Raw genomic sequence first — 448,683 nt, forward strand, 5'->3', positions numbered from 1 at the left:
AAAATGTATACTGTGGGCCAGTGATTAGTGTTGCTTTTAGAAGCGAGATCTCAGTTCACTGCTGGTTAAAGAAATCATAAGCAAAATTAAGGAGAGTAGTTCTAGTCCTCCATAACTTGATGATTCCTCCATGTAATGTAAAAGACAAAATGCTGTTAAGAGATCAAACTTACCAGATTTCCGAGCTGAGGCCAGGAACTACAAATCCCAGCATGCCCCAGGAGTTTCCGTACATGCGTGGATCAGGAGCAGGTGGTGCATGTGCAATCAGGTGTGCGGAGTTATAGATATCATAAATTGTTTTATCTTTCTGCCCTTGTAAAGAGTATTTTGATTGGTCAGAAACCATGGAATCTGTGGCTTTATTCTATTAGTAAGGGCTGGGGAACTCAAACTTTGTCTACTTTAAACAAAAAAGTTACTGGTCCCTAACTGAATCGTACCAAAAACTCGGGAGCCTGGCCCAGGAACATAACATAAATTGGGGGCTCTTGTGGGATTTCGAATCCACAGACAGATACGAGGGCTTGGACTTGCTGAGGTTAGGGTGATGGAAGATTTCCACATTGAATTTGAATTTTACTATGGTGACTGAAAAGCAGAATGGCTTTGTCAATCACGACAATTTTTCTGGAGAGGGAAGATTTATCCCTGAGTGATTTGCAACACTTAACCAATGTTAAGTTAATCACATTAGCAGAAGAGTTAAAGTTAGATTTAAAAGGAGAGGCTAAGAAAGCAGACATAATTGAAGCAATAGTACAGCATCTGGGATTGGAAGAAGGAAAAGTTAATTCAGATAGCAATTCGGTTGAGTTGACTAGAGTTCAGTTACACATGAAGCAGCTTGAGACAGAAAAAGCAATGAGAATATTGGAAAAACAAAAAGAAATGAGAAAGCTCACATTTGAAAAAAAGAGGGAAAAGAAAGAGAGGTGCAACAGCTTGAAAACTTGAAATCCAGAGAGAGAAGTTAGCAAGGGAGGAAAGAGACAGAAACCTTTAAAGAGAGAAAGAAATTACACAGTATGAACTGGCTAGAGAAAAGCTTAGGTTACAAGGTGAAAGAGAGTCTATAGTAGTTCGGGTGATGAGTCAGGTCTCAGTCCGAGCTTTCATATAACAAAGAGTCTTCGCCTAGTGCCTAAATTTACTGAGGACAGAGTTGAGAGATATTTTATCTCATTTGAAAAAGTGGCTATAAAGCTAAAGTGGCCAAAGGACATGTGGACTCTCATTTTGCAGAGTGTTTTGGTCGGGTTTTGTTTTGGATGTGTATTGAAGGCTTGCACAAGAACAATCCTCATTATGAAGTAGTTAAAACTGTGATACTTAATACATACGAGCTTGTCCCTGAAGCATAGCAGTTGAAATTTTGGACTTTAAGAAAAGACCGAATGAAACGTTTGTAGAATTTGCTAGGAAGAAAGGATTGTTGTGGAATCGGTGGTTTCTGGCTCTACAACTTGAGCGTAATTTTGAGAATGTGTAAGAGCTAATGATAGTGGAAGAATTTCAAAATAGCATCCCAAAACTGCAGCAATTCAAGAAGGCAACTCACCACCACCTTCTCAAGGCCAACTAGGGGTGGGAAATAAATGCTGGCCCAGCCATGAAGCCCACATCCTGTGAATGAATTTTTTTAAAATAACTATTAGGTCACAACTGGGAGACCATAAGGTTTCTATGGTACAGGAAGTGGCAGTTCTGGCAGATGGGTATGATATATCATATAAGCAGCTAAGGGAAAGTAGATCTCCATTTGTAAACCCACAGGGAAGCTGGAGAAAGAGAAAAGAGCCTAGCTTTAGGGAGAAGGCAGAAGCCATTCCAGTTAATGAAAATAATAGTTTGGAGGGAGAAAATGATGTAAAGAAACCAGTATGTTTTTATTTCCATAAGACAGGGCATATAAAAGCAAATTGTTGGAAGCTGAACAGTAAATCAATGGTAGTAATAGGAACGCTTAAGGAGTCTTCAGGAAAGATTGTACTGGTAAAGGAAACTGATTTTAAAACAGTGGCTGTGCTGCAAGTGGCAGGAATTTCTGGAGAGAAAGGTGCACCAGAAAGTGAAACTTGTGAGAAAATTGTTTCTAATGTTTTTTTTAAGTAGGAATAGATAGAACTGAAGAGGATTATAAGGAGTTTATTTTGGAAGGGGAGGTCATGCAATTTTTGTCCAAGAAAGAGCCTAGAAAGATTGTTATCCTGAGAGATACTGGTTTGGCTCAGAGCTTAGTGTTAGCAAAGGATTTAGACCTTTCTTGAAAATGTTCACTGAATAAAAATGTATTAATACAGGGTATTGATGGAAAGTGTGTGTCTTTCCCATTGCATAAAGTAAATTTATATTGTGCTCTGATGAATGGGCCTTTTGTGGTTGGAATTGCTTCTGAATTACCCATTAAAGATGTTGACTTTATATTGGGCAATAGTTTAGCAAGCAGTGTAGCTTTTCCACACCTGGGATAGGGTGTCAGAATTCCAAAGTTATTCCTGTGAGCAACAACAAGGAGTCTATTTGCAATCTAGTTGAGCCAAAAATTGACTCGAGAAAATATTGATGCATCCACCTCAGTAATTCATGGTACAGAGGCCATACAAGAGCCTGCAGAATTGCCAAGTGAGGTTTCTCAACAGGAAAGATGAGCTCCAAAGTGACCCCAAAGGGTTAATGATACCTGACACCAAACCAAAAGTGCTGGCCAATGGTGAGACATTGGATACAGCATCAGGAATCCAGGCAAGTGGACAGTTAACACATGGGGCTGAATTTTCCCCCGTTAGGGGGGTTGTGCGGGGGAATTGTGCATGTGCGCGAAGGAATGCAGGAATCTCCCTGAGGCACAGAGGTACCTCAGGGAGATTTGTTTAAGGTTCAAACATTTAAATAAAGAATTTTAAATATTTTAAGACATGTCCCCTCATGTGACAGTGTCACATGAGCTGGGACATGTCAAGGAACATTAATTTAAAAATTTATTTAATTTATCAACACTTCATGAAACCTCATCCTGCCTGTGGATGAGGTTCCATGAAAAATGTGAAGGCCACCTGGGCTCTTCGCCTGCCCGCCAACCTTAAGGCTGGGCAGGCAGCTCATTTAATTGATTTCATTAGTTTTAAATAGGCCTTAATAGGCCTTTGACAGTTCAACAGGCGCGCAGCTGAGTCAGCTGTGCGCCCGCCGAACTGAAAATCTAAATGATGCGCGGTGACATCGGGACGCCTGCTAGGCATCACTGTGCGTCATTTTACGCGTCGGCGAGTGGGCCCCGCACCAGCTCGCCGACCGGAAAATTCTCCCCAGGGTCTTTTAAAACCCCAAACTGATTGGAATGATGTTTTGTAACTTGCGTAGAAGACTGGCAGCATTGGAAAGAAAAATAAAAGTCCAGAATGGGAAGTGGTTGATCTCATTTGGGAAAAATTAAGTAATCCCCATTTGGAATAGGCCCAGGAGAAACTGTAAGATCTTAAAATGTTCAAAGGTCAAACCATGCAGGAATATTAAACCCTTTTGTGGGAACATAAAAAGTATCTCAATAACATCCTTGAAACAGCTAAAAGAGGTTTTAATCAGAGGAGAAACGAGTTGTTGGCACACAAAGAAGCCATTTTGACTTTACTGTCTCAGTGGGAATTTACCATGTTTGAGTTTAGGAAAATAATTTAAAAATAGAATTACGACCACAGCTAATAAAAAGGGTGACAATTGCGCTGTGGACTTAACTGAAACATTCTTTGCAGAGTTAAAGGATGCACGTAAGAAAAAATGCAGGCTTTGAGTTATGAGGGTTCTAGGATGTTTAAATCCTGATAGTCCTGCTTGTCACATGTACTTGCTTTTGTTTAGGTTAGGCCTTTATAACTTTATAATACGATATGTGTAATTGTGGAACAAAATGAAAATGTTACCTGTACAGTATCTAATAAGTTATTTGTTAGAAGTTTATGATGTTAAGCACCTCTTGTAACTGCATTTTTAACATTTTTCCCACTCAACATTATGACACCCATGACCAAACATAATGTACTACTGTCCTTTGGGCAGGATGCCCAGGATTGCTACTCAGAGCAAGTCTCCTCACATCTACCTTATACACCAAAAAAAATGTTATTTCTCCAAGTAGCAAGTAGAATTAGGATTTTGCTCATGAACCCAATTTCAACATTGGAAGTTCCTTCTTTTTCGCCTGCCACTTCTCCCACCTCCCTGCAACCTTTAGAGAGACTAACAAATATTTGATAAAACAAGCTCAGTCTTTACAAGGACTGGAGGAATGCCCCTTCCTGCCCCCACAAACCCACCTCTATAATCCAATCCGTAGCCAAATATTGCATTCATTCTGAGCAGCAATTTTTTAAGAGCTGCAAGCTCCTGAATCTGTTTCCCCCCACACCCCGCCCAAGGAATCTCAAGCCATGCAAGAAACATGTTGAGATTAAATCGACCAATCTTATTAAATCCAGGCCCCGCCACTAATGGGGGAGTGCTGCAAGCAGGAACCAACCCTAGTGTGTCGTGACAACATTTCAATTAGGCTTAGGTGGTTTCCTAAACAATCAAACCAAACCATGGCCACATTTTAAGATTAAACTTTCTGAAATCTTCAGAGGGTTTCTCCATCTTGAGGTGCCCTCTTGCTCACCTACCTACATTGGCAATGCTCAGCTGTCTCAATGGGGCTGCTGGCCACCCAGAGGGGGAGCTCCACCACAGGATGGTCCGCCACTGCAGTGGTGCCCCCTGGCAATTGTGGCTATGGGGCGATGGAAACTAAGTCAAGCATTGCTGGCTTCCCAGCCTGACAGCAGGAGGCTGCCTCCATCCATTGACTGGGCTTCAATCTCAGCAGGGACCCGTCTGCTGGCTGGAAAATTTAGGTGGCATCTGATGAGTGCCCTCAATGGCACTTTAATTGCCCTATTTAACTATCGCCCTCTGGCAGACAGGTAGCCATCATTCCCCTGAAGCAGCCTCAATATAAATACAGCAGCGGCAGGGACATGCTGGCTGGTAGCGCAAAATTGATGGTATGCCTGCCTCTGGTCCTGCCTCCTCAGCTCAATGAAAAGTCAGTGGTGACTCAGGTAGCAAGTTGCCATTTTTGCAAAGCTAGCAGCAGAGCACTGACCAGGGATAGCAACTTATGGATTTCCAAGTCTAACCTTGAACTTGCTACATTTTGTTATTTTGACAGTAAATTATGGGCCAATCAAATCAAAGTATCCACATTGTATTTCTCAGTCACAGAAGACCCTGCTATTTAAGTCATCTCAACCCTCTTCAAAACAAACTGAGCAAACCAATCAGCTGTAGGATCAAAGAATATAATCTGAACTTTGTCTCAAAATGTGAATTACCTGTCTGTTTTACTTTATCAACCATTCACTGAAAGCGAATGTGAAGCAAATTGTCAATGTGACTAATCACATACTGGAGTGTATTTCTAAGGCATTTGATTTTAAGTCAAAATACATTATAGTAACTGTGCAACATATTTAGAAATTGTGTGACTTCAAAAGGGCATTGATGCATTAAAGACAAGAGCATCGAGGATGACTCAAGGACTTAAAACTATCTGTTATGACTAGACACCTGCAGAACTAAAATTATTTGCATTGGAATAAAGATTGAGATAAATGTTTATTCTATTTCCCAAAAAGATTATTTAATGTACACTATAAATGAAGTCCTTGGGGATAGGAGCATAAAAGTGATAATGCTTAAGCTACACCACAGGGAGTTCAGCGGTTACTGGAAGAGTTTCAAAACAGCATCCCAAAACTGCAGCGGTTCAAGAAGTCAGCTCATCACCACCTTCTCAAGGGCAACTAGGGATGGGCAATAAATGCTGGCCCAGCCAGCGAAGCCCACATCCCATGAATGAATAAAAAAAATGAGACCTTGAGAAATTTATCCTCCTCCAATTAACAGATAAATTGGAACAAAGGCCAAACAGAAAAACTTAATGCTATTTCAATTTTAAAAAAGAGTTTGATCAATAGATGGTTAAGAATGGAATCGAAAATTACAGCCTGAATTTTTCGGGGGCGGGAGCAGCAGCGTTAATTGGCTGCAAGCAGGACCTATGCCCCTCACTTGGGAGGAAGTCCCGCCTTAGAGAGCTGCCAGCCAATCAGATTGGCTGGCAGCTGTACAGTCCCAACAGGGCTCCAGCAGACAGAAGAGGAAGTTCAAGAAGACATTGAAGACTAAGGCCTGAATTTTCCCGTCGGTGATTTGGGGGTGGGGCCCGCTCGGGAGGAAACCCCAAAATCATCCTGGTCCATTTAAATATTGAGGAAGGCGGGCGGATAGTGCAATCAGCTGTCCGCCCGCCAACCTGTCAATGGCCAATTGAGGCCATTAACAGGATAATTAAGGTAGTTAAATGCCCTGCCCGTCCAACCTTAAAGTTGGCGGGCAGGCCAGGAGACCCAGCGGGCTTCTGAAAAAATATGAAACCACAACCACTGGCGGGATGATGTTTCATGTCCATTTTTAAAAACTTTAATAAAGTTTATGTGCTTCTTATTAACATGTCCCATCTTGTGTGACATTGTCACATGAGGGGGACATGTTAATAATTTTTATATGTTCTATTTTTAAAGTTTTTTAGAATGTAATCTCCCTGAAACAGCACTTCGTCTCAAGGAGCAGTGCGCTCTTTCACGCACATGCATGAAAGAGCACACTTTGACAGTTGGGGAATCCTTCCCCCCCTGCACAGGAAGCGCATAGCACTTCCCATCGGGCAGGCCGCAGGGCGGTCCTTCATTGGCCCGCCCACTCAAAGTGTAGGCGGGCCCCGTTTCGGAGGCGGAGTCCGAACCTGCCAACCAAGGGCAAAATTCTGCCCTAACTCCGGGAACCAGAGGCCCAGGTAAGTTCAAGGGGTCCTAGGGTGGGGAGGGTAGGGAAGGCTTGAGGGAGCACGACATGGGGGCCGATCTCAAGGGAGGCCGGTGGGGGGAGGGAGGTCCAGAGGCCACCGGACCTTAAAGGGTGTGGGGGGCGGTGCCCAACTTCAGAAGGGGACAATTTGATGGAGACGCACCCCACCCCTTTCCATCCAAGATGTAACTTTGTTATATTTTGGGCTTCCCCCATGGACGTTCTATCTTCCCACCAGCTTAAAAATTGTGGCTGGGCAGGAAACGGCCCTTATGTGCATTAATTGGCCACTTAAGGGCCTGAATTGGGGCAAGGGCAGGCTTCCCATCCAAGGCCCTGCCCACCCCAGCATAAAATTGCTGTGTGGTCGGGACGGGTGGGAACCCAGACGTTCCTTTCCTTGTGCAGAAATTACTATCTGTGCACCCAATAATAGGATACCATCTTGATTGCTCATCTCATGTCTTCAGTTGAAAAATGGCTTCAGTTTGTCAGAAACTCGTTCCTGGGACCAACCATGGAACACTTGGTCTCTCATTCGAGACAGGACTGGATCATGATTCGTCCAGTATCTTATCTGCCTGGCATAGACTGGTGCGAAATCTAGGAAATTCATTGCTAACAAGGGTTCTTGGGGAATTGGGATGTGGTCATTGTTCTCTTGCAAAGGAAGGCGACTTAGTGCATCAGCATTGGCTATATGAATCCCTGGTCTATGTACAAAGGTGTATTCATATTCTGCCAAAATTATGGCCCATCTTAGTATTCGTGCAGAAGCTATGGGAGGAATATCCTTTTCCTCGCTAAACAGATCCAGGAGTGTTTGTGGTCTGATACTATCGTGAAATGTCACCCATGCACGTATTGGTGAATATTTTTACACCAAAAATAATCGATATCCCTTCCTTTTCGACCTGAGAATATGCCCTGGATACATAGCCTATCGGCCTCTCTGAGCCGTTGTCCATTTTGTGAGATAGTACCACTCCCACTCCATAGGGGGACACATCACAGATTAGCACCAGTTCCTTCATGTGCTTATAATGCACCAACAAATTTGAAGACGGAATCATGTCCTTTCAATTTCATACCCCCACCGCCCCTCCGCCACAGTCCACCTAAAAACCCGCCTGAGGGGGAGCGTAAAATTCTACCTTATGGATTTATTTATAGTCAACGATATTAAAAAATGTTGGGCAGAATTTTCCCCCCAAGAGGAGAGAAATTCAGGAATGGGCGCGTGCAGGTGCAATCGGCACCCCCGGTTGGGAGCGCGCTGCCATTTTACGTGGGCGGGCCAATTAAGACCCGCCCAGCCTGACATCCGCCAAGAAGCACAATGCGCTCCCTGTTGGGGTGGGGGGGGTGGATTCCCTAAGCCAAGAGTGTGCACTCATCTCCCTGAGGCTAAGTGCTGCCTCAGGGAGATTAGCTCCAAATTAAAATATGTTAAAAATAGAAAAATAAAATTTGCCTGACATGTCCCCTCATGTGACACTGTCACATGAGTTGGGACATGTCCATCACTTTTAGTTAAACTTTAATTATATTTTTTAAAACCCTCTTGAAACCCCATCCCACCCGTGGATGAGGTTTCACGCTTTCTCTGAAGCCCACCAGGGCTCCCGGCCTGCCCCCCCCCCAACCTTAAGGTTGGACAGGCAGGTCCATTAATGATGTAAATGACTTTTTCAATGGCCTCAATTGGCTGTTGACAGGTCAGCGGGCGCACAGCTGATTTGGCTGCGGCCCCACCAACCTGAAAATTGAAATGACGCAGGGTGAAGTCGGGAGTTCCACCCGACGTCATCCCTCATCATTTTACATGTCAGTGTGCGGGTCCCACTCCCCGCAAGCTGACCGGGAAATCCTGCCCATTATGAAACATAAAGTGTGTCTTGCTGAAACCTTGGAAATGCCATTTTTGGAAGAGGACAAGCTTAATGAATGTGGATTGTAAAGAAAAGGCTTGCATTCATATGGCTCTGTTCACATCATAAAGCATTTCATACCTTAAGAATTAATGTAGAGCTGCAGCCACTGTTAGTTAAGCAAACAAAAGTAGACAATTTTTATGCAGCAAAGCCTCACAAACAGCAAGTGAGAACTAATTCAGTTTGGTGGTGTTGACTAAGGATGAATATCGGCCAGGATTTGTGAGCCCTGCTCTTCTTCAGATAGTGCCATGTGATCCTAAATGCTAACCTCATAACAAAAGGATACGGTAAAGCAGGAGGCCATTGGCCCATTGTCCCTGAGCCATGAGTTGAACCTGAACCTCTATATTGTGACTGAGGGCTTGGGTTGAAAATGTCCCTTATTGAGGTCTACTAATTCACTGAAAGTCTGTGAATCTGTGGCACTCGGGGCATTCAAGCTTCAAATTAAACTGTAGGATACTCAGGAGGATCGCTCTCTTTTCCTCCCCTGTGATTTAATTGGCTTGAAAGAAGAACACAAGACATTCTATATATTGAGACCAGTCATCTGTGGCTGGCTCAATGGGATCGATTCTGCCGAACTGTGGCATCTTGGATGAGTATATCCTTTCTTTTTAACTATCCTAGCTGGGCGAGGTACAGCACCGTATCTGATTTATCCTTGTCGCCAGTTTGTTATAGAGTTGATCTTCCAGACAACATTTTTAGTGGACACATTTAACTTTAATTACAAGACAGCAGCAGTAACTACACATTTTTTTATATATTCATTCATGGGATGTAGGTGTCGCTGGCTGGGCCAGCATTTATTGCCTATCCCTAATCGCCCTTGTTCAGAGGGCATTTGAGAGCCAACCACATTGCTGTGGGTCTAGAATCACATGTAAGCCAGACCAGGTAGGACGGTAGGGACATTCGTGAATCAGATGAGTTTTTACAACAATCGGCAATGGTTTCATGGTCATCGTCAGAATTTGAATTCCAAATTTTTGTTGAAAAAAGATTTCACCACCTGCCATGGTGGGATTTGAACCCAGGTCCCCAGAGCATTACCCTGGTTCTCTGGATTAGCAGTCCCGTGACTATGCCACCACCTCCCCTTGAGTGCTGCCTCCCCTCGAGTGCATCAAACTCCATAACTAAAGAAGAACTCTGCACTGGACTGCTAACACATTGGTTTGCACAAATCATGTGATCTCACAACACAGGATTATTCTTACAGCACAGTCCTACGTTTATCCAAACTATAGTTACAGCTGTAGTGCAGATGGCTTCTGCTTCAGAATTTGCCATGCCTCTGGCTAGCTTTTCCAGTACAGCTACAATACTGGCATCTCCCTGAAGGTGAAAAATTGCAGAGGTATGCCCTGTCCATAAAAAGCTGGAAGAATCCAATGCAGCTGATTACCCATCAGTCCACTATTATTTATCAACAAAGTGTTGTCAACAGTGCAATCAAGCTGCACTTACCAATAACCTGCTCACCAATGCTCAGTTTGGGTTTCTTCAGGGCTATTTGGCTCCAGGCCTCATTGAAGTCTTGGTTCAAAATGAACAAAACAGCTGAACTCCAGAGGTGAGGTGAGAGTAATTGCCCTTGATATCAAGGCAGCATTTGATTAAGGGTGGCACCAAGGAGGCCGAGTAAAATCAAAGTCAATGGAAAAACTCTCCAGTCATTCACAGGACAAAAGGTGGTTGTGAGCTATTTCATCCATGACCTTCCCTCTATCATAAGGTCAGAAGTGGGAATGTTCACTGAAAATTGTCGAGTGTTCAGTAAATTTGTAACCACTCAGACTTTGGAGCAGTCCGTGCCCACATGCAGCAAGACATTCAGGCTTGGATGGCAACTAATACTCGTACCACACAAGTGCCAGAAAATAACTATCTCCAGCAAAAAAAAATCTAACCATCTTCCCTTCAATTGCATTAACGATTAACATCCCAGGGATCACCATTGATCAAAACTTAACTGGACCAGTCATATAAATAGTGTCCACAAGCACAAATCAGAAGCTGGGTTTCCTGTGGCAAATGACTCACTTCCTATCTCCCCAGATCCTCTCCATCATCTACAGGGCACAAGTCAGGAGTGTGCTGGAAAACTCTCCACTTACCTGGATGAGTGCAGCTCCAACAGCACTCAAGAAGCCAAACATCATCCGGGACAAAGCAAGCCAATTAATTGGCATCTCATACACCACCTTAGACATTCACTCCCTCTATCAGCAGCGCATTTTGGCTGCACTGTGTACCACCTACAAGATGCACAGCAGCTACTCACCAAGGCTTCTTCACCAGCACCTTCTAAACCTGGGACCTCTACCAATTAGAAGCAGGACAGCAAGTGCATGGGAACACCAGTACCTGTAAGTTGCCCTTGAAGTCAAGCACCATCCTGAGTTTGACCTAGTGATAGTGAAGGAACAGTGGTTTCCAAATCCTGGACCTCCCTATCCAACAGTCCTATGGTGTGCCAACAACACACAGACTGCAGCAGCTCCACAAGATGGTTCACCATTGCCTTTGCAAGGTCAATTCGAAATGAATGATAAATGCTGGCCTTGCCAGCAACATTCACATCCCATGAACAACTAAAAACATGCACAGAATAATGTGGAAATCCAGAAGTTGCTATCAGTGAGTCTCCCTTCCTCCACAGAATGAGGTGTTGAGGACCCCCCCCCCAAAAAAAACACCCTCACCAACCCCCACCACAGTCTGCAAATTGGAAATTATTGAACTGGTGAGAGCTTCCACTCATACTCTTAGTTGCACAATAAAAACTTTTGAAAAAGTTACACCTTGCTGAAGTGTAACTAGATTTTTAACAGTGCAAGTTCATAATTACTGTTAAACACCCTCATAGGCCCTGAAAAGCTAATCTTATTGTTTGCAATGCCAAATTTCTCCATTACGATACAAAAGTTCTAGTTTTTTTTAAAAATTGTTTACATGTTAGCTTCTATCTTAATTACTCCTGCTCCTAATTCTTCTGTTCTTGTTTAATCATAACCATTTATTTCATTACCTAAGGTATTTAAATTAAAACCGAAGGATAAAGTGCTTTTAGCTTCCTGGTTTGATTGTGTTGAGAATGCTTCAATGTGATTGGCTGCTTGTCCAGCTTGCTGATAGCAGTGCTGCTGATGACATGCAATCTCTTGACTTGGCCCCAGTTTTAAAGTGACATTGGGAAAGTGAAAAACTGCACCACAGAGATTGTGGGCAGCTTTCTTCGAGGTCAGCAGTGAAGATTGTTGCTTCGTCCCTGACTACAAAATCCAGCCCATTGACTCAAAACTTAGTGGTTTCCTCTTGAGTTTGCTTTTCCTGAAATATTAAACAATTAGAATCACAAGTGCATATTCTTTATTCAAAATAGGCTTCTGTTATCATTCAGAAAGTGATACATCAGTTTTGTCAGGAATCATCACAGCAAAGAGCTAACATGGACAACAAAATTCAATCCAACTTCAGCAATTAAGTTCATCACAAATCAAAGATGGAAGAGCTATTTACACTTGACTAACATTACACTTTGAAACTCATTCTTACACATGCATGTTTTCAGACATTAACAAATTGAAATGTTTAACATTGATGACAAATGTTTAATTTCCTCAGTGGTTAGGTTTATCCCAGGTCAAATGCACCATGGATGTTGCCACTCAAATGATAGTTTTGAGTAAAACAGTTAAGTAAATATTGCAATGTTGGCTGAGAACAAACATTTTATCATTATAAATGATCTGATGTGTTGCAAATGTAACTTTAACAAACTTGATGCTTTACAAGAGGCACACTTGGTTTTGTGAAACATATTTTCATAAAAGTTTAACTGGAACAAAGTGAATAGCATTGCATAAAACTGCTAACAATAGCGAATATTTCAGCGGATTCATAGTTGTACTAAAAGCATAGGCCTAGAAATTTGGGCAGCCCCCATTTATGCGTTCCCTGCACCTGAATGGTGAGGTCCAAGATTGCCCTGATATTGGGCCTCAGACCTAATTTTAATGGAGCCAAGAGGTGATGAATACCCACAGGGGAAGAGGAATCAATGGTTGTTCCACTGCTGGTACTGCATCATCCCTCAGTTAAGTGGACTGGGACCAGGGTTCAAGTCAGAGAGTGGTGGCGATTAGGGAGGGGGTTGCAGGAAGAGTGGAGCCAAATGATTCCTTTAACATATTGTCAAAGGAGCACTTTTTCTCCTCCCAACTCCACACTCAGGTAGGTAAGTTACTTACAGAGGAAGAGATGCTCTACAGAACTATTTCTGGACTGCTGTATTGCACAATAACTTTCTAAATGTACAAGTCATTTTTTGATCAAAAAGGCAGAGAGAAAAGTAGAATAATGCTTTGGTATTTTACTAACATAAAAATATAACTAGAAACTGTCATCCTTATTCCTGAAAGGCACTGGTGTGCTATCCAGTTAGTCGTCTTCATTTATTTCAACCACAAAAGGTTCTTGAACATCTATCTTGCCGCTATTTACTATCACACAGTGTTGGTAAGGTTGATTTTCATTGTTCGTTTCCTGGAGTTCTATCATGTGTACCACAGACTAGAAATATAATAAGAAAAACTGTTAGTAATATTCCAGGAATTTATTAAATGTACATGTTCCACAGTCCCAAACAGTTCCCATATTATCAGGACTAATGTTTCACTTGATTATAGTCCTCTATGTCTCAATCTTTATCTTTATCATAGCAGGTACTGTAATTGGAATTTTGCAAGGGGACGTTACACCCCAAATTATGCTAATTTGTATGCCCATTTTGTTGATCTCTGTTCAAGCACAAATTTCCTGACAATCTCATGAGCATAGGCCAAAATGTAAAATCAGGCACAAGTGGAAATCAGTGCAAACAATTGAGGACCAAAGAAAGTGCCAAATTCACATCTCATCATCCTTCTTTAAGTATTAAAAATAAAGATTAAAGACACCGAATAATCATTCATGCACATTAAGTACAGCAGGGGAATAGTACCATTTTTGGGACATTATAAGTGTCACTTGGGTTCCAAAATGGCATCTGGGGCGTGTCTGGCTTCTGAGGCAAAGTGCACATCAGTTAGCCCTGTCAGAAGTACTCAGGGTAGGCAGATCATGACATTAATCAACATATAACGCTGATTTGATGCCAACACTGCCATTTTGCACCTCAGTGTTCCTTAATCTTGCACAGTTGAACACGTGTTCAGCAGTGCTATTTAAAAGGAATATCAACTACTTACAGGTTCATTGCTGGTTGATTTCTTCTGGCTGTTGCTATGATTCTACACCTTATTAGTATTTCTATGGTTGTTCCAAGTTTGTAAAGTCAACAGGGAGAAGGGTGACAAGTGCTGAAGTATTTTTTTTCTGACTTCAAGGCTTCTGTGCAAATCAGTTGCTCACAGGCATGGGTGCACTAGTATGCTTTCCTCTGTATGACTGGGAGATTTAGGAGACACCACATAGAGCAGGACAAGCTGCAGGAAGAGGGAGGAGTAAGGGGAAAAGGGCTTTCAGCAGGAGGCCACATCTGCCCAGGGGTTTCAGGAAACAATTTGCTGACATGAACCTCAGCAAGGAAGAGCTATGTGAGACATCTGCACTTCACTAAGGAGGTTGTCACTAAAATCTACCAACTTCTGCAGTGACTATTGTAACCTTAGAGCAGGGGCTACAGTGCCAGTGGCTGTGAAAGTGATAGTGGCAACGAACTTCAATGCGTCTGGCTCCTTCCGGGCAGGAGTTGGAGATTTTAGAAACATCTTTCAATGTGCTCTCCTACAAGGGTTATCCCTGAGGACCTCAATTAAAAGAGAACTAACTTAATTTCATTCTCTCTTGATTAAGACAAGCAGACAGAGCGAGGATAAGGGTTTGCTAAGCTTGCAGGTTTCCCCATGGTGCAGGGTGCCATTAATTGTGTGTGCATTGCCTTACGGGCACCACATGTTAACAGTACCATGTACTGGAACCAAAAAGGATTCCACCGCCTCAAGGTCTGGCTGATGTGTAACCATAGACAGAGCATCATTCAGGTCAATATCCTGGCAACAGTCATGATGTGTTAAATCTGTGGCAGTCTGCTGTGCCAGCAGCACTTGAGACACCATGTCAAACCCAAGTGTGGCTACTGGGTCACAAGGGCTATCCACTGACCATATGGCTCATGAATCCAGTTCATAATCCACACCCATACACACACACATGTGCAGCAAGAGTGCAATGAAAGCTACGCAGCCACATGAAATGTGGTACAGCAGACCATTGGGGTGCTGAAAAAACCATTCTGTTGCCTGGACCGCTCTGGACAAACTCCACAGTACTCGCCTGAGCCAGCCTAAAAACTCATTGCAGTCCTGCTGCATGCTGCATAACATTGCCAGCATGAGGAGACAGCATATTGCCACCAGCTATCATGCAAGGAGCAGGAGCTCGAGCAAGAGAAGGAGGAAGAAGAAGGGAGGAGGCAACCCAGGGAGCCACTTTCTGCCCAGGCTGTAAGTGAAGAAACTCATTCAAGTGCAATACCAAAGACTGTAACCCCAATTCCCCATCCACCAACAATCCCATTCTCCTTACCTTCCTTCTGTCACTATCACATTGGCCTCTTGACCACAATGCACAAGTAAAAGCCATCACAAAATAAACTTTCCAAACAGAATTTCTAAATGAAATCAGGTCACATTGCGTACAATCTTATACTAATCATTTTCTCATATGGTTTGGAGAAGGAGTCGACAATGATCTGGAGCTCAGATTTTGAGTGAGCGCGCACACAAGTGTCATCTGCATACTGAAGGTCAATGACTGAGATTGTCGTGGATATGATTTTTGATTGAAGGAGGCGTAGGTTGAACAGTTTCCTGTCTCGTATGTAGATTATCTCCACACCTGTGGGTAATTTGCTGGAGGTGAGGCGCATTATCGCAGCAAGGAAAATGGAGAAGAGAGTTGGAGCAATGGCGCAGCCTTGTTTGACCCCAGTTTTCACAGAAAGGGTTTGTGGTGGTTCTGTTGGTGAGGATCATGGCTTGCTTCTCATAGTAGGCAGAGGATGATGACATTTCTGAGGGCAACCAAAATTGAGGAGGATACTCCATAAGTCTTCGCAGCTGACAGAGTCAAAAGCTTTTGTGAGGTTGAAAAAGGCCAAGTACAGAGGTTGGTGCTGGTCTTTGCACTTTCTTGAATTTTCTGTGCAGTAAGGGTCATGTCTCAGTGCACATTGTGATACTTAACACATGGAAAACTAAGGTTGTCTTCCAACCAGCTTCCACAGTAAAATACCTCCTCCTTCAATTAAGGTCAATGGCGAGATCCTGGAAAATGTGAACAAAGTTTCTGTATCGTGGGAGTCTCCTCTCAATGAAGGCAGATATAGACAACAAAATTCATCATTGCCTCCAATGTGCCAGCTCAGCCTACAGCTAACTGAGGAAAAGAGGATTTGAGGACCAGGATCTCAATCCTGAGACTAAAGTTATGGTTTACCGAGCAGCAGTGATCCTTGTGCTCCTGCTTCAGAGGCTTGAACAACCTACAGCATCACCTCAAAGCACTGGAGAAGTACCACCAGTGGTACCTTCACAAGAGCCTCCACATCCAGCAACATCGTCCTCTCCCAAGCCAACTTGCCCAGCATCGAGGTGCTAATCATTCAAAACCAGCTCTGCTGGGCAAGACATGTAGTTTGTATGCCTGACACCGAATTCCAAAGCAACTGCTCTACTTGGAACTCAGTCGTGCCAGGAGACTCCCAGAAGGACAGCAGAAATGCTTTGGGCATGCTCTCAAAACATCCCTGAAGAGGTCAAACATGCCTGGTGACTCATGGGAAACCCTGGCTTGTAAGAGGCTTGGAGAAGGCTCATTTGTGAAGGCACCAAACACATCAACAGACTTTGTCGGAACATGCAGAGGTTAAGTGAGAGAGAGCGCACAAACTTCCAAATAAATCATCTACCCAACCTTTCAAGCATCGCCTGCTCCACATGACAGAGTCTGCTGATCATGTATTGGACTTATCAGCCATCTCAGAACTCAACAAACAGTAAAGGACTCAAGTCATCCTCAATCCCGAGATCTCCCTAAGAAGAAGGAGAAGATACTAATCATCCTTGTGGATTCCTTTAGTGCCCATCTTTCATGTGCCTTTGCCTGTTCTAGATGCAGTGCTATCCCAGTGTCTGCAGCATGGCTGGTGGAAGGCTTCTGACTATCAGTGGGGGAGACTGCAGGTGGTCCTGGAGAATAACCTCAAGCAGCTCTGAGTCTAGGAGGCCCAGCTTCAAACTGCACCACCTTGATAGGGGCAGCAGCATCTGGGCTGATTGGCGAACAGGCGGAAATGCAGGAGTTGGAGGATGAATGCTGTCAACCTGAGAGAGGATGAAGCTCCTGCTCCATGGAGCCACTGCTACTCTCCCAGGACAATGCCTGAGCAATCCTAGTAATCCATTGAAGGACAGATTGCTAGACTGCTGTGACACCCTAAAAGCCCCTTTGAGCATTGGTATCTGAAGCCACAATGGCAACAGTCTGAGCCGGCATGGCAATAAGCTGAGCTAGCATGACTCTAGTCTGAAATTCTACTGGAGCACTCAGACTTTTGATGGAGGCTGCTCATTCTGCAATGGAAGCTGAGACACCAGTTATCAGATGCTGCATGAAGATTGTGTCCACAAATGTGTTTAATGGAGTTGGACATTTCCATGCTGGAAAGAATGGGCTTCAAGCTCTGCTCAAAGCCCTGTGTCAAATTGGTGTCGGACTCCTTCATGCTCCTTGGCAGTGAACACAGACTTTCTAGCAGGCTTCCCAATGCACCAAGCATTTTTTTTTTGTTTAGCCATCAGCTTATAAAAGTATTTTGTTTTGCTTTTGTTTCGCCATCAGCCTATTTCTGGCTCATCAAACTCCTCATTTGCATTCTCTGCAGAACTTGTGTGTGGCCTTGCCCTCTGGCAAGCTGGTACCTGTACAATCTTTGCCACCTGCCCTGGTTGCAGCTCACTGTCTAACATGTGCAGATCCTGCCTCTGAAACATCCTCTGAGATATGTTCAGTGTCGGTGTCTGAACTGGTGACTGTGAGTATGAAATCAAATGATGGTGCATCTTCACCAGTACTCACTACTTGCTTTTCCCACCACTTGCTTGGCCAGGCTGCACTTCTTAGGCATATGAAAGGAAAAAAGCACAAGAGTAAGGCTGTGGTGGTGGAGGTGGGGACGAGGGGAAAGTAAGAACCGTATACTTACACCATCTGCAAATTGTAAGTCAGAAGAACATAAGAAATAGGAACAGGAGTAGACCATTCGGCCCCTTGAGCCTGCTCCGCCATTCAATAAGATCATGGCTGATCTGCTTGTGTTTCGAATTCCACATTCCCATCTAACCCCAATAACTTTTGATTCCCTGGCCTAACAAGAATCTATCTACCTGTCTTAAAAATGTCCAATGACCCCGCCTCCACCACCTTCTGAGGCAGAGAGTTCCAAAGTCGCACAACCCTCTGAGAGAAAAAAATTCTCCTCATCTCTGTCCTAAAAGGGCGACCCCTAATTTTAGAACAGTGCCCCCTAGTTCAGGACTCACCCACAAGAGGAAACATCCTTTCGACGTCCACCTTGTCAAGGCCATTCAGGATCTTGTATACTTCAATCAAATCACCCCTCAGTCATCTAAACTCTGGTGGAAACAAGCCCAGTCTGTCCAACCTTTCCTCATAAGACAACCCACTCATTCCAAGAGATTGCAGGATAAGGAAGATATGGGACAAAAGAAGGAGAATAAGGATACCATCATTATCAGCACTTTCCCCACCACTGCCCAAGGCCTCAGCAATATTCAAAAAATAGGCAGCACTGTCTCATCCATGGGAGTCAAGATATGCAACCATGGCTCTCCCTCTGCAATAATTCCTGCTATTGTGTGCCACCTCTTCCTGCAAAAGAGAGGGTTAGTCATTGTTGTGCAATATGTTTAGGTGGTATGGCTGTCACTGATGAATACCAGCAGTGGTATTGGGAGATGTGGGCGAGAGTATTTTTTAACTTGTTCAAGGAGATGTGGCCGTCGCTGGCTAGGCCAGCATTTATTGCCTATCCCTAATTGCCCTTGAGAAGGTAGTGGTGAGCCAGCTTCTTGAGCCGCTGCAGCCCATGTGGCCATTAGGGAGGGAGTGCCAGGATTTTGATCGAGTGAAGGAACAGCGATATAGTTCCAGGTCAAGATGGTGTGTCAGTTAGAGGTGAACTTGCAGGTGATGGTGTTTCTATGCATTTGCTGCCTTTCTTCTTCTAGGCAGTAGAAGTCGTGGGTTTGGAAGGTGCTGTCAAAGGAGCCTTGGCAAGTTGATGCAGTGTATCTTGTAAATGGTATACAATGCAGCTGTGGTGCATTGGTGTTGGTGGAAGTGAATGCTTAAGGTGGGGAATGGGGTGCTAATTAAGCAGGTAGCTTTGTCCTTGGTGGTATCAAGTTTCTTGAGTGTTACTGGGGCTGCACTCATCCAGGCAGGTGGAGAATATCCCATCACACTCCAAATTTGTGCCTTGAAACAGTGCCAAGTTACTGAGTGTGAGGTGAAACATATGCATGATAAAAATGAGTCTTCATCGACAGAGATTTTTGGTAGGTGAGTGATGTGAGGGTGGTGAATTGAGCAGTGACTGAGCTGGTTGTACAGTTCATAGGATATGGCATTTGAAGATGCATTCAATGACCTTCACTAATCACATAAGGTCATTGAACTCCTTGCAGCACTGCAACCAGGTACTTGGGGGCGTGACTCCTGAAGCTGACCTCTTCAGCTATCTGCTCCCACTGGTACCTCACTGTGCATCTGGAGGGCCTCCCAGTGACCTGTGGATACAGGACATACCTGCATCTTTTCACCTCCTCCACAAAGACATGTAGTGCAGCACTGGAAAACCTTGGTGCCCTTGTTCAGCCATTTCCAAGTCAGGTTCAACTCCCAAAGGTCTCCAGCCACAATGCACCTCTGCTTTAAATAGGTGCAGGCTTGGTTAAGCAGTACAAGCAAGTTTCTATTTTGGGCCAACATAAAAGCAAAATACTGTGGATGTTGGAAATCTGAAATTTAAACAGAAAATGCTAGAAATACTCAGCAGGCCAGAGAACCTGTGGGCAGAGAAACAAAGTTAATGGGTGGAGTTTAGTGCCCCTGAGGTGAATTTGGAGGTGGAGGGGGTGCTGTTAGATTGGGCAGGAGGGTTCAAGATGGGGACCCGGTCGCCTCCCTGGCTCCCCTGGATCAAACTGAGGATGGGAAGGGTGGAGAAGGGACTTTCTGCCTGGGAACCAATTGAGACTCTTAATTAGCTACTTATGGCCTTATCCGCTACCAGTGGTGGCAGGGAACTCACAATCTAGGGAGGCTGTTGGTTTGCAAGCGGCCTATCAGGAATGGACCCTTGTTCAAAGGTACTCTGTGCCTGATTGCGGAACCTGGTATTGGGAAGGGGGCCCCTGCTGAAAGCCACCCCTCTGCCCTTAATTCCAACACCCCAACCCACTTCCTGTAACCCCCATTCTGCCCACATTCACTTCTATCTAGGGATCCATCGTCAATTCCTCCCGCAGGATTGAATGTAGTACTCGCAGTCGCCACTGCTCCCAGTGACACTGCCGATACTGGAGAGCTGCGGCCTGTGATTGGACGGCAGTTCTCAGAGTGGGATTTCTACCCTACTGGGGGTTTAATCGAGTAGGAGGCCCACGCTGTCCTGGCAAGTGCCTGATTATCTGGCAATTGTGTCAGGTCTACCAGAGAGAAGTAACACGGGTCTCCCACCTGTTCTCCACCGGCGCGCAAGAACCCCATCGCACTCAGTAAATTCTGCCCAAACATCAATCTGTTACTCTCTCCAAAGATACTGTCTGCTGAATATATCCAGTATTTTCTGCTTTTACTATCTATTTTGGGCCCCTGCTGATTTGTGTAGCCCATAAATAGCACGTTTAGTGCATGCAGTATTCATGTAAATGAGCAGGCAGCATGAAGATGGCATCCTGCCTGTATTGTATCCAATGGTTTATTCATGCTGCATAGTCCCCACACCCATTTTCAGGGCCTATCCATTTTAGCCACCAGCACATTTAAGAACATATAGATAATCCTCCATTTCATGTTCACGTGCAGGCCAACAAAAAGCCTCCTGGATGTAACTTTAATATGAAAACAAAAAATACCTGAGTATGTGTGTACACAGTGTCCTTATTTTTCAACAAAAGATAGTTAAACTTCATTCAAGATAACTTGATTTAATTATTGGGTCACTGTAAAAATAATGCACTTTATCTATTTAAAAGTAAAATGGAATTAAAAGATCTCAAACCTCTGACTGGGGAATAGTAATTGGCAGTGGCTCTGTTCGTCCCCATACTGAAGATGGCAAGAAAGTTTGTGAACTTCACCCTTTGTCTTGCTGCTTAGATGGCTAGCCTATCCTCAGTTTAGTGGGATAGTTTCTACTAATACATGTAGCCACTGTTACTGAAGGAAAAGGTTTCAGGAAACGATTATATGGAATATAATAATTGGTCACTCAGAGAAGAAAGCAGTTATTTACCATTCCAGATATGACTTTGCCAAACACCACATGTTTTCCATCTAGCCATTTTGGTTTTGTCAATGAAATAAAAAACTGGGAGTTGTTAGAATCTGGTCCTGCATTGGCCATGCTGACCCATCCAATTCCATAGTGTTTCAGCTTGAAGTTTTCATCAGGAAAATTCTCTCCATAGATGCTTATTCCTAGAACATCAAAAAGCAGAGTATAGTACAATACATATGTACATTAATCTGATAGTTCAATACCAAGGATTTACAGAATATTAACCATATAGAAATATCTATCTAGAGGTCTCTAGTTTCTTGCTCTACCTGTGAGTCTTTTATTCTTAGAATGTCACTATGTAAGACAAAATAAATGATTAGTACCTCTAGTAATTGGAAAGGATGAGAATAGTTAAAATAGCAGCAAATTAAACATGGTACTTGATTTGATTTTAAGAACATTTAGAACACTGCAAACCAAACAAAATCACAAGCCCTACAATTGTTTTTCTGTTAAAGTAAAACCAGCTTCTAATGCAAAACATTACTGTAAACATTTAAAAAATTATAAAAGAAACCAAAGGAAAGTATTTTATAAAGAAAATAAAATTCAAAGGAAATCCTTACCTCTATTTCCATCTCCTGAAGTAATATCTCCACCCTGTATCAAGAAATCCTTGATAACACGATGAAATGTGCTGCCTTTGTAGCCATACCCTCTCTGGAAAAAAAATAAAATATTACGGAACATTTTAATCAGTTAATTTGTGTGCTTGCGTAGAAAACTTAATGAAAACTCTGATCAATATATGAAATTTACACATCAATGAAAATAATGAGTATTAATTTTATAAAACACTACCATACATATTTTCTCTTTAGGAGTAAAGACTCCATGGAAAATCAAAGCACTAAATATAGTCAGTCAGTCATTAACTGTAGGATACAGTTGCCCACATACAAAATTACAAGCTCGATTTCTTTCTAGCAGAATGTGGTTCAGAACCTTAGGCTAGGCATTCCATTTTAGAAAAAAAAGCCATGAAAATATCGCTTTAAAAAAAATTGGATTATGATATCCTATAAGATGCCAGAGATACCATCAGCCCTCTCAAGTGTACGTAAAAGATCTCATGGCACAATCTGAAGATGATCGGAGTTGTTCTCACAGAGCCCGGCTAACATTTTTAACTCACTAACATCAGTAAGAACAGATCATCTGGGCATTTGTTTCATTGCCATTAGCAGAAACTTGCTGCGTGCAAATTATTCCCATATATTACAAAAGTGTTGCTTTTCGGAAGCACTTCAATGACTGAAGAGTACGTTGGGATAGGGGAGGGGTAAGACTGTGCAACAACCTGCTCCAAATATCTTAGGAATCCTTTATAAATATGATAATTTTTAACAGGTACAAGTAACCAATTGTACAACATCAGTCCTGTACTAAGCTTTATTTTTATATCGAAAAATTGTCCAGGTTAGAATCATGCATGTGCATGCATGGTTAGATCTACAAGAAGTGTTAAATTACTGCAAAAAAGTAAATTAAATTGAAAGTTATAAATATCAAAAAAAAACTGGATATATAAAACAAGATATAAAATTAGGAGCCCAAACCAGAAGGGCTGATGGGGGAGAGGTGGGCTATCAAAGGATGCTTGTTTGTTTTTTTCAGTTTAGAAAGACTGATGGGATGTTTCATAATGTATATTTATGGTAAAATTCTTCAGATGTTGAGATTTCAATTGTTACTAAACTTTCTAAGGAGTCCTGCTGTAACCACATAAAACTAAATTACACTAGAAGAGAAAACAAAAATAGGCCTGTCTATGTGCTTTAATAGGTAGAATGTGCATATTTCCTGTTCATCAATCTCCTGTCATCTTTATATATTAAATACCTTTATTAAATGTTCACAATTCTTTTTCAAATACAATACCAACATTGGCAATTTGCACTGAACTAAGCGTCTCATCAAGATTAGTCAGGGATTTGATTTGTGGCATATACATTAAGGCCTGAATAAATATGTAACTGATCCAAACATAACAATTTCTTGGCAATTTGCATTAGTTTATCTGGACTCAATTCTACAAGCTAAACAGTTAAAGAAACTATTTTATTGTGCATTCCTGAGAATGAGAGCAGATACGCCTCTCCATAGAGAATTTCCAGTTTTCCCTCTAACTGGAGGGAGCTGAAGCAATGAGAGAAAATAATAAATCAGGGAGATCTACCCACCACATCAGTGGATATCATCTGGCAATCAGTTCCTGAGCATCACTCAGAGACCAGGGAAAAGGATGCTTGCTCATTCTGGAAGCAATGAGCTAGTATGTTGTGAAGGTAGATTTAAAGGAAGGAAAGGATTAAAAAGTAAAGGAAATTAATCTGGCATAAAGTCAGAGTGATAGGGTACAAGTTTTCTCAATTTCTTACACTGTTTCCTCGTCAGTCTCAGTTGTGTCATTATGGGAAAGCAAAGAAACAGCCAGAAATGTCATCGCAAGGTGAGAGGGAGGAACAACAGGAGGGCCAAACATCCCAGTGACTCTGGTGTCTTTTCTATTGCTTTGTTAGAAGAATGGGAGCAGTCTATTCCCGGGGGTGGAATTATACGTTCTATGAGAAATACATGAAAATTCAGTACATTCAAATAGTGAAAAAAATTACAGAAGCTTAAGGTAACAATTTACTCCAATCTGTTTTTTTGCATGTGCATCGAGTGCAGCCCATATATCTGAAGTACAGCCCATTATTGTGTGTGGGCAGATAAAATTTTAAGTTGCGGTTTGACAACAAGGGCAGAATTTTATGTTACCTCGCCAGCAGGTTTGTAGGTGGGGGTTGGCTGTAAAATTCTTTGGATGGCCTTCCCACTGGGCTCTTGCCCGCCCAACCTCTCGACAATTTTGCGGTGGAATGGGATTGCAAGGCCCAGGTTGGCTTGCCTGCCCTTGGCCCTTAAGTGGTCATTGATTGGCCACTTAAGGGCCTCAAATGGGGCATTTCCCAGCCAGCCGCAATTTTCAGGCTGGTAGGAGGAGTTCAGGGGCAGTGAGGGGAAAGCCCCGAAAAGTGACATTGCTCAGATCTCGGGTGGGAAGGGTGAGTGCCTCTATGAACAGCCTCCTTTCAACATCGTCTGTTGCTCCTAGAAAGGTCTGGCCCCTGTGGATGGTCCCTCACACCCCGCCCCGTCCTGAGAACCCCACACTTACCTAGTCTTGGACTTCCAGGACTTAGACTGTGGGGACTGGTTGCAGTCCCAGTCCTGTCCACTACTGCAGCTTCTGGCGATGCTGGGACTTGAGGGCTGCCGGCCAGTCAGATTGTCTGGCAGCTCTCTGAGGCGGGACTTCCTCTCAAGTGAGGGGCGGAAGTCCTATCTGCAATCAATTAACACTCGTTGGAGTATTAAATGGCTGGCGGGGCAGCCAGTATCAGCGCCAATGTGTTTAATACCAACTCCTCGGATGGCTGGAAGGGAAACCCCGTCATCCTAAAAATCCTGGTCCAAGTGTGACATTAATCACTCTTTTCTAACATTAGATGCTTGAGGCTGTGCATGTGATTACCTGGATGCTGTTTAAATATTAATTATACTTAGCTTGCATGAAGCAGAAACAGAGTAAGAATATCTGCTGAAGATAGTCTTGTGTCAGTGAATTAACTCTTGGTTCATATTAACTACAGTGATACTACGGATTCAGCAAAATTAAAATTGCTTCAAATTGACGCAAAGATTGCATGGGATATAAAGGTGAATGTATTTAAAAATCATCACAATGCATACACCATTACCAATCTTTGGACAAAATAGGGAGGTGAAATATCAGACTGGCTCAGGAATATGTGTATATAAGAGTGGGAAAGGTGATGAGTATGTAATAAAATAAATTGGATTTCTAATTTGTGCCATAACTAGTTGGATCTTCATGATTTAACATAAGATTATCTTACCTCACCTGTCGCAAGGATGATAAAGTTTTCTACTGTCAACGGAACAACTTTACCAAATAAACCAATGACAATCCTTCCAGCATCTTTACCACCAATTTGAATATCGAAGAATACCTAAAGTTGTAGAAAACCTTCATTAGAGTTTTACAATATAAACTAATGTGATGAGTTTGGTCTGAATTACAATATTTCCATCTGCTTGAAATATCCTTCAAAAATACTGGGCAGGCAAATACATCTATTAATTTGAACTTATATTTGCTCAAATTATCCAGTAGTATGAATTAAACAATTGTAATAAAAGAGCACAGATGGCTTTTTTGCATAATTAACAGATAATTCAAATAAAGCAACTTTGAATTAAGAGGAGTCAAGTATATTAATAGGGCATTTTCTTTTTTTAACAACTTATAGGTAAAAATCCATAAAAACTGAAAACAAAGAATTTTATATGGAGAGGCATATCAAAATTGATGATTTGTGGTTTCCTCTTTCTATCACAGTTAAGGCAAGCTGGGAAGTACACCTCCTAAATGTCAATGGTTCCACCTAGAAATAAGGCCTGTATCAGTGTAACTGGTTCTTAACTGCCCTTGGAAATGGCCTAGGAAGCCACTCAGTTGTATCAAACTACTAAGGAAAAGTCAAATAAGAATAAAGCAGAACCAACTACCTAGCATCAAACTAGGCATCAGATATAACAAACACACATTCAACTCGTTGATTCTGTAAAGTTCTTCTCACTAATATCTGGGGACTTGTTTCAAAATTAGGAGAGCTGTCTCACAGACTAGTCAAACAACAGCCTGACATAGTCATCCTCACCAAATCATACCTTATAGCCAATATCCCAGAATCCTCCCTTACCACAGCTGGGTACTACCTGTCCCACCAGCAGGACAGACCTACCAGAGTTGCAGCGCAGTGGAATACAGTCAGGAGTATGCCCATAGGAGCCCTCAACATTGGACTCCGGACCCCATGAAATCTTATGACATCCAAAAATTGGGCAAGTAAACCTCAAGCAGATTACCACCTAATGCTCTCCCTCAACAGATAAAATAGTAATCCACTATGCTGAACGCCACTTGGAAAAGCACCAAGGGTGGCCAGGGGACAGAATGTACTCTAGGTGGGAACGTCAACGTCCATCACTAAGGGTGGCACAGAAGTACCACTACTGAGCAAGCTGGCTGAGTCCTGAAGGATATAGCTGCCAGACTGGGCCAGCAGCAGGTGGCGAGAGAACCAACACGACGGAGGAACCAACTTGACTTTGTCCTCACCAATCTACCTGTTGCAGATGCATTTGACCATGACAGTATTAGTAGGAGTGACCACCGCACAGTCCTAGTGGAGATGAAGTCCCATCTTCACACTGAGGACACCCTTCATCATGTTGTGTAGAACTACTGCCATGCTAAACGGGACGGATCCAGCTCAGACTAGCAACTCAAAAAGTGCATCCATGAGACACTATGGACCATCAGTTGCAGAATTATACTCTGTTATATAATCTGTAGCTTCATGACCTAGCATATCCCTCACTCTACCAGCATCATCAATACAAAAGCAAAATACTGCAGATGCTGGAAACCTGGAATAAAAACAGAAAATGCTGGAAATACTCAGCAGGTTAGGCAGCATTGTGGAAATTAACAAAGTTAACGTTTCGAGTCGTGATGCCCTTCATCATTACCATTAAGCCAGTGGAACAAACCTAGTTCAATGAGGAGCGTAGGAGAGTATGCCAGGAGTAGCACCAGGCATACCTCAAAATGAGGTATCAATGCAGTGAAACTGCAACACAGACTACAAACATGCTGAACTGCGGAAGCAGCAGTTACAGATAGAGAATAGCGATCCCACAACCAACGGATTAGATAAGAGCTCTGCAGTCCTGCCACATCTAGTCAAATATGGTGGTGGGAAATAAAACGACTAACGAGAGGAGAGTGCTCAACAAGCACCCCCATCCTGAATGATGACCGAGCCCAGCATGTCAGGCAAGCTGAAGCATTTTCAATCATTATTCGCCAGAAGTGCTCAGTAGATGATCCATGTCAGCCTCCTCCTCATGTCCCTATCATTATAGATGCCAGTCTTCAGCTAATTCAATTCACTCCAAGCAATATCAAGAAATGGCTGATGGCACGTATACAGCTTAGGTTATCGGCCCCAAAGACTAATGCTCCTAGCAAAGCTGTTCAAGTACAGCCTCAACACTTGACAATGTGAAAAATTGCCCAGGTATGTCCTGTCCAGAAATGGTAGGACAAATCCAATCCAGTCAATTACCCAACCTCATAAGCCTACTTCCAATCATCAGCAAAGTGATAGAAGGGGTCATCGACAGTGCTATCAAGAGGATCTTACACAGCATTAACCTGTTCATTGATGTGCAGTTTGGGTTCTGCCAGGATCACTTGGCTTCAGACCTCATGACAGGCTTGGTCGAAACATGGACAAAAGAGCTGAATTCCAGAGTGAAGTGACAATGACTGCCCTTAACATCAAGACAGCATTTGACCAAGTGTGGTATTAAAGGGCCCTAGTCAAATTGAGGTCACTGGGATCAGGGGTAAGACTCATCACTGGTCTGAGTCATACCTCGCACAGAGGTAGATGGTTGTGTTTGTTGTAAGTCAATCATCTCAGTCCCAGGATATCACTGCAGGAGTCCCTCCCAGTAGTGTCCCAACCCCAACCATCTTGAGCTGCTTCAATGATCTTCCCTCCATTATAAGATCAGAAATGGGGATCTTTGTTGATGACTATACAATGTTCAACCCCATTCGTAGCTCCATGGCTAATGAAGCAGTCCATGCCCACATGCAGCAAGACATTTTCCACAGCAGGGACTCCCTGCAGTGGAAGGAGTACCAGAACAAGGTCCAACATGCCATTGCAAATGAGAAAGCAAACTTCTATCGTGACTGAGTAATGCAACTGAAGAAGGATAATCCGTCATCTTGTGTTATCAACATTAACTTGATGATGTCATCCTCCCAATTCTCTCATATCATTGCAGTTCCTGATGGAGGTCACTCCTAGCAACTCTCCATCACTAATCTCATTAATAAATGACAAACTTTGCTGGTGAAATGACATCACTGGACTTTTCACAGCTATCAGCATTTTTGCTGGCAAGGAAACTTTCTGTGGTCCAACCATGGGAAATCTTCTGAGAATTCTTGAGTTGAACTTGGAAAGTCTAGAGTTCCAAGAGCCAAGCTTATCTCAGTCTTTACCTATGTGTTTAGTGCTCCATTATGCAATGTCTTAAAAGCTTCATTCGCAGAGGGAGTAGTTCCCCGTAAATGGAAGCAAACAATCAGTGTTCCAGCGCCGAAGAAACAACAAGAAACACTGGACAAATTATGCGCCATAGCCTTGACAGGTCATTTCTCTAAGATTGCAGAGCAGTTCATGACTAAATGGTTACTATTAGATATTGATCCTCTACTTGACTGTCATCAGTTTGGGAGCCGGGCTGGAAGATCAAAAACTCACTATCTGGTTGACATTGAACTTCCTTTGTAAAAGGGCTAATAAGTTGGGAACAACCTCAACCATTATTACAACAGATTTTTCAAAGGCGTTTAACAGGGTTGATCATCCAGTTGTGGCTAATAAATTGTTAAAGTTAAGTGTAAATGATATTCTTGTCCACTGGATTGCTGACTTCTTCACTGACTGCACTCGATGTGTCAGATGCCATGGTTGCCTATTTGGAAGTGTTCAATTAACAACAGATGTGCCTTGGCACTTGACTAGGGGCCAATTTTACTAATCTGCAATCATGATGCTCTATCTTCTTCAGGCCTCAAATACTGGAAATATATGGATAATATGGCAGTTGTGAAGCCTAGATCTTGGGGTGCAGTTAGAGGGGTTCAGGAAACTCAAAGCTCTCAATGAATTGTCTGAGGAAAACAACAGGCAGTTAAATGCTACTAATTGTAAGGCCATGTGAGCAGACTAGTAAAGAAGAGCACATGCCCCTTGACATAAAGTTCACAGAATCACAGAACTGTTACAGCACAGAAGGAGGCCATTTGGCCCCATCGTGTCTTCATTGACTCTCCAAATGAGCAATTCACTTAGTACCATTCCCCTGTCTTCTTCCACATAACCCTGATACTCTTCCTTTTCAGATAACAGTCTAATTCCCTTTTGAATGCTTCAATGGAACCTGCTTCCACCACACTCTCAGGCAGTGCATTCCAAACCCTGACTTCTCACTGCATAAAAAAGTTTCTCTTCCTATCACTTTTGCTTCTTTTACTAATTACTTTAAATCTGTCCCCTCTCCTTCTCAATCCTTTCATGAGTAGGAATAATTTTTCCCTATCTACTCTGTCTAGACCCCTCATGATTTTGCATACCTCTATCAAATTTCCTCTCAACCATCTTTTCTCGAAGGAAAACAGTCCTAACTTCTCCAACCTATCTTCATAACTGAAGTTCCTCATGCCTGGAACCATTCTCGTGAATCATTTCTGCACCCTCTCAAAGGCTTCACATCCTTCCTAAAGTGCAGCACCCAGAGGTAATTACACCCTCGCAGAGGTGAAAGCCTTGAAAATCTTGGATGTGCACATTCAAGCCAACTTGGAAGTGGGATGGTCAAGTGGACAGTATGCTGAATAAAAGAAACAAGTAAATGGATCTTTACTCTCAGATCCCTCATCCCTTTCAGACTCCCTGGCCTCACACACGCGTAAACCATTCATATGAAAAGGATACAGAAGCATTCACTGATATTGATCTTAGGCCCTCAGTACCTGTCATATGACAATGCCCTTCATGTCACAAAGCTCAAAACCCTACAAACAAGAAGAGTTAATATTTATACTAAATTCAGAAAATCCATTATGCAATCCACCCAATTTCAGAACTGGTTACTACCACCATGTCCAGAGCAATCAAGGCAACTCAGAGGTTTGACTAAACTCAACTGCAAAAGATGTAGGATGGAAAAGTACTGATGTAGTCCTATTTCTTACATGGTTCTGATCCTCAATGAGGTACTTATGAAATCTATATGTGCTTCAGTGCTTGTAATGTAGGGAATGTTTATTGTTTTGTAATGTTAATATAATTTTAATTTGATATTCCTTCCCTTAACATCCAGTCCACCATTTCTCTGTTACTTGTTGAATTTGTTTGTCTATTTTTTACTATATGATTGTCACATGTTTCCAGGTTTTTAATTTGAACACCTAGTTTATATATGAATTTTCCAATGCAATTCAAACTTTGACCTGTGAATATATTTAATGAAAAAAACACCATTATTATTATGATAAATGCCAAGTAACAGTCCTGCCATACAAGTGCCAGGCAATGACCATTTCCAACAGGAGAGAATCCAACCATCTCCCCTTTATATTCAGTGGCATTAGCATCATTAAATCCCCCACCATCAATGTCCTGGGGGTTACCATAGACCAGAAAATTAACTGCACCAGCCACATAAATACTCTGGCTACAAGAACAGGTCAGATACTGTGGCTGCAAGAGCAGGTCAGAGGCTGGGAATTATGCAGTGGGTAACTCATCTCTTGACTCCCCAAAGCCTGTCCATCATCCACTAGGCACAAGCCAGGAGTGTGATGGAATACTCTCACTTGCCTGGATGAGTGCAGCTCCAACAACTCTTAGGAAGCTCAACATTATCCAGGACAAAGCAGGCCATACACCAACCAACATCTGAAACATTCACTCCCTGCACTATTGGCGCACAGTAGCAGACTGATAGAGTGGATGGAGAAAATGAAAAGCAGGGAAAGAGGTAGCAAGCTGGCAGATGGAGTCCAACTGGTGCTGGAGCAATTTGCAGAGATGGGGGGAGTGCCTGAGATTGTATTTAAAGTGAAGCCAGCTGAATGCATGAAGGGAAGAGTATGTGCCACAAGAAGGAGTGAGAGAGTTTTCTAAATAGCAGAGAAAACAGGGAGCATAGCCAGAATAATAATAATAAATAATATGTGAAGGAGAGATGTACAGGGACATAACAAGGCAGAAGGCAGAGTTCAGGTTGGAACTGGGACAATTGACTGGGATAATATTTTTGGGATGGGACACAGTTATGACTTTAATCTTATGAAGAAACATCTTCACATTGAGGATACCCTCCAGTGTTGTGTGGCACCAACACTGTGCTAAATGGGATAGACTTCGAACAGATCTAGCAACTCAAGACTGGGCAACCATGAGGTGCTGTGGGCCATCAGCAGCAGCAGAATTGTGCTCAAACAGCAATCTGTAACTTCATGGTCCAGCATATCCCCCACTCTACCAATTACCACCAAGCCAGGGATCAACCCTGGTTTAAAGAAAAGTGCCGGAGGGCATGCCAGGAGTATGCATACATAAAAATGATGTGTCAACCTCGTGAAGCAAAATACAGGGTTACTTGCGTGCCAAACAGCATAAGCAGCAAGTGATAGAGCACAACGAATGTATCAGATCTAGCGAGTCCCCCACTATCAACATCCTAGGGGTTACCATTGACCAGAAACTGAACTGGACTAGCCATATAAATACTGTGGCTACAAGAGCAGGTCAGAGGCTGGGAATTCTGTGGAGAGTAACTCACCTCCAGATTCCCCAAAGCTTGTCCACCATCTACAAGGCACAAGTCAGGAGTGTGATGGAATAATTCCCACTTGTCTGGATGAGTGCAGCTCCAACAACACTCAAGAAGCTTGACACCAACCAGGACAAAGCAGCCTGTTTGATTGTTTGTGAATGGGGTGCCATTCAGCTCCCCCACCACCGAAGCACAGTAGCAGCAGTGTGTACCACCTACAAGATACACTGCAGCAAATCAGCAAGGTTCCTAAGACAGCACCTTCCAAACCCACGACCATTACCATTTAGAAGGACAAGGGCAGCAGACACATTGGAGGGGAACTTCCAGTTGGTGATGTTCCCCTCCAAGCCACTCACCATCCTGACTTGGAAATATATCGCCGTTCCTTCACTGTCATTGGGTCAAATCCTGGAACTCCTTCCCTAACAGCACTGTGGGTGTACCTACACCACATGGGCTGCAGTGGTTCAAGAAGGCAGCTCACCACCACCTTCTGAAGGGCAATTAGGGATGGGCAATAAATACTGGCTTAGCCAGCGATGCCCACATCCTGTGAATGAATAAAAAATAGAGGCATAACTTATATTAGAAATGTTATAGGCAGTACTCGGGCTAGAGCGCAGGTTTGGAATGTTCCTTGAGGTAAAGACCAGGTAGTTGGATGGAAGCAGGCAGGTAGGTGAGTGATGGAGAGATGAACCAGTGGCTGAGAAGAGGACAGTAAGTTAAAAAAATAAGAAATAATGTTTTAAGTTACAGTTAAGAAAAACTTTACACAATGTAGCTGGAAGTGGAAAAACAAGACAGCAAATTGGTTAGGAAACAAACTTTAGAAATGTACAGCAAAGAGGTACACAATGGCCAAAGATTGCAATTGCAACAAATCAAAGTTGATTGAACAAACTGAGGTTATATTTGGGATGGGGCTAAACAAGTCACTGCTGTTCCAGCAACTCATTACTCAGCTTCAGGACCTTGAAGAATTAAAGCCAGTGACTGTTACTGAAAAGGATCATTTTGGCTTATGCACCCTTTATGTCAGGGAGGTGGCTGTAGTGTTAACAACATGCTTTGGAACTGCAGAGGAGCTGAAGAAGTCTGAATATTGTCTGTGTATTTTTGGAAGTTGACTTAATGCTTCCAGCTATTTCCTATTGGCAGCATGTAAGTTACGAATATGATCATGGATGGACCACCAGGATACACCAGAGAGGCTGCCTGGTCAGAGACAAGCTGGTGGAGACATTGCAATGCCTGCATTGTAACAAGAATGAACTGAAGCATGAAGCAGTCACACCATGAACAAATACTGCTGAAAAGAGTCATTGGAGGAGGCTGGAGTGGTTAACAAAAAATTAAGTCCAAGAGGCCAAATTAAGGCTGTGGTGGATAAGGAATGATAGTGAGCTACAGACACAGCTAAAGTCAAACAGAATATCATCTGTGATCCATTAGCTGCTCCATAACATTGCCCAAGCCTATATTTAGATTTTGTAGAAACTCACGCAATTAACTGTTCAGTTGGAATATTGCTATTCCAGTCTCAGACCTTACAAAAGTAGATAAAATGCTCACTCAATTCTCCAGCTTCTAAAAGATGATTCAGAGTACACTCACCAGACAGGGAGACGCTGGTATAGTGGTAATGTCACTGAGCTTGTAATCCAGAAGCCCGGGCTCATGCTTTACATACGAAACATACAAACATTCGAAATAGGAGCAGAAGTAGGCCATTAGGCCCCTTGGGCCTGCTCCGCCATTCAATAAGATCCTGGCTGATCTGTTTGTGTTTCAAGTTCTATATTCCCACCGACCACCAGTAACGTTTGATTCCCATGCTGAACAAGAATCTATCCACCTCTGCCTCAAAAATATTCAGTGACCCCGCCTTCTGAGGCAGAGTTCCAAAGTTGCACAACCCTCAGAGAAAAAAATTCTCCTCATTTCTGTCCCCTAATTTTAAAACAGTGCCCCCTAGTTCTGGACTCACCCACATGAGGAAACATCCATTCCACGTCCACCTTGTCAAGACTGTTCAGGATCTTATATACTTCAATCAAGTCACCCCCTCACTCTTCTAAGCTCCAGTGGAAACAAGCCCAGCCTGTCCAACCTTTCCTCATAAGTCAACCCACTCATTCCAGGTATCAATCTAGTAAACCTTCTCTAAGCTGCCTCCAATGCATTTACACCCTTCCTTAAATAAGGAGACCAAAGCTGCACACAGAATTCGAGGTGCAGTCTCATCAGTGCCCTGTATAAATGATGCATAACATCCTTACTTTTATGTTCAATTCCTCACGTAATAAAGGATAGCATTCCATTAGCTTTCTTGTTTACATGTTGTACCTTTTTTTTATTCATTCATGGGATGTGGGCTTCGCTGGCTAGGCCAGCATTTATTGCCCATCTCTAATTGCCCTTGAGAAGGTGGTGGTGAGCTGCCTTCTTGATCCGGTGCGGTCCATGTGGTGTAGGTACATCCACAGTGCTATTAGGGAGGGAGCTCCAGGATTTTCACCCAGCGACAGTGAAGGAAACGCAATATATTTCTAAGTCAGGATGGTGAGTGACTGGGACGGAAACTTCCAGTTGGTGGTGTTTCCATCTATCTGCTGCCCTTCTCCTTATAGATAGTAGTGGTCGTGGGTTTGGAAGTTGCTGTCGAAGGAGCCTTGGTGAATTCCTGCAGTGCATCTTGTAGATGGTACACAATGCTGCTACTGTGTGTCGGTGGCGGGGGAGTGAATGTTGTGGAAATGGTGCCAATCACGTGGGCTGCTTTGTCCTGGACGGTGTCAAGCTTCTTGAGTGTTGAAAGAACTGCACTCATCCAGGCAAGTGGGGAGTATTCCATCACACTCCTGACTTGTGCATTGTAGATGGTGGACAGGCTTTGGAGAGGCAGGAGCTGAGTTACTTGTTGCACGATTCCTAGCCTCTGACCTGCTCTTGTAGCCACAGTATTTATATGGCTGGTCCAGTTCAGTTTCTGGTCAATGATAACCCCCAGGATGTTGATAGTGGGGAATTCAGTGATAGTAATGCCATTGAAAATCAGGGGGCGATGGTTAGATTCTCTCTTGTTGGAGTTGGTCATTGCCTGACACTAGTTGTCAGCCCAAGCTTGGATATTGTCTAGGTCATTCTGCATTTGGACATAGACTGCTACAGCATCTGAGGAGTCGTGAATGGTGCTGAACATTGTGCAATCATCAATGAACATCCCCACTTCTGACCTTATGATGGAAGGAAGGTCATTGATGAAGCAGCTGAAGATGGTTTGGCCTAGGACACTACCCTGAGGAACTCCTGCAGTGAGATGACTGACCTCCAACAACCACAACCATCTTCCTTTGTGCTAGGTATGACTCCAACCAGCGGTGAGTTTTCCCCCTGATTCCCATTTACTCCAGTTTTGCTCGGGCTCCTTAATGCCACACTTGGTCAAATGCTGCCTTGATGTCAAGGGCAGTCATTCTCACCTCACCTCGGGAGTTCAGCTCTTTTGTCTATGTTTGAACCAAGGCTGTAATGAGGTTAGGAGCTGAGTGGCCCTGGCGGTACCCAAACTGGGTGTCAGTGAGAAGGTTATTGCCAAGCAAGTGCTAACTGATAGCACTGCTGATGACCCCTTCCATTACTTTACTAATGATTGAGAGTAGACTGATGGGCGGTAATTGGCCAGGTTGGATTTGTCCTGCTTTTTGTGTACGGGACATACCTGGGAAACTTTCCACATAGCCGGGTAGATGCCAGTGTTGCAGCTGTACTGGAACAGCTTGGCTAGGGGCACGTCAAGTTCTGGAGCACAAGTCTTCAATGCTATTGTCGGAATATTGTCAGGGTCCATAGCCTTTGCAGTATCCAGTGCCTTCAGCCATTTCTTGATATCATGTGGAGTGAGTCGAATTGGCTGAAGACTGGCATCTGTGATGCTGGGGACCTCAAGAGGAGGCTGAGATGGATCATCCACTCAGCACTTCTGGCTGAAGATTGTAGCAAATGCTTCAGCCTAATCTTTTGCACTGATGTGCTGGGCTCCTCCATCATTGAAGATGGGGATATTTGTGGAGCCTCCTCCTCCAGTGAGTTGTTTAGTTGTCCACCATCATTCAGGACTGGATGTGGCAGGACTGCAGAGCTTTGATATAATTTGTTGGTTGTGGGATCACTTAGCTGTCTATCACTTTCTGCTTATGCTGTTTGGCACGCAAGTAGTCCTGTATTATAGCTTCACCAGGTTGACACCTCATTTTTAAGTATGCCTGGTGCTGCTCCTGGCACTCCTGCACTCTTCATTGAAGTAGGATTGATCCCCTGGCTTGATGGTAATGGTAGAGTGGGGGATATGCCAGGCCATGAGGTTCCAGATTGTGTTCGAGTACAATTCTGCTGCTGCTGATGGTCCACAGTGCCTGATGTATGCCCAGTCTTGAGTTGCTAGATCCGATCGAAATCTATCCCATTTAGCACGGTGGTAGTGCCACACAACACGATGGAGGGTACCATCAACGTGAAGGTGGGACTTTGTCTCCACAATGACTGTGCGGTGGTCACTCGTGCCGATACTATCATGGACAGATGCATCTACAGCAGGAAGGTTCGTGAGGATGAGGTCAAGTATGTTTTTCTCTCTTGTTGGTCCCCTCACCACTTGCCGCAGGCCCAGTCTACCAGCTATGTTGTTTAGGACTTGGCCAGCCCGGCCAGCAGTGGTGCTACTGAGCCACTCTTGGTGATCGACATTGAAGTTCCCCACCCAGAGTACATTCTTGTCACCCTCAGTGCTTCCTCCAAGTGGTGTTCAACATGGAGAAGCACTCATTCATCAGCTGAGGGAGGGCGGTACATGGTAATCAGCAGGAGGTTTCCTTGCCCATGTTTGACCTGATGCCATGAGACATCCTGGGGTCCAGAATCAACGTTGAGGACTCCCACCTGACTGCAGACCACTGTACTGCCACCACTGCTGATGGGACAGGACATACCCAGGAATGGTGATGGTGGTGTTTGGGACATTATTTGTAAGGTATTATTCCGTGAGATTGACTATGTCAGGCTGTTGCTTGACTCGTCTGTGAGATAGCTCTCCCAATTTCAGCACTAGCTCCCAGATGTTAGTAAGGAGGACTTTGCAGGCTTGACAAGGCTGAGATTGTCATTGTCGTTTCTGGTGCCTAGGTCGATGCCGGGTGGTCCGTCCAGTTTCATTCCTTTTTTTGTGACTCTGTAGCGGTTTGTTACAATTTATTGGCTTGCTAGGCCATTTCAGAGGGCATTTAAGAGTCAACCACATTGCTGTGGGTCTGCGGTCACTTTTAGGTCAGACCAGGTAAGGACGGCAGATTTCCTTCCCTAAAGGATTGTTGGTTTTACAACAATCGACAATGGTTCCATGGTCATCATTAGACTTTTACTTCCAGATTTTTCAGATTCATTTAATTCAAATTCCACCATCTGCTGTGGCAGGATTTGAACCCGGGTCCCCAGAGCATTACCCTGGGTCTCTGGATTACTAGTCCAGTGACAATACCACTATGCCATCGCCTCCCCTAAATTTAGTGCCTAGCTCCTCATACTCTCTATGCAGAACCTCTTTCCTAGTTCTACCTATGTCATTGGCACCTACATGGACCATGACAACTGAATCTTCCCCCTCTCACTGCAAGTTCCTCTCGATCTCTGTGCAGATATCCCAATCCTGGCACTGGGCAGGCAACATAGCCATCTGAACTCTCGCTATTTGCTACAGAGAACAGTGTCAATCCTCCTCACTATACTTCCCCTACTACCACTATGTTCCTTTTTGCTCCCTCCACTACCTGTACCACAGTGCCATGGTCAGTTTGCTCATCCATCCTGCAGCCCCCACTGTCATCCAAACAAGCTGAGAGAACCTCAAACCTAGTGGACAATTGCAGAGGCTGACACTCGTACACTCCTGCCCTCTGGGTCCCCTTACCTGCCTCACTCACAATGACCCTCTTGTCCCTGAGCGCTGGCCAAACCAGAAGACCCTATCCTAAGTGATGTGACTGCCTCCTGGTACAAAGCATCCAGGTAACTGCCCCCTCCCTGATATGTCGCAGAGTCTGCAGCTCAGCGTCAAGTTAATGACTCTGAGCTGAAGTTCCTCAAGCTGCAAACACTTACTCCTGGATCACAATGTTGCCAGCAGCTCCCACATGCTGCAGCTTTGGCACATCTCCTGTCCTGCCATCCTTAATGTGTTTTAAATAATGACTTAATTATATTAATCACTTACTTATGTTGCTTTTTTATATATTTTATTAACTTTACCGCCAATTTATGTACTATTTTAAACCTTAGGACATAAGAACATAAGAACTAGGAGCAGGAGTAGGCAATTCAGCCCCTCAAGCCTGCCTGCCATTCATTACGATCATGGCTGATCTCATTTCAGCCTCAACTCCAATTTCCTGCCCTCTCCCCATAATCTTTCAGCCCGTTACTAATTAAAAATCTGTCTATCTCCTCCTTAAACTTATTCAGCGTCCTGGCATCCACTGCACTCTGAGGTAGTGAATTCCACAGATTCACGACCCTTTGAGAAAAGTAATTCCTCCTCATCTCTGATTTAAATCTACCACCCCGTAGCCTAAAACTATGGCCTCTCATTCTAGAAGGGCAAACATCCATTCCACATCTACTTTGTCTATCCCCTTTAACATCATATACACCTCAATTAGATCTCCTCTCATCCTTCTGAACTCTAGCAAGTATAAGCCTAAACTGCTCAATCTCTCCTCATAAGACAAGCCCCGCATCTCTGGAATCAATCTAATGAACCTCCTCTGAACCGCCTCCAATGCAACATCCTTCCTCAAGTAAGGGGACCAAAACTGTACACAGTACTCCAGGTGCAGTCTCACCAATGCCTTGTACAGTTGCAACAACATTTCCCTATTTTTATATTCTATTCCTTTAATAATAAATGCCAAAATTCCATTTGCCTTCCTTATTACCTGCTGTACCTGCATCCTAGCTTTCAGCGATTCATGCACAAGGACACCCAGATCCCTCTGCACTGAAACATTCTGAAGTTTCTCTCCAATTAAATAATAAGTCGCCTTTTTATTCTTACGACCAAAGTGGATAACCTCACACTTATCCACGTTAAACTCCATCTGCCAAATTTTGGCCCATTCACCTAACCTGTCCATATCCATTTGTAAATTTCTTATTTCTTCATTGCAACTTACTTTCCCAGCTACTTTGGTGTCATCTGCAAATTTAGCTATAGTACCTTCCATCCCTGAATCCAAGTCATTAATATAGATTGTAAATAATTGGGGCCCAAGGACCGAACCCTGTGGCACCCCATTAGTTACAGCTTGCCATCCAGAAAAAGACCCATTTATTCCAACTCTCTGCTTTCTGTTGGTTAGCCAATCCTCTATCCAAGCTAATATATTACCCCTAACTCCATGTGATCTTATCTTGTATATTAATCTTTTGTGCGGCATCTTATCAAAGGCCTTTTGGAAGTCCAGATATACTACATCTACAGGATCCCCATTATTCACTTTGCTTGTCACATCTTCAAAGAACTCCAGCAAATTAGTCAAACACGATTTACTCTTCATAAAACCATGCTGACTCTGATGGATTGCATTTTGACTTTCCAAATGCCCCATTACTACTTTCTTAATAATGGATTCCAACAATTTCCCAACGACAGACTAACTGGTCTATAGTTTCCTACTTTCTGCCTCCCTCCCTTTTTGAATAAGGGCGTTATATTAGCATTTTTCCAGAATCCAGGGAATTTTGGAATATTATAGCCAATGCATCCACTATCTCCGCTGTCACTTCCTTTAAGATCCTGGGATGTAGGCCATCAGGTCTTGGTGACTTGTCACCCTTTAATCCCAATAGTTTGCTCAGTACTTTTTCTCTAATGATGGTGATTGTTCTAAGCTCCTCCTTCTCTACACCCTCTACACTACCTGTTACTATTGGGGTAGTACTCCACTGTCCTCCACTGTGAAAACTGAGGCAAAATATTGATTAAGCGTGTCTGCCATTTCTGCGTTCCCCATTATTAACTCCCCTGTCTCATCCTCCAAGGGACCAACATTCACTTTAGCTACTATCTTTCCTTTTATATACTTATAGAAGCTTTTGCTATCAGTTTTTATATTTTGTGCTAGTTTTCTTTCATAATTTACCTTTGCTCTTTTTATTATTTTTTTTAGTGACCCTTTGTTGATCTTTAAAAGTTTCCCAATCTTCCAGCCTGCCACTGACCTTTGCAATTTGGTATGCCTTAGCTTTTGCCTTTATGTTATCTTTAACTTCCTTGCTTGGCCATGGATGCTTTTTCCCCCTCTAACCATCTTTCTTCCTCTTTAGAATATATTTTACTTGGGAGAAATTGAATATCTCCTTAAATATCTGCCACTGTTCATCAACTGTCCTACCTTGTAGTCTTCCTGCCCAGTCCACTAGAGCCAAATCTGCCCTCATGCCAATGTAGTTACCTTTGTTTAACTCCAGAACACTAATGTGGGACTCAAGTTTCTCGCTCTCAAACTGAACTTGAAATTCTAGCATGCTATGATCACTCTTCCCTGGAGGATCCTTTACTATGAGATAATTAATTAATCCCATCTCATTACACAAAACCAAATCCAGAATAGCCTGCTCCCTGGTTGGTTCCACAACATATTGCTCCAAGAAACAATCTCTAGTACACTCTATGAATTCTCCCTCGAGGCTACCCTTGCCAATTTGATTAGTCCAGTCTATATGCATATAAAAATCACCCATGATTATTGCAGTGCCTTTCTTACATGCTCCCAGTATTTCCTGGTTTATACTGTGCCTTACTGCTTACCTACAGTTTGGGGACCTATAGATTACTCCCACCAGGGACTTCTTTCCCTTGCTACTTCTTATTTCTAAAATAAAATAGAACTTACCCACTTACTAGATACCCACCAAACAGCTAGCTTCTTTCCCTGTGGTAGAGCAAGAACTAATTCCTACATGGTGAGAATGATAGAGAAAGGGAACGAGCACCTTCTTCCCTCCTTCACGGAACTCCCCCTCTCACCAAACTCCGAGGCTTCATTCAATTTCCGCAGCTGCACTCCATTTGGGGAGATGGGTTCAAATCCCACTATGACAACTGGCGGAATTTAATTCAAGTAATAAAATCTAGAATATATAGCTAGTCTCAGTAATGGTGGCCATAAAACTATAATGCCTTTGTGACTATTGCCCTGGATTGCTCACAGCAGCACCCTGAAGACCAAGAATTGCTAATGTGAGAAGTTGCCTAATAACAACTTGTATTTAAATAACACCTTAAAAATATTAAAACATCATAAAGTGGCTCACAGAGGCATAGCAAAACAAAATTTGACACCAAGCACAAAAGGAGATATTAACATAGAATCTTAAAATGGTTACATCATAGAAGGACTCCATTCAGCCAGTTGTTTCTGTGCGGGCTCTCTGCAAGAGGAACTCAGCTAATCCCACTCCCCTACCCTTAGCCCTGCATCCTTTCTCTCTTCAGGCAATTGTGAAAGCTTTTGAAAGCTCTGATTGTCCCTGCCTCTACCACCCTCTCAGGCAGTGCATTCCAGCTCCTACCCACTTGCTTCATAAAAAAGGCTTTCCTGATGTGACCAATGATTTTTTGTTTTGCCAGTCATCTTAACCCTGTGTCCTCTGGTTCTCGACACTTCCACCAATGGGAACAATTCTTCTCTATGTACTCTATTTAGAACCCTCATGATTTTAAACACCTCTATCAAATCTCCTCTCAGCTTCCTCTTCTCTAAGGAGAACAACCCCAGCTCCTTTAGTGAAGATGACCAAAAGCTTAGTCAAAGAGGTAGGTTGTAAGATGTGTCATAAAGAAGGAAAATGAGGTATAGAGGTGGAAAGGTTCAGTGCTGAAGACCTATGGTGCTAAAAACATTGGTGGAATGATTAGAATCAGAGATGCTTAAAAGGTCAAAATTTGAGGGGCGCAGATATCTCAGAAAGTTGTTGTGAGGAGGAGATTTGAGAAAAAGGGAGGAGCAAAGCCATGGGAGAATTTGTAAACAAGGATAAGAATTTTAAAATTGAGTCATTGCTTAATCAGGAACTAGAGTTGGTTATTGAGCACAGGGGTGATAGGTGAATGGGACTGGGTGTGAGTTAGGGTACAGGCCACAGAGTTTTGGATTATTTCAAGTTTACAGTGGGTAAAATATGGGAGACCAGGCATGAGTGCGTTGGAATAGTCAAGATTAAAAGTAACAAAGGCATGGATGAGGCTATTCAGATAAACTGAACTCAGATAAACTCGTTGACAGGGCCCTCAACTGTGTCCGGCCCATATCCCGCGCATCCGCCCTCACGCCTTCTCCTCCCTCCCAGAAACATGATAGGGTCCCCTTTGTCCTCACTTATCACCCCACCAGCCTCCGCATTCAAAGGATCATCCTCCGCCATTTCCGCCAACTCCAGCATGATGCCACCACCAAACACATCTTCCCTTCACCCCCCTGGCGGCATTCCGTAGGGATCGTTCACTCCGGGACACCCTGGTCCACTCCTCCATCACCCCCTACTCCTCAACCCCCACCTATGGCACCTCCCCATGCCCACGCAGAAGATGCAACACCTGCCCCTTCACTTCCTCTCTCCTCACCGTCCAAGGGCCCAAACACTCCTTTCAAGTGAAGCAGCATTTCACTTGCATTTCCCCTAACTTAGTCTACTGCATTCGTTGCTCCCAATGCGGTCTCCTCTACATTGGAGAGACCAAACGCAAACTGGGCGACCGCTTTGCAGAACACCTGCGGTCTGTCCGCAAGAAAGACCCAAACCTCCCTGTCGCTTGCCATTTTAACACTCTACCCTGTTCTCTTGCCCACATGTCTGCCCTTGGCTTGCTGCATTGTTCCAGTGAAGCCCAACGCAAACTGGAGGAACAGCACCTCATCTTCCGACTAGGCACTTTACAGCCTTCCGGGCTGAATATTGAATTCAACAACTTTAGATCTTAAACTTCCCCTCCCCCCATCCCCACCCCGTTTCTTCCCCCCCTGCCCCCCCCCCCCCCACTTTTTTTCAATAATTTATATAGATTCTTCTTTTCCCACCTATTTCCATTATTTTTAAATCTAAAACTAATACTTTGTTAGTCTTTCCACCCCACCCCCACTAGAGCTGTACCTTGAGTGTCCTGCCATCCATTCTTAATTAGCACTTTTCTTAAGATAATATCACCACCTTCAACACCTCTTTGATCCTTTTGTCTGTGACACCTTTTGATTATCTGCTCCTATCACTGCTTGCTTATCCCTACAACCACCCCACCCTCAACTTCTCTCTCCCCCCATCCCCCACCTTAAACCAGCTTATATTTCACCTCTCTCCTAACTATACTTCAGTTCTGCCGAAGGGTCATGAGGACTCGAAACGTCAACTGTTTTCTTCTCCACCGATGCTGCCAGACCTGCTGAGTTTTTCCAGGTAATTCTGTTTTTGTTTCAGATAAACTGAGGCAGTCAAGCAATGTTATGGAAGTGAAAATAGGCTTTCCTAGTGATGTTGCTAGTATGTGGCTGGAAGCTCGCACTGGAGTCAAATAAGACATTAATAAGTGCAGACTTGGTCTATGTTTGAAAAGGAAAACTCAAGGTTGCAGTATTTATCACACACTTGATGCAATGGTATGTTTGAATATGATTTGATTAGCCAAATGCTGAAGGGGCCGAATGGCCTATTCCTGCTCCTATTTCTCGTGCCTGTTTCTTTTTTTAAAAGTAAAGTGGTATTGTTTTGAAAACAGCCCAAACCAGTCAATTTCACGTTTACAGATTACAGGAGCTGGGGTTTCAAAGCAACAGCCATCTCAGCATAGCGGCGAACTCCTTAACCAAATTAATCCTAGTTTGATTTAACCACAATGTTTTAAACAGCAGTTTAAAAAAAGTCGCAGGGTGTTTGGTCTGACGCCAGTGTTACGTGGCAAGTGTCTATGTTATCCACCGCTTCTGTTTAGGCACTTTCCATTTCCAAGTTTCCCCTCTTCCAAATGCCTCATTCCCCAAGTTCCAAGCGTTTAACTTCAATTATTGTATTCAAAACCTGGGAGGGACAGAATCTGCACTACTTTCGCCATCATTCCTTGATAACTAAACTCGTGTCTCAGTGTAAAAATGTAATGTCGAATCAACAGGCTGACACCTGAGGAGCCGCCTTCTGTCCATGCTGATTGGATCTTTGAACGGTTGTCCCTTCAGCGAGCTCCGCTATTGGGCAGAACAGGAGTCAATGCAGCCAGTGTCAGTTTCGGCTGAGTGGAACTGCATGTGTTTGCTTGCTGTCTCCCCTTCCTGTCCGCCAGCAAACCTACCTTAGCTGTTACCTTCGGGCCTCGCTTTTTCTCAGCCACACAGGTGCTTTCATCCAGAAGAAACACAACGAGCAGAAACAGAAGCAATTGTGAATTCATCCTGTGAAAATTAACTTTCTCTTACGTGGCTCTCATTATCGTCACCGACGAAGACCCGAAGAGAACGAGGCTCCGCCTCTTACTGGAAGCTAATCGCAGCAGAGTGTGTGTGTGTGTGTGTGTGTGAAAAGCAGACACACCCGCCCTTTCCGGAATCCCGAGACAGATCCTGAGGCTGTGGCAAAGCACGCTTACGCCTAACCCGTAAATCTCGCATTTTCATTGCGTGATCTTTTTGATGCAGCACAAATAGAGGGCAGTTTGACACATTTCCCTGCGAACCGAATGATCTTATGTGAAAAAAATTAAGTAATCTCGCAAACAACTTAAAATAAAAACAAGAAATGCTGGAAAAACTCAGCAGATCTGACAGCGTCTGCGGAGAGAGAAACAGTTAACGTTTCGAGTCTGTATGACTCTTCAAACAATTTAACCCTGATATCATTATACGCAGTCCTTTAAAATCAGAACAGAATCTTTAATCCCGACAGCATTAGAAATACGGACTGAACTGGACAACTTCACTGGATCATCTTGACTATGCTTTTATTTAGCATTACCATTGCGTTGGAAAGTGTGTGATATATAAAAACTTTACATAACTCGCTCATTAAATGAAAAACGGCATTAATCTGTCAGCAAAATCTACTATTAACAAAGCACCGTCGTCATTGTAGACTGCAATACGTTTAGACAGCGGTTTCCTAAATGTGCATTCTGCTTCAATGTATTTTTGAGTATACTATTTTTCAGAGATGACTAATGAAATGGCAGAAATCAAAAATGTACTGATAGATTTCAACAGAAGCACGTAAAAGTCCAAGGCAAAAATATAACCGAAGAGTAATATTAAAGTTAACTGACAAATCTTCTGGTTGTCCAGGGTTATACTTGCCGGCAAGTAACAAAGTTGTAGGAAACAGTTGCTGTGAACTACAACATTTACATTTAATTTGCCATGTTATGTGTATTGACGATTGAATTGAGAAGAAAATTGCTTTGGCAGTTTTTTTTGGTGGTCCCGGTCCCCTTGCCCATTGGGGTTCTAAATGTTAATTTGGAGCAATGATAACAAAAATGATATCGCACTTTTAACAATACAACGCCCTATCAAGAACACCAGTTAATTCTAAACTAAAACTACACTGAATAAAGCCTTATAAAATATCAAGTCATACAAATAGAACCACAGTAAGAGCTAATATAACGTGAAATAATCATGCAAGCAGAAAGTGTTATGACACTGTAACTGAAGTATTAATACATTGGCCATAATACACTGACTGCACCAAGTACCCGAAGATTGGCTCTCTACAATCTGAGTCTGAATTTTCATACTTTTTGACCATTCTTCCATTACCTGGAGGTGGATGTTGGCTGGCTGTTACTTGAAAGACAATACTAATACCCAGGTAGATGCACGCTCTGTAGAAAAAATAGTGTTAGTTAAGATTGTCAGATAAGTGTAAGCATGCTACTCAAAATGATAGCTATATATGTACCATTTATCTACCCATCGGACAATCTTTAGTACACGTTTATTTAGTTTTAAGGTCACCTTTTTTCGCGTGTGGACAACTGGTGCAGTTTTTATTAATGCATAATTGGCAGTAGTTCGAATTCCTAAACTAAAGCCATAGGTTTTATTGGCAATATACAGTTGCTACTCCCATTTCTGCTCTGGGTAGAATAACGGTATTTACCTGATTCGGGATCCATGGTGTAATCGCTGTAATGGCCCACTGAAAATACTGGAAGCAGCGTCAATTTGACAATTGCAATGTAGCCGTGCATTAAAGGATTCTAAACATTTGACCAATAGAATTTCCGTGGGGATTCCCTGATCTCATGCCGTAACTTTGCTTTAAACAAACCTCCAGGATTTGCGTCGATCATCCGCCGAAGATGCTACGGGATTTGAAGAGGACTTTCCTGGACATTCTGCCGCCCCTGCCTTTTTTAAATAAACACTGAGTAACGTGTCAGAGTTTAAATGTGTTTATTAGGACTAATAAGTTGGAAATTCCGTCAAAGCAAGCACATATTATTAAGCACATATGAGATAAAAGAAGGGACTTATTAAATGGTCTATCAGTGAATAATTTCTACAGAAAATACAACACTGTTTATATGCATCATTAGCCATTAATTGTTGTAATATGTTATAAAGAACAGGAGCATTTTACTTTTTTATACCAATTTAAGTAATGCGTGCTCAATTTGGTCTACGGCGAATACAAGTGCCATTATAGACCATTTCCTTTAGCACTTACAACTGTTTTAGGAGATAACTGCTCATTGGCAAACATACAAAACATAAGGGTTAACTTTTGTTCAGTAACAAAAATTGTATTACATAATACTTTCAGATTTCAGGCTTCAGTTCGAACTAAGGGCTGAAACGCTAAAAGATTAACCTTTCTATTAAAAGGGTGCTTGTGCCTTTTAGCTTTTTTCTGTTTGATTTGAAATCAGATATGATTGATGTGGTGAAATGTTTTATTTTCCTAGTATAATCACTGACAGTGAATGAGAAGGAATACAGCAAAGCCCTAAATTAACAAAGGACTTGAGCAGATTTCTGTTTTGCATAAATCAACCAGTAAGACATGCTTAGCTATGTCTTTAAACTACTAAAGCATTTGAAAGACTGTAGTGACAGGCTTGCAGGATAATTGCAGATAAGCATGGCCATTGGGCCCATCTTACTTCACAGCGATTCTCAAACTTTTTTGGTTGAAGGACCCTTTTTCGAATGGATTGGTAATCAAGGAAACCCCAGCTAAATTGCAACAATACAATGTTTATAATATGCAAGTGTTTTAATAATGCTGTTAATATAATGGGTATTTACCTACAGATATCTGTTAGATGGGAGTGCCTCCTTGCACTGCAGAGACCATATATCGTTGGCAGGAACAGGGAGAGAGCAGGAATCTGGGAGAATGGAAACCCAGTGAAAGCAGAACAAGGACAAACTACTAGGAAAGCAGGGTGGGAGCAGGAGCAATGGAGAAGCCCAAACTGCTGAGAACAGAAGCATGCAAAGAGCAGAGAATGGAGAAAGCAGATACGCACATACAGATCAAGATTGGATTCACCGGGAAACCAGAGACAGTAGCAGCATAGGGAAAGTAGGAATCCAGAGAGAACATTAATCTAGAGATAGCAGGAGTAAAGAGAGAACAGGATCACAGAGATAACAGGAACATAGAGAGAACGGGAACAAAGGGAGAAGAGTTAGACAGAGAGAAGAGGAGCACAGAGAAAGCAGGAGCTGTGAGAACAGGAGCACTGAGAGAACAGGAACACACAGAGAAGAGGAACACAGAGAGAGCAGGAGCACAGACAGAACAGGAACACAGAGAAAATTTGAACCCTGAGCGAACAGGAGAACAGAGAGAACAGGAGCACAGAGATAACAGGAACCCAAAGAGGGCAGGGGCACAGTGACAGCAGTAGCACAGAGAGAGCAGGAACACTGAGAGAGAGCAACACAGAGAAAAAAAGGAACCTAAGAGAACAGGAGCACAGAGATAACAGGAGCCACAGAGGACGTTCACAGGGAGAACAGGAGCACAGAGAGAAAAGGAACACAGAGAAAACAGGAACCCTGAGAACAGGAGCACAGAGAGATCAGGAACACAGAGTTCAGGTGCACATTGAGAACAAGGACAAAGAGAGAACCGGAACCCAGGTAAAACAAGAAAACAGAGACAACAAGGGCACAGAGAGAAGAGGAACCCAGAGAGATCAAGGCCACAGAGGGAACAGTAGCACAGAGAGAACAGGAGCACAGAGAGAACAGGAACACAGAGAAAATTTGAACCCTGAGAGAACATGAGCACAGAGGGAACAAGAGCACAGAGATCACAGGAACCCAGAGAGAGCAGGGGCACAGTGACAGCAGTAGCACAGAGAGAGAAGGAACACTGAGAGAGGGCAACACAAAGAAAGAAAAGGAACCCCCAGAGAACAAGAGCACAGAGACAACAGTAGCACAGAGAATTGTTCACAGGGAGAACAGGAGCACAGAGAGAAAAGGAACACAGAGAAAACAGGAATCCTAAGAACTGGAGCACAGAGAGAACAGGAACACAGAGAACACAGGAACACAGAGATCAGGCGCATAGTGAGAACAAGGACAAAGAGAGAACCGGAACCCAAGTAAAACAAGAAAACAGAGACAACAAGGGCACAAAGCGAAGAGGTACCCAGAGAGATCAAGGCCACAGAGAGAACAGGAGCACAGAGAGAACAGGAACACAGAGAAAAGTTGAACCCTGAGAGAACAGGAGCACAGAGGGAACAGGAGCACAGAGATCACAGGAACCCAGAGAGAACAGGGGCACAGTGACAGCAGTAGCACAGAGAGAGCAGGAACACTGAGAGAGGGCAACACAGAGTAAAAAAAGGAATGCTGTGAGAACAGGAGCACGGTGACAACAGGAGCACAGAGAATTGTTCACAGGAGAACAGGAGCACAGAGAGAACAGGAAGCCAGAGAGAACAAGGTCACAGAGGGAACAGGAGCACAAAGAGAACAGGGACACAGAGAATACAGGAACCATGAGAACAGGAGTACAGAGAGAACAGCGGAACACAGAGAGATCAGGCACACAGTGAGAACAGGAACACAGAGTGAACAGGAAGCCAGAGAAAACAAGGTCACAGAGAGAAAAGGAACACAGAGACAACAGGAACCCGGAGTACAGAAGCACAGATAAAAACTGGAACAGAGAGAACACAGGAAAACAGAGAGATCAAGTGCACAGTGAGAACAGGAATGCAGAGAGAATAGGAAGCCAGAGAGAACAAGGTCACAGAGAGAACAGGAGCACAGAGATAATAGGAAAACAGAGAGAACGGGAGCACAGGAAGAAGAGGTTCACTGAGACAACCGGAACACAGAGAACACAAAAACAGCGAGATCAGGCGCACAGTAAGAACAGGGGCACAGAGAGAACCGGAACCCAGGTAAAACAAGAACACAGAGACAACAAGGGCATGGAGAGAAGAGGAACCCAGAGAGATCAAGGACACAGAGACAACAGGAGCACAGAGAGAACAGGAACACACAGAGAAGAGGAACACAGAGAGAACAGGAGCACAAAGAGAACAGGAACACAGAGAAAATTTGAACCCTGAGAGAACAGGAGCACAGAGAGAACAGGAGCACAGAGATCACAGGAACCCAGAGAGAGCAGGGGCACAGTGATAGCAGTAGCACAGAGAGAGCAGGAACACTGAGAGGGGGCAACACAGAAAAAAAAAGGAAACCTGAGAGAACAGGAGCACAGCGACAACAGGAGCACAGAGAATTGTTCACAGGGAGAACAGGAGCACAGAGAGAAAAGGAACACAGAGAAAACAAGAACCCTGAGAACAGAGAAAACAGGAATCATGAGAACGGGAGCACAGAGAGAACAGGAACACAGAAGGATCAGGTGCACAGTGAGAACAGGAACACAGAGAGAACAGGAAGCGAGATAGAACCATGTCACAGAGAGAACAGGAGAACAGAGAGAACAGGAACACAGAGAAAACAGGAAGACAGAGAGATCAGGCGTACAGTGAGAACAAGAACACATAGAGAATAGGAAGCCAGAGAGTACAAGGTCACAGAGAGAACAGGATCACAGAGACAACAGGAACATAGAGATAACGGGAACACAGGGAGAAGAGTTAGACAGAGACAACAGGAGCACAGAGACAACAGGAGCACACCGAGGATGTTCACAGGGAGAACAGGAGCACAGAGAGAAAAGGAACACAGGGAAAACAAGAACACTGAGAACAGGAGCACAGTGAACTCAGGAACACAGAGAAAAAGAACACAAAAAGAACAGGTGCACGGTGAGAACAGGAAGAGAGAGAAAGCAGGAACCCCGAGAACAGGAACACACGGAGAAGAGGAACACAGAGAACACAGGAACACAGAGAGATCAGGCATACAGTGAGAACAAGAACACTTAGAGAATAGGAAGCCAGAGAGAACAAGGTCACAGAGAGAACAGGATCACAGAGAGAACAGTAACACACAGAGAACAGGAAAACAGAGAAAATTTGAACCCTGAATGAACAGGAGAACAGAGAGAACAGGAGCACAGAGATAACAGGAACCCAGAGAGAGCAGGGGCACAGTGACAGCAGTAGCACAGAGAGAACAGGAACACTGAGAGAGGGCAACACAGAGAAAAAAATGAACCTGAGAGAACAGGAGCACAGAGACAACAGGAGCACACAGAGGATGTTCGCATGGAGAACAGGAGCACAGAGAGAACAGGAGCACAGAGAACACAGGAACACAGAGAGGATGTACACAGCGAGAACAGGAGCATAGAGCGAAAAGGAATACAGAGAAAACAGGAACCCTGAGAACAGGAGCACAGAGAGAACAGGAATACAGAGAACATAGGAATACAGAGAACAGGAACACAGAAAGATCAGGTGCACAGTGAGAACAGGAAGAGAGAGAAACCATGAACGCTGAGAACAGGAGCACAGAGAGAACAGGAACTCAGAGAACACAGGAACACAGAGAGATCAGGCACAAAGTGAGAACAGGGACACAGAGAGAACCAGAACCCAGGCAGAACAAGAACACAGAGAGAAGAGGAACCCAGAGAGATCAAGGCCACAGAGAGACCAGGAACACAGAGAGAACAGGAGCACAGAGAGAACAGGAACACAGAGAAAATGTGAACCCTGAGAAAACAGAAGCACAGAGGGTACAGGTTCACAGAGATCACAGGAACACAGAGAGAACGGGAACACAGGGAGAAGAGGTTCACAGAGAGAACAGGAGCACAGAGAGAACAGGAGCACAGAGAAAACAGGAACCCAGAGAACAGAAGCACAGATAAAAACAGGAACACAGAGAACACAGGAACACAGTGAAAGCAGGAACTGTGAGAACAGGAGCACAGAGAGAACAGGAACACAGAAAACACAGGAACACAGAGAGACCAGGTGCACAGTGTGAACAGGGACACAGAGAGAACCGGAACCATGGCAGAACAAGAACACAGAGACAACAAGGGCACAGAGAGAAGAAGGAACCCAGAGAGCAAGGACACAGAGAGAACAGGCGCACAGAGGGAACAGGAACACACAGAGAACAGGAACACAGAGAAAATTTGAACCCTGAACGAACAGGAGAACAGAGAGAACAGGAGCACAGAGCTAACAGGAACCCAGAGAGAGCAGGGGCACAGTGACAGCAGTAGCACAGAGAGAACAGGAACACTGAGAGAGAGCAACACAGAGAAAAAAATGAACCTGAGAGAACAGGAGCACAGAGGGAACAGGTTCACAGAGATCACAGGTACTCAGAGAGAACGGTAACACAGGGAGAAGAGGTTCACAGAGAGAACAGGAGCACAGAGAGAACAGGAGCACAGAGAAAACAGGAACCCGGAGAACAGAAGCACAGATAAATACAGGAACACAGAGAACACAGGAAAACAGAGAGATCAAGTGCACAGTGAAACAGGAATGCAGAGAGAATACGAAGCCAGAGAGAACAAGGTCACAGAGAGAACAGGAGCACAGAGACAACAGGAAAACAGAGAGAACGGGAGCACAGGGAGAAGAGGTACACTGAGACAACTGGAACACAGAGAACACAAAAACAGCGAGATCAGGCGCATAGTGAGAACAGGGACACAGAGAGAACCGGAACCCAGGTAGAACAAGAATAGAGAGACAACAAGGGCACAGAGAGAAGAGGAACCCAGAGAGATCAAGGACACAGAGAGACCAGGAGCACAGAGAGAACAGGAACACACAGAGAGGAGGAACACAGAGAGAACAGGAGCACAGAGAGAACAGGAACACAGGGAAAATTTGAACCCTGAGAAAACAGGAGCACAGAGGGAACAGGAGCACAGAGATCACAGAAACCCTGAGAGAGCAGGGGCACAGTGACAGCAGTAGCACAGAGAGAGCAGGAACACTGAGAGAGGGAAACTCAGAGATAAAAAAAGGAAACCTGAGAGAACAGCAGCACAGAGACAACAGGAGCACAGAGAATTGTTCACAGGGAGAACAGGAGCACAGAGAGAAAAGGAACACAGAAATATCAGGTGCACAGTGAGAACAGGAACACAGAGAGGACAGGAAGCCAGATAGAACCATGTCACAGAGAGAACAGGAGAACAGAGAAAACAGGAACACAGAGAAAACAGGAACCCTGACAACAAGAGCACAGAGAGAACAGGAACACAGAGAACACAGGAAGACAGAGAGATCAGGCGTACAGTGAGAACAAGAACACATAGAGAATAGGAAGCCAGAGAGAACAAGGTCACAGAGAGAACAGGATCACAGAGACAACTGGAACATAGAGAGAACGGGAACACAGGGAGAAGAGTTAGACAGAGAGAACAGGAGCACAGAGACAACAGGAGCACACAGAGGACGTTCACAGGGAGAACAGGAGCACAGAGAGAAAAGTATCACAGGGAAAACAAGAACACTGAGAACAGGAGCACAGATAACTCAGGAACACAGAGAAAAAGAACACAAAAAGATCAGATGCACGGTGAGAACAGGAAGAGAGAGAAAACAGGAACCCTGAGAACAGGAGCACAGGGAGAACAGGAACACAGAGAACACAGGAACACAGAGAGATCAGGTGCACAGTGAGAACAGGAGCACAGAGGGTACAGGAACACACAGAGAAGAGGAACACAGAGAAAAGAGGAGCACAGAGAGAACAGGAACACAGAGAACAGAGGAATACAGAGAGATCAGGTGCACAGTGAGAACAGGTACACAGAGACAACAGGAACACAGAGAGAATGGGAACACAGGGAGAAGAGGTTGACAGAGAGAACAGGAACACAGGCAAACCAGGAACCCTGAGAACAGGAGAACAGAGAGAACAGGGACACAGAGAACATAGGAACACAGAGATATCAGGTGTACACTGAGAACAAGAACACATAGAGAATAGGAAGCCAGAGAGAACAAGGTCACAGAGATGACAGGAACATAGAGAGAACGGGATCAAAGGGAAAAGAGTTAGACAGAGAGCACAGGAGCACAGAGAAAAGAGGAACACAGAGAAAGCAGGAACTGTGAGAACAGGAGCACAGAGAGAACAGGAACACAGAGAACACAGGAACGCAGAGAGATCCGGTGCACAGTGAGAACAGGGACACAGAGAGAACCGGAACCATGGCAGAACAAGAACACAGAGACAACAAGGGCACAGAGAGAGGAAGGAACCCAGAGAGCAAGGACACAAAGAGAACAGGAGCACAGAGAGAACAGGAGCACAGAGAGAACAGGAGCACACAGAGGACGTTCACACGGAGAACAGGAGCACAGAGAGAACAGGAGCACAGAGAACACAGGAACACAGAGAAAAACAACACAGGAAGATCAGGTGCACAGTGAGAACAGGAAGAGCGAGAAAACAAGAACCCTGAGAACAAGAGCACAGAGAGAACAGGAACACAGAAAGATCAGGTGCACACTGAGAACAGGAGCACAGAGAGAACAGGAAGCCAGGGAGAACCAGTTCACAGAGAGAACAGGAGCACAGAGAGAACAGGAACACACAGAGAAGAAGAACACAGAGAAAACAAGAACACAGACAGAACAAGAACACAGAGAGAACAGGAAGCCAGAGAAAACAAGGCCACAGAGAGAACAGGAACACAGAGACAACAGGAACACAGAGAGAATGGGAACACAGGGAGAAGAGGTTGACAGGGAGAACAGGAGCACAGTGAGAACAGGAACACAGAGAAAGCAGGAACCCTGAGAACAAGAGCACAGAGAAAACAAGAACACAGAAAGAACAGATGAACAGTGAGAATAGGAGCACAGAGAGAAGAGGAACACAGAGAGAAGAGGTTTGTGGAGAGAATAGGAGCACAGAGAAAATAGGAGCACAGAGAAGACAGGAAGCCTCAGAAAAGGAGCACAGAGAGAACAGGAAGCCAGAGCGAACAAGAAGCCAGAGAAAACATGGTCACAGAGACAACAGGAGCACAGAGACAACAGGAGCACAGAGAGAACAGGAGCACAGAGAGAACAGGAGCACAGAGAAAACAGGAACACAGACAAAACAGGAACACAGACAGTATAAGAACACAGTGAGAACATGAAGCCAGAGAGAACAAGGTCACAGTGAGAACAGGAGCGCAGGGAGAAAAGGAACACAGAGAAAACAGAAACACTGAGTACAGGAGCACCGGAAGAACAGGAATACAGAGACAACAGGACCATGGAGAGAAGGGGAACACAGGGATAAGAGGTTCACAGGGAGAATAGGAGCACAGTAATAAAAGGAACACAGAGAAAACAGGAACCCAGAGATTAGGAGCACAGAGAGAACAGGAACACAGAGAGAAGAGGAAGCCAGAGAGAACAAAATCACAGAGAGAACAGGAGCACAGAGAGAACAGGAGCACCGAGATAACAGGAACACACAGAGAAGAGGAGCACAGAAAAGAGGGACACAGAGAGAATAGGAACACAGAGAGAATGGATGCACAGTGAGAAGAGGAACACGGAGAGAATAGGAACACAGATAGATCAGGCGCATAGTGAGAACAGTAACAAAGAGAGAATAGGAAGCCAGAGAGAACAAGATCACAGAGAAAACAGGAGCACAGAGACAACAGGAACACAGAGAGAATTGGAACATAGAGAGAAGTGGTTCACAGAGAGAACAGGGGCACAGAGAGAACAGGAACACAGAGAAACCAGGAACCCAGAGAACAGGAGCACAGATAGAACAGGAACACAGAGAACACAGGAGCACAGAGAGATCAGGCGCACAGTGAGAACAGGGACACAGAGAGAACCAGAACCCAGGTAGAACAAGAACACAGGGACAACAAGGGCACAGAGAGAAGAGGAACCCAGAGAGATCAAGGCCAAAGAGAGAACAGGAGCACAGAGAGAACAGGAACACACAGAGAGGAGGATCATAGAGAAAACAGGAATACAGAGAAAATCTGAACCCTGAGTGAACAGGAAAACAGAGGGAACAGGAGCACAGAGATAACAGGAACCCAGAGACAGCAGGGGCACAGTGTCAGCAGTAGCACAGAGACAGCAGGAACACTGAGAGAAGGCAACACAGAGCGATAAGGGAACCCTGAGAGAACAGGAGCAGAGAGACAACAGGAGCACACAGAGGACGTTCACAGGAAGAACAGAAGCACAGAGAGTAAAGGAAAACAGAGAAAACAAGAACCCTGAGAACAGGAGCACAGAGTGAACAGGAACACAGAGAACGCAGGAACAGAGAGAGATCAGGACCACAGTGAGAACAGGAACACAGAGAGAATAGGAAGCCAGAGTGAATAAGTTCACAAAAAGAACAGGAGCACAGAGACAACACGAACACAGAGAGAATGGAACACAGGGAGAAGAGGTTCACAGGGAGAACAGGAGCACAGGGAGAACAGGAACACAGTAAAAACAGGAATCCTGAGCACAGGAACACAGAGGGAACAGGAGCACAGAGATAACAGAATCTAGAGAGTGCAGGGGCACCGTGACAGCAGTAGCACAGAGAGAGCAGGAACACTGAGAGAGGGCAACACAGAGACAAAAAGGAACCCTGCGAGAACAGGAGAAAGAGACAAGAGGAGCCCAGAGAGGATGTTCACGGGGAGAACAGGAGCACAGAGAGAAAAGGAACACAGAAAGATAAGGTGCACACTGATAACAGGAACACAGGGAGAACAGAAAGCCAGAGAAAACAAGTTCACAGAGAGAACAGGAGCACAGAGAGAACAGGAGCACAGAGAGAACAGGAGCACAGAGAGAACAGGAGCACAGAGAGAACAGGAACCCTGAGAACAGGAGCACAGAGAAAACAGGATTACAGAGAACACTGGAACACGGAGGGATCAGGCGCAAAGTGAGAACAGGGACACAGAGATAAATGTAACCCAGGTAGAACAAGTACACAGAGACAACAAGGGTACAGAGAGAAGAGGAACCCAGAGAGATCAAGTTCACAGAGAGAACAAGAGCACAGGGAGAACAAGAATACACAGAGAAGAGGTTCACAGAAAGAACAGGAGCACAGAGAGAACAGAAAGCCCGACAGAACAAGAACGCAGAGAGAACAGATGAACACTGAGAACAGGAACACAGAGGGAAGAAGAACACCAGAGAAAACAGGGACACAGGGAAAACAGGAGCACAGAGAGAAGGGGAACACAGAGAAAACAGAAATAAAGAGAGAACAGGTACACAGAGATCAGGTGCACATTGAGAACAGGAAAACAGAGGGAACAGGAATACTGAGAGAACAGGAACACAGAGAAAAGAAGAACACTGAGAACAGGAGCACAGAGAGAGCAGGAGCACAGAGAGAACAGGAACACAGAGAGAACAGGAAAACAGGAAACAGGGACAGAGGGAGAACAGGAACACAGAGGGAACTGATGCACAGTGAGAAGAGGAACATGGAGAGAACAGGAACACAGAGAGATCAGGCGCACAGTGTGAACAGGAACACAGGGAGAATAGCAAGTCAGGGAGAACAAGATCAAAGAGAAAACAGGAGCACGGAGACAACAAGAACACAGATGCAACGGTAACATAGGGAGAAGAGGTTCACAGAGAGAACACGGGCACAGAGAGAAAAGGAACACAGAGAAACAAGGAACCCTGAGAACAGGAGAACAGAGAGAACAGGAACACAGAGAAAACAGAAACCCTGAGAACAGCAGCGCAGAGAGATCAGGAAAACAGAGAACACAGGAACACAGAGAGATTAGGCGCAAAGTGAGAACAGGAACAAAGAGAGAGCCAAAACCCAGGTAGAACAAGAACGCAGAGACAACAAGGGCGCAGAAAAAGAGTAATCCAGAGAGATCAAGGACACGGAGAGAACAGGAGCACAGAGAGAACAGGAACACAGAGAAAATTTGAACCCTGAGTGAACAGGAGAACAGAGGGAACAGGAACACAGAGATAACAGGAACCCAGAGAGAGGAGGGACACAGTGACAGCAGTAGCACAGAGGGAGCACGAACACTGAGAAAAGGCAACACAGAGTAAAAAAGGAACCCTGAGAGAACAGGAGTACAGGGAGAGCAGGAACACACAGATCAGAGGTTCACAGAGAGAACAGGAGAACAGAGAGAACTGGAACACAGAGAAAACAGGACCACAGAGAGATCAGGCGCACAGTGAGAACAAGAACACATAGAGAATAGGGAGCCAGAGAGAACAAGGTCACAGACAGAACAGGAACACAGAGACAACAGGAACACAGAGAGAACGGGAACACAGGGAGAAGAGGTTGACAGAGAGAACAGGAGCACAGAGAGAACAGGAACACAGAGAAAGCAGGAACCCTGAGAACAGGAGCACTGAGAGAACAGGAACGCAGAGAGATCAGGTGCACAGTGAGAAGAGGCACACAGAGAGAACCGGAAACAAGGTAGAACAAGAACACAGAGACAACAAGGGCACAGAGAGAAGAAGGAACCCAGAGAGATCAAGGACACAGAAAGAACAGGAGCACAGAGAGAACAGGAACACACAGAGATGAGGAACACAGAGCGAGAAGGGGCACCGAGAGAACAGGAACAGAGAGAAAACAGGAACCCTGAGAACAGGAGCACAGAGATAACAGGAACACAGAGAACCCAGGAACACAGAGAGATCAGGTGCACAGTGAGAACATGAACACAGAGAGAATGGAACACAGGGTAAAGAGGTTCACAGGGAGAACAGGAGCACAGGGAGAACAGGAACACAGAGAAAACAGGAACCCTGAGAACAGGAACACAGAGGGAACAGGAGCACAGAGATAACAGGAATCCAGAGAGTGAAGGGGCACTGTGACATCAGTAGCACAGAGAGAGCAGGAACACTGAGAGAGGGCAACACAGAGAAAAAAAGGAACCCTGCGAGAATAGGAGCACAGAGACAAGGGCCCAGACGGAATGTTCACAGGGAGAACAGGAGCACAGAGCGAAAAGGAACACAGAGAAAACAGGAACCCTGTGAACAGGAGCACAGAGAGAACAGGAACACAGAGAAAACAGGAACGCAAAGAGAACAGGAACACAGAGAGATCAGGTGCAGATTGAGAACAGGAAAACAGACGGAACAGGAAAACAGAGAGAACAAGGTCAGCGAGAGAACAGGAGCACAGAGAGAACAGGAATACGGAGAGAACAGGAACAGAGAGAAAAGAAGAACAGGAAAACAGGAGCACAGAGAGAAACAGGAACACAGAGAGAACAGGAAGCCAGAAAGAACAAGATCAGAGACAACAGCAACACAGAAAGAACTGGAAGCCAGAGAGAACAAGGTCACAGAGACAACAGGAGCACAGAGAGAGCAGGTTATCAGAAAACAGGAACACAGAGAGAACAGGAACACAGAGGGAACTGATGCACAGTGAGAAGAGGAACATGGACAGAACAGGAACTCAGAGAGATCAGGCGCACAGTGCGAACAGGAACACAGAGAGAAGAAGAACACTAGAGAAAACATGGACACAGGGAGAATAGCAAGCCAGGGAGAACAAAATCAAAGAGAAAACAGGAGCATGGAGACAACAAGAACACAGAGAGAACGGGAACATTGAGAGAAGAGCTTCACAGAGAGAACAGGGGCACAGAGAGAACAGGAACACAGAGAAACAAGCAACTCTGAGAACAGGAGCACAGAGAGAACAGGAACACATAGAAAACAGGAACCCTGAGAACAGGAGCGCAGAGAGATCAGGAAAACAGAGAGATCAGGCGCACAGTGAGAACAAGAACACATAGAGAATAGGAAGCCAGAGAGAACAAGTTCAGAGAGAGAACAGGAGCATAGATACAACACGAACACAGAGAGAATGGAACACAGGAAGAAGAGGTTCACAGGGAGAACAGGAGCACAGGGAGAACAGGAACACAGAGAAAACAGGAACCTTGAGAACAAGAACACAGAGGGAACAGGAGCACAGAGAAAACAGGAATCCAGAGAGTGCAGAGGCACCATGACAGCAGTAGCACAGAGAGAGCAGGAACACTGAGAGAGGGCAACACAGAGAAAAAAAGGAACCCTCCGAGAACAGGAGCACAGAGACAACAGGAGCCCAGAGACAATGTTCAGAGGGAGAACAGGAGCACAGAGAGAAAAGGAGCACAGAGAAAACAGGAACCCTGAGAACATGAGCACAAAGAGAACAGGAACACAGAAAGATCAGGTGCACAGTGGGAACAGGAACACAGAGAGAACAGAAAGGCAGAGAGAACAAGGTCACAGAGAGAACAGGAGCACAGAGAGAACAGGCACACACAGGGACAAGGAATACAGAGAAAACAGGAACACAGACAGAACAAGAACACACAGAGAACAGATGAACAGTGAGAACTGGAACACAGAGAGAAGAAGAACACTAGAGAAAACATGGACACAGGGAGAACAGGAACACAGAGAGATTAGGCGCACAGTGAGAACAGGAACACAGAGAGAACCGGAACCCAGGTAGAACAAGAACACAGAGACAACAAGAGCACAGAGAAAGAGGAAACCAGAGAGATCAAGGGCACAGAGAGAACTGGAGCACAGAGAGAACAGGTACACACAGAGAAGAGGAACACAGAGAGAACTGGAGCACAGAGAGAACAGGAACACAGAGAAAATTTGAACCGTGTGCGAACAGGAGAACAGCGAGAACAGGAACACAGAGAAAACAGGAACACAGAGAACACAGGAAGACAGAGAGATCAGGCGCACAGTGAGGACAGAAACAGATAGAGAATAGGAAGCCAGAGAGAACAAGGTCAGAGAGAGAACAGGAACACAGAGACAACAGGAACACAGAGAGAATGGGAAAACAGGGAGAAGAGGTTGACAGAGAGAACAGGAGCACAGAGATAACAGGAACACAGAGAAAGCAGGAACCCTGAGAACAGGAGCACAGAGAGAACAGGAACACAGAGAGATCAGGTGCACAGTGAGAACAGGGACACAGAGAGAACCAAAACCCAGGTAGAAAAAGAACGCAGAGACAACAAGGGCACAGAAAAAGAGTAACCCAGCGAGTTCAAGGACACAGAGAGAACAGGAGCACAGAGAGACCAGGAACACAGAGAGAATAGGAACCCAGAGAGAGCAGGGGCACAGTGACAGCAGTAGCACAGAGGGAGCTGGAACACTGAGAGAAGGCAACACAGAGAGTAACAGGATCCCTGAGAGTGCAGGAGCACAGGGAGAACAGGAACACACAGATAAGAGGTTCACAGAGAGAACAGGAGAACAAAGAGAACAGAAACACATAGAAAACAGGAACCCTGAGAACTGAAGCAAAGAGAGAAAAGGACCACAGAGAACACAGGAACACAGAGAGATCAGGTGCACAGTGAGAACAAGAACACCTAGAGAACAGGAAGCCAGAGAGAACAAGGTCACAGAGAGAACAGGAGCACAGAGAGAACATGGACACAGAGAAACCAGGAACCCTGAGAACAGGATCACAGAGAGAACAGGAACACAGAGAGATCAGGTGCACAGTGAGAACAGGGACACAGAGAGAACCGGAACCAAGGTAGAACAAGAACACAGAGACAACAAGGGCACAGAGAGAAGAAGGAACCCAGAGAGATCAAGGACACAGAGAGAACAGGAGCACAGAGAGAACAGGAACACAGAGAGAAGAGGAACACAAAGAGAACAGGAGCACAGAGAGAACAGGAACACAGAGAAAATTTGAACCCTGAGAACAGGAGCACAGAGAGAACAGGAGCACAGAAAAGACAAGAACACAGAGAAAAAGAACACAGAAATATCAGGTGCACAGTGAGAACAGGAGCACAGAGAGAACAGGAGCACAAAGAACACAGGAACACAGAGAGATCAGGCGCACAGTGATAACAGGGAGATAGAGAGAACTGGAACCCAGGTAGAACAAGAAAACAGAGACTACAGGGGCACAGAGAAAAGAGGAACCCAGAGAGGTCAAGGACACAGAGAAAACAGGAGCACAGAGAGAACAGGAACACAGAGAAAATTTGAACCCTGAGAGAAAAGGAGCACAGAGGGATCAGGAGGACAGAAATAACAGAAACCCAGAGAGAGCAGGGGCACAGTGACAGCAGTAGCACAGAGAGATCAGGAACTCTGAGAGAGGGCTACACAGAGATAAAAAGTAACCCTGAGAGAACAGGAGCACAGAGACAACTGGAACACAGAGAGATCAGGCGCACAGCGAGAACAAGAACACATAGAGAATAGGAAGCCAGAGAGAACAATGTCACAGAGAGAACAGGAGCACAGAGGAAAGGGGAACACAGAGAAAAGAGGCTCAAAGGGAGAACAAGAGCACAGAGAGAACAGGAATACAGAGAAAACAGGAACACGGAGAGAACTGAAACACAGAGAGATCAGGTGCACATTGAGAACAGGAAAACAGAGGGAACAGGAACACAGAGAGAACAAGGTTAGAGGGAGAACAGGAGCCCAGAGAGAACAGGAATACTGAGAGATCAGGAACACAGAGAAAACAAGAACCCTTAGAACAGGAGCACAGTGAGAACAGGAACACAGAGAAAAGAGGAAGCCAGAGAGAACAAGGTCACAGAGACAACAGTCGCACAGAGAGAGCAGGAAATCAGAAAACAGGAACACAGGGAGAACAGGAACACAGAGAGATCAGGCGCACAGTGTGAACAGCAACACAGGGAGAATAGCAAGCCAGGGAGAACAAGCTCAAAGAGAAAATAGGAGCACGGAGACAACAAGAACACAGAGAGAACGGGAACATAGAGAGAAGAGGTTTACAGAGAGAACAGGGGCACAGAGAGAACAGGAACCCTGAGAACAGGAACACAGAGAGATTAGGCGCACAGTGAGAACAGGAACACCGAGAGAACCGGAACCTAGGTAGAACAACAGCACAGAGACAACAAGGGCACAGAGAAAGAGGAACCCAGAGAGATCAAGGACACAGAGAGAACAGGAGCACAGAGAGAACAGGAGCACAGAGAGAACAGGAGCACAGAGAAAATTTGAACCGTGAGTGAACAGGAGAACAGAGGGAACAGGAACACAGAGATAACAGGAACCCAGAGAGAGCAGTGGCATAGTAACAACAGTAGCACAGAGAAAACAGGAACCCTGAGACCAGAAGCACAGAGAGAACAGGAACACAGAGAACACAGGAACACAGAGAGATAAGGAACACAGTGACAACAGGAAGCCAGAGAGAACAAGATCACAGAGACAACAGGAACACAGAGAGAACAGGAAGCCTGAAAGAACAAGGTTCCTGAGACAACAGTCGCACACAGTGAGCAGGAAAGCATAAAACAGGAACACAGGGAGAACAGGAACACAGAGAAAAGTGATGCACAGTGAGAAGAGGAACACGGAGAGAACAGGAACACAGAGAGATCAGGCACATAGTGGGAACAGGGACCCAGAGAGAACCAGAACCCAGTTAGAACAAGAAAACAGAGACTACAGGGGCACAGAGAGAAGAGGAACCCAGAGAGATCAAGGACACAGAGAGAACAGGAGCCGAGAGAAATCAGGAACACACAAAGAAGAGGAACACAGAGAAAGCAGGAGCACAGAGAGAACAGGAACACAGAGAAAATTTGAACCCTGAGAGAACAGGAGCACAGAGAGATCAGGAGGACAGAGATAACAAAAACCCAGAGAGAGCAGGGGCACAGTGACAGCAGTAGCACAGAGAGATCAGGAACTCTGAGAGAGGGCTACACAGAGATAAAAAGTAACCCTGAGAGAACAGGAGCACAGCGACAACACGAGCAAAGAGAGGATGTACAGAGGGAGAACCGGAGCAGAGAGCGAAAAGCAACACAGAGAAAACAAGAAACTTGAGAACAGGAGCACAGAGAAAACAGGAACACCGAGAACACAGGAACACAGAGAGATCAGGCGCACAGTGACAACAAGAACACAGAGAATAGGAAGCCATGGAGAACAAGATCACAGAGACAACAGGAACACAGGGAGAACAGGAAGCCAGAGGGAACAAGGTCACAGAGACAACATTAGCACAGAGAGAGCAGGAAATCAGAAAACAGGAACACAGGGGGAACAGGAACACAGAGAGAACTGATGCACAGTGAGAAGAGAAACATGGAGAGAACCGGAACACAGAGAGATCACGCGCACAGTGCGAACAGCAACACAGGCAGAATAGCAAGCCAGGGAGAACAAGATCAAAGAGAAAACAGGAGCACGGAGACAACAAGAACACAGAGAGAATAGCAACATAGAGAGAAGAGGTTCACAGAGAGAACAGGAACACAGAGAAACAAGGAAACCTGAGAACAGGAGAACAGAGAGAACAGGAACACAGAGAAAACAGGAACCCTGAGAACAGAAGCACGGAGAGAACAGGAACAGAGAGAACACAGGAACACAGAGAGATCAGGCGCCCAGTGAGAACAAGAACACATAGAGAAGTGGAAGCCAGAGTGAACAAGGTCACAGAGAGAACAGGAGCACAGAGAGAACAGGAACACAGAGATAACAGGAGCACAGAGAGAGTAGGGGCACAGTGACAGCAGTGGCACAGAGGGAGCTGGAACACAGAGAGAAAAAGGATCCCTGAGAGAACAGGAGCACAGGGAGAACAGGAACACACAGATAACAGGATCCCTGAGAGAACAGGAGAACAGAGAGAACAGGAACAATGAGAAAACAGGAACAATGAGAACAGAAGCACAGAGAGAACAGGAACACAGAGAACACAGGAAAACAGAGAGTTCAGGCGCACAGTGAGCACAAGTACACATAGAGTATAGGAAGCCAGAGAGAACAAGGTCACAGAGAGAACAGGAGCAGAGAGAGAACAGGAACACAGAGAGATCAGGTGCACAGTGAGAACAGGGACACAGAGAGAACTGGAACCAAGGTAGAACAAGACCACAGAGACAACAAGGGGACAGAGAGAAGAAGGAACCCAGAGACATCAAGGACACAGAGAGAACAGGAGCACAGAGAGAACAGGAACACAGAGAAAATGTGAACCGTGAGTGAACAGGAGAACAGAGGGAACAGGAGGACAGAGATAACAGGAACCCAGAGAGAGCACGGGCACAGTGACAGCAGTAGCACAGAGGGAGCAGGAACACTGAGAGAAGGCAACACACAGGAAAAAAGGAACCTGAAAGAACAGGAGCACAGCGACAACAGGAGCACACAGAGGACGTTCACAAGGAGACCAGGAGCACAGAGAGAACAGGAGCACAGAGAACACAGGAACACAGAGAAAAAGAACACAGAAAGATCAGGTGCACAGTGAGAACAGGAACACAGAGAAAACAAGAACCCTGAGAACAGGAGCACAGAGAGAACAGGAGCACAGAGAACACAGGAACACAATGAGAACAGGGACACAGAGAGAACCTGACCGCAGGTTGAACAAGAAAACAGAGACTACAGGGGCACCGAGAGAACAGGAACCTAGAGAGATCAAGGACACAGAGAGAACAGGAGCAGAGAGAGAAGAAGAACACCCAAAGAAGAGGAACACAGAGAAAACAGGAGCACAGAGAGAACAGGAACACAGGTAGAACAGGAAGCCAGAGAGAACAAGGTCACAGAGACAACAGGAACACAGAGAGGACAGGAAGCCTGAAAGAACAAGGTTCCAGAGACAACAGTCGCACAGAGTGAGCAGGAAATCAGAATACAGGAACACAGGGAGAACAGGAACACAGAGAGAAGTGATGCACAGTGAGAAGAGGAACATGGAGAGAACAGGAATACAGAGAGATCAGGCGCACAGTGTGAACAGGAACACAGGGAGAATAGCAAGCCAGGGAGAACAAGATCAAAGAGAAAACAAGAGCCTTGGAGACAACAAGAACACAGAGAGAATGGAAACATAGAGAGAAGTGGTTCACAGAGAGAACAGGGCACAGAGAGAACAGGAACACAGAGAAAACAGGAACCCGGAGAACAGGAACACAGAGAGATCAGGCGCACAGTGAGAACAAGAATACATAGAGAATAGGAAGCCAGAGAGAACAAGGTCACATAGAGAACAGGAGCCCAGAGAGAACAGGAACACAGAGATCAGAGGAGCACAGAGAGAGCAGGGGCACAGAGAGAACAGGAACACAGAGAAAACAGGAAGCCTGAGAACAGAAGCACAGAAAGAAAAGAAACACAGAGAACACAGGAACACAGAGAGATCAGGCGCACAGTGAGATTAGGTGCACAGTGAGAACAGCAACACCGAGGGAACCGGAACCCAGGTAGAACAACAACACAGAGACAACAAGGGCACAGAGAAAGAGGAACCCAGAGAGATCAAGGACACAGAGAGAACAGGAGCACAGAGAGAACAGGTACACACAGAGAAGAGGAACAGAGAGAACAGGAGCACAGAGAGAACAGGAACAGAGCGAAAATGTGAACCGTGAGTGAACAGGAGAACAGAGGGAACAGGAACACAGAGGTAACAGGAACCCAGAGAGAGCAGAGGCACGGTGACAGCAGTAGCACAGAGGGATCAGGAACACTGAGAGAAGGCAACACAGAGGAAAAAAGGATCCCTGAGAGAACAGGAGCACAGGGAGAACAGAAACACACAGATTAGAGGTTCACAGAGAGAACAGGAGAACAGAGAGAACAGGAACACAGAGAAAACAGGAGCCCTGAGAACAGAAGCACAGAGAGAAAAGAAACACAGTGAACACAGGAACACAGAGAGATCAGGCGCACAGTGAGAACAGCAACACAGGGAGAATAGCAAGCCACGGAGAACAAGATGAAAGAGAAAACAGGAGCACAGAGAGAACAGGAACACAAAGAGAACGGCAACATAGAGAGAAGAGGTTCACAGAGAGAACAGGGGCACAGAGAGAACAGGAACACATGGAAACAAGGAAACCACAGAACAGGAGCACAGAGAGAACAGGCACACAGAGAGAACAGGAACCCTGAGAACAGGAACACAGTGAGATTAGGTGCACAGTGAGAACAGGAACACCGAGGGAACCGGAACCCAGGTAGAAGGGGCACAGTGACAGCAGTAGCACAGAGGGAGCAGGAACACTGAGAGAAGGCAACACAAAGAGAAAAAGGATCCCTAAGAGAACAGGAGCACAGGGAGGAAAGGAACACACAGATAAGAGGTTCACAGAGAGAACATGAAAACAGAGAGAACAGGAACACAGAGAGAACAGGAAGCCAGAGAGAAGAAGATCACAGAGACAACAGGAACACAGAGAGAACAGGAAGCCTGAAAGAACAAGGTTCCAGAGACAACAGTCGCACAGAGTGAGCAGGAAAGCAGAAAACAGGAACACAGGGAGAACAGGAACACAGAGAGAAGTGATGCACAGTGAGAAGAGGAACATGGAGAGAACAGGAACACAGAGAGATCAGGCGCACCGTGCGAACAGCAACACAAGGAGAATAGCAAGCCAGGGAGAGCAAGATGAAAGAGAAAACATGAGCATGGAGACAACAAGAACACAAAGAGTACGGGAACGGAGAGAGAAGAGGTTCACAGAGAGAACAGGGGCACAGAGAGAACAGGAACACAGAGAAAACAGGAAGCCTGAGAACAGAAGCACAGAGAGAAAAGAAACACAGAGAACACGGGAACACAGAGATATCAGGCGCACAGTGAGATTAGGTGCACAGTGAGAACAGCAACACCGAGGGAACCGGAACCCAGGTAGAACAACAACACAGAGACAACAAGGGCACAGAGAAAGAGGAACCCAGAGAGATCAAGGACACAGAGAGAACAGGAGCACAGAGAGAACAGGTACATACAGAGAAGAGGAACAGAGAGAACAGGAGCACAGAGAGAACAGGAACAGAGAGAAAATGTGAACCGTGAGTGAACAGGAGAACAGAGGGAACAGGAACACAGAGGTAACAGGAACCCAGAGAGAGCAGAGGCACAGTGACAGCAGTAGCACAGAGGGAGCGGGAACACTTAGAGAAGGCAACACAGAGAAAAAAAGGATCCCTGAGAGAACAGGAGCACAGGGAGAACAGAAACACACAGATTAGAGGTTCACAGAGAGAACAGGAGAACAGAGAGAACAGGAACACTGAGAAAACAGGAGCCCTGAGAACAGAAGCACAGAGAGAAAAGAAACACAGTGAACACAGGAACACAGAGAGATCAGGTGCACAGTGAGAACAACAACACATAGAGAATAGGAAGCCAGAGAGAACAAGGTCAAATAGAGAACAGGAGCACAGAGAGAACAGGAACACAGAGAACACAGGAACTCAGAGAGATCAGGCGCACAGTGAGAACAAGAACACATAGAGAATAGGAAGCCAGAGAGAACAAGGTCACATAGAGAACAGGAGCACAGACAGAACAGGAACATAGAGATAACAGGAGCACAGAGAGATCAGGGGCACAGTGACAGCAGTAGCACAGAGGGAGCAGGAACACTGAGAGAAGGCAACACAGAGAGAAAAAGGATCCCTAAGAGAACAGGAGCACAGGGAGGACAGGAACACACAGATAAGAGGTTCACAGAGAGAACAGGAGATCAGAGAGAACAGGAACACAGAAAAAACAGGAACGCTGAGACCAGAAGCACAGAGAGAGCAGGAACACAGAGAACACAGGAATGCTGAGACCAGAAGCACAGAGAGAGCAGGAACACAGAGAACACAGGAACACAGAGAGATAAGGAGCACAGTGACAACAGGAAGGCAGAGAGAACAAGATCACAGAGACAACAGGAACACAGAGAGAACAGGAAGCCTGAAAGAACAAGGTTCCAGAGACAACAGCCGCACACAGTGAGCAGGAAAGCAGAAAACAGGAACACAGGGAGAACAGGAACACAGAGAGAAGTGATGCACAGTGAGAACAGGAACACCGAGCGAACCGGAACCCAGGTAGAACAACAACACAGAGACAACAGGGGCACAGAGAAAGAGGAACCCAGAGAGATCAAGGCACAGAGAGAACAGGAGCACAGAGGGAACAGGAACACACAGTGAAGAGGAACAGAGAGAACAGGAGCACAGAGAGAACAGGAACAGAGAGAAACTGTGAACCGTGAGTGAACAGGAGAACAGAGGGAACAGGAACACAGAGATAACAAGAACCCAGAGAGAGCAGGGGCACAGTGACAGCAGTAGCATAGAGGGAGCAGGAACACTGAGAGAAGGCAACACATAGAGAAAAAGGATCCCTGAGAGAACAGGAGCACAGGGAGAACAGGAACACACAGATAAGAGGTTCACAGAGAGAACAGGAGAACAGAGAGAACAGGAACACATAGAAAACAGGAATCCTGAGACCAGAAGCACAGAGAGAAGAGGAACACAGAGAACACAGGAACACAGAGAGATCAGGCGCACAGTGAGAACAAGAATACATAGAGAATAGGATGCCAGAGAGAACAAGGTCACAGAGAGAACAGGAGCACAGAGGGAACAGGAACACAGAGAAAGCAGGTGCACAGTGAGAACAGGGACACAGAGAGAACCGGAACCCAGGTAGAACAAGAACAAAGAGACAACAAGGAGACAGAGAGAAGAAGAAACCCATAGAGATCAAGGACACAGAGAGAACAGGAACACACAGAGAAGAGGAACACAGATAGAAGAGGAGCACAGAGAGAACAGGAACGCAGAGAAAATGTGAACCGTGAGTGAACAGGAGAACAGAGCGAATAGGAAAAAAGAGATAACAGGAACGCAGAGGCAGCAGCGGCACAGTGACAGCAGTAGCACAGAGGGATCAGGAACTCTGAGAGAAGGCAACACACAGGAAAAAAGGAACCTGAGAGAATAGGAGCACAGCGACAACAGGAGCACACAGAGGACGTTCACAGGGAGAACAGGAGCACAGGGAGAAAAGGAACACAGATAAAACAAGAACCTTGAGAACAGGAGCACAGAGAGAACAGGAGCACAGTGAACACAGGAACACAATGAGATCAGGGACATAGAGAGAACCTGAACCCAGTTAGAACAAGAAAACAGAGACTACAGGGGCACAGAGAGAAGAGGAACCCAGAGAGATCAAGGACAAAGAGAGAACAAGAGCAGAGAGAGAACAGGAACACCCAAAGAAGAGGAACACAGAGAAAACAGGAGCACAGAGAGAACAGGAACAGAGAGAACAGGAAGCCAGAGAGAACAAGATCACAGAGACAACAGGAACACAGAGAGAACAGGAAGCCTGAAAGAACAAGGTTCCAGAGACAACAGTCGCACAGAGTGAGCAGGAAAGCAGAAAACAGGAACACAGGGAGAACAGGATCACAGATAGAAGTGATGCGCAGTGAGAAGAGGAACATGGAGAGAACAGGAACACAGAGAGATCAGGCGCACCGTGCGAACAGCAACACAGGGAGAATAGCAAGCCAGGGAGAACAAGATCAAAGAGAAGACAGGAGCACGGAGACAAAAAGAACACAAAGAGAACGGCAACATAGAGAGAAGAGGTTCACAGAGAGAACAGGGGCACAGAGAGAACAGGAACACATAGAAACAAGGAAACCTGAGAACAGGAGCACAAAGAGAACAGGAAAACAGAGACAACAGGAACCCTGAGAACAGGAACACAGTGAAGCCAGAGAGAACAAGGTCACATAGAGAACAGGAGAACAGAGAGAACAGGAACACAGAGAAAACTGGAACCCTGAGAACAGAAGCACAGAGAGAAAAGAAACACAGAGAACACAGGTACACAGAGAGATCAGGCGCACAGTGAGAACAAGAACACATAGAGAATAGGAAGCCAGAGAGAGCAAGGTCACATTGAGAACAGGAGCACAGTGAGAACAGGAACACAGAGATAACAGGAGCACAGAGAGAGCAGGGGTACAGTGACAGCAGTAGCACAGAGGGAGCAGGAATACTGAGAGAAGGCAACACAGAGAGCAAAAGGATCCCTGAGAGAACAGGAGCACAGGGAGAACAGGAACACACAGATAAGAGGTTCACAGAAAAAACAGGAGAACAGAGAGAACAGGAACACAGAGAAAACAGGAACCCTGAGACCAGAAGCACAGAGAGAACAGAACACAGAGAACACAGGAACACAGAGAGATCAGGCGCACAGTGAGAACAAGAATACATAGAGAATAGGAAGCCAGAGAGAACAAGGTCACAGAGAGAACAGGAGCACAGAGAGAACAGGAACACAGAGAAAGCAGGAACCCTGAGAACAGGATCACAGAGACAACAGGAACACAGAGAGTTCAGGTGCACAGTGAGAACAGGGACACAGAGAGAACCGGAACCAAGGTAGAACAAGAACACAGAGACAACAAGGGGACAGAGAGAAGAAGGAACCCAGAACAGGAACACAGTGAAGCCAGAGAGAACAAGGTCACATAGAGAACAGGAGAACAGAGAGAACAGGAACACAGAGAAAACTGGAACCCTGAGAACAGAAGCACAGAGAGAAAAGAAACACAGAGAACACAGGTACACAGAGAGATCAGGCGCACAGTGAGAACAAGAACACATAGAGAACAGGAAGCCAGAGAGAGCAAGGTCACATAGAGAACAGGAGCACAGTGAGAACAGGAACACAGAGATAACAGGAGCACAGAGAGAGCAGGGGTACAGTGACAGCAGTAGCACAGAGGGAGCAGGAATACTGAGAGAAGGCAACACAGAGAGAAAAAGGATCCCTGAGAGAACAGGAGCACAGGGAGAACAGGAACACACAGATAAGAGGTTCACAGAAAAAACAGGAGAACAGAGAAAACAGGAACCCTGAGACCTAAGCACAGAGAGAACAGAACACAGAGAACACAGGAACACAGAGAGATCAGGCGCACAGTGAGAACAAGAATACATAGAGAATAGGAAGCCAGAGAGAACAAGGTCACAGAGAGAACAGGAGCACAGAGAGAACAGGAACACAGAGAAAGCAGGAACCCTGAGAACAGGATCACAGAGACAACAGGAACACAGAGAGTTCAGGTGCACAGTGAGAACATGGACACAGAGAGAACCGGAACCAAGGTAGAACAAGAACACAGAGACAACAAGGGGACAGAGAGAAGAAGGAACCCAGAGAGATCAATGACACAGGGAGAACTGGAGCACAGAGAGAACAGGAAGACACAGAGAAGAGGAAGACACAGAGAAGAGGAACACAGAGACAACAGGAGCACAGAGAGTACAGGAAGACACAGAGAAGAGGAACACAGAGAGAACAGGAGCACAGAGAGAACAGGAACACAGAGAAATGTGAACCGTGAGTGAACAGGAGAACAGAGGGAACAGGAGGACAGAGATAACAGGAACCCAGAGAGAGCACAGGCACAGAGGGAGCAGGAACACTGAGAGAAGGCAACACAAAGGAAAAAAGGAACCTGAGAGAACAGGAGCACAGCGACAACAGGAGCACACAGAGGACGTTCACAGGGAGAACAGGAACACAGAGAAAACAAGAACCCTGAGAACAGGAGCACAGAGAGAACAGGAGCACAGAGAACACAGGAACACAGAGAAGAAGAACACAGAAAGATGAGGTGCACAGTGAGAACAGGAACACAGAGAAAACAGGAACCCTGAGAACAGGAGCACAGAGAGAACAGGAGCACAGAGAACACAGGAACACAATGAGAACAGGGACACAGCGAGAACCGGAACCCAGGTAGAACAAGAAAACACACACTACAGGGGCACAGAGAGAAGAGGAACCCAGAGAGATCAAGGACACAGAGAGAACAGGAGCAGAGAGAGAACAGGAAAATACAAAGAAGAGGAACACAGAGAAAACAGGAGCACAGAGAGAACAGGAACACAGAGAAAATTTGGTGCACTTTGAGAACAGGAAAACAGAGGGAACAGGCACACAGAGGGAACAAGGTCAGAGAGACACGGGAGCACAGCGAAAAGAAGGATCCTGAGAACAGAAGCACAGAGAGAACAGGAACACAGAGAGAACAGAAAGCCAGAGAGAACAAGATCACAGAGACGACAGGAACACAGAGAGAACAGGAAGCCAGAAAGAACAATTTTCCAGAGACAACAGTAACACAGAGAGAGCAAGAAATCAGAAAACAGGAACACAGAGAGAACAGGAACACAGAGGGAACTGATGCACAGTGAGAAGAGGAACATGGAGAGAACAGGAACACAGAGAGATCAGGCGCACAGTGTGAACAGGAACACAGGGAGAATAGCAAGCCAGGGAGAACAAGATCAAAGAGAAAACAGGAGCATGGAGACAACAAGAACACAAAGAGAACGGCAACATAGAGAGAAGAGGTTCACAGAGAGAACTGGGGCACAGAGAGAACAGGAACACATAGAAACAAGGAAACCTGAGAACAGGAACACAGAGAGAACAGGGACACAGAGAAAACAGGAACCTTGAGAACAGGAACACAGAGAGATTAGGTGCACAGTGAGAACAGTAACACCGAGAGAACCAGAACCCAGGTAGAACAACAACACAGAGAAAACAAGGGCACAGAGAAAGAGGAACCGAGAGACATCAAGGACACAGAGAGAACAGGAGCACAGAGATAACAGATACACACAGAGAAGAAGAACAGAGAGAACAGGAACACAGAGAAAATTTGAACCGTGAGTGAACAGGAGAACAGAGGGAACAGGAACACAGAGATAACAGGAACCCAGAGAGAGCAGGGGCACAGTGACAGCAGTAGCACAGAGGGAGCAGGAATACTGAGAGAAGGCAACACAGAGAGAAAAAGGATCCCTGAGAGAACAGGAGCAAAGGGCGAACAGGGACACACAGATAAGAGGTTCACTGAGAGAACAGGAGAACAGAGAGAACAGGAACACAGAGAAAACAAGAACCCTGAGAACAGAAGCACAGAGAGAAGAGGAACACAGAGAACACAGGAACACAGAGAGATCAGGCGCACAGTGAGAACAAGAACACATAGAGAATAGGAAGCCAGAGAGAACAAGGTCACATAGAGAACAGGAGCACAGAGAGAACAGGAACACAGAGATAACAGAAGCACAGAGAGAGCAGGGGCACAGTGACAGCAGTAGCACAGAGGGAGCAGGAACACTGAGAGAAGGCAACACAGAGAGAAAAAGGATCCCTGAGAGAACAGGAGCACAGGGATAACAGGAACACACAGATAAGAGGTTCACAGAGAGAACAGGAGAACAGAGAGAACAGGAACACAGAGAAAACAGGAACCCTGAGAACAGAAGCACAGAGAGAAAAGAAACAGAGAGAACACAGGAACACAGAGAGATCAGGCGCACAGTGAGAACAGGAACACATAGAGAATAGGAAGCCAGAGAGAACAAGGTCACAGAGCGAACAGGAGCACAGAGAGAACAGGAACACAGAGAAACCAGGAACCCTGAGAACAGGATCACAGAGAGAACAGGAACACAGAGAGATCAGGTGCACAGTGAGAACCGGGGCACAGAGAGAACTGGAACCAAGGTAGAACAAAAACATGGAGACAACAAGGGGACAGAGAGAAGAAGGAATCCAAAGAGATCAAGGACACACAGAGAACAGCATCACAGAGACAACAGGAACACACAGAGAAATGGAACACAGAGAGAACAGGAGCACAGAGAGAACAGGACCACAGAGAAAATTTGAACCCTGAGCAAACACGCGAACAGAGGGAACAGGAGGACAGAGATATCAGGAACCCAGAGAGAGGAGGGGCAAAGTGACAGCAGTAGCACAGAGAGAGCAGGAACACTGAGAGAGGGGGACCCAAAGGAAAAAAAGAACCTGAGAGAACAGGAGCACAGCGACAACAGGAGCACACAGAGGACGTGCACAGGGAGAACAGGAGCACAGGGAGAAAAGGAACAGAGAGAAAACAAGAACCCTGAGAACAGGAGCACAGAGAGAACAGGAGCACAGAGAACACATGGACACCGAGGAAAAGAACACAGAAAGATCAGGTGCACAGTGAGAACAGGAACACAGAGAAAACAGGAACCCTGCGAACAGGAGCACAGAGAGAACAGGAGCACAGAGAACACAGGAACACAGTGAGAACAGGGACACAGAGACAACCAGAACCCCGGTAGAACAACAAAACAGAGACTACAGGGGCACAGAGAGAAGAGGAACCCAGAGAGATCAAGGACACAGAAAGAACAGGAGCAGAGAGAGAACAGGAACACACAAAAAAGAGGAACACAGAGAAAACAGGAGCACACAGAGAACAGGAACACAGAGAAAATTTGAACCCTGAGAGAACAGGAGCACAGAGGGATCAGGAGGACAGAGATAACAGAAACCCAGAGAGAGCAGGGGCACAGTGACAGCAGTAGCACAGAGAGATCAGGAACTCTGAGAGAGGGCTACACAGAGATAAAAAGTAACCCTGAGAGAACAGGAGCACAGAGACAACAGGAGCACAGAGAGGATGTACACAGGGAGAACCGGAGCAAGAGCGAAAAGGAACACAGAGAAAACAAGAAACCTGAGAACAGGAGCACAGAGAGAACAGGAACACAGAGAACACCGGAACACAGAGAGTTCAGGCTTACAGTGAGAGCAAGAACACATAGAGAATAGGAAGCCAGAGAGAACAAGGTCACAGAGAGAACAGGAAGACAGAGGGAAGGGGAACACAGAGAAAAGAGGATCAAAGGGATAACAAGAGCACAGCGAGAACAAGAACACAGAGAAAACAGGAACACAGAGAGAATTGGAACACAGAGAGATCAGGTGCACATTGAGAACAGGAAAACAGAGGGAACAGGCACTCAGAGAGAACAAGGTCAGCGAGAGAACAGGAGCACAGAAAGAACAGGAATACTGAGAGAACAGGAACACAGAGAAAACAAGAACCCTGAGAACAGGAGCACAGAGAGAGCAGGAACACAGGGAGAACAGGAAGCCAGAGAGAACAAGATCACAAAGACAACAGGAGCACAGAGAGAGCAGGAAATCAGAAAACAGGAACACAGGGAGAACAGGATCACAGAGAGAACTGATGCACAGTGAGAAGAGGAACATGGAGAGAACAGGAACTCAGAGAGATCAGGCGCACAGTGAGAACAGCAACACAGGGAGAATAGCAAGCCAGGGAGAACAAGATCAAAGAGAAAACAGGAGGACGGAGACAACAAGAACACAGAGAGAACGGGAACATAGACAGAAGTGGTTCACACAGAGAACAAGATCACAGAGAAAACAGGAGCACAGAGACAACAGGAACACAGAGAGAATGGGAACATAGGGAGAAATGGCTCACAGAGAGAACAGGGGCACAGAGAGAACCGGAACCCGAGTAGCACAAGAACACAGGGATAGCAAGGGCACAGACAGAAGAGGAACCCAGAGAGATCAAGGACACAGAGAGAACAGGAGAACAGAGAGAACAGGAACACACAGAGAAGAGGAACACAGAGACTTCAGGAGCACAGAGAAAACAGGAACACAGAGAAAATTTGAACCCTGAGTGGACAGGAGAACAGAGGAAACAGGAGGACAGAGATAACAGAAACCCAGAGAGAACAGGAGCACAGAGACAACAGGAGCATGCAGAGAACGTTCACAGGATGAACAGAAGCACAGAGAGTAAAGGAACACGGAGAAAACAAGAACACTTAGAACAGGAGCACAGAGAAAACAGGAAAACAGAGAGAACAGGAAGCCAGAGAGAAGAAGGTCACAGTGACAACAGGAACACAGAGAGAACAGGAACACAGAAAATAGGGACACAAAGAGAACAGGAACACAGAGAGAACAGATGCATAGTGAGAGGAGGAACACAGAGAGCATAGGAACACAGAGAGATCAGGCACACAGTGAGAACAGGAACACAGACAGCATAGAAAGCCAGAGAGAACAAGATCACAGAGACAACAGGAGCACAGAGGAGAACAAGAGCACAGAGAGAAATGGAACAGAGATAAAACAGGAACCCTGAGGACAGGAGCACAGAGGGAGCAGGAGCACGGAGAGAACAAGGTCAAAGAGAGAACAGGAGCACAGAGGGAACAGGAACACTGAGAGGACAGGAACACATGGAAAGCAAGAACCCTGAGAACAGGAGCACAGAGAGAACAGGAACACAGAAAGAACAGGTGCACCGTGAGAACAGCAACACAGAGAGAACAGTAAGCCAGAGAGAAGAAGGTCATAGAGAGAACAGGAGCACAGAGAGAACAGATGAACAGTGAGAACAGAAACACAGAGAGAAGAAGAACACCAGAGAAAACAGGGACACAGAGAGAAAAGGAACACAGTGAGATCAGATGCAATATGAGGAAAGGGACGCAGAGAGAATAGGAAGCCAGAGAGAACAAGGTCACAGAGAGAACAGGAGCACAGAGAGAAGGGGAACACAGAGAGAAGAGGTTCATGGGGAGCACAAGAGCACAGAGAGTAAAGGGAGACAAAGAGATCGGGCGCACAGTGAGAACAAGAACACACAGAGAATGGGAAGCCAGAGAGAACAAGATCACAGAGAGAACAGGAGCACAGAGACAACAGGAACACATAGAGAATGGGAACATAGAAAGAAGAGGTTCACAGAGAGAACAGAGGCACAGAGAGAACAGGAACCCAAGGAAACCAGGAACCCTGATAACAGGAGCACAGAGAGAACATGAACACAGAAAACATTGGAACACAGAGAGATCAGGTGCATAGTGAGAACAGGAACACAGAGACAACTGTAACCCAGGTAGAACAAGTACAAAGAGACATCAAGGGCACAGAAAGAAGAGGAACCCAGAGAAATCAAGGACACAGAGAGAACAGGAGCACAGGGAGAACAGGAACACACAGAGAAGAGGTTCACAGCGAGAACCGGAGCACAGAGAGAACAGTAACACAGAAAACACAGGAACACAGAGAGATCAGGTGCACAGTGAGAACAGGAGCACAGAGTCAACAGGAGCACAGAGAGGATGTTCACAGCGAGAACAGGAGCACAGACAGAAAAGAAACACAGGGAAAACAGGAACCCTGAAAACGGGAGCACAGGCAGAACAGGAACACAGAAAGATCAGTTGCACAGTGAGAACAGGAACACAGAGAGAACAGGAAGCCAGAGCGGGCAAGGTCACAGAGAGAACAGGTGCACAGAGAGAACAGAAACACTCAGAGAAGAGGAATACAGAGAAAACAGGAAGACAGAGAGAACAAGAACACAGAGAGAACAGGTGAACAGTGAGAACAGGAACACAGAGAGAAGAACACCAGAGAAAACAGGGACACCGGGAGAACAGGGACACAGAGAGAACAGGAAGCCAGAGAGAACAAGGTCACAGTGAGAACAGGAGCACAGAGAGAAGGAGAACACAGAGAGATCAGGTGCACAGTGAGAACAGGGACACAGAGAGAACCAGACCCCAGGTAGAACAAGAACACAGAGACAACAAGGGAACAGAGAGAAGAGGAACCGAGAGAGATCAAGGACACAGAGAGAACAGGAGCACAGAGAGAACAGGAGCACACAGTGAAGAGGAACACAGAGAAAACAGGAGCACAGAGAGAACAGGAACACAGAGAATACAGGAACCGTGAGAACAGGAGCACAGAGAGAAAAGGAACACAGAGAACACAGTAACAGAGAGAGAGCAGGCGCAAAGTGAGAACAGGAACACAGAGAAAATAGGAAGCCAGAGAGAACAAGGTCACAGAGAGAACAGGAGCACAGAGACAACAGGAACACAGAGGGAACAGAACACAGGGAGAAGAGGTTCACAAGCAGAACAGGAGCACAGGGAGATCTTGAACAAAGAGAAAACAGGAACCCTGACAACAGGAGCACAGGGGGAACAGAGCACAGAGATAACTGGAACCCAGAGAGTACTGGGACACAGTGACTGCAGTAGCAGAGAGAGAGCAGGAACACAGAGAGGGAAACACAGAGAAAAAAGGAACCCTTCAACAACAAGAGCACAGATGCAACAGGAGTACACAGAGAAAAGGAACACAGAGAAAACAAGAACCCACAGAACAGGACCACAGAGAGAACAGGAACACAGAGCACACATGAAATCTGAGAACAGAAACACAGAAAGATCAGGTGCTCAGTGAGAACAGGAACACAGATAAAACAGGAACCCTGAGAACAGGAGCACAGAGAGAATAGGAACACAGAGAAAACAGGAACCCTGATTAGATGAGCACAGAGAGAACAGGTGCACTGTGAGAACAGCAACACAGAGAGAACAGTAAGCCAGAGAGAAGGAGGTCATAGAGAGAACAGGAGCACAGAGAGAACAGACGGACAGTGAGAACAGGAACACAGAGAGAAGAAGAACAGCAGACAAAACAGGGACACAGAGAGAAAAGGAACACAGTGAGATCAGATGCAAAATGAGGAAAGGGACACAGAGGGAATAGGAAGCCAGAGAGAACAAGGTCACAGAAAGAACAGGGGCACAGAGAGAAGGGGAACACAGAGAGAAGAGGTTCACGGGGTGCACAAGAGAACTGAGTGTAAAGGAACACACAGAGATCGGGCGCACAGTGAGAACAGGAACACACAGAGAATGGGAAGCCAGAAAGAACAAGATCACAGAGAGAACAGGAGCACAGAGAGAACAGGAACACGGAGAGAATGGGAAGATAGAGAGAAGAGGTTCACAGAGTGATCAGAGGCACAGAGATAACAGGAACCCAGAGAAACCAGAAACCCTGATAACAGGAGCACAGAGAGAACATGAACACAGAGAACACTGGAACACAGAGAGATCAGGCACATAGTGAGAGCAGGAACACAGAGACAACTGTAACCGAGGTAGAACAAGTACACAGAGACATCAAGGGCACAGAGAGAAGAGGAACCCAGAGAAATCAAGGACACAGAGAGAACAGGAGCACAGAGAGAAAAGGAACACAGAGAAGACAGTAACACAGAGAGACCAGGCGCAAAGTGAGAACAGGAACACAGAGAAAATAGGTAGCCAGAGAGAACAAGGTCACAGAGAGAACAGGAGCACAGAGACAACAGGAACACAGAGAGAATGGGAACATAGAGAGAAGAGGTTCAGAGAGAGAACAGAGGCACAGAGTGAACAGGAACCCAGAGAAACCAGGAACACTGATAACAGGAGCACAGAGAGAACATGAACACAGAGAACACTGGAACACAGAGAGATCAGGCACATAGTGAGAGCAGGAACACAGAGACAACTGTAACCGAGGTAGAACAAGTACACAGAGACATCAAGGGCACAGAGAGAAGAGGAACCCAGAGAAATCAAGGACACAGAGAGAACAGGAGCACAGAGAGAAAAGGAACACAGAGAAGACAGTAACACAGAGAGACCAGGCGCAAAGTGAGAACAGGAACACAGAGAAAATAGGTAGCCAGAGAGAACAAGGTCACAGAGAGAACAGGAGCACAGAGACAACAGGAACACAGAGAGAATGGGAACATAGAGAGAAGAGGTTCAGAGAGAGAACAGAGGCACAGAGTGAACAGGAACCCAGAGAAACCAGGAACACTGATAACAGGAGCACAGAGAGAACATGAACACAGAGAACACTGGAACACAGAGAGATCAGGTGCATAGTCAGAACAGGAACACAGAGACAACTGTAACCCAGGTAGAACAAGTACACAGAGATATCAAGGGCACAGAGAGAAGAGGAACCCAGAGAGATCAATGACACAGAGAGAACAGGAGCACAGGTAGAACAGGAACACACAGAGAAGAGGTTCACAGAGAGAACAGAGGCACAGAGAGAACAGGAACACAGAGAACACAGGAACACAGAGAGATCTGGTGCACAGTGAGAACAGGAGCACAGAGAGAACAGGAGCACAGAGAGGATGTTCACAGCGAGAACAGGAGCACAGACAGAAAAGAAACACAGAGAAAACAGGAATCCTGAAAACGGGAGCACAGGCAGAACAGGAACACAGAAAGATCAGTTGCACAGTGAGAACAGGAACACAGAGAGAACAGGAAGCCAGAGCGGGCAAGGTCACAGAGAGAACAGGAGCACAGAGAGAACAGAAACACTCAGAGAAGAGGAATACAGAGAAAACAGGAAGACAGAGAGAACAAGAACACAGAGAGAACAGATGAACAGTGAGAACAGGAACACAGAGAGAAGAACACCAGAGAAAACAGGGACACCGGGAGAACAGGGACACAGAGAGAACAGGAAGCCAGAGAGAACAAGGTCACAGTGAGAACAGGAGCACAGAGAGAAGGAGAACACAGAGAGATCAGGTGCACAGTGAGAACAGGGACACAGAGAGAACCAGACCCCAGGTAGAACAAGAACACAGAGACAACAAGGGAACAGAGAGAAGAGGAACCGAGAGAGATCAAGGACACAGAGAGAACAGGAGCACAGAGAGAACAGGAGCACACAGTGAAGAGGAACACAGAGAAAACAGGAGCACAGAGAGAACAGGGACACAGAGAATACAGGAACCGTGAGAACAGGAGCACAGAGAGAAAAGGAACACAGAGAACACAGTAACAGAGAGAGAGCAGGCGCAAAGTGAGAACAGGAACACAGAGAAAATAGGAAGCCAGAGAGAACAAGGTCACAGAGAGAACAGGAACACAGAGAAAATTTGAACCCTGAGCGAACAGGAGAACAGAAGGAACAGGAGCACAGAGATAACAGGAACCCAGGGAGAGCAGTGGCACAGTGACAGCAGTAGCACAGAGGGAGGAGGAACACTGAGAGAAGGCAACACAGAGCAAAAAAGGAACCCTGAGAGAAGAGGAGCACAGAGGCAACAGGAGCACAGAGAGGATGTTCACAGGGAGAACAGGAGCACAGAGAGAAAAGGAACACAGAGAAAACAAGAACCCACAGAACAGCAGCACAGAGAGAACAGGGACACAGAGAACACAGCGAGGTCAGGCGCACAGTGAGAACAGGGACACAGAGTGGACCAGAACCCAAGTAGAACAAGAACACAGAGACGACAGGGGCACAGAGAGAAGAGGAACTCAGAGAGATCAAGGACACAGAGACAACAGGAGCACAGAGAGTACAGGAACACACAGAGCAGAGGAACACAGAGAGAAGAGGTTCACGGGGAACACAAGAGCACAGAGAGTAAAGGAACACAGAGAGATCGGGCGCACAGTGAGAACAGGAACACACAGAGAATGGGAAGCCAGAGACAACAAGGTCACAGAGAGAACAGAGGCACAGTTGGAACAGGAACGCAGAGAAACCAGGAACCCTGATAACAGGAGCACAGAGAGAACAGGAACACAGAGAACACTGGAACACAGAGAGATCAGGCGCACAGTGAGAACAGGAACACAGGGAGAATAGGAAGCCAGAGACAACAGGAACAATGAGCGAATGGAACAGAGGGAGATCAGGTTCACAGGGAGAACAGGAGCACAGGGAGAACAGTAACACAGAGAAAACAGGAACCCTGATTAGATGAGCACAGAGAGAACAGGTGCACTGTGAGAACAGCAACACAGAGAGAACAGTAAGCCAGAGAGAAGGAGGTCATAGAGAGAACAGGAGCACAGAGAGAACAGACGGACAGTGAGAACAGGAACACAGAGAGAAGAAGAACAGCAGACAAAACAGGGACACAGAGAGAAAAGGAACACAGTGAGATCAGATGCAAAATGAGGAAAGGGACACAGAGGGAATAGGAAGCCAGAGAGAACAAGGTCACAGAAAGAACAGGGGCACAGAGAGAAGGGGAACACAGAGAGAAGAGGTTCACGGGGTGCACAAGAGAATTGAGTGTAAAGGAACACACAGAGATCGGGCACACAGTGAGAACAGGAACACACAGAGAATGGGAAGCCAGAGAGAACAACATCGCAGAGAGAACAGGAGCGCAGAGACAACAGGAACACGGAGAGAATGGGAAGATAGAGAGAAGAGGTTCACAGAGTGATCAGAGGCACAGAGATAACAGGAACCCAGAGAAACCAGGAACCCTGATAACAGGAGCACAGAGAGAACATGAACACAGAGAACACTGGAACACAGAGAGATCAGGCACATAGTGAGAGCAGGAACACAGAGACAACTGTAACTGAGGTAGAACAAGTACACAGAGACATCAAGGGCGCAGAGAGAAGAGGAACCCAGAGAAATCAAGGACACAGAGAGAACAGGAGCACAGAGAGAACAGGGACACAGAGAATACAGGAACCGTGAGAACAGGAGCACAGAGAGAAAAGGAACACAGAGAACAAAGTAACACAGAGAGACCAGGCGCAAAGTGAGAACAGGAACACAGAGAAAATAGGTAGCCAGAGAGAACAAGGTCACAGAGAGAACAGGAGCACAGAGACAACAGGAACACAGAGAGAATGGGAACATAGAGAGAAGAAGTTCAGAGAGAGAACAGAGGCACAGAGTGAACAGGAACACAGAGAAACCAGGAACCCTAATAACAGGAGCACAGAGAGAACATGAACACAGAGTACACTGGAACACAGAGAGATCTGGTGCATAGTCAGAACAGGAACACAGAGACAACTGTAACCCAGGTAGAACAAGTACACAGAGATATCAAGGGCACAGAAAGAAGAGGAACCCAGAGAGATCAATGACACAGAGAGAAGAGGAGCACAGGTAGAACAGGAACACACAGAGAAGAGGTTCACAGTGAGAACAGGAGCACAGAGAGAACAGGAACACAGAGAGATCAGGTGCACAGTGAGAACAGGAGCACAGAGAGAACAGGAGCACAGAGAGGATGTTCACAGTGAGAACAGGAGCACAGACAGAAAAGGAACACAGAGAAAACAGGAACCCTGAAAACAGGAGCAAAGGCAGAACAGGAAGACAGAAAGATCAGTTGCACAGTGAGAACAGGAACACAGAGAGAACAGGAAGCCAGAGCGGGCAAGGTCACAGGGAGAACAGGAGCACAGAGAGAACAGAAACCCTCAGAGAAGAGGAACACAGAGAAAACAGAAACACAGAGAGAACAAGAACACAGAGAGAACAGACGAACAGTGAGAACAGGAACACAGAGAGAAGAACACCAGAGAAAACAGGGACACAGGGAGAACAGGAACACAGAGAGAACAGACGCACAGTGAGAAAAGGAACACAGAGAGAACAGGAAGCCAGAGAGAACAAGGTCACAGTGAGAACAGGAGCACATAGAGAAGGAGAACACAGAGAGATCAGGCGCACAGTGTGTACACGGACACAGAGAGAAGCAGAACCCAGGTAGAACAAGAACACAGAGACAACAAGGGCACAGAGAGAAGAGGAACTGAGAGAGATCAAGGACACAGAGAGAACAGGAGCACAGAGAGAACAGGTGCACACAGAGAAGTGGAACACAGAGAAAACAGGAGCACAGAGAGAACAGGGACACAGAGAATACAGGAACCGTGAGAACCGGAGCACAGAGAGAAAAGGAACACAGTGAGATCAGATGCAAAATGAGGAAAGGGACACAGAGGGAATAGGAAGCCAGAGAGCACAAGGTCACAGAAAGAACAGGGGCACAGAGAGAAGGGGAACACAGAGAGAAGAGGTTCACGGGGTGCACAAGAGAACTCAGTGTAAAGGAATACACAGAAATCGGGCGCACAGTGAGAACAGGAACACACAGAGAATGGGAAGCCAGAGAGAACAAGATCGCAGAGAGAACAGGAGCACAGAGACAACAGGAACACGGAGAGAATGGGAACATAGAGGGAAGAGGTTCAGAGAGAGAACAGACGCACAGACTGAACAGGAACCCAGAGAAACCAGAAACCCTAATAACAGGAGCACAGAGAGAACATGAACACAGAGAACACTGGAACACAGAGAGATCAGGCACATAGTGAGAGCAGGAATACAGAGACAACTGTAACCGAGGTAGAACAAGTACACAGAGACATCACGGGCACAGAGAGAAGAGGAACCCAGAGAAATCAAGGACACAGAGAGAACAGGAGCACAGAGAGAACAGGAGCACACAGAGAAGAGGAGCACAGAGAGAACAGGAGGCAGAGAGAACAGGGACATAGAGAATACAGGAACCGTGAGAACAGGAGCGCAGAGAGAAAAGGAACAAAGAGAACACAGTAACACAGAGAGACCAGGCGCAAAGTGAGAACAGGAACACAGAGAAAATAGGTAGCCAGAGAGAACAAGGTCACAGAGAGAACAGGAGCACAGAGACAACAGGAACACAGAGAGAATGGGAACATAGAGGGAAGAGGTTCAGAGAGAGAACAGACGCACAGAGTGGACAGGAACCCAGAGAAACCAGGAACCCTGATGACAGGAGCACAGAGAGAACATGAACACAGAGAACACTGGAACACAGAGAGATCAGGTGCTAGTCAGAACAGGAACACAGAGACAACTGTAACCCAGGTAGAACAAGTACGCAGAGATATCAAGGGCACAGAGAGAACAGGAGCACAGGGAGAACAGGAACACACAGAGAAGAGGTTCACAGAGAGAACAGGAGCACAGAGAGAACAGGAACACAGAGAACACAGGAACACAGAGAGATCAGGAGCACAGAGAGAACAGGAACACAGAGAGAATAGGAAGCCAGAGACAACAAGGGCACAGAGACAACAGGGGCACAGAGACATCAGGAACACAGAGAGAATGGGAACATAGAAAGAAGCGGTTCGCAGAGAGAACAGGGGCAAAGAGAGAACGGGAACACAGAGAAAACAGGAACCCTGATTAGATGAGCACAGAGAGAACAGGGACACAGAAAGAACAGGTGCACCGTGAGAACAGCAACACAGAGAGAAATGTAAGCCAGAGAGAAGAAGGTCATAGAGAGAACAGGAGCACAGAGAGAAGGGTAACACAGAGAGAAGAGGTTCACGGGGAGCACAAGAGTGTAAAGGAACACAGAGAGATCGGGCGCACAGTGAGAACAAGAACACACAGAGAATGGGAAGCCAGAGAGAACAAGATCACAGAGAGAACAGGAGCACAGAGAAAACAGGAACACAGAGAGAATGGGAACATAGAGAGAAGAGGTTCACAGAGAGAACAGAGGCACAGAGAGAACAGCAACACAGAGAACACAGGAACACAGAGAGATCTGGTGCACAGTGAGAACAGGAGCACAGAGAGAACAGGAGCACAGAGAGGATGTTCACAGCGAGAACAGGAGCACAGACAGAAAAGGAACACAGAGAAAACAGGAATGCTGAAAACAGGAGCACAGGCAGAACAGGAACACAGAAAGATCAGTTACACAGTGAGAACAGGAACACAGAGAGAACAGGAAGCCAGACTGGGCAAGGTCACAGAGAGAACAGGAGCACAGAGAGAACAGAAACCCTCAGAGAAGAGGAATACAGAGAAAACAGGAAGACAGAGAGAACAAGAACACAGAGAGAACAGATGAACAGTGAGAACAGGAACACCGAGAGAAGAACACCAGAGAAATCAGGGACACAGGGAGAACAGGAACACAGAGAGAACAGACGCACAGTGAGAAAAGGAACACAGAGAGATCAGTTGCACAGTGAGAACAGGAACACAGAGAGAACAGGAAGCCAGAACAGGCAAGGTCACAGAGAGAACCGGAGCATAGAGAGACCAGAAACCCTCAGAGAAGAGGAATATAGAGAGAACAGGAACACAGAGAGAACAAGGGCATAGAGAGAAGAGGAACTGAGAGCGATCAAGGACACAGAGAGAACAGGAGCACAGAGAGAACAGGAGCACAGAGAGAACAGGAGCACAGAGAGAACAGGAACACAGAGAACACATGAACACAGAGAGATCAGGCGCACACTGAGAACAGGAACACTGAGAGAATAGGAAGCCAGAGACAACAAGGGCACAGAGACAACAGGGGCACAGAGACATCACGAACACAGAGAGAATGGGAACATAGAAAGAAGAGGTACACAGAGAGAACAGGGGCACAGAGAGAACTGGGACACAGAGAAAACAGGAACCCTGATTAGATGAGCACAGAGAGAACGTGGACACAGAAAGAACAGGTGCACGGTGAGAACATCTACACAGAGAGAAAAGTAAGCCAGAGAGAAGAAGGTCATACAGAGAACAGGAGCACAGAGAGAAGGGGAACACAGAGAGAGGAGGTTCACGGGGAGCACAAGAGCACAGAGTGTAAAGGAACACAGAGAGAACAAGGGCATAGAGAGAAGAGGAACTGAGAGCGATCAAGGACACAGAGAGAACAGGAGCACAGAGAGAACAGGAGCACAGAGAGAACAGGAGCACAGAGAGAACAGGGACACAAAGAATACAGGAACCATGAGAACAGGAGCACAGAGAGAAAAGCAACACAGCGAACACAGGAACACAGAGAGACCAGGTGCAAAGTGAGAACAGGATCACAGAGAAAATAGGAAGCCAGAGAGAACAAGTTCACAGAGAGAACAGGAGCACAGAGACAACAGGAACACAGAGGGAACAGACCACAGGGAGAAGAGGTTCACAAGGAGAACAGGAGCACAGGGAGATGTGGAACAAAGAGAAAACAGGAACCCTGACAACAGGAGCACAGAGGGAACAGGAGCACAGAGATAACAGGAACCCAAAGAGTGCTGGCGCGCAGTGACACAAGAAGCACAGAGAGAGCAGGAACACTGAGAGAGGGAAACACAGAGAAAAAAGGAACCCTTCGAGAACAGGAGCACAGAGGCAACAGGAGCACAGAAAGGATGTTCACAGGCAGAACAGGATCACAGAGAGAAAAAGAACACAGAGAAAACAAGAACCCACAGAACAGGACCACAGAGAGAACAGGAACACAGAGAACACATGAAATCTGAGAACAGGAACACAGAAAGATCAGGTGCTCAGTGAGAACAGGAACACAGATAAAACAGGAACCCTGAGAACAGGAGCACAGAGAGAACAGGGACACAGAGAACACAGTAACACAGAGAGATCAGGTGCACAGTGAGAACAGGGACACAGAAAGGACCAGAAGCAAGGGAGAACAAGAACACAGAGAAAACAGCAACACAGAGAGAACAGGAACACACAGAGAAGAGGAACACAGAGAGAACAGGAGCACTGAGAGAACAGGAACACAAAGAAAATTTGAACCCTGAGCAAACAGGAGCACAGAGGGAACAGCAGCACAGAGATAACAGGAATCCAGAGAGTGCAGGGGCACAGAGTCAGCAGTAGCACAGAGAAAGCAGGGACACTGAGTGAGGACAACACAGAGCAAAAAAGGAACCCAGAGAGAACAGGAGCACAGAGAGAACAGGAGCACAGAGAGGATGTTCACAGCGAGAACAGGAGCACAGACAGAAAAGGAACACAGAGAAAACAGCAACCCTGAAATAAGGAGCACAGGCAGAACAGGAACACAGAAAGATCAGTGGCACAGTGAGAACAGGAACACAGAGAGAACAGGAAGCCAGAGCAGGAAAGGTCACAGAGAGAACAGGAGCACAGAGAGAACAGAAACCCTCAGAGAAGAGGAATGCAGAGAAAACAGGAACACAGAGAGAACAAGAAAAAAGAGAGAACAAATGAACAGTGAGAACAGGAACACAGAGAGAGACGAAGAACACCAGAGAAAACAGGGTCACAGGGAGAACAGGAACACAGAGAGAACAGATGCACAGTGATAAAAGGAACACAGAGAGAACAGGAAGCCAGAGAGAACAAGATCACAGAGAGAACAGGAGCACAGAGACAACAGGAGCACAGAGAGAATGGGAACATAGAGAGAAGAGGTTCACAGAGCGAACAGGGCCAAACAGAGAACAGGATCCCAGAGAAACCAGGAACCTTGATAACAGGAGCACAGCGAGAATAGGACCACTGAGAACACTGGAACAGAGAGAGATCAGGCGCATAGTGAGAACAGGGACACAGAGACAACTGGAACCTAGGTAGAACAAGTACACAGAGACAACAAGTGCACAGAGAGAAGAGGAACCCAGAGGGATCAAGGACACAGAGAGAACAGGAGCACAGGGAGAACAGGAACACACATAGAAGAGGTTCACAGAGAGAACAGGAGCTCAGAGAGAACAGGAACACAGAGAACACGTGAACACAGAGAGATCAGGGGCACAGTTAGAACAGGAACACAGAGAGAATAGGAAGCCAGAGACAACAAGGTCACAGAGACAACAGGAGCACAGAGACATCAGGAACACAGAGAGAATGGGAACATTGAAAGAAGAGGTTCACAGAGAGAACAGGGGCACAGAGAGAACAGGAAGACAGAGAAAACAGGAACCCTGATTAGATGAGCACAGAGAGAACATGAACACAGAGAACACTGGAACACAGAGGGATCAGGCGCATAGTGAGAACAGGAACACAGAGACAACTGTAACCCAGGTAAAACAAGTACACAGAGACATCAAGGGCACAGAGAGAAGAGGAACCCAGAGAGATCAACGACACAGAGAGAACAGGAGCTTAGGCAGAACAGGAACACACAGAGAAGAGGTTCACAGAGAGAAAAGGAGCACAGAGAGAACAGACGAACAGTGAGAACAGGAACACAGAGAGAAGAAGAACACCAGAGAAAACAGGGATACAGAGAGAAAAGGAACACAGAGAGATCAGATGCAAAATGAGAAAAGGGACACAGAGAGAATAAGAAGCCAGAGAGAACAAGTTCACAGAGAGAACAGGAGCAGAGAGAGAAGTGGCACACAGAGAGAAGAGGTTCACGGGGAGCACAAGAGCACAGAGAGTAAAGGAATACAGAGAGATCGGGCGCACAGTGATAACAGGAACACAGAGAATGGGAAGCCAGAGGGAACAAGATCACAGAGAGAACAGGAGAACAGAGACAACAGGAACACGGAGAGAATGGTAACATAGAGAGAAGAGGTTCACAGAGAGAACAGGAGCACAGAGAGAACAGGAACACAGAGAACACAGGAACACAGAGAGATCAGGTGCACAGTGAGAACAGGAGCACAGAGGCAACAGGAGCACAGAGAGGATGTTCACAGCGAGAACAGGAGCACAGACAGAAAGGGAACACAGAGAAAACAGAAACCCTGAAAACAGGAGCACAGGCAGAACAGGAACACAGAAAGTTCAGTTGCACAGTGAGAACAGGAACACAGAGAGAATGGGAAGCCAGAGAGAACAAGATCACAGAGAGAACAGGAGCACAGAGACAACAGGAGCACAGAGAGAATGGGAACATAGAGAGACGAGGTTCACAGAGCGAACAGAGCCAAAGAGAGAACAGGATCCCAGAGAAACCAGGAACCCTGATAACAGGAGCACAGAGAGAATAGGACCACTGAGAACACTGGAACACAGAGAGATCAGGCGCAAAGTGAGAACAGGGACACAGAGACAACTGTAACCGAGGAAGAACAAGTACACAGAGACAACAAGGGCACAGAGAGAAGAGGAAGGCAGAGGGATCAAGGACACAGAGAGAACAGGAGCACAGGGAGAACAGGAACACACAGAGAAGAGGTTCACAGAGAGAACAGGAGCTCAGAGAGAATAGGAACACAGAGAACACATGAAGACAGAGAGATCAGGTGCACAGTGAGAACAGGAGCACTGAGGCAACAGGAGCACAGAGAGGATGTTCACAGGCAGAACAGGAGCACAGAGAGAAAAGGTAAACAGAGAAAACAAGAACCCAGAGAACAGGAGCACAGAGAGAAGAGGAAGAGAGAGAAAATTTGAACCTTGAGCGAACAGGAGCACAGAGGGAACAGAAACACAGAGAGAACAGTAACACAGAGAAAATTTGAACCCTGAGAGAACAGGAGCACAGAGGGAACAGGAGCACAGAGATAACAGGAACCCAGAGCGTGCAGGGGCACAATGTCAGCAGTAGCACAGAGAGAGCAGGAACACTGATTGAGGACAACACAGAGAAAAAAAAGGAACCTTGAGAGAACAGGAGCAGAGATAGAACAGGAGCACAGAGATGATGTTCACAGCGAGAACAGGAGCACAGACTGAAAAGGAACTCAGAGAAAACAGGAACCCTGAAAAATGGAGCACAGGCAGAACAGGAACACAGAAAGATCAGTTGCACAGTGAGAACAGGAACACAGAGAGAACAGGAAGCCAGAGCGGGCAAGGTCACAGAGAGTACAGGAGCACAGAGAGAACAGAAACCCTCAGAGAAGAGGAATACAGCGAAAACAGGAACACAGAGAGAACAAGAAAAAAGAGAGAACAGACGAACACTGAGAACAGGAACACAGAGAGAAGAAGAACACCAAAGAAAACAGGGTCACAGGGAGCACAGGAACACAGAGAGATCAGATGCACAGTGAGAAAAGGAACACAGAGAGAACAGGAAGCCAGAGAGAACAAGGTTACAGTGAGAACAGGAGCACAAAGAGAAGAACACAAAGAGATCAGGCGTACAGTGAGAACAGGAACACAGAGAGAATGGGAAGCCAGAGAGAACAAGATCACAGAGAGAACAGGAGCACAGAGACAACAGGAACACAGAGAGAATGTGAACATAGAGAGAAGAGGTTCACAGAGCTAACAGAGCCAAAGAGAGATCAGGATCCCAGAGAAACCAGGAACCCTGATAACAGGAGCACAGAGAGAATAGGACCACAGAGAACATGGGAACATAGAGAGATCAGGCGCATAGTGAGAACAGGGACACAGAGACAACTGGAACCCAGGAAGAACAAGTACACAGAGACAACAAGGGCCCAGATAGAAGAAGAAACCAGAGAGATCAAGGACACAGAGAGAACAGGAGCACAGGGAGAACAGGAACACACAGAGAAGAGGTTCACAGAGAGAACAGGAGCACAGAGAGAACAGGAACACAGAAAACACATGAACACAGAGAGATCAGGCACACAGTGAGAACAGGAACACCGAGAGAATAGGAAGCCAGAGACAACAAGGTCACAGAGACAACAGGAGCACAGGGACATCAGGAACACAGAGAGAATGGGAACATAGAAAGAAGAGGTTCACAGAGAGAACAGGGGCACAGTGAGAACAAGAACACAGAGAAAACAGGAACCCTGATTAGATGAGCACAGAGAGAACAGGGACACAGAAAGAACAGGTGCACCGTGAGAACAGAAACATAGAGAGAACAGTAAGCCAGAGAGAAGAAGGTCATAGAGAGAAAAGGAACACAGAGAGAACAGACGAACAGTGAGAACAGGAACACAGAGAGAAGCAGAACACCAGAGAAAACAGGGACACAGAGAGTAAAGAACACAGAGAGATCAGATGCAAAATGAGAAAAGGGACACAGAGAGAATAGGAAGCCAGAGAGAACAAGTTCACAAAGAGAACAGGAGCACAGAGAGAAGGGGGACACAGAGAGAAGAGGTTCACGGGGAGCACAAGAGCACAGAGAGTAAAGGAACACAGAGAGAACAGGAGCACAGAGACAACAGGAACACAGAGAGAATGGGAACATAGAGAGAAGAGGTTCACAGAGAGAACAGGAACCCAGAGAAACCAGGAACCCTGATAACAGGAGCACAGAGAGAACATGAACACAGAGAATACTGGAACACAGAGAGATCAGGCGCATAGTGATAACAGGAACACAGAGACAACTGTAACCCAGGTAGAAGAAGTACACAGAGACATCAAGGGAGAGATCAACGACACAGAGAGAACAGGAGCACAGGCAGAACAGGAACACACAGAGAAAAGGTTCACAGAGAGAACAGGAGCACAGAGATAAAAGGAACACAGAGAACACAGGATCACAGAGAGATCAGGTGCACAGTGAGAACAAGAGCACAGAGAGAACAGGAGCACAGAGAGGATGTTCACAGCGAGAACAGGAGCACAGACAGAAAACGAACACAGAGAAAACAGGAACCCTGAAAACAGGAGCACAGGCAGAACAGGAACACAGAGAAAACAGGAACCTTGAAAACTGGAGCACAGGCAGAACAGGAACACAGAAAGATCTGTTGCACAGTGAGAACAGGAGCACAGAGAGAACAGAAACCCTCAGAGAAGAGGAATGCAGAGAAAACAGGAACACAGGGAGAACAGGAACACAGAGAGAACAGACGCACAGTGAGAAAAGGAACACAGAGAGAACAGGAAGCCAGCGAGAACAAGGTCACAGTGAGAACAGGAGCACAAAGAGATTAGGTGCACAGTGAGAGCAGGGACACAGAGAGATTAGGTGCACAGTGAGAACAGGGACAGAGAGAGAAGCAGAACCCAGGTAGAACAAGAACACAGAGACAACAAGGGCACAGAGAGAAGAGGAACTGAGAGAGATCAAGGACACAGAGAGAACAGGAGCACAGAGACAACAGGAGCACACAGAGAAGAGGAACACCGAGAGAACAGGACCACAGAGAGAACAGGGACACAGAGAATACAGGAACCGTGAGAACAGGAGCACAGAGAGAAAAGCAACACAGCGAACACAGGAACACAGAGATACCAGGTGCAAAGTGAGAACAGGAACACAGAGAAAATAGGAAGCCAGAGAGAACAAGGTCACAGAGAGAACAGGAGCACAGCGACAACAGGAACACAGAGGTAACAGAACACAGGGAGAAGAGGTTCACAAGGAGAACAGGAGCACAAGGAGATCTGGAACAAAGAGAAAACAGAACCCTGACAACAGGAGCACAGAGGGATCAGGAGCACAGAGAGAAAAGGAACACAGAGAAAACAGGAACCCTGATTAGATGAGCACAGAGAAGAGGAACACAGTAAGAACAGGTGCACCATGATAACAGAAACACAGAGAGAACAGTAAGCCAGAGAGAAGAAGTTCATAGAGAGAAAAGGAGCACAGAGAGAACAGATGAACAGTGAGAACAGGAACACAGAGAGAAGCAGAACACCAGAGAAAACAGGGACACAGAGAGTAAAGGAACACAGAGAGATCAGATGCAAAATGAGAAAAGGGACACAGAGAGAATAGGAAGCCAGAGAGAACAAGGTCACAGAGAGAACAGGAGCACAGAAAGAAGGGGAACACAGAGAGTAGAGGTTCACAGGGAGCACAAGAGCACAGAGAGTAAAGGAACACAGAGGGATCAGGCGCACAGTGAGAACAGGAGCACAGAGAGAACAGGAACACAGAGAGAACAAGAACACAGGGAGAACAGTAGCACAGAGAGAACAAGTGCACAGAGAGATGGGGAGCACAGAGGGAACGGGTGCCCAGACAGAACAGGAACACAGTGCAAACAGGAACACAGACAGCACAGGAGCACAGAGGTGGCAGGGGCACAGTGACTGGAGGAACATGGACAGAACAGGAGCACAGAAAGAACAGGAAAGCAAAGAATACAGGAACCCTGAAAACCTGGAGCAAATTGGAAACAGGAACCCAGAGAGAACAGGAACACAGAAAGAACAGGAACCCAGAGGGAACAAGGGCACAGAGAGAACAGGAGCACAGAGAGAGAGCTGAAACACAGAGAAAACAGGATCCCAGAATGAAGAGAAGCTCAGAGAGAGCAGGAACACAGTGTGAACAGGAGCTCAGACAGAAGATGAACCCAGCATGGACAAGATTACAGAGAGAACAGGGACCAATAGGGTACAGGAGCACAGAGAGAACAGGAATACAGAGAAAACATGGAGAGAGAGAACAGTAGCAGAGAGAGAACACGAACAGAGAGAGAACAAGAACCTAGAGAGTACAGAGGCACAAAGATAACAGGGGCACAGAGAGAACAAGAGCACAGAGAAAGCAGGAACTGAAGATGAACATGAACACAAAAAGAACAGGGGCACACTGACATAATGAACACAGTGCGAATAGATGCACATTGAGAACAGGAGAACAGAGAGAATAGTAGGATAGACAGAATAGGGGCATGGTGACAGCAGGAGCACAGAAAGAACAGATGCACAGAGAGAACAGGAATTCAGAGAAGACAGCAGCCCTGAGAGAACAGGTGCAGAGTGAGAACAGGAATCCAGAGAGAACAGGAACACAGAAAGAACAGGAAACCTGAGAGACAAGGAACACAGAGGGAACAAGGGCACAGAGTGAACAGAAATTGAGAGAGAACGCGGCACAGAGAGAAGAGGATCTGATAGAGCAGACACCCAGAGAGAACAGGAGCACAGAGAAAACAGCAACCGTGAGAGAACAGGAGCACAGTGAGATCAGGAAAACAGAGAGGTTCTGATAGAACAGGAGTCCAGAGAGAATGGGGGCACTGAGACAGCAGGAAAACAGAGAGAACAGAGGCACATAGCGAACAGGAAAACAGGGAAAACAACAATCCTGAGAGAACAGGAGCACACTGAGAACGGGAGAAGAGAGAGGACAGGAGCTCAGAGAGAACAGGAACACAGAGAAAACAGCAATCTTTAGAGAACAGGAGCACAGTGAAAAAAGAAAGACAGAGAGAAAATATAGAGAGAGAGAGAGCGAACAGCAGCCAAGAGAGAACAGGAACTGAGAGAGTACAGAGGCACAGAGGTAACAGGAGCACTGAGAGAACAGGAGCACGGAGAGAACAGGAACCAAGAATGAACAAGAATCCAAAGAGAACAGGGGCAAAGTGACAGAAGGAACACAGTGAGAATAGAAGCACATTGAGAACAGGAGCACAGAGAGAATAGGAACACAGAGTACAGGAGGACAGAGAGAACAGGGGCACAGTGACAACAGGAACACAGAGAAAACATGATCAATGGCTGAAGAGGAGCTCAGACAGAACAGGAACAAAGTTTGAACAAGAACCCAGAAAGAACAAGAACCCAGAAAGAACAAGAGCACAGAGAGTGCAAGGAACAAGAGGGTACAGGGGCACAAAGAGAACAGGAAGGCAGAGAGAACAGGAACACAGAGAGACTAGGAACATACAGAAAACAGGAACACAGAGAGAATATGAACACAGAGAGAACAGGAACCCAGACAGAACAGGAATACAGAGAGAACAGGAACCCAGAGAGAACAGGAGCACAGTGACAGCAGAGACACAGAGAGAACAGGAATGCAGAGAGAACAGAACACAGATAAAACAGGAACACATAGAGAACAGGGACCCAGAGAAAACAGGAGCACAGTGACAGCAGAGACACAGAGAGAACAGGAACACAAATTGAACAGGAACACAGAGAGAACAGGAACCCAGAGAGAACAGGGGCACAGTGATAGCAGGAACACAGAACAGATGCAGAGAGAACAGGAGCACAGAGAAAACAGCCATCCTGAGAGAACAGGAGCACAGTGAGAAAAAGAATACAGAGACAACAGGAACACAGAGAGAACAAGAAGACAGATAGAACAAGGGTACAGAGATAACAGAAGCACAGAGCGAACAGGAGCCGCAAAAGAGGACAGCAACGCAGAGAGAACAGGAACACAGAGAGAATGGGAGCATAGAGAGAACAGAAGGACAGATAGAACAGGAGCACAGCAAGGCAAGGATCACAGATAAAATGGGAACGTGGAGAGAACAGGGACCCAGAGAGAACAGGAACACAGAGAGAACAGGAACGCAGAGAGAACAGGAACACAGAGAAAACATGATCACAGAATGAAGCGGAGCTCAGAGGGAAGAGGAAATGTTGTGAGCAGGAACCCAGACAGAAGAGCAACCCAGACAGAAAAGAACACATAGAACAGGGATCAAGATAGTACAGGAGCACAGATAGAACAGGAACGTAGAGAAAACAGGAACACAGGGAGAACAGGAGCACAGTGAGAAAAGGAATACAGAGACAACAGGAACGCAGAGAAAAGCAGAAAACAGAGAGATCAGGAACACAGAGCGAACAGGAAGGCAGGGAGAACAAGGCCACAGAGAGAACAGGAGCACAGAAGGAACAGGAGCCCAGAGAGAACAGGAACACAGAGAGTACAGGAGCACAGAGATCAGGAACACAGAGAATAGGAATACAAATTGAACAGGAACACAGAGAGAACAGGGGCATAGTGATAGCAGGAACACAGAACAGATGCACAGAGAGAACAGGAGCACAGAGAAAACAGCTATCCTGAGAGAACAGGAGCACAGTGAGAAAAGGAATACAGAGACAACAGTAACACAGAAAGAACAGGAAGACAGATAGAACAAGGGTACAGAGATAACAGGAGCACAGATCGAACAGGAGCCACAAAAGAGGACAGCAATGCAGAGAGAACAGGAACACAGAGAGTACAGGAGCACAGAGAGATCAAGAGCACAGAGAGAACTGGAACAAAGAGAACAGGAACCCAGGGAGAACTAGATCACAGGGAGAACAGCAGCAAAATGAGCACAAGTGCAAGGAGAGAACGGGAGCACAGTGGGAACAGGAGCCCAGAGGGAACAGGAACACAGCAAACAGGAACCCAGACAGGACAGGAACCCAGAGGGGACAGGGGCACAGTGAAAACAGGAACCCAGAAAAAACAGGAACACAGAGAGAACAGGAACCCAGAGAGAACAGGAACATCAGAGAGAACCGGGACCCAGAGAGAAGAGGAGCACAGTGACAGCAGACACAGAGAGAGCCGGAACTCAGAGAGAACAGGAGCACAGACAGAACCGTTACCCAGAAAAAACATGGTCCGAGGGGGGAACAGAAACTTTGAGAGAACATGAGCACAGTGATAGCAGACATACAGGGAGAACAGGAACACAGAGAGAATGGGAGCCCAGGGAGAACAAGAGCATGAGAGAGAACATGAACACAGAGAGAGCAGGAGCACAGAGAGAGCAGGAACACAGAGAGAACAGGAGAACAGACAGGATGGTAACCCAGAGGGAACAAAGTCTGAGGGAGAACAGAAACCCAGAGAGAACAGGAGCTCAGTGACAGCAGGGACATAGGGAGAACAAGAACCCAGAGGAAACAGGAACCCAGAGAAAACAAAGGCATAGAGAGATCAAGAGAACAGCGAGACCAGGGTCACAGATAAAAAAGGAACACAGAGATAACAGGAACCCAGAGAACACAAGGGCACAGAGAGAACATGAGCACAGAGAGAGAGAGCTGAAACACAGAGGGAACATGATCACAGGCAGAAGAGGAGATTAGAAAGAACAGAAACAAAGTTCGAACAGGACCCCAGATGGAAGAGGAACCCAGAAAGAACAAGAACACAGAGAGAGCAGGGACCCAGTGAGAATATGAGCACAGAGAGAATACAAGGGCCCAGAAAGAAGAGGAGCTCAGAGGGAAGAGAAGCCGAATGACAACAGGAACACAGAGAGAACAAGAACACAAAGAGAACAGGAACACAGAGGGAACAGTGGCACAGACAGAACAAGAACACAGAGGAAATATGAAGAGAGAGGGAACAGCAGCTGAAAGAGAACAGGAACTATGAGAGAACAGGGGCAAAGAGGGAACAGGAGAACAGAGAGAACAGGAACCCAGAGAGAGCAGGATCCAGTAGAACAGGAACCCAGAGACTACAGGTGCACAGTGACAGTGACAGCAGAAACACAGTGAGAAGGGGAGCACAAAGAGAACAGGAGAACAGAGAGAACAGGAAAACAGAGAGAAGAGGAACAGTAAGAGAATAGGAACCCGGAGGGAACAGGAATCAAGTGAGAGCAGGAACGCAGGGAGAACAGGAACTGATGGAGGACAGGAACCCAGAGAAAACAGGGCAGAGTAACAGCATGAATGCAGAATGAACAGAAACACAAAGAAAATAGGAACCCAGAGAACACGTGAATGCGGAGAGAAGAGAAGCACAGAGAGAACAGGAAGCCAGAGAGAACAGGAACACGGGGAGAATAAGAATGCAGAGAGAATAGGAGCACAGGGAGAAAAAGGGCACAGTGGCAGCAGGAACACTGATGGAACAGGAAAACAGAGTTGACAGGAGCCCAGAGAGAACAGGAACACACAAAGAACAGGAACCCAGAGAGAACAGGATCCAATAGAACAGGAACCCAGAGGTGACAGGGCACAGTGACAGCAGGAATGCAGTGAGAAAGGGAGCACAGGGAGAATAGGAGCACAGGGAAAACAGGAACTCAGAGAGACTAGGAACCATGAGAGCAGAGGAACACAGAGACAATAGGAACCCAGAGAAAACAGGAACACAGAGAGAACAAGAGAACAGAAAGAACAGGAGCCCAGAGAGAACAGGTTCTGACAGAACAGGAACCCAGAGAGAACAGGGGCACAGTGACAGCAGGAACAGAGAGCGAACAGGTTACAGAGAGAGAAGGAACCCAGAGATCACAGGGACACAGAGAGAACAGGTGCACAGACAGAATAGGAACACAGAGAGAACAGGATCCAATAGAACAGGAAGCCGGAGACAACAGGGGTGCAGTGACAGCAGAAACACAGTGAGAAAGGGAGCACAGAGAGAACAGGAGCACAGGGAGCAGAGGAACACAGATAGAAGGGGAACACAGGGAGAATGGGAACTCAGGAAGGACTGCAATACAGAGGGGACAGGAACCAAAGAGAGAACAGGAGCACAGAGAGAACAGGAGCATAGAGAGAGCAGGAACCCAGCGAGAACAAGAATGCAGAGTTAACAGGAAGCAAAGGATAACAGGACCCAGAGAAAAAGGGGCTTAGTGACAGCATGAACACAGAAAGAATAGAAACACAGAAGGCACAGGAGCCCCAGAGAAAAGGAACAGAGAGAACAGAGGGACAGTGAGAACAGGAGCACAGAGAGAACAGACACACAGATATAACAGGACCTACAAGAAATTGAACATAACGAGAACAGCAGTACACGGGGAACAGGTACAGGAATACAGTGAAAACAGGGACACAGAGACAACAGGAGCCTAGGGAGAACAGGAACACAGAGAGAACAGAAACACAGTGAGAATAGGAACACAAAGAGAATGGGAACACTGAGAAAACAGGATCCCAGAATGAACTGGAACCAAGGGGGAAGAGCAACACAGACAGAACACAAACCCAGAGAGAACAGGAGCACAGAGAGAACAGGAACCCAGTGAGAATAGGAATACAAAGAGAACGGGAACGCTGAGAAAACAGGATCCCAGAATGAACAAGAACACAGAGAGAACAGAAACCCAGGCAGACCCGAAATACAGACAGAACACAAACCCAGGGAGAACAGAAGCACAAAAAGAACAGGAACCCAGCGAGATCAGAAATGCAGACAGGACAGGAACCGATGGATAAGGGGAACCCAGAGAAAACAGTGCACAGTGACAGCAGAAACATAGAGTAAACAGGAGTACAGGGGGAACTGAAGCACAGTGAGAGCAGGGGCACAGAGAGAACAGAAACACAGATATAACAGGAATCGAAAGGGATGGAATATAGTAAGAACAGCAGTATAGAGGGAACAGGTGCAGAGAGGGTACAGGAATACAGTGAAAACATGGACACAGAGACAGCAAGAACCCAGGGAGAACAGGAACAGAGAGAACAGGAAGCTTCAGAGTACGGGAGCAAAGTGCATACAGGAACCCACAGAGAATAGGAACACAGAGAGAACCAGAAAACCAGAGAGATTAGGAGCACAGAGAGAACAGGAACCCATGAAGATCAGCAATGCAGAGAGAACAGGAGCCGAGTGATAACAGGAACCCAGAGAAAACAGGGCAGAGTGACAGAATGAACACAGCAGCAGGAACACAGAAAATATAGGAGCTCAGAAAGCACATGAATGCAAAAAGAAGAGGTACACAGAGAAAACAAGAACCCAGGGAAAACAGGAATACATAGAGGTTACATGCACAGATTGAACAGGAAACCAGCATGAACAGGAACACAGAGAGAATAGGAATACAAAGAGAACAGGAGCTCAGAGAGAACAGGAAGACAGAGAGAGCTGCAACCCAGGGAGCATAGGGACACAGAGAGATCAGCAGCACAGAGAGAACAGAAACCCAGAGAGACCAGGATCTGATAGAACAGGAACCCAGAGACAACAGCAGCACAGTGACAGCAGGAACACAGTGAGAAAGGGAGAAGAGAGATTACAGGGTCACAGAGAGAAGAGGATCCCAGAGAGAACAGGAACACAGTGAGAACTGGAGCAGAGAGATAACAGGAGCACAGATAGAATGGAAACCCAGAGAGAACAGGAACCTTTAGAGAACCGGAACACTGAGAGGGCAGGTGGACATAGCGAACAGGCAGACAGTGAGAACAGAAAACCAGACAGATTAGGAAACCAGAGAGAACAGGGCTACAGTGGCAGCAGGAACACAGAGAAAACAGGAACACAGGGCGAACAGAAATACAGAGAGAACAGGAGCAACAAAAAAAAACGGAACCCAGAGAGAACAGGATCCGATAGAACAGGAACTCAGAGAGAACAGGGGTACAGTAGCAGCAGGAACACAAAGGGAACAGGAAAACAGAGCTAATAGAAGCACAGAGGGAACAGGAATGCAGAGAGAACAGGAACCCAGAGAGAAGGGAGCACAGAAAGAATAGGAGCCCAGATATAACAGGAACTCAGCATGAACAGGAACACAGAGAGAACAGAAATATAGAGAGGGCAGGAGCTCAGAGAGAATAGGAACACAAAGTGAACAGGAGCACAGAGGGGACCAAAGCACTGAGCATACAGGGACCCAACAAGAACAGCGATGCAGAGAGAATAGGAATCAATGGATAACAGGAGCCCAGAGAAAAAGGGGCACAGTGACAGCATGAATAGGAACACAGAGACAACAGAACCATAGGCAGATCAGGGCCAGACAGAGAACAGGAGACCAGAGAGAATGTAAACCCAGAGAGAAAAGGAACCCAGAAAGCACAGGAATGCCGAGAGAAGATGAAAACAGAGAGAACAGGAACACCGGGAGGACAGGCAGAAAGAGTGAACAGGCAGGCAGAGAGAACAGGAACACAGGGAGAACCAGAAATCCAGACAGATTAGGAGCACAGTGAGAAAAGGAGCACAGACAGTATAGGAGCACTGAGAGAACAGGAACCCAGTGAGATCAGCGATGCAGAGAGAACAGGCACCAAGTGATAACAGGAACCCAGAGAAAACAGGGCAGAGTGACAGCATGAACAGAAACACAGACAGAACAGGAACCCAGAGAGCATGTGAACTTGGAGAGAAGAGGAACACAGAGAGAACAGGAACACAGGGAGAATAGGAATACAAAGAGAACAGGAACCCAGAGAGAACAGGAACCGATAGAACAGGAACCTAGAGAGATCAGGGGCACAGTGGCAGCAGGAACACAGAGGGAACAGGAAAACAGAGCTAACAAGAGCCCAGAGAGAACAGGAATACAGAGAGAGCAGGAACCCAGAGAGAACAGGAGCCCAGAGGCAACAGGGGCACAGTGACAGTAGGAACACAATGAGAAAGGGTGCAGAAAGAGAACAGGAGCACAGAGGACACAGGAACACAGAGAGACAAGGAACCCTGAGGGCAGAGGAACACAGAGAAGAAGAGGAACACGGAGAATAGGAATCCAGAGAGGACAGCAACACAGAGAGAACAGGAGCGTGGAGAGAAAAGGGCCACAGAGAGAACAGGAACCCAGCGAGATCAGCAATGCAGAGAGAACAGGAACCAAGTGAAAACAGGAACCCAGAGAAAATGGGGCAGAGTGACAGCATGAACACAGTGAGAACAGGAGCATAGAGAGAATAGGAACACAGGGAGCATGTGAATGCGGAGAGAAAGGCAACACTGAGAGAATCGGAAGCCAGAGAGAACAGGGACGCAGGGAGAAAAGGAACACAGAGAGAACAGGGGTGCAAAGAGAACGGGAACCCAGAGAGAGCAGGATCCGATAGCGCAGGAACCCAGGGAGGACAGCAACACAGAGAGAACAGGAGCGTGGAGAGAAAAAGGCCACAGAGCGAACAGGAACCCAGCAAGAACAGGAACGTAGAGAGAACAGGAACCGAAGGATGACAGGAATCGAGAGAAAAGGGGCACAGTGACAGCAAGAACACAGAGAGGACAGGAACACAGAGAAAATAGGAACCCAGAGAGCACATAAATGAGAGAGAAGAGGAACACAGAGAGAACAGGAACCCAGAATGAACAGGGGCACAGTGACAGCAGGAACAAAGTGAGAACGGGAGCACAGAGAGAACAGGAACACAGAGAGAAGAAGAACACAGAGAGACTATGAACCCAGAGAGAGCAGGAACCCAGCAAGCACAGGAACGCAAAGAGCAGGAACAGAACGATGACAGGAACCCAGAAAAAAAGGGGCACAGTGGGAGCATGAACCCAGAGAGAACAGGAACCCAGAGAGAACAGGAACACAGAGAGAAGAAGAACACAGAGAGACTATGAACCCAGAGAGAGCAGGAACCCAGCGAGCACAAGAACACAAAGAGCAGGAACAGAAGGATGACAGGAACCCAGAGAAAAAGGGGCACAGTGGGAGCATGAACCCAGAAAGAACAGGAACCCAGAGAGAACAGGAACACAGAGGTGACAGAAGCACAGTGAGAACAGGAGCACAGATATAACGGGAACTGAGAGAAATGGAATATTGTGAGAACAGCAGTACAGAGGGAACAGGTGCAGAGAGAGCACAGGAATACAGTGCAAACATAGACACAGAGACAGCAGGAGCCCAGGGAGAACAGGAACACAGACAGAACAGGAAGCCTCAGAGTATAGGAACACAATGAGTACAGGAACCCAGAGGGAACAGGAACCCAGAGAGAACGGGAACGTGGAGAGAGAACAGAAGCACAATGAGAACAGGAACAGAAAGAGAAAGAACACTGAGAAAACAGCCCAGAAAGTACTGGAAGCCAGAGAGAACCAGAACACAGTGAGAACTGGAACAGAGAGGAAACATGAATACAGAGAGAACACCAAGCTACAGAGAACAGGAGCCCAGAGGGAGTAGGAACACAGAGAGAACAGGAGCTCAGGGAGACGAGGATCCAATAGAACAGGAACCCAGATGTAAGATCAGCACAAAGTCCGCAGGAACACAGTGTGAACAGGAGAACAGAGAGTATAGGAACACAGAGAGAAGAGGATCCCAGAGACAACAGGAACACAGAGAGAACTGGAGCAGAGAGATAACTGGAGCACAGATAGAATGGGAACCCAGAGAGAACAGGAACCTAGAGAGAACTGGAACACAGTGAGGGCAGGTGGACACAGAGAACAGGTGGACAGAGAGGTATATTGAGGTATATAAGATGCTAAAGGGGAAAGACAAAGTAGACGTGGAGCAGATGTTTCCCCTTGTGGGGCATTGTAGAACGAGTGCCCATAGTTTTAAGCTAAGGGGTGGTAGATTTAAATCAGAGATGAGGAGGAATTGCTTTTCTCAAAGGATTGTGAATCTGTGGAATTCACTACCTCGGAGTGCAGTAGATGCCGAGACGCTGAATAAATTTAAGGAGGAGATAGGCAGATTTTTAATTAGTAATGGGTTGAAAGGTTATGGGGAGAGGGCGGGAAATTGGAGTTGAGGCCGAAATGAGATCAGCCATGATTGTATTGAATGGCGGGGCAGGCTCGAGGGGCTGAATTGCCTACTCCTGCCCCTTGTTCTTATGTCCTTACGAGAGAACAAGAACACAGTGAGAACAGAAAACCAGACATATTAAGAACACAGAGAGAACAGGGCCACAGTGGCAGCAGGAACACAGAGAAAACAGGAGCACAGAGAGAACAGGAATACAGAGAGAACAGGAACACAGAGAGAACAGGATCTGATAGAACATGAACTCAGAGAGAACAGGGGCACAGTGGCAGCAGTAACACAGAGGGAACAGGAAAACAGAGCGAACAGGAACACAGAGGGAGCAGGAATGCCGAGAGAACTGGAACCCAGAGAGAAGAGGAGCACAGAGGGAATAGGAACCCAGAGATAACAGGAACCCAGCATGAACAAGAACACAGGGAGAACAGAAATACAGAGAGAGCTGGGGATCTGAGAGAACAGAACACAGAGTGAACAGGAGCACAGAGGGAACAGGAGGACTGAGAGAACAGGAACCCAGCAAGAACAGCGATGCAGAGAGAACAGGAACCAAAGGAAAACAGGAGCCCAGAGAAAAAGGGGCACAGTGACAGCATGAACAGGAACACAGAGAGAACAGAACCCCAGACAGATCAAGACCAGTAGAATAGGAGCCCAGAGAGAATGTAAACCCAGAGAAAATAGGAACCCAGAAAGCACAGGAGCGCAGAGAGAAGAGGAACACAGAGAGAACAGGAACACCGAGAGGACGGGCGGACAGAGTGAACAGGCAGACAGAGAGAACACGAACACAGAAAGAACCAGAAATCCAGACAGATTAGGATTCAGAGAGAAAAGAAATGGAGACAGAACAGGAGCACGGAGAGAACAGGAACCAATGAAGTTCAGCAACGCAGAGAGAACAGGAACCGAGTGATAACAGGAACCCACAGAAAATTGGGCAGAGAGACAGCATGAACACAGAATGAACAGGAAAACAGAGAATATAGGAGCTCAGAGAGGGCATGAATGCAAAGAGAAGAGGTACACAGAGAGAACAGGAACCCAGAGATAACAGGATGAAATAGAACAGGAACCCAGGGAAAACAGGAATAGAGAGAGAATACGTGCATAGATTAAACAGGAACCCAGCACGAACAAGAGCACAGAAAGAATAGGAATACAGAGAGAACAGGAACACAGAGAGAACTGGAACCCAGAGAGAACAAGGCCACAGTGGTATCAGGAGCACAGGCAGACAGGAGCACAGAGAGACACAATGACAGCAGGAACACAGGAGCACAGGAAAAACAGGAACACAGATATAACAGAAACCAAAAGAAATGGAATATAACAATAACAGCAGTACATAGGCAATAGGTGCAGAGAGAGTACAGGAGTACAATGAAAACATGGACACAGAGTCAGCAGGAACCCAGGGAGAACAGGAACACAAAGAGAACAGGACGCCTCAGAGTACGGAGCACAGTGAGCACAGGAACGGAGACAGAACAGGAGCCAGAGAGACCAGGATCCAATAGAACAGGAACCCAGAGACAACAACGGCACTGTGACCACAGGAACACAGTGAGAACACCAGCACAGAGAGTATGGGAGCACAAAGAGAAGGGGGTCCCAGAGAGAACAGGGATATAGAGAGAACTGGAGCAGAGAGATAACCGGAGCATAGAGAGAATGGCAACCCAGGGAGAATAGGAACCTAGAGAGAACAGGAACACAGAGAGGACTGGTGGACAGAGCGAACAGGCAGACAGAGAGAAAAGGGACACAGGCAGAAATAAAACCCAGACAGATTTTAACCCAGAGAGAACAGGAAAACGGAGAGAAAAGGAACACACGGAGAACAGGAACACAGAGAGAACAGGAACACAGGGATAACAGGAACCCAGAGAGTACAGGAACACAGAGAAGACATGGGGACAGAGTGAACAGGTGGACAGAAAGAACAGGAATGCAAAGAGAACAGAGACTCTGACAGATTAGGAACCCAAAGAGAGCAGGGACTCAAAGAGATGAGGAGCACAGAGTGAACAGGAACCCAGAGAGCACAAGAGCACAGAGCGAACAGGAGCACAGACAGCAGAAATGCAGAGGGAACAGGATAGAACAGGAACCCCAAGAAAACAGCGGCACAGTAAAAGAAGGAACACAGTGAGAATAGGAACACAGAGAGAACTGGAGCAGAGAGATGACTGGGGCACAGACAGAAAGGAAACCCAGAAAGAATGTGAACCCAGAGGGCAAAGGAACACAGAGGAAAGAGGAACACAGAGAGAACAGGAAACTATAGAGAATAGGAACACAGAGAGTACAAGTGAACTGAGCAGGCAGGCAGGAAAACAGAGAGAATAAGAACACAGAGAGAACAGAAAACCAGACAGATTAGGAACCCAGCGAGAACAGGAACCCAGAGAGAGCAGAAAATAGAGAGAACAGGGGCACAGAGAACACAGGAACACAGAGAGCACAGAAACCCAGTGAGAACAGGAACCCAGAGAGAGCAGGAACACAGAGAGAACAGGAGCACAGTGAGAACAGGAAATCAGAGAGAACAGGAACACAGAGAGGACCAGGGGGACAGAGCGAACAGGCAGACAAAGAGAACAGGAACATGAAGAGAACAGAAACCCCTACAGATTATGAACCCAAACAGAGCAGGGACTCAAAGAGAACAGGAACACAGAGAGAACAGGAACCCAGAGGGTACAGGGGCACAGAGAGAACAGGAGCACAGAAAGAAGCTGAAAACAGAGTGAGGGCAGACAGGGAGAACAGGAACACGGAGAGAACAGAAAGCCAGACAGATCAGGAACACAGAGAGAACCAGAACCCAGAGAAACCAGGAACACACTGAGAACAGGAGCACAGAGAGAAAAGGAGCACAGAGAGAATGGAAACCCAGCGAAGTCACTAATGCAGAGAACAGGGACTGAGGGATAACAGGAACCCAGAGAAAAATGGATAGAATGACAGCATGAACACAGAGAGCACAGGAACCCAGAGAGAACAGGATCCCAGAGAGAAGAGGAACACAGAGTGATCAGGAACCCAGACAGAATAAGAGCACAGAGACAACAGGAGCACAGAGAGAACTGGAACCCAGAGAGAACAGGACTACAAAGAGAACAGGAGCACAGAGAGAAGAGGAGCATAGAGAGAACAGGAACACAGCAAGAATAGAAAAACAGAGTGAACAGGAGCACAGAGAGTACAGGAGCCCAGATAGAACAGTATCCAATAGAACAGGAACCCAGAGACAACAGGGGCACAGTGACAGCAGGAACACAATGAGAGCGGGAGCACAGGTAGAACAGGAGCTCAGATAGAACATGAATGCAGAGAGAATAGGAACCCAGAGAGTAGAGGAACATGGGGATAAGAGGAACACAGAGAGAACAGGAACCCAGAGAGGACGGCAACACAGAGGGGACAGGTGGTCAGTGCAATCTGGCAGACAGAGAAAACAGGAGCATAGGTAGAACTGAAACCCAGACAGATTAGGAACACAGAGAGAACAAGAGCAGGGGAAAAGCAGGAGCACAGGGATAACAGGAACCCAGAGAGATCAGTAACACAGAGAGAATGGGAGCTCAGACAGGACAGGAACACAGAGAAAACAAGGGCACAGAGAGAACAAGAGTACAAAGAAAACAGGAGCACAGTTACAACAGGAACCCAAAGAGAACACGAGCAGAGGGAGAACAGGAGCAGAGAGAGAACAGGAGTACAGCAAGGATTGGAAGCCAGCGAGATTAGTAACGTAGAGAAGAGGAACCAGGAACCCAGATAAAAAGGGGCAGAGCAACAGCATGAGCACGGAGAGAACAGGAACAAAGAGAGAAGAGAAATCCAGAAAGCACAGGAACCCAGGAAGAACAGGAACACAGAGAGAACACGTGCACAGAGAGAACAAGAACACAGCACGAGCAGACATACAGGGAGAACAGGAGCTCAGAAAGAACAGGAACACAGAATGAACAGGAGCACAGAAAGAACTGGAATTCAGGGAGAACAGGGCCACAGTGGTAGCAGGAACACAGAGAAAACAGGAGAACAGTGAGAACAGGAACTCAGAAAGTACAGGGACACAGAGAGAACAAGAGCACTGAGAGAACAGGAGCACGGAGAGAAGAGGAACCCAGAGAGAACAAGATCTGATAGAACAGGAAACCAGAGAGAACAGGGACACAGTGACAGCAGGAACACAAAGGGAACAGGAGCAAAGAGAGAACAGGAGCACAGAGTGAAAAGCAGAACAGAGTGAACAGGAACCCAGAGAGAACAAGAACAGAGGGAAAACAGGAACAGAGGAAGAGCAGGAACCCAGAGAGAACAGTAACACAGAGAGAACAGGAGCACAGAGAGAACAGGAACCAACAGAAAACAGGAACACAGAGAGATCAAGAATGCAGAGAGAGCAGGAACATGGAGAGAGCCTGAGCACAGAGTACAGGAACACAGAGAGAACAGGAGCATAGACGGAACAGGAGCATGGAGGGAACAGGAACCCTAAGACAACAGGAACTGAGGGAGAACAAAAATGCAGAGAGAACAGGAGCCCAGAGAGAACAGGTGCACAGTGACAGCAGGCACACAGTGAGAATGGGAGCACAGAGAGAACAAGAGCTCAGAGAGGACAGCAGCACAGAGGGGACAGCAGACAGAGCGAACTGGCAGACAGAGGGAACAGGAACACAGGGACAACTGAAACCCAGGCAGAATAGGAACCCAGAGAGAACAGAAACCCAGAGAGAACATGAGCACCGAGGGAACAGGAGCACAGAGAGAACAGGAACCCAGCAAGAATAGGAATGCAGAGAGAACAGGTGCTGAAGGATAACAGGAACCCAGAGAAAAGGGGGCACAGTGACAGCATGAATGCAGAGAGGACAGGGACACAGAGAAAACAGGAGCCCAGACTGATCAGGACCACAGAGAGAACAGGAGTCCAGAGAGAATGGAAATCCAGAGGGAATCGGAACCCAGAGAGGAGAGGAACACAGGGAGAACAGGAAACTGGAGGGAAGAGGTACACAGAAAGGAGAGGCAGACAGGGCAAACAATCAGACAGAGAGCCCAGAACACAGAGAGAATAGAAAACCAGACAGATTAGGAACACAGAGAGAACAGGAGCACAGAGTGAACGGGAGTGCAGCAAGAACAGGAAAACAAAAAGAAAAGGAGCACAGAGAGAACAGGAACCCATTGAGAACAATAACACAGAGAAAGTGGGAGCACAGAAAGAACAGGAGCACAGGGAAAACAGAAACCAACAGAAAACAGGAGTAGAGAGAGAACAAGAATGCAGAAAGAACAGGAACACAGAGAGTACAGGGGCACGGAGATAGCAGGAATCCGGAGTGAACAGGAGCAAAGGGACAACAGGAGCTCAGGGAGAACAGGAACACAGAGAGAATGGGAAGACAAAGGAAACAGGTGCTCAGCAAGTACAGGAACCCAGACAGAACAGGAGCACAGAGAGGACAGGAACCCAGAGTGAACAGGAACCAAGAGAAATGGAACACAGAAAGAACAGGAATACAGATAGAACAAGAGATCAGTCAGAACAGCAACAGAGAGGGAATAGAAGCACAGAGAGAACAGGAAAACATAGAACAGGAGCGTAGAGAGAAAAGGAGCCCAAAGAGAACCAGAGCAAGAGGAGAACAGGAGCATAGGGAGAACAGGAAACCAGAGAAAACAGTAGCACAGGGAGAACAGAAGCCCAGAGTGAACAGGAATGCATAGACAACTGGAACACAGGGAGAACAGGGGCACAGAGAGAACCAGAGCCCAGGGAGATCATGAGCATCAAGAGAATAGGGACGGAGAGAAAACAGGATCACAGAGTGAACTGCAGCACAGAAAAAACAGGAAATCAGGGAGAAGAGGAGAACAGAGAGAATGAGAGCACAGAGAGAACAGGAACCAAACTAGAACACGGATGCAGAACGAACAGGGGCACAGTGATAGTAGGAACACAGAGAGAAGAGGAGCACATAAAGAACAGGAACACAGAGAGTACAGGGGCACGGAGATAACAGCTGCACAGAGAGAACCGGAACCCAGAGAAAGCATGAGCATTTAGAGAACAGGACACAAGGAGAACAGGAGCACAGAGGGAACTGGAGCACAGTGAGAACAGGAACACATAAACAGGATCATAGGGAGAACAGGAACCCATAGAGAACAGTAGGAAGGGGAGAACAGGAAATCAGAGAGAACAGGAATGCATAGACAACTGGAACACAGAGAGAACAGGGGCACAGAGAGAACCGGAGCCCAGGTAGATCATGAGCATCAAGAGAACAGGGGCAGAGAGAGAACAGGAGCACAGAGTGAACTGAAGCACAGAGCAAACAGGAAATCAGGAAGAACAGAGAGAATGAAAGCACAGAGAGAACAGGAACCAAACTAGAACACAGACGCAGTACGAACAGGGGCACAGTGATAGTAGGAACACAGAGAGAACAGGAGCACATAAAGAACAGGAACACAGAGAGTACAGGGGCACGGAGATAACAGCAGCACAAAGAGAACCAGAACCCAGAGAGAACATGAGCATTTAGAGAACAGGGACGCAGAGAGAACAGGAGCACAGAGTGAACTGGAGCACAGTGAGAACAGGAAAACGGAGAGAACAGGAGCACAGAGAAAACAAGAACACATAGAACAGGATCATAGGGAGAACAGGAACCCATAGAGAACAGTAGTAAGGGGAGAACAGGAACTCAGGGAGAACAGGAATGCATAGACAACTGGAACACAGGGAGAACAGGGGCACAGAGAGAACCGGAGCCCAGGGAGATCATGAGCATCAAGAGAACAGGGGCGGAGAGAGAACAGGAGCACAAAGTGAACTGAAGCACAGAGCAAACAGGAAATCAGGGAGAACAGGAGAACAGAGAGAATGAAAGCACAGAGAGAACAGGAACCAAACTAGAACAGGGATGCAGAACGAACAGGGGCACAGTGATAATAGGAACACAGAGAGAATAGGAGCACATAAAGAACAGGAACACAGAGAGTACAGGGACACGGAGATAACAGCAGCACAGAGAGAACCAGAACCCAGAGAGAGCATTTAGAGAACAGGGATGCAGAGAGAACAGGAGTGCAGAGAGAACAGGAGCACAGAGTGAACAGGAGCACAGAGAAAGCAGGAACACATAGAACAGGATCATAGGGAGAACAGGAACCCATAGAGAACAGTAGCAAGGGGAGAACAGGAACCCAGAGAGAGCAGGAATGCATAGACAACTGGAACACAGGGAGAACAGGGGCACAGAGAGAACCGGAGCCCAGGTAGATCGTGAGTATCAAGAGAGCAGGGATGGAGAGAGAACAGGAGCACAGAGTGAACTGCAGCACAGAGAAAACAGGAAAACAGGGAGAACAAGAGAACAGAGAGAACGAGAGCACAGAGAGAACAGGAACCAAGCTAGAACCGGGAAGCAGAACAAACAGGGGCACCGTGACAGTAGGAACACAGAGAGAACAGGAACACATGAAGAACAGGAACACAGAGAGTACAGGGGCACAGAGATAACAGAGGCAGAGAGAGAACCGGAACCCAGAGAGAGCATTTAGAGAACAGGGACGCAGAGAGAACAGGAGCACAGAATGAACTGGAGCACAATGAGAACAGGAAAACAGAGAGAACAGGAACCAAGCTAGAACCTGGACCCAGAGAGAACAAGGGCACATTGGCAGCAGGAACACATAGAGAACATAAGCACAGAGAGAACAGGAGCACAGAAAGAACAGGAGCAAAGAAAGTATTGGAGCACAGAGAGAACAGGAACACAGAGAGTACAGAGCACGGAGATAACAGGAACAAGCAGAGCGACAACAGGAGCACAGGGATAAGAGGAAACCAGAGTGAACAGGAACACAAGGGGAACAGGAACACAGAGAGAACAGGAAGACAGAGGAAACGCGTGCACAGGGAGAACAGGAACCCAGACAGAACAGGAGCACAGGGAGAACAGGAGCGCAGAGAGGACAGGAACCCAGAATGAACACGAACCAAGAGAAATGGAACACAGAGAGAACAGGAATACAGAAAGAACAGGAGATCAAAGAGAACAGGAGCAGAGAGGCAAGAGGAGCACAGAAAGAACAGGAACCCAGAGTGAACAGGAAGCAAGAGAAATGGAACACAGAGAGAACAGGAATACAGAAAGAACAGGAGATCAGAGAGAACAGGAACAGAGAGGCAAGAGGAGCACAAAGAAAACCAGAGCCCAGGGTAGCATAAGCATTGAGAAAACAAGGACGCAGAGAGAACAGGAACACAGAGTAAACTGGAGCACCGTAATACAGGAAAACAGAGAGAACAGGAACACAGAAAGTACAGGGGCACGGAGATAACAGCAGTACAGAGAGAACCGGAACCCAGAGTGAACAGGGACCAAGAGGAATGGAACACAGAGAGAACAAGAATGCAGATAGACCAGGAGATCAGAGAGAACAGGGATTCAGACAGAACTGGAATGCAGAGAGAACAGGAGCAGGGCTGTAGGGAGGATGAGCCAGCTGACCACGGCACCGTGGCACAGGAAGCCATTCAAGAGGGCGGAGCAAAAAGACAAGTGGTAGTTGTAGGGGATTCTATAATTAGGGGAATTGATAGCATCCTTTGTGAGCAGGATCAAGAGTCCTGCATGGTATGTTGCCTGCCCGGTGCCAGGGTGAGGGACATCTCTAACCAGCTTGAAAGGAAATTGGAGAGGGAGGGGGAGGATCCAGTTGTTGTGGTCCACGTCAGGACAAATAACATAGGTAAGACTAGGAAAGAGGACCTGTTTGGGGATTATCAGGAACTAGGAACTAAATTAAAGAAAAGGTCCTCAAGGGTTATAATCTCCGGATTACTACCCGAGCCACATGCAAATTGGCATAGGGACGCGAGAATAAGGGAAGTAAACACGTGGCTAAAGGAGTGGTGCGGGAAAGAGGGGTTCCATTTCGTGGGGCACTGGCATCAGTATTGGAACAGGAGGGATCTGGACCGTTGGGATGGTCTCCACCTGAACCGATCTGGGACCAATATTCTAGCGAAAAGGGTAAATAGGGTGGTCAACAGGACTTTAAACTAGAAAGTGGGGGGAAGGGAAGGGTAAAACTCCAAGAAGTATGACTAATGGGAAACAAAGCATCAGGTTAGCGTGTGGGGGTGTGGATTCAACTTCATGGAAAATTATGAAAAAACTGAAAAGAAAGGAGAGCCCAGGAGAGGCTATTAAATTCTCCAGAACACAAAATAGGACAGAGTGTTTGGAAAGGGCTAGGAATCTAACTTCAAGCACATCAGATAAAGGGATGACAATGAGAAAGGGGACGGGAAAAACAGGACTGAAGGTATTGTATCTGAATGCACACAGTATATGAAATAAGGTAAATGAGCTTGTGGCGCAGATTGAAATTGGCAGATATGATGTGGTGGGCATCACAGAGACATGGCTGCAAGAGGATCAGGACTGGGAGCTAAATATCCAAGGATATACATCCCATCGAAAAGGTAGGCAGGTTGGCAGAGGGGGTGGGGTTGCTTTGTTATTAAGAAATGAAATTAAATCGATAGCAAGGAACAATGTAGGGTCAGATGATGTAGAATCTGTGTGGGTAGAGTTGAGGAATCGCAAAGGTAAAAAAACCATAATGGGAGTGATGTACAGGCCTCCGAACAGTAGTCAGGATGTGGGGCACAAGATACACCAGAAGATAGAAAAGGCCTGTAAGAAAGGCAAGGTTACAGTGATCATGGTGAATTTCAATATGCAGGTAGACTGGGAAAATCAGGTTGGTAGTGGATCCCAAGAAAAGGAATTTGTGGAATGTCTACGAGATGGCTTTTTGGAGCAGCTTGTGGTGGAGCCCACTAGGGAACAGGCAATTCTAGATTTAGTGATGTGTAATGAGGCAGATTTGATAAGGGAGCTTAAGGTGAAGGAACCCTTAGGAGGAAGTGACCATGATATGATAGAATTTACCCTGCAATTTGAGAGGAAAAAGCTGGAATCAGATGTAACTGTATTACAGTTGAACAACTACAGAGGCATGAGGGAGGAGCTGGCCAGAATTGACTGGGAGATGAGCCTAGCAGGAAAGACAGTGGAACAGCAATGGCAGGAGTTTTGGGAGTAATTTGGGAGACACAGCAAAAATTCATCCCTAGGAAGAAGAAGCATACTAAAGGGAGGACGAGGCAACCATGGCTGACAAGGGAAGTCAGGGACAGCATAAAAGTTAAAGAGAAAGCATACAATGCGGCGAAGAGCAGTGGGAAACCAGGGGATTGGGAAGCCTACAAAGACCAACAGAGGACAACTAAAAAAGAAATAAGGAGGGAGAAGATTAAATATGAGGGTAAACTAGCCAGTAATATAAAAGAAGATTGCAAGAGTTTTTTTTAGATATATAAAGGGTAAGAGAGAGGCAAAAGTGGACATTGGGCCGCAGGAAAATGACACTGGAGAAGTAGTAGTGGGGAACAAAGAAATGGCGGAGGACCTGAATAGGTACTTTGCGTCAGTCTTCACGGTGGAAGACACGAGTAACATCCCCAAAGTTCAAGAAAGTCAGGGGGCAGAGGTGAGTATGGTAGCCATTACCAAGGAGAAGGTGCTAGGAAAACTGAAAGGTCTGAAGATGGATAAATCACCTGGACCAGATGGATTACACCCCAGAGTTCTGAAGGAGATAGCTGAAGAGATAGTGGAGGCGTTAGTGGTGATCTTTCAGGAATCACCGGAGTCAGGGAGGGTCCCAGACAACTGGAAAATCGCTAATGTACCCCCCCTGTTTAAGAAGGGAGTGAAGCAAAAGACAGGAAATTACAGGCCGATTAGCCTGACCTCGGTTGTTGGTAAGATTTTAGAGTCCATTATTAAGGATGAGATTTCAGAATACTTGGAAGTGCATGGTAAAATAGGGCAAAGTCAGCATGGTTTCATCAAGGGGAGGTCATGCCTGACAAATCTGTTAGAATTCTTTGAGGAGGTAACGGGTAGGTTAGACAAAGGAGAGCCAATGGATGTTATCTACTTGGACTTCCAGAAGGCCTTTGACAAGGTGCCGCACAGGAGGCTGCTCAACAAGATAAGTGCCCATGGTGTTAGAGGCAAGGTACTAGCATGGATTGAAGATTGGCTGTCTGGCAGGAGGCAGAGAGTGGGGATAAGGGGGTCATTCTCAGGATGGCGGCCGGTGACTAGTGTAGTTCCGCAGGGGTCAGTTTTGGGACCACAACTTTTCACTTTATACATTAATGATCTAGATGAAGGAACTGAGGGCATTCTGGCTAGGTTTACAGATGATACAAAGATAGGTGGAGGGACAGGTAGTATTGAGGAGGCGGGGAGGCTGCAGAAGGATTTGGACAGGTTAGGAGAATGGGCAAAGAAGTGGCAGATGGAATACAACTTGGGGAAGTGTGAGGTCATGCACTTTGGTAGGAAGAACAGAGGCATAGACTATTTTCTAAATGGGGAGAGAATTCAGAAATCTGGAGTGCAAAGGGACATGGGATTCCTAGTCCAGAATTCTCTTAAGGTTAACTTGCAGGTTGAGTCAGTAGTTAGGAAGGCAAATGCAATGTTGGCATTTATTTCGAGAGGACTCGAATATAAAAGCAGGGATGTGCTGCTGAGGCTTTATAAGGCTCTGGTCAGACCATATTTAGAATATTGTGAGCAATTTTGGGCCCCGTACCTCAGGAAGGATGTTCTGGCCCTGGAGAGGGTCCAGGGGAGGTTCACGAGAATGATGCCAGGAATGAAAGGCTTAACATTTGAGGAACGTTTGAGGGCTCTGGGTCTATACTCGATGGAGTTTAGAAGGATAAGGGGGGATCTGATTGAAACTTACGGAATACTGAAAGGCCTGGATAGAGTGGATGTGGGGAAGGTGTTTCCATTAGTAGGAGAGACTAGGACCCGAGGGCACATCCTCAGAGTAAAGGGAAGACCTTTTAGAACAGAGATGAGGAGAAACTGCTTTAGCCAGAGAGTGGTGAATCTACGGAATTCATTGCCACAGAAGGCTGTGGAGGCCAGGTCATTGAGTGTATTTAAGACCGAGATAGATAGGTTCTTGATTGGTAAGGGGATCAAAGGTTACGGGGAGAAGGCAGGAGAATGGGGTTGAGAAACTTATCAGCCATGATTGAATGGTGGAGCAGACTTGATGGGCCGAATGGCCTAATTTCTGCTCCTATGTCTTATGGCCTTATGGGCTTATGGAGTACTGACAGATCAGGAGCACAGACAGATTAGGAGCACAGAGAGAACAGGAGAACAGAGAGAACAGAAACACAGAGACAACAGGAGCACAGAGAGGAAAGAAGCACAGAGTGAACAGGAGCACAGAAAGAACCAGAGCTGAGGGAATTGGGACAAGGGAGAACAGGAGCACAGAGAAAACAGGAACACAGAAAGAAGAGGAGCAGAGGGACAACAGGAGCACAAGGATAACAGGAACCCAGAGTGAACCGGAGCACAGGGATAACATGAACCCAGAGTGAACAGGAACACAGGGAGAACAGGAACACAGAGAGAGGGAGCAGGAACCCAGATTGAACAGGATCCAAGAGAAGTGGAACACAGAGGGAACAAGAATACAGATAGTCCAGGAGATCAGAGAGAACAGGGACAAAGAGGGAACAAGAGCACAGAGAAGAAAGGAACCCAGAGAGTACATTAACACAGAGAATGGGAGCATAGAAAGAACAGGAATGCAGAGAGAACAAGGGCACAGAGAGAACAGGGGCAGAGAGAGAACAGGTGTGCAGAGAGAACAGGAACCCAGAGAGAAAAGGAGCACAGAGTGAAGAGGAGCGAACACATAACTAGAGCTGAGGGAAATGGAACACAAGGAGGACAGAAACCCAGAGAGAGCAGAAACACAGGGAGAACAGGAACCCAGAGAGAACAGGAACAAAAGAAATGGAACACAGAGAGAATAGGAGCTCAGGGAAAACATCAACACAGAGAGAACAGGAGCAGAGAGAGAACAGGGACACAGACAGAACAGGAACCAAGATAGAACAGGGGCCAGAGAGAACAGGGGCACAAGTGGCAGTTCGAACACAGACAATGGGAGCATATAAAGAACAGTAACACAGAGAATATAGGAACATGGAGATACCAGGGACCCAGAGAGAACAGGAGCGGGAGGACAACAGGAGCACAGGGATAACAGGAACCCGGAGTGAATAGGAAGGAAGGAGAGCAGGAACACAGAGAAAAGTGAAAGGCAGAGGACACAGGTGCACAGGGAGCAGAGGAACCCAGACAGATCAGGGGCACAGGAAGAACAGGAGCACAGAGAGGACAGGAACCCAGAGCGAACAGGAACCAAGAGAAATGGAACACAGAGAGAACAGGAACATAGAGAGAACAGGAGAACAGAAAGAACAGGGATGCAGATAAAACTGGAATGCAGAGCGAAAGGAGCACAGACAGATCAGGAGCACAGATTAAACATGAGCACAAAGAGAACAGGAATATAGAGAGAACAGGAACACAGAGATAACAGGAGCACAGGAAGAAAAGGAACACAGAAATAAAAGGGACACAGAGAGAACAGGAGCAGGGAGACCAGGAGCACAGACCGATCAGGAGCACAGAGAAAACATGAGCACAGAGAGAACAGGAACACAGAGACAACAGGAGCACAGAGAGGAAAGGAGCACAGAGTGAACAGGAGCACAGAAAGAACTAGAGCTGAGGGAAATGGAACACAGGGAGAACAGGAGCACAGAGAGAACAGCAGAAAAAAGAGAATAGGAACCCGGCGTGGACAGGAACACAAAGAGAACAGGAACACAGAGAGAGCAGGAACCGGAGAGAATAGGAGCACAGGGACAGCAGGAACCCAGGGAGAACAGGAGCACAGAGAGAAAAGGAGCACAGAGAGAACAGCAGTGGTGAGAAATGGAACATGAGGAATAGGAGCACAGATAAACAGAAAACAAGAGCACAGAGAGAATAGGAGCCCAGTGAGAACGGGAGCAGAGGGAGAACAGGAGCACAGAGAGAACAGGGACCCAGAGAGAACAGTAACAGAGAGAGAATAGGAGCTCAGAAAGGGCAGGAACCTAGAGAGAACCAGGACACAGAGAAAACAGGAGCAGAGAGTGAACAGGAATACAGAGATAACCAGAGCTGAGGGAAATGGAACACAAGGAGAACAGGAGCACAGAGAGAACAGGAGCACAGAAAGAACAGGAACACAGCGAGAACAGGAACATAGAGAGTACAGGTCATGGAGATAACAGGAACACAGAGAGAACAGGAACCTAGAGAGAACAGGAACCGAGAGAAATGGAACATAGAGAGAACAGGAATGCAAATAGAACTGGAATGCAGAGAGAACAGGAGCACAGACAGGTCTGGAGCACAGAGAGAACATGAGCACAGAGAACATGAGCACAGACAATGGGAGCACAGAGAGGAAAGGAGCACAGAGTGAACAAGAGCACAGAGAGAAACAGAGCTGAGGGAAATGGAACACAGGGAGAACAGGAATACAGATAGAACAGGAGATCAGAGGGAACAGGAATAGAGAGGGAACAGGAGCACAGCGAGAACAGGAACCCAAAGAGAACAGGAACCAAGAGAAAGGGAACACAGAGAGAACAAGAGTACAGAGAGAGCATAAGCACAGAGAGAACAGGAGCAGAGAGAGAACAGGAACACAGAGAGAACTGGAGCACAGAGACAACTGGAACCCAGAGAGAACAGGAAAACAGAGGGAGCAGTAACACTGAGAGAAAAGGAGCACAAAGAGAACAGGAACAGTGAGAAATAGAACACAGGGAGAATAGGAGCACAGATAGAACAGAAAAACAGAGAACAGGAGCACAGAGAGATCAGGAGCACAGAGAGAACAGGAGCAGAGGGAGAACAGGAGCATAGGGACAACAAGAACAGACAGAATAAGAGCACAGAGAGAACAGGAGCAGACAGAGAACAAGGGCACAGAGAGAACAGAAACCCACAGGGCAGGAGCACAGAGAAAACAAGAATGCATAACTACCAGCAACACAGAAGAAACAGGAGCACAGAGAGAAGAGGAACCCAGAGAGAGCAAGAGCACAGGCAGAACAGGAGTACAGGCACAGCAGAGACACAGAGGGAACAGGAGCACAGAGAGGACAGGAGCACAGAGAGAATAGGAGCACAGAGAGAACAGGAACCAAGCTAGAACAGGGACGCAGCGAGTACAGGGGCACAATGACAACAGGAACACAGAGAGAACAGGGGCATATAGAGAAGCAGAGCCCAGAGAGAGCATGAGCATCAAGAGAACAGGGGCACAGAGTGAACTGGAGCACAGTGAGAACAGGAAGTCAGGGAGAACAAGAGAACAGAGAGAATGAAAGCACAGAGAGAACAGGAACCAAGCTAGAATAGGGACCCAGAGTGAACAGGTGCACAGTGACAGTAGGAACATAGAGAGAATACACACACAGAGAGAACATGAATACAGAGGCAACAGGAACAGAGAGAGAACAGGAGAACAGAAGGAGCACGAGCACGGAGAGAACTGGAAAACAGAGCGAACAGGAACAGAGAGAGCAGGAGCACAGAGAGCACACAAGCACATGGAGAACAGGAACCCAGCAAGAACAGGAACATAGAGAGAACACAGCACAGAGAGAACAGGAATGCAGAGACAACAGGAACTCAGAGGGAACAGGGGCACAGGGAGAGCAGGAACCCATGGAGAGCAGGGACTCAGAGAGAACAGGAATCCAGAGGGAACAGGAACTAAGAGAAATGGAATACAGAGAAAACAGGAGTTCAGAGAGATCAGCAACACAGAGAGAACAGGAGCAGAGAGAGAACATGAGCAGATAGACAACGGTTGCACAGAGAGAACAGGAACCCAGAGCGAACATGAATGCATGGTGAACAGGAAAACAGAGCGAACAGGCCACAGAGAGAACAGGAGCACAGAGAGAATAGGCCCACAGAGAGAACAGGAACGCACTTTGTACAGGAACAAGAGATCCACCAGGAACCCAGAGAGAACTGGAGCAGAGGGAGAACAGGAGCAAAGAGAGAACATGAGTATAGAGCGAACATGAGCTCAGAGAGAATAGGAGCACAGAGAGAGCAAAAATCTAGAGAGAATAGAACCTCAGAGAGGATAGGAGGACAGAGAGAACATGACCACAGACATAACAGGAACCCAGAGAGAGCAGGAACTGAGAAAGAAAAGGATCCCAGAGAGAGCAGGAGCACAGAGACAAGGGGATCACAGACAGAATAGGAACCCACTGTGAACAGGAGTATGGGGAGTGCAGGAGCACAAGGAGAATGGAGGCACAAAGAGAACAGTAGCACAGAAAGGGGTGCAGAAGGAACAGGAGCCAAGAATGAACAGGAGCACAGAGAAAAAGGGAGCACAAAGTGAACTGGAGCACAGTGAGAAAAGGAAAAGAGAGAGAACAGGAGCACAGAGAGAACGGGAGCACAGAGAGAACAGGAACCAAGCTAGAACAGGGACCCAGTGAGAACAGGGGCACATTGACAGCAGGAACACAGAGAGATCAGGAGCCAAGAGAAATGGAACACAGGGAGTATAGAACACAGGGAGAACAGAAACACAGAGAACAGGAACACAGAGAGAACAGGAGCCCAGAGAGAACAGCAACAGAGGGAAAACAGGAGCATCAGGAAAACAGGAGCACAGAGAGAAGAGGGGCACGGAGGGAACCGGAGCCCAGAGAGAGCATGAGCATTGAGAGAACAGGGACACAGAGAACAGGAGCACAGAGTGAAATGGAGCACAGTGAGAACAGGAAAACAGGGAGAACTGGAGAACAGAGACGACAAGAGCAAAGAGGCAACAGGGACCCAGGGCGAACAGGGGCACAGTGACAACAGGAACACAGAGAGAACAGGAACCAAGAGAAATCGAACACACGGGGAACAGGAATACAGATAGAAGAGGTGATCAAAGAGAAAAGGAACCCAGAGAGAACAGGAGAAGAGGGAGAACATGAACTCAGAGAGAACAGTAACACAGAGAGATTGGGAGCTCAGTAAGAGCAGGAACCCAGAGATAACAAATGCACAGAGAGAATAGGAGCACAGAAAAAGTAGCAGCACTGAGAGAACAGAAACCCGGAGAGAACAGGAATCCATAGAGAAGAGGAACACAGTGAGGACAGCAGCACTGAGAATACATGGGCACAGAGAGAGCCAGAGCCCAGAGAGAGCATGAGCATCGGGAGAACAGGGATGCAGGGAACAGGAGCACGGAGTGAGTTCCAGCACAATGAGAACAGAAAACGTGGAGAACAAGAGCACAGAGAGAACAGGCACCAAGCCAGAACAGCGACCCAGAAAGAATAAGGGCACAGTGACAGTAGGAACACAGAGACAACAGGAGGACATAAAGGACAGGAACACAGAGACTGCAGGGGCACGGAGTTAACAGGAACCCAGAGCGAACAGGAGCAGAGGGACAACAGGAGCACAAAGATAACAGGAACTCAGAGTGAACAGGAACACAGGGAGAACAGGAACACAGAGAGAACAGGAAAGCAGAGGAAATGGGTGCACAGGGAGTACAAGAATCCAGGTCGAACAGGAGCACAGGGAGAACAGGAGCACAGAGAGGACCGGGATCCAAAGTGAACAGGACAAAGAGAAATGGAACACAGAAAGAACAGGAATACAGATAGAACAGGAGATCAGAGGGAACAGGAACAGAGAGGGAACAGGAGCACAGCGAGAACAGGAATCCAAAGAGAACAGGAACCAAGAGAAATGGAACACAGAGAGAACAGGAACACAGAGAACACGGGAACACATAGACAACAGGAGCACAGAGAGGAAAGGAGCATAGAGTGAACAGAAGCACAGAGAGAACAAGAACACAGAGATAACAGGAACCTAGAGAGCAAAGGAGCACAGGGGAACAGGAAGTCAGACAGAACAGGAACACAGAGAGAACAGGAACACAGTGGTAACAGGAGCACAGAGAGAACAAGAGCACAGAGAGTACAGGAACCGATTGAGAACAGAGATGCAGAGACAACAAGGGCACAGACAGAACATGAGCACAGGGATAACAGGAGCACAGAGAAAACAGGAACACAGAGAGAACAGGAACCCAGATAGAACAGGAGCAGAGAGGGAACAGGATCACAAAGTGAACATGAACCCAGAGTGTAGAGGAACACAGAGAGAACAGGAACGAAGGGAGGACAGAAAGCCAGAAAGAAAAGGGGCACAGAAAGATCAGGAACACAGAGAGAACAGGAACACAGAGAGAACAAGAACCCATATGGAGCAGAGAGGCAACAGGATAACAGAGAGAACAGGGGCACAGAGAGAACAGGATCTCCCAAAGGCAACTAGGAATGGGCAATAAATGATGGCCCAGCCAGCGAACCCCACAACCCATGAATAAATAATTTTAAAAAACAGGAACCCAGAGAGAACAGGAGCGCAGAGTCAGCAGGAGTTGTGGGGGGAGTATGGGTATTGGGGGAGCAGATTGTTTACTCTTGACTACATTGCCCTGGAATGCTGCACAGGTCAATCATCCACAGGATGGTTCCGCATCGTGTACCCCCTGGAAGGTCTCTGCAGACTGGCAGGGCCCCAGGTGCGCAGTTTGGGAACCAACAATTTAGACGAACAACGCAGCCTTTTTTACCTTCTCACACACTCAATTTGCAGCATCTATTTCTTCTATGTCTTGACCACTCTATGTGAAAGGAACTTTCTGATATTAGGCCTAATTTCCTTTTCCCCATTTGAACTGCATCTTCTTGTCCTTTTCTAATAACTTAATGTAAAATAATATTCCTAATATATCTTTTTATTCGCTTAACTATCTCATATAACGTTATAGATCTCTCAGATACAGTACCTATCTTCGAGGCTCAAAATCCTTAGGGAATTGCCTACTGATCTGCCATAACTGCAGCAAAGGAACCATAGAAATCCCAGACAAGTGACATAAGCACCACATTTTCTGGGGCTTCCACAGTTCTTCCAGCAAAGTAGTGATGGACAAGGGGGAAAATCCTGCCAGAACTTTTCTCCCAGAGTTTTCCTGATTTTTTTTTAGCACAGGTCCTTAATCTAAATAATCAGTTTTGCAGATCTCCTTTTCCTCCAGCACCTGATTTTCTTTTTCTTTTGCAGGGGATGGGGCTGGGGTTGGGCAGGGGGAAGTTGGCAGGAAAAACAGAACATGATGTTCAAGATGTAGTCTGACTGGTTTGCGACATAGCTACATCACAGGTTTCTCTGACTTTTCTTAGTATATAATTGAAAATTATCTTGACTTAGTTCATTGCTGTTTCGTTTTGGGTGGACATTTTACATTCATGTTTCTGCATTCTTCCAAGTTTCTTTCACTTCATTCTTAGATATCTCAATGCCATTGAGGAGAAGGTATGACATCCATTTTTCTTCCTATGTGGGAATTCTTTACACTCATCCATCTTAAATTTCATCTGCCATTGTTCTGCCCGCTCATATATTTTGTCCAAATCATTGTAGAAATTCTGAGCTTCTTCCATCAAACTCATTAGCCTTCCTAGTTTGGTATCATTTGCAAATCTCCTGAACCCAAGTCACAGTGCTGGTGTCAACACCAAACCTAGACAAGTTACAATCAGTACTCCCCTCCCCCCGCCCACTTCTCCTTCCCCCTCCGTCATCTTGGCACATATCTCTAACAAATGCACTTTGTTTTCCAAATGTCAGTCAATTTCTTACCTATTTCCAAGATTTACACTGAATTCTCACAACTTTTGGTGTAACTAATTGTTTTTTGTGGAATGTTCTCAAAACCCTTTTGAATTTTAAAAAATTATTATTCATTCATGAGATGTGGGCATTGCTAGCTAGGCCAGCATTTATTGCCCTTCCCTAATTGCCCTTGAGAAGGTGTTGGTGAGCTGCCTTCTTGAACCTGCAGTCTGTGCATTAAAGTACCTGAAGTCTTAGGGTTTTTTCCAATGTCGTTTTGGGGCTGTCATTCCCTCAAGTAAGTCCAAAAGGTTAGCTGGCTGAGCTCTCCTCCTACTGAATCCATGCTAACCACTGTTTTCTGCATGACGGTATTATTGAACAGGAAAGCCTCAGGCTTGCTCCAGGTTGCATTCTTTTAAATGGAATAGAAGTGAGACTGGCAGCATCAGTGGAGAAGAAAAGAGTTGACGTTTTGAGTCCTCACGACCCTTCAACAGAACTGAGTATAGTTAGGAGAAGGGTGAAATATAAGCTGGTTTAAGGTGGGAGGGGGGAGAGAGAAGTTGAGTGGGGGGTGGTTGTAGGGACAAGCAAGCAGTGATAGGAGCAGATAATCAAAAGATGTCACAGACAAAAGGATCAAAGAGGTGTTGAAGGTGGTGATATTATCTAAGAAAATGTGCTAATTAAGAATGGATGGCAGGACACTCAAGGTACAGCTCTAGTGGGGTGGGGTGGAAAGACTGACAAGGTATTAGTTGTAGATTTTAAAATAATGGAAATAGGTGGGAAAAGAAAAAGCTATATAAATTATTGAAAAAAACAAAAGGGAGGGGGAAGAAATGGGGTGGGGAGGGAGTTTAAGATCTAAAGTTGTTGAATTCAATATTCAGCCCGGAAGGCTGTAAGATGAGGTGCTGTTCCTCCAGTTTGCGTTGGGCTTCACTGGAACAATGCAGCAAGCCAAGGACAGACATGTGGGCAAGAGAGCAGGGTGGAGTGTTAAAATGGCAAGCGACAGGGAGGTTTGGGTTGTTCTTGCAGACAGATCGCAGGTGTTCTGCAAAGCGGTCGCCCAGTTTGCGTTTGGTCTCTCCAATGTAGAGGAGACCGCATTGGGAGCAATGAATGCAGTAGACTAAGTTAGGGGAAATGCAAGTGAAATGCTGCTTCACTTGAAAGGAGTGTTTGGGCCCTTGGACGGTGAGGAGAGAGGAAGTGAAGGGGCAGGTGTTGCATCTTCTGCGTGGGCATGGGGAGGTGCCATAGGTGGGGGTTGAGGAGTAGGGGGTGATGGAGGAGTGGACCAGGGTGTCCTGGAGGGAACGATCCCTACGGAATGCCACCAGGGGGGGTGAAGGGAAGATGTGTTTGGTGGTGGCATCATGCTGGAGTTGGCGGAAATGGCGGAGGATGATCCTTTGAATGCGAAGGCTGGTGGGGTGATAAGTGAGGACAAGGGGGACCCTATCATGTTTCTGGGAGGGAGGAGAAGGCATGAGGGCGGATGCGCGGGAGATGGGCCGGACACGGTTGAGGGCCCTGTCAACGACCGTGGGTGGAAAACCTCAGTTAAGGAAGAAGGAGGACATGTCCGAGGAATCGTTTTTGAAGGTAGCGTCATTAGAACAGATGCGACGGAGGCGAAGGAACTGAGAGAATGGGATGGAGTCCTTACAGGAAGCGGGGTGTGAGGAGCTGTAGTCGAGGTAGCTGTGGAAGTCGGTAGGCTTGTAATGGATATTGGTGGACAGTCTATCATCAGAAATTGAGACAGAGAGGTCAAGGAAGGGAAGGGAAGTGTCAGAGATGGACCATGTGAAAATGATGGAGGGGTGGAGATTGGAAGCAAATATGGCACCTCCCTATGGCACCTCCTCATGCCCACGCAGAAGATGCAACACCTGCCCCTTCACTTCCTCTCTCCTCACTGTCCAAGGGCCCAAACACTTCTTTCAAGTGAAGCAGCATTTCACTTGCATTTCCCCTAACTTAGTCTACTGCATTCGTTGCTCCCAATGCGGTCTCCTCTACATTGGAGAGACCAAACGCAAACTGGGCGACCGCTTTGCAGAACACCTGCGGTCTGTCCGCAAGAAAGACCCAAACCCCCCTGTCGCTTGCCATTCTAACACTCCACCCTGCTCTCTTGCCCACATGTCTGTCCTTGGCTTGCTGCATTGTTCCAGTGAAGCCCAACGCAAACTGGAGGAACAGCACCTCATCTTCCGACTAGGCACTTTACAGCCTTCCGGGCTGAATATTGAATTCAACAACTTTAGATCTTAAACTCCCTCCCCCCATTCCCACCCCGTTTCTTCCCCCTCCCTTTTGTTTTTTTTCAATAATTTATATAGATTTTTCTTTTCCCACCTATTTCCATTATTTTAAAATCTACAACTAATACCTTGTCAGTCTTTCCATCCCACCCCCACTAGAGCTGTACCTTGAGTGTCCTGCCATCCATTCTTAATTAGCACTTTTCTTAGATAATATCACCACCTTCAACACCTCTTTGATCCTTTTGTCTGTGACATCTTTTGATTATCTGCTCCTATCACTGCTTGCTTGTCCCTACAACACCCCCCCCCCTCTCAACTTCTCTCTCCCCCCGCCCACCTTAAACCAGCTTATATTTCACCCCTCTCCTAACTATACTCAGTTCTGTTGAAGGGTCATGAGGACTCAAAACGTCGACTCCTTTCTTCTCCACCGATGCTGCCAGACCTGCTGAGTTTTTCCAGGTAATTCAGTTTTTGTTTTGGATTTCCAGCATCTGCAGTAGTTTTTTGTTTCTATATAGAAGTGAGACTAATGGGTTTGTGGCTGATTTGTTAACCTTTCTTGATGTGGGCACATTATGACACACTTGGCAATGGGAGTTTGGGTTTATGCGGCACACCCAGTAGCCTGTTAACAGAAAGCAGGCCCACAGCTTTCTGCACCTTTCTCTTCAATTTAACCTAAACCCTCAAAACCCGACCCTGGTCGCTGTTCTTCCTCTCTATATCCAATATTTTGAAAGCCAGCTGGGCGCCGATCACCTGCTCCAACTCTTTCCAAGGCCATGAAACTGTAGAACGCGTTTCTCCCTCTTCCAGCCTTAAAATCCAAGCAAGCCTATTGTCTGATATATCACACCACTTTGTCCTTTCATTTTAATTGTAGTTTCTCAATAAAAATAAATGAATCCTATATTTCTAATGAATTAAAATACGAATAGTATTTAACCCACAAATGTTGTTTTAAATCTAATCTAGCTGGCATTGCGGAACGAAAACTTGTTTCGAAGAAAGCGCCCAAGACTGGCGCAATGCCAGGATCGAAATGATAGGATGCAATGATCACAATGGTGCCTTAAATTTGTGGGACAGATCTTGTCTGAAAATTGAGTTTACAACCATTCTACTCTTGTGATAAAGGACTTTAATTCGATACTTTCACACAGAGTCTATTCAGGTTGTCATTTCAGGAATTTGAGCGGGACAGATTATCTGCCAGGACACGACTATACTTACCATGCATTCATTTCTCAAAGGATCGTTTTGATACCGTAAATTCTCACTTGGGTTAAGTCAATTCTCTTTGATTTGATATAGCAGTCGTTCAGTCTGAGCACCAACTTGCGATAGCGTGGACCTTCCTGGATTTGTAAGTGTACAATTCTCCTCATTACTGATGTTGCTAGCTATTTTCATAATCGTAAATTACACTGATCCCTATTGTAAAACAGACCGCCATTGCACCATGTTAATCTCACTTTTTAATCGCATAACGTGCCGTGTTTCACTTTGCACGTTGGATTTATGGTTTGGCTGTGAGAGATGAAAACTTTCAGTGCCGTATTGAATGCATTGACTTTCACAGAGGGGCATGGCTGAACTGCAGTACAGAAAAGAGAGTGAGGGGGATCGGGATGAACACGTTTCCTCATAGTTACAGAAGATATATATCAGACCGCCCCTCTCGCACCGCCCTCTAGAAAGCACCATTTTAAGGCAAAGGACTGTTTATTAGTATACATCTGATATTTTTAGATGGCTGTTTGTCCAGGTCTAGAAAAAAACGAGTGAAGTAAGTCGGTCGATCTATACCAATTATCTAATACCCAATCGCATTTTAAATTGTATTTAGGTCGGCCAAAACCAATATAAGAACAACCTGTGCTGATAGGGTAGATATTCGAGAAGTCCTGAATGATAACTGCACTCTTGCTGGAATCTGACAACTCAAATCGCAACCGTAAATATCCTACACCTTTATATATCCTTTCCCGACTGCCAACGCAGCCCGTTTCCTGCTTTGTGATGTTGAGTTCCGCCAAATCGGTGATGTAGTACCATCATGTTAGAGTGACGTGTTTAATATCAAATATCCTGACACGCTGCCTCCCTTTAAAACTCCAGGTGTCACCGCCTGGCACAGCAGTGACCAGTTTATTCACTATAAATTCCCGCGCTCTGTGTCTGTGACCAGGCTCACACCAATAATATGGCTAGATTTCTTAAAACCTATTATTAACACGTCCATATCAACCCCCATCCTGATGTCAGTGACCACGTCTCAGAATACTCCTGAATGTAGAGCCATCAGATTTCCTGATGTTCGGGTTATTTGGAGAAATTATAATTAAGGAATTATAATTTATGGAGAAAAAGCAACATATTTGTGTTGAGTTTAACAAGTCTATTCTTAACATGCACTACAAGAGAATTTACTGATAGACTCGCGTTACATTTGCCAAATATATCCCAATGGAAACAGGAACATCTCATTTTTTAAGGATTATAAGCACTGGCCAAATGGCAGGATATTGTTTATCGTTGTAATTGTGGAGAGGGTGTAAGATTTCCCAGCAACTGCTCCGGTCAGATACTGCTAGCCAGTGTGTTTCGAATATATCGCTATCCAGCGGTTATCTAGTTCCACAGCCTCTTTAATGGGCTTACGGACTTTTATTCAGAACCGTTAGCAGATGTAACCCATTCCACTTCTCTGTTTTGTGTTTATTTAAAGTGCGTGAAAAGACTTGATCCAAAGAGTTCCAAGAATTTATCTGAATTTGTAAATTTGCTTGTGGCATTCCAAATGTTTGCCAGATTAATTTATTTAAATGCAATTTTAACACATCGAGAGGGGTAAACAAGAAGGACCTGGACAGCTAAAGAATCAAATTTACCTGAACCAAGAATGGGCCCTTTAGGTTGTGAGAGACGATGCTATTAATGGATGGAGAAACCAGATGCACTAAGGACAAAACCAGCTTCAATGTTCACTTAATATCTGTTTACTGCTGATATTACACGTGAGAATCTAGGCGAAAGGATTTAATAGACAATTAAACCTGGCCTGGGTGAAGGCCACACTGTAGCTTCCAGCAGAGTGTGCCTGGTGCAGATTAACGTTTCTACTGACCCTAACGAGAAGGATGATATCGAAGCAGCAGCTGTTTCAATACCCACCTCAGTTAAAATAACAAACTTCATATATGAATACTTTAGTTTACAAAACCCAGTCGGTACCATCAAACTAAATTACTCTAGAAACACCCAGTTAGCTACAGGTACTTGCTAACCAGATTAGCATTCAAACGGATTTATGTATACAACCGATTATTTGCCAGGCAAGTCGATCAGGACGGGTCGTGGTAAGATGTTCTTGTGGCTTGAAGTATGAAGCGGACAAGTGGAGAGAGAGAGAGAGAGAGCCTGCTACTGTTCCTTTAAGTTGTCCAGTGGGTTAGGATATGAAAATGTGAGGAGCTGCGCCCCCTTGGGTTTGCTCAGTTACTACTAGTGAAAATCCCAGAGTTTAGGAGCTGGACACTTCACTGCTTTCGAAAGAACCACTTCCAACAGTTTATGAAGGAGAAGGTTCGGCAGCAATTTTGCTAAATAATTCGATTTTCTTGGTGCACTGTGTAATGTACTAAATGTATTTACGGCCCCTGTGTTATTTTTACATATTTATCACGTTAGATCATGTTTTCCAAGATTTGTAATAAATGGCGTGAAAATGAAAGTCAAAGCAAACACCGAGGGAGTCATACCCGATAATTATGATTCCATCTATAGTTGATATTGTTGTACGTGAAAGGCTGATAAGTTCGATAGTGACGAATTACTCCAATGTCGTTATTGATCGTGCTCCTACTGTAACACATCATTCAGTGACACTGGAGTTTTGCAGTATTTTCACATTAATTTTGAATGCAACTGCACTGATCTGCATGATGGAGAAGTTGCAAATTTCATATTTTGATACCAAGTACGGGGGAGTCACAACTCTATTGTTTTGGAACATCATTGATTGTGAAACCTCAAATCATATAGTAAACACGTTAATTATGAACCTAGATTGAAGCATTGTTCTTTCTGATCATTTTCACACAGTGCAACCAATTATACAGGGATTACCTTGTCTTTATAACAGTGTTACATTTTCATTGTTTTACTGTCAATACAGCATCCTGAATATTCGCCTGGATATTACTCTATAATACGTTGACTGAAAGATTTCTACATTGGTTTAACTGGCCTTGAGTGGAAAGCGATCATTTTTGGTATTTAATTTTTCCACCCTACATTTCTCTCACAAATTTTGATCGCTTATCGCACAGTTAATTCTTCCGGGTGTTTCCAACCGGCATTGCATTTCCCATTAGCAGGAGAGAACAAAAGTTTAAAATATCTCGCATGATGAATGCACAAATGTTTCAGAATTATGTGAAGCTCACTTTTACAAAGGAAAGCTGGAGCGGATAGACGGCGGCACCAGTACCCGCCCCGACATTATTTCAAATCAACTGCTGTCAATAATCCTACTAAAACAACTTTATGTTCATTAAAGTGGTAACACATAAACTGTTGGAGAATTTATTTTTGAAGGCCTGCCTGGCTGAATGCCGAACACGATTGATGCAAGGTAATGGCACGATGTAATGCCCGCCCCCCACCCCGATTCTGTTTTCTGGATGGGAAAGTTAGTGGAAAGTGTCGATTCAAACCGTGAATTTAAATGTCAAATATCCGTATGTTATTTTATAAAGCTCAGTGTTACTGATATGAAGAGCAGAATGCTTATATTGTTTAATTGTTTACAAATCCGCCGTCTTTTAGAGTGGGTCGTTACAATATGTTCATTAGATTTATAAACGGACAGTAATTATGGTCCCGAACCATTGACTGGCAAGTTTACAATCTGTTATACTTTCTCTTTCCTTTCTGCACCCAAAATAAGTGCAGATGATGCAAGGGAGTGTGATCTTCATTAATCCCTCCTGAATAAATGTCTGTGTTAATGAATTATAAACCCATGAAGCCGTGACCTTAAAACTATAATCAGGAGACACCCCGGCTAAGAAAAGCTGTTGAATTCTTTATCGGACTCCTGTCAAAATGAACCGTCTATTTGTCTTGCCCGATCAAGAGAATTAATTAACAAGAAATGCAAACTTTTAATTGGGTGTCAAATGGAATCAGATTTCCTAATAACCAGCAATCCAGATCGAACCCTGCCTCTCTTCTACCTTGTGGGACACATCAAAAATTGTGACTTGCTTTGGATATTTTACGCGAGAAAATGATGAATTTCGGTAGTTAATTTATCGATCGCAGTTCCCATTCCCGCATGTTTTATTTTAGAAGTCATTAATCAATGAAGAAAAACATGAGTGTGCTCTCTGCATTTAATACACTGAGCCTTATTTCAGTCCAACAAATTTGCTTGGAATATCCACATCGATTGCTCGTCCAGCTTTGTATATATACGCACACGCATACATAAGCGTTTGCACACATATTGTCGCTTTATAGGAAATACGAGGGGTGTGATTATTTTGAAAATCCAGAATGCCTTTTATTCGACTTATCACTTTGCCGAAATCATAATGTAGACAATGATTGCAAAACGGTGGATTTCCATTCCTTTTTTTTTGCATGATGACTCGGAGAAAACAACCAGGCACAATAAACGAAATATAATGTGAATATTAATTTCACGTTAATTTATCAGATTGGTTAAATCATCAATCAAGTAAATGTCAGCGCGTTGCTAAATGCGAGGAATACGATGCATTGCAGCAATTAATCGTTGCTTAAATAAATTTACATTTTTCTTGCTATAATCGACAGAATGCATTAGCAAACTGACCTGGCTGGTGTTGGACACTTTGACAAACAGACGGACATGTAAGACTTTGCAATTTCTCCCCAGAGGGCTCCTCTTAATCAGACTGCTAGTGAGCTTCTTTATTGCTCTTTGCCTCCCAAGTTCAAAAAGTCCCTGGTGAAAACAGCTTTTATTTTCCCTCACGATATTGTTCTTTTATTTTCTTTAATTGAAATCGGATTTGTAAAGGTGACAAAACTTAACGTTATGGGCAGCAGATTGACAGAGATATTACAGAGTAACACAGATAGATCTTGAGTATTTGGTGAACGCTCTTTTCCTATCTGTGAATAGCTGGAATATTTATTGTGTGATTAATGTGTGCCAAGTGAATAAAAATCTCGACACGCTAGATCTATACCATATACACTGCAAAATGCTATCACACATATTACAGGTCATTGTCTATGTGTCACTACATAGTATCGCAGTCGATATCCAAATCAATCGCAAATAATATAAATAGTGGTAGACACCAAATAAATATTGCAAAGCAACCTTACTGTTTTCTTTGGGTTCCGTCTATTCCGTTTATTCCACTAATTTAGACAATCATATACATGTTGCAATGAGCATGACAATGTCATGTTACAGAGTCCTGGTTAGGAATGTGTATACCATGCCTCACTTTGTTTCAATATCAACAATGGTATTTTCTGAATTGTGTCTGGTTGCCGCACTTTTATTCTATAGTATAAAAGGAGTGCGAAATAAAGCGCATGGACTCGAAAAGATCTCTTTACAATGAACTGCCAATACATCACCAGCTATTTGACTGTTACATAAATAACGGTCACTAGGGCAGAACTCAATACTCATGGTGTCTAGCACAGTGTAATAATACAGTACGCACCATTAGTCGTTGTTTTAATAATCTGAAGTTCAGAGTTCAGAGTATTTTGGAATCACGTTGGCATAATACATTCTTTTAAGTGAAGCAAATTTTTCAAAGTCAATTTTACTTCACACCAAAATTCCTTTCCGCGTGATTGTGTTTGTCTTTTCGCTGTGTGTTATCAATCTATGGACTAGATGACGGACGACCCTGTCAAAATGACGCCAGTCAAAACATTTCCAGCGCTGCCCCACTGGAGTTAGTAGAATATGCACCACATTAGATAGAGACATAACCCAAACACACCAGCTACTTTCTCAGAATCTAGTCCGATTGTTGGGGAATTACCAACCAATGAAAGTCAAACCTGAATATTCCCATTACCTGCACAACAACCGCGTGTTGACAGAACTCAATGGCGCTTTGGAAAACATTGCGGTGTGTGGGGAAAAGGACAATAGTCAACAAAGTAACAATGAAACGTGGACCAAGGAGAGAAAAGTTAAGTTAAAGATGAGGAAAACACGCAGAGACAGACATTCGTGATAGCAAAGGATAGTGAGATAGAGGCAAAACACGCAAACGATGGTGAAAGTACAGGCTAATGACTGGAATACACTAAAACAAAACTTTACCTGATATATCACAGCTATCGAAACCAGCTGTACCATTTACTTACCTTTCATGTCGCACTTCTCCACTGCTGTCCCAACCCAAGTGAATTCTTCGCACTTTCCTGTGAATTATAATTAAAGCAGCAAGCACATGGGACATGTTTACTTGGTCCCCAGTAATTCAGGAAATAGATTATGTATACATATTGTTCAATATTATGCTGGCTCTTAGTATGAAAAACAGGCAATTTGCCACAAGTTATGTAAATGAAGAAACTCCCAGTAGTGATTGCTATGCTATTAGGTTTTAGTATTATCTTTCGGGGAATGTGCTAACGCATGGTTGACATGGATGGGGATTGTATGCAATGGGGTGTGGTTGCTTTCTAGTTTTTCCACGTTACAATCAGTTCCCCTCCCCCGTCCACTGTCTAATCTGTGCTGCCGTAAAAACCACGTGTCCTGCTCCAACTCAGCCTGTAAACGTTATAGGAACCTCATAGATGAACAGAATCCTGTGGCTCGAATCTAACGTACGGCGACTTCCCACACAAGAACCATGCTTCTTGGATACATGAGTAAACACACTTGAAGAAAGCAAGGAGCTCCTGTTCCTACAATCGGAACTCTGACTGGAATAACATCGTAGGTAAGTCGTGTCAAAGCCGTATCCCACGGCGTTGTTCTGTAATTGTACAGAAGGACGTCAGCTCCAAGTTGGGCAGTTGATCCACGAGTCCTGCAAGTTTCTTGCAAGTTATTACGTTATGAATTTACTTCTAAAAAAGATCTGTGAGAAAAGATAGTTGGTGTCATATCACGATATTTACGCGGCATCTAAAGCAAAGCTACATACATATATTTTCAATATATTCCTTTGTCGTATGTAAAGGGCGCACATTCTTGAAATGTTATATTCCGATTGTTTTTTTGTGCGCTGTGTTACAGAATTGTAAAATGACTTTGAATTTCTGGATCTGTTATTTGAATTGTGGGCACGGAAACTCAGCGCAGATGTACCAGGTTCAGTACCTGTGTGTAAGACAACTTTCAAATCGTCGCTTAAACTAAAATCTGCTTTTGCAATGAGATAAGATCTCATTGTTAAATAAAATGTTTATCATAAACGTTTCATTTTATATATTGCATACGAAGTCCAAGGAATGCCTACATATGTCTAAATACAAATTTGAATGACCAATAAAAAATATATACTTAGTATTGGTTTTTTTTTTAATTATTTGAAGTTGGAAGTCTTTTGAGATGATGAAACCCAGCGAGCCCACTGGATCTGCATTCCTAAAGGTCGATCCTGCCTATATGCAACATTGGAAGCAGCTTTTCCCTCAGCCCCAGCTGAAAGTCGGCTCCCTGACAGTGATTCCCAACCAGCTACAGCCACTCGATAGAGCTGGCCCGGCCAGCGATAGCCTCCGCCAGCACTCGGGACCTCTCACCTCGTCGTCGTCCTCATCCGCCTCCTCGTCCTCTTCTTCGGCGTGTTCCCTGTCTTTCTCCGGCTTGACCCCGGCGTCCGTGTCCCAGATCTCGGTGTTGGGGCAGCGCCCGGGTTCTGATCCGTCCTTAACGCTCAACGGCAACCAAAGCAAAGAGCTGTGTTCATCCGGGCCCGAGAGGACGCCGAGATTCTCCTTCACAACAGAGGATCTGGACTATTACCTGTACGGACAGCAGAGAATGGAGATCATCCCTATCAACAACCACACTGCGGACCCCAATAACCGTGAGTAAATCATTTCTCTATTCTCCAGCAGTTTGCATATATATTGTCTGTCATTTTTCCCTCCTTTTAACTTCAATAAAGAAAATAGATTTCAAATTGCAGGTTAGGTCAAATGTCTTGGTAAATAAGGTGTAACATTTGATTATCCCAAACGCAAAGTTCATCACGACATAGTCCAACATAGCTTCCCCCTCTTAGATAATATTAGTCACAAAACAATTTATTGCACCAACACAACACGTCTCTTTGGATTATCCTGGCAGCAGCCGCAGATGTATAAAGTTTTGTTTGATTTTCAAAATGTCTGTATGAACTTTTCACCAGCCCTTCCGCCCGATATCAAAGACGATCGGTTTGAAGCAAAGTGTCCCCTCACTTCACATGTACAGCGCAAATCCATAATTTTAAAGTACGAACGCCAATAATGCTTGACACTGGTAAGATGTGTTAGTTTTGTTTCGGTTTGAAACTCCACCGAATCAAGCACTTCCTTTCTTAGAATCAGTAACAAGGATTACCAAGCGACATTAAGTTGTTCCCTAGAACTGGTTCCCCGTGTAACTATCCTTCCTTTGCTGCTGTGCAAACTGCTCACACATTTCCCTGTAACCAGTGAGGAGGACAACGGAACTATAACATCCCCAGTCAACGTTCCTATGGGAGGTAGTTTCAGCCAAAATGTTTTTTTTTTCGACAGTCGAGGTCAACTCGTGAAAACATCAAAATAATGGCAGTTTATTCATATCAAGATAAATGTGCAAACAGCAAACTTAAAAAATGTTTAGAGTACTTCAAAATGCTGATGGTGCAATGCACAACTTCACGTGGAGTATGACTATACGGTAGACAGGACAAGCAGTGAAAAAGAAGGTGAAGGAGCTGAGAACATCCTTTTTAGCTGCCACTAATTAGCATCATAATTACAGTGTATACATATACTTTTCAGCCCTACATAGTGTAAAACTAAACGTGATTTTAGTTCAGTCCCGAGCGACATAAAGGTAAAGGCATGGATTTAAGGAAGCTCTCACCGTGAAAGGCACCCATTGATCGTGCTGTAACTTTTTACTTAAAAACAGTTAAAGATTTAAACTAGTTGACAGGGACGTGGATGCAGGAGTATAATTCTATCATCGACAGACTCAGGCAAAACATTTGTTTTCTGGAATCCATAGATACTTTTTTGTTTGATCGATATTTTTTCAACAGCTAAGCTGAGATAACTCATTTCATATATCCAGCAGCTTGGATGAATGAGCAAGGTCTTCACAGATGCTGAGGTAAACAGAAAGCAGTGAAAGATTTTACTGTAAGACTGAGATGGATCCTGGAGTTATAGAATTAACTGATAAACGTCACCCAGCTTCCCGATGGTGCGTCCTTTCAACATCTCCAAATAAAGTAACCCAAATGATCAAATATGTCAAATTAGCACCTATCCCCCATAAACTAAACGGTCATTTCAAGAATGACTACCACCTCTAACTATAGTTTTATTATCCATATTTCCTTTGGTTGCGAGGTGGTGAATGTTTATTTAACGCGATAAAATGGTCCATCAGCACTAATCTCCATCGATAACTGCCACACAAAGATGAGCGATGAGCGGACAAGACACAATTAATTGCCACTAGTTTTCTGGAGAAAGCTGGCCGAATCGACTGTATCAGGGCACCGATCGATCGCCTCAGAGATGCTATTCATCATCTCGGTATTGTTTGGGTCTCTTAGGGACCAGCCGTAGTTTTATCTAAAAATCCTATCTGTCTTCCCCCCAAACTCCGTCAGCCTGGTAAAATCCAATCAGCTGCTCAACGGCATCGTACACCCCCAGTCTTCATCTTTGTAACAAGAGTACACCAAGCATTGGCAGGAAAACACAGCTAGACACAGCCGAGTGAGGGAGAAGTACTCACATGACAACTAGTTTATTTAGCTGTATTACAATTCTAGACGATAGAATTCATATATCTGTGTAAATCATTCATGATTCTGGTGTGGCATTTACTTAAGTGATACAACATCTTGCAAATTTAGTACATACATATATATATAATGCACATAATATGAGAGGAACTTATCAAGTGACGTACACTTTAGAGCCTATGCTTTGGAGTATACCAGTGACTCAAGTGCCCATATGTGCGTTGCCAGGTTGCAAGTACGCTATTCTGCCATTTTAATGCAATATTATATTGATAGCAAAACAAAACCCTTATATAGTTGAATGACTTTCTAATTTTAGGTAAATGGAAAAATATTTATCTTATATTATTGTCAAAGGCTATTTTATGTTATCTGCATTTTGTTTTGGGCAATTTACCTGGTGCTTCACATTAGCCATAAAGCGTGTGTGATATATGTAGTTGCCAATTTAAAATAGGTAAGAATATTCGACATTGATGTTCAAAAATGTCACTTAAAACGTAGTCTGAAGGATGTGGAAAATTGTGACTAATGATTAAACGTAAAGTATAAAAATAACTTGGCTTAGTGTTATTTTATTCACTTCAGATTTGTCCTGGGAGTACTTCAGTAAACAACCTTGTTCGTAAGCAAACTAACGGGAAGCAATAAAACATTTTTTTTTCAAAGTAAAGGACACGGTCTTCGGCTTTAGGGCAATTTTATGAGTGGCTCAGATAATCCCTATCTCACTGTAATGTTACAATGAAGCGCCCGTGTAATGCTTGACAAAATGCAGAACTCTTTTAAAAAGTTTAACAAGAGGCGTATAGAGGAACCTGCAATCATGGAATTTAATTCAATTAAAACATATAATTGATTTCCTGAGCAGCAGATCTGACCAAGGAGCGGTATCTCCAGGTGAAAATGTATTGTAACGTTTAAACCATTTTGACCGCAATAACTAAGTGCGCAGGATGGTGGCCGCCCAGTTTTAAGCTTGTGGTTCCGCCGGGCTGAACGCCTGGACTTTTCGGACGATTGTCGCTCGGGGCGCGATTCAAGGATTGCTTTAAAACAGGCAGAATGCAGTCTGGGGCTGTTTAACTTAGACATCAAAGCTGGGATTTGTTGATGTTTCTTGTGTGTGGTTTCAGACGGAGGAGTGTTAGGACAGTACAGGGGGACAGGGGTAACGGTTTCAATATGCATACACATATTAGTAACTTGAGTGTTCACCTCTTGATTTGTAACAAAACCAGCGGAATCTTTTAAAATATTTCACAATGTATTTAGCGCTAAAAATCGTTTTTAGTGCTTGTACGGAAACATTACAATATCTAGCCTTGCATCAATGAAAGTCAAAAAGGGAAATTGTATTTGCATTTATAATAACCCCGCAGCAAGTTCATGATGCAGTGGATCTGAAAGTGGCCGGGTCGATGTAAACTTTGCCTGAGTTGAGAAGGAAGAGTCGGGCGGGCGCTGTTTGATGTTGAACGGAACGAGGCCCTTGTCCTGTGAAAAAGCTGCAAAGCGACGAGGGAAGGGGGTAGCCGCAAATTTCGATTTGTTCCAGTCCTGTTCTCTCTCCCTCTCTCTACCATTCATAAAAAAACAGCCTCGATAGCTTCACACGACCACAACAATGAGTTTCCATCCATCAGACATGCAGCAGACAGACCAACAAACCTTCAGAGACGAAATTGAACGGCAAGTTTTGCTGCAGAGCGCGTTACATTGTCAGTTCACTGACTGTATAACAGCGCACATCTTGCACGCCACTGTCCTTGCCACAGGGTCTTTTGAGTCAACCTGAACTCCCACAGTGTTAAGGTGTGTTTATATATCATATAAAAAACACTATTTATATACCCCAAGGTCTCCACTATTCGCGTCTGAAGAATATTTTTTGCGAGGCAGCTTGTTACAAACATTCTCATCGAGAGTCTTGAGTCATCGGGATTATAATAGTTAAAATGTCGGATAGATGATATTTCTAAAGTAAAACGAACTGTCCGATTTGGAAGAATACCATCAGTTGTTCATTGTTTTCTATTTTTGGAAATTAATTTAATTGAGCGACAAGCCATATTATTTATTTAAAATCCATTTGCTAAGTTACTTAATACTGGGCAATGGGGCATTCCTGACTGATTTCTCATTCTTTGTGTCCGATTCTCTTGCAGAATTCACTGTTTTACCATAGCAAATACATTTATTGCGATAACGCAAATTTCTCGCCACTTTAAAGATTGGTTGCAGATGCCTCCCCGCCACATTGCAGTGGACCCTGCTATTTACTTATAGTTCTGTGCATTTCCCGAGTTTCCAAACCAAGCAAAAAAGCGCAACAGTAACAATAACAGTAACAACAATAATAAATGGCCCCTGAAACCGAGTTAGATCAATACATTGATATCTGCCAGCATCCTTTTTTAAAGACTCAAGTGTGACACTTAAAGTGTTCTAAAATATAATAAATATGAAAGTTTTAAACAGAGGTTGAACGCATGATGCAGATAACTTGGAGAGAGTGGCAATATGACATTGAGAACACCTTTGAGCGGACCCTATAGGTTGGTTAGCACACTGACTGCAACTATGGACGGTACAAGTACTTGGGTTTCACCGCACAATGAAACAGGAACACAAGCAAACGGAAACATTTAAGAATAGAAATATGCATTTTTAAATTTACTGCGTAACTTATTGTTTAGCGAAAGGCAGAGAGCAGTTGCTGAAAAAAACCTTCAAATCCAAATTTAAACGCTAAAGAAGTACAGCTCCCCATTCAATTTTACCCTTCTCTTTGCACTAGTGAACTATATAAGTGAATATGATTTTGTAAAAATATAAAAGAAAATTCCTTTAAGAAAGCGAAACAAAAATGCGCAATAGCCATTTTTTGCCTTTTGAAGAATAATCTTTTCCCCCGATGCACTGGTGAAGTCTGTATAATAAATAGAGTCTTTAACCCTTGTTGTAAATTGTAATAAGCTGACTAAGGGATAGGTTGACATTTGCTGTTTCCTGCCGTCTCCTTCCACTAATCGACTGTCTCCGTCTCTCCCCTTACAACCCTTTCCAATTAGCCCTTTTTGTTGGCATGCATTCTCACTCATATCTTCCTCACTACTCAGTCAAGCCAGTCTCCTTCCCGGACCAGTCATTCTAATCTGCCTTTCCTCCTTGCTGTCAAGTTTAACCTGTCCCTCTGTATTAGCACTAAGTACTGAATGAAGCATCTTCACTCCCTTGGCGCTCAGGTTCCTTGTCCACTCCCTTACCTCCAAACTGCTCAAATGTGGCTCCCTTTCTCATGATCTACTTTTTTACCCAAAATTTACTACACTGTAAAAAGTAATTAATTGTATAGAATACTTTGAGATGAAAGAAATTGCATAAATCCAAGTACAATTACTAGTACTGTGATAGTCCAGTGGTCTGTGCCTTTCCTTTGCCAGTTCTTTTTTCTTGCTGCCTAGACTAACCTGTCTCCCATCAATTCTCCTTTTTTTGCCATTTAATGAAATATGTCTGCTCTCTTGCCACTCAGTCAAACTTTCAATTGCACTTATGATTTAATTTAACCTATTCCCTTCCCTTTCCCTGCAGTCTAACCTTCTTCCTTTGCTGCCAGATTAACCTATGACCTTGTCCTGGTCAGCCAGTCTAATCGGTGCTTGCTCTGCTGTCACATAGCCTAAGTTGTTCTTCCTTCACCAACTAATCTAAATTGTCCTTCTCTCTTCAGGCTGTGACATGTGTGCTGACAATCGGAATGGTGAGTGCCCAATGCATGGGCCACTCCACTCACTGCGTCGCCTCGTGGGGACAAGCAGCAGTGCAGCCACAGCCCCACCTGATGTGCCATGTGGACTGCGTGAGCTGCCGCGGGAGGTGTGCTTGTGTACAAGCACTGTGCCAGGCCTGGGCTATGGCATCTGTGCAGCACAACGCATCCCACAGGGGACCTGGCTTGGACCTTACCAGGGAGTTGCCATCTCCAGGGAAAAGGTGCAGGTTGGAGCTCTCAGGAACAGTCGTCACCTCTGGGAGGTAAGAAGCAACTGACCTTAAATCACTTGAACATCAATATGTTCTGTTCCACTCATGACATTGATTTGTGATGAAAATGTTACATAAAGGCGACAACATGGCCAGTGATGCTATAGGATAAGATGTTATTTTATGTGATAAAAGCTGTTTGCATGAAATATTTTCATTTTTCATGAACTTGACATCACATTCTTTTTGTTATCTAAAACAAAGAATGTGCAGGGTTACGGGGGAGAAGGTGGGAGAATGGCACTAAGTGAATTGGTCATTCAGAGAGCAGATGCAGATGTGATGGACCAAATGGCCTCCTTCTGTGCTGTAACACTTATGTGATTCTGTGATACTAGAACAATTTTTCATTACAGCCTATTTTGAAGAGAATGTTCAAGTCACATCACACAACAGTCAAACAAATGGATGTCATACTGTCCCCAGCTATATTGGAACCAAATTACAAAATAGTACAGTATACAGTTAAACTCATCTTTTGCAGCCTCTTTAACTCCTTCAAGATTTAACACATCAGTCTACTTGTGAAAAGGGCCTTCACAATACAAGTTTTGTATCTCTACGTGAGACTGAGCAATTAGCTCGCCAGAAATGAGTTCTGGTCATTTAGGAGCAATTCATCATATACTGTGATTGGCCGTGCCGTTTTCCACTTTCTATGATTGCTGTATATTTTGTACTTAAAAAGAGTAATGTGCATTTTTGTAGCTGAAAGAATTTTTGATGTTACTTTATCACTTGCAGTCATAACTGTTGAAATATAATTTTTCTTTTCATTATTATTGTCCATACATAAATGGGGCACTGCAAGAAATGTTGATATCTTCACATATGTGGTTGCTGTGATTGGCACTGGTTCTGACATATAAACCTGTAACATTAGCATAAGGTCTTAGAACTATAGAATCATACGGCAAGTTAAATCTGCAATAAATAGTAGCCCAGGTTTGCTTTACAAAAAGGATGATTGAATGAAGGACGATGTTATTAACCCTCAAATCGGCTAGCAGCTTGTAGTGAAGAAAAAATGCTCCATGAATTGTGAATCACCAAAGTTTCCAGCTGATTTGTGCTGCTCGCTGTTTGCCTTGTGAAAATGAGATTTCACCCTTAACCTCCTCATGATTTTCATGAAGTGGCAGTATTTGCACATTAAATGCCCAGAAAGTTAAATCTGACAATTATCAGTATAAGCAACCTTTTAATGATATGATAAGTATTAATGACTGGCAATCAACCCTCTTGGCCAGAAAGTAAACAATCACTAGTGGAGTCTAACTCCTTCAAGTTATGAAATAGCTTAGGAGATTTTAAAAACATCAAATTTTAAATTAACTTTTATTTATTTTCATTTCGTTTTTTCTCTCTCTCAATTCAATTTTTCCTTCCCTCTCTTTATTTCTTTCTCTGCCTGATTTGACATTGAATTAACCACTCTAATACACCTTTCTTCTCAGCCCTTGCTTTCTTTATTTCTCAATCCTTTAATCTCATTCGGTAACGTGATAGCTTGTCTGTTCTGTTCTTCATCAAGGTACCAGTTACCCTGTTGCCCTTGCTGCATTCTTATCAGCTTGCACTTCCAGCAACTTGTGGGCAAAAAAATTTAAAAGCTTCATGTGTAATTGTAAGTCTAACCAATGGGATATGTCATAGTATACTCCACTCCATCAAAATCTGGCTCATTGTGCTTCCTGGAAATATAGTTGTTACCCTTTGCTATAATGACAGAGGCTCAACTTATTCCTTACTAGGAAGTGGTGCTACCCCAATAGCTCTCCTATTGATATTATATTTGGAACAATACTCAGCAAAATATTACTTGTATTATAGGTGAAAAATCAACAAGTCAAACTTTATTTTGATTCTTGACAAGGACTGTTATGAATTAAGTTTATTGGGTTAATAGATTAAATAAAAGGGTGTTCGTTCAATAACTGTTATTTTGCTGAAAAAAGTAGATTTTTTGTTGAAGCTTTTTGCCTTGCACTAATCAGGACAATTCGTATGAAAATACCAATGTCAGGGAAAACAATGTATTTATACTGCATCAGAATGGCGCTGATTGATTGGCAAGTGGACTCTGATTGGTGGAGGTGTTGCCATGGGGAATGAACCAGTTGATTGGTCCATCTGCCAATCAGGGTCCACTTGCCAACCAATCAGCACTCTCTTCTCATACAGTATAAATATATTGTTTCTCCTGACATTAGCATTTTCTTGCAAATTGTCCTGATGAGTGCAAGACAAAAAGGTTTGACAAAAAATCTTTTTTTATCAGCAATACTCAAGTTCTGTACTACCAAACAACTAACTGTTATTTTCTGAGTATAGCTTTGATTCCAAAGAAGAAAACCTTTAATCTTCACTGGAAATGTTTTATGATCCAGGTATTTAAAATACTTGGATGATATAGATATAAGCAACGTATTTAACCTAGACTGTTATTGAAGAACTGGGGCCATAGGACACATAGTTTCAAAGTTATTAGCTTCAAACAAGACTAGAGATGTTGGAAGAGCTTTTTTTCTCAGACAGTAAGTGTAATTTTTTTAAAGTGTCTTTATCTGAGTCATTTGCCAGGATCAATTTACAATTATATCCATTTTCTTCAGAACTTCAAGTATGCCATCTTGAAATCTCTGCAAAATTGACCAGGGCGGTTTCATTAATGCTTCCTCATAATTTTCTCCAAAGTGAGATAGAACTTATGATATTATACATATGAAACACTTTATACGGTCTGTCGAAGTACTGGGTGTAGCAGGTTGAATGCTTCTTTTTTTGCTCCATGCTCTGTCATGCCCTTAATGCTCAACTATGCTTAATGCTGTGATTATATAGTTGTAAAGCCAGAAATGTTTTCTTATCGCTGTTCAGTTTTCAGGGCGGTTCTTTATTTGCTACTTTAAAGTTTGCACTTCTAGCATTTTTAAACTAATTACAATTCATAATAATCAAGTTGTAGAGTAGAATACTTCTTCAATTTTTATAATTTTCTTTGTTCTTTCATGGGACATGGGCTTCACTGGCAAGGCCAGCATTTGTTGCCCATACCTAATTATTGAGAAGATGATGGTAAGTCACATTCTTGAACTACAGTGGTCCATCTGGTGCAGACACACCCACACAGCTGCTGGGAAGGGAGTTGCAGGATTTTGATCTCGCAACAGTGAAAGAATGGCGATATTGCTACAAGTCAGGATGGTGCATGACTTGGAGGAGAACTTGCAAGTGGTAGTGTTCCCATGCCTCTGCAGCCCTTGTCCTTCTAGGTGGTAAAGGTCATAGGTTTCGAAGATATTGTCAAAGGAGCCTTGGTGAATTTCTGTAGCGCATCTTGCAGATGGTACATACTGCTGCCACTGCGCTTCAGTGGTGGAGGGAGTGAATGTTTTAAGGTGGTGTCAATCAAGCCGGTTGCTTTGTCCTGGGTGGTGTTGAGCCTCTTGAGTGTTGTTGGAGCACACTCATCCAGGCAAAAGGAGAGTATTCCATCACACTCCTGAATTGTGCCTTGTAGATGATGGACAGGCTTTGGGGAGTCAGGAGATGAGTTACACATCTCAGAGCTCCCAGCCTCTGACCTGTTCTTGAGGCCACAGTACTTATGCCACTGGACCAATTCAGTTTCTAATCAATGGTAACCCCGCATGATGTTGATAGTGGGGGATTAATGACGGTAATGACATTGAATGTCAAGGGGCGATGATTAGACTCTCTGTTGTTGGAATGTTCATTTCTGGCACTTACGTGGCATGAGTATTACTTGCTACTTCTCAGCCCAAGTATGAATGTTGTCTGGGTCTTGCTGCATATTGGCATAGACTGCTTCAGTAACTGAGGAATTGCGAATGGTGCTGAACATTGTGCAATCATCAACAAACATCTTCACTGCTGAACTGATGATGGAAGGAAGGTCATTGATGAAATAGCTGAAGATGGCCGAGTCTAGGACACCACCCTGAGGAACTCCTGAAGTGATGTCCTGGGGCTGAGATGACTGACCTCCAACAACCACAACCATCTTCCTTTGTGCTAGGTATGACTCCAACCAGAGGAGCGCTTTCCCCTTGATTCCCATTGACTTCAATTTTGCTAGGGCTCCTTGATACCGCACACAGTCAAATGCTGCCTTGATGTCAAGGGCAATCACTCTCACCTCACCTCTGGAGTTCAGCTCTTTTGTCTACGTTTAGGCCAAGGCTGTAATGAGGCCAGGACCTGAATTGCCCAGGCTGAGCCCAAACTGAGTGTCAGTGAGCAAGTTAGTGCTGTGTAAGTGCTGCTTGATAGCATTGTCGACGACACCTTGCATCATTTTGCAGATGATCGAGAGAAGGCTGATGCATTGGTAATTGGCCAGGTTAAATTTGACTTGCTTTATGTGAAAGGGTCATTCCTTGGCCATTTTCTACATTTTCGGGTAGATGCCAGTGTTGTAACTGTACTGAAACACTTTGGCTACAGGCGAGGTTGGTTCTGGAGCACATGTCTTCAACATTATTGTCGGAATGCTGTCAAGGCCCAGAGCCTTTGCAGAATCTAATGTCAATATAAGTCAGTTCTGGAGCATTTGTAGCAAGATGCAATATAAAGCTTCTTTGCTTTACCGCAATGATGGGGAAGATTGCTTATAGATTCTATTTCAACAAAGTTGTAAACATTCTAGAATGCATTAATACTTTTACTAAAAAGTATCAGAGAAAATTCCCCAGCTAAGTTCACAGTCTGAGCACAAAATAACCAGAGGAGATATTTTTCCAATGTTCTTAACCCCTCAGAGAGTGCATCGATATATTTCATTCCATTTTCTATACCGATCATTCCTGCAGGAGTCTCTCTCTGAGTCGGACTGACAAACTTAATATCAACTTGTGGCAAATTAAATGCAATTGGTTCTGTCCACTTGTGTCCATTGCAAATTAGTTTGAGACTGCTCAGTCATTTTACTTACAGCTGTACACAGCTTACAGTTAAGAGACGGTCAGTTTTCCTGTCTGAGCTTTGTGGTGCCTAGTCTTCATACTTACTGCTTACATTTCTCACAGCTAATAGTATGGTCTTTAATAAAATTCCTTAACAAAAAGAGAAACTAATTAACATTTATAACATTTTAGGATATGAATCCCAAGTACAACCATAATTCTACAAATAGGCACACTCTTGGGGGACTCACAAAATTGCAGTTGTGTTATCTGTTATAATACTGTTTTCTATTTTCAGACATTTGCAAAGCATAAATCAAAGGTTGTTACAGGGGAAAAAAAAATCAAAAAAACTTGCAGGTCCAAAGCCCACAGACTTGTGAGAATTTCTTTGTGGCAACAATTCACTGCTTTAGCAAATGTCATAACACTTCAAACATATTTGAGGTTTTTTTTCAATACTTGAATAATATTTCATTTGGTTCTCAGTGACTTATCTCAGTTTGGTGATAAGTGACAGCATGTACAACCTGCTGGACATTTTGTTCGTCTCTATTGAAAGCTGAAAATGCACTATACAAATGCAAGCTTGTTTTTATCATGTTTCTTAGAAACGTCATAATGAATTATTTTGAAATATAGTTGCTGTTGCTCTGCAAGCAAACACGGCATTCAATATACGCTCTGCAGTTTCACAAAGAGCAATGAGATAGATTACCAATTTATCTGTTTTGGTCATGTTGGTTGAGATATAGTGCTGTCCAGAAAACCAAGAGACCTCACTGTTGTTTTTTAAATAGTGCAATGGAATCTTTCACACCAGAAGTAGGCAGACAGGATAATGTCTCATTCAGTGCAAAAACATTTCTGATAATGCCACTCACTTAGAACTGCACTGAAGTGTTAGTCTAGAGTCGGGCTTGATCCTATAGATGAACTTAAAGGCAAAATTGCAGCTGGTAAAAAAACTGAAGAAGTCAGAGAGGAAATAGTGGAGGTTTTGACTATAATTTTTCAACCCTCAGAAAAGCAAATTCTGCTGGAGCGTTTCCGATATAACACTTCTGTTCAAGAAGAGAGAGAAGGATGAACTTGCTAATTATAAACTAGTTAGTCTACAGTCAGTTGTGAGCAATTTTTTTAGAGTTGATTTTAACTCCTGGTGGGAATCTTGGGAGTTTCATTTGGAGACGTGACAGATTTAAACTCTGGGCCTCATTTGCACTTTGCTGGTCAACCTGTTTTGGCAGGAAGTGGTAGAAACATAAAAAATAGGAGCAGGAGTAGGCCATTTGGCCCTTCAAGCCTGCTCTGCATCATGATCATGGCTGATCATCCAACTCAATAACCTGCTCCCGCTTTCTCCCCAAATCCTTTGATCCCTTCCGACCCAAGAGCTATATCAAACTCCTTCTTGAAAACATACAATATTTTGGCCTCAACTACTTTCTGTGGTAGCGAATTCCACAGGCTCACCACTCTCTGGGTGAAGAAATTTCTCCTCATCTCAGTCGTAAATTGTCTACCCCATATCCTCAGACTGTGACCCCTGGTTCTGGACTCCCTGACCATCGGGAACATCCTTCCTGCATCTACCCTGTCTAGTCCTGTTAGAATTTTATATGTATCTATGAGATTCCCCCTCATTCTTCAGAACTCCAGCGAGTATAATCCTAACCGACTCTATCTCTCCTCATATGTTAGTCCCACCATCTCAGGAATCAGTCGGGTAAACCTTCGCTGCGCTCCCTCTATAGCATGAACATCCTTCCTCAGATAAGGAGACCAAAACTGCACACAATATTCCAGATGTGGTCTCACCAAGGCCATGTATAAATGCAACAAGACATCCCTGTTCCTGTGCTCGAATCCTCTGGCTATCAAGGTCAACATACCATTTGCCTTCTTTACCGCCTGTTGCACCTGCATGCTTACCTTCAGCGACTGGGGTACGAGGACACCCAGGTCTTGTTGCACGTTCCCCTCTCTCAATTTATAGCCATTCAGATAATAATCTGCCTTCCTGTTTTTGCTACCAAAGTGGATAACCTCACATTTATCCACATTATACTGCATCCGCCATTTACCTACTCACTCAGCTTATCCAAATCACATTGAAGCATCTCTGCATCCTCCTCACAGCTCACTCTCCCACCCAGCTTTGTGTCATCTGCAAATCTGGAGATGTTACATTTAGTTTCCCCATCTAAATTATTAATATATATTGTGAATAGCTGGGGTCCCAGCACTGATCCCTGCGGTACCCCACTAGTCACTGCCTGCCATTTGGAGAAAGACCCGTTTATTCCTATTCTTTGTTTCCTGTCTGCCAACCAGCTTTCTATCCATCTCAATAAACTACCTCCAATCCCATGTGCTTTAATTTTACAAGCTAATCTCTTATGTGGGACTTTGTCAAAAGCCTTCTGAAAGTCCAAATAAAGCACATCCACTGGCCTCGCCTCATCAACTCTATTGGTTACATCCTCGAAAAATTCCAGTAGATTTGTCAAGCATGATTTCACTTTCGTAAATCCATGCTGACTCTGTTCGATTCTGCCACTGTTTTCCAAGTGCTCAGCTATTAAATCTTTTACAATGGACTCTAGAATGTTCCCCACTACCGACGTCAGTCTGACTGCTCTAAAATTCCCTGTTTTCTCTCTTCCTCCCTTTTTAAATAGTGGGGTTACATTAGCTACCCTCCAATTTGTAGGAACTGTTCCAGAGTCTATAGAATCTCGGAAGATGACCACCAATGCAAACGCTATTTCCAGGGCCACTTCCTTAAATACTCTGGGACGTAGATTATCAGGCCCTGGGGATTTATCAGCCTTCAATCCCATCAATTTCCCCAACACCATTTCCCTACTAATACTGATTTATTTTAGTTCCTCCCTTTCACTAAATCCTGTGTTCCCCAGCATTTCTGGTACGTTATTAGTGTCCTCCTTTGTGAAGACAGAACCAAAGTATGTATTTAGTTGGTCAGACATTTCTTTGTTCCGCATTATAAATTCCCCTTTTTCTGCCTGTAAGGCAACTACTTCACCAATCTTTTTCTTTTCACATACCTATAGAAATTTTTACAGTCAGTTTTTATGTTCCCCGCAAGCTTCTCTCAAACGCTATTTTCCCCTTCTTAATCAATCCCTTGGTCCTCCTTTGCTGAATTCTAAACTGCTCCCAATCCTCAGGTCTGTTGTTTTTTTTTAGCCAATTTGTATGCCTCTTCCTTGGATCCAATACAACCTCTAATTTCCCTTGTAAGCCATGGTTTGGCCACCTTTCCTGTTTTACTTTTGCGCCAGACAGGAATAAACAATTGTTGCAGTTCACCCATGCGCTCTTTGAATGTTTGCCATTGCCTATCCAATGTCATCCCTTTAAGTAATGTTTCCCAATCCATCATAGCCACTCACGCCTCATACCATCGTAATTTCCTTTATTAAGATTCAGGACTCTAGTCTCAGAATCAACTACGTCACTCTCCATCTTGATGAAGAATTCTATCATATTATGGTCTCTCATCCCCAAGGGGCCTTGCACAACTAGATTGCCAAATATTCCTTTCTTCTTACACAGTACCCAGTCCAGGATGGCCTGTTCTCAAGTTAGTTCCTCAACGTATTGGTCCAGAAAAACATCCTGTATATACTCCAGGAATTCCTCCTCTATGGTATTGTTACTAATTTGATTTGCCCAATCTATATGCAGATTAAAGTCACCCATTATTACAGACGTTCCTTTATTGCATGCGTCTCTAATTTCCTGTTTAATGCCATTCCCAACATCACAACTACAGTTTGGGGTTCTGTATATAACCCCCACTAACGTTTTTTACCCCTTAATGTTTCTCAGCTCTACCCACACAGATTCCACATCGTCGGAGCTAATATCTTTCCTCACCATTGAGTTAATTTCCTCTTTAACCAGAAATGCAACTCCACCACTTTTTCCTTTTTGTCTGTCCTTCCTAAATGCTGAATACCCCTGGATGTTCAGTTCCCATCCCTGGTCACCCTGAAGCCATGTCTCTGTAATCCCGACTATATCATACCTGTTTACATCTATTTGCACATTTAATTCATCCACTTTTTTACGAGTGCTCCTTGCGTTAAGGCACAAAGCCTTAAGGCTTGTCTTTTTAACATTACTTGTCCCGTTCCCACTATTTTTCACTAAGGCCCTGTTTGATTCTTGCCCTTGATTTCTCTGCCTATCACTTTTCTTATTCCCCTTTCTGTCTTTTGTTCTTGTCCTTGATTCACCCTCCTCTGACTCCTTGCATAGGTTCCCATCCCCCTGCCATTTTAGTTTAAAACCTCCCCAACCACTCTAGCAAATATTCGCCCTAGGGCATCAGTTCCGGTCCTGCCCAGGTGTACCCCATCCAGTTTGTACTGGTCCCACCTCCCCCAGAACCAGTCCCAATGTCCCAGGAATCCGAAACCCTCCCCCTCACACCATCTCTTCAGCCACGTATTCATCTGAAATATCCTGCGATTTCTACTCTGACTAGCACGTGGCACTGGTAGTAATCCTGAGATCATTACCTTTGAGGTCCTACTTTTCAACTTACTTCCTAACTCCCTATATTCTGCTTTTAGGACCTCATCCCTTTTTTTACCTATGTCGTTTGTACCAATGTGTACCACGACCACTGGCTGTTCACCCTCCCTCTTCATAATGTAGGTATCCAGCAGAGGGAGATTAGGTGGACCAAGGTCCACCCTGGCATCAAGTTGATAGCAACAGTGTAAGTCACAGGAGGGCGAGTGTTTGAGGCCTTGGAGATGGAATTAGTTGAGAACCTGGCACAGCAGAGACCTGTACATGTGTTCTTCCTGGTCTCACTAAAGAAGATTTTTTTCACTTACTTTCCATGACTTTGCTGGTTTCTCAACAGTTTTACCTGGTGGGACATTCTCCCACTCAGGAGCAGGTTAAGGTGCCATTAAGATTCCATGTATACCATGGGATCCTGATTTTTGTATATTAGCACTTAGCAAGACATGAGATAACTAAGGAAACCAACATGGATATGATAAAGACAAGGCAAATTTGACAAACCTAATAGAATTATTTTTAATGAATTGACTGATTCCGTACATAAAGGATTTGCTATAGCTGTACTATATGTGCATTTTCAAATGGCATTCAGTAAGTTACCTCATGGAAGAGTTGATGCAAACAAAAAAATCAGGCTTATTCCATAAAGAAAAGGTAATAATGGATAGGAAACAAAGTGTTAGCATAAACGGGTGATAGGTAAGACAAGTAGAAATGTTATATTCCAGGCATAAGTTTTAGATATTGGGTTCAGGCATAGGACAAAATCGTTTGTCCAAAAATGTCCAAACAACACAAAAGTAGAACATTTGTCAAACAATGAAGAGGAATATAAAAAACTTTTAGGAGAACGTCGACAGGTCAGCAGTATGGGCAGAGAAGTGGCAGATACAATTTACAATGCACAAAGATACTACAGGGTATGTCTTGGGAGGACAAACAAAGAATGAGAGAAAACACTTAATTCAGGTAATTTGATGGGTGTGATTGAACAGAAAAATCTAGGCTGTGAATACATAATTCCTTAAAAGTGTGAATGCAGGTAATATATTTTCAGGTTTAAACATAGGAGATAAGAGCACAAGAACAAAGATGTAATGACACATTTGTACACTAATGTTTTAGCCCACAATTAGAGTAGTGTATGCAATTTTGGGCATTTCATTATAGATAAGACATCTTGTGAAAGGGAAAGGGATGTGTTGTAATTGCAGTGTACAGCATCTTTACATAAACATAATGGTCAAATGCCACTCTGTAGCATTATTTGCATTGTCCAATGTATTCCTCAAAGCAAAAATGAAACGTAGGAAACCAAGTATTTGTGTGTCACATGCTGTTATTGTTTGTATATGATTTAAAAAATATTATATCCTGGATATTCTTTCTACATTTTGGCCTGATCACTTAACTGCTGACGGCCTCTCTTTACATCACAACCTTTTCATCTCTGGCTGAAATACATTGTACTATGTGCTCTTGTACTTCCCTATATATTAACTGTGTTGAACTGGAAACTCATGGTAAATTTTCTTGCTCTAACTCATTCTCTGTTCAAACCTCAAAACTCCTTACCATCTTAAGTCCTTCCCTCCTACAATCTTCAGTCTTTTGAGCTCCAATCTCAGTGTTATTTAATCACTGTTTCATGACTTATTTTGCTTTTGCTCTTATATTCTTTTCAACCTTGTTGAAGCCTGGACTATGGACCCTTCAGTTTGGTTTCTCAATGAAAAAATGTGAGATTAAAATCATGCTGGCAAACATCATGCCCCAATGTTCCTGAGACTAAAGTCATGTTTTAAAATTTATTTCTATGTATTATTTGTTCAAATTGCATTTTATACATGTAAGAGAGATCCTTATAAGTATAAGTATTATTATTGTAGCCTGCTATTGTATTTCTGACTTATTGTGATTAAGATTGAAACATTTATGATCAGTAGAGGAGCGATGAAGGAATTTTTTGGTTCCTACAGGATTGCAGTAATAAGTAATAATGTACATGATTGTGCTGATAAAAGGTGTGAAAAGAATAAGGTCAGTAGGAGGGCACCTCTTTTGCACAGGGCAGATAGATATAAGCAGGAACTGGACACATCACTGATAATCCACTTATCCCTGAAGGCTAGACATTCTAGTGACTGCCACTTTTAGAGAGGGCAATTTACCCAACCCTAGCTTTGACCTTTCCAGCCCCTTAAAAGGTGGGAAATCATTAAAACATTAAAAGGGAACCCCTTTTCTTGAGGGGATATCCAGACCAATACCCTCTATTGGACACCAGAGTGGGAGGCCATACGTGCTCATCTGGAGGCTGGTATTCCTCAGCTTGTTCCGTGTGCAAATCTCCACAGATAAAGTGGGTCAAGACAAATTGGAAATAGTGCCAACACAGCCCAATTGGTCCTATGTTTCTGAGGGTTATGATGAGAGACCGGCAGAGATTCTAAGGAATTTGGGCTCCAAGTCACCCTATTAAGATGACAAACATAGCTCACAGTCAGTGCTACATTTTTATATACCATCCTAGCAGCTATGGAATGAGCCTTTGGCTTAGTTATACCATTCCCAGCACTGAGTCAGGAGGTGATGGGTTTGAAACCCACTTAGAGCAGCACCAATTAGTGGAGACTAAAATATGTTCTCGAGATACTGGTTGACATCTAGTGGGGTACGCATATCCAAATGGAGATAGACCACATGGTTAATGGTAGTAATCCCACCTCTGAGGCAGAAGAGTTGGATTTGAGGCCCTACTCCAGCCAGCTCCTACAAATAGAGACCAGAGCACTGACTCTGAATTTGGATTGACATCCAACTTGCGTCTCATTGGTGCAGGTGAGCCTCCCCTTGTAAAGGGTAGGTGGGGTTCTTTAGCCTTGCTTTAAACTCACTTAAGAGAAGGCAGTCCAAAAATGAAAACTGTGAGGAAGACAACAAGAAAGCACTTAAGCTGCCCTTCTCTAGTAATTGACTCAAAAATCTTGTGAGATGAGTTAGAACCTGATGTAGGGCAGAAATCAATGGATGAACAATATTTACTTTTAGTGCATTTTCTGTTTTCTAAATTTCTGAATATATGTTGGAATTTCCTAATTTTGATAATATTTATTACTGTTAAAAGTTGTATTTGTAAATAATATTGAGTTCAGTATATTTAAATATATTCATTATTCACATGAAAAGAGTACTACCGCATAGGTTCCATAATTTACCATGCCTTAGAATAATTTGCCATTACATTATTGTTCCTGATGTTTTTTATTAATACCTACAAAATAACCGTGTATTTTTAACTGGTACACAAAGTTCAAAAGCATCAGGATTTATAGACAATCTAGGAGACTCCGTCAAAAGTTTGTATCTAACAGCTTTTTTTTGCAGCACACAAAATGCTTTAGTTTTCATCCATCGACTTTGAATAGACAGAAAATCTCTAGAAGCTATGCTTCTCTGAGGCTATCTCAAGGTATCACAAAGCTGCTTTATTGATTGAATTAAGATGCGGAGCTGATTGGAAGGAGGGGAGATCAGGGCTAGCCATTTAGTCTCAGTAACAGTTAACGCCAGCTAAATTTTTAATATGTTTTTAACTCAAAAATAAGGACGAGAATGCAAGAGAAAAATAATATAGTGTGTAATTCCAGAATATTGCATGGTATGACAGGTTCATTGGCTCATTCTATCCTCTCAATTGAAAGATAATGAAGGCAAAAACCTTCAAATGATTCATAAGTGAATTGTATGTTGTTATGAACTGATTGTAGATGCTTTCCTTTGAGATGGCTGAACTAAGCTTAGCTCAGTGACCCGCTTGTCTGTATTTATCTTTTGATGTTTAGATGTATCTGAGTTTATCAAAGATTTTAGAAAAAAAATCTATTTTGATAATACAGAAATGTCGGCTCCATTCATTTATTTATTGATTCTGTCTTTCCAGTTTTTGACAAGTTGGGATCTTGCCTTGCTAAAATCTATCATATTTCCCATTTCATTTCAGCCGCAAATTTCTGATTACCATTTCCAAAGCCTCTATTTAAAATATTTCTTTATCTTTATTTCGGTTCCTTCTACCATTTGATTATGCAATCGCGAGTTACTATTGCTGCATCCACTTGTACACATTTATCGACTGCTGCTGGCTGAAGTTGTTCTCTGCAGCCACTTCCTCCCTTCACTCCACGTCTATTGCTTTAACGTCAGGCTCAAATTCCTCGGTTATTCACGGACCAGGATTTTACGGCGTCGCTGTTGGGTGTTTCCCCCACAGTGGATGCGGCGAGCCATGTAAATCTCCATTCAGTTCAGCGGGACCATAATATCTCGCCGGGCGGGAGGGGCCGTAAAGTCCTGGCCACTGTTGCATGCTGTAACATGTTCTGCTGCCCCCACCACAGCACCAATTGCTATCTCTCTCAGTGTAGCAGCCCCAACTGCCTCATCCCCTTCCCATAGAGAATATCTTATCAAACTCAGGTAGAATTTCTCTGGGTTTTGTTGCTCCCCTTTCTCTTCCTTTCCTACTTCTGCATGCCCCTTGCTGTTTTGTACAGCAATTTTCCAGTGACTCCCTATAGAATCATAGCCCTACCTGTGCCAACCTCCAGAACATTCATCTGCTTCCAAACAAAGCCCTGTCCGTCCATCACGTTATGGTGGCTGCATCATAGAAACTTCGGAACATGAGTAGGAATCCAATCCACCAAGCTTGTTTTTGGGATATGGACTCTATACTAAACCCCAGAGTAAGAAAATTCATGTTGAGGATTAACCTTATTGGCAAAAAAGACAATCACTAACTTAGAATGCAAACTAACAAGTTTATTGAACAAAAAAGATTGAAACTTAACATTTCACTGATCGAGGTATGGCAAGATACACAAGATCAACATGTGTCAGTCTGTCTTTCCGGGGACCTCAGGACTTATGGGGTCTTTTCTTCTTGGTTCCTTTAACTTGGTTTCTTGACTCACGACGTCCTTCAATATTTTAACTTGGTCAACTTAACTTTAAAATATACACAAATTCCTTGCAGCCTTAAGACTTCAACTCTAGTTTCCCAGTTTACCTTAACTGCTAAAGCTTCTAATCCATCATAAGTGCTGGAGCTGCGCACTGTACAGCTGCCTGCCACTGAGTATCCATCTCTCTTGAAAACAGCTTCCTAGCAAAAACTGGCTTTCTCAAAATAACTAAGACTGTACTTTACTGATCCCTACAACTGGATTCTTAAGGCAACCCTAAACCTGTGGCAATTACTTTAAGTGCTACTGGGTTTTTACAGCAACCCCTCAACCTTTAACAATTACCCACCAACTGGCAATGTCCTGTGCAAATACTAACCCCATAGCAAGTGCCTTACTCCTAATTTTTACTCTCCTGATAAATGCCCATAGCAAGTGTCCCATGACAAATGCTATCCCCTGGCAAATGCAAAGTGCTCAGTGGTGCACTCCTATTTTTATACCCTGTTTGCAGATAGTTTTGCAACAGTTATCTATATGCATTTGTGTCAACACAACAAACAACTTCTAACCAAAATTTGCAACTTTTACCTACAGGAAGAGTTTTCCTAGCTTGCCCACAACAAATTAAGCCAATCAGCTTCACAGCCTGGCATCACTTCTAACTGCTCACTATAACTTGTATCCAAATAGGAGCCCCTGGAGCGCTCAGTACTCTGACCACCTTCCTGACCAATCAGTTCTTTCTTGAAGCTACATCAGGCTATTCAGCACTTAAAGAGACATACAGATTAAGGCTTTTCATCATTGAATTTATGTACAATTTGATAATTTTAAGCCTTATTAATTACACAAATGTATCAACGAGGTGAAGTCTAACATTGTTCTGCCATTCAGTTAGATCATGGCTGTCTGTATCTGAACCCCATTTGTCTGCTTTTGTTCCACGTCCCTTGGCAATCTTGCCTAACAAAAATGTTTCAAATCCTGAAAGTCTGCTGATGGTCTGGGCCAGACTGAAATCTGATTCATGGGAAGCAGCTGCTTCCCAAGAACCAGATTATTCATTTCATCTTATGTTCAAACTATTCTAGTGTCATTGTGGCTTTCATTGCTTGTTCCCATTTGACCTCTTCCCTATTACCCTGGCATCTTTTCCTTGTGCCATTTTTAATCCTTCTACTTCTCTTTTAATATCCCGCTTGCCTACCATCCTTTTAAATTGTAGAAGATCTCATTTCTTTTCTCCTCCCTTAGTTTTTACAGTGAGCAGTTACTCAACCTCCACCTCAATTCTCCCTGCCACCACTCCTTAGTATTTTGTCCTTTTGTCATTATTTTACCTTACCCTGTACAGAAACGTTCCCATATTTATCCATCATGTTGATGTCACCAACATGCAAAGTGACTTCACCTCAGAGATTTCAATAATTGACAAGATAACCACTGCTGAGTTCCTCATTGCCATCATCTCCTACCCACCTCCACCCTTACTATTATCATTCTCCAGCCTTGGAAAAATAGAAAATCACTAACTTAGAATGCATGCTAACAAGGTTTTTTGATCAAAAACGATTGATACTTAACATTTCACTAGTTGAGGTATGGCACGATACATAAGTTCAACATGTGTCAGTCTGTCTTTCTGGGGATCTCAGGACTTCTGGGGTCTTTTCTTCTTGGTTCCTTTAACTTGGTCTCTTGACTCAAGACGTCCTTCGATATTTTAACTTGGTCAACTTAACCTTAACATATACACAAATTCCTTGCAGCTTTACGACTTCAGCTCTAGTTTCCTTGTCCACCTTAACTGCTAAAGCTTCTAATCCATCATAACTGCTGGGGCTGCGCACTGTACAGCTGCCTGCCTCCCCAAAGCAAAGATTACAATAATCAGGCCCTTTAAACCGAGGCAGGTCTGGCGAGTCGGGAAATTTCCCAATATAAGCTACCCACCTCAGCAGTGAAAATACAGCTGTGGCTGTGTAAATGCCATATGCTTCTTCTCTGGTCCCTTGTTCATAGGAATAATGGAACACAGGAGCAGGAGTAGGTCGTTTAGCCCCTCCAACCTGTTCCACCATTCAATGCAATCATGCCTGATTCATCATAGTTACATCTGTGCATCTGTCCAACAGCTTTCTTCCTTTGATTTAATGCCTTTTGCCCCCATCTAGTCACTCACAGTCTCCTATCCTGGCTGTTCACCTGATAAAATTCATTCCTCTGTACCCTAAGGTCTAGGGGTCAAGGTGACCTAAGGGCACCTGACCCACAATTGGCAGGCCTGGATTGACCATCTTACAATTTACCACTTCACCCCCTCCACTGTCAATTCATCCTACTACTCCAGTATCTCCCTGATAGGTAAAGATGACCAACTGTCCCCCAGCTCTTCTCCCCCATTCCTTCCATTTGCACCTCTGATGCCAAGAGGAGAAAGATTATGGGTCTTTTTATCCCAAAGATCAAGGTTATTTGCATGGAAATCTAAACCATTACAGCCTCCTCAGCATCCTTCCATGTTTCTAGCCCATACTTATAATTCCAAGCCCCCTGTGGACTCATTTACTATATAAGGACCAATTTCTCCTGTATCAATCCTTTACTCAGGCTTTTTCAGATCATTTCTTGCCCAACACCAACACTGAAAGTTGCAATGACACTGTTTCCCTCCCTTCCAAAACCGTTGTATTCACCTTAACTTAAAAAATAATGCCACCCTTCAAATACTGCTCTATTTCCAATTTCTCTTTTGCACCTAAGATTTTTGAGTGAGGTATCATGACCTAGTTCTATATTTACTCTCTCATAATTCCTGATTTAAATGCTCTGGTTTCTTTCCCATGGAAAGTACTGATGCATTTCAATGTCACCAATGACAGCGCTTGTTCCTGTAATCATGGCGTATTATTATCTTAAAACTTGTCCAGACTCTCCAATGCTTTCATCGTGGCTGATCCTATCATACATCACTGTCTTTTCTTGTGATCCACAATGCCATCTTCATATGATTTCTCTCCTACTTGCCCCTGTGCAGCTTGCAGGCCTCTTTAGAAATTATCAGCTGCTCTTGCTGTTCCATGCTGTTCTTTGGAATACCCTAAGGTTCCATATTTGTCATCCTTCTTTTCTGCAATTGCATGTTGCCTCTCAGCAGCAGCATCTATAGGCACAGGGCCATTTTTTGTGTATATGGTGACAACACCTAATTGCACTTTCCTAGCACGTGCTGATAAGTGCAAAGTAAATGGGACAATTGTTTCTTCTGCTGTACCTGGAAATATTAGATTGCTTGGATGAAGCACACGCAGGAAAATTGGTTGAACAGCTAGCTCAATTGTCTCTCCATTTAAATTAATGGGCAAAAAGAATCATGTGGGGTTCCCTGCAGGCTTGCATTCCGACCTGCTCAGTGTTACTCTATCTGTTGCGCCAAGGCGCAGCAACAGTGAAAATGTCTCATTACACTGCAATTAATAATGATTCAGTATAGAAGTTGTCAAGTACTAAGTGCACGGAATGCTCTTTTCTGTTGATCTTGTTATGACAACTGCCAGGAGCAAAAAAGAGAAACTGGATATAAAGCAGATTAGCCCCATGAACCATATTAGAAAAGCAAAATTCTATAATAGAAAGAGAACACAACAGATTCCTGGCAAGTGTTATAATGCAGTAAACTCACAATGGGGTTAAGGTACTTTAATGTTATGATCGTTTGCTGCATAACTTAGTGACTTTCAATGAAGATGGAAAGCACGGGAATCAACAGGCTGGATCTCCCGATTGGGAAATTCTGGGTCAGGAACCCAGAGCAGGCGATGATGGGACAACAGTCACAATCTTCCCAGAGGTGGTCAATTAAGAAGCTTCCTCTGGGACTAAGGTCCAATTAAGGATGGCGGGTGCACCAGGGAAGCAGAAGGCCCAATCAGAGGGCCCGTAGTGTTGTCAGGCTAACAGTCCTACCAGAAGAGGTGGGGGCTACCCAGGCAGGCATCAGGAGCAAGGGTGCCTCAACATGGTGGCATCCTTGGTTTCCTGTAGAGAAGTCACAAAATAAAGAGGCCTAAAGCCGATAGGGCCATCAAGGTGGAAGAGTAGTGACAGACAAGGTTCTGGCCTTTGTGGCCCCGTCACTGGGGTGTGTAACCTGCGGCTCAGATGGCAACTTGGCCTCCCAGCCTCCAATGTGCTGATGGCCTCCACACTCCGGGGTGCGAGATGCTCTGACAGCAGGAAACTAACAGCACAAAATAACAGATACCTAGGTCAGTCCTTGATTGCCCTAATTACCTGTGCACTTCAGTGGAGTGGGAAAATGCCCCGAAGGTAGAAAGGCATTGGGGAGCCACACCCCTTTCCTGGCTTCTGTCACCTTCAATCCCATTTCCAGAGGGGATGGGAAAACTCAGCCCAGCATGTTTGGAATAGGTGCCAGCACTTTTTTTTACAGACTCAGTATTCAGTGAGTATTCAGTGAGTATTCATCAGTTTGGTTCCTGAATGGCATAGAGTTTGATCAATCAACTTGAACATGCAAACCACTACTGATAGCATTGATTGACATGCCACCTAAATTACTATAGGAAAATACAGACACATCAATCAGTATTGCTCTGTACTTCCAGCACTACTCTAGAAGTAGAATATCTCAGTACTGACAGACACTACTAGCTATTGATGCTGTTCTGGGCAAATAAAAACTCAAACAACTTAAATTTGGCAAGGTTCAGGTTCATATTTTGTGTAAAATAGCAATTTTCTGAAACTACGAATGAATTGGAAACTCATATTTGTAAGAAAAGCTTAACCAAATCAATTTTTTATTGGAGTATTGACTTAAGCAATACATTTTGTCTATTTGGGGTTTAATTCAGCGAGGATGGAAAAGCATCTATGCCTAATCTAAATTGGTTTTTGTTCAGAGACTGGTTGACTTTTCCTAACATTATCTGCTCATCATGCATATTTGGCATATTTTCCTGTTGTGTGAAACAGTTATATTAACATATCAAAAATATCAGAGTTGAATTTAGAATTCTTGAGTCTCTCTCCATCGGAAACATTTGGTGGGGGGGGTGGGGACCTCAGTACTCCCCATACAATGCCCCCAGCCCCCACCCCTGTATGACCCATCCCCCAGCTAACGCATTAAAACCCACCCTTATTGAGAAGGCTGGTCAATAGGTGCTTCTTATTCCAATTGTATTGGGGGCAGACAGCCTGAGCTTCTCAGGTTGTAAGAGGAGAGTTACTTATTAGACATGGCAGTCCCCATATTTAGTTCCAGTCTCTGGTATGAGCACTGTAGGTCCATATGTTGATGCGCCCCTGAGTAAGATGCTCTTAAGTGCTGACAAGAGTAGTCACACTGTTTTTATTTAAATCACACTGAACTCTTTGGTGTGTATTTTGTGACCAGCATCAGCCATGATCATATTGAATGGTGGAGCAGGCTGGAAGGGCCAAATGGCCTACTCCTGCTCCTAGTTTCTATGGCCAGGATTTCTGGGTTGGCAAGCGGGGGGTGGGGGGGGCGCCTGCTCGCCGACATGTAAAATGTCGTGGGGTGACGTTGGGCGGAACTCCCGACTTCACCCTGCCTCATTTCAATTTTCAGGTCGGCGGGGGGTCAGCAGAATCAGCTGTGCAGCTGCCAACCTGTCAACGGCCAATTGAGGCCATTGAAAAAGTAGTTAAAGTAATTAATGGACCTGCCCGTCCAACATTAAGGTTGGCGGGCAGGCCGGGAGCCCTGACGGGCTTAAGAAAAAGCATGAGACCTCATCCATGGGCGGGATGAGGTTTCATGTAAGCTTTAACATTTTTAATAAAATTGTTAATGAAAATGATGGACATGTCCCATCTCATGTGACAGTGTCACGTGAGGGGACATGTCAGGGAAATTTATTTCTTCTCTTTTAAAAATTTTTTCAGAAAGGAGCCGATCTCCTGTTGGCAGCACTTAGCCTCAGGGAGATGAGTGCGCTCTTTCGTGCACATGCGTGAAAGACCGCACTCTCGGCCCAGGGAATCCCCCCCCCCTGCCCGCACAGGGAGCGCATAGTGCTTCCTTGTGGATGTCACACTGGGCAGACCTTAATTGGCCCGCCCACGTAAAATGGTGGCGCGCCCCTGATTGTGGGCGCCGATCGGAGGTGCGCCTCCACGCGCCCGCTCCTAAACTTTCCCCCCAACAGGGGGAAAATTCTACCCTATGTTTCTATGTAAAATGTTGGTGCTTTATGAATGTGCTAAATAAGAAATTGACAGAACCAAGATAAATTGTTAAAAGTAATAAAATATATTTTGGGAATTTCCTTAGGGCTTTTTGAAATGACTACCATAACTTTGATGTGATGTTGACAGAAACCCTATTTACATAATTTGACATGAAAAATAGAGCAGGGTGTGAATTCTTTCCAATGAGAGATTAAACTGTGGCCCTTCTAGCCCTCTCAGATGGCTCAGGATTTTAACAGACTAATGGATTCTAGGCCCACAGCCAAGACTCATTATGCATTCTTGACTAAGAGCCCAGAAATTCATTAGAGTACTATAACACCTGAGCACTAGAGAAAGCATTGCTTGATTGACAACTCTGGCTCTCTAATTTTTGCTGCCAATTGCACAATCTTTACACAAGATTAAGAGGTTTCAAGTGTTTGCTGTTTAAGCTGTGGCAGCTTGAGAGGGCCTGTATGATTGGCACTTTTATTGCCTTGTAATAAAAGGATTTTTTTTAACATAGTGGGAAGTTATGAATGAATGACTGTTTTGTTAAAGCTTTTTTACACATCCTATTGTCACTAGAGAGTTCAATGATTCTATACAATGTATAATAAATCAGTGGTCATGGAAGTGCCACAGCTTAGCATAGGGGACATGAGGGGTCATTCAGGTGGGTGGAAGGGCATAACTTGACATAGGTGGCATGCAGAGACATGACAGTGGGTGGAGGGGCATAACTTGATATAGGGGACAAGCGGGACCATGGGGGATGGGTGGATGGACATTGCTTGACATAGGGGGCAGCAGGAACCATGCAGGGTGGGTGGAGGGGCATAGCCTGGCATGAGGCATGAGGGTCATAAGGATTGTTTTGGCGAGGCATACCTTGGCATGGGTGGCATGAGGAGGACCTTTTGAATTTACATTTTAAAACGTTCCCTCATGCAGATTATGGTTCACAACACCTCTGACATGCCATGAAACGTGACTTATTGAAAACCTGGCCCGACTCCACCATCACGCACCCTTAAAAGTCACCCCTGAAAATTAGAAAGTCCAAGAATGGGGTCGGGAATCCCGGAATTGGGTCCCGGCTGTCATTTTCAAAAGGCTCCTGAGTCATTCCAGCCCAAAATATCCTATGGCTCCATTTGGAGAAGAGCAGGGAAGTTTTCTTTAGTGTCGCATTATTTATCCCTCAACAAACATTACTAAAACAGGGTGTATCTGGTCACTATCGCATTGCTATTTGTAGACCTTGCTCTGTGCAGCTTGACTTCAAGAGTACAACATGGACTACACTTCAAAAGTATTTCATTGGCTGTAAAACAATTTGGGCTGACCTGAGGTTGTGACAGATACTATATAAATGCAAGTCTTTGGTCCTTTTATCACTTCTGTAATAATATAAAAACATGTATAGGCCATTTAATTCTCAGAGCTAGTTTCATCAATCAATTAGATTATCGTTAGCCAATGAACCAATTCCATTCACCTGGCTTTGTTCCATATCCTTGGATACCCTTACCCAACACAAATCTATTAATCACAATCTTGAAAATTCAAATCAAGGCTTTTGGCACAGCGAGTTCCAGATTTCCACTACCCTTTATATCTAAAACTACTTCTTGGGCAGAATTTTCAGGTCGTCTGGTGGAGGCATCAGGCAGGCCTGGGAGCGGCTGGGAAATGCTGGCCAACTAATGGCCAGCCAGCATGAAATGAGCATTGAGAACCTCAGCACTGCCGAGGTGGGGGCTGGAGGAGTGTCTCTTTTGATTGGCCAAGGGGTTTAAACCAGGAGACGTTGTTACAGCTGAAGAGTACAGTTAAGAAATGCACTTTTAAAATATTTAACATCCAAATTAATTAATTAAATAGAATTGAGATGGATGGGCAGGTGATGTGTTGCAGCTGTGGCATGTAGGAGCTGGTGTGATCCACAGTGACCACATCTGCAGCAAGTGTTGGCTACTCGAGGAATTTTGGCTCAGATTTGATGAGCTGGAATCCGAGTTGCGGACACTGCGACACATCAGACAGGAGAAGAGCTACCTGGGGCAGGATTTTCCCCCCGTTGGGGGCAAAGTTGAAGTGCGGGCGCACACAGGCGCGCCTCCGATCAGCGCCCCCAATCGGGGGCATGGCGCTATTTTACATGGGTGGGCCAATTAAGGTCCGCCCAGAGTGACGTCCGCACAGAAGCGCTATGCGCTCCCTGTGCGGGCTGGGGGAATCCCTAAGCCTGAGAGCGCGCTCTTCCGCGATCTCCTCAGGGAGATCGGCTCCACTGTCAAAAGTATTAAAAGCAGAAAAAAAAAATTCCCTGACATGCCCCCTCATATGACACTGTCACATGAGTTGGGACATGTCCATAATTTTTAAAAAACTTTAGTTAAATTTTTAAAAGCCTACATGAAACCTCATCCCGCCCATGGGATTTTCTAATTTACGCCGGGGCTCCTGGTTGGACGGGCAGGTCCATCAATTAGTTTAATTTCTCTGCCAATGGCCCCAATTGGCCATTGACAGGTCAGTGGGTGCACAGCTTACTTTGCTGCGCCCCACCTACCTGAAAATTTAAATGGAGCACGGTGATGCTTCCCCCCCGCACCCCCCGCTCGCCGACGGGAAAATCCTGGCCCTGGACACTATGTTTCAGGAGGCAGTCGCACCCCTTAGATTAATTACATCAAATTTGATCCATGGTCAGGGACAGGAGGGTGTGTCTGTGGGTGAGGCAGGTATGGGGATCCAGAATTTAGCTTCAGAGGAGGTTCAGTCAGTGCCCTTGTCTAATTCATACGATGTTCTTGCTCCCAGTGTGGACAAAGGCACAGACTGCAGTGGGGGATGAGCAAACAGACCACAGCACCGTGGTACAGAGTGCCATTCAAGTGGAGGGAGAAAAGAGAAATGTAGTAGTAATAGGAGATAGCATAGTTGGGGAATAGATACTGTTCTCTGCAGTGAAGACAGAGAGTCTCAAAGGCTGTGTTGCCTATCTGTGCCACGGTTAAGGACATCTCTTCTGGGCTGGAGAGGAACTTGGAATGGGAGGGGAAGGATCCAGCTATCATGGTCCACATAGGTACCAACAACACAGGTAGGACTAGGAAAGGAGTTCTGCTGAGGGACAGTGAGCAGCTTGGGGCTAAATTAAAAAGCAGTACCACAAAGACGATAATCTCTGGATTACTACCTGAGCCACGTGCAAATTGGTGTCGGGTAAATAAGATTAGAGAGGTAAATGCGTGGCTCAAAGATTGGCATGGGAGAAATGGATCCTGATTCATTGGGCATTGGCACCAGCACTGGGGAAGGAGAGAGCTGTTCCATTGGGACAGGCTTCATTTGAACCATGCTGGGACCAGTGTCCTGGCGAATCGCATAACTAGGGATGTAGATATGGTTTTAAACTAATTAGTGGGGAGGAGGGTCAATTGAAGGGAAGTTTAAAAAAATCAAAAAGAAATGAGAGAGCAGAGGTGCAGGGTAGTGAAGAGGTGAATGATAATCAAAGTGTGACAGGAAGGGGCAGAAAATATAAGCAGAAGAGTGCAGCAGAAATTAGAACCACAATGAGTAATAATGGTAAAAAGTTAAAGCTTAAGGCTCTTTATCTGAATGCACACAGCATTTGAAACAAGAAAGATGAGTTGACGGTACAAATAGAAATATTTGGATATGACTTGATAGCTATTACAGAGACATGGTTGCAGGGTGACCAAGACTGGGAACTCAATATTCAAGGGTATTCGAAGTTCTGGAAAGATAAGCAAAAAGGGAAAGGAGGTGGGGTAGCTTTGTTAATAAAGGAAGGTATCAGTGCGGTGGTGATATAGGTGGCATAGATCATGATGTGGAATTAGTTTGGATAGAAATAAGGAACAGCAAGGGGAAGCGGTCATGGGTGGGAGTTGTCTATAGGCCCCTGAAGAGTTGCCTCACTGTAGGACAAAGTATAAATCAGAAAATAATGGAGGTGTGTAAAAAGGGCGCTACAATTGTCATGGGTGATTTTAATCTGCATATTGATGGAACAAATCAGATTGGCAGGGGAAGACAAACCTGTAGAGTGCACCAGGGATTGTTTCTTAGAGCAATGCATTGCAGAACCTACCCAGGAACAGGCTATTTTAGATCTAGTAATGTGTAATGAGGTAGGTTTAATAAGAGATCTCGTAGTTAAGGATACCCTAGGGGGTAACGATCACAACACGGTAGAATTTCAAATTCAGTTTGAGGGCGAGCAACTCGGGTCTCAAACCAGTGTCCTCAGCTTAAATAAGGGCAATTGCAAAGGTATGAAGAAAGAGTTGTCTAAAGCGGGCTGGGAAAATAGACTAAGGGGAAGGTCAGTGGATGAACAGTGGCAGACATTTAAGCAGATTTTTCATAACGCTCAGCAAAAACTTATCCCAGTCAAAAAGAAAGACTCGATGAGAAGGATGAACCACCCGTGGTTAACAAAGGTGGCCAAGGAGAGTATCCAATGCAAAACTAAGGCATATAAGGCGGTGAAAACTCATGGTAGGCCAGAGGATTGGGAATTTTTTAGGAACCAGCAGAGGATGACTAAAAACCTAATAAAGAGGGAGAAATTTGATTATGAATGTAAATTGGAAAGAAATATAGGGCAGCATTTTCCCCCAGTTGGGGGGGATTGTGTGGGTGCGGGCGCAGGTGGGCGGATTCCCAATCGGTGCCCTCAGTTGGGGGCGCACCACCACTTTACGTGGGCGGGCTAGTTAAGGCCCGCCCAGCATGACACCTGCCCGGAAGCACTGTGTGGGGGTTGGGCGGGGTGGGGGGGGGTGCGGTGGAGGATTCCCTGAACCAGGAGTACGCTTTTCCACGCATGCGCGCGAAAGAGCGCACAGATCTCTCTGAGGCAAAGTGCTGCCTCAGGGAGCTCGGCTCAAGTTTGAAAATTTTATTAAAGGGAGAAAAAAATATTCCTGACATGTCCCCTCATGTGACACTGTCACATGAGCAGGGACATGTCAATTACTTTTATTTTTTAATTTTATGCATATTTCAAATCCCTCATGAAACCTCATCCCACCCCTGGATGAGGTTTCATGTTTTTTCCGAAGACCGCCTGGGCTTTTCACCTGCCCGCCAACCTTAAGGTTGTACTGGCAGGTCCATTAATTGGATTAATTACTTTTTTAAAGGCCTTAAGTGGGCGTTGACAGTTCAGCAGGTGCGCAGCCAACTCGACTTCGCACCCGCTGAACTGAAAATCTAAATGCCATGGGGTGACGTCGCGATGCACACATCATTTTAAGCGTCAGCGAGCGGGCCCCACCCCTGCTCACCGACCGGAAAATGCAGCCCATAAAAACAAACAGCAAGAGCTTCTACAGGTATATAAAAGGAAAGAGAGTAGCTAAAGTGAGCATGGAACCCTTGAAGGATGCAACTGGAGAATTGATAATGGGGAACAGGGAAATGGCACATAATTTAAACCAATATTTTGCATCAGTCTTCACTGTTGAGGACATTATAAACATTCCAAAGGTATCAGATAAGCAAGGAGCTAATTGGAGGAAAGATCTTGTAACAGTCTCTACCACAAGGGACAAAGCATTTGACAAACTAATGGGAGTAAAGGCAGACAAGTCACCAGGACCTGATGGCCTACATCCAAGGGTTTAAAGAAAGTGGCTACAGGAATAGTGGAGGCATTGGTCGAAACATTCCCAAACTCACTGGATTCTGGGAGTGTCCCAGCAGATTAGAAAACTGCTAATGTGATGCGCCTGTTCAAAATGGGAGAGAGATAAAAAGCAGGAAACTATAGGCCAGTCAGCCTAACATCTGTCATTGGGAAAATGCTAGAGTCAATTATTAAGTAAGGAATAGCAGGACATTTAGAAAAGCTTAACACAATCAAACAGAATCAACATGGCTTTGTGAAAAGGAAATCATGTTTGACAAATTTGCTAGAGTTCTTTGAGAATAAAACAAGCAGAATTGATAAAGGGGAAGCTGTAGATGTAGTGTATTTGAATTTCCAGAAGACATTCGAAAAGGTCCCACATAAAAGGTTATTGCACAAGATAGGAGCTCAGGGTATTGGGGGTAATGTATTAGTATGGATTGAGGATTGGTTAACACATAGAAGACATAGAGTCAGGATTAATGGGTCTTTTTCAGGTTGGAAAGACATAACTAGTGGAGTGCCACAAGGATTAGTCCAAGCGCCACAATTATTTACTATCTATATTAGTGACTTGGAGAAGGGGCAAAGTGTAATGTATCCAAATTTACTTACGATACAAAAATAGGTGGGAGGGCATGTTGTGATGAGGACATAAGGAATCTGCAAGGGGATGTAGACAGGTTGGGTGAGTGGGCAAAAACTTGGCAGATGGAGTTTAATGTAGGAAAGTGTGAGGTCATGCACTTTTGTAGGAAGAATCATTTAAATGGAGAGAAGCTCCAAAAAAAGTGCAGCACAGAGGGATCTGGGTGTTATTGTGCATGAAGCACAAAAAGTTAGCATGCAGGTACAAGTAATTAAGAAGGCAAATGGAATTTTGGCCTGTATTGCTAGGAAGTTGGAATTTCAAAATAGGGAAGTCTTGTTACAACTGTACAGGGTGTTGATGAGGCTGCACCTGGTAGAGAATTTTTCCTATGGCGGGCGGGTGGGGGTGGGCGCAGAACCGATCGCCACCCGTGATCGGCTACGCACCGCTATTTTACACGGGCAGGCCAATTAAGGCCCGCCCAGCATAACGTGCGGCCAGTAGTGCTCAGTGCTACGTATGCGGGCGGGGGGGAGGTGGAAGAGTCGGGGCCTGCGCTCTTTCACGCATATGCATGAAAGAGCGCAGCAATATCCCTGAGGCATGGAGCTGCTGGGACGCTGGGATGCTGGGATGCTGTTGTCATCGCGCACCATTTTAAGACCGATTGGGTCGGGCACATGCCACCCGCAGTACATAAAATCCTGTGCCAGGGGTTTCACTCCTAAATGACCAACCCTATTATATGTAGCAGTATCCATATAAACATACGAATTAAGAGCAAGAGCAGGAGCACTTGGACCCTCGAGCCTGCTCCGCTAATCAATAAGATCATGGCTGATCTGATTGTAACCTCAATTCCATGTTCCCGGCTACCCCTGATAAACTTTCACTCCCTTGTTATCAAGAATCTATCTAGCTCTGCCTTAAAAATATTCAAAGACTCTCCTCCAGGAACTCTTCCAGCACCATTTTGAACATTTGCAGTGAATTTGCACCCATTGCCTGATTTAGAAACCATTTTCAAAGGTCAATGATCCCCTGGGAAATTAAAAGCCTCCTGAAATCTAACCTAGTTTTATGCTTATGTAATATATACATATCCTCACCAAGACATTGTTCTTAGAAAGTATTGTCATTTTGATTTTATATTGAAACATCCTGGTGATGCAGCCTAATATTCTATTTATTTTTGCTTAGCCTCTCAACACTGGTTGTGGATCTCTAAAGACTCATGCACTATAACAGCCTTTCTCTCTCAACAAACTTTAGTTCAGACCCCAGCCTGGTATACTCATGCTTGGAACTAGCTGCACCCACATGCATTATATTGTACTTATCTACCTTACATGTCATCTGAAATGGCCAACCATGCTATCTTCTATCACCTCCAAGCAATTGCCCTTGTATGGATTTTTTTTTCAGTAGCATTGGTGACTAGATATAATTTATCTTCAACAAATGCATGAAATTTGACAAATTATTATTGTAGCTAACTTCTTTGCATAAATAGTTATAATTACGGAAAGGAAATTGAATTAATAAATGCCAAACTCATACTTATAATCAGAGCTAATGGATTAAAAGCAAATATAATCAAAAATAAAACACCTGCCTAGACTGTGCGCACTGACAGTGCAGTAATGTGAATATGGATTGCTTCCAGTATACGATTAGTTTGATGTACACATTTGAATTCCAGTGGGAGTTATTGCTTGGAGTGCTTGTGCGGTTGCAATCATAAGAGATTCTCTCCTTTATATCTGATTCTGGAAGCCTAGAACTAACTGATGTGTACAACATTCAAATTGTAATCCTAGAATGCTGCTGAAATGATTTTTTGAACCCAATAGTTTCACGTAAAAATAAAGACTAGAATATCATTTTATAATGATGCATTTATGAAATGTAAAACCACGGCATCAGAGACAGTAGAAACAACTTGTTAAATCTGACTATCAGCTCTTGCAAGGCATTTCCTTTTGCTATTTGTAATTTCATTCTGATTATACTATTTTTCAAAAACCATGCCACTGCTTAGTCCAGTATGTTCTGCTTTTAAATTCAGACTATATTCCCCAAAGGCTCATTGACAACTATACTGGCCTTTATGAAGCTAAACATTTCAAGCCCAGAAGCTCCCAGATTCAATCTTCGATCTGTGCTAATTTCAGCTAGTCTAGCAATGGAAATGTTACTATAGGCCTAAGTACCCCTGGTTAGCAAGGGGGTAATTCAACAGAGTTCCTGTTGCTTTTTGTCATCCAGTGATTCCCTGCTCCAAATGAGGCATCTAGGGATCTATGGTGAGAATGGCATTGCCCTACAGTTGAATAGGTCTCCAAATCACTGAGGCACATTTTAACTTTCACTGTTTGGTGGTAAATTCAGAGTTCCAAATTGGCCGTCTGTTCGACATCCTGCCTAATTGCATTGACTTCAATGGAAATGAAAATGGGACAGGGTGTATTGCGAGCAGCTAATCCAAATTGACAGGTTCACCATCCGGCGGTGCAAGTTAAAACCAGCCCACCCTGTTGAGGCAAACACATAGAGGAGGATTTTCCCCTCATGGGTGGGCGTGGCGGGCAGGCCCGTGAGCGGCCGCACAATAGTTAGCTGCCCGCAATTGGGCCTCGACCGCAATTTCACACTGGCTGGTCAATTAACGGTCAGCCAGCATGAGTCGCACATTGAAACGCTCAGTGCTGCCTGGGTGGGGGGAGGGGGGAGTGGCAAGGCAAGTGTGGAAGTCAGTGCATGTGCGAGGGTGCGCTCAGTGAAAGCTCCCTGGAGGCACAGAGCTGCCTCAGTGAGCTGAAGATTTTTCACATTAAAAGTAAAGTTTTTTGAAAAAAGGAAAATGTGTCCCCTCATGTGACTCTGTCACGCAAGCAGGGACAACTCATGTTGAAAATGAGTTCTAAAAACTTTTATTTTATTTTTAATTAACACCGCCCATGGTTGAGGTTTCCTCAAAAATCCAAAGGCCGCTTGGCCTTCTCGCCTGCCCGCTAACCGTAAGGTTGGACGGGCAGGAAAAATTTCTATTTAATTAGTTGATTAATGGGCTTAACAGCCCTCTTAATTGTCGGTGGGCGTGCTGCCAACTCCTGTGCGTGCCCACCAACCGAAATATTGCGCGAGTGCACGATGACGTCAGGATGCTCGCCTGACGTCATTGCACACTATTTCATGCTCGTGTGTGTTGGGCATGCATCCACACACCGGGTGGACAATTCTGCCCATAAAGATTGAACACTTGGGTGAGGTGGAAGGGGACAACTGGGACCCATGAAATTGCACACTAGCAGGGGTCACTTCTTTCAGGGGAGGAGGCAGAAGAGGAGGGACAATAAAAGTTTAAATGTGAAATTTGAACAGTTAACTAACATATTGTTGCCTCCTTATACAATATTTATTGTGCTATAAATGATGTGTTTGTGTTTGCTTTGCTATGATTGATCTGTATATTTGATTGTAATCATAATTTTTCTCTTTATGGGTACATGTGGTTATAAACTTGATGTGAGCATCACACATCAAGAACTAAAAATCTAATCGTAAAAAACAAGAAACTGCAAATGCTGTTCTCAAGGATGTTTGGGTTTTGTAATAAGTGAACCATTATAATATATTTGTTGTCTTTGTCCAGTTAGTTCAAAAGGTATTATAATCTTCAAAGCATTAGGAACTCATTGAGATCTGTTCACTTATGCTGTTGCTGGCTTTTAATTATTGCAAGAAATGCGATCCTATGCTTTGCCGTGAGTGGTATATGCAATAAAGATGCAATTTATAGGAATATCCCAGCTCCTGTTTTTGTTGGCCTAAGTCTCTACCATGTAAAACTGAGAGAAAGTCATGATTTATTTCACCGATTTGTAGCCACCATTGTACAGAGTAATGGGTAATTTATAGACCTTTAGGGAATGATGTTCCTGAAGCCAGTTATTTCACTATAAAATACTTCCCATATTAAAACAAATGCATTACAACTAAAACATATTGTGTTATACTGATAATTTGTAAGAGCCTCTTTGATCAGTTGTCAACAATTATATTGTCCATTATGACATAATGATCACTCAAAGAGATCAAGAAGCAGGAACCAGTAAAGACATTAAAGACTTCACTGTATCAATCATTATATAATACGTGCTGTGTTCAACAAAGGATGGTTTTTGGTATTTATGAGCCACATATTAAAATAAATATGGGAGTTATGGTATCAATGAAAGAGGAAATGGACCTCCAGAAAGAATTAAACGGGATATGGCTGGGACTTTGCATTTTTTTACGTGTTTTGTGTTTTACTTTGTGTTTAACAAGGTGATGCATGTTAGTTTTGAGGAACGGAACAAAAGGATATATTTTACAAATTTGTGATCCTGGCCACAGAGCTTCACGGGCCTGAAGTGTACATCAGAAAGTCATGTGCCGTTGTTCACAGGCCATACAAGATCTTCACTCGATTACTTTCCAGATAGTAGCTGTTCTGTGCTATAAGATTATGGTCACCTGGAGCTGGGCTAATGTGTTGTTGTACCTCAAAACCTTAATGCTGATGTAGAGATGATATTTTCATTCCATCAACCATTCAATTTGTGATGGATACGATCCTCGGTTTTAGATATGAAAAAGGCTTGTGATAACCCACTGAATTCATTTGTTATATTTTAAGCTAGAAAGATATCAGGAAGAATCATCCCAGGTTTGCACCAAGTGCAGGAGCGGGTGTGGAAAACAATATTTTACCTGCCAGCCGGATGGCGGGTTTTCACGCCATATCGTCTGCTTCCCATTAAACACAGAAAACACGCCATCTCAATGGCAGTGGCTTCTGAATCTCCCGCCATGCTGTTGCCTACTGTTTCCTCACTCCAGGTGCAATATCAAAACTGCAGCCATAAGACCATAAGACATAGGAGCAGAAGAAGGCCATTCGGCCCATCGAGTCTGCTCCGCCATTCAATGAGATCATGGCTGATCTGATAATCCTCAACTCCACTTTCCTGCCTTTTCCCCATAACCCTTGACCCCCTTACTGATTAAAAATCTGTTGATCTCAGCCTTGAATATACTTAATGGCCCAGCCGTTATAGCCCTCTGGGGTAAAGAATTCTACAGATTCACTACCGTCTGAGAGAAGAAATTCCTCCTCGCCTCTGTTTTAAATGGGCGATACCTTACTCTGAGATTATGTCCTCAGGTCCTAGACTCTCCCACAAAGGGAAACAATCCCTCAGCATCTACCCTGTTGAGCCCCCTAAGAATTTATATGTTTTAATAAGGTTGCCTCTCATTCTTCTAAACTCCAATGAGTACAGGCCCAACCTACTCAACCTCTCCTCATAAGAAAATCCCTCCATACCCGGGATCAACCTAATGAACCTTCTCTGGACTGCCTCCAATGCCAGTATATCTTTCCTTATATAAGGGGACCAAAACTGTTCACAGTATTCTAGGCGTGGCCTAACTAGTGCCTTGTATAATTTTAGCAAGACTTCCCTATTTTTATACTCCATTCCCTTTGAAATAAAGGCCAACGTTCCATTTGCCTTACCTATTACCTGCTGAAGTTGTATGTTAGCTTTTTGGGATTCATGCACGAGGACTCCCAAATCCCCTGCGCTGCAGCCTTCTGCAGTCTTTCTCCATTTAAATAATATTCAGCTCCTCTATTCTTCCTGCCAAAGTGCATAACCTCACATTTTCCCACATTATATTCCATCTGCCAAGTTTTTGCCCATTCACTTAACCTGTCTATAATCCTCTAGACTCTCTGTGTCATCCTCACCATTTGCCTTTCCACTTATTTTTTGTGCCATCTGTAAACCTGGCGATAGTACATTCACTTCCCTTATCTAAGTCATTAATATATATTGTAAATACTGCCCACACAGTTCTAAATGCTTGCAGCTCAGGACTGCTCCAGTGAAGACATGGCCCTGAAAGCCAAGGAGAGTTCAGTGACCCATCACTGGAATGCCTTTTGGAGTCCTGCCGTGATGTCCTCCACCACGCTCTGGCCGCAGGAGGTCCAGTAATCTCACCACTCCAGCACGGGAGGTGGTAGCTGTGGTGGCCAATGACAATGCTGCACAGAAGAGGTTGGCCATCCAGTGCAGAAAGAGGATGAATGACCTCATCCATGCCATCAGGGTAAGGCAGCCATCTCATCATTCTAAACTCACACACTCATAAGGCCATCACACATTCAGTGGCATCTCACTCACTGCCAGCTCAAGGGATATCACACTCAATCTCTCACATGCACCCTCACATCTCCACCTGGCCTCATCTCCTCTGGAGACTGTCTCCTCAGCCCTCACCATCTTGAGACTACTTGCACAGATTAACATGTGCCCCCCCTCCCACATACATCCTGGGATACCGCCCCCCTCACCCTGCAGCCTTTTCCCTTGTCTGAGGCCACGTCCCCCACCTTCCCGAAGCAAGCCCAGCCCTGCAGCCGTTGAATAACCACCCCCACCTTTTGGCAAGTAGAGGCCTGCCTGTAAGTCTCCCTGAAAGCGATGTGGTGCTGCCTGCAAAGCCTGGCACTGATGACCATGAGAGCTGCCCAAAGAAGGGTAGGCAAACAAACCTCAAAGTCCTGAGCTAAGTGCAGCCATCTGCACGTCGCTTATGTACAGATATGAAACACGACAGCATGTGCCCAGATGATCCAGCGTGGGGGGATGATTCCGGGGAGCAGGGCTTATAATGAAATGCTAAAGTATTGAAATTAGGCTTCCAACATGAGGCGGCAGGAAATGTGGCCCGCCATTGACAAGTGGAGCAGATGATCGCAAACTGGTTCCACGACGGCATAAAACCAATTTTTGGCCTTCTTGCCATATTCTCCGCTCATGCCGCCAAACATGGCCACCGCCAACAGGAGCAGAAAATCCTGCCCATAAAAATAAAACCAGAAAGTGACAGCAGGTCTGGCAGCATCAGTGGAAAGAGAAACAGCTAATGTTTCAAGTTAAATATGACTTCTTTAGAACATAAAAAATAGTTTATTTGCTTTGCGTATGTTCACGCTCTTTCTTCTCTTGGAGAATGGTGTGGAGCTTTACAGGCTGATTAACAACCTGTTTTGAGCAATACAAATGCTCCTTCCATGGTCATCTAGTCCTGGGGTGGGACTTGAACCTAGGTCTCCCAGTTCAGAGGCATAAGTACTAACAATTGAGTCGCTCAGGTTCCATCCAAATGGTAAAACACGTATCCAAAACAGTATTACAAACACATCATAGAGATTTTAAAAATATAATCTGGTTTTATGGCGTATGTTATGGCCACAGAAAACAGAACCAATTCTCCTCATGTGCTTGTTCCATATATTATAAATATAAAAACATATTTTATAAAGGAATCACAACAGAAAATATTGAAAATTTAGCAGATTGGGCAGCATTAGTGGAGAGAGGTACAGAGTGAATGGGCAAGATCTTCCATTTGGAGTTGGGACCCCAATGTCAGGATCAAACCTAGGTATCGACCCCTCACCACGTTGGGAGGAATGGCCAATTAGTGGCCAGAGGGTGTGCTCAGCATCCAATTAAGGACAGCAGGTAGGCTTCCAATGCCGGAGGGCCTCCTAGTAGCACTTGTAAAGAGTGAGAGCCTGCTGTTGCAGGTAAGGAAGAGAGAAAACACCTAAAGTTGGAGACACCCTCTCAGCACTTTCAATATTTTGTAAAAATAAAAATGGCCACAGCTGACAGACCACCCTTGTGCAGGAAGAATCTCTCCAGAGGGCGACTTATGGCTGCAGCGGTAGCCAGCTTCCTGCACCAGCTGCAGGGATGGTACTTAAATCTTTACAGACCGCTGGACTCCTGGTAGGAGGGTGCCTCCTTTCTTTGGACGTGTTTCGGCCACCTTGGTGTAAACTTCCAATTGGCATGGGAAAGTGGCCTTAAAAGGTTACTTAATTGAACCCATTGGCTAAGTGCACTTATGGGTGAGTAGCTGTTTCACACCTGACCTGGGATCCTCTAAAAAGGCTGGGAATCAGGGCTGTGCTGGGGAACTAGCATGCAGGGCACATCAGGGTCCACCTACCTCTGTTTCTGCCCTCATCTCAAGACTAAAATCTTGCTCAATGTTTCAGGTTGATGACTTTTCATCAGAACTCTCCCCACAAATGTAGCCTGACCTGCTGAGTAATTCTAGCATTTTCTTTTTTTTATTTCAGATTTGTAGCATTCAATTTTGTATTTTTTAAAGGAATTGGATGGCATGACTGTTAATCAGGTTTGCTTTTAATATAGTCCAGACTCCTCTTTCTAATCCTCTGCCAGTTCCAAGGTTCTGATGTAAATTGAGTTTATACGGTCTCAAACTAGCTCTCAGTTGCCATGGTCACAGTACAAAATTGCACCAAGTTTGTTGCATATTGGTACTAAATTGATACACTCACTCCGAAAGACCATAAACACAATTGGTGTGCGAAGAAGAAAAATTTATATTTCTCTGGGGATGGAGGAGGCTTTAATGAGGTTGGGATTAAGGCACATTGTTGGGGCAGAGTACAGGGAGGTCAAATCAGTAATTAATTAAAAGGCAGTAATCCATCCTCAGGCTCTTAATGGTGACATACGTAAACCTGTTGAGTGTCACTTTTGTGGATTATGTCAGAAGATCTCAATTGGATTACTGTTTTATAATTGACTGAGAAGTATACAGTATTCTTTGTCATTACCTCTTACCAATCAAATAGAGTATTGCAAACACCAAGGGGATGAAATTCCCGCTGTCAATAATGTAGCAAATGCAAAATGCCATTTCCCATTTTGTGCTTAGTAAGATCAACAACAGGAACCTCATTCCAAAGACTTTAAAGCGAAAATGCCACAAATCCACCTGATAGAGACAGTCACATCACTGAGTTATTATAACCAGCTTTGGTCAATCAGTCTTGATAAGGTGTTATTAATTATTTTTGTTCCCATTTCTCTTGAACATTGACAGCAGCCAACTCCCAGATCTTGCAATGCTACCTTGTAATCAGATAATAAGGGTACCTGGGATGGTTTGTGGGGGATGGGGAGGGGGAGAGGGTGTGGCATTATTTAAGGAGGAAAGGTTGGACAGGCTGGGCCTGTATCGGTTGGAGTTTAGAAAAATGAGGGTGATCTTATTGAAACATATAAAATCTTGAGGGGTTTGGTGTATGCTGAGAGGATGTTTCCCTTGTGGGAGAGACTAGAACTAAAGGGTTGTTATGACCCAGCAGTTGGTAAAGCTGAGTTATTTAAAAATCCCAGAGGGAAACTTTAAACAACTGTCATAGCCTATAGTTTTATTTTTGTATGTTTGAGATGCAGCTCTAAATTCAGGAATCAGACCACCAGTTCTTGAGAGGTTTTATATCAAAATACATGAGATATTTATTAATTTACACATTAATTTAAGTATATACACATGGCTACAAATTACTACTATCATAACTTTTAACAAATTCCCAAACTAATCTCTATTAAGGCAACAGCATCCATAGACTTAACCAAACACCAGGCAATTCACCTTACAAATTGAAAATGAGGTTCTTTTCACTTTGGTTCCTATGGAGACAGTTTAGGCTTACAGCTGATTTGAACTTACATTGCCTCTGCCCTGCACATACAAAACTGCTGCCTGTTATACCTAGCGTAGCTCATTGAATGTAAATTCTCATTGTATCACCAGCCTCTTTGAACTCCACCTCTTCTAACAATAAAACCCCTTTCATAGTACCAATTTTATTAGTAATATAAACATATTGCTTGCTCTGCTAGCTAGGTGCCAGGCTTCACCCCCCTTCTTGAATGCTCTATTCAAAAAATGCAAATGTACTCTACCTCGCTTACATCTCAAAACTAGTACACATCAAAGCACCCAGACCAGCTGGTTTTAATCCAATTAAGACACACCCACAGACTAACCTCTATTTTAAAAGAAAAATATTTTCCAATAATATACACATTAATTGCTTCATGACAGGGGCACAATTTAAAGATAAGGGTTCGCCCATTTAAAACAGAGATGAGGAAAAAAATTTTCTCTCAGAGGTTCATGAGTCTTTGGAACTCTCTTCCCCATAGAGCGATGGAGGCAGGATCATTGAATATTTTTAAGGCAGAGGTGGACTAACAAGGGGGCCAAAGGTTATCAGGGATAGACGGAATGTGGAGTTGAGGCCACAATCAGATGTCACAATCTTATTGAATGGTGGAGCAGGCTCAAGGGTTGAATTGCCTACTCCTATGTTTTTATGTTCGTATGATTGTGCATGAATGAGACAAATTCATTCTTCCCTCAAATTGTTTCTCCTCCATTCAGAGGAACACCTCATATTTTCTCAGTACATATTTAAACAGCATTAGCTAAGGTTGCTATTTCCTTGTCTGAATCCTGGGTTTAAATCTGTGTCCTACTAGGTTGCGCCAGCACATAATCAGTTGAACTGATAATACCACTGGGCTTATAAGTTTTATTTTGGCTTATAAAATGTACTAATTGTTGCAAGAATGACAATTCATATTTTAATAGCACTGTTGATGTAATAAAATATTCCAAGGTGCTTCAGAGGAGCATTATGAATAAAATTTGGCACCAAGCCACATAAGGCTATAATAGGATAGATGGCCAAAAGCTTGGTTGAAGAGATGGATTTTAAGGAGTGTCTTAAAGGAGAAAAGAAAGGTGGAGAAGCAGAGAGGTTTAGGGAGGGAATTCAAGAGCTTAGTGGCTAGGCAGCTAAAGGCATTGCCACGAATAGTGAAGCAGTTAAAATTGGAGTGCTCAAGAGGCTAGAATTAGATAAGCGCAGACAGCGCTGAGGATTGTGGGGCTGGAGAAGATTATAGAGATGGAGAGCGGTGAGGCTGTGGAGGAATTTGAAAGCAAGGATGAGAGTTTTAAAATAGGGCCATGGCTTAACTGGGAACCAGTGTAGGTCAGTAAGCACAGGGGTGATAGGTGAACAGGACTTAGGGCAGGATTTTCAGCTCAGTATGTGGTCGCGCCCGACACGCCCGAGCACGAAATAATGCGCAATGACATCGGGCGAGTGTCCTGATCTCATCACGCACTCGCGCGATAGTTCAGTCAGCGGGCGTGTGCAAGAGTTGGCAGTGAGCCCACCGACAATTAAGAGGCCTATTAAGCCCCTTAAGCTGGTAATTAAGTTGAATTTTTCACTGCCCGTCCAACCTTACGGTGAATAGGCCTGGCGGCCTTTGCATTTTTTGTGAAACCTCATCCATGGGCAGGATGAAGTTTCCAACAGCGAATAAAAAAACAGTAAAAAATTTTTAAACTAATTTTTAACATGTCCCTGTTCATGTGACAGAATCACATGTGGGGACATGTTTCCCTTATTTTTCAAATCTTTATTTTCAATTTTTAAATCCTTCAGCTCCCTGAGGCAGCCCTGTGCCTTCAGGGAATTTTCAATGAGCGCGCCCATGTGCATGCGCTGACTTCTGCGCTTGTGCCCCTCCCGCCCTCACCCCGGCAGCGCTGAGGCTCTCAGCGCTCATTTCACACTGGCTGGCCATTAATTGGCCAGCCAGTGTGAAATCATGTCAGGGTCCGATCGCAGGCGGCGGACTGCTTCTCAGCCGCTCATGGACCCACGCACCACGCCCGCCGATGAGGGGAAAATTGAAGGAAATTTCAGATTAGCAGTCTGATAATTTGGCAACAGTGGAGGAGTAAAGAGAGGCAATGGTGAAACCTATTTTCAGATGCTGCCACCAGCAGGTAATGAGGAATAGGAGGGGGCCAAGGATTGATCCTTGGGAGACACCAGAGGGAATTGTTCTGGTAGCAGGAGAAGAAGCCATTACAGGTGATAATCTGTCTGCTTTTAGATAGATAAGAATGGAACGAGATGAGTGCAGCCCCACCCAGCTGGATGATGATGTGGTCAACAGTTTCAAAGGCTGCAGATGGGTGGAGAAGGACAGGAGAGCAAGTTTGCCTTTGTCGCTGTCACATTGGGTTACGATTAAAACATTCTAACTGTGAGTGTAGTTGAATGGGGTATTTCTGCCATGAAGAGATTGAAAAATTTGTATCATTTTCATTGAGCAATGTGTAATCTAAAAATGCCAACAGTGCCCGTATGCACAGGAAATGCAGTGGGTTAGAATTTCCAGCCACCTTCCTGCCCTCACCACGACCCCAACCCAAATACCACAGATAGGGTAATTTACATATTAGAGTTTGCCAGTACCTGTGTTACTGAGATGCCCACCTCACAGAGCTGTGGGATTTTGGAGTGGTGACTTCCTTATCTTTAAGTGAGGAACAAATCAATTCGCTCAAAGGCTTCAAACTTTTAGTTCTTCATAGCTTCTACTTTCTCCCTGCTGGGCCCCATATTCAAAAGGAAATTAATTTCTTTTGGATTAATTGGCCTTTAAATATGGCATTGTAGATCCACACAGGGAACTGTGCAACAAGTATGCCTGCTTCATGCAATGTACTTACCATAAGCATATACATGGCATAACTAGCAGAATTTGTGGAGGAATTGTTACAGATGGGGAGAGATGATGGGATAACTTCCCCCTTTTTCCTCACCTCCTCGCTAACCGCAACGAGATGTATTTTTGAGAAGAAATGTCTTAACCCTTTCGAGTGCCGTGGTGTTAAAGAACAGACATGAATTGACTTTTTTGTAAGTTTAAATCAAAAGAAAGGATAAAAATTTATTTTCACAATGCCCAAAATGTAAATGCAAAAACACCCACTCCCTAAGCACACATACACACACACAAGAAAAGATCATTTCAAGAGATGTAACGTGCACTTAGAGTATCATCAGTGTAACATGAAACAAGTCACTTATTTTTAATCAGCACTTTAAGATGGAGGTTGAAAAGCATTGCGGGCCTGAAGGATTCTGTCTTTTGTTTTTTTGAAAACGAATGGATGTTGGAAGCTTCTGGCTTTTTCAGATGAAATTATGGCAGAGATCCTGTAGGGAAGAGATATAATCTTGCAGATGAAATGAAATATCCCCTTTCCACTGCCTCAGATGACTGACTTTTCAAGGCAGAGTTCTTGCCTTCAGCTGACTGTGATCTCTCCTTCTGAGGTGATGGTCCCAGACATCCTTGCTGGCTCCCTTGTGGATTAATAAAGTATTGACCACCTGTCCATCCTGTTTTGGTCATGTGATGGCAGTATCAAGGCATTCCATTGTCCACACAATGGGTTGGAGCTGATGTGATTGATACACAATAGAGGGATGGGTGATGATTGGTATCCCATCAACATTGCAGCTATGATTAGCTCACTGGTGATTTTATTTAGTATCCCACCTTCTTGGGGTTGACAGGTCAGTAGACATTGTCCTTTAAACCTCTTCCATTGAAATGGTGTGGGGTAGTGAATCTGCACCTGGGCAACCAATTTGCATTTAAGTAACTTCCCAGACATATTGACCAGAATTTTCCAGCCCCCCGCAAGGAGGGTTTCCCTGCGGCGAGGCCAGCAAGCCATTGAAATCTCCGTTCACATTGGCGGGACCAGAAGAACCTTCCGGCATGAGGGGATTCAAAATTCCAGCCATTGTCTCTGTCCAGAAGCCATAGCAAAAAGTTACGTGACTTTCTGGAATCCATTTTGTGAGGATGCCGTCCCATTATTCCATGTTGTTTTTTTTTAAAGTACAGTGTCCACTGCCCAATTATCTTTATGGTCATGACATGACCACCAGCCAAGGATTCTGCAATACACAACCCTCAAAGTATAGTTGGGACAGAGGGGTGCAGGTGAAAGAAGTATCTCCCCCAGCCATTGAAAGTTCTCTGGAGCCTGCATTTGGGGGATGCTAATAATTCCAGGGGAAGCTGGCTGCTCAGAGACCATGGAAATGGTGCTCCTTAGAAGGTAGCATGGAAGGAGCAGAGACACCAATCTTTAGGCCTTCTCACTCCCAAATATACAACATTTCACATTTCCATAAGGAATAGATGTTCTTTTATATTTCAGTACTAGTTTTTTCAATGCCAATTGTTTCTACCCTATTGTACATATGTATATATTTGTCCAATTTGTTGGATCAGATCTCCATGAAGGAAGTTTAATGTGAGTGACTTTCAGAATATCAATATGGCTCACCACTTTTATGTGTCTTTTCTTAGATCCCAAATTAACTCTCTAACCCTAATTTATGCATATTGTTCAAAGGCATTCATGGGAAGGTTACATTGCTGTGACATAGGCCAGAATTTTATTGGCACGGTGAGGGGCTTGACATTAGGCCCGAAAGCCAGGTGCAACACCGCCTTGGCCATTTGTGGGACGCCTGGCCACATGTTTTGCCCAATTAACAACTAATTAGTTGCCTTCAGGGTTCCTGTCCCTTTAAATGACATCCACGTTTTTCAGCCTTGGAAAACGGTGAGAGTGACGGTTCCTCTGTGGAGGCCAACCAGAGCCAAGGCCATTGCACTGTGGGTGGTCCAGCTGCTCGGGGAGTGGGGTGGGGGGAGGAAGAAGTGTGGAAGGGCAATAGTGGTAGGGGATTCGTTAGTGAGGGGAGTCGACAGGCGCTTCTGCGGCCATAGACGTGACTCCAGGATGGTATGTTGCCTCCCAGGTGCCAGGGTCAGGGATGTCATGGAATTCTGAAGGGGAAGGGTGAACAGCTACAGATCATGATCCATGTTGGGACCGATAACATAGGAAGAAAGAGAAATGAGGTCCTGCAAGCAGACTTTAGGGAGTTAGGTCGGAAATTGAAAAGCAGGACTTCAAAGGTAGTAATCTCCGGATTACTCCCGATGCCATGCAGTAGTGAGTATAGGAACAGAAGGAGACAGCAGGTGAATGCGTGGCTGGAGAGATGGTTGCAGGACAGAAGGCTTTAGGTTCCTGGGGCATTTGGACTATTTCTGGGGGAGGTGGGACCTGTACAAGTTGGACGGGTTACATCTGAACAGGAACAGGAACAACATCCTCTACATAATCTGTGGTTTGCTAATGCTGTTGGGGTGGATTTAAGCTAAATTGGCAGGGGTGTGGGATCCTGAAAAATAGTTCAGAGGGGAGAGAAGCTGAGATGGAATTAGAAGTTAAAATGCTAGTAAGTCTGGAAGGCAGAGGAAACATTGGCTAGATAAGAAAGAAGTGAGGTTAGCAAGGCTAAATTGAATATATTTTAATGCAAGGAACCTGAGGAATAAGACAGATGAGCCAAGGGCACAGATAGGCACATGGGAGTATGATATCATAGCTATGACTGAGACTTGGCTAAAAGAAGGGCAGGATTGGCAGCTCAACATTCCTGGTTATAAGGTATTCAGGCAAGATAGAGAGGGGGAATAGAAGAGGAGGGGTGGTCGCAATATTGATCAAGGAATCAGTTATAGCAGTGAGGAGGGATGATATCTTGGAAGGATATCAAATGAGGCTTTATGGGTAGAATTAAAAAAACACATGCCGTTGGGTGTGTATTATAGGCCCCCAAACAGTCAGGGAGAGATAGAGGATCAAATATGCAAACAAATTTCAGAGAAGTGTAAGAATAATAAGGTGGTAATATTAGGGGATTTTAACAACCCAAATATTAACTGGGATAGCTTTAGTGTGAAAGGTAGGGAGGGAGCAAAATTCTTAAGTTGCATCCAGGAGAAACTTTTTAGCCAGTATGTGGAAAGGCCAACAAGGGAAGGGGCAGTTCTGGACCTAATATTCGAAAATGAGTCCAGGCAGGTGGAAGGCGTATCAGTAGGGGAGCATTTTGGAGATAGTGACCATAACTCAGTTAGATTTAGGAGAGTTATGGAAAAAGATAAAGTTTGACCTGGAATAAAAGTTCTAAACTGGGGAAAGGCTAATTTTACTAAGACAAGATATGATTTGGCCCAAGTGGGCTGGTTGCAGCTATTTGCAGATAAAACTGTGTCAGAGCAGAGGGAGGCTTTTGAGAGGAAATAATGAGAGTACAGGGCAACTATGTTCCCGTGAAGACAAAGTGGGGGACCAAGTCTGGAGAATCCTGGATGTCAAAAGCCATAAAGGTTAGGATTAAGAAAGAAAGAGAAGCTTATGGCACATGCTGAGGGCTCAATATGGCAGAGGGGGAACTTAAAAAGGAAATTTAGAAAGCTAAGAGAGTGCATGAGAAAGCATTGGTGGGTCGAATAAAGGAAAACCCAAAGGTTTTTTTTTAACTATATAAAGAGCAAGAGAATAACTAGGGAAAAAGTAGAGCCAATTAGGGACCATAGAAGTAATCTGTGTGTGGACCCAGAAGACGTGGGTACAGTCCTCAATGACTACTTTGCGTCGGTCTTCACAATGGAAAAGGACAACGCAGGTATAGACATCAGGGTGGAGAACTGTGAAATATTAGAGTAAATTAACATAGAGAGAGAGAGGAGGTACTAGCGGGTTTAGCGGCCTTAAAAGTGGATAAATCCGCAGGCCCGAATGAGAGGTATCCCAGGCTGTTGAGGGAGGCAAGGGAAGATATATTATGGGCCCTGGCAGTAATTTTCAATGAATTTTCAATTCATCACAAGTGAGGTGCCAGAGGATTGGAGGACTGCTAACGTTGTCCCATTATTAAAAAGAGGAAGGGATAGACCAGGAAATTACAGGCCAGTCGGTCTAACCTCGGTGGTGGGGATGTTACTCAAAAGAATTCTGAGGGACAGAATATATCTGCATTTGGAGAGACACTGATTAATCAAGGATGGTCAGCATGGATTTGTTATGGGGAGGTCATGTTTGATAAATTTGATCGACTTTTTTGAGGAGGTAACCAGGAGTATTGATGAGGGTCATGCATTTGATGTGGTCTACATGGATTTTAGCAAGGCTTTTGATAATGTCCCTCATGGCAGACTGGTCAAGAAAGTAAGAGCCCATGTGATCTAAGGCAAAGTGGCACATTGGATCCAAAATTAGATGAGAGGCAGGAAGCAGAGAGTGATGGTAGAGGGATGTTTCTGTGACTGGAAGTCTGGTTCCAGTGGGGTTCTGCAGGGCCTGGTGCTAAGGCCCTTGCTGTTTGTGGTGTGCATAAATGATTTGGACTTAAATGTAGGGGGTATGATCAAGAAGTTCGTGGATGACACGAAAATTAGTAGGGTGGTAAATATTGAGGAGGATAGCCATAAACTGCAGGAGGATATCAATGGACTGGTCAGGTGGGCAAAGCAGTGGCAAATGGAATTCAACCCGGAAAAGTGTGAGGTAATGCAGCTGGAGAAGGCTAACAAGGCAAGGAATTACACTACGAATGGTGGGACTCTGGAAAGTACTGAAGATCAGAGGGACCTGGGTGTGCATCTCCACAGATCCCTGAAGGTAGCAGGGCATAAAGTGGTTAAGAAGGCATGTGGGATACTTGCCTTTATAAGCTGAGGCATAGAATACAAGAGCAGGGAGGTTATGCTGGAACTGTATAAAACGCTGGTTAGGCCACAACTGGAGTACTGCAGTTCTGGTCACATTATAGGAAGGATGTGATTGCACTGGAGAGGGTGCAGAGGAGGTTTACCAGGATGCTGCCTTGGCTGGAGGGTCTGAGCTATGAGGAAAGATTGGATAGGCTGGGGTTGTTTTCCTTGGAGCAGCAAAGGTTGAGAGGGTACCTGATAGAGGTGTATAAGATTATGGGGGGCACAGATAGGGTGGATAGGAAGGCACTTTTTTCCATTAGTAGAGGGGTCAATAACCAGGGAGCATAGATTTAATTTAAGAGGTAAAAGGCTAAGAGGGGAGTTGAAGAGAAACTTTTTCACCCAGAAGGTGGAGGGAGTCTGGAACTCACTGCCTAAAAGTGTGGTTGAGTCAGGAACTTTCGTAACATTTAAGAAGTATTTATTCACTTGCATTGCCATAGCCTCCAAGGCTATGAGCCAAGCGCTGTAAAATGGGATTAGTGTAGTCAGATCTTTGCTGACTGGCGTGGACACGATGGGCCGAAAGGCCTCCTTCTGTGCTGTAAAAATCTATGAGTCAATGAGTCTACCTGCCCCCCCAGGAGCGTCAAGCCAAATGGAGGGCCAGCAGCTCAGCAATGCCAGATTGGAACAGTGGGCACTGCTGGGACTCTGCCTGGAAGAGAAGATGCCATTGGGGCAGGACGGACTTCCAACCAGGTAAGTAGGCCACTCAAAAGGCCCGAATGGATGCGGGGGAGGGTTGGTTGATGACGGCAGTGGTAGTGGGGTGTCATTGCCACCGGGCACCCCATCTGTAAACCACAGGGTGCCCAAATAGGTTCCCTTGAACCCACAGGGTGGCCACCTGGGGTGATCTCCTCACACGGTGGAGGGCCCACCCATTACTGGGATCATGCCAACAGCGGTAGGAAGAGACCCTTAATTGGCCACTTAGGTGGTTCAATTGCCGCTGGGTGGGAGGGCCATCCTCCACCTTTACTGCTGCTAGCAAAATTGCATGACAGCAGGAGGACACCATGTACCCTACCTTCCCTTGTCGTGCTTCCCAGTCCGTCCACAGAGGGCTGGTAAAAACCCAGGCTGTAGTGTGTGAATGGTATTAGGATGTACAGGTCAGGAAGATTCCAAGTTTAATTCTTGGTTTATTTTGAGTTAGCTGATCTCATCAGAGTTTCTTATTCCTGATTCATGTCACGTTCTGATGGCCTGCACAGTTGAATAACCTGCCAACACTCATTGTCTGGGCTCACACATGAAGAACGATAACTGGGATGAAATACTTCAGAAGCAGTTTCCACCATCAGATGAAGAGGGGTAACAGGAAAAGTAAAATGATGTTTCTAAGCCATCATTTCATTGATGCTGTGTCAGCAGCAGCAGATACCCTTATGTGATCAGCTGACCAGGGCGAGCGTTTCAAAACTGATGACATTGTTTGATTGTTCACTGCAGCTAATATGATTCCCAAAAGTCTATGGGACTTTGATCCCAGCATCTGTGAGGAGCCTCCTCTTCTGAACCTCTTGATATTTCCAGAGCCGGGAGAGGTTTGCTCATTATAATAATTTTGAAGGGGACAGGCATCAGTACAACACATCTCTGACACCTGCTAACTGGGGAATGTTGGTAATTCCAATGGATTTTCCAGGGGCCCATGGAAAAATGATGCATGTATCCAATCGGTGCTTTTGATAAGGAAGTTGCAAGAGCCTTGACTAATTTTTAAATGCAGTGAGGGTCTCCAGATTCACATACAGGCCTGGAGCCCAAGAGTGGTTTTACACATATTGGCTGGCAGGATCTTTTCCCACTCGGCATATCGACCTGATAATGGAATCCCAGGCTGGGGCTAAAGAGATTACTGCCCTGGAAGTTTCTCCCATTGTTTGGGACTCAGAAGTTCTTCCCCAAACAAGATCCAATCAAAACTGATGGGAAAGGCTAGGACCTGACATATCCAGATCCCTGCCTAACATTTGGCCCTCTGCCACCAGATTTTTGCCCCATACTCTATCCGGAAGTCCATTTAATGTATTGGTCACTTTTTGAGTAAAGAGTTTACTGATATCAGTCTTAAATTGTGTGAACTTATACCCCTCGTCTTACTCTCACAATTTCGTTCACATTTTGCAGATTTACTTTTACCATTAATGACCCTACTTACCTCAGGCACCTTCTTTCAAAGCTGAAAAGCCCAAGGGCCTGAAATTGTTGGGATTAGAGAGGATGCAAATTTGGAAAATCTTCTGCAGGGAGTTCGGAATTTGGAGCAGATCTGAAAGACTTTTTCCCAGCTTGGGCTCCCTCAAAAATTCCAATTGAGCTCAGACCTTTAAAGTCAGGACCAGCCTTGTTGCTGCTCTGTACTGCCTCCAGCACTTGAGCCCAATATTTCTAAACCTGAACCTTTGATCAAATTACATGTCACACAATGTGCAGAATCTCATTCCCCTACTGGATATTGATGTGCAGTATTGTGTAACATGGGCATTATACAAACAGCATAAACGCTGAGCAGAGCTGGCTAAGATCGAGATTACAATAATGGCCAGAGACAATCGGGGGCAGTTTGCTGTTTCCACATAATGGGCAGAATTTTCCCAGAATTGCACTAAGTGCGGTAGCAAGTGGGTTAAATGGAGTCCTACCTGCTGATGAAAATGGTGGGTTTTCACGTCATATCTTCCCGAGCCCGCCTCATTATATATTTACTCCCGCAAAATACGCCGTTTCCATAGCAGGCGAGTTCTCATTCACCCGCTCGCCATCACCCCGCTGTTGCATCACACCGGCCGCCATCTTTAAAAGGCAGCCACCAGCAAAGCGCTCATCACCACCAGCTCACCACCACTGTCCGGGAGACATGGTCAGCAAAGGCATAAATACTGCAGCCCCCCACTTCAACGGTGGGACACTAAAGCGACTGCTGAATGCCACGGAGGCCCGCTGGGATGTGCTCTACTGCCGCACTGGCTGCAAGATGGGTAGCAATGTCACCAACCCAGCTTGGGGGGTGGTGGCAGTGGTGGTCAGCGCGTACACCCTGTAGAGGAGGACAGCCACCCAGTGCCGCAAAAGGATGAATAATCCCCGTTCTGCCAGGGTAAGTCACTCTTTTCATCACTCCCAACGCACACACTCACAAACCCATCACAAATCCACAGGGTCCTCACTCACTGCCAGTGAAAGGGACATCACCATTCACTGTTTCACACACAGCTTCATTGTCCTCATCCCGTCCATGGGACCACTCACCACCCACACAGACCAGGCATATTTATCATCTGGCCCGGCTGGCATCCTGATACACTATCTCCATCTCTATCCATGCAGGACAAACTGGCACACAACAGGAGGGAAAGGTCGCAGACAGGTGGAGGGATGCCGGAGATCAAAGTTCTGATAGAATTCGAAAACAGAGCCATCCAGCTGGCCGGCGATGACTGGGACCAGTCCTGAGATAAGGGTGAGGTCGGTGCTGCTGTACCAAGTGAGGATCCAGCTTTGCAACATCCATCAGATAACCATGCCATGAGTGATGTGTCCTGTTTAACAGGCCACTGCCAGGCACTAATTCTCTCCCCTTGCTGGGGCCCTCCAAGTATCGGACCTCCAGAGGACGCCCACCAAAGTCATCACAGACAGGGCTTCACAGTCAGCAGGCTGCCTCCACCTCTGCTGTGGATGTCCAGGGAACACCAAGAAGTAGCAACAGGGTTAGGAAAGTTAGGTAAAAGTAGTTGCACAGCCTGGCCACGGATGTTGATCACTTGTTCACTTTTGTCAATAAACTCCTAAGAATGTCTCCCTGCCTGTGGCTCCTTGCTCTGATGAGCAGTGTTCTTGTCACTGAGATGTGAAACCTTTCTGCACAAGATAAAAGGCAGGTGTCTCAGTCCAGGGCCTCTTCCCTGTGCTCTGTGCGGCCTTCAGACCACAGTGATGGTCCTGCCTCACACTCCCTGGAAACATTACTGATGCCTGCACCTTGCCGATGCTGGTCATTGCTGCCAGAATATAGAGGGCAGGCGCCACAGAATTCTCTCATACTCTCTGTGTGCTCTTAGCACCTTTAAGGTGGGGCTGGCTTCCTTCACACCAGCATCTGCGACTAGTGATGCTGTGCACCAGCTCCTGAAGGGCTGAGGTGCTGAAGGCGGACAAAGCATCAGATGCATCCAAAGTTTCATGGCTGCGTCTCTGAGATTACCCTGATCACGGAGTGCAAGCGAGCTGCCTTCAGCCAGACAGGAGTCAGACATTCTCAGAGGCAATGTGAAGATCTATGGAGTGTCCTAACTGCATGTTGTCATCATCCTGTGATCAAGCGACTATGAGGGCCTCCACTGCATCTCCATGACAGGAGCATTCTCACAGAGGGTATTGGCGCTGCCATAAGCCAGACTGGAGTGAAACGTTCACAACTGCGATGTGAGGATCTACGGGGACACCTCACTGCATTTTGTTATCATCCTCCACAAATCTGACAGCTATGAGGGCCTCCCGAGTGCCTCTGCCTTGTCTAGCCAGTGCGAGAGCCTCATCCCCGTCATCATCACCACCCAGGACCCCCTCACCCTCTTCCCCATCGGCGTCCTCCTCATCGGAGGAGGTGTGCAGCTCCTCCATCTCCTCCTCAGCCAGCTCCTCACCCTGTTGCAGCGCCAGGTTGTAAAGGATGCAGCAGACGATGATGATGTGTGACACCCTCTGTGGACTGTATTGCAGAGCTTCACCAGACTGGTCCAGGCATTGGAACCGCATCTTCAGCATCCCGATGGTCTGCTCCATCAAGTTGCGAGCTGCAGCATGAGCCTCATTATAGCGTCGCTCTGCTGCAGTCTGAGGCCGCCGCACGGGTGTCATCAGCCACGGCCTCTGCGGGTAGCCCTTGTCCCCGAGGAGCCATCCCTGCAGCCTCTGTGGAACATGGAAGACTCCAGACTCAGGATGTAGGCGCTGTGCACACTCCCTGGAAACCGTATGCATACCTGCAGGATGTGTTTCTGGTGGCCGCATACCAACTGCCCGTTCAGTGGGTGGAATCCCTTGTGTTTGATGAAGTCCACCGAGTGTAGCAATGGAGACCTGAGCACCTCATGGGTGCAGTCAATTGCACCCTGCACCTGTGAGAATCCCGAGATCAGGGCGAATCCAATTACCCTTGCATCCTGGCTGTCCCAGTCCTGGGCAAAATGCACAAATATTTGTGCCATGGAGAAGATGGCATCTGTGACCTCATGGATGCATTTGTGGGTGGCGGATTGTGAAATCCCACAGAGGTCACCTGTGGAGCCCTGAAAGGAGCCACTGGCATAGAAATTGAGCGATGCAGTCACTTTCACAGCCACTGGCAGCGGATGCCCTCCATGTCCCTTTGGCGCCAAGTTCTGCAGTAAGTGGCAGATGTGAGCCATCAGGTCCCTAGATATGCGCAGTCATCGGCGACACTGGCTCTCAGTCATCTGCAGGAATGGCAGGCGGTGTCTATAGATCCTGGGTGTCGCTAGGCGCCCACCAGCCATGGCTCACTGTTGCTCTTGGGCAGCATGTGCGGGAGTCCCTGCTGCCCATTCTTCATGAGGTTGCTGCTCCTGCCTTTGCGCAGCCCAGAGCCTCAGTCACTCTCTCCTCCATCTTCTACTGTCTCTGTAGGTCATCAGCATACAGCTAGGTCACCAGGATCCTGCAGCATGAAAGAGAGAGAGACATGATTATCATGGCTATAGTTAGCACCTTTCCTGGCCCTGTGTGACCGCCCCTTAACACTTCCCGGAGAGTGCTGGTCACCCTTCGGATGGCCAGGGATGAGTGCGCTGCATGGCTGACCTGTCAACCTGCAACATAGGGACACTGCTCCTAACTGGGATGCTGAGATTGCAAGGGGCTGTGGGCGCCTCCAGCAGTGACTGCTACATGGCCAGCGCTGGCAAGGAGATTGTACAACGTGTGCAGTCCAACTGCTCCGCGGTCCAATGAAGTGGTGGCGGACTCGAATTCTGTGCTGGGGGTGTGGCAGGGGGGTGGTAAGGTATGGAGCGCTTGGTGGCGGCTTTGGTGCCTCCACGTTGCTTGCATGGGTGGGCAGGCCAGGAGCCTGACCCCAATCATATCGCTGTGGCTGTGTCTGATCTGTCTTAGTTGCAGAGGTTTGATCAGTCTATACAGGTGTCCCTAATGCTTGACCACTTCCCTCATTTACCCTGCCCCCCACCTCGATTGCCTGGGCACGGGATGGACAATGTGGTGAGGTTCCAAGAGCCTGGCGAGATGGCCTTTTAATTATATGCCAATGTGTTACAATTAGCTCCCCACCGACTGATGGCGGGAAACGCAGCCTGCCATTGGCGGTCTGAGCAGAAGATTGCAACCTGCCTTCACGCTATTGTGAAGTGGGTTCCGCCACATTTTCCGCGCACACCACCTATCACGCCCACTGCCAGCGGGCTCGGAAAATTCCACCCAATGAGTGGAATTTTATCTGCCAAGAGTGGGAGGTGAGTTGCAGGCTGGGCTTTAGCGCACTGGAAATGACAGCATGTGCGGAATCTGACATGTTCCCTGTTCTTTACCGCATTTAACGGGGATGCGTTCGGAAGCGAGCGGGAAACACCTTTGAAAGTGTTGGATCAGATAGTCTTCTTCTTATCGTGTCCACGGACAGTCTATACATGGCCCAGCCAGAGCTGGACACATTTTTGCGACTTCTTGTTGAATTCGGCAAGATCTGCAACAGTGCAGGGTTCCTCTAGCGATAGGCATTGCAGGAGATGTTGCATAGTCTGTGGCTCAGTTCCACATTCACAAGTTGTCAGGCTGGTTGTATATCCCCATTTGCTTAGTGACACATTTGAACGACCTACACCAGTCCTAAGTCTGTTAAGGCACTTCCAGGTTGCCCAGTTGCAATTAGCTCCTGGGGGAAGGCTTTCATCTGGTAGAATTTCCATTGCTGGGGGTTGTTCGAGACTGGCGAGCCGGTCTTTCCACAAGGCGATGCGGGCTTCAGATAGGGTTGATTGTAATGGAACAACACTATTCATGAAGCTCTTCCTTGACTTTAGGCGGCTGGGTTTAGGTGTATGACCATGTAGAGGGTGCCTCTCATCTGATGTTTGATGGAGTCGCTCTTTCTTGCTGGCTACTGTTCTTCTTATATCAGGGGGAGTGATACCCGCCAGGATACATAGGCTGTTGATGTTTGTTGGTTTTAAACAACCTGTGATAAGTCGGCAGCTTGCATTCAGAACAGCATCCATCTTCTTAGCATGAGTAGATCTTTCCCATGCAGGGCAGGCGTATTCGGCAGTGGAATAGCAAAGAGCAAAAATCAGATAGTCAAATATGTTAAACAGCAATTAAGTGACAACTTAACCTTCTGTTCTGGCTTTAACAGCCAATGGACGGTTTTCCTGAGCAAGGTGAGAACCCAGCGGGAAGTCATTGAGTAAGAAACAGACATGCTCGAAAGCTTTTAGATAGAGAAATAGAACAGTGGCAGCCATGCTTATGGGAAAGGTTTGGACTCTCATCACTTGTTTTGAGAGCACAGTTTCCATGATTTACAGGACAGGAACAATTTTTGGAAGTCATTTGACTTATCTTGAACCTTGCTGTAAACTTATTTTTATTTTATGTGACGTGGGTGTCACCGGCAAGAGCAGCATTTGTTGCCCATCCCTATTTGCCCTTGAACTGAGTGGCTTGCTGGACCATTTCAGAGGGCAGTTGAGTCAACCATGTTGCTGTGAGTCTGGAGTCACTTGTCAGCTAGACCAAGTAAGGATGATAGGTTTCCTTCCCTAAAGGACATTAATGAACCAGATTTTTTTACAACAATTGATGATAGTTGTGATGGTCACCATTACTGACACTAGCTTTATATTACAGATTTATTAATTCAATTTAAATCCCACTGGCTGCCATGGTGAGATTTGAACCTGTATCCCCAGAGCATTAGGCTGGGCCTCTGGATTACTAGTCCAGTAACATTACCACTATGCTGCTGCCACCACCACCTCCCCACTCAAACTTATCTGCTCTCAGCCTTTGCTGCAGAATGGGAGAAGCTTATGTGGCTATTTCTTTCGACCTCTGAAGAGGGAAAGGAGGGCGAGCAGCAGCAGCAGGAGCAACAGCTGCTTTGTTTGCAGCCACATGGACAGAGGAGAAGGACACAGAGCTGCAGCTTGAAGGAGGCAACACCCCACAAACAGGGTATCGGCAGAGGATTAACTTCCCCAACATAATTGAGCAACAGTGCCTCAGGAGGCTCAGGCAGTCGTGGCTTCTCTTTGCTGACATGTGCAGCACCTTAGAAAAAGATCTCCTTCCAAGAGGGCCAGGTGGGCATGCTATGCCATTGGCTATCAAGGTCACCATAGCCCTGAATTTCTTTGCCTCTGACTCTGCTAGGGACTTCTGTAGGATCTCACAACCTACTGCTCACTAGTCTGTCTCCCAGTTCACAGATACTATGAAACAAAAGCAGAAAATGCTGGAAAAACTCAGCAGGTCGAACAGCATCTGTGGAGAGAGAACAGAGTTAATGTTTCGAGTCCATATGACTCTTCAGAACTAAAGAAAAGTAGAAATGTGATGAAATGTATACTGTTTAAGGGGGGTGGAGCGGTGAAGCTGGGTAGAAGGCCAGTGATAGCTGGGGGAAAGGAGAGATTGACAAAGATGTCATGAACAAAAGGACAAAGGGAGTGTTAATGGTAGCGGTAAGGGCTAAAAGAGGTGCTGATAGTGACATGTAGGTAAGAAAGCAGAACGTGATAATAGCAGGTTCTGCTAGACTTGCTGAGTTTTTCCAGCATTTTCTGTTTTTGTTTCAGAGTTCCAGCATCCGCAGTATTTTGCTTTTATCACAGATACCATGTATGTCAAGGTTGTTCCATATGTGTACTTTGACTGAGACAAGCTGGACACAGGAAGCTTTTGCCTTTTCTGCAGTGGCTGCTTTCTACAGATCCAGGGGGTGTTATGTCAGGGGATCATCGACTGCAAACATGAGGTAATCAAGGCACCATCAGATAATTCATCAACTGAAAGGGATCATTCCCTCGATGTGCAGATCATTGGTGGTCACCATAAGTTTATTATGCATGCACCAGACTTCCTGGAAGCTGCCAAGACTCCCTACATCCTGTTCCAGAACGTCTACCACAGCTGATTGCACCTCTGAGCAGATTGAACGGGTGGCTCCTTGGAGACAAGCGCTGCCCTCTGAGACCCTGTCAGGAGCCCTCCCAATGATGCTGAGGTGAGGCACAACAGGGGCCACATCACCACAAGGGTGATCATTGAGCAAACCTCTGGCTAGCTGAAAATTCAGATGCCTTGACGGCTCTGGAGACGCCATTCAGTTTGCAGCAGCAAAGGTCTCCAGAATGGTGATGGTCTGCTGTGCCTTGGACAACATGGTGCTGCAGAGAAGAATGGCACAGTAACCCCACACCCCCAAGCACACGACATTCTCACAGTCATAAATCTGTCATAAGCACACATTCTGCAAAGGCCTCAACAGAGCTGGGAACAGCAGCAGCTACACGGTGAATGGGAGGAGCACTGTGATAGGAGCTGTCAATAAAGAGGTGAGTGAATCCTGGGATTGAACATTGCAACATTGCTCCCATTGGTGGCTGAATGGTGAGCAAGGGAATGGATACCTGAAGGAACCAAGGGGGTGGGATGGGCTTCCCAGTTTAGAGTTGTTACCATCACATGAAACCGAAGTGCAAGGAGACCAGGTGAGATGGGGCCTATTAAAGGTGGGGTGTCTGAACACATTGTATGCAGTGCTGGGGATTTCTGGCTATGGTTTCAAGGTGAAAATCTGTGGGTTTTAAGGTTACTACTAGTTACAGGTAGGATATAAGTGTTAATCTATTATGTATTACATATTACCAGTTACATATTGGCCATTGGTGAGTTATTGTTTTACTGTTGGTTATGAGGGGAGCTTGAGGGGAACCTGAATGCCGGTGAGTAACAGTGACAGCTGGTGAAAGCTGACTCAAAACCAAGGTTGAAATCTCCTGTTGGCCCAGTGGGTAATTGATTTGTTACTCACTGTAAAGACCACAAGGTGTCCGGTTCAGTCTCAGCTTCTGCTTGAGTTATCTGATCTAAGCTCTAAGAACACTTGAGCTTTAAAGAGCGATATAGACTACAAGAGCAAAGAGATAATGATAATTAGCCTGAATTTGTACCCGTTTAAAAGGCACATCCACTTCACAGGACCCGAGGTACAACGCAAAAGTCCCAGGAAATTTGGTGTAAGTAAATTCAATCCTTACTTAATAATTTCTCTGTAATTTCAGACTTTTGTGTTACTTCATCATTTCCATTGTCGAAACAATTGAACAGCTAAGTATCAGAGCTCCACCCCATTAAAAGCAATGGTGCAGTTATTGCTAAATAGCATTTATGGCTGAGTATGCAGGAACTATAACAATTAGAACAGATTTTAAAGAGGCAATGTTACTTCTGGGCATGATAATAGTTTCTCTCTGAATTCTAGATTTTCTGGATCAGATTGATTAAAGCAGAATCAATTTTTATAAAGGTTTCATGTAATGCATATATGAATGTTATATATATTTATTTTTGCAGTGCTAGTACTGGAATTAAAAAGGGACTAAGGGAATCCTCGAAGCTGTGTGGAATTGCTTCTTGGGGCGACTGCTGCATTGCTTCTAAAATTGCTTTCTGATGTTAATCAGGGGGTAAAGTACAACACTGAAACTCCTCAGCTCCCATCCATAGGGTGGAATTTTCTATGCCGGCTGGCGTTAGATGTCATGACAGGCGTACGATGACAATATGGCGGGAAGGCGAAAAATCGGTTTGCAGTCCAGTTTGCAGTCGTCCGCTCTGCCCATCAATGACAGGCCGCGTTTCCCACCTCCGCACATTGGGAACTTCATCTGTAATACATCTGCACATCATTATAAGTCCAGCTCACCGGAATCAACCCCACATGTCAAATTTACCACCCATATTAGCAGGAAAACATGCCGGTGCAGAACACGTCTTGACAAGTGTGACATGCAGAAGTTGGGACTTACCATCAGGGCCTTGCTCACATCATGGACATCTGAGGAGCAGAAGATGCTGGAGCCCAACGGCAATGGGACCCTGGAGGAACACGTGCATTGCATGCTGGGTGGATTCTCACGGACATGGCTCCACCACGAAGCTGCTCATGAAAGGTGGAAGGTCACTGTTGAGAGTCTGATTCGGGACTTCAGTGTCGTGGCCATGGTCTGCAACAGATGATCGTTGAAGGGTTGGAGAGGAAGGTGTACTGGGCGGAGTGGGAGAGGAAGATCTAGGTTTGACTGGGAGAGGAACTTGTGTCGGGGGGTGAGCTTGAGAGGGGAGGAACAAAGGTGTTGGGGGCTGAGGTTGGGAGGGGTCAACGATGGTGTTGGGGGGGGTGAGGTTGGGAGGGGAGAGGGAGTACGGGGGAAGGTGAGTGTAACGGGGAGAATACAGCAACTGGAGAGGTGGGTGTAAAGGGGGAGGAAGGTGCAAGGGAAGAAGTTCAGATGGGGGGAGGAGTTCAGAGTGGGGAAGGAGTTTAAAGGGGGTAAGGACTTTGGATGGAGGAAGGAGTTCGGGGAGGAAGAAGTCTGGGGGGAGGAAGGAGTCCGGAGGTGGGAAGGAGTCCAGGGGGAGGATGGAGTCTGGGGGGAGGGAGGCATAAGGACGGGGGAAGACTTAATGGTGGAGGAAGGAGTAAGTGTGGAGGAAGGAATAAGGGGGAGGAAGGAGTAAGGGTGGCGGAGGAGTCTAGAGGAGGGAAGGAGTCCGGAGTGGGGATGGAGTCCGGGGGGAGGAAGGAGTCCAGTGGGAGGAAGGAGTAAGGCAGGGGGATGCCTAGGCAAACGTGCAAAGGCAGGGTTTGTGGAGCTGATGACTGCCTCCTGGGGAGCGAAATAAGGGTGGGCATGATAGGAGGGAATGGCGAGAATGAGAGAGGGCAGAGAGAGTTGGGAGGGTGAGGGTGCAACAATACCAGTAGAAGGGATGGTGAGTGTGGTTGGAGGGGCTTTGGAAGCAGCTACAGATTCTGGTTGTGGGAAGGCGGAGGTCAGGGAGGTCAATGTGCATGGGAGTGGAATTTTCAGGGAGGTAGGGAATGTGAACGTTCACCTGGACATCCTGGAAAGAAAAGGGTTCTGGCTGGTATGTGATGGTAGGGAGGTGGAAGGTGATGCCAGCGGGATCGGCAGTGATGGGAGAAAGGACATAGGTGACTGGGGGAGGGGAAAGGATAGGAGAGCTAAATACAAATGTTACACACACCATACTTCTAAAACCAAAAGTGAAAGGAGGCTCATGTTGGGCGGGAACAGGTGCTGCATGGGAGTGTGATCAGTGGGTGGGTGGAGATGCAGGTCAGCTCAGATGGACAATTGAAAGAGAACCCCAGCAGGCAGCATTGAAAATGCTCAGGACATTGAGATGAATGTGATGTGGAAAGGATCCCCGTGCGTGGGAGAGGGTTGCACAAGGCTCCGAAAGGCCCTGCCACACACACACCTCTCCCTCCAGAATGACTTGTGGGCCGGCTGCGTGCAGCTGAACTACCAGTTGGGGGGCATGGGGATGTAGTGGGAGGACTCGTGAAGCCTGTCAATGAAGCTGAAAGACACCATTATATGTTAGTCAATGAAAGAGAATATATTTTCAGATTATGAAGTGACAAAATGTGTTCAACTGTGCAACCTATTGTGATCAGGATTTGTTAACTTTTCTAGGCCTAACACCTCTAGGTGCTGCCCTGACTTCCGCAATAGGGGCGGAGACAGCCTGTGCAATGGTTGGCCCTGTTGCCTCTGATGACTTTGGCGTGGGCTTTTGGGGTCCCAGCTTGTTTTGTGGGCCGACTGCTCCCTCTGCGGTGACAGGGGACAAGGTTGAGGGGGTCACAGGCAAAAGGAACTTGGAGGGAGAGGACAGCCTCTGAGATTTCTGAATGAATGGCCCAGGGGTGTCCAGCTGCTGCTCCTCCTCCCTTTGGGTGCCCGAGAGGTAGGAGCACCTAGAGGGACGTTGAGGTGCCCTGTTTCCCTCTCGCATTGCCACTGCAGGAACTTACCCATGGCTCCCGCAATGGAGTGCAGGCCTAAGTGCATCTCCGCGTTCTGCTGGACTGGGGTCTCCATGGAGTCCGCCATCCTCCCTATGGAGACCTCCATACTTGCACATGTGGGCACCACTTCATCAGAGAGCAGGGGGACGCACTCCTCCAACTCACGCGCCGCTCTTTTGAGAGCTTCTGGCAGCTCTGCATCATTTTCCTCCACCATCTGCTGACTCTCCACGATGAATTGGGAGAACGAATCCAGAGGCTCGTCACCTGACTCGGACCTCACAGTTGCCTCTTCCCCAGCAGTCCTCCAAGTGCCGGGGAGCTCAGCTAAACCTGCCTCTTCCTGCTGCGGGCATGTGTTCATGCGGTGATCGCCAGACTGTGAGCCCAAGCCTAGGTATGTGAGCCCACCGAGGTGTGTGTCTTTGTGCTGCTGTGCTGGTGGATGGTGTGGGTAAGCACTATCTTCCAGGCTGTCTATTTCCACCTCTTCAATGGAGGAGGAGTCCTCTTGGCTGAAGGTGAGGACCTGGATGGAGCTGAGGGACTGGCTGGCTGAGGGTGTCGGTTGCTTGGCAGAGCTCACTGCGAACCAAAGTAGAGATAATGAGTGCATGACAGCAGAGTCAAAAGCAGGAGAGAGGGCATTCACATTTGCATTGTGAGAGGGATGATGCTGTGCAGGATTCTCATGTGGGTGTTCACTGCCGACCTCACCATCACTGCAGGCATGGTCCATGTCCTCGCCAGTCAACGCGATGGCACACTCCTCAAAGTGAGTGAGGGGCCTAAGGTGGGCCATTCCACCCCCTGTCTGGCGCCTCTCCCTGCTTTTTTCAGCCACGCTCTCCTTGCCTTGCCTGAAACAAAGTGCTGTTATCAGTATCCAGCTAAGAAACTTAATCTCAGTGGAACTCATCTATATTTGGAAACCCAAGAGGTTGCAACAAGAAGAATTGACCCGGCTCTATTCTCCTCCATGTTGAAGCTCTGTTGGTGAGAACCTCCAAGCACCTACTGGGACAAGTGGCCTGCCTTCACACGAGGGAGCACCATATCGACAACATCAGAACATTGTGAACTTTATCCTTTTTATAAAGTTTTTTTCTTCAGCCGTCCATCTCTGTGGGGACCTTATTTTTTTGTCCTTTGTTTGTATATATGTGTGTGTGTGTGCGTGCTGGGGAATTTCAAAAGGAATAGTTAGTTAGATTGTTACACTTCCAGATTACACATTGTGTGTTAACTGGTTCTTGCAACTTGTTTTAAAAAGAAGTTTCATTTTATGATAAATCAATCATTCTGAGTTTATTGAAAGAAGCCTGGTTAAAGTCTCTTTTATTCAAGATCTAACAGTAGCAAAGGTAAATAATTGGCCATTTTGGTGAGTGAATTACACATTTTCACTAATGGTGCGACCTTTGGAGTAGTGGGGCTAGATAAACTGCGCACTCCTCCCATCCCGGTCATAACATCATCTCTTTAGATTCATCACTATAAACTCAAAACTGGCCAACTGCCCCAGACTATAAATGGGGCTAAGGACTCAGGTACATAGAGCTACCTTTGATAGTACCTGTCTTATAAATCAGAAAGGAAGTTTAACCTTAATGTGGCAGTTTAACAGCTTTGTGGGGAATAATTTAAAGCAAAAATTCAGCTGACAAAACATATTTTCAATGCCTTCAGAACTTGATAGATTTCCATTTACTATTTAATCAAAAGTTACTGATTTGTTTCAGTTTTGTTTTTTCTAAAATTCTTTTCTTCCCTCATGTATTGCCTGAAATGGAGGTTAGATAAGAGTCCTGATCCTAGACCAGTGTTGTTTTTGAGCTGGATATTGGGGGAATATGCAACACTAGTGCACAGTGACCTGCCTGCCTCTTTCCATGGAGAAGTAGCCAGCTTCCACTCATGCCCTTGTTTAATGGCATGGTTAAAACCAGAAACATACTGTGGTTAGCTGCAGGTGCAACTCTGTACACTTGTCTTTTCATAACACTGCACATGCATCAGTAATGTAGTCTGTCAATGTGCTGACAGTCACTTTACAGTATAACCTTCCAATTCAGTCTGACAACAAAACTTATGGTACATGCTGTCTTTAAAATAGTAGGTGGCAGGAAATAATGGTGCTTGTTATGTAATTTTTCTCTCTGATTTTTTAAATTTAATTAACTGTTTTGTTTCCGGTTTGCAAAGGAAAAAATGTAAACATATCTATAAATAGTTTTCAATCACTTTGATACAATATGAGGACAGAGTATGTGACTATGTCTAATAAGTATCCATTGTAGTACTTCTTTGAACTTTTCACAAAGTATGTCATGTGTGCTCTGCCCAAAGGCAGGTTCCTGACTCATTGTCAGCTGACGCTTCATCCTGAGCTGTTTCCTTGACAGATTTTGCCACTGATGGTTTGCCATTGCCTTTCACTCTCAGGGGCAAGGTGAGGAGGCAGGTGCCAAGTCTACCTCAGCTGGACTGGGAATCAAAACTCTATTGTTGGCATTATTCTGAACCACACACTAGCCATCTAATTAACTGAACTAACCAGCCCCCCATTATGAAGTACATTCCTCCATAACTGTGCATCAGTGCTTGGGATCAGAGTGAGTTTTAGGATTTTAGAGACCTCTAGCAAAACTACTAATGGCAGGTCCTGAGCCAGCCTACCTCTTCCCCTTCTGTAGTTCTATTGTTTTGCTCTACATGACATAGCCATCAAACAGCATTTATTTACTGTTTCTATCTTTTAAACAGATTTGCATTACTAATATTACATTTTACTTATGATCCATGGTGGAGTATTTGAATGTCACAAGTAAGAAATTTTCAGCTTGGGCAGTGGGAAGTAAAATAGGTGATATTACACTCCCAGTTTGATCTCCGACTTTAATAGAGAGGAAAAAAGAGAAGTTGGAGCAGGGAGTATAAGGGGTAACCAATCCACTATTAGCCTTTTTATATTCACGTCAAAGAGCTTCATGGGTTAAATTATGAGGAGTGATTACATAAATTAGGCTTGTATTCCCTGGAATATAGAAGTTATTTGATTGAGGAGGTTAGAATTTTGAAAGAAGGTGGATAGGATGGAGAGAGGAAAACATTCTCCATTTCTGGAGAGTCTAGGATTAGGGAACCTAATGTTAAAATCAGACCCAGGGAGACAAGTCCGGAGACACTTCTTCATGCCATCAGTGGTAGAATTGTAGAACTTCCTTCCACAAAAAGTAGTAGATACTTGTGTGTGTTATTCATGTAATTACAATCCACTGAATTTTCTCACTCATTTACGCTCGTCTGTCAATCCCAGCATCTTGACTCATGCTAATGGCTTTGCTGCCATTTTGAAGAGTCAGGCACATGAAATTCCTGCATTTATGTTGGTTCAAATGAGTGTAAATTTAAACTCAGAAATTTAGGCACAGCAGGAAATAAAGTCAATTTTGTAGTGTCATCTTTTTAGGGTTTGATTTCTGTTTCTTTACACTTATATTTAAGTTTTGGTAGGAAGTTTGTCTGTAAATTGACATCAATAAAATGAAGCACAAAGGGGCATAATTTCAGGTCCATCTTCCCGATTATGTCCCAACATGAAATTCCATCCCAATGTTAATCCAACTGCAGGATGTTCAAATTGGAGTGCTGAAAAAGGGAAAAAGTACTGAAAAACATGTTACTGATGATTATTGTGGTAGCATGAGTGAACAGAGAACTTCCCTCAATGAGTGGGAAGGACAGTCTAACTAGAAAGAGAGGGTCCATTAAGCATCAGCCAATTAAGTGAGAGGTCAACAACCCTTTGGCTAGATGGCTGAAAGACGGAATCTAATTTGAAGAACAGTATCCAGGTAAGCAATAACAATTCATCCCTAATAACAGCGCAATATGTGGGTACTGACTTTCAATTATTTTGCATTGCTGTGTGAGTAACAAGTATTTTAAATTGGTGCAAATGCCTATCCAAGGAGGTTGCAGATGTCAGCCATATTTGTCTAAGTAATTTCAAACAAGAGTATTGTTATCCCAAAATTACTTGATAACATTCTGGAATTGAAGCATAAACAAGAGGTAATGAGGATACTTCCGAACTATTGCAAAAATGTCAGAAAAACTGTCCTATTTACTAGCAGCCAACCTTATACACAGATAGAACTGACAAAAGTATTCACTTTGCTTTTCTATTGTCTGCTAATATTTTACATTTCATATTACTAGGTGTATTGTGCAATCTTTGCATCTCTCTACAAATTTACATCTCAAGCAGTACATGTGGTTCTTTTCCTTCAACTGTTGACACTTTGCCAGAAATGGCATTGCCATGATTTGCTACAAGCAAGCTATTCTACTAGTCACATGTTATACCACTCACAGGGCCTGGGGATATGCTGACATTTGTGCAGACAGTAATGTGTTTGGTTTGTACAAGGATAATCAGATACACTCATGAGGACAATAATTTTCACTTTGTCAGAATTAAGTCAACACTCAAGCTTCTAGCCAAAACATAGCATGCATCATCATTGTAACATGTGCATAAAATGCCCATACGCTCATCCTTTGTCACCCTTTCTTCACAGAAAGGCAATAAGGCTAGGAGAAGCAAGCTACTATCACAGGGACATCACAAACGCCTCATTATCTCTACATTATTTACATTACTTGAACAATTGTCAGGCCAGGCAGAAATTTCCAACTGAATTACTAAGGTTGAGGGATCCACATAGGGTGAGTGGCGATCATGAAGCATATCTAGCAGATGAAGGGGGGCTGTGCAGAGGTGCAACATTACCACAAGCCCCATTCAGTCACTTCATGATTTTTATGGGATCGTTAAAGGAAAGGAACGTACTTCACAATCATGAACTGCTGAACAAGTCACTCACTCGTTGCATTAAATGATGCAAGGTAATTTGAATAGAGTTGTGGGTTATACTATGCAGTTGGACAATGTTATGCATTAAGAGTTGTCTGTTCTACAGACAGCCATTGAGTAGCAGGGAAGACCTCAGTCACATAAACAAAGGGCAAAGATGGACTAGCATCCTGAATGTTGCTTTTGATGACATTGAGATCATAAGGTTCATGTTACAATAAAAGCTGATTTTGACATGGCTGAAACATTAGGGCAGTTTTAAGTTGGGAGTCAGAGACCTGTACTCTAGAGATCAGCGACTGTTGTCAGGACTTGATGTCCGGTCGATGACTTGTGTGTAGGAGCACAGGGACAGGTAAAATAGTGTTTAAATTCATGCTGATATCTTAACAGCAATTATGCTCTAGGCTAGTGATTGGACAACCAACCTTAAACAAGCAGACCCCACTGGCAAGATTGTCTAGGTCTACACTGCATAAGAGGTAGGTAGTCAATAAAATCACATGCTGGCCCTCAGGAAACATGACAAGATTTCCCCACACCTACTATTTTCAATGGAGCATCACTTAGAGGTAATATAAAAGTAAGAAAACAGTGCAGGATAACACATATCACATATAATTTTAAAGTTTTCAGGCTCTCAATTACATCTCCATTTTCACAGAGATGTCCACCGAGGAGTTGAGCTCAGAGGAGAGGGCAACCGACAAGACAGCCAGCATTTTTGGAGGGGGCACCGTGGTTCCTTCTGGAGGAATTTAAGCTCAGTGGGGGAGAACCAGCGAGCCTGTAAAAGTTACTGGGGGCTTGCCTTCTTCCTCCACAGGGAACTCTTCATATTGGAAAAAGTCAGATGCTGTCTGGCTGAATGTCAGCATATAATTCCTCTGAGTTGACATTGTAATGATCTCCAGTGGATGACTGGAAAGATCCAGAGACACAAAAGTTGAGGGCTGTGGTAATGCTTATCTCCCCTAATAGGCCTTCTGGAATGTAGACCATAGCTTTAGTTCTTATGAATGTAGGAACAGGAACCATTAAACCTCTCAACCCTATCCCACCATTCTATTTGATCATGGCTGATCTGAACCCGAGCTCCATCTGAGCCTTTGATTGGTGATACTCTTAGCTAATAAAAATATGTCGATCTCAATCTTGAAAATTTCAACTGAACCAACATCCACAGCTTTTTGGAAGGGAGATTCCAAATTTCCACTAACCTTCGTGTGAAAATATGTTTCCTGAATTCACTCTGAATGACCCAGTTCTAAGTTTTACATTGTGCCACCTTGTTCTGGATTCCTTCACCAAAATAAATATTTTTCTGTATCTACCCTGTCAAACCCCTTTATCATTTTGAACACTTTGATTAGATTACCCCATAAACTTCTAAACTCAAGGGAATACAAATCAAGTTTACGCAACATGTCCTCATGTCCTTCAAGGCCAATGATCGTCCCCAAAATATGGTACCCAAACTGAACACAGTACTCCACATGGGCTCTACCCAAAACTCTTTACAACTAAAGAATCACTTCCTCACTTTTGTATTCTAATCTCAACATTCCATTAGCTGTTTTGATTACTTTTCATACATGTACGATGTGTGTTCCTGAATACCCAAAAAATAACTGTTCCTCCACAGTTCTTGATTATTTCCCCATTAATAAAATATTCTGATTTGTCTCCTTTGAATAGGATGACCTCCTATTTCCCCATATTAAACTTCATCCACTATTGTTTTACCCACTTGGACCTGAAAATTGAAGATGGGGTTCTACAATTGGCATAGACCTTGATTTGCATATGTAAGCTGCCTCTAGCCCTAAATAGGTGATTATGATGCTCACTCTATAATATTGTTGGTCTCGTTGTGCTAACATAGAATATTCACAGAGTCTGCTGAGGTAAGGAAAATGTTAACTTTAATGGAACACGTCTTACAGTGGCTTTATCTTTCCAGAGGTCTACAAGAGAGAGCAAGATCATGAGACATTGCATTACCTCCCGTGATTATGTATACTGTGTCTCATTAGCATATCACCCCATTTAAATTAACCCCTTATACTACATCTTCCCCAAGTCTCTGAATCTCCCAATTATACTATATCCTTCCCCAAGTCTCTGACTTCCATTTCTTATTTATAGACACCCACTGTGGCTGTTTCACTAGTCTACCCAAATGGCTCATCAACTCTTTTGGAAGAGATTGGGGATTTGAGTCCTGTGGGTGGCTTCTCGGACTCTGCTGGACAGAAGGAGAACCAGTCATCAGGTTTACCAGTCTGGTTGCCATCTAGGCCTTTTAATGAATGCATCATCTCTGGTGCTGTTCAATTGTTTAGAAGAATGATTTGACTGTGTAGGAGGTTGCTTATGGGTGGAAACTAGTGCATGTCTGTTTTGGCGCACCGTACCATTATCTGTTTGAATGGGGTAGTACCTTTTCAACCTTGTCTTTTCAACCCATTGTCCATTGCGAGTCCAAACTGACTCTCCTGGTTGGAGGTCTGGCAGGTTATGTGCTTTGTGACATTTGTCATAGTTCCACATTTGACTGGAACAATACTCATACTCTTTCTCCCTCACCTTGTCCAAATCACCAGATTGTACACATGGCATGAGTATGTGTGTGAGAGTGGGGAGTTGAGTTCTCAGTCTTCTCCTCATTAGGAGTTCAGATAGTGTTAAACCATTTTGGAATGGTGTTGAATGATAGCTCAGAAATGCAACTTGGATGTCATCATTTTTCCTCAGCAATGCTTTCACAGTATGCACTCCTCTTTCAGCTTTACCTTTGGCTGAGGGTATCTTAGTGAGCTGGTAGTATGGGCAAATCCATATGATCCCGTGAACTCTTTTAAGTATTCATTGGCAAACTGCGGTCCATTGTCTGAGATTACAAGGTCTGGGATTCCATATGTTGCAAAAATCTCCTTCAGTGGTGTAACTACTGTTTCAAAAATGTGACCCTGCAGTTGCTTGACTTCTATCTTTCTTGAGTAGTAGTCTACCATAATTCTGCATCTCAGGACTCTTTAGAATGACCAATTTCTCGTCATAGATGAGTAAATCATTAACTACACTGAGGTGTCCTCTCAGTTCATAGCATTGTGTATGAATGGGATTTGTGTCATGCATGCTGGCCATCCTTTGACACAGTACTCTCTGACCTGAGCACGTTCTTCATCAGATTTCTGTGCAGCTCTGATTTCATTTAGTTGCTGGTAGTTGTGGTTGTTGTCAATGCAAACCTTTCTACTTCTTTGACAAGGGTGACATCACCTTGTTGTGCCAAGTGTTTGTGGTCTGTCTCTGTCTTGAAGTGGAGACCAAGAACATAATCTGCAAATTTTTCACAAGCCCATGTAGCAGTCAATGCTTCTTTCACTATCATTGCATATCTCTGTTCAGTCTCTGTCAGTGAATGGAATGTGTAGTAAACTGGTCTATGCTTTGCATCTGCCTGATTCTGAAAGAGTACAGCTCCCAATCCTGTAGAAAATGAATCTCCAGCAATGATAGTGGGTTGCTCTGGGTCATAGTGAGCTAAAATATCAGGTGATATCAGCATCTCTTTGATTTTCTCAAAAGACCTCTGTTGTGCTTGCTCCCAGGACCATGTATTGCCTTGCTGTAACAGTTGACATAGTGACTCAATGATGACAGCTAGGTTGGGCAAGAAGTTTCCAGCATGGTTTACCATACCCATGAATCTTTGGAGCTCTGTCACGTTGCAAGGAGATGGAAACTCCTTGATTGCTCTTGTCTTCTGTGGATCAACTCTGACATCGGATGCATCCACAATATGCCCAAGGCACTAGACAGGTGGCTGCGAGAAGTTGCATTTGTTGTTGAGTGTAAGACCTGCTTCCTCCAGGCACTTTAGCACAGCTTGCATTCTAATGTCATGTTCTGTCTGAGTGGATCCATGGATCAGGACATCATCCATGTGATATACAACTCCATCCAGTTTTTCTAGGATACTTGACGTCCTCTGGAAAATTTCTGGTGTTACTATGATGCCGAAGGGTAATCTGTTGAAACAACATCTTCATTGAGCAGTAGTTGCAAAAAAACACTATTTCCATGTAGCTTCAAGAAGAATGAACTCTTTCCCAATTTTGCTAAACTCTCATCAACAGATGACAAGAGTGAACTTCACATTCAACTGCTTTGTTCAGCTGTGTAAGATCTATGCAAATTCTGATAGTTTTGTTGGGTTTTGGCATTGGGACCATCCCCGAGCACCAGCTTGTTGGTTCTATTACAGGTGAAATCACCCCTTGCTTCAACATGGAGTCAATTTCCTTCTTTACCTTTGACAAGAATGGATGAGGAACTTTTCTGGGCATAAACAGACACACAGGCTTTGTTTCAGGACCTAGAGTGATGTGGTATGCTGTCTTCAGCTTTCCTAGCCCTGTGAACTGCTGTGGGAATTCAGCTCTGAAGTTTTTAGGCTGATCTTCTTGGCTTTCCAGTTCCTCTACTCGGCAAATCAGATGTAAGTCAGTACAGGCTTTGCTGCTTAAGAGTGAGCAGCTCTGGTTCAGGATCACATATAAGGTTTCAGTGATTTTTCTCTGTCTATATTGAAGGATTGCATTCAGTTGTTTTATGGCCTTGAGTTCTATACCTCCTGGGCCTGTGTGGATTTTTGCATGATGGCTGAAGAGAACTTTTCTCCAGCCATGGTTCAGCATCAGAAAGAACTGAAACTGCTGCACCTGTGTCTAACTTAAAGTGTGTCTCCCTCTACTAGGATGTCAGCACTCCAGTAGCTTTCATTTGGTTCCTGGATCTCTCCAAGGAAAGGCATCTCAAAATCATTGATATCTTCTAATTCATGGATCTTGCCACCTTTCAAAGGCTTCTCTTTTTACTTATTCTGTACAAGCTTCTTGCTGCAACACAGAGCCTGAAAGTGACCATTCTTTCTGAAAAAAATGGCATTTGGCCTCTTTGGAGGGACAATTTTTGCACCTGTGTTTTTTTCTGCCAAACTGATTACAGTCCTTTCACTCGCTGCCGCCATATTCTTAGTCTCATTCTGCTAACATAGAATAGTAACAAAGACTGCTGAGGTAAAGAAAATATTAACTTTAATGGAACAGATCATACAGTGGCTTTACCTTTCCATGAGGTCTACAAGAAAGAACTGGGTCATGAGACATTGCTCCACTTCCTGTGCTGATGTATACTGTAGGTGGAATCGTCCCAGATTTGCACTAAATGTGGTAGTGGCTGGGTAAAATGACATTTTACACACCGGCCACAATGGCAGCTTTTCACACCGTATCATGCCAGACCCACCCCATTAATTATGCATTCACAGAATCACAGTACAGAAGGGGCCCTTTGGCCCATCGAGTCTGCACCGACACATGAGAAACACCTGACCTACCTACCTAATCCCATTTACCAGCAGTTGGCCCATAGCCTTGAATGTTATGATGTGCCAGGAAACACACTGTTTCCATGGCAGGTGGGCTCACATTCGCCTGCCATAGCATTATCTCGCTGCTTCATCATGCCGGGCGCCAAAATTAAGCCTGCGCACACCTCTCAGTTCTTCCAGCCCATAACTGTCCCATGGACAACAGGATGGTCCCAAAATGCAAAAAGACTGCAGAACTCGCTTCAGTGATGCATCCCTTGAGCACCTTTTGAACGCCGTGGAGGCCCGCTATAATGTACTCTAACCCCGTTCTGGCTGCAGAATGGGCACTCACCACACAAACATTCCACGCAGTGTCATGTGTGCTGCTCACACTCTCTCCATCTGCTTTCATGCAGGAGAAGCCTGCTCATGTAAGCAGGAAGAGGTCCCAGACCAGGGATGGGGTGGCCCATATTAGGCCCTCACTCTTGAGGAGTGTGTCATCGCACTGACCAGTGAGGACGTGGACCGTGCCTGCGGTGATGGTGAGGCTGGTGGAGAACACCGACCTAAGGATCCTGCACCACATCATCCCTCTCAACACAACTGTGAGTGCTCTCTCTCGTGCTTCTGACCCTGCTGCCATGCACTAATTATCTCTACTGTTATTTACAGTGAGCTCTGCCAAGCGACCAACATCCGCAGCCAGCCACTTCTTTAGCTCCATCCAGGACCTCACCTCCAGTCAAAAGGACACCTCCTCCATTGAAGATCTGGAAATAAGCAGCTTGGAAGACCCATCACAGCGCTTAGCCACACCCTCCACCAGCGCAGAGATGCACAACTTGGTGGGACCTAGATCTAGAGCAGGTTCGGGTTCACAATCTGGTGGTCAACGCACTGACACATGTCCGCAGTAGGAGGAGGCAGGTTTGTGCGAGCTCCCCGGCACTCGGAGGACTGCTGAGGAAGAGGCATCTGTGAGGCCCGAGTCAGACGATGAGCCTGTAGATTTGGCCTTCCAACCCATCCTTGAGGGTCAGCAGAAGGCTTGGGAACATCACGCAGAGCTGTTGGAAGCCCTCAACAGAGTGGCACGTGAGTCGGAGGAGTGTGCCCATCTGCTCTCTGATGAAGTGGTTCCCACATGTGCATGTATGGAGGTCTCCATGGGGAAGATGACAGACACCATGAAGACCCTGATCCAGCAGAACGCAGAGATGTGTGTAGACCTGCCCTCCATCGCGGGAACCACGGGTGTGTTTCTACAGTGGCAACGTGAGAGGGAAACGGGGCACCTCAATGTCCCTCCAAGTGATCCTTCCCCTCAAGGAGTCTGGCCAGGGGCCTTGGGCACCAGAAGGGAGGAGGGCGGCAGCTGGATACCCCTGGGCCATCCACTCAGGAATCTCAGAGGCTGTCCTCTCCCTCTGAGTCCTTTTTGACTGTGAACCATTTAACCTCGTCCTCTGTCACGGCAGAGGGAACAGCGAGACACGGAGCGATTCAGGAGGGAGAAGTGTATGTGTGGCAGGGCCTTTCGGAGCCTCGTGCACGCACTCTCCCACGCATGCGGATGCTTCACGCATCATACTTACCTCAATGTCCTGAGCATTTGGAATGCTGCCTGCTGGGGTTCGCTTTCAGTTGTCCATCTGAGCTGACCTGCATCTCCGCCTACCCACTGATCACACTCCCATGCAGCACCTGAACTCGCCCACCTCGATTGTCGTTTCACTTTTGATTTGGATAGCATGGTCTTGATTCGCTTTTTCGTAAGCTCCCCCATCTTTTCCACTCCCCCAGTAACCCATTTCCTTTCTCCCATCACTATTGACACCCCTGCCATCACCCTCCATCTCCCCTCCTTGACCTACCATCCACAACCCAACCTCTTTCCACAACACAACCCCTTTCAGGATGTCCAGGTGAATGTGCACATTCACTTCCTTCCCGAGAATCCCAGCCCCATCCACATTCACCTCCCTGACCTCCTCCTTCCTACCCCCAGGGTCTGTGTCTGCCTCTAAGTCCCCACTAACCACTCTTGCTGTTCCTTCTACCGCTACCGTCAAGCCCTCACCCTCCCATCTTACCGGCTCACTCTGCCCTCAGTCATTCTCACCATTCCCTTGTTCCATGCCCACCCTCAGTTCGCTCCCCAGGAGGCAATCATGGATTCATCAGAGCATGTTCACCTGGACATGCCCCCTCCAAATCCCTTACCCCCTTGAAACCCCTTCCCCCCCCTTGGAATTCCCCCCCCCAACTTGGTCCTCCCCACCTCAGACTCCACCCCTGCTTAGTCCTTCTCCCTTCCTGACTCCTTCAGACACCCTTACATTTTCCGCCACCCTTAGTCCTTCCCTCCAACCGACTCTATCCTCCACCCTTACTTCTTCCTCCAGCCTTACTCCCTCCCCTCTCCACACTCCTTCCTCCCCCTGGACTCCCGCCCCTCTCTGCACTCCTTCCTCCCCGCACTACTGCCCCTCTCCGCATTCCTTCCTCCCCCCAGACTCCCTCCTCTCTGTACTCCTTCCCTCCTCTGAACTCCTTCCCTTACACCTTTCACCCCTACCTCCCCAGTTGCCGTCTTCTCCCCTGTTACCCCCTCCTCCCCCTGTACTCCCTTCCCCAGCACAACCTCCCCACAACACCTTCATTCCCACCTCCAAATCTCATCCCATCCTTACACCTTCATTTCCCCCCTCCTTACCTCACCCTATCCTGACACCTCTTCCAGTCGATCTTAGGCCTTCCTCTCCCACCCCCCGGTATATCTTCCTCTCCTAAACACAGCTGAACTTTCCTCTCCACCCCCTCGACTATCATACATTGTGAGCAGACCCTCAATGATGACTTTCCAACTTCCGTGGGCTGCTTCACAGCACAGACACCATGTTCGTGAGAATCCACCCAGCATGCCATGGACAATCCTCCAGTGTTCTGTTGCTGTTGGGCTTCAGCATCTTCTGCTCTTCAGATGTCCACGATGTGAGCAAGGCCCTGGCAGTAATTCCCGACTTCTGCGCGTCACACTTGTCAAGACATGTTCAGCACCAGCGTGCAATCACGGCAACGTGGACAGACCATCTAGTGTGGGGGGATGATTCCGGCGGGCTGACCTTATAATGATATGCAAATCTATTACAATGAGGTTCCCGACGTCCGATGGCAGGGAACGCAGCCCGCTAATGACAGGCTGGGCAGACGATCGCAAACTGGTTTCATGATGTCGTGAAAGTGATTTTTGGCCTTGTTGCTATACAAGATACGACATCATAAAACCAGTTTGCTTATGCCACCGAGCACGCCTGACGCCACCGAGCACACCCGACACCAGCGGGCACAGACGATTCCACCCTGTGTCTCATTACACAGTTAGAACTAATCCCTTATGCTACAACTCACTTACAGCCCTACCTGAAAATCGCTTCAGGCAGAGCCTTGGGAATCAATTGGACAGCCAAACTGCTTCCCCAATCTTCAGCTACCAGCTGCCAGATTTTCAGGCAAGACATAAGTAGCCAGCTTTTCAATGAAACACAGCAGCTATTAAAGTGGGGCTCAATAAGTGTGATAAATTTTGCAGAATAAAATGTGGTCTGAAAGCACCCAATCATTCTTTCCTACTTGTTTAATCAAAAAGTGCAAAATGTATTTGTGTGGCTTTGGTCTTTATAAGGGTGCTTGTTGTCTGCCATAAGAAGACAGTGCTAAATTCCTGTCAGGATTTTACATTACACTTTCACTGTTTCATAACAGGATATTGTAATCATTCAGTAATGACTCTGCAGTTTTTTTTTATCTAGCTATGGGTCTAATTTCGAAATAACATATGGTTATCCTTTGAAGACATGTCAATTCATTGAGATTTAATTTAAAGTATGATTAATTTCATATTTAGAATGTTAATTTGGTAAGCCCAAAGAGTACCAAAATAAAGACTGACTCAATTAAATTTTAAACAAATATCAGTATAATAAATAATGGGTAGTGTTAAATGAAAGCTGCTTTAATTCACTGGTTACTTTATCTTCTATTATTAATTTATATTTATCTCCAGTTACTTTCCCCATCTGTATTATTCCATATATGCTGTATCCAAATATAACATTCCGAGCACCACCAGATCTTTTATTTGTAAATGATTTTTATCATTTGTGTTAAATCATTATTTTTTCTGGACAATGACAGAGGCTGTTTAACTTTTAGCGCGGCATTACTACACAAATAATCACAGGTCTGTCCTCGACTGCCTTTGCATACTGTTTGTCTTGTACTTGATCCATGTGCTCCACTGTACTACAGTTCAGACTGGATCAGATATCATTCCATTACCTCACACCATGTCTTGTCACCTGTGAGTATTCATGGGAAATGATAAACTGTCTGAACCACAGACCACGTTAATTCTTCCTGTGACATGAATCAGACGAAAGGTGACAAGTTTAGCGCTGGTTCACTGAGTTAGAAAGCCACATAATTAGTCATTTCAGTTATTTCATGGCCCATTTCATTTTGGATCCCAGGCTCTTTTGTGTGTACAGCAGTTGCCCAATTTGTTTTTGAAAAAGATTCTGGTATTCTTTAGCAAAACATTCCATTTGGCTAAAGTTTTATTTTCCAATAAAAGTGAAAAGCACGATTATAAATAAATCTGCTAATTTCGGCAGACTAAAGTTCTAAAAACAATCTTTTCCAACTGTTTTTGTAAGGAAAACAGAACACTTTCTGAATAATTAATCCATGTTATGTCAGCAAGCTAATTTTCTTTCTTAATGTAGTTGAGATTAGAACATAAATGAGAAATTACCTAGCACATTATTGTATCTATTCTCTGGGGACAGATTATCTGGCCACAAAATGGTTCTCATTCCTGTTTCATGTCAAAATGTAATAAGCTTAGACTGGAGGAATCCAAATCAGAAATGTAATGAAAATACAGTAGAAGTCTGGGAAAATTTTAAAGCAGAGGGTTAAAATAATTAGTGTCTTTGGTCAAACATCAGAAGGATTTTTAAGTAAGAAGTACAGAGACTCTGAACTGCCTCAGGGTGGAATCCCAGCACTTACACCAGGAATGGGCTTGCTTCTGCCCTCCAGTGCCAACGCAGCTAAGATTTTCAGGGTCAGTGTATCACATTTGCATGGGGCAGGTCGGTGCAAGTACCTTTCTTTCCATTGCCTGCCCACCCCATAAATCTTAAGCATAAATAGCACTGGCCCACCATTTGGTGTGTGGAGGGGAGGGTTAGTGGGTAGGGTGTATATGTTTGCCTCAGCCATTTCCTCCTTGATGTCATGTGTAAGGAAACTGATCACAAATATTGTTTAAAATTGACCCCTTTTTGACCACTCACTTGGCGCACCAGTCTCGTGTGAAACTGACTGAATCTATAAAGTAGGAACTCCAATCGCAGGAAGTCCCCACGCCTGGTGAAACTGGGTCTCCCATCGTTTCCTGGAGGATTTCACCAGTCTCCCTCCAGATTGATGATCGAGGCCTGATGGAATACATGAGGAGTTTCAGTCCTAAGATTTACACCAGCGTTACTGTGGAGTCTGTGGGTTGAATCTTATCAGGACAGCAGACGCAGTTTTGGAAGCTGGGGGACGGGAGTTTTTGAAAGTGGCTCCCGAGCACATTCTTGTCTCCGTGCCCTCTTGCTGGAGGCGAGCTGTCAGTGGAACCAGCAATCTGCTCAACAGGGTGGGAAGCAATGTGAGCAATTAAGGTCCCATTTAGGTGCGTTTTTTCCAGAGCCTGCTGAGGGACTACCTTCCCAATGTACCCTGAGGCCGGAGTCCGGCAGCTACCTGGAGGCGGCAGGCCACAGGGCCAATGGAGCCTCCTCTCAAATGCACATTCACTGAGCCGCCGGGATGAGAAAGCCACATCCGCGACCACACGGAAGTTATCCCCATCCTTGAAATTTATCAAAGGGCATAGATTTTGCCCAGTATTCCATCCATTGGCTAAAAATAAATCTATGGCAAATACATTGCCCCCATCTCTTTAAATTTCTGTAACGATCATGTTTTAACCTTGATGACTTTTTAAATTCCCATCACTTCACGCCCAATCCCACACCCACTCCAATATATCTTACCCTTTCAAATTTTCCAGTTTAGCATCTGATGCCAGGTTCTTGCTATTGACGTTTCTATGGTCACTGAATAAGTGCCGTATTCCTCTATTAAGCGGGTGTGGTCCTGTCAGTATATGTTCACCCTCTCCCTGATAGACCGTGCCTTGATGTACTGGGGTTTGACAAAACTCACTCCTAGCCAATAGGCAAATTCAAATGACCGTCAAAGCAGTGACACTCACAGCAGACCTGTAGCTCTGTGTTGCAATGGTGTTGAGTTTCAAGTCTTCGCATCACAAAAAAGATGTTTTGAACTTGCCCTGCTAATATAGAATTGCTTTTCCCTCAGTTCTGTATTCACCAGCAATAAAATGATTTCACCCACCAACTGCAACATACAGATCTGGTTGTGATAATGTTCCAAAAGTGGGTTTCTGTTATTGTTTCAGCCCTGATGTCTTAAGTGTAAATGATGATAAATGATGCTGTTACATATTATCCTGAAAGAAACAATCCAAACATATTTTCCCATTTTTAAAAAACATTTGAAAGCATTCATTCTGCCAACTATAATCCTTACAATCATATCAAACATTTTAACCAGTAACTTCAGTTCAAATTAGAACTAATATAGCAAAGCACAAGGGGAAACAAATATGTAGATGGCACAGTCCCATTAAATGAAAAATTATGTTTCTCAAATAATTCATCTTTTTAAGACATTTTGTCAGTTTTGAATTGTAAAAATATGTACATAATATTTAAGCAATTGAATTTCGCCCTAAAGTGACTGTATTTTCTAATTGTATTATCACTAATTGAGATTTAACCTGACAACCTTTGTTAGTAGTCAACTGATTGTTTTTATGCATTGTTTAGTTTCTGTATTTAACAACAACAAAAACAACAACTTTTACTTATATAGTATCTTGAATGTAATAAAATGTTCCAAGGCCCTTCATAAAGGCTTTATAAAACAAATTTTGACACTGAGGCACATGAGGAGATATTATGGAAGGTGACGAAAAGCTTGGTCAAAAAGTTATGTTTTAAGGAGTGTCTTGAAGGAGAAATGAATGGTAGAGAGGTGAAGAGGTTTAGGGAAGGGGTTCTAGAGCTTAGTGTTAGTATCTAATAGATTCCGTTGATAGACGTTAAATACCTAGTAGTTCAAGGTAATAAGGTGAACAGGCATTGGGTATTGATTAGTTAATTATACTCAGATGTGTATATAAAGAAATGTCAGTCAGCACTGTGGGGTTGGTGTTAGAGTGGAGAAGTAAGCTCTGTGGTGAACAATAAACAGTCTCTACCAAAGCAACTTTGTGTCTCAGTGTCTTCTTCACAACCAGGCTTTGGAATTCGTTGACACTTAGTGCCTAGGTAGCTGAAGGCACACTACCAATGGTGGAGTGATTAAAATTAGGGTTTGCTCAAGAGGCCAAGAATTAGGTCAGCAAATACAGGGGTGATGGGTGAATGGCAATTGGTGTGAGTTTTAGATGACCTCAAGTTTACAGAGGGTAAAATATGGGAGGCCAGCCAGGAGTGAATTGGAATAGTCAAGTCAGGATGTAACAAAGGCATGGACAAGGATTTCAGCAGCAGAAGAGCTGAGGTAGAGATGGAGATGGGCAATGTTACTGGGGGCGGAAATACCTGGTCTTAGTGACAGTGCGGATATTTGGTTGAAAGTTTTTCCTACAGTCAAGTATGACACTAGGATGGTTCGGCTTCAGGTCATTGCCAGGGAGAGGGATGGAATCTGTGGCGAGGGAGAGGAATTTGTTGCTGGGACAGAAGACAATGGCCTCAGTCTTCCCAATATTTAATTGGAAGGAAATTTCTGCACCTCCTGTGCTGGATGTCAGATGAACAGTGTGATAATTTAGACACAGCGGAGGGATTGAGAGTGGTGCTGGTGAGATAGAGCTGGGTGTCATCAGTGTATATGTGGAAACTAACATGTTTTCAGGTGATGTCGCTAAGGCACAGCACATGGATAAGAAATATGAGGGTTCCAAGGATAAATCCTTGGGGACAGCAGAGGTTGTGATGCAGGAGTGGGAAGAGAAGCTATTAATAGTGATTCTCTGGCTATGATTAGATAGAGCTGTTTGAGGGGGGTGGTGCAATCAACTGTGTCAAAGTCTGAAGACAGGTTGAAAATTTAATTCATGAAAATGTTCAATAAAAAAGTTGATTCATATAAGTGTTCCAGCAGGTTATCATGTGAGCTAGAAATCTATGTTCCAAAGGAATGAATCCAAATTTCTTGGCCATGGAATTTGTCTCCATAACTCTGCTGTGTGAGCGCCACAGTAGCCCAAAACTCATACCAATGTTGGCTGGGATGCTACCAGTCATGTTCAGTGTTGCTCACGCAGTGTGCCCTAACTGACAGGGATATAGGACAGGCAAAGTGGGCAGATTTGTGACCTCAAACAGCCTCCATCGCTGATGCACAATCTGCCATTTTGGTACACGCAAGTTCTGTTAATGCTCTCTCTTAATCACTTCCACTAAGTGACACATAGTGGTTCAGCTGCACTAGCACCCCCCACCTCCGCCTCCACCTATTAATGCTATTTAAAGGGTTAACCGTAAAACCTTCAGATGAGATGCTTTTGGCTGGTGCAGTTAGTGGAAGCACTGTTTTAATTGCCATTGACGGAATATTGCAAACTTTTTGGATTTACAAGAGAATGATGCTGGATTTTGACTAAGAGGTCAGAGGAGTTGGAAAACCTGTCAGGAGAAAGCATGCTTCAATACTGGGGCTATAGTTGGAGGCCATCTTGGGCTGCAGAATGGCTTGGAAACGGAGCAAAGAGGAGAGGCTGTGCATAAAGAGAGGAGGGGATGGCTTTCATTAGTGGGTCCTACCCACCAAGCGTCTTTAGGGAGCACTAGTACCTCCACTTCAGTAGGAGTAATGCAACGGCACCTGCTTTATATTATTGTGGTGGCAACTGAATTTCTTGCAAACCAGCCTATAGCTGCACAGTAGGTCGTGCTGCCAGTAGCCATAAATTTTTACACCAGTGGATCCGTTCAGGCATGAGCAGCTGACATTAGCAACATCCCACAGTTTGCATGTCATTGCTACATCAGAGAGGTAAACAGAGGCCCTCTATAGAAGGAGAGGGGCCTTCATAGTCTTCTCACTAATCAAAAACAAGCAGGAGGAGAGAACATGTGGCTTTGCCAAGCTAGTGGGATTCTCAGTGAAGCAGGGTGCATTCAATTGCAAGCATGTGGCACTGAGGTCACATATGTTATGCAACTGCAAGGGCTACCACTCCATTGATGTCAAGTTGGTGTATGACCATGCCCAGAAAATTCTGTTGACGAATACCTGCTATCCTGGCAGCAGCCATGACGCATTCATTCTGTGCCAGTCAGCTGTACCCATCACAAAGGACCAGAGGTTGCCTGCTGGGTGACAAGGGTTACCCACTTTATAACTGGCTCATGAATCCTCTCTGCTGCCCAAACACGTGAGGACAGTATGCTTACAATGAGAGCCATACAGCAACCAGGAACACTGTGGAGAAAATCACTGGCATCTTGAAACAACTGTTCTGCTGCCTGGACCACTGTGGGAGAGGGAGCTCTGCAGTACTCACGAGAGCATGTGTCCGAGTTTGTTGTGGTCCGCTGCATCATCCACAGCCTTTGCTATCATGAGGGAACAGTCTTTGCTGCAAGGCCTTATATGGTCACCTGGTGAGGAGTAGGAGGAGGAAGGGGAAAAGGAGAAAGGGAGGAGCTATCCAGAACACCTTCATGCCTGATAGACTATATATGAGCAGATATAGTTCCTTGGAGATCTCATAACCACATCAACGCTGCTCACAATTCCTCGCCTTTCAGTCCACCTGCTGGAGACCATCACAGTGTCTGCTTTGCAAGAATCCTGAAATAAAAGCCACCAACCAAAAAATATTCCACAACAACTTTATCCAACAACACTTCCAACAATACCTACAAAACTGAACGATTCCCCCAAGTGCATCCCCCTTGTGCCTGTCTTGTAGGTATCATTGCTTCTCCTACTGCTCATATCAGTGCTCCCCAGTGGCTGGAGCTTGGTTGGTGAAAGGCTGCTGAATTCCACTGGGAGAGACTGCAAATGGCCTTGGAGGGTGACCTGGAGAAGCTCTGGGCCTTGTGGGCTCTGCTTTGGGCTGTACCCCCTCTGCATGGGTGGCAGACGCCTGGGTTGGCTCTCTGAGCCAACAGCAAGGGCATTGGCAAAGTAGTGGGAACACGAATGCTGTTATCCAGAGAAAAAACAGCAGGTTCCTTCACCATGGAGCACTGTCACTCCCTCAGGGCAGTGCCTATGCACTTTCAGTAATCTGCTGGAGGACAAATGGCTAGATTGTTCTGAGAGCCTGCAAGTCCCTTTAAGTACCTGTATCTGCAGCTCTGATGGCAGTAGTCTGAGCTTGCATGGCACCAAACTGGCATTGCGTGACAATAAGCATGGATTTCATGACCTCAGTCTGAGCTTCCACTGCAGCACGGAGATCTTGGGTGGCTTTTGCCTGAGATGCAATGGAAGCTGAGATACTGGTCACCAGGTGTTGCATCATGATTGGATCCGCAAGTCCTGTCATGGGGTTAGCCACCATTTCTGTGCTGAACTCCAAGCTCTGGATGAAGCACTGTGCCAAGTTGGAGTTGGACTCCTCCATGCTCTTGACAGTGACAAGAGGCTGTGGGGCAGACATGTCAATGCACCAAGCATGTAAACATGCTCCTCACTGTTCTCTTGTACACCTCTCTATCGAAGTCCTCATCTGAGTCTTCAGCTGCCAAAACCATCTCCAACCTCACCTTCTAGTGAGCTGGCACGTGAACTATTCTTTCCCCCAAGCTTGACTGCATTCCATTATGACTTTCCATGTGCAGATCCTGACTCTATGCTGCCCTCTAAGCTAAGTGCTATTCTAGTATCTGAGCTGGTGGCTGTGATTGTTAGATCAAGTGACAGTGCTTCATCATCAGTGATCTGGTAGAGCTGTCACTCTTCCTCCTCAGGCTGCAGTGGCTGGCCAGCTGGCAAATCTTGGATGTCTGAAAGCAGAAAATCAGAAAGGGAGGAATTTTTGAGGGAAGGTGGATGGCTCGGAAACATGACATTCATGGTCACATTATCTGCAACATTCGGTTCATACCAGATATCAAGATGAGCGTCAGCTGGGATTTCAGAAGTGGCATACACCAGTAACATATCCTCATCCTGAATGTTGACTGGATGCAATGGCCTCAGCCACAGCTGGCTCCATGATGCGAAGCACTGTCTCCTGCAGAGGGTCAGTCGATGCAGGTATGTATATCCGTGTCAGTTCAGTGCTGCTTCCTGAGGTTATGGGCCACTTTGCCCTGCAAGAGATGAGGAAGAATGTCACTGAGTGTGTTGGAATGTGTTTGGCTGATGTACCTGCCACAGTTGAACAGCTGGGGAGATGGTGGCAAAGTTGTAATGCCACTGGACTAGTAATCTAGAGGCCCAGGCTAGTACTCTGGGGACATGGGTTTGAATCCCACCATGGCAGCTGGTGGAATTTAAATTCAGTTAGTAAATCTGAAATTAAAAAGCTAGTCTCGGTAATAGTGACCATGAGACCATTGTCGATTGTCATAAAAACCCAACTGGTTAACTCATGCCCTTTAGGGAAATCTGCCGTCCTTACCTGGTCTGGCCTACATGTGACTCCAGTCCCCCAGCAATGTTATTGACTCTTAAATGCCCTCTGAAGTAGCCTAGCAAGCCATTCATTTGTATCAAACTGCTATGAAGCCTACAAGAGGAATGAAACCAGACAGGTCACTGGAAACGACAATGGCACCCTCAGCCCTGTCCACCCTGCAAAGTCCTCCTTACTAACATCTGGGGGCTTGTGCCAAAATTAGAGAAGCTGTCCCACAGACTAGTTAAGCAACAGCCTGATAGTCATACTCATGGAACCATATCTTACAATGTCCCAGACACCTCCATCACCATCTCTCGGTATGTCTTGTCCCACTGGCCCTTCAGAGTTGGCAGCACAGTGGTATAGTCGGGAGGGAGTAGCTCTGAGAGTCCTCAACATCTGAACCCCATGAAATTTCATGGCATCAGGTCAGACATGGGCATGGAAACCTCCTGCTGGTTACCACCTTCCGCCCTCCACCTCACCGCCTCCCCCCCGCCCCTCCCCACCCCAGCCCCTCAGCTGATGAATCAGTACTCTTCCATGTTGAACATCACTTGAAAGAAGCACTGAGGGTGGCAAAGGCACAGAATGCTCTCTGGGTGGCAGATTTCAATGTCCATCATCAAGAGTGGCTCAGTAGTATCACAACTGACCAAGCTGGCTGAGTCCTAAAGGACATAGCTGCTTGACTGGGTCTGGGGCAAGCAGTGAGGGAGCCAACGGGAGGGAAAAACCTATTTGACCTCATACTCACAAATCTACCTGTCGCAGATACATCTGTCCATGAAAGCATTGGTAGAAGTCACCGGTCAGCCCTTATGGGGACAGAGTCCTGGCTCCACATTGAGGATAGCCTCTATCGTGTTGTGTGGCAATACTAATATGCTAAATGGGATAGGTTTCCAACAGATCAAGCAATGCAAAACTGGGCATCCATGAGGACCTGTGGGCCATCAGGAGCAACAGAATTATATACAGTCACAATCTGTAACCTCGTGGCCCAGCATATCCCCACTGTGCCATTACCATCTAACTGGTAAAGTGAAGAGTTTAGGAGGGCATGCCAGGAACAGCATCAGGCATACTTAAAAATGAGGTGTCAGCCCTGTGAAGCTACAACACAGGATTACTTCCATGCCAAACAACAGAAGCAGCATGCGGAAGACAGAGCTAAGTGACCCCACAACTAACGGATCAGATCTAAGCTCTGCAGTCATGCCACATCCAGTCGTGACTGGTGGTGGACAATTAAACAACTCACTGGAGGAGGAGGCTTCACAAATATCCCCATCCTCAATGATGGGAGAGCCCAGAACATCAGTGCAAAAGATAAGGCATTTGCAACAATCTTTAGAGTGGATGATCTATCTCGGTCTCCTCCTGGTTTCCCAATCATCACAGATACCAGTCTTCAGCCAATTTGATTCACTCTACGTGATATCAAGAATTGAAGGCACTGGATACTACTAAGGCTATGGGCACTGACTAAAGTCCAGCAATAGTACTGAAGACCTGTGCTCCAGAACTAGCTGTGCCCCTAGCCAAGTTGTTCCAGTGCAGCTACAAGACTGGCATCTACCCAGCTATGTGGAAAATTGCCCAGATATGTCCTGTAAACAAAAAGCAGGACAAATCTGACCTGACCAATTACTGCCCAAACAGTGTACTCTTGATCATCAGCAAAGTGATGGAAGGTGTTGTCAACAGTGCTATCAAGTGGCTTTTTCTCAGAAATAACCTGCTCACTGATGCTCAGTTCGGATTCCACCAGGGCCACTCAGCTCTTGACCTCATTACAGCCTTGGTTCAAACATGGACTAAAGAGCTGAACTCAAGTGGTGAAATGAGAGTGACTGCCCTGGACACCAATGCTGCGTTTGATGGAGTGTCAAGGAGCCCTAGCAAAACTAGAGCCAATGGGAATCAGAGAAAACTCTTCGCTGATTGGAGTCATACCCAGCACAAAGGGAGATGGTTGTGTTTGTTGGAGGTCAGTCGTCTCAGTCCCAGGACATCACTGCAGGAGTTCCTCAGGGTAGTGTCCTAGGCCCAACCATCTTCAGCTGCTTCATCAATGCTTCCCTCCATCATAAGGTCAGAAGTGGGAATGTTCACAGGTGATTGCATAATGTTCAGCACCATTTGCAACTCCTCAGACACTAAAGCAGTCCCTATCCATATGCAGCAAGACCTGGTCAACATTCAGGCTTGGGCTGTTAAGTGGTAAGTTGCAATTGTGCTCCACAAGTGTCAGGGAATGACCATCTCCAACAACAGAGCATCCAACAATCTCATCTTGACATTCAATGGCATTACCTTATGCTGAATCCCCCACTATCAACATCCTGGGGTTACCATTGACTAGAAACTGAATTGGACCAATATTAATACTGTGGGGCTACAAGAGCAGGTCAGTGCTAATGGGTAACTGTTGGAGCTGTGATGCATTATGCAGAATGAAAGGTTGGTGGTGTGATTAATAGAAGGTGTCATTTGAAGATGCACTCACTGACCTTGACAGCTTCCGTGAGGTCATTGAACTTTTTCTGTTATTGGCGGGAGCTCCTCAGGGCCAGGCTGTGGGAACTGGCATCCCTGGCCTTCAGCTCTCCTTGCCTTCTCAGGGTGTGCCTTGAGGGCTTCCAGGCCACCTATGGAAGCCTGAGGTCTTTTTGACCTCCACGACTAAGGCTTCCAGTGCTGTATCTGAAACCCTGAGGGTCTCTCTATGGCCTGTTGCTTCATTTGTTGCTCTTTATTTTCCAGTTAAGTCTTCCTGGCATTGTTGCAGCAGCTGCTGCACCCTGGGTGTATGTTCCCTTTAAGAGGGCCAAGCTGCATTATGCTAGCCACTCAAGCTGCTGTGCTCTCTAGGTATAGCAGTGTGTTCTGTGCTGGACTGCATGCTGCATTCATGTTGACGAGCAGGCAGCATGAGGTTTATGTGTTTTCTGTTCCAATGGAACTGGGTGCGGGGTTATCACACATCGTGATTCCCACACCCAAAAACAGCTCTTACTAAATTCCCCACCTCCCCTCTATCATACAGGACAACTTTCTGATTTATCTTGTCCTTTTGATAGCTTTTTAATCTTAGTGATGTCCTCTAAATTGAGTTTTGGTTCTTCATCTGTCTTCTTAATAAATAAAGGATCACCGGGTATCATCTTGCTGTAATTCTCTATGGTCTATTTTATCACATGGATTATAAGTGCATAATAAATAATATGTGCACGTTTTTTAAATGTCAGCTGGGGCTTAGTAATAGCACTCTTGTCTCTGAGTCAGAAGGTTGTGAGTTTAAGCCTCGCTGCAGAAACTTGACCACAAAAATCTAGGCTGATATTTCAATACAACACTGAGGTGGTGCTATACTGTTGGATGAGATGTTAAACCAAGGCCCTGTATTCTCTCTCAGAGAAATATAAAAGATCTCATCATACTATTTTGAAGAAGAGTGGAGTTCTCCTTCGTGTTCTGACCAATATTTATCCCTCAGTCAACATTACTAAAGAAAAACTTGTTTCCAAACTTAAGGATATTGCTATAAAGGCTGATTATTTATGATCTTTACATTAATGATTCCAAAATGAAAATGGTTTATAGGCGTTCTTGGATGTAAGTTCACAAACACCTGGTAATCCTATGAAAGGCCTGAATGAAGGCATTAACAAGCCATATGTTACTTAATGGTTGCTGCTTTTATTCAAGATTAATATTCAGCAGAAATATATTGCATTGAAAAACAAAACCTTAGCAAGAAAGATCCTGGCTTGCTCAGGAAGTTAAGGATAGTATTATATTAAAGGAAGAGGCTTATAATTTTGTAAGGAATAATAACAAGTCTGAGGATTAAGAGTGTTTTAGAAACCAGTAATGAGCCACCAAAATGTCGATAAACAGGGAAAAAATAGAGTGAGAGCAACTAGCCAGAAATATAAAAATTGACGTAAGAGCTTTTACAAGCATATAAAAAAGAAGACAGGAGCTAAAGTAAATGTTGGCCCATTGGAAGCAGAGATAGGAGAAATTATCATCAGAATTGAGGAAATGGCAGAGATATTCAACAAGTATTTTGTGTCCATCTTCACTGTAGAAGACACAAGTTGCATACTGGAAATAGATGATAACCTAGGGTCTAATAAGTGTGAGGAAATTAAGGTAATTACTATCAGCAGAGAAAAAGTACTGGAGAAACTCAAGGGACTAAGGGACTAAAAACCAACAATCCTCCGGTCCCGATGGCCTACATCTTAAAAGAGATGGCTGCAGAGACAATGGATGCACTGGCTATGATTTTCCAAAATTTCCTAGATTCTGAAACATCCTCAGCAGATTGGAAGTTAGCAAATTTGACACTACTATGCAAGGAAAGAGGGAGAGAGAAAAGAGGAAACTCCAGGACAGTTAGTCTAACATTAGACATCGGGAAAGCACTGGAATCTATTATTAAGGAAGTGTTAACAATGCACTTAAAAAATCATAGTATGATTAGAACAAGTCAGCATGTTTGACGAATGGGAAATCATGTTTGACAAATTTATTCGGAATTCTTGAGCATGTAAATAGTAGTGTGGATAAAGGGGAAGTAGTAGATGTGGAATATCTGGATTTCCAAGAGGCTTTCGATAAGGTGTTGCACAAAAGGTTATACATAAGATAACAGCTCATAGATTTGGGGGTGACATATTAGTGCAGCTAGAGGATTGATTAACAGACAGGAAACAAAGAGTAGGCTTAAATGGGGCATTTTCAAGTTGGCAAGCTGTGACTGGTAGAGTGCCGTAAGTCAGTGCTGGGGTTTCAGCGATTTACATTCGCTATTAATGACTTAGATGATGAGGCAGAGGGCAGAATTTAACGGTGTGGGGGCAGGCGCACAGTGCTCCTGACGTGCAGTAAAATAGATCGTGATGAAGTCGGTAGGGGTTCCTGATATCGTTTTGTGGCATTGTGATAATTCGGTGGGAGGGCATGGCCAAATGTTGGCAGTCTGCCTTACATCAATTAAAGGGGAAATTCATCCAATTAAAAAGGCAATGCACTGCAATTTAAAGCAGCCTGTGCATTTTAACGGTTGGTGCATGGGCTGGACGGGCAAGCAGGGAACTCACAATTAGAACTTTCTCAATCCAGGGCGGGATACAAGGCTGAGGATGGAGCAAAGAGTGTGGATGTAGGAGTGACCATTTCATGTGTAAGTTTGGACTTTCTTGATTGTGTTGTCAACCAAATTGCTAATTTTTTCTGAGGTAAGGAGGCTTCTGTCCTTAAAGAGCTACTAACAGACTGGCCATTACTGCATAGGAAATGGGAGATGTGGCTGGAGACAGCATTAGCATGTCTGCTCACAACATCAAGCAGCACACCCTGAAGGGGTTGAAGGTCAGCGAGGCTTACAAGGGAGGAGGTGCCACCAACATGCTGCAAGAGTATACAGAGTTAGATTCAGCTATCTGGTGCAGTGCCAAAGTAGGATCCACCTTTCAAGGGAGATAGTGACTTCCATCTGTGTGATGATTGGTCCTGAGATTGCATCCAACTGCCTTGGGGACACCCTATGCCTGTTGTGCTGAAAGTGACTGTTATCTTCAATTTTTATGCCTGAGTTTCCTTCCAGGTTCCTAGAACCATAGAAAAGTTACAGCACAGGAGGCCATTCGGCCCATCTTGTCCATGCCAGCCCGAGGACACCCAGGTGCCCTTTCTAATCCCACCTTCCTGCACCTGGCCCATAGCCCTGCAGTTTACAGCACTTAAGGTGCAGATCCAGGTACTTTTTAAAAGAGTTTAGAGTTTCTGCCTCTACCACCGACTTGGGCAGCGAATTCCAGACACCCACTACCCTCTGCGTAAAAAAGTTCTTCCTCATGTCCCCCCTACACCTTCTGCCACTTATCTTGAATCTATGTCTCCTGGTTCTAGAATTTTCCACCAAGGGAAACAATTTTATCCTGTCCACTCTTTCTATTCCCCTCATAATTTTGTACACCTCAATCAAGTCACCTCTCAGCCTTCTTTGTTCTAAGGAAAATAATCCCAACCTATCCAATCTCTCCTCGTAGCTACACTTTTCTAACTCTGGCAACCCTGCAGGAGTTCTCTGTGGTGTGTCATAATCCACAGCACACAACTGCATAAAGCTTGTGTGATCTTCCAGGTTTGTGCAAGGTATCCTGGGAGTTGCCATGACTCTTATATTCTCTGCCACTCCCAGGTTTCAAACCTTTTCAGCCTCCATGCATGCTTGATGGCTGGCTGGTGGGGGATGAAGGACACCCTTTGAGAAAATGGCTGATGACATCTATAGGGCATCCTTGAACCCCTGCTGAAGAGCAGTACAAGAGAAGCCATGTCTCCATGAGGGCCATAATTGAGAGAGCCATAGGCCTGCTCAGAATAAGGTTCCATCACCATGGATGGATGAGCTGTAGCATCTGAGGATCCCTCCTCCTCCAAAGTTAATGGAGGATTGTCTGGATCCTCGATTGCTCTGGATGATGATCCATCTGATGGATGAAAAGCAGCAGTGAGTATACATGACCATTAAAGAAACAGAGAAAGTAGCTGCTGCTGCATTCTGCACAAGGGCATGGTGCAATTCCAACATATACTGATGCAAGATCACAGAGAAACAGTGAACATAACCTTGCATTCCTTGCCCTTGAGTCCTTCATTTGTGATGTCACCATCCCCCCATCGAAAGGGTATCCCCTTCACTTTCACCCTCCTCAGAAACCCTCGCCTTTCTTCAGCCAGCAGATATCTCCCCCTGCTTACACGCCAACTCTAAAACGTGTTCCTCCATCAGCGTCAGCACTGCCAGGTTTGGAACTCCACCACCTGTACGGTTGCATTCCAGTTCATTGTACTTCCTCTTTTCCGGTGAAGATAAGAGCACATTCATTAGTCCCAATTCTATATGGCTGAGGTGTACATGCTCCTCCTCAAAATTGCTGGCCCATGTGCCCAATACGTTGCAGGACTTCTCCCTTCCAGGCATGCCTGCTATCCTGCCTAGTCCTAAACAGCCTTGCTGGGCACAGGTCTCTTTTACCTCTAGAGCCAAACACATAGCACCCTCTAGCCACATGAAATGCATGCCCACCCATATACATTCATTCAAGATGTAAAGTGGCTTCCTTATTCACCCCTGCAGAGCAGAGAAGGTCATCCACCCTCTTCTGACACTTCACCCAGGTCCGGCGCATGAACCCACGGCTGCTCACTATCGCCACCACCTCTTTCCAGGCTTTCTTGGTTAGGTGTAGAGATTTTCTCTTGTAATCACCTGGCAGCGGTATCTCCAGTCGATCACTGACTGCCTGCAGGTGGGACAGCAAACAGTCATCGGAGAAATGAGGGGCTGCTTGCATGTGGACATTCCTATTGCCACTTGCTTGGCTTTGTCCTCTGGCTGTCATGTCACAAATCCTTTCACAAGTTGGTCCTACCTGTGCTGCAGGTTAGCAGAAACTGACTGTCTCTGAAGAGGGTTCTGCCACTGCCCAAACTCCAGGTTTGTTCCCTTAGTCTTCCCAGCATCCTTCCTGCTGTCTTTTAAAACCCCAGCCCACAGCTGGCTTCATGGAGGAGCCCACCCTGATCCTGCCCCGTTGACAGTACTGGCTCTCTCAGCGAGTGATTTTCACATTGGCCGGCTGTTAATTGGCCAGCCAGCACGTGATTGCTGTCAACTGTTGGGCAGGAGCGGACTTTACATCCGCTACTAGGCCCGTTGATCCGGGACGCACACCGAGTGAAAATTTCAGGTCAGAGAGTAATGTATCAACGTTTGCTGACAATATTAAGTTATATAGAAATCACACAATCACAGAATCATTATAGTGCAGAAAGAGTCCATTTGACCCATCAAGTCTGCACTGGCTCTCTGGATGAGCAGTTCATTTAGTGCCATTCTCCCACCTTTTCCCGGTCACCCTGCACATTCTTCCTTTTCAAATAACAGCCTCATTAAGCACAAGTTGTGAGGAGGACACAGAGAGGCTGCAAAGAGATGTAGAAAGATTAAGTGATTGGATAACAAGATGGCAGGTAGAATATGATGTATGCTACAGTTGTAAAAGGTTTTGGTGAGGCCACACCTGGAATACTGTGTGCAGTTTTAGTCTCCATAATTAGGGAAGGATAAACTTGTATTTGAGGCAATACAGCAAAGGGTTACTAGATTGGCCCCTGGGATAAGAAGGTTGCCCTGTAATGAGAGGTTGAGTAAATTGGGCCTCTATTCTCTGAGATTTAGAAGAGTGAGAGGTGATTCCATTGAAACATACAAGATTCTGAAGGGGCTTGAAAGGATGCATGCTGAGAGATTGTTTCTACTGGTCAGGGAATCTAAAACACAGGGGACAACCTCAGGATAAGAGGCCGATCATTTAGGACTGAGATGAGGAGAAATTACTTCACTGCGAGGGTTGTGACTATTTGGAATTTTCTACCCAAGAAGGTTGTGGATGGTCTATTGTTGACTATATCTAAGGCTGGGATAGACCAATTTTTGGTCTGTCAGGGAATCAAGGGATATGGGGAGCAGATGAGAAAGTGGAGTTGAAGCTCAAGATCAGCCACAATCGTAATGAATGGCAGAGCAGGCTCAATGGTCCATATAGTCTACTGCTGCTCCTATCTCTTGTGTTCTTGGGTTCTTGTGTTACTGTCAGGCCTATTTTGCATTTAAAACTGAACCTGTATATCTCTAACTTTGGATTACCAAACAGCTTGTATATGCTGAATGTTAACTTGAATTAAGCCGTAGGTGTGGGAAGAAAATAATATGGAATAAAAATCTACTGCTACTGAAATAAACAAAACCAAGTTCATATTAAATGAAATACAGGCATATTTCATAATTTACAGAGAAAGCAATAATAGCTTTTTATGTTTTATGTTTTATTTTCTGATGACATCATCAAATGATCTGTCTTCAGTGTTAAACCATATAAATGTGCCTAAACACAGAATTACAAAAAGATCTAAAATTAACTTGTGTATTGAGGTTCTTACTGTTCACATAAACAGAATAGGTAATTAAAATTCATTTTTTTGCTGCTTGGGAAGAAGTGTGTTTATGTCTCATTTGTGGATTATAATCTTTTCCACCCTTGGAATAAATATGATTTTTCATTGCTCTTCATTCTGAATGTTCCATGAATCCACATTATTACTTATATGATAAATTCAAGGCAAAGAGAATTAAATTATTTGTACTGTTGTTTCTTTCTACATTTGGCACAATATTATCTTTATTGGGACTTCAAAGCTGTGGAACATCTCATTGCTCAGCCTTCCTTCTTCTTGTGGTGTTACCTCACCACAATTTCTTGATTCATCTTGTAATTTTTTTACTCTTCAGCCTTGGTGGAATTCTACACTTCTGTTGTTCATCTACATGCATTGATTAAAAAAAATTAAATTCAGCATTTTTAAGAAGCATTTTTAAACACTGGATTATTATGCAGTGTATGGAACGACAGACTGAAATTCTTTTATGCCTCCAGTGACATGTTCTAATTCATATCGTCTTGCAAGATAGGAATTCAAGATGCTACATCCTTTTTTTAAACACTTTCACTGTAACTATTAACACTGTAGAAGTCTCGAGGCTGAAAGTGTTCAAGGTTTTTACTACATTTGTCAGATAAGGCACAGAATTCCATTATCCAAATTGTTGGACATGTGTGACAGAGGTTGACCTTTTGTCATGTCAGTGCATTTTGCTTAGGCCTCAGGCTGAAGCCTAATGGCCTCAAGTCTGATTTACTCACTGTAATAAGGGCAGAAGGTCAAGCAATTGTCAGCTTGCCTGTACATTCTCTCTTCAGAGCTGGTTGGAGGCTGTTAACATGAAGCTTTTCAAAGTGAATTTACAACCAGCAGCACTGACAGAGACCAATCAGTACACTATAAATGTCAGGTTAGTGAGATTGAGCAGTAAGTAAAGTACTGACGGCACATTATTGGCTAGAATCAGTTGCTGAAGGTTTGACTAAATGTGGTAAGCATGTTCACTGGAAAATCATTAATACAACGTAAGGTAATTCTTATGACTATCTGACTGATTCAAATTTGGGGCATGAATGGGGGTGCAGGGGTAGGAGTGAGTAGTGACCAATCCATCCCCTTACCCCCTGCCCTATCCTAGAGTATGAGGACTGAGAGATTTTAACTTCCAGGCCTCATTTACTGATGGTGGTTGGGAGTCAAAATTGATGAATGGCCAGGCTTCTGCTAGGTACCCACAGGAAAGGTAAGAAAACATAGAAAAATAGAAACAGGAGTGTGTCATTCGACCCTTCGAGCCTGCTCCACCATATGATCATGGCTGATCCTCTATCTCAACACTATACTCCCGCTCTCTCTTCATACCCCTTGATGCCTTTAGAGTCTAGAAATTTATTTATTCCCTTCTTAAATATATTCAGTGACTTGGCCTCCACAGCCTTTTGTCATAGAGAATTCCACAGGTTCACCACCCTCTGAGTGAAGAAGTTTCTCCTCATCTCAGTCCTAAATGGTCTACCCCATACCCTGAGATTGTGACCCCTTCTTCTAGATCCCCCAGCCAGAGGAAACATCATCTCTGCATCCAGTCTGTCCAGCCCTGTCAGAATTTTATATGTTTCAATGAGATCCCCTCTCACTCTTCAAAATTCCAGTGAATACAGGCCTAGTCGACCCAATCTCTCCTCACACAACAATCCTGCCATCCCAGGAATCAGTCTGGTTAACCTTCGCAGCTCTCCCTCTATGGCAAGAAATCCTTTCTTAGGTAAGGAGACCCAAAACTGCACACACTACTCCAGGTGTGGTCTCACCTAGACCCTGTACAGCTGTAGTAAGACAGCCTTGCTCTTGCACTGAAATCCTCTCACAATGAAGGCCAACATATCCTTTGCCTTCTTAATTGCTTGCTGCACCTGCATGCTTGCTTTCAGGGATTGATGTACAGGGGCACGCACTTCCCTTTGCACATCAACATTCCCCAGTCTATCATCATTTAAATAATCCTCTGTCATTCTGTTTTTTCTACCAAAGTGGATAACTTCACATGTATCCACGTTATACTGCATTTGCCATGTATTTGCCCACTCACAACTTGACTAAATCACCTTGAAGCCTCTTAACATCCTCCTCACCACTCACATTCCCACCTAGTTTTGTGTCATCAGCAAACGTAGAAATATTACATTTGGTTCCCTCTTCCAAATCATTGATATATATTGTGAATAGCTGGAGCCCAAGCACTGATTCCTGCGGTACCCACTAGTCACCGCCTGCCATTCCAAAAAAAGACCCATTTATTCCTACTCTCTGTTTCCTGTCTGCTAACCAATTCTCAATCCATGCCAATATATTATCCCCAATTCCATGTGCTTTAATTTTGCACATTAACCTCTTATGCAGGACTTAATCAAAAGCTTTCTGAAAATCCAAATGCACCACATTCACTGGTTCTCCCTTATGTATTTTGCTAGTTACATCCTCAAAAATCCCCAGTAGGTTTGTCAAACATGATTTCCCTTTCACAAATCCATGTTGACTTTGTCTAATCCTGTTGATATTTTCTAAGTGTCCTGTTATCATAAGAACAGATTGGGGGAGCAGAATGCCAGGCATGGGAGACCCAAAGTGTTGTTGTGGGGCTAGGAGGATGACTCTTCCTTCTCCTGTTCCACGAGGAACCTTTTACATTTTTTTATAAGAAGAATATGCCTAGATCCTTGCTTTCACTAGTGGGACACAGGCCATGTTGATTATAGTCGAGCCCACAGTTAAAATGGAGTTTGCATTCCAATGAGGCTCTAGATTGCTTATAGGTTCTCCTGAAGTGCTTCTTCTAACCACACCAAACAACAAAAACACACCAAGCTATCCCAGTATATTCAATTTTATTTCATTTCCTTTTGGCGTAAGCTTCTAACTGGGAAAGTTGATTTGTTTTACCTTAGTTGCCAGATCAGCACAATATTTGGCTTCTCAAAGTCTCTGTTATGCCAGACTGTGTCCAAACAATCAGTTTTTAAAATTTCTTTAAGTTGGTTCCAACCCCAGGAAGTGAAATCTCAGTATACGATTCCTTGAAGCTCAGCCTGCTGAGCTTAAATGAATTGTCATTTCAATCAGAATAAATGTGAATAGGCAATGAGATGTCCAAACTAATTTCTATTGTCGAAGCATGCTGCTTTAGACTATCTGGATGTTATTCTCTATCTCCTGATCCTGCTATCATAAGAAGTATGGGCAGGAGCGGCCATACAGCGCTTCAATCGTGTTCTGTTATTCAGTAAGATCATGGCTGTTCATCTACCTCAACCCCAGTTCTGAACTTTTCCATATCCCTTGATTGCCTTTGTGTTGAAAAATCTAACCCTCTGAGATCTAAGTTTGGTTTACTATTACATTATTTAAAACTTTCCCATTGTAAATCTTGAACTAGCTGAATCTCTCAAACAACCCATTGTTGAAAGCATTGGCCAACCCGAAGCAGAGGTTATCTCTTTGCAAATAACAAGTACCTTGACAATAACATTAAAAAAAACAATAGTTATTTAAGCCAAATGGTTCATTCACCCTATTTCGGGACAGAGGATTTAAAATGAGTTGGCAGTAGGTCCCCAGGTATCGACTGGCTGTTTGCTGATTGTTCTTTCTGATCACTCTTGCAGTTCACAGATCTTCAGTCATTCAGCTCTATTTAATCACTTCCACACTTAATATTTAGCTTTGGAAAAAGACTCAAATAATTCATTTAATACAGATGTCCTGGCTGGAGGCTGATGCACCTTTTTAGCTTTTAGCATAAGGGATCAATACATTGGCCCATTGGCTGCACCACTTTTAAATTCCACTCTTCTGACCATGATGCATTCTAATGATCCCTCCTCCAAAGTTTGGCCTGTGTTCACCACTGGAGAATCGATGGTCTAACTTTTGGCTTAGTAGCCAGACGTGCTCTTCCTTGAAATGCCAGGACAATGAAGTAACTGGTTGAAAATCATGTATATTTAAAGATCACACTTTTAGGCCCAGGCTTTCCATCTAATCCCCCACCCCAAGCAACTTAGAGAAGTGCCCTGCTGTGCCCCTGCCCTCCCACTGCAAGCAAGCAGCCATTAATGGGCAACGAACATCAAAGGCATGCAAATGCCAATGAATGGCCTCTGCTTTATTCTTTGTCATTTTCACTCTTTGAATGCTGGACAGAGAGGCTGCTGCATTTTTCTACATTACAACAGTTGGTTGTCTAGTGCCTTCAGAGTATAGCCCTGTACAATTCACATCATGTAAGAGAGAACCTACAGGCACAAAAACAGACAGCATATCAGCAATCTCTTTTATCCCCCATATTGCTGTGACTTTCTAGCTGATCCTGAATCCTTTAAGTTAATAAATTATGGGGTGTAAATATAGCTGGTGACTGGAGGCATCTTGAAACAGTTGAATGCCTGCTGGAGATGTATTGCACTTGTGAAAGGTGATGCCCAGGTCTCAATGTTTGTACTTTAGAAGTATCTAGACAGTCCACTCATGAACTGAATCGCCCATAACATCATACGATCATAAGAAATAGGAGTAGAAATAAGTCCTTTGGCCCATCAAGCCTGCTCCCCCATTTGATAAGATCATGACTGATCTGATGGTGTCCACTTTCCTGCCTGTACCTCACAAGCTTTGATTCCCTTCTCAGTTAAGAATCTGTCTAACTCAGCCTTGAGAATATTCGATGGCCCAGCCTCAACTGCTGTCTGTGGAAGATAATTCCAAAGACTCATCACCTTCTGAGGGAAAAAATTCCTCCTCAGCTCCATCTTAAATGGGACACCTCTTATTTTTAAACTATGCCCCCTAGTTCTAGACCCCTCAGGGGAGCAAATACCCTCTCAGCATTTATCTCATCATTTCCCCTTGAAATCTTATGGGGAGAATTTTCTCCCCATCGGGGGGAGATGAGTGGGAGCGGGCGCACAGCTGATCGACACCCACAATCGGCTGCGTGCCGCCATTTTACATGGGTGGGCCAATTAAGGCTCGCCCAACGTGACACGCACCCGGAAGCGCTGAGCGCTCCCTGTACAGGTAGGGGGGAGGAGGGAGAGTCGGGGCCTGTGCTCTTTCGAGCATGCACGTGAAAGAACGCAGAAATCTCCCTGAGGCATGGAGCTGCCTCAGGGAGATTACTTTGATTATAAAGAAATGAAATAAAGAAAAGAAAAATTATTCAGAAATATCCCCTCATGTGACAGTGTCACATGAGCTGGGACATGTCAATGAACTTTAAAAACAAATTTTATTTAATTTATAAACCCTTCGTGAAACCTCATCCCGCCCGTGAATGAGGTTTCATGATAAATGCAAAGGCCGCCTGGGCCCTTCGCCTGCCCGCCAACAATTAATACGGCAGCCCTATTAATTATGTCAATTAGTTTTTAAATGGCCTTAATAGACCTTTGACAGTTTGGTGGATGTGCAGCTGACTCCAGTGTGCGCCGGCCGAACTGAAGATCGGGATGACACGTGGTGACTTCGGGACGCATGCCGACGTCACTGCACGTCATTTTATGCATTGGCGAACGGGGCCCGCCCCCGCACGCTGATCAGAAGATTCAGGCCTATATGTTTGAATATGGTCACCTCTCATTCTTCCAACTCCAACGAGTATAGGCCAACCTGCTCAACCTTTCCTCACTCAATCGCAGGAACCAACCTAGAGAACCTTCTCTTAACTGCCCCCAATGCAAGTATATCCCTCCTTAAATAAGGAGGATAAAACTGTACACAGTGCTCTAGGGGCAGAATTTTAAGGCCCTGTTTTGGTGGGGACGGGGCCGTAAAATGCGGCGAGCCATTATAAACCCCATTGACTTCAGTGGGAACGTAAAATCCCGCTGGCGTAAAATTCTGCCCTAGGTGTGGTCTTATCAATGCCCTATACAGCTGTAACAAGACTTTTCTACTTTTATGCTCCATCCCTCTTGCAATAAAGGCCACCATTCTATTCGCCTTCCTAATTACTTTACCTGTATGCCAACTTTTTATGATTAATGTGCAAGGATATGCAGGTCCCCCTGTAGCATTCTGCAGTCTCTCCATTTAAATATTATGCTGCTCTTTTATACTTCCTGCCAAAGTGGACAGCCTCACAATTTCCCACATTATACATCATCTGCCAATTTTTTGCCCTCTTACTTAAGCTATCTATATCCCTTTGCATCTTTGTACCCTCTTTACGACTTGGTTTCTTATCTATCTTTGTATAATCAGCAACTTAGGCTACAATATAGTTGGTCCCTTCATCTAAATTATTAATATAGATTGTGAATAGTTGAGGTCCAGCACAGATTCCTTCAGCACTCCACTAGTCAGTTTGTCAACCTGAAAATGACCATTTATTCTGACTCTCTGTTTCCTATTGGTTAACTAGATTTTTGATTGACAAGGGTTATTGGGGGCAGACAGGAAAGTGAAGTTAAGATCGCAATCAAATTAGCCACAATCTTACTGATTAGCAGAGCAAGCTTGAGGGGCCAAATGGCCTACTCTTGCACCTATTTCTTATGTTCTTATGTTATAACCAATCCTCTATCCATGCTAATATATCACTCCAAACACCATGAGCTCTTTTCTTGTGCAGTAACCTTTTCTCTGGCACCTTGTCCAATGCCTTTTGGAAATACAAAAACATTACATCTACTGGTTCTGCTTCATCTACCCTGCTTGTTACATCCTCAAAGAACTCTAATAAATTTGTCAAACATGATTTCCCTTCAAAAAACCACGTTGACCCTGCCTGATTGTATTATAATTTTTTAAATGTCCTCCTTAATAATTACCTCCTTAATAATGGATTCTAGCATTTTCTCAATGACAGATGTTAGGCTAACTGGCTTTCCTGCTTTCTGTTTCCATCCTTTCTTGAATAATGGTGTTACATTTGTGCTTTTCTAATCTGCAGGGACCATTCAAGAATCTAGGGAATTTTGGAAGATTGCAACCAATACATCCATCCACTATTTCTGCAGCCGCGTCCTTTATGACGCTGGAATGTAGGCCATCAGGTCCAGGGGACTTGTCAGCTTTTAGTCCCATTAGCTTTCTTCATACTTTTTCTCTACTGATTGTTTTAAGTTCCTCCCTCTCTTTTGCCCCCTGATTTTCTACTATTTTTGGCAAGATAGATATAAAATACTCATTCAAAATCTCTGCCATTTCCCTGTTTCCAATTATTAATTCCCCTGTCTCACCCTCTAAGGGACCAATGCTCATTTTAGCTACTCTCTTTTTATATACTTGATAGAAGTTTTTATTGTGTGTTTTTATATTTCTAGCTATCTTTCTCTCCAATTTCTTCCTTTTTTAAGCCATTCTTTGCTGGTTTCTAAAGGTTTCCCATTCCTCTGGCCTACCATTAATCTTTGCAACATTGTTAACGTTTTTTTTTTCCATTTAATTCCATCCTTAACTTCCTTAGTTAGCCATAGATCCTGTATCTTTCTTGTTAGGCATTTCTTTCTCAAGGGAATGTATCTTTGTTGAGGGTTATGAAATATCTCCTTCAATTTCTGCTACTGCTTCTCTAATGTCTTACCTTTTAACTTATTTTCCCATTACACTTTCAACAACTCTGTCTTCATACCCTTGTACTTGCCTTTATTTAATTTAAAACATTAGTTTCAGACCCACTTTTCTCAAACTGAATGTGAAATTCTATCATATTATGATCCTCTTACCCAGAGAATCCTTTACTATGAGTTCATTAATTAATCCTGTTTCATTACACATTGCCAGGTCTAAAAAAAGCCTGTTTTCTGGTTGGTTGCAGAATGCATTGTTCTAAGAAACTGCCCTGAATACTATTCTATGAACTCATCCTCCAGGCTACGTTTGCCAATTTGATTCATCCAATCTATATGAAGATTAAAATCTCCCACAATTATTGTTGTGCAATCCCCCATTATTTCTTGATTTACAATCTGTCCTACAGTGTAGCTACTGTCAGAGGGCCTATAAACTATTCCCACCATTGATGTTTTTCTTTTGCTATTTCTTAACTCTATTCAAACTGATTCTACATTTTGATCCTACAAACCAAGATTATTTCTCTCTACTGTACTGGTCTCATCCTTTCTTAACAGAGCCACCCACCTCCTTTTCCTTTCTTCCCATCCTTCTGAAATGCAAATTACCCTTGAATATTCAGGCCCCAGCCATGGCCACTTAGCAACCATGTCTCTGCAGTGGTTGTCCTATCATGCTCATTTATTTCTACTTGTGCTGTCAATTCATCTACATTGTTATGAATGCTGTGCATTCAGATAAATAGCTTTGGAGCAGAATTTTTAGCTTGGTGGGTGGGTGCGCGTCCGACCCACTTGAGCGTTAAATAAAGTGCGATGATGTCAGCTGGGCGTGCCGACGTCAACGCGCAGTCTCGCAATATTTATCTAGGCAGGAGTGCGATGGAGACAGAGGTGCACCCGCCATTAATTAAGTGGCCAGTTAAGGCCCTTGAGACACCAATTGTCTCTGACTTTATGTAGCTCGTGCGTTTTTTAGGCCATCGCACGGGGAAAATGGGCAGGAGGGCAGGCAACAATTTGCAAAAGCTCATCCACGGCCGGGTTAAGAGGGGTCAGTGGCCTTGTCAAAGCGATTAGTGAGGAGTGCAGGATATACTTGCTGCTGGTTGCTTCTGTGAACAGGACAGCTTCTTTTCACTTCAGAGTTGCATCCAGATATTTTAGAGGCTTCAGTTCAGGACTCAACTGTTGTTTTCCAGGCCCCCGGAGAATTCATACCGCGTGGGGCCTTCCAGGTATCAGACAGCCTTCCCTTACCTTGGTAATGGGGATTGTGGTCTCCGCTGGAGGCACCTCCTCTGAGGAGGAAGAGAGGGCCAGAAGGCGAAGGAGGCCGGGTGTCCTATTGGCTTCCAGGGGAGAGACCTGTGGGAGGAGAGGCACAGGCACAAGGGGCACAGGACCAATGGAAAGTCCAAGGCAGAAAGGGCCTCACAAGATGCCAATATCCTGCTGCCAGGATTTACAGACAGCGATGCAGCTACCTCAATATGTCTGAGGTGCAATGCCAACAGAGGCTCCATCTCTCACGGGAGACAGTGACCTCCATCTGTCAGGGGATTGGCCCTGAGATCAGCTCCTACTGTGTGGGTGGACACCCCATGCCAGTGGCTCTGAAGGTCACAGTGGCCCTCAGCTTCTATGCCTCCGGCTCTTTCCAGGGGCCAGTGGCGGATCTGTGTGGAGTGTCCCAGTCAGCTGTCCATAGTTGCGCCAAACTGGTGACAGAAGCTCTGTTCAGGTGTGCATTGACTTTCATTCATTACCATATGGATAAGGCCAGCCAGGAAGAGCGAGCCAGAGGCTTTGCAGTGATTGCTGGGTTCCCCCGCATCCAGGATGCAATCGATTGCACACCTGTGGCCATCAAGGCGCCAGCGGGTGAGCCGGCAGCCTTAGTCAACAGGAAGGGATTCCACTCCATGAACATGCAGATAGGCACCACAGGATGCAGATTCTGCAAGTCTGTGCAAGGTACCCTGGCAGTTCCCATGACACTTACATCCTCAGATACTTCCTGGCGCCGAGGCTCTTCAGTGCTCCAGCCGGGCTGGATGGATGGTTGCTGGGTGACAAGGGCTATCCCCTCAAAAGGTCACTCATGACGCCTCTCCGCCATCCAAGAACAGAGGCCGAGCAGCGGTACAACAGGGACCATACCTCCACAAGGGTGGTGGTAGGGAGAACCATAGGCCTTCTCAAGATGTGTTTCCGATGGACCATTCAGGGGGCGCACTGCAATACCCCCCCAGAGCAGATGTCACTGACAGTGGTTGCATGCTGTGCTCTACACAATCTGGCATTGGAAAGGGCGGGGACGCAGTGGGAGAAGAAGATCTTGACACACCTGCCTGTGCAACAGATGATGAGTCCAGTAGTGAGTCCAAGGGCGAGCACGGTGAAGAGAACGCTGAGGGCCTAGACACAGACCTGGGTAGACTACAGGGAGGTAGGGACACCTGGGACGCTTTGATGCAATGCTCCTTCAGCAAGCCTACCAAATAAGAAGCATCACCACATGCCAGGGCTGCAGGCTCCATACTCGATCCCTGACAGGAACAGTTCCTTGGTCAATAAAATAAACTATGTGCCTTTGTTTCAGGAGTGACACGTCCATCATAACATCATGGCCTACCCTGCACCTACAGAACAGATGAAGCATACAGAGGCCAGTTGCACAAAATAACATATCATTTACTTGTGAATGTTAAAAGTCACAGAAATCAACATGAACTGGTGTTTTCCAACACACCATTAAAAAATGAAGAAAAATGGGGGAACCAAATGTCACCTGTGATAAGCCCGTGTTGTGCCTGAGGTAATTTAAGTTTGCGTTTACGGGTGCTACATCTAGATGCTCCCCCCTCACTGGCAATGGCATTGGAGAAAGCCTGCTCACTCTGCTATCCTGTTGGCCTTGATGACCTTAGCGGGCTTCCTCTGGCCTAGGGAGCCTGTGCTGGCCCCGCCTGGGAACAGCCAGTGGCACGGCTGGCATCTCCCCAGTTACCACAGCCTCATCGGTCACTGGCAGAGGGGTGGAGGAGCTGTTGCCATCATCTGGAGTGCCCTGAGAGAAGCCCACAGAGACGACTGGCAGCTCATGCGCCAATGTCAGTTTGCTTCGGACCTACCTGCTCTCCATTGATGGACAGGCACCTAGCTGGAATACTGGATGTCCAATCCATCATCCACACTGACACTGACCATCTGAGGTCATTGCTGGCCTGAGAGCTTGCCGGTCAAGTGCATCCCCAGGAACTCCAGATTGAGTCCCTGGAGGAGCCTCTCCATGAGAATCACCACTCTCTCCATGGAAGAGGCATTGCACTCAGCCATGAGGGTCAACTCAGTGCTTATGCTCCGCATGGACTCCTCCACAATGGACACCATGGCGCACATTCCCTCATGTATCTCTGTCAGATCCCCCCGCACACCCTGCTGGACTTCCAGCATCTGCTGCCTCGGACGACTCCAGAGACCCATCATCAGCCATCGACAGAGCATTATCCTGGTCCCCTGCAGTCCTCTGACTGCTGACGCCGTGGGCACTCTCCGCCTCCGCCTGCACCTCAAGCGAGTGTGAAGTGCCCTCACCAATGTATACTGATAGACTACACAATGATGTTATGCCCACTAAGGTGCTGGTACCTGCGCTGGTGCTTGCTTGACAGAGAGGGTGTGACGCAGGTGCGTGGTGAGAATGGCGGTCCTTAGGGGTCAGGGGTGGGCCTCCCGGCCCCTCATCCCGAAGGGCTGCTGGTGAGTCTAAAGGGGACAAGAAGGACATGTCATTAGTTTAAGTCATGAAACTGTCACTGTGCATGCCAGGCACTCTGATGAGTCAGAGATATGCTTCATGGTGCCCTCATCTTTTGATTATCAATGGGGATTCCAGGTTCCAGGCTCACATCAATATAGAGACTACAGTGGAATGGTAGCAATAACCGACATTCTGACCTCAGTGCACTGCACTGTTACCTTCCTCTGGCACCCCAACTCACCGCAGCTGCTTTCCCGAGGTACATGGCGCCTCTCCAGCTTCAGGGCCTCCTGCTTGTATTGTGAGAGGATTTGGAGGTGTGGGGGCTCCTCTGCCAGTTCGCGACCTCTCAGCATTGTTATGGGATGTTATCTCTTGAAAGGGTAGAAGAACATTGATTAGTCTACTCTCTACCTGCAGCGCCATTGCAGCCTGGCCAATCCCACCTGAGGAGCACCTCACAGGGCTCAGCCGATTCATGACCCTGGAGCCACAAGGCACTCAGTCCAAGCAGCGACGGCTCACCCCCTTGGCCATTCTTGCCTCATTGACATTTACATTCACACTCTAACACCTCTGAGATCCATGGAGGGATGGGCAGCTCTTAACTGTTCTGCAAAGTGGCCCATGCCAACACAGTACTCACCCTTCCCGATCGCAGGAAATCGTTGAAGCGCTTCCGACACTAGAACCATGTGCGCCTCACCATGTCATGGCTGCTGACCCCGGATGCCACCTCTTCCCAGACCTTTTTGGTGAGGTTGCGGGGGGGGGGGGGGGCCTTCCTCCTCCCATCCCTGGGGACAAGGGTTTCTCTCCTCGCTGCAACCTCCTGCAGGAGGACTGTGAGGCACTGGCCTGTCCTCCAGCCTGACATGTCCACCAGCTACGGTCTCCATTGGCAACACTTCCACGTCCTTCGGTGGCAGCCTTCCAGGGGCTGCTGAGGCCCGCATTAGAATCAGCCACCGGGTCGCCAATGGGCCCGGCAGACATCATGCCCCCACTCCACCCATCCCTTCGCGCACATTCCAGGCTGCATATCATGCTGGGTGGGCCTTAATTGGCCCAATTGTGTAAAATCGCTGGGCGCTGTCGATCGTGGGCGGTGATCAGATTCCTGGCCGCTCCCGCCCTCCCCCGTCAATCCCACGCACGGAGGGTAAAATTCTGCCCTTGAATTCTTTCTTTTTATTATTTTCCCCTATGCTGACCTTATTTGTTGACTCAGTCTTTGTTTATATGCCCAACTCAATATCAATGGGTAGCAAATCTATTTTTAAAATGCTTGTGGCAACTGAAGTCAGGGAAACTTAAAATGATTCAAGTTTCATCTATGCTTAACAGGTAATCATGGAATATAAATGGTCATTTGGTAGTACAGAACTTGAGTATTGCTGAAAAAAGACATTCTGTCAAAGCTTTTTCTCTTGCACTCATCAGAAAGAACATGTATATGCATTGCATCTGTTTCAGCTAAACAAAGTAAATGATATCCATTCGCTGGTTCATTCCTCAGGGCAGTGCCTTGACCAATCAGAGTCAAGCTGCCTGGTTTAAATTTCAAACAATGCTGGGCAGTTAACTGTCAGTCACCATTAACTAGTGCATTCTCCATGGCAACACCTCTATCAATCAGTGTCTACTTGCCAACCAATCAGCACTCTCTTCTCATGCAGTGTAAAGTTGTTGCTTCCCCTGACATTAGTATTCTTGCGATTGTCCCAATGAATGCATGATGAAAACCTTCAACAAAATGTCTTTTTTTAGCAATACTAATCAGGAAATGTACATTTAAATCCTAAAAACACCGAGTTTGCATGTTTAGACAGATGCTCACTCCTGCTATATAAATGAATAGTTACTAGCTCGGTGTAAAAATGAAATTAAATGACACAGGAGGTATGGGTCACATCTACAGCAAGTATGCACACTTAACACAGATCCACAGTATTTTCTCAGCTGACATAAGTGAACACTTTCACTCAAACTCACTTCATTTAGTAATTGCTTGAGCTAGATTGTAGTACTACGTAGTGTTAGATGGGTAATATTTTAATGAGAAGCCCATTAAAATTCAGACTATTCCTGGTTCCCATGTAAAGATTACTTCAATTTTAGACCCAAAAAAATCCTAAGAAGAATCATAGCTAGGAAAATATCTCATTGGCTTGGATTATAGTGCCAGAGTGAATCAACACCACTCATAGTTGACCTCAAAGAAAGCTGCCCAGAAAGATCCAGTGATCTTTGTTCTGTGGATTTCCTCTTCCCCAATGTCAGTTTGAATCTAGTGCCAGGTGAAGGGGATCTCCAGGTGTCCAGCAACAGTGATGCCATCAAGCAGGGTAAGGAGCCAATCACATTGAATTATTCTCACAGACAGCAAACCAGAAAGCAAATGCACCGAATGTTTCACTTTTAATTATAATTTTACAGAGCTTAAAATAAATGATTGTGACATACACAGAGGATTAAGATAGAAGCTGAAATATCTTAACATTTTAAAAACATTTTAAAAATATGGAATCATTTTATCATAATGGAGAAAATTGACATTCCACAAATATAAAATTAGTTTTTCAGTGCCAGTGAGGCTGTTCAGGAGTAATTATGAACTTAATATGTCATTAAAAACCCATTACACCTCACTCAATAAGATGTAACATTTTAAAGTGTTTTTACAGTGAGACTAGTAACTTAAAAGAGCAAATTTTTGTCAGTTCGGTGATTTCTAATTATTTTTGTAATGCACCCTGTGGAGGAGCATAGAATTACTAACAGCAACTTCTGATTTCATTGTGCATATGTGAAATCCAGAATTTGTTGTTATTCAGGGGAGTAATGATAATGCAAGCTGACAGCTCTGTCATCACCACCACCCAAAGATGCGCAAACACCAGCATTAATTGTGGATTTCAATTAAAATGCTGTACGCAAGGATTTATAAATTAGACAGTATCTCTGATTATTGCAATCATTTATAAAATTGATTACCTTGAAGCAGCTCAGTGGATCCCAGGAGTAGCCGATGACAATGTATCCATCTTGTGATGTGAATAGACAACACTTAGTGAAACAGAGCATGTTGATTAAAATAAATAAGTCCTCATGGAAACAACTGGATGTTCCAAGAGGAGATTTCTGTATGGAATCCTATAAATAAATCAATGAATATATTGAAATGTAATAAGCAGGGGAGAAGGAACATACAGATTATTGTGACATTATTGAGAACTTGAGGTCAATCCTTTTTTTGCTTGTTTTATTGTTCGAGATGGGTGCTCTGATAAATAATACTAACAGCTACAGATATTAATAATTCTTCCAGTCCTGGATAAAAGATGTGGACGCCAGTTGATTTATTTAAATCTTGAAACGTTCCCCTCAAATCTCCTCACGATCTCCTTGTCATTATGGAGACCCCTCTCCCTTCAAGTCAAAATATTCAATTCAGTTCAAATTTTATTGTCCATTCAGAAATTCACTGCTCCTTCATTAAAAAAAATCAAACACAAAATGAATAACTAACAATGAAAAAGAGAAACTAAATCACAAACAATGAGCAATGTAAGCTCCTGTGTCGGTGCAGTGGAACACCATCTTCTCTCTGGGTACACAGACAATACACAGACAAATTTCTTTTCTTGAAGAGAGGGCTGGAAAAGTTGGATGGGAAGGTGAAAGCTTTTCAGGGAGACTGTGCTGGAGATGTAAGGATCGTTGATTGCCTGGTGACATAGCAGCGAAGGCACCAACTACTTGCGCTTCCTCCCTCCATCTGTGATTTTCCTCTTGTTCAGTGGGCCTGCCTTTTCCACATGAAGAGAGGACACAGGTTCCGGCTTCTGTACAATGACCATGGACCCGGCCCTGGCTAGGCTGGTTGACGACATTCTGGTTTCCCTGGAGTTGGACGCTGCCGATGTTGCATGAGGCCAAGTCCAGAGAGTCTGACCATGAGGATCACTGGATCTTGGTGGAGAAGTTCTGTGAGGATCCCAGCTCTTCCTGTCCTGCTGCTGCTCCTCAAGGAGATTGCAGGAGAAAGGGGAGGGTCCATAATCCCTCCAGGCGGTGGGGTAATCAGGCAGAGGTGTGGGGGACCTGGAAGCAGTCCAATCTCTGGCCTGTCTCGATGGTTTCCACCATGGCTGAATGACTGAAAGGAGTTCCAGCACCCAAGGAGGAGGACCACACTACCAGAGATCCAGCACCGAGGGAGCCCTCTGCCTCCTCCCCTGTCCCAAAAACAGCACTATGTGTTGCCTTCTAAGGCACGGGGGTGGTCTCGGACTATAATACTCACACATAGTTTTAGAATCATATACACCTCATCTAGAACCCCCACCTCATTCCTGCTGGATTCAAGAGCAGTGCTCCATGCGTCTTATGGCCTCTATCCAAAATCAACCGTAAGAGAGGGGAGAAGCTAATAGAGAGACAAAACCAGTAACTCTCAACAAACAAACTAGTGAGTAACCCTGGATTGAGCTCTAGGCCCCTCGCTGAATACCTGAAAATTACACTACCCTATTATTTGAAGGAGGTGAGCTGTTGGCAGTGGGGCGCGCTGTCTACTAATATATGGCTTGTGGCTATAGCCAGCCTGTCCTTTTTACTGCAACAAACCTATATGTTATGCTTAAGTAAGACATACATAAGAATCACTTTGGCTGACTGATTACATCTCTTAATGCCACTTGTAAATATTTAGTGTCATATATGTTAACAGTTACCATGCAGAATACTTTCCAGAGATCCTGCTGTCACATTACTTAACCAGTGATAAATTGTATCAGATATTTAAAGAATCTGTGAAAATATAACTCGCCATTTGTTTGTTTATATATTGACAAGATGATATAGTCCTTGAGTGTCAAAGGTGATGTGAACTGCTATGGTTTTCCTGTCAAAGTAACTAGAATTATTTAAATGGCCTAATGGGATAAGGATTTAGCAGAGATTGAGGCAAGCAGACTGGCCTCACAGCTGTTACATCATCTGACACAGGAAGTTGCTACAGTAATCAATTTAAAAGCTTTTCAGGAACACATTACAATATTTTGTAACATTAGTTGACCAGACACAAATTTAGGTCGGATCAATTCAGCACTTTGGCTCCATTTTATCCTCTGTTTTTACACTGATCAAAAACATATTTTGCTACAGATACTGAAGTGATCAGGTTTGCAGGGAGATAATGTCAGTCCTCTGAAAAGCATTATAGTTGAACACAATTCTGCCTTTAATGGGTGTCCATTCACATTTCATTCCATAGAGCATTACTACTTCCAGTCAAAAACAGGAAACCTGGCTTACTTTTCCCCTAAATTTTCATAAAATTTTCAAGTAAATAGTGTTCACAGAATCACAGAATCTTAACAGCACACAATGAGGCCATTCTGCCCATCATACCTGCACCGGCTCTCCAAATGAGCATTTTAACCTAGTGCCATTGCTTTCCCTTTTCCCCGTATCCTTGCACATTGTTTCTATTCAAATAATCATCTAATACCCTCTTGAATGCTTTGATTGAACCTGCCTCTGCCATACTTCCAGGCAGTGCATTCCAGACCCGAACCATCATTGTGTGAAAAAGTATTTTCTCACGTCACACTTGCTTCTTTTGTAAATCACTCGTTCTTGATCCTTTTACGAGTGGGAACAGCTTCACCCTATCTACTGTGTCCAGCCCCTCATAGTTTTGAGCATCTCTATCAAATCTCTTCTCAGCCTTCTTTCCAATGAGAACAGTCTCAACCTTTCCAATTTATCCTCATAACTGAAGCTTCTCATCCCTTGAACAATTCTTGTAAATCTCTTCTGCATTCTCTCCAATGTGCTCACATCCTTCCTTAATATGGTGCCCAGAACTGTACACAATATTCCAGCTGAGGTCTAACAAGTGCCTTAGATAAATTCAGCATAACCTTCTTGCTCTTGTAACTTTATGCCCCTATTAATAAAGCCCAGGATTCTATATACTTTATTAACTGCTCTTTCCACCTGTCCTGCCACCTTCAGTGATCCATACACATATACACCCAAGTCTTTCTGCTGCTACACCCCCTTCAAAATTTCACCCCTTATTTTGTATTGTCTGTCCATATTCTTACCAAAATGCATCACCTCACCATTCTCCACATTGAACTTCATCTGCCACCTAGCTGCCCACTCCACCAACTTGTCTATGTCCTCTTGAAGTTCCACACCATCCTCCTCGCAAGCTTCATATCATCCGCAAACATTGAAATTGTCCCCTGGACGCCAAGAGCTAAATCATTAATGTATATCAGGAACAGCAAGGATCCCAATATCGACCTCTGGAGAATTCCACTACAAACCTCTCCAGCCTGAAAAATATCCATTGACCATTACTCTCTGCTTTCTACTTTTCAGCCAATTTTGTATCCATGTTGCTACTATCCCTTTTATTCCATGAGCAAGACTTTTCTCACAAGTTATTTTGTATATACCAATGCTCATCTTATGCAGTCAAAGTGCATGAGGTCCTTTTTCTCCTCTGGCAATCTTTCCTCTTCCTCTTCTCCTGAAGAGATTGGGGGTAACTTTCAACTTTGGTGTGGGTGCAAAGCTGCCTGTATTGGGTCGACTGCCTGTTGTACACCTTGCTCCATTTTCACTTCCGTCAATGGAAAGATAAATTGGGTGGGGTGTATAAGGGAAATCTGATCCAATTCCACCAGTTTTGCGCACCCCCACCCCCAAAGTTGAAAATTACCACTGTAGATTCATGGTTGGGAATATCTCCTGCTGCTTTGCCATTCTTTGTATGTACATGTTAATACAGTAAGTCCTCGCTTAACATCGACTTACTTAATATTGTTTCACTTTAACGTTGTTAAACACATCGTGTCAATACATCCAATTAACGGCTACCAGTTTCACTTTAACGTCAGTTGCTATAGACTTCTCCTTCTTGGCTTGCCTGCTCACATGACCTGTCCTGTAGCACTTTCACTCTTGCCGTCAGTCCCTCTTCCTCCCGCTGCCGGTCTTGCCTCCCGACGTTGCTCCCCAACCTTGTTTCCGGCTGGCCTCGCCTCCCAGCATTGATTCCCGGCCTTGCTCTGCCCAGCCTTGCCTGCCGGGCCCTGTGCTTACCTTATTCCTCGAGCTCTGTTCTTCCTGCCCTGCTCATACCTCCACTCCTACCTCCTGCAGCTGGCTTCACTCCTGGCTCATGACTCCCCTGCTGGCTTCACTCCTGGCTCCCGATGTTGGCTCCACTGCTGAACTCGCACTGAAGCCCTGGCTCCATCTAGTAGCAGAAATTGATCACTGTAGGTAGTCCTAGGACTTCAGTTGCCATCTGCACCAACCAACCTCTGCCACTAGATGGAGCACGGTCAATCTATAGGTACTGTACTGTAGGTGAGTGTACTGTAATTCTTCTAAACGTGCTACATTGTATTGTATATTGTATTTCTCTTACATTTAATAACGTATTTTATTTTGCAAGTTATTTCATCTAGGAATGCCCAGTGCTGCACATGTATGGTACAGTATTTCAACCTATAATGGCTTTACCAGGTGACCTAACTCTGGATTTAACATTGATTCCTATGGAAACCTTTGATTCTCTTAAAGTTATTTCACTTAGAGTCATGATTTTCAGGAACACGACCACAACTTTAAGTGAGGTCTCCCTGCAGTGAATGTCAACAAGCTTAAACAACATGAAGGACACCACAGTTAAACGTACATCCGACTTCACTCAACATTTGTACTTTAGCAAGAATTTCTGGATAGCAAGTAAGAATAGGAATTAATTTTTTTGCTCTTCCCTTGGTACTGAGGGTAATTGTAGTACACGTACTGCTGTCCCAGAGATCAGTTAATTTAGTACGGACTAGGGATTAAACCTGGGGTCTTCTTTGTCACTATGGCTCAGCTGCTCATTACATTAATTACCAAGTCATTGGGTGAGTAATGCAGTTTTTATTCAAATTGAAAAGAAGTTACAGAGGGAACAAGAAATGAAGCTTAAAAACTTTAAAAAACGGAGGGAAAATTTGAACAGAACAAAAATCTGAATCTGACCCAGCTGACTAGGAAATCACCCAATTTTACATAATGATTTATATTGCATACTAGGCTCTCTTATATGTGGTGGTGCACAGAGCTTTGATGGAAAATTAGAGTTAAGTTTCATCCAGCATTTATTAAGGACTCATTTGGAAGCTGTTAAATGAACCAGATATTTTGTTATTTGCTAATCTGTCCTCTGTCAATGAAAATTACTGCAAATATAGAATAAAAACAAAGTTGTAGATGTAGTAGTGCAATATAAACAAAAGTGCATTCTGTGAAATGTGGGACATTTAAGCTTCTGTAAACTGATGTGTGATACCTGTATGTTTGTTAGAATTATTGACTAATTTACATCACACACACAGTTTGGCACCTGCTTAAATTGAGTTAGAGATAGCAGGCCAATGCTATACATAAACCTGAATTTTCCCATTGGTGATTTGGGGGCGACGCCCGCTCGCCAATGGGAAAATGACACGGGATGACGTCAGGAGGAACCCCCAATGTCATCCTGGTCCCTTTAAATTTTTAGGAAGGCGGGCAGACAGTGAAATCAGCTGTCCGCCCGCCGACCTGTCAATGGCCAATTAAGACCATTGACAGGATAATTAAGATAATTAAAGACCTGCCCATCCAACCTTAAGGTTGGTGGGCAGGCCAGGAGCCCCAGCGGGCTTCTGATAAAACATGAAACCTCATCCACTGGCGGGATGAGGTTTCATGTCTGTTTTTAAAAAGTGTAATAAAATTTATGTCGTTTTTATTAACATGTCCCATCTTGTGTGACATTGTCACATGAGGGGGACATGTTAATAATTTTTTAAATTATTCTATTTTTTGACTTTTCTTACCTGTCACTAATCTCCCTGTGACAGCACTTAGTCTCAGGGAGCAGTGCGCTCTTTGATAGTTGGGGAATCCCTCCCACTCCCGCACAGGAAGTACATAGCACTTCCCGTCGGGCAGGCCTCTGGGGGGGCCTTAATTGGCCCGCCCACTTAAAATGGCAGCGGGCCCCGTTTCGGTGGCGGTGGTCGGCTGTCCGCCCGCTGGCGAGCCGGTGGGGCCTGCACGCCATCCGAGGGCAAAATTCTGCCCATAGAGCAACATAGGCCCGGATATTTACGGACCATGGTTGCAGAATGTTTGTGTTGTGGGGGGGAGGTGGGGGGAGTGGGTGGGTGGAATAAGGGGTGGGGATGGCTGAAGAGGAGACGGAATTATGGGGCAGAATTTTCCCGTTGGCGTGTGGGGGTGGGCCCCGCATGACTGCGCGTAAAATGATGCGCGGTGACGTCGGGTGAGCATTCCGCCATCACCGTGCGCCATCACGATATTGCATTGGGTGGGCGCGCGATGATATCCGCTGCACGCCCCGCCATTAATTAATGGGCCACTTAAGGCTCTTGGCTCACCAATCAACGCCGATTTTTCGGCGCCCGTGCAACCTTCGGGCCGGCGCACGGGTGCAACAGGCAGGCGGGTAGGACACATTTGTATAAACCACATCCATGGGCGGGATAAGAGGGCTCATTGGGGTCATGTGTGTGCTCTGTCAAATATTGATTTTTCTAAGTTACTGATAATTGCCTGTGTGATCTGCAATACTTCAAAACACATGCCAGCTGCTTTGTCTGGACTCTTAGCCTTCAGGTCAGCACTCGGCAGTGAAGAATCTTTTTTGGGCCTGCAGGTTTCTGGAAGATTTCCCATAGCCTGGGAATGGGAGCTGAACTCTCCACTGTAGGCACCCCTTCTGAGGAGGAAGGGAGGGCTAGAAGGGGGAGGAGGCCAGGAGTGCACATTCAGCCTCCAGGGGAGCCCCCTTTGGGAGATCAGGCGCAGGCACAAGGGGTGCAGAGCCAAGAGGTGGATCAAAGCGGAAGGGGCCACAGAAGACGCCACTATTCTGCTGCCAGGGTATACAGGCAGCGAAGCAGCTACCTCAATATGCCCGAGGTGCAGTGCCGAAGGAGACTCCGTCTCTCAAGGCAGTCAGTCAACTATATCTGTCAAATGATTGGGCCTGAGATCTCTCCTAACTGTGTGGGTGGACACCCCATGCCAGTGGCTCTAAAGGTCACAGTTGCCCTCAACTTCTATGCCTCTGGCTCCTTCCAGGGCTCGGTGGGTGATCTTTGCAGTGTCTCCCACTTAGCTGACCACACTTGTGTCAAGTAGGCGACAGACACTCTGTTCAGACGGGCATTGACCTTATCCACTACCGCTGGGACCAGGCAAGCCAGACACAGCGAGCCAGAGGCTTCGCGGTGATTTCTGGCTTCCCCCATGTCCATGAAGGGCTTCCACTCCATGAACGTGCAGATAGTGTGTGATCACAGGATGCCGATTCTACAAGTCTGTGCAAGGTACCCAGGCAGCTCCCATGACGCCTACATCCTCAGACACTCCCAGATGTCAGGGTTCTTCAGTGCTCCAGCCCGGCTGGATGGTTGGCTGCTGGGTGACAAGGGCTATCCCCTCAGAAGGTGGCTCATGACACCTCTCCACCATCCAAGAACAGAAGCTGAGCAGCAGTAAAATAGGAGCCACGGCACCACAAGGGCTGTGGCGGAGGGAACCATCAGTCTTCTCAAGATGCGCTTCCGATGCCTGGACCACTCGGGGGCTGCACTCCAATACCCCCCAGATCGTGTGTCGCTGATAGTGGTTGCATGCTGCGCTCTCCACAATCTTGCGCTGGAAAGGGGGGACGCAGTGGATGAAGAAGATGTAGACGCAGTGGCTCCGGCTGCACACGATGAGTCCAGCAGTGAGTCTGAGGATGAGCATGCACAGGGAAATGCTGTGGGGGTAGACGCTGACCCGGGCATACTGCAGGGAGGCAGGGACACCTGGGATCCTTTAATCCAACAAACCTTCAGCTAGCACACCACATATGGACCTCCAGGACAAGCCTGGGCTGCAGGCTCCATACTCGATGCTTAAGTGCCAAACCTGCCTGGATAGGAACAGTAACTAAGGGCCTTGTTAATAAAGCTGAACACCCCACAAAGCACTCCTAACATTTTTGGAAACCACACACATGCAGAAGAAAAGAGGCACCCTCAGCCATGGTCACATGTCTGAATTTAATATCACAGGCAAAGAAACTTAATGAAACAAAATGACAAGGGTGTTTCAATTCAAAGCAAATCATAAAGACCTCATCTCGGGCCAAAACAAAAGCACCAGTGATAAATCCGTGGTGTGCCTAAGGTGCCTTATGTTTATGTTTGCGGGTGCTACGTCTTGGTGCTGCCCTCTCGCTGGGACTGGCATCTGAGCCAGCCTGCTCACTCTGCTGTCCTGTTGGCCTCGATGACCTTGGCGGTCGTCCTCTGGCCAGTGGAGCCTGTGCTGGCCCCGCCTGGGAGGGAGCTGCCAGTTCCACAGCTGGCATCTCCCCAGTCGTCGCAGTCTGACCGGTCACTGGGAGATGGGTGGAGGAGCTGCTGCCCTCATCCAGAGTGCCCTGAGAGGAGCCCGCAAAGACAACAGGCAGCTGCTGCGCCGACATGAGGTCACTTCAGATGTCACTGCTCACCGTAGATGGATGGGCATCAAGCTGGGAAACTTGGTGCCCAGACCATCTCCCACACTGGCATTGACCAGCTGAGGTCAATGCCGATGTGAGAGCTTGCAGGTCAGAGCGCACCCCCAGGAAGCTCTGATGGGTCTCCTGGAGGAGGCTCTCCACAAGAGTCACCACTCTCTCCATGGAGGGTGCATGGCGCTCGGACATGTGGCTCATTGCTTCCTCGATTGTCCGCATAGACTCCTCCACCACGGACACCAAGCCAAGCATAGCCTCATGTATCTCCCCCAGATGCTCCCACACACCCGGCCGCATTTCCTGCCCCTGCTGCATTGCGGATGACTCCAGAGGCACATCATCAGGCACCAACTGAGCATGTGCCTGGTCCCCTGCAGTCCTCCGACTGCTGGCGCCATGGGCATTCTCTGTCTCTGACAGCACCTCCAGTGACTGAAGTGCCCTCATCACTGTGCCCCGGGTCACTAGCCAATGTTCTAATTCCCACTGAGGTGCTAGTATTCTTGCTGGTGCCTGCCTGGCAGAGATGGTGTGACGCTGGTGAGACTTCAGGGCCCTCAGGTATGAGAGGGGGTCTCTGCTGCTCCTCCTCCTGGCCCTGCTCCACTGATGCTGAAAGGAAGAACAAGGACATTGGATCAGTTAACGTGGAGACAATAACAATGTGCATCCCTGTCTCCCAGATCATTATGCACTCATCCTTCCATAAGCAATGGTTACGCCATGTTGCTAACTTCAATCACTGAACATTCAGCACTGCCATGGCTGTTGGGAGAACAATGCTGACCTCATTGCTGGGCAAACATACCTGGCCATACCTGGTGGGACCCCAGCCTCAAAGACACCGGTGGACCTGGGCGCATGGCGCCTCCTGCTCAAACCGGCTGAGAATGGCTAACTGTGCCTGGCCGCTGCCAGTCCTCACACGCTCTGCAGCATTATGTGCATTCTTCTCCTGAAAGTGAGAGAAGAGCATTGATTTGTACCTGGATTCTCTTCACGCACGGCCCACCCCAACCAGAGTGGGACGTTGCACGGCTCCAGTGCCTCCTCACTCCGCTGCTGCCGAACTGCCGAACACTCACACAAAGATGCTTGGCCTGTCTCCTCCCCCCCCCACTACCCCACTTGGCCACATGCTGCCTACATCACATTAGGCACCACACAGTATATCCTTCCATAGCAAGGAGGCGCAAGCACGTGGAACACAGAGGGCAGTAGATGGTTCGTTGCCACGCCACCTTGAAGCTCCCCTCCCGGCATGTCATCACCCTGACTTTGACATGTCCTGGAGTTCCAGCACTGCGCCCAGGTGCAGCTCCTCCAGGTTGCCCCTGAAACAGTCATGTGGGTCTCAGTGTACCACATGCTGCAGGTGCAGAACCCATCTCTTCACTGCCCTCTCAGGCTGACCTTGGCATGGGCAATATCTGCTGGCCCACCCAGCGAAGGACACATGCCGTCAATGATTCAATGCAGTCACTACACTAAAACTTGGAGGGGGCTGGGGTCAGCAGGGGGGAAAGCCGACCTGCTGGGTTAAGTGACCAATGCCAACATTGTCCTCACCCTTCCAGAGCGCAACAAGTCGTTGAAGCGCTTGCAACACTGGATCCAGGTGCCGCACCACGTCACGGGAGCTCACCACCTCCGCCACCTCCTCCCAGATACGTTTCATCATGTGGAGGGGCCTCCTCCTCCCGTCCTGCGGAACTAGCACCTCCCGCCATGCTGCCACCTCCTCAAGGAGGGCAGCAAGGCAGTCAGCGGAAAAACAAGGGGCACACTGGCCCCCCCCACCCTACCCTCTGGCCTGGCCTGCCCTGATGGCGTAACCTGCGGCCTGGCCTGCCCCAATGGCCTACCCTGCAGCCTGGCCTGCCCCGATTGCCTACCCTGCGGTCTGGCCTGCCACGATGGCCTACCCTCTGGACTGGCCTGCTCCAATGACCTTGAATAACCTCAATTGCCCCTCTTCAGAGCCCTTCAATCTGCCAATGAGAGCAGCCTTTCCAAGGCTGCCAGGCCTTGCTCTATACAGGTCACCGGGTTGCCATTGGACCCGGTGGGCTGAGTGCACCCACCGCCGCCCGCCCACTCCCGCTACACACGGGAGTCGTGAAGCACGCTGGGTGGGCCTTAATTGGCCTGCCCACATAAAATGATGGCGCAGACCCGATTGTGAGCGGCGATTGGGTCTGCTCCCGCTCCGCCTCCCCCTGCCATCCTGAAAATTCTGCCCATGGTTTGAAATTCCTGGATCCTGAATCTGGAATTTCCCTGGAAGTTTTAACTCCAGGGCATGTTTAAATATTTTCCTTGGGTATCCTGCCCGACAGTTAGCCTGGTTGACGGCTACATTGCCTGTTAAATAGGGCCAGGAGCAGGTGTAATGATGGAGAGGGGCAGAGATCGCCAGGTGTTGGGTGGGGAGTTGTGGGGTGTGGTAGAGTATATTTGGGGGATCAGGGCCTGGAAGAAATGTCCCCAGATGCAGTGCTGTAAAGGCACTTACCTTATGAGTCCAGTCCTTCCCGCCTCCTTTTACCTGTCAGGTTTTCCAAGGATAGGGAAACCAAATGACATCAGTTAAAAATTGAAACACTGTAGAGATGGAAGCATGCTGCCATTTTAAAAGCTTTCAACCTGCCTCCTAAGAGGGGAATTGTCAGTTGCCCACTGTCCCACTTCCTTTAAAAGTGGAAGAGGGCAGGCTTGAGGTTTGTTGGGGTTACATTTGAAATTTTTAATGTACTTTCTTCTCACCTGACCCAAACCCACCAATTTTTGGGGGTTTAAACTCCCCCAGTAGGGCCAACAGCCTAGAAACTGGCTATTTGCTCAACTGGCCTCTGTGACATTTATTTTCCACATGAACCTTCTTCCATCCTCCTTCATTTATGTTTTTCTTTGTCTAAACTGCAGCAGTAGTTTAAACTAGGACCAGAGAGATATAAGTACTGCATTAAATTTATAGCTTAACTAGCTAAACTATTTAATATAACTACAAATTAAGTGATCTTTCTAAATTTGATAACCAAAGTAGTTAAACAAAATACAATAGGAACGACAGGCAGGTGATGTTTTGCAGCTGCAGCATGTGGAAGCTGGTGAACACCAGTGTGATCCACAGCAACCACATCTGGAGGATGTGTCTGCAGCTCAAGGAATAACTCAGAGTTAATGGGCTGAAGTTCAAGCTTTGAACAGTGCGAACTTCATGGATGGAGAAAGTTACCTGGACATTTTCCTCCAGGAGGCAGTCACATCCCTAAGGTTAAGATCTTCAGATTTGTTCTGTGGTCAGGGACAAGAGGGTGTGTGACTATGAGTGAGGCAGATATGGGGGTCCAGAAGGTAGCACTGAGAAGATCCAGCTCTTGCACTTGACCAACAGGTACAAGGTTCTTGCAACCTAGGTGAATGAGAGCTGGGACTGCAAGGAGGATGTATGGCTAAGGGCCAATTTTAAAAAGCAGAAACACAAAGATTTGGATTACTACCTGAGCTACCAGAAAATTGACATAAGGCAAATAAGGCCAGTGAATTGAATAAGCTCAAAGATTAGTGTGGGAGGATTGGGTTTTATTTCACGTGGCACTGTCACCAGTACTGCGGAAAAAGGAAGCAGATCTGTTGGGACAGGTTTCACTTGAAACACGCTGGGACGAATGCCCAGGTGAATCGAATAACTAGGCCTGCAGAGAGGGCTTTAAACTAAATAGTTGGTTGGGGGGTTAGGGAAAAATAGCTAAACTGGGAAGCGTGCCTGACAAGGGCAATTAAAGACTCTTTATCTGAATGCATACAGTATTCATAACAAGCTGGATGAATTGATAGCACAGATTGAAATAAACTAGTACAAAATAATACCAATTAAAGAGGCTGCAAAATGACTAAGATTGGGAACTGAATATTCAAAGGCATTTAACGTTTTTGAAGGATAGGAAGAAAGCAAAAAGTGGTGGGGTAGTTCTGCTGATAAAGGTTGAAATCAGTAGTGTTGAGAAATGATCTTGGCATGGAAAATCAAGATGTAGAATCAGTTTAGGTGGAGATAAGAAATAGCAAGAGAAATAAATAACTGGTGAAAGTGGTTTATAGACCCATTAACAGTTGTTACAATGTAGGACAGTATCTAAATTAAGAAATAATGGGGGCTGGTAAAAAAGACACTGCAATATTCCTAGGTGATTTTAATCTCCATATAGATTAGGCTATTAAATTGGCCATGGTAGCCTTGAGGATGAATCCATAGTGTGTATTTGGGACAGTTTATGAGAACAATACATTCTAGAACCAACAAGGGAACAAGTTATTTTAGACCTGGTAATGTATAATGAGCAGGATTCATTAATGATCTAATAGTAAAGGATCCTTTAGGCAAGAGTGATCATAACATGATAGAATTCCACATTTAGTTTAAGGGTGAGAAACTTGGGTCTGAAATTAATGCCTCAAACATAAGTAAAGGTAATTACAAAGGCATGAAGACAGAGTTGGCTGAAGTACACTAGGAAAATAGATTAAAATGTAAGGTAAGCAGTGGCAGGCAGTTAAAGAGATATTTCAGAACTCCCGTCAAGGTTACCACACAAGGTAAGAACTTCTGGTGGTGGGGGTAGTGTATTAGCATGGATAGAAAATTGGCTAGCTGATAGGAAACAGAAGCCAGAATTATATCCGAATGCACGTAAAATTGTGCAAGATGATGTCGTGCCTGATGTCACCACACACACGTGCAATATTGTGGTCGGCAGCCTGTGCAGGAGTCGGAGCTGCACCCGCAGACAATTAAAGGGCCAATTAAGACCATTAAAAAGCTTATTAATGCAGATTTTAGGTTGCCTGTGTGATTTTGCGCTCGTCGCAAGGGCACTCTCACATTATTTGTGATTTTGCTGCTGTCATATTTCTGAGTTTTGCCAGATTTTCTTTAGATTGCACTAGCTTTCTAAGCTGGTTCACCTACAAATCTATGCCAAAGTTCTAACAAAATAGTGTGTACAAAACATGGGGAACATCGACATTTATATAAGATATTGGCCTTGGAAATACATGGCCATTTGGCATATTACCACTGCAATTGAATAGGTGGGGGAGAGGGAGGGGGGGGGGTTTAGCTGAGGGTAGGGGCTGTCTGAACATCAAACTCCCCATGACACAAACTTTCTTTATGACCCAGCATACAGATGCTGCAGGTTCATCCTCTGAGGTGTCCCAACTGAACCAGCAGTAGACGTAGAATATAACCAGGTCCCCTCATAATTAAAAATAGTTTTTTTAAAAAAGGATTCCCTACAAAAAAGGAACAACCACACTTATTTTGCAGCCCCCAGCACCCTCACCCTCACTTTGCCCCATTATGGTACTAGCCTGGTTGTGCCACCTCAGCCGGGCAGCCCAGAGCTGCTGCAAAAGCAGCTAGACCAGATGCACCCTTGATGGCATGGGTGTCTACCATGTTGGGGCATTCTACACTCTGGAGTTCAATAGGCTACGGGTTCAAATCCTACTCCAGAGAGTTGAGCCCATGGGCTTACAGACCTAGTGCTGTCATGAGAGAGTGCTGCACTGTCTGTGGTGCCAATATTCAGGTGCGTGTTAATCTGAGACCAAATCTACCCTCTCAGATGAATGTAAAAGATCCAACATTCCTGTCTATGGGAGCTTGCTGTGCGCAAATTGGCTGGCTGGCACATTCTCCACATTATATCAGTGACCGACCATGCTTCAAAAAGCAGTGAGGCACTCTGGGACATCCTGAAGTCTTGAAATGTGCTGGAGAAGTGCTTATTCATTATTTTGTCTTTCTTCACTGATGTAGGTAGATGAAGAGAACCCCCTTCCCAACTCTTTCCCCCCTCCCCCACCCACAGCTTCCTCACTGCTGCCACAAAGCTTAATTGGATCAGTGGCAATGCTGGGCAATACCTTTATATTTTTGTGGCATATTTCAGAGCTACTATATACAAATACATTGAGTCAGTGAAGATTTTAGTCAGGATCAATGCATAGCCGAAAAGCTGCAGCATTAACACCAAATGTTGCTTCCATGTTGTAGGACCTATCTGTTTTTCCACTGGAAATTTAATTCAAGTTACCAAAGTCCTGGGGGAATACCACTGGACCTGGTGCCCAACTCGTTCCCACCCCCGCTCACACTGTCAGCCCAACCAGAAGACGCATTTCACGCTGGGTGGGCCTTAATTGGCCACCCAGTGTGAAATCACGTTGAGACGGGATCTCGCCCAGGAGCGGATTCTACATCTGCATCCACGCGTGAAATTCAGGCCAGAGAGTTGGGACAAATGGGATAATTTTTCATATTGACAAACTATCACTCGTGCTGTGCCACAGGGATCAGTGCTAGAGGCTCAACTATTTATAATGTATATTAATATATACCATTAAATTGGATGAAGGGCAGAGTAATTTGCTGATGATAGAAAGATAGGTAGGAAAGCTAGTTGGCAGGATGACACAAAAGCCAGGATTTTCTGGCCCCGTCATGGCAGGGATTGGTGTGGGAGATTCAGTGGATCAGCCACAATTCCACTGACATTCAGCAGGTCCGGATGATCTAGTGGCGGGCAGGGCTGGAAAATCCTGCCCAAAGAGGCTACAAAACGATATGGTTACTCTAAGTGAGTGGACAAAAATTTGGCAGATAGAGAATAACATAAAATATGTGAGGTTGTCTACTTTGGTAGGAAGAATAGAAAAACGAAATATTATTTAAATGGAGTGAGACAACAGAATACTACAGTACAGAGGAATTTGAGTGTCCTCGTACATGAATCCCAAAAAGTTAGCATACAGGTACAGCAAGTAATTAGGAAGGCAAATAGAATGTTGGCCTTTATTGCAAGGCAGATGGAGTATAAAAGTAGGAAAGTCATGCCAAAATTGTTGGTGAGACCATACCTAGAGTGCTGTGTACAGTTTTGGTCTCCTTATTTAAAGAAAGATATAATTGCATTAGAGGCAGTTCAGAGAATGTTTGTTTGTCTATTTATTTATTTATATTCATTCTTGGGATGTGGGCACAGCTGGCTGGGCCAACATTTATTGTCCATCTCTAATTGCCCTTGAGAAGGTGGTGTGCTGCCTCCTTGAACCACTGCGGTTGAAGTGTTGTAGGAACACCCACAGTGCTGTTAGAAAGGGAGTTTCAGGATTTTGACCCAGTGACAATGAAGGAATGGTAATATAGCTCCAAGACAGGATGGTGTGTGGCTTGGGGGGGGAACTTGCAGGCAGTGAAGTTCCCATGCATCTGCTGCTTTTGCCTTTCTAGGTGGTAGAAGCCATGATTCATCCTAGGATGAAAGTGTTGTCTTATGAGGAAAGGCTGAGCAGGTTGGGCCTATACTCATTGGAGTTTAGAAGAATGAGAGGTAATCTTACTGAAACATAAACATTGTGAAGGGGCTTGACGGCTGGATGCTGAGAGGATGTTTCCCTCGTGAGGGAGTCTAAAACTAGGGGGCACAGTTTGAGAATAAGTGGTCGCTAGTTTAAGACAGAGATGAGGAAGAATTTCCTCTCTCAGAGAGCCATCAATCTTTGGAATTGTCTACTCCAGAGAGCAGTGGAGGCTGGGTCATTAAATATATTCAAGGCTGAATGAGACAGATTTTTGATCGACAAGGAGTCAAAGGTTATGGGGTCAAGCAGGAAAGTGGAGTTGAGGCCAAAGTCAGATCAGCCATGATCTTACTGAATGGCAGAGCAAGCTTTAAAGGTTGAATGGCCTATTCCTGCTCCTAGTTCTTATGTGGTTATGTTCTTATCTAACCATATTAACATATACTTCTATTGCTTTCTCCATTATGCGGTGATCTCGCTTTCCCTTAAAAAAATCTGTTACTTGCCTCAACTATTTCCTGTGGTACTGAGTTACACATTGTCACAATATTTTGGGTATAGAGGTTCACCTTGAATTCCTTACTGAATTTATTAGTTGCTACCTTACATTTATATTCCCAACCTGACCAGAGAAAGGACTTGTTGCCTATGTCAAATGATTAGTACATTTTTAATTTTAGTGAAACACAGATTAGCAAGTCCCTAGGTTATAACCTGAGGTGTTTTTGAAGTTGGCTTTACACTGGTTGCAATAACATTGTAGCTGAAGAGGTACTTGTGCTACATTCAATCTGAAGCTACAGTTGTGTGAGATTATCTCTTCACTCAATCTGGATGACTTCGCTCCTGACATATAATACACCATCTGAGGTGTAAATTCATCGGTGCCTGGTTTCAGTGAGAAGGCAGTGTTGTGGCCGCAATACTTCCCCACACTAAGAAATTTGGCCTCAGACCTCATTAACATTAATAAAGTGATCTGCCGGCACTTGTTGCACCTCAACAGGCAACTCACTGCTGGAAGATACAGATATCAGGCGTGAACCATCAGAGATCCTAAGCTAAGTCCTGGGGAAGAGGTGGAGAGAAAATGGGGAGCTTTGCATTCAGGATATTTTGCGCAGGAGCAATCCTGTTCGCCTAGCTCCACAGCAATGATTTATTTTTTTGGAGAATTTCCCTTTTGGTGGCGGCTGCCAAGCGACTACCTAAGAATCCCAAGCAGAGCAGGCCAGGCTCCTGCTTCATGCTGCTATATTGAATTTAGCAACAAGGGCCTAAAAGAGATGTTTGCTGTCTCACTTACAATGTCAGAACAGGCGTTTTTCAGGTGTCCTTTGGACATGGGATGTTGTTCCCCAAAATTGACACCTGTACCCATTATGCCCCTGTAAATTAGGCACAATTAGATCCAATTTCTGCCACTCTGTCTCAGTATGAAGTCAAATCTACTTTCTATCTGTAATGTATTTATATGTTATGAGCACGCGTAATGCACAGTGACATCATTAAACACGTGAATTGAAATGCCGAAAGGCTCAGTGCAGAAAAGAACCTATGAACAGACATTCAATGGATAGTCAGAACTTGACAAGTGTACAGACGAGAAACTGAAACCTTTTCACATTCGTTATCATAGGCCGTAACTTCTGAGTTCCGCAGCATCGGATTGTGGGGGTACCCCAAAGATGCACTGGGGAACCCAACTCAGAGCTTCTCAGGTAAAGGTTTGCACGGCAATTTCCCAGAAGTGCAAACTTCCTCTGGACAATTGACCTGCACTAGGAACCATCCGAAAATGTGATTTAAGTCGCAAACTTTGGATGGTTCCGACCGGGTTACACCAATATTTACTCAGAAACATTTAGAAGAATTAAAACCTCTTCTAACTTCTGGTTAACTATTATAAAGACCCAGACAGACTCCCCCACGGGACTCCCCCCCCCCCCCCCCCCCCCACCCCCCCCCCATCCCCAACTAACCACCCCCCAAGATATTCCCTAACCCCTGACCCTCCATGGGATTCCCCCCAACAGCTGCATGCCCCCATGGGCCTGACTCCCACACCCCGACACCCACCCAAGGCTCGACCACCTGCTCACGTCCCGACCTGATCCCCACCCCCTGACCCGACCCGAGTCCAACATGACCCACACCCCTCCGCCGCAGACCTGACCCAGCTAGACCCCTCTGAAGTCCAGCACCACTCCGCAAGGTCCACCTCAACCACCGACACCAACCCCACCAAGCACTGTTCGCTCCCCCGACCCCTCACAAGGACCGACCCCACCCCCCCCACCTTACCGAGAACCGAACCCTTGCGCCTCTTCCTGAGATCCAACTCCCCCAAGGTCTGCTTTACCCCCCAACTTCCCGAGGTCTAACCCCCTCCCCCTCCCCGGAGGGCTGACCCCCCACCCCCTCCAGAGGTCCAATCCCCCCACCCCGAGGTTCTACCACCCTCCCTACCCGCCACACCAAGGACTTACATTCCACCCCCCCCCACACTGAGGCCCAACCCCCCTCAACAATGGCTGACACTTCCTAACACATCTCCCATGGTCTGACCCCCCCCACCTCCTGAGGTCCGACACCACCTCAACCCCCCTGCCCCGGACCTTCAATCCCCACCCCTGGACCTCTAATCCCCCTCCGGACCTCAAATGTCCCCCACTCCCCCCAAATACTATCCACTTACCTTAGGCACTTACCTTCTCCCTGGCCTGTCAAGGACCTTTAAATTTCATGTGGGAGCTTTAACTTACCTAATTAATGGCAGCTTGTGCCATAAAAAAACGGGTATGTCCTTCTTCACTCGATGGAGCTGGGCTTTGACACTGGGCCTCATGGAGGAGCTGCGCTGTTTGGATCTCGCCTGACCTTGAAACAGACTTGGGAGAAAAATTGCACATTTAATTGGGCACGGAGTGGCAATTCGGCGCTGATTGCCTCTCCGAGGAAGTTACAGTCCCCAGCAAATTGTCATGTGAACAGGGTCTTATCAAGTCAGCAGGTTCACAACGGTGGTACCTAATTCTTTGAGAGAGAGGATTTTGACAGAACACTTCCATACTGAACACACAGGAATAGTCAGTATGAAATCCATAGCAAGAGGATTTGTTTATTGGTCTGGTCTGGATTGTGATCTAGAATCAGTGGTAAACAAATGTATTATCCATCAAAATTGTAGAAAGTTGCCAAAAACTCCTTTACACACCTGATGGTCACAGCTGACTTGTCTATTTCAAGAAGTTCATGTAGACTTTTGTGACAAAGAAAATGACAATTTCTTGGTACTTATCGGTAGCCACTTGAAATGGATTAAAGTTAAGCATGTGGCTCAGAACACCAATGCTGAATGAACAATAGACAAGTTATGGTCCATTTTTGCTTGTCATAGATTACCTGAGGAGCCAGTTTTAGGTAATGGCTCTCAATTTTGTTTTTGCTTGATTCCAAATTCCATAAACCAAAATGGTATCAAACAAACCCTTTCTCCTCCTTACCATCTAACATCAAATAGAGCAACTGAAAGATTTGTTGGGATAATGAAAGAGCACTCAAATGTCAGTTTCGAATAGTGGTTGGCTAATTTTCTGCTGAAGCATGGAACTGCTTCACGGTCCACTACAGGTTATATACCTGCTGAACTTCAAATGAAGTGTGTTAAGGATACCTATGACTCTGGTTCCACTAAACTTGACTGTTAAAGTTGAATGCAAACAATGCAATCAAAAATATCAGTGTAACACAAACTAAAGGGTACGTGGTTTCAGACAAAATGAACATGTTTGTGTTCTGAACCTCTGTCACAAGTCACAAATGGAATGTGGAAAATGTCGTAGAAGTTTGTGGAACTAAAAGATACTTGATTGAAATTGATGGAAAGGTGAGAAATGTCTACATAAATCACACGATCCTAGCAAGAGATGAATTTAAACATGAGCATGATCCATTTGGTCACGAGCTTACATCAGAGTCTGAACCAGTTCAGACTGTAGTGTCTGAAGTACCAATTTCTAAAAAAAAACAGGATCTTCTTTGAGTACTAAACAGAAACCTGACAGTCTAAAACCTGACTCTATACCAAAACCTGTAAGGAGATCAGGAAGGCTTCAGAAACCAGTTACTAAACTTGATTTGTAGATATAATTTAAAGAAAAAAGAGTCAGTTGTAATCATGCCAAGTGTGCGTATTCACAAAGATTTGTTTATTTACTTTTCTGTGTTGAAGTTGTATAGTTAATGAAACAGGAAATTGTAGATTTAAAAAAAAACTCCTTTATAAGGGGAGGCAATGTAATGTATTCATATGTTAAGAGTATGTGCAGTGCGCAATGATGTCATTAAACATGTGCACTGGCCATCCTGATGTCTGGCTTTTAAGGCAAGTGCCTCTCAATATGTAACAGTGTCAATGTGAATTATGTAGTGAAACTGGTCAGCAATGTTAATGTATAGACAGAATTAACCGTTGAAGCTCTTACTGAATGATTGGATTACTGGATATCAGTTCTGTCCAAAAAGCATGTTTTGCATTTTAACATTTTAATAGAATACAAAAAGAAAGGATACTAATGTGATGGGGGTTGGGGGGTTGGTGGTGGTGGGGGTTGAATTATTGCCAGTGATAACTGAGCTCCCTAGGGCACCGCCTATTGTCACTGGCATAAATCCCACAGCCTAAATCTTTGTTATTGTAACAGGGAGCTTTATCTGTCACAGATGTGACACAGACTCTGAACTGTATTTAAGAAGTGCTATGAGCTTTTCTAAAAAACTTATTTTGTACATGAGTTGATACTGATTTGCTACATATTCAGACAAGAACTAAATGTGCCAAATTGTTTAAAATTGTAAATATCTTAGTGTAAAATGAGCTAATATACAATAATTTGCAATTATGTCTTTGTATGTGCAAGGTAAACTACTATATAAATACTATGGATTTTCTGCTAAATTACCATCTATTTTCTGGTGTTTTTGGGGTGTTAAATAGAATAGAATAGGGAGATAGAGTCCACCACCTCAAAACCACAAATTTAAAATGGTGCCAGAATTATCCTCCCAAAATATTGCCAATCCCTTTAAGACTCATCAGGAGCCTGCCTGTCACATTTACATTGTAATACCTTTGGCCCATTTTCTCCTATTTGGAGATCAGGATTTTTACAACTATTTTTTATTAAACTTGCAAAAAATAGTACAGGTTTTGACTGAGAAGAAGGCTTTCCCAATGGGAATCCCTCTATTCCTTTTTTATGAGGAGGAGGAAGATATTCAAGAGGTTAGATTGGAGGCACTTAGACTTTTATTTGGAAGATATTAGTTTTGTTATATATACACACAATCAACAAGCAAAGGAAGATCGTTTTGTACCTCCTCTGCGTTTTTCACTGGCTCAGAAGCTTGCGCTTTCTTCCGCATTGTCAGTATCAGTAAAAGCCACCTTGACATGCCTTGGCATTGAGTTCTTTCAGACATGATTTGGTGACCTTTGCTGCATTAGTAGGCAGCTGCTCACCATTGCATAAAGGATAATACTAACGCTCTATTCAGGCATGCTGTGCAGTCCATTTCTTTTCCAATGGAACAAAGAAATAAAGAGAGGGTGTTTTCAACTCTACAGACTGGCATAGCACTCATACAAGTGCAAGAAACAATTAAAAGATTACGTGTGGCACTTAAATCCCCATATAACATCTTCTCAAATTCATGAAGAGGAAAAGAATTCACGCTATTAATGTGCATCTACTGTGTGGTGCCACTGCATATGATTGTGCATATGAATGTTTTGAATCCAGGCAGTTGCCTGGATTTAATTTAGTTTTGTAAAAACCCTCTCTAAACCTCAGCAGACTTATTACTACTAAATTCAAGGCACGCATCTTGAAATAAAATACAAATTACAAAACAGTTGCGGCAGCTGTTTCAAGTTTCCCTCTGGGATTTGAACAGCTCGGCGTTTACCATCCACTGTGCCATAACAGGTGGGTATTCCCTCCTACTTGGCAGCCTGTGCCCAATGGAGAGACCCGCTGGTGGCAAAGGCCGCCACATGGGAAGACTCCTGCATACCATTTAAACTGAGCCTCCTCTCTCCCTCACCGGGCCTCCCTGATTGGCCCTAGTGATCCCGCCTCACCTGCTATCCTTCGGTGAAAGCGGTGATGCTTTCAACATGTACCATTCCAACCATGATGACTCAGAGCCATTTTCATGTAGTTGATTGGTGATTAGAGCAATTCCCTGTGGTCATATCTAATGCAGGTGTCAGTAAGACAACCATGGCAGAATTTAGTGGCCGTGGCAGTGGACCCATCTACTGGCTGGATAGTCAGTGACACCCCATGGTGGACATTCCAGGAACCTCAAACTGATTTAAAGCCAATCAGGCACTTACTCAGTTAATGATGTGGTTGTTGGTATCTTCAGGGCGGGTGTCCTGCCTCCGAGCTGTTGGCCAATCAGATGCTGGCAGCACTCAAGAACCACTAGTGCCACCGGGAGTGCTGGCCACTACCCGTACTGCAGTAGGGCCTTGGAGCAGGTTCATCAGTGGAGCCCTGGGGGATAGGTAGGTGAGGCGGGATCAGGGCCAATCAGGGAGGCCCAGTGAGGGAGAGAGGAGGCTTAGTTGAAATGGTATGCGGGAGTCTTCCCATGTAGGCGGCTTTTGCCACTAGCAGGTCTCTCCATTAGGCACAGACTGCCAAGTAGGAGGGAATAGGTAAATGCCGAGCTGCTCAAATCCCAGAGGGAAACTTGAAACAGCTGCCACAACTGTTTTGCAATTTGTATTTAATTTTGAGATGCGTGCCTTGAATTCAGTAGTAATAAGTCTACCCAGGCTTAGAGGTTTTTTTTACAAAGCTAAATGAAACATTTATTAATAAAAGAAAAGATTTTAAGCACATGCATAGGTCTACAGATTATTACTATAATAACTCCTAAATCTCCTCATTAATTTGGCTGCCAGTTACACCTCCGTTAAGACAACAGTAAAACAAAATATAAGGTTAAACAGACCCAGGCAAAGCATACTATACCCTGGACAGTGACATTCAAAGTGAGTTTTCTTAGCTTTGGTTCCCATAGGCAGCAACTTGATGCATGGAGGCTGAAGGCTTTTCACACTTGTGTTAGATCTTAGAATTCCTTCTCCCTTACACATAACCTCATCTCCTTTATACATGCTTCTCCCTTTTTAATGTAAATTCCATTGTTCCAATATGTCTTTGCAGGTTTACTTTTCTAATAATATAAATCTTTCATAGTACTCACATTATCAGTAACCTTTTGGAAAAATAAACACACTGTTTGGCTTAGCCTCTTATGGCTAGATGTAATATCTTACCATCTCTTTGAAATTCAAACTAACCTAATTTATCTAAAAATGCATATTTTCCTCACACCACACATTCTAAAACTTCAGCCATGTTTACGTATTTAGCATTTCAAACCTAGCTTCCCTTTTGGTAACTCAAAAGCTCCAGACCAGCTGTCTCCAATTCAATTAAATCCACCCCCCACCCCCCCCCCCCCCCCCTCCCCCAACCCCACAACCACACACACACATCCACACAGAGAAACTAATCCAAACCCCACTATTAACTCACTTTTACAGTAAATCACAATAAAATTATGAGAATTATTATATTTTCATGACATCACCAAGCCACAGGCAGACCTGCTAAGGTTTACCTCGCAGGTTTCCCACATGGCAGAATACCAGTGGCAGTGGAGTCTCCACCCCGAAAGTTTCTGCCACATAATATAGCCTCCCAGTCCAAGTCTGGGCGAACGTTGAATTCTTCCCCCGTATACAGAGTGGGATAAGAGACATGAAAGCAGGAAAAATCTCACCCAACCAATTATCAACCCATTAGCCTACTCCCAATTGTCAAAAAAAGTCCCCAGCAGTGCCATTAAATGGCATTTACTCGGTAATAAATATGTTTACTGATGCTCATTTTGGATGCTGCCAGAACCACTCAGCTCCAGGCCTCATTTCAGCCTTAGTCCAAACATGGACAGAAGAGCTAAATTTTGGTGGTGAATTCAGAATTACCACCCTTGATATCAAGGCAGTATTTGTAAAATTGGTCAATGAGGACCAGGGAGAAATCTCACCACATGGAGGATTGTTATAATCATTGAAACCCAATCATCTCAGACCCAGAACATCAGAGCAGTTGTTTCACAGGCCTTGGCCCAACTATCTTCAGCTGCTTCATCAATGACATTTCATTGATTATAAGGTCAGAACTGAATGTTAGCTAGAACTAGAGGCTCTGTACCTGATTGTGTGTAATTGGATGAATTTTCAGCATAAATAGAAATAGATATGTATGACCTGATAGCCATTACAGAGAATGGGCTGCAAGACGACCAAGGCTGGGACCTGAATATTCAAGGATGCTTGACATTTCGGAAGGACAGGAAGCTAGGAAAAGGTGGTGGGGTGGCTCTGTAATTAACCAACCAGAGACCTGGTAACGTGCAATGAGACAGGATTAAATAATCACCTGAAAGTAAAAGAGCCTCTTGGTAGCAGTGATCAGAACATGATTGCATTTCACATTTAGTTTTGAGGGAGAAAAAAGTGGGCCTAAGATGAGTGTTTTAAATTTAAATAATGGCAATTACAATGGTATGAGACAGAGCTAGCTAAAGTGAACTGAGAAATTAGGTTAAAAGGTAGGTCAGTCGAGATGCAGTGGCAGACATTTAAGGAAATATTTCATTATACTCAGCAAAGATATATTTCAGTGAGAAAGAAAGACTCTAGGAGAAGGATGCACTGTATGTGGCTACCTAAGGAAGTAAAGGATAGCATCAAACTGAAAGAAAAGGCTTATAATTCTGTGAAGTTCAGTGGTAGGACAGAATATTGGACAGCATCTAAAAACCAGCAAAGAATGACTAAAAATGATGGAAAAATTAGAGTATAACAGAAAGCTAGCTAGAAATATAAAAACAGATAGTAAGAGTTTCTAAGAGTAAGGAAAGTGAATGTTGGTCCTCTAGAGAGAGAGAGTGTCTGGGAATGAGAAATAAGGAAATGGTAGAAGCTTTGAACGGATGTTTTGTGTGTCTTTACTGTAGAACACACAAATAGCATCCCAGAAATACCTATTAATCAAGAGGTGAAAGGGAGGCAAGAGCTAAAAACTATTACAATCACCGTGGTTGCCTGACATGTCCATCGGGATGATACACCTTACCCAGCCAATTGGAAATCAAGCAGACTCATTGCTATCCAATTGATTGGTCATTGACTGTCAATTAAACAGCCTCCTTGCCCCATCTCTGATACTTCTTATAACTAATTAACAAATTTGTTCAAAGAAAACTGAAAAGCACACGATATATTTTAGTATCCTGATGATTTTTCTTCCAGGATTTTGCTTGCAGCAGTGTCCTGAAGATCCAGCTTATCTTTGTGCTTTGCTAATGCACAAGAAATTAATGCAACCACGAAGAACAGAGAGTAATTCCTCTGCACTGTACTGTCATTGCAGGGGGATGTTTTTCTTTAGCTTCAAGGAGTTGCAGACATTCCTGGCTCAAGTCTTTACAAATATCCTCTCTATATGGATTTTTCTGCCTCCACACTAGTCATGACTCCCTCTTTGTCCTTCCAAATGCTTAAACTGGAGGTGTAATGGGTTTGTGAGTATGTGAGTTGAAAATAATGAGAAGAATGAGTTACCCTGGCAGAACAGGGAGATCATTCATCCTGTAGCGGTACTAGGTGGCTGTCCTCTTTTGCAGGGTGTTGGCGCTGCCGCCGCCTCCCATGCAGGATTGGTGACCTTGCTTGCTGGTCTTTGCCCAGAGCGGGGGGGTAGAGAACTTCGCGGCGGCCCCCCACTGTGTCCAGTAGGCGCTCGGGGGAGGCATCACTAAACCTGGGGCAGCACGTTTCCTCCCTTTGGCAGCCATCAGTTCCCAGCAGCTTCCTATCCCTTGAAGAGTGCGAGCTCTGTGCAGGGGTGGCCTTAACTATGGCACCTGGTTTATTGAAGGTCTGGGGTGACGGTAGGGCAGGTGAACCAGAGGCTGCCTGCCTGCCTGCAACCCAGCATGTTTCCCAGCAAAGTATAATCAATGAGATGGGATTGAGTCAAAATGGCGTGAAAAGCCATCATTGCGGCTGGCAGGTATAGCGTTTCTATTTTCCCGCTCGGTGCCATACTTAGTGCAAATCTGGGATGATTCCACCCTAAGATTTTTCAGAGAAGATGCTGATCTATTGCATATTGACATTAGCAACATTACTCATTTGGAAAAAAAACAATGATCTGCCTGGAAAGATTAAGTTAGGTCATGTATGAGATTTTAATTTAAACAAACATCTACTTTTGTACTCACTGGCTGGATATTCATATGGGCAACTGTCCAATACAGCTTATCCAGTTAGCCATTCAGAGCTTTAAGAAAATCATTTATAATCCTCTTGCTCAAGAGAGATTTAAGCCTTTCCAGAAGAAAATAAAAGTTTTATGGAAAGAGATGAATCTTGCCTGACACTTCCATTTTAAGATATTGTTTACCAGGTGGATTTGCACAGGATTACAGTACCCTTAACTCTTCAACAAAAGAAAATCAAACCCTCTCCCCATGACGTCCAATGGCATTACCATTACTGAATTCTCCACCATCAATCTCCAAGGGGTTACCGTTGACCAGAACCCGAACTGGTCCAGTCATATAAATATTGTGGATACGAGAGCAGGTCAGAGGCTAGGAATTCTACAGCAAGTAACTCACCTCCTGACTCCCCAAAACCTGTCCAGTATCTACAAGGCACAAGTCAGGAGTGTGATGGAATACTCTCCACTTGCCTGGATGAGTGCAGCTCCAATAACATGCAAGAAGCTTGACGCCACCCAGGACAAAGCAGCTCACTTGATCAGTGCTCCAACCACCACCTTAACCATTCACTTCCTCTACCATCAGTATACAGTGACAGCAGTGTGTACCATCTACAAGATGCCCTGCAGCAACTCACCAAGCCTCCTTTGACATCACCTTCTAAACACGATGACCTCTACCACCTAGAAGGGTAAGAGCAGTAGTTGCATGGCAATACCACCATCTGCAAGTTCCCCTCCGAGTAACACTTGGAACTCAACTGCTATTCCTTCATTGCCGCTGGGCCAAAAGTTCTGGAAGTCCCTTCCTAACAGCACTGTGGGTGCACCTACAGCACACGGACTGCAGTGGTTTAAGGCAGCATCTCACAACCACTTTCTCAAGGGCAATTTTGGATAAGCAACAAATGCTGGCCTTGCCTGCAATACTCACATCCCATGAACCAATAAAAAGAAAGGTCAATGTAAAGAGAAACAAATTAAAAGAAGAAAAAGATCTTCAGCCACATATCTGCCAGCGTGGTTCACCATTTTTGAAATAAAGCTGAGCATTGTTCCATGGTGATTCAGAGAAGAATAGTAAACAAATAGAATGAGCTTGCATTTGTATAGCACCTTTCATGATTTTAACATGTCCCAAAGGGCTTTACAGCTAATGAAACCCTTTTGAAGTGGAGTCAGCATTATAGTGTAGGAAATACAACAGCCAATCTGCACACAGCAAGTTCCCACAATTAGAACTGTGATAATGACCAGATAATCTGTTGTGATGGCTTTGTGGTATAAATATTTGCCCAAACACTAGAAGGAACTCACCTGCTTTCTTCTAACTAATGCCATAGAATCTTTTATGTAAACCTGAGAGGTAAAGACGGAGGCATGGTTTAACATCTCACACTAAAGACAAGGGTTGTATCATCCCAGACCTGTGGTGGTGGGCTTGGAGGCGGGGGTGCCTAGAAAATGGGATGAGGGGAGCTGTGTTGGGACTGCTCTCTGATGCATTCCTGCTGCTGGAAAAGTTTCCCGGGATGGGCTGCAAATGGGATCTTCATGGAGACTAGCAGCCAATTAAGATGTTAGGAGTAATTTTGCAGCGGCGAAGTGGGTCCCTGCTGCGTGCTGACAGCTGAGTTGAGGTGGCCATGCTGAGGCACATTTGGGGGAGGCAGGGGCAGCCATCAGAGAGGGAGGCTCCATACGCCAATAAGGGGGCTGTTGGCAGGAAAGGTGGCACCCGCACCCCAAGCAATTTGTCCAGAAGCGTTTTCATCGACTCCGAGGGGTCTAATGGCTTCAGCCTTCATAATCATCAAATTGAACCCATATCTCCATGTTGAGGTGCCTGTGCAGTCCCTAACCTGCCTCAGCAGTGCCCCCCTCTTCTGGTGAAGCTGCTGATGCTCCAGAGCTGCAGTACCTCTGATTGGGCAAGCAATAACAGAAGCCCACTTCCAACCTTAATAGGACGGCAAAGCCATCTCCTGGAAGATTGTGCTGCCAATCATGGTGTCAGCAAATGATGGCTTGGGATCCTCATTTGTTCCTGATGTCGGGATCCTGAAACCCATGGGAAAATCCAGCCCAACATCTCTCACGGTGGAGCCCTCCTTCAATACTGCACTTGAATGACCGTTTCAGATGACACACAATGATGTTCTTCTCAAGAAAGTGCAAAATAATTCAGTTTTCTCTTAGAAAGTCAATGTATGCTTCAGAAAATAATATCACTATAGAAATTACTGTTGCTTTGAAACATTACAGCAGCAGCAACTGTGAGAACAACCACTGCAAAATCTTGAATGGCTTAATGTGTGGTTTCCAATTGCTGACCATTGCACTTCATATTGCTTGCAGCAGAAGAGCAAGGGATAGATTTTGGTCTGAACATATTTTAGAGCCCAGGCTGTATATTGCACGATCATATGCACCTGAGTCAGAAGGTCTGAGGATCGATGCAAATCAACCCTTGGGCCTCATCAGCATGGACAGCATGACCTGCTGGTGCTTGTCACACCTCCACAGGCAGTGTGCTCGAGCAAGGCCTTTCATTTTCACCTATCTTGCCGGTAGTAGCCCTCACATCAGTCCCAGGAGGTTGGGGGTGGAGTGCGCTATGAGAAATGGCACAATCTCAACTTGTGTAGAGCTGGGCACGTTTCTGCTCCTCCGGCTCCTCAGGGTAATTTGTTTAAAGAAACAAAATTACACTACTGGACTTTGGTTGGCAATCAGCAGAGTCACTCTTAACTTTCCACCTCACCCCCACCCACCCGGAAATAGCCAAAAGGCCACTCAGTTCAAGTGCAATTAGTTATTGGCAACAAATGTTGGCCTTGCCAGTGATGCCCACATCCCATCAAAAAAAAATGTAATCAGGGACAAGTATTGCAAGTAGCAGTCAAAGTCACTGTGGTTGCCAACTGTTTTTTCCACTCCTTCCCAGCTAGTGCTGGGGACACCTGCAGAGCTCCCTAATTTACGCCCCATATTGCATCAGTGAGGTAGCCGATGCTTTATTCAAATAGCAGTGTGCTGTGAATATCTCGTTCATAATTCACATGTTTTAGAATATAATTTTCATCTTTGGGGATTAAAGTTTTAAATATAAATGGGCATCTGTCATGACTCACTGGGGATGGTGTGCTGTAATATTAAGCCCCACTGTTCTCCAAGCCACCACAAATGTGAAAAGTTTGACCAAACCGCCAGGTTGCCCCAATTCTGCCTAACTGTTTAATTTAGGTTAACTGAATACAAGCACCAGGTTTGTAAACTTAATAAGTAAATAACTGTTTATTGAACAAATTGTCTTTAACTAGTAGCAAAAGAAAGAAATGTGAACTGCTAATTTCTAACTCTATATCCTAAGCTCTACCCATTTTAAATCCCTTTACACACACATACAAGACACGTAAGACACACAAAAACATGTTTTTTAAGGGTGGGATAAAACAGTTCAATAGCACCAATTCCGAAGTACAGGATTTGATGGGTTGATTTTGATTGATATCTTCCAAATTCTTTTCAGTTCTTTGTTGATGACACAAGGTGGTCTTCCAGCACTTTCAGTCTTTAGTTTACTGGTTGAGAACTTGCTTTTTAATGTCTCTAATGGCTATTTACCCCTTTTCCCCTTGACAGAGGCTTTCAGAGAGAGAGCAGATTATAGAGATATGAGGACAAAAGGCCAGCTAACTATTATTGTGGAATTACTGGAATCTTACACACACAGGAGCAAGTGGTTTTAGGTATTTTTTCCTTTCAGGCTAGGAGCTATTCTTTTCTGCTGCACTGCTCTCATAGAAATCCTGGTCACCTGATTAGGAGCCATTTAAAATGCTGTTGCCAGGCAGTTCCCCCTTAGACCAGACTCCTCCTCGGCACCATCCTGTCTTTCATGGTACACTCTGTTCTAGGATAGCCGCATTGTATATAAACCTCACACTGTTCCAGTAGATATGTCTTTCAAACTGCAGCCATTGTAATTTTAATCCACAGTCCATCAGAAATAAAAAGATATGTTCTTTACAACAGTCCAACAGAAATAAAGATATGTTCTTTACACAGCTGATGAGAAACTGATAAGCAACACTGAAGTAAATACAATTCAAATAAGCTTGGAGTTAATTACACTTAAAGGTAACTTATGCTTATCTTCAGGGTCAGAGTTAACAGTGTGAAAGCCATAAACAGTAAGGCAGCCTTCTGTCTTAGTGTAATGGAGCCAGTAGGTCCACCCTTACTTCAATAAAAAATAAATTATGCATGTAGTCTCCAGATCAAAAGAAGGTAAAACCAGCTTATAAACAAGACTGTTCATTAACAGGGCCAACAGAGTCATAAAATTCCATTAGATATATACATTTTTCAAATGGGTTACAGAATCAATGAGTTGTGTTGAAGGTAAAAATTTTTTTTGCATTACTGTTTGAATCATCCAAAGCACGCCATATTGTAATAGGGATAGTGATTCAGGGTGGAGCCTTGGGTAGTAAGTTCCTTTGTTTAATTTATCTGTGTGCATTTGCTGACAGAAGCAGACAGTTCAGTTTGGGTTTTGTGAGGGAAAAGTAAATGGATTATTTGCTCTAGGGTGCAGCCAGTGGAAAAAATCTACAGTGGCCTTCACAGAGTTTTGTGGAAAAAAGCAGTCAGCTTGAATAGTTAGCTTGGAAAGAGCTGTACAGAAGCTTGTGAAGCAGGCTGGAAGTAAAAACAGTCTATATATGTCCAAAGCGAGGACAAGGAGCTGAAGAGTTTCGCAGTCATGAAATCTTTAAAGAAAATTGAAGCATTACTGAGCCAAAACTAATGGAAGGATCCCATGTTATTTGTAACTTGAGGAATAGCTGGAATGCTAAGGTGAATTAAACTAAGTTCCGAAGGCTTTAGCATACCTTTGGGTTGGTCCCAGGAAGAGTGAATGAATCATCAGGATTTTGTAAGATAAGGGAATTCCTGAGGGGAAGTAAAAAGTAAAACTGAGTTCATAATATATGCAGTTGTAAACTATAGTGTTAAGTTAATAGTGCTTATTTTGTTTAATTATTTTTGATACATAATGAAATTTGTTCTTGTTTAAAAACAGGAAATCTTGTGGCGTCAGCCTGTTAGTTAATTGCTGGATGTTCAGGTTTCTTCTTTAAACATTAATGGTCCCTAATAGGATCATAACAAGTAGTAGGAAAGTAAGCAACATAATCCCATTGCACTGCTGACTTTTCATTGGTGGAAAGTAGACTTTATGACCCCTACCCGTTATGCTGAAATCTTCCGAAACATTATGGGTTTCCACTCTTTGGCTGCCCATTTAATTCTGCAACCATCATGCAACTCAATGTCCTATTCCATAACAGGTCCCACAATGCACCATTTGAGACAATCCTTTGTACAACTCATATTTGAAAGGGGAGTTAATGGATTGCTCCTGGGATACCAAGGCTAACGTCTGTGACACTGGGTAATGACATCATGGCGCCTATGTGGACAGAAGTAAATATAGATATAATGCAGCTCATAAAATCACAGAGGACATGACTGAACACATCACTGACAGCTCAAATCAAATCTCTGAATAGGTCATGGGGCTTGTTTTGGCACAACTGGAGATTTGCCATCCATGAGTACTGCATGCTCCATAACTTTATTCTGTCTAAAGACCTAATCTTGGAGGGACAAAAGACATTCTCAGCAGAATGTACACATCAAATACACAAAATGTATTGAATAGACTAATTTAGCTATGAATGATGTCCCGTGTTTTACCACAGTGCTACCTTTGGTAGTTGCACTTTGTTTTAAATATATCACACCTAACACTTAAGTGATTCACTTGTAGAAGTAATGATCTGGATTTTGCCGTTTTAATGCTGGTGAAAAGGTTAGCTTTCACCAAGATTACCTTGTAAAACTGACAGCAACTTCTGGCATCTGCTCATGTGCAGTGAAAAACCAAAATCCAGGGGCAGGAATTACCCCTTATCGAGCAAGCATGGCAGGCGGGCCCGGAAATGATCGCAAAATGGACCACCGCCCGCGATCGGGCTCTGACCGCGATTTCATGCTAGCAGGCCAATTAAGGCCCACCCAGCGTGAAACATGACTTCGCACATCCCGGGAAGGGCCGAGTGGGGCAGGGGCCTGTCGGCCACCGGGCCCAATGGCGATCCAGTGGCCAATTAAAAAGTGGCCCAGGCAGCCCCTGGAAAGCTGCCAGGGAGGACGTCACCTGAACATTCATGATGGACCCAAGTGTGGCTGGACACGGCAGATCGGGTGGACACTCGGCCCCTGCTTTTCTAATGAGTGCCTCGCCGTCCTCCTGGAGGAGGTGGCTGCCAGGAGGGACACCCTTGTCCCCAGAAAAGAGAGGAGGAGGCCACTGCACCTCAACAAGAGAATATGGGAGGAGGTGACAGCAATGGGGAGCAGCCATGATGTGGTGCAGCGCACATGGGTGCAGTGCCATAAGCGCTTCAATGGCCTTCTACACTCAGGAAGGGTGAGTACCGTGGCATGGGTCAGTGTGCAGATGTGTTAAAGCCTAGCCGTCCACACCATGGACCTCATGGGTGCTAGAGTCTGAGTGCCAACTGTCAATCATATTGGAGCTGACCAAGGGGGTGAGCCCTGGCTGCTTTGACTGAGTGCCTTGTGGCTCGAGGACCATGACTTGGAAGTGCCCTGCCAGGTGCTCTCAGCTGGGGTTGGCCAGGCTGCAGTGGAGCTGCAGGTACAGAGTGGACTCATCAATTCTCCTCTGTTGTTTCAGGAGAAGATGGCCCACAACAAAATAGAAAGGTCGCAAACTGGTGGAGGCCCCACTAGCCTCCTAATCCTCTCAAGATACAAGCAAGATGCCCTGGAGCTCGAGAGCCAGCACGCCCCGTGTGCAACCGGGTGTGGAGTGGCAAGGGTGCTAGACGAAGGTAAGAGCGCAGTGCATAGAGGTGAGACTTTCAGCTTGTGCAGCCATTTTAGTGTAGTCTCTTCGTTTATGTGAGCCTTGGACCTGGAGTCCCCATTGATCATTGAAAGATGAGGGCACCATGATGCAGATCTCCATTGTCTCACCAGGGTACTTGGCATACACAGTGACAGTGTGATGACTTTAACTAATGACATGTCCTTGTTCTTCCTTTTAGGTTTGCCAACAGGCCTTCACTCTCCGGACCCTGAAGGGTCCACCCCTGACGCTGGAGCGCAACCAGAGGTCATTTGCACCTGCGTCACACTCATTCTCTGAAGCAGGCACCAGCACAGATACCAGCACCTCGGTGGGCATTAGAACGGCAACTAGTATCTTGGTGCACATTGGCGAGGGCACTTCACAGTCGCTTGAGGTGCAGGTGGAGGCCAGGGTGCCGGTAGTCGGAGGACTGTCGGGGAACAGGACAATGCTCAGTCGAAAGCTGATGATGAGTTCTGGAGTCGTCCATTAGGCAGCAGATGCTGGATGTCCAGCAAGATGTGTGGGAGGATCTAGCAGAGGGTAGATCCATATCCATGAGGGTATGTGTGCCATGGTCTCTGTTGTAGAGGAGTCCGTGCGGAGCTTAAGCACTGTGTTGACCGTCATGGTCGAGTGCACTGCCTCCTCCATTGAGAGAGTGGCAACTCTCATGGAGAGGCAGCTATAGGGACAGAATCATGGGCTCCTGGGGTTGTGCTTGGATCTGCAAGCCCTCACTCAGGCAATGACCTCAGGTTGTCAGTGACAGTGTGGGAGATGGATGAAGCAACTAGTATCCCAGCTAGGTGCCCCTCCATCAGCGGTGTTCAGGGAAGTCGACAGCGACCTCACATTGTCGTATGAACTGCCTGTTGTCTCTGCGGGCTCCTCTCAGGGCGCTCTGGATTTCGGCAGCTGCTCCTCTGCCAGTGACCGTGGCATCTGATGAGGCTGCGGCGACTGGGGAGATGCCAGCCGTGGCACTGGCCACTCCCTCCGAGGTGGGGCCAGCACAGGCTCCACTGGCCAGAAGATGACCGCCAACAAGACAGCAGGGTCAGCAATGCCAGTGCCAGCGAGGGAGGAGCACCGAGACTAGCACTCGCAAGCATAAGTTAAAGGCACCATAAGCGCAAGAGGGACAGGTCATGGGTGATTTTATGTTCATTTATGTTAAATTTATGTATACTGGTCTGGGAATGAAGACCAGAGAAGTGTTGTAAATAGTTTGGAATTGTTAAAATGAGATAAATTTAGCTTTTGTTGTCATGGCGCGTATATGCTTCACCTTTTTATTTTATTGGCCCAGGGTGCGCAAGTATGTAATGCTGACTGTAAGTGGCTCTGAACTTTATTGCACAGGCACTGAATGTTCTTTGTGTTCAAATGAAAGGGTCCTTTCAGACACCCGGGATGGAGGCGGCAGCCCTGGCATGTGGCTGAAGCTGACCTTTGCTAGCCTAGCTGAAGGAGCATTGGATCAAGGCGCTCCTGGTGTCCCAACCTCCTTGGAAGTTACAGAGATCTGCCTCCATGCCCTCAGCATTCTTCTCACCCTGCTCCTCTTCTGAATCAATACTAGACTCTGTGACCTGTGCAGCTGTGTCAAGAACCTCGTCCTCCAGTGAGTCCCCCCTTGCCAGTGCCAGATTGTGGAGAGCGCAGTATGTAACCACAATCAGTGACACCCGCTCTGGGGGGTATTGTAGTGCTTCCCCTGAATGGTCCAGGCATCGGAAGAGCATCTTGAGAAGACCAATGGTCCTCTCAACCACCGCCCTTATGGAAGCATGACTCGTATTATAACACCTCTGTTCTTGTGTGGCGGAGAGGCATCATGAGCCACCTCTTCAACTGATAGCCCTTGTCACCCAGCAGCATCCATCTAGTTGGGCTGGAGCACTGAAGAGCCTCGGCAGCTGGGAGTGTCTGAGGGAGTAGGCATCATCGGAGCTGCCAGGGTACCTTGCACACACTTGCAGAATCTGCATCCTGTGGTCACCCACTATCCGCACGTTCATGGAGTGGAAGCCCTTCCTGTTGATGAAGGCACCGGGCTCACCTGCTGGCGTTTTAATGGCCACATGCGTACAGTCGATTGTACCCTGGACGCGGGGGAACCTGGCAAGTGCTGCAAAGCCTTTGGCTCACTCAGCCTGGCTGGCCTCATTGTACGGTAAAGAATAAAGGTCAGTATGCCTGAACAGAGCTTCTGTCACCAGCTTGACCCAACTGTGGACAGCTGATTGGGAGACTCCACACAGATCCCCCACTGACCCCTGGAAAGAGCCAGAGGCATAAAGTTAAAGGCCGCTGTGACCTCTGGAGCCACTGGCATGGGATGTCCACCCACAAAGTCAGAGCTGATCTCAGGCCCAATCATCTGGCAAATGGAGGCCACGGTCTCCCTGGAGAGGCAGAGCTTCCTTTGGCATTGCACCTCAGACCATTGAGGTAGCTGCACCGCTGCCTGTAAACCCTGGCAGCAGGATAGTAGTGTCTTCTGTGGCCCCTTCAGCCTTGGACCATCTGCTGGCCCTGCACCCCTTGTGCCTGCACCTCTCCTCCCAAAAGTCCCTCCCCTGGAAGCTGCACAGGGACAAGTGGCCTCCTCCCTTCTGCCCCTCCCTTCCTCTTCAGAGGTGGTGCCACCGCAGAGACCACAATCCCTGTTACTAGGGTAACAGAAGGCTGTCTGATACCTGGAAGGGTTCACATGGTCTGAATCCTCTGGGGGCCATGGAGACACCAAGAAGTCCTGAAATGAAGCCTGGAAATGCTAAGAATGAAGACCTGAACAGAGATGAAGCTGCCAAGTACCGATAAGCAACAAGCAGCAAACTATCTCCAAAACTCCTCACTGCTCACACTGACAATGCTGCTGACCCTTTTCATCCCGCCCTTGGATGAAGTTTGTGAAAATGTCAGCTGGCTGTCTGCCCGTTTTACCCTTGCGAGGAGCTGGAAATCGCACAGGCAAGATAAAATCGCATTCAGTTGGACTCTTAAGATCCTTAAGTGGCTGTTAAATTAATGGTGGGTGCCAGCCTGGCACCCGCAGAGCGAAATATCATGCCGGTGCGCGATGACATCAGGACGCTCACCCCAGGATCATCGCGCACTATTTTACTCACGACCTGGGCGGGTGCACGCGGGCCCACGGGACGTAAAACTCTGCCCCAGGATTTGCTGTCAGTTGTTCCCTGCAGGATGAACTGTTGAAGCCCTGTGGATGACAGCCTTTAGAAATCACTGAATTGATGGGAACCTCCCCATTTATACTCAAATGTCACTGTTAAAAGCCCCTAAAAAAGTCACATCATGTTAATGAGGTGTAACCGGGTTTCTAACAGTGACCTAAGTTATAATTACTGTTGAGTAACCTCAATGACCCCTGGAAAACTATATTTTTTATTTGTGGAAGGACAAATTTTCCATTATGCTAAAATTCTGTAGTGTTTTTTAAAAACAATAAAACTCTTTTTAAAGTTTGTTTATGGTATTTCAGCATCTACTGTGTATGACCCAATCTTTATTTCACTTTCTGTTAAATTTATAAAAAGGGCAGGATAATCAGTACACTTTATGTCCTGGTTCCCTGTCTGAGATTCTTCAGTGTGATTGGATGTTTACCCAGCTTGCTGGATGCCTGGAGATCCCCTTTAACTTGGACCCCCTTCAAATTAACATCCAGAAAGGTGAAATCTAACATCAGGAAAGGTGAAGTCTACCCCACAGTGATCTATCCCTAGATCTCTGTGAGAAGCTTTCTTTGAGGTCAGCAGTGAAAGCAGTCTCTTCACTGCCGACCACAAAATCTAGGCCAGTAAGCGTGTTGGCTCTACAGGATTTCATTGACAGCCTGCCGGATTGCCTTTGACTCCAGACCTCCCTGGGCTGTATGTTGCTTAGGGTCCCCTTTATGGACAAGTCCCATCCAAGACTCTGGGACTGGTGCTGTCTATTTTGAGTTATATCCTCCCATGTATGTTTCACCACATCCCACTGAGTGAGTGGTTATTAGCACCTCAAATTGTGTGCTTCCTTTCCTCTATTCCTTGCAGGAGTATTTGCAACTCATAGCCAATCAAACACTCTCCTAGTCAGCAATATTCAAATGAATAATAATTTGCTGATTTTGGTTTTTATGTGCTCTTTCAGGTATTTGACTAGATCCTAAATGTAGCTCCATTCTCATTGACTATTACACTATGCGGGTGAAAATTCCTGCTGTTGTGCCCACAAGTTGAAAACAGCAATATCACACATAAACCAGTAAGACCACATTCTCCCAATGATTTTAACAGTCCAAAGTTTGTCCATGATCAGCACAAGAACAATTTACAGGCAATATTAAATAACTAGCGTTCAGTTAACTAGTTTCTTAAGCTAGTTTTTTTCTTCAAAAATCATTGCTGGATCTGTAATATCTGTATCTGCAGTTTTATGAATACATACCTGCAATCTTGTCCCAGTTAAAGATTTGCAGTTTAAACAAAAGATGCATATTTGACAGTAAAGATTCATAAACAACATCCCACAAAATTGGACCGAACCTTGATACCTCAGATACATATCGATGGGTTATTAAAGATGTTGCAACAAAAGGAATAGGTTTTTCTGTAATTATCATCTTGTTCATCTCATCTTTGGTGATTTCAATCTCCATACCAATTCATCATGCTCTCTCTCTTCTGAGTGCATGCCCTCCTATTCATCTTTAATTTCTCCCTACATCTAAACTCTCCAACCCATATTCATGGCCACCCTCGATGTGTGGCCTCATTACTCCATCGTATCAATCACAGGTAAGGTCATTTCTGATCACTTCCTTCTATCGCTGTCCATCCACATCCTTCCCACCCTACTTCCTTCTGTGTTCGCCCCTGGGAAAGACTCTGTACCAATTCATTAACAATTGCATTTTCAAAGTCCCAAGCCTTTGGTCCTCCATTCACCACAACTATTCTGCAGCAATTAATCTGTACAACCGCACACTCACCTCCACTTTTGAAGCCATGACTCACTTTCAACCTGTCCATTCCCTGGTACAGCCCTCATCTCTGCTCCATTAAGTCCAGATGCAGAATTGAATAGATATAGTAGATTCACTGCTAGATCTGACCAGGCCACATAACGTATTACCGGGTCCTGCTCTCATCTGTCAAAACTGCCCATTATTTTGGAATCATGGTGGAATTCAAGGAAACTCTGCCCCTCCCCCACCACTGTTTCTTTTCTCAACTGCAAACCATCTTTGTAAACCCCCCTCCCCTGTCTTTCCTAACCCTCATCTCCAAAAACAAGTGCAAGGAGTTCATTAACTTCTTTGTCACTATGATTGAAACCACCCTCTCAACTTGCTCCCGTCCACCTTCCCTTGTCCACTGAGCCAAATTTCCTCTAAATTTCCCCTGCTCCAGCCTTGAACTTGCATCTTTCTCTAGTTTCTCTCCGATCTCACCTCACACCCTCTCTGAGTTCATCTTGTCCTTGAGACCCACCTCCTGCTCCGTTGACCATATCCCCATTAAACCGCTGACTACCCAACATCCCATCCCAGTTCTCATGTTAACTGAAATTGTTAATGTTTCTTCCTCCTCAGGTACTGTCTCATTCACCTGTAAGTCTGCCATAATCACCCCTTTCCTCATAAAACCAAACCTTGAATCCCCAACCTTCCTTGCACCCTACCACCCCATCTTCACCCTCTCTTTCCTTTCTGAAAGCCTTGAACATCTAGACACAACCAAATCCATGCCCAACTTCCCAGGGCTCCACGTTTGAATCCCTCCAATTTCTGCTCCTGCCACAGTACCAAAAAACTCTTACCGAGGTCACAAACCACATGGTAATTGACCATCGTAAAGGTAAACTACTGCTACACATCCTTCTCGACCGGTCTGCAGCTTTTGAGATGGTCAGCCACACCATCCTCCTCCAACTCCTTTCCACCATCATCCAGTTGGATGGGACTGCTCTCATGTGGTTCAATTCTTATCTATCTTAATTATAGCCAGCAAATCATCTCCATTGGCTTCTCTTCCTGCTCCCACACCACTATTTCTGGTGTTGCCCAAGGAGCTATGCTTGGTGCGCTCCTATTTTTCATTTACCAGCTGCCCCTTCACTACCTCCTCCGAAAGCACAGCATGAACTTTCACATGTATGCTGACGACACCCAGCTCTATTGCACCGCCGCCTCTCTTGACCGTATCATGATCTCTAAATTGTCAGATTGCTTGTCTGCCATCCAGTAATGGATGAGAAGAAATTTATTCCAATTAAATATTGGGAAGACTAAAGCCATTGGCTGGAATTTTACACACACCCTCCCTCAGGACCAAGCTAGCGGGTGGGGGTAGCATAACATTAGGTGGCCTGGTGGGGGGCAGCATGCCCATTGCCTCTGCACTCTGCTGGTAATTTAGCACCGGGTGAACTCGCATGGCCTGGGAGGGGCCGGAGATCCCTCCTATTCAGGCACCGTATGCCCAACAGAGGTCCCCCTTCACAATACTCCATACCCCTCTCATTTCTTCACCCAATGGCAGCCACCCTTCACTGCTTTCGTGTAATATTCCAGCCATATCTTTGGTCCCCACTCTAAACTCAGTTCCCTAGTCAATGAACCCATCTCTCTCCCTGACAACAATCTGAGGCTGAACCATTCTCTTTACATTTTGGCATCATATTTAATCCTGAGGTGAGCTTCTGACCTCATATCACAGAATCGCAGAATGTTATGGTGCAGAAAGAGGCTATTTGGCCCAATGTGTCTGCACCAGCTCTCCGAATGGGCATTATGACTTAGTGCCATTCTCCTGCCTTTTCCCCGTACTCTTGCACATTGTTTCCACTCAAAAATCATCTAATGCCCTCTTGAATTCCTCTATTGAACCTGCCTCCACCACACACTGAGGCAGTGCATTCCAGACTCGAACCACTCGCTGTGTGAAAAAGTTTTTATCCACATCACGTTTGTTTCTTTTGCAAATCACTTTAAATCTGTGTCCTCTCGTTCTTGATCCTTTTACGAGTGGGAACAGTTTCTCCCTATCTACTCTAGAACAGCCCCAACCTCTCCAATCTATCCTCATAGCTGAAGTTTCTCATCCTTGGAACCATTCTTGTCTCACTCCAATGCATTCACATCCTTTCTATAGTGTGGCTCCCAGAACTGTACACAATACTCCAGCTGAGGTCTAACTAGTGTATTATATAAGCTCAGCATAAACCCCCTGTGCTTGTACTCTATGCCCCTATTAATAAATCCCAGGATACTATATGCTTTATTAACTGCTCTTTCCACCTGTCCTGCCATCTTCAATGAGCTATGCACGTATACACCCAGGTCCCTCTGTTCCTGCACCCCCTCAAGAATTGTCCCCATTATTTTATATTGTCTGTCCATGTTCTTCCTACCAAAATGCATCACATCACACATCTCTGCATTGAACTTCATCTGCCACCTATCTGCCCACTCCACCAACTTGTCCATGTCCTTTTGAAGTTCTACACTCTCCTCCTCACAGTTTACAATGCTTCCATGTTTTGTATCATCTGCAATCTTTGAAATTTCCCCTGCACACCAAGATCTAGATCATTAATATATATCAGGAAAAGCAAGGGTCCCAATACCGACCCTTAGGTAACTTCAATACAAACCTTCCTCCAGCCCAAAAAATATCCATTGACCATTACTCCCTGTTTCCTATCACTCAGCCAATTTTGTATCCATGTTGTTACTGTCTTTTTTATTCCATGAGCTATAACTTTTCTCAAAAGTCTGTTGTGTGGCACTGTATTGAATGCCTTTTGGAAGTCCATGTACACCACATCAACAACATTACCCTCATCAACCCTCTCTGTTACCTCTTCAAAACAGTCCAGCAAGTTAGTTAAACACAATTTCCCCTTTTGAAATCCATACTGGCTCTTCCTAATCAATCCATGTTTTTCCATGTGACTATTAATATCTGCATCATCACTAAGCCAGCCTATTTCCACCTCTGTAACAGCTCCTAGCTCTGTCCCTGCCTCAACTCATCTGCTGCTAAACTGTTATCAATGCCTTTCTTAATTCTAGGCTGAACTATTTTAGTAGTTAGCCAAGCTGCCACCTTCTACCCTCCATAAACTTTAGGTCATCCAAAAATCTGTTGCTCATGTCCTAACTAATGCTAAGGGCCAGATTTTCGCTACCAAGGCGGGTAGCTCCTGTTGGGAAATTTCCTGCCTGGGCAGACCTGCCCAATTTTCACTCCAGGGATGTGTGGGCAGGATAGAGTTGGGCCTGTCAACCCCAGAGCCAGATCATAAGTGGCCACGGGGACTTGCAAGTGCCATGACGGACTGGTTAGAAGGCCTGCCTCGACACTCTGGGACTTGGTTCCAGTTGTTTTAGAAGTTGTTAGGCCCTCTAGTCCTCACGTCCTACACCCCCTCACCATTCCACCCAGCCCCACCATGCCTCCTTCAAGCCACCTCCATGCCTCCCATCCATCAGCCTCCTCATACCCCCATACCCTCCATGCCAACTTATGACCCCTCCATGCACCCTTCATGCTACCTCATACACTTATGCCACCTTCATAGCCATTCACCCAGTATCCAGTATGGGCTGACTTCAGGAGCCATGTGAAAATGAAAAAAAAACTTCCAACGATCTGACGGAGCTCTCACTCAGACACAGTTGATACCGAAAAAAAAAACTCCCATTCATGAAACCCATTCAAATATTTTAAACCCCCTCAAGTGTTCAATCTGTTATAAAAATAAAACTCTATTCAGCAACTACATCAAAAACAGTTAACCCTTAATAGTTTCTTTAAACGGTCAATAAAAATGTGAAATCAGTCCTCCCTGCTGAGATAAGTGCTTTTATAGCTTTTGAAATTCAGCCAAGCATTCACAAGAGGCTCAGCTGTAATAAAAACCCTTGGGAAATATCAACAAGAACTCCATTGAAACTGCAGGAACAGATATTAAATGGCTTTTTTCTACCCTGCACCAGATGTACTGTCAATCAAAGCAGTCCAGCAATGTGTGTGTTTTTTTTACTCTAACTGACATTTCATTCTAACTGACAACTTCAGTCTGTCAATTTCATGTTTAAAGGGCTGGGTACTTAAAACGCCAAACTATGACACTTAAACAGACCTCATCTGCCCTTCACATGCATTTATTACTACTCCATAAATTTGTGGCGCACACCCTGTGGGTTAAGTGCCTTGGAACAGCAAAAATTGAGTCTGTTTGAACTCAGCGCTAATTTCAAATGGTCCTGCTGAGTTCAAGTTCCTGCCTATGTGATTCATACCCCAACCCCCTCCCTTCGAACAAAAATAGGATCTGTTGAAAAATGCATCCATGTCCCGCACAGTATTTTAAAGATCTCTAGAAATAGCTCAACTCAATGAAAATATGGCCCTAAGCCCACTATGTCCATCAACCCTATACTGATTGGCCTACATTAACTGATGATCAAGCAACACCTCAATTTTGATATTCACATCTTTGTTTTAAAATTCCTCCGTGGTGTTGCCCTTTCCTAGCTATGTAATCTCCTCCAGCCCCATAATCCTCTGGGATATCTGCACTCCTTTACTTCTGCTCTCATGGGCCAGAATTTTTTGCTCATTGGGTGGGCACGCACTCAACCCAAATAAGTGTAAAATGCCACGCGATGACATTGGCAAGCATCCCGACATCATCACGCACTCGCGCGATATCTCGGTCAATGGGTGCACGCAGGAGTCGGAGCTGTGCCTGCCATTAATTAAGTGGCCTATTAAGGCCCTTAAGAACCCAATTGACTTGAAATTTTCGCTGCTTGTCCAACAGTTTGGTTGGCAGGCGGGTGAGAAGGCCAAGCAGCCTTTGCATTTTTTGTGAAACCTCATCTATAGATGGGATGAGGTTTTGACCAGTGATTAAAAACGTTTAAAACTTTTAACACTTATATTTAACATGTCCCTGCTCATGCAACAGTGTCACATGAGGGTACATGTTTCCTTATTTTAATGTTTGTTTTTATTGTTAAAAATCTTCAGCTCCCTGAGGCAGCTCTGTGCCTCAGGGAGCTTTTACTGCGTGCAGCCCCGTCCATGCACACACTTCCTGCCCCCACCCTGGCAGCGCCGAGTGCTGCAGCGCACGTTTCAAGATAGCTGGCTATTAATTGGCCAGCCAGTGTGAATCCATGTCAGGGCCCAATCACGGGCAGTGGTCGGCTTTGCGACCGCTCCTGGGCCCGCCAGACAAGGGCAAAATTCCGCTCATGAGTCCGAATCACCCTACTATTGGTGGTCATGCCTTCAGCTGCCTATGCTCTAAGCTCTGGCATTTTCTCCATAAAGCTCGCCACTCTCCACCTCCCTTTCCTCTTTTAAGATGCTCCTTACAACTTCTCTCTTTGACCAAGCTTTTGGTCATCTGTCCTAATATCTCCTTACATGGCTCATTGTCAGATCTATTTTCTAATGCTCCTATGACCTGCCTTGGGATGCTCTATTATGTTAGGTGTACTATATAAATACAAGTAATTAAACCACGTATTTGGGAAAAATATTCTAATTGCTTTAATTTGTATTTTATCGCCTGTTGCAACATATTCAGTTATTAGAAACCAAAATTTTCCTTTATACACATGTGGATTAAACCAATAATTTTGTTCAGTTGTTATTGAGCAATTTATGTTTTTCCCCATTTAAATGTGATGATAGGATTAAAAACGGTGAAATGACTCACTATTATCTTTGTAATAGAACTGGTTGCATCAAAGCTGCAGTATCTTTCTTATTGTTGGCCCACATAATCCAGTTTTAAAGCTATCCAAACGTGTGATACGTAATCTCCTTAAAGCAGTTCATCTATCTTTGGGGATCCAAGCAGTTTTTGTTGGCATTTGCAATACTGGAAATGACAATTGTATCGAAGTCAACTGTAACATTTGGCAGGGGTTTTTCATCCACAATTGCTCTGTATTGATTTGGTTCTTTGCAATGAATCTAAACATACTTTCTGCTAAAAGTATGGTAATTAGTAAAGAAGTAAGATTATTAAACAAATATAACAGCTAACTGGTCCATATAATAAATTCTACAGCATTTAGTTAATGGTGACACTCTGTCCCAAGATTTATGTTATTATCTTTTCTGATTAGAAACATGTTTTGGTAGCTCCACTGTTTGTTTTAGAACCTTTATCCATCTTTATGGATTGCATTAAATTGTCTTATGCTGTGAAGTTCAAGAAAAAAGTTGCAATTATTAAATACAATAGAGAACAATTTTCCATTAATATTTCTGGATGAGACTTATTTGTTCCCTATTGTTTCTTTTTTTACAACTTGCAAATATTTTTAACTTCTTGTATGTCGGATAATTTTAAATATATTGTTTAATATTAGCAGTAGACTTTAATTAAGACACAACTGTGATATATTAAGGAACATTTGTGGGCCATCAAAGAAAGCTTTAAGAAGGATGCATATATAACAAAGTATTGCCCTGGCCTCTTTCCAATGAACTGAAAAATAACAAATGTTATATTTAGCAGCTGGCTGCAGAAATATTCCTGTAGAATACAGAGCATTAACATATTACCCACATTAGGAGACTCCAGAAACTCAGCAGCATCAATGGGGTTGGTCTCAGCCAGTCAAATGCCATCTGGCTCCAACCTTGCACGATGAATGAACTGTCAGTACTTTATTTCCAGTGGATAAGCTCAGCCGAGTAAATAGTAAAACATTCAGTGGTTTGTTCTGATCACAGATCATGTCCTGATAGTGTAAAGCTGATCCCACAAACGTCTCTGATCAGCAAGCATGACATGTCTGAAGAAGTCCGCTGATTGATTGATAGCCCTGCTTCTATTGATAACCCCTATCATTCTTGGAGATAAGTGAGATATTGAAGGTAGGTGGTGGTAACTGGTTTCACTTGACAAAGTCTCAGCACAAACTGTCTTTGCACAAATCTTTGCACAGATAGATTATGGGACAGGTTGATATATTAGTTGGGTAATTTGTGGGCTCAATGTACTTGCTTGTGTTAGGCTATTTATTTAAATGGTATTCAGCTTGGGGAAAATGCAAATCTTGTTATATTTGATTATCAAATATAGATACAACACACAATATGGTGCTAAAAAGATGTACTTTATTTCTCAGGCACAGGGATGGCTGTTTCATACTTTTTTTTCAAAACATACTGCTATGGAAGCAGAATGCATGAGTAAATGCCTTACATAATTAAACATTACCTTTTTATTCTTCTCAAATTTAAGAAGTCTTGCAAAGTGGTAAAGTGACTAATGAGATATTTTTGCTAGAATTGAAAAAGAATTGAAATTGGTGGTGGAATGACACATCTGCTAATTAAGACTTTTATGTTTAATTAGCAATCAATGAATACAATAAAATAAACTACAGGGAAGGTTCACTAAGCAAATCCAACATCTGCTACAACATGCTGGCCAAAGTTGGACTTTCAGAACAGGTGGCCAGTGGTGGTTCCAGGAATGTGATCTTCTGAAACTCCTGAGAATAAAATATTATTTGATTGAATAGACATATAACTATTGAAGAAGGAATCGTTGAAGCACTATTAGTTTTCAGTGGCCTAAGTTATAAATTGTAGGATACTAACTTCCAGGTACTTCTGAAAAAGTGGTTAAGAGCCATCTCTGAAGTTGGAATGGCAATGTATGTTGAAAAGCACTTGTGTAACCTCACAGAGAAGCATATTGCTTAGTTTGCCTGGTGAGGTGGTTTAATGAAGGTACTAAATTCAAGTCCTGTGTTCACCAATCTGAAACGTGTGTGTCAGATTTCACATTCCTTTTCTTCCCAGTGTGAGAACTTTCCCAGGTGATGTCAAATGGATTAATAGATAAACAACTACTAAAACGTATGGATGTTGCATCAGCTGTGGTAGAACAGCAAGTTCAGATTAAATAACAGGCAGACTGTTCCTGTAGCCTGCAAGATGAAGAGCTTCCTGCATTTATGTTTTAGCTTGAGGAGGTGCTTAAGGTATGCAGATGAGCCACAATTAGAAATCCCACAGCTAGGACTTCCCTACTGTTGATAGCCCTTCTTTGATCCATTATTCTGCTCTTTAGTTCCCAGAAGTGTACAAGAATATGTCAGTGTTGAGTCACCATGATGTTCTCGTGTAGAAATTATTGTCTTTGTCTTCTATTTTTGATTGTAATTGTTTATTTTAAGAAGCATACGTGGTTTTACATTTTAAGTCAAGTATCTCTTCTCTTAACTCTACAATAGTTATGTTCATTTTGTTGTATGGCTAAAATATTTTTTATTCTTTTAAAGCATGGTTGATGAGCAATTTGCAAAGATACAGGAGGCAATTTTACATGATATGATATATTTCTCCTGATTGTCATTCCCAACGTATTAGAATATTAAACACAACATGGGCAGAATTTTTGGCTGAGCGAGTGGGCGTGCGCCCAACCTGCTCGAGCGTAAAATAGCGCGTGATGATGTCGGGTGGGCGTCTCGACGTCATCGCGCACTCGCGCGATATTTTGGTTGGTGGTCACACGCGGGAGTCGGAGCTGTGCCTGCCATCAATTACAAGGCCAGTTAAGGCCATTAAAAAGGCAAATAAGTTGGATTTTACATTGCTAGATTTTACGTTACCCTGGTGATTTCGCGCTCGTCGCAGGGGCAAAACGGTAGCCGACAATTTGCTAAACCTTATCCAAAGGCGGGATTAAAAGGGGTCAGGAGTATTGCCAGTGTGAGCAATGAGGAGTTTTGGATAGGTTGCTGCTGGTTTCTTATTGGTACTTGGCAGCTTCATCTCTTAATTCTTACCATTTCCAGGCTTCATTTCAGGACTTCTTGATGTCTCCAAGGCCCCTGAAGGATTCAGACCATGTGGACCCTTCCAGGTATTAGACAGCCTTCCATTACCCTAGAAATGGGGATTGTGGTCTCCGCTAGTGGCATCTCCCCTGAGGAGGAAAAGAGGGGCAGAAGGGAGAGGAGGCCAGGTGTCACAATGCAGCTTCCACAGGGTCCTGTGGGAGGAGAAGCGCAGGCACAAGGGGTGCAGGGCCAGCAGGAAGTCTAAGGCAAAAGGAGCGACTGAAGATGCCACTATTCTGCTGCCAGGGTTTACAAGCGGCGATGCAGCTACCTCAATATGTCTGAGGTGCAATGCCAAAGGAAGCTCTGCCTCTCCAGTGAGACCGTGGCCTCCATTTGCCAGATGATTGGGCCTGAGATCAACTCCGACTGTGTGGGTGGACACCCCATGCCAGTGGCTCTGAAGGTTGTAGCCGCCTTTAACTCTATGCCTCTGGCTCTTTCCAGGGGTCAGTGGGGGATCTGTGTGGAGTCTCCCAATCAGCTGTCCACAGTTGGGTCAAGTTGGTGACAGGAGCTCTGTTCAGACGGATTCTGATCTTTATTCTATACCATATGGACAAGGCCAGCCAGACACAGTGAGCCAGAGGCTTTGCGGTGATTGCTGAGTTCCCCCACGTCCAGGGTGCAATCGACTGTACACATGTGGCCATCAAAGCGCCAGTGGGTCAGCCAGGTGCCTTTGTCAATAGGAAAGGATTCCACTCCATGAACATGCAGATAGTGTGTGACCATAGGATGCAAATTCTGCAAGTTTGTGCAAGGTACCCAGGCAGCTCCCATGATGCTTATATCCTGAGACACTCCCAGGTGCTGAGGTTCTTCAGTGCCTTGGCCCATTACTGGATGGATGGCTGCTGGCTGACAAGGGCTATCAGTTGAAAAGGTGGCTTATGACGCCTCTCCACCACCCAAGAACAGAGGCAGAGCAGTGTTACAATAAGAGTCATGCCTCCACAAGGGCGGTGATAGAGAGGACCATAGATCTTCTCAAGATGCACTTCCCCTGGCTGTACCATTCAGGGGGTGCACTACAATACCCCCAGAGTGGATGCCACTTATAGTGGTTGCATGCTGCGCTCTCCACAATCTGGCAATGGCAAGGGGGGACCCACTGGAGGAAGAGAATCTTGACACAGCTGCACAGACCGCAGAGGATGAATCCAGCAGTGAGTCAGAAGAGGAGCACGGTGATGAGAATGCTGAGGGCATGGAGGAAGACCTCTATAACCTCCAGGGAGGCAGGGACACCAGGAACACCTTGAATCAAAGATCTGGTTCGACTTCATGCCAGGGCTGCTGCCTTCATCCCGGATGTCTGAGAGAACCCTTCATTTGCACCCAAAGTCCACTCAATGCCTGTGCAATAAAGTATCCAGCCACTCACATCCAGCATTACATACTGGCGTACCCTGTACCAGAAAGAAAAAAGGTGAAACATACTCAGGCCATCAGAATCGAAGCAAATTTAATGTTAGTGTCACATTGAAAGCATAATGACATAACCATTACTGGTGTTGATGTCCACCCCAACAGACATATAAACCAAACATAAATGAACAGAAAATCACCCATGAACTGTCCCTCTTGTGCCCGTGGTGCCTTTAACTTACGTTTCCAAGCGCTACGTCTTGGTGCCCCCCTCTCACTGGCACCAGCATTGGAGACAGTCTGCGGACTCTGCTGTCCTGTTGGCCTTGATGATCTTGGCGGTCGTCCTCTGGCCAATGGAGCCTGTGCCGGCCCCATGTGGGAGGGACTGGCCATTGCCACAGCTGGCATCTCCCTAATCGCCGCAGCTTCATCAGATGCCACATTCACTAGCAGAGGGGCAAGGAGCTGCTGCTGACATCCAGATTGCCCTGAGAGGAGCCTGCAGAGATGACAAGCAGCTCATGCGCCAATTTGAGGTTGCTGTGGACCTCCCTGCTCACCATTGATGGACGGGCACCTAGCTGAGGTCATTACCTGTGTAAGGGCTTGCAGGTCCGAACGAAACCCCAGGAACTCCTGATTCTGTCCCTGGAGCTGCCTCTCCATGAGAGTCACCATTCTCTCAATAGACAAAGCAGTGTGCTTGGGCATGAGAGTCAAAGCAGTACTCCTGCTCCGCATGGACTCTTCCACAACAGAGACCATGGCACACATACCCTCATGGATCTCCGCCAGATCGTCCCACACATCCCGCTGGACATCCAGCATCTGCCACCTAATGGATGACTCCAGAGGCTCATCATCTGCCGCTGACTGAGGATTGTCCTGGCCCCCAGAAGTCCTCCGACTGCCGGTGCCCTGGGCACTCTCTGCCTCCGCCTGCACCTCTAGTGAGTGTGAAGTTCCCTCACCAATGTGCACCGACATTCTAGCCGCCAGCCTAATGCCCACCGAGGTGATGGTATCTGTGTTGGTGCCTGGTTTGGAAAGTGGTTGTGACGCAGGTCCAAATGAAGCCCGGTGGTCCTCCAACGTCAGGGGTGGCCCTTCGGGGTCCAGAGAGCGAGTGTGTGCTGGCAAATCTAAAAGGGAGAACAAGAACATGTCATTAGTTAAAGTGATCACACTGTCACTGTGCATGACAGGCACCCTGTTGAGATAATGGAGATCAACATCATGGTGCCATCATCTTTCAATGATCAACGGGACTCTAGGTTTGAGGCTTCCATCAATGAAGAGGCTACACTAGAATGGTTGCACAGTCTGAAACTCTCGCTTCTGTGCACTGCACTCTTACCTTCATCTGGCACCCCTACCCCTCCATGCCTGGTTGCACATGGAACATGCTGGCTGTCCAGCTCACGGGCATCCTGCTCGAACTTGGTGAGCAGCAGCAGGTTGGGTGGGCCTCTGCCTGTATGTGAGCTCTTTGATTGGTTATGGCTCGCCTTCTCCTGAAAGAATAAAGGAGCATTGATTCGTCCACTCTCTACCTGCAGATCCATTGCAGCCTGGCCAACCACAGCTGAGGAACACCTCGCAAGGCACATCCGAGTCGTGGCCCTCGAGCTGAAAGGCACTTAGGGCTCACCCCCCTTAGCCAGCTCTGGAATCATTGGCAGTTGGCACTCAGACTCTAGCACCCCTGAGATCTACGGGGGGATGGCCACACCTTAACACCACACCTTAACACTTCTGCACACTGACCCATGCCAACACTCACCCTTCTTGGGCACAGCAGCTCATTGAACCTCTTCTGGCACTGCACCCATGTGTGCCACGTCATGGCTGCTAACTAGTGCTGCAACCCTCTTTGTGAGGTACAGTGGCCTCCCCCTCCCATCTCTAGGAACTAGGATGCCCCTCCTGGCAGCCACCTCCTCCAGGAGGACCATGAGACACTTATCCAAAAAGCTGGGGAGCCGAGTGCCCACCCGACCTGCCCTCCCGCCTGCCGTGTCCGGCCGCACTCGACTTCGTTACTTGAATTTTGACAATGCAGAGGAGATGTTCTTCCATGGCAGCCTTCAAGGGGCTCCCTGTGCCATTTTTAAACCGGCCACTATTGGACCCGGTGGCTGACAGGCCCCCGCCTCCGTTCAGCCTTTCTCCACCAGTAAGGAGCCGTGTTTCACGCTGGGCAGGCCTTAGTTGGCCAGCCAGTGTGAAATCGTGGTCGGGGGCTGATTGCAGGCAGCGGCCCCTTTCCTGGCCAATCCTGGGCCCGCCGACCGCACCCGCCCGCCAGTCAAACTCAAAATTCTGCCCCTTGTGGTCTGCTAGACAGGCATAATTTTGGTGGAGTCTTCATCACAATTTAGGACCAAGTCTTATCACTGGCATGTTAATCAATCTCTACCTGTAAGTTATCCCATCTCTGTTATGACTTATCCAAGCTTATTATAGGCAAGGTAATTTTAATTCGATAGATGATTTTTTTCCTTGCCTACCTTTTGATATTGTGGTAAAGTGGAGTACCATGTACCTTTAAGAGAATGCAAGTGGACTAACCATGTGACAGTACTGACCAATCAATGTACAGCGCGGGCTACTGGTTAATTAAGTCTAGAGCTGGAGGTGGTTGTGGGAGCACGCAAGGATTTAGTGCTCTGCCTTCTGTTGCAATAAACAATCACAGTTCATTCTTAAGTTGGTCTCTGTCCATTATTGATAGTGAGCATCAATTAACAAGTGGTATATGAAAGCATACAATTCAAGTTTACTTGACTAGTGAACTCATAGACACAAGACATAAAACTGGCGACAAGGAGAAACAATAGCAAAATACCAAGACACTTGAGTGAGAATCTGCAAGATGGGTGAGCAAAACATTAGAAAGAGAATCTGTACTTATGTGATAAAATATATGGCAGTCAGAGCAGGAAGCAGTGCTGCAGTTTTAAATTTAAAAAAGCCCTGCAGAATCGCGATCGCGAGATCCTGCCAAAACTCAAAAAGAGCGCAAAACCCAGCACAAAAAAGCCGACAGCTGCAGAAACAGAGTTAAAAAAAAGGTGACTGCTTTTAAAGCGGCAATACATTTAAAGAGGTACATGCAAGGAAAATGGCTATGCACAAAAAATCATAAGAGACCCCAGAGAGAGGGCAACTCTGCGGAGCCCAAAACATGAATCGGTCAACGGCAGTCAAGAAAGCCGCGGTAAGCCAAACACCTGAATTTGTCATTAATAGGGAAGCCCATCAGAAGCGCTGTCCCCTTGCAGTCATTCACGATGCCACAGTTCGGGCATGTCGATCGGTTCGACCCATTTCAGATGACTGGTCTCAGCATGTCGAATGCCTAGCATTCTTTTTTACTGCTAACAACATCGCAGGGAAGGAAAAGAAGAAGTTGACTCTCTTGTCCACATGTGGGAACAAAACGCATGGGCTGATCCGCAGTCTCATGTCACCTAACACCCCCGACTCGAAGACTTTCGATGGGTTCATAAAAATTGTACAAAACCACATGAGACTGAAGCCCTCAGTCACTATGCAGCACTTCAAGTTCAATTCAAGGAACAGGCTTCTGGAGGAGACAATAGGAGACAATATATTGCCATTTTAAAGGCATTAACTGAACATTGCGAATTTGGGATGTCCATTAGTGATATGTTGAGAGACCGATTGATATGATGAATATGATACTATTCAAAGGCATTTGCTAGCCGAAGCTAAACGAGACTTCAATAAGGTATTAGAATTAGCCACAGCCATGGAGAGTGGCTGTTAGAAATTTGGAAGCTATAAGAGATGCACAAAATGGCGCTGTCCATCTGGTAGGGCGGGACAGACTGGCAACAAAAGGCGCAAAAACGTCAGACCCCACAGAAAGGCGGGAAACGCCCCATATGTACAGATCAGTAAAGAACAGCAGTACCACAGTGAAAACCCACTAAATGAATGGGAGAAATGCATCCAGGCATCCACTGGGCAATCAACAATTCAAACAAGCCAAATGCTTTTTCCGCCACCGCTATGGTCACATAAGGCAGCACTGCAGAGACAGGCTGAGACAGCATTTTAAAGACAAAGGGAGAAATCATGAAATATGTCTCATTCAAAAATCAGAAGAAACAGACTTAGACATCCATTCATTATATAACCTGAAGGTGAGTAGAACTGAGCCAACCCAAGTAGTCATTATAGCCAATGGACAACTCATTAAGATGGAAGTTGATACTGGAGCATCAGTATCCATCATTGGAGAGCATACGTCCAGATACTGAAATAAAGGAACCCACCCTTTAAGACTGGAAGTTTTGGACACTAAACTGAAAACATACACGGGTGAAGAAATAAGACCGAAAGGGACATGTCAAGTCAAGCTGCAGTATGAGGAACAGTCTGCAAAATTACCCCTATTTGTAATGTCAGGCAGGGGACCGAGTTTCCTTGGAAGGAACTGGCTGAAACAGGCATGATTGAATGGCGGAGCAGACTCGATGGGCCGAATGGCCTAATTTCTGCTGCTATGTCTTATGGTCTTATGGCTGGGAGAGATAAACCTTGAGGGCCCACTAAGTTCCCAATTGGAAACCAGAAGCACTACTGCAGAAAAAAATGAGCACCCAAAGACCCAGCAGTAGAAGTCCATAGAGGTGTCACACTGGGACAGAGTCCAAGCTGAAGTCGGCATCCTTCGAAAAGAAAAGGAAAACCAATTAAAGGACTTTTGTGCACTACAAAATTCAATCCGTTCCCAATTTGTGCCAGTGCCACTGAAAATATATGATGAAGAAAAGGAAGAGTTAAGCCTGTCTCTGGCAGAGTTAAGGAATGAATTCGCTGAGAAAGGGCAACGATATGAGATTCTCCAGGAAACTATTAATGAGAATAGGAAAGAATTGAAAGAGCTGAAGCAGCAGCTGCGTAAAAGCCTTGAAGTTTTAAAACTAGAACACCCTGAGTTCTCAGAAGAGCTGTCGGAAAACCCAACTATTGAGCTCACTCACGTTCAGCTCGTGCGTGAGTCTAGTCCAACCAATAGTGAAATTAAAGAGAAGACTGAGATACGGATCAGTGCTACCAAGAAAAGGACACGCAGGAAGAAAAAGAGGAATTATTGACAATCCTCGAAAAGAAAAACATTATTTCTCTCTCTTTGTTGCTTTGTGCTTGTTACCCTTTATCTTTTCCAGCTTGGAGGGGAGGGGCAGCAGGAGTGAACGTGACTGCACCCGGAAGATGGTGAAATCATCCACTGTGGACAACAGGCCCCTGAAAATGAGACCTCGGAAAAAACAACTGAGGTTGTTGAATTGCGACACTCAACACGTCCGAGAAAGCCTCTCGGGAGATTTGATGGTTCACACGTTATTAAGTTTGTCAGCTGTATTCTTTAAGTAAAGGGCCAAGGATGTGGTAAAGTGGAGTACCATGTACCCTGAAGAGAATGCAAGTGGACTAACATGTGACAGTACTGACCAATCGATCTACAGCGCGGGCTACTGGTTAACTAAGTCTAGAGCTGGAGGTGGTTATGGGAGCATGCAAGGATTTAGTGCTCTGTCTTCTGTTGCAATAAACCATCACAGTTTGTTCTTATGTCCATTATTGACAGCGAGCATCAAGTAACAAGTGCATACGAAGGCATGCAATTTGAGTTTACTTGACAAGTGAACTCATAGATGCAAGACATAAAAGGTATCCTTTTTGAAATGGCCACCTGATGTTCTTCAGAATTCCAAACTTTTGGTTCAGAACCAGGTTGTCAGGTAGCTTGTTCAATGGTTGTATTCAATCATTATGGCAGTATATCACTTCCTCCTCTACCTCCAATCCCAGTAATGATTTAGAAAGTAATCTTGCTGGGTCCCCAATATCCAATGCAAATTTTGTAACTTTTTTACTCTTACTATGCACTTACTGTCATACAGCATGCATCAGGGATGAGAACCTGTGTTTCCTGGATATTTGATTTTGTTTTCTGAGGTTCTAATATTTAGATACTTTCAAAGGCAAAGTTACACTTGCAGTTGGGCATTCAAACTTGTTACAGCAAAGTGGATACATTTACTAATGCAGTAACTAAGCACATAGTTGCTGATAGAGCATAGTGGCCGCCTGATTCTGTAGTAGCCCTCTTACCTCTCAGTTAGATAGTTGTTAGTCCGAACCCCACTGCATGCCTTAATCACAAAACATAGGCTGAGGAGGTGACACATTGTTTTAAAGGTGAATTATTTTAGATGAATTGTTGAACTGAGACTCTGTTGACCTATTCCTATGGCTCAGATAGACATAAAATATCCCTTTTGTTTTATAAAAAGAGCGGGGAGTAGGTAGCTCGGTGAACTCTAACTGGTCATTTATATCATTTGCTCCTTGTGGGACCTTGCTGTGCATAAAGAATTGCTGCCATTGCTTTTATAATAAGTGACTATTTCAAAAATGATTAATTGGTTGTGAAACACTTTGGGACATCCTGAGTATATGTATATATGTGTTCAAGTTGTTCCATTCTTTCTATAAGATCAAACTTGCACCTGACACCCAACTCCCAACCCCCAATTAATCAGCCTATCACCCCATCATGAAAGATAAAAAATATTTATGATCTGAAGCAATCCAAGAAAACATTGTTCAATCGTTCTGAGGTTAGAAACAAAAGGGGTTTTGAAGCCTGAGGGCCAGAATTTGGCTACCAACGGAGGTTACTCAAGTTGGGAAATTTCCTGACCTGCCAGACCCACCGTGATAAAAAGTGCCCCAATACACATAGGCCAGAATTTTGACCTTGATGAGCGGGCGGGCCCCACCAGCTCAGCGGTGGGCAGGCAGCAGAACTCCGCTGCTGAAACGGGGCCGGCCGCCATTTTACGTGGGTGGGCCAATTAAGGCCCGCCTAGCGGCCTGCCCAACAGGAAGTGCTATGCGCTTCCTGTGCGGGGGGTGGAGGGATTCCTCATCTGTCAAAATGCGCTTTTTCGCGCATGCGCACAAAAGAGCGCACTGCTCCCTGAGACTAAGTGCTGTCTCAGGGAGAGCGCTGAATGTTTAAAAAACTTTAAAAATAGAGAAAGAAAAACATTATTAACATGGCCCCCTCATGTGACACTGTCACACGAGATGGATCATGTTAATAATTATGAATGAAACTTTAATAAACTTTTAAAAACTGAGATGAAACCTCATCCCACCAGTGGATGAGGTTTTATCTTTTTTCAGAAGCCCGCTGGGGCTCCTGGCCTGCCCGCCAGCCTTTAGGTTGGATGGGCAGGTCTTTCAATGAGCTTAATGATCCTGTCAATGGCCTTAATTGGCCATTGACAGGTCGGCGGGCGAACAGCTGATTTCATTGTCCACCCGCCTTCCTAAAAATTTAAATGGACTGGGATGACATTGGGGGCTCCTCCCGATGTCATCCCACGTCATTTTCCCATCGGTGAGCGGGCCCCGCCCCCAAATCGCCGACGAGAAAATTCTGGCCACAACCTTTGATCCAGGCGGGTAAGTGTGGGATGGATTCAAGCCTGCCAACCCGAGAAACAGAGCGCCAGTGACCACAGGGGTAGCCAAGTGCTGAGGTGGGCTGATTAGTAGGCCACCCTGTGTTCTTTGTCCCAGAGTTGTTAGAAGATTTTAGGCTCTCTAGCCCTCACCCCTCACTCCCCCTCACCCTCCATGGCCCCTTATACATTCCATGCCAACTCATGTCCCCACCTCCCCGCATGGTCTCGTACACTATTCGTGCCAACTCAATGCCAATTTATGCCACCCTAAACACCCTCATGGCCCTTTATACTCTTCATGCCAACTCAATGCCAATTTATGCCCCTTTCATGCCCTTTCACTCTGTATGCACCATGTACATAACCAATGAGACATGTAATTGTAATGGCAAGTGTGGAACTGCTGAGAGAGAGAAAAAAATACCCATTCATAAATCTTCTTTTGAAAAAAAACTGCTGTCTCTACAACCCTATAAAATGTCAATCAGGCAGACCATTAAAATATCAGTAACAGAGGCTTCAAGCACTTCACACCTCTTATCCAAATAAAGATTGAGATATAGAAAAAAAAGTACAGAAAGAATAACTTATTAGAACCACTTATAGATGTCAATCAAGCAAAGTCAACAATTCACTTCAGTTGTCAGCTGCTGAACTAATGTTTTTATTGGCCTGGGCTCACAGCCAAGCATTGAGTTGGCATGGAGAGTATAAGGGCAGGCATGAGGGGGGTGTGGTGATTGGGGGCATGAGTTGGCATTGCGTTGGAATGGATGAGGCATGCGGGGCATGGATAAGACCATTTGAACTCATTTTGAAAAGGTTCCCAAACCCAGACTCTGGTACACGACTCCTCTGAGAGCCTATAAATTATGAATCATGGAGAAGCTGGCCCAACACGAAAATTGCGGGGGCTAGGAAATGCCTATCCCCACAATGGAACCAGCCATGTCGGGAGTGGAGGATGCAGGCTGACTACTCGCACCCTTATCCTTCTTCAGGGAAAATGGCGGGGGAGAGTAGGGGATGGGGGGGAGAGGGGGTTAGTGGGGGAGGCAGGGTGGGGGCGTGTTGGTCATGCAGAAGTGCAGGGAATGGGGGAAGGAATCCCAGAATCAGATCCCATTTGTAAGTGGCTCAGGAGTTGTTCCAACTCTGGAATAATCCGGGCCTAAATTTTGTGAGAATTGTTATTTCAGTGATTGTGAATATGATAGTTAATCTGCCTCTACATCTCATAACTCAATTTATACATCCGTTAAGAACTTAGAATTCCTTCATTGCACAATACAAGGATATTCTTTAGAAGGATGTGATCTTTCTGAGATTTTGTTGTTATGTATTAACTGGGTTAGCAATTCTCTCACATCAGTGTTTGCTAATGATGACCTAAGGACCTTTTTACTTGTTATTTAGAGCAATTATAATGAGTGCTTAAGAGGTTATTAGAGGGTCAGATTTAAATACATCTCTACTGTAATAAAACCATTTCAAAGAGTTTTTGACAAAGATGTAGCACCCACAGTGTACGTCTCTAAAGTCATGTGCATTATTTTTATTGGTTTCTATTGATTTATTTTAATGGTAGTTTACCAAAAAGACTGTGCACAGATCCATGTATTTTCACAGTGGGAGTTTAAGTTGGGAGTGCATCCTTTTGCAAGTCCATTTTTTCCTGGGGAAAATCTCAGGTTTGAGCTGTGACCCGTATGCGTGCCGCTATGGCAGCAGGGCTAGCACCCTGCGCCTTTTGTAGTTTTGCTATTGTTAAGAACAGAGATAACAGTTTCATTTCACCTGCACTGTCATTTTCGATCAAATGACAGAATTAAGCAACTTGGTACCAAGTAAACCTAGGTAGCATCATTGAATCTCTCCTGTTTTATTCCCCTTCTCCCTGTCATACATCTGCACATCGTTTTCTTTTGAGTAGAATTGCTTCACAAATGAGTGTTTTGTGAGTGATGTAGCATTAGCTGATGCCAGCAGACTGCCACTGTTGAAATGTGGGTTTCTGCTATCTTTGGAGTAGATAGAATGTAAACACATTGTAATGTTTACGTGATACGGTAAAGTGTACTTGTTAGAGACTCCAGGAACAGTGGGAGATTGGGAACATGTCTTCAAAGATGATAGGGTACATGCTTTAAAAGGTGAAAGGGCAAATGTCTGCCAACATGATAGAGCCCAGCTTGAGTTCCTGCTGTTAAAGTAATTGATTTCATTGCTTGACAGGTCAGCTGATTTCTACCTAAAATCAAATTTGTCCAAACGTGTGTGATACAACTCAAGCTGTAAAATTCTGCCACATATTCTATTGTTATGGTTAACAGAAAATAATAAGATAAACAAAAAAGTATGCACAAGATGTTTCTGGTACCTTTTGGGCTTTGCTGAATTGTAAACTCCTCTAATAGAATTGGATATTCCATCTTTTGTGTCGTTTCAGTGCTGCCATTGGTTATTTGTTATCGATCAGTGACTAAGTTTCCACTCTATTTTGGGGCTAATGACCACTGCCATTAACATTAAACCCAAAACAAAACAACTAAAATTGAGTTAGCAACAACTGTCATTACACATAGAACACCAGCTGCAAAATTTGACTCCATAATACCAATAGTTTTGGCGTTACAGGTGCTGGTTTAGTAGAAAAATGGTATCTGCAGTCCTCCTATGCACTTCCAGCACGGCCTGTGCTGAATGCCATGTTGTTAAGGACACAGACATTATGTGTACATGCCAGGACAATGCAAAGTAGTCACATTGTGATGTTAGTTAGTGTCAAATGCTGATTTGATGCCTGATTTGCCATTTTCGACCTCACCACTCTAGGTAACACCCACTCTTAAACATGCACAGCTCAACCTGCTTTCAGGACCACGTGGCTCCCCCCACCAGCACCATTTAAAGGCATCATCATTCAACTTGCAAATTAATTGTTTATTACTTTCTACTGGCTCTTGCTGAATTTGTGGAAGCACTGTGTGTTTGGAAGAGTTTCTATTAGTTGGTAAAGTCAGCAGAGTGTGGTACTGGATGTTGGGAAGACATTGGTGGTTACTGCAAGGGTTCTGAGAGCACCACATGCTCCCAGTCATGAAGGCAATAGTTACAGTTCCCCTTGGGCTGCAATATTAGAGGGAGATGGAGCAGAGGTGGCAAAGAAGAAGACAAGCTGCTCACAGAAAGAAGGGAAGGAGGAGGAGAAGGATACTCAGTTGGATGCCTTAGCCAACCAGGATCTTCAGGGAGCATTCTTCTTACCTGCTCTTAAACCTGGAGCAGTGTGATCAGCGGCTGCGTTCACCAAGGGGATGATCACCAAACTGTGTTGCCTTCTGAAACCAGACCTGCAGCCTCAGAGAAGGATGAGTAAGGAGCTGCCAGTGGAGATCAAGATAACTGTGGCCCTCAATTTTTCCGTGAGCAGATTCTTCCAGAATGGAACAGGCACATTGTCAATATCTCACAGATTATTGTCCATTGTTGCATCAAAAGGTGACAGAGGCTCTGTATGTCAGCAGAAGGAACTTCCTTCTCTTCTCCTAAACTGGACGAAGGAGGAGTTTGCATGCGACTTTGCCAGAACAGCAGACATGGTGCAAAGAAAGAAAATAGGCTTGCAATTATATAGTGGTTTTCTCACTCTCAAGAGGTCCCAAAGTGCTTTACAGCTAATAAATTGTGTAGTATAAAAGGTTAACAGAAGGGATATGCTAACGTATGTCATAAATGATGATGTATCACAGACATCGGTCTGTCATGTGTTAGACTCTTGAGGGGGAGGTTAGAACATGATGGCTAGGAGCAATATGCCTGCTCTGTAACCTGATTAGATGTAGTACGAAGAAACAAGTGTCAAGCAAGTACCAGGGTATGACTGTAGTCTGTCCAGCAACCAAGTGCCACGCCTGGAATTCACAGATAAGAAGGATCATCTCCGGACATGGTGGCAGCAGTGGTGACATGGTTGTAAAAAAAATACATTATCTAAGGAATCACAGAGTGAAGAAATGCTTGATAGCAGCTCAACTTACAAAGAAAGGAAAGAAGAGGCACACTGGAGGGAGGTAATGAAGACTGTACCAACCCCTGCTGTTACCCAGCCCCTTTGACTGTCTCGAGGGCCAGCAAAGAGGCCAGAAGTGGGAATTATGGAAACACCATTTCCCTCAATATCGAGCAGCATTGGGCCTTAACACTAAAGAGCAGAAGCATCAAGTCAGTTCCTTTCTTTATGCTGTAGGTCCAGGAGCAGACAGCGTTCTCCTGAGGCAGGGAGTGCAGGTATCCACCGCAGACTTTGAGACCATTCTTGACACCTATCTTAGCCTGAAGTGAAACTTTGTAATAGATGGAGTACATTTTAATCAAAGGTCCCAATGACCTGGGGAATTGATTGAATTGTTTCGAACTGAGTTATTTCACCTAGCTAGTTCTAGATATGGGGAGCTGAAAGATGAGATAATCTGTGATTGCATAGTCGTAGGCGTCCAGGATGAAAAGCTCTCTGACTTTCTGTAGGCCAAAGGTGAACTTATTTAGATCAAGTGGTCCAGTATGTGAGGCAGGCTGCGCTTACAGAATTTAACCAAACTATAATTTGGCATTACTCCGAGGCTTCACATGACTCCATTGATTGGCTTGGCCCATGAGCAGTGGCCCCATCCACAAGAAAGCCCGCCAAAAGACGGGAAACTCCACATCGGCAGCCATTTTGAGACGCATGCATCGTGGCACGAGAAACCAACACAGATGCCAGGACTGCCCAGCAGGGGGCGCGGGATGCTTCCAGTGTAGCAAAACTGGACACTTCAAGCTTTTCTACAAATCCAATAACTTTAATCAAGGTAGAAGACAAGAATGTATTCGTGCAGCACACTCCTTCGAAGAAATTGGAAATCAAGATAAAGATGAAATTACAAAGTTTCTAGAGGAAGTTGATAGTCTTAGAAGAGACTATTGGTCAGTTACAGTGCAAGTTAAAGGTTTCAATACCACCTTTAAAATTGATACTGGAGCTGGTATTAACGTACTAGCAGATAATCTTGACTGGCTTCAGCCAATATCCCTTAACATATCAGACATCAGATTGCAAGGTCCAGGCGGCACAAACCTTCCAATTAAAGGGAGGATTATTTCTGGTCTTCATTACAAGAGGCGATATCTCATTGATTCTCTCTATGTTCTCCATGATCAATGCATATCCTCATTGAATGGTGATGTTGACATGCTTCTAGGAATCCTAGAAAAAACAGCCGATGCTCAACATTTGAACAGTTCGATGTTTTTCATGGAATAATCTTCAACCTTTTATTTAGAACCAGCGGCATTTCAGACACACCAGTTGAAGAACTTTATTCAATCGGCAGCCAGTTCCTTTCTTTCACAGAAACATCATCTACTAGACCGTGGGCAGAGATTGAAGTTATGAATCTCTCAGTTCGTCATGAAGTAAGGCCAGAGATGTTGGATACAGAAGACACTGCAGCAGACAATGACCATCCACATGAAGACCTGCTGAACCTGAATTGGCTCTTTCCTGAAGAAAGTGATGAGGAAGAAGTCAGTGCAGTACTGAGTGATCTGTTGGAGATTGAGGTCCTAGAGGTTGATCTGTCTTTCCAATCAATAGACACACTATATGAAATCTCTGTTGCCTTTTTTGATGAGTCAGTTGTGTTTCTTAGTGACTGACCAGCATTCAGATCTTTGTTCCACTGAACCTACCAATGTATTGTCTAGTCTGTTTCTCATCGTCCATGAAGAGTCTTCCAGAGAGAATGCCTTGTCTGAGTCCATGTCAGAGCCCACAGAGGATCACATTGAGCTGGTACCTTTCAGGGGTGAAAGTTAAGTGGCACCCCTACTTCAGTCACAGCTGAAAGTCTTCTTCCCTCTAGAGCTGTATGTCAGCACAGATGCTGCGGCAGAATCTTTGGCACTTCTAAAGCTGTAGAATCCTACACAGCAATCTTGTCGCTGAGCTAATCATCAACAGGAAATTCATCCTGTTACAGAAGAAGGTGCTGCCTTGTCTCCATATCCTCAGCAATTTTTCCCATTGCACAGAGTGGAGCAGCCTCACACAGAAAATGTGTGGCTCATTTACCATTACCCACAGAAAGCGGAAAGTCCTCCCAAAATATAATCCAAAGATCATCTCCTCATCTTTTCCTGAAAGGCTTACAGGAATTTTGTCGTATTTTTCCTTTGTTTATTTTCATTGAAATCTCAGATTTTTAATATCTTTTCAGAGTTCAATGCAGCAGTAAAAGGTACAGCTGTGACAGTTTTCCCTGGCGTTGAAGATCATTTCCCTTCTGAAAGTATTTCCTTGTGTGCTTCGAGGGAGCAACAAGTTCCTCGGAGAATCCTGATTTCTTCTCTTCTACTCCCAGTGAGTCCAAAGGTCGATGCTCTTCAGTCTTCTCTCTTGGGTCCGTCCTTCATTGCAAAAGGCTCATTTTCCTTGCAGTTCAATCATCCTGAAATCTACACCCTGCTTTCCAGAAATGTTGCTAAATTGCTGTCCCATTCTGACAATTATGATGTCCTCTAAGACAAAGAAGAAAGACCTCAAGTATTTCCTAAGGGCCAGAATACTTTGGGAGACTGAATCCCTCAGGACTGTGACTTGGGGAGGGGAGAGTAGGAGTTAGAGTTGGATGGAAGCTGTAGTTGTAAATAGGGAGTTACAGAATTGTAATGTAAATAGTTAAAGATATAGTTTCATGTTGTTGTTTAAAAGTAGGTTGGTGTAGTTGGGGGAAGGTGTAATATAAAGGGTTAACAGAAGGGATATGCTAATTATGATGTAGCTGATGATGTATCACTGATATCAGTCAGTCCTATTTTAGGTTTGAGAGAGAAGTTGGAACACCATGCCCAGGAGCTACATACCTACCCTGTAACCTGTTTAGATGCCGCACTAATAGACAAATGTCAAGCAAGTACCAGAGTATGGCTGTAATCTGTCTAGTAACCAAGTACCACACCTACAGTCCACAGATAAGAAGGACCATCTCAGAACAAACTGCTTTCAAAATGTATTAACTGTTGTAATGCAGGAAACGTGACAGCCAATTTGCACACAGCAAGCTCCCACCAAAGGCAACGTGATAATGACCAAATAATCACTTTTTGTGATGTTGATTGGGTAATAAATATTCCCCAGCACATCTGGAAAGCTCCTCTGGCCTTCAAAATAGTGCCATGGGATCTTTTACGTTCACCTCAGAGAGCAGACGGGGCTTCAGTTTAATGTCTCACCCAAAGATGAAACCTCCGATACTCCCTCAAAATTGCACAGGACTGTCAGCCTACAATTTTTTTTTGCTGAAGTCCCTGGAGTGAGACTGAATCCACAATCTTCTGAGTCAGAAGTGAAAGTGCTACCGCCTGTGCCAGGTGCACTCGACTGCGCATATCTCAACAGTGATAACTGAAACCACAAAGGATACTACTCAGTTAATGTATAGCTGGTGTGCAAATCCTGCTGGTGAATGTCTGCTACTCTGAATACAGTCACAATGCATTCATCCTGTGCCAGTCTGCTGTTCCAGACACTACATAAACCAGAGGGTGGCTGCTGGTCAACAAGGACTACCTGCTCTACACCTGACTGCTGATCCCCCTCTACAACCCACGGATACGTGGCCAATATTCATATAATGAGAGCCATGCTGCCATGAGAAACATCATCAAACAGACCATTGGGGTGCCGAAGAAAATGGTTCTGCTGCCTCGACCATTCAGGAGGAGCCCCTCAGTACCCGCTGTAGTGGGTGTCTCGATCTGTGATGGCCTGTTGTATCCTCCATCCATCATGGGGGCACAACCCTTCCTGCCACAAGTTCAGTGATTAACTCAGGAAGAGGAGGAGGGGATAAGTAGGAGGAGGATGAGAAGGAGGAGGAAGAAGAGAAACAGGAAGACAGATAGGCGCAGGAAGGAATGAGGAGATTAGGTGCTTGTTCCCCTGTATGAAACCCCAGATCCCCATTTTTCAATAATTCCACATCTCACCATCCCTCTTTAATAGACCATTACAGCACCCTCTTGGCCACAATCCTGATATAAAAGCCACCACAAAGCAACTTTATCCAACAAATCATCCAATGCTCCAGACAATATTAAACTGGTCACCCTTGTGCAATTCCTTAGCACCTGCCTTGTGGCTGCAATGACATAGCTTAGTTTTCCTACACAGTGCTATCCCAGTGGCTACAGAATTGCTGATGGAAGCCTACTGCCTTTCAGTAGGGTAGACTTCAGGTGGCCTTAGAGGATGCCCTCGAGCAGCTTTGGGCTTTGAAGGCTTGGCCTCGGACTGGTCCACCTCGATATGAATGATAGCAGCCTTTGTTGGCTAGTTGACAGGAAACAACAGGGACTACTTGACAGATTGGCAGTGATGGGAACACAAAGGCTGCCATCCTGAGGGAGGACACCAGGTTCGTGCTCCACAGAGGTACTGTCACTCCCCCAGGTTGGCACCTCAGCAATCATAGACTCATAGACGTTTACAGTACAGAAGGAGGTCATTCGGCCCATCGTGTCCGCATGTCCGTGTCCAGCAAAGGTCTGACTACGCTAATCCAATTTTCCTGTGTTTGGCCCGTAGCCCTGGAGGCTATGGCAATCCTAGTAACCTGCAGAAGGGCAGATTGCTGGACTGCTGTGATGCCCTGCAAGTCCATTTGAACACTAGGATCCAATGCCATGATGGCAGCAGTCTGAGTCTGCATGGCAACAAGCTGAGCTTTCGTAGCAGCAAGCTGAGATGTTATAACTTCAGTCTGAATTTCCATTGCAGCACTCAGATGTTGCGTGTCTTCTGACCATGCTACAATGGAAGCTGAGACATTGGCCATCAGACATTGCATAATTGTTGTGTCCACAAGTATTCTCAAGGAGTTGGCCACCATTTTCACACTGGAAAGTGTGGGCTTCAAGACCTGCAAACAAGCTGGAGCCTGTTTTCTTCTTGCTGCTTGACAGTGACAACGGGTTTGCTGCATAGGCCTGTCAATGCACCAAGCATTTTATTGTGCATGCCCATCACCCTTTCTCTTTACACTGCCCCATCAAAGTCCTTATCTGAGTCCTCTGCAGCAGAGCTCATGTATAATCATGCTCACTTTCTCCCTGGCCTGGTGGCTACCCAATGGATTGAGTGACCCATCCCTTGCAGATCCAACCTCGATAATATCTCCTAAAGTACACGTGGTGACAATATCTGAACTGGCGACAGGGCCAGTTCAAGTGTTGGTGTTTCTTCCTCCTCAGTCTGTTCTACCTCTAAGCCTTCAGCCTCAGGCAACATTGACTGGCCTGGCAGCAGTTCTTGGGTATCTGCAACCATAAATATAGAAGGGCAGTGTTGTGGTGCTGTGCTAAGTGGGTGGTGGTGAGGGGGGCAATGAGGGAAGGGGGGCAAGGTCACACAATCTGCACTTTGTACGTTAAAACAGATTGTGGGACGAGGGTGAAGTGAGATGTGAGAAAGTGCCTTAGGGCAGAAAATGCCACCATTCTTGATAGCTTCAGTGACACCACTGACCATAGCATCAATGACTCCTGCTGCAATTACTCCCAGCACTGTCTCCTCTCCACCCCCTCACCTGTTAGCTGCTGCTGATATCTATTACAAATCACCTTGTCCTGCAAACAAGAGGGAAGTACATCAGTATGTGTTTGGATAATGTGCCTGTCACAGTTGAATAGCTGACAGTATGTGAAAGCTGTGAGAAGTAAGCATGAGGCTTCCAGCAGTACTAAGTGTATGAGGGTGAGATGAAGCATGTGAATTTGATGTTTGAGTCTTTGTTGATTTAGATTGTTGGTAGGCAATTGATGGGAGAGTGGTAAATGGAGCCGTGTGAGGCTAGTGGTGCAGTTGGTCGGATTTGCCATGTGAAGATGCATTCATTAACCTTGACCACTTGTGTGAGGTCATTAAACTTCTTTTAGCACTATATCCAAGCCCTGGGGTTATGCTGCAGGCATTGACTGCTATGGCTACCTGTCCCCACTGTCTTTTCAGCACTTGAGGGATCATAACCTCTCTCTTCCTGTCTGCCTACAGCACCAAGGCTTCCAGCACAGCATCCAAGAACCTTGGAGAAAGCTCGCTAGCCTATTTATGCTATTTCTGTTGCTTCCTCCAGGCTTTTCACTAATTTTCAAGCCGTTTCACAGAACCACAGAATTGTTATGGTGCAGAAGGCCATTCAGCCCCTGCTGCAGCCATAATGTGCCTCACCATTAAGGTGTGCAGCCTGGAGTTAAGTGGCACAGGCTATCTTTAAGAGGTGCTGGCTTTGCACGAATTTGAGCTCCCTACTGAGATGTACAGCCACTCAACAGCACATTGAGCACAGGACTGGAAGCTGCAATCATTTTAATTATTAGGCAGCATGAAGTTCACAATCCCTGCACACAAGTTAGCCCCCAAAAAGTTCTCTCTCACTCCTAAACTGGAGTTTTGGCAGGATTGCTTTTCTTTATAATATCAAATTTATCAAGCTTAAATTTTGCATTTTTGTCATGCGATCACTTCCTCTGGTGTTGGCTTCCACTGATCTGGATGGAAGTATTCCAGTCATTGCCTATCCACACTTTGAATTGGAGTTTACAGGATAAACAGCCTGTGCATAGTTTGACAACAAGTAGAAGCAGTTCAAGCAACAAAACTCCTTAGTCTCTCAAATATGTGGGGCATAAAAAGCACTGCAGAAGTTTGTAGCACAGGAGGCTATAGACTATTGGTATGTGTTCATTCAAGTTCCATCAGCCTAGCTGTGCTCTTCTAGTATAGAAAGTATAAAACTGAGTCAACATATTAATAATGTGCCGTGGAATACCAAATGCAGAATTTGAATGACTGGACCAATTGGAATAGTCTCCCAAATGGCCTCCTTTTTTGATGTGAAATTATGTTGTTCTATGATTTAACAGCTGAAATATTCAGCCTGAAATACAGGAAATTACATGTGATGCAGTGCTTTATATGTATTGAAACAGCTAAATGTAACCATCATCTCACAGCCATGTTTTCACAAGAGATTTACTGCAGTATTAGACAGGTCAATAAGACTATTCAAAAGGATAAGTAAGCCTGTCTCACAGCAAGCCCCAATATGATGCTAATGTCATCGTCAAGTGTATGATTCCAAGATCAGCTCTGATGGTATTCAGACTAGCTCCAAGGTCTGGTGGTCAAATCTGTTTCAGAAATTAGGTCAACCTACAAACCTACTCATCTTGAAAAGAACAGAGTCGTGGATTCATGCACAACACACTACGATGTATAGAACAGAATTGTTCAGCATCTTACTGTGTGGATAAAAGTCTTTAGCCCAAGATCAGATGCTGAAGTACCCAATCATCTGAATCAAAATCTGGCACAAGAAAGTTTAACACCTCCTTCAAATGCCAGAGCCTGAGAAAGCTACTGACCTTGATGAATCAGATTTCTTGGGTTTGGAAAGTTCCGACTAAAGAAGTAGCTGCTCTCTTGGTCCAACAATTTCAACTGTTCCTGTCAGCAAATGCCATCCAATCTAAGTGGGAAGCAGTAAACTAACAGGCTGAAAGCTTCCTCTATCTGCTGGCTGTAAAGGTTCTACATGAAATGATCTGGTCAGTCTGAGTTTAGTTACTTGTGAGTATAGGCTGACAGCACAAAACTTCCCCCATTTGGCACTAACTAGCAGATTGTTTCTCAGAGAACTTATACATCATTAGATCCTTTTCGTGTGCTGCATAGAACCCTTTGCCGAGTCCATCAGGAAGGATCCGGGCATAAGAGGAGTGACGATCCCAGGCAGTGGAGGCACTCAGGTAAAAGCCTCCCTGTACATGGACGACGTCGCCGTTTTCTGCTCGGATCCGCTGTCGGTGCGCAGACTGATGCACGTCTGCGACCAGTTCGAACTGGCCTCGGGAGCCAAGGTAAATCGTGGGAAGAGCGAGGCCATGTTCTTTGGGAACTGGGCTGACCGATCCTTTGTCCCCTTCACTGTCAGGGCTGACGGCCTGAAGGTGCTGGGGATATGGTTCGGAGGGACCGGGGCATGCGTTAGAAATTGGAAGGAGCGAGTGGCTATGGTGAAAAGGAAACTGGGCATGTGGGAGCGACGCTCCCTCTCCATTGCGGGTAAGAACCTGGTCATCAGGTGTGAGGTACTCTCGCTGTTGCTGTACGTGGCGCAGGTCTGGCCCATTCCACACTCCTGCGCGATGGCGATCACTCGAGCCATCTTCCGCTTTATCTGGAGGTCGAAAATGGATCGTGTCTGCAGGGACGCGATGTACAAGCCTCTAGATAAAGGGGGAAAAAACGTGCCCAACATCGCCCTCATACTGATGGCCACCTTTGTGTGTGGCTGCATCAAGCGGTGCGTAGACCCTCAGTACGCAAACACCAAGTGTCACTACGTGCTGAGGTTCTACCTGTCCCCGGTGTTGCGAAGGATGGGTCTGGCCACGCTGCCGCGGAACGCTCCAAGTAGTTGGACCGTGCCGTACCACCTGTCCCTGGTGGAAAAATTTATGCAGAAAAACACCTTTGACCACAAGTCCATCAGGCAGTGGTCAGCACGTAACGTCCTAGAGGCCCTGAGGGAAAAGGAGAGGGTGGACCCTGTGGGATGGTTCCCCGAGCAGACTGTCAAAGTCATTTGGCAGAATGCCTCATCGCCAGAACTTTCCAACAAGCACCAAGACGTAGCTTGGCTGGTGGTGAGAAAGGCCCTCCCCGTCAGATCCTTCCTACACGCCAGGAGTCTCACCCCCTCTGCACGTTGCCCTCGAGGTGGCTGTGGTGGGGAAGAGACCGTTGTTCACCTCCTTGTGGATTGTGCCTTTGCAAAGAAAGTCTGGAGAGAGATGCAGTGGTTGCTGTCGAGGTTCATCCCGAGCAGTTCTGTGACACAGGACTCTGTGCTCTACGGGCTGTTCCCAGGGACACACACCGAGACAAACATCGACTGCAGCTGGAGGATCATCAACTCGGTGAAAGACGCGCTTTGGTCTGCCCGAAACTTGTTGGTCTTCCAGCACAAAGAGTTGTCCCCGACCGATTGTTGCGGACTGGCACAATCCAAAGTCCAGGACTACGTGCTGAGGGACGCACTAAAGCTTGGGGCAGCTGCCGCCAAGGCGCAATGGGGAAGGGTCGCTGTCTAAGACCTTTCTACCACAGCGCACCGAGAGACTGGGAACTGTTTAGAGCCCCTCGGGCTGTACAGATCAAAATGAAAGGCTGTAAATGATTGTAATATTGTTTGTACTGATGCACCTGGTGATACATTTTGTAAAAGTTTAACCTGGATTGTACCCTTGTAATGTTGTTTTTGAAATGGTTTTGAATGTGATTGAAGATTTTTTATGAATAAAGTATATTTTTACAAAAAAAAAAAAAATCATTAGATCAAAGAAACATTCATTTCAGTTTTAACTGGATTTGAGGTGACATAAGAGGTGGCGTAGTGAGGGAGGCTGTGACGTAGTAATATTTTGACTGGACAAGTATTCCAGAGACCCAGGGTAATGCTCTGGGAACCTGGGTTTGAATCCCACCATAACAGGATTTGAATCCCACCATAAATGGAATTTGAATTCAATAAAAATCTGGAACTAAAAGTCTGACGATGACCATGAAACTGTTGCCGTTTGTCGTAAATATCCATCTGGTCCATTGATGTCCTTTTGGGAAGGAAATCTGCTGTCCTAACCTGGTCTGCCTACATGTGACTTCAGATCCGCAGTAATGTGGTTGACTCTTAAATGCCCACTGAAATGGTCTAGCAAGCCTCAGTTGTGTCAAACCACTACGAAGTCTATAAGGAAGAAAACCGGATGGACCGCTCGGCGTCGACTTGGCAGAAACAACAAACCCAGCCCTATCGCCCATGTAAAGGCCTCCTTACTAACATTCGGGGATCTTGTGCCAAAATTGGGAGCATGACATAGTCATACTCACCAAATCATACCGTACAGATAATGTCCCAGATACCACTATCACCAGCCCTGGCTATGTCCTGCTCCACCGGCAGGATAGACCTAGCACAGGCACAAATAGAGGTTAATGGGTATAATCTTATCACCATTATGGAGGTGTGGTTACAAGGAGATCAAAGCTGTCAACTAAATATTTAGGGGTATGTGACTTTTTCGAAAGGACAGGCAGGAAGGAAAGGGTAGTAGGGTAGCTTTGTTAGTATGAGATAGAATAAGTACAATAGCAAGAAATGATCTTGGATCAGAAGAAGTAGAATCCACATGGGTGGAGGTAAGAAATAACAAGAGGAAGAAGACACTGGTGGGAGTAGTCTATAGGCCCCCTGACAGTAGCTATACTGTAGGACAGAGAATAAATCAGGAGAAAATGAGGGCATGTAAAAAAGGCAGTACATTCTTCATGTAGATTCGGAAAATCAAATTGGCAAAGGTAGACATGATCAAGAATTCATAGAGTGTATTCGGGAGTTTCTTAGAACAATATGTTGTGAATCCAACCAGGGATCAGGCTATTTTGGATCTGGTAATGTGTAATGAGGCAGGTTTAATAAATTAGAGTGAAGGATCCCCTCGGAAATAGTGACCATAATATGGTAGAATTCAGCATTCAGTTTGAGAGGGAGAAACTTGGGTCGGAAACAACTGTGCTAAACTTAAATAAGGGTAATTACAAAGGAATGATGGCCGAGTTGGCTGGAGTGGACGGGAAAAGCTGTTTAGCAGAAAAGATGGTTGATAAACAATGACAGACGTTTAAGAAAATAGTTCACGACTCTCAACAAAGATATATCCCAGTGCGGATGAAGGGTTCAAGGAAGGGGATAAACCAATCATGGTTAACCAAGGAAGTTAACTAAGGACAGTATCAAATTGAAAGAAAAAACATACCATGTGGCAAAGATTAGTGGTAAGCCAGAGGATTGAGAAAGATTTAAAAACCAACAAAAGATGACCAAAAAATAATAGAGGGAGAAAATAAACTTTGAGGGTAAACTAGCAAGTAATACAAAAATGGACAGCAAGAAATTCTTTAAATATATAAAAAGGAAGAGAGAGGCCAAAGTGAACATAGGCTCCTTAGAGAATGAGGCTGGGGAAATAATAATGGGGAACCAGGAAATGACAGATGAGTTGAATAAATACTTTGCTTCAGTCTTCATGGTAGAAGATACTAATAGCATTCCAAAAATACGAAATAATCAAGGGGCAAAAGTGGGGGAGTAATTATCGCTAGAGAAAAAGTACTAGGGAAACTAATGGGGCTAAAGGGTGATAAGTCCCCTGGACCTGTTGGGTTGCATCCTAAGATATTAAAGGAATTAGCTGCAGAGATAGTGGATGCACCGGTAGTAATCTTCCAAGAATCCTTAGGATCTGGAAAAATCCCAGAGGATTGGAGAACGACCAATGTAACACCCTTGTTCAAAAAGGGAGGGAACAAAAAGCAGGTAACTATAGGCCAGTTAGCTCAATATCTGTCATTGGGAAAATGTTGGAGTCTATTATAAAGGATGTAATAGCAGAGCATTTAGAAACACATAATCTAATCAAGCAGAGTCAGCATGGCCTCATGAAGGGGAAATCATGCCTAACAAATTTATTTGAATTCTTTTAGGAGGTAACAAGCAGGATAGATAAAGGGGAACCAGCAGATGTAATATATTTGGATTTCCAAAAGACGTTTGATAAGTTACCGCACAAAAGGCCACTTAATGAAATAAAAGCTCATGGTGTTGGGGGTTGTATACTAGCACGGATAGAGGATTGGCTACCAATAGAACACAGAGAGTTGGGATAAGGGGGGGCATTTTCAGAATGGCAACCTGTAACTAATGGAGTGCCACAGGCATCAGTGCTGGGGCCTCAATTATTTCCAAATATATTAATGACTTAGATGAGGGAAGTGAATATACTATCGCCAAGTTTGCGGATGACATAATAATAGGTGGGAAGGCAAATGGTGAGGATGGCACAAGGAGTCTACAGAGGGATATAGATAGTTAAGTGAATGGGCAAAAATTTGGCAGATGGAATATAATGTGGCAAAGTGTGAGGTTATGCATTTTGGCAGGAAGAATAGGAGAGCTGAATATTATTTAAATGGAGAAAGACTGCCAAAGGCTGCAGCATAGAGGAATTTGGGAGTCCTTGCGCATGAATCCGAAAAAGCTAACATACAAGTTCAGCAAGTAATAGTCAAGGCAAATAGAATTTTGGCCTTTATTTCAAAGGGAATAGAGTATAAAAATAAGGAAATCTTGCTAAAACTAGACAAGGCACTAGTTAGACCACACCTAGAATACTGTGAACAGTTTTGTCCCTTTACCTAAGGAAAAATATACTGGTATTGGAGGCAGTTCAGAGAAGGTTCAATAGGCCAATAAGACTATTCAAAAGGATAAGTAAGCCTGCCTCACAGCAAGCCCCAATATGATGCTAATGTCATCATCAAGTGTATGATTCCAAGATCAGCTCCGATAGTATTCAGAGGGTATGCAGGGATTTTCTTATGAGGAGAGATTGAGTAGGTTGCGCCTGTACTCATTGGAGTTTAGAGGAATAAAAGGTGATCTTATTGAAACAAACAAGATTCTTAGGGGGCTTGACAGAGTAGATGCTGAGAGGTTGTTTCCCCTTGTGGGAGAGTCTAGGACCAGAGGGCATAATCTCAGAGTAAGGGGGCGCCCATTTAAAACAGAGTTGAGGAGGAATTTCTTCTCTCAGAGGGTAGTCAATCTGTGGAATTCTTCACTGCAGAGGGCTGTAGAGGCTGGGTCACTAAGTATATTCAAGGCTGAGATAAACAGATTTTTAATCAGTAAGGGAATCAAGGATTATGGGGAAAAGGCAGGAAAGTGGAGTTGAGGATTATCAGGTTAGCCATGATCTCATTGAACGATGGAGCAGACTCGGTGGGCCGAATGGCCTACCTCTGCTCCTACGTCTTATGGTCTTATAGGTGGTGGCACAGTGGTATACAGTCGAGAGGGTGTTGCCCTCATTGACTCCGGACCACATGGTATCTCATGGCATCGGGTCAAACATGGGCAAGGAAACTTCCTGCTGATTACCACGTACCCTCCTCCCTCAGCTGATGAATCAGTGCTCCTCCATGTTGAACACCACTTGGAGGAAGCACTGAGGGTGGCATCAGCACAGATTGTACTCTGAGTGGGGACTTCAATGTCCATCATCAAGAATGGCTCGGTAGCACCAATGCTGCCTGGCTGGCCGAGAGCTAAAGGACATAGCTGTTAGACTGCGTCTGCGGCAGGTGGTGAGGGAACCAACAAGACGGAAAAACATACTTGACCTCGTCCTCACCAATCTGCCTGCCGTAGATGCATTTGTCCATGACAGCATTATTAGGATTGACCACCACACAGTCCTTGTGGAGACAAAGTCCCATCTTCACATTGAGGAAACCCTCTATCATGTTGTGTGGCAGTACCACTGTGCTAAATGGTATAGATTTCAAACAGATCTAGCAACTCAAGCCTGGGCATCCATGAGGAGCTGTGGGCCATCAGCAGCAGCAGAATTGTACTCAACCACAATCTGTAACCTTATGGCTTGGCATATCCCCCACTCTACCATTACCACCAAGCCAGGTTTGATGAAGAGCGCAGGAGGGCATGTCAGGAGCAGCACCAGGCATACAGAAAATGAGGTGTCAACCTGGTGAAGCTATAACACAGGGCTACTTGCAAGCCAAGCAGCATAAGCAGCAAGTGATAGGCAGAGCTAAGTGATTCCACAACTAATAGATCAGATCTAAGCTCTGCAGCCCTGCCACATCCAGTCGTGAATGGTGGTGGACGATTAAACAACTCACTGGAGGAGGAGGCTCCACAAATATCCCCATCTTCAATGATGGAGGAACCCAGCACATCAGTGCAAAAGATAAGGCTGAAGCATTTGCTACAATCTTCAGCCAGAAGTGCCGAGTGGAGGATCCATCTTGGCCTCCTCCGGAGGTCCCCAGCATCACAGATGCCAGTCTTCAGTCAATCTGATTCATTCCACCTGATATCAAGAAAGGGCTGAAGGCACTGGATACTGCAAAGACTATGGGCCCTGACAGTATACCAGCAATACTACTGAAGACTTGTGCTCCAGGACTTGCCGTGCCCCTAGCTAAGCTGTTCCAGTACAGCTACAACACTAGCATCTACCCGGCAATGTGGAAAATTGCCCAGGTATGTCCTGTACACAAAAAGCAGAACAAATCCAACCCGGCTAATTGCCGCCCCATCAACCTACTCTCGATCATCAGTAAAGTGATGGAAGGGGTCATCAACAGTGTTATCAAGCAGCACTTGCTTAGAAATATCCTGCTCATTGTCGCTCAGTTTACGTTCCACCAGGATCACTCGGTCCTGACCTCATTACAGCCTTGGTTCAAAAGAGCTGAACTCCCGAGGCGAGGTGAGAGTGACTGCCCTTGACATCAAGGCAGCATTTGACTGAGTGTGGCATCAAGGAGCCCTGGCAAAACTGGAGTCATTGGGAATCAGCAGGAAAACTCTCCGCTGGTTGGAGTCATACCGAGTACAAAGGAAGATGGTTGGAGGTCAATCATCTCAGTTCCAGGACATCACTGCAGGAATTCCTCAGGGTGGTGTCCTCAGCCCAGCCATCTTCAGCAGCTTCATCAATGACCTTCCCTCATAAAGTCAGAAGTGGGGACGTTCACTGATGACTGCACAATGTTCAGCACCACTTGTGATTCCTCAGGTACTGCAGCAGTCCATATCCAAATGCAACAAGACCTGGACAATATCCAGGCTTAGACTGACAAGTGGCAAGTAACATTCGTGCCACATAAGTGCCAGGCAGTCCAGAGAATCTAACCATCACCCCTTGACATTCAATGGCATTCCCTTCGCTGAATCCCCCGCTATCAACATCCTGGGGGTTACCATTGACCAGAAACTGAACTGGACTATCCCTATAAATACTGTGGCTACTAGAGCAGGTCAGAGTGTAGGAATCCTGCTGTGAGTATCTTGCCACCTGACTCCTCAAAGCGTGTCCACTATCTACATGTCACAAGTCAGGAGTGTGATGGAATACTCTTCACTTGCCTTGATGAGTGCAGCTCCAACAACAATCAAGAAGCTTGACACCATTCAGGATAAAGCAGCCCGCTTGATTGGCACCCCATTCACAAACATTCACTCTTTCCACGACCGATGCACAGTAGCAGCAGCGTATACCATCTACAAGATGCACTGCAGCAACTTACCAAGACTCCTTAGACAGCACCTTCCAAACTCATGACCACTATCAGCTAGAAGGACAAGGGCAGTGGATGCATGGGAAGACCACCACCTGGAAGTTCTCCTCCAAACCACTCACCATCCTAATTTGGAACTATATTGCAGTTCCTTCACTGTCGCTGGGTTAAAATCCTGGAACTCCTTCCCTAACAGCACTTTGGGTGTACCTACACCACATGGACTGCAGCAGTTCAAGAAGGCAGCTCACCACCACCTTCTCAAGGGCCCGTAGGAATGGGCAATAAATGCTGGCTTAGCCAGCGATGCCCACATCCTGTGAGTGAATTTTTTTTTAAAATCCAGGCTCCAGAGTGGAAGGCCAATGTCTAACCCACTGCCATTCAGTGTCTAGTATAAAGTTAAAGCAATACCCTTTGGAATTTTGGATTTTGGAATTTTTAGTGCTTTGACAATATGTACGGTCATTATTTTTCATAAATCTTTCCCTTATGTTATATGTATTGAATTAAATATGCAGCTTTCTCAGTAATCAGAAAGAAGCATTGGGTCCTGATATTTGGTTTCAACTGCAACATGTACATGACAACCCCACAGAAAAGCATACTTGGCCTTACTATTTCTCATTTTATTTGGTGATGTGTTTTTTTATCAAAACTAACATTGATTTCTTTGTTTACTTCTCCACCCTCTGTACCTCCTCATCTGAAAGACACACAGTGAATACATTACTCCTGGCAGATTTAAACATGATTAGACAGTGGGCAGACAAATCATGGATTCACTTCAGTGTTGCAAGTTCCATGTCAATAACTCTGTCAAGAAAGATGGACTATGATGTTACCTGCCTACATTACTCTATAAAGGTTATAAACATTACAGCTAAGGGTATATCAGGGATTGGTAGAATATAGTGGGTGTAGTGAACCCAGACTTTATTAATTTTTTGGTGTGAGATTTTGTGGTCATTAAAGTGGAGAGCGATATTGGTGGAGAATGTGACATTTTCCTTTTTAGGCAGACTGGGTCAGCAGCAAGTCTGGTGAAGTTTCCTACACTTTGCCTCTGGCCCACCCTCAGCTTAGCAACATCAGATACTCCCATTTGACATTTTTTCTATTTCTAACTCAAATCATCCAGTGATTTTTGAGTGGAATTGCTAATCTAAGATAAAATTAGAGGTAGTCATGGGCCCATGCCCACTGACAGCTGGATTGAGACTAGTTAAAATCATTTCACACATGACCTTTAAGCACAACATTATATTTGTCTACGCTGTAATTGAGCCCTGAGATGTAAATAATACCAATCCCAGTCAACCATATTGTCCATAATTCGCTTTCAAGTAAATCATGACCTTAAAAAGACTGTATGCTCCCAATTTGTACATAGATGAGTTTGACTGGATCATTGATGTCCTAAATTTCTGACATCTAGTCATTTGATACTTGTTCTGGTATTATTTTTGCACTAATTGGTGCGGTTGGGGGGAATTATGTTATTTTTGTAATTGGAACACCTATTCCCCCCAAGGTGTTGCATTTTATCTTTTAAAATATGTTTATACATTTTTTGATGAAATAAGTGTCAAAAGTATATAAAATTTTGAAATTAGAAATGAGAGAGAGGCCATTCAGTCCATCTAGATCGGTACCTTCTAAGCATACCTATGATATTTTGTATTGCAGCATCAAACTGCGTCTTTTCCCACTACCTACTTGGAAGACGATTCAAGATATTGATCAATCTTAGCATAAAGAAATACTTCCTCACATCAGTTCTGAAATGGCCTTTTGCCAGTTTGTCCGCCTATTCCACTGTTGTGATTTAACTTGAAGTAGTGCTCAGGATTAATCTTTTCTATTCTACTTATTACCTTAGACCACTGTAAGGCCACCTTTCATTCATTTGTTTTCAAGGCTGAAAGCTCAAACTTTTTCTGTAACTCAGCCCTGTCACCAAGATCTTTTATGATGTATAAAGTGGTATTGATTTTTGTTGATTTTTGTTCAGATATATCCTGTAAGCAAGAGAGTGTGCATGTGAGAGGAAATGGGGCAGCAAAGATAGCAACTAAATATAAGGTCAGGGAAATACTGGCGAGCCTCCACTTCCTGTTTTGTCAATAAATACCAATTTTTTTAAACGTCATTTGGCAGTCTAATTTTCAGAGCTTCTGAATTATTTCTGATGCTAATTTAACTCCTAGGAATTCCCTATGTTTTTCTGATTTAATCGAATAACCTCACTGAATATGACAATAGGGGCATACGCAAATCCTGTTGAAATATTCTTGGAGATTATTATCACAAGAAGATGAACTTTAACAGTCCAAATTACTTCTGAGAAATATGCTACATGAAATGCACTTGATACTTCTAATAGTTTTGAATGGGAAATACCTTTTTGTTAATTTAACAGGTTGATGGCACATCATATTGGAGCTTCATATTATTCTTCTAATGAAACAGTCAGTTCTTTCTCCTTAAATGCAAAATTGTAGGACAAACTATGACAGTATTGCTGTTAAAAGAGAAAATCAGTGGCAGTAACACAAGATGCAAAATCCAGCAGAAAAATTTGAATGGGCCAACTCAATAACATAGGGGAGAATTTTTAGCTCAGTGGACGGGCACGCACTCGACCTGACTGAGCATAAAATGATGCGTGATGACGTCGGGCAAGCGTCCCGACATCATCGCGCACTTGCGTGATATTTCGGTTGGCAGGTATGCCTGCCGACTATTAAAAGGCCTATTAAGACCATTAAAGTCATAATTGAAAGAAATTTTTCACTGCTCGTCCAACCTTATGGTTGGCAGGCAGACATAAAGGTCAAGCAGGCTTTGCATTTTTTAGAAAACCTCATCCACGGACGGGATGAGATTTCCAACAGCAAATAAAAATAAAATTTTAAAAGTTAAATTTCGTTTATAACATGCCCCTGCTCGTGACAGAGTCACATGAGGGGACATGATTCATAAAATTTTTTAAATCTTTATTTTTTGATGTTTTAAACTGTTCATCTCCTGGAGGCAGCTCTGTGCCTCAGGCGGTTTTTCCAGTGCGCACTCATGTGCATGGAAAATGGGCTCACCCTCCTCCCCCACCCCCAAAACAGGCAGCGCTGAGCGCTGCAGCATGTGTTTCACACTGGGCAGGCCTTAATTGGCCCGCCCAGTGTGAAATTGTGGGACGGCCCCGATCGCAACTGCCTCCGCTGAGCCTGCCTGACCAGGGAAAAATCCTCCCCATAAAGGAAGGGAGCCTATAAAAGAGGGTTAGAAATGTGTTATACAATGTAGATTATAAAGATTATGGCCAGGATTTTCTGTGCCTGCCGGTGTTGGGTGTGTTCAGTGGCATGAGCAAACAATATGGCACAATCGGTTTCATGACGGCGTGAAACAAGTTCACGATCATCTGCTCAGCCTGCCAATGGCGGGCCACGTTCTCCACCATCAGACATTGGGAACCTCATTGTAATACAGCAGCATATCATTATTAGGCCAGCCCACTGGAATCGTTCCCCCACCACCTGGATCGTCCACCCACATCAGGGGGAAAGCACACTGGTGTAGAACACGTCTTGACAAGTGTGACGTGCAGAAGTCGGGACTTACCCATCAGGGCCTTGTCACATTGCGGACATCCGAGGAGCAGAAGATGTTGGAGCCCAACACCAATGCCACACTGGAGGAATGTCCATGGATGCTGGATTGATTCTCATGGACATGGCTCTGCTGCGAAGAAGCGTGCGGAATTTGCATAGTCACCATTGATGCTTACAACGGGTGATAGTCAAGGGGGTGGGAGAGGAATGTGTAGGCTTAGCTGGAAGCGGAAGAGGTGTCACGGGGGTGTGGTTGGGAAAGGGGGAATGAAGGTGTCAGACTGGGGTGAGGTTGGGAGGGGGAGGTTGGGAGGGGGGTAATGAAGGTGTCTGGATGCAGGGAGGTTGGGAGGGGGGAATGAAGGTGTTAGGATGGGGGGAGGTTAGGGGGGACTGAATGAGTTGGGGGTGGAGGTTGGGGGCAGGAGGGAGAATGGTGGGGGAGGAGGGAGTAATGGGGGAGAAGACCACAACTGGAGATCTAAGGAGGTTGGAAGATGCAAGGGAAGGAGTGCGGAAAGGGTGTCTGCGGGGGAGGAAGGGGTGCGGAGAGGAGAGGGTGTCTGGGGGGAGGAAGAAGTAAGAATGGAGGAAGGAGCCAGGAAAGGGGTAGGAGTAAGACTAGAGGAAGAAGAGAGGCTGGAGGAAGAGGTAAGGCTGGAGGAAGGAGTCGGGAGTGGGGTGGGACTAAGCAGGGGGTTGTCAGGGGTGTGAGAGGACTGGTGGGGGGAAGGGGTTGTGGGGGGGAAAGGGGTTCTGGTGGGGGGAGGTGTTCCGAGGGGGAAGGGGTGTGGAGGAGGGAAAGGGTGCTGAGGGGGGAAGGGGTACAGACTGGGGAAGGGGTTCCAGCAGGGGAAGGGATGCAGACGGGGGAAGGGGTGCAGAGGGGGGAACGGGGTGGAGGGGGGAAGGGGTGCTGAAGGGGGATGTGCATTTGAACTTGCACAGCAGGGGTTGTCTGCCCCCTGGGGAGTGAATTAAGGGTGGGTGTGGTATGGAGGAAGGTGAGAATGTCTGAGGGCAGAGTGAGGCGTTAAGCTGGGAGGGTGAGGGTTCGATGGTAGTGATAGAAGGGAGCGCGAGGGTGGTGGGTGGAGACCCGGAGGCAGACACAGACCCTAAGGGTGGGAAGGAGGAGGTAGGGGAGGTGAATGTGGATGGGGGTGGGATTTTCAGGAAGGAAAGGAACGTGCACATTCGTCTTGTCATCCCCGAAGGAAAAGAGTTGTGGCTGGTAGGTAACAAAGGGGAGGTGGAAGGTGATGCCAGGGGGGTCAACAGTGATGGGGGAGAGGAAATGGGTGACTGGGGGAGGGTAAAGACAGAGGTGGCGGAAGTGAAATCAAATTAGCAGCATGCTGTCCAAATTGAAAGTGGAACAAGTCATGGCGAGATCAGCTGCTGCATGGGAATGTGGTCAGTGGGTAGGCGGAGATGCAGGTTAGCTGGGATGGACACCTGAAAGCGAACCCCAGAAGGCAGCATTCAAAATGCTCAGGACATTGAAATGAGTGTGAAACACGAAGTGTGAGAGTGCTTACACGAGGCTCCAAAAGGCCCTGCCACGCACACACTTTTCCCTTCAGAATCATTCGTGGGCCGGCTGCTCCTTCTGCAGCAACGGGTGTTCCGCGCTGCTTATTTCCACCTCTTCACTGGAGGAGGAGTCCCCCTGGCTGCAGATGAGGATGTGGATGGAGCCGAGGGACTGGTTGGCTGAGAGTGTCAGTCGCTTGGCAGAGCTCCCTGTGAACCAAGTAGAAATAAGTATGCATGGCAGCAGATTCAAAAACAGGAGAGAGAGCACTCACCGTTGCGTTGAGGGAGGGATCATGTGATTCAGGATCCTCAGGTGGGTGTTCACCGTTGCCACAGACAGGGTTCACATCCTTACCAGTCAGCACGATGTCACGCTCATCAAAGTGAGTGAGGGGTCTAATGTGGGCCACTCCACCCCCAGTCTGGGGCCTCTTCCTGCTGTTGTGAGCAGGTTTCTCCTGTGTGAAAACAGATAGACAGAGTGTGAGCAGGATGCATGGCACTGCATGGAATGTTTGCGTGGTGAGCGGTGCCCTGGACAGGTATGAGGATGTGATTTTGAGAGGGTATGTGCCTGATGGAAATGTGAGGGTGTGTGTGAGAGTTAGTGGTGTTGTGGGATCCCTATAGATGTGTGATGGGTTTGTGAGCATGTGAGTTGAGAGTGACAAGAAGAGTGAGTTAACCTGGCAGAACGGATGAGACCATTCATCCTGTAGTGGCACTGGGTGGCTGTCCTCTTTTGCAGTGCTGACCACCATTTCCCAAGCCTGGTTGGTCACGCCGCTGCCCATCCTGTGTCCAGAGCAGGGTTAGAGGACATCGTGGCGGGCCTCCACTGCATCCAAAAGGTGTTCTAGTGATGCATCATTAAACCTGGGGGCTGCAGTCTTTTTGCCTTTCGTGGACATCTTCCCTGCAAGCAGCCGTGGGCTGGATGCACTGAGCTGTGCTTTAAAAAAGGCGCCCGGCATGATGAAGCAAATGAGAGCCCGCCCACCAACAAACCGCCGTGTTTCTCGGGAATGCTTAAATAATATGGCAGAATTGGGACGATGCAGCATGAAAACCCACCATTGCGGCCAGCAGGTAAAAAGTTGCTTTACCCGCCCACTACCACACTTAATGCAAATCTGGGATGATTCCGCCCTATGTCACCCCCAACCCCTTTATTGTGTTATTGTCTTGAAAGCCCATGCTTTGTTCATAATCTTGAAGCTGAACTGAATCCAAACACCATGATTTACCATAAACATGGGTCTTATTGGTCTTGGTGCCAAACATGATGAAAGACCAGTGGATTAACAACAAACTGACTTTCGTGACGTGATCCTTGTTGCCAGCGTCTTCTATTGGAACCATGCTCCTGTGACCACTCAGCTGTGAAACTCACTTTCATTTCAGGTGTAGCTTAATTTGGATTTTTTGGAATTCAGGCTGGAAAATCCTAATGTAATAAAGAGGCTTACAGGAGAAAGGTGTGCATGTGAGGAGATTGATATGTGGAATACCTCATGCTGCCTGAGGAGCAGCATTTTTGTTAACTGAGAGAATTGTATCCCTTTCACATTGCAGGCTGAATGTTAAATTTGGTGGTTTTTAAAAGGAATACTCAGTGAAAGACCTCAGTATGACTGTGGGTGATGATGGTTATTGTTAGTAATGAATCACAATTTCTGCTGCTATAATGAAACAAGCCATTTGTAGCTGAGTGATTGAGATTCTGTCCTTCTCTGAGGGAATTTTCTTGTGCAACATACAGATCATGAAAGCAGCAGCCTCACTCTACCTCTCTCATCCTGCAGCCCACTGAAAAAAACAGAGCATTGAGGGTTTAGAGATTGGTGCTCCAGAAAAGAATGGACAAAAAAGGAAGATCGTGTTATGGTGTTAAATGATATGGAAAAGGTTTATTATAGAATATTACTTTAATTTAAACTGTGCAAGTAGGATAAGGGGGCATAGGTTGAAACTAGTAAAAGGTCACTTTACATCTGATATCAGGAAGTTCTTCATGCAGTGATTGATCAACACTTGTGCTGAACTTTCCAATAAAGTGGTGGAGGCAAAAAAAAAACTCTGGATGCATTTTAAAACAAGCAGTCAGATTCTGCAATGACAGAACTAAAGGGTGCTTCAGGATGGATGATATATGATGAATAATCCACCACATGCATTGTATTTTGTGATTGTGCTCTTATCCCTTAGAGCAGCCTTACTTCAGGTAGCCTCAATACTATTTTTAAATCAAAACAGAGATTCTATCTTTGAATTCAAACAATTCAGGACATAGCAAGGAGGTAAATCAAAAAAAAAGGATATAAACATGTGTTCAAGGCTGTTGCAGGCATGATGCCCTCTTGAAAGACCTTGTAACACATTACCAAGGAGCTTAATTTTGAGTTAACTGGTTAATTGATTCTTTTAAGTGACGTAATGATAGCATTAACATGGTACAGAAAGGAATTTTCTGCAAACACTCCATCCAGTACCCTACTAAAGGAAATTTAATCTCCAATGGTTGTTTCATTCTATAAAGATAACAAAAGAATGTAAATTCCTGAAGGCTGGTCCATGATACTTTCCAACATGTTTCTCATTATTTAAAGTGTCTCAGTTATTTATAAGAAAGAATCGCTTTCACATTTTTAACGTTTCCATTAAATTTGGTGTAAACAATCGATTGCTAAATCATTTCACTGTATTTTGTAGTTAATGTGACACTGCTGTAAATTATTATTTTATATATCTTCTACAACCCAACGATATTTGAGTCTGCCAGCTACATAAAAACTGCATGGCATTCTCAGTAAAATAGTTACATTAAATGATTTTAGTAATCTGAATCACCTTTACCACAGTAATCTATTTAGATTATTTTCAAGCAATAAGCAGTAACATTGTTGTTTATTTGAAACTTGCCCTTTAGACAATTCACAGAGTTAGAGTTTTTTTTAAAAATCACAAAATGCTCCTAGGGCAATATTTTGCTAATTCATATGTAACCATTTTAACAAGTATCAGATAGCAGCTCACATGGACCAAAAATCCATATATTTTCAATTGGTCTTGCATCTACTCTCTTACACCCAAAAGAAAACATAGCTCAAAAGATAGTCCTTTGTTTGGAATTCAATGTCATTATTTCAGCAAATTGATAACAGTAGAATAATGAAATCTGCTATAAAGGTCAGGTTAAAATCAACAAGAATGTCGTTCCACATTTTAGTATCATTAGTCTTTTTTAATTGTTTATGAGATCCATGAAAATGTCACAAGTCAGTGACAAATCTCATGGCCGTAAATTTCTAGGTCTGACATTGAACAGAGATACAACCAGAGACAGCAAAACAGTGATCACTGATGATCCAATCAACTGTTTGACCTTTTGACCTCTTTCTCAGATATATGATCAGGAAGGATCACTACAACACTTCATTGATGGCAGTGACCCCAGCAAGTCAAACTGGATGAGATATATCCGATGTGCAAGACATTGTGGGGAACAGAACATGACAGTTGTTCAGTACAGGTAGGAGATACTTAAATTTTTTGACCTATCATTATGATGATTAGTCCAACTTTTAGTTTGACTGCAGAAGTAAAATAAAATCAGGCAACAATGTATATCAACTTCAGTGGCTTCATTAACATCCATTGCTTCATCAATGATCTTCCCTCCAACAAAGGTCAGAAGTGAGATTGTTAGCTCAGTTCGATTAACAATTCCACCAAAAATGGAGTCACATAATAAAATATTTTATTTATTCTTGGTACATGGATGACACTGGCAAGGCCACATTTATTGCCCATAGCTGATTGCCTTAAGAAGATCTTACCTACGATCCACTGCAGTCCTTGTTGTAATGGTGCTCCCATTATTGTTCCTCTTAGGGAACTCCAGGATTATGACCCAGTGACAATGAAGCAATAGAAATCTATGTTCAAGTAAGGATGATGAATGACTTGAAGTGCAAATATTTCTATGATTTTTCTGAGGTTGACAGTTATTCTCAGAGTTGGTTGAATTGATGCAGTGTTGTTTCCTGTAGACCGTACGTTGCAGCTTGACTGCACAAATGGTGTAAGAGATAGATACTTAGTAGCCCACTCTAGCCTACAGTAGAACAAGGCTTGGGCTGGCAAATTGCAGGTAATATTCATGTCACATAAATGCCATATAATGGCTATCTAAAACAAGAAAAATCCCAGCCTTCACCTCCTTACTTTTCTACATCACTGCCAACCTCAAAGCCACCCACCATCAACATCTTGGCAGCCAGCATTGACCATTAGGTTAACTGGATCAGCAATATCAACACCATGGCTTCAGGAACAGGCCAGAAGCTCTGTATTCTAAAATGATTGGATCACTTTTTAAGCCCTAAAAACCTCTCCACTATATATAAGACTCAGGACAAGTGTATGCTGAAATATTCACTGGTTACCTGCATGGATGCAACCATAACAACAATCAAAAAAACTCACTATTATGCAGAACAGAGGAATTCACTTCAGCAGTATCTGCATTTCTCAATTTCTTCCATCGCCAACAGACTTTGCTGCAGTATTTATGATTTATACAATACACTGTGGTAACTCATTGAGATCGCTTCAATAGTGTCCTCTTTCTTTGAAGCCTCTACCACTGAGAATGGCAAGAGCAGTGATCTCTTAGAAGCACCATCACCTTCAAGTTCTTCTCTAAGTCACACACCATCCCGACTTGGAAATATTCACTGTTTCTTCCTTGTTGTTGGGTCATTGTCCTTGAATTTCCTACCCAATAGCATTGTGAGTATCATCACCACAAGATTTGCACCAAATCAGGAAGGAGGCCCTTCACCACCTTCTCAGGGCAGCTTTGGATGGACAATAATGTAGCCTTGCCAGCATTACCCACATCTCAAGAAAATAATTTAAAATAATTCTGCCCGATCAGAGCTTCTGTTATGGAGTTGGTATCTATCCCTTACACCATTGCACAGGAAAGCTGCAATGCACAGTCCACAGGAAACACTGCATCAATTCAACCAATTCCAAGAATAACTTGCAGCTTCAGTAAAACCATAGAAATATTTGCACTGTAAGTCAGACATCAGCCTTACTTGAACATAGATTGCTATTCCTCCATTGTCCCTGGGTCATAATCCTGGAGCTCCCCACAATAATGGGAGCACCATCACAACAAGAACTGCAGCATATCGTAGGTAAGATCTTCTTAGGGCAACCAGCTATGGGCAATAAATGTCAGTGTCACCCATATATCAAGAATAAATGTAATACTTTATTATGTGACTTCATTATGTATGTAAACTGCGTAATGGACAGTTGTGAGACCTTTATTTTGCTATGGAAGGACAACTGTAATCATAATACAGGGGCATTAAGTGCCCTATTTTTTTTCTTTTGACCAGATGGATATCTAACACATGCTGATTGACGGAGTGCTCTATTTTAGGAAATGTTTTTCGGAAGAAACTGTAAAAGATCTTATAGCATTATTTAAATAAAAGTAAGGAGTTCTCCTAGTGTTCTGACCAAACAATTTACAGGCCATTTATCTCATTTGTTGCTGCTCCCAAATTGGCTACCGCCTTTCCCAGCATAGCAACAGTTACTATGCATCAAAAGTAATTAATTTTCTGTGAAGCATGTTACGACATTCTGAGGATGCGATAATGTGATTTATAAATGCAAGTTATTTCTTTCTTTTACTGAGGGTACATTCCTTCCCCACTGAAACATTACCCACTTGCTCATATCTAGAAAATTTAAATAGGGGTTGGAAGAGTCAAAGCTTAGGAACCTCAAGTGTTTACAGTAGTACTGCTAGAGGTTAACCAGCTATAAGTGTGCAACTTGTAAGTATAAAGCACTGTCAGGCTTTCTTTTGCTTGTTAGTTAGGAGCACTGTGCCAATTAGATCAGTGATTTGCAAGCTCATCTGAAGCTGAGTGTGAAGAAAGCTAGTTGTTAGACCTAAAGAGGTGATGACAAAATTAAATCTAAAGAAAAAGACTTATGAAAAGTACATAAACAGTAAAGGAGTGAATGACAAAAAAGCAATGGGTTTAGGAAAGTGGTAAAACGTATCATTATTAAGGCAAAGAAGAAATATGAAATGAAAATATAAAAGAATATAAAAAGAAATAGTATTGTATAGTAACTAAAAGAGAATTAAGTAGGGATAGGGCCACTAAAGCATGAACTAAATAAACTCACAGGAAATGACACTGACATAGCAGGGCTCCTGAATAGAACCTTTTCCTCTAATTTCATGGAAGGGGTGAACACAGAGCAAATAATAATAGAAGAAGATGTCAAGTGGCATATTACAGCAGTGAATATAGAAAGGAAGGAGATGTGAGATAAACTAGCTGAACTTTAGGAGAACAAAGCTTTGGGTTCAGATGGAATGAACTGTGGATACTCATGGAAACTGGGAAGAAGATAGCAGAGGGACTCATGTCCATACATAAAAATTAAATAGAGAATGAAGCAATGCCAGAGGACTAGTGGACAAAAAATATAATTATATTCTTCAAAAAGGGAGACAGAACTAATCCCTGGAATGACAGACCAGTTAACTTAATGTCAGTGGTAGGAATACTACATATTTGCTAAATGAACAGACAACAAAGCAGTTAAAGGTGGTTAAGATAAAAAATAGTATAGATTTCTAAAAGGAAGGTTATCTTTAATCAACCTGATTTAATTATTTGAACAACAGAAAGAGTAAATAAGGGCAATGCAGTGGATGTAGTATATATGGAATTTCAGAAAGTCTTTCAATAAGGGTTCCATGACTGCGTTTGAATCAGGGTCCAGGTATCAAAATTGATTGAATGATGGCTACAAAACTGAAAACAGTTGTGGGAAGTTTCCTTAGACTGGCAACAATGAGAAGCGGTATCCCACAGGGATCTGTGCTAGAACCACAGTTGTTTACCTTGTGCATGAATTATTTGGACTCAGGAATTTTAGGTTTGGTATTGAAACAGGCTTGCAGAGTTTGTGGATAGTAACAAATTCAACATAGTGACATATAAGATGGTTAATTTTAGTAGAAAGAATTAGGAAGCCATTTATTCCTTGGAGGGTAAGAAACTAAATGGGGTGAAGGGGCAGAGAGTTCTGGGAATACGGGCACATAAATTGCCAAAAGTAGCAATCTAAGATGATAAGGCCATTAAGAATACAAACAAGGTACTGGGGTTCATTCTTGGGAGGAATGAAATATATAAGCTTGCTGCATATAAATTTACATGAAATCTTGGTTATACCACATTGGTCTGCAATTCTGCTTTCCTTATGAAAAAAAATGGATATTGAAGGACCTGAGAAAGTACAGAAAAGATTTTCAATAATGTTATCAGAATTGACAGGATGCAAATATCAGGAGAAATAAAACAAGCTGCAGAGAGTAACTCACCTCCTGATTCCCCAAAGCCTGTCCACTATCTACAATGCACAAGTCAGGAGTGTGAAGGAATAGTCTCCATTTGTTTGTATGAGTGCAGCTCCAACAACATTCGAGAAGCTTGACACCATCTAGCACAAAGCAGCCTGCTTGCTTGGCACCTCATCCCCCATAACCTTAAACATTCAGTCCCTCCATCACCAACGTACAGTGGCAGCAGTATGAGCCATATACAAGAAACTCATCAGGCCTCCTTCAACAGCACCTTCCAACCCCACAACCTGTACTATCTAGAAGAACAAGGGCAGCAGACGCATGGGAACGCCACCACCTGCAAGCTCCCCCCCAAGCCACACACCATCCTGACTTGGAACTATGTCGCTGGGGCAGAAACATGGAACTCTTCCTAACAGCACTGTAGGTGTACCTACACCACATGGACTGCAGTGGTTCAAAGAAGGCAGTTCACCTTCTCAAGGGCAATTAGGGATGGACAACAAATGCCAAATACACCCACTTCCCATGAAAGAATTAAAAATACAGGGAAGGGAATGTTGTATATTGAGCAAAAAATAGAGGAATACCAGGGCAGGATGGGAAGTGATAATGGAAGTGGGAGCTGGCTCATGTGGAATATAAACATGCGCATTGACCAATAAGATTTCATGCCTTGTTTCTGTGCTGCAGATTTTAGGCCATTTCTGGCTGATAACGGTTTCATTTCTAAGCTGGTACTTGTATTCTTGCCATACTTGGCCTGCTATCCCCTACAAAAAATGCAGTGATTGACTGCTTAAATTATTTAAATATTGCCTCACTACTTCAGTGCCAATATTTCAGTGAACAGCCTGCAAGAGTTAGCACATCTTATACATGCCTGAAAAAACAATATTGGGGATTGTAGAATTTCATTACTCTAACTTCCAATACACAGGAAACATATGGACTAGAATCCTAAGCATTATATCAGATTCCCAATCAATGTATAAGATTCCCTACTCAAACCATAACCTATTTCCAATTATACCTGCATTTGTTTTTCGTGGGTGTAAATCCCAAGACTATAAAAAGCATATGCCGGTCCTGGGCCCCCTGATGGGTGATCCTAAAAAAAATTAGAAAAATGTCTTTGGCCATATTAGAAGTGACAGACTGCTGTTAGTGAGGCTGGTGCCTGTAATCCATTGCTAGAGGCACAGATACCTGCCCCAAAGTTTTTTTTCTTCATTCACGGAATGTGGGCATCACTGGCAAGACCAGTATTTATTGATGATCCCTAATCGCCCTCGAGAAGATAGTGTTGAACTGGAGTCAACTTTCCCTGTCCGCAGGCTTTGGGACAGCACAACAAAGAAATGAGGGTAAGTCCATTTCATTTCTGACTCCTTGAAAGGGCCTGCTGTGGAATTTTCAATATATAATATTTACCATATTTAACATAATGAAATATTCTAATTTAGTTAGTAAATTTGCTAATCACAGATTGCCTTTCTGTTTGCTCAGCGCTCTTGAATTGCTCCCTTCAACACAAACTTCAATAATTTTATCACTGTATGTATCAAATTAATAAGCTTATTAATCCAAGGCTCATGCCTTTGAATATTTTTTAAAATCAGACTCACATTAACTATCTTCTAGCCCTCTGGTACTTCTCAAATCTATTAATCTCCACAGCTTTCTGTCAGCATACCAATCTTGATTGAATTTCTTTTACAATTCTTGGCTGAATTCCATCTGGACCAGGTGCTTTATGAACCTTTACCTGCGTCATTTTCTAAGCAACATTTCATTGTTACCCCCAATTTTCTCTATTAAGTCAGGTACAACATAGGACTCAGATTCTGTGAACAGTGGTCAAGTGATGGCATTCACCGTTGACTCCAAAAAAAGCTGCCACAAAGATCCAACAATTTCTGTGACGTTGATTTCACCTTTCCCACCATTAATTTTATTCTAGGATCAACTGTAGGGCATCCAGGAAGAATTATGTCATCAAGAAGGCTAAACAGCCAATCACATTGAAGAATTCTAACAGATAGCAAACTAGGAAGTAGAAAGTTTGATTATCCTTTACTTATTAATCATTTTATAGACAGCAAAATAAAGATGGGAATATATACATGGGATTAAGGGAGAAGGTGAAATTTGATGAATAAACTTAAAAATAAATAATTTTTATTATTTTAAAAATCTGTGGATTTTTTTGATCATAACGGAAACAGTTGACATTCCACAAATAAAAAAATAACTTTTTTGGGCCAGAGAAATTGTTTAGCCATAATTATGACTTAATGCACTATTAAAAGCCCAGTTATGCTCATTCGACAAGACTTGTTGAAGTGTTTTTACAACAAGACTAATACAGGCTATTAGGCAATAGTAGAAGTTCACGTCAAATCAAATGATTTCTAAGATTTCCAACTTTTTTTATTTGTTTACTGAATGTGGATGCACTGACAAAGCCAGCATCAATTGCCCATGTCTATTGCACTTGAGAAGGTGGTGGTGAGGTACGTTCTTGAACTGCAGCAGTTTGTGTGGTGTAGGTACACCCACAGAGCTGTTAAAAAGGATGGCCCAGGATTTTGACCCAGCAACGATGAAGGAACAGTAATCTTTTTCCAAGTCACAATGATGTGTTACTTGGAGGGGAACATGTGGAATTTTCCACGCCCATTGGCGGCAGACGTCTTTGGTGGCATGAGTGGACAATATGGTGAGAAGGCTAAAAATCAGTTTCATGACGTTGTGAAACCAGTTTGCAATCGTCTGCTCTGCCCATCAATGGCAGACTGTGTTTCCCGCCACTGAATGTCGGGAACTTCATTGTAATACATCTGCATATCATTATAAACCCAGCTTGCCTGAATCACCCATCCATCACAATGACGTGTTTCACAACTGAACATAAGCAACGTGCACCTGGTGAGCTGCACTTTGCTCGGGACTTCGAGGTTTGCTTGTCTACATCGCTTCGGGCAGCACTCATGGCTGTCAGCGCCAGGCTTAGTTGGCCGCACCACATCACTTTTAGGGCAGTGTATGGGCAGGCCCTACTTACGAGACCAGCCGTGAGGTGGGGGTGGCTTTTCAATAGCTTCAGGGCTATGGCATGCTTGGGAAAGGGGGAGAAGTGGCCTCAGGCAAGGGAAGAGGCTGCAGGGCTAGGGTATTACTGGGGAAGGGGGGTATCCAGGGTGTGTGTGGCACATGTTGATCTGTGCAAGTGACCTCAAGAGGGTGAAGGCTGAGGAGACAGTCTCCAGATGGAGGCCAGATGGAGATGTGAGGGTGTGTGTGAGAGAGTGAGTGGTGATGTCCCTTGATCTGTCAGTGAATAAGATGCCAGTGAATGAGTGATGGGCTCGTGAGTGTGTCAGTTTAGAGTGTTGAGATGGTTGCCTTACCATGGCAGCATGGATGAGATCATTCATCTGCTTTCTGCACTGGATGTTGAACCTCTTCTGTGCAGTGTTGACACTGACCACCTCTGCTACCGCCTCCCAAGCCAGAGTGGTGACACTGATGGGCCTCCTGCAGCCAGAGCGGGGATAGAGGACATCGTGCCGGGCTCCAGTGCTGTCCAGAAGTCATCCCAGGGATGCATCACTGATTCAGGGGGCTGCAGTCTCCTTGCCTTTCGGGATCATGTTTTCTGTGCAGCAGTCCTGGGCTAGAAGCACTGAGAGGTGTGCACTGCTGCTACTTTAAATCTGGTGCCTGGTGTGAGGAAGCAGCGAGGTGACGGTGTGATGGGTGAATTGAGGCTGCCTGCCAGTGAAACGGGAATGCATGATTAATGAGGCAGGATTGGGACGATATGACATGAAAAGCCGCCATTGTGGTTGGAGAGTAAAACATTCTTTTTCCTACCTGCTACTGCACTTAGTGCAGATCTGGGATGATTCCGCCCTGTGAGGTAGTGGTGTTCCCATGCACTTGCTGCAACAACCATTCTAGGCAGTAGAAGCGGTGGGTTTGGAAGGTGCTGATGAAGAAGCTTAGTTGAGTTACTGCAGATGTTACACATTATAGTCACATTGTGCCAGTGATAAATGTATAATGTGGTGGATTTGGCGCCAGTCAAGTGGGCTGCTTTGTCTTGGATGCAGCCAAACATCTTGAATGCTTTTGGAACAGCACCCATCCAGACAAGTGAAGAGTATTCCATCACACTTCTGACTTCTGTCTTGTAGATGATGGAAAGGCTTTGGCAATCAGGAAGTGAGTCACTTGCTGCAGAGTTTTCAGTCTCTGATATGCTCTTGGAGCTGTGTCATTTGTGTGGCGCGAGGAATCACTGACAACAACTTCTGGATTTCTGCATTTAACCGTGCATGTGCAAAAGCCAAAAGTTGCTGTAAGTTTTACAGTTGGACAATAGTGAATACTGACAATTTCACCATCATCACAACTGCAGAATCTGGGCCATTACTTTATTCAGCAGTTTGTGAATAATTCTGACATGTTTTGCACTGCCAAGCATTGTGAAAACATGAAATGAAAATTCTGCTATATTGGGGGCTTTCTCTGCTGTCGTTGCTCTCATCCTTAAGGGATCCCATTGTGTACTGAAGACCATTAGCATGTGTAAAACATCTGGACATTAAAGTGGTTCTTCATCAGTTTGTCAAGCAACTGAGCAGCTGAGCCATTGAGATCGCTGCTGATCTCAGTCAGAGCAGCTGTAAAGGTGCGACAATTGGCTTCAGTTTTCCTGGGTTAGAAAATCGGGCAGGATTTTTATTCTTGATCACTCACCGTTGAGCACTGAATATTGGGTGAGGACAGAATTAATCTAGGGTGTGATTTTTTTTACCCCCAGTTGGAATGCCTGTCCTAATTCACTGGTTAGGATTATGAATAATAGTTACTTTCTTCCTTTGTAAACTGGATAAGGCCATGCATGTCTCTCCCGGCAGGCACTGTAGAATGCACACCAGCAATGAGTGAACACCTTAGCAGAAGAGAGGAGGAGAGTCAGTGGTTGGGAATAGGAAGTGGAAAATGTCATTTTCTGGAGCATGTTGTATCTAGAATTTAGCCTACCCAAAACTCCAAAAGTGATAATTAATCTTTCAGTAATTTAGCATCAATGTTGTGAACGTAACTAACCTTGGTGATTGCTTTATTTTTAGTGTTCATCATAAATGATTTTTTTGATTCCTTTGAGTGGAATTTCTTTCTTGCGAGGGTATCTTTGTTAATTACGAAGCAGGTGTCACTAGGCCATGCAAGTAGCGTGTTTTTTGTCTGGAATCTCCACTGAACATACTTGCAACATGCCATCACCAATGTTGCCATGAAATCAGCAAGACTGAAATCTCTTCGTTCAAGCTTCCTTTCTCTGCTCAAGATACAGATTTGTGCTGAATCCATGGGTCTTTGCTAGGTCCAGTACTGAAGTTCATGTGTGATCTTTGATAGAAAGTGTCAGGGAACTGCTTGTCAGTGGCTAAGATGGAAGGGCTTGGGAGCACCCCAGCCTAATTCAATCCTCATATCACCTGTAATCCACATGTAGAGTACCCATTAGGAGTCATTCGATACTGATCGGAACCAGGAACTCAGCCTGATATTTCCCATTCTGTTGCTAAGTTGTCCCACATACACCCTGGCTGAGATTGGCTCCATATGCACTAGCCCAGGGTCAAATTTGGGATCTTTCTGGTCCGCATGTCCCATTGCTGCACTGAATTGTATATTTACCCACTGAGCCATAGGAAAACTAAGTTTAGAATGTAAGTAAGGCCCCTGTCAAAATATGCTATTAATTAATTATGCTATTAATTTTACTTAACATGAAAAACACAATGCAGCCAAAGCAACATCTGACATTAGCTCCAAGTATTATTTTACAAGACCTCACTTTTTCAGACAAATCTGTGGGTAGCAAATACATTGTCCATTGCAATGAGCCAGTACAGAGTAATATCACCAGAATGCTAGTAACTTGTGTTGCAATGTTCCATTTGCTAAGCGAGTTATATTATCCCAAGTAACTGGTTTGATGTGATTTAGATGTGTAGGATAGTAGACTAAGTTTTTGGCAGCATGTTATCACATCAAAATTGTAAATCCAGGTACAGGGAAATTTAAAGAATACTTTGTTGCAGTAACTAGGCATATTTCACATTGAAAGTTGTTCCGTTTCACAAACAATTCTGTTTTGTTGTAGGTTTCTTTATTGAAATGTCAGATCGGCCTAAAATGTATTAGTTTTGTTCCGTTTTGAAGATACAGCTGGCTGGATTTTATCTGCGATGGGAGAGCCCACTATTACTAGGTAAACTCTGGCACTCTCCTGGAGGGCTCTGGGGCGGGGACCTCATTTTTGGGCACTCTTTGGCCCAAGGAGGGGCCTCCTGGCAGCAATGGTCGCCCCCAGTGGCAATGGTGCCACCTGTCCTCATGACCTACTCACACACATAATTGGTTGCCACTAGCAAAATGCAGCCCAGGTCACTGAAGCAGGGTCGGTCCCTTCTTTCAGCCCCAACAGTGGGATTTCTACTGCCTGCTCAAAATTCTGACCAGCATGGGGCACTCTGCTCATGGGAATACAAAAGCAAAACGCTGCAAATTCTGGAAATCTGAACTAAAATTGGAAAATGATGGAAATACTCAGTGATTCAGGTGGCATCTGTGGAGAGAAACACTAAAGTTGTGATAAAGTGTTATCAACTTGAAATGTGGGGCAATATGAGGGAGATGGTGGTGTAGAGATATGGGGCATTATGGGGCAATGTGGGGGAGATGCTGGTGTAGTGGTAATGTCACTGGACTAGTAATTCAGAAACCCAGGGTAATGTTCTGGGGACAAGGGTTTAAATCCCACCATAGCAGCTGGTGGAATTTGAATTCAAGCAATAACCTGGAATTGAAAAGCTAGTCTCAGTAATGGTGACCATCAAACCATTGTCGATTGCCGTAAATACCCATCTGGTTCATTAATGTCCTTTAGGGAAGGAAATCTGCTATCTTTACCTGGCCTGGCCTACATGTAACTCCAAACCCACAACAATGTGGTTGACCCTTAACTGTCCTCTGAAATGGTGTGGCAAGCCATTCAGTTCAAGAGCAATTGGGCCTTGCCAGCGATGCTCACATTCCATTAAAGAATGTTTTTAAAAATTTATCAATTGAGTCACAGTCAGAAATACGTGTTGGCAACACACGCGAATGGCCAGCGGGACTTTCCCCCTCAATTTTACCAGTGGCAGTTCATTAACAAGCTTCTGCTAGGGTCGCCATCCTATTCAGGACAGCCACCTGCTCCCCAAGTGTTCTCAACCCGATCAGAGGGCTGCAGCTCAGCAGCAACGGGAGCGGTGGTCACAGCTGAGATATGCAGGGGCGGTGCAGCAATCGCAAGGTAGACCCAATACCTTTAGATTTTAGTAAAATTTAAGTGCTGGAGTGGAATTCCTTCTGAGCAAATCGCTGGGGCCACTGGGGCTGCCTCTCCCTGCCAACAGTCCCCACTTTGATTAAAAAAACTTTCCCTCTGGGCTGCCGCTGGGAGGCTGCCTACAATCAGCTGGTAACCCCTCCATTTGGTGGCGGGAGTGGGAGGGGTGGGTTGAGAGGGAGTGCTGGTGGTGTTGATACACTTCATCAAAATCCCAATGGCCTGTTAAAAGGCCCTTAGAACCTTTGCTTATTGAAATTGGCTGTCCACCTCATTATGATGGGAAGCCTGTGAGAAGCCCTCCCCATCATTGGTAAAATTCCCTGACAACGGGAGCTAACCTGCCATGACTCCCTGTGATTTTACTGACCTCAGCGCTGTGTCACTGACTCCTGTAGGCCAGTAAAATCCTCCCCGTTAACTCTGTTTCTCTCCACAGATGCTGCCTGACCTACTGAGTTTTTCCAGCATTTTCTGTTTTTGTTTAAGTGTTAATTGAACTTGTTAACAAGCCAATTGGCCCCAATAAAACACTGACCATGCCATGATATGGTTGGCATGGGAAGTTCGGCAGGAGTGGGCAGGCATACTTTTAAAGTTTTATAAAGGGTGTGAAGGAGTGGGGTGCTATCTTCAGGGGTACCCTTTGTGCATCGGGGGGCAGCCCTCCTAAGATAGTACCCCCGTTTCTTTCTACCCACCTGCTCTCCAAAATCCAGCCCTTCACACAATCGCCCCCTGCCCAATACCCTGAACTTAACGGACTTACCTCACTCTGGGATCCATTGGGCCTTCTCCTTGGGACTGGTCGCAGTCCCGGCAGCGCTCATTACTGAGCTCTTTGCGCTGCCAGGACTGCTGGCCAGCAGCTCCTAAGGGCGGGACTTCTTCCCCAGTGAGGGATGGGAGTCCCACCCTCCACCAATTTAGCCCACCCACAGGGCAGGCTGGCATGGAGTGAATTGGCTTCCAACTGACTTCCTTCTGGGGTGGCAAGCCGTCCACCCCTACCCCCTGTAAAATGCAGCCCTAGTATTTACTAACTGCAAAGGAATAACTCACCCAAAATATAACAGTTTCCTATGTTTATTAAGCTTCTATTGTGATTGTCAACATGTATCAAAATGATAAATACACTATCAGTTTCCCTCTGCACTGCCCTTAAAGTTAGCAATGTGTAATCCAAAAAAACATATCTTGGAAAGCATAAAAGAAGAAAAGATTATTTAGCCTACCTAGCTCATTTCTTCCACAAATTACATACAATCTGCTTCATTACGGGTTCCACTCAATCCATTTACTCTCTCGGAACAACTTCTTTTAGCTCCCAAAGTGTAATCAAGCAAAACTTTAGAAGATGTAGCTTACCTTAATCCTATACTGTATACCCTAGTGAAGCTGTTTAGTATTACACTTTCAGGGTCTCTGTATTCAGTTCAAGCTAGTATTCTAATCTTATGGTAAAGCTGAGTAAAACTCTTCTGTCCTATGTTATCTGAACCCCTCAATTAATCTGCTTCCCATGTTTTGTATTCTGTGGATAGTATGTATGGGGTTTACTGTTAAAAGGGTCAGCAGTCTCAAATGGTGATTTAGCATTAATTTCAGTTTTCTATTGTGTAAAATAAGAATCAAAGTGAATAGTGACTTTGAATCTGAGCCTCTGGTTTTCAGATCATTCGATGACATGTATGCACAGAACTCCTCCAGTCAGATTGCATTACTTGTCATATGCGCACACAGTGCCTGTGCTGGGCCTTCCAAACTTCCCTTACTGATATTCAATAGCACCCCAACTCACTGCCATTTCTATACGCAATACAAGTTTAGGAGACAGTGTGATCCAGGTGCAAGAGGAAATAGGAAGAGCAGAATGCAATCCAAGTGTAAGGTGGGGGGGTGATGGTGGGGATGGGGCAGGGTGGTGGGGATAGGGGAACAGCATTATCCAGGTGTAAGGGGGAAGGAAAACACGATGTAGGTATCCTGTTAATACCCACTGAGGTAAAAATAACCTACTTCAGGGTTCTTTATAGTGAAAACAATAGAGAGATTACTGAAAGGACTGAAGAAATGTTACTGGAAATGAAAGGCTTTAATTTTAAAGGGGCATTAGATAACCTAGTGGTAAAATTTATTGGAGAGTGGGGTGGAAGGCATGGGTGGTGGGGGAGGAGAAAAGAATCGGGGGGGTGGAAGGCAGAGGGCAGAGTGACTGTCGCTGCCAACTAAAGGGCATTTAAGGGCCTTTTCCAGCCATCATTGGCATCCTACCAGTGTGGGGTACCCTCCGGCACGTGGGGAGACAGCCAAGTAAAACCTGGTGGCCTTCCTGCAGCTTCAGGGTGGGAGGAGGGTCTCTCCTCATCGGGTATTCTGTGGTCCAGTGAGGGCCAGCCCTGTGGAAACATTCCCCCCTGTCCTCACCAACCATCCACCTCTCTGGGGCCTGCCTAACCGGCCCCAGTGACTCCATCCCAACTTACTTGGTTTGAGGGTGACATTCATGATTCTATTCTGGGCTGTGTGCAGTCCCAGCAGTGACCACCACTACCAAAGATGCTGCTGGGATGGAAGAGCTGCCAGCCCTCTGATTGGCTGGCAGATCTCGGGGACGGGACCTTTCCCTTCAAAGGACAGAACCCCAAACACCAGGCAGTTAATTGCCTGTTTGTCACAGAATCAGGTTGGGGCTCCCAGCAACCATATAGGTGGATTTGGCGCTGGCTTTTCGACCTGCCTAGGGGCCACCTGACAAGATTCAACTTTAGGACTCTTTTTACTGAAACAGAAAAGGTGATGAGGAGATCTCAGAGAGGAGTTCAAAATTATGGAGGGTTTTAATGAGGTAAATCAGGAAAAGCATAAATTTAAGATCAATACCAAAAGAATGAAGGGAAATTTTTGAAGAATGTTCTTACATGGAGAGTTATCAGGACATGGAAGTCCTGACCAGAAACAGTGGTGGAAGCAGGTTGCATAATAGGTTTTAAAAGGGGAGTGGATAAATATTTCTAAAATAAGAATTTATGTGTTGCAATGGGGAAAGACCAGCTGAATGGGACTAAGTGGGTAGCTCTTTTAGAGAAAGGCTTCCTTTCATGGTTAAAATTGTATGATTCTATTAACAGAGACAGGTTGGGATTGGCAAGGCTTCGTGCATGAACAATAACATCAAGCCAGTGAAACACTTCTATTAGTGGAAAATGTATGGGAAATCAAAAAGAACGTTCACACAAATAAACCCCAAATAAGGATATTGATGTTCTGAAAAGCATTGTGGAAAGCATAGCTGCCTGTAATCATTCACAAGTCTCCATTGTTTTATTCTATGACAGAAGGATTGCTAGGACATTTACTTTGCACAAGTGATCCTTGGACAGCATTTCAACTGCTCCATTGTAGGAATAGAATTTGTCATGTGGAGAACAAAAAAATCTAGTGAGTGATTACTTAAGTAGGTTTTATATATCTCCACTCTCCAAACATTGTCACATAATAGACACAGTCAAAAGGTGCACATTGGGATTTATTTTATCTACGAGCACAGACACATTCTTACAGATGAGCTAATGATGTTAGATCAATCTACTATTTAGGATCAGTAATAAATGAAGTGTAATTCTGCAAAGTTCAGCCACTTACACAGAACCAGCTTGTTGATGGTGAGCAGGGGTGGGTTATATAATCGGGGTGATAGTGTTAGAGCTCTATTTCTGACCCATGCTTATGTATAGCAGAGCTTCACAAAATTGATCCCATGGTGTTAAACATCATGGTCTTGCTTCAGTGGAAATGGTTGTGCAAAGGTTTGCTTGTCAGTAGTCTTTACATTAGCAGATTTCTGTGGGACAATTTCACAAGGTTCTGCTATGGACGTGGAGACATGGGAGCAACAAGCCCTAATTAGGGCAAAAGTGTTAGCATTCATTGTTGATCCACATTCAGGTCAACAACAAAGTCTCATGAAATTATCCCTTGATATATTTGGAATTTCTTTTGTGTGACAAATTTGATTGGCTTCAAACCCCAACAGAATTCTAGGCTCTGTTATTTCTTGTGTTCCTGTGTTCTTAAGAGTACTGGAAATGCAGCACCAAGGCCACTTTAACTTTTAAATAGTAATGATTGAGAAGCATTGATCTCCTGAAGCAAAAGAACTCTCCTGAAATACCTTTAAAGCTTGGGCTACTGGCATGTCCAACAGAATGGCCATCGCCCTGGGCTGGCCAATTTAAAAAAAAATTGACCTCATGCAGAATTACGCTGAAACAATCATTAATATTACAATAATAAAGATACTCAACTAATAGTTGTTGTCTTATTGCTGCAATATTATCCTTAAACTACAGAAGTAAATGCCTGAGAAACTATTTTAAATAGGAATTAATCAATTATTTTAAGTTTTCCACATCTGCTGTTCTATTATTTTAACTTTCTTTAATTTCCTTTTTTTCTGAGAACAAGCTACAAACACTTGTTAACCTGTTTCCTTCTGTTTTCCCACCATCCACTTTTACCCACCGGCCATAACGGCGGGTTTTCATGTCGTATTGCCCCAAACCCGCTGCATTATTTATGCATTCTTGGGAAACTCGCCGTTCCCATAGAGGGAGGGCTCCAATTCGCCCGCCCGCCGTCACCTCGCCATGTTTAAAGTCCAGCCGCCTGCACACAGTTCAGTGCTTCCAGCCCATGACTGCTGCAGGGAAGATGCCCACAAAAGGCAAAAAGACTGCAGCCCCCGGGTTTAACGACGCGTCCCTGGAACACCTTTTGGACGCCGTGGATGCCCGCCGGGATATCCTCTACATCCGCTCTGGCCGCAGGATGGGCAGTGGTGTGAGCAACCAGGCTTGAGAGGTGGTGGTCAGCGCCAATGCCCTGCAAAAGAGGACAGCCACCCAGTGCCGCTACAGAATGAATGGTCTCATCCGTTCTGCCAAGTTAGCTCACTCTTCTCATCACTCACAACTCACACTCACAAACACATCCACAGGGATCTCAGACATCTACAGGGATCTCTCGAGCTTTCATCCTCATCCTGTCCATGGCTCCACTCACCACACAAGCATTCCATGAATTGCTATATATCCTGCTCACACATCTCTCCATCTATTTTCATGCAGGAGGAGCCTGCTTACATCAGCAGGGAGAGGCCCCAGGCTGGTGTGGGGGGGATGGGGGGGTGGAGTGGCCCACATTAGGCTGCTCACTCAATTTGAGGAGCGTGCCATCGTGCTGACTGGTGAGGATGTGGACACTGCCTGTGGTGACGGTGAGGTCAGCGGTGAACGCCCTCGTGAGGATCTTGCACCACATGATCCATCCTTCAACACAATGGTGAGTGCTCTCTCTGCTGCTTTTGACTCTGCTGCCATGCACTACTTATCTCTACTTTGGTTCACAGGGATCTTGGCCAAGGGACCAACACCCTCAGCCAGCCAGTCCCTCAGTTCCATCCACGTCCTCATCTACAGCCAAGAAGACTCCCCCTCCAGTGAAGAGGTGGAAATAAGCATCCCGGAAGACCTGTCACTGCAGAGGGAGCAGCCGGCCCACGAGTGATTATGGAGGGATAAGTGTGTGTGTGTGGTGGGGTCTTTCGGAGACTCATGCAAGCATGCTCACACACACGCAGGTCCTTCATGTTTCACACTCATCTCAATGTCCGGAGCATTTTCAATGCTGCCTGCTGGGGTTCATCTTCAGTTGTCCATCTGAGCTGACCTGCATCTCCGCCCACCCACTGCTCACACTCCCATGCAGCACCTGATCTCACCCACCACGACTTACACTTCACTTTCGATTTGGACAGCATGCTGCTAATTTGGTTTCACTTTCACTCCCCCCATCATTACCCTCCCCTAGTCACCCATTTCCTCCACTCCGTTACCTACTGGCATGACCCTTTTCCTTCAGGGATGTCCAGACAAATGTGCATGATCCCTTCCTTCTCCTGAAAATCCCACTCCCATCCACATTCACCTCCATGACCTCCTCCTTCCCACCCCCAGGGTCCGTGTCTGCCTCAGGGCCCCCAGCAACCACCCTCACCCTCCCTTCTATCATTACCGTCGAACCCTCACCCCCCCAACTTACCGCCTCAATCTGCCCTTGGCCATTCTCACCCTTCCTCCATACCATGTCCACCCTTACCTCACTCCCCAGGAGGCAGACATGGAACCATCCAACACCCCCCATGCATATTCATGCACGTTCACCTGCACATACCCCTTCTGCACCTCTCCCCCGCCACCCCCCCCCCCCGCCAAATCAGAACCCCTTACCCCTCCTCACCCCTTCCCGCCCCCAGAACCCCTTCCTCCCCAGAACCCCTTCCCTCCACACTGCTCCCTCCCGGAACCCCTCCCCACCCTGAAATTCCTTCCCATTCCCCCGAACCCCACACTCACTTAGTCCCTCCCACTTCCTGGCCCCTTCCTCCACCCTTTCCTCTTCAGCCACACTTAGTCCCTCCCCCCCAACTCCTTCCTTTAGCCTCGCTTCTTCCTCCAGCCTCACTTTTTCCTCCAGCCTTTTTCCTCCAGCCTTACTCCTACCCCCTTCTTGAATCCTTCCTCCACTCTTTCTTCTTCCTCATCCCTTACTCCCTCCACTCTCCGCACCCCTTCCTCTCCCTGGGCACACTCCCCTCTCCACACCCCTTCCTCACCCCAAACACCCTCCCCTCTCTGCATTCCTTCCCTTGCACCTTCCACCCTCCTTACACCAACCTCCCCAGTTGCAGCCTTCTCCCCTGTTACCCCCTCCACCCCCCCCCGTTCCCCCTCACCCACTTCCCAACCTCCCCCCCGACACCTTCATTCCCCCTTCCCAACTTCCCCCCTTCCTGACACCTTCATTCCCCCACTCCCAACTTCACCCCCCCGACACCTCTTCCTCTCCCAGCTGATCCTAGCCCTTCCTCTCCCACCCCCTGACCCTCACCCATTGTGAGCATCAACAGTGACTATCCAACTTCCGTGCGCTGCTTCACAGCAGAGCCATGTCCATGAGCAATCACCCAGCATGCCATGGACCTCCCTCCAGTGTGCCATTGCTGTCAGGCTCCAGCATCTACTGCTCCTTGGATGTCTACAATGTGAGCAAAGCCCTGGCAGTTAAGTCCCAATTTCTGCACGTCACAATTGTCAAGATGTGTTCTACACCGGCGTGCTTTCCCGCTGAACTGGATGGACTATCCAGCAGTGGGGACAATTCCGGTGGGCAGGCCTAATAATGAAATGCGGATGTATTACAATGAGATTCCCAACATCCGATGGTGGGAAACGCGGCTCGCCATCGGCGGGATGAGCGGACAGTCGCAAGCTGGTTTCACGCCATCATGAAACCGATCGCACCATATTGTCTTTCCTATGCCACTGAACACTCCCAATGCCAACGGGCACGATAAGTCCCAGCCTTAGTTTTAATTCCTCATCTGAAAAGCCAGGCTGATCCTTGTACAACCCTTGTGTCAACCAGGGAGGAGTACTGATTAAACACCTTGACATCTCTCAGAAATAAACTGAACCTTGGTGAGGGTTAGAAATAAACCAGATGCAAGCATACTACTAACTTTTTTTTTATAAGTTACATATTTTATTTCCCATTTTTCCCCATGTCTCCTGCAGCAGTGAAGGCATGTGGACTGCCAATCCTCCACCAATCTTGATCTACAACCAGCATTAGGATGTCCACAAGTACAGCCAAGTAAGGCTCCCCTTTAATTTATCATTCCCCTCTGCAGGGAAGTACCAAGGCAACTTTGGGCGAGTGTGTAAGGAAACACAAGGCAGAATTTAAATGAGTCCACTGGAGTGGGCATGATGGTGGGCAGGAGAATCAGATGACAGAACTCACATCAGATTCCTGGCATCAGGAAAACTGTTCCCAATTAAGTTGGGGGCAGGAAAGGCCTGATGTGGGAAACTCTTTCGAGTTACCAACAGTCACAGATTGCAACTTCTTTCGAGTACAATCACAGTTCTTGGTTTCCGGGAGTGGGACATGAACCCACAACCCTCTGATTCAAAGGCGAGGGTGCTATGAACTGAGCCACAGCTGTGGAATCCTGCCCGCCGGCGGTGGGATGTCAATTAGGCTCATTAGTGAACCACTTGACACCAATTATCCTTGAGCCCACTGGAATTTAGTAGTGACTCAGGGATTTGATATGAGTCATATAGCTCTCCTACACCTCTCAAAGGCCACCCAGCAAACCCTGTTGGGTTTGCATGCAGTATCGTTGGGAGGTTCCTCATTGTCAGACACTCGGTGCTCAATGGAGGGACCCAGCGCCGGGAAGGGGTGGGACCACTGGAAGTCAAACCCTGCCCTTGCACCCGCTCCCAGACACCCCCCCACCCCATCTTCAACAACCCGGTCCCCTCAATCCCTATCCTGGCCCCACTCACTTGTGCCCTTGAATCCAGTGTTGATCATTGGTTTGTGCTTGGGAGCATTACTGGCAGCAGCCAGTGCCCCCAGGGTCCTAAATCCTATGGAAGGCCCAACACTGGTCAGTTAAGTACCTGGCAGGCAATTAGTTGCATCAAGCCTCCCTCACAGAAGAGACTCGGGACTCCACTGGGGGATGGAGCCCCCCCATCATTGGAAATAAATCTCAGCCATGATTTGCATCATTTCAATGTTATTTTAAAATTGTTTTATTTATTCATTTGTGGGATGTAAGTGTTGCTGACAAGACAAGCATTTATTTCCTGTCCCTAACTGCTCTTGGAAAGGAAAAGATGTACACTCATTAAATCATAACCAAGGGATTGAAAGTTCTCAGCCATTGTGGGAGTATGATGGAATATAGATCAGGTCCTGACCTTGTCCAGGTGCTTACTGGGCCTTTCCTGGGAGTAGATTCTTCACCTTTTGCAAAACAAGGCCATTGACACATAGGGATTTCCCATGTTCCTGGTCTCTTTTGTGGATCCTTGGCTGACTGCACACCGATTGAAACAAAGCGTACTAACTAAATGGAACCTACTTGGAGGTCCAGGTATGCATCATGGCCTCGACCCCTGAAGAAAAATGATAATTTTTTTAGACAAATAATTTTTAATGCAGACCATGAAGGAAGGAGTCCCATGACACTCTGCATTTTGATGGTATCCAGTGTAGAGAGGTCTGTGAACATATTGCCAAAATTGTGGTCTCAAACATTTTCAAAGCTTATGGTTTAATAGTTGCAGTTCTAAATATATAACACAAACCAATGAAAACTGAATCTAGATAGCTATACATTATTAGAAAGGGAACAATTTCTCCTGTTCGGTGGTAAATGGTAGACAGAGACAGGCTGCTAGCCTGGAGTCCTGCTTCTCTTCTGAGACAAAACAGTGACTGAAGATAGAACCAAAAGCTGTATAATTAAAGCGATTCAAGCAGCTGAAGTCTCAGTCATGTGACAGGGTGGTTTCGAGTTGAGCTATTCAGCCAATAAGGCCCCCTTGTTAAGATCCATTGTGTTTTGATCAGGTAACTGTAGAACCATTAGCACAACATTGGAGATGAGGAATCCCAATAGCTCTGCTGGCTGGTGCAAATGCCTCGTCTACTAACCTTTTGTACGAACCTTGACATTAAGAGTCAGCAGGCTGTTCAACCTGAGGAAAAGGAGGGTGTATCATTGCTGAATCTTTTAAGTAGGGATAGTTGGGTGGTAATCAGAAGTAGGAATGCTTGCTTTTCTTGCATTTTGCAGCACTAATGCCTGCTGTGGCTCCTTTACCATAGTTGACAACAGATGACTTGGCACAGAGTGGAACTCTAACTTGGGGCCTTCCTGTCTCTGTCTCAGATATTCACTGGATAATTAAAATTTAGCATCCTTTGAATGCACTTTAAAATATTCAAAGTGTCCTTGTGGAACAATTGAGGAGACATTTTTACCTGCTGCAAGCTGAGCTTTTCCTGAGATAACTGAGGGAGAATATTTTGCTTTATGAAGCTTTTAAATTTTATTTATATAGACAAGGGAAAAAAGAAACTGCTTCCCATAAAGCGTATAGAAATTCAGTAACGGCGAAACACTTCAGTTGTGCAAAAACATCTATTCCTAGTACAAGTCAGCTGGTTTGAATTCCATATGTTTTGATTTGTGATGTCTTAATGGAATTCTCTTCAAAGAATTTTTAAGATTGATTGACGATCCCGACCACCCCATCCCAACACTTTGTTTTTATTTTGTGCTGACAATAATGTTCATTGGCACGAGTTCTACTATAACAGAGACAGGACATCATGCAGTTATCTTTATGAGTCATCCAAACACAATACTAAATACATGTCAGCAAAGGAAATATTAGTCAAGAGAAAAAATGCCTTTGATGTACTTCAGCATGCAGTGATTTGTGCAAAGCCTGAAACTGCTGCACTCTTGTAAGAAACAGTGTATGCTTATAGTTTTGTAATCTTTCTAAGAGGCTCTGAGACCACCCATTGCTTTAAAACAGTTCTGTAGTTTCAGAAGAAACTATACATTTAAGTCTAGCATGGGTCTTCTTACATACAGAACTTTGAACTGTCTTGTGATGTTTCTGTTGGAAGAAGTCAAACCGAGAAATGAAATCAGTCAAAAAAATTCTTCCCAATTCCACCCCCGCCCCCACCCCCACCACTCCCCACCCCAAGCAAATTATCACTCATTTGAACTATATAGTGCAGATCTTGTTAGAACCTGTGAAACTGTGGAAAGAATTATGAAAATTTTAGAGGCCTTTGCAATCGATGCTCATGGGCATAGTTTTTGTTAGGTATTCATAGATGCACCAAAAGCATTCTGCTTAGCTTGCAACACTCCAGTCAAATAGGATGGCAGAATGCTCAGTAAAAACAACACAGATGGAATTTTTGCAGCTGCAAGTGAAACTTAGAGATTCTCCTATTTATTTGTATTGATCTTCATGATGCTGTTGCCAAGAGTCACTTGGCAATGACAGAGTATGTTGACAAGTGCATATCTCACTATTAGGACATTGTGCCGATGGATTCTCTCTTGTCTGTGGTGTTAAGCAAAGAGCAAATTGTATTGGCATTCACAAATCTTCATGATGTGACTTAGTCAGAGACAATGCTACATATTTCTTCCAGCTAAAAATGGCTGCAGCTCACATTTTATAAGTTGGTTTTTTATCACTTGCTCTCATTTTCAAGCCAACTGAGTTTTCTAGTAGGTTTTCCAGTGAGAAGCTATCATATGGACCCAGAAGGTCCCGTGTTTGTGCTGAGCTTACTGATCTCAGAGGATTCACGGTAAGGATGTTATGATTGGCCTCAGCAATCCTAGATGTTAGGAAAGGAAAGATCAACCACGGCTCCCACCCTTGATCCAAAAAATTCCAGGAGGGTGCAGAAATGTGATGGGATGGGACTTCCACCCATTGCTTTTCTGTTCCTCTAATCCAATCCCAAGTCTAGGAATGGAATCATTAGAATATTCAGGTTGGGCTTCACACCTGTAACGGTGAAATAAAGGTCTCATTCCCTAGGAAGTGGTGATACTCAGTGTGGCACACTGTCATTCCTATGGATGCCACCCCAGGTCTGATTCAAGCTGAAGATACATGCCAGAACTTTATTGGAAATCCCCCATTTATCTTTCTATCCCATATTCACAGGGTCTTCACAAGATCTATTAGGAACTAGCTGGACAGCTTCCCTGGGGTAGTCTTGGAACACCCTGAGAGGCAGCCTCAAAGTCAGGCAGCAATCTAACAGGGGCAGGCTTAAAAGGCACAATTTACTTGGGAACCTCTGAGCAGCTGAAACCCAATGGATGCAAGTTCGACCCTGAACTGCAGCCCACAATGCCCCAGCTAAGATCAACCTTTAATTCCATGCACTCCCTCCCAGTGGGAATTTCTGCCATTTTATTTCCTGAGATACTACTTTCTTTCAAGGTACAACTGGGTTCTTAAATTATTGGCACTATTTCTTGGACAAGGCATTGAAGAATGCCTAATAATCGTGGAATTGTACTCCACCAAAGAGCACATGCAGGCGTGGGAAACAGAGAAAATTGGAAATTAAAAAAAACAAGCCTCTTCTAATACTATTCTGTGATTGAACACTGGGAAGTGATTCAGTGGAGCAGAGGTAACTCACCTTTTAATCTCTCCTTGCCTAGGGAAAGTGTTATCTGCACTATATTTCCCCTAACAGTCAGATCTGGATTTGGAGCTTACCAAAAGTACACCAGTAGCATCGATCCATGTCCTAGCAAGCTGCGGCACAACTTGGGTCATACGGTTGAACCATCGTGCCTCTTTTGAAAATAGATTTGTAAACATCAACATCTCATTATTTAGTTCCTATGTTTTATATTTTGAAACTTTCTGGTCATTGTGGGTAGCAATATTATTACTAAGAATGGGGCACTTTCTATGTATCCCTCAGTGTTAACAGGAAGCATTACCGGTCCAGGTACAGTACAGCCAGATGCATATTAACGCTTGCTCTACACAGCCCCAAAAATATGTCATAATCCACTTCAGTCGAACATCTAGGGGGCAATTTTGTCAACAGTATGCCATTCCTGACAGTGTACCCAGAAGTGTGCACCACGTCCGCTCTCTTGCTTTTTACCTTTTCCCACGTAATTCCAATTAAAATTTAAAGTGCCAGTGAGTGCATGGAAGACTCATGCGATCACGCGATGAGGGAAGCTTTTCAGTGGTGAAACCTATCATCAGCTGACAATGCAGCAGCTATGTCTGGGCTATAAAGGAGACTCATGGCCCACAGGGAGGTTCTGCATCACAGCCTTTCCTGCCCAATTCCATTGCCATTAACATAACATGAGAGTACAGAGGTGGTGTGGGTGCTTTTCAAAATTAAATTACACTTACAAGTTTTTCACATTATTTTATTCATATGTGCATCATCGTTATTTGCTGAGACAGTTTAGTCAGAGAGTTAAATGCACTGGAACACCTCATAGTTGGTACACATTGTTGGTTACAGGAGAGTGAGGGACATTTCTTTATTGTGCAAAAAACAATGTTGTGTTTTTTGTTCACTCTTTATTGAACGTTCAAGTAAGTATCCAATATTGTACTTGCCACTCTGTGGGACATGGCTGAACTCGCTGGCCATCCTTTTCATGCGTTGTAAAGGACATTGTCTGAGATAACTCTCGCAGGGATAATTTAAATGTTGTAGGTAAACTCAAAGCCCTCTAAGGACCCTGCAAACCAACACCCTGAGATGGACCCAAAAGTGGACAGTACTTTAGGTCCCTCATTTTCCTATCTTGACTGACTGTTCCCACCACCCAGGATGCCAGGCTCATCCCACTTCACTACTACATGCCCCCAACCCACCCTCTGTCCTCCCTGGATCTCTCTTCCACTCCTTCATGCCCTGACTCCACTCCACACACCCCTCCCTGCTCACCACTGACTCACCCTTGTCAGTTCCGAGCCTCCAAGCTCCCATTCTCCTACTCTTTTCCCTTGTGCTGTGGAGTTAAACAAGGAAAACTGCTGACCTTACACATAAGTGCACAAATCTTTAAACAAATGTTAACTGGGTACTACGAGATTCTCGTGTGCTGCCGACTTCATCTTGAAGGTAAGGTGCAATTAAAAAACGTCTTACGCTAATGAGTATTCATGGCATGCAAATATATAACAAGTATGAACCCGCCACAGGACGGTGTAATGCTCGACACATCGCAAATATGCTGTTGACTTTATCAGTGCATCTCAACGTGCCATCAGAAAATCAAGATTTCACATCCTGTCCCATCAAGTCACCCCACACATCATGACAAGGGTGAGTCAGTGGTGAGCAGGGAGGGGTGTGTGGAGTGGAGTCAGGGCATGAAGGAGTGGAAGAGAGATCCAGGGAGGTCAGAGGGTGGGTTGGGGGCATGTAGTAGTGAAGTGGGATGAGCCTGGCATCCTGGGTGGTGGGAACAGTCAGTCAAGATAGGAAAATGTGATGTGTGGGGTGACTTGATGGGACAGGATGTGACACTCTTTGCTGGCTCCATAAAATTCCTCCCCTACCATACCAATGTAACTTTCCCTTTTCTGCATCATCAGCATTTTGGACTTTTTGAATGAAGTTGCTATTTTAATGGAAATTTATGAGGCAGAATATATAACTGAGTGTGTGTGATTAAGAATTTCCCCTGTCACCATGTGTAACAATATCATAAAATCGCTTACGAAGACTTTCATTAGTTGGTAAATATGAACTGTAAACATTTCAACAACCAGAGGAATCCTTACTTTATTTCAAAATTATTTTCAAAAGTCACCATTCTATGCATTAAAAATATATCTGTTGTATAATTTTTCCTATTTAAAAATTGTGTATTTTACTTCCATCTTTTTAAATGTTTCACCCACCCTACTCTCTGGATATGCAGACATGCGTGATCCTGACTGATTTGCTAGCCAAACTTCACTGTCCATGAATAAACAACATTTTTTTTTTACACCTCACTTGATTTGGATGTGGTCATGTGCTGTGCGCAGTTATGGAGGATGAGCTGTATCCTACCACTTTGTAACACAATACTCGGGCATCAATTTGTTGCTTCATGAAAGCCTAGCATCATTCAAGAAAAAAAATGTGCTTTTCTTAAAGTATCAAAATTGAAATCACTTTATTTATGTGTTTTACCAATGCTTTTTATTTACTATTTATCAGGTCATGCATATTCTACAGAGCCTGTGATGACATCCCAAGAGGAATGGAGCTTTTGGTCTGGTACAACGATAGCTACACCTCATTTTTTGGGATCCCCTTTCAGTGCATCGCACAAGATGACAATTGTAAGCCTTTCTTTTAGTGGCTTTAAAATAGTCTGAACATAGAATGTACCCCTTTCACTGCCACACTCTATTGGCACACAAACTCTATCTGGCACTGCATGTGTGGAGTTTGGGCTGACCTTTGCTTTCTGTAGAACTAGTAAAATCAGCTGAAAATCTCACATGTGAAGGCTGTTTTTCTTAGCTGTGCTGTTAAATCTCAGGACATCCTGATTAAATGGTACAGTTGAGAGGTGTGGAATTGAATTGTGATGGTCATGGTGTTATTCTAGAAATTCTTAGTTTTATAAATAATCCTGTTCAAGTATTTGCTGTTCTGTATGCTATCAGTTTTTATTCAAATAATTGTTTCAGATTTTATTAGCTGCACAAAGAAAGAACATTAAATAGTTCACTGATAAATGCTCTGTCAGGAATTTCATCCTGTATTGCAAAGTCATGGGATAACCCAACTTGTAACATTGCATTTTGTCAGCAATTGGCAGCAAGCTGGCTTCTCTTTCCTGTGGCGCATTTTGGGTTAGACTCTAGCCAGTTTATGCCACCTTGGCATGGCAGCATACTTGAAATTATGTGGAGCCCAACTAAAGAAAACAAGCTGGTTGTGGGGCTAGATTTCTCTGTAATTAGAAAGCTAGTAGAACACATGAGAGTGGGTTTATTTCTAGGTAAATTGTTGAATTACTTATTTTGTATAAAAGAAGTTGGACTTCTTGCACTACAGTTTAATGCCACCTTTTACACATGCCCAAATCATTATAAGCTGTAGGCTTATGCCAGGGAGGTTGCTAAGAATATGCTCATTTATGATTATTCTGTGAAAGTTGTAAATGTATTCAAATGTTCAAGCAAATAGTTTTTGTTAGCTACTTCACTCAGAGATATGAGAGCATTAAAATAGAATTTGCTGCATTTTCACAGCAAGTGTTGTTACATGCATGGGTCATTGATGGATACTAGCATTGGAAAATATTTCTTTATCTTTACAGAAGAAACACTGCTACAAATTCACAAACATTTTGTCCCATGTAAAGTATTCTTAATAATTTGGAATGCACATGGTTAGTTATTACCATGGATTACCTAATAAAATGATCCATAAATAAATTGTAGGATATAATTTCTGTTGTACATTTGATGATAAATTTAATTATGAACTTTGAAATATTGCAAACTTTCTCTGAAAATTGCTCAGGGCGTGGTCCTAGATATGTGAAATGTTTCTCACTAATTTAAGGACATATAACACATTCAATGTTTAACACTTGGGTAACTTTTTTGTGAACAGCTTGGTTGCTTCAGAAATGTTATCACTACCAAATTATAAACAAAACTGAAGTAAACAAGACTTCCAAAAAAATGAATTATATTCCAAAGATTAAATCCCTCCCCATGGCGAGTTTGGTGGTGAGGGGGTTTAATCAGGCAAGAGGGTGTTGGGTGGGGATCATCCTGTCTTTCTGCCAGCACCCTAAATAAATCTGTGGTGGGAACTCCCATGGATGGCCTTCCCACCCCTCCACCAATTGAGGCCCTTAATCAGTATTAACCTAGCGATGAGTGGGGGTTCGCCATTTAGGGAGCACAACAAGCAAATCTGTGTGGGGCTGTTTGTGGGCTCCCAGGGGGCCCTCTTTCAAAAGCACTCAGGGTCCAATGGAGGGACCTGGCATCAGGAAGGGGTGCCCAGTGAAAGTCAACCCTGCCCTCGCTGCTGACCCCCCTCCCCGTTCCCCAGCAACTCAAACCCAGAGACCCCCCACAAGCCCCCACAACCCCCGCCATCACTCATCTATGGCCTGGGATCCAATGACAATACTAGACCTTGTGTGAGTGTCGTACCAGAAGCAGCCAGCACCCACCGGTGATTGGCTGGCAGCTCTTGGCGGGCAGCACTTCCTCCCCCGGGGCCCTTGATTTCGGGGAAGGCACGCCACAGATCAGTGAAGCACCTAGGTTGCACTTAATTCAGCGGGCCTTCCCTAAAAGAGGCAACAGAGGGCTCCAGCTGCTCTCCAGCCAGCAGAGTAGACCCCCATCACATCCATTAAATCTAGCCCATAGCATGGGTGCACTGTCTCTGTAACGACTGCCTAAATAATCTCAGTCTTCCTTTTAGGTTATTAGTCTAGGTCATAATTAAGAACCTTATTAAACCTGCTCCAGAAAATGAAATTAATGTAAGTAGATCTAGTTAAAAAGTTAGCAATGACTCAGGCACGATGGCTAAATTACTCCTTTCTGTGCTGTAAATTTTATAGTTCTATGAAAACCAACAGGTAACTTGGTTAATTTTACTACAGAAACCTGATTTCGATTGAAGCTTTAATAAAACAATCTTTCTGCTGCATTCATCCCACACAACCCCCATCCCTTTTCTTTCGAGTGTGGAATATTCCCGGTCCTGCTGAAATGGGGTTGAAGGAGAGGCCGGGAGGAAACTCCGATATATTAGCCTTGGGCCAGTGGCGCAGTATGTTCCCACTTCAGGGCAACCTTGCTGGAGGCGTGTCATTACTGACAACGGCTATCCACTTGGCAACAGCAGGTAGTCAATTTGTGTAATTATTTGCCCATTTGTGAGCTGATTAGGGAAGCCACCAGGATCCAACCAGCGGTTGGTCTGAGGCCAAAGCCAGCAGATGCCTGGAGGTGGCTTGCAGCTGGATGGCTGGGGGAGGGAGGACGTGTTGCCAGCAAGTGTGTGCTTGGGACCCAGAAATGGTCCTGCCCCTCGATTATTTTTAAAGAGGACTAGATTCCACCTGAAGTGAGCCCTAGATCTAACTGAGGAACAAGCAGATTACTATCCTGGAAAAGCCCCACTGTCATATAAACCATTATATAGGCCTGGAATTTCCTGAAATAATGCATTTGGTCACAAAGTTAGGCCATTGTGCAGCCTGATCCACCAGTGATGAATTTAAGACAAGATTAACTGAAAAACTGCAAAAAATACACTGCAGCGAATGGTACATCCTGTGACTGAAGGGAGGTAATAATCAGTGTTCTCCACCACACACAGTTTGGTGTCAGAGTTCTGAATCTATTTTAGAGAATAGAGCGTCTTCATTCTACTAACAAACAAAGCTACCATTTATTCAATTTATACACAATGTAGATGTAAACAATAGCAGCAAAATATATGTTTCTGTGCACACTTGAGGTGTCAACCTGATGAACCTATAACACAGAACTACTTGCATGTCAAACAGCATAAGCAGCAAGCGATAGACATGGCTGAACAATCCCACAACCAGTGGATCAGATCTAAGCTCTGCAGTCCTGCCATATTCAGTCATGAATGGTGGTGGACAATTAAACAACTCACTGGAGGAGGAGGCTCCACAAATATCCCCATCTGGGAGGAGCCCAGCACACCAGTGCAAAAGATAACACTGGAGCATTTGCTGCAATCATCAGCTGGATGTGCTGAGTGGATGATCCATCTCGGCCTCCTCCGGAGGTGCCCTGCATCACAGATGCCAGTCTTCAGCCAATTCGATTCACTCCACGTGATATCAAGAAATGGCTGAAGGCACTGGATACTGCAAAGGGGCTATGGGACCTGACAATATTCCGGCAATAGTACTGAAGACTTGTGCTCCAGAAATTGCTGCGCCCCTAGCCAAGCTGTTCCAGTACAGCTACAACACTGGCATCTACCCGGCTATGTGGAAAATTGCCCAGGTATGTCCAGTACACAAAAGGCAGGACAAATCCAACCCGGCCAATTACCGCCCCATCAGTCTACTCTCGATCATCAGTAAAGTAATGGAAGGGGTCTTCAACAGTGCTCTCAAGTGGCACTTGCTTCGCAATAACCTGCTCACTGACGCACAGTTTGGGTTCCGCCAGGGCCACACAGCTCCTGACCTCATTACAGCCTCGGTTCAAACATGGACAAACGAGCAGAACTCCCGAGGTGAGGTGGGAGTGACAGCCCTTGACATCAAGGCAGCATATGACCAAGTGTGGCATCAAGGAGCCCTAGCAAAACTGGAGTCAATGGGAATCAGGTGGAAAACTCTCTGCTGGTTGGAGTCATACCTAGCACAAAGGAAGATGGTTGTGGTTACTGGAGGTCAGTCATCTCAGTTTCAGGACATCACTGCAGGAGTTCCTCAGTGTCCTCAGCCCAACCATCTTCAGCTGCTTCATCAATGACCTTCCTTCCATCATAAGGACAGAAGTAGAGATGTTCACTGGTGATTGTACAATGTTCAGCATCATTCGTGACTCCTCAGATACTGAAGCAGTTCATGTCCAAATGCAGCAAGACCTGGACAATATCCAGGCTTGGGCTGACAACTGGCAAGTAACATTCATGCCACACAAGTGTCAGGCAATGACCATCTCCAACAAGAGAGAATCCAACCATCGCCCCTTGATGTTCAATGGCATTACCGTCACTGAATCCTTCACGATCAACATCCTGGGGGTTTCCGTTGACCAGAAACTGAAATGGACTAGCCATATAAATACTGTAGCTACAAGAGCAGGTCAGAGGGTCAGAATCGTGGGACAAGTAACTCACCTCCTGACTCCCCAAAGCCATCTACAAGGCACAAGTCAGGAGTGTGATGGAATACTCCCCAGTTGCCTAGATGAGTGTAGCTCCCACAACACTCAAGAAGCTTGACACCATCTAGGACCACTTGATTGGCACCACATCCACAAACATTCACTCCCCCCACCACCGACACACAGTAGCAGCAGTGCGTACCATCTACAAGGTGCACTGCAGGAATTCACCAAGGCTCCTTCGACAGCACCTTCCAAACCCACGACCACTACTATCTAGAAGGACAAGGGCAGCAGATAGGTGAGAACACCACCACCTGGAAGTTCCCCTCCAAGTCACTCACCACCCTGACTTGAAAGCATATCGGTTCCTTCACTGTTGCTGGATCAAAATCCTGGAACTCCCTTCCTAACAGCACTGTGGGTGTACCTACACCACAGGGCTGCAGCGGTTCAAGAAGGCAGCTCACCACCACCTTCTCAAGAGATGGGCAATAAATGCTGGCCCAGCCAGCGAAGCCAACATCCCTTGAATGAAAAAAAACACTGGTGAAGTGATTCATTTTGGTAGGAAAAATGAAGGGAGGCAATGCAAAATAAATGGTGCAATTCTAAAGAGGTTGCTGGAGCAGCGAGCCCTGGGGTTATGTTGTAATATGAATTCTTTAGATATCTCAATGATGAGATCCTGAGACTTGTATAATTAAACATGAACCCTTTATTGCTTATCTTTAGCTAGTTACGGATCCCAGGTTACTGTCACGCATGGTGCTGTTACCTCCATGCAGGTCTGTTTCAGAGTGTTGTCACGAGACTGTTCTCTCTGAGTCTATTATCATGTGATTCTATGCATCATACCATGGGCGGTGCTCTTCTCCAGTCCCACATTAGCCCTTGCTCTGCCAAGCACCTTTACATTACAACGGCATGCAGGCACATCATACAATGTCCCCCTTTCTTCGCCAAAGAAAAGTTTGATCCCTTCCAATGGAGTAATACAATACAATCTTCACTTGCTATTCCTTCTTCCCCCATCTCAAGTCTCTGACTTTACAAATTCAGATGTTCTTGAGGCTTGACAGTTCTTCCACATCTTGGTCTGTCACTTTTGGGAGTATTCTGTGTTCCCGATGCTTGGCTATCTCCATTCACTCCTTAGAGTTGTATTTCTCTTCAACAATTCACCTGCTTTTTTTCTCAGACACTGTGGATTTATCCCATTCCTTCCGCAGGGAATGTACACTCCGTTCATTCCTAGGGTGGACTCGAATTTTCTTTCTCCATGGTGTTGGCCATGTTCTTGCTGTTTCACTTGTTTCACAATCTTAGCCAAATATCTGTTTGCTGTTTTATTTTCAAATCATTTGCAAGCTTATGAATCCTTTCATTCAGCTCAGCTTTTTCTTCTTCTACTGCCTTGCACTTCAGTGTTGGATTTACATTTCCAATATTATTTCTATCTTTTCTTTCTGTGTCTGCAACAGAACTTTGTCCTTGTGCTTCATTTTGGATTCACTGTTGGCCAGGTGAAATCTTAACTTGTTAAGTGAGCAATTCAAGGCTTCATTATCCAATCACAGCTTGGAATGTTTGATGGCTTTTCCTTTCAATGCATTTTTTCCATTCAAATGCTTCTTCAGCTCTTTGGCCTGTTACTTGTAGCTTTCGGTTTCCCCCTGGAATATAGAGCATTACTGAGTACTCTCTGCCAACTGCTTCTTCAGTTTGTTCAGAGCGATGTTAAAGTCATCTTCCTTCTCTTCATAATTTTCCAGAGGAATAAACTTTGTCCTAAGGAATTCTTGTAGCATGTGAAGGTCTGTCAACAGGTTTTCCTTTCTTTGCGAAGCTCGCTTGCTTCATCTTGAGCTTTCCTGTAATTCAGCATAGTCTCCTCAAGTTTCTTCTGCTGTGCTTCCATTCTGCTGTTTAAGATAGTCTTCATTTCTTCATGTTTCTGAATGGTTAAGCATTCCTTTTGCATTTGATCTTGAAGGACAATCAGCTTTTCTTTCAACTATATAATTTCTTGTTGACCTCTAGCCAACTCACCCTGGGCTTCAGTGAATCATTTTGTTGCTACTGATATTTCCAGTGCAGCTTTTCTCAAGTAATATTCAACATCCTTTTTAGCTCCTCATGTTTTTCTATGGCTACATATTGATTCTTAAAGGAGTATCTCAGGGTCACAACTTCTTTGCATGCCTTTTCTGCCTGCTGTTTTGTATGGCTATTCATCTGGTTGAGTTATTCCAACTCCTGCTTTCATTTGCCAACCGTGGAACTGAGGGTCATTATCTCCTCCTTTGCGTCATCTCTGAAATTTGTTTGTTCAGATCTTGAACAGCTTGGTTCATTGAAGACTACAGTTTATTGTGCATTTTCGAAGGTATATATTCAGCTTGAATCTTGTGCTTTAAATCTTCCAGTTCAGCTCTGATACAAACATTTTCTTGCAGAACAGCTTCATTTACTTATTTCACATTTTGCTTCTTTTGCATTACCTTAGATAGCTTTCCTTCATTCATAGCTATCTGTTCAGTGTGCACTGTTACCTGACTCCCTCACCCTGGGGTTGTCTTTTGGCTCCCTCTCCCTGGGGTTGTCTGTTGCACTCTCTCTGAGGACTTTTGTTGCCCTCGGCAATTTATTGGGAGTTGCCCTTTTTCCGGGGTCTCTTGTTATTGCTCTCAGCATTTTATTGGGAGTTGCATCTTTCTAGGGTCTCTGGTTGCCTTTGACTCTTCATTAAGAGTTGCCTTCTCTCTGGGTCTCTTGGTGCCCCACTCTTGGGTCTGGTTTAGCCCTTTCCATAGCATAAGTGTGTCTGGCTCTTCTAATTTGCTGTCCATGGCTGTTTGTTTTTTTGTCTTGTAGTTATCATTTTAAATATCTTTACCTCTTTAAGACTGTCATTGAGGTAAACGTTTCTTTCTGAAGCTCTGTAATTCTGAAGAAGGGTCATACAGACTTGAAACATTAACTCTGTTTCTCTCTCCACAGATGTTATCAGACCTGCTGAGTTTTTCCAGCATTTTCTGTTTTTTTCTCTAAACGTTTCTTTCACTCAGGCTGTCTGCAGCTGTCGGCTTTCTCTGCTTGAGTTTCCCATACTTTTTTCTGGTTTTGGTGAACTCTCTGGCGATTGTGGCTGCTTTTGTTTTTGAACTTCTAAACATTCAAGGTAGGATTATTGGTTTTCTCTGTGATTCTTTCCCTTTTTTTCTCTTCAGGTCCTCTTCTTTGGTGTTTTGGCAGGCTCATGGTCTGATCAGGGCCCTTTTTCTAAACTTAAAGCGACAGCACTTTTCTCCTCTTCACTGCCTGCCCTTTGCTTTTTCTTTCAGGTAACTTTCTTTTTTTTCTTAGCAGCTTCTTCTTTACTCTGCAGTTTTTCTTCTTAAACTTTTGACTCTGCCAGCTGATTTTTATTTAACTTCTTTTCTTTTTAACCTCAGTGCAGCATGGCCACCACTGCTGCAAACTGCTGAGCCCTAGGACTGCCATCTATTGTATAATATAAGTATAGCTTCTTTCCTGCGACTTTGCTCACCCTCTCATAAACTGACCAGGTTCTTTGATATAAGCAAAATACTGCGGATGCTGGAAAACTGAAACAAAAACAAAAATTGCTGGAAAAACTCAGCAGGTCTGACAGCACCTGTGGAGAGAAAGACAGAGTTAACATTTCGCGTCCATATGACTCTTCTTCAGAACCCTCTTCTGAAGAAGATTCAACAGGTTCTTTGACTCTGCATTACTCAGGGTCTTGCAATTTTTGTATTTTTGCTCACCTGTTTTTGTGATCTGACCAGGTTTTTTTCCATTTACTCTGCACCACCCGGGGATCTTGCAATAAACATTCACTCACTCTGGTGGATTCCTCAACTTCTAAGGCTGTAGTGAAGCTTCTTCGTTTGTTTAATTTTTCTTTTTAGGACCTTGACTCTCTAGTTTGGCTTCAGCTGTTTTTAGTTTCTCATACCTTGAGACACTGTTCTGGGTTCATTGTTTAAAACTGTGCCTTTCATATGACTGCTGATGTGATATCTTTTGAAGTGGCCACCACTGCCAACCATTTGTAATATGGGTTCTTTAGATGTCTCAGTGATGAAATCTTGAGACTTGTATATTTAAACATAAACCCTTTATTGCTAACCTTTAATTATTTACAGATCCCAGGTAACTGTCACGCATGGAGCTGTTACCTCCATGCATGCTGGTTCCAGAGTGTTGTCTCTAGACTGTTCTCTCTGAGTTTATTACCATGTGACTTTATGTGTCATACCATAGGCAGCACTATTCTCCAGTCCCACATTAACCCTTGCTCTGCCGAGCACCTTTATATTACAATGGCATGCATGCACATCATACAACAGGGGTATATGCACATAAATCGTTGAAGGTGGCAGGACAGATTGAGCAAACAGTTAATAAAGCATGTGGTATCTAGAGCTTTATAACTAGGGCATAGAATACAAAAATAAGGGATTTATGATAAACCTGTGTAAAATCCTGGTTCATCCTCATCTGGAGTATTGAGTCCAGTTCTGGGCACCACATTTTAGGAAGAATGTGAAAACATTAGAGAAAGGATTGACAAGAATGGTTCCAGGAATGAGGAACTAAAGTTATGTGGATAGTTAGGTGAATTTGGAGCTGGTCTTCTAGAAGAAGAGAAAATTAAGTAGAGAATTTATAGAGATGTTCAAAATTATGAAGGGTTTGGGCAGAGTACATAGGGAGAAGCTATTTCTGTTGGTGAAAGGATCAAGAACCAGAAGAAATCAGTTTAAGGCGATTAGCATAAGAAGAAAAGAGGAAAAACCTTTTTACACAGTGAGTGGCTAGGATCTAGGATGTGATGAAGGCAGATTCAACGGAGGCCTTCAAAAGAGAATTGGATAATTAACTGGACAGAAAAAAATTTTCTATGGGAAAAAAGGGGTATGAGGGACTAGATGAGTTGGTCTTGCAGAGAACTGGCACAGACATGATGGGCTGAATGGCCTCCTGTATTGTGATTATTCTATGGGTGGAATTTTATGGCGGGTTTTAAGGTGGGGGCAGGTAAAATGCAGCGTGTGGTCTGCCCGCTGCCTACCTAACTGTCCTGACCTGTATCCCATTTTACAGAGGGTGGTGAAGACATCAGGCAGCCTTTAATTTAACACATTTTTGAATGCGGTTGAATTTAAACCTCAGATATGTTATTTTGCCCAGATTGATGGCATTTAAGTCAGACAATCTGGGGATTCTAAGTGTTCCAGGGAGTTTACAGATTCTCACTGCATGTCTGATGATTCAGATGTTAACTGTGTAATTATATAATTTAGTTTTTTTCTTTCTTGACAAGGTATCTCTGGTAAGATTCAGCTCGTATTGATTTCATGTAGTGCGTGTCACTGCTATTTAAAACTTCTATGTTGGAATACTCGATTCCATTTATGTTGAGTCACTTCTAATAATTGACAGGATTGAAAATGCAGTTGAAGCACGTCCATGTATTTTGCATTGTTTACAGTGCCTTCCACCTGGTGCAGCCTCCATTATTGATCACGTTAGACAATGTTGCTGAAGCTGCTCAACCCTCTGTGAGCTACTGTTACATAATAAACATTTCCATCTTTAGTTTACAGCGCAACAATATGTTTAATATTACATAGTTCAACATTGAATATTGACCACACTACCTGATAGCCAAACGTCCTTCTTCCACAACCTTCTCCGAAAGAACCAGTCTTTACTTTTATGCTTCATCATGGTACAGCTCTTAGCATTGTACAGAAATTTTGATTGGACATTTGCATCATATCTTCACATCCATCAGTATGACTCACCTTTTCCACAGGGGTCATTGACTGTCAAAAAATGTACAGCCAGAGCAATTCACCTCTCCAACACCCTCACAGTCCCTTTTGTTAAGAATAAAACTTGTCAGGTATATTAAACTTATTCATTACTTCTACCTCCTTCATCTAATTATAGCGATGCCATATAAACTTACTAGGACTTGCAGAAGTAAGATGGTTAGAATCTGGTCAGATGGAAAAGGAGAATCATGTGCTTTACTTCTCGGGAGGTGAGAAGCGTAGGAATGGAGTAGGAATCCTAGTAAACAAAAGATACAAGAGATCAGTTCTAGGTTACTGGCCAAACTCAGAAAGAGTGATCATGATTAAGGTCAAAGGAAAGCCTTTTGACCTGGTTGTCATATAAGTTTATGCCCCAACACAAGATCACAGTCAGCAGGAAATAGAGGTATTTTGTAGTGACATCTTGAAGTGTTTTGATCAAACCAGATCAATTGATGAGGTAATTGTAATAGGTGACTTAGACACTAAAGTCAGCGATGGAACATCAGGAATGCATGTTGGTCAATATGGCCTTGGATCAAGAAATGAAAGAGAAGAGAGACTGATATAATTTTGTCAAGAAAATGATCTGATGGTGGCAAACACCCTCTTTAAGTGACCAGAAAGAAGATTATACACTTGGAGAAGCCCAGGCGATGTGCTTAGAAGTCAAATAGATTGTGTGATGGTGAAACAACATTTTAGAAGCAGTGTAAAGAACATTCATATGTATCCCAGCATGGATATAAATTCAGATCATCGTCTCATTGTGGCAAAAATTAAGATGAATCTGAAAATATCAAGAAAGGAAAAGATGCGTAGCCATTTAAACCTTGACATGTTGAAGGATAAGAACATGAGTAAAAAACATGTATGAATGTCTCAGGACTGAGAAAACAGAACAATCAGAGGTCTTAGAACCAGAAATAGAAAGCAAATAGAAAAACATGAAAGAGAGTATGCAACATGCTGTAAAGGAAATATTACCAAAGCAGAAAAGAAAAAGAGACAAGGAGTGAATGACAGATGAGATACTAGCAGTGATGATAGAAAGAGGAAAGGAAAGAAACACACCTGAGTATGATGACATTGAAAAGAAAATAAAGAATGCATGTGGGTAGTCTAAAGAGAACTGGTATATATCAAAGTGCATTACAAAGTATTAGGGCTGGAAAGAAATCACAAAATCTCACACCAGAGTTATGTACCAGAAAGTAAAATCTCTGACAGATAGAAAGAAGGGGTACCAACACAGATAGTGGGTGCATAAGAGACAATGGTAAAATAATGTTTGAAAGGGATGCAGTAGCAAAAGGATGGACAGAATATATCAGTGAATTGTATGATAATCCAAATCGAGGGAGCTCACAAGACATAGAGGCAAACGATGGACCAAACATTATGATATCAGAGGTAAAGAATGCTTTGAAATTGATGAATTCAGGAAAAGCTCCAGGCATTGATGAAGTAACAACAGAACATCTAAAAGCCTTGGAGAAACAGAATTAGAGTGATAAGAGAAATGTGTGACCAAACACATACAAAAGGGTATATTTCAAGTGAGTTGAGACAATAATTATTCATTGTTACCTAAAAAAAACCTAAAGCAATGGAGTGCAATCAATTTAGAACTATAAGCTTAATGAGTCATCTCATTAAATTGATCTTAATAGAAAGAAATAATAGCACATTTGAAGCAGAAATTGCTGAAACAGAGTCTGAATTTAGACCTGGAGTAGGAACAAGAGAGAAATATTTAACCTAAGAACAATCTTCGACAAATATCCAGAAGTAAACAAGAACATTTACATATGCTTCATAGACTATGAAAAAGTGTTTGATCGTGTTTATCACCAAAAGCTAATAGTTGTGCTGTTGAAGTGTGATATTGACAGTAAAGATGTGAGATTTATCCAGAGCCTGTATTGGGACCAAATAGTGAGCATCAGGCTAGGCATGAACAATTAGATGTGTTTCAAGTGAAGACAGGAGTACAACAAGGCTGTGTAATGTCACCAAAATAATTCAATCTGTACACAGAATAAATATTCAAAGGATTAGATGCACCTGTAGGGATAAAATTTGGAGGCAAGAACATCATAAACTTGCGGTACGTTGACGATACAAAGCTACTTACAGAATCAGAAGATGCCCTACAAAATATCATAGATCAAGTAAAATCTAGAAGTTTAGAATATAGATTATAAACGCCAGAAAGACAAAAACAATGGTAGTTAGAAGGAAAACATTAGAAAAAAAGAATAAAGATTGAAGTGGATGGCGTTGCACTGGAACAAATAGGTATGTTTGTCTATTTAGGACAAATGATAACAGAAGATGACAGATGTGATGCAGAAGTTAGAAGAAGGAGAGACATAGCCAAAAGTAATTTTGTGAAGATGAAGAATGTATAAATAACAAGAAAGCTCAAGCTTGTAACAAGAAAAAAATTCATAAGATGCTACATTCTATCCACCTTCTGTATGCCTCAGAACCCTGAACAATAAACAAAGATCTGTGGAAGAAAATAGAGACTTTTGAAACATGGATAAGATGGCTGCTTAAAATTCAACATACAGACCACAAGGCCAATGACAAGTTGCTTGAATCGCAAGAACAAAATGAACTCTAAAAAGTGACATCCAGAAAAGGAAATGTCAGTATTTCAGCCACTTGATCAGAGCTGAGAAGCTACAGAAATCTCTTCTAGAGGGCAAAGTGGAGCAGCGGAAAGAGAGGTTGACCTAGGTATAGTTGGATGATGGACGTCACAGGGTGACTGCAGACAAGCTACAGTGGATGTGTGAGAATTGCGCAAGATAGATGAGCACAACATACCAAACAGCAGATCTCCTGTTAGGAGTAGCTATAAGCAGCAGATATAAAGCAAAGAAAATCAAATATTTCATTCATGCTTTACCTAAAAATATTGTCGAATCTACACATTAAAATTTTACGAATTCTACATGAGCCACCATTAATATCCAGGTGAATCTCACAATGCACTTCCATTCTTGTGGTTGCTGAAGCCTCAGGAATCAATCTGGAATGCAATCATTCTGACCCCTGACAGAATCCCTTTAAATAGAAACCCTGCCTGTCAAGCATGCCTGCACTCTATAGTTGGTGGGAAAACCTGGAAGCAGCTAATACTGTAAGTGCGTTCAAGAGCCACAGCAAAGTCTGCTTTCTCACAATGGGGTGCCTGAACCACTGGTGACTCCACTGCTGCAATCTGGTCAGATAAGTAAAAAATTCTGCCCAACTTTTCTGCTGACTAGACAGGTTTGGGGACTTTCTGCACCACATCCTGGAGAGAGTGCTTTGGATCGTAGTGATCTATCCAGAACTTATTGTGTAATGGAAACAGCAAATGCAGCCTGTACTGGATGAAAACTTTCTGGCACCTGATGAGGCAGATGCAGTGAGGATGATAAGGAGGTGGGATGGCACCATCTTCAACCACAGCAGTTAGAGTTCTTTGGCAACACTTAATTAACCAGCACTTCACCTGAACTAGTCTTGCTGCCTGCTGCCTGCCACAACCTCTTCCCCAACCTCTTCACCCCTTCTCTCACATCCTCCACCTCTCACTCTCCCCTGCCCCCATGCACCCTGACCTGGGCCCCCACCCCCATTAATTGTTTTGACCAATACCTCCCTCAATCCTTCCTCCAGGTAATAAAGGAGCTGCAGCCAAAGACCAATAGAATATTCCTTTAAGTTAAATTGCAAGAGTGGGATGAGGAGGCATAGCGCAAAACTAATAAAAGGAAAATTACGATTGATGTCAAGAAATTATTCATCACACAAAACATCATCAATGTAAGAATTAGAATTCCAGGATGAGTAGTGGAGACAAAAACTATGAATATTTTATGGTGTATTGTATGGTGAATTGGGGGCAACTGAGGATCTTTCTGGCTGGATTAATGAAGATGGGCCTGCCTGCTTCGTCCATAGCTGCCATGTGATTTTGCAATTATAGTCAAAGAAACGCAACATTTTGTTCATAGTGCAAGTCAATTAATCTTTTTAGGGCTGTCACTATTTACAGTCATATTTCAAACACCGAATCCCATGCTTTTCATTCCAGATTTATTAAGAAAATGGTTCTGATATTTATTTAAAACTGCTTTATTTTTGAAAGAAAATTCCTAGCACAAGTTACTTTAGTACAAAGGTTCAATTGTTGACAATAAGATCAATAATATACATCTTCTGTCACTGATAAAGTGCAAGTGTAGTTGTTATGAAGCATATTTTTTATTTATTCTACACCTCACCAAATCAAAATAAAAATGGCCAGAGCTTTGCCTGTCTATTATCTCATTCTATTCTCTTAGAACTCAGCCAGGATGAAACATTACAGCTGGATCTTTCCCTCATGCTGCTCGACTTCAGTTTTCTTAGTGACATGTACACTGGGACAGAGGTAGCAGATTAACTCCCCCCACCCCCACACCCCCACAACCCACTCCCATCTGTTCCTCTCCCTGCTCCTGGCAAACCATGGAAACAAGTAGTGCAGCCATTTGAGGATGTATGTCTCTAATAAGAAGGTAAAGCAAAACTCACTTACAGGTATTGAAAAGCTAAACAGAATGTTTTTGGGTAAAGTTTGGATAATATATTCACAAGTGTTTGAGATTATCTTGCCTCAGTACTTTAGTTAAAAATTTCATCTTTTTAAAGCAAAGGATGTTTCTTTTTTTTTTATTCCCATAGTGAATGTCCCATCATCTCTTGCTGACGTAATGACCAGGCACGAGACGTTACAATCGTTCAACAAAACTGGCAAAATGCCACCCACGGGCATATACCGTTCCCTGAGGTTTCCACAGACACCATGCAGCAAATCACTGTGTGATAAACCTGGGCCACATGACTCCATAGCTAACCATATCAATGCGAAGAACCAGCGAGTACTGGCAAGTCCAACCTCAACCAGCCATTTAAGTGGAGAATTCAGTGACTGGCATCTATGGAAATGTGGACAATGCTTTAAGACCTTTACCCAGCGGATTCTTCTACAGATGCATGTGTGTCCACAGAACCCAGACAGGTAACCAGAATCGAACACACACACAGGAGAGTGGTGAGAATGTGGAACTCGCTACCACAGAAAATAGTTGAGGTGAATAGCGTAGATGCATTTAAGGGGAAACTGGATAAGGACATGATGGAGGAAGGAGTAGAAGGAAATGCTGATAGGTTAGGATTAAGAGTGGTTGGAGGAGGCTCTTGAGGAATATAAGTATCAGCATAAGCCTGTTGGACTGAATGACCTCTCTATATTGTAAATAATATGTAATAAAAACAACTGAGAGCTTAAATTTGCATCATTCTGCTTTTGCACTTTTGGGTACTCAGGCCCAACTATTTTATGATTTGAATGAGGAATGCAAGCAAATTAAGCTTCCAAATAAATTATTTTCGAAGAGTTTGCTGTCTCTCTTAGCTAGGGATGCCAACTCTGGTTGGTCTGATTCTGGGGATTTGGTCTCATGACATCCTGTCTCCAACACTGCTGCATACTAAACCAATCATTTTTCCGCTTCCCCAATATTTCTGTAACTAATAAACACAAGTGATTAAAAATAAATGAAAAAATATAATATTTTAAACTCCCTACAGTTTTTCTCCTGGATTCTTCACTCATAGCATTGTCCAGAATACCCTTCAACTCCTGGAGACTCCAGCGCAACCCTGGAGGTTTCGCAAGTCTCAGCTGAATATTCCCATGGGCTTCGGGACACCAATGTCTGGCCGAAAATTAAGTACCCAGCCCACACTTGGTGGCAGTGGGACTGACTTGGTGAATTTACCAGAAGCGACTTCCTAGTTCCCAGTGAGAGGGCTGGCAGCTCTGAAGCCTCAGCAGGCCCACCAGAGTTGGCCACTGCTGAGGCAGCTCAGAGGTTGAGAGAGGTAAGCATAAAAATAAAAATCCTAAGGAGCCAAATAGGCAGGCCCTTCAGGATGACCCATTAAGCGCGAGGGTGGCCTTCCCTGCCCACGATCCCCTCTTTGGTGCACGGAGCCTCCTCTGGACAGCTGCAAGGAGGGGCAGCCCTGGAAAATTTTCCTCAATAGGGCCTTTAATTATTTAGCTAAGTAGCCACCTCTGCCTGGCAGACAGCCAATCCGCAGACGGTCCCACCACTGGGAAATTCCCCCAGCAGCAGCACTGCATTGGGGTGCTGTCGCATTGGTACCCCCCGCTATTTTCCAGGGCTCCCCACAATTTCCCAGGACCCCCCAGCCCCCAACCTCCCAGTCTGACACCCAGTGGGGAAGACCTGCCTTCTGTGAGGCTTTTGCACCACTTCCAATTGAAACCAATGGGACAAACCAGTCCAAGATTTAAAGTGCAACTATTTTAAGTGAAGCTGAGAATGATTTGAAGGGTACATTATTCCATACCTGGCCCAATAACCATGCAACATTCCTTTAAACTGGGATTAAATAAACAGTTACTTTCACCTTCAGAGCACTCACTGCTTGTTTGAAGGCTGTTACTGCATCAAGTATTTTACTCTGTCAGGGAGGGGCAGTCCACATACAAAAACAATCACCATACATAACTCAGAGATGAGGGTGAAGTTTATGTAAGAAGCAGAAGCATGTGTGGTTCCTATATTATGGACTGGAAATTAGTCTGGGCATGAAGGGCATTATGTGAGCACCACATGCCCAAACAGAGAGCCATCCACAGGTAGCTTGCTCCATGAGAGAAATTTATTTCAGGCTGCAGCAGGTGAGAGTACCAGAGGTGGGGACAGATTGGGAAATTGGGGTGGGGTGGCGGGGAACAACTAGCAGGACTGTCAAATTGGGGAAAACACTCATGGTGTCCTGATTCTGGTTTTTAAAACAAAAATGTTTTATAAACTTGACAGTCACAGAATCCTGAAGCTGGATGCATGACTGCATTGTGAACAAATTTTGCAGAGGGGTCCTTCAATGGGCATTGAGTCCCTAATTTACAGAGGTAAGGGGCCCAACTCCTCCCAGAATTCCTAATAAATGGTCCCCATGAGTTCAGCAGTGGCACAAACGCCTGCATGATTGGCTGTAGGCAGCCCCATTTCTTTGTGCTTATATGGCCGAAAAACAGGTGCAATGCCAGGAAATTTCTACCGCTATGCGTTTTGCACTGAGCTGACACAAACTTTAAAGAATAATCCCAATGAATTTCAATTTTAAAAAAATCTTCCATATTCTGCATTATTTTAACAAATGAATTTATTGGATTTTTCAAACCACACAAGTAAAAATAAATTAAATTTTGAAGTTATGCTGTGGGATAGAGTTTAGTCCTGATAATTTGTGCTATAATAATTCAAATTAACCTGATATTCAAATGAAGCAATGTAAATAGTATAACAATGTGGAAATCTAGTGGCTACAAAATTTTCAAAAATGGATGCCATTTTGCTGAGGATGTTAGCACGTGCATCAAGAGTAGGCAGATTGTGATATCAGACAACGTGTAACACTAGTTGATGCCAGTGGTGCCATTTTTGTCCTCAAGGCTCCAGCTTACACCGTCTCTTAACCTTGCACATCTGAGCATGCATTCAGCAGCAGGGAGGAGCCCCAACCAGTGCTATTTAAAGGGATCATCAATTACTTCAGTTTAGCTGCTGATTGATTTCTGCTGGCACTTGCTGGGTTTGTAGAAGTGCTAAGAGTTTCTCTACTGTTGTTTGGCGAAGCCTGCAGGGAGTAGTGCTGCAGGGGGAGAAGGTTTTGGTTCTCTTTTCAAAGATTCTGCTCAGATCGCTTGTACCTAGTTATGAGTGCGGTAGTTACCATTCTCTTTGGCCTGCAGCACAGGGAGATTTAGCAGATGTGATACGGAAGAGGACAAACTGTTCGCAGAGGAAGGAGGAGGAGAAAAAAGGCTCACAGCAGGTGGTCTTAACCACCTAGGGTCTTCAGGAAGAAATTCCCTTATCTCAATTTGTGTGTGGATCAGTCTGTGCAAAGTCTTGTTTTACGATGGAAGTGCTCACTGAAATCTGCTCTGTTGCAGGCAGACCTGTGGCTGTGAAGGTGATTGTGGCCATTAACTTCTTCATGCTGGGACCCTTCCAGGCTGGAGCAGGCGACATCCCTAAAATCTCCCAGTTTGTCCTTCACTGCTATATAAGAGAAGACTGACCTCCTTTATGTCAGGAGCAGGGAATATATTACATTCTCTCCATGCAGCTAGAGAGAAGCAGGAGTGTGCATGTGGCTTCACCAGGATAGCAAGCATCCCCATGGTGCAGGGTACCCTTGACAGCACACATGTGGCTATGAGGGAATCACAGCTAAATGCTACCACAAAGGGTTCCACTCCCTAAATGTTGTGCAACCAGATGTTCAGCAGATCATGAAAGCCCATGCCCGGTACACCCTGTAGTGGCAGCAGTCATGATGGCCTGGATTTCCATCATCGAGGTGGATAGCAGGAGCCAGGAAAATTCCTGGCTCAGCTCCCCTGCCACAGGAGAAAGTGCTTGCCAAGACGGGATCTTCATTGCTGGGGAGGAGTTGCCAGCTGGAGTTGGACCAGTCGACCCAGGAAGATGTGCAAAGGCAGCCACAGGGGCCACCAGATGCCAAGGCGAGCTGCTTAAAAGGCCCTCCTTGGTGCCATGGAACTTTGTCTCAGTGAAAAAAAACACAAAGGCCCTCCAGCCCTCAACCTTCACATTCCCCTTCACCCTGCAAACACTCTCCATTCCCCATCCATCCAGCTCATGCACCCCACCCACCCCCTTTGTCCCTTCGTGCTCCTTATGCTAGGCTCTGCCCTTCCACCCACACCCATGTCCTTTCATGTCCCCTATGCTGTTACGCCTCCCCCCACCCATCTCCTTAGGCCCATAATGCCCCTATGCTAGGCTCTACCCTTGCACCCACCCCCTATGTCCTCCCATGCCCCTATGCCAGGCTTTGCTCTTCCACCTACCCTCTATGTCTCCTCCTGCCCCATATGCCAAGCTCTAGCACTTCCATGCCCATCAACCCATTGTACACTTTCAACAACCAATGAACACCATTATGTATGTTTGGCTGAGAGCCCAGATAGCTATTAAATTACGAGAACACCTACTCCCCAGAGCAAACATTGCTTGATTGACAGCTCAGGCTCTCTTACTCTGAGGTCAACTTCAAATGCTTGTTGACATAAGTGGTTTCAAGAGTTTGTGGTTTTTGAAACTTCAAAGGACCTGGATGATTGACACTTCTATTAACTTGTCTTCCAGGCTATTTTTCCATAGGAGAAATTTACCAATTGATTATATTTTTGGTTTGAGAAAGCGTACAGTGGGTCAATGGGCATAGAAGTGCCAGAGCTTGGCATGTGGGCATAAGGGACCAGAGGGGGTGGGTGGAAAGGCAGAGCTTGGCATGGGGGCATTAGGGGCCTGAAGGAGTGGGTGGGGGACATAAATTGACATGGGGGAATGAGAGGGACCTTTTAAACTTATCTTTTAAAATGTCCCCTCATGCACAACTCCTCGAAGAGGTCTCGAACCACAACTCTTTAAAAACCTGGCCCGACTCCATAATAATTGCAGAGGAGTGGGAGATACCCATCTCCGACTGGATGTGGACTTCCGACGTTTTAGAAGCCCGCACCCTATAAAGGCAATCCTGAAAATTAGACAGCCCAGGAATGGGGTCGCGAATCCCGGGATTGGGACCCGCCCACCATTTTTAAAATGCTCCTGAGCCAACCCGACTCAGTGAAAATCCTAGCAGCTGTCTTAATTCTGCAGCTGTCCACTGTACTATCAATATTTAGAGTCATAGAGGTCTACAGCCTCAGAAAAATGCCCTTCGGCCCATCGAGTCTGCGCTGGTCAAACATGTGCCTAACTATTCTAATCCCATTTTCCAGCACTAGGCCCATAGCCTTGTATGCCAGGGCATCGCAAGTGCACATCCAAATACTTCTTAAATGTTATGAGGGTTTCTGCCTCTACCGCCCTTTCAGGCAGTGAGTTCCAGATTCCCACCACTCTCTGGGTGAAAAAACTCTTCCTCACATCCCCTCTAAATCTCCTGCCCCTTACCTTAAATCTATGCCCCCTGGTTATTGATCCCTCCACCAGGGGGAAAAGTTCCTTCCTGTCTACCCTATCTATGCCCCTCATAATTTTATACACCTCAATCATGCCCCCCTCAATCTCCTCTGCTCCAGGGAAAATAACCCCAATCTATCCAATCTCTCCTCATAACTAAAACTCTCCAGCCCAGGCAACATCCTGGTAAATCTCCTCTGCACTCTCTCTAGTGTAATCACATCCTTCCTATAATGCGGATTCCAGAACTGCATGTTATACTCTAGTTGTGGCCTAACCAGTGTTTTATACAGTTCCAGCATAACCTCCTTGCTCTTATATTCTATGCCTCAGCTAATAAAGGCAAGTATCCCATATGCCTTCTTAACCACCTTATCTACCTGTCCCGCTACCTTAAGGGACCGGTGGACATGCACACCAGGGTGCCTCTGATCCTCGGTACTTCCCAAGGTCCTGCCATTCATCATGTATTCCCATGCCTTGTTTGTCCTGACCAAGTGCATCACTTCATACTTATCTGGATTAAATTCCAGTTGCCACTGATCAGCCCACCTGCCCAGCCTGTCTATATCCTCCTGTAATCTAAGACTATCCTCCTCACTATTTACCACCCCACCAATTTTCGTGCCAGCCGCGAGCTTACTGATCAACCCTCCTACATTCAAGTCTAAATCGTTTATATATACCACAAACAGCAAGGGACCCAACACCGATCCCTGTGGAACCCCACTGGACACAGGCATCCAGTCACAAAAACACCCCTCAACCATCACCCTCTGCTTCCTGCCACTCAGCCAATTCTGGATCCAATTTGCCAAATTGCCTTGGGTCCCATGGGCTCTTACCTTCATTATCAGTGTCCCATGTGGGACCATATCAAAAGCCTTGCTGAAGTCCAAGTAGACTACATCAAATGCATTGCCCTCATCTACACACCTGGTCACCTCTTCGAAAAATTCAATCAAGTTGGCCAGACATGACCTCCCTTAACAAAACCATGCTGACTGTCCTTGATTAATCCCTGTCTCTCCAAGTGCAGATTAATTCTGTCTCTCAGAATTACTTTTAATAGTTTCCCCACTGAGGTTAGACTGCCTGGCCAGTAGTTCCCTGGCTTATCCCTTCCTCCCTTCTTGAATAACAGTACCACATTGGATGTCCTCCAGTCCTCTGGCACCTCTCCTGTGGCCAGAGAGGTATTGAAAATTATTGCCTGCGCCCCAGCTATCTCCTCCCTTGCCTCATTCAACAGCCTGGGGTACATTTCTTCCAGACTCAGAGATTTACCTACTTTTAAGCTTGCTAGACCATTTAGAACCTCCTCCCTTTCTATGCTAATTTCTTTAATTATATCACAGTCCTTCTGCCTGATTTCCATACCCATGCCGTCCCTCTCACTTGTGATCACTGACACAAAGTATTCATTTACAACCCTACCTACGTCTTCTGGCTCCACACACAAATTACCACTATGCTGGTGGCTCTTCCTACACACATGGTCGGTCAGAGAACAAGGAGCGTCTAGGACTTCCCACATGTTGCAGGTGGTACATAACATGGAACTGAGCTGCCCTGCCATGCCTCTAGTTGAAAAGAAAACCCTTATTTTAAGTTAAATACAGTAAAGAAATGTTGAATTGTTTATGTACTTTAAATTAAAACTAGAACTATTACCTTTCCTTAGCTTCATCTATTAAAAACTGGAGAAAAACACTTACCCACTACTCACCAATCAGCTCTCACCTTTGTGCTGACATCACTTTTTGATGCTTCCCCACACTCGCACTGGTTCTGATCTCTCCGCCGCTCTCTCGCGCTATCTTGTGATGTCACTCTTGTTATTTTCAACAAGAACTGACTGCAGGTCACTCCTCCCAGACTGCTTCACCGTGATGCTGACTGCAGGGCACTCTTCCCAGAATGCTTCACTGAAATGCTGACTGCAGGACACATTTCCCAGACTGCTTCACCGTGATGCTGACTGCAGGACACTCTTCCCACTCTTCTGAACCACCATGTCAAGCCAGGGGGTGGCCCTATGTGACAAGAACTATCCGCTAACCACCTTGTTCATGACCCTGGTGCACAACCCAACCAGAAGTAGACAGTATTTATACAGTGAGAGCTATGCTGCCATGTAAGATGTCATTGAGCAGACCACTTGGATACTTAAACAACGTTTCTGCTGCCTTGACCTCTCTGGAGATGTCCTCTAGTACTCGCTGGAACATATTTCGCAATTCATTATGGTCTGCTGTATGCTGCACAACCTGGTCACCATGAAGAAACAGTCCATGCCAGCAGGTATACAGTGAGCAGCTGAAAAGCAGGAGGAGGAAAGGAGGAGGCAATCAACACAGTTCCTTCCTGGCCTGGTTATCCTTGACCAGCTCTTCCAACAGCAATACCAATGAACACAACACTGATTCCCCATTCATCAACAGTTCCACATCTTACCTTCCCATTGCTACTGGACATCAGTGTCAACTTGATGAAACAAAAGCCACCACAAATAAGCATTCCAAACTAAATGGATCAAACAAACTTTCCAATATTCCATACAAATGTCAATGAATCATTCATGTGCATTCCCTTACTGCCTGACTTCCTTGTGCCATTGTCTGGCCTAGCGTTCCTATGCAGTGCTACACAAGTGGCTGCAGCATGGCTGCTGGCTTTTAGTGGAGGAGATGCACATGGCCTTGTAGGATGGCCTCGACCAGATCTGGCCCTATATTTCCAAGTCAGGATAGTGTGTGGCTTGGTGGGGAACTTGCAAATGGTGGTGTTCCCATGCGTCTGCTGCCCTTGTCCTTCTTGGTGGTAGAGGTCATGAGTTTGGGAGGTGCTGTCAAAGAGCCTTGGTGAGTTTCTGCAGTGCATTTTGTAGATGGTACACACTGCTGCTATTGTGCATTGGTGGTGGAGGGAATGAATGTTTAAGGTTGTGGATGGGGTGCCAATCAAACAGGCTTCTTTATCCTGGATGGTGTCGAGCTTCTTGAGTGTTGTTGGAGCAGCACTCATCCAGGTAAGTGGAGAGTATTCCATCATACTTCTGACTTGTAGATACTGGACAGGCTTTGGGGAGTCAGGAGGTGACCTACTTGCCATAGAATTCCCAGCCTCTGTCCTACTCTTGTAGCCACAGTATTCATATGGCTAGTCCAGTTCAGTTTCTGGTCAATGGTAACCCCTCCCAGTATGTAGTAGAGGTTTCAGCAATGGTAATGGCATTGAAAGTCAAGGGGAGATAGGTAGATTCTCTCTTGTTGGAGATGGTAATTTCCTGGAACTTGTGTGGTGAAAACGTCACTTGCTACTTATCAGCCCAAGCTTGAATGTTGTCCAGGTCTTGCTGCATATGGGGCTGGATTTTATGTGCCTCCGCTGAGTGTATTTTCAGCAGGGGGGAACATGTAAAATAGGTCAGGTGGCTAGCCCACCATCTTCACGTCCACCCCTGAGCAGACCCCCATAATACGCTAGGTGGGTGAGTGCTGAAATCAGCAGCCCGCCCACCATATTTAAATAAATAATTTAATGTCAATTAGGCTTGTTAACAAGCCTATTGACCTGAATAATATGCTGGCCGTGCCATATTTCTTCTACCCATGTCTAACTCGCATCAAACCCTGTTCTCCCATCACCCCTGTGCTTTCTGGCCTTCATTAGCTTCCAATCCAGCCATGCCTCAAATTTAAAATCCTCATCCATATGTTCAAAACCTTCCATGGCCTCACTCCTTCCTAGGTCTTTCTCTCTTCTGGCCCCAGTCCCTTCTGAGAACTCTATTTTTCCAATTCCAGCCTCTTATGCATCCCCAAATTCCTTTGCCCCACCATTAATGGCTGGGCCTTCAACTGCCTAAGCTCCAAGCACTGGAATTCCCTCCCTAAACATCTCCACTTCTCTATCCTTCTCTCCTCCTTTAAGATGTTCGTTAAAACCTATCATTTTGTCAAGCTTTCAGCTACTTATCCTAATATCTCCTTATGCGGCGTGATGTCAAATTTTAGTTGCTAATGCTCCTGTAAAGTGCCTTGGGATGTTTTATTAAGTTATTGGCCCTATATAAATTTAGGTTTTTGTTGTTGTTATAGTAGAACCTTAGTGGCATTTTAAGGGCTTATGAAATATTTGTGCTGGAGACATATTTTCAAACACTAAAGCTTTTTTTAAAAAATATTGTTATGTGTATTTAATTTGTGTGTATTTAACGTGTTAAATAATGTTCATGATCAAACTTTTCTAAAAATTCATATTTATTACAGTGTTCATACTTTTATTTTCTTTGCACGCAAGCATGTCCAAAATAAGAAACAGGACAAAACAAGAAAGCATGTAACTAGATCAATCAAAGATTACATGACTAGATAGGAGAATGGTCATCTGATACTTGAGCAGTTGGCATCCATTTTGAAAGAATGCTCAGTTTCAAGCAAAATAAAGCATTAAGACGGTCTCCACCTGAACCGATCTGGGACCAATGTTCTAGCGAAAAGGGTAAATAGGGTGGTCAACAGGACTTTAAATGAGAAAGTGGAGCGGGGAGGGAAGGGTAAAACTCCAAGAAGTATGACTAACGGGAAACAAAGCAGCAGGTTAGCGTGTGGGGGGGTGGATTCAACTTCATGGAAAATTATGAAAAAACTGAAAAGAAAGGAGAGCCCAGGAGAGGCTATTAAAGTCTCCAGAACACAAAATAGGACAGAGTGTTTGGAAAGGGCTAGGAATCTAACTTCAAGCACATCAGATAAAGGGATGATAATGAGAAAGGGAACGGGAAATACAGGACTGAAGATGTTATATCTGAATGCACGCAGTATACGAAATAAGGTAAATGAGCTTGTGGCGCAGATTGAAATTGGCAGGTATGATGTGGTGGGCATCACGGAGACATGGCTGCAAAGGGATCAGGACTGGGAGCTAAATATACAAGGATATACATCCTATCGAAAAGATAAGCAGGTTGGCAGAGGGGGTGGGGTTGCTTTGTTAGCAAGAAATGAAATTAAATCAATAGCAAGAAACGACATAGAGTCAGATGATGTAGAATCTGTGTGGATAGAGTTGAGGAACCGCAAAGGTAAAAAAACCATAATGGGAGTGATGTACAGGCCTCCGAACAGTAGTCAGGATGTGGGGCACAAGATACACCAGGAGATAGAAAAGGTGTGTAAGAAAGGCAAGGTTACAGTGATCATGGGGTATTTCAATATGCAGGTAGACTGGGAAAATCAGGTTGGTAGTGAATCCCAAGAAAAAGAATTTGTGGAATGACTACGAGATGGCTTTTTGGAGCAGCTTGTGGTGGAGCCCACTAGGGAACAGACAATTCTAGATTTAGTGATGTGTAATGAGGCAGATTTGACAAGGGAGCTTAAGGTGAAGGAACCCTTAGGAGGAAGTGACCATAATATGATAGAATTTACCCTGCAATTTGAGAGGAAAAAGCTGGAATCAGTTGAATAAAGGCAACTACAGAGGCATGAGGGAGGAGCTGGCCAGAATTGACTGGGAGATGAGCCTAGCAGGAAAGACAGTGGAACAGCAATGGCAGGAGTTTCTGGGAGTAATTTGGGAGACACAGCAAAAATTCATCCCTAGGAAGAAGAAGCATACTAAAGGGAGGACGAGGCAACCATGGCTGACAAGGGAAGTCAGGGACAGCATAAAAGCTAAAGAGAAAGCATACAATGCGGCGAAGAGCAGTGGGAAACCCGGGGATTGGGGAGCCTACAAAGACCAACAGAGGACAACTAAAAAAGAAATAAGGAGGGAGAAGATTAAATATGAGGGTAAACTAGCCAGTAATATAAAAGAAGATTGCAAGAGTTTTTTTAGATATATAAAGGGTAAGAGAGAGGCAAAAGTGGACATTGGGCGCTGGAACATGACGCTGGAGAAGTAGTAGTGGGGAACAAAGGCATGAGCAAAGGAATGACGGAGGAACTGAATAGGTACTTTGCATCAGTCTTCACGGTGGAAGACACGAGTAACGTCCCCAAAGTTCAAGAGAGTCGGGGGGCAGAGGTGAGTATGGTGGCCATTATCAAGGAGAAGGTGCTAGGAAAACTGAAAGGTCTGAAGGTGAGTAAATCACCTGGACCAGATGGATTACACCCCAGAGTTCTGAAGGAGATAGCTGAAGGATGCGTTAGTGGTGATCTTTCAGGAATCACTGGAGTCAGGGAGGGTCCCAGGCGACTGGAAAATCGCTAATGTAACCCCCCTGTTTAAGAAGGGAGTGAGGCAAAAGATGGGAAATTACAGGCCAATTAGCCTGACCTCGGTCGTTGGTAAGATTTTAGAGTCCATTATTAAGGATGAGATTTCAGAATACTTGGAAGTGCATGGTAAAATAGGGCAAAGTCAGCATGGTTTCATCAAGGGGAGGTCATGCCTGACAAATCTGTTAGAATTCTTTGAGGAGGTAACGAGTAGGTTAGACAAAGGAGAGCCAATGGATGTTATCTACCTGGACTTCCAGAAGGCCTTTGACAAGGTGCTGCACAGGAGGCTGCTCAGTAAGATAAGAGCCCATGGTGTTAGAGGCAAGGTACTAGCATGGATAGAAGATTGGCTGTCTGGCAGGAGGCAGAGAGTGGGGATAAGGGGGTCCTTCTCAGGATGGCGGCCAGTGACTAGTGGAGTTCCGCAGGGGTCAGTTTTGGGACCACAACTTTTCACTTTGTACATTAATGATCCAGATGAAGGAACTGAGGGCATCCTGGCTAAGTTTGCAGATGATACAAAGATAGGTGGAGGGACAGGTAGTATTGAGGAGGCGGGGAAGCTGCAGAAGGATTTGGACAGGTTAGGAGAATGGGCAAAGAAGTGGCAGATGGAATACAACATGGAGAAGTGTAAGGTCATGCACTTTGGTAGGAAGAATAGAGGCATAGACTATTTTCTAAATGGGGAGAGAATTCAGAAATCTGGAGTGCAAAGGGACTTGGGAGTCCTAGTCCAGGATTCTCTTAAGGTTAACTTGCAGGTTGAGTCAGTAGTTAGGAAGGCAAATGCAATGTTGGCATTTATTTCGAGAGGACTAGAATACAAAAGCAGAGATGTGCTGCTGAGGCTTTATAAGGCTCTGGTCAGACCACATTTAGAATATTGTGAGCAATTTTGGGCCCCGTATCTCAGGAAGGATGTTCTGCCCCTGGAGAGGGTCCACAGGAGGTTCACGAGAACGATGCCAGGAATGAAAAGCTTAACATATGAGGAACGTTTGAGGACTCTGGGTCTATACTCGATGGAGTTTAGAAGGATGAGGGGGGATCTGATTGAAACTTACAGAATACTGAAAGGCCTGGATAGAGTGGATGTGGGGAAGATGTTTCCATTAGTAGGAGAGACTAGGACCCAAGGGCACAGCCTCAGAGTAAAGGGAAGATCTTTCAGAACAGAGATGAGGAGAAACTTCTTTAGCCAGAGTGGTGAATCTATGGAATTCATTGCCACAGAAGGCTGTGGAGGCCAGGTCATTGAGTGTATTTAAGACGGAGATAGGTTCTTGATTGGTAAGGTGATCAAAGGTTACTGGGAGAAGGCGGGAGAATGGGGTTGAGAAACTTATCAGCCATGATTGAATGGCAGAGCAGGCTCAATGGGCCGAATGGCCTAATTTCTGCTCCTATGTCTTATGGTCTTATGGTCTAATACTATGGTGAGATTTATGAACATGGGATTTTTTTGCTGCCTGTGCAGAGCTAAGGAAAACATACTTTGATACACCAGGGAGGTTTACAATGATAGTTTTGTAAAATGCTTTCCCTTTAATTTTACACATGGAACAGAATATAACCTGAAAACTTTCAGGAACAGGAAAAGGCCATAGGGATCAGCAACCTATCTCTTTGGATAATTCTTAATCCTGTCTATCTGAGGTATAACCATAATGCCCCAATCATTTCTCTCTTTATAAATACATTTATTGTACCCAGTAGTTATTACACAATTCTATTCTCCTTTATGTTAGAACTTTCTATCTGATGTCCTCTTTCATGACCAAATATTTCATTTTTAACGTGTGCTCCCTAGTCTTTGAATCTTTTACTATGGTGAACAGTGTGTGGATTAACTTTGTCAATCACTTTTATTTGCAGATTTTTAAATTTTGTTATACCTTCCTGCTTCCTTCCATATCAGTTGATATGCTAGACATGATAGTGAACAGTGGCATTTATCAGGGCCCTTATGGTCAGCCTTTGAAATGTGTATTGTGTGGTGTGGTGTGTACATGGAGAGGAACAAGCAACCAAGGCTCTGGAAGGTTTGTAGAGGCATTGCAATTTGAAATTTAAAATAAAATAGTGTGTTAAGTTTTAATAGAAGGCTGTTAGTCACATTGCTATACATTAATCAGTCCAGAGTGCCAACTAAGGAATGTTGCTCCTTTAAATCTGACATAGTTTAGATGATGTACAAAATGTCTTTAGTTCAAGTTTTTTTTATCATATTACAATGAAGTTTTGCTTTTATCTCTGCAAAAATTCTCTCATCTTTCAATTTAGCCAGAATGACTGAGCTTTTGGACAAGTATAAACTGATCAAAGAGAGTGTGGGTTTGTGAAGGGGAGGTTATGTCCAGTTGGATTTTTTGAGGAGGCCACTTGCATGGTGGATAGAGGAGTATCTATGAGTGTTATCGATATGGACTTCCAAAAGACATTTGATAAGATATTGCATTAGAGATTATGCAATAATGAAAGTGCATGGAATTGTAGTTAACCTTGTGACAAATTGATTGAGGAGGCAGGAGACTGAAAGTAGGGTAAATGGAACATCCTCTGATTGGCAGGATATGACAAGTGATGTTTTCCAGAGCTTGTACTGGGGCTTCAGCTTTTCATAATGTTTATTATTGACTTGGATGAAGGAGAGAGTTGTATATCTAAATTTGGAGGCACAGTATGTTATGCAGATGGGAGCAGGCAGGGACATAAACAGATCAAGTGAGTATGTCAGGTGGAGTTCAATGTGGGGAAGTGTGAAGTGAACTGCTTTAGATCCAAGAGAGGCTAAGAGTTCTGGAAGATCAAAGGGATTTAAATGTCCATGTACAGAAATCACTAATAGTTTGTGCAAATATACAAAAATAATCAAAAAGGCTAATGTTGATCTTTATCCGGTGGAATACTAAGGGAAGTCATGCTATAGTTGTACAAAGCTCAAGTCAGACCTGATCTGGAATATTGCATGTAGTTTTGGGCAATAAACCTAAGGAAGGATATTTAGCCTTGGAGGTGATTTAGCCCAAACTCACCAGAATAATAGCAGGAATTAAACAGTTAAATTGTAAGGACAGGTTGAATAATTATGGTTCACATCCCTTTGAGTTTAAGAGGTTAGGGGTGATCTCTTCGAGGTTTTCAAAACGATAAAGGTATTTGATAGGTTGGAACAGATAAACTAATTCCTCTGATGGGAATCCTGAACAAGGAGCATAATATTAAAATTGAAATTAGGACATTTAGGAATTTCATCAGGAAGCACTTTCTCGCACAAAGAAATGAAGGGTGGAATCGTCCCAGATTTGCACTAAGTGCGGTAGCAGACCCACCAGCTGCAACGGCGGGTTTTCACGCTGTATCGTCCCAAACCCGCCACATTATTTATGCACTCCCGGGAAACATGTCGTTTCCATGCCAGGCGGGCTCTCATTCGCCCACCTGCCATCACCCCGCCGCTGCATCACGCTGGGTGCCATATTTAAAGTCCAGCCACAAACACACATCTCAGTGTTTCCAGGCCAGGATTGCTGCACAGAAGACAGGATGGCCCCAAAAGACAAAAAGACTGCAGCCTCCCACTTCAGCGATGCGTCTCTGGAACACCTTTTGGACACAGTGGAGTCCCACTGGGATGTCCTATGCCCCCGCTCTGGCCGCAGGACGGTCAGCGGCGTCACCAACCAGGCTTGGGAAGCGCTGGCAGCAGTGGTCAGTGCCAATGCCCTTCAAAAGAGGACAGCCAGTCAGTGCCACAAGAGGATGAATGATCTCCTTTGTTCCACCAGGGTAAGTCACTCTTCTCATCACTCCCAACTCACACACACACAAACCCATCACACGTCCACAGGGCTGTCACTCACTGCCAGTTCAATGGACAATGCCATTCACTCTCTCACACACAACTTTGTTGTCCTTATCCTGTCCTTGGGACCACTCACCACCCGCACAGGCCGGGCATACTCATCATCTGGCCTGGCAGACATCCTGCTTACACTCTTTTCATCTGTCTTCATGCAGGACAAGCTGGCACACAGCAACAGGGAGAGGTGACAGACCAGTGGAGGAATGCCTGAGATCAAGGTCCTCACTGACTTTGAAAACAGAGCCATCCAGCTGGCCAGTGACGATATGGACCGGTCCTGTGCTGACAGTGAGGTCGACGATGCTCTATCAAGTGAGGGTCCAGCAGTGCAAAATACATCAGGCAACCATGCTGTGAGTGATGTGTCCTATTTCACAGGCCACTGCCATGTACTAATTATCTGCCCTTGCTTCTGCAGGTACATCTGGGAAACAGCCAAGAGAATCCATGACCCAGGGCCTCCAGTCAAGCCCCAAAGACACCTCGGAAGAGGAATCTGAAGGTACCCTCCTTGAAGTCCCGTCACAGCGCACACATCCTCCGCAGAGACACACAACTTGGTGAGGTCCATCTTAGAGTAGCCTCAGGATCACAATCTGGTAAGCACATCGCACTCTCTGATCCACAGCAGTTGGTGGCAGGGACTTCCCAGGTGTCTGGCAGACAGAGGACTGTTGAAGGCCAGAAATTTGCTGAGTCTGAGTCAGGTGACGAGCCTCTGGACTCAGTCATGTCACTGTTGCTGGAGCTGCAAAGGCAAGCTCGGGAACATCAGGAAGGGATGTCTGCTGCGCCCCTCAGATTGCAAGGCACGATAGAGGAGTCCGTCCACCTTCACGCTGAGGTGATAATGCCGGCATGCAACGCCGAAGGACCTCTTCTGCACCCTGTGATTCTGTGATTCTGTGAGATCAACACTGGTAGGATGGCGGCCGTCATGGAGACCTTGGTCCAGGACATCACTCCTGCACTGCTGCGTGAGCTCAACTCCATCACTGACGCCATAGTTGGCCTCCAACAGTGTGAATGTGAGAGGGGTTCAGGGTAGCCCAATCTCACTCCAGCTATCCCTTCTCCTCAGGAGTCAGCCTGGGGCCCTCGGGCACCCATAGGAAGGAGGATGAGCTGGTGCAAACTCAGGGGCCATCCACCCATGTGACTCCGAGAGTGTCTGGCCCATCCGAATTCTCTCTTCCTGTAACCTCAGATGCTCCATTTCCACAGGCCAAGGAGGGTGCCACTGACACACAGCAGGACCCTGAAAGCAGGCCAGGGCTCTCCAAGTCTTGTCCCTCCAGAGGATGCCCGCTAGAGTCAACACAGACAGGATGTCACAGTCAGCAGGCTGCCTCAACCTCCTCTGTGGCTGTCTGGGGAGCACCAAGATGTAGTGGCAGGGTTAGGAAAGTTAAGAAGAATTAGTTGCACAACCTAGGCACGGGTGTTAATCATTTGTGCATACTGTTCACTATCGCCAATAAACTCCCAAGAATGTCTCCCTGCCTATGGCTCCTTGTTCTGATGAGCAGTGTTCATGTCACTCAGATGTGAAACCTTTCTGCACAAGATAAAGGCAGGTGTCTCAGCCCAGGGCCTCTTCCCTGTGCTCTGTGCAGCCTTCAGACCACAGTGATGGTTCAACCTCACACTCCCTGGAAACATTACTGATGCCTGACCCTCGGCAATGCTGGTCATTGCTGCCAAAATGTAGTCGGCAGGCGCCACAGAGTTCTGTCATTCTCTCTGTATGCTCTCAGCACCTTTAACGTGGGCTGGCCCCATCTCTTCACCATCTGCGACCAGTGATGCTGTGCTCCTGAAGGGCTCAGATGCTGAAGGTAGACAAAGGATCAGATGCTTCTAAAGTTTCATGGCTGCATCTGTATGATATGACCCTGATCACAGAGTGCAAGCAATCTGCCCTCAGCCAGGCAGGAGTCAGACATTCTCAGAGGCTATGTTAAGATCTATGGAGTGTCCTCACTGCATGTCGTCATCATCTTCCTGCAATTGAGCAACTATTAGAGCCTCTACTGCATCTCCATGACAGGAGCATTCTCACAGAGGATATTCACACTGCCATAAGCCAGACTGGAGTCAAACATTCATAGGTGCAATGTGAGGATCTACAGGGTCCCCTCACTGCATGTCGTCATCATTCTCCTCAAATCTAGCAGCTATGACGACCTCCCGAGCAACCCTGCCTCATCTAACCCATGCGAGGGCTTCATCCCCATCATTGTTGCCTCCGAGGACCACCTCACCCTCATCCCTGTCGGCGTCCTCCTCAGCCAGCTCCTCTCCCTGTTGCAGTGCCAGGTTGTAAAGGGCGCAGCAGATGATGACAATGCGTGACACTCTCCGTGGATTGTATTGCAGGGCTCCACCAGACCGGTCCAGGCACCGGAACCTCATCTTCAGCACCCTGATGGTCTACTCCACCAAGTTGTAAGCTGCAGCATAAATTTCATTATAGTGTCGCTCTGCTGCAGTCTGAGGTCGCCGCACGGGTGTCATCAGCCACGGCACCTGCAGGTAGCCCTTGACCCCGAGGAGCCAACCCTGCAGTTTCTGTGGAGCCTGGAAGACGTCAGGGATCTGTGACTGACTGAGGATGTAGACATCGTGCACACTCCCTGGAAACCGTGCGCACGCCTGCAGGATGCGTTTCTGGTGGTTGCACACCAGCTGCACGTTCAGCGAATGGAATCCCTTACAATTGATGAAGTTCACCATGTGTTGTGACGGAGATCTGAGGGCCATGTGAGTGCAGTCGATCGCACCCTGAGCCTGTGGGAAACCCGAGATCTGGGCAAATCCACTCGCTCTTGCATCCTGGCTGTCCTGGTCCAGGGCGAAATGCACAAAATTGTGTGCCCTTAGAAAGATGGCATCCGTGACCTCATGGATGCATTTGTGGGTGGAGACTTGTGAAGGCCACAGAGGTCACCTGTGGAGCCCTGAAAGGAGCCACTAGAGAAGAAATTGAGTGCCGTGGTCACTTTCACGGCCACTGGCCTTCCATGTCTTCGTGGCGCAAAATCCTGCAGCAGGTGGCAGATGTGAGCACCGGTTCCCTAGACATTCGCAGTCTTAGGTGAAACTGGTTCTCAGTCATCTGCAGGAATGAAAGGCAGCATCTATAGACCCTGGGTGTCACTAGGCATCAGCCTGCAATGGCTCGCTGTAGCTCTTCAGCAGCATGTGCAGGAGCCCGAGCTACCCTTTCTCCCTGAGGTTGCTGCTCCTGCCTCTGCGCTCTCTCCTCATCTTTGCGCTCTGGAGGCCATCAGGCATACCACTAGTTCACCAGGCTCCATGATCCTGATGTTCTCCTCCTGCAGGATGAAAGAGAGAGACGCGTGGCTAGCATGCATGCACTAAGAACCTGTCCTGGTTAAGTGTGAAGGCCGCTTAATGCTTCCCAGAGAGTGTTGGCCACCACTTGGGTGGCCAGAGTTTAGTGCGCTGCATGACTGCCCAAAACCCCACCCACGCCCCACCCCACTCCACCTGACCAGCAGCTTTTCCCATTGGACTGCATGCTGTGCACTCAGCTCAGGCACAGGCATTCTCCTAACCCGCACTGCAAGGCTGCACTGTTAGCTTGAGACTGGCCCAAACCAGGATGCTAACATTGCAAGGGGCTGTGAGCTCCTCCACCAGTGACTGCTCCATGGCCAGATTTAGCAACAAGATTGTACAACATTTGCAGTCGTTCAACTGTTCTGCAGTCCACTAAAATGCTCATGACTTTGCAGCCTGTGCCGGGTGTGGGGGTTGGGGGGTGAAAAGCTCTGGAGCACTTAGTGGCACTTTGATGCCTCTGCTTTGCTTGAGTGGGCAGATAAGCTAGAAACCCGACTCCAATCACATCAACGTGGCTGCATCTGAACTGTCTTAGTTGCAGAGGAATGGTCACTTTATACAGGTTTGCCTAATGCGTGGCCACTTCCCTCGCCCACACTACCCCCCCACCCCAAATGCTTGTGTACTATATTCAAAGGCAGGCCCGTGGTACCCCCTCCAAAAGTTGCCTCAATGGCAGGGCTGCCCTTGCCACCCCCGACAAGTCACCTCAACGGCAGGGCTGCCCTTATCCCTGACCCCCACAGCACCCCTCAAGCTTGAAGTCCAATAGGTGACCCTGGCGAGAGCTGCACAACGTTACTGTGTACCCACTTCCAAGTTCCTCTCAAAGTACAGGCCGCAGAGTGCATGTCGCTTATGTGCTGTTGTGAAATGATGAGGGTGGGCGATCCAGCGGTGGGGCAGGGACGATTCCAGTGGGCAGGCCCAATAACGATATGCTGATGTATTCCAATGAGGTTCCCGACGTCCGATGGCGGACCTGAGCGGATGGTCACGAACTGGTTTCACGCCATCGTAAAACCGATCGCGCCATATTATCTGCTCACACCACTGAACACGCCTGATGCCGGCGGGCATGGAAAATTCCGCCCAAAGACTTGCATTTATACAGCACTTTTCCCAACAATTGGGTGTCTAAAATTAAGGACAGAATTTTATGTTGCACGGGCGGGAGCGTGCCCGACCTGATTGGGTGCAAAATCACGCCTCCACCCCGCGCGCGATATTTCACTCGGCAGACGTGCACTAAAGTCTGAAGCACACCCGCCGACATTTAAGAAGACAATTAAACCCACTAATGGCGCAATTGTCTCCGATTTTTCACGGCCCATTCAGCCTTACTGTTGGCGGACGGGCGAATCAGCCAGGCGGACTTGCATTTTCCATCATACCTCATCCAAGGATGGAATGAAATTTCCGTGTTGCAATACAATAAAAATTAAAATCTGTGGGCAGCACTTTTATCAGGTATATTTTCAGGTGATTGATTGTGATGCATGGACATTTTATTCCGCTTTTAAAACATTTATTTGAGCTGTTTCAAGTCTCCAGCTTCCTGAGGCTGCTGTCTGCCTTCAGGGAGCTTTCTTGCAGCACTCACCTACACCCGTGGAAATGTCATCGCACCCCCCTCTTCCTGCCCCCACCTCTGCAGCACTGAGCTTTTCAGTGTGCTTTTCACACTGGCTGGCTGTTAATTGGCCAGCCAGCGTGAAATTGCGGTGGGCTGCTGATTGCGTTCAGGGGCCCATTTCCTGAACGCTTCTGGGCCTGCCGATCGGGCACGCCAGCCAAAGGTAAAATTCAGTTCCTCTCAGTGCTTTTGTAGTTTATTTACTCGTGTAATGTAGGAAACACAATAGCCAATTTGTTCACAACAAACTCCTACAAATATAAGAGTAGTATGATAATGAACAGATAATCTGTTTTAGTGATGTTGATTGAGGGATAAATATTGGGCAGGACACCAGGGATAACTCCCCTTTTCTTCAGAATAGTGCCATGTGATCTTTCGCCTCCAGCTGAGCAGGCGGATGGGGCTTCGGTTTAACACCTCATTCGAAAGATGGCACCTCCAACAGTGGAGCGTTCCCTCAGTACTGCACAGCAGTGTCAGCCTTGATTTTTGTGCTCGAGCCCTGGAGTTGTAGTGAAAAGTTGGAACTCTCTCTCTGTCTCTCTCTTTCTCTCTCAAAAGCCTGTGGATGCTACACCAACTGAAATTTACAGTGCTGAAATCAGGAGGCTTTGTTATGCAAGGGAATTAAGGGATATGGAGCAAAGGCAGATAACTGGAGTTGAGGTACAGATGAGCCATGATCTAATTATACAGAAACAGGCTCAAGTGCCTAAATAGTTTGTTCTTCTCTGTATATTCCTAATGTGCAATGCACTATCTCGATCTAATTAACTTCTGGTAGGTAATGAATTGTGAATTTTGCTTAGCACTGTTTTTTTGAATGCATACACAAACATCAATCCAGTGGGACTGTCAGAAGGAAATAACTGCTCAATAACATTGAGGAATATTGCTGTCAATCATTCATTGCTGTAAAGGGATTGTTTCAATGAATATAAAATAATTATTCCTTTAATTCTTATAACTTACTGTAAAAGTAAATTATTTTGGTGCAGTTATATTGACCTTCACTGCGAAATTGTTTCTTTAATTTGCTGTGAAGAATTAATTTAACCATAACATATCAGATGCCATAAAATATTTCCCTCCTTAGTTTCTCCTTTATATAGAGTGAGTTTAAATATAATTGTATAAGAATAATCTTAATTTAGAATTTGAAACTGAAATGTCCTAATTTCCTGATAAAATGTTTAGAATACTACATTGTCACTGAACATAACTGCCACTCTGAATTTGTTATACTCCTAACCAATGTCAGATTCACAGATTATTCCAGAACTACTGTAGAGCCATGGGGCAAAATTTTACAGCCCCGTTTCGGCGGTGACAGGGCCGTAAAATGCAGCGGGCCGTTATAAATCCCATTGACAACAGCGGGAACGTAAAATCCCGCTGTCGTAAAATTCTGCCCGTGGAATTCAGGACAACCATCAAAACTTTACGTAAAAATAATTATTTTCTCAATGAAGACAAGACATAAACATGTTTAAATGTTTGGCTGTAAACTGACTGGTATAATTTAATACAGATTCTGTGAAATAATCCCTTTAAGATATATATGGAAGATGAATGTTTATGGATACCTCAGATTCCACAGGGCATAAAAATGGTCTGAAAGTTTGTCAATATCAAATTTTATGGCTTTGAAATGTGGTTGAGATTTAGCTGAACCAGATTTTTACTCACTGAATTGAATGTTGTTTAAATATTTTTAAGCTTCCTTATTTGTCCTTTTTTTCTCAATTCCCATCTGATTTGCTATTTTTCATAATTGTCAATTGTAATACCATAGCAAATCGAAGATCAAGTAAAATCTATGGCCCCTTAGTTTATGCCTGATTCCCCTGATAAATTCACAGCTACTCATTCAGTATTGAGCACAATATAATCTATATTACAAATATATTGGCAAATATGATCAAAAAATATTCTCAAAATATTTCAATACATTTTGCACCTTGGCCATATTGCCTCATGCTTGGAACAGTTAGTTTATCAGATGACAGTTCTTCCAAGAGAAGATTCTGCTTCATCGCCTCCACCATTCTTATTTAATGTTATAGGAATTAGTTTCTAAATATCTCTATATATACAAAGAGGATCCTCCAATTCTGTGATATAGTGGAAAGCCTCCGGCTGCTTGATAGAGTAAATAAATCAATGTTAGATGGCTTTGGACTGAACTTTTTCTTTTACATATGCGTTTTTTCAGGCCAACCCCTTATGTACCACATTCTTGAAGTTTTTTTTAATAATATATAGTGATAATGATATGAAATTGGCACCATTATAATAATAATGGATATTACTCCTACTTCCCTTTGGCAACGTACCGCAGGAAAATATGATTAAGTGTTGCAGTGGTTGAGGATTTACAGTGTACAATATAGATAACAATTTTGGATAATATTACCATCGTTGAAATAGACTGGCAATCAACTATGCAGACACATTCCTGACATCCTTTGGAATCAAATCAATAAATGTAGGTGTATGTGAAGCTGCCTGAGCTCACAATGCTGAGTCACATCTGTTGGCCTTATCCAAGTGTACCGCAGCATAGCAAGCAATATTGTATTGAGAAAAAGTAAGTAATATTGCAATCCAGTTCTGATTTTGTCAAGACATTAAAACATATTTTAAAATGACGTGGTTACGCTCAATTATCAATTGAATATTACATTGCATTTCATTATATTGCCTGTCAAAGTTTGTCAGAAGATCTAGGACCTCCCAGAAAGACACTGTCAGTTTTGATCTTCACCAAATTATGACCGGTTTTATGCAAATATCGAGTGTAATTCAGGCCCACAAGGTTTACAGAAGAGTGACAAAAGCTTGTTCTCTAAAGTATACACTGCCTATTTACATCGACACTCTGTCAACTTGAGGTGGTTTATTGCCTTAAGTACTTTTATAGGCACAGTGCAATATACAATGCCAATCCAATAGAATACAATAAATAAAAAAATAATCATAATACATCCTACAGTTAATCATAACACCCCACTTGCATCATGTAATTTGAGTGGGGGTGGGTACCAATACTCCCTTACTGAAATGCACCTAAACCAGATGTGATGTTTATATATATATTATCTTTTAATTTTTGGCTGTACATTTTGTAAAAAAAAGTTTTGAAATGTTGTAAATGTAAGGTTACCCTCCAGTGATAACATGAAGAAATAAAATTTCATAAGATCAGCAGCAACAAAAATTTGTATTTATAAAGTGTCTGTAACATGATGAAATGCCCAAGGCACTTCATAGGAGTGCTATCAACTAAAATTTGATACCAAATCACATAAGGAGATATCAAGCCAGATGACCAAAAGGTTGGCCTAAGGCAGGTTTCAAGGAGTGTCTTAAAGGAGGAAAGAGTGGTAGAGAGGTGGAGAGGTTTAGGGAGGGAATTCCAGAGTTTAGGGTCTTAGCAGCTAAAAGCATGGCCATCAATAGTGGGGCAATTAAAATCGGGAATGCTCAAGGGGCCAGATTTGGAGGAGTGCAAACATCTCGGAGCGATTTGGGAATGGAGGAGATTATAGAGATAGGGTGGAGTGCAGACATGGAGGGATTTGAAAACAAGGATGAGAATCTTAAACAAAACAGAAAATACTGAAAAAACTCAGCAGGTCTGACAGCATCTGTGGAGAGAAATAGAATTGACGATTTGAGTATGTATGACACTTCTTCAGAGCTACAGAGAAGTAGAAATGTGATGAAATTTATACAGTTTAAGGGGGGTGGAGCAGGTGAAGCTGGATAGAAGGCCAGCGATAGGTGGGGGAAAAGTAGAGATTGACAAAGATGTCAAGAACAAAAGGACAAAGGGAGTGTTAATGTTAGTGGTAAGAGCTAAAAAAAAATAGTAGCTTTAAGGTGAAAAAGCAGAATGTGATAATAGCAGGACAAGGGTAAGCACTCTGAAAAGAACAACATGAACAAGTAACAGATGGCCCTTGTGGGGGTGGGGTGGGGAAGGGGACGGTGGTGGAAGGAAAAAAAGGGTTCGAAAATGGGATCAAAAGGGAGGGGATAAGAAGAAGGGGGATAAAACAATGAATGAATGAATGAAAATAATAATGAATAAAAATAAGTGGATAAAAATAAAAATGAATATTGAAAAAAGGAATACAAAAGGGGTGTAGATAGAGGAGGGAGTTCATGGTCTGAAGTTATTGAACTCAATGTTAAGTCCGGAAGGCTGTAAATTGCCTAGTCGGAAGATGAGGTGCTGTTCCTCCAGTTTGTGTTGGGCTTCACTGGAACATTGCAGCAGGCCAAGGACGGACATGTGGGCATGAGAGCAGGCTGGAGTGTTGAAATTGTTATGACACAGCAGTTGGTAAAGGCTGTTATTTAAAATCCAAGAGGGAAACTTTAAGCAACTGTCATAACCTATATCTTCAATTGGTATGTTTGAGTTGCAGCTCTAAATTCAGGAATAAGACCACCAGTTCTTGAAAGGTTTTTATATCAAACTAAATGAGACATTTATTAACTTACAATGAATTAAACATAATCACATGGCTACAAATGACTACTATCATAACTTTTAACAAATTACCAAATTAATCTCCACTAAGGCAACAACAACCCATAGACTTTAACCAGACACCAAGCTAAGCATTTTCACCTAACGAACACACCATCCTGCTCTCATGCCCACATGTCCGTCCTTGGCCTGCTGCATTGTTCCAGTGAAGCCCAACGCAGGAGGAACAGCACCTCATCTTCCAATTAGACACTTTACAGCCTTCCAGACTTAACATTGAGTTCAACAACTTCAGACCATGAACTCTCTTCTCTATCTACACCCCTTTTGTATTTTTCAATATTCATTTTTATTTTTTATCCACTTATTTTTATTCATTATTATTTTCATTCATTCATTCATTGTTTTATCCCCCTCTTTTTATCCCCCCTTTTTATCCCATTTTCGATCCCTTTTTTCCCTCCACCACCATCCCCTCCCCCCACCCCACCCCCACAAGGGCCACCTGTCACTTGTTCATGTTGTTCTTTTCAGAGTGCTTACCCTTGTCCTGCTATTATCACATTTTCCTTTCTTACCTTAAAGCCACTATCAGCACCTTTTTTAGCCCTTACCACTACCATTAACACTCCCTTTGTCCTTTTGTTCATGACATCTTTGTCAATCTCTCCTTTGCTCCCACCTATCGCTGGCCTTCTATCCGGCTTCACCTGCTCCACCCCCCCTTAAACAGTATAAATGTAAACACATTTCTATGTCTCTGTAGCTCTGAAGAAGAGTCATATGGACTCAAAATATCAACTCTGTTTCTCTCTCCACAGATGCTGTCAGACCTGCTAAGTTTTTCCAGTGTTTTCTGTTTTTGTTTCAGATTTCCAGCGTCCACATTATTCTGCTTGTATCTTGATGAGAATTTTAAAATTGAGGCATTGGTTAACTGGGTGCCAGTGTAGTTCAGCGAGCACAGAGATGATGGTTGAATGGGACTTATTGTGAGTTAGGACATGGGCAGCAGGGCTTTGGATGGCCTCAAGTTTACGGAGGGTAGAAGGTTAGCCAGGAGAGCATTTGAATAGTCAGGTCTAGAGGTAACAAAGTTATGGATGAGGGTTTCAGTAGCAGATAAACTGAGGCAGAGTCGGAGTTGGATTATGTGGAGGTGGCCTTAACTATGGTGTGGATATGTGATCGGAAGCTCATCTCAGGGTCAAATGTGATACCAAGGTTGTGAATAGTCTGGTTTACCTTCAGATAGTCTCCAGGGTTAGTCACTTGGGAACAGAGTTTTTGGAGGGGACCGAAGACAATGGCCAGGAATTTACGGCATGTTTCTCCTCGGCGAATGCGGCAAGCCATTTAAATCTCCATTCAGTTCGGCAGGACTGTAATATCCCACCGGGTGGGAGGGTCCCTAAAATCTTTGGTCTTCTCCGTATTTAGTTGGTGCAAATCTCTGCTCATCCAGCACTCGATATCAGACAAGTCGCCTGACAACTTAGAAACAGTGGAGGAGTTGAGAGTGGTGATAGTAAGGTAATTTCTTAGGAGGAGCAAAATTAAGGTGAGAGGGAGGCCACGTGACCTTATCTCAAGCCCCTATTTAATGCTGTAAGCCAGGGAGTGGGAGCTGGATGTAACAGATGAGTGAGGAATCTCACACTACTTTCTAGTTCTTTTGTTGGGAGAAAGTTGAGACTGGAAATTTTAGCAGAGTAAATCTGAACTTGCATCCTATTGCAAACTGGTAGCTCAATGTTTGCACTATTATGTCACTTGGAGAACCTTACTCTTTAAAATATCTAATTCACTATTTCTAGTTAATGTTAGCGGGGAGGGCAAAGCTATCTGTACCTCACCTATGATCTAATCACATGATTTGACAACTCATGATGCCAGCAATCAGCTAACTGTGTGAGAGAGAGGAATGTCACAGCTTAATTTTAATTCTGTGGCGATTGTATGTAATTCCAGTTATTTGTCCAGTTAGAGAACTCAGGTTATAAATATGAAACACAAGAACAGCAAATGGGCAGAAGCTGAATATAAGGGAGGAATTCATCATTGAATAACACTGAAAATTTTATAAATAAAAACATATCTCTAATTTAGTGTAATAAAAACAATTTTGTTTAATTTAATAAATGATAGAGAGTATATTTGGTTGTTTTCTAGGCCCTACCAATGTGGACACTGTTCTCAGTCATTCTCCCAGCCTTCAGAATTGAGGAATCACGTTGTAACCCACTCCAGTGACAGACCTTTTAAATGTGGGTACTGTGGACGTGCCTTTGCTGGAGCTACAACATTGAACAATCACATTCGAACACATACAGGGGAAAAACCATTTAAGTAAGTAAGGTATAGCAGTTACCTGCTTTAGGCCTTTTCATGGTTGAACAATGCTCTCTCTTATCACTGCAATTTTTTCTGCATCGTAACTAATTTTATTTTAATCTGAATTTCATTTAGGTATGTGTACTGTGATCAGATCTTTGTTGATGACTGGTGCAGGTCCAAGTTCTCTGTGAGTGCAGGTCTAAATTTCCTGATGATGATGAAAGCACTTTTAATGCCCCTACAGGTTGGTCGTAGGTTCAAGTCTTAGTTCTCCAGGTGAACCAGTCATTCAATGTGACTCATATTCACACAATTGTGGAAATAAAGGCATCATATTTTCTCTTCAATATTATTTCTTCTTACAAAACAAATAAGTTACTCATTTTTGTTTATGAGAACAATGAGTCAACATTGCTTATTTTATTTTATTATTTAGCGAATGCAAACCCCAAAGCCAAAGGATAGCTTCCTCATTTGCTGAGTTTGTGATTAGCCCGCCACTTAGTCTGTAGAGGAAACACTCCTCGGTAATGTGCAGCATTGTTTGTTTCTCTCTACAAGTTCATAAGGGGTTTGTACTGAGGTCCTAGTGGTAGAGATTAGCTGCACAGGGGCCCTGACCTGACCTGAACCTATTTAGCAAGGACCACTGTTGCTGTGGCAGTCCAAAGCCTGCCATTTGACAGATGGGGTTCGTCACAAGGGACTTGTTAGTGACTTCCTGTGCTTCCTATTCCTTGATCCAAAGAGTGTCTGCTGGTAGACCTTGCTCAGGGAGGGTGCTCCATATGGGGCACCGAGATGGAAGGCGGGCAGTAGGTGGGTTAAACAGGTCATCATGGAGTGGAAAGTGAGGTGCAACATGGATAGTTTCAAACAGCTTGTGGGTTTTTGTCAGTCAACAGATGTGTAGCGGAGTGATGTGTGCAAGCACAGGAAGCCAGGGGAGGAGCGTTGACCAGAGAGTTCCAGTTATGATGTGCATTGTTGTATTCAGCTGAGCGTCAACAAGATGTGTGGGTGATGACCTTTGTCAGGCAGGTGCATAGTACTCTGCTGCAAAGTATGAAAGGGCAAGTGCTGATGTCCAGAGTGTTGTGGCAGCAGCACCCCAGGTAGATCCAGAAGATTTGGTTAGTAGGTTGTTTCTGATCTTGTTTACTTCAAATGTTCCCGGATGGACAAAGTCCTAATTAGAGTCACTCCCAACTATGTTGGGTTGGGATCATGCTTTAGTCTCTGGCCATCCATGTAGATTTGCAATTCTTTTTTGGCACTGACATTGTGGAGGTGGAATTCATGAGGGGGCTGGACAGAGTAGATAGGGAGAACCTGTTCATGCTTGTAAAAGGATCAAGAACGAGAGGGATCAGATTTAAAGTGATTTGCAAATGAAGCAAATGTGACGTGAGGAAAACCTTTTCACACAACGAGTGGTTCGGGTCTGGAATGCACTGCCTGGAAGTGTGGTGGAGGCAGGTTCAATCGAAGCATTCAAGAAGGCATTAGATGATTATTTGAATAGAAACAATGTGCAGGAGTTCGGGGAAAAGGAAGGCAATGGCACTAGGTCATAATGCTCATTTGGAGAGCTGGTGCAGACACAATGGGCCAAACGGCCTCCTCTGTGCCATCAAAATTCTGGGCTGAATTTTCCCCCCCGTTGGGGGGGTTGTGCGGGGGCAGGCGGGAGTGAGCACGAACCCGATCGGCGCCCCTGATCAGGTCCGCGTCGCCATTTTACGTGGGCAGGCCAATTAAGGTCCACCCCAGCATGACGCTCGCCCGGAAGTGCTGAGCACCCCCCGTGCGGGCAGCGGGGGGGGATTCCCTGAGTTGGGGCCTGCACTCCTTCACGCATATGTGCAAAAGAGCACAGAAATCTCCCTGAGGCACGGAGCTGCCTCAGGAGATTAGTTTAAGATTTTTAAATTTAAATAAACGATTAAAAAAAACTTTTAAAGCATGCCCCCTCTTGTGACAGTGTCACATGAGCTGGGACATGTCAATGAATTTTTTAAATAATTTTTATTGAATTTAAAACACTTCATGAAACCTCATCCTGCCTGTGGATGAGGTTTTATGAAAAATGCGATGGCCGCCTGGGTTCTTCGCCTGTCCACCAACCTTAAGATTGGACGGGCAGTTCATTTAACTGTTTTAATTAGTTTTTAACAGGCCTTAATAGGCCTTTGACTGATCGGTGGGCACGCAGCCGACTCGGCTGTGCACCCGCTGAACTGAAAATCTAAGTGACGTGCGGTGACGTCGGGATGCCTGCCCCTCCCCCGCTCACCGACCGGAAAATGCTGCCCCCTGTGATCCTGTGAATTCACTGGATATGATTTTAGAGGGATTGAATGTAAGACACCATGTGCTACAGTAGTCCATCAGCCTTTTAACGTCTTTGTTAAGAATCTGGTACAGAGTGCAAAAGGATGGAGCTTGGATGGCATAACAAATGTCAGCAGCACAGATGAGCTTACAGGACGTGGTTGTTGGCCAGTCATTTGTTTCTGCTTTGAACAGGATTGGGGCTATCGCACTGAGCCTTGTGGTAGTCTATTGGCCTGTCTTCACCATGTACTTCTCCCTTGCCCAAGGTGGAATGTGAATCGTCTGTTGCAGAGGAGTGTTTCAACAACTGTCCTGACCCAGGTTGGAAGTGTTCTGGACAGCTTTAAGAGCAAGCCAGTGTGCCACACTGTATCATAGGCAGCTGTGGGATCCAGTAGCACTATGCCTGTTGTCAGCTTCTTTTGGAAGCCATTTTCAATGTAGAAAGTGAGTGCCAGAACTTGATCACGTGTGTTGTACCGCTTACGGAAACCAGCTTGGTCGATATTAAGGATGGTCTCTACTTCCAGAGATATGCGTTGCAGGATAAGACACACAAAAAGTAGTGAAATTGGTCGATAGCTGGCTGTCGATGTGAGATTTTTTCCAGGCCTTAGAATGACAATGATTTTTACCATTCACCACACCTTTAGGAGTGAGTTTAAGCTAATGATTCTTGTGTAGAACTGAGTCAGTCAGACACGAATATAGGGGCTGAGTTGTTTCAGGGATTCTGCTGCAATGTTGTCTTATCCCACTGCTTTGCCACATTTCAGATCCCTTTGTGCTTTCTCCAGTTCTGTGATCTTGAACGGATCAGGACTGCCATGTTCTGCATGTTGCTGGTGTTGTTTCTTCAGTTTGTTTTAAGTGTTGTGTTTTATTTTCCAATGGTGCCCTTGCTACATGGAGCAGATGACTGGGTGCTTGGTTCAGGGTGACCGTTGGGTGATTTAATGTAGGTGATGTTTGGACTGCTCCAAGACAGTGAATCAGGCTCCAGAACTTCTGACTGGAATGAGTGAAAATATGCTCTACTGCCGTTTTCTCCCATGTGCTGTGAAGTGCAGCATGGTGAGATTCGATGAGGTGGTCTACTACATCAGGGTCATCAGAGATTCATATTCCTTTAGGAGTGCTGTACTCTCTGCATCAAGGCATGGAATGTAAATGGATCGGTAACCACGAGGGATGGCTATGCAAGCAGCTTTGTGAATGGCACCATAAGAGCACCTATATGATTCTTCCACAGGTGTATTATGAATAGGTATAGCTACAATGGTGAATTTTACCTATCTGCTTTATGGAAGTTCCATCACATCTTCTTTGCGCCGTTGATGACTAGAAGGCAAAGGCAGTGTGAATGAGCAATGACCTGTGTTGACTGTGTGGGAAGTCATCCAGGACTAGAAACTGTGCTGGTTGGGGTGACCATCAAGGGAACTGACCCAGCACAGTACAAATGAGTAATTGCAACCCCATCTGGCTGAATAGAAGTTCCTCATTGCTCGGGATCGTTTTTCAGGGTGAAATTGTATCTGGAGGCCCACTCTAGGAGCTGTTCACCATCACTGCCTGGTGCTGAGTAACCCCACTGTGTGGTCGCTGTTGAAATCTCCCATGCAGGTGGCTGGATGGGGCAGTATTGGCCGGACTTGCTGTTCCCAGCTGGAACTTGGACACTTGCGCACGTTGTAATACATCTGCATATCATTATAAGGTCAGCCTGCCGGACTCATGCCCCCCCCGCTGGATCATCCGCGCATGTCGGCTTGATTGCACGCCGATGTATTTCACAACTGCACATAAGTAATGTGACCTGGCAAGCTGCAGTTCACTTGGGACTTCGAGGTTTGTTTGCCTATCTTACGTCAAGCAGCACTCGCAGTCATCAGCACCAGGCTTTGCAGACAACACCGCATCACTTTTAGGGGGGCTCACGGGGAGGTCTCTACCTACCAGACCAGCTGTAAGGCAGGTTTGGCTTTGTACGCCAACAGGGCTTGGGCTTGCTTGGGGTAAGGGGGAGAAGTGGCCTCAGGCAAGGGAAGAGGCTTCAGGGTGAGGGCAGTACTGAGGAAGGGGGGTATCCCAGGGTTTGTGTGGGGACACAAGTTGATCTCTGCAAGTGGCCTCAAGATGGTGAGGACTGAGGAGGCAGTCTCCAGAGCAGATGAGGCCAGAAGAGATGTGAGAGTGTGTGTGAAAGAGTGAGTAGTGATGTCCCTTGAGCTGGCAGTGAGTGAGATCCCAGTGAATGTGTGATGGGCTTGAATGTGTGAGTTTAGAGTGAGGAGATGGTCACCTTACCCTGGCAGTACGGATGAAATCATTCATCCTCTGTCTGCAATGGATGACCAACCTCTTCTGTGCAGCATTGGCACTGATCACCACTGCCATCGCCGACCAAGCCAGTGTAGCAATGCTGCTGCCCCTCCTGCAGCCAGAGCAGGGGTAGAGGACATCAAAATGGGCCTCCACAGCATCCAAAAAGCGCTCGAGGGATGCATCCCTAAACTTGGGGGCTGCAGTCTTCTTGCCTTTCGGGGCCATGTCTTATTTGCAGCAGTCCTGGGCTGGAAGCACGGAGAGGTATGCGAGCGGCTGTACTTTAAATGTGGCGCCAGCGTGATGAAGCAGCAAGGTGACGGCGTGGCGGGTGAATTGGAGCCCACCTGCCATTGAAACGGCGTATTTCCCGGGAATGCATAATTGACACGGTGGGTTTGAGACAATACGGCTTGAGCTGCCGCCATTGTGGCCGGCGGGTAATACACAGTTTTACCCGCCTGCTACCACATTTAGTGCAAACCCGGGGCGATTCCGTCCAGAGGTCAAAACAAAGGTCTGTGTGGAGCACAAGGCATGACATTCACTGAGCAACAACCTCGTGACTGAGAACGTGCCAGTTTACATTTTTGTCCTGTTCAGATCGGAAATCTGTAGCAAGTGCTGGGGAGCTGAAACTAGAGCCTTAGCATTGCAGCGGACTCAGAATAACTCACACTGATATGAATCTGTAGACAAAAATGGGCATCACAGGCAATGAGCCACATATTTTAAAAACCCTATATCTGGGCAATCTAAGAATCTTACAGAAGTTCCAGCACACAGGTCCATGTGCTATGCTGCAACGTCTTAGTAACAGCTATTTTAACATTGCAGAAGTCCTTCTCCCCTGTTTAAAAAGTACTGTATTGTTAATTTTCAAGCAGGGGTAGGACACATCATAGACATGCTTCACTTGAACAGTTACACTCTACGTAGAGGATCTCATAATACAAATTTGACCATAAAACATGGATTTCCTCATAGCATTTTAAACAGATTTATAATAGGGTGAATTTTCCATTCTGGGTGGGCGTTGGCACCAGTGGAGAATCAGCAATCAAGGGCTGGAAATCCAGAAAGAAATCATAGTTGGCAGATCTTGGCACATTGTGTTTCATTCAGCATCTTCGGGTCAATGTTTTGGGTCGGTCAATAGTGCTTTCACTAAAAATGAGTGAAAGCTTCATTTTAATAATATAATTCGTACAACCACAATTTCCAGACATTTTTGCACTGTGTCCTCAGATCATTGGTGTAAAACAGGCAACCCAGTTCAAAAGTACTTTGGCCTGTGGAATTTGTTATTTAAAAAGGAAGGAACTTTCTTGGAGCATATATGAATGTCGACTTGAACTTTAGCTTTGTGACAGTTGGAATGTTCAGCATAGTTGGTATTTTGTATATTTTTCTAGGCTTTTGTCCAAATTCTTACCAGCAGGATTTATCATTATTGCAAGCAGATTTTTGGATTTCAGTTGTAATGGGCACAACTGTCTTTTTGTGTTAGTTGGAGGAGGAAAACGAGGATAGAATTGTAGACTCTTGAGAGACAGATTTTCCTACTTTTCCTTATCCACACAGCTGTGTCTACATATATAGACGCACGTACCTAGGAATGGCCAGGGAAAACTGCTTTGCAGATTACACTTCACCAGGGCAGCTGAAACAGAATTGTGACATCTGTTCCAAAGTAATGTCCAGGCCACCTTATTTTGGAAGGGCATTGCTGGGAACAGTCAACATCACCACAGCCTTGAACCTTCCTTCAGACTCATGCCAAGCTACTACATGAGACCTGGCACAAACTGCAAGCATTTCCACTCAATCAATATACAGGTGGTCTGTGACCAGCAAAATAGAATCATTGAGGTGCATCCCAGCTTCCCATGCAGCAGTCGTGATGTTTTCACCTTATGAAATTCTTGAATGCATGGGCTACTAAAAGGAGAATCCAGGGAGACTAAAGTTACCCTCTTCAGCCTTGGCTCACATTATTGAGACAACCATAAAGACTAATTGAACAAAGGTACAATAAGATCCTTGCAGCTACCAGAGATTTTGACACGGTTATATAGTAGGATGCTGCTTGATCTTCCAGACATCTGAAATGCTGTTTCAGGTTGGTCTCTACATTCACTCAAACACCTTGAATGCTAGTCCATTAATCTGCTGATACCTTATCCCTTTGGACGTAATAAAAAAAGCCTTGTATTTACATTATGTCTTTCATGACACCAGGACACCCCAAAGCACTTTATAGTCAATTAAATACTTTTGAAGTGTACTCACTGTTGTAATGTAGGCAGCCAAGCCAATCTGCACACACTGCAAGCACCCACAAACAGCAGTGATAATGACCAGATATTCTGTTGTTTGTGATGTTGATCGAGGGATAAAGATTGACCAGAACATCAGGGATAACTCCCCTGCTCTTCTTTGAAATAGTGCTATGGGATATTTTATGTCCACTTGAGAAAGCAAACAGGGCCTTGGTTTATCACCTCATCTGAATGAAATAAAACATAATCAAATTTCATTCAGTACATGCGAGGAGAGTATGTGGATATTAAGTTCTATGCCCTGATGCTTCTTCTTGTGTTTGACAAAGAGGAACATATGTTGAATTCTGAATGCAAAGACCCCTGCCCTTTCAATAAAGGTTAACTAATAAATGAGCCATGGGCTGGTGTGCTGGAAGAATGCATGCAGCTGATTGCTTGACTGTGTGGTGGGTATATCAGTGAGACGAAAGAGTGACAAGAAAAGGAGGGCACTAGTCCTGAGCTTTGTGGAGGTCTCTAACTTCATCATCCTCTACTCCTTGCATGTTCTTACACTTGAAGTTGGTAAACACAGCTTGTTCAGATTAATTTAAAGGCCCAAAATTGGGGGTCCTCTCTCAGTTTGAGTTTGCTCCTTTCTGTTACATACTGCCTTGCGTGACAAGCAGTGAAGTGTTGAGGTGTTAGAAGTTTGAAAAGCACAAGATATGAGAGCCAAGTGCCTTCCCTGCACCCCAGTAAATGAATATGCACCTCATAGGTAGGTTGTATTGTTGGCTCACCTCACCAAATGGCATTTTGACAGCAGCTCCAGCTGAAGCGGCAGGAATAACGTATGCCTGTTGCAGTATGGAATGTGAAGCCTAGAATGAAGTATTTTATAAATCTTTAACTTGGAGCCTTGGTCAGGGTTTAGCAGGATGAAACAAGACATTTTGTGGCATATATAATCTGCCTATTCACCTAATATAATACCTTTCTGTAGATGATTTCCTCAATTCCTTTGTCAGTTAGCTGTTAGAGTCTTTCACCTCATATGTATCAGACCGATGGAGCTACTGTGAGTGAAGTACCATGGGATCCTTCTTTTGCTCTATTTCTTCCAGAAGCAGTTCCAAAGCAAATCATAAAAGCAGTGCTCATGTCCTTGACCAGCCTTTTCGAGCTTTGCCTATCCACAATTTAGGAATCCTTATAAACGGCATCTACAACCTTCAGGAGAAGTAATTCTTTTGGGAATTGACTATGCATAATTAATTAAGTTGACTTTGTCAAAGTTGGTAAGGTTAGACCCGGTATAAAATTTGCTGCAATTCAGTCTTGCCACTTCAACGCCAAGCTGGGAATATTTACTCTCATGTTTATCAGGCACACTGAAGTGTTAAATGAGACATTGTGCCAAAGTGTTGGTAAGGTTCATACAGGTAAAATTGTCCTAAAGTTGTTGCCTACGTGCTCCAGTACTAAATCTGCATCATGGAACAAAATCCGAAAAATGAACTTTTATGGAACTCAACTAACACACTCAAACCTGTCCTAGGTACCGATATATTGCAGACATCTTCTGCTGGTACATTGTAAACCTTAGGAAGATTCATGGAAACACTTCAACAATCTGATTGATTTTAACCAGGTTACTGTGTAAATAGATTTTTATAATTAATTGAAGAGGTTTCGGGGTCAGAATGGAAAATAGATTTCTTTTAATCTAAATGCGTTACTTATGAGTGACCTCGTTGGCTCTAGATTTTTTTTAACACCTTATTCCTGTCATCTTTTGGAAAGGGTTATGATGCAGTAGGACCTATTGTGGCAAAGCCAATGACCTGATTTTACCTGATGTCTTTTGAATTGATAAGAGCTTTCATTGCTAATCTTTGAAATGCATCAAAATATTATAATTCTTCTGAAAATAATTCAGAACACACATTGCCACTACAGAAATTCTAATTAAACTTTGATTTTAAGGAAAATTAATTGTGCGTCTTGGCATAGAAAGAAATTAAATTCAGGGATGTACTTGCTCAATAAAGACTCCTTTAGACAGATTATAAGTCCCCCTATTACTAAGGATGAAACCACAACTTTTAATAAAGATCTAGTGAACCTTCAATGCTGTTACTCATTGTAAGGTGGAGGATAGTGGCTGTCTCTTATCTGCTGTATTGTAATCATGGGCTGGATTTTCATGGAGCGATGGAGACTCCACGGATGTTTAAAAATGACAGATGGTACTGATTCAAGGGTTCCCGCTCCCATTCCTGGCACCCTCAATTTTTACTGGCACAGGAGAAGTGTGCAGGCAGTGAACCCACTCTCTTTACTCCCAATCTAGCTGGCTCTGTTGCAGGAATAGGCATCTCCTAGCTGCTACAATTTTCATGGAGTTGGGCCAGCTTCTCAAGTGCTCAAGGTTCACTGCCTCTCAGAAGTGTCATGAACCTTGGAGGCAGGAACATTTTGAAAGATAACTTCCAATACTCTTACCCATGCCCCCATGCCAACCCATGCCCCACACATGCCCAGCACCCCCTCATACCCTCCATGCCAACTCACAGCACTTCCATGCCATTCACCCAGTACATACTCTGTACAGACCCAATATACCCTATAGTAGCATTGGCATGGATGGAGCATGAGGAGTGGGTGGGGACATGAGGGAGTATGAGGGGTGAGTGCCTGAGGGCCAAATATTTAACAAAACAACTGGGATAAAATCCCAGAAAACTGAGGTGGGCCTTTTAAACAGCCCACCTCACCACTCAGCAGCCCCTGTAACCGCCTCCGATCTGTGTCCGTGGGCGGCAGGCCTGACTCCATCCTGCACCCATTCCCCACACGCCCCCCCAAGCAAAAACCATGCTATTCAGACCTGAAAAGTGCCCAATCTACCTCAAATTACCCCAGAAGGGTAAAGCATCTCAATTATTTGAGTAATAGTTGAAGTTAACTGTTTCACACTGCTATTATGCTGTGGCAATTTAGGACATCACTGCAGGAGTTCCTCAGGGTAGTTCCCTCTGCCCAACCATCTTCAGCTGCTTCATTAATAACCTTCCTTCCATCATAAGGTCAGAAGTGGAGATGGTGGCTGGTGATTGCACAATGTTCCGCACCATTCGCAAGGCCTCAGATACTGAAGTAGTCCATGTCCAAATGCAGCAAGACCTGGACAATATTCAGGCTTGGAATGACAGGTGGGAAGTAACATTCGTGCCTCACAAGTGCCAGGTAATGACCACTAACCATTGCCCCTTGATGTTCAATGGCATGACCATCACTGAATCCCCCACTATCAACATCCTGGGGGTTACCATTAACCAGAAACTGAACTGGACTAGCCATATAAATACTGTGGCTACAAGAACAGGTCAGAATTTGGGAATCCTGCAGCGAGTAATTCACCTCCTGACTCCCCAAAGCCTGTCCACCATCTACAAGGCACAAGTCAGTAGTTTGATGGAATAATCTCCAGTTGCCTAGATGAGTGCAACTCCAACAACACTCAAGAAGCTTGACACCATCCAGGACAAAGCAGCCCACTTGATTGGCACCACATCCACAAACATTCACTCCCTCCACCACTGGTGCACAGTAGCAGCAATGTGTACCACTGCAGGAATTCACCAAGGCTCCTTTGACAGCATCTTCCAAACCCATGGCCACTATCATCTAGAAGGACAAGGGCAGCAGGTAGATGGGAACACCACCACCTGGAAGTTCCCCTCCCAGTCATTCACTATCCTGACTTGGAAACATATTGGCCTACTGCTGTTTATATTTTTATGTTCTCACCAATGTCGGCTGTCATTTGGCCACTACAGCAGGCAAGTCCTGCTTCTTCTCCAGCATCACTCTTGCACCTCCACCGTGGCTTCTGCTACAGCCACTCAGCTTCTGACCTCATTACAGCCTTGGTCCAAACTTGGACAAAAGAGCTGAATTTAAGAGGTGAGGTGGGACTGATTGCCCTTGACATCAAAGTAGCATTTTGACAGAATGTGGCATCATGGAGCCCTAGCAAAAGTGAAGTCAAAGAGAATCAGGAGGAAAACTCTCCACCGGTTGGAGTCATACCGAGCACAAAAAAAGATGGTTGTGATTGTTGGAGGCAGGATTTTGCTGCTCAGATGCAAAGAGTTCCTCAGGGCAGTGTCCAAGGCCCAACCACCTTCAACTGTTTCATCAATGACCTTCCATCATAATAAGGCCAGAAGTGGGGATATTCACTGATGATTGCCCAGTGTTCAGTACCATTTTTAACTCCACAGTTCATGTTCACATGCAGCAAGACCTGGACAACATTCAGGCTTTGGTTGATAAGTGGCAAGTAACATTCGTGCCACACAAGTGCCAGGCAATGACTTAAGAAGGCTAATGGAATGCTATCCTTTATTATGAGAGGAATTGAACATAAAAGTGAGGATGTAATGCTTCAGTTCAAATACTGTGTACAGTTTTGATCTCCTTATTTAAGGAAGGATTTAAATGCATTGGAGGGGATTCAGAGGAAGTTTGCTAGATTGATAGCTGGAAAGTTTATTCAGGAAAGGTTAGACAGACTTGCCTTGATTCTACTGGAGTTTAGAAGATTGAGGGGTGACTTGATTGAAGCATATAAGATCCTGAATGGGCTTGACAAGGTGGTTGTGGAAAGGATATTTCCACTTTTGGGTGAGTTCAGAACTAGGAGGCACTATTTTCAAATTAAGGGTCCCCTTTTAGGACAGGGATGAGGAAATTTTTTTTTCTTCCAGAGGGTTGTGAGACTTTGGAACTCTGCATCAGAAGGCAGCGGAAGCAGGCTCATTGAATATTTTTAAGGCAGAGGTAGATAGATTTTTGTTAGGCAAGGGAATCAAAGGTTATCGATGGTAGATGGGAATGTAGAACTCAAAACACAAACAGATCAGCCATGGTCTTATTGAATGGTGGAGCAGGCTCATGGGGCCGAATGGCCTACTTCTGCTCCTATTTCATATGTTCATATGTTTGTATTTAGAAATCTGTCAATCCCTGCTTTAAATATACTCAATGACTGAGTCCCACAGCCCCATGGGGTAGAGAAGTCCAATGATTTACAACCCTCTGAGTAAAGAAATTTCTCCCCATCTCAGTCCTAAGTGGCTTCCCCCTTATTTTGAAATTGTGTCCCCTGGTTCTAGACTCCCCAACCAGGTGCAGAGAAAAGGGTACGTACTGTGATTTTACAAACACAGAGCTAGCAGACAGAGTTGTTGAGTTGGTGATTGCATCCACTCCCCTGGAAGCATTCAAGAAAGATCTGCTAGACAAGCCCAAAACGTACAGCTTCGAAGAATTACTCAAGGGTGGACATAAGTATGAAGTGATCCTCGCAGGTCGATGAAGCTTACAGGTCCTAAGCACAACGCCAATTGTTGATGCACTCACTAGCACACCTAAACCTAGCAAGACATGTGGGAGACCTGGCCTTCTGCATGCACCAAGGAAATGCCCAGCTTTCCACCAATTCTGGAAGGCATGTGGCAGAAAGGGTCATTGGCATGGCAGAGCACTAGAGCAAAGACTGATGCTGCTACAAAGAGCTGTGCACTGATCCAAACAGACTGCACACAACAGATACCTTCAGGCAAGAAGAAAGACTATCCGGTATCCCCTCAGAAACATATACATGGGCTGATGGACAAACCAAAGCATGACGATGATGTGCATGATGAAACAAAGATGAACACATGTTTTACGCCATCATTCTCATGGAAAATTTAGATGCCATCACACTGGCTGAAGTGTTTGTCAAGATTAAAATTATCTATCCTAAGAAAGTTGGCAATTACTTGTTATTGGCCAAGATTGGCACATGGGCAAGTGCCAACATCCTACCTCTGTGGATTCTAAAAGACATGCATCCACAGACATGGAAGGTCATGACGAAACCTTTTACTGTGCAACTTTTGGTGTACAATGGTTCACTAATTCCATGTGCAGGATCCATGGTCCTGGAGTGCAAGCATAATCAATCCTCCTGGTTGTCACAGATGCTCAAGATCATGGAGACTAAAGGCAGATCTACTGGCATGCCATGACCTCATACGAGTGACAATCTATGGAATCAGTCAGACCTCATACAGCAGGTCAACCTCAGAAACTGCTCCTATCGCCTCAGTTCATGACCTATCATCAAAATATCCAGAATATTTCGACAAAATGGCAGTTTCAAGGGAGCTGCAATGTTATGCAAGTCCAATGTTATGCAATGAAAGCAAGTCCATCAGTTGATTTGATACACTTTGCACAACGCAGATGCAAGCAGCGACAAGAAGAAAGGATGAAAGATTATACAACTACAGAAACTGTGGAAAAACATCATCGCAGGATAGCTTGATTCAATTCAACATGCCCACGAACATGTGAGAGCATTTTGACCTTACCAGGACAAGCTAGGCATCTCCCGGGCAGTCATTTCTAATGGCAAACAAGTCAGCTTTGTGACCTGATATTCTTCAACAACTTCATCACTCACTCATGGGCATAGTTTGAGTGAGAAGACTAGCAAGAGAGACGGTCTATTGGCAGGCTATGAACAATGACATTGAAGTCATCGTCAAGAAGTACAAATCATGTCAAGAGCATATGCCAAGTCAGCACAAAGAACCATTGATTCCGCATGAAGTTCCAATTTATCCTTGGTCCAAAATCGCATTTGACCTCTTTCATGTCCATGGCACTGACTTCATCATCGCCAACTACTTTACCAAGTACTCTATTATTCAACAATTGCACAATATGCCAAGCACAACTGTTGCACACACTCTAAGTGCTATTTTCAGTTTGTTTGGTGCACCTAGAGAAATCATTACAAATCAAGCAAGAACTACACATTGCAACGTTACGTCTGAGAGCAAAACCTTTAAATGCAACTATCATCACCAGCAGAGCTCAAATTCACCAGACTAGTGCATACCAATTTACCTACCCTTATCCATTCTACTCTCTTAGAAACTAGAGAACAAGTTTTAAAACTGCAGAAGATGACCAATTTACATGATAAAAATGTGGGTGCAGAATTGCCAAGTTTACAGTTGGGACAACAAATTTGCATCTAGGATCCCACAGAAGATTTGTGGCAACCTGTCAAGGTGACAAGGATTGTTCAGAGTCAAAATCCTATGAAGTCATTGCACTAAAAGGTGCAAAGGTGAGGCATAACGGAGGTCAAATCAGATCCATTCCAATTCCTCAGCCACCGTACAGTCCTATTGCATCTAGGAAAAGACCCCAAATGTAATCAGGCACATCATCCAAGATTGACAATCCCACAGATCACTGTGAGCAATTAAAGAAGCCTCCAGACCAAGGTTACCATTACAAGATCTGGATATAACAGCAGATTACCTCTATGCTTTAGAGGCTCATACATTCATCAGTTCTATGGGCTTATGTAGTGGTAACTAAACATGAACATGTATTGTAAATGGTTATACTTCTTTGGAAGGAGGGAAAGTATATTTAAAAAGAAAAGGGGATGTTTTAATATGCCTTTAAGGGATAGCAGCATGCCATCACTAGAAAGGAAGTGTGTCCTGTGATCTAGCCTCAGTTTCACTTTTGCCTGTGAGTAAAACACAGCTCTGATGTCTTCACGCTTTCTATCCAAGTATACATGCTCTCGTGTGCCTAGTCTCAAGAAATGAACCCACAACGAGTTTACACAATCCCTTATGAGTGATTAGTGCCTTTATATCATTACAAAAACATGACAGTTATGGCTCAACCACTAATTGTCTTCCAGTTATGCCACTGATAACTTTAAATTTAAGTCACCATTACCTGATTACTTAACTTGTATTCCAGCACCAGGACTTCTAAGCCATTTTCAGTTATATTAAAAACACCATAGCAGTAAAAGCTTCTTTCCCCCACTGTGTATAACTGTTTGGGTAATGCAGCAAACCAGTATTAGAAGCTAGGGACCAAATTTCTCCACTGTTATGTCTGTGAACGTGAGCAAGCAGGAGCCGGGAAATAAAGTAGGGAGATATTTCCAATGGCTGCCAAGCTCCCCATCAACTCTAATATTTTCCTCTCATTTGCAGCTTGGGAAATCGTTTGGGGACAGGATGCAAGCTTGAGGTGGACTTATGTTCCATTACAGTGAATAGAAAAGCCTGCCCCAATCCCTTGACTAAAGTTAAGGATACTTTCAAATAACTTGTACAGATTCGCTTCTTGGGATTGATTTTATTGACAACGTTTTCTGAGACCCCATGCCATTGGCAGGACCCGGACACAGGGTGAGGAAGCATTTTGGAAAATCACTGCGGCACTGCCTGCAATTTTCTGTTCCACCCACTGCAAGTGGCACAGGATCTCAGGAAATTTATCCCTAAATCTCAAGTCTATTACTGAACACTACACATCCTTTAGCTTATCTAAATCCTGTCATCGAATTAAAGTGAAAAAATAATAAATGTTAGTTCGGCTGTAAAATTCTCGCATTCACAGAACTATATCAATCCCTGTGAAGAAATGTTTTAAAAATAGACTAAAGCATTTGAAAAAAACTTGAATATGTTAAAAGCTATGTTCACAAGATTTAATGTTGGGGAGTTTTAAATTATGGTCTTAGTAAGCCAATAAAAACAGATAATCGCTTAGCACAGCATGAGCAGGGCCCCTGGGATCCTATAGTAAACAAAGGTGGAATTCTGTGGCAAGTTCTTTCTAATACTGCAGTAGACAATCTAAATCAGTCAACATTTCAGAAAGTTTGGTTTGTGGATAAAATATATACAAACTGACCTCTGGGCCTTCTCAAAGCAATTCTCTGCTGTCCAAAATCATCGATCAAAAGTAAAAAGGCAACTATAGCTAAGCTGTGTCTCAATCAACATGTGCTCTTTATTCATTGACCAGATCTGTCTGCGACAACATCTATTTATCATAATTTTCTTGGCACCTAATTTTGCTATGCATCTCTTGTATGCATGCTCTGCCACACATTCTTCAGACATTTTAGACATTTAGGGTAGATTTTATGAATGTGCCACTTCCGGCATGGCATCTCGTCTGCTGGGAGTGCAAGTAGGAAATCATAGGAACACTTCACCACAATTCTGCGCTGCTTAATTGAATGGAAAATTGTGTGTAATATGTCTTCAAAGTTCTAATATGTGACCCCAGTAGAAGGGGTTCTGTGCCAGGAGTACAATTTATCTTTCAAGCTAGTACTTTGCAGCTGAAAAAGTGTAAACAGCATCACAACTTTTTAAAGCCATATCAACCAACTCCTCACTCCTCCATGTGAAAAAAAAGCTGCCTGTATTACTCAGTTTCCTCTAAACTGAGCTCTGGTTTAATCAATTGCCATTTGTTGCAAAATAAGGAACAGTTGGGACATGGTACAGTTGATTGACAAAAAGGATTCTATAGAAATTAACCCAAAGGAGTTGTGCTGCCATTGTGGCAGCCAATAATATAAAGAAAATCAATTTTCCATTGTTTTCCTGACAATCTGTAAAATGGAACAAATTTTATGGCTGCAGAACCAGGGAATTCCCAGATCCTTGCCTCTGAAAAAACAAATGAAAAACCAAGGGTAGGACACTTCAACATATGTTGGTTACATTTTCCAATCTAGTACTACCGTAGCTGCGTCAATCTTAAAGGAATTCCTGTCCTCATTATATATTCATTACGAGCTTTTGGTCTGAATTTCCCTTCGCAGGCACTTGCTGAGGCAGAACTGAATGGTTTATAACCTCAATGTCATGTTTGACTTGGAGCTGAGCTACACCCTCATATTCACAAAGGCTGCCTCTAAGACCCTCTGCTTGCACTCCTATCTCAACTTATCTGTCTCATTCATGCCTTTGTCTACAGGCTTGATATAGTCCAATGCTCTCCTGACTGACCTCCCATCCTGTATCCTGCATAAACTTCAGCTCACCCAAAGCTATGCTGCCATATCTTAATCTGCACCAGTTCCACTTGCCCACCATACCTATCCCCGCTGAGCTACTTTGGGTGGAATCATGCCAGATTTGCATTAAGTGCGGTAGCAGGCATGAAAACTAACCGCAAAGGCAGGTTTTCGCACCGTATTGTCCGCTTCCCGCCTTATTAATTATGCAGCTACAGGAAACACACTGTCTCACTGGCATGCAGCCTCCAAATCGCCTGCCATACCGTTACCTCACCGTTTCCTCATTCTGGGTGCCAAATCTAAACTGCAGCCACGCACACAGTTCTCAGTGCTTGCAGCCCAGGACTACTCGCGTGAAGGCATGACCCTGAAAGCCAAGAAGAGTTCAGCAACCCATCACTGGAATGCCTTTCGGAGGCCCGCCATGATATTCACCACCACGCTCTGGCTGCAGGAGGTCTAGCAATCTCACCACTCCGGCTTGGGAGGTGGTGGCAGTGGCGGTCAGTGCCAATGCTGCACAGAAGAGATTGACCATCCAGTGCAGAAATAGTATGAATTATCTTGTCCGTGCCACCAGAGTAAGACAACCATCTCATCACTCTAAACTCACACTCTCACAAGGCCATCACATATTCAGTGGCATCTCATTCATCACCAGCTCAAGGGACATCACCACTCACTCTTTCACACACACCCTCACATCTCCATCTGGCCCCATCTACTCTGGAGACTGCCTCCTCAGTCCTCACTATCTTGAGGTCACTTGCATAGATCAACATGAGCCCCACACACATCCTGGGTTACCCCCCCTCCCTTCCCCAGGACAGCCTACATCCTGCAGTTTCATCCCTTGCCTAAGACCGTTTCTGTCCCTTCCCCAAGAAAGCCCTAGCCCTGCAGCCATTGAAAAGCCACTCCCGCCTTACTGCAGGTCTGGTAGGTAGATACCTGCCTGTGAGTCCCCCGGGAAGTGATGTAGTGCTGCCTGCAAAGCCTGGCGCTGATGACCGCAAGTGCTGGCTGATGCAAGGTAGGCAAACAAATCTCGAAGTCCTGAGTGAAGTGCAGCTTGCCAGCTGCACGTTGCTTATGTGCAGTTGTGAAACATGTCAGTGTTCAATCACACCGACGTGCCTGGATGATCCAGTGTGGGGGGATGATTCTGTGAGCAGGGTTTACAATGAGATGCCAAAGTATTGAAATTAGGTTCCCAATGTGCAGCAGCAGGAGACACAGCCCGCCATTGACGGGCAGAACGGACATTTGCAAACTGGTTTCACGATGGTGTAAAACTGATTTTTGCCTTCTTGCCATATTGCCCACTCATGCCCACCATGATGCCTGCTGCCAACGGGAACGGAAAATTCTGGCCTTTGGCTCTCTTGCGATCTAGGTGACTGAAGCTACAGCTGTCAATGAAGGGAGAAAGAGCAAGGGGATGCACAAGACGCCAGAGTCAGAGGAGTGGAGCTTGGTAGGGAAACTTTGTAGAATGGGAGGAAATTATAGGGACAAGGAGGGGTGTGACAATAGAAGAATTTAAGTGTAAGGGTAAGAATTTTAACTTTGAGATGCTGGGGGAAAGAAGCCAATGTAGGTCAATGAGAACAGATGTTGTGGGTGAATGGTTCAGTATAAACATATCTGGCTGCTGTCTTTGTCTTTCTCTGTTCTTGGTATACACAACCATTAAACAAAAACACATTAAGATTAAGATTCAACTTCAATGGGGTGCAAAACAGACAGGAGTGGATCAACTGTCTGTTATACATACTGCCCAATTTTTATTTCCATTTCCATTGACAGATGTCCATTATTCTTTATCTCAAACTATGTCCTGTTCTTTATTTGTATTTCTTTTGTATAAAATCAGTGGCAGTAATCATACCACCCTTTCAGGCATTGAAAAATTGTACTTTGATATATTACATGTTGCCAGAGAAATCCAATGTCTCATTCCTGTTTAAGAGGGCCAAAGGAAATTCACTTCATTGAACAACAAGTGACAGTCTTCACCTACTGTCTCCTGTCACAGGGGCAAGTGGAGTGCCACCAGAATTACAGTTTCCCTTTCTGCTGTTCAACAGGTCTGAAATATAGTTGTCTGTGAGCCTCTGGTTGCTTCTCTATGGATAACATAACCCTGATATTATTATTTGCATCCCCATTTCACTTTCAACATCCATTTGAACAATAAACCACCTTATAAAGTTTTATTAACAAATCAATCATCATCCTTCTTAACTGTTCCATTGTTAGACAAGCATAATGTTAGAGGCACTTTGGTTAAGATGACAGCCTTTACAGAAATTCAGAGTTGATTATCCATAACCTGACTGACTTCTAGATAGAGCACCTAATGCCAGTAGAACATCCCTCCTGGTGAGGAGGAGGGGGAGTGAAGAGAGATAAGTAAAACTACAAGAATGATTTAGCTGATCCACAAGGCATGGCTCCTGTTGGGTAATAAACTTGGCCTGGCAGAAGTAGTTGAGAAATTCAATTAGAATGTTCTGTCTGCTAACTTGAAGGAGGACAGTGAGAATGAAAGTTCTCTTTTAAAAATTAATGAATATCACATTTCAGCAGTTAATTTGTGATTGTCTAACAGCTGTTGGTGTGTGACTTTATAAGGTTTTCTTTGATGTAATGTTAGAAGCTGAAAGACTGAAGAAAGATTAATGATAAAAATGTTATTTATAGTTTTTCTGACATTTATGTTTGAACATAAAGTGCAAATATTCAGCCAATTAATCCAATTTAGAACCCTATTAAGGATCATTTTGCACTGATCTTGCTTATCTAGACCATTCAAATCTATATTTAATGAAAAACTCATAATGGACTCAGGTTTCTGTTGCCACCTTTGAATCAAGGCCCTCGGGCTAAAACTTCAGTAAGAACCATTAATGGGCTCAGGGATCACATTAAGTAATTAATCCAGGCCCATTCAAACTAATGCAAGCAGCATGCAAACTTTGGGCAGAATCTTGTGGAGGCAATGGGGCCTTGGCCACTGACAGGAGAGCCAGCAAGAAATCCACATCGCCTCTTTTTGGGAAGCACCTCTGCATCTTGTTCCAATCAGGCACTTCACAGGCTTTCCCCTGGGATCAAGGACCACAGGGGCGGAAGCACTGCCCACTCAGAGCTGCTGGCCAATCAGAGGCCAGCAGTTCTATTGAATGACAGCACCAGTGAGGAGGTGGTTGCTGCTGCCAGTGTAACACCCATCCAAGGCCTAGGTGAGCGGTGGCAGGAGGGAGGGTTGTGGTGAATGGTAGCCCTTTGAGTTGTGATATGTCTTCCCTTTGAGATGCAGTACCCATCACATGTACGCTGTCAATGGCTCCATGCTGCATGGGGAGGCCACCTACCTTGACGAAAGCAATTGCCCATTCCTCTTGCTTCTCTCTGCTTAGAGAGCAGACAATGGAGTCCCTTGTCTGATGTGCAGGGCTTCTGTAACCTCTTGGATGTATCAATGAATGGTGAACTGCAATATGTTGATAATGTCATTGGCTGCAGCCTGGAAGGATCCACTGGCATTGAGGGCCACAATGATCTTGATGGCCACTGGCAGTGCCATTCCTTGCCCTGCACTATCCACTTCGAGGATGTGGCATAGTTCTATGACCACCTCCTTGGTGAAGCACAGTTGCCAGAGACACTGTTCCTGGGTTGGAGGTATGAAAAGTGCTCCCTGAAAACCCCTAGTGACTATGGCCACCTATTGAGCCCTCCTCCTCCTCCCTCTGCCTACAGCTTCTCCCCCCTGTTGTCTGTGTTCCTTGTCCCTGTGATGCTGCTACCCAAGGGGAAGTGTAATTAAAGTCTCCGTGACTGGAAGCAAGTGGCCTTTCAACACCACATAACTCCTTCCAAAGGTCCGTCATCATTACCTTCCAACAAATAAAGAATTTCTGTCAACTCCTCCAGCAAAGCAATACTCCCACTAGCTCCGCTGCAACAAGTAGATAGTCAAAAGCACTGCACCTGAAAGTTGGATGCTGATCCCTTGAAATAGTATTGGTAGGTGTGCAGCTGAAGACATCTCCAGCTGTGCATGTTTGAGGGAGTGGCAAGGTTCAAAATGGCAGGGCAGGTATCAAATCAGTGTTACACATTGACTGGTGTCACAAGCTACCACCTTGCATACTTTTGATGTTCCGAAAGGAAGCACACGTTATTGACCTTCACAATATGGTGATCAGCACAGGCCAGATTACCTGACAGTTTCTCCTGAACTGGCTCCCATAATATCGGAACTACCAGCGCTAGGAACCCAATTTTGCAGCCCCGATATTTTTATTCCCACAATCACTGGATTATCGACAGTAATAAAACTGGCTCCTTTATCCTGATGACAATCACAGAGCTACCTTTTTGTGAATCTGTTTTTTTTTATTTGTTCATGCATGTGGGCATTGCTGGCTAGGCCATCATTTATTGTCCATCCCTACAGGGCATTTAAGAGTCAACCACATTAAGGGAGTCAAATGTAGGTCAGACCAGGTAAGGATGGTAGATTTCCCTCCCTAAAAGGCATTAGTGAACCAGATGGCTTTTTACAACAATGGTTTTATGTCATCATTAGACTTTGAATTCCAGATTTTTATTGAATTCAAATTCCACCACCTGCATCGTGGGATTTGAATTTCGGTCCCCAGAGCATTATCCTGGGTCTCTGGATTACCAGTCCAGTAATAACACTACTATGCCACTACCTCCCCATTACCAGGATAGGAAAGCCATTCTTATTTCAACCATGGGGTGTAGCTGATGAAGGGAGATGTGAGTAGTTAGTGGAGGGAGATGTGAGCAGTGGATGGAGGGGGATGTGAGCAGTCGATGGAGGGAGATCTGTCCATTTTCAGTTGGCTACTCCTCAACCTGATCAGAGGAATGAGATAAGAAGCATCAATTCATTTTTGTGCTCAGTTAGAGTAGAATCTGGGTGAATGTGCCTAAAGGGACTAGTGGTGGGACCCTGGTAAATTGGCAAGTTAGCCTCATTTGTTTATTACCAATGTGTGGGAGATGGTCAAGACCACAGATACATCTCAGTGGTCATGGGAAGGCAGCAAGTTTGGCTGCCTGGGTAGTTGATGAGGGCTAAGGTGAATCCCATGATATCTAAGGTGAGGGGAAGAGATTGGAAGGGGGAAAGCTCCTTCCAGCTTCATATTCAAGTAAGAATATTCTTTTAAACTTCTTTTCTTAGTGGCAGCCTCTCGCAGTCCCATCAAGAAATGACAGTTAGTCTGCATGTAGACCTAGTAATGCAGCAGCCCTGACAGTGAAACTAATTTCCAGTGTGGATCCTAAAAAGTACATTCAGATATTCAATGGACCTAGTGGCTATTGGGGGCTAATGGCAGGATGTTTCGCCAATGTGTGATCCAAAATGGCATCAGATGTACTTCTATTGCTATTTGGCGAAGGATGTTGACCTCCTAAATTGGGTCGGTGCATTTACTCAGAAAACAGTTGCAGGGTGATCCAACTTTTAAGCCATTTTATGACTAGACTATTTCTTAATCATGTTTTGTGACTGGAACTAATTAATTTATTTCAGAAGCCTTGTTGCATTTAAAAAAGCATTGCAGTTTGAGAATTTGAAGCTCCCCTGACAGAAGACAATAGTTTAACAACAGCTTCAGTATCTAATCAGTTTTCAAATAAACATTCAGATTACACTAATGTGTCATCAGCACTTTGGGAAGTCCTGAGAGGGACAGCATTACACACATGCACTAATGAATAAAACAGAAATCTTTATGTGAACAATACTCTTGGGTCCTTTCATTGAACTGAATGATTTGATGGTTTGAAGAAGGATGTTGTTTTTTCATTTGACAAGATTTTATCTATTATGTTGAAGATGATTAACTCATTCAGAACAGGGCTTCACAAAATTACAGTGGTAGCATTATTAAGTGTCCAGTAAGCAACTTCAACTTTCTCCCTTCCCTTTTCCCCTCACTAACAAACTTTGTTTCAGGTTGATTTCCAGCCTGCCCATTGGCAGCCTATTCTTAATTTGATGACTAAAAATTCGTTCACACCTGTTTCGGGCACAAGGGGTCACAATTCGCAATCTTCCCACACCTGTTCCCGTTGAGACAGGCAGTAGGCAAACTTCATGCTGCCTCATTTGAACCATTTCAGCATGCAGCCCAGTGCAACTTGCACTTCTGCCTGGTTGCAACTTCAGCAGGTGGCATAACAGCATGCATGGCTAGCATATGTTCCTCCAGCTCTTAAAGGCAGTCTGGCTCTCCTAAAGGTAAATTGTATTGAATGTAAGGCGACGGCTGCTGACTGCCAGTACTGCAATTGAAGAGAAGGGAAATGAAGCACCGAGGCAGAGAGTGGGTTCTGCAATTCATGAATGTGGTGCTGGAGGCCTTAGTCATGGAGGTTGATGGGATGAAAGATACCATGGGCCAAATGGTATGGGCAGGGAGGCAGGAGGACTGGCAAGAAGGTGGTGGAGGTGAGGGAGGCTAGGCATTGGGAGGCGAGTCCAACATCTTTCTGCTGCCCTGGGATTTTTCTGGCACCAGGAACCATAATGGCTCAGCTTCCACTGGGTGGCCTGTCAGCCACTTATGTGGCCAATTAAGGGTCATTTTCCCCACCCGCGGGCATTTTTCCCATGTCAGGAGGGCCCATCACTGTATTGGGGGACTGCCAGATAAACCCTGGTGGCCTCCCAGCAGGTTCCAGAGGGCCTCTTTGATGGGCAATTCCTGACCCACAGAGGCTCCCTGCAGCAGCAACGTCACTGGTACATTACAATCCCCACCCCAACCCCTCCCCACCCACCCGCCCCGAATCGCTGAGGCCTGCCTGCCTGGCCCCGGCTTCCCCCATTCCTCCAGCCAAACAGAGCCCCCTGCTATTCAGGGGCCCTCTCCCTGGAGCTGCAGCCTCAATGGTGGCACTGCTGAAGCTGCCAAGCTGCTGCCCCTCAATTAGACGCTGGCCCTGGCAGTAACCTCTTAATTAAGCACCGCTGGCAAAATGCTGCCTCGGGGACCTGCTGCCCATCAGAACAGAGTTGGCTTGTGTTTCAGCCCTGGCAGCAGATCTTGACCATCAGGGAGAAAATTCAACCCCATGTTTCCACGGGCTGCCAGGGGAGGCTGTCAAGGACCACCCTCTGAAGGGAATGGGAGCAGATGTCCAGGGAGTTCGACCCTTGGAGTCTGTCCCCAAAGACCTACCAGCAGTGCCACAGGAGGCTAGACTGGAACTGCCCATTGTGGGTCCTGTTGGGGATCTAGCAGGGAAGCCCAGTCAGTTCCATTGCAGAGGCCTAACAATATTAGGCACTTAAGGGGCCACCATCAGGCTTTCCATTGTTGGGCCTTCCATTGAATTCAAGGCCCCGGCAACAGAAGCCCAACCACTGAGAGCTGCCGGCTAACCAGAGGCTGGCAGCTCATCATTGCAGGCAGCACCAGGGGGAGCCATGGCAGCTACCAGGAATGCACCAACAGAGGCCCAAGGTTGCTGAGGGGCCCCTAGGCCAAAGGTGAGTAAGGCCGGGATAGGGATCATGGAATGGAGGTTGCCGGACAAGGAGATGGAGGGGAGAAGAGGCAAAGTCAGGGTGGTGGCTTTCAGCAACCCCCTTCTTGATGCTGGGTTTTAAAATCATATGAAATAGGAGCAGGGTTAAGCCATTCAGTCCATGAAGCCTACTCCACTATTAAATAAGATCATCGCTGATCCAATTATGGCCTTAACTCCACTTTCCTACCTGACCCCCATAACCCTTGACTTCCTTGTATATCAAAAATCTGTCTAACTCAGCCTTGAATATATTCAATGACCCAGCCTCCACTGCTCTCTGAGGAAGAGAATTTCAAAGACCAACAACCCTCTGAGAGGGGAAATTCCTCCTCAAATGTGTTAAATGGAAGACCCCTTATTTTTAAACTGTGCCCCTGAATTCTAGATTCTCCCACAAGGAGCAATCTAGATCCTCTCAGCATCTACCCTGTCAAGCCTCCTTAGAATCTTATATATTTCAATAAGATCACCTATAATCTTTCTTAAATCCAATTAGTATAGGTCCAACCTGCTCAACCTTTCCTCATAAGACAACCCTTTCATCCAAGAATCAGCATAGTGAACCTTCTCTGAGCTGCTTCCAACGCAAGTATGGCTGGGATTTTCCAGTCCCATGGCAGGACCCATCACAGACGGGAATGAAAAATTTGGAGAGCTAGTCAGAAGTCCAATGACTTTTGGTGGCACCAGAAAATCCCGGCCATGGGCGGCGTCTGAAAATCCCAGCCGATACCTCTCCTTAAGTAAGGCAACCAAAACGACACAGTACTCCGGGTGTGGTCTCACCGGTGCCCTGTACAGCTGTAGCAAGGCTTCCCTATTTTTATTCTCCATCCTCCTTGCAATAAAGGACAACATTCTATTAGAATTCCTAATTACTTGCTGTACCTACATACTGACATTTTGTGATTCATGTACAAGGACACCCAGATCCCTCTGTACTGCAAAATGCTGTAGTCTCTCTCTATTTAGATAATATTCTGCTTTTCTGTTTTCCTGCCAAAGTGGACAGCCTCACATTTTCCCACATTATACTCCATCTGCCAATTTTTTGCCTACTCAGTTAACCTATCTATATCCCTTTGCAGACATTTTGTATGCTCCTCACAACTTGCTTTCCTTCCTATCTTTGTATCTTCAGCAAATTTGGCTACAGTAGTCAATCCCTTCATCAACGTCATTCATATAGATTGTAAATAGTTGAGGGACCAGCACTGATTCCTGCAGCACCTCACTGGTTACATTTTCCCAACCTGAAAATGATCAATTTATTCTGATTCTCTGTTTCCTGTTAGCTAGCCAGTCCTCTATCCATTCTAATGTATCATCCCCAAGGCACAAGTCCTCATCTCCTGCAGAACCTTTTATGTGGCACCTTATCAAATTGCTTTTGGAAACACAAATATACTACATCTACTGGAATCCCTTTATCCACCCGACTTGTTTTATTCTTAAAGAACAATAATAAATTTGTCAGACATGGTTTCCCTTTCACAAAACCATATTGACTCTGCCTGATTATATTATGCTTTTCTAAAATGTCTGATGACCTCTTTAATAATGGATTCCAGCATTTTCCCAATGACAGATTTTAGATTAACTGGCTTATAATTTCCTGATTTTTGTCTCCCTTCTTTCTTGAATAGTTGTGTTACATTTGCGGTTTTCCAATTCGCTGGGACTTTTCCGGAATCAAGGGAATTTTGGAACCAATGCACCTACTAGCTCTGCAGCCACTTCTATTAAAATCTTAGGATGAAGGCCATCAGGTCCAGCCCTTTAGTCTCAATAGTTTTCCTAGTACTTTTTCTCTAGTGATTGTGATTTTTTTTTAAGTTCTTCCATCCCTTTTGTCCCCTGCTTTCCTACTATTCTTGAAATGCTTTTTGTGTCTTCTACAGATACAAAATAGTTGTTCAAAGTTTCTGCCATTTCCTTGTTTTGCATTATTAATTCCACAGTCTCACCTTCTAAGATACCAACATTTACTTTAGCTACATTTTTCCTTTTTATAGGATAGTATTTTACCATCCCCTACTGGTGGATTTGAAGGCAGAGCGGCTCAAAGAATGCAGCACATGGCCTGCCTGCCGCCTATCCACCCACTCCCGATCTGCCTCCCATTTAACAGCGAGAGATGGAGGTGTCGGGCAGCCCATGCGCCCTTGGGCTGTTGGAAGCCCATAAGTGACCAATTAATGGCCACTTAAGTGCCTCACCTCGCCCCAATGGCTATTTAACCCATGACAGGGGGAGATCCAGGCCAAGTGCTGTGCGGGCTGATGTCAGGCAAGGGGTGGCACCTCCCCTGGACCCTTTGAAGGCACCACCCACAAGGTCATACCCCACTTCCACCCCTCACCCCAACCTCTCAAACCTCCCCCCCCCTCAACTGCCCTCACCGGGAACTGCCAGCCAGGCACCACTGATCACCTGAACTTACCTTCAGTCCGGCCTCCATTAGCTCCTCTTCTTCGGGGACTGACTGTAGCCACCGCTCAAACCTGGCGCTGCTTGGACTACAGAGCTGCCAGCCATCCAACTGGCCAGAAGCTCTCTAAGGCAGGACTTCCTCTCCAGATGGGGGTGGGGCTTTCCTTTAGCCAATTAACGCCCCAGTGAACATTAAATAGCTACATGGGAGTCGGTATTGGTAGTGTTGCATTCCCTGCTGACTCTTTGGGTGGCAGGTAAGAAAACTGCTATCTGAAAAATTCCTTCCGTAGAAGCTTTTACTGGTTGTTTTTTGCTAGCTTTTCTGCTAGCTTAGTAGTCTTATTTCTTGCTAGTTTTCTCTCATGCTCCAATTTCTCCCTTTTTTTTAGCCATCATTTGCTAATTTTGAAACTTCTCCCAATCTTCTGGACTACCACTAATCTTTACAGCATTGTACTTTCTTTTTCAATATGATACCAAGCTTAGCTTCCTTGGTTAGCAATGGAACATGGATCTTTCTTGCAGAGTTTTTCTTTCTCAGTAGAATATATCTTTGTTGAGAGTTATGAAATATTTCCTTAAATGTCTGTCACTGCTCCTCTACCATATTACCTTTTAATCTATTTTTCCAGTCCAGTTTAGCCAACTTGTCTACATACCTTTGTAGTTGCCTTTATTTAATTTAATACACTAGTTTTAGACCTAAAAATCTCACCTCCAAACTGATTGTGAAATTCTATCATGTTGTGATCACTTTTACCAAAATGATCCTTTATTATGAGGTCATTAATTAATCCTGTTCATTGCACAATCTTCTTCCTCTTCTTGAGTTCCCTGCCTGAAGACAGGCCCTTGGCAATTATTCACCGAACCATAGCAAAGTGCCATGATTTTTATTATAGGTAGGGTGAGGAGGCAGGGTCTGAAACTACTTCAGCCAGAAGAGGGATCGAATTCCAGCTGTTGGCACTAACTTGATCTACATACTAGCCACCTAGCCAATTAAGCCCACCTTATTACTCGTTTCCAGGTTTAAAATAGCCTTTGCCCTGGTCAGTTTCAGAACATGTTATTCTAAGAAGTAATCTTTATGACAGCAGTCACAGACGCAGCTATGATGCAGTGTGTGATGGTCACTGTATTAGCTTCCACTGCAGCACAGGTAGAAGCCTTCCAATGTCTGAGTACTGTAGTGGAAGCTCAAACTGAGGTCATGAGGTCCATGCTTGCCTACATACAGGCTCAGACTGCTGCCATCGTGGGAACCGACTTCAGTATTCAGGGGCTTGCAGCATCTCATGGCAGTCCAGCAATCTATTATCGAGCAGATTACTAGATTTGCTGAGGTGCTGCGCAGGGGGAGTGGCACTGGCTCAGTGGGGCTCAGGATTTCATTTTGCTGTCAGTTTTGATTCCGTGATACTGGGAATCTTCACTGGGACTTGTTGAATTGGGTTTGCTAGGAGGATCATTGGCTTCCCTAGTGCAGGCCGGGTACTGACAGGTGGCATGACAAGAATGCTGATCCATTGGCACTGTCCCCCGAGCTGAAAGATGCATTAAACTATGATATTGCGAAGCCAGCCGACTACTGTAAGACATGGTGCCCACAACTGAGCACCAGTAAAAGTCCTTAGCAGCTCCCACCTTCACAATGCCAGCACTAAGAGAGAACTCAACATCACTCTGGATGGCCAGAGACCAAAGCATTATCCCCACCCTGTTTATCTAGGCTTCACCATTGACAGAACCCTCACGTACAGACAGAACCTCATCAAGAATGCAGAAAAAAATTAAAACCCGCAACAACATCCTCAGTAAACTGGCTGATATCTCATGGCGATCACAGGCCATGACCCTAAGGACCTCTGCTCTTGCCACTCAACTGCGGAATACTGCACACCGGTATGATACAATCTGCCCAGACAAACTTATCGATGTGCAACTCAACTCAACAATGCGCATCATCACAGGTGATCTCTGACCAGCTCACCTCCCCTGGCTACCAGTCTGAGCACCAATGCTCCCCACCCCCCCGCACCCCTCCCCACCCCAGCACCCCGTCCACATCAGGAGGGAAAGTGCAACAGGAAAGCTACTGGTGAAGGTGTGCTTCAATCCATGCCTGCCCTTAATGACCTCCTCAACCACCAGGAGTATGTTTTCCCTCTTGCCACCCCTTAAGGTTAAACCCACCATGCTAAGGAGTAAGAGCTGATGATCTATGGCAGGAAGATTGGCAGGAGAAAACACCGGTGACACCCATTCTCTCATTGCAGACCCCAGCTTTGATCTCCCATGGTGACAGTGGACTATTTAAACCATTTCCAGACAGGCCAAAGCCTTTGTACAGCCACCCAACATCAGTGGGGTTGTCAAGACCATCCAGGCTGCAGCTGTGGTGCAGTCCAAACAATGACTCACATTGATGAGGAGTGCCCAAGAAACTTGTAGGTGGGATGGAAAGAACTCCATCTAGCATCTGACAAGGCTATGCACATGCTAAATAAATAGTGTGGCATAAACCTGCTGTCCTCTCTCAGGATGACAACATTCATCCTCCTATGTGGCTCTTATTGTAGGATCTTAGCCAAGAGGGCTCTATAATGAGGTGCCCTAAATGGATGGTGAAGTGAGCAATTGTAGAGCCATGTTGAGAAAGGGAAGGTATGCCATGGGAAATGGAGTATGAGCAGGTGCTGTTGGACAGTAGGTCCAGAGCAAAGGAGTTTGGATACTTCCTCCCTGTGACCTCTTCCTGCTCCTCTTCCCAAGGTGGTCTTTGGATTCCTGGTGGCAATGTTGCACCTTCAAGATGACAATGTTGTGGAGGATGCAAGAGACCACCACAAACTTGGAGATGTGCTCCAGCCTGTAATGAAGGGTTTCCCCAAGACACTCCCAGGCATTGGAAACTTTGCTTCAGAGCACTGATGGTCTGTTCTGCAATGTTCCTGGTAGTTTCAGCGCTCTCATTATATACTCACTGTCCTCATGAGGTCAGGTGGCAGACAGTGGGAGTGCAGGGTGAGGTGTGGTGGAAGGAGGCATCAGATATGCTTATGGGGGTAGCTGCTTTTCCCATGCAGCTACCCTCTGATTGTTCTTGGGGTTGCAAAGGTGGTGGGAATTGCAAATTGCCTCAGAATGAAGGCGTCATGGCTGCTGTCAGAATAGGGAGCATTCACAGCCATGATGTACTGTACATGGTCACACACCAACTGCAAATTGATGGAATAGTAGCCATTGTGGATCCTGTACCACTCCTCATTGATATGGGGCCCTTGCAGATGCAAATGTGTACAGACAATGCCACTCTGCACAATCAGGAATCCCACTATCCTGGCAAATCCATGTGCCCACTCACCCTACTTCTTCCCCGTTATGGCATATAAGGCAATCATCAGTTCCTGGGTGCTTCGATGGACAGTGTACTGGGAGATGTTGGATATGTCACCTGCTCACACCTGGAAAGATGCAGTTGCATAGAAGTGTAACGCCACTGTGAGCTTTGGGGGCACTGGCAGTGCTGTTATCACCCTTGTGCGAGTCCCCATGTCGTGTTCAAGGAGGGGCACAGTTCTGTAACCACCTCCTTAGTGAAGCGGAGTCACCTCATGTATTGCTCCTGGCTCAGATGGAAATATGAGAAGTGATATCAAAAAACCCATGGTGGGTAATCCTTCTGTGGAGCACCCTCCCCCACCCTCTCTCTTCACGGAGTTTCCCCCCTCTGTAGCCTCTGCTCCATTTGTTGATCATGTTGCAGGCCCAGAGGCTATGGAACCCAATTTTGTGGCCCAATATTCTTCTTGCTGATGTTCTATCTTTTATTCTAAATGCAGCCAATAACAAATACTCACTTTCAACAAAAATTACCAGCACTGTGGGATGGTTGTTCTATACCCTATTTATCTATAAACGTAAAAGTTTCAGTCTGAAATTTATAAGAATGCAATTCTGTAAGGTAGTCCAATCCCATCAGCATTGTTGATTGTGGAGTTATAGGGTTAGAGAGACAAGGCTGGCAACCCAACAGTATAAGAATAGATTGTTTGTCCTGTGTTACATTCTCCTAGAGACATCATGCATAGGATGTAACTAATTTTGGGTGATGGTGTGAATTGGATAATATCCAATTAACCGTCCAATATACACCTCACCTGATTATCCTTTCCATTGAAGTCAGTGGAAAGGAAGTTCAGTCCATGTGTACAACGAGCGGTTAAGTTCATAATCACTCATTTTATAGCATTACCCAAAGTTAAAATAATCCTTATAATGTCAAGTTTTGGCTCATAGGAAGCAGGAGCTTACCATTTAAAGCTGCTCTTTTCAGCAAGCAGAAATGAGTGTTTAACATAGGCTATTAAAGCATCAGATTTGACAAACACAACACGTGCAAATATTGAAGATTTTGCCAGCTCGGATCAGTTCTCAATCAAGTATTAGTGTCATACAAGAAACAATGGGGGTGAGCTGGGAAGCAAGGAGTTGGAGAGGTGGAGCATTAAATGACAAGGGAAGGTGAGGGGGTGGTGAAATGCCCATCGTCTTCACACTGCCATGCCATTTTGCTAGCAACGGGGAAGGTGGAGGGTGACCTTTCTGCCTAGAGGCCAATTGAGCCACTTAAGTGGGCAATTAAGGGCCTCTTCCACTGCCACTGGCACTTTACCAGCAGTGGTTGGGCCCTCCATCACCTGGAAGCCTAGCTGTGGCCTCACAGTGGGCTTGGAGGGGTGGCTTCATATTCAGGCAATCTTTGGCCCATGAAGGAGCCCCCTGGCAGCAATGGCTGCCCTGCAGCAAAGGCATCACCTAACCTCAGCAACCCATTCTTCTTTGTATGGGCCTGCCTGACTAGCCCAACTGCCCCCAGTCCCCAATTACCTGATTGGCAGGGCAGCATTCTTCCATAGTGTTCTCCTGTTCCAGGTGTAGACCCAGCAGTGGCCACTGCACCCGATGGTGCTGCTGAGCTGCCAGCCCTCCAAATGATCAGCAGCTCCTGGAGGTGGGCAGCTGTTCTTTAAAGGTACGACAACCCCAATGTCAACCAATTAGTTACCTGACCCCTGTAAAATGTGACCATGGACCTGCATATGGCCAAGTCTGGGATGCCCCTGGCTTTCAGGTCCATCGTGAGGACTGCTCAGTGAGAATAAAATTCTGGCCAATACATCAGTGAGCAAGTGGTCAAACCATGGAGCACCACTTCTGTGATATTTTACCCTCCCTTCCTCCCTCCACTTTTTCAAAAATTGATTTATTACACTTTTATTTGAATGTCCTTCACTTTTTTCCCAATTCATTTACTTCATGCACATGATGAGTGTTAGTACCAGACAATGGAAATCTTTCAATTTCAGGCAGCCAACATCAGCATCAAACAATTTCAGGTTATATTAAAAACATGATAAAATATAATGCACATCTATCTGTACTCTGCCCCAGCAACCAGCCTCAGCCCCAACCTTCACACACCACTCCCTCTGAGATTATTAATTTGTGTCCAAATAGGTCCATTAGGTACTGGAGTAATGCCACCCACGCACATTTCACATTAGACCTCAACAGCCAGCAGCTAGAGGGTCCTTTCTTCCTCCCAATCTGGGCTTTAATTTGAATCCATGTCCTAGAGATAAAGGGGCAGTGAGTAACCCACTGCAGCACCCAATTCTCCATTTTATACCAATAATTTATCAAATTTTGGACACTCTATTTAAGGAAGCATTTCAAAGTTATGGAGAAAGTACAGAAGAGAATTATTAAGGTGATATCAGGTATATGAGCGGCTTTAGTCCTGAGGAATGACCAGAGAAAAGGGGATTTTTTTCATTAGAAACAGGAAGGTTAAGAAAGACAATTGATTGGGTAAATAGGGAAAGTTCATTTTCACTGGTTAGTGAGTTGAAAGCAAAAATGAAGGTTCAGGAGCGTATGTCAGAGGAAGGGAAATTGGTTCATATAGCACCATTTCTAGCACTGCTTTGCAGACTTACCTTGATTCCCTGCTAACAGACAGCACTGTGGGCTGCAGTAATGTCATTGAAGGATGCTGTGTGGGCCGTACAGGTAGTGTCCCACAGTAATACCTCATTGAGGTAATTGGTAATGGTATACAAATAAATTTCTTCCCTAGAGTTGTTAGAACATGGAAAGTTCTACTAGAAACATTATTGGAAGCAGACCAATAATGCCTTTAAAAGGAGATGCAAAATATGTTTGAAAGTTAAAAAAGGTATATAGGAGGTTTAAAGGATGTTCCCCCTTGTGGGAGAGACTAGAACAAGGGGACACAGTTTAAAAATAAGGGGTTTCCCATTTAAGACGGAGATGAGAAGAAATTTTTTCTCTTAGAGGATTGTGAATCATTGGAATCTCTTCCCCAGAAAGCGGTGGAGACAGAGTCATTGAATATTTTTAAGACAGAGGTAGATAGATTCTTGACTAACAGGGAGTCAAAGGTTACTGGGGAGTAGGTGGAATGTGGAGTTGAGGCCACAATCAGATCAGCCATGATCTTATTGAATGGTGGAGAAGGCTTGAGGGACTGAATGGCTTACTCCTGCTTCTAATCCGTGCCTTCGAATAGGGTTAGGGGAGAGCAATATGATTAAATGGACAACTCAAGAGTGCAAGCATAGGCACAATGGGCCACAGCCTTCTCCATAACTTTGACATGCTTCTTTAAGTAGAGTATCCAAAACTTGATATAATAGTCTTTCTTGGTGTTGCGTAATTCTGTGACTTTACTAGTCTATAAGCAGTACGTGATATCTACAATTCTTCTTCTGGACAAGAAGTTCCCTTTTAAGATCGATAGACATCAGAAAGTGAGTTGAATGTTTTTGCAAAGTTTATAAGCCTATTACTGCATCCTCTACATATTCAACAAAACTTTCTCCTGTTCTCATTATTCTGTTGAATCTTACATCTTTCCAATCAATCTGATGTTGCCTCTTAAAAACCATTTGGATAATGCAGAGGAATTTATAGCTCAAGTTACAAGGCTCTACCCTATTAGTCTGAAGTACATATAGTTCCATGAACTGCACAGAGAGTGGAGGTCTTTCCAGTTCTGACTGATCTTTTGGTGTACTTACAGTAAATTCCATGAAGCGTTTCCTGCAGTTGTTGCCATGAAAATGAATCTCTTCTTAACAATTCCACAGAGAGGCTGTATCACTCGATCTATGTGATGTTATTTTGCCTTTCTCTTACATCACTTTGATGACATTTTTTTTGGAAGCAGCGTTTTTTGCGTATAAGCGGCTGGTCACCATTTTCGCTGTACAATAAAGTGTTTGGAGAGAAACTCAGTCATTTTGATTTATAAGTACACTTCTCAAGTAGCTTGCTGAAAAAGAAATATATATATTTAAATAGGTTTGTAGTCTATCAAAAAAAACACAAAATGCCAGAAATATATAGCAGGTTTCATCCGAATTTTGAATAGGCCAATATTTTGGCTGTCAACCTTCAACTGAGCACAAATTTGCAGTCATAGATTTCATTCCAAAATACCATTTCTTTTATAAGCTCCGAAGTAAAATTTATACATAGATTTAAATCTGTACAGATGAACCTAGCTTCAAAAGCAAGAGGAATCCATCCACTGACCCATCCCACCCTGCACTGCAAGGTGCACTGAATCTGTCTAGATGCACAGAATTCCTAGTTCTGCATTATTTTATTAGTCCAGGATGAACCCTAGGAGGTACTGGTGCCAGTTGAAGGGGCAGTGAGGTCAGGTACAAATGCAGGTCACTCCATCAGCAACCAAAAGATCATGAATTCACCTGAGAACCGACTTGACCACCTTCAGCCTACCACCACCCCAAAACGGACCTGGACCCTGGAAAATGCTCACCAGCCAGGTTTTGGGGAGGTCACAGCACCACATTTTCTTGTTGTTGTCAACTGACATCCAACCAGGAAAATGATGCTGTTGAACATCCCCTCCTGCCTCATTTAAATTACTCTAATAGGCCTACCTAACCCTGGCCAAGCTCAGTGCCCCAGAAATCGAAGCCCCAGAAATCCAGGGGCTTTGTAAAAAGAAAAGGGGGAAGGCCCAGTGAACCAGGTCTCCATCCTCTTTCCTGCTCTTGACACCCAATGAAAATGGTTAATTCCTAGCAGCACAGATCAGGTAAATCAGCCTTTTAAAATCTCAGTTTTAGAAGGTAGACTTCTTTTACATTTTTTTGTATACAATTGAAGCTAATTCTTAAGATGTTCCATGCATTGATTGCTATGATGAAGGGTTCATAAAACAGGAAACTCAGCACTGAATTTGCCATCATTAATAATCTGTTGCCACAATATTTGGTTTATTTCAGAGGGTAGAGAAAGCAGGACATTCAGTTTTTAAGCTGTTTTCCTGTCATAAAACTACCAATAAAAGGACCTGTTGTTATTAAAACATGAGCAATACCCGCACTGCTATTGACGTGCAATTGAGGCCTTCTTTCTCTTACAAATTTAAAAATTAACAAATTGCGTATTGCACAGTATTACAAAGGGTGGGATTTTCCCTGAATTGCACTAAGTGCGGTAGCGGGTGTAAAAATCGGTGTTTTTTCCACCAGCTACAATAGTATTACATCGCGTTTACAGCACAGAAAAAGGTAATTCAATCTAACAGATCTGTGCCAATGTTTATGCTCCACATGAGCCACCTCCACCCTTCATCTAACCCCATCAGCATATTTTTCTATTGCTTTCTGTTTATTTAGTTCCCCCTTAAATATATCTATGCCAGTCAGCTGTTCTATTCTTTGTGGTGACACACTTCACATTCCAACTATTTTTTGGGTAAAGAAGTTTCTCCTGAATTCCCTGTTGAATTTATTAGTAACTATATTATATTTATAACCCCTGATTCTGGTTTCCATAATATTAGAAGTAAGGGGGGAATTCAAATAGAAATATTTTTACATTAAGCTTACTAAGACTATGCCATTTGTTACCAGAGAAACTACTGAAGCTGACAGTGTGTATTGGCTTAAAAGGCAAAAAGATTTATTTCTGACTGGAGAAGGCATCGATATATATATTGACGAGGTTGAATGACGTGGTTGAGAAATATTTAAAAGACTTGTTGGGACTTGTGGCCGTTTGTTAAAAAAATCAAGATTGTGGAGAACTGGTGTTTTAAATACCCTTTCCCTGTGTTGAATGTTGTTGGTTTATTAGTCCATTTCCCCAATGAGATTCCGACCCTGTACAATCCAAATTCTATATCGACACCAGCATGAACTATTTTTATTTTGTATAAAATTTTCCTTAAATTTCCTTTGTAAGGGAAGAAATTGCCCCAAGTGTAAAGTAACTCCATTGATTTCAGTTGACATAAGATGCATCAAGGAATTTTTGTACACACACACAAGACTGACTAATATTTTGTTTTCTTATTTTGAGCACAAACCTTTTAACCTGTGCTCTAAGGCAATTAGGTACACCTTTTTAAGATATCAGTAAACCCTGGCTAATTCTAACATTTGCTGCCTTTTATCTGCTTTTACAATGACAGAACATAAGAATTAGATATTTATTAAATATTTGTATGGTTATACAGTTGCCATTCGAACACATAGAAGCTCTTTAGAAAGGACAATCTTTAAAGAAAAGGAATTTTATTGCCAATTTACAGCCAAAGATAGAATGGTCTGAAAACCTGAGATTAAATTGCATTTTTCAGCAATGAAGGATTCTTGAATGCTGCTGAAAAGGTAACTGTGCTTCTGATATCTGAAGCATCATTCTATATTTCAGCATTGAGACTATTTTCCTGAGTCTGATGTGCCATTTACAGCTCCTTCCATGTGATTTTGAATTACTGAAAGGTGAGATTTAGTCTGTCATCAATTTCTCCTAGGACTCTTGAGCATCCGACAGGCCTGCTCCTTTGATGGCATGCTCCTGAAAATCTCTTTTTGTTCTTTATCTATTTGAACTGACAGTGATCAGGACCATAACAGGACAGGCATCTCTTGAGAAATCACCTTCCTCCCTGCCTATTGACAGATTCCTCTGTTCTGAATCAAGCAGACCTTGTCCCGTCACTTGCATCAAGGCTGGGGAGTAGCCACCAATTAGACCCTGGGAGCCTTGTAAAATCTGTAACCACTTTTAAGTGTCTGTTCAGATTAGTTGGGATGAGAATATGCCCGTCACCCTTTACATGCAGCTCCCTGTCTCAATTTTATCTTTGCCTCCACAGGTGCGAGAAGTGCGATCGGAGCTTCACACAGGCCACGCAGCTGAGTCGACACCAGCGGATGCCCAATGAGTGCAAGCCAATAACAGAGAGCACAGAATCAATTGAAGTGGATTAACTGATTGACTGGCTGGAATTAAACTGCAAGGAAAGTCATGATTAAATGTCATGGACACTTAAGCAAAACCAAAGATTTCCTCTGAGCAACTTTCAATCAGTCCCAGAAAACCAAAAGCAGTAATAAAATAAGTAAGATGTTTAAAGATATTGATCTTGGCATGGGAGAGAGAAAAAGAAACCAGAAGAAAAGATTATTTATTTATGATTAGAGATACGACGCATTTCAGTGGACAAAATCAAAAAAATAGGAGACTTGCATAGATTCTTATGCCCAGAATATAATACATTTCTAAGAACCTTTTAATTGTTATTTAATACCAAAGCTAGAAAACATATTAATTAGTGGGTTCAGCAATCCACAGTTGTGACTGAGAATGCACATTGTTTTATTGCACCTTTTTAAGCATGACTTGAGGGACACGGATCCTTTCTCCTTTTTTCCCAGTCGTAATGTCTACATGGTAACATGAAAAGCAACACTTTGCGTTCTGAATTAAAGAGTCCCTGATTCATTGTAAAATACAAACAAAGGTATGTTCAGTATCTTTTCCTTGTCCAATTAGGGCTCTCTGCACTGTTCAGTACTATAGACCTTTCAAAACAAAACAGTTTTTCTATTTTACTAATCAGACATTCAAAATGTAAAACGGCATCAAAGGAACATTAACTGAAAATGTATTGCTGCAGGACAGCTGCCAACCTGTCTGCCAACAGAGTCACTATATCAGAGGCACATAAGTAAGTTGGAACAAACATTTGGCTATAAATTCTCTGGCAGAATAATAATTCAACTTGTGTTTGGCCTAAGGGTGAAATGCTTCTTTTGATTACATTATCCTGCATGATTAATTCTTCTAAACACGTCTATTACTTTTGAGCACTAAAATTAATGTAAAACTAATGAAAATGTGTTTAACACTTGTTAAACTAGCAACTTGGTACCAGTACACCCTAGATGCAGAGTAAAGGCAATACCAAGTTTGTAGTGTAACAGGTTCCTCTCACACCCTCTATGTAAGAGGGCCTGTCTATACTTTCATGTTGTGTGAGCTCCATTACAACAGCTGAAATCAACTTAAAGTGAATGAAGTTTGGTCATTGATGTGACTGGTATGAGTCTGCTTCCAGAACTGAGGTTGGTACTTGTGTGGCTGGAAAAAGTGAGCACGCACACTGATCATTCTGGTATATCTGTAACTCTAAGAATGCATAATACACTTGATGTGAGAGAAGCTTCATGATTCTGTCACTTCATTTAAATGGCATTGGTGTTCTTGTCCTTCTCTTACAGCACAACAGCACCTTCAGAAAGAATTGTCTAACCTATTGAGTAACATTGTAAAAATTTAAGATGAATGCACAGAACAAATATTGTTAGCCATTAATATTGTTCACCATTCCCTTCACACACAAGTTTTCATTGATTATATTACTACAATGAGCCATAGAGAAAAACACATTAAAATGCTTAGATATCTACAGATATAAAACACCCAATGCAAGCTACTAAATACTGCATTTTGTATTTTCATTTACTTCTGGCCACAATGAAGGACTGATACTTAACTCATGGGCTAGAAAGCAAAAAAAAGCATAATGACAGGAAATTGCCCAAAATAAGAAACCATGGTTATTTATACTCTGAATACTTTAAATTGAGATGCCTAAATGTGCCTTAAAGGTACTAGCATCCCTGAACCACCACTGTACTGGCCAAAGGATTAATTTTCAGAAGACATCTTTGTTCTGCCTGACTGTTCAGTGATACAGTATTACTGAGAACACTTCACGCTGGAATAAAGGCAAGGGGGCTTTTTAAATCACAAGACAATGTCACTGTGTTTTAGCCCTTTGATGGCTGCCATATTTCTGCACTACTGGGCTTTTTTAAGTTTACTTCAAATGAACTAAGAAATGTTTGTGACAGTACAATTTTACGTTACTCAATTTAAAAGAAATTGATTTTGACAGAAGATCTCCTGGTAGGAGTAGCTACAAGAAGGACAGGACAAGAGGAATTTGAACATTCAGCATAAAAATACAAACACAATCTTTTTTATAGATAGCGTATAGTAAGAAATAAGCATTGTATTTTGAAAGCCAAAAAGCTTTTGAGTTCTTTTTCAACTATTAACTGTCCTATCATGGCACATCCTTACTACATTATAGCCACTATGAAAATGATCAAGCCTAAACCTTCATACTTTTGTTTTCAGCAAATATTTCTCTTCTGCATTTTTCTGTTGACCGGAATTGTGAACTATTTTGTATAATGTTATTTTTTTCACTGTGCTTTTTATGTTAATGAGTTGATTTGTGCCAGGAGCTAATAACTATTGGTTAGCCAATCAGAATTTTAAATGCTACTCAGCCACCCATTAACAATTGATAATAGGTTCATACCCCTGCTGAATACAAGTACATGGCGTAGTCACAATGTACCACTTATTATACCACATTTTGAATGACTCAGAAGTTAGCAATGGAATTAGTTTGGCATGATGGTTGTCATATGTATGGCTGTTATAAAAAAAACACAAAAATAAAATTAGTAATGTGTGGATACAATGTTTAGTTCACCATAAAAGAAATACTTTACTCAATGGGCAGTTACTTTTGCTCATATGTAATTTTTGACTAAAATCCCTGCCCCATTCCCCTCCCCTACAGCATTAGACCTTGGATACTAATCGTCAATTGTGGTCTTGACATTGGAAGAGCTACCCAATGACCAATCTAGAAATAATTTTAAAAAGTGGTATAAAGTTCTTGTATTATTTAGATAAATGGCACAAAGTATATATCTTGTCACTAATAGCTACATTAGAGGGGGCAACAAGTATTATTATGGACTTTTTTTGCATAATTGTTTTTGATTAATTTTCGTTCATCTATTGCATTCCCTGAGTAAATTTTAATACTGCAAATTATTTTCTGAACATTTTCTGTTGAAAAATAAGGAGGGCTCTTTTTTATACTGTTAAGCAACTATGGCCAGAATGAATTCTAGCTCATTGCTTTTAATGTAGTTTCCCAAAGGAAATGACACCACAGAAAAAAACACTGAATTTGCCTGTGCTTAAAATGAAGTCTAGTTTGTTTTAATATGACTTGTACTATGTACATATGTTTTAATATGCCATTCTATAGAAAGGGTAGATGAATAAAAAGAAAGCTAAATTTAATATATACTTGTGGACTAAACATTACCATTTCAAAGATGAATACTTTTTTTTGATACAACCTCTGTCCAGATAAAACAAAAGCATTGAGTGACTTCAAGATGGCCACCCCAATTTTGGACACATTGTGTGGATTCAGTGACACCGACAGCGTTATAAGCAAACCAAGAGAAGGTTTTTCTATTACTGGTATAATGACTAATGGCTTTAACTCTTCACTACTGGCAGTCCTGTGGCTTTGATTGAAATGGCAAACCAAGAGGAGGAGCTGTAAAGTAGAAGAAGCCTTGAGAATAATAACTCTCTGGAGGTCACTGAGAATGACTGTGATTTATTATCAATAAACACTTCCTTTACAAATAGTCTCCTTTTTCTTGTCTTTTTGCTTTATTATGCACAATAATAACTACAAAAAAAAAGGTGTGTGTATTCATCCCAAAAATGTTAATAATCAAGTCTCATTAACACAAAGCCTCATACAACTATTTTAATACTGTTGCAGCACCAAATATTTTTTCAATATTATGGTTTTACTTTAAAGTGATTTTAATTATTATATTGAAGTTTCTCAATGTAAATGGTTAGAAGACAGACACAAATGATATTCATTTACATTATGCATTTGAATATGATTGCAGTTTATTAACCAGCATTTTAAAAATAATATGCCAAAAATAGCTTAGTTAATATTTTACATAGCTATAATGGAAAATATTATCAACACATTATTCCTCTTCCATATTTTGTTGATGGATATAAACATGGTATTCAATCAAAAAAAATTAGAAATAATTTATGAAATCGAATAGTGTAGGTGGGAAGTGTTTTATGATTGACATCAGTCCACTGAAATGCAATACGCTTATTCCATATTGTTGCTATTATAAGCTGTATGTTCATTTTATTTTACAAGATTAGTTCTAACATTCTGTACAGAACTGTGTGAATATTTTCTGATTGCAAAAGAGCCACTAACTGGAAATCTCTAGATTTATTGAGCAATCATGAAACAATATTTTGAATTAAATAGTACAATGCTCCTGTCTAAAGTGACTGTCAAAAATACAATTATTTATTGTGCACACTATTTTCTAATGAAATTTCTTTAGGGTTTTCCATTCACAATGCCACACTGACAGTGACATTTCTGTGCTAGAGAGATGGGGAGTCATTTTTCCCTTCATTGACTCGGCAGTAATCTTGTAAAACAGATCACCTGCTCATTGTGGAACCTGGCCAATTTTCATCCCATTGATTTCATTGGGAAGAAAAATCAGCCAAATTCTACAATAGGTGTACGTTTTGCTCCATTAGATTACTGTCCAGGCTGTGAAAGTAGAAAATGATTCCCACTGAGTCCATTTAGTCAAATGCATTCAGTGCCTGTCAACAAGGGACATCTCTGGTAGACCACTGGCAAATCTGACAGGGTTTGCTGGGTGGCTTTCAGGAGACATGGGAGACCCATGTGAGGCCCATTAAATCCCTGAGCAACCATTAAATCCAAGCGGACTCAGGGATAATTGGCCTTAGGTGCTTCATTACTACATCTAATTGACAATGGGTGGGGTTCCCATGTCAGGCCCTTCCAGCCTCCCACTAACTTAGGAACAGTTTTCCCAATGGTGGGAATTGGATGTGAGTACGCCCACCCAATTTTCCTGCCCTCCCACCATGCCACCACCCCCCTCCCCACCATGCAACATGCCTGTCCCATTAAAATCTGCCCATTGCTATGTGGGAAACCCAGAAGCAAGTGCAACATGTCTGTCAGTGGTACTTTAATGCAGTCAGAGCAGGAATATAAGCAGCCTGTTAGTAACATGGCTGAAGTGACAGGGGTTTGTCATGAAGTAGAAAAAGGAAGAGTAAAGTGTTGAGGTTGCACCGGGATATGTATATGGGTGCATGAGAGAATGCTATACTGGGGAGTTTCTGTGCGTTAGTAGAATGACTTGAATTAGTTTGCACAAATTGAAAAATCTTGCCGAACTTGTTGGGTGGCAAATCACCTTTTCACATGCTTGATGATAAATAGGAAAACATGAATTGACAGCTATCAATGAGGGGATGTGCAAGGGGTGGTAGTTTGTTTGAAGGGATTCTTTATGTCAGTGGAATTGGGAAGGGTGTGATTCTGACATCAATCCACTGGTGCAACCTTCGTGAATCCTGGGCAGCAATGTGAGTAGCTGGTGCTGCATTGCCATCATCACCTTACCCCTTTCCTCAGAATTGTCCACAGACAATATGCGCTCTATGTCTACAGAATAAATGATTACTATTTTATACAAAAGCAAAGTACTGAAAATGCTGGAAATCTGAAATAAAAACAGAAAATGCTGGAAATACTTGGAAGGACTGGCAGCAACTTTGGAGAGAGAAACAGAGTTAATTAGTGGAATTCTCCTATGCCCCTGCCACCAGGATCAATAGCGGGGAGGTGGGAAGGGGAGAATTCGGCAGGAGACTCAAAATTCAGTTTCATGCTACAGCGCGATCTTCCAATGCTGCCTGCCATGGCGGATTGGGAATCCCACTGGAGGCCAGTGTGCAAATGAAGGGTCATGAGGACTCGAAACGTCAACTGTACTCTTCTCCGCCGGTGCTGCCAGACCTGCTGAGTTTTTCCAGGTATTTTTTATTTTTTGTTGTGCAAATGAAGGCCCGACCAGAATTGCCCCTCACACCCGATTCTCCATTACGCCAGCATGGCGTGCAAAAGGCAGGACTTAGCTTTAGGGCCTTGCTCAGCTTGCGGACATCCGAGGAGAAAAAGATGATGGAGGCCTTCTGCTGCCGGACCCTGGAACATGTGCATCGCATGGTGGGTGGAGCCTCATCCACATGGCTCCTCCGCAAAGCAGCTTTCAGAAGGTGAGAGGTATCCACGCAGCAACTTCGACTTCACTGAGGCTTCAGACTTCCAGGGACTTCGTCATGAGCTTCAGCATTCTTCCAGGGACTTTAGCATGGACTCCAGCATTCTTCCATTTACGTCGCAATGGGGAGGTACGGATGAGTGGTGAAGGAGGTTGGGGGGAGGAAATGTCTAGGTCTGAGGGTGTTATTTATTTATTTATTATGTGTTCACTAATGTCTAGTGTAAAGACAATGGGCGGAATTTTGCCCATAGTTGGCGGGCGGGCCCCACCGGCTCGGTGGCAGGCGGGCAGCCGACCCCCGCCGTCGAAACGGGCCCCGCCGCCATTTTGAGTGGGCGGGCCAATTAAGGCCCCCCCCCCCAGCAACCTGCCCAATGGGAAGCGCTATGCGCTTCTTGTGCGGGGGTGGGAGGGAATCCCCAACTGTCAAAGTGCGCTCTTTCATGCATGTGCACGAAAGAGCTCACTGCTCCCTGAGAGTAAGTGCTGTCTCAGGGAGATTAGTAACAGGTTAAAAAACTCTAAAAATAGAAAAATTAAAAAATTATTAACATTTCCCCCTCATGTGACAATGTCACATGAGATGGGACATGTTAATAAGAAGCACTGTAACTTTATTAAAGTTTTTAAACACGAACATGAAACCTCATCCCGCCAGTGGATGAGGTTTCATGCTTTATCAGAAGCCCACTGGGGCCCCTGGCCTGCCCATCAGCCTTAAGGTTGGACGGGCAGGGTCTTTATTGATCTTAATTATCCTGTCAATGGCCTCAATTGGCCATTGACAGGTCAGCGGGCGGACAGCTGACTTCGCTGTCCGTCCGCCTTTCTAAAAATTTAAATGGACCGGGTTGATGTCAGGGGTTCCTCCCAATGTCATTTTCCCATCGGCGAGCGGGCCCGGCCCCCAAATCGCCAACGGGAAAATTCTGGCCAATATTTTTTTTCAATATTACTGTGGGATATTGTGAAGCAGGCTTGTGGGGGCTGTGTGTAGGTTATGTGTACGTGTGACTAATTTAATTAGACTGAAGACAGTTGAATTGAAATGGTTAAATCATCAAAGAGTTAGGCATTTTGAAGTGGAAACGAGTGAGCTAAGATGGGATACCAGTAAATACAACATGAATAGGAAGTTGCAATAGGAGATGAGTGAGGAGTTGAATTTTTAGCTGTTGAATTTTAAAGAGAAATCAAAGGAAATTTTACAACTGGTAAAGATCATAAATAAATAAAGCAAAATTATTAAGTTTAATTTTCCCAAAAGTGGTGGCCATAAAGACAACATGAAAGGTTTTTAGATTTTGGGAGAGGTAACTTTCAAAATAAAGTTAAAAACAATGGGTTTAAAGATGAAAGGGGAAGAATTGTATTTAAGGAAAGATTGAAAGCTATATGAGATGTATGTGTGTGGCCAAGTGATCTTGAAGGGAGTGCTGTGTGAGCAGTCCTGTGAAGGAAGCAGCTACTAGCCATTCCAGAGAAGTGTCTCATTGTTCCAGAAGGCAACAATATGACGGTCTAGCCCACTCTGCTACAGAAGATAGCACAAAACCACTGGATGCATAATTAACTACGTCGGAGGCCAGAAGATACCCCAGGATTTCCCGTTGACCTCTGCAGCCGGATTCACTCCCCATCCCTGCCCCCGCCATGGGCCGGGGTCCTGGATGGGAGGATTCTGCCCAATGTTTAGGTCTATACCATTGATCAGAACTGGAAAAAGATAGAGGGCAGAATTTTTCCCTCATCCGGTGGGCATGCGCTCGACCCGAACGGGAGTAAAATAGTGCACGATGACGTCGGGCAAGCGTCCCAATGCCATCGCTCACTCTCGTGATATTTCGCTCAACAGGCGTGTGTGAGATGCGGCAGAATGCCCGCTAAAAATTAAGAGGCCCTTAACCAGTTAGTTAAATCAGGTTTTTCACTGCCCGTCCGACTATTCGGTTGTTGGGGGGGTGCGGGCAAAAAGGCCAAACGGCCTTTGGATTTTTGAGGAAACCTCATCCACAGGATGTTAATTAAAAATAAAATAAAAATATTTAAATCTCATTTATAACATGTCCCTACTCATCTAACTGAGTCATATGAGGGGACATGTTTACCTTATGTTTTAAATCTTTATTTGTATTGTTATAAATCTTCAGCTCCCTGGTGCAGCTCTGTGCCTTCAGGGAGATTGCAGTGCGCACACCCACGCACATGCACAAACTTCCACGCTTGCCCTCCTCCCAACCCCCCACCCCGGCAATGCTGAGCATTGCAGCGCATGCGTCATGCTGGCTGGCCGTTAATTGGCCTTCCAGCGTGAAATTGCCGTCAGGGCCAGATCGCGGATGGCAGTCGGTTTCACGGCTGCTCCCGCACCCGCCCGATGAGGTAAAAATCCTGCCCAGAAATACAATAGCGTTTAAGCAAGTGAAAGGGAGGAGGGTGGGAAAAAGAACAAATGCGAAGGTCTGTGATAGAGTGGAAGACACGAGAGATTAAATAAAAAAAGAGTTGATCATACAGTTGGCAGTAAGAAGAAAAGGATGTTGTTACGACCCTGTAGAGACAGATAACTTTTAAAAGAAAGGAATTCCCATGATGCCAATGGAAATAACTGAAGGATAAAATTTCAGTTTTTAAGGCTTCTACTGCAACAAACAAACTAAAATCAACATTGATCAAACATTTATTAAAAGGCTACAGATACATCAAGCTAAATAAAAAGATAAGCTTTGCATTAATTAACTAATGCAACCAGAATGTACCTTACGAAACACTTTTACTCTACAACATGCAACAGGCACATATGCAGCTTTAAAGGGACAACTTATTGTTCTTAAACATTTCAATTTAAACATTCAGTCCCTCCTCCACCACCAACGCAGAGTGGCAGTAGTGTGTATTGTGTAGCAACTCACCAAGGCTCCTTTGACAGCACCTTTCAAACCTGCAACTTCTACCACCAAGAAGGACAAGGGCAGCAGACGCATGGGAACACCTCCGCCCGCAAGTTCCCCTCCAAGCCACACACCATCCTGACCTGGACCATATTGCCATTCCTTCACTGTTGCTGAGTCAAAATCCTGGAACTCCTTTTCCAACAGTACTATGGGCATACCTACACCACATGGACTGCAGCGGTTCAAGAAGACAGCTCATTACCACCTCCTCAAGGGCAATTGGGACGGGCAATAAATGCTGACCTAGCCAGCGACACTCACATCCCATGTAAGGATAAAAAACTCTTTTGTTTGGGCACTCAACAGCCTTTTGGATTCAACATTGCATTCAATAATTTCACACTATAATCTCTGCCCCCATTTTGTATCCTTTTATTTTTGCAAGTTTCAGTTTTAGGCTTGTTTTTCCCTTGTTATTGCTTTCTAATACCAGCTGTTCATCATGCTGCCATTCACACTTCCTCTAGACACATCTTTTATCTCTTTACTATTTTCATTACAGCTCCCTTTTGCCTTGCTCTAACAAATCTTTTATCATGTAATCTCTCCTGCCCTCCAACCTATCCCTTTTGAACTTTTCCTACCCTCCCCACGTTCACCTACTTAAAACCCATTACAATTCTAACTTTTCCCAGTTCTAATGAAATGTCACCATCCTGAAATGTTAACTTTGTTTCTCACTCCACAAATGCTGCCTGACCAGCTGAGTATTTCAAGTTTTGATTTCCATGCAGTGCTGCTTTACTGCAGCAGGAGCTGCTGATACCAACATGTGTGGTCTCAGTGCCTGCACTTCTGTTAATATTTCACTACTCGTTTGAGATTTAAAAGGCTTCTACAGACCTAGCACATTCCTGTGACACTTTATGTTTTAAGATTTCATACTTCTTCAAATATTACCCCAGATCCTTTCTATAGAAAGGTTACAATTTTGAGTCTTACATTCTTTGTTTTGCCATCCTCTATTCCACACAATCACCTGGCTTAAAAATCATTACTACTTTTGAACAAGAATGTGTGTGAGTTTCTAGACCACTAATTTAGCCTTCCCCCCCAGTGCAAAGTATCTTACGTTGTCTTGATACTTCCTTCTGACGCAATGGACAGGAATGGAGCTCTCCATATCACAACACTTATTTTTGATTTTATGTTACACAGCAAAAAAAATGATAAAGAACATTTCCTTTTTACCTTTGATTAATAGTAGAAAGCTATATTTTAGACAACAAAATAAAAAAGGACAAAAAAACAAAATGAATCCCTTGAGGGACAGCGTAATAAACCATCAGGGTCTGAACAAAAGTTACAAATGGCATTCTCTGTGACAGTGAACACGGTACATTACCTGTCCGTCTCCCTTAACTTCTCTGCAGCCTTTGACATGGTCAATCACATTGTCCTCCATCAATGTCTCTTCTCTATTGTCCAACAAAGAGGCACCATTCTTGCTTGGATACTCTCTTACCTACACGATCAAAGTCAAGGCATCTCCAGCAATGGCTCCTCTTCCCATCTCCACACTATTACCACGTTTTTAAGCAAAATGAAGAACATTGGAATTGTGACAAGAGTAACGAAACATGACGAGAAATATGTCATCAGCTTGGATTGGTAAGTGCTGGATCTTCCTCAGTAAATCTACTAATGTTATTTGAATATATAATTAAGGCAGTTAAAGGGGAATTTAGTAGATGGAATATACATAGGGAGGGAATTTCTGCAGAGATTCTTTGGATTGTCCACTGTAACTTTGGCAGAAAAGCTGTGAAAACCCTGGAAAATTTATGTAAACTTTATGTCATTTTTCTTGAGTTTCTGAGGCTCTTGAACCAAAGATATGACAGATGAAATGGAAATGCACCCCATAGGCTTAAGTAAAACCTTTGGCAATATTAGTACAAAAGAACTTACTTTAAAAGGTAAAGAGGCAAAGAATAGAGAAATGAGTAACCGAGTGGTTGAGTCAAAGGATGCAAATGGCAGTTATAACAGGAGCAGCATCAGCATAATTCATAGCAGAGTCATAGAATGTTTACAGCACAGAAAGAGGCCACTTGGTCCATCATGTCTGCGCTGGCTGAGAAACGAGCCACCCGGCCTAATCCCACTTACTATTGAGCTTGTTTCTATTGTTTTCAATATATATTAATTTTGAGGAACGGAAAGTAAAAAAGTTTTCCAAGTTCACACTGAACCAAATTGGGAGAGGTCAGAAATAATGGAGAACGAGTAAATCAGTTGCACCATGCCTCCATCCAATAGCTCGTTCAAGAATAGACAGTGAATATGCAAACAAGCCAATTTACAGAAGTACAGCAGATGGAGAATATCATACATTTCAAAAGGCTGGTAGATAAATTTGTAGCAGACACCAGCTATTAAGAGATAAGTGGAATGTGTGACCAAATTGAATTGGCCTAATAGATGGAAGTAGCCTTTTCTAAATAGCTCTATCAACCAAAACTTATGTATCTAAGGACGCTGGGACTAGGGAGGTGTCATGTTAAGAAGTTACTGTTTGTTTTAGAGACTCAGGGAACAATTTCCAAGAGTATTTCCTAAAATTTGCCATAGCTTTTTTTAAACTCTTTTTCTTACCGAGTAGTGACTGCAGAAAGTGCTGTATAAGGTTGCACTACCAAATGGATAGGGTAAGCATTTAAGAGCCTGAGTTTTTTTCACCTTTTCACATGTGCACAGAAAAAAAATACTTTTTCCAGTGCTCTTGCCAGAAATAAATATAAAACAATCAGTAATAATTAGTTGCTATAAGAAATCCTTACTTATCTGCTTATTTTCTGTTACTATAAATTTACATTTAATTGTTGTTTTCTTACTCTGATTATAATCCAAATTATTTTTGTCTCATCTGGCCTTTTCTATATACAAAGTATCTATCTGTTGATTAAGGAACCCTATGAGTGTTGTGCTTTAAACAAGCACAAGGCTTGTTGAACATTTATGGGAGTCTGGAATCAAAGTGTGATAACCAGTTATTAGAATATTCTATCAGTGTTTAGAATGAGTCATTATTAGCATCCGTCCATCTCCAGCGATGACGGTGTGTGCCCAGAGTGTGTGTCACTTCTGGAATGGACATTGTCTGTTGTGGCTGTAGAAACCAGTTTGTGAGTGGCAGTCCCTTTCACAGCTGGCACAGATGAATGGCATTGGCCCGAGGTTGACTGATGTTTTTTCCTTCCGGCAGTCTCTCTTTTTTCGCCATCTGGTCATTTCTTTTGTCCTCTGCTTTTTCCATGCTCTTCCTAACTGCTTGTCTCCAGGCACTCCGGTCAGCAGCGAGGAGTTCTCATGCATCAACTCCGATCCCAGTCAACTTGAAGTTTCGCTTGCAGACATCCTTGTATCACAGGTATAGGTGATCTGTTGGTCTAGTGCCAATAGCAAACTCACCGTACAGCATGTCTTTGGGGATGCGGCCGTCATCCATTCGGCTCACATGACCCAGCCAATGGAGTTGCCGCTGACTCAAGGGGGCAAACATGCTGGAGATCCCTGCACACTGGTGTACTTCCATATTCAGCATTCTGTCTTGCCAGGAGATCCCCAATATTTGCCTGAGGCGGCAGAGATGGAAGCTGTTCAGCCGCTTTTCTTGGCTTGGATAAGTTGTCCATGGCTCGCTACTGTAAAGGACTGTGCTGAGAACATAAGCCTGGTACAAACAGAGCTTTGTATTTTTGGTTAGTTTGCTGTTGATCCATACTTGACTTTTCAACTTTGACATGACAGCTGTGGCCTTGGCAATCCTATTGCTGATTTTGGCATCAAGGGACAGTTGCTGGTAATTGTTGATCCAATGAATGTGAAGTTGTTGACAACCTCCAGAGTGAGGTTGTCAATGTTGATGGGAAGTGGAATTTCTACATCCTGGCCCTTAGTTTGGTCTTCCTGATGTTGATTGTCAGTCCAAACTCCTTCCAGGCCCGGGGAATATTATTATTCAATTAGTGTTTAGAATGAGTCATAAACCATTACATTTAACTAGATACATTAAAAACATATAGTTCACATTGGTTGGGTTTTACAGTTAAACTCAGATTTAGTATTTTGCTCAGCTCTAATTTGGCATTAACTAGAAAAGATTCCAGATTTTACTCTTCAGCTAACATAAGTGGCACTGTTTGCTTTCTGGTAGCAACAACATCAGTATTCAAGTGCTTGTGATCAACTGTGTGTGCAGTACTTCATTGTATCAATACAGGCTGAATCGACAATATATAGTGAATTGATTATATTTCATTCGTACTCAATTACAACTTCTTACAGATCAATCTGCTCCAGGCGACAGAACAATTTTCGCACTGTATCCTCAAAAGGCTGTTGTTCTTCATTGTTTGATACTTTAGAGAAAAGCTGCAGACTGTGGTAAAGATCTTCATAATATACTCCTCTATAACTAACTCCGAGAACCAATTTCTTACAATACTAACAAAACAATAAAGAATCCTCGAGTGCACACAATGCTGCAGGAAAGTAACAATTAACTGGCTTGTAGCCTGTCATCAAATGATAATGCCATTTACATGGCAAATGAAAACTAGATAGAAAATGCAGAAATTTCCTGTGTATTAGACCCAAAATGTTGTATGAACTAGAGGTCATCTTTAGGTTTGAATCTTTCAGCATTTATTTCCCCTCACTATTATGGCTACTTAGTTTGAAGGGTTGTCAAATAAGTCTGGGTTTCTTCCATTATCAAAACATTTCTTTCTTCAGCTAATATGTTGAGTGGTTACTTACATTGAGCTTCACCATGTTCTCTTTCCATCACTTGGGTGAGAGGGTGGTGAGAAGGAAGTATATATGTGCCTACCTAGGTTAAGGATGTCACTCCTGCATTCTACTTTAGCACCCTATGCACAGTGTAAGATCTTGGTACAGTCTGTCAGCATATAAGTGGTTCCAGATCAATCATTAAAAAGGATTCTGTTCCCACTACAGGGAAACATTCCATGCCAACTTCTTGTGCCTCTGAGTGAGATTGACAATTTTATATTGAGTTGTTTCAGACAAGCAGTTGATCTCTTAAGGCATTGAACAATGCAAGTTGGACTGCCTCTATCTTTAGATTGCTGGTTCTCTCTGCCGTTCCTCTTTTGCTTCTCTATCTCTCTGTCTCACTCTCCAGTCTTCTGCTTCTCTCTGTCCTTTTCTTCTTCCTTTTCAGGTGGGAGGTATGGAGAGGAAAAGAGTTTCTGATGACATCCTGCCAATCCTGTTCCCCTCCCCTACCCAAATTACTTACACTCTTTTCACCCGTTTGTTCCATTTGTACCCTTCCTACTATCCATGTTCCTTCCTGTAATTTCATCACTCCCTCCATCTTTTTCCCTTGCTATCCAATGAATTCCTACATCCTATCCTTCCTCTTTCACCCTTAATTATTCAACCACTCGCCTACCAGGGTCATTGTTGGGAAGAGATCAAATGCATCCTCATCCTCAGCCAGTTTTCCTTCTTCCTCCCTTCTGGAACGAGATTTTGGTTGCTTTCAAATTGTAAACTTTGAAAAAACACTTGGGACAGGGTATTTCACCCGGCATGCTGGCACATACCTTGCACGTGCAATGGTGTCAGTGAGCATCCCAACATTATCGCGTACTTGTGCGATATTTCAGTCGGTGGGTGCGCGCTGAAGTCAGAAGCGCCTGCCGACAATTAAGAGGACTATTAAGCCCACTAATGGAGCAATTAACTGGGATTTTTCATTGCCCTTCCAGCCTTACAATTGGCGGGCAGGAAAATCAGCCAGGTGGCCTTTGCGTTTTTCAGGAAACCTCATCCAAGAGCAGGATGAGGTTTCCATCATTAAAAAAATTTTCATGTTGTCTATGTTGAGGTGACTGTTTCTGATGTGTGGGCATTTTTTTCCCAGTTTTTAAAATCCTTATTTTGTGTATTTAAATTCTTCAGCTCCCTGAGGCAGCTCTCTACCTTCAGGAAGCTTTCTTGCTGCGCTCCCCCGTGCCCGTGCTGACTTCAGCGCTTGCCCTCCTCCTGCCCTCAAACCAGGCAGCGCAGATCATATCATCGCACGCTTCACGCTGGCTGGCTGATAATTGGCCAGCCAGCTTGAAATCAAGGTGAGGAGCCAATCGCGGTCAGCGGTCCATTTCCTGACTGCTCCCGGGCCTGCCAATCATGCCCGCCCGCTGAGCTGAAAATTTAGGCCTTGAGGAAAGAGCTTACTTTTCTCTCTAGCTGTGCCTTTTTGTCTCATTAGTATCAGG

The 448,683-nt window shown here is 44.6% G+C and overlaps 2 protein-coding genes across 2 annotated transcripts; one reads left to right on the forward strand and one right to left on the reverse strand.

Annotated features, from left to right (window-relative positions):
• Nucleotides 1-12,195: 12,195 nt before the first annotated feature.
• Nucleotides 12,196-44,639, reverse strand: ppic (peptidylprolyl isomerase C). The gene is made up of 5 exons (XM_078566783.1): nucleotides 44,399-44,639; nucleotides 25,407-25,520; nucleotides 22,068-22,161; nucleotides 21,454-21,638; nucleotides 12,196-13,421 (listed from the first exon to the last, which is right to left on the reverse strand). Exons 1-5 carry the CDS (start codon nucleotides 44,495-44,497, stop codon nucleotides 13,290-13,292), a joined length of 624 nt encoding a protein of 207 aa, XP_078422909.1. The 5' UTR covers nucleotides 44,498-44,639; the 3' UTR covers nucleotides 12,196-13,289.
• Nucleotides 44,640-133,436: 88,797 nt separating this feature from the next.
• prdm6 (PR domain containing 6) lies at nucleotides 133,437-437,082 on the forward strand. Its single transcript, XM_078566831.1, has 8 exons — nucleotides 133,437-133,594; nucleotides 134,193-134,689; nucleotides 140,352-140,656; nucleotides 327,536-327,663; nucleotides 353,645-353,769; nucleotides 368,877-369,213; nucleotides 396,019-396,195; nucleotides 433,292-437,082. Exons 2-8 carry the CDS (start codon nucleotides 134,209-134,211, stop codon nucleotides 433,404-433,406), a joined length of 1,668 nt encoding a protein of 555 aa, XP_078422957.1. The 5' UTR covers nucleotides 133,437-133,594; nucleotides 134,193-134,208; the 3' UTR covers nucleotides 433,407-437,082.
• The last annotated feature ends 11,601 nt before the right edge of the window (nucleotides 437,083-448,683 follow it).

This window comes from Cetorhinus maximus, chromosome 2 (genome assembly GCF_964194155.1).
Source record: "Cetorhinus maximus chromosome 2, sCetMax3.hap1.1, whole genome shotgun sequence".
Lineage (NCBI taxonomy): Eukaryota > Metazoa > Chordata > Chondrichthyes > Lamniformes > Cetorhinidae > Cetorhinus > Cetorhinus maximus.

Coding starts and splice junctions, on each gene's coding strand:
- prdm6 (XM_078566831.1), top strand. CDS start 134,209: ATGATGAAACCCAGCGAGCCCACTGGATCTGCATTCCTAAAGGTCGAT. Junction 140,657..327,535: donor ACAGTCGTCACCTCTGGGAG/GTAAGAAGCAAC, acceptor CCTCTTTCTCAG/ATATATGATCAGGAAGGATC. Junction 396,196..433,291: donor ACAGGGGAAAAACCATTTAA/GTAAGTAAGGTA, acceptor TTGCCTCCACAG/GTGCGAGAAGTGCGATCGGA.
- ppic (XM_078566783.1), bottom strand. CDS start 44,497: ATGAATTCACAATTGCTTCTGTTTCTGCTCGTTGTGTTTCTTCTGGAT. Junction 21,639..22,067: donor TTCAGGAGATGGAAATAGAG/GTAAGGATTTCC, acceptor TTGATGTTCTAG/GAATAAGCATCTATGGAGAG. Junction 13,422..21,453: donor GCAAAGTCATATCTGGAATG/GTAAATAACTGC, acceptor TTATATTTCTAG/TCTGTGGTACACATGATAGA.